Here is a 576,716-nt window from a genome sequence, read left to right on the forward strand (position 1 = left end):
GCCCCTTCCCATTCTAATAAAGGTGCTAACAAGGGGAGAAATGCTCAAAAGTGGGAAACAAAAAGGAAAGAAGCACAGGGGTAAGGGCTGTTCCATCAACTACCTGAGTAGCTCCCAAGCCTTCTTTCAGATTAGGCCCCGTATTCTAAGGGCACTTAACTAACTTGATTAAAGGTGAACTCATGTCATTTCATTCTCTTTAATGAGAAGTAACAAACCTTCCAAAGTGTGGGTGCAGAGGGGAGCAGATGCTCTCCCCTTGAAAACCAAAGAAGCGCATACATTGTGTCCTCCTCTCCTGGGTGAGCCCACACCCAGCCACCAGGAAGGATGCCTAGTCAGGCCAGAGAAGGTCGGGCAGGTCAGAAAATGATGTAATAAACTAGACCTCTACTTCCAGTGGCCTTGGATTGTTGGGAAAGTCTGGAAACATGGGCTCTGAGTTTTTTGAAAGAAGTACAAAGAAGTAGGGGACCAGCTAAAAATGGGTTCTGCCCAATATGCCCAATGCAGTGAAGGCCCTTGAGGACCACTGACTTGCACCCCCTTGTTTGAGATACAAGAACACAGCATGTGAAGAGGCGATGCTGAAACCAGAGGTCAGAGCTTGGATTTGCTACACCAGTGTATGTACAGGTCAGGATGCTTTCAGCTTCACCCACCAGAATATCCAAATAAAAGTGGCTTAAACAAGACATTTGATGATCTTAGATACAGTAAACCCAGAAAAGTGGTTAATTCCATGACTCAATAGTGTCATGGCTAATGGTTGGCCTTACTGAAGTTCTAGCTTTCACCTCTACCTTGCAAGAAGGCTCCAAGCCTTCTTTTCATGAACACATCCAAGACAATAAAGAAAAGAATAGCAGGCTCTCCCCTCATTCCCACTAGCCCCCACCAGACTTGCCCTCACTTGCATTGGCAGAACCTGGTCACAGGATAATGCGGTTTGGCACTTCCCTGAGGGCTAAGACCAGGGGCAGATTTATAGTGACTCTAATGAGGCTTAGTTTTCAGAGCCCTTCACTGCCCAGCCCTTATCAAGGTCCTGCAAGAGGTCATATGGGAGGCGGGGCAAGATGGCAGACTGGTGAGCTGTGTGTTTTAGTTGCTCCTCCAGGAAAGTAGGTAGGGAGCCGGGAGCTGCGTGGACTGGACGCCGCGGAGCGGTCTGTCTTTGGGCATGCTTCATGCAGCACTCGTGAAGACGTGGAACTGCTGAGATCGGCGAAATCTGTAAGTTTTTGCAGCCAGGGGACCCGCGCCCCTCCCTGCCAGGCTCAGTCCCGGGGGAGGAGGGGCTGTCAGCTCCAGGAAGGAGAAGGGAGAATTGCAGTGGCTGCTCTTATCGGAAACTCATTCTACTGATTCAAACTCCAACCATAGATAGACTGAGACCAGACACCAGAGACTCTGAGAGCAGCCAGCCCAGCAGAGAGGAGACAGGCATAGAAAAAAAAACAACACGAAAAACTCCAAAATAAAAGCAGAGGATTTTTGGAGTTCTGGTGAACACAGAAAGGGGAAGGGCGGAGATCAGGCCTTGAGGCGCATATGCAAATCCCGAAGCAAGGCTGATCTCTTTGCCCTGTGCACCTTTCCTTAATGGCCCTGGTTGCTTTGTCTATTAGCATTTCAATAACCCATTAGATCTCTGAGGAGGGCCTTTTTTTTTTTTTTTTTTTTTTAAATCCTTTTTGCTTTTTCTAAAACAATTACTCTAAGAAGCTCAATACAGAAAGCTTCAAAGAATTGAAATTTGGGCACGTCAAGTCAAGAGCAGAACTAAGAGAGCTCTGAGACAAAAGGCAATAATCCAGTGGCTGAGAAAATTCACTAAACAACACAACTTCCCAAGAAAAGGGGGGTGTCCGCTCACAGCCACCATCCTGGTGGACAGGAAACACTCCTGCCCATCGCCAGCCCCATAGCCCAGAGCTGCCCCAGACAACCCAGTGTGACGGAAGTGCTTCAAATAACAGGCACACACCACAAAACTGGGCGTGGACATTAGCCTTCCCTGCAACCTCAGCTGAATGTCCCAGAGCTGGGAAGGGGGAGCAGTGTGAATTAACAGAGCCCCATTCAGCCATCATTTGAGCAGACTGGGAGCCTCCCAACACAGCCCAGCAGCCCAGAACTGCCCTGGGGGGACGGCACTCACCTGTGACATAGCACAGTCATCCCTCAACAGAGGACCCGGGGTGCACTGCCTGGAAGAGGGGCCCACTTGCAAGTCTCAGGAGCCATACGCCAATACCAAAGACTTGTGGGTCAGTGGCAGAGACAAACTGTGGCAGGACTGAACTGAAGGATTAGACTATTGCAGTAGCTTTAAAACTCTAGGATCATCAGGGAGATTTGATTGTTAGGGCCACCCCCCCTCCCCGACTGCCCAGAAACACGCCCCACATACAGGGCAGGCAACACCAACTACACACGCAAGCTTGGTACACCAATTGGGCCCCACAAGACTCACTCCCCCACTCACCAAAAAGGCTAAGCAGGGGAGATCTGGCTTGTGGAGAACAGGTGGCTCGTGGACGCCACCTGCTGGTTAGTTAGAGAAAGTGTACTCCACGAAGCTGTAGATCTGAGAAATTAGAGATAAGGACTTCAACTGGTCTACAAACCCTAAAAGAACCCTATCAAGTTCAGCAAATGCCACGAGGCCAAAAACAACAGAAAATTATAAAGCATATGAAAAAACCAGACGATATGGATAACCCAAGCCCAAGCACCCAAATCAAAAGACCAGAAGAGACACACCTAGAGCAGCTACTCAAAGAACTAAAGATGAACAATGAGACCATAGTACGGGATATGAAGGAAATCAAGAAGACCCTAGAAGAGCATAAAGAAGACATTGCAAGACTAAATAAAAAAATGGATGATCTTATGGAAATTAAAGAAACTGTTGACCAAATTAAAAAGATTCTGGACACTCATAGTACAAGACTAGAGGAAGTTGAACAACGAATCAGTGACCTGGAAGATGACAGAATGGAAAATGAAAGCATAAAAGAAAGAATGGGGAAAAAAATTGAAAAACTCGAAATGGACCTCAGGGATATGATAGATAATATGAAACGTCCGAATATAAGACTCATTGGTGTCCCAGAAGGGGAAGAAAAGGGTAAAGGTCTAGGAAGAGTATTCAAAGAAATTGTTGGGGAAAACTTCCCAAATCTTCTAAACAACATAAATACACAAATCATAAATGCTCAGCGAACTCCAAATAGAATAAATCCAAAAAAACCCACTCCGAGACATATACTGATCACACTGTCAAACATAGAAGACAAGGAGCAAGTTCTGAAAGCAGCAAGAGAAAAGCAATTCACCACATACAAAGGAAACAGCATAAGACTAAGTAGTGACTACTCAGCAGCCACCATGGAGGCGAGAAGGCAGTGGCACGATATATTTAAAATTCTGAGTGAGAGGAATTTCCAGCCAAGAATACTTTATCCAGCAAAGCTCTCCTTCAAATTTGAGGGAGAGCTTAAATTTTTCACAGACAAAGAAATGCTGAGAGAATTTGCTAACAAGAGACCTGCCCTACTGGAGATACTAAAGGAAGCCCTACAGACAGAGAAACAAAGACAGGACAGAGAGACTTGGAGAAAGGTTCAGTACTAAAGAGATTCGGTATGGGTACAATAAAGGATATTAATAGAGAGAGGGAAAAATATGGCAAACATAATCCAAAGGATAAGATGGCCGATTCAAGAAATGCCTTCACGGTTTTAACGTTGAATGTAAATGGATTAAACTCCCCAATTAAAAGATATAGATTCGCAGAATGGATCAAAAAAAATGAACCATCAATATGTTGCATACAAGAGACTCATCTTAGACACAGGGACACAAAGAAACTGAAAGTGAAAGGATGGAAAAAAATATTTCATGCAAGCTACAGCCAAAAGAAAGCAGGTGTAGCAATATTAATCTCAGATAAAATAGACTTCAAATGCAGGGATGTTTTGAGAGACAAAGAAGGCCACTACATACTAATAAAAGGGGCAATTCAGCAAGAAGAAATAACAATCGTAAATGTCTATGCACCCAATCAAGGTGCCACAAAATACATGAGAGAAACACTGGCAAAACTAAAGGAAGCAATTGATGTTTCCACAATAATTGTGGGAGACTTCAACACATCACTCTCTCCTATAGATAGATCAACCAGACAGAAGACCAATAAGGAAATTGAAAACCTAAACAATCTGATAAATGAATTAGATTTAACAGACATCTACAGGACATTACATCCCAAATCACCAGGATACACATACTTTTCTAGTGCTCACGGAACTTTCTCCAGAATAGATCATATGCTGGGACATAAAACAAGCCTCAATAAATTTAAAAAGATTGAAATTATTCAAAGCACATTCTCTGACCACAATGGAATACAATTAGAAGTCAATAACCATCAGAGACTTAGAAAATTCACAAATACCTGGAGGTTAAACAACACACTCCTAAACAATCAGTGGGTTAAAGAAGAAATAGCAAGAGAAATTGCTAAATATATAGAGACGAATGAAAATGAGAACACAACATACCAAAACCTATGGGACGCAGCAAAAGCAGTGCTAAGGGGGAAATTTATAGCACTAAACGCATATATTAAAAAGGAAGAAAGAGCCAAAATCAAAGAACTAATGGATCAACTGAAGAAGCTAGAAAATGAACAGCAAACCAATCCTAAACCAAGTACAAGAAAAGAAATAACAAGGATTAAAGCAGAAATAAATGACATAGAGAACAAAAAAACAATAGAGAGGATAAATATCACCAAAAGTTGGTTCTTTGAGAAGATCAACAAGATTGACAAGCCCCTAGCTAGACTGACAAAATCAAAAAGAGAGAAGACCCATATAAACAAAATAATGAATGAAAAAGGTGACATAACTGCAGATCCTGAAGAAATTAAAAAAATTATAAGAGGATATTATGAACACCTGTATGGCAACAAACTGGATAATGTAGAAGAAATGGACAATTTCCTGGAAACATATGAACAACCTAGACTGACCAGAGAAGAAATAGAAGACCTCAACCAACCCATCACAAGCAAAGAGATCCAATCAGTCATCAAAAATCTTCCCACAAATAAATGCCCAGGGCCAGATGGCTTCACAGGGGAATTCTACCAAACTTTCCAGAAAGAACTGACACCAATCTTACTCAAACTCTTTCAAAACATTGAAAAAAATGGAACACTACCTAACTCATTTTATGAAGCTAACATCAATCTAATACCAAAACCAGGCAAAGATGCTACAAAAAAGGAAAACTACCGGCCAATCTCCCTAATGAATATAGATGCAAAAATCCTCAACAAAATACTTGCAAATCGAATCCAAAGACACATTAAAAAAATCATACACCATGACCAAGTGGGGTTCATTCCAGGCATGCAAGGATGGTTCAACATAAGAAAAACAATCAATGTATTACAACACATTAAAAACTCGAAAGGGAAAAATCAATTGATCATCTCAATAGATGCTGAAAAAGCATTTGACAAAATCCAACATCCCTTTTTGATAAAAACACTTCAAAAGGTAGGAATTGAAGGAAACTTCCTCAACATGATAAAGAGCATATATGAAAAACCCACAGCCAGCATAGTACTCAATGGTGAGAGACTGAAAGCCTTCCCTCTAAGATCAGGAACAAGACAAGGATGCCCGCTGTCACCACTGTTATTCAACATTGTGCTGGAAGTGCTAGCCAGGGCAATCCGGCAAGACAAAGAAATAAAAGGCATCCAAATTGGAAAAGAAGAAGTAAAACTGTCATTGTTTGCAGATGATATGATCTTATATCTAGAAAACCCTGAGAAATCAACGATACACCTACTAGAGCTAATAAACAAATTTAGCAAAGTAGCGGGATACAAGATTAATGCACATAAGTCAGTAATGTTTCTATATGCTAGAAATGAACAAACTGAAGAGACACTCAAGAAAAAGATACCATTTTCAATAGCAACTAAAAAAATCAAGTACCTAGGAATAAACTTAACCAAAGATGTAAAAGACCTATACAAAGAAAACTACATAACTCTACTAAAAGAAATAGAAGGGGACCTTAAAAGATGGAAAAATATTCCATGTTCATGGATAGGAAGGCTAAATGTCATTAAGATGTCAATTCTACCCAAACTCATCTACAGATTCAATGCAATCCCAATCAAAATTCCAACAACCTACTTTGCAGACTTGGAAAAGCTAGTTATCAAATTTATTTGGAAAGGGAAGATGCCTCGAATTGCTAAAGACACTCTAAAAAAGAAAAACGAAGTGGGAGGACTTACACTCCCTGACTTTGAAGCTTATTATAAAGCCACAGTTGCCAAAACAGCACGGTACTGGCACAAAGATAGACATATAGATCAATGGAATCGAATTGAGAATTCAGAGATAGACCCTCAGATCTATGGCCGACTGATCTTTGATAAGGCCCCCAAAGTCACCGAACTGAGCCATAATGGTCTTTTCAACAAATGGGGCTGGGAGAGTTGGATATCCATATCCAAAAGAATGAAAGAGGACCCCTACCTCACCCCCTACACAAAAATTAACTCAAAATGGACCAAAGATCTCAATATAAAAGAAAGTACCATAAAACTCCTAGAAGATAATGTAGGAAAACATCTTCAAGACCTTGTATTAGGAGGCCACTTCCTAGACTTTACACCCAAAGCACAAGCAACAAAAGAGAAAATAGATAAATGGGAACTCCTCAAGCTTAGAAGTTTCTGCACCTCAAAGGAATTTCTCAAAAAGGTAAAGAGGCAGCCAACTCAATGGGAAAAAATTTTTGGAAACCATGTATCTGACAAAAGACTGATATCTTGCATATACAAAGAAATCCTACAACTCAATGACAATAGTACAGACAGCCCAATTATAAAATGGGCAAAAGATATGAAAAGACAGTTCTCTGAAGAGGAAATACAAATGGCCAAGAAACACATGAAAAAATGTTCAGCTTCACTAGCTATTAGAGAGATGCAAATTAAGACCACAATGAGATACCATCTAACACCGGTTAGAATGGCTGCCATTAAACAAACAGGAAACTACAAATGCTGGAGGGGATGTGGAGAAATTGGAACTCTTATTCATTGTTGGTGGGACTGTATAATGGTTCAGCCACTCTGGAAGTCAGTCTGGCAGTTCCTTAGAAAACTAGATATAGAGCTACCATTCGATCCAGCGATTGCACTTCTCGGTATATACCCGGAAGATCGGAAAGCAGTGACACGAACAGATATCTGCACGCCAATGTTCATAGCAGCATTATTCACAATTGCCAAGAGATAGAAACAACCCAAATGTCCTTCAACAGATGAGTGGATAAATAAAATGTGGTATATACACACGATGGAATACTACGCGGCAGTAAGAAGGAACGATCTGGTGAAACATATGACAACATGGATGAACCTTGAAGACATAATGCTGAGCGAAATAAGCCAGGCACAAAAAGAGAAATATTATATGCTACCACTAATGTGAACTTTGAAAAATGTAAAACAAATGGTTTATAATGTAGAATGTAGGGGAACTAGCAGTAGAGAGCAATTAAGGAAGGGGGAACAATAATCCAAGAAGAACAGATAAGCTATTTAACGTTCTGGGGATGCCCAGAAATGACTATGGTCTGTTAATTTCTGATGGATGTAGTAGGAACAAGTTCACTGAAATGTTGCTATATTATGTAACTTTCTTGGGGTAAAGTAGGAACATGTTGGAAGTTAAGCAGTTATCTTAGGTTAGTTGTCTTTTTCTTACTCCCTTGCTATGGTCTCTTTGAAATGTTCTTTTATTGTATGTTTGTTTTCTTTTTAACTTTTTTTTTCATACAGTTGATTTGAAAAAAGAAGGGAAAGTTAAAAAAAAGAAAAAAGACAAACAAGGAAAAAAAAAAAAAAAAAGATGTAGTGCCCCCTTGAGGAGCCTGTGGAGAATGCAGGGGTATTCGCCTACCCCACCTCCATGGTTGCTAACATGACCACAGACATAGGGGACTGGTGGTTTGATGGGTTGAGCCCTCTACCATAAGTTTTACCCTTGGGAAGACGGTTGCTGCAAAGGAGAGGCTAGGCCTCCCTGTATTTGTGCCTAAGAGTCTCCTCCTGAATGCCTCTTTGTTGCTCAGATGTGGCCCTCTCTCTCTGGCTAAGCCAACTTGAAAGGTGAAATCACTGCCCTCCCCCCTACGTGGGATCAGACACCCAGGGAAGTGAATCTCCCTGGCAACGTGGAATATGACTCCCGGGGAGGAATGTAGACCCGGCATCATGGGACGGAGAACATCTTCTTGACCAAAAGGGGGATGTGAAAGGAAATGAAATAAGCTTCAGTGGCAGAGAGATTCCAAAACGAGCCGAGAGATCACTCTGGTGGGCACTCTTACGCACACTTTAGACAACCTTTTTTAGGTTCTAAAGAATTGGGGTAGCTGGTGGTGGATACCTGAAACTATTAAACTACAACCCAGAACCCATGAATCTCGAAGACAGTTGTATAAAAATGTAGCTTATGAGGGGTGACAGTGGGATTGGGAATGCCATAAGGACCAAACTCCACTTTGTCTAGTTTATGGATGGATGTGTAGAAAAGTAGGGGAAGCAAACAAACAGACAAAGGTACCTAGTGTTCTTTTTTACTTCAATTGCTCTTTTTCACTCTAATTATTATTCTTGTTATTTTTGTGTGTGTGCTAATGAAGGTGTCAGGGATTGATTTAGGTGATGAATGTACAACTATGTAATGGTACTGTAAACAATCGAAAGTACAATTTGTTTTGTATGACTGCGTGGTATGTGAATATATCTCAATAAAATGATGATTAAAAAAAAAAAAAAGAGGTCATATGGTTTTGAAAAATTTGTAAGGTAAGGATCAAGGTGATGGAATGAGATATTGCAGGTCTGTGTCCATCTGCTCTACCCCCCCCCCGACACACACACACAGCAGCTTTGAACAACCAGCAGGAACTGGCAGAAACATCTTTCTCAGATCTCCAGAAAACAATTAAAGGACTGCAGTAACAGGGAGAGTGCTGAATCAAGAAAAAGGGCAACTTAAGAAATGGTAGGTTTTGTCCCTGCTTACATATATATCTTTGAGCACATATTATAATGTTATGACAATAACTAGTACTGTAATAAACACTTTACACTTCATTTAATCATCACAACAATCCTATATAGTTGATTGATACTGCAGGTGAAGAACAAAAGTAAATAAAACAAAAGAGACATATAAATTTTGTTTCGGGCATTTGCTCTTTGTAACATGGGCATCTTTTGAAACTCACCATCATTTACTCATCTGGCTGAAAACTTCACTGTCTACGTCAACATTCAAAGAATGTAGGTAGTGCCTATTAGACATCAAGCACTATCAGAAAACAAGAAGATATACAAGGCAGTATCCCTGCCGTGAAAGAGTGAAAAGTCCTGCTGGGGCAAGATGGTGGAGTGGTGAGGTATGGAATTTAGTTACTCCTCTAGGGCAGCTGGTAAATAGCCAGGAACTGTATGGAACATTTCTGGGGTCTTCAATGACCAGTCATGCATCATACACTAGTCTGGACCCGGTGGAGCAGCTGAGATTGTAGCAGAACCTTAGCTCTTTACAGAAAGCCTCAGATATTTGCAACTGGCCTCTGGACCCAGGCAGTGGAGAGGTGAGATAGGTCTGGCAGACAAAACAATGAACCTAGTAGGGGAGACAATTCCTAAAAGGCATAACTTCCCCCAAGAAGTCCAGCTCAAGTGGCAGCCCTCCTTCAAAAAACTCAGACCCCAGGGGCTGGAAAACAGAAACCAGCTTCAGTCAGTGATGCCCCTGAAAGGGACAGTCTGTGGAGAACTAAAGACACTGCACCTCTTTACACTGGTGGGGAGCTGTGGGCTGACAAGCGCCACCTGCTGGACAGGAGAGGAAAAGCACAAAGTCTAGAGGCCTCACAGGAGGGTCTCATTCTCAGGGAAACTGCATATCCTCCTCCTGAGACCTGGGCCTCCCTGAACTGGGAAAACCTGATTGGGGTCGAACATATCTGAGGAGACTCTCACAAAAATGTTACATAGAGGTAGGGCAAGAAACAGAAAAACAAGAGGTCAAAAATTCTGAACAACTAAATACAAGCTAAGTTAGAGGTCTAGAATAAGTTGAACTGAACACTAAAGGACAGAGAACAAAGCCAATCAACAAGAAAACCCTAGGTAAAAGAGTGAAAATGAGCTCCAGAATAAACTAATCAAGAAAAGCAGATTTCCTAAACAGCTTAAGATAATGAGCCATTCTAAGAAACATGAAAATACGGACCAGCCACAGGAAGAAACTAATAGTTCAGCTGAGATACAGGAGTTGAGACAACTAATTAAAGATGTTCAAACAAATTTCCTAAATCAATTCAATGAAGTGAGGGAAGATATGGCAAAAGAGATGAAGGATATAAAGAAGACATTGGATGACAATAAGGAAGAATTTGTAAGCTTGAAAAAACAAATGGCAGAACTTATGGGGATGAAAGGCACAATAGAAGAGATGAAAAACACAATGGAGGGATCCAATGGTAGATTTGAACAGGCAGAAGAAAGTATTAGTGAACTGGAAGACAAGACATTTTAATTCATACACACAAAAGGATAGGGAAAAGAATGGAAAAATACAAGCAGGGTCTTAGAGAGCTGAATGACAACATGAAGTGCACAAATAAACGTGTTATGGGTATGCCAAGAGAAGGAAAAAGGGGCAGAAAGAATAATAGAAGAAAAGTCACTAAAAATTTCCCAACTCTGATGAAAGACGTAAAACTACATATTCAAGAAGTACAGCATACCCCAAACAGAATAAATCCCAATAGGCCTACTCCAATATACTTACTGATCAGATTGTCCAATGTCAAAAACAGAGAGAGAATTCTGAAAGCAGCAAAAGAAAAGCAATCCATCACATAGAAGGGAAGCTAAGTAAAACTATGTACAGATTTATCTGCAGAAACCATGGAGGTGAGAAGGCAGTGGTATAGTATATTTAAGATACTGGAAGAGAAAAACTACCAACCAAGAATTCTATATCTGGCAAAACTGTCCTTCAAAAATGAGAGAGATTAAAATATTTTCAGAGAAACAGACACTGAGAGTTTGTGAATAAGAGACAAGCACTACAAGAAATACTAAAGGGAGTGCTACAGGCTGATAGGAAAAGAAAGGAGAGGTTTGGAGAAGAGTGTAGAAATGAAGACTATCAAGAAGGGTAAAATAAGAGAGAGAAAAAAATTAGATGTGACATATAAAATCCAAAAGACAAAATGGTGGAAGAAAGTATTGCCCTTACAGTAATAACACTAAATGGATTAAAATTCCCAATAAAAAGACATAGACTGGCAGAATGGATTAAAAAACAGGGCCCATCTATATGCTGTGTACAAGAAACTCACTTTAGACACCAGGACAAAAATAGGCTGAAAGTGAAAGGTTGGAAAAAGATACTTCATGCAAACAACAACCAGAAAAAAAGCGTGAGTAGCTATATTAATATCAGAAAAATAGACTTCAAAGTAAAACAATTAAGAGACAAAGAAGGATAATACATATTAATACAAGCATTGATTCATCAAGAAAACATAACAATCATAAATATTTATGCACCAAGCCAAAGTGCCCCAAAATATGTGAGGGAAACACTGAGAACACTGAAAGGAAAAATAGATACCTCTACAATAATAGTTGGAGACTTCAATACACCACTCTCATCAATGGATAGAACATCTAGACAGAGGATCAATAAGGAAATGGAGATGTTGAATTGCACGATAAATGAATTAGACTTGACATTTATAGAACAACATACCCCACAACAGCAGGATACACATTCTTCTCAAGAGCTCATGGAACATTCTCTTGGATAGAACATATCTTGTGTCACAAAGAAAGTCTCAACAAATTTAAAAATACTGGTATTATACAAAACACTTTCTTGGATCATAATGGAATGAAGTTGGAAATAAATAACAGGCAGAAGGTCATAAAATTCACAAATATATGGAAGCTAAACAACACACTCTTAGAAAAGCAGTGGATAAAGGAAGAATTTTTAAGACAAATTAGTAAACACCTTGAGGTAAATGACAATGAAAACACAACATATCAAAACTTACGGGATGCAACAAAGGTAATGCTGAGAGGGAATTTTATTGCCCTAAGCACCTGTATTAAAACAGAAGAGAGAGGAAAATTTGAGGAATTAACTGTTCACCTTGAGGAACTAGAGAAAGAGCAGCAAATGAACCCCAAAGCCAACAGAAGGAAAGAAATAACAAAGATTGTAGCAGAAATAATGAAATTGAGAACAGGAAAACAATAGAGAATCAACAAAACCAGAAGTTCGTTCTTTGAGAAAGTCACTAAAATTGATGGACCCTTAGCTAGACTAAGAAAAAGAAAAAAGAGCAGATGCAAATAAATATGATCAGAAATTGGAAAGGAGACATTACTGACCCCACAGAAATAAAGGAGCTAATGAGAAGAGATACTATGAGCAACTATATGCTAATAAACTAGACAACCTAGTTGAAATGGACAACTTCCTAGAAAAGCATAAACAACCAACATTGACTCAAGAAGAAACAGACAACCTCAACAAACCAATCACTAGTAAAGAGATTGCGTCAGTCATCAAAAAGCTCCGTCAAAAGAAAAGACCAGGACCAGATGGCTTCACATGTGAATACTACCAAGGATTCAAGAAAGAATTAGTACCAATCCTGATCAAACTCTTCAAAAAAATTGAAGGAGTAGGGAAAACTACCCACCTCATTCTCTGAAGCCAACATCACCCTAATATGAAAGTCGAAGACACTAGAAGAAAGAAAGAAAGAGAGAAAGAAAATTATAGACCAATCTCCTTAATGAATATAGATGCAAAAAATTCTAAACAAAATACTTGCAAATTGAATCCAGCAGCACATTAAAAGAATCATATACCACAACCAGGTGGGACTTATTCCAGGTATGCAAGACTGGTTCAACACAAGAAAAGCAATTAATGTAATACATCACATCAATAAATCAAAGTGGAAGAACCACATGATCATTGTGCCGGTCTGAATGTATTATGTCCCCCAAAACTCTATTATCTTTGATGTAATTTTGTGTGGGCAGAGGTATCAGTGTTGATTAGACTGTAATTCTTTGAGTGTATCCATGGAGATGTGCCCCACCCAACTGTGGGTGATGACTCTGACTGAATAATTTCCATGGAGGTGTTACCCCACCCATTCAGGGTGGGTCTAAATTAAATCACTGGAGCCATATAAAAGAGCTGACAAACAGAAGGAACTCAGTGCAGCTGAGAGTCATATTTTGAAGGGGAGCTACAGCCAAGTGGGGCACTTTGAAGAATGCACGGAAGCTGAGAGAGTAGCTGCAGATGAGAGACAGTTTGAAGACAGCTGTTGAAAGCAGACTCTTGCTCTGGAGAAGCTAAGGGAGTACAAACACCCCAAGAGCAACTAAGAGTGACATTTTTGAGGAACTGCAGCCTAGAGAGGAATGCCCTGGGAGAAAGCTGTTTTGAAACCAGAACTCTGGAGCAGACGCCAGCCACGTGCCTTCCCAGCTAACGGAGATTTTCTGGACACCATTGGCCATCCTCCAGTGAAGGTACCCTTTGTTGATGGACACTTTATGGCCTTAAGACTGTAACTGTGTAACCAAATAAACCCCCTTTTATAAAAGTCAATCCATTTCTGGTGTTTTGCATCCTGGCAGCATTAGCAAACTAGAACAATAGGACATTAGGAAAATCATACATGAACACAGAATATCAATAATGATATAGAAATTATAAAAGGAGTCAAACAGAGCAGAAGACCACATTAACAGAAATTAAAATTCCATAGATAGAATCAACAGTGGATTGGAGCTGGCAGAAGAAAGAATCAGTGAACTCAAAGATAAGACAATTGAAATTATCCAGGCTGAGGAATAGAAAGAAAAAAGAATGAAGAAAAGGGAAAAGAGCTTGAGGAACCTATGGGACACCATCAGGCATACCAAGATACATGGGAATCCCAAAAGAAGAGGGAAGGAGAAGAATATTCAAAGAAACAATGGCTGAAAATGTCTCAAATTTAATGAAAGACATGAATATACATATCCGGGAAGCTCAGTGAACGCCTAACAGGATAAAACCAAATAGACCCATGCTGTGGCATATTATAATGAGACTGTCAAATGCCAAAGATAAAAAGAGATTTCTGAAAGCTACAAGAAAGAATCTACATGTCATATACAAAGCAGCCCCAATCAGAGTAAGTGTAGATTTCTTATCAGAAACCATAGAGGGAAGAAGGCAGTAGGATTACATATTCTTAAAAGAAAAAAATGGCAGCCAAGAATTCTATATCCAGTAAACTGTCTTTCCGAAATGAGGGAAAGATTAAGACATTCTGAGATAAACAAAAGCTGAGGGACTCTGCACCACTAGAGTGGCCCTACAAAAAATGCTACAGGGAGTTAAAAGGGCAGGATACTAGATAATAGATCCAAGCCACATTAAGAAATAAAGACCTCTGGTAAAGGTAAAACATGAGTAAATGTACATACCATAACTATTGTAATTTTGGTTCAAAACCAATGATAAATCAATGTTTTTGGACTTAAAATGTATAAACAAATGACTTGGGACAAGAACTACATAAAGGTGGGGAAATGGAGGGATAAAGGAATATAGTTCGTGTATGCTATTGACATTGTTATCAAATGAAACAAAATTGTTACAGATTTAGGATGTTAAATTTAAGCCCCATGGTAACTACAAAGAAAATACCAGAGAATATGTAAACTCATAGAGACAGAAAGTAAAGGTTACCAGGGATGGAAAGCAGGGGGAATGGGGAGTTAATGCATAATGGGCATAGGGTTTCTGTTTGGGGTGATGGGAACATTCTAGTAATAGGTGGTGGTGAGGGTAGCACAACATTGTGAATTGATTAATCCAGCTGAATGGTATACTTGAGAGAGATTGATATGGGACAGTTTATGCTGTATATGTTTTTACAATTAAAAAAAAAAAAAAAAGCATGTAAAGAGACAATGAGAATTTAAATGATCCTGGGTGGGTTCTAATAATGGACGAGAAAAGGGTCAAATGGACATAATTGAGACATAGGGAAAAAAATTAGTAAACAGACTCTAAGCTTCATATCAATGTGAAATTTCTTGAACTTGATAAACTGCACTTAAAGATAGATACATAAGTGAATATCCTTGTTCTTAGAAAATGTACATGGAGGTACTGTGTTCAAGGAGCATGATGTATATAACCTACTCTCAAATATTCAGAAAATAGATAAATAGATTGATGGATGTATGGATAGACAGAATGGTACAGCAATTGTGGCGAAATGTTAAAAATTGTCAATCCAGGTGTTGGGGGGGTGGTATATGATGGCTCTCTGTATGGGGTTCATGTTATTTTTGCAACTGTCCTGTAAGTTTGAAATTATTTCAAAATAAAAAGCTTTAGGGAAACAAAATTAGTATTTGCAGGGTGGCATTACATTCTGTGATACTGTCCAGGAGACTTTTTCTAATGCAATTCAAGAGGTAAAATGTCATTTCCTTAGATATTAAGTGTTCCTGCTTACTTTGACCACCAAGCGACATGACATGGGAGAGATTCAACTTTCCTGGTTAAAAAGAGAGTGGCATTTTGGAAATTTCTTTTGTATTTCATGAAGAACTAATAACTTTAGCGTGAAGAAAACCCTTAGCACCAAGTCAATATACACTAAAACCTTACGTAAAAGGGAGAACCTGATTTCCAGATTTAGCACATCAAAATAACCAAATGCCCAGACTTCAGCAAAGAAATACATTCAAAGCAACAGGAAGAGATGACCCATTCAAGAGAACAATATAAAATAACAGAGGAGGCACAGACATCAGAACAACTAATCAAAGACATAAAGTCACCTCTCCTAAATAAGTTTAATGAGTTAAAGGAATATGGGTATAGTACTAAACAAAATCAAGAATAAAATGCCTCAACAAAAGGAGAAATTAGAAATTTTAAAAAGGAACCAAACAGAACTTTGGGGAGTGAAAAATGTAACACTGATTAAAAATATGCTAGAGGCATTCAACAGCACATTGGAAGAGACAAAAAAACAAAACAAAACAGTGAACTAGCCCACATTCTCCACCAAAAGAAAAGGAAAGGAAAAGAAAAAAGGAATCAACGAGCCAGAAGACAAGACTATTGAAATCATTCAATCTGAACAACCAATAGAGAAAAGAATGGGAAAGAAAAAAGTGAGCAGAACCTAAAGTACCTGTGAGACAACATGAAGTGTTACCAACATACACATTATGGGAGTCCCAGAAATAGAAGAGAAAGAGAAAGGGGCAGAAAAATATGTGAAGAAATAATGGCCAGAAACTTTCCAACACTGATGAAAGACATAAATATAATTTTCCAAGAAGCCCAATAAATTCCAAATAGAACAGATCTGTTTGGGTTTCTCCTAAGGCACACCATGATCTAAATGTCAAATGCCAAATATAAAGACAGAATTCTAAAAGCAGCAAACGAGAAGGGAGTAATCAATACAAGGGGTTCTCAATAAGATTTAAAATAGCTCCTAAAGGAATAAAATACCTAGGAATAAATTTAACCAAGGAGGTGAAGGATTTGTACACTGAAAACTAAAAACAAAACAAAACAAAACAAAACAAAAAAACTGCTGAAAGAAAGTGAAGAAGACTTAAATAAATGGCAAGACATCCCATGTTCATGGATAAAAAAACATTAAGATGTCAAAACTACCCAAAGTGGTATACAGATTCAACACAATACCTATCAAAAGTCCAAAAGATATTTTTGTAGAAACTGAAAAGCTCATTCTCGAACTCATGTGAAATTGCAAGGGGCCCCAACAGCCACATCAATATTGCAAAGAAAGAATAAAGTTGGAGGTCTCAGACTTCCTGATTTCAAAAGTTATTACAAAGTCACGGTAATCAAAATAGTGTGGTATTGGCATAAAGATAGACATATAAACCAATGGAATAGAATTGAGAGTTCAGAAATAAACCTGTACATCTTTGGCCAACTTATTTTTGACAAGGGTACCAAGTACATTAATTGGGGGGGAAAATGGCCTCTTCAACAAATGGTGCTGGGAAAACTGGATATCCACTTGCAAAAGAATGAAGTTGGACCCCTACACCTCACATCATACAGAAAAACTAACTCTAAAATAGATCAAGGACCTATACGTAAGAGCAAAAACAATAAAACTCCTAGAAGAAAAAATGGGGGAGGGGAACTTTGTAGCCTTGGAATTGGTAGTGATTTCTTAGATATGACATAAAAAGCATGAACAAAAGAAAAAATAGATAAAATGGACTTCATCAAAATTTAAAACTTTTGTGCAAAGGACACAATCAAGAAATTGAAAAGACAACCTACAGAATGGGAAAAAATAATTGGTAGCCATATATCTGGTAAGGGTTTAATATCTAGAATATATAGAGAACTGCTACAACTCAACAACCAAATGGTAAGCACCCCAATTTAAAAATGGGCAAAGGAAATGAAAAGATACTTCTCCAAAGAAGATATTCAAATGGCCAATAAACACATGAAAAGCTACTCAACATCACTGGTCATCAGGGAAATGCAAATTAAAACTACAATGATTGTATACTGATGTTCATTGTAGCTTTATTCACAATTGCCAAAAGATGGAAACAACCCAAGTATCCATCAACTGATGAGTGGAAAAACGAAATGTTTTATATACATATTATTCAGCTGTAAGAAGTGAAGTCCTGATGCATGTGACAACACGGATGAACCCTGAGGACATTATATTGAGTGGAATAAACCAGACACTAAAGGACAGATATTGTATGATCTTACTAATATGAACTAATTACAATGAGTCAACTCATGGAGTTAATATTTAGAATATAGATTACCAGGAGATAGAATGAGGGTAAAGAATAGGGAGCTGATGCTCAATTTATGCAGAATTTTTGGTAGCACTGAATTGTGCATATGAGTGTGGTTGAAAGGTGAAGTTTAGGGTCATGTATGTCACTAGAAGGAAAACTAGAAGATGAAACACAGGAATGTATAAAATAGTGAACTCTATTATGGACAATGAATATGGTTAATAGTACAAATATAAGAATATTCTATCATGAGCTACAACATATATGTCATTTATTACAAGGTATTAATAATAGGGTGGTATATGGGGAAAAATACAGCTGATACAAACTATAGACTATAGTTAACAGCACTATTTCAGTATTTTCTCATCAACTGTAACAAAGGTACCACACCAAGGCTAAGTGTCAATAATAAATGGGTATAAGGAGTATGGGGTATTTCTTTTGGGATCAATGAAAGTGTTATAAAATAGATTATGGTGGTGAATGCACAATTCAGTGATTATTCTGAAAGCCATTGATTGTACACTTCAGATGGACTGTATGGGTATGAATAAAACTCCTTTAAAAAAAACACACAATGAGATACCACTTCATTCCCACTAGGAAAAGAATGCTACTTTAAAAAAAAAAAAAAAACAGAAAATAACAAGTGTTGATGAGGATGCAGAGAAATTGGAAACTTTATATATTGTTGGTGACATTATAAAATGATAGAGACACTGTGGAAAACTGTTTGGCAGTTCCTCAGAAAATAGAAAATAGAATTACTATAAGATCCAGCAATCCCACTTCTTGGACACACCCCAGAAAACTGAAAGCAGGGACTTGAACAGATATTTGTACACCAATATTTACAGTGACATTATTCACAATGGTCGAAATGTCTCAAAATGGAACCTAAGTGTCCATCAACAGATAAATGGATGAGCACAGTGTGGTATATACACACAACAGAATATTAATCAGCCATAAAAGGGAAAGAAGTTCTGATGAATGCTACAACATGGATGAACCCTGAAGTCATCATGTTGCGTGAAATAAGCCACACATAAAAAGACAAATATATGGTTTCACTTAAGTGAAATTTCTGGAAGAAGCAATTTTCACAGAGACAGAAAGTAGGTTATAGGTTACCAGGGAGGGGAAGGGAAGAGGGAGTTATTGCTTAATGGGTGAAGAGATGATGAAAAAGTTGGGGAAATGGATATTGGTGATGGTAGCACAATACATGACCATAAAAATGCTACCAAATTACACACTTGAAAGTGGTTAAATAGGAAATTTTGAGTTGGATATGAGTTACTACAATAAGTTTTTTTAAAAAGTAAATCAGGGATAAAACATCATCAACATGGTGACATAAGACATCTAATGAAAACCTCTCCCTAGAGATTCAGTGAAAAAAAGGACAAATCTCACTTGCTCTGAACTCTGCAGCACCCTCCCACTTCCTCTGGGGACACAGACTATAAAATCTCCCATGGCAGTGAAAGAGGTTCCCATCTATATCCAGATACAGAGACCCAAGTCCACAGGGACCTATGGCAGGACTCAAGATACTGGGGAGGGTGGAATACAAAAGAGCACCAAGGAGGAGCTTCCAAATAGAGGATTAGGGAGGGAATGGTAAAATCTAATTCTTTCCCAAAAGCAGCAAGTAGCCAGACAGAAACTGTCTCAATCAACTGTCTGGAGACCAGGGGACAAGAGAGGATATTTTAATGCCCAGGTCAGTGAGGGACGAAAGGACTGAAAAAACAGAGGCAGAGACTGGAATTCTGGCCATGGGATCCTGGTGCCCATCCCCCTCCTTGAGGGAAGGAGTAGTGGGTCCAATTCTTGCCTAGGGGTGGCTGGAGATGGGGGATGGCTGCAGGAGTCCTCCGCCTCAAGTACAGAGGGGGACACAGCCCAACACTGAGCCAGATGTTTTCAGCTCCACCCTGTCGCCACAGACACACACACAACATTGGGTGATGGTAGCACAATAATGTAAGTAAACTGAACAAATATGATTGTGAGTACACTTGAAATAGGAAGGTTAGGGCAATGTAACACCCCAGAAGGAAAGATCAAAGATAAAGACTGGGACTGTATAACTTAGTGAAACTTAGACTTTTCAATGATAGTGATTAAATATACAAATATGTTTTTACATGAGGGAGAACAAATGAATGTCAACTTTGCAAGGTGTTAAAAATGGAGTGGTATTGGGGAAAAATGCAATCAATGCAAACTAGAGTCTATAGTTAACAGTAACATTGTAATATGCTTCCATTAATTGTAACAAAGGCAATATGCCAAAGCTAAATGTCTGTAAGAGAGGGATATAAGAGAGGGGTATGGGATTCTTGGTGTCGGTGTTACTGTCTGACTTTTTAATTGTATTTTGTTTTAATTTTATTTTTTCTTTTGTTGCTTTTTCATTGTCTTTTTTTTCCTTTTTCTTTTTACTTTTTTTTTTTTTTGCCTCTTTTTCTTTGTGGAAGAAATGGAAATGGCCTTATATAGATGGTGTTGGTGAATGCACAACTATGTGATTATACAGGGAATCACTGATTGTTTACTTAGGATGGAATGTATGGTGTGTGAATAAAACCATCTAAAACACAAACCGAGGGATACAAGTGCTGGAGAAAATGTGGACAAAGGGATGTACCTAATCACCGTTGGTGGGGAAGTAGAATGGTGCAGCCCATCTGAAGGGCAGTGTGGTGGTTCCACAGGAAGCTAAGCATGGGGTTGCCATATGGTCCTGCAACCTTGTTATTGGGTATATACTTGGAAGAACTGAAAAGAGGGACACGAATGGACATTTGCACAGTGGGGTTTATGGTGACAGTATTCGTGATCTGCAGTGGATGGAGATGGCCTAAGGGTACATTGACTGATGAATGGAATGGCGAATTGTATTGTACATATACAATGGAATATTCAGCTGCTACAAGAAGGAGTGAAGTTGTGAGGTGCAGGGACATTGAGGACAGTATGTTGAGTGAAATAAACCAGAAATGAAAAGAAAAACATAATGCCTCACTAATTTGGACTAACTATAATGTGCAAGCTCTGAGAATTGAGTCTGAGAGCACAGGTTATCAAGGGAAGGCTTATTATAAAGGTTCCTAGATTGTAAGTTACATCTATTTCTGAGTTGTAATGGTTATTTCTAAATTATAAGAGGCTGAGCTCTTTGTGTATAATCTGATCAGTCTCTGGAACTTTGGGTATCTATGTGACACCTGAGATTCAGAGCCAGGGTCTAGCAGCTATGAATGGCAGCATTACTCCATTCAACAAATGTTAAGGAGGTTGAAAAAAGAGATCAGACTTCAATTAGAAATACGAATGAAATGGATGTGGTTAGGACTAAGGTAAATTAGACTAAAGGGTAAAGGACAATATGGATGGTGTTTTTAAAACTTCAACCTCTGTGTGAGGCCAAAGGAGGAAATGTTTATTAGGTGCAAAATCTATATTTTTTGTAAAATACTATATAATTTAACTTGTAAGGTCAGTTTGTTCAAACAACATAATTACATGGAATGTTGAATAGGGAGTGAAATATGGTTGGTTTGCACAGGTTAGTGTGAAACCCCAATATATTCCAGAGTAATTTGGGCAGAGAATAAAGATGTATTTGCAAAGCCTCCTTGAGGGACTGGGGGAAAATGTGGAAATATTAAATTTTCCCACTCAGGGAATTAATGATAATCTCACAAGTATTGGAGGCTACCTATTTAGAAGGCCAAGCCCTTAATTTTGGGGCTTGCCATTTATCTTACTGCAAAGGAGAGGCTAAGCCTACTCATAATTTTTCCTAACAGTCACCCCCAGAGAATCTCTTTTGTTGCTCAGATGTGGCCTCTCTAAGCCAACTCTGCAGGTGAACTCACTGCCCTTCCCCCTATGTGGGACATGACTCCCAGGGGTATAAATCTCCCTGGCAACTTGGGACATGACTTGCAGGGATGAACTTGGCTGTGGCATCATGGGAATGAAAAATCCTTCTTGGACCAAAAGGGGAAAGAAAAAGGAAACAAAGTTTCAGTGCCTGAGAGATCTCAAATAGAGTAAAGAATACATTCTGAAAGTTATTCTTATGCATTATATAGATATTCCTTTTTAGTTTTTAGTGTATGGGAATAGCTAGAAGGGAATATCTGAAATTATTGAACTGCAACCCAGTAGCCTTTGTTGTTGAACATGATTGTATCACTATATAGCGTACACTGTGGGGCTGTGAAAACTTTGTGGCTCCCACTCCCTTTATACAGTGTATGGACAGATGAATAGACAAATGAGAACAAAAGGTAAATGAATAATAGGGAGGTATGGGGGTATGGGATGTTTTGGGTGTTTTTACTTTAACTTTTATTCTTATTCTTTTTTGTGTGCAGTAATGAAAATGTTCAAAAATTGTGATGAATGCACAACTATATAATGTTACTGTGAACAAGTGACCATACACTGTGGATGATTATATGGTATGTGAATATACGTTAATAAAATTGAATTAGAAAAAAGAAAATACAAAAAAAATACTAGAGACACACACAACAGAAGATTTGAAGAGGCAGAAGAAAGTATCAGTGAGCTAGAAGACAGAGAAACTGAATAGGGCAAAAGAACAAATGGAGAAAAAAGAAGGAAAAATTTGAGCAGGGTCTCGGGGGAATAACTGACAACACAAAGTACATAAATATATGCATCATGGGTGTCCCAGAAGGAAAAGAGAAGGGAAAAGGGCTAGGAAGAATTTTCAGGAAATAATCGCTGAACATTTCCAAACCCTTATAAAAGGCAAAAATATGCAAATCCAAGAAGCCCAATGTACCCAAAATAGAATAAATCTGAATAGACCCACTCCAAGACACATACTAATCAGACTGTCAAATGCCAAAGAGGAGAAAATTCTGAAAGCAGCAAGAGAAAAGTGATTTACCACATACAAGGGAAACTGAATAAGACTAAGTGCTGATTTCTCATAAGACACCATGGAGACAAGACGGCAGTGGTATGATATATTTAAGATACTGAAAGAAAACTTGCTAGCCAAGAATTCTCAATCCAGCAAAGCTGTCTTTCAAAAATGAGGGAGATAAATATTATAAATATTAAAATAGTCACAGATAAACAGAAGCTGAGAGCATTTGTTAGTAAGAGACTGGCCCTACAAGAGCTACTAAAGGGAGTCTTACTGGATGAAAAGAAAAGACAAAGGAGAGAAATCTGGAAGAGGGTTCAGAAATGAAGAGTATTAGCAAGGGTAACTAAAAGAATAAAAAGAGAAAAAAAAATAGATAAAAGCCAAAGGATAAAATGGTTGAAATAAGTGGTGCCTTTACAGTAATAACACTGAATGTTAATGGATTAAATTCCCCAAAGACACAGATTGGCAGAATGGATAAAAAAGATGACCCAACTATATGCTCTTTATAGATCCAAAGATACAAATAGGTTGAAAGTAAAAGGGTGGAAAATGATATTCCATGCAAGCAGTAACCAAAACAAACAAACAAACAAACAAACAAAAAAAAACAAAAACAAAACTGGGGTAGCAAGGCAAAATAGACTTTAAATGCAAAAATGTTATAAGAGATAAAGGACACTATATGTTAATAAAAGGGGCAATTCACCTAGAAGAAATAACAATCATAAATATTTATGTACCTAATCAAGATCCCGAAAGTACATGAGGCAAACACTGGCAAACTGAAGTAGACATCGGCTCTTCAATAATAGTGAAAGACTTCAACACACTATTCTCTTCAATAGATAGAACATCTAGACAGAGGATCAGTAAGTAAATAGAGAACCTAAATAAAATGATAAATGAACTATACCTACATACATAGAACACTGCACCACAAAACAGCAGGATGTATGTTCTACTCAAGTGCTCATGGAACATTCTCCAGGATAGACCATATGCTGGGGCACAAAACAGTTCTTAATAAATTCTAGAAGACTGAAATTATACAAATTCTCTGATCATAATGGAGTGAAGCTAAAAATCAATAACTGGAGAAAAGGAATATTCACAAATATATGGAGATTAAACAGCACACTCTTAAACAATCAGTGGATCAAAGAAGAAATTGCAAGAGAAATCAGTAAATATCTTGAGATGAATGAAAATGAGAACACAACTTTTCAAAACTTATGGGATATAGCAAAGGCAGTGCTGAGAGGCATATTTATAGTCCTAAATGCCTACATTAAAAAAGGAAGAAAGAGCTAAAACCTGTGACCTAAATAAACAACTGGAGAAACTATAGAAAGAACAGCAAACTTATCTCAACACAAGCAGAATGAAAGAAATAAAGATTAGAGCAGAAATAAATGAAATAGAGGACTTAAAAATAGAATCAATAAAACCGTAAGTTGGTTCTTTGAGAATATCAATGAAATCCACAAACCCTTAGCTAGACTGACTAAGACACAAAGAGACAAGATGCAAATAAATAAAATCAGAGATGAGACAGAGGTCATTATCACGGACCCTGAAGAAATAAAAAAGAAAGATCATAAGAGGATACTATGAACAACTGTATGTCAACAAGCTAGACAATTTAGATGAAATGGACAACTTCCTAGAAACACACAAACAACCTACACTGACTCAAAAAGAAATAGAAGACCTCAACAAAACAATCACAAGTAAAGAGAATGAGTCTGTCATCAAAAACTTCCCCAAAAATCCAGGACCAGATGGCTTCATAGGCTAATCTTACCAAGCATTCCAAGAAGAATTAAAACCATGCCTGCTCAAACTCTTCCAAAAAATTGAAGAAGAGGGAACACTACCTAACTCATTCTATGAAGCCAACATCACCATAATAAAAAAGCCTCATAGCGATACCACAAGAAAAGAAAACTACAGACCAATCTAAGAAATACAGATGCAAAAATCCTGAACAAAATACTTGCAAATGAAATCCAACAGCACATTAAAAGAATTATACACTGAGACCAAGTGGATTTTATTCCAGGTATGCAAGCATGGTTCAACACAAGAAAATCAATTAATGTAATACACATTAATAAATCTAAAGGGAAAAACCATATGATCATCTCAATTGACACAGGAAAGACATTTGCAAACTTCAGCATCTTTTTTTGATAAAAACAATTCAAAAGGTAGGAATAGAAGGAAACATCCTCAACATGATAAAGGGCATATATGAAAACCCACAGCTAACATCACACTCAATGGTGAGAGACTGAAAGTTTTCCCTCTAAGATTAGGAAGAAGACAAGGATGCCTACTGTCACCAAAGTTATTCAACATTGTGCTAGAAGTTCTAGCTAGAGCAATTAGTCAAGAAAAAGAAATAAAAGGTATCCAAATTAGAAAGGAAGAAGTAAAACTTGTCATATTTGCAGACAACAAATATACTTTCTATATATATCATTTCACACCTACTAGAATGGCCACTATTAAACAAACAAGAAACTATAAGTGTTGGAGAGGATATGGAGAAATAGAACATTTATTCACCGCTGGTGGGAATGTAAAATGGTACAGCTGCTGTGGAAGACAGTTTGGTGGTCTTCAGGAAGCTACATATAGAGTTGCCTTACAACCCAGCAATCCCACTACTCGGGATATACCCAGAAGAACCGAAAGCAGGGATGTGAACAGACATTTGCACACCGATGTTCACAGTGGCATTATTCACAATTGCCAAAAGATGGAAACAACCCAAGTATCTATCAACCCTGAATGGATAAACAGTATGTGGTATATACATACAATGGAATGTTATTCAGCAGTAATCAGGAATGAAGTCCTGAAGCATATGACAACATGGATGTATCTTGAGGATTATGTTAAGTGAAATAAGCCAGACACAAAAGTACAAATATTGTATGATCTCACTAATAAGAACTAATTATAATATGTAAACTCATAGGCATAAAATCTAGAATACAGGTTACCAGGATATAGAATAAGCGTAGAGAATGGGGAATGGTTGCTTAATATGTGCAGAATCTTTAACTGTGTTGAATTTAAATGTTTTGGTGATGGTAGCACATTATTGTGAATATAATTAACAGTGCTGAACTGTGTGTGAATGTGGTGGAAAGGGGAACTTTACAGTCATGTATGTCACCAGAAAGAAACCTGGAGGTTAAAACATGGGAATATGTAACAGTGAATCTTGTGGTGGAAGATAACTATGATTAACAGTACAAATATAAAAAAGTTCTTTCATGAACAACAACAAATGTATGTCACTATTACAAGGAGTAAATAATAGAGGGGCATATGGATGGAAATGTAGCTATTGTAAACTATGGACTATAGTTCACAGTATTGTCTTAATATTCTTTCATGAACAGTAGCAAATGTACCACACCAAACCTAGGGGTAAATAATAGGGTGGATAAGGGGTATGGGATGTTTTGGGTTTTCTTTTTAAATTTTATTTCTTTTTCTGGAGTAATGAAAATGTTCTAAAATTGAGCATGGCGATGAATGCACAGCTAAGTGATGATACTGTGAGCCATTGATTGTATCCTTCGGATGGATTGCATGGTGTGTGAATATATCTCAATAAAAATGCATTTAAAAAAAGTAAATCAGAGAAATCCGTATTTTCTCATTATTTTTACATCATCACCACGAGTGATTTTTAAATTATTTATACATATGTATGTACGTATTTTGGACCAATGTTCTTTAAATTAGGAAAGATGACTGAAACTATTTCCTTTCTAGCAATCCTCACCACAGTTCTATCTTGTCACTATTCAGAGGCTTTTTTTGTAGAATTAAGGCTTTTTCCCATTTCTCATGTCTATTAATGATTTATTCCCAGGGTCATTCCCCAGAGCCTGTCTAAAATTTCTGGACATCTGGCATCTCCCTACATGTGTTCCGATACACCTAATCTTTTAATGGCTCAATTCATAACCTATAATGGTACTTCTGGATTTCAAAACTATAGGAATTAAGCAGTCAGCAATACTTTCTCTCCACCACCTTCACCCTCCAACACTGATTTCTTTCAAGCAAGGAAATTTTCCCTCCTTTCTCTCCTGAGATCAATGGGAATATGCTGAAAGATAATACCACTTGTATTAGAGAAATGATTTTTTAAGATGCCCCCACCCCAGAAGAAAAAAGGATTTAAATAAGTGAGAATAAGTTCCATTGATTTTGTGGAGTTTACAATTTTAAAGGCTGCCCTTTTAAATCATCATTCCCAAACTGTTCTGTCTGCAAAATACTGCAAGTCCTCATTCTGTCTTTCAGAAACTACGTACTGCATTTATTAAACTTTAATAAACTTACTGAACTTTAATAAATCCAATTATTGTTAAAATTGTTATGAAAATGGCATGATAGTTACACACAGAGAAAAACTGTCATCAGTTAGAAATGCATTCTAAAGAAATTATAGGTGAAATGTCATGTCTGTGATTTGATTTAGAAAATTCCAGCCAAAAAAATGGGTAGGATAGATAAAATAAGGTAGGCAAAATGTTGGTAATGGTTAAAAGTTGAATGATAGGTAGATAGGGGTTTATTATGCTTTACTCTTACATATGTTTGAAACTTTCCCTAATGAAATGTTTAAAAACTCCAAAAAAACTTTTGTAAAGTGAGACATTTTAATTGCTGGTGAAGACAAATCTCTCTCCCTCCCACTTTCCCTCCTCCATGTTGGACAGCGCTGGAGGGGCCACGGGCCCTTCGGGGAACGGCTAAGGGGACCGAGTTGGAGGTAGATTTCACTTGGGTTCTGTGGGCATCTCGATGTGGCTCACGGTTGCCTTGGGTATAGTCAAGTTATCGTAGCTGTCTACATGAAGGCAAAATTCTGAGAGTGCCACCGCCGCCCCATGCCAGCTCACCTGGCCGTGGGCCCAGAGGCGAGGGCCGAGGACCATGGCACCACAGAGCGTGGGCTGCCTGGCATCAGGGGTCCGTGGGGAAATCCTTCCAAGTCCTAGAGCTTAGATCTGGAGTAAACTTGACAGAGGTTTTCAGAGGTTTGACAACAGTTCTGAAATTTTACATCGCCAAGTTGTGAAGCTGGGAGAAGTTCTTCCAAACTCTCAATAATAAAATTTTTTTATAAAGCCGCAGACCCCTGGGAGTCCTGACAAAGGAGTCGCCCACAACACTGTGGCTCTGACCCCTCTGCAGGGCCAGTCTGGTTTTACTGCCCCTGGAAGGCCTAAAAGGGCTCTCTGGATGATCCCTCTGCTTCCTGACACGATACCTGGGTTATCTTCTCATGTCAGGAAGGCGTCTGAGACAGCAGATGGCAACTGGAGAGGACTCACTTGCTGAAGCGCTTGCCCAAGCAGTCCCAGTGGCCAGCTCTGTGCTGTGTTGCTTCCCTGCTCTGCCCCAATTCTAACTGGTGGGACAAGGGCACTGGGACAAATGGGAAATATGCAGGGGACAGAACGAAGACAGGTTGTCTGTCAAAGTGGAGGAGTGAAGAATAGGGATTTGAAGGGGCCACTGGAGATGTGAACCATGGTAGCAGGTTTGGCAGAGTTAATCCACTCGAATGCCAGGCAAATTAAAAGTGACCCAAAGGGATGGGGGTGGGAAGAGAAAGCACCGAAGAATTTGTACAGTGAGAACAAATGTGAGAAATGTTCTTTCTTATTCAACAAGGAATCCAAAATGATTTTGCTGCTCTCCAAGGAAAAAACACAAATTGTCACAGTGCTTCTCTCCTTGCCTTTTCCACTCCTTCCAATCCAACTCACCCCTACCCACTGCCAGCTGTGTTGGCAATGGATTTCCTTCCTTTGCCTGATATTGGGTTTTAACATGGATTTCCATGGATTTTAAAGACACTATTTATTGTCACTAAGCTATTTTACTCCTAAAGAACCAAAATTAATGCAAAATAAGTATGTGTGTATGTCTTAAAGCCTTCTTCTAAAATCCAGTTCCACAATTTGTTTATATTATGGATCCAAATTGTATCCTTCCTATGCAAATTGGTGCCATCTTCCTCACTGTAACAAAAGCTTGGAATGCACTTCCTTCCCTTTTCTCCAGTCCTGACAATCATAACCTTGTACGGTGTTGCTGTTTGGGGTGGGAAACTTGTGTACTTTGAGGCTAAAAGTTGAATGCTTCCTAACTTTTCTGTAGAAGCAGAAAATCTCATAAATCAAGTTGAAAATTTCATTGTTTTCTGGTGTGTCTCATAATATGATGAATCCATGTGTATCAGCCAGGACTCTAGGTTGCAAGCGACAGAAACTGACACTGAATGGTGAAAGTAAAAGGGAACTGATTGAAAGGGTCTCTTAGAGCTCAGAGAATTGCCAAGCAGAAGAGGCTCAGTGCTAGCCAGCCAGCAGCGATGCCCCCAGTGCACTTCAGAACTGTCTACTGAGAACACACCTGCTGCTGTCACTGCAGAATCCTCAACACTAAAGCTTAGAACCTTTGTAACTTGTTCCTGCAATGTTGGCAACTCTGAAGAGAGAAAGGTCTCTGCCCCATCCTCCTTTTTTTTTTTTTTGTAGTAAGATTTTTTTTTATTTTGAAATAAATTCAAAGTTATAGGAACAGTTGCAAAAACAATACTAACCCCATACAAAGAATTCCATCATACCCTGACCCCGATACCCCGATCCATCACCTTTAAGATCCTGTCACACCACTGTCTCTTTCTTTCCCTCCCTCTCTCCCTCCCTCCCTCCCTAACATCCATCATCTATTGCTGTCCTCTGAACATATGAGAACAAGCTGCACAGATCTCTGAACAAACAATATAATTCATATACCTTTCCCATGAACAAGAACATTATTTTATGCAATCTCATTAAACGCAGCTAAGTTCAAGAAATTCAACATTGATATAAAGCTTACATTCTACATTTCCATTTTTTTTTTTTCTTGTGTCCCATCTGTGTCCCTTTGAGCCTCCTCTCCTCCGACCTCAGATCCCATCCAGGATCATCCTTGGCATTTAATTGTCATCTATTTAGACTGTCTTATTTTTTTTTTTCAATTGTGGAAAGATATATATAGCCTAAATCTTCCTAGCATTCCCTTAGTGGGATTAATCACATTTAGAATGCTGCAATGCTATCACCTTCTGACCATCCATTTCTAGAAGTTTCCCTTCACCCCAAACCAAAACCCCTAATCTCATTTCTTAACTCCCCATTGCCCCTTCCCCCACTTCTTGGAACCCCTACTCTACTTTTCATCTCTTTGGTCATATTCTCTGATACTTTCTTTGTGTTTACCATGGGGCTTAAATTTAACCTCTTAAATCTAAAACAATCTTGTTTTTCTTTGATACCAACTTAACTTCAATAGGACATGTAACCTGTGTTCCTATACTCCTCCATTCCCCCACCTTTGTGTAGTTCTTGTCAAGAATTACATATTTTACATTGAGTCCAAAACCACCGATTTATCATTACAGTTTATGTACTTTAGATCCTGTAGGAAGTAAATAGTGGAGTTATAAATCAACAATACAGTAGTATTGGTCTTTATATTTACCATGTGATCTTTACTGGTAATCTTTATTTCTTCATGTGGTTTCAGTCAATTGTTCAGTGTCCCTTCCTTTCAGCCTGCTTAGGACTCATCTACTGGTGATGAAGTCCCTCAGCTTCTGATTATCCAGGAATGTTTTCATCTCCCCCTCATTTTTATCCTTCAGGTGTTTGTGAATTCTCCAAGTCTCTGATGGTTACTGACTTCTTTTTGTATTCCATTGTGGTCAGAGAATGTGCTTTGAACAAATTCATTTTTTTTTATTTTTTATTTTATTGAGGCTTGTTTTTATGTCCCCGCATACAGTCCATTCTGGAGAAAGATCCATGATCACTAGTGAAGAACGTGTGTCCCAGTGACCTGGGATGTAATATTCTATATATGTCTGTTAAAAGTCTCTGTATCTCTCTCTCATTTCTTTGTTTCTCTGTTGGTAGGGCTCCCTTAAGTATCTGAAGTAGGGCAGGTCTTTTATTAGCAAACTCTCTCAGCATGTGTTTGTGAAAAATTTAAGCTCTCCCTCGAATTTGAAGGAGAGTTTTGATGGATAAAGTATTCTTGGTTGGAAATGTTTCTCTCTCAGAATTTTAAATATGTCATGCCACTGCCTTCTTGCCTCCATGGTGGCCACGGAGTAGTCACTACTTAGTCTTACGTTGTTTCCTTTGTATGTGGTGAATTGCTTTTCTCTTGCTGCTTTCAGAACTTGCTCCTTCTCTTCAGTATTTGACAGTCTGATCAGAATATGTCTAGGAGTGGGTTTGTTTGAATTTATTCTATTTGGAGTTCACTGGGCATTTATGTTTTGTGTATTTATATTGTGTAGAAGGTTTGGGAAGTTTTCCCCAACAATTTCTTTGAATACTCTTTCTAGACCTTTACCCTTCTCTTCCCCTTCTGGGACACCAATGAGTCTTAAATTTGGACATTTTATTTTATCTCATATCCCTGAGATCCATTTCAATTTTTTCAATTTTTTTCTCCATTCTTTCTTTTGTTCGTTCATTTTCTGTTCTGTGCTCCTCAAGGAGGCTGAGTTGTTGTTCAACTTCCTCTAATCTTGTATTATGAGTATCCAGTCTTTTTTAATTTGGCTTACAGTTTCTTTAATTTCCATAAGATCTTCTATTTTTTTATTTACTCTTGCAATGTCTTCTTTATGCTCTTCTAGGGTCTTCTTTATGTCTTTTATATTGTGTGCCATGCCCTTCTTCAAGTCTTTTATATCCCGTGCCATGCTCTCATTGCCTGTCTGTAGTTCTTTGATTAATTCTGCCAGGAACTGTGTGTCTTCGGATCTTTTGATTTGAGTGTTTGGGTTTGGGTTCTCCGTGTCGTCTGGTTTTATCATAGCTTTAAGATTTTCTGTTGTTTTTGGCCTCTTGGCATTTGCTTTACTTGGTCTTTAATTTGTTAGAATTGCAGCTTGGTGACATACACTTTCTCTAACCAACCAGCAGATGGCATCCATGAGTCACTTATTCCCTTCAAGTCAGTTCTCCCCAACTTTGTGGTGTGTGGGGATCTGATTCTTTTGGGGTCCAATTGGTGCATTTAATTTGAGTGTGTTGTCGGTGCTGTCTGCCCTCAATGAGGGGCGTGTGCCTGAGTGGTTAGGGAGGAAGGGCAGGTTTAATAATCAAACCTCCCAGGTGTTCCCGGAGATTTAAGGCTGTTCTCTGCTGCTGACACAAAAGTCCTTGGTATTGGCGTAGGTTCCCTGGGATTTCCGAGCGGTTCCCCCCTCCCTGCTGTGCTTTTCCAGGACCTCTGCTGAGGGGGGGAGGGCCGTGCCACATCACAAGTGAGCACCAGCCTCCAGGGAAGCCCTGGGCCGCAGGGCTGTGTAGGGCGTTCCCAGCCCGCTTCAAAGATGGTTGAATGGGACGCGTTAACTTCCCTCTTTCTGCACAGCTCCGCTCTCCCAGCTCCGGGACAATCAGCCGTGGGTGTATTCAAGGCCACTGTCCACGGCCGATATTGTGTCGTGTGAGCGGTGCTGCAGGAAAGACTCCCTGTCAGTCTGGATTTCTTGTCCTGGCTCTGTGCTGTGTGTTCGGCCCCGGGCAGGAGTAGCCCTGCCCACTGGGGAGATGGCTGCAAGTCGTGCATCTCCTTTTTGCTCCCCTGGTCTCAAGACAATCTGCAGTGGGTGTGGGAAGGGTATCCTCCACCCCAGACACCGAGGCATTAGTCCAGACCGCTCCCATCTTATCTGCAGCTGTTCCCAGGCTTCTTTTAAAAAAAAAAAAAAAAAAAAAAACCTCCAACCCACCGTTTCCCCACACCACAGCGTGGCCGAGGGATTCAGCCTACTCACTCACTCGTTTCAGAATGCAGACTCCTGGTTTCACCAAATGCATGTTCCCTGTGGCTTTAGCAGAACTTGTCTGGCTGGTGTTACTCTGGAAGTGGTGTTCTGGGTCCTTTCTGGTTTTTTATCTAGTGTTTTCCACGGAGGTGTTTTTTTCTCTGTCTCACCTAGTCACCATCTTAGGTTCCTCTTCCTCCCCCATTTCTCTTAACACAAACTCTACATTTCATCTCTATGGTTACATTCTCTGATAGTTTCTTTGTGTTTGCTGTGGGGGTTAAAATTAACCTCTTAAATCCATATCAGTCTTGTTTTTCTTTGATACCACCTTCACTTCAATAGGACACATAAACTATGTTTCTATACTCCTCCATTCCCCCACCTTTATATAGTTGTCTAAAATTACATATTTTACATTGAGTTCAAAACCACTGATTTGTCATTAGAGTTTGTATAATTTATATCATGTAGGAAGTAAACAGTGGAGTTATGGTTCGAAAATTATTGACTTCTATTTGTATTCCATTGTGTTTGGAGAATGTGCTTTGAGTATATTCAATTTTTTTTTTTTTTTTTTTAATTTCTTGAGGCTTGTTTTATGTCCCAGCTTATGGTCCCTTCTGGAGAAAGATCCGTGATCACTACAGAAAAATGAGTGTCCTGGTGCTTTGGGATGTAAGGTACTATATATGTCTGTTAAAATTCTCTGTATCTCTTTCTCCTTTCTGTTGTTTCTCTGTTGGTAGGGCTCCCTTTAGAATCTGAAGTAGGGCAGGTCTTTTATTGGCAAAGTCTCTCAGCATTTGTTTGTGAAAAATTTAAGCTCTCCCTCAAATATGAAGGAGAGTTTTGATGGATAAAGTATTCTTGGTTGGAAATTTTTCTCTCTCAGAATTTTAAATATATCATGCCACTGCCTTCTCGCCTCCATGGTGGCCGCTGAGTAGCCACAACTTAGTCTTATGTTGTTTCCTTTGTATGTGGTGAATTGCTTTTCTCTTGCTGCTTTCAGAACTTGCTCCTTCTCTTCAGTATTTGACAGTCTGATCAGAATATGTCTAGGAGTGGGTTTATTTGGATTTATTCTATTTTGAGTTTGCTGGGCATTTATGCTTTGTGTATTTATACTGTGTAGAAGGTTTGGGAAGTTTTCCCCAACAATTTCTTTGAATACTCTTTCTAGACCTTTGCCCTTCTCTTCCCCTTTTGGGACACCAATGAGTCTTAAATTTGGATGTTTTATTTTATCTATCGTATCCCTGAGATCCGTTTCGATTTTTTTCGATTTTTTTCTCCATTCTTTCTTTTATTCTTTCATTTTCTGTTCTCTGGACTTCTAGAACACTGACATGTTGTTCAGCTTCCTCTAGTCTTGTATTGTGAATATCCAGAGTCTTTTTAGTTTGGCCAACAGTTTATTTCCATAAGATCTTCTATTTTTTTAATCTACTCTTGCAATGTCTTCTTTATGCTCTTCTAGGGTCTTCTTTATGTCGCTTATATCCTGGGCCATGGTCTTCTTGATGTCCTCTAAATCCTTTGCCATGTTTTCATTCCTCAATTGTATTTCTTTGATTAATTCTGCGAAGTACTTTGTTTCTTCTGATAACTTGATTTGTGTGTTTGGAGTTGGATTCTCCATATCGTCTGGTTTTATCATATGCATTAAGATTTTCTGTTGTTTTTGGCTTCTTGGCATTTGCTCTGCTCGACAGGGTTCTTTCAAGTTGTAAGAAAAAAACCTATCTAATTTTTCAGAAACACAGTTTGGTGATGTACACTTTCTCTAACCAGCAGATGGCGTCTGTGAGTCACCTATACCTCTCAAGTCAGTTCTCCACCTTGTCCCTGCAGTGTGTGGGGAAATGATTCTTGTGGAGTCCAGCAGGAGAACTCAGCCTGGGTGTGTTGCTGGAGCCGTCCGCCCTGAATGCGGGGTGCTTGTACAGGTGGCCAGGGAGGACGGACTGCCTCAATATTCAAATCCCCCAGTTCCTGGAGATTCAAGGCCTTCACTTCATTTCAGCCCCAGCCCCTCTCTCTCGCTGTCCCACAAACCACTGGACTTGGCGTAGTGTCCCTGGGTTCTCCAAGCGGGTCCCCCCACCCAGCCGCAATCCTCCAGGACCTCTGCTGAGGGAATGCTGTGCTATGTCACCAGTGCACGCTGTCCCTCAAGGGAAGCCCCAGGCCGCTGGGTCGTGCTGGCTCACTTTCAGCCTGATGCAAAAATGGCCGAACGGGGCGTCTCCACTCCCCCCTCCTCGCACACTTCCTCCTTCCCGGCTCCGGAACAACTGGCGGGGCTCTGGGCTGTGGGCATGGCCCCAGGCAGGAGTTTATCCAGCCCTCCCGGGAACGAGCTGCTAGCTGCAGGGTTTCTTTCAGCTTCTGGCTCTCCCCTCCGTTCCCCTGGCCCCAGGGATATCTGCAGCAGGCCATCCTCCAGGCCAGACACTGAGAGGCCGGCCCAGCCCCCTCTTGCTGTGTTTTACTGTGTCGTTCCCACAATCGCAGCTGCAGCCGCTCCTGGGTTCCCCCCCCCTTTTTTTTTTTAATTAAAAGAGCCCGTCGTTCTCCAGACGGCAAACCCCGGTTTCCCCAGATAGCCGCGTGGCTGCGGCACTTCCAGCCAGCTTACTCACTCGTTTCAGAATTCAGACTCCCGGTTTCACCAAGTATACAGCCCCTGGGAACTAGCGTATCTTGTTCAGCTGGCCCATCGCTGTAATCTGGGTCACTCTCTGGTCCTTATCTAGTGTTTTTCATGGAGGTGTTCCTTTGTCCTGTCTCACCTAGCCGCCATCTTAGTTTCTCCCTCCCATTAGTCACCCTCTCCTCCTTTGAAGCACTGGTCGGAGACCACTGGGGGTACAGCCCGGCCACGTGCCTGCACTTTGGCTGTAAGGAGAGCCTGCATCCACATGTTTAATGTCTATAACGTAATCACCAGAGGTTATCACCTAAATACAGGAAGGGTCAAATACTGGGCAGAGAATAAAAATGCCCACAGTACCATATACTGCCTGTTCTTTACAGTTATTCTAGAGCATCTTAGAACATTGAGTCCCAGAAAAACAGCCCAACATTCAGCAACAGAGGAAGAAAAGGGTAGAGGAGGGCCCTTCGCAGAAAGCTCTTTTGTGGACTCCTCAACACACAGCACCATCAACGTGGACCAGACAGCTCCCGTGCCCTGCAGAAAAGTCCCCAGCTGCCCGGCCTCTGCCCACTGGACAGTCGGGACATTGGACTTCCCTCCAGACATTGTGATGTGTCTCTGGGGGATCAAAATTGCCCCCAGCTGAGACCCACTGATGTAACTGCTGATTCCTCCTGGAGGAACCCCCAGTTAGAGTGTTTTAAGACATGACTCTAATAAGAAAATGAGACAATCTGATTTTAAACTTCATATGAAAAATATTCAAAAACAGCCAGGAAAATTCTGAAACTGGAGTGGAGCACGCATTCTAAAGCTCCAGCAGTTGGAACGATTTGGTTCTGTGTGTGAACAGATCAGTGTCACCCAGAGCCTGACCTCAAACTGCTCCCATCCAGGTCACCGGTGCCCGCCTGGCGGCTCCACCCAGCAACTGGTTCTCAGGCCTTGTCCCCTAAGCAAGCAGCAACGCGCACCTGTCTGCTTCCCCTCCCTGTGCTCTCGGTGCTCCTGCCACACGCTGAGCCCGTCCTCTCTGCCTGTCCTGCCTGGGGCTGCATGTGTCATCTGTCTCCAGGCAGAAGGGCCACACCTCTTTTCTGGACCAGTCGGGAAAATTCCACGGCCTTGTGGGCATCTCCACCTGCACCATCTGCAGCTGACTCCATCTACCCCACCCACCCCCAAAACCCAGAGTCTCCTGCGTTGGTTGTCCGTAAATGATGCAGTTATTCTTGGTGCCTCCCTCTCCCACACAACCACTGTCAATCTCCTAGAAATTTCCTGAATTTGACCCTTTCTCGCCTTCCAGCACCCCCACCTTGGTCTCAGACACCCGTGTCTCCTGCCTGGGTGACGGTATAACCCCTTCCAGCCTCCCTTCTCCCCGCTTTGCCCTGCTGCAGTCGAGCCTCCACTGTGTAACCAAGAGTGACCCTTTCCAAATACGATCAGTTCAGAACCACTCCACAAAGTGCACTTCATTGCTCAGTACAATCCAACTTCTTCAAGTGGCTTTCAAGGCCCTCCAAAATCTGGTTTCCCTTGTACTCTTCAGCTTCCTCTCATAATATTCTCCATACCCCCTTCACCAACTCCTACCAGCTCCAGCTGTGTGGGCCCCTGGCAGTTACTCAAACACATAGTTCACGCCAATCCCAGGGCCTTTGGCTGTCCTGAAATCCACCCCAGCCATGCACAGCCAACCCCTCTCCTCCTCAGACATCACCACCTCTATCCCCTCTCCCAACCACACCGTCAGAAATCAAAACCCACCCTCTCTATCCTCCTTACCCTGTCTTCCTGGGCCCTTTTCTGTAACAATCAATGCCTTCTAAGATACCAGTTAAGCTACTTATCACATTCACTCTTTACTGGCATTTTCTATACAAGTGCCTGAAAGAGCTCCAGGCTTACAACAGATACCCAATAAATATCTGTGGAATACATAGGTAGAGAGATTTAATATGTGACAAAGTGTTTTGATCAACAGGGGAAAACAGCATTAGGAAAGAAATGGATCCTCACTTCATAAACCAAAATAAATATTAAAATTAAAAAAAAAAAGCCCAGCCCTCTCTCTTTGCCAAATGGCAGTATCTGGAGGTCTGTTCTCAAGCTGTGGATTTCTCCAGAGAAGGCGTTAGCAGTTCTCTGCTTGGGGAGAAAGGAGGGGGCGGGGGTGTGAGGCAGGCTGCCGCCTTTCTAGAAAGATGGCATATTACTCGGAGAAATAAAAATTTACAAAATCAGAATTTCCCACTCCAAGAACATAAAAAGAATTGCCTGATATTCCATTTAGAACTTTTTGCTCAGCCTTTGTTTTGAAGTCTTTCCCCCAAACCCGTTTTCAGCCCCTTGCTCCCCTTCCCCACATAACCACACGCTGCCTGGGCCACCAGTTCAAAGCCTCTGTGGTTTAGTGCCTCAGAGGACGCGGCTCCAATGTTTTGTGGGAGGAGACAAGGGATGAGGAGGGGGCAGGAGGCGTAGTTGGGCCTGCACAAGGTGGGAAGAAAGGACCGGGTGTCAGCACACCACAGACAGATGTTTGACAGACAGATGTTTGAACTTGCCTCCATTTTCCATCCTCCACGTGCTCTCCTTCAGCTGAGCCTTGGGTCTCCAAGGGAAGCAGTTGTTAAGAATGACAGAAATCAAAAGTCACGAAACATGGGAGAAAAGGTGGATAAAATTCACCATTTGCTTTCTGTAAACCTACACTGCTCTGAAAACATCAAGTCTATTAATGGTTTTAAAAAATCAATTAATTGCCTGAAAAAAATTGGCCATATAAAAACAAAAACCAAAATAACCTGCAAAATAATAATATAAAATGACAAACTGGGAAACAAGTATTTGCAACACATGACAAAGAGCCAATTTTTCTCATTTATAAAGCTCTTCTCCAAATCAGTAAAAGAAAGAACATCAACCTGAGGGACTCCTGGAAAAACACACAAATACCTTGTACAATTAACAGGAGGGGGATACAGATGCCGTTAAAAAGATATTTAATGGGCTCTGACCCAATCAAGATGGCAGAGTTAGACACTTTAGGGCTCTGTCCCCCTAGAGAAGCTTTGAACAACCATCAATAACAGGCAAAAACATCTTTCTAACACTTACAGAAAACAGTTAAAGGATTGCAGTACAGAGTGAGCAATGAATCAAGAAAAAGGCATCTGAAAAGCATTTGCATCTTCTGGAGCCCTGGCAGGCTCTTCTCCCATCCCTCACTGGCTCAGCATGGAGGCACCCCGCATTCCCAGTGTGGATCCCTGGTCCTGGATCTGGAGGTAGTAACCTCCATGCATGTACTAGGAGTGTGTATGTCTGTCCCAGCCTCACTGGTGTTGACTGAGAGACTTGTCCAAGAACTTGCCCTGTGTATAGAAGGCAGCTCACAGAGCTCTCCTACAGAATACTGTGGGAGAGCAGTCAGGTGGCTGCCTGGGGTGAGGAATTGCTAGCCGTAGGATGTACAGTGCCCAAGACTGTGAAAAAGCTGTTTCCTTGGTAAGAGAGGACATTCCTGTCTGTATAAATATAGGGCCCAAGACAAGATGCATGCACAGAAAAAAACAGAGAAGCCCTTGTGCTTTGGCTTGGAGCTATTCTCTTAAACTCTTTATATGAATAAGCCCTGAAGGAGAGCACTCACACAGATCAACCTGCAAAGACTGGGAAAAGATTTTTTTTTGGTTAGCTCCTGGCATTCAAGGAAAGCTCTGTCATAACAATAGCTGGATACACACTTAAGCAGCAGATGCCTCAGAGTCTAAATTCCAGCAACAACACATTAAAATATCAAAATGTCTAAGACTCAAAAAAAAGATTACAAAACACACAAAGAAACAGGACACAATGGCTCAGGCAAAGCAGAGGATTAAAGCATTGGAAACCATCAATAAGGAGAGTCAGACCTGGGACATTCCACACAAAGACTTTTAAAAATGGTCCTAAATATGCTCAAAGAGCTAAAGGAAATCAGGAAGACAACAGATGAACACAAAGACTATCAATAGAGAGATGGAAATTACGAAAAGGAACAAAACAGAGCTGAAGACCACAGTAACAGAAATTAAAAATTCCCTAGAGGGGTTCAACAGCAGATTGGAACTGGCAGAAGAAAGAATCAGTGTACCTGAAGATAAGACAGTTAAAATCCTCCAGTCTGAGGAGCAGAAAGAAGAAAAAATGTGAACAGAGCCTGAGGAACCTGTGGGATACCATCAGGTATACCAACATACACTTTGTGGGAACTCCAGAAGAAGAGTTAAAGAGCAGAGAGAATATGAAAATAATAATGACTAAAACTTCCCAAATTTAACAAAGGACATGAATATACATATCCAAATGCTCAATGAACTCCAAACAGGATAAACCCAAATAGACCCACACTGCACCATGTTAAAATCAAACTGTTGGATGCCAAAGAGAAAGAGTTCTGAAAGCTGCAAGAGAGAAGCAAGACACCACATACAAAGGAGCTTCAATAAGATTAAGTGCCAATTTCTCACTGAAAACCATGGGGGCAAGAAGGCAGCGGGAAAACATATTCAAAGTGTTGAAATGAAAAAAATTGCCAACCTAGAATTATTTATCCAGCAAAACTGTCCTTCAAAAATAGGGAGAGTTCAAAATATTCACAGATAAAACGAAGCTGAGAGAGTTCATTAACAAGAGTTCTGCTTACAAGAAATACTAAAGGGAACTCTTCAGGCTACAAAAAAAAAAAAAAAAAAAAAAAAAGAAAGAAAATAAAATAAAATAAAGAGAGGTTTGGAGGAGAATGTAGACATGGAGATGATCAGTTGGTACCTGAAAGGATTAAAAAAAAAAAAAGAGAGAGAGACAAAAATAAGACATAACATATAAAAGCCAAAGGATAAAATGGTTGAAGTAAGTACTGCCTTTACAGTAATTACATTGTATGTTAATGGATTAAACTCTCCAATCAAAAGAACAGATTGGCAGAATGAATTTTAAAAATATGATCCATCGATACACTGTCTACAAGAGACTCATCCTGAGATCCAAGGATATGATACAAATAGGTTGAAAGTGAAAGCTGGAAAAAGATATTCCATGCAAACAGTAACAAAAAAGAGCTCAGGTAGCTAAACTAATATCAGACAAGATAGACTTTAAATACAAAAATGATATGAGCCTCCACAGTAGGACAAAACCCTCATTCCTGTGGCACCGATGCTACTCGGGTGTGCCCACTTTTTAGCATTTTTATTGCATATTTACAATGTGTGGAACATAATAAGGATTTACAGTAGAAGGCAAACACAGCCCTTAAAATTTAATAGTAAGTGATGTCATCAACATGGTGACATAAACAGCTACTGAAAACTTCTCTCCAGAAATTCACTGAAAAAAGGACAATTCTGAATTGTTTGAAACTCTAGAGGAGGATATAGACTGGAGAAGGACCCTGCAACGGCTGAACTGAAGAAAGAGAAGAAATATCAGCATGCAGAAAAGCGAGTGAGTATCCGGCCCAGAAAGCCACCAGGGAGCGGGGAGCTGAGCCGGAGCAGAACCACAGATGAGTAGCTGAGTGTTTGCCCCAGAAAGCCACTGGGAGAACAGGGAGCCGAGCCATAGATGAGCGGGTGAGGGTACAGCCCGGAAAGCCACCGGGGAAAGGACAGCCAAGCCACAGATACAGACCTGCAGCCAGAACTTCTGTGCCAAGGACAGGCCATTGCCAACAGCCAGAGGACAATGAAAGTGGGTAACTCTCCACGCCCCATGCAGCCACCTTTGCAGTTGGCTGGGAGAAACCCCTGCATAATGCCACGGCCGAAAGCCTCCTTAAGGGAATTTGGGATTCGGTGGGCTTGCAACAGCATCCACCATTCCTCCATGGAAGCCTGTGGTGTGCACAGCCTAGAGGCAAGGGTGCCACACAGAAGTGCCAGGAACCCTCCTCCAATCCCAGGGACCTGTGGGCGCCATGTAGAGAGGGATGCAGGGCATTTGAACTGGAGGTTGAACTGGAGGGGGAGACTTGCAGGTCCGCAGCTCCAGGATATGCCACCTGCAGCCCCAGGAAAGACTGGGATCACCATGTCCTGAAGCGGTCTCTCTGCCAAACTGCATAGGGTTTGTCCCCCACCCACAGAGCTAGCAGTCCCCACTGCACATGGAACACTGGTGCACGGACTGGACCTCCACAAGGTTTATACCCCCACTTGCTGCATAGAAGTAGTTAGGGAGAACTGGCTTGAGGGTGAGAGGTGGTTCAGGAGTGCCATCTGCTGATAGTTCAGGGAAAGTGCACTCCACCAAGATGTAGCTCTGTCAAATTATAGGTAAGTGTTCAAATAAGCCTACATATCTTAAAGAACCCTATCAAGATAAGCAAATGCCAAGAGGCCAAACAGAACAAAAAATGATAATGTATATAGAGAAACCAGAAGATATGGATAATTCAAATGCCCAAATTAAAAAGTCAGAGGAGACACAGAATTTGGAGCAATTAATCAAAGAAGTACTCACCAACATCAATATCATGGCTCAGGATATAAAAGATATGAAGAAGACCCTGGAAGAGCATAAAGAAGAATTTGCAAGAGTAAATAAAAAAATAGCAGACCTTATGGAAATAAAAGATTCTGTAGATCAAGTTAAAAAGATTCTTGAGTCACATAAGACCAGATTTGAAGATGTAGAGGAAACAGTTAATGAACTCGAAGATAGCGTAACAGGAAGTGAGAGCACAAAAGAACAAATGGTGAAAAAAATTGAAAAACCTGAAGTAGATATCAGGGAAATGATGGACAACATGAAGCACACAAATATAAGAATCACTGGCATTCCAGAAGGGGAAAAGAAGAGTAAAGGGCTAGGAAGAGTATTCAAAAACATTGCTGGGGAAAACTTCCCAATCCTTCTAAATGACATAAATATGAAAATCATAAATGCCCAACAAACTTGAAATAGAATAAATACAAATAAACCCACTCCAAGACATATTCTGATCAGATTATCAAATGCGGAAGAGAAGCTAGTTCTGAAAGCAGCAAGAGAGAAGTGATTCACCACATACAAGGCAAACAACATAAGACTAAGTAGTGACTACTCAGCAGCCACCATGGAGGTGAGAAGGCAGTGGTATGACATATTTAAAATCCTGAAAAAGAAAAATTGCCAACCAAAAATTCTTTATCCAGCAAAGCTCTCCTTCAAATTTGAGGGAGAACTTCAAGTTTTCACAAACAAATGCTGAAAGAATTTGCCAACAAGAGACCTGCTCTACAGGAAATACTAAAAGGAGCTCTACTGGCTGAGAAAAAAAAGAAAGGAGAGAAAGGTATGGAGAAGAGCACAGAACTGAAGAGCTTTAGTAAGGGTACCTTAAAGGAAATAGAGAGGGGGAAATACATCTGAAAAATAAAAACAAAGGATATGATGGCTGACTCAAGAACTGCCTTTTCAGTAAATAATACCAAATATGAATAGATTAAACTCCCCAATTAAAAGATACAGATTGGAGGCAGGGCAAGATGGCAGAGTGGTGAGGTGTGGGTTTTAGTTACTCCTCTGGAGCAGTCAGTAGAAAGTCAGCTGTGTGGAACAGCCATTTCAGGGAAATGTGTGATCAGGTGGAGCAGCTCAGGTCACAGCAAAACCTGTAAGTTTCCCCAGCCAGGGGGCTGGAACTCCTCCCCACCAGGCATGGCAGACTGTCTTGTAATTGGTTTCCCAAGGGAGGAGGAAGCAGTCTGTGCTGGAAACACAGAGGGAGGCTCAACCCAGCCCTGGTTGCAGAATTAACAAACTCACACTGAATAAAAGCTCCAACCACAGATAAACTGACACCAGACATGAGAGAATCTGGAGCAATCAGCCCAGCGGAGAAGAGACAACAACCAAAGGAGAGAGTGGGGGGGGGCGGAGATAGAGACTTTTGGAGTTGGGGGTGCTTAGACTATGGAGAAGGGCTGGGAAAGGGGCATATATGCAAATCAGAGAAGCTGGGACCCTTCTCTGAAAAGCCGGTTTTTCTGGTTTCTTGTATCCTCATCTCTTGTTCTCCCACTCCTTATCTTTTTGAATTTCAACAGCCCATCAGAGCTCCTGTCTCAACCCAGCCTGCCTGCAAGAGTGGAATTAAAGTTGTCTCAGAGTAACTATTCAGTAGGAAGAAATAATAGCCTAAAGGGCTTATCTTTAAATAGTCTATACTGGGACTGAGAAACCTTGGGGGCTGGGGAAAGTCCTTTCTTTTTCTTTTTCCTCTTTTTTTTGAAATAACTATTCTAAGTAGCACACTACAGGAAGCCTCAAAAGATTTGCAATTGGCCACTGAACCCAGGCAAGAGCAGAGCTAAGCCAGCTCTAAGAGACAAAGCAATGAGTCTGGGCGGGGGGGGGGGGGGGGCGGAGAAAATTACCAAAAGGGCATAACTTCCCCAAGAAAAGGGGAGGGCAGGGCCCAGCTCAGGTGGCCAGCCCTTGTTCAGAGAACTCAGTGTCCAGGGGCTGGAAAAGAGAAACCAGCTTGAGTCAACCATGCCCCCAACAAGGACAAGGTCTGGGGAGAATCAAAGGCACCTGACACCTCTTTACAATGGTGGGGAGCTGCAGGTTGACAAGAGCCACCTGCAGGACAGGATAGGAAAAGCACAAAGTCTAGAGGCTTCACAGGAGGGTCTGACAACCTGCAGATTCTTATTCCCAGGGAAACTCCATACCCTCCCTCTGAGACTTGGGCCTGTCTGGACTGGGAAAATCTGATTTGGGTTGATAATATCTGAGGAGACACTCTCAAAAAAAGGTTACATAGAGGTAGAGCAAGAACCAGAAAAACAAGAGGTGACAAACTCTGATCAACTAAACAGAAGTTATGGTAGAGGTCTAAAATAAGTTGAACTGAATGCCAACGAACAGAAAGAGAACAAAGTCAACTCAACAAGCAAACCCTAGGTAAAAGAGTGAAAACGAGCTTCAGAATAAATTACTCAAGGAAACCAGATGCCTAGACAGCTTAAGATAACAAACCACACTAGGAAACATGAAAACATGGACCAGTCAAAGGAACAAACTAACATTTCAACTAAGATACAGGAATTGAAGCAACTAATTAATAACCAAACAAATCTCCTAAATGAATTAAAAAATCAAGTAAAAAATCATTGAGCTGAGGGAAGATATGGCAAAAGAGATGAAAGATTTAAAGGCGACACTGGGTGAAATAAAGAGGAACTCAAAAGTATGAAAAAGCAAAGGGCAGAACTTATGGGAATGAAAGGCTCAAAAGAAGAGATGAAAAACACAATGGCGACTTACAACACCAGAGTTGAAGAGGCAAAAGAAAGGATAAGTGAACTAGAAGACAAAACATCTGAAAGCTGACACATAAAGGAACAGATAGGGAAAAGAATGGAAAAATATGAGCAAGGTCTTAGGGAACTGAATGACAACCTGAAGCACATGAATATACATGTTATTGGTGCCCCAGAAGGAGAAGAGAAGGGAAAAGGGGCAGAAAGAATAATAGAAGAAATAATCAGTGAAAATTTCCCAATTCTTATGAAAGACAAAATTACAGATTCAAGGTGTGCAGCGTACCCCAAATAGAACAGATCCCAATAGACCTACTCCAAGAGACTTACTGATCAGACTGTCCAATGTCAAAGACAAAGAGACAATTCTGAAAGCAGCAAGGGAAAAGCAATCCATCACATACAAGGGAAGCTCAATAAGACTAAATACAGATTTTTCCACAGAAACCATGGAGGCAAGAAGGCAGTGGTATGATATATTTAAGATACCAAAAGAGAAAAACTGCCAACTAGGAATTCTATACCCAGCAAAACTGTCTTTCAAAAATGAGGGAGAGATCAAAATATTTTCAGACAGACACTGAGAGAGTTTGTGAATAAGAGACCTATGCTCAAGAAATACTAAAGATAGTGCTAAAGGCTGACAGAAAAAGATAGGAGAGAGAGATTTGGAAAAGAGTGTAGAAATTAAGACTATCAGGAAGGATAAAAAGAGAGAGAGAGAAAAAAATAAGATATGACATATAAAATCCAAAAGACAAAATGGCAGAAGAAAGTACTGTGCTTACAGTAATAACATATTAACATTGAATGTCAATGGAGTAAATTCCCCAATAAAAAGACACAGGCTGGCAGAATGGAATAAAAAACAAGACCTATCTATATGCTGTCTACAAGAAACTCATTTCAGACACAAGGACAAAAATAGGCTGAAAGTGAGAGGTTGGAAAAAGATACATCGTGCAAACAACAAGAAAAAAGGAGTAGCTATATTAATATCTGACAAATTAGACTTCAAATATAAAACAACTAACAGAGACAAAGAAGGACGCTATATATTAATAAAAGGGACAGATCACCAAGAAAACATAACAATCATAAATATTTATGCACTGAGTCACAGTGCCCGAAATACATGTAGCAAACACTATCACCACTGAAAGGAGAAGGAGATACTTCTACAGTAATCTCTGGAGACTTCAATACACCGTTCTCACCAATGAATAGAACATCTAGATAGAGGATGAACAAGGAAACAGTTGTTTAATTGTATGATAAATGTTCTATACTTGACAGACATTTATAGAACTACACCCCACAACAGCAGGATACATTTTTCTCAAGAGTTCACGGATCATTCTCTAGGACAGACCACATGTTGGGTCATAAAGCAAGTCTCAACAAATTTAAAAGAGTTGATATTATATAAAACACCTTCTCAGACCATAATGGAATGAAGATGGAAATCAGTAACAGGCAGAAGGTCAGAAAATTCACAAACGTATGGAGGCTAAATATCACACTCTTAGACAACCAGTGGGTAAAGGAAGAAATTACAAGAGAAATAACTAATACCTCAAGGCAAATGAAAATGAAAACACAACATATCAAAACTTATGGGATGCAGCAAAGGCAGTACTGAGAGGAAAATTTATTGCCCTGAATGCCTATATTAAAAGAGAAGAGAAAAAACTGAGGAATCAACTGCTCACCTGGAGGAACTAGAGAAAGAACAGCAAGCTAATGCCAAAGCAAACAGAAGGAAAGAAATAACAAAGGTTAGAGCAGAAATTAATGAAATTGAGAACAGGAAAACTATAGATAGAATCAACAAAACCAGAAGTTGGTTTTTTGAGAAAATCAATAAAATCGATGGACCCTTATCTAGGTTAACAAAAAACAAAAAACAAAAAAAAAGGCTGATGCAAATAAACACAATCAGAAATGGAAAAGGGGACATAACTACTGACCTTGCAGAAATAAAGGCGATAATGAGAGGATACTAAGAACAACTATATGTTAATAATTTTGACAACCTAGATGAAATGGACAAGCATGAATAGCTAACACTGACTCAAGAAGAAATAAACGACCTCAACAAACCAATCACAAGTAAAGAGACTGAGGCAGTCATCAAAAAGCTCCCAAAGAAGAAAAGTCCAAGACCAGGTGACATCACATGTGAATTCTACAAAACATTCGAGAAAGAATTAGTACGAGTCCTGCTCAAACTCTTCAAAAAAACTGAAGAGGAGGGAAAGCTACCTAACTCATTCTATGAAGCCAACATCACCCTAATACCAAAGTCAGACAAAGATACCACCAAAAAAGAAAATTTTAGACCAATCTCTTTAATGAATATAGATGCAAGAATCCTCAACAAAATACTTGCAAATAAAATCCAGCAGCACATTAAAAGAATTATACACCACGATCAAGTGGGATTTATTCCAGGTATGCAAGGCTGGTTCAACAGAAGAAAATCAATTAGTGTAATACACTACACCAATAAATCAAAATGGAAGAACCACATGATCATCTTGATCAATGCAGAAATGGCACATGACAAAATTCAACATCCTTTCTTGATGAAAACACTTCAAAGGGTTGGAATGGAAGGAAACGTTCTCAATATGATAAAGGCAATATATGACAAACCCACAGCTAACATCATACTCAATGGGAAAAGGCTGAAAGCTTTCCCTCTAAGATCAAGAGCAAGACAGGGATGCCCACTATCACCACTGTTATTCAACATTGTGCTGGAAGTTCTAGCCAGAACAATTAGGCAAGAAAAAGAAATAAAAGGCATCCAAATTGGAGAAGAAGTAAAACTTTCACTGTTTGCAGATGACATGATCCTCTATGTAGAAAACCCAGAAAAATCTACAGCAAAGCTACTAGAGCTAATCAATGAATACAGCAAAGTGGCAGGCTACAAGATCAACATGCAAACACCAGTAAAGTTCCTATACACAAGTAATGAGCAACAGGAGGAGGAAACCGAGAAAAAAAGTATAGAATTGTCATATGATCCAGCAATTCTACTACAGGTATATGCTCAAAGGAACTGAAAGCTAAGACATGAATGGACATTTGTAAACCGATGTTTATAGCGGCATTACTCACAATTGCCAAGAGATGGAAACAGCCCAACTGTCCATCAATGGATGAGTGTATAAACAAACTGGTATAAACACACGATGGAATATTATGCAGCTGTAAGACAGAACAAAGTCACAAAATATATAATAATGTGGATGATCCTTGAGGACGTTATGTTGAGCAAAGTTAGCCAGAAACAAAAGGACAAATTCTGTGTGGTCTCACTAATATGAACTAACATTAATGAGAAAACTTTGAGAGTCAACAGCTGAGAAGACAGGTTATGAGGAAATAGAAAGTGGGTAGAGATCGGGCATTAGATGCTGAAAGAGTACAGAATGTTCAACAGGATTGATTGTATAGATTCATAAATGTATAGCATAATATTGAGTGATGGTAGCACAATACTGTAAGTACACTGAATAAAGATGTCTGTGAGTAAAGGAAAGACGGACAATAAAGACTGGGACTGTATAACTTAGTGAAACCTAGGGTGGTCAATGATGGTGACTAAACATACAAATATAAAAATGTTGCATGTGGGAGAACAAATGAATGTCAAACTTCCAAGGTGTTGAAAAAGGGATGGTACTGGAGAAAAATATAATCAAAGCAAACTGGAGTCTATGGTTAGCAGTAACACTGTAAGATGCTTCCATTAAATGTAACAAAGGCAATATACCAATGTTAAATGTCTATGAGAGGGGGATATAAAGGAGGGGTATGGGATTCTCGGTAGTGGTGTTGTTGTCTGACCTTATTGTGTTGTATGGTGTTTTAACTTTATTATTAAACAATTTTTTTGAAGTAATGAATATGTTCAAGTGCTGATTATGGTGATGAATGCACAACTATATGATGATATTGTGAATGATCGTACACTGTGGATGATTGTACAGTATGTGAATATATCTTTATAAAATTGCAGGGAAAATATAAACAGAGGGATACAAGTGCTAGAGAAAACACAGAGAGAGGGATGTACCTATTTACTGTTGGTGGGAAAGTAGAATGGTGTAGCCTATCTGGAGGTCAGTGTAGTGGTTCTACAACAAGCTAAGTATGTGTGTGCCATAAGTTCCTGCAACCTCATTGTGGTATATACTTGGAAGATCTGAGAGCAGGGACATGAATGGACATTTGCACACTGGTGTTTATGGTGGCAGTATTCATAATTTGCAATGCATGGAGGTGGCCTAAGGGTACATCGACTGATGAACAGAATGGTGAACTGTGGTGTATGCATACAATAGAATATTGAGCAGCTACAAGGAATGAAGCTGTGACACCCAACTAGCGGGATCTTAAGGACAGCATTCCAAATGAAGTACACCAGAAATGAAAAGACAAACATTATAATGCCTCACTAATATGGAGTAACTATAATGTGTAAACTCTGAAAACTGAATCTTAGAGCACAGTTTATCAAGGGAACTCTTATTGTAATGGTCCCTAGATTATAAGCTCTTACAGCAGTCACATCTATTCCTGAGTTGAAAAGGTTTTCTCTAAATTCTGAGATGCTGTGCTTTTGTGTATAACCTGGTCAGTCTCTGGAACTCTGGGTATCTGTGTGACACCTGAGACTCAGAACTAGAGCTCGGCAGCTATGAATGTCAGTATTATTTCATACAGCGACTGTTAAAAAAGCTGAAAAAGAGTTCAGACTTCAATTAGAGATATGAATGAAGTGAATCTGGTTAGGACTAAGGCAAATCAGGCCAAAAGGTAAAGGACAATATTGACTGTTTTTAAAGTTCAACTTCTGTGTGAAACCAAGGGAAGAGATGTTTATTTGATGCAGGATCTATATTTTCTGCAGTGCACTAAGTAATTTAACTTGTACAGTCAGTTTATTCAAACACCATAATTAATGGAATTTTGAATAGGAAGTGAGATCTTGTAGGTTTGTACAGGTTAGTGTGAAATCCCGATACATCCCAAAGTAATTTGGGCAGAGAATAAAAATGTATTTGCAGGGCCCCCTCTGAGGAACTGAGGAAAAATGTGGAAATGTTGGACTCTCCTACCTGGTTTACTACTGATATTCTCACAAACATTGAGGACTAACAATTTAGTAGGATGAGCCCTCAATGTTGGAGCTTGCCATTATGAAGCTAGTTACTGCAAAGAAGAAGCTAAGCCTACTTATAATTGGATCTAAGAGTCTCCTCCAGAGAACCTCTTTGTTGCTCAGCTATGGCCCTCTCTAAGCCCATGTGGCAGGTGAACTTACTGCCCTCCCCCCACTACGTGGGACATAGCTCCCAGGAGTAAAAAGCTCCCTAGCAATGTGGGATATGACTCCCAGGGATAAGCCTGGAGCTGGCATCATGGGATTGAGAAAATCTTGCCCAAAAGTGGGAAGTGAAATGAAACAAAATACAGTTGCAGTCACTGAGAGATTTCAAATGGAGTTGAGAAGTCACTCTGGAGGGCATTCTTATGCACTATATAGAGATTCCTTTTTAGTTTTTAATGTATTGGAATAATTAGAAGGAAATAACTGGAAACTGTCGAACTGCAACCCAGTAGCCTTGATTCTTGAAGATGATTGTGTAACTATGTAGCTTACATGGTGTGACAGTGTGATTGTGAAAACCTTGTGGTTTCACACTCCCTTTATCTAGTGTATGGATGGATGAGTAGAAAAATGGGGACAAAAACTAACAAAAACTAAATGAAAACAGGGTGGGATGGGGGGGATGGAATGTTTCAGGTGTCCTTTTTTTCCTTTTAAATTTTTTTATTTTGGCGTAAGGAAAATGTTCAAAAATTGATTCTGGCGATGAATGCACAACTATATGATGGTACTGTGAATAACTAATTATACACTGTGGATGATTGTAGGATATGTGAATATATCTCAATAAAACTATTAAAAAACCTAGAGGACTATACAAAACAAATAGTGAATACTAATGGAAACTATGGACTATAGTTAATAGTATAATTATAATAATATTCTTTCATCAATTGTAACAAAAGCCCACACTAATGCAAGCTGTTAATTAGGGGATATATGGGAACCCTGCATTTTCTGCATGCTTTTTCTGTTTACCTACAAATTCACTAATAAAGACATGCACACATCTAAAAAAAAAAAGTCAACAGCCCTCCCTCTCGGGGTGGGGGAGCATTATAATTTCCCTCCCCTAATCACTGTTAGAACCAAATCTCGAGACCTTGTTGTAACCAAATCTTGTGAGACCCTGTTGCACCCAAATCTTGTGAGATCTTGCTGAAACTCCGTTGTCACAAACCTTCATAAACCCCTAACCTTGGCACCTCTCTCTGCGCAGAATGCTGATTTCACTTTCCTGACCGGCCGCCATCGGGAAGAATTGTCTCCTGTTTTGTACTTCCCTAATTAAACTCGTGGGTAACTCCGTGCCAGACATGTTCTTTGGTCTTGGGGCTAATCTGGGTTGGAACAGTCATCAAAAACCTCTCAGGAAAGAAAAATCTAGAACCAGATGGCTTCACAGGAGAGTTCTACCAATCTTTCCAGGAGGAATGAATACCAATCCTGTTCCAAATCTTCCAAAAAACTGAAGAGAAGGGAACACCACCTAACTCATTCTTTGATGCTAACTTCACCATAATGCAAAGCCAGATAAAGATATTACAAGAAAAGATTACAGGCCAATATCTCCAAAGAATATAGATGCAAAAATTCGCATCAAAATACTTGTATACCAAATCCAACAGCACATTAAAAGAATCATAGACTGTGACTGAGTGGGTTTTATTCCAGGTATGCAAGGGTGGTTCAACACAAGAAAAGCAACGTAATACACTATATTAACAAATCAAAGGGGAAAAACCACATGATCATATCAATTGGTACAGAAAAAGCATTTGTCAAAACCCAGCATCCTTCCTTGATAAAAATGCTTTGAAAGATAGGAATAGAAAGAAACTTCCTCAACATGATAAAGAGCATATATGAATAACCCACAGTTAACATCATACTGAATGTTGAGACTGAAAGCTTTCCCTTTAAGATATGGAACAAGACAAGGATGCCAACTGTGACCACTCGTATTCAACATTGTGTAAGAAGTCCTAGCGAGAGCAATTAGGCAAGAAAAAGAAATAAAAATCATCCAAATTGTAAAGGAAGAATGAAAACTTTCATTATTAGCAGATGACATGATCCTATATTTAGAAAATTCTGAAAAACCTATGGCAAAGCTACTGCAGCTAATAAATAGACCAGCAAAGTGGTGGGATTCAAGATGAACACACAAAAATCAGTAGGGTTAGAGGGCAATATACTGAGGGTCTCACTGATAGGAACTAATTACAATATGTAAACTCATAGACATGAAATATAAGGTACCAAGATATAGGACGAGGCTTAAGAATGGGGAGTGGTTTCTTAGTATGAGCAGAATGTTCAATTAGGATGAACTTAAATGTTTGGAAATGAACAGGGGTGTTGGTAGCAAGATGTGAGAATAACTAACAGCACCGAATGGTGTGTGAATGAGGTGGAAAGGGGAAGCTCAGAGTCATATATGTCACCAGAAGGAAAGTTGGAGGTCAAAAGATGGAAATGTATAAAACTGAATCCTATGGTGGGCAATGTCCATGATCAACTGTACAAATACTAGAAATCACTTCATGAACCAGAACAAATGTATGACAATACAATTAGAAGTCAATAATAGAGGGGCATATAGGGAAGAACTATATACCTATTACAAACTATATACTACAGTTAGTAGTATTTCAACATTTTTTCATAAACAGTAACAAATGTACTATATCAATACTAGGAGTCAACAATTGAGGGGAATTGGTTAGGGATAGGGGAGGATTAGAGTTTCCTTTTCTTTTTTACTTTTTTTCATCTTTCACTTTATTTCTTGTCTGGAGTAATGAAAAGTTTCTAAAAATTGAACAAAAATTAAGTGTGATGGATGCACAGCTGTATGAGGGTACCCAGGGGCAAGTGATTGAACACTTTGGATCTTTGGATAATTGTATGGTATCTGAACAATCTCAATAAAAATGAAAAAAAAAACAAAAAACAGTAGGGTTTCTATATACTCATAACAAGCAATCCAAGGAGGTAGTCAAGAAAAAAAAATCTATTTACAATAGCAACTAAAAGAATCAAATATCTAGGAATAAACTTAATCAAGAATATGAAGGACCTGTATTCAGAAAACTAAGAAACATTACCCAAATAAATCAAAGATGACCTAAATAAATGGAAGGACATTCCATGTTCATGGATTAGAAAGCTAAATATATTTAAGACATCAATTCTACCCAAATTGATTTACAGATTCAACACAACCCCACTCAAAATTCCAATGGCCTACTTTGCGGAAAAGGAAAAGCCAATCATCAAATTTTTTTTTTTTTTTTTTTATTTCTGCATTGTTTTTTTTTTATCATCATTTTATTGAGATATATTCACATACCACGCAGTCATACAAAACAAATTGTACTTTCGATTGTTTACAGTACCATTACATAGTTGTACATTCATCACCTAAATCAATCCCTGACACCTTCATTAGCACACACACAAAAATAACAAGAATAATAATTAGAGTGAAAAAGAGCAATTGAAGTAAAAAAGAACACTGGGTACCTTTGTCTGTTTGTTTCCTTCCCCTACTTTTCTACACATCCATCCATAAACTAGACAAAGTGGTGTTTGGTCCTTATGGCTTTCCCAATCCCATTGTCACCCCTCATAAGCTACATTTTTATACAACTGTCTTCGAGATTCATGGGTTCTGGGTTGTAGTTTGATAGTTTCAGGTATCCACCACCAGCTACCCCAATTCTTTAGAACCTAAAAAGGGTTGTCTAAAGTGTGCATAAGAGTGCCCACCAGAGTGACCTCTCGGCTCCTTTTGGAATTTCTCTGCCACTGAAGCTTATTTCATTTCCTTTCACATCCCCCTTTTGGTCAAGAAGATGTTCTCCGTCCCACGGTGCCAGGTCTACATTCCTCCCTGGGAGTCATATTCCACGTTGCCAGGGAGATTCACTTCCCTGGGTGTCTGATCCCACGTAGGGGGGAGGGAAGTTATTTCACCTTTCAAGTTGGCTTAGCCAGAGAGAGAGGGCCACATCTGAGCAACAAAGAGGCATTCAGGAGGAGACTCTTAGGCACAAATACAGGGAGGCCTAGCCTCTCCTTTGCAGCAACCGTCTTCCCAAGGGTAAAACTTATGGTAGAGGGCTCAACCCATCAAACCACCAGTCCCCTATGTCTGTGGTCATGTTAGCAACCATGGAGGTGGGGTAGGCGAGTACCCCTGCATTCTCCACAGGCTCCTCAAGGGGGCACTACATCTTTTTTTTTTTTTTTTCCCTTGTTTGTCTTTTTTCTTTTTTTTTTTTTTTTTAACTTTCCCTTCTTTTTTCAAATCACCTGTATGAAAAAAAAAGTTAAAAAGAAAACAAACATACAATAAAAGAGCATTTCAAAGAGACCATAGCAATGGAGTAAGAAAAAGACAACTAACCTAAGATAACTGCTTAACTTCCAACATGTTCCTACTTTACCCCAAGAAAGTTACATAATATAGCAACATTTCAGTGAACTTGTTCCTACTACAACCATCAGAAATTAACAGACCATAGTCATTTCTGGGCATCCCCAGAACGTTAAATAGCTTATCTGTTCTTCTTGGATTATTGTTCCCCCTTCCTTAATTGCTCTCTACTGCTAGTTCCCCTACATTCTACATTATAAACCGTTTGTTTTACATTTTTCAAAGTTCACATTAGTGGTAGCATATAATATTTCTCTTTTTGTGCCTGGCTTATTTCGCTCAGCATTATGTCTTCAAGGTTCATCCATGTTGTCATATGTTTCACCAGATCGTTCCTTCTTACTGCCGCGTAGTATTCCATCGTGTGTATATACCACATTTTATTTATCCACTCATCTGTTGAAGGACATTTGGGTTGTTTCCATCTCTTGGCAATTGTGAATAATGCTGCTATGAACATTGGCGTGCAGATATCTGTTCGTGTCACTGCTTTCCGATCTTCCGGGTATATACCGAGGAGTGCAATCGCTGGATCGAATGGTAGCTCTATATCTAGTTTTCTAAGGAACTGCCAGACTGACTTCCAGAGTGGCTGAACCATTATACAGTCCCACCAACAATGAATAAGAGTTCCAATTTCTCCACATCCCCTCCAGCATTTGTAGTTTCCTGTTTGTTTAATGGCAGCCATTCTAACCGGTGTTAGATGGTATCTCATTGTGGTCTTAATTTGCATCTCTCTAATAGCTAGTGAAGCTGAACATTTTTTCATGTGTTTCTTGGCCATTTGTATTTCCTCTTCAGAGAACTGTCTTTTCATATCTTTTGCCCATTTTATAATTGGGCTGTCTGTACTATTGTCACTGAGTTGTAGGATTTCTTTGTATATGCAAGATATCAGTCTTTTGTCAGATACATGGTTTCCAAAAATTTTTTCCCATTGAGTTGGCTGCCTCTTTACCTTTTTGAGAAATTCCTTTGAGGTGCAGAAACTTCTAAGCTTGAGGAGTTCCCATTTATCTATTTTCTCTTTTGTTGCTTGTGCTTTGGGTGTAAAGTCTAGGAAGTGGCCTCCTAATACAAGGTCTTGAAGATGTTTTCCTACATTATCTTCTAGGAGTTTTATGGTACTTTCTTTTATATTGAGATATTTGGTCCATTTTGAGTTAATTTTTGTGTAGGGGGTGAGGTAGGGGTCCTCTTTCATTCTTTTGGATATGGATATCCAACTCTCCCAGCCCCATTTGTTGAAAAGACCATTATGGCTCAGTTCGGTGACTTTGGGGGCCTTATCAAAGATCAGTCGGCCATAGATCTGAGGGTCTATCTCTGAATTCTCAATTCGATTCCATTGATCTATATGTCTATCTTTGTGCCAGTACCATGCTGTTTTGGCAACTGTGGCTTTATAATAAGCTTCAAAGTCAGGGAGTGTAAGTCCTCCCACTTCGTTTTTCTTTTTTAGAGTGTCTTTAGCAATTCGAGGCATCTTCCCTTTCCAAATAAATTTGATAACTAGCTTTTCCAAGTCTGCAAAGTAGGTTGTTGGAATTTTGATTGGGATTGCATTGAATCTGTAGATGAGTTTGGGTAGAATTGACATCTTAATGACATTTAGCCTTCCTATCCATGAACATGGAATATTTTTCCATCTTTTAAGGTCCCCTTCTATTTCTTTTAGTAGAGTTATGTAGTTTTCTTTGTATAGGTCTTTTACATCTTTGGTTAAGTTGATTCCTAGGTACTTGATTTTTTTAGTTGCTATTGAAAATGGTATCTTTTTCTTGAGTGTCTCTTCAGTTTGTTCATTTCTAGCATATAGGAACATTACTGACTTATGTGCATTAATCTTGTATCCCGCTACTTTGCTAAATTTGTTTATTAGCTCTAGTAGGTGTATCGTTGATTTCTCAGGGTTTTCTAGATATAAGATCATATCATCTGCAAACAATGACAGTTTTACTTCTTCTTTTCCAATTTGGATGCCTTTTATTTCTTTGTCTTGCCGGATTGCCCTGGCTAGCACTTCCAGCACAATGTTGAATAACAGTGGTGACAGCGGGCATCCTTGTCTTGTTCCTGATCTTAGAGGGAAGGCTTTCAGTCTCTCACCATTGAGTACTATGCTGGCTGTGGGTTTTTCATATATGCTCTTTATCATGTTGAGGAAGTTTCCTTCAATTCCTACCTTTTGAAGTGTTTTTATCAAAAAGGGATGTTGGATTTTGTCAAATGCTTTTTCAGCATCTATTGAGATGATCAATTGATTTTTCCCTTTCGAGTTTTTAATGTGTTGTAATACATTGATTGTTTTTCTGATGTTGAACCATCCTTGCATGCCTGGAATGAACCCCACTTGGTCATGGTGTATGATTTTTTTAATGTGTCTTTGGATTCGATTTGCAAGTATTTTGTTGAGGATTTTTGCATCTATATTCATTAGGGAGATTGGCCGGTAGTTTTCCTTTTTTGTAGCATCTTTGCCTGGTTTTGGTATTAGATTGATGTTAGCTTCATAAAATGAGTTAGGTAGTGTTCCATTTTTTTCAATGTTTTGAAAGAGTTTGAGTAAGATTGGTGTCAGTTCTTTCTGGAAAGTTTGGTAGAATTCCCCTGTGAAGCCATCTGGCCCTGGGCATTTATTTGTGGGAAGATTTTTGATGACTGATTGGATCTCTTTGCTTGTGATGGGTTGGTTGAGGTCTTCTATTTCTTCTCTGGTCAGTCTAGGTTGTTCATATGTTTCCAGGAAATTGTCCATTTCTTCTACATTATCCAGTTTGTTGCCATACAGTTGTTCATAATATCCTCTTATAATTTTTTTAATTTCTTCAGGATCTGCAGTTATGTCACCTTTTTCATTCATTATTTTGTTTATATGGGTCTTCTCTCTTTTTGATTTTGTCAGTCTAGCTAGGGGCTTGTCAATCTTGTTGATCTTCTCAAAGAACCAACTTTTGGTGATATTTATCCTTTCTATTGTTTTTTTGTTCTCTATGTCATTTATTTCTGCTTTAATCCTTGTTATTTCTTTTCTTCTACTTGGTTTAGGATTGGTTTGCTGTTCATTTTCTAGCTTCTTCAGTTGATCCATTAGTTCTTTGATTTTGGCTCTTTCTTCCTTTTTAATATATGCGTTTAGTGCTATAAATTTCCCCCTTAGCACTGCTTTTGCTGCATCCCATAGGTTTTGGTATGTTGTGTTCTCATTTTCATTCGTCTCTATATATTTAGCAATTTCTCTTGCTATTTCTTCTTTAACCCACTGATTGTTTAGGAGTGTGTTGTTTAACCTCCAGGTATTTGTGAATTTTCTAAGTCTCTGATGGTTATTGACTTCTAATTGTATTCCATTGTGGTCAGAGAATGTGCTTTGAATAATTTCAATCTTTTTAAATTTATTGAGGCTTGTTTTATGTCCCAGCATATGATCTATTCTGGAGAAAGTTCCGTGAGCACTAGAAAAGTATGTGTATCCTGGTGATTTGGGATGTAATGTCCTGTAGATGTCTGCTAAATCTAATTCATTTATCAGATTGTTTAGGTTTTCAATTTCCTTATTGGTCTTCTGTCTGGTTGATCTATCTATAGGAGAAAGTGATGTGTTGAAGTCTCCCACAATTATTGTGGAAACATCAATTGCTTCCTTTAGTTTTGCCAATGTTTCTCTCATGTATTTTGTGGCACCTTGATTGGGTGCATAGACATTTACGATTGTTATTTCTTCTTGCTGAATTGCCCCTTTTATTAGTATGTAGTGGCCTTCTTTGTCTCTCAAAACATCCCTGCATTTGAAGTCTATTTTATCTGAGATTAATATTGCTACACCTGCTTTCTTTTGGCTGTAGCTTGCATGAAATATTTTTTTCCATCCTTTCACTTTCAATTTCTTTGTGTCCCTGTGTCTAAGATGAGTCTCTTGTATGCAACATATTGATGGTTCATTTTTTTTGATCCATTCTGCGAATCTATATCTTTTAATTGGGGAGTTTAATCCATTTACATTCAACGTTAAAACCGTGAAGGCATTTCTTGAATCGGCCATCTTATCCTTTGGATTATGTTTGCCATATTTTTCCCTCTCTCTATTAATATCCTTTATTGTACCCATATCGAATCTCTTTAGTACTGAACCTTTCTCCAAGTCTCTCTGTCCTGTCTTTGTTTCTCTGTCTGTAGGGCTCCCTTTAGTATCTCCAGTAGGGCAGGTCTCTTGTTAGCAAATTCTCTCAGCATTTCTTTGTCTGTGAAAAATTTAAGCTCTCCCTCAAATTTGAAGGAGAGCTTTGCTGGATAAAGTATTCTTGGCTGGAAATTCCTCTCTCTCAGAATTTTAAATATATCGTGCCACTGCCTTCTCGCCTCCATGGTGGCTGCTGAGTAGTCACTACTTAGTCTTATGCTGTTTCCTTTGTATGTGGTGAATTGCTTTTCTCTTGCTGCTTTCAGAACTTGCTCCTTCTCTTCTATGTTTGACAGTGTGATCAGTATATGTCTCGGAGTGGGTTTTTTTGGATTTATTCTATTTGGAGTTCGCTGAGCATTTATGATTTGTGTATTTATGTTGTTTAGAAGATTTGGGAAGTTTTCCCCAACAATTTCTTTGAATACTCTTCCTAGACCTTTACCCTTTTCTTCCCCTTCTGGGACACCAATGAGTCTTATATTCGGACGTTTCATATTATCTATCATATCCCTGAGGTCCATTTCGAGTTTTTCAATTTTTTTCCCCATTCTTTCTTTTATGCTTTCATTTTCCATTCTGTCATCTTCCAGGTCACTGATTCGTTGTTCAACTTCCTCTAGTCTTGTACTATGAGTGTCCAGAATCTTTTTAATTTGGTCAACAGTTTCTTTAATTTCCATAAGATCATCCATTTTTTTATTTAGTCTTGCAATGTCTTCTTTATGCTCTTCTAGGGTCTTCTTGATTTCCTTCATATCCCATACTAGGGTCTCATTGTTCATCTTTAGTTCTTTGAGTAGCTGCTCTAGGTGTGTCTCTTCTGGTCTTTTGATTTGGGTGCTTGGGCTTGGGTTATCCATATCGTCTGGTTTTTTCATATGCTTTATAATTTTCTGTTGTTTTTGGCCTCGTGGCATTTGCTGACCTTGATAGGGTTCTTTTAGGGTTTGTAGACCAGTTGAAGTCCTTATCTCTAATTTATCAGATCTACAGCTTCGTGGAGTACACTTTCTCTAACTAACCAGCAGGTGGCGTCCACGAGCCACCTGTTCTCCACAAGCCAGATCTCCCCTGCTTAGCCTTTTTGGTGAGTGGGGGAGTGAGTCTTGTGGGGCCCAATTGGTGTCCCAAGCTTGCGTGTGTAGTTGGTGTTTCCTGCCCTGTATGTGGGGCGTGTTTCTGGGCAGTCGGGGAGGGGGGGGTGGCCCTAACAATCAAATCTCCCTGATGATCCTAGAGTTTTAAAGCTGCTGCAATAGTCTAATCCTTCAGTTCAGTCCTGCCACAGTTTGTCTCTGCCACTGACCCACAAGTCTTTGGTATTGGCGTATGGCTCCTGAGACTTGCAAGTGGGCCCCTCTTCCAGGCTGTGCACCCCGGGTCCTCTGTTGAGGGATGACTGTGCTATGTCACAGGTGAGTGCCGTCCCCCCAGGGCAGTTCTGGGCTGCTGGGCTGTGTTGGGAGGCTCCCAGTCTGCTCAAATGATGGCTGAATGGGGCTCTGTTAATTCACACTGCTCCCCCTTCCCAGCTCTGGGACATTCAGCTGAGGTTGCAGGGAAGGCTAATGTCCACTCCCAGTTTTGTGGTGTGTGCCTGTTATTTGAAGCACTTCCGTCACACTGGGTTGTCTGGGGCAGCTCTGGGCTATGGGGCTGGCGATGGGCAGGAGTGTTTCCTGTCCACCAGGATGGTGGCTGTGAGCGGACACCCCCCTTTTCTTGGGAAGTTGTGTTGTTTAGTGAATTTTCTCAGCCACTGGATTATTGCCTTTTGTCTCAGAGCTCTCTTAGTTCTGCTCTTGACTTGACGTGCCCAAATTTCAATTCTTTGAAGCTTTCTGTATTGAGCTTCTTAGAGTAATTGTTTTAGAAAAAGCAAAAAGGATTAAAAAAAAAAAAAAAAAAAAAAAAAAAAAAAACGGCCCTCCTCAGAGATCTAATGGGTTATTGAAATGCTAATAGACAAAGCAACCAGGGCCATTAAGGAAACGTGCACAGGGCAGAGAGATCAGCCTTGCTTCGGGATTTGCATATGCGCCTCAAGGCCTGATCTCCGCCCTTCCCCTTTCTGTGTTCACCAGAACTCCAAAAATCCTCTGCTTTTACTTTGGAGCTTCTCGTGTTGTTTTCCTTCTATGCCCGTCTCCTCTTTGCTGGGCTGGCTGCTCTCAGAGTCTCTGGTGTCTGGCCTCAGTCTATCTATGGTTGGAGTTTGAATCAGTAGAATGAGTTTCCGATAAGAGCAGCCACTGCAATTCTCCCTTCTCCTTCCTGGAGCTGACAGCCCCTCCTCCCCCGGGACTGAGCCTGGCAGGGAGGGGCGCGGGTCCCCTGGCCGCAAAAACTTACAGATTTCGCTGATCTCAGCAGTTCCACGTTTTCATGAGTGTTGTATGAAGTATGCCCAAAGACAGATTGCTCTGTGGTGTCCAGTCCACGCAGTTCCTGGCTTTTTACCTACTTTCCTGGAGGAGTAACTAAAACATACAGCTCACCAGTCTGCCATCTTGCCCCGCCCTCCAATCATCAAATTTTATTTGGAAAGGCAAGGAGCCCCAAACAGCCAAAAACATCTTGAAAAAGAACAAAGTTAAAGGACTCACACTGCCCAACTTTAAAGCCTATTACAAAGCTTCAGAGGTTAAGACAGCATGGTACTGGCATAAAGATAAATATATTTATCAATGGAACCCAACTGAGAATTCAGAAATAGACCCACACATTTATGGTTAATTGATTTTTGACAAAGCAGCCAAGTCCACTCAGCTGGGACAAAACAGTGTCTTCCACAAATGGTGCTTGGAAAACTGGATATCCATATGCAGAAGAATGAAAGAGGTACCCTATGTCATCCCTTATACAAAAATTAACTAAAAATGGATCAGACCTAAATATAAGAGACATGACCATAAAACTTCTAGAAGAAAATGTAGGGAAGTATCTTCAAGATCTTTTGGGAGGTAGAGGTTTCTTAGACTTGACACCCAAAGCACAAGCAACAAAAGAAAAAATGGATGAGAACTCCTCAAAACTGAATACTTTTGTACAAGAAAGGACTTCAAAAAGTTGAAAATGCAGCCACTCAATGGGGGAAAAATTATTTGGAAACCACACATCCAATAAGGAAGGGTTAAATATCCAGAATATATAATGAAATCCTATTACTCCAACAATAAAAATAACCCAATTTAAAAATGGGCAAGAGATCTGAAAAGACATTTTTCAAAGAGGAAATACAAATGGCAAAAAAACACATGAAAAGATGCTCAGCATGACTAGCTATCAGGGAAATGCAAATCAAAAACCACAATGAGATATCATTTCATATCTGCTAGAATGGCCACTATTAAACAAATAGAAAACTACAAATGTTGGAGAGGATGTGGAGAAATAGGAACACTTATTCACTGCTAGTGGGAATGTAAAACGGTACAGCCAGAGTGGAAGACAGTTTGGCGGTTCCTCAGGAAGCTAAGTGTAGAACTGCCATATGACCCAGCAATCCCACTACAGGGTATACACTCAGAGGAACTAAAAGTAGGGATGCAGACAGACATGAACACCAACATTCATAGCGGCATTATTCACAATTTCCAAAAGATAGAAACCACCCAAGTGTCCATCAACCGAAGAACGGATAAACAAAATGTGCTATATATTTTGGAATATATACCAGTGGAATATTCTTCACTGTAAGAAGGAATGAAGTCCTGAAATACATGACAACATGTGGCAATGTCCTTGAGGACATAATGTTGTGTGAAATAAGTCAGACACAAAAAGACGAACACTGTATTATCTCACTAATATGAGCTAATTATAGTAAGTAAATTCAGAGTTAAAATCTAGAATATAGGAAAATAGAATATAGGGAAATGGGGAATGGGGAGTGGATGCCTCATGTATGCAGACTTTTTAACTAGGTTGACTATAAATGTTTGGAAATGGATAGAAGCCATGCTAGCACATTACAATGAGTGTGATTGTGGTTGAAAGGGGAAGTTCAGAGTTGTGTATGTTAACTAGAAGGAAAGCTAGGGCATAAAACATGGGACTGTATAACACAGTGACCCCTGTGGTAGACGATGATGGTGATTATTATAAAAATAAAAATGTTCTTTCAAGAGCTAGAACAGATGTGTCACTATTACAAGGAGTTAGTAACAGAGTGGTATCTGGGTAACAATGTACCTATTGCAAACTATAGTTATCACTAATATTTTCATATTCTTTCCTCAATAGTTACAAATGTACCAAACTGTGCTGGTTTAAATCTGTCATGTACCCCAGAAAAGACCATGTTCTTTTAATCCACTCTTGTGGAGGCAGACCTATTATGGGTGGGGACCTTTTGGTTAGGACATTTCAATTGAGATGTGACCCAGTCCACTCAAGGTGGGTCTTAATCCTTTACTGGAGTCCTTTGTGAAAAGGATAAAAGACAGCAAAAGTCCAGAGAGTGGAGAAATGCCCAGAGACATCTGCAGAGCCACTGAAACCAAAACGCAGGAAAGAAGGACCAGCAGATGTCTCCATATGCCTTCCTATGTGACAGAAGAACCCTGAAGGCCAGGAGTCTTTCCTCAGAGAAGGTATCTTCCTCTTGATTCCTTAATCTGGACATTTTCATGGTCTTAGAACTGTACATTTGTAACCTAACAAATCCCCATTGAAAAAGCCAACCCATTTCTGGTATATTGCATTCCACCAGCTTTAGGAAACCAAAATACACACCTAATGCTAAGGGTCAATAATAGTGGGGGATAAGGGATACGGGATATTTTGGGTTGTTTGTTTTTTTAGTAATGAAAATGTCCTAAAATTGATTGTGGTGATGAATGCACAACCATGTGATGATACTGAAAACCACTGATCATACATACACTTTGGAAGGACTGTATGGTATGTGACTATATCTCAATAAAACTGCTTAAAACAAAAAGGACAAAACTAAAGAGATAATGACAATGAAATGCAAAGCATGATACTGGATAAGATCTAAGAATGGAGAAGAAAATGCTTAAGTTATTATCGGGACAATAAGAGAAAACTGGAATATAGAACTTAAGCTTTATATCAATGTTAAATTTCTTGAACTTTAATTGCATTTGAGGTGACTACATAAGTGAATATCCTTGTTTGTAGGAAACAAATATGGAAGTATTATGTGTTCAAGGAGCTTGATGTGTGCAATCTGCTTTCAAATATTCTGTAAATAGACAGATACATGATAGATGATAAATAGTATGATATGGCAAAGGTGGCAACATGTTAAAATTAGTGGATCTGGGTATATGGGGGGATAGATGTATGCTACAGTTTTCTGTATGGGGTTTATATTAGTTTTGCAAATAATATATTTCAAAATAGAAAGTTAAAAAAGATATTTAAAACAGTTCATGAGAAATGCAAATGAATACAATTATTTTTCTTATCAGGTTAGAAAAGACAGAGCGATGAAGACTATCTGCGTTGGTGAGGAAGTGGGTAAAAGGCACTTCCATCCACTGAGGAAGCTAGAGCAAACTAATACTACCTTTTCGCAGGACAAGTTGTCCAATATTAAAATTCAATATCCCTTGACCCAATAGCAAAAAACAAAACAAACAAACAAACAAAAAACCTGTTCTTCAGATCAGCCTTTCTTTATTTCATATTGCAGGGATCTTGCCACAGTGTACAAACCTAGGAGTCACTCCACAGATACACTGCAGAACGCCTGGGGTTGTTTATCGTAGCATTATTTCAATAGCCAGCTGCTGGAAACAGCTCACAGGTTCATCAGTAAGGGTTGAATGAATGAAAGAATGAATGAATGAACAAATGAACAATGAATAGCAAACACACCTTTGTATTTGATGCCAGGCCTTGTTATTAGGGTTTTACATAAATTAGCTCATTTAATTTTTACAACCTAACAGAATTATCCACATTGCACAAATGAGGAAACTGAAGCACAGAAAGCTTACAGAACCTGTCCAAGGATACACTGGTGACATCAAGCAGAGCTGGGATGTGAGCAAAGGAATCCTGTGGAATACTCTGTATTTCTACCTCTTGAATAAATGGAATATGATGCAGCCATCGAAACAGAGAGGCAAAGTTACACATATGTGGCCATCTTGAAATATTCTGTTTCATGGAAAAATCAAAGTGTAGACTCGTGTGTGAGAAGCACGAGGGTGGACATGTATGTTCTGGGGTTGTACACCTTGAGTATCTTTGCTGGGGTAGATGCATATGAAAGACCTAACAGTGAAGGGTTTGGAGAAGGGACTGGTTGAAAACGTGGAGGAAAACTTACCTTTTGCTTACTTCTATAGTTTATATTTGTTAGCATGGTTGATCTAGGTGAAAAAATAAAAACTGTAATCATCGGTATGAAAGGGAGATTTTTGTTGGTGGGTTCCAAGAGTTCTTGTTGCATGACACCGAGAAGGAAACCAGGCCCTGCACTGTCTATAGCTTTACAAAGACTGCTCTGCCCCCACTGCTTCTGCTTTAGTTACTGTGGGACATTTTTATTGCTTATTCACAGGGCTTGGCTTACGTTCTAGCACTGGTCACAAACTTTTCTAAAAAGAGACGACTTGCTCATTATGGCTGGGTCCACGCACGGTGAAATGGAAGGAGGGTGGTTTGAGGACCTGGAGCTCTGCCGCACCCCCGATGGAGAAGTCTGTGGCTGTGACCCACACTTCCCAAACAGGAATCCGTAGGTCTGCCCTCCCTCTGAACTCATGGCAGGGATAACCACTTTCCCTCTCTTCCAAACACCCTCCTCTACCTCGGTTCGCTGAAACCACAATGTCTCCAGTTATCTCTTCCTCAACATGTCATTTACCAAAGCAGAGAAAATCATAAAATGAGCAATTCCTTTCCCTTTAGGTATGTCTTTTCTTTTTAAGCCAATGCGAACATACACTTGGACCGTCCTGATGGCAAACACTAAAGCTGACGACTGCTTGTTCTCTTATTTATCCCCATAGTTCACCACTTTTTTCTTGAGCTTTCCTCCTTAAACATAATCACTGTTGCACTCTCGGGAGACTTAAATCACAGTCAGGGTGTGGAAACCACCGGGGAATCCGGGGTGAAGCGTGATGGTGTCTTAACCTGAGAGGGTTCCTTTATCCCACCTTTCAGAGTGAGCCCAGGACAGTGTGCATGTGTGTTCTCGTAAGTCTGTAGGGAAGTATCAGTCAAGAAGAACCGATAGTATAAATGTATGTACGTATTATATATCAAGAGATTTATTTTAAGGATGAGACTCCATGATGGGGAAGGCTGGCAAGTTTGAAATTTGCAGGTTGGCAAGCTAGAAACTCAAGCATGATTTAATCTGCAGCCTGGAGGCAGACTTTCTTCTTTTGTGAAAAATCTCAGTTTTTGCTCGTAGGGCCTTCAACTGATTGGCTGAGGCCCACCCACATTATGGAGCATCATCTCCTTTACTAAAGGCACCCATTGTATTAACAAAATACCTTCACAGAAACATTGAGGCCAGGGTTTGACCAAACAACTGAGCCCCCAGTCTAGCCAAATTACACATAAAATCTACCATCACAAGGACACACACTTTTGCTTCCAGAAGCCTGTGCTGCCAGACCTCATGGGACAAGGGAGGGCTGTTAGGGCGAAAAGGAACTTTCTGGAACTTGGGACTCTTGGCAGTGCAGTTGGGTTCTGACCATGGACATCCACAAAGGGCTGGCTGGTGCACGAATACCTCCCAGGCCAGGCTTTCAAGTGGCAGGACCAGCCCCACAAAGGCTCAAGCTGTAAAAATTACAGGCAGGATGAGCACAAAGAATTCTTAAGGAAACAGAAGCCACAGCACACACACCTAGTTGCCTCTGCGTCCCAGACAAAGCCACAGAGGAGCTGTCTGGAAAGGCGGCGAACAGAGCCTTGGGTGGAACAAGGCAGAATCTGGGTCTGGCATCGTCTCCCCAGAATGCACAGCTTCCCTGAGCACCCCCGGCCAGCCTGCAGCCCACCCTGGGCCCTGAAGATCGATGGCCTCGCAGAGGAGTCAAGACCAGAAAGCTTGGGAGGGGGTGTGTGTGTGCTTGGGAGGGGCTGTGGGAGGTGGTCTTCAGAGCTATCTGTCCTGTCTCTCGTCCCCTTTAAGTCCCTGCGGCTGAGAAGCCAAACCCCTGAACCTGTTTTCTCTCAAAATGACACTGCGGTGGCCAGCTGCCTGGAAAAGTGTGACCTGAGACCTTGTGGTGGCCTGGAGTTGTGTACCCCCAAAAAACGTGTTCTTAACCCATTCCTGTGGGTGTGAATCTGTTGTAAACAGTGCTTTTGGATAAGGTTATTTTTAGTTAAGGTGTGGCCAACTGAGTCAGGATGGGTCTTGGTCCTATCACTGGAGGCCTCAGAGGGAAGGTCAGACAGAGAAGCCACCAGGAGCAGCCAGAAGCTGGAAGTCACAGAACCCAGGAGAGATGCTACTATGTGCGCTGCCGGCCCAGAAGATACCATGAGCCAATAAATTCCCGTTGTTAAACCAATCCTTGAATAGTATTTGTTTGAGCAGCTGAGAAACTAAAACATGCCTTCATCAGCATTTCTGCATTCTGCCTAGAGTTTACCCCATATGCACTAACACACACACAGACACATGCAGACTCTCACAGACTCACAGAGCCAGGAACCCACATGCACACGCGCACGCGCGCACACACACGCACAGACTCACAGACCCTCATGCAGGAAGATATACAGAGATATGCAGAGAGAGAGAGAGAGAGAGACAGACAGACAGATACACACACACACGAGTTTTCCCACCCCAGAGACCAGGAATCCTTTTTCCTCCAGAACCCACTTGAGAGTGGGGAGGTCCTGGTCCCCTTTCCCAGGCCCAGTCCCGAGGGTGGGCCGCCCTCACCCGTCCCAGGCAGGAGGTGCGCAGCAGCCCAGGTTAGCTCTGTGAGCATTTACAGTTTTATGGTAGCTCCCATCCTCCCCAGAACCTGGCTGATGGCCTCCTCCCTCTTTTTCACACCGTCTGGCCATGAGACTAGAACAGAAACGCCTTATGAGCCAATCAATCTCCCGGACAGTGGGAAGGGTGGGAAAAGATCTATAAAACCTCACCCTTGAATAGTCCCAACTGGCCTCCCTGTCTTCCCACCTTGTAAACCTCCGGGGCCCAGGCAGGCAGGGCAAGGTCTTTGTCTGCAATAGACTGCAGCCTGGAGGGTCAGGGCCCCTCACTGAGTCCAGCCTCTGGGAACTTCCCTGGGAGGTCTGGGCAGCCCTCTAAGCCCCAGGCTGTGCAGGATGCAGCCCCCGAGACCTCCCAGCCCCTCCAGGTGCCTGGGCCCCAGGAGTTCTGAGGGTGGGTTTCCAGTCCTGGTGCCCAAGTACACAGCCCTGGCCATGCTGGGCCCTGCACAAATGCAGCAACCACCCTCGTGCTGCACCTGGAGGTGGCTCGGCCAAACATACCTGGGGGGGGAGCGTTCTGAGGGACCATCTAGCTCCCTGCCCCCACAGCCCCTGAATGTCTCCCTCTGGCCAAGCTCCAGGGGCACATGGGACCCCCGGAACTTCTCAGGCATGGGGTATAATGGGCCCTGCTCCCCCAGGGAGCTGCCAGCAGAGGCCACAGCTTTGGACACCAGGGTCATGGGGAGGGAGCTGGGCCTTGGGAGCAAGACAGACGGCCTTGAGCACTGAAGTGAGTCTGCCTTGTGGAGATACTGGAGATCCTACCTCTGTTCCTGGGCTCAGCTGGCTCTAGCTGTCGAATAAGGAGAGGGTTGGCCTAGAACTGGAAGCTCTAAAAACACTGGGCCGCATCACAAACTGTCCAGCTCTTGCTTTCAGTTGTGGAGTGAAAGCTGCCTTTGGTTATGTCACCTCTCCCTCCCAGGGCCTCCATCCCAGGCCCAGACCCTGCCCGCGCTGGGTCCGTGATAAAGACGGCGGCTCGGCAGGGAGGAAGCTAAAACGCTCTCAAACACGCCTGAAACTTTTCTCTTAGAGCCTGTCCCTTCACTGGAAAGGGATGACTTAACTCTTTTCATTCTACACTGGGGCACCCGGTCCTGCCTGCTTAAGGGGCCGCTCTCTGTAATGCAGGCACAATCACCTTTCTGGGGGGATGTAGACTATCATTTCCATCTGTTGAACTGAAATTCCAACAAGAGTAAAGGCTTTAAAATCCTATGATGCAAAAACAGAGACCAAGACACAGAGCACTGAAATGACTCCTCTTCTATTTCTTTCTGGCCTCCTCCCAGCCCCATTTCCTGCCCTCATCCGGCTGGAACTCCTGGCCCTTCCCCCCTGGCAGCAGTGGGGTGGTGGGACCGGGGTGGGTGGGCAGGGCTTTAGACCCCCTGCACGCACCCCTGCTCGGCAGTCAGCCCCTCGGCCAAATCAGAGCCTCAGGACACGCCTGAAACGGGGTGCCCTTCCCAGCCGCTGGACAGGATGGCCGGGCCTTGTCTCTCAGGGACACGGAGGCAGGGGCGATGGGACCAGGCAGACCTCCAGACCCAGGAGGGCAACACAGGACCATGGGCTCAACCTCAGAGGCCCCTGCCACCCACCTGTCATCTGCAGACCAGGCAGCCTGGCTGGGATGGGCCCCCAGCCCCAGACACCAACCACAGGTTGACTTGGCCTATTCTCACATTCCAGAAACAGAAGCGCGTGCTGGCTTTAAAACACCGTTGGCCTCTAGAGGAGAAATACCTTTGTGCTGATCTGCGCTGCGTAAGAAGAGAGTCTGCTCCTTAAGGGGTGAGGGAGGCCTTTCCTGGCAGGCCTTTTGCTGTCCTAAAACTAGAGGGTTGCTTGGTGATCAACTAACTTGCTCCAAGGACAAGAAGGCCCCTTCTTGTTCTTTTAACCAACAGAGCCGAGTTAAAACGGCCCAGCGGTTTGGTGCCATTCTGCTCAGTGGCAGATGAACCCACTGTGCTGCTGGTTGGCACCACGGTAATGGCGTGCTAGCACCTGCTTCAAGGGTCCTTCCCTGGTGCCCCCTTCCAGGATATGCTGAAGGGGCTCAGCAGGTCGGCATTCCACTCAGCTTCAAGTCTGGCCATTGGGGCTACTCCACATGGGGCCCTGGGTGCTCAACATCCCCTGAAGGACGACTGATTCCTGCTGTCTGTTAAATGTGGACAGAATTTCAGGGAAGTCTGTGATGAAGGGGACCACTGAGGCCATAAATTTTGCAGCCAAGAAGGTAAGTTTGCCTGTGTGTTAAACGCTGGGACTTTCATGCAGGCAGGTACATTTCTGGCAGGTAACGTATTTGTAGCACATTCAAGTTCACATTTCCAGGCTTTTCAAAGTAGGCAGCACCTGGCCCATCCCTGCATCAAACGGATTAAGAGTGGAAAACGCCTACGTGAGCCTCACAAATCATGGCCCACTGAGTGACTTAACAAGACGGGGTGCCCCATGGAGGGCCTGGTCACCGAGCCCTCAGGCACGTTCCCATCCTGCTACTGTCACCTAGCACGTGCTGTGGAGGCTGAATAACTGTCCAGGGTTCGACCTATGTGGGGGGCTCGGACAGGCGGTTCCTTCCCCTCCACCAGCTACACCCCCATCCCCTCTCGCCAAGATGGCCCTGTCTCTCCTCACCCAGGACTCCGGGGTCCTCCACAAACACCCCTGCCCAGACCGAGACATCTCCCAGAAGGTCCTCAGGTCATGCTGATAAAGCAATCCAATCAGGACAGAGTCGGCTTTCTAACTCAAATCCTATTACACACCCAGGTTGAGCCAAGGTAATTACTAATGTGACACTTTTAAAAAGAAAAGAAATAAAAAAAAATAAAATAAAAAAATCAGAAGAATCATTTAGAAATGGAGCCTCTGGCCTTACCTCTTTAAAGGAACGAGACCCTGCCTGGTCGCCATCCTGGAATCCAGCAGCCCCTCCGTCAGGCTTTGGCCATAAGCCCATCCACAGAATGTTCTCTAAGTTGCTCTTAGGAGGAGACCGAGGGGCAAGCTAGGAAAACCTGTTCAAACGGTCCACTGAGAGAGAGTTGGCTGGCGGGGGGGGGGGGGGGGTAATGATTGAGCATTGTAGACTCCCCAAGGTCCCAAGGTCCCAAGGCCCAGGCGAGGGGGTGAGACCCACTCCTGTGTCCACACTGAGGGCCGCTGAGGCCAACGCTAACCCCAGTGGCCTCAGCCAAAGCTGCGCTGGGCCCTGGACTCTGCTGAACGAGGGGGGCCTTCGTGCGGGGCCATGCACAACCCTGGGTGACCGCAGCCACGGACCACAGCCAGGGGAAGGCAAGTCGCAGGACTTGGTGTGACGGACACAGAGGCACAGTTAGTGTAAAATCCCACCCATCGGCAGCCTGGCTTGTCTCGGTGATTTCTAAAGGGGATGAAGCATGGCTTGGACTTCCTGGAAAAACAAAACCAGACCATACCACTGGGAGGTTCGATCCCCGGCCCCTGCCCACGGGGAGGTGCTGAGCAGGGTCTGGCTCCCCAGGGGCGAGGATGGAGACTGCAGGGCTGCAGGCTGTGTGTGCTTCACTAGCCTCCCGTGTCCCCTAAGGGAAGACCAAACACACATGCACTCAGCAGAAGACATCCTTTATTCTAAGTCTTCTTAGAGAGCACCGTTTTTACATTTATTCTGATTTAAAAACCAATTTGCAATTCTTCTACCAATATGGTATTCACGGTGGTCGGAAATGCTGAGAACAACTTTCAGAGAGAAAAACACACACAACCATTTGCAAAGTACATGTAACAGCAAAGAACAAATCCCTAGGAAATCTTGTAGAATGACAATCACTGTTCCAGTACAATAAAGGGTTTTGAAGACCAACACATCTTGCTCAAGAGCTTCCAGTGAAGGGCTGTGTTCAGGCCTCATATCACCCCAAATTGGCCCAAACAGGCAGGACCCAGAGGATGGAAACCCCCAAGTGAGGCAGGAGGCGTTTCTTCTTGCTTGGCCCATTCTTCTCTTCCAACAGTACCAGGAGGCGTAGATTCCAGCCACTGTCTTTTCCAGAGAGATATGTTTTAACTTTCGAACGTTTGTGGGAAAGAAAAAGGACATCACCACAGGCTCCTGTGCCTGAATTACCTCAGGTTCTAAATTTTGCGAGAAGACAGCGCCTCCACACTCAGGCAGCCAAAGCATCAACAACTGCCTTAGTTTAAAGCTTCTAAGAATGTCAACAGTAACTTATACTACAAAGAAACTAGTGAGATGGAGAAGGAACAGCATCAAATGTGGAAAATACCCTTTCCCTTAGAGATGTTTTTCTTATTTTTAAACAATATCAACTTCAGAAGCAAACAGGAATACAAAAAAATCCCCAAACAAAAAACCCCACAAATCCATTACACATTTTATTATTAATATATCTTAAAGATTCATAACCTGTATATTTGCCAAAAAGATACTAAATCTTGAGAAAACATAAATGTTAGACATTTAAATCAAAATAATTTCTGCAGAATCAGTCTGAGCTGCTCCAGAGGGGGGACATCAAGTGTCTGTCAGCTCAGAATCTAGAAACCTTGTGATTTTCTGGAATTATAGAAATATCCATGTGAACATGGGCTGAGGGGACAGATGCAGAATGCTCAGCAGGTTGCTGATGTCTCACGTGTCTTTAATCACCTACATGAAAAGACTGCCTCGTCCTAGAAGAGCTCAGACTCCCTATCGCCAGACGGCACATCCAGGGCAGGGGACAAAGGCCCTGCGTGGGAGGCTGGGAGTGTGAGGATTTGCCTCTTCCGTTTGCGTGGCTGAGACCAGCCTCTGGGAATGAGAAGGAGCAGGACATGAACATGCTGTCGGCCAACGGCTTTAGCAGCCACGTAATCCTTCCTTTGATGTCCAGGGTCAGCGCAATCCTGGGCCCTCCAGGCTTAGGAATGGGTGTATGAAAAAGAATCTCGCTGTGATCTTTTCTGCAACGGAAACAGCAATAAAATTTATTACCCAGTCACAACGGAGGAATTCTTGTAAAAGAGCTCAGTAAGTACCTTTGTGTCCTTCCTTCCCTACCACAGGGAGAGGACTCTTGGCCAGGACCACGTCTCACCTCCACAGGCACCAGGGCTGACAGTCCCAACATTTCATGGACTCTGCCCCCACGTGAGTGTAAAACCACATGGGCTGTGACTTAGGCTTCATTTACAAGACAGACACTAGAAAGGTGTCCCACTTCAGACCTGCGTTCATCTAACTGCCTTCAAAGAGTCTAAAACTCTGCCCAGTGAAAGATGGGCACAGCCAAGTTACCAGGAATGGGGAAGCCCCACGCCTCACCCTAACCAGGGCCTGCTTTCAGGAGTGTAAGTGTATTCCCTGTGTGTCAATACAGCGTCCAGATCCTACAAACACCCCATGCGACAACCACACACAGACACAAACACCACCGGGGTCGACCAACAGGGTCCAACTGGTCAGTCTTGGCGTGAGCTCTGGGTACGTGCAGGCGGGAAGTCTTTTTGCTCTAGGGCTCGACTCCTGTTCCTGCTGAACTGAGCCAGTGTGTGAAATGAGAACTGATATCAGCTCAGTAGGCACCGGAGGACGGGTCCAATTGACAGCCTGGAGAAGCAGCGCCTCTGCAGGGGGGCTTCGCTCGGCATCGTCTGCGAGGGGCTGCAGGAGGCCCGGAGACCTGGACTACAAATATAAGAGAGAGTTCACCATGCTCGTGCAGGTACAACACGGAATCTCCCCTGCAAGCACCCAGCCCTGACCACATGCAAAAAAAGCCACCGACACAGTTTTAACGGACCCCCTTGAGCAGGTGATCCTTTAGTTCTTTGTAAGAATAATTTTTGCAGCTTTCAATACATTTGGCCTTTCAGACAGATGACTAACTGGTGAGTGCCTATTTCCATGGACTCTCCAAGGGCTTTCGGTGTATTCCTGGCATTCTTGACAGGAGGAAGCACATCCTTCGGGTTGAGCTCGTCTGTCGTCCTCCAGAAACACGCTCTGCCCTGGGCCTGACCACTCGGAAGTGGCCATCTCTGCCAGCGACAGCGTCTGCCCAGCAGCTCCAACTTAACTGTCCCCATCTCACCTTCTCTTCAGGTGCAGAACTTAGCCACTGTGAACAAGGCGGAAACCAATCACTGTTCACCAATCAGCTAAGCTCTGCACCTTGTTAGAGAGGTCATCGGCCGGGGCATAATTAAAAGGCGGCCGAGCATCTTCCGCGGTTGTCGGCTTCTCTTGGGTCCAAAGGAGAGCTACAAGGTGCATCTGTTCTCCCAACTGAAGAGAGAGTGAATGTGGTTTCTGGAGGAGCAGCCAAAGTCATGGTTGCGTGGTAATCCCTGGCAATGTGATTTTAATCTTAAGTCACAAATCAGCATGCCAGGAACCCAAGCAGCCAGAGCACTGGAGAGCAGGCCCCACTTGTGTCAGCGCCGCCACGTTCCCACAGACATGTGAAGATGGCACGCCCCCCCACGCCCGCCCTGTCCCACCCCCAAACAGACCCTGTTTTTGTTCGCTGTTCATTTCCTTGGTGTCCCAGAGGTAGAATTTTTTTTTAAATCAAAAGGGCTCAGAGACGATCATAAAAATGCCAGAGCAGCTTTGCAAAGTGGAATGAAAGCTGAGGCCGGCCAGCCTGTGACAATCAGCGAGGGAGGCTGTCCTCATCAGAGAGCTTCCTGCCTGGCCTCCCTGGGAACGAGCCCTCTGCCCACAGCGCACCGATTCTAGATGGCTGGGGCATCTCTGGGGCCTCCTCTCAGGTTGGGAAGGACTTCTGACTGCTGGGAAGGGCGCCCCAGGAGGCAGCCCCATCGCAGCTCCTCACTGAGGACACGGGGCACAAAATGCCTGTGGTCCCCACATTCACCAGAAGGCAGGGGAAGAAGGCAGGTTTCAGAGCGGAGGCAAAAAACCAGAATGGAGAATCATGAGGGCTGGGCAATGACCGTGGTCCTGCAGAATTTGGGGCAAAGGGGACAATCAGAGCAATAATTTGCCTTATTGTAGTTTCACACACTTCAGGAAACACAAGCACTGTGCAGAATTAAAAAAGCTCAAGAGAAACATGAGTCATACTATTACTCCTTGAGGACAGCAGTGCGATAACCATGCAACTGTTTGTTTTTTAAATTGTCCCATTTGCCTACTATCTACAAAGGCCCTGAGGTGGATGGTCTGTTTGCCCAAGTTTGTCTGATGACAAGAGGGACAGTCGTTGCAGTCACTGCTACTAGTGCCCTTTCCTGGCAGATATGGGTCCTGACCCTTCTGGGAGAACAGATTCTACTTTTAAAAAAACTTCAGTTTTTTTTTCCCCCTCTTCAGTGTTAAGAGTTATTTCATGTAACTAAGATACTTAAAAATATTAGAAAGAAATTATTTTACAAGAGTAAAACATTAGCAGCATATTAAATGTCCAACAATGGGTTAAGAATATCAACACAAGATATTAAACATCCATTAAAACTCATTTATAGCGTATCTATACAGCAAAATGAAAAATGCTTGGGATTTGATGTGAAGTTAAAAAAAAAAAGTATACAAAATTACACATAACCTACCAATATCACGTGAAACCTTGAAGGAAAATTATGAGAACACAGAAATGAAACCGACCATTGAAGGAAAAATACACATAATCTCACAGTTCTACTTAAAAAATTTATGTACCATTCCTAAATTACTTTTATAATACCCAAATCCACATTTAAAACCTAACTGCTAGGAAGGAGTCAATCTAACAGGTCCATTCCAAGCACAATTAACGGAGGAAGCAATTTAATTTAGGACTCCCACTCCGACTTGAGCCAGAGGGAAAATTCTGCTCCAGGACAAGGTTAGAGTAAGAAGACATGCTGTCAAGATACACTGTTGTCCAGCCAACACGTGACAGTGCGGACAGACACACCCGCCTCTCCTCTCATTCTCACACAGCCCAGGAGGAGAACACACACAAAAGCTCAGGATTCAGGGTCATCCAGCACTCCGACTTAAGACGTTCTCCGATGGTTTGGGGTCTGACGCATAACAGAACATTGCCAACAAGAGCTGCTCTGCTTCAAAGGGCACAGCTTTCGTCCCCCTGGGTAGGCACAGAGGGCTGAGCCCAGGGGATCTTGCCTCACCATTTGCCTTATTGATTTAGTAGGCTCCTGAAAGGAATATCTGGGTAGAGCCAGACAAGGGAGAAAGGAAAGGGAGAGCATCACCTCCTTAGAATAACATCTCGGCCACCACCTTGGCTGAGGCTCCATCCATCTTCCCCTTGGTCAGCTCAAAGCAGGTGCGAGCAAGTTGCTGCTGCCTGGCGTCCTCACTCACCATCAGCTCCCCGTAGAGGTATATGCCCATGGCCTGTCGGAGCAACACAAGGTCCAGAGAACATAAGGACAGGAAATCGTGTGCACACTCACAGCTTGTTCTTGTTTCACACATACTTGCTGGCCTGCAAACGACAAACATCCTAAAGAAGAGATGGTGGGTTGAGGAGCTGTACATCTGGAACCTGCCATTTTCAATCCCCTCTTCCCTCGTTCTCATCAGGACTCTGAGGTACTCTTAGCTATCAATCATGTTAACACAATCTGGTGATGTAACTGATCAGAGGGATGGGTGAGCATTTCCATAGTGAAGACTGCGCCGGGTTGTTCCGGAGAGAGAGAGAGAAACAGGTTCCCAGAAAGACCAAGATGGAAAAACATCACGGCTGGAAGATGCGCAGAGAGCTCCTGACGCCTGTTACAGAGATGCAGGGCCACTCCTCAGAAAAGCATGTCCCTGGGAAGTGCTGGTGCGCGTCAGCTCAGGAAGTCCACAACCTTCCAGGAGATGAAAAACACCCAGCACCCATGTAGGCAAGTCATCACCTACACCCGGGAAAGATACCTCTTACTCCAACGCAGCCCGTCAGCTTTCCCTCTAACCACCCAGGCCACTACAAGCAGACACTGGCTTTTCTGTTTCAAAAACCATGCTGCAAAGACTCACATCTGCATTTTTTCCTACATTGTTAAAACAGCCAATTATGTCCGGGAACACCAGTGCACCCCCTCTGACTCTGCCTTGTTTCTCGTTCCAGACTTAGTTATGCCCAGATTACGTTCTGCTGGAGCAAATTAAAAGAAGGATCTCACCAGATAGAACCTTTGACAGTTAGGGGTCCAAAAGCTCCTTCCCGACAAAGCTGAGAAATGTTAATCCTTACTTGGCACAGTTCTGAACAGGCCTTCAAGATGCAGTTGCTCTCCTATTTTGTACTTCTTATAAACACCCCTGCCCCTCTGCTTTTTCAAACACCTCTTGCTCCACTGTGCAAATGTGACATTTCTTCTGGTAGAGTCATGCACTTTTCTTTGTGGGAATAATGAGCCCTAACTTGCTGGCTGCCCCAATGCTCAGAAACCCATCAAAAGTCCTTTTGTTTGCCCCACCCCACTCCCACCCCCAACTAGAAACCGGTTCCTTTCCGTCAGCCCCACGGCTCTACCGTGCAAAGGGAGGTGCCACACGGGGCCCCTGCAGGACGCAGCAGCAGGGTTGTGGGCTCCTTGGAAGGGACTCATCTCCCTTGGGAGGTGGCAAAGGGAGCTCCCATAGGAAGGACATGAGGCTCGGGGTCGTGGGTGTACAGACAGACTGCTCCAGCCAACTGCACTCTCCCTTTTAACCTTTACACTTACCATAAATTAGGGTCGCTGAAAACTCTGACCTGCACCATGGCACCACTGAGCCATAGCCTGTGCTGGAGAGAATTCAGAGATTTCACGATGGCAGTGGGTGGCACTCAGGGGAAACCAACGCAGCTGTTCTAAAGGATTACCAAGAGAGGGGGGAATATCTGCTAAAAAGTACGTTAGGTAAGATCCTGTCTATTTCTTAAAAATCCTTGGAAAATATGTAAATATTGGTTAGGAAAGAGATTGCTAAGTGTACGGAATCCTTGTCCACCAACAAACCTTACCTGATCCTCCTGAAGGAATGCCTCCACATGTTTGTACGCATCTCTGTACTTGTGCTTCACAATGAGTTCACACCACCGATGACGAACCTGGAGAACCAAGAGAATTTGGTCAGAAACAAACTGATATGCCTTCTGATCTGAATGATGCTGAAGATGATAGCACATCTTTTGTATCACAAAAAGTTACTCCCCAAGGTGTATCAACATTGTAGTTTAAAATTTCTTTCTAGTTTACCTTCTTTTTTAAAGAAAAGAGCCACATGACTAATTAAGAGGACTGTTAGACAACCTGGGGGAAGGGGGTTGAAATACATGTTTCATTGAGGTGTTTCAGTTTTTGAACATGATTTTCCAAGATAACAGACAAATGCAAAACAACTGGAAAATTAAATGCTAAGCCCCTAGCAGGCTGCTGCTTGCCCTCACAGCAGTATGCTGCCACTGAGATTTGCTTTTAAAACCACGACCGTTAATTTTCTGCAATAGCAGATTTGGTATGATGCTATCAATTATAACAATAAACAGGGTCAAAGCAGGAAGACACTGCTCTTGACATTCCTGAAGAGAGGTAAAGCACCACTTATGAGAGTTTCATGTATCTAACCAAGGGGAGAGTCTACAAAACCAGAAACTCCGTATATGGGTAGAAGTTCCCCCAGCTTGACCACGTGGGGCGAGTGGGTGCTGGTACAGTGCAGTTAAAATAGGGAAGCTAAATATAGAAGACTTTTTTTTTTTTTTTAATTTAAAGGCATGTTACTTAAGGTTTACCAGCAGGAATTTGTCAGGAAAACCCCCAAATCTACTGACAACAAGGAAACACTGGACAGTGGTGCTGGCTGAGGACACAAGAACTGCATGCACAGCCCTGCAGGGTGCTTCCTGCAGCCAGAGAGCCCTGTGCAGGCATTTTTTTTACACGGAGGTCCCGTTGTTGAGCTACCTGAATTTGTTTTCAGAATCCCATCCCATGCTATTCTCCATTGCATCCAACTTCTCTCAATTACAGCCAGAAGAGTCAACTATTTTACATTCCATTATTGGTTCAACATCAGCCATAAATGCAAGTAATTATGTGCACTAAAAAAAAAGCTTCCCTTAATCACAGCCTTTTGAAAGAGAGGGATCCATTTGTGGCAACAGAAAAATGTAAGCAATTTTGACTTTTGTTGTTGTTGGTGGTGGGGATTCATCTAAACAATATCATCATCTACTGACCTGGTGGGATCTCTCCTTAATCAATTATAAATAAGATACACAATTAGGAATGAAGGAAAGAAACAAATCTTCTGGATTTGTTTCCCCCAGGCTACAAGGGCTGAGGAATTCTGTCTGCTCTGCATTTGGCGCCAGGGCAGGCAGGCACTGTGAACTTCTTTCTAAGGACAGGATGCGACAGGAACGTCTTTATATCCATGAAGGAATTTCAGAGGCACGTGTAAATGAACAAAAGGGAAACAAGTTGTGACTGAGAAATCTTTCCATCTTCAACACAATGCTTCTTCCTTATACAGCCAAAAGAAATTAATGACAGGCCTTAAAATGGAAAAAGCAGCCCCTAATATTCCAAGGAGGAAAGAACAAGTAAGTAGAGCTCAGAGACACCGGCTCACCGAAATGGGGTTCCCCATTCCCTGCACTCTGGCCCCATCATCAGCCGTGTGTAGTGGAGGAAGGAGAACAGCCAAGCAGCCACCCTGGCTGGCTCTCTCCCACCTCCCAGTAACCTAAAGCAGCCCCGGGCCCACAGCACCCGAGCCACGCTCCAGCAGATGTCCCTTCTGTCAGTGGTTCTGTGAACAGCAGGGCCAGGCGGGGACTACTCTGCCACCCGCTCTGCAGCCTCAGGTGAGCCCTGGGCATCTCTGAGCCTCAGTTCTCTCAACTGCAAAGTGATGCTAAGGCTTGCACCAGCTCTGAGCAGGAAGCAGGGAGGTGGAGGCAGGCAGCACCGTCGGCTGCAGGTCCCAAGGTGTCCTCATGTGGCGTGATGAAACCACGCCTTTGACAACCATCATTGTCAATCTAAAGCTTGGGGAAGCTCCCCGTTTCTTAGATTTGGTTTTGAGACTGGAGGTTTGGCGGCTCCTTTTCTCCTGTTTCTAAGCATGCTAAGCCTAGAGGCGGGCAGGGGCAGGCGGCCATGGCAGCTCCACCACTGTAGGGGAAGGGCCAGGAGACGGGCCGGGTGAAAGAGGCTTTTTCACAACAAATATGAAGTCAGCGTTTCCACTTCACTTACTGTTAAATATAGTTTATTGTTGCGATTAATAAGAGATCCAGTCTTCTGACCCCTGAAGCTAATAGGGCATCCAGGAAGTACAGACACCACCCCCCTTACGAAGAGCAGAAAATACAAGTAAGTCTTTTCATTATAAAGAGCTTAAAAGCATTTCAATATTTCAATGACAGGATGTTTCAAAGACATCACAAAGATGAGTGTGAGGCAGAGAGCCTACCAGATATTTCTTGCTTGTGTGCATTTTTTTTTAACTTCTCTTCATATTTTTCTGAGACACAGAAAATTCTTATTTTTCCATCTCTTAAACTCTCATAAATAGCATGGCTACTCGTCACCACACAGAATGGGGCTCTTCCTAGAAAGCTGGCAGCAAAGGGACATTTGTCTTAATTTCTCCCAGCAACACTTCCAAAGGGGGCGCTGATGGAATATCTCCTTTCCCAGATCATTGGGAAATCTTAATAACCCTCCAAAGAGGCTATAATACACTCTATCAAGTTCCTTCCTCAATTTATAATGCTGGGAAAGTGAAGAATTCTATGTGCCTGGGAGCTGGAGCCACAAAGAATTTGGAAACAGATCTATAACAAGAAACCTGTCCATTCTATATATTCACTCCCTTAAAAAAAAAAAGTCATTAGTTAATTGGACATGGTGGTCAACTTAAGTCTTTTTTAACTTCCTCAGTCAGATTAAAAATGAGCAGCGGGGCCGGGACACACCCAGGTGACAGTGAGGCCCCAACATCGAGCCTGCCCCGCCCCTGGAGCTGCTGGGCCTCCCTGGGGACCCGCGGCCAGCTGTCCTCCCTGGGGACCAGGAGGGGTCTGCTCTTCCAGGGCAAAGGCAACTTGCCTTGGTCCTTTCTTGGCACCCCCTCTCCCCTGGAGCCCAGTGGGGTGCTGATGGTGCTCCTGGAGAAGTGTGAGGAATTCTGCTATGTGCTCATGAAACAGGATGCCGCAGCCTTCCCATCCCCGTTCTCCCTCTTCCAAGGGTGGAGGTGGATTGGCTGCCGGCCTGGAGGACACCAGTGGAGCAGTGGCTACAGCCAGGACGGAACCCTGGGCCACCCTGGGAGCCCCTGTTCCCTCTCCTTCCCTTTTCCCCTGGGCAAAGCAGACCCACCCTGGCCCCCCCATCCCTGGGGAGGCCTGAGAGGACCAGACTCAGACCCTCCTGCACGTGGGGCGGGTGCCTGGGCCACACAGGAGATCTGCAGATTTAAACCACACGCAGGGACAAGCTGGGGCATCTGCCCTGGGGGGTGTGCAGGGCTTGGTGCTCCTGAGCAGAAGGGGACCTGGACAAAGTGCAACTGGGAGCAGAGACTGGAGAAAAACAGCTGCTTCTACTTGGACCCCATCAATCAAGACTGATCAATACACTAATTACACATAAAACAAAAGTCAACTCTGCTAAGAAACATTGCTTACCTTGTCACACTAGAATTCTTTTTCTAGGTAAATAATAAAAAATACCATAAAAAAGCCTTCTCCCATCCCAGCCCCAGGGACTCAGTCCTCACTCAGTGCCCCTTTCACAAGTCTGTGTCTTACACACACACACTCATACCATATATACATGAAAGACTTCCTTCCCCTCCCTCTTATCACGGAGAGCAGACAACTGGTGCTAATCTGCACCCTGATTTTCTTAAAGTTAACTGAATATCTTGATTTACCTTTCCATAAGCACATAAAAAGAGATCTCTTATTCTTTGTATTAATAATTACAGGGGGCTCTGTTGTGCCATAACTTAACCAGACCCTGACTGATGGACATTTATTTGTAGTGGTAAAGACTGAGGACCCACATCGGTACGTCATTTCACACGTGTGAGGATCTGTGCACAAAATTTCTGGACGTGGAGTGTCTATGTCAAATAGCATGTGCATCTTCATTTACTTTGATAGATATTGCTGAATTGCCCTCCGAAGAGGTTGTAGCAACTTACACTCCCGGGAGCAACACATGCGAGTTCCCACTTCCCCGCACCACTACAGCACTGTGACACCCAGCGTTTGATAAGTGGGAAGGAATGTCCAGGGAATAGGCCTTTGAATGAAGCGAGTTTCTGGAAGAGACTGCAGACCCAGGTAGGGGCAAGGTGAAGAGCAGCCAAGGAAGCGGAAGCACTGGCTGCAACCCCCCAGGGGCAGGAGGGAGCAACTTCCCCCACCTCCTCACCCCCATCTCCCCAAAGGGCCTCTCCCAGGGTAGCTGACACGTTGTTCTACTACCACAGAGAATGAACGTTTTTCCCATATGCATACAATCTTTTTCAGGAACTAGCTGTTCATATCCTCTCTCATTTTCCCTCCTATTGATTATTGGCTTCTTCTAGTTAATTTGGTGGACCTTTTATGAATGAGCTCTTGTTTTTGGTCAAACTGCAATTTTTTTTTTATTTTGTTCACTGTAGTTTGGCTATGCAAAGTTTTGAGTGGTATGTACTGAATTTGTTTTTTCTTTCTACGGCTTCTTAGTTCTGTTCATTTCGTTTTAATGTTTCATGGGTGTATAAATATACATATATCAAAACTGATCAAATGGTACACTTTATCCCATTTTAGTGTACTTCAATTATTTCCCAATAGAGTTGAAAAAATTTAATGACTCCTTAAACTGTGACTAAAATTTGTAAAGTCACTTCAAACTCATGCTGGGGATCCCCTGAAAGGCTGGAGCCAGCACACATTTCAGCCCTAAATACCATCAGCAGGGTCAGGAGTAGATAGAGAAGGAGCAAGGAAAAGAAAAGGGGAAAAGGGATGGGAAGCCTGGGAAGAAAGGAAGGGACGAAAGCCAGAGGGTGGGAAAAGAATGAACCGGCAGAAAATCAGAAAAGGGCAATGCAGAAGTGAGAAGACCAAGAGCCCCCCGCGGTGGCCAAGTGACTGTGTTTTCCCTTCATAATGGTGTCTCATTAGGAACCACCCCGGACTGGCAGAGCCTCTTCTGCTTCCTTTCCCAAGCTTTCACTTCTCTACTCCGACCCGCCCAGGGTCACACCAGCTGTGAAATGAGGACCTGGGTGTGGCGAAGGTTAGGACGCGTCGAGCATTTAGCACAGGGCTGGGCACAGACCGCTAATGATGATGGATGACAAAGAAGGAAGAGGATTTGGGTCTCTGGTTCTTTCCACGATGTTACAATGAAGTGGACTGTTGAAGGATATAAAGGTGTACACACTTGAATATTGCAGTCCAATAAAAATTGGTTTGAAATCTGCTGTTCATCACTGTAGAAAGCAGTTTGCCAGTCCTTCAAAAAGTTAAACATGGAATTAACATCTGACCCAGCAATTTGACTCAGGTATGTCTTCCCCAAAAATTGAAAGCGAGGATTCTAACAGATATTTGTACACTGATGTTCAAAGAAGCATTATTCACAACTGTCAAAAGGTAGAAGCAACCCAACTGTCCATCGACAAATGAATGGAAAAACAAAAGGTGGTATATCCGTACAAAGGAATATGATTCAGCCGTAAAAAGGAATGAAGACATTATGTTAACTGAAATAAGCCAGACACAAAAGGACAAATATTGTATGATTCTGCTAATGTGAAATATCTAGAATAAGCACATTCATAGAGACAGAAAGATTACAGGTTACCAGGAAGGGGAAGGCAGAATGGTGAATGATGACCTAATGGGGACTGAGTTTCTGTCAGGGGTGATGGGAAAGTTCTGTAATGGATGGTGGTGATGGCAGCACAATACTGTGTGATTAATGCCACTGAACTGTACACTTAAACTTGGTTAAATTATGTTAACACAATAAAAAATAAGTTTCAAAAAATCTGCTTTTCAAAGTTTTCTGCTTGAGAGACCCTCAGTATACTGTGGCTGAGCTGAAGTGGAAAACGATGGTGGGTGCTACCCTCATTTAGAACACGGGTGGGTTCTAACACAGAGGTGCTATTTACAACTGCTGGAAACAGACTCCAGTGTGTTTCCAGGTTTCTGAACTATCTATCCACCAGTGCACAGACATCAACGCTCTCCAGGTCAATGCAAACAGGAGGTCCTCAGAATCTGGGGTGAAGAATAAAAGGGTTAGTAAATTTTTTCTGTCAAGAGCCACATGGAAAATATTTTGGCTCTTTGGCCCATTTGCCATTATATAGGATGCATATATGATGCATGAACAAATAGCACGGCTGTCTCCTGATAAAACTTTATTTATAAAAACAGGTGGTGGGCTGGACTGGCCTGGGTGGGAGTTCTCCAACCACAGTCTAGCACTGATGCCATGCACTGGGCCCCCAGAGGGACACTCAGGTAGTGGTCACCCACCAGCTCTCTTGGACGTTACACCCAAGGCAGAAAGAGAAAAGACATGCACGGCAGGCCCAGGTGAGCCAGTCTGCCCAGCTTCGGTCCAGCCCTGCCAGGGAGACTGGGGGTACCTGAATGCCGGGCCTTAGTCCTCAAGTTCTGCTCTCTGCTTTACGAATTATATTCTTCTGTACAAGAAAACACGCTCTGGCATTCATTCTGAAGTCAAGTCCTGTTAAAGGGGGATACTGCACTCTCTAGCCCATAGGTGCAATACAGAAGAGGTATGCAGATGTAAGACGTGATGTGTGGGGAGGCAGTCCCAGCACTGAGAAAACAGCCTTTAGAAATTCTAAAGTCAACCCCTAAATCAGCTTGTCACTTGCTCTTTTCCAGTCTCAGTCATTTACCACAAACCCTGGAAGCCCATGCAATATCATCTTATTTTTGTTGACACTTCACAATTCTCAATGCTCTCTTATAGATATTACCTCAAATTTTTTACTTCAATTTGAGTGTTTCCCACAAAGCTTCTTCAAAGAAATAAAAATTCTTATCTGGGAAGGTTCCCAATAGCCTAGTTCATCATCTTACAGACTAATTTTCCAAAATGATTTTCAAAATTTTCTGGAACATAACTCTTAACTTTTAATGAAAATGTTACCTGGAGCCCAATATATAAAAACAGATTAAAGAAGAGAATCTGTTCCTCAAGCAGTTCCTATCTCCATTGTCAGGCAGAAAACACATGTGAACAATGAAACTCCTCTGCGGGGCCCTGGGTTCCTTGGAGGTAGAGCATGAAAACCAGTGTCTTACAGAAGAGTTATTATGCCTGAAAAATAAATGGAATCACAAGAGGCAGAACAGAAACTGCTTTAAGCGTATGACACAATACATTAAGTTCCAACACCCTAGCCAACACCTCCCAACTTGGTTCTGGTAGCCGTGGGTCTTCAACAAAGTACATTATGCAATCAAGGTAAACGACAGGAAGAACCACCCTGTTACTTAAGAGTTTAAGCCTCTTCTTCCACTGCTGTCCTGGAACTACGCTCTAAAAAGCACACCCACAAAGACGGCTATTAAAAAAATAATAATAATAACAAGAAAACAAGTGCTGGAGAGGATGCAGAGAAACTAGAACTCTACTGCATTGCAGATGGGAATGTAAAAATGGTGCAGCCACTGTGGAAAGCAATACGGCAGTTCCTCAAAAAGTTAAATATAAAATTATCATATGACCCAGTGTGCTGCTTTGGGGCTGTTATGTACCCCAGAAAAGGCCATGTTCTTTTAATCCACTCTTGTGGGTGGGACCTTTTGATTAGGTTGTTTCAACCGAGATGTGACCCACCCAATTCAAGGCGTGTCTTAATCCTTTACTAGAGTCCTTTTATGAGAAGATAAAAGGCAGAAAAGGCCAAGAGAGCTCAGAGAGAGAGGAAATACCCTGAGAGCTTGGAAAGAAAGCCCCTGGAGGAGTGACAGAGGAAGCCGCTGAAACCATAAAGCTGAAAGCAATGAGACCCGGGAATGAAGAAGCAGAAGATGCTGGGCACATGCCTTGCTGTCTGACAGAGGAACCCCAAATGCCAGCAGCCTGTCTTCAGAGTCCAGGTATCATCCTGTTGATGTCTTAACTGGGACATTTTCATGGCCTTAGAACTGTAAATTTGTAAGCTAATAAATCCTCACTGTAAAAGCCAACCCATTTCTGGTATATTGCATTCCAGGGGCTTTAGCAAACTGAAGACACCTGGCAATTCCACTTCCAGGTAAATACCCAAAGAAAGTGAAAACAGGGTCCCGAACAGATACTTGTACACCAATGTTTATGGGAGCACTGTTCACAATAGCCAAAGAGTGGAAACAACTTAAGTGTCCAAGAGCTGAATGGATAGACAAAATGTGGTCAATATACGCAATGGAATATCATTTGGCCATAAGAAGGGATGAAGTCCTGAGACACGATTTAACATGAGAGAACCTTAAAAACATTATGCTCAGTGAAATAAGCAAGGCACATAGGACAAATATCGTGTGATATCACTTATAAGACATGACAAGAAATAGCGAATTCACAGAGAAAGAAAGCAGATTGAGGTGACTGGGATGGGAATAGAGGAAGGGGGGAAGTCTTTGATTGTAAAAAAAATAAAATAAAAGCACCTATGGCTTCTTTAAGTAGCTTCTTCCCTTGCTTTGTTTTTAAATGCTTAATAATAAAAAGACAACTTTACACCAATGGAGAACCCAATAAACATGAAATTCCAGCCATTCAGGACAAACTTGCCTCTGACATTTCCATAGCAGCACTTAATATGGATACATTATTTTGTGTTTTTCCTTTTCTCCACTTGCTATTGTTGGATTTGTTAGTTTAAAATAGCCCACGTACTTTCATTTAAAAACAACTGCAGAGAACTCCCTTCTGTTAATATACAATAGTCTGATTAGTCGTCCAATCTTCTGATTACACCGGCAAGTCTCAAATGTGTTTTTTAGCCTTGTGACAAGAAGGCTGTGCCAGGGTTGTGAGACAGAGGGGACTCAGGACACCAGCATGGCCCCAGCCCCATCCAACACTCCACTGTACTTGACCATCACATCCACATTCCTAACACACATCTTTGGCCCAGTGTTCATCCATCAGTTGGTCTCCACAGCTATGCCTCAGAGCCTTTCTAGCTCCTAATGCTGACACTGTGGTTACTTATCCCTTGTTTTATATCTTACACTAAAATGCAAGCTCGGTGACAGCAGGGGCCTTGTCAGTCTTCCCACTATCCCTGTGCTGTGTGCCAGGTAAAAGTTTTAGAATGAATGTACCACTCTTGAAAACTGAATGCTTTTCAGCTACTTTGAAATTATAATGCACAGTTGGAAGCTGTAAAATGCTTTGAAGAATGCCACACGTCCTATTTATGACAGGAAGCATTCCCCTTTCTTTTCAATCCTTTCGATTTTGAAATTTACTGTTGGAGGGGGAAAAATCGGTACAAGGGAACAAGATCTGGGAAGTCCATTAACTCTCATTTAGAGTTCCATTTTATATCTGTAAACAGAAAGAACAAGCCTCGTGGATTTTGTAAGTTAATAAGTCTAACGCTGCCACAAACAAACCTGGTTTTTCAATTTGTGTCCTTAAATTAGATTTAACTTTGCTTTAAAGTGGGTTTATTGCTGGTGAGAGAAGTCTGTCTGGCATCCCAGGATCTGGGAAGCCTTTGCAGAGTAGCCACAAGGCTGAAAGGAGTCCAGCTAAATATTTTATTTAGGGGCATCTGTCATGGATGAGGATGTCTGACCTGTTCCTTCTCATGAGAAGAAATAAAAGGACAGTCAGCAGTCTGGCTGTCAGACAAGAACCTTCAATGTTTGTGCTTTGATTCTATCACCTATCCTTCCTTGCTCTCAGAGGGCTGCAACCCTAATGTTATTTTTTAAACTAAAGGAACTGGAAGTTACTTTATCTGCTGTTGCAGAGCCCAGAGCTAAGAGGACAAAGCTGGCATCTGAAGCTCTGACTGATCTCCCTCAAGGCTGTCCCCAGGGCTCTCTGTCTCTGCCTTAACTAGTTATAACGAGCACTGCGGCAATGTGCAAACAGGGGTTGGCTAAAACTGCTGTGGAGATCAACAACTTGACCTGCGAATGGACAGGAGGGGTCAAGGTAAAGTATTGTAGAAGTGATAGCCTTACTCCCACGTGCTCTCTCTTGCAGATCTAGCCCTCCTTCCTCCTCCTGTGGATGTGCCATTTCATTTAATGGCATTAAAGCTATTAAAGGCAGCTGACCTCAAAAAGCAGAACTTAGGAGCCCACGTTGGCTCCATCATGAAGTAGGGCACAGTTTGCCTTCCTTCTCTATCAAAACTGCTCATCAGATGAACTTACATTCCAATATGCAGTTCTGAAACTAGGATATAATGGACACTCCCGTCTGCTTTCTTCTTTTCATTAAAATATGGCCTCTGCTGAAAAGAGGACTGTCGCTGTTGGCAGAAAAAAGTGGTCACAGGTCACCGCCTTGGTAAGTTCAGAAGGGACATCTGTGTCTTCTCTCACTGTCACCAGAGGCAGACTTGGCTCTGAAGGGCTTCTGTGAAGTCTGCCACAGAAGTACACTCCCTGCTGAAAGAGTTTCTTGATGGGCTTAATCACTCCAATCACTTTGTTGCATCAGGTACTTCTATTCCAGAACACCTCGAGATCTGGGAAGAGTCATTCTCCAGCAAATATGTACTGAGTGTTGAGGATAAAGTGGTGAACGAAAAAGACAATCCCTATACTCCTGGAGCTTATAGATCAGTAGAAAGATTAAGACAAATCCAGCAAGTGTATTTGTAGGTTGTTATACATGTGATAGGACCATGCAAATTAAGACCTGGAGGAGGAAAGAAACCAGTGGTATTAAAGGGGGGGTTGGGGTGGGGGTGGCTTACAAGCCCAATCAATTTCTATCCATAGCATGTGTCCCATTAAAAAAATTCACCTTCTCTTCCCCCTCTCCTCTTACTGGCTATTTCTTCCTATACTCTTTTCTAAAGGAGCCAGAGAAATGGACTTTAAAAAATAATCTCCAAAACCTAAACGTAAGTGCTAAAACTGTAAAACTCTTAGAAGAAAACACAGGCATAAATTTTCATGACCTTGGCTTATCAAAGGATTCTTAAATAAGACAACAAAAGCACAAACAAAAGAAAAAAATAGATAAATTGGATTTCATAATAATTTAAAGCAATTATGCTTCAAAGGACACTATAAAAAAAAAAAAAAAGAAACCACCACCCACAAAACGGGAGAAAGTTTTGCAAGGGATTTGCAAAATCTTATCTGATAAGGGATTTGTATCAACAATATATAAAGAACTATTACAATTGAATAATAAAAAGATAATCCAATTTAAAAGTGAGCAAAGAATCTGAATAGGCATTTCTCCAAAGAGGATTGACAGATGGCCAATAAAGATATGAAAAGATGCTCAACATCATTACTCATTAGGGAAATACAAATCCAAACCACAATGAGATACCACTTCACACCCACTAGGATGGCCGAAATAAAACAGACAGAGAACAGTAAGTGTTGGAAAGGTAGAGAAATTGGAACCCTCATTCACTAGTGGGATTGTAAAATGGCCCAGTTACTTTGGAAAACAGTCTGGAGGCTCCTCAAAAGGTTAAAACATAGCTATCATATGACCCAGCAATTCCATTCCTATTGTATACCCAAGAGAACTGAAAAAGTAATGTCCATGAAAAGCTTGTCCACCAATATTCATAGCACTATTATTCACAATAACCAAAAAGTAGAAACAACCCAAATGTTCATGAACTAATGAATGTGGATAAACAATACGTGGTATATCCCCTCATGGAATATCATTTAGCCATAAATAGGAATGAAGTACTGATACATGCTATAACATGGATGAACCTTGAAAACGTTGAAAACGTTACACTAAGTAAAAGAAGCCAGTCACAAAAGACCACATATCATATGATTCCCTTTACATGAAATGTTCAGGACAGGCAAATCTAGAGACAGAAAGCAGATGAATGGTCGTCAGGGGCTGGGAGAGATGGTGGAACTGGGGTATGACTGCTTAATGGGTACAGTGTATTCTTCCAGGGTGATGAAAATGCCTTGGAACTTGATAATGGTGATGGCTGCACAAGATGGGAAGACTATTCCTGAGAAAACTACCTGGTGCCCTAACAGCTGGGCCACTGGTCATGGGCTGTTGGTTTCTGGCTGGCTGGTTCGACTTCCTGTGCTTAGCCTGGGATTCCGGGCAGATGGGCAAGACCAGCTGGTCTATGGAACACAGTCCCATGTGGCTCAGGGCTGTGGTGAAGCAACTCACAGACGAAAAAGCTTTAGGATGTCCATTTTTAGTGACACCACATAAAGTTCAGTCTCTTCTGCTTTTACGTTTTTAAATTTCATACCCTAACAGCCATACAAAGTACCATTATTTGCATATAAATGGGAAGCCTTCCATTTGTTAAATGACTGTTTTCTCTTTGCTGCTTGGTACCAGCATAAACATTCAAATGTAAGAGGTCTGGCTGGCCAGGAAATCCTGTGGGATCTTCTAGCACACAGGCAGGAAGGAGCCCCCGTGCACTCCCCACGCACTTGGGCAGAATTCACATCCCACCGGGAGGGCCCAGTTCAGTTCGCATAGGTGACAAGCCGGACAACCCAAACTTGCACATCCTGGGGTGGTGTGGTCCCACATAGCAGAGAGACGGGTCCAGGGAAGGTACTAGGGGAAGAAAAGCCTAGAAAGGAACACCATCTGAGAATCTGGCAGAAGTGCCCTCTGTTTTAGGATATTTAAAGTACACTTTGTATTTGTATATGGTTCTGTTTACAACTGTGAAAGAAAATGGCACAGTTCAAAGACAACTGTGTATTTTTTGAGTGGATTTTACTACAGAAATCTAATACAAAAATACATAGATCTACTGGTGGAGGTGTCAAGAACCCAGAGGCACCAATAAAACTCCACAAGCTGGTTTCCATCGTGAAACCTTGAATGAACAAAATGAATGTGAGATGAAGCTGGATGCCTGGCTACATAGAAAGAAGAGGTTCGTACACTGGAAAATGTTATTCAGAACCCCAGAAAACAAGAAAAGAGAAAGTCTGTGTAGACTGGGGGAATACATGCAGCAAGAGTAGATAATGCTCCTTAAATCTTCAGCTATCAAATAGGATGAGCTCCAAACACTGGGGAAGAAGCAAACAGCAAAGAACAAGAAGCAACCAGTAACTTTCCCAATGAAGGCTGGCTGAATCTAGAGCTTTAAAAAAGCCCACTTCAGACATGACTCCCAGGGGTGTAAATCTCCCTGGCAATGCAGGATATGACTCCTGGGGACGAATCTGGACCCGGCATCGTGGGATTGAGAACACCTTCTTGACCAAAAGGGGGACATGAAATGAAGTAAAGCTTCAGCAGCTGAGAGATTTCAAATGGAGTCAAGAGATCACTCTGGCGGACATTCTTACGCACTATACAGATAACCCATTTTAGGTTTTAATGTACTGGAATAGCTAGAAGTAAATACTCAAAACTACCAAACTCCAACCCAGTAGCCTTGACTCTTGAAGACGATTGTATAACAATGTAGATTATAAGGGGTGACAGCGTTATTGTGAAAACCTTGTGGATCAGGCACTCCCTTTATCCAGTGTATGGATGGATGAGTAGAAAAATGGGGACAAAAACTAAACGAAAAATATGGTGGGATGGTGGGGATGATTTGGGTGTTCTTTTTTACTTTAAATTTTTATTCTTATTCTGTTTCTTTTTGGTGTAAGGAAAGTGTTCAAAAATAGATTGGGGAGATGAATATACAACTATATGATGGAACTGTGAACAGTTGATTGCACACCATGGATGATTGTATGGTATGTGAATATACCTCAGTAAAATGAATTAAAAAAAAAAAAAAAAAGCCTACTTCAGAAATACTCTTTTCCTCATACAAATTCTAAATATTATTTGCTGACTTTAAAAGGTTTTTTTTTTTTTTTTCAGAAAAATAAATTAGGCATACTATGCTGTCAACGGCTCATTTTTCCCCTTTCCTTTAACATTTGACCAGCCACAGGGTGCTATAACAACTCATGGTAAATAAAACAAAACAGAGCAGTCTCTAACCTCAGGAACAACAGAGGAATACTGATCTGAAAAATGCAATTTTTTACTTTGTCGTTTTAGATCACCTTAAAAAAGATTCCCTTTATCCCAGGAAAGACCATTTGTTGTAAGGTTTTCATAGAAAAGTTTGGGGTAAAAAAGAAGAAACCAAGAAAGAAATACCTAGAAACTCCTTACTGACTTTGAAAGAATGCTCTTAAAACACCAATTATTTTATAAACCAAATACAACAAAGAAAAAACAACCCACAAATATAACCAAAGAATTACATAAGCGCTCTGTTCTTTCCCACATCATAAAACGGTACCTGGTTTAAAAAGAAAGATATGTTGAATGCAACTAAAGAAAATTACCCCAATCCCTTTGTTCAATCTAGACCCCTCCCAGCTTTCGAAACTCTAGAGAAGAAATAATAACGCTGTATCATCAGGAAAGCTGAGCCCCTCACAGGCACTGTCTTGGCTTTATTTTAGCTGATACCAAGTCACATTTATAAGTCACACCCTGAAGCTCAGATTCATCAGCACTTGACCTCTTGATTTGGAACGTGAGCTTGACCAAGTCAAGGGGCCAACAAGCCAGATTCCTTGAACCTGGAAAGATATTGCAACAAACAGCCCATCATGGAAAAGCTGTGTGCTGCCAGCCAGGTGGAGGAAACAAGTGTCAACCTGCCCCTTCTGGAAGCCCTAATCCCTCTTACTTTATCCTGGAAAACTACTTCAACTAATTACCATGCACCATCTTCTGATCTCCTGATTTCGCACCTCATGAGGCTTCGATCTGTGGTGGTGCCTCCTCACGATGCTGGGTGAGGACTGGTGCCAGAGGTCTCCACAGCGAGGCCCCAGGCTGAGCTCGCACCCAGGGCGCCACCGAGAGACAGCGGAGAGGGAGGCAGCGCCCAGCGGGGGTTCTTCTGTCCCTGTGCTCTCAGCTGGCAGGTGGATTTGTTTTGCGCTGCTGAGGTGGGGCCACACTCAGGTACAGCTGCCTACTTCTAGGCCCCGGGTCCCTGGACAATCCCAACAGCGTGGCTGCAGCTCCGCAGGCTGCCTGAGTTCAGGAACGTGGTGGTGGTGATGGGAGGGGAGAGCAGCTGTGTGTGTGCCACCTCCCAGGCTACCTCGACAATGGGGCCTGATGCAGCAAATCCATAAAATTTGCCTTAATGATAAAAGATTTTACATGGAGGCAAACAAAGGAGGAAGGACTTTCTATGTAAGGAAGCATCAGCGAACTGCATTTATAATAAATATAAACTGTTGAGCATCCTGAACTGGCAACAGAATCTGAAGAGATTTCATCTAACCTTTCCTCTAAACTGTGCTGGGACAAAAAAATAAGATAGGAACCCTGTCTTTTTGCTTAGTATTCTGGCTACAACCAAAAAGCAACCAGTGGAGAAAAGGGCAACAGGGAGTGATCTCTAGCAGCCAGGGGACCCTCCTGACCACCCTACACGTCCAAGACTCCACAAAGACGAAGAAAACGAAGAAGGAAGCCACCTTGAGTCAAGAGAGTTTTAGCATTAAAAGGAATGGCAGAACCACAGTGACTTAACAATTTTAGAATTTAGAGATACAGTCCCTGGCTAAACATTTAGGTTTTGCCCTTTTAATCAACTAAACCTCTCTAGAGATTTGTTAATCATTGAACGTTCTGGATTCATAGAAAATATGCTCTAACTTGGCACAAATCAAATTCAGAAATGGGAGTCAGAGCTGTTAGGCCATCTCGTGCCTGGAAACACATGTTCCACCTTTGAACTTGACAAATAAATGCCATGGTGTTTTCTCGCCAAGCAAACAATGGGTTCCCCTCCTATTAATGTAATAAAATTTCTGCCCCCCCCCCCCCACCATGTGGGCAGCTCACCCTGGGGCCTTGGGAAAAGAGTCCAGCCATGTGACATGGTTTTCAAGGGCTCTTCAGCAATGCCAGAGGAAACACTGGTGTAGGAAAAGGCCCGCATGGCTGGATTTTTCACCATTTGCAATCAACCTTGAGAGTGCCCTTTCAGACTAGAACGCAGATGGAAGCTGGAGCGGTTGTCTCAGTGTACTAGTGGTAGAACGGGTTTGTCCTTCCTTAACTGACCTGTTTCCTTAGATTTTCTTACTTTCCTACTTCAGTTTGTATATTGGAATTCTCTGTATGGGGTTTGTTATCATTTCTGTAACTGTCCTTTGAGTTTTAAAGTATTTCAAAATCAAAAATTAAAAAGAAAAAACAAAAGAAACTTGGCTAAAGTTCCACAGACAGTGAAGAGGAGGGCTGGTGAGACCTTGAAATCATCCAGTCCAATGTCTTTCAAACTGTGCTTTGCAACCTATTTGTGGGTCATAAAATCAATTTACTGGGTCGTGAAGCACATCTTTTAAGAAAATGAAATGGCAAATATCACAGTCAAGATAGTTTCATGAAGCACACACCACCACCCCATCTCCAGTTGGCTGTAGACAAAAAAGCATAAAATCTACCAGCCTGGTACGACCAAATGAGGCTCGGGGAGGCTGGGTGACCTGTCCGAGGTCACCAGGTGGCTGCAGCACTGGGACCAGACGTCAGCTCAGTCCACGCCTTCACTGGTACCAGGTCCTAGGACTGGGTGTTCAGGTGAGATCAAAAGAAGGGAGAAGCAGCTGGTAAGCAGACAAGCAGGTTTCAGCCTCCTCTTCACGAGGGCAAGAGGGTGGTGGCCCCTGAGGGGAACCCGAGAAGTGGAACCCAGGGGAAACCTGAGACACCCTCACTCACAGTCCCACTTCATCCAGGAGGCCTTCCTTTCAGCCAAGAGTATCTTCCCAAATATGAGGACAGGAATTGGCAACTGGCTTTTGACGCTGGTATAACGGCTTCCCCTAGAAATTAAATTTCCCGGCTCAACCTCTCAATGGCGCCCTGAGCAGAGCAAGCTACTGCAAATGCCTGGGTGGGCCTTGCTGACTAACGCCCACCACTCCTACCTAAGCCAGGCACGACAGTAAGCTGCCCGTGTGAATTTTCAAGAACGGATGCTGGGAGGTTATATCCCTGGGGCTGGGCCCCCACACTGAAGTTCTCAATTGTAGTCTGTACAAAAGAAGTTGCTTGAAGGTTTGATGTTTTGTGTGGTTCTTGGGAGAAGTAGTCACAGAGCCCAGATCCATGGATCCTCACTGCACTCTCCTGGGGTGGCTATTTCTACAGTTCAACAGAACTGCTTAAGAGGGCAGGAGATGTGACATATAAAAAGAGTGCTCAGAAAACATTTTCTTGATCCCAAAATCAGCCACCACATATTCTTTTAAAATTTATAACTTGTGTCTTGAGCCAACATGCTCAGAAACTGTAGACACCCCATTTCTGTGAACTCAGTTTCCCAGCAGCTCCTTTTTCTTCTGGGTTAGAGCAGTCCAACACGTGGCCAGCGTGCTCCACGACTCAGGAAGCGGAGGCTGTTGACCCCTGTAGCTGATGAGCTTTACTTTCCAGGCTAAGGCCCGCAAACATTCCTCCACCCAAGCCCCATCCTTCAGAGTGGCATGGAGGAGTGAGTGGGCAAGGCAACAAATGGCCTAGGACTGAATGAATTACTCCACACCCTTTTAAATTAAATTTGTCTTGCTGCAGTTTTCCTTTAAAATTGTGAATACTTGGCAGCATTTCCCTCAAGAGCAGAGCTCTGTATTCACCCCATGTGTGACACATGCACACTGAGGACGGGGCTAATACAGAACAGCGTTACACAGCTGATGGCCATGGACCCGCAGCACACAAGACACCTGGCTATGTCTCACACTCCATGCCAGACTCAGAAACCAACCCACGGGGCGGACGTTCCATGAGTACAAATGGGACACGGAAGCAATAAAACCAATATAAACACAGAGATACCCACAAAATAATTATTGAAAATAAACTTTCCACTGACACTACACTGGCCCACCCACACACACTGAGAAGGAAGGAAGGAGGAAGGTGACCAGCAGAGAAGCCAAAGCTACTACTGTACTAAAATGGAGGGACTCAGCATTGTGGGAGTTGCTAGAACCCGTTTCCTAGAATTGAGAGTCTTTCGACATAATGCGTGGAGAATACACTGCTGCGCCAATGAAAGTGTTTCGCAATGCACTTTGCAACAAGGGGTGTGAGCTGCTGAGGACTCAACTCAAATGAACTACAGAAATGCTGGGGAGGCTCACAAGCCTAGCAACAGACTCATCTCCTTCCAAAGTGACTTTATACACATGGTTTCAGGAAAGGTAAGTGGAGCCTTTCTGTACATCTTGGAAATATGGGGGGACATCTAGATTGAGGAAGTAAAGAAATGGGCACACACACCCCTCACAGGCGCTCCCTGCCCAATACCATTTGTTGAGGTTACTGTCTAGGTCTGCTTTTATGCTATAACAGCAAAGGTGAGTAGTTACTACCATGACTATATAGCCTGAGACATTATTTAGCCCTTCACAGAAAAAGTCTGCCGACCCCTACCCTATGGCATGCCGAGCTGGCACCTCAGCACGCAAGGTTAGCTCCTCTCCTCCTCAGGTCTTGGCTCAGGCGTCATTTTCTCTGAGTGGCCCTGCCTGGTCACACTTGAGAAACCTAGCCCAACTTCACCCTGTATGCCGCCTCCGAGGCTCCTGTCTGAAATCGGCTTGTTCGTTTATATACACGCTGTCTTCCCAGAAGGATACAAGCTTTCTGAGGGCAAACCCTTGCCTGTGGTGCCCACCGCTGGATGCCTGGCACCTAGCAGAGCACACAGTTGAGCTGTATGAACTACTCCTGAGGACAGGTGCCCTCCGTCCCAGCCTCCCATCTCAGGAGATCCACCCTGGGGACAAGGCCTTGTCCTTGGGCATCTGATGCAATTTAAGAGATTTAAAACAAGCAATCCCATAAAACCTGTGATACTTCTTAAAGGTTTAAGAGGTTACATGAAACAACTTAACTTGAGCTGTAAGTTAAGAACAGGATGTGTTTTCCGCCAAAAGGACTGGGGTGGGTTGGGAAACAGGGTCTAGCACCTCACTGCTTCCGGGCGTCAAGTGACAAGTGCACCACCCCTGCTTTGATCCCCGGTGTGCATCTGTCCACTGCCCATAACAGGGGCCTGACATTTCAGTGGTATTCAGCCGAGATTAAAATATAACCCGATGCCTATAAATAGAAATGTCTTTTGAGCACTAATTAAAAATAACAGTCTGGCATTTGGGAACGCTATGAACAAAAATATAAGAGCTGAAATAAACAGCAACAGTTGCAGTCTTTGATCTTTACTCAGGTGGGTAAAGCCACATGCCCCTTTCTCCAGAGTTTTTCAAACTCAACTCCTGAATTTGGGGGCACTTTAAAATGTATAACAATGTCCATTACATTTTTAACATAATAATGAGCTGGCTTTTCTCAATTTACTCCACTGAATTATTGTGACATTAATTTTAATATTTTATTTTACCAAATATAGTCAAAGTATTACCACTTTATCATAATCAATAGGAAGAAATTATTAACAAGCTATTTTACATTCTCTCTTTATACTAAGTCTTCAATATCCACTGTGCATTCTACACTTATATCACACCTCAATTTGAAACAGCCATTTTTCAAGTGGCTGAGGGCTGCTTTATTGGACTAGACAGTTCTAAAATGTTCAGTTATTTTAATCTAACTACTCAAATTTACTTGAATTTTTGGCATTTAATTAAGAGTTGCAAATGAGTTTCCTCTTTGTGCTCGTTTTTCACTTAAGATGACTAAATACATTAAATTTTTATTATTTTACCAAAAAAACCTGGAATTCAACATAGGATCCATATTGCAGTCTTCACAATATACTCAAAAATATTAAGGACCAAATCATATTGCTTTCTGTCAAGCATCCAATTTTACTTTTCAAACCATGGCTGTAGGATTTAGTTTTCATTTCCTTTACATATGGCTCCTTTCCTGTCCTAACTTAATGCAACCAAGAAGCTCTGACACATACAAACCGAGCTTCCCTAATCTGCAACAGGTCTGTGCAGACTCAGGACCACCCACCCAAGTTCACAATTCAGATTCTGGGAATCTTCCACCTCACCTGTGCATTCCTTTAGGATACTTATATCCATCTTTATGACTTAAGAAAGAGGGAAAAACTCGGGCCTCTAAATACCATAACCCCAGGTCCCCTGCAGGGGAAAAGATCAGGAAAGCAGCTCTGCTTTGCTGGAAGTACCTGCCCTCCTCCACTCACAAGGACAACGGCATGGAATTCTGCATGGGATTCTGCTAGTGGAAACGGTGGTGTCAATGGTTTGGGACTGCAATGGGCTTGTCACTCTTCACCCACAGCAAAGGCCTGCAATCAAGCTCTCTCCAGTTACCTCTGCATCCTGCTGCTCGAGGTAGTAGGTTCTCTGAAGACTTTGCAGAGTTCGGGGTTGCAGGGTCTTCTGATCCAAAAGCTGCTCCAAAAGCAAGACGAGCTGATCTGGAAGAAGCTGAGGGCAAAACCAAACAGCCTGTGAAAATGCCATTCGGCCACCAGAAGTTAAACCCAAACATACCAAAGATGGCAAGTCCAGGGTAACCTGGACACAAGCCCACGTCTGAACCTTGGGACGCTGCAGGGTTGACATTTGTGCAATCTCAGGGTTTATACTATCTATATTCCCTCCATTCTGGGGCCTGTTTAAGCCCTACTTCCCATGCTTTTCCACTTCATTTCTATATTTAAAACAGATCAGAACTGTGCTTATCTTAAAACGGTATCAGTGTTTATTAGAGCCCTCTCTTTACGGCACACACATGCCAAAAGATGTCATTAAGCCTAGAAATCAAAGACTCAAGAAGTCATCATCCGATATTAGGCCAACACATGGAGTTAGTTTAACATAAAAAAGAAGCTTTCAAATTTGCACCTCTACTCCACACACCAAGAAATAAAGAGCACATGATAAAACAAGAATTAATCCCTCCATTATAGAAATTATACATTTATTGCTCCTTTAAAAAAAATAAGAAATGGGTACACACATGATTATACACATACACACACACCCATACACACACCCAGTCATCCACACTCCTGAGCCTTGACATGGGATAAGTCAAAAGTGGGGTGAGCATTTAAGAGCAAGGTCAGAAGGATGTCTCTACTGGTACGAAAATAAAACAAACTAATTTGTGAGTGGCAAACCATATTTGTGAAACCCAAGGGCTTAAATGCATGTAAGACTTCATCTGACTCATTCACTCCTGTTCTAACCACACCCAGCAGAGATGTGTACTCATACAGACTGTTAACGGGGGGAAAAAACAATTTAAGTTACACTTTATATGAACTGAAAAGTATTTATTATAAAATCAAGGTTTTAAAATTACCATTATAAATGCTATTATTCTCTACATTTGGCTTCTCTTCATCCCAGCATAAGCCCAGATAATCCCCATCAAACACCCAAATTTGCAGGTCTGGAAGCCAACACCAGGTCAGCAGAACTTTAATAGGAACACCTGGATATTAATCCCCATTTTCAATTTTACTTAAAGACATTTTAAAAATTACTGGCTTCTCTCTCTTCCTTTCTTCACCTTCCTGCCCCCAATTGTGTGCTGTCTGCCCCCTCCCTCCCTCCAACTCACAGACACACACACACTTGGCCAAAATGAGCTTGTAGGAAAATTTGACAGTCTCCATGTGAACATTCACTCCATAATTCCACGTTTTCTCACCTCATCTGCTAAGTTCTAATGAAACTTCCAGCTCCCTGCAGCAAGAGAGAAACAGCAGAGGCACAATCGAGTGGTTATTTCATAATCTCACTCCATTCGCCTATAAGTCAAGCTTGGATCCAACAGTAGCAAGGCCCCCCTGGGCTGGTGGGAGTAAGGCAGGTGCCTTCTGCCTGGGAGGGTCTACAGCAGGACTCAAAGAGTTACCAACATTTGATCTCCTTTTATTAGAAGTCACGTGCCTGTAAGATGCTTTAAAGATACCAAATTATGACACAGCTACTAGTAACAAAAACACAGTCTACCATTTTCTACAGTGTTTGATGCACATGGCCACTTTTATTACATTTAAAGAAAACTGTCTCCAGCGACCCTCCTGTTTGGCTTCCAGGAAGAGGATGTCCTTGGCAGGTACTCGTGGTGTGCTACAGACAGGGAAGGATTCTCACCCGCCCTTGCGTCATCCTGACCAGGCAGCCAGCAGGGGACCTTTCCCAGCAAAGCCACCCGATGGCCGCTGGTCCCCAGCCCTGTTTCCATCTATCTCACCCTACAGCTTCCTTGTCCAGCTTTTCCTTCCCTGCATTCCAAGAGGGCCCCTTTTGTCCTCAAGGCTGGGATATCTGCCCATGGCCTTGAGCCCACCCTTCCCGTGTCCTCTGAGGCTTCTCCCCAAATGCCTTCTTGCACCTTAATTTCCTTACAGTGCCTTCCCTAGCTCCCCAAAATCAGTCACCTCCCTACTTCCCTTTCTCCCTCCTCCCCAGTGGCCTGGCCGCCCTCACCCCAGTTTGGAGGGGTCCACCAGGCTCTCCAGGGCACTACAGAAGTGGGTGTGGGGGACCTGAGTCTTGGACAGAGTACCCCAGCCAGTCAGCTGAGGCGAGCACCTGCACCCGGCACAGGCATGCTCAAAACCTGTAAGCAGTGTTTCTAAAAGTAGCCAATCACATGGGAGCAATATGTAAATATTTACGGATAGCTGGAGAGGGACCACTCCAGAAACAGGAAGACAGGCTTCTGGGAAATGGCCTGTCTGACGAGAGCACTGAGTCTTGGCACTAATAAAGCATGATACAGCACAGAACACCCATCAACCAGTTCTCATTTAGGAAGTGTTTGCTAACTAAATACAAGCAGGAACCAGCCCTGCCAATTTGCAGAATTATAGGGGAGGAGAGTTGAAAGACAAGCATCTACCTATAATGTGCTGGACCTTACAAAGAGATCTATTGTTAGGACTTGTGTTTGGAATTTGTTTTAAACTAGAAAGATCAACAAAGGAAAGAAGCCCTTGAGTAAGACAACTAGCTTTGCCCTCAACTTATCCCAAATTGGGAATAACCAATAAACCACACTCCAGTTTACAATCTAAGACTCATTCATATGTGAACCTATCAAAATACCTGGACTCATACTTCTCTATCTTTTGCATTTTCTTTTTAGCATAAAGTTCAAAGATCTGCACACAGAAACAGAACTGAAAACATCACTGAAAGGCTTTTGTCCTCTCCAAATTTTACTTGATGGAAATACTTAAAAGCTAAGCCACATGACTTGAGGCAGACAGCTGAGATGGAAGGAGTGAGTACATTACAAAGTCAAGCCTTTACAGTTCCTTAATAAATTTAATTCACTCTAATTGGAGAGAAGTAAAGAGCAGGCGGGCACACTCATCCCCTCCAGGTATCCCTTCCTCCTTCAGTAACCGCGCCCGATGACTGGTGCAAGAGCCAGCTTGTTGAGAGGCAGGCAAAGCACAGCAAGGACCTCCACAAAGACGATTAAAACATTCCTCAATAATGCTATATGAGACTGCTTCTAGGCCAACTCTTTAGAATGGAGTTGTACAAATGACTCTCACTCAGTAAACAACCTGTAAGCCATCTGGCTTTCAACTGTAACTCTTCCAATACATGAAAACAAAAGTAGTCTCTAAACAATGAAAAAAGTAGAGAAAACCAGTTTGCCATCTTTCCAACTAATGCTATTTTAGTACATAGACAATATAACTAACACAGCATCTTCTGTTCTCAAACAAATGAACCTTAATTTTTAAATGAGACTATAGACCTTGGAAAGAGTGTATGAAAGCAAAAATATGGTAAAGATCTATATTTTAACACAGTGTATCTCTCTTTGTAATATAAACATTTGCTCCAAGGAAAGCCATCCTATGATGAAGAGGAAATAATACGTAATAACCAAAGTGCTTGCACCGCAACAGAAAGATACTGCAGACTAGCAAACAAGCTGGGAGCCCCGTACTGGGTGGCGAGACGCCCCCTGGCAGCCCACGGTGGCCATGTGGCTGGGAAATGTGCGGATCACTCCACTCCCACCTATGTGGAATCAGATTAAATGTCACAGGACTCCTGGGCCAGCTGTGTTTTAATACATCAATACTGACAGAGACAGCTATGCCTTTCACTGTATTATAGAGCAATCAAGAAAATTACGTGTTTCTGAGCACTGCCTCTCAAGAAAGCGGTTCCTTTAAACATTCTGTAAAAAGAACCTGCCTTTATTTCTGAGTACTCACATCCACAGTTAAACAGTGACAGGAACAGAAAGTCCCTTCCTTTTCAAAGACAAGGAATTCATGACGGAGTTATTGTTTTTCTCCATATGGAGACCAGCTCCGTATTTTTAAAATGCATCTGCCTCGGAAACTTAAGACAAAATAAGGCTACGGGGTGCCAAAGTCATGTGGGTACTTGAAAGGGAGAACATGGTCACAGAACTGTAAAACTTACTCAAATAAGTATTTAAAAAAGAAGATGAAAGAAAGAAAACAACACTGAAGGAGGTCAGTCAAGTACAAATGCCATTTGTTCAGGAGTTCGAAGTCTGTGTTCTTGCTCTAAACACGGAGGATTCCATAGTTGCTAATTACCCAGAAATGTACCCAGAAAAGACAAAAAGGTGTACCTTGTGTTTTTTCCGGTCAACTTAAGAATTGAGGCAAGCCGCACAACTTTGAACAGTTTTAAGGAGTTTCCGCAAAGGCTCTTGGAGAGAAAATAAGAATTTTTCAAACCCACCCTAGCCTACAAGCAGCACAAAGAAAAGCCCTGACTCTTCTAGAAGCCTCCTGCTGCCGTCCAGGGGCATCGCTCACCCTGCACTCCCAGAGACCACCCAGGCGACCAAGGCCCTCCGCCGGGGCTCTGTTAGGGTGTGGAAGGGGCTCGGTCGCCTCCTTGATAAGAATGTCGAGGACATGCCTAAGTACTGACCTTCTGCAGGCAGGACCCGGGCCGGGGTCCCGGGTGCCCGTGACCATCCCGGCAAAGGGGTGCACCTCAGCCTGTCGCCCGGCTGGCGCGGCAGCCCGCATGAGAAGGAAAGGAAGGCTCCCCGGCTGGAACGAGCCCCGGACTGATGCAGCCACTGCCTGCCGGTGGCCCGAGTTCTATTATTACCCCATTATCACTCTGGGATCTGTGCCTAAATGAAGCATACTTCCTCTCTGATGCCATTTCCTTTTATCCTGGCTGGAGACTAAAAGCGGATCAATGGGGGCAATACATATGATGTCACTTCAATTTACAGCGATGGCCTCCCCCCTCTTTCAGCCTGTCTGAAATACACAGAAAGATCAATTCTTCCCAAAAATGGTTAAAAAATGCTTGGGGAGCATTCTTCTTCCAGAAAAGCATTCTCTGCTATATTTGTCTATGTTACTACGGCAGGAACTGTTTACACGGAACAAAAACAGAAGAAATGGGGGAGGGAGAGAAATCTCCAGTTCTCCTGTGTGCTCGAGATTGGCCGGCTGAAATTAAGCACACACAGGGTCCGACCTTTGAAAATCACGTGTAGAAGGGTCTCGGTGGTAGGGGAACAATAGAGAGAGCAGTTTTCCTTTGCCCCCTGATTTAAAAGGTAATCCCACAGACATAAAATGCTCTTTCATTTTGGTAAGATCTCCAAGGGTGACAAATTCCTTTCTATTCTTCCCAGAAAACACACCCACCACTCGTGCCCCTTCATCCCACACCCCATCCACAGTGCAAGAGGAAACTGTCCCTACTCATAGTTTCCTCACTAAAGGCGACAGGGAAGCTTACTTACCAGACTTGAGACAGAATTTATAAGCCAAGGCATCTTTCAGATACTGCTCTGAGCCAAATTTAACATAACAAAACAAAAAAGTAAAAAGCTCTAAGGTGTATAAACTTCCACACGGTGATTTTTGCCAATGTGCAAAATTAAGATATAACTGACAAAATTTCTTGAAACAAAACCAAGAATTCTTCCTCACAACTCAAAAGAAATACAAAACCCTAAAAGTATCAGAACTCACAGGTGTAGCCAACCTTCCTGCCCCCAGTCACTGGCAAGGACCAGAGTTTTCACATCAATGCTAATAAATTGATGTCCTTTCATCTCTGTCACTTTTTTAATGATAAATATTTTTAACTGATAAAAATAAGCCATTTTATAACAAGTATAGTCAAGTGTCTGCCGAAGAGCTGCTGTTTACTAGGATATCATGATGTGTCGTAAATGTCTTCAGTCTTGTATACAAGACAGACGCGACTGAATTGCTTACTACAACTAACTGAACACAAAACTTATAAAGATAAACTACCCTTTACATGTTGAAGCAATAACATAATACATTTTAAAAAACAGCCAAAATTTAAGAATGTAAATTTGTGCTATTCACAGTATTTGGGGAGGGGGCACAGATCTCATTTGCCAGCAAACGAAGGTAACCAAGTAAAATAATTACGAGTGAAAATAATTTTCTTCTCAATAAAAATCAATCAATCAACAGGCATCTATTTGTCCTACAGCATCAGTTATTTCTGAATATCAAATATCTTTAGGGAGTATATGTATAGTCACATTTTGGAAAGAAAATTCAAGCAAAAGCAAATATCCAAATAATCCATTTGACACAGGGGGAAAAGAGCATATTTATTACATTTGTGGAAAACAATTCTGTCAGCTACAGTTTAACAAGACTGCTGGACTCCCAGGGATGAGCCTGAAACTTCTGGTCCAAAAGAGGGAAGAGAATGAAACAAAATAAAGTTTCAGTGCCTGAGAGATTTCAAATGGAGTTGAGAGGTCATTCTAGAGGTTAATTCTCATGCATTATATAGATACTCCTTTTTAGTTTATTAGAATAGTTAGAAGGAAACTGTTGAACTACAATCCAGTAACTGCTGAACTGCAATCCAGTATCCTTGATTCTTGAAGACGATCACAGTATTATATAGCTTACACGGTGTGACCACGTGATTGTGAAAACCTGTGGCTCACACTCCCTTTATCCCGTGTATGGACAGATACGTAGAAAAAAGGGAGACAAAAAGTAAATGAATAATAGGAGGGGAGGAGGGGTATGGGATGTTTACGGTGTTCTTTCTTACTTTTTATTCTTATCTTTATTTTTTGGAGTAATGAAAATGTTCAAAAACTGATTGCGGTGATGAATGCACAACTATATGATGATACTGTGAAAAACTGATTGCATACTTTGGATGATTGTATGGGATGTGAATGTATTTCAACAGAATTGCATTAAAAAAAAACCTAAAAGGAAAAAAAAAAGACTGCTGTACTTTCTGAGCCACGGTTTATTCACAGTGCTTCCAAAAGTGACACTACAGCAACCAAAGCAGCCATCATTAGCAAATACTTTCTGGGATAATTTATTGGAATAAATCTTTTTCACATTTCCAGATGATTAGACTCAATTTTTCACATGCTATCATTTCCCTCATTTTTGTAAAAGTATTGCTAAAACTATAAGCAATCTGACAGAACAAATTGTGTAAAATACATAAAATACAATTCTCTTGTCAAGTGGATTTCTTACAACTATATTTATGCTAAGGGTTTATATTATTACCCATTTTGGAAAAGAATACATTGTAAATACGCAAATTAAAAATTTCCAACTCTTTATGAGAGATGGTTGGGCTCCTCCTATTCGGCCCTTCGCACTCCCAACCTGAAAGCCCATTAACAAAGGGGCCAAAGGGAGACCATTCCTGATTTAACTTTTATGCTTCTCAAGAAAATCATCAGTCATGAAAAAGAAACTGTAAATTTCTGAGTGATTCAGTCTATTTACCCTACCATGACAACAGAGGCATGCTCAATGTATCACTTGTTTAAGGATCTCTAAAAGGATTTGGAATCCCTAAAAGTATCAGAAAACACTTCTAACTTGTGTTGTCCTTCCAGTTTTTTCCCACAGAAATCTGCTTTTTGTTCCTTACAATCAATACTCTTCCCTAAATTAATAATATTATGCTTTATAACTGATGCATTAGTCTTGAATAAACCTATGTATTTTTATGAACCTAATTTCCTAACATATAGTGATATTTCCTAACTCAAAATTCTATAACATACTAATTTATAACTCCCTACAATCCACCCAGCATACTGATATACCTTTATGGAGAAAACTGCTGAGTTTGCATGTCAAAATTATTTGTGGAGTTTCCAGTCCATGCAATGGAATACTATGCAGCTGTTAAAAAGGATGAGATGGAACTACTTCTGCAATACGGTAACATGGCAAGATACATTATTAAGTGGGGTAAAAAGTTCAGAAGAGAATGTGGAATATGATTGAATTTGTGTAAATAATTTTCTAGAGATATTTAAAAAGAAATTAAGTCTTTGTGTCAACTTTTTTTCTGAGTAACCTATATGAGCTGTCTGGCCTTTTTCTTTTTTCTTTGTCTTTTTTTCTGCATCCAGCTCAAGCGGAAACATTTTTCTTAAATCATGTTAAAATTATTTCCCAATAATTTACTTAATGGAGAGAACTACTTTATGAAAGAATTCAATACTGCAACTTAATCTAACAGCACTAAAATGCATAAATGATTAAAGCACATGTTCTAACAAAGTACTGAGCTAGCAAATTGGAAACCAGGGGCTTCTGTAAAGCGGGTCCAGTTAACTCCAGACAGAACCCCCAGCACTAGTGTGCACCAAGAAATACATCGTTGTCTCTCTTCCCTTAGACATAACAATATTTAAATACAACACATCTCAAAAGTTCTATTTTAATATTTCAACATAAGGATGAATGCCAGTACCCTTGAATATGAAACATTAGTTCTGGGCAAGCAACACTAGAAAACTGAAAGGAGAATCTAAAATCTTCCAAATGCTTTGCAAATATTTTTGAAGCACAGCACTAGACAATCACATGCTCAGATTTTTGCGTTGTCATGTGCAATATAAACACTATCAAATTATTTTCAGATTTTTTTCCAGAGAAAAAGCAGTAACTATAATTTTGTCCAAATCCAGAATTTCTCCCTAGCTTTCTCTAACTTGCTGTATCACCTCCAATATGTCAAAATCATATTGCCTGTGTGGGATTATTTATTACAAAATTTACTATGTGGGATTATTAATTACAAAATTTACTACTTTTAGTAAATAATTATATCAACACTAGATTTTCCTTTGTTAACATTTGGTTGATTTACTTTCTTTTGCCCTAGGTTCCTGATGAAAAGTGAAGCGCAAAATTAAGCTGGTCATTATACACAAATAGCAAAATCCTTAAGACTACTTAGTCTGAAAATACAGCTTTTCCTCCAAATTACAAATAATAAGCAAATTGGATAAAAAAGCTCTTAAAGAAAATATGAACTTCAGAATCTTTTTTTAAAAATTCATTTTATTGAACTATATTCACATACCACGCAGTCATATAAAACAAAGCGTACATTCGATTGTTCACAGTACCATTACATAGTTGTGCATTCATCACCAAAATCAATCCCTGACACCTTCATTACCACACACACAAAAATAACAAGAATAATCATTAAAGTGAAAAAGGAACTTCAGAATCTTATATACAGAAATAGGATCCTCTCCTTTTAAGTTTAAAAAAGGAATAAACGGAGTTCAAACAAAACTATATTTTAGTGGCTATAAAAAGAATGTACATTTTAAAGGCAACTCCTAAAGGACTGGAACACAGTCTTGTTCACTTTGAATATATCTACCGTACGCCTGACACTTAAACGCCTATCGAATTTAAATAAAGGACTTAATGTCCAATATCATAAGATGGATTGATATAGTAACAGTGTCCACAAGAATGGCTGCCAATCAACAATTCAGGGATTTAACTCCATCTATGAAAACAAAATTTATAAAGCTACACTTGAAAATTCAGGCCAGAATTTTATTCCTTTTATTTTCTTCTAACCTAAAACAGATCCAAATAAATACACACAAACTTATCAATTTAAAAAGTTTTATAAACATTACGTGCAATAACAGATCTGCTTGATGATTCATATTCTAAAAGCTAAGGATAAAATAACCGAAAAGCCTCTTTAGCTGTAATCAATGAAATGATGGCAATGCAATCTTTTTTAAAAGCTACTAAATAAATCAGATTGTATGATACGGAGTCTTACGCCATTCTGCTCTATATGGAAAACCCAATAGTGTATCTTAGAGCTGTCACTTTGCTTCTCGTAGCCTCCTTATTAAAGCTTGCCATTAGGGATTAATTTTTAAAATATTATTAAAAAAACAACAGCTGAAAAAAAAAATAAAGTAAGCTATGACATCCTTTTAGAGATAAATTAACCAGAGTTGTAAAGTGAGAAAAAAGCAAGAAGCAGAAGGAAGAAGAAACCAACTCAACCTCTCTGGTGCTCAAGGGAGACAGACGACTCGGGAATCGACGCACCCATGCATCATCACCTATTCTGAAACAAGGAACATAATTTATAAGTAAATTTCACTCTTAGGTATTTATTCTGGTGTCTAAAGTACTAATATTCCATTATTCCTAGTTCCTCACCTTTCTTCTTCATAGGCACATGGTTAAGGCATCACCAAATATCTTTTAGGTCAGTTTTATTTTTTAACGTTCTTTCTGTACTTTCTACCAAATCCAAACTAGCATAAATTTCAGTCACATGTCTACAATTTGTCGGGTGGTTTCTGTTGTAAATTTGACAACGAAATATATCCTTAAGTATATTTACAGTCAACCACAATTAAAGAGGAATGGTGGGATGAGGGGATGAGGTGGAAAGAAGGTAGTCAAAGTACATGAATTATTGCTGAAAAAATTAAGGAATAAAATTGTTTTTATTTAATAAAAATTCCTTGCAAGTAGTGTACAATCTTACTATCCAGTCAATGACTCAGGTTTTACTTCACAGAATGATTTAATGGTTATAAAATATAGGAATTATTTTTCACTCAAATTCTGTCCAGACATTTTATATGCTACATTAATTTTGAAAATTTTTATGAGGAATAGAGCAAAGGATTGACTTAAGGGTTACTTCGACACTTAGGGAAATTTGTATTACTGAAAAAAATATGGACATAAGAACTTCAGAAGAAAGAAACGGGGGGGGGGGGAGTTTCACCAACTTTCAAGAAAGGGTTACTTCATTTGTGATCTCCCCTCTTCTCTCCCCCACCTCAGTAACAGTGCATCAAAGGGAATGAAAGCTACTACTGGGCCAGTATTCCGAATGAAAAAGAAATAGCCGGGCAGTGAATGCACAGCCATGTGAGATGAAACAAATATGTAACTGGGAAACAGAACAATAAAACCACATGGAAGTGCGCAATGTGCCAGTTCTATTTACCCACAAGTTGCATGCTATGTACAAATGGGTGAATAATTTATCAATTATTGTTCTTCCCATTATTATAGAAACTGTTTCTGCCTAAACAAACTGAAATACTGTTTTTAAAATGTTCTTTTAGGGCAAAATATGAGCTTTTAATGTAATGAGAGTATAGATGTTATAATCTTATGTCTCGTGTGAGCTTGGACTCACATCCCAGAGCAGCCTGAAGCTGCTGTAGAAGTGTCTCCTTGTGTGAATCGAAGTACTTGAAAGCCTTTGAAACAGCAAAATGAATACTCACTAATAGTGGTTAAATATGGATTTAAAATCCTAGTAGATCTGGAATATTTCTTTTCACAGGTTGGCATGGACTTGGCTAAACCTAAGATGTGCTTTCTAGTAGCATTCTGAAATCTCATGCTTATGCAAGCTATTCCTGATAGACTCCTAAAGAAATTTCACAAAACCTGAAGGTTTAGCTTTTCTATTCTTTTTACATCTGCCTTTACATATTTATAATGTACTTATATAAGAAAAATTCAGTGTTATTTTATTGGAATAATACATTTTACCAGCAAAGAACATCCTTTGGAAATTACAGGAAATGTTAAGCCATTTCTAAGTTTTCTGATTGTTTTCCATTAAAATTTAAACAGACTACGGAAAGCCAAACTTTCCCTCCTCTCAGGATCTCAGCTTATCCGTATAAATTTACTTAGAATTTATCTTTCTAAAAAAAAAAAAAGCAGAAATGAAATATGATTTTCTTTATGTAGGTTTTTAGAAATTTTCCTATGTAACTAAAACTTTAAAAAAGCATTTTTAAAAATGCTCCTCTGGTCACTACTGCTTACTTTCCAATATCAAAGTTACAACATATTAATTATAATCCACACATGCTACTCCAAAGTGAAGCTTGACTTATTTAAAACACATTAACCTGAAAAACCAGTGATTACAGAGCATTCCCTAAATGATAAAAGTGGGTACAGAGATATAATTACTAAATGCAACCTCACAGGTTGAACCAATTCCTCCACTGATTTCACCACGTAGGTTTCATTTCAGAACTTTACAAGGAATACACAGCTACCTCTGAGACACAAACGAACAGCCTGCTCCTTCCAAACAATCTTTTCTTTCGAGTCGACTGACATTTAGAAAATGGGTGCTGTTAGGGTCTTTGGTGGGCTGTCTGGCACCTGGTATACTTTCCATCTAAGAACTGTTTACTAGCAACTGAGACCAATGACCAGGACATCTCTAGATCAGCATGTACACCTTGAAACAGAAGAGTAAACATGGAACAGCTCTCTACAAGCAATAATGTTTGTTAATATTTTCCTGGAGGATTTACCCTTTAAACGAGCTTTCTTGAGCGCATCAGAATACATTTGTTTACCTGATCTCGTTTACATGAAGGCTTGGTCAACATCACAAACAAGAAATTACTATACCAATGTCTCTGCCCCTGAAGGCACTTAAGAGTTAAACGCTTACAAGTTTGGAAGCCTCAAAACAAAAGCACCTAATAGTATTTGTGAAGGCTAACAGAAATCCCATTCACACCCGAACGGTATCACCATGGCGGTGGGAATGCAAACCCCACGGACTGGTTTGTTAGCTGTGAGCAAATAAGGATAGGGTATGGAGCAGAAGGAATAATAGCGAGTCAAACCTGATCACCCACCCGCACACACCCAGTTAAAGCTCATGTGGTGGAAAGACTGAGTTAAAAGGAGGGAAATGAGAAGGCAATTCAAGGATCTTGAAGAAACTACGCTGATTCTTTTAACAAGCAACAGCTGACGGCCACAGACAACTAGGGCAACCCGCAGCTGTCATTAAGGCCCGGGGGGTGGGGTGGGCAAGAAAGGGCTGGAAGAGGAAAAACGTCTTACTCACTAACGCTCATCATTTCTGGCAGCTGGCTGGTGCCTGGAGTCCTACGTGACGAGGCTCGGGCCGGGCTAATATGGGTCGCAGGGCCGCTCCGCGGGCCGCCTCTTCCTCCCCAGCCAATCCCCGGGCAGGCGCCGGGCCCCGCCCCACAGGGCGGCCAGTCGGCGGCCGGTCCCGCTCGCCGCGCCGGGGCCGCGCCACACCCCTGGCTGGAAGACCCGCCCGTCCTCCTCTCGCCTTCTCCCACCCAGTAATTACTCTAATTATAAGTCTTGGCTTCAGTATTTAAACAATGTACAAACCAGTTCCAACACAACCTGCAATTCAAATGGCTTTGAGAATAAAGGCAATAATAGCTGTAGCAATTTTTCCTCTAATTTATAGAATGTGAAGACTTTCTCTCATCGTGAATTGTACTTAAAAAAAATTTTTTAAACCTCAAGTGTACATGTCATTTCTCAAGGATATTAATATTTCTGTGGAAAAACACCAGAACATGCTAGCTACCCACTAAAAATAGAGGAGGAAAAAAAAAACCTGTTTGAAAAACAAATGAATATTAAAACTCTAAATTTGGTCCCTTCTGCAAAACAAATGCTCCTGGCTCACCAGGGTCAAAATTTGCAAGGTGTACAGAGAAGAAGTGGGAGAACTGTTTTCTTACCGTTTATGGATTATGTGCATAAGGGGAACAAACCACCTGCAACGTTTCCAGTAAACAATGTGATGATTCTTATTACTAGCAGAGGTTGCTGACGATTCACACTAAAATCAGCTGAAAACTCCCAATGGCACAAATGAGTTTCCTGAGTGTAAGGATGGCTTTAATGGTGAATGACTGGCATCTTCACTGGAAACAACCAGAACATTCGAACACAAGAGCCATTGATCTTGTTTCCAATCTTACAGCAATCCCAGTTAACAGAAGAAATTCCAACAAAAACTCAACTAGAGCAACTACTTCAAGAACTTTAGGGAGAATTATCAGCAATAAGTGAGAAGCAGGCATTTCTTGAAGATGCACTTCAGAAGAAAAGCAGAAAAATAATGCCCAAAACTAGAGGCAACCAACTCAGGAAGGGAAGTTACAGGCCTTTTCCTCCTAGAAAACTGTAATAGTGCATTCATATGTTCTGAATATCAAACTCTTCATTATAATATTAAATACCCAGTGAAATTTATAGGATAAGTAAAATTTATAGTAATCTGCATCTATAAACTTAGAAGTTAAGTTTATTTGAAGAATCCCCTAAGGTTAAAAAAAAAAGAAAATGATAGTCAATAAACTACTAAATGGAGGAAAATAAAAACAATCACTATAAAAAACTTTGCACAAAAAGGTCATATAAGTCTTCTCCTTCCCATATATTTCTCAAAAACAGATTTTTTAAAAATTCAGGTAAGTATGGTTTTCAGTCCCATTCCAGCCATTTACTAGAATATACTCTAAAATGTTTCCATTTTTGAATGAAAGAAATCTTAACTGTTCACATTATGGAATTTGGTATTTTACAAAATGCCTTTTTTAAAAAAACAAAACAGCATTTTTTAGCAACTAAGTTTGCCTCTCAAAATATTAATAGATACTTCAACACAATTTAAGGTTTAATTATGGTAACCATTTAAAAAGTTAATCTTTTTATAAGAAAATCAACTAAATTTCAAGTTAAAACAGTAGAAAGTATGGAAACAAAGTCAAATGTTAACACTTTCAAATGCTAATGTCTCCCTAGCTTAAAACTTTAATGCCCTGAAAATAACTTGACATTCTTAAATGTTTCTCCTGACCTATAAATGCAATCATAAACTAACAAAGTCAGGCACCTGGGAAATAATATAGGAAGGACTCCCAAATACTTGTTCTGCAAGTAAAATCAACAGTGAGCACTATGAACACACGGGAAAAGCTCCTTTAGAGAAAATATATCCAAAACTTACACTGAGTCAAGGTTTAGAAATGGCCTGAAGTCTTTGTTAGGTAAGTCAACTTTGTGTACCAGACAAGACACCTCTCTTTAAATTTAAGAATGTTAATAAGCTTCATATGCAAGTTTTGAAATAACAATTTTTTTAAAAATGTATTTTTCAGTTTGAAAAAAATCCATTATTTACTTCAAATAAACAACTATTCTGCAATGAGAGACAAACAGGAATGAAGAAATATTACAGAATACTCCAAAGTGTTCTTGTGAAAGTAAACAGCCAAGCACCCATATTACTTACTATCAGCCTCATCACTCAGGCAAACTTTTTATTTTAGCATTTATTTTTAAAAGCCAAATGTCTTTTTCGATTAAGCTGCTGATCAAATTTGCAATTTTGCTTTAAACTAAAAGGTAGAAGGCAAGCCTTGAGATGTCACATAAACCACACACTGTCTTGAGTTATCTCCACTTACGATAAACAGTTCTCCCCAATATCACAGATTTTACTTATCATTGATTCCAATAGTACTTGCTCCAAATTACATTTCCCTTTTTGGAAGTCAAAACAGTGATCCTGCTCCATGGGAAGTTTTTTTTTTTCCCTTAAGAAACTGCCTCTGGGAAACGTTTTCCTCCCTTTCTTTTCTAACGCGAGTCCAGTCCTCTGCTGACCAGCGACGCTGGAGACACCTGCGCATCACTTGGCGCTCCTTGCGCTCTTCAAGGCAGGGGCGGCGACACTTTCCCAAGGCCTTTCAAAAGCAAAACCCCCAAACGCCACCATCAATTCCGCTGGGGCCCGCTGGGCGATGCTGTCCCAATTCTACATTCTTCAGGCTCTCAACTAACTTCACGCTAGTTTAACAGACTGTGAGAACCATACCGACATCTGTCCCCGGAGCATGTTCATCTCTGAAAGCAAAGCATGGCCCCAAACAGAAGCACGAAGGGAAAATACCTACGTCTTTAATAAGAGAGGGACCGTCGCTGTACAGCAATTCTTGAAAATAACAACTCCCGTTCTGAAAGTCGAGCCACAGGAACTCGGGACATGACGCACTCAAAGCCTTTCGCAAGAGGACGGAGCCACCATCCTCCACCACGGGAAGGGGCGGAAGGTCCCCACCGGGAAGATGGGGAGGGGGAGGGGACGGGAAGCGAGAAGGTAATTAGGGAACCTCACGTGTGTCCACAAGCCTGGCTCGAAAGCCGGGCATCATCATCTAGAACAAAAAAACTTTAACGAAGCAATTCGGTTTAGCCCTGGTACCCCGCCGGCCGCTGTTCGTCCTCCACGCCCGGCCTCTCTCCGGACATAGCCGCGCTGAAGCCCGCCGCGTGCGCGCGGGTGGGGAAGGCGCCCTCATGTCCCCGAGAGAGCAAAAGGCGAGCACCGGGCGTGGGGGCGGAGAAGAGCCAGCCCCGCCGGCAGCCGGGGGGGGCGGGTCACCGGCCGGGGCCAGCGGGGCGGGGGCGCGCCCAACGAGACCACGCCGGCCCAAAGGGCCGAGGGACCAGACTCGCACGCCCAGGGAGCCTCCGGACGCACCGCGGCAGTCAGCCCCATACCTGCCTCGGGCCGGGGACCCGGGCATTCCCCCCAGCAGCGCAGTGAGCAGCGAGGAAACCGAGGCTCCACTCACTGCACCGGGCGCTAAACCGGCCGGCCCGCGCGGGCCTTGCCAGGTGCACGCGACAGCACTCTCCCTCTTAAAAAAAAAAAAAAAAAAAAAAAAAAGTGATTTCCAAATAGCAGGCACTAGGGACACCTTCAGCAGGGGAGTCACAAAGAACCCGGTCTAATCCCACTCCACTACTCACCTAGTAACCTTGAGCACAAGCTTTGGAACCGTTTTCTCATCCGTAAAAACACGACCCGACTCTCAAGGGTGTCAGCAAACACCCAGCACCTGAAGACCCACTTTGCTCCTGGGCGTGAATTTACAACCGTCCACCCCTCTCCTCCTCCATGCTCCTTAAAGGCCAAATACCTGCCCAGTCCGAGATGTGTGGGCTGAGAGCTGCAACCGGTGAGGCTACCAAATACCACCTCCAAATGTGGACGAGGTGCCGAACAAGTTCTCACGGTTTCTCCTCCCTCCAGCCCATTTCCAGCGCCCTCTTCTAGGACTTCATCACGACTGCCTGGTTGCCAGGGCCTGGATTTTAAGCCCACTCTGCTGCCGCAGACAGGCGAGTTTTCATAAGCACAACTCGTCTGTTTGCAGACTGAAACAATGGCCTTACACCGCAGTGTGTGCCATTCAACATGCACATCTCTGGTTCCCTAACCATATTTCCAATCCTCTCCTTAACCCTACACCAAACCATTTTTGCAACTTGCTAATACCAGCCCCTCTGCCTGGAATGCCCTGTCACTCCTCCTCTAACCACTTTTCAGGGGATGATGTTTTCAAGAACCCTTCCCCAGTCTCTTCCAGGCGCAATTTTTGCTTCCTGGGCGTTATTCTGTCATCCATTCCCATTTACTGTTCTTATGGCAATTATCCTATTCTGCCATATAACAATTATTTTAGTGCTGCTGTGCAAGATGCTTTTATTTCTCAGCTCCTTGAAGGCCTGAATCCCTGGCACCCAGCACAGCCACTTTTGAATTAATGTAACCTGTCTTGTAGCGAGATCAAAGTTTCAATCTTGTGCCCATTAGCACTGATTATTAACAACTGACGAAAAATTGTTAAAACAGGATCAACTTTTTAAAGGAAAAAAAATTTCAAAGATAATACATTTTTAAAGCCTTACACCATTAATTTCACAGGCAAAGAAAACCATTACAGGTAAATGTCATATCCATTTCAGGGACATTTTCTACTAGAAAGCTGATGACAGCTTAACCACCACTGCTCTGCTTTATGCAAATGCAGATGGTGCCTTTCTTCCAGAGAACTTGCTCACGTCTGTTATCTCAGCTGACTTTGCAATGGCCTTGCAGACAAGAGCAGACATTACCCACAATCTTAAAAGAGATGACTGGGTAAGGGGGGCACAGAAAAGTCACTTAACACATAACATGTACATGGCAATTAAAACTATGTAAAAAATTTACAGATGGGTAGACCAAGAAAGGATGTTTATAGTGCTACAAACAGAGTATCATTTTTATTGGAGGTTTTCCTATGAAGTTAAGTGTTTGTAAAAACAAATGCAAGCAAACCAAAAACAAAAAACAAACCAGAGCAAAGCAAATGATTAATCCAATTATTCTTATTAATAGTCTTAATAGTGGGATCATTCTCTTGAATAGAGAAATGCGAATTTCTCAATTTCCCCAAAACTAAAATTATAGTCATCTGTCATAATTAAAATTTCTCTATATTCAATAGTCGTCATCTTAGTTATTACAGTAAACCCCATTTAAGCTAAAAACACAAATGACTTTTTTGTACTATGTTACAGCATGTGTGTGTGTTATCCAAATATATATCTCAAAAAAAAATCTATTTTTTCTGATAGAAGTTCTGATAGAAGATAGAATTTTTTCTGATAGAAGTATTTTTTTCTGAAGAAGCTGCAGGAAGAAGCCACCGAGCCACTGAGAAACCACCCTATATCTGTCCTCTAATCACCCCTATGAAAGCCCCAATTCACTATTCATTACATCAACATTTTCTGGTGTGGTAGCAAGAATAATGGGCCCCAATTACGTCCAAACCCTATTCCTGCAACCTGTGAATGTGGACTTAAGGTTGCTAACAGGTGGGGAGGGTATCCTGGATTATCCAGGCAGGTCCAGTGTAATCACCAGGTCCTTACAAATGGAAGCGGAAGGCAGGAGGGAGAGTGCCACCGAGATGGCAGCGTGAGGACTCGGCCCAGCATTTCTGATGAAGACAAAGGACGGGGCAACATAAGCCCACGAATGCAGGCAGCCACTAGAAGCCGGAAGAGGCAAGGAGCCTCGGGAAAGGAATGCAGCATCAAGTTTGTGTTACTTTGTTACAGCAGCAACAGGAAACCAATACAACTGAACCCCATGTTTCTCTAATAATTAACCTCACTGCTTCTTAACTTGTTTGGCTCAACATGCGAGGAAAATGAAAACATCCTTTAAAAACTCTCAGGGACACCTGGATTCAGCTTTATTCTAAGAAAGGAAGCTTTCTTCCAGGTTCTTCCGTCCACTCCCACGTACACAAGTTTAAAGGTGATTTCCAGGCTCAATTCTCGAGTCTGAGAAGGATGATGGATGGGTGGGTGGGTTGGGATGAGAAGGCAGCTGGATAAAGGGTCTGGTAAAACTCCTTGGTGCCTGGCTCTCTTAACTGCTTTGCTGCTTTAATAGGGCCACAGAGGCCGGGGCAGAGCATGTCAATGAAACAAAGGACAAACATGAAACAAAGCGCCACAGGCAACCACGTCTTGATCAAATCTAAGAGTGATTCAAGTTAATAAGTAACATAACCCCACCACCTTTTTCATGGCTTTAATTATTATAGCCAGTAAAAAATATTCAGGCCATCCCTGTTTATTGATGTTTTATTTACCCCTAAAGGCTAAAGCCTTCATTAAATGCAGAAGAGTTGTGTTCAATTCAACACATATGGTGAGATCACAGCCCGGTTTACTGTACTTTTTTTAAGCATCACCTCCCCCCCCCCCCCCCCGCCCCACCTCAAACACATGCATATACCAAGAACTCTGAATAGAATACCCAATACTGCAATTACAATCTGGCTCTATCAGAAGTTTATATTACTACATAAATGATGTGAAAGGCAATCTCATTTTTGATTAGTTTCCCTTATTCTGTTTTTCTAGCATCAATCAGTCCCCTCATAAGGCTATTTCCTACTCTCTTTAAAGCCTAAGTCACCACGGCTAAAGGGGACTCCCTTTGTCCCCAAGTATTTCAGTCACATATGTTACACTTAGCTGAGTTTCTGAATGGCACAATGGTTTGAGAAGCCTGACAAAATGTCTAAGTGGTAAAAGGAATGGGAAAAGGGTTGGAGCCCATTATTTATCACACTCCATATCCCACAAGATCAAAACCCCTTTCTTCTATTCATGGTGGAGAGACTCAAAACTTTGTCACGGAACTGCCTGATTATGATGTTTTCCGAAGTGTCATGCTATTAAATTTTCCAAAGGGAAGCAATTAGCCAGCCACAATCTTTCCAGGTAAATGCTTCGCTGAGGAATGAATGACAACTCTTTATCATGTCTTATACCAGCAAAGTAATTGTTCACACTACTCCTCGCTTAGATCAGTGTTTTTCCTATCTTTGGCCATCACTTGGCATTACTGTCTGTGGAGCTGAACAGGCATGAGAGGAGCTGGGATCATTCAAAATTAAGACCCTGCACCACTGCAAGAGAGGGAGGGTGCTGGCGGAGCTGTTCTGTCGTATGCAGTCCCCACCTCCGGGAACACACAGGCCGGGTAAACCCGTCCCCATCACCAGGGAGAGAGCTGCTTGGCAGAAAGAAGAGAAGGAGGGGTGGGGAGAGGAGAAGGAGATCTCCCTGCTCTCCTCTTTAATCTCAGGGATGGAAGAGCTGGAAAACAAAGGAGTGTCAGGGTGGAGGGAGGCAGCCCAAGATAAAAGTGCATCCAGGACCCAGGCCTCCACACTGTGCCCAGAAAAAGGCTGCCAGGATGTCACTTTACAATGGTTCTAAGGCTAGAAGCTAAACCTGGGTTTCTGTTTGATTATCCACTTTATTAGCAGAATTTCTCACCATGATATATAGCCCTCCTTCATCTCCAGTTCTCAGAAAACCATTCCTGGTAGTAATGTAACTCTAAATGAGGAAACTAAAATGCAGAATAAAGAGGCTGGGCATTAAATTTCACGAAGAATAGAAAAGTAATGGCTGTTTGATTTTGTGGGGGCGAGTATTCCTATAGATGGAGGCAGAAGCCGGTAGGAAGGGGTCTGGAGAAGCGGAGCCCTCTGGTGTGCTATGGCCTGAAAATCACCTGCCAGTGGGCTCTAAGGTCCCCGGAGACCGGAACTCACTCCCCAACCTCCTGCACTTTCCTCCTAGTGTCTTTTAGTTACTCTCAAATGCTCCTAAATGCTATTCCTAGTATATGCCCAGAATTAAAACATTTTTAATACGATTTAGTTTCTGTGGTAAAAGGAAATACATCAATCACACAAGAAATGCAGAATCTTAACATCCTGAAAACTGTTTTTACAAACTTGGTAGAATATAAAATAAATGTCAGCAATCGTATTTAGTCACCCATCACAAATCATTGTTCTTGACAGTAAAGAATGCCAGTGGCTATTTTAAAGATTTCTTAAAATTAATAGCATGAAAAACAAATGACTGACTAAACAAACATGATGTCCATAGCAAGGATAAACAAATTAGCAACCTCATAAATTGTTTCTGTTTATACAGTTTGTCCTAAAGCTTTTGAGAGAAGTATTACATAGGCAAATACCTTTGATTGTAGGATGGGACTTCCTTGAAACTGTGATCCAGGTTTTAGTTAAGCCATGAATAATGAGCACTGAAAATAGCCATAAAAAAATAATAATACATGAACCTATTAATGGTCTGTATTAGTATTGCAGTATGCTTAATATTGATTTATTACTTGCAAAAATATTGCTAAACCCACAAGGGCAATTTAAGTCACTTAGCTTTTGTTCTGTGAAAATAGAGAGAACCTTGTGAAGTGTCCTTTGAGTCCTAGAAGGTGGATGTAAAGATGGTCTGATGTCTGCCCTCCCCTAAGCCAGAGGCTGGGTGACTGTCTAGGGGCACAAAGTTAGCATCCTGGGGACATCTCCCAGGCCAGCACTCCCTCCACTGTGCCAGCTGATCCTCAGAGCCCCAAATCTTGCTGTTCTAGATTGAACAAACCCCAGTTCTTTAAACTTTTCTCACAGGTCTTATTTTTCATCCCCACAGTATCACTTTTACTTGGACCTTTCTCGACTAGTCCCTGTCACACAAATCGCAGCCTCCAACATACAATGTGGCCTGGCTGCTTCCATCCTGACCCTCCCTGCTGTCATACTGTGGCATATTTAAAAGCAGGAAAGGACTATGCCCACTGACGTTCCATTGGACTTCTGTCCATCCAGTTGGTCTGCAGTGAGCCTTCTGTCAAACCAATAGCCAGTCAGTTGTCCTCACATGTATCTGAATAGTGGCTGGTCTAATGACATCACTTAGACTGCCAAATTTGCTGGCAACCCCATTAAACCTGTAAACTCATCTGTAAACTCACTGAGGTCATCTCCAAGAAAGATTAAGGCCCACTGACTCTGGTGCTGCCCCTCCCCCTTCCCCCCTTGCTGAAGTGGGGGCCCCACCAGTTGGACCTGCCCACTCAGAAGCAACCTGGACTCTACAGCAAGTCCCAAGAGTTTCTACCGGAAAAGATAATTGTGGAAGACCAAGAACACCAATACTCAGGAACTCACTGCAGGCCCCTTCACGGACTGAACCTGGAATAACAAGACGTACAGCTTCTGAGCAGCTTAATGCAGAACCAATAAAAATGTAGGAAGAGAACTCTCTCTTCACATAAAAACCATCTCCATGAAGAGATCACCTCTCTTGCAAGGGACTTAGGGGGCAGACTATGCAGGCTCTTCTTGCATTGTAGAAATACTAATTATTTTTGCAACTGCTTTGTTTTCATTTTCTAGATTTAACCAGGAGACTCTCTAAAGAGATAACCTGGATTTGTTTGCTGTAGTTACCAAGGGCCGTGGCAAACCGGGCTTTCTGTCACTTTATTCATTTTGGGGTGTGTGTGTGTGTGTATGTGTGTTTTTATATGCAGATTTAAAATTTGTGCAAGTTGCCTAGAAACCCAAGTATGGAAGAATTCACAACTCGATGCTTCCTAAGTTGCCAGCTGCTGGAAAAAAACATGATTTCCTAACTACAGTCTCAGCTGGGGTCATTCCTGACCTACCCCATCTTTCAAGTTCAAAGATAATCTAGTTTCCCAGGGAGTTTGGTTTAGTTATACCATCATTTTGGGTTTACCTGGAGAGAAATCAGTGCTTTCTTCCCCCTGCTGGACTGCACCTCGTTCTTCAGGAAGCATAGGTCCCATCTCCTGCAGCAGGAGTGTATATACAATTTTTGATTTGGGATGCAGGCGTTAGTGGCAGAGAAGTTACTTTGCACAGAGCAAGGATGGACTGCTGGGTGGATGGAAGGTCAAAAGGCACGCTCGCACTGCGCAATGTCCATCTGAAGAGCTCTGTGTTATTTCATCCGTGTCCCCTGCTCTCTCATCCACTCATGGTCACGGTTTATAAATGGCAAGCTCAAGAAAGAAAGCTGGGCAAGACCTCTGTGAATCAGAAAGTGAAGCCCAATAAACCCTCAGGAATTTAGCTTGTTCTGACAGGCAATGGGCAACAATCTAGATAAATCACTTATAAGGTTGCCATAGTTCTTCAGGAATAAACACTGCCCATCCCCAGAGGAGTGTGGAAGGCTCGCAGAGAGCGGCTCAAGAAGGATGAATGGTGCTTGAGGGCTTTCCCTTTTCATTCTAGCAAAGTGGACCTTTCACATCTCAGAAAATGCTCTAAGTCCTTCAGCAAGCTACAGAAGAAACTATGACCGAAACAAAGGTTTTGCTTCATGTCCTGCACAAGTGTGATATCCCAGGGAGGAAATGCAAGTTAAAATCCCTGGAAAACACCTGAATTCAGTGCACTTCGGTGCACAGAATTCTGTGCTTTTATACAAATGATAAAACCCTTCTCAACCTCTATAAGTGAATGTGGCAATACTTTTGTCAACAAATTTTAGGTGCCAAGGACAAAAATGTTTTTCACGGTTATCTGCAGAACCTATCATTTTCTATCAATGAACTCTTACCGGCTTTCTGGTTAAAATAAACAAAGAATGACTTAATAAAGAATTCTTAAAATAATTAGGGGCTGATAAAGAAAATCATTTTTTTTAATCTCCCATCACACTAAAGGCTAAAGGTGGACCCAAAAAGGTATTAGTCCTGAAACTTCACAGAAAGTTTATTCATAACCAAACTACTAATACAGCTTGGAGGCCTTTTAATTAAAAAAAAAAAAAAAAAAAAAATCACAGAAGCCTCTATGTGTTCTCTACCATTTTTACACCCACTCTTAGGCCAAAGACACCATAATTTTCATATAGGTGCCCGTATTCTGTGATGTTCTCACTAAACAGCAACTTACTTGCTTTGAATGAAACGTTTCAATAGGTCTGACCAGTTTCTGCAAGTGGTACAATGAGAAATCACGAATTGCCAAATCACAGTGAGCATCTGATCTCGTGGTAATCGCATCATCAAGAGAGAAGGGAGGGTGGGGATAGGATGGGACAGACGGACAAGATCAAAGGGCTATGTAAAGCTGCAGGCCCACCAAGGTGGCTTTCCTGGCAGCGTCTCCAATGTGTTGCATATGGTGACAGCCGCCCCTCGGCTCTCGTGGTTATGCCAGGCTTGGCAACATTTGGAACAAACAACAGCTCTCTCCCCACCATTAAAAAATATATGAAAAACCCCAATCCATTCTGACATTTGCTGAAAGGAATGCAATGCCATGCTTTTGTTTTTCAAGAGCAAGTAAATACATATTTTATTTCAGGGCAGATATTTAAGATAATTAGGGGGTAAGGCAATCCTTTAAAAAAGGATTAAACACTTTTAAAAGGATGAAAAGACCATTCCTCCCGCTTCATTATGATTCTTGTCATTTTAAGGGCTATTACTCTTACACAGTTATTTAAAATTTAGGATTTTTTCCCCATAGACGATGATTAAAAGCAAGTAAGAAATTCCATCTTCATGAAATACACCTTCAAAAAAAGCACAAGATTTTATTTTCATACTTTCAAATAACTCAATTTTTAAGAAACGTCCTTCTGAGAAATTGGTAGTAAGATCTTAGAAAACGTGAGCAAGGTCGCTCAAAGATTCCGAGTGCCCTCAAGCTTAAGCTGAGGCTTAGAGCAAATGTAATCACACATGAGAGTTCACAGACTGTCACATGGCAGCAAAAATCTGCGGAGGTTTAAAATACAAATATTTGCATGATCCGTTTTATTCAAGAAAATTCAACGTGACCACTGTCACAGGAACTACTTCACCACTTCATGCCCATTCTCCAGGGGCAGCATTTGAAAGCTCATGGGGAGGCGAGTCGGGGCAGTGCAGGATGGCAGGGGTGGGAGAGGGCAGGGGCTGCTGCCACCGAAAAGACGAGAGGTGCCAGACAGCAGCAGCAGCAAGTTCTCTTTTTAAAAAATTATCTCAATCTGGTACCAAAGGGGTTCATTTTTAAAAAAGCAAATCACTAGTACAAGACAAGTCTTAGCAATTCCAGAGCACTGCTTCTTTCATCGGCTGGATTCCTACACTTAGGTCTTCAAGATGCACTGACTGGTCCCGAACTTGAGTTACTGGCTCCTCCTACTGAACGCATAATTGGGGCAGAGTTTTCAAATATGCCAACAATTAAAGTCCTGTTTCAGGGGGAAGTGCCATGTGACTGGGGTTGAAATGTTTTTTCTTCCAAATTATTAAATAAAACGCTAAGTGTAGATAGGATGTCTTCCCACTTCTCTCCTAGGTTCATGACAAAAACAGAGGCATATCCACCAATCCAATCCAGCCCTTAGAGAGAATCACAGCAAGGCGTGCTTCTCAATATCCCCTTTTCAGAGATCTGTATTTACAAAATCCAAACAATATCCGCTTTATGTCAGTGTGGCTCATGTCAAATCAAAGATGGCCATTTGGTCAGAAGTTTCTACTGAAACTGTTCCAAGGTTTTCCCAATAAAAACATGAGAACTTTTACACCTTCCCAATGAGTGGCTTTAGCCCAAATGCAAATTGGACATGGTGTGTGATTTAAGGGAAAAATCAGTAATATCCAAGTGGAGTTTCAAGGCAAGCTCGTTGTTCCCAACTATTTCAACTTCACCCCTCACCTCATTTCTGTCCAGTTACAATTCTCAAATTATAAGGAAAATGGTCTCAAATTCTCTCATCTGTACAACCTGTGTCAGAGAACTTGCATTTATCAATTGTGTCCTGTGCCATACTGATGCTATTCTGTCAAATATATCTATACTTCAAGGAAGGAGAAAATGAAAAAAAAAAACAAGTATATTTTAACAGATGTCTGGCTCTATTTTCTCTTTTCAAGGATTCCTTTATGAAGGCACCCATCCAAGACTATTATCCAAAAGTATAAAAAGGATAAAGTTGAAGTAACTGCTATTTACACCTTGGCCTTGAGCAAGAAATTAGAATATGATTATGTTTTGAATATAACTAAGAACTCCCTCGCTTGCAAATACATACCCAGAAGAAAGTGACATGAATGTTAGAACTTAAAATCAAACATCTAATAGAAGACAAGACAATGCAGAGAATGTCCTTAGAGGGTCATTTAAAAATCAATTCTCTCATTTACTATGGCTTCACTGCCTAACAAAGTTGACAGCAGAGCAGGGACAGAGAACATAAAAAAAATTTAAATCTCTAATGGAATAAGTGAATCATTACATGTAATTTGATATTTTAAATTTCTATTTATAGTTTACAGAATTTAATTGCTCACACATGGAATTTTGGGCATTGAACTTCTGGCTACACAATAGCATTTTTATTATTTCCGTATGTAGAATCATTATGTATTTCATACTCCCATGTCTGAAGTGTCACAAAATAAAGTAAATATATAAAACTGTATTGTGATTTGCTGATTCTTTCCTAAGACTCAATTTAAAGCTCCTTTTTTCTAAATGTAAAAAATTTCCTGCATGACTTTTTTGGTGAATGGTATAGTAAGCAAGTTAAATTTATACAGTGTGCTGATTTGTATATATTATGTCCCCCAGAAAAAAACATATTCTTTAATGCAATTCTTTAATGTGTGGGCAAACATATTGTGGATTAGGTTGGAACCTATTGGTTCAGTATTTCCATGGAGGTGCGGCCCTGCCCATTCAGCGTGGGCCTTGATTAGTTTACTAGAGCCTTACATAAGCTCAGACAGAAGGAGCTCACTGCTGTAGCTGGGACAGACATTTTGAAGACAGCCATTGGAAGCTGATGCAGACATTTTGGAGAACGCCCTTTTGAAACGCAACCTGGGAGCAAGCAGATGCCAGCCACATGCCTTCCCAGCTAACAGATGTTTTCTGGATGCCAATGGCCTTTCTCCAGTGAAGATACCTTTTGTTGATGGACACTTTATGGCCTTAAGACTGTAACTGTATAACCAAATAAACCCCCTTTATAAAAGCCTATCCAATTCTGGTACTGTGCAAAAAGGCAGCATTAGCAAACCAGAACATACAGTATTAATTATAGTGTCATGTAATTAGCCCAATATTACATTTTCAAGAAGGGGGGAGTTTGGGTTATGGAATTCTACCCTCAGGAGACTTAACACAAAGACCCACTGGCGGATGGAGAGGTGCTTTCCATCCACACACAGAAGACTATTAAATCTACTAATTTATCACATCTGCTATCAAGGAAAAGTGAAAGAAAGAAAAGAAATAAAAAGAAAAGCAATCAACATAGTAAATAGAAAGAAAAGAAAGGCAGAGAAACAAAGATGGAGTGGGAAGGGAGGGAAGCCGGGCGAGCAGACTCTGCAGGAAAGAAGGGCTCCCCAAGAGGGGCACTGGAGGTCTGGGGGTGAGAATGGACGGATCCGCGGGACACTTAGAGGGCACACAGCGCCAGCACCCAGAGTCAGCAGATGGAAGGAGAGACCACACCGAAAAGCAAAGAAAAGGTGACTAACGAAAAGGGGAGCTGAGGCCAGACCGGTCTTATGCATCGATTTTACCGACCTCGGGACTCCATGACCCAAGGGTGAAGAATTGCCTCAGGGACTGGCAGCCAACTGGGCCGAACTCTTCTTGGCTATCTGTGTCGGCTGAAGCAGCCCACCACCTCCCCAACCACATCAGGTGTGCCTCCAAAGAACAACCATTCTAAAAGGAACTCTCGTGTTCTCACACCTGGCACAGTTTTATGGAAATTCTTATACCCTTCCCTCCTCTCTCTCTCCTTCCCTCCTGCATGCTGTCTCCCTCTCTCTCTCCCTCTCTCCCCCTCTCTCTCACGTGCACACACACTCTTCTGAGTCAGTAAAGACCTCTGGCAACCTTTCAGGGCAGTGCATCCTATAAAATCAGTGAGAAAGCTGTCTTATCATCGCATAAGGCCACAGAGGCACTAACAACTACACATCACCCTGCCCTGACTTTACTCGGCCAGTTATTTACCCATGTGTTTAGGTGCCATTTATTTATTCCTAATAATACCCATCATTTGCTAGCTATATAACCATCTTTGCTGCTACTGAAATGTGCCAAGATGAGACCTCGTGCCCAGGAGTGCCCTTCAGAGCCGAGGTACACCGGGAGAACAGCCGATCTTCAGGAGAGACATTCTCTATCAGCCCCACCAGACGGCCAAGGTGAGGGGTCCTGTGGGCCTGGCCATAGGACAGAGGAAAACATCTCGAGGTTTCACCCTGTAGCTTCTGTTTCAATACAAATACTTTTGAATGGCAGAATTTACTTAACCGAGAGCATACTGGAGAGGTGCATTTTAAAAACAGTGCTGCAGGACCTGCCTGGTTTACTGGGGAGGCCAAGGCCCTGCTCTGGCCCTAAAGGGACAGGCTCTCCACGGGGCCACACGGCTTCAACAGAAGGGACCCCTCTGCACCTGCATGAGGTACCGGGCATGAGGGTGTAACTGCAGCTCTGGATGAGAGTGGCCAGAAAGGGAAGGCACTAACAGAAACAGCTGGTCTCAACTGGGCAGGCCAGGGGTGTCCTCTGACACAGGATAAAATGTGTTTCCAGGCCACTCCAAATCACATCAGAGGACTTCTGAAGTAGGCAGTTAGCCTGTTTCCTGGAACATGTCCTTGTGATCATGCCCCTTTCCACGTTGGGGTTAATAAAACAGGACAAGAGAAACCACAAAATACAAAAAGTTACAGGAGACTGCAACTTATTCATGCTCCCTGTAAGCACTGGAAAAAGAAGTCCTCAGCAGAAACACATGTACTCAAAAGAAGGGGTGGGGGCTCCGTAACATCAAAGCCCTCAGTGATGGGGCACGGTCCTCAAACAGGATAATTCCCCTACATATCTGGGACAAGTCAAAGAACAGGGATGCAAATTCTGTTGTCTTGTTTAAATCAGAAATGTTTCCAAAAGTGAATCTAAAATGGCATGATCCAGCAAAAGCTCGGGAAGCTTACGTTTGAATTTTCCCACCCTCTGGGGAGCTGGGCTTGAAGAGGATCTAAAGTGCACAGGTGAGCTTCTGCAACTCTTGGTTCCTCCTGGGAGTGAAACCCAACAGCCGCTTTCAGTCTTCACAAGCGTTCAGTTCTGACCTTATGCTCCACCAGCTGGCCATGACAGGGTATGTGCCCAGACCACCCACCCAGAGCTGTGCTCTTGTACTCTGATGGATGCTGAGGTTTCGTTCAGGTATCAATTTCTAGAAAAAGTGGCTCTGTGGGGTTTATTTCCTTCTCACGTTAAAAAGGACAACCTAGCTGACGTCATGTTCCGACATTTGGGCCACACTAAACCAGAATATGTTCTGCTACTGGATGTTAGGGAGAGATGAGAGCCTATTTAAGTTTCATGACATTCTTTTTAAAATTAAAAGGCAAAAACCAGGTAAGCAAAGGCAGAAAGACACATTGACTTCATTTCGCAATGTAAATACAGATGCAAATGCAGAAAAATCTATGAATTGCCCAAATAATTAACAGCACTCTCTGCCCACAGAGATTGGTATTTAAAATTCACAGGGTATCGGATGATGCAGTGGAGCTCACCTGCACTGTCCAGGGTCTTACTAAGCACTGCAATGGCCAGGCTCTCCGCTTTTCACCAACTTAAAAGTGCAAGACAGTCAGAAAAGCCAGCCAGGCCAGACAGCAACATAAAAATACCACAGAAGAGGCAAAAAGCATCAGAGTTATAACCTTTTCCAGGACTCAGTCAAATGCTACTTTGAAGTGAAGACTATTTGCATTTTAATAAAAGCCAGAAAACTGGAGACGGGGCTGTGTAACAGCATATCCCTTCAAAATAAGCTAGGAGTATCAAGTTCAGTATAACCCTTAAAGTAGAACAGAAGTGGCCACACAGTTATTTGCTGAATAGAGGCTCAACTTCCATACTTTCCATATTGTGACTACAAACTAAACACACAAGTAATGATGGCGAGCGGGTCCCCTCAGATCCTGAAATGCTTGTCATTTTAATTCCTGTTCAGGGAGGAAGAGGAAACACAGGTCTACTGGTCACACACAGAAAGCCAAAGGTAAAAGGACAAATCCGCACGCACTCCAAGCCTCCAATCTGATCTCCTCTCTGCATGTACAAAAAATTTACCCCAGTGCAGGGGACTGTTTTCAAACAGACTCAGTTAAGGTAGGCATGTCCCCAGGAAAACCAGGACTACAGCCCAGTTAAGTGCTGAATTCTACTATGTACTAGTCCATCAAGCTCTTTTTATGAAAGGCACAGAAGAGACCTTAAAAAAAAAAGATTTTCACAGTAACTGAATTTGATTATTGAACCTAAATGAACCACCTTTGAAGTCTCAAAGTAGAAGTCACAAATATATAACATGTTTCAACTCTCAATAATTATTTTCTCTAAAAGATTTAAAAGACAAACACTGAACTATTAAGAGTAACTTTCTCTGCGTGAGTGGATTGTTGGTAGTTTTTAAATGTCTTCTTTACGCTTTCCTGTATATTCTACATTTTCTCTAATGGTGTTACTTCTATCATCAGGAAAAAAAAATATTAATTTTCTAGGCTTACATTGGTTAGTTTGAAACTGGAGGAGGGACTAAATAAGCTGGGCTGAAATAAAGATACAAGAGAGGGACCACACCAGAGAACAAAGCTTGGGCACCTGCAGCAGACAGTGGGAACAGACCTGTCTGCCTCAGTCTGTCTCACGCTCGAGTCTCGATCTCAACAATCCAAGCCCCGTGAGCCGGAATCTCCCGGGAGCCTCCTACCCAATTAGCCCCGCTGGGCACACCAACACGATGCCTCCTCCATGTCACGTGAGCCCCGTGAATGACAAGCTGGCCTGCGGCCTCGCTCAGATTTTGCTGAGGGACACTCATGGGCATGCATACGGAAGCTCAGTGGAAACTAGACTTTTTGTATGAACAGTGGACTTGCTTATTACAAATTAAAATGACTTTCAACCCCTTGCCCTTGAATAATCCCTTCTCAGGAGCTGGCCATAATGTGGCTGACCTAACTTTTTTCTTCTCACCGTGTCCCTGGTGAGCTGGAGAAGGTGCTTGTAAAACACTAAGCTGCCCAAAATATCAATAACGAATGGAAGGCGGAGAACATCCACAACCCTCCATCGGTGCTGAAATTGTTAGGAGCCGGGCACACACTCTGTCTCTCAGTTCTGGGGGAAGGGAAAGACTGGCACAGCATCAAGCAGCCTGAAACGGATGGGAGGCAGGGAGCCCAAAGCCCGGGGCTGAAACGCAGCACCCAGGACCAAGGGCGCCTCACCTCCAGGGCTCTGAGTAACTCTGCCTCACAGAGAAAACACAGGTTATGGAAGGGGTGGCAGCAATGTGGGATGGGGGTGCGTTTGTCATCAGAAGCGCCCAGACAGGAGGGCAAAGGCCGGGAAATTGAGCCTGGAAAATGATGGAATATCTGCATCCTCATAACGCCCATGAGAATGTGGGAATGTCCACACAAAGCCCTTCTCTCTGCCCTCTACCTCTTAGCCAGATTGCTGAAATCTGTGGCTCAGACCTTGAGACCCTGGTTTTCCCACTGAGAGTGCACAGTGATGGGGGGCTGTCATGTTGGGCCCCGCGGCAAGCACAGAAGATTGAGTCCTAGGGAATACTAGATAGACCACTGGAGAATCCGTTTACAGAAAACAAGGACATATCGATGACGTGTGGCCCCTTTCCCCACCCCACACACAATTACCTAGAAGCTCTGTCGTACCCGACCTCCCAGGGCTGCCACTACCACTTCTCTTTGCAGACACACTCATTTAACATTTTGATGATTATTGACCCCAAAGCCCTCGTAACCTTGAGCTGATGGTTCTCACGGTATCCAAGACAAGGCCCCACTTTGAAAATTGCCTTGAAATGAAATTTTAGATAAGTTAACGCATATAATACATAGAATTTGCAGAACTTAATACAATGCCATCTACAATATAAAGGAGAATAAAAGGGAAGTGGTTTATAACACATTAATATGAATTTATGTATTTAGGAACTCAGGCCTGAGTGCCCTGTAAGACACAGTGAAGTCCCATGAAGATGACGGCTATTCACACAAACTGAAGCAGGCGCGGTGCCAAGCGGGAACTCAGCTACCACAAAGCCATTCCCACTGCAGACGAGACTTTCTGAAATGGCAAACAACTCTTGGAACGTTTCAATAAAATATAATCTTCCCAGACTGACCTGGCAGTCGCATTTCTAAAAAATTCAGTAAATATTAAAACTGTGCATCTAAAACAGAGCTAGGCTGTAAGCTCAGAAAATACACAGGCTTCCCCCCGTATGACTCCAGCAGGTCTCTGAAGACTGGGCAGGAGGGCGCCACGGGCGGAGAGTGTTTCCAGACTCTGCCCACCAAAGGCCAGGGGCACCCTCAATCCCTGTGACGCCCAAATTGGCTCCGCAAGAAATACTCTTTATACCAAACTGCCCCTGCATGATGGAGCGCCCACAGAGGCCAAAGTAAGCTGGATGTCAGACACCTCTGCCACATCTTGTTACGTGGCACAGGGTGGGGTGTGTTGTGTGGGAACCCAAATGCTTCTCATCATTTCCTCCCGACAAGCCACCTGTCCCTCACCTGGTCATAGCTAAAACCAACCTTGGACAAGCACAAAGTCAGAAGACAAATGTGTCTCCAGCCAGTGGTGACGCTCAGGCTTGCTCATTACCAAAGAGTAGCTGTGAACTCACCCTGACGGAGGTGCTACTTCTCCAGAATGCTCTCCCATGACTGAATATATGATTTATTTGGAAAAATAAGGATCACTTGAAAAGCTTACTGTCAAAATTAAGCATACTTGCAAACTCGAGAATAAATGAAATTGATGTGCAAATTTAATAATTTAGTCCTGAAAATACATGGTAACCCCTGCCAGGTCAAATGATTTGATAAATTCTTCTGGCACATTTTTTGTGAAGGCTTTGGAAATAGCCCAGAATCATGCAAATATTGCTAATTGCATTTTTAATAAGAACACTTAAAAGCTACCCGATTATATATACTGGACGCTTTACCATTTAATTTATTTAAAGCACCATAAAATATGGCTTTATAGACACACGTGTCTACTCTACATTAAAACAATGTGTATATTAGGAAACATAAACTTACAAACCTTTGGCTTGAATAAGAGAACAAACTAAAAAAAAGAATTTAAAATAAAAAAAGAAGACCCTCTCAAACAAACTAATGTTTAGACAATAACCATATAAGACACACACGTACACACAAACTCTCCATACTTGGTATCAAATCCAGAAGAAAAAACAATTAAATGGAACACTGTCAAACTATCACACTCATGACTAGTAGAACCTAGAAAATGAAGAGAATATGGCACCAAGTTTTAGATAACATGCATTAGCAATGTTGGAAGAACTGCAAAAAAAAATTAACATAGTTCCTAGCTTTCTTTTCTGCATAAGAACATAAAATTCAAAGGTTAAGACTATTCCTTAAATACACCCTGTGGTGAAGATGGAGAGAAACTGGAACGCTCAAACACTGCTGGTGGGAATGTAATATGGTGTAGCTGCTTTGGAAGAGGGCCTGGTAGTTTCTTAAAAAGTTGAACATAAACTGACCACATGACCTAGCAATTCCATTCCTAGCTATCTACCCAAGAGAAATGTAAACACATGTCCATGCAAAAACGTGGACATGATTTCACAGCAGCCTTAGTCATAGTATCCCCAAGTGGAAACAACCTAAATGTTATCAGCTGATGATCAGATAGACAAAAGGTGGTATATCCACATCATGGAGTATTATTCAGGAATAAAAAAAGGACAAACAACTGATGCATGCTACAACATGGATAACCCTCAAAAATGTGCCAAGTTACTAAAATTGCTTAAACTTGTGCCTAAGAGTCTCCCCCTGAGTACCTCTTTGGTGCTCAAATGTGGCCCTCTCTCTGTAGCTAACCCAACTGGGCAGGTGAACTCACTGCCTTCCCCTCTATGTGGGACCTGACTCCCAGGAGTGTAAATCTCCCTGGCAATGCAGGATATGACTCCCAAGGAAGATGAATCTGGACCTGACATTGTGGGATTGAGAACACCTTCTTGACCAAAAGGGGGATGCGAAATGAAACAAAATAAAGTTTCAGTGGTGAGAGATTTCAAATGGAGTCGAGAGGTCACTCTGGTGAACATTCTTACACACTATATAGATAACCCCTTTTAGGTTTTAAGGTATTGGAATAGCTAGAAGTAAATACCTGAAACTACCCAACTCCAACCCAGTAGCCTTGACTCTTGAAGACAATTGTATAAAAATGTAGCTTATAAGGGGTGACAGTGTGATTGTGAAAACCTTGTGGATCACACTCCCTTTATCCAGTGTATGGATGGATGAGTAAAAAATGGGGACAAAAACTAAATGAAAAATAGGGTGGGATGGGGGGATGATTTGTGTGTTCTTTTTTACTTTTATTTTTATTCTTATTTTTACTTTTTCTGGTATAAGGAAAATGTTCAAAAATTAGACTGGGGTGATGAATGCAGAACTATACGATGGTACTGTGAACTGTTGATTGTATATCACAGATGACTGTATGATATGTGAATATATCTCAATAAAACTGAATTTAAAAAAAAAAAACATGCTAAGTGAAAGAAACCAGATGGTAAAGACCATATTTATGATTCCACTTATATGAAATGTCCAGAAAAGTGATGGATGTATTTACCTACAGAGACAAAAGTAAATGAGTGGCTACTTGGAGGGCTGGGGACAGGGGAGTTACTGTTTCTGGGCACCAGGGATCTTTCTGGAGTGATAGAAATGTTCTAAAATATCAGTGAACTGTACAATTAAAAGCGGTAAATTTTATGGTATGTAAATGATAACACACATTCGCATGCATACAGTCTATGGCTGAAGGCCTGGGCAGCTATGAGTGCTAACAGTGTGCTCAGCTGTGACTCTCACTTTCTTGACTTCAGAATGGAAAAGATGACATCAGGCTGTTAGCATCAAGAGAATGCAGAATTTCGCTATTCAATTTCCTCTTAAAGATAATAAAAGAACATGGGGGGAGGGAGGTGAGCGGGGAGAGGGAAGCAAATAAATCTGCTCTTTCCTCATTACAGAGTTCACTCCAGGTCACAGCCCTATTAGGCTGTGACCACACTTAGCTTACTTCTTCCTACACACTGTCAGCAGGGGCAGCACAGGGCCTGGGAATGGGCAGAGATTCCTGGGAAGATTAGCACATCCTAAGAATATAGGACCTTTTTAAATGGCAAAACCAGATAACATGCATGGGCTAAGCATGAGCAATGAGCAGATGAGAAACAAGACAAACTCTTGTTTTTAATTCACATACCTAAATTCCAACACAAGCCACTTACCTCCCAATTCTCTAAGTTAGGTTTTACTGGTTAAAATCAGTATCGATTTAATAATTTTGCATACTGAAAAATATTAATCTGGTAAACAGGCACACCCTGTATGATGACCTAAGGCAACCTTCTTACCGTCCCCTCCCATCTCCTAACAAATTAACATCTGCCAACACTGATCTTGCCACTTTGGTTGGGTAGGGCCTAACAGTCACGAACCTCCCCTTCTCCGTAGGACACGGAACTGAAGGGTCTCCAGCATCTGCAACAGTTGGGGGGATGGTAGCACTCACTGATGGAAGGCTGGACGGGGCAAGAGAGACAAGTGTACACAACAACCCCAGCTGAGAAAATGGGCTACGTAAGAAGTAAGAGCCAGGTCAAGTTGGCCACAGCATCTGTAGTTTTCTGACCGTCCACAGCCAGGATACCAAGATTCTCCGATGCTGACTCAGAGGAGATCCCACCCCGAAGACCGTGGCACTGTGGAATTATCTTACAACTCCCTAGGAAAATGTCTCTGAATGGGAAAACAAAATATTAAGTGCACACAGAAGAGCAGGGTCAATCTGACAGAAACGGTATGGAAGTATTTTTAGTTGAAGTTGATAGGACAAAAATCCATTTTCTGGAAAATGACATGCTGTGGAGTTGAACGGGCGGGAAACCGGAAATGCTATATTTAGCCCCTCTTCTCCCACCACCCCCTTGAGTATTTCCTCTATTTTGAGAAGAAAGCAATAAAACTGTTTTCCCTACCAGCACTCTCCCTCCTCTCAGAGGTGCGCCGCAGCCAGGCTGGCACACGGGGCTGCCCTAGTATGGCATCCACACCCTCGGGGCCTCGGCATGAAGCTCAGAGCTCGGGGCAGGCAGTGTTCATACATGCAAACACCAGGTCCAGAAACTGCTGCAGCTGAAGGCCAAGGGACGCTTCCCTTGGCCTCCTTGATCCTCGAAGCCCCCTGCAGTGTGGGTGGAAAGGTAGCACGCTGCCTGGGAGAAAATGGGGAGGTTTCTGAGGTCTAGATGGCAGCCAACACTGCCCCTGAGAGTGGCCAAGGCTGCGCTGGGCTGCTGCTCTTTGTAAACAGAGGTAAGACTATTCCAAGAATGCCAAGAACTAATGAAAACTACTGGTGGCATCTGCTTGTAATTCATCCCCCTTGTTCCCATCCCACTTGCTCTCTCATTCCTCATTGTCTATTTAAAGTAAACTTCAGTGGGGAAAATACAGGGATCAGGTGAGTAAAGAAGTGGCAATGTGCATAAAAGGACAAGAGCTAGCTGGCCTGTATAACATTTGACATGAAAATTATCCAACATAAAATAATAATTTTTCTCCCCTTAAAAAATTTAGGGATCTTCATAATTTATAGGACATACTGAGTTCCAATCCTTAGCAATTGGGAAACCAAAGCCAGTCCACAGGGCTTTGTCCAATGACCCTTTTAACTACTAGAAAATGATGTCTGATTATCAAGTCATGTTATGGGCTATCTATAAAGCCTTCTTTCTAAAAAAAATATTGATCTTGATTACATAAGCAAGGACATTCTGGAAAGCCTTCTTAAATCATGTATAACGTATTATTCATAACTGAGATAAACACAGTCCATTTCTCTACAGTGTCTAAGTGGTTTTCTGTTAGTAAGTCGTGCGCTTAAGGAAACTTAACTATTTTGAGTCAATTCTGTATAAGAATAGTAGTTATTATAAATGTAGACTCCTAGAGTTGCTGAGGAAAATAATCCTCAACACTTGTTTCTGAAAGCTTACTGGAATTCGTCAGTGCTTAGGACACCAGCAAGCAAAATATTTCTGGATGATCAGACCTTTTGAAAACTGAGATAACTTTAAGATTTGAATAAAAAACAGAATCAGTAAGACAGCTCCGATGATTTCAACTAAAAAACTCTGTGGACGAGCACAGTGGAAACCTGCAAAGGGGAAGGCAGCAATCTTTGCCTGTGGCAGAGGGGCCCAGGTGGCTGGCTCCTGGGGTCAGCCTGGGAGACAAGGGCACCTCTCCCGGCCGGGGAGGACCTGCCAGGAGCAGTCGGGCCACCTCCCTGGTCCTAACGCGGGACAGCTTCAGCTGGCCTGAGACTCCACGCGATGTTCCAGCGGCACGCAATACGGCCACTCTGCCAGGAGCTCCATCTCCTGGTTTCGCCTCCAGGTTCAAAGGGCTCCTTCTGTTCTCACCAAACGCTGCCCCACAGTTGACAAAAAAGGCTTTAAAGTCTGAACACAGCATCAGAAAAGCCAATAACTAGTTATCAATAACACTGACAACTATTGTTTTGAACACTCACCCAGTGGTAGCTGTTTCCTGAATGCTTTGCAGGAAATATTTCACAGATGGGGAAACTGAGGCTTATACGGCTAATTTGTCCAAAAGTGTAAAAAGAAAAAAAAAAGCTTGTATGGGGTGAAGATGGGATTTCAATCTGACTATGAATTCCATGTTGTTAAGGGATATGGAGGAGGAAAATACACTTTAAGATTTCAGTTTAATCCTGGAGCACAGATGCCCCACAATTATCAGCTGTGACCATCTCCAAAGTTCTGTGGAAAGAAAGTTAATGGGAACCACACATGATCTGGGAAAAGGGAAAAAACAAAGTGTCTATCCACAACAGATTAACATGTCTCTTGCTAAGAAAAACTAGAGTTGGAAAATTGCTTGGGAAGTAAAATCCTCTCTGCATCTGAACTCTTTCTACTGAGTTAGACTGTAAGATAAAACAGCTACTTTATCTTAATTTGTAATTATTTCTAATATGATATTAAAATTTACTATAATGGTCTTTAAAAAAAAAAAAAGAAAAGATTTCCAAATACGCTGGTAACAGTTTTTCATAGCAGAAAGTCCCACCAAGAATACCATAGAGATACTTTCTTCTTTATTCTTAGTTCACATGCAAATGAACATGCCTCACCCTCCAAATGACTGGAAGATAATTTTGAAGACAAGAAAGAACACTGAAGTTCACACATATTTATATGCACCCCCCCTTCTTTCTTCTCTGTAATAGTCCATGAACTCAAGATAGGTTTGTTGCAAAAAATTTTAAAACACTGAGAAATAACAACTACATGTTCAAAATCTACAACTATCATTTACTCTTATTTTACTCTGTTCCCCTCCCTCCTCCTCCTGTTTAAGGATTTCAACACAAGAGGGAGAAGTCCCAAGGCAACCAGTCAGATTTCCTCCCTTCTATTATCCTTAACTCCATCAGCATTACAGCAGCTTTGAAAAAAAATGAGTATGAAGTTAAGCAAACCAAACAAGAAAATCAGTTATCTCTTGCCTTCTTTCCTGGAACCTGATTTGCTCTCCTTTCATTTTTTCCACTGAGCCTCTCCCTAGGATGGCTCATGATGACAAGGACTTTGTGGTGTACACAGGATGATTCCCTGGGAGTTAGGGCGTCAGCCAGGCCGTGAGTCAGAGTCAGATGCAAACAGCGCCAGCTCTGGAAATAGCGCCCACAGCTCTGGGCCAACAAGGGAGGCTGTGATCACCAGCAGGCCTCAGCCCAAACCTCCCCAGCAGATGCCAACGGCCCATCAAAGACAGTGTGTGTGTGTGTGTGTGTGTGTGTGTGTTTGCACAGACACATGCCCAAACTACACAGGCGCGCCAGTCCATTAGGGACGCTCTGTTGGAAGGTAGTTCAGCATCAACTTTGATTTGCTTGATGATAATCCGGTGTTCTGTGATTAGGTGACGTTAACTGTTGCCCAACTCTTGGATTTAATCTTTCACAAACAGTAAAAGTAGCTCTGGAATATCAATGCATAAGTGTCATCTGAAACCCTCTCTCTGCCGCTTTTCATTTTGCTGGAAGGGGAAAAAAGAGGCAGCCTTCTACAAGTCTGTAGCAGCACAGTACCTGCCTTTGCTATTCCCTTATCCATTTTGTACACTATCTTTTTGTACCTGCCAGTTGTGTTCCACAAAAATAAAAAGCACCTTCCCGCCTAAACTATAATATCCTTAATCCCTTTGTCCTGCCAATAGTACAGAGAGTCCTGGGTAACTGGGTGTTCAGAATCAAAGCTGAAAATTAATTTCATTAATATTATTTTGGTGGTGGGGGTGTTTTATTTGGACTATAAGCAAATAACAAAGTCAGACAAACTGTAGAAAGAACCTCACTTAAATCTGCTTTTGCGATACATCAAGGTAAGAACATGTATAAAGATGGAGAGCTGGCTTCCATTTTGGAAAAAATAACAACATTCACATGAAAAAATACCTGTACCAACTGAAAAAAAGGGATCAGTGGAAGAGCCTTTGCTGTATTCCAAAATGAAATACCTACCTATCTGGCCACATTTTATTGTTTGACCAAAAAAAAAATCCCACAAAAAAACCTGAATGACAATGTTTCCATGTTGCAGTTGCTTGTTCTATGATAACCTTCAAAAAAAAACTTCAAATAATCTGTGCCTTGTCAATTTGCTAATTTAATATAAATTTCAGATCAACCCTTCCAGACACCGAGCTGTGTCACCACAGGATCGCTGCCGGTTTTTCGGAAGGCGACAGCCCTCATAATCTGACCCAGTCCAATACTAAACAGGCCAAGATGGCAAGATCCTCAACAAACAGGGGAAAAGCTACTTGGTTTGGACGTGTTTCTAGGCCATAAGAGACGGCTTTGTAAGGGCATCTTGAGTCTCCCAGGCCTGCCCTGCCTCCGTCAATGGCCGTGCCCTACTGACACAACAAAGGCCGCCCTCCCACATCTCTCTTCACCTGTAACTCAAAGCTGTTCTACCTCCATGCCCTATTTGGGGTGCCGCCCAGGCAGAAAGTTGCAAAAAGCAAGAGTGGGGACAGGGACCCACGTCCTAGCCCCAGGCCGGTGCTCCGTGAGTGGCCTGTGAAGTGAAACCTCTCAGAGCCTCAGGGTTCTCACATGGAAAATAAGGGGTTGATACTGGGTAAAATAAGCCAGCCATAAAAGGACAAGTATTGTACGATTGCACTTACATGAAAGACCTAGAGACAGAAAACAGATTAGATACCAGGGGCTCGGGGAAAGAAAAGGAACAAGGAGTTATTTGGTTTGGGACGATGAAAAAGTTTCAGTGACACAACACAACATGGTAAATGTAACTAATGTCAATGAATTGTAGGTTTAAAAATGGTTAAAATGGTAAATCTTATACTGTATGTATATGCGTGTGTGTGCATGTGTATATATATATATATATCACCACAGTTTAAAAATGAAACAAAATGGAAGGAATGAGGTTATTTCATGGTATCAGTTTTTCCCATTGCTTTGCTTTATTTTGTTTGGAAATTTTTTTTTTTTTTGGATAAAGTAATTTTAAAATTAAAAAAAATAAATAAAACAAAGATATATATATATACACACACATGAGATCTTTCCAAACTCTAACAGTTCCAGTCCTGTATGGAAGAATGTAGTCTCCTAAAAATCAAGTTCAACTGAAACTTCAAGTCTTCACCTTTCTGTGTGACACCCCGCCTTGCCCCCCATTTCCTCTCTTATATAGCCCAGCACACACAAGCATTTAGGAACCCAAGTAGCTTTCATAACATTATATTCATTGGCACCCACCACCAGTTGCTTGATTTATAATTTTTCCAGTATTTTTAGACAGTTCCTTCTTGGTGATGATTTTATTTTCTGTAGCTATCTCAACTTTTTAGTTCTTCCTGATGTTCCGAGCAACAGCACGATGCCAAGATGCAATTTCCAAAAAACACTATGTTCTCTTTAACATTTAGAAATTCAGCATGACCATGCAACGATCATTTCAGAGGAAATACTCAATTCACAGCCAACTACTAGCACTAGAGCTCCCATTCAGTCAAAAATAAATTAAAACAGTGCAAATTCTGTTTAGCAAAAGGTGACAGTGGTAGCTGAAGGCTTCCCTTAGGAAACAAACTGCAAAATGACATTACAGGAGGAAATATGCCCAATATTAAAGTGCCTTTGATTAGCTGGGTATGTGTACAAGCTCCATCAGCCGTCAAATGAACGTCAACTCAAAATTGTTTGGGTGAGCCAGTAGACCAAGATGGCAGGGTAAGATGCCTCAAGGTGAAGTTTCCACACAGAACGTTTGAACAACTAGCCAAAACTGGCAGAGCCATCTTTCTCAAAATGCTACAAAACAGTTAAAGGGTTGTGGTAACTGGGCAAAGACCGAATGAAGAAAATGAAGCTTTAAAAATGGTAGGAGAAGCTTGAGGAGCCCTTGCTGGCATCTCCTGACCTCCAATCTGCCCAACTGTGCTCCCGTTGAGGGTACCCGGTCTTGACCCTGAGGGAGCAGCCTAACCCCTATGTGCGTACCTGGGTGCCTGTATGTGGGTATCAATCGATCTGGTGGCAGCCTGAAAGACTGATCAGGAAACTTCTCTCAGGATCCCCCTTCCAGCAATTAACCTGAAGGCAGAAGCAGCTTAGAACAGTTAAAGCAGTATAAGAAACAATTAAGTCAAAGAGGCCCGGGGCAAAGGATTACCTGCTTTAAGTCCAGGGAATTCCGAAGGCACCAGCTAGCACAAGCCCAGGACAAGACACAGGTCAGAAAAGATAGAGAGGATCCTAAACTTCCCATTCACCACTGGCTGATCTGCTTGTTAGGAGGGCTAAACTCTGTAGGAGAGCACCAGCTAACCCAGAGCTAATTTGCAAAGACTGTGAAAGATGTTTTTTACATTGGTTTGTTTGTTTCTGTTAGCTCCAGGCACTCAAGAAAATCTTTGTCATATAAGTATTTGGACACAAATGTAAGGAACAGATGATGCAGGGACTAAATCACAGAGTTAATGCTTTAAAATATTAAAATATACAGTGGACAACAGAAGATTACAACAAACAAAGAAACAGGAAATGATGGCCCATCCAAAGGAACAAGATAAAAATCCAGAAACCATCAACTAAGAATACCAGTCTCTGGAAATACTGGACAAAGACTTTAAAAAGTGATTCTCAACATGCTCAAGGACATAAAGAAGAAGAAGAAAAAAAAGAACCAAAAGGTATCAGGAAAATGATGAATGATACTTTCAATAAATGATACTTTCAATAAATGATACTTTCAATAAATTTATCATTTATTTTCAATAAATGATACTTTCAATAAATGATACTTTCAATAAATGATACTTTCAATAAATGATGAATGATACTTTCAATAAAGAGACAGAAATTTTAAAAAGGAACCAAACAGAAATACTGATAATGAAGACCACAATAACTGAAATGAAAAATTCCCTAGAGGGTATAAACAGAAGATTGGACATGGCAGAAGAGGGAATCAGTGAACTCAAAGAGGAGACAACTGAAATGATTCAGGAGGAGGATCAGAATGAAAAAAATGAACAGAGCCTAAGAGACTTGTGGGACTCCATCAGGGTTACCAATAAACACAGTACAGGAGTCCCAGAAGGAGAAGAAAGAGAGACAGGAAGAAGGAATAATCAAAGAAATAATGGGAGAAAACTTCACCAATTTAATGAAAGACATGAACTTGTACATTCAAGAAGACCAATGAACCCAGAACAGGATAAATTCTGAGAGAACCAAGCCTGGACAAATAGTAATCAAACTGCTAAATGCCAAGAACAAGATAGGTCTGCAAGAAAAAAGCAACATATCATGTACAAGGGAATCCCAGTAAGATTAAGTGCCAATTTATCATAAGAAACCATACAGGCAAGAAAGCAATGAGGCAAAATATTTAAAGGACTGAAAGAAAACAAATGCCAACCAAAATTTGTGTCTGGTGAGATTCTCTTTCAAAAATGAGGGAGAGGTCCCCCCTACATGGGATCAGACACCCAGGGGAGTGAATCTCCCTGGCAACGTAGAATATGACTCCCGGGGAGGAATGTAGACCTGGCATCGTGGGACGGAGAACATCTTCTTGACCAAAAGGGGGATATGAAAGGAAAGGAAATGAAATAAGCTTCAGTGGCAGAGAGAATCCAAAAGGAGCCGAGAGGTCACTCTGGTGGGCACTCTTACGCACACTTTAGACAACCCTTTTTAGTTCTAAAGAATTGGGGTAGCTGGTGGTGGATACCTGAAACTATCAAACTACAACCCAGAACCCATGAATCTCGAAGACAGTTGTATAAAAATGTAGCTTATGAGGGGTGACAATGGGATTGGGAAAGCCTAAGGACCACACTCCACTTTGTCTAGTTTATGGATGGATGAGTAGAAAAATAGGGGAAGGAAACAAACAGACAAAGGTACCCAGTGTTCTTTTTTACTTCAACTGCTCTTTTTCACTCTAATTATTATTATTCTTATTTTTGTGTGTGTGCTAATGAAGGTGTCAGGGATTGATTTAGGTGATGAATGTACAACTATGTAATGGTACTGTAAACAATCGAAAGTACGATTTGTTTTGTATGACTGAATGGTATCTGAATATATCTCAATAAAATGAAGATAAAAAAAAAAAAATGAGGGAGAGGTTAAGACAGTCCCAGATATACAAAAGCTGAGGGAGTTTGTCACCGCTAGACCTGCCCTAGAAGAAATGCTAAAGGGAGGTCTTGAGACTGAAAGGAAAGGACAATGGACAGTGGACTGAAGCAGCATGAAGAAATAAAGACCCCTGCTGACTATAACCAAATGGTTAATTATAAATGCTAGTACTACTGTAATGTATTTTTGGGTATATACTGCCACTTTTTACTTCTTACAGGTTCTAAAATGCAAATGCATAAAAAATGATAAATCTATGGTTTTGTACATACAATGTATAAAGATATAATTTGTAACAACTATAACAATAAGGTGACAGGATGAAGGGATATAGAACAGGATACGTGTATGCTGTAGAAGTTAACCTGGTATCAAATCAAATGTGCTTGTTTATACATTTAGGACATTAAATTTAAGCCCCATAGTACCACAAAGAAAATATATGAAAAATATACACAGAAAGAAATGAGAAGGGAATCAAAATGGTACAATATAAAAAAATCAAATATGAAAGTAGGCATTAATGAGAGAATTGAGGGGAAAAAAAGTGAAAGACATAAAAACCAAATATCAAAATGGCAGAAGAAAGTTTTACAAATGTATTATCAGTGGTTACTATAAATGTAAATGGATTAAACTCTCCAATCAAAATGCAGAGAATGGCACAATGGATTAAAAAAAGCACGGCCCAACTATATGCTGTTTACAAGAAACTCATTTTAAATGCAAAGACACAAGTAGATTGAAAGTGAAAGGATGGCAAAATCCATACCAAGCAAACAGAAACCAAAAGTGGGCTGGGGTAGCTAACTTAATATCAGATGAAATAGACTTTAAGTCAAAAACTGTTACAAGGGACAAAGAAAGTCACTATATACTGTTAAAGGTGTCAATTCAAGAAGAAGACATAACAATTATAAATATAGATACCCCTAATGGCAGAGCCCCAAAATATATGATGCAAATATAGACAAAACTGAAGGGAGACCAGACAATTTTCTATTAATAATAGGAGATTTCAATACACCTTCAATAATGGATCGAACACCTAAACAGAAGATGAATAAGGAAACAGAAGACTTGAACCATACTATAAATCAACTAGCCTTAAGAGACATACATAGAACACTTCACCCAACAGCAGAACACACATTCTTCTCTAGTGCACATTCTGGATCATTCTTCAGGATAGACCATACGTTAGATCACAAAACAAGTCTCACTAAATTCAAACTTTTGAAATCATACATTTCTCTCTGACCACAATGGAATGAAGCTAGAAACCAATAAAAGAGAAAGAACTGGAAAATCACAAAAATGTGGAAATTAAACAACACAGACTTAAACAACCAATGAGTCAAAGAAGAAATCACAATGGAAACTGGGAAGTATATTGAGGCAAATGAAAACAAAAACAGCATGCCAAAATTTAAGGCAAAGAGAAATTTATAGCTCTAAATACTTACAACTGGAGGATCTAGAAAAAGAAGACCACACTAAATCCAAAGCAAGCAGAGGAAGGAAATAACAAAGAGAGGAGATAAATGAAACAAAGAATAAAAAAACAACAAAGAGCATCAGTGAAACCAAAAGTTGGTTCTTTGAAAAGATCAATAAAATTAACAAACCATTAGCTAGATTGACAACAACAACAAAAAATGCAAATAACCAAAATCAGAAATGAAAGGGGGAATATTACTACCGATCCCAAAGATATAAAAAGGATTATAAGAGGAAACGACGAACAACTGTACTCCAACCAGACAACCTAGATGAAATGGACAAATTCCTAGAAACATACAAACTACCTACATTGACTTAAGAAGAAATAGAAGATCTCAACATACCAATAACTAGTAAAGAGACTGAATCAGTAAGCAAAAACCTCCCAAGGAAAAGCCCAGGACTAGACGGCTTCAATGGTGAATTTCACCAAACACTCCAAGAAGAATTAACACCAATTCTGCTCAAACTCGTCCAAAAAACTGAAGAACAGAACACTCCCGAACTTATTCTATGAGGCCAATATCATCCTGATACCAAAGCCAGATACAGATACCACAAGAAAATTACATAGCAATATCCTTTATGAACATAGACACAAAAATCTTCTACAAAATATCAAGCCAAATCCAAAGCACATCAAAAGAATTATACACCATGATCAAGTTAACAGTATAATTATACTAGTCTTTCATGAATTATAAAAAAAGGACTATATTAATGAAAGATGTTAAGGGGTATAAGGAAACTCAGTATTTTCTGCATGATTTTTCTATAAACCTACAATCCTCTTAAAAAATTATAAATTTTTAAAATTATTTGGGTGAATTAAATAACAGCAATGACTTGAGTTTAAAAATTTATTATAGACTGACATAAAATATAGCTTAGCTAGAATACAAATATTAGCCACAGTCCAAAGAACACTTAGGGAGCCTCCAGTTTAGAACAGAACACTCACAATTTACTCACTATAGTGAACAAACTGAAGAGAATTGAAAATGCAAGGATACAGTAGCTCTGAGAGAGACAACTGGTATGCTTGAATAAAGCCAAAGGACAGGGACAATATAAACTCCTAAAAAAAAAACTACTGCTTATTTGCTGCTGGCCAAAAACATGAAGAAACCTAGGTTAATTACTTTAAGTCCATAAATCAATTTAAGAATGTTTTCTTGCCTCACTGTCATGGATGAGAAAAAAACAAGAGAATGGTGTAACTATCCACATGCCTTCCAGGTAATCAGTCTTTCCCAATCTATTTTGAAGAGGAGTGCTCAAACGTATTAAACATTTACTAAGTGCCAGCTGTGGTAGCCAGGTCACCTCGTGCGACCCTCCCAAGGCTCTGGGGAAGCAAGTGACCAGTCCACTGCACACAGTTGCACAGTAAATGTGGAGCCAGCCTGGGAAGCAGGTCTGAGCCAGCCAAGGTCCGGACACTGCAGCTAAGGGGCAGAGAGAGAAAAACCTCCCCAACCCACTAGCACGTCTCTGCAGAAAGCACACTGGATTTCATTATACAAAATTCCAGAAAGGAAAAGAATGGATCATTTCAAGAAGATAAAAAGGAAGCCACACCTAACAAGACCACAAAGACACAAAGCATTCAGAGTCATAAGAAGCAAAGAGTCAGAACAAGAGCAGGTTGCTACAACCCCAAATGATGCATGAGGATTCTAGGTTCAATGACTCACCTGGGGGAATCTTGGGTGAGACTCAGATTTTTTCACTTACTGGGCCACCACCTTCTGATCCGAAAAATGGAGAACAGAAGCATAATGAGGGTATCTAGTCACTTCTAGATCCTCTCAAGAAATAAAAAGCATTAAGTACAAGAAGCGTGGTTCAACGCCCACCAGAATGGCTAAGATCACAAACACTGACAATACCAAGGGAGGATGATGATGTGGAGAAACTGGAAACCTTAAACATTGCTGGTGGGAATGTAAAATGTGGCAGCCACTGTGGAAGACAGTTTGGGAGGTCCTGAGAAAGTTAAATATAGAATTACCAAATGACTCGGCAATCTCACTTTTAGGTACACACCCAAAAGAATAGCAAGCAGAGACTCGAACATATTATTTGCACACTAATGTTCATTGCAGCGTTATTCACAACTGCCAGAAGATGGAAGCAATCCAACTGTCCATCAACCGATGAATGCATAAACAAAATGTGGTACATATACAAAACGAAATGAAGTTCAGACACATAGGCCAACATGGATGATCCTTGAAGACATCATGTTGAGTGAATAAGCCAGACACAAAAGGACAAATATTGTGCGATCTCGCTAATATGAAATAATTAGAATAAGCAAATTCTAAGTCAGAAATTAGAATATAGGTTGCCAGGGGCCAGGGTGGGAGCAGGGAATGGGGAGTTAATGCTTAAACTGTCCAGAGTTTCTATTTGGGTTGATGGTGGTGATGGTAGCACAACATTGCAAACATAATTAACAGCACTGAATTATATTATTTGAATATGGTTAAAAGGGGAAATTTCAGGTTGTATATATATTGCTAGAATAGAAATTTTTAAAAAACCAAAACCAGAAAACACAGGACTATACAAAATGAACAGTGAACCCTATTGTAAACAATGGACTATAGTTAATAGTACAGTTATAAAAAAGTTCTTTCATGAATTGTAACAAACGTACCACACTAATGCAAGGTGTTAATAATAGGGTGGCATATGGGAACTCTATTCTATGCATAATTTTTCTGTAAGCTTACAACTTCTCTAACAAAAATAAAAAATTAAATGGTGCAGTCACATTGGAAAACAGGTTAGCCGTTTCTTAAAAAGTTAAATATACATTTACCATATGACCCAGCCCTTTCAGTCCTAGGTATGCATCCAAGAGAAAAGAAAATACATGTCTACACAAAGACAGTTATACCAATGTTCCTAGAACATTACTGATAAATCAAAATCTGCAAAAAAAAAAAAAAAAATACAATAATCTTTCAACTGGCAAATGGATCAGCAAAATACAGCCAGCCATTCAACAGAATGCTACTCGGCAATAAAAAGGAACAAACCACTAATACATGCAAAGACAATGATGAATCTCAAAAACATTATGCTAAGTCACAGAAGCCAGAGCCAAAAGACTACAAAATGTGTGATTCTATTTATATGACATTTCTAGAAAAGGCAAAACCCTAAAGACAGAAAGTAGATTAACAGTAGCCTGGGCTGGGGATAGGAATGGAGACTGACTATGATGGACACGGGGGAAAATTTGGGGTGATGGAAATGTTCTAAAACTGAACTGTGGTGCTGGTGGCACAACTGTATATGTTTCTTAAAAGTCAATGAACTGTACACTTAACATGGGTTACTTTTATGGCATATAAAAATGTATATGGCATATATAACTCAATAAAGCTGTTCCGAGAGAGAATCTGCTATCTTCTATTGACTATGCGACCACTCAGCACCCTTCACCTTTACTGCCAGGAATAAATGTTAAAGGTATTTCTCCCAACATTGAAAACGGAAGCTTGTGTGTATATGTATGATATTAAAGAGGAAAAACAGAAACTGCGTGATGAATAAAATCAAATTTTATTCTGTTTCTAGTCTAGCGTCTCTCTTTACCATCCGAGGTCCTCCATCACTTTCTGTCTTCTTAGTTGCCAAACTATGGTGGAAAAAAAATTGCCACAGAGAGATAATGGCATGAGCTTTGCGACATTTGGTTATAAATGAGGCCCCGTAAAAGGACTACTTGTTGCCTTGTCTATGAAAATGCCTGAAAATAAAAACATACATTCTGAAACCATTTTTCCCATTTTACATGGTTTTCTTGCTATAAATTATTGCATACCATTATGTTTTTGTTTTCGCATAAATAAAAATCTGAATCTTCACACATGTATGGTTCAGAACTTGGGCTCTAAAAAGCCAAATTTTCTTAAATTACAGAAAGATATATAAAGTGTTAAATGACTTGGATATAAATATTTATGTGATCCATTTTACCTCCTCAACAGGAAGATGAAGGGATATATGACTACTTTTTAATACTTTTAAAACAAAAAAGAAGTCACGCTATAGCTGTGTTGCTGAAAATACATGGGATGCCTTCTGATTGACAGAACACAACATCCAAAAATCATAAAAAAGGGAAACCTAAAATGCTTTGTAACTGAAGTCACAGTTAACTGATATCCCGAATTCTGCATCACTGATTTCTCACTGTCTGGAAACCAAATAAAAATAAGAAAATAAAAATCAATGCAAAAGAGGAAATGAAATAAAACAGAGAGAGGGAGAGTGAAATAGACTGAAAACCTTATGTACCCAAATTTACAGGTGATCTAAACTTGCTGCAGCACTTTGATTTCACATCAGTAAGCCAAAGATAAATACTAATTTCACAGTTTGAGTAAGTGCTCATGAAAACAATCAGAACTTTGAGAACAAAAATTATCGTATCCTCAACTCTATAAAATAACAAAAGCTGAATGAAAAGGAACAAATATGTGTATCTTGCTATCAGACTGGACAAGACTTGTGGATGAAAACAGCCCAAAGTGATGTGACTTCCAATTCTTACAGAAATCCAAATTGCCCTGTATACCTCCTGCTCTTTTCTTGCACCTCTGATATGGGTCTCATTCAGTTCTGTTTTTTACTCTACATAGTTTTTACATCTTAACTATAAACACTTTGAGGGCTGTTTTCTATTCATCTCTGTACTCCCCACTCCTTACTCAGGGTTTTGTATGTTGTGAGATATACAATGAATGGCTAGAAAACAAATTGTTTAAATAAACAAAGAACTTAATAAGGAATGTGTTATACATAGAATTATCGGTGGTATTACATTTCTAGCCTTGGGTTTCTAAATCATCTGTATTCATAAGTGTCAGAATATCTACAATGGATTCCAGCCTTTCTTGTAATGCATGGATGAAACTATTTTAAAAATCACATATCCAAATAAAGACACTAACACTATTTATATGACGTCAATCAAACCCCTATCTGTGCTTACAAATCGAGTAAAAGCATTAAAATGGATTTAGTTAACTCAATTACCCAATTCCCCACCATAACTTCCAGTCTGCCCGTGAAAAGGGCTGCTTTATCAAAACAAGGCCCAGGCATGGAAATTCTAGTCCAGGGTAGCCTTAGGTAAAATGCACCATCTACTCATATCCTTGGTTTGTGCTACACTGGTTTGGATTCATTTATCACATGTGGCTTTGTAAGTGATCATGGATATGTTGTGTGTTTTACCACCCTCATGGCCAGAAATGACATCTCATGTTTCTAGGGTATTTTCTATCCACTTCTTATGCAGAGCCTTATGTACAACAAATGCAAGAAAAATGTTGGCTGATGAAACCAACTGGGTTTTCAACTCTCCTTATTATCTGAAAAAGAGTATTGTAATTTTTTTCCTGTGTATTGTTCTATGCATTCATAAATTGAGATCATATAAACCCAGAGTTTGAAGTGGGAAATCGGAGTTTACTAGATAAGATAATTTCAAAAAGCACAAGTGCTTTGAGCCCACCCTGGGTGGGTACAGTGAGCTGTTTTACCATACAGAGTCATCATCAATTTATTTACCGGCAGGATATAGACAAAAGACTCCGCCGAGTATCCATTTTAGATTCCTCATATATATGAAGCCAACTCAAATCCGTTTGCTCATCTGTAAAATGAGGCATTCTAATTTTAAGGTTCAGAACAAGAGACTTTAAAGAGCAACAAATAGTAAACTAAATTCAAAGCACTTAATATATAATATGGTTTTCAAAACAACTGTGAGCAGACCAAAAAAAGCTGTCATTATTCTCATTTTACAAAGGATGAAAATAAACCTCAAAATTCAAGTTACAGCTGGGAAAACTGACCCACAATGAGACAATCAGACATATTACAGTAAAATTATTGGAATTTAAAGGGAAAAATATGGGTGTCCAGGAGAAAAGACAAAGTTCCCCTGAGGGAAAGAAATGAGCCTAGCATCAGACTTTCTGACACCAAGACTTTAGGAAAGAGGACAATGGAGTAACATATTTAAGATACTCAAATAAAGAAAACATGTACCAAAGACTTTATATCCAGCTGAACTGACCTTCATGTACAATCTGAACAAACTTATTGATTTGCAAGAACTCAGGGTATATAGTTGTCATAAGCTCTTCCTGAGAAATATACCAGGTAACTAGCTTTAGAAAACCAAAATGACAGAAGAGACACCAATATAAGGACAGATGATGAGCATTATAGACGTACATGAGGATTAAAACTAAGTGATCTTATAAAGGATACAGGAAAGTATGTACTGTCTACATGCTCTGACATCATAGAAAGAGTATGATGGGAAAATCATATGAAAAACATATTAAGCTTGTTAATTTTCTTATAGATATTACCTGGAAGTAAAAAGATAATACTTCAAGTCAGATGATGGGGAAGAAAGGAGGAGGGGCAAGAAGAGGTTAATGTTAAATTTCACTATTGCACACAGCAGGGAATCAATACACTAGAAACACACACACACAAAAAGGCAAAAGTGGCACAAAAAAAAAAGTGATACTATTTAAAAGTAACCATTAGAACAACAATACAAACCTTCCTAAATACCAAAAGATGGAAAAGATGGGCAAAATTATGTATATCACAAAGCCATAAGCCAGCTTAATGGATACAGAATGTGTTTTGGGTGATGAAAGTTTTGGTAACAGGTGGTGGTGATGGGAGTACAACATTGTGAATGTAATTAATGCCACTACACTGTACATTTAAAAATGGTTAAAATGGCAGATTTTACAATATATGATACAATAAAAATAAATGAATTGAGGCCAAACACAGATTTTATTAATTAACGTAAATGGGCTTAACTGGCTTATTAAATAAAAGGGTTTTCATGTGAAAGCAAAAGTCAAGTGACTAACTCAAGAGGCATATAATTTCAGAGTTGTGCAAATCTCAGCTCTTCCTGGCTCCCAGCTGTTTATAGAAGACATGAAAGAGTTGACCCATAAAGCCAGGAAAACTCTACCAAATGTACTTTAATGAAAATCTCCATCATTAAAAAATAATAATTAAATAAAACCCTGGACAGTTGAATAAAAAAAAATTTTTTAGAGCCTAGCCATAGCCAGGTATGAGTTCTTAAGATAAGCAGTGTTACTCTTGAGATTCTTTCATTTAATTCATTCAACAAATATTTATTGAGAGTTTGCATGCGACTGGGTCCTTTTCTAAGTGTTGGGGATATGAGGCTTGAGTATCACTTTTCCTGTGTGCAGAGACCCAGATATATAAACGAAGTGCATGTTGGCTGAGCACTTCCCTACATGCTAGTACTGCCCTCCTAAAATAGAAGATTAATGGAAACAATGACAGGCTTAAACTGCACTGACACCACTAGGCACTACTAAAATAATGCATCTTAGTGCCATACGATGCCAGGCACAAAACAGCAGCTCATTAAAATGCCTGGGATGGGAATGACTGTCCAATAAAGTATTCTGTCACAGGAATGTAACTAGTGTTCCCTATAAAAGTAACTTAAAAGCCACAGAATTCTTCTCTCCCTGCCTCTCTTTTCCAGCGGAACTCTTTTGCTTTATATTAAAACGGTTTTAATCTTTCATGACATAGAAAGTTGATGGCCGCTGGCATAAGACCTGCTAAAATCAACAGTGTAATTATCTGCACTCTTCCAAGTGTTTTCAAAATACATTCTGGTTGGGATTGCCCTAATTTAGAAACAGGTGCTTTATGCTGGTGGTCTAGGGCTGTCAATAATATGGGTTAAAAGGAATTTTAAAATCTTTGCCCAAAGCATTTTTTCTATAGCAATTATTTGATGTGTTTATACCTCAGCCTACTTTCACAAAGCGTTTGACGCAGTCTCAACATCCTCCTGGTATACTGCTAACTTTTGACTCTACTTTAAAGTGACATTTACATGAGCTGAAACATGTAAAGCACTGAGAACAGTACGTGACACATGTGGCAAGTGTGAGCTATTATTGTATTAATAGTACCATTCAACGATTCTTTTTAAAAGATGTGAATAAGTGCGTGAGGCAAAGTGGATGACTATATTTTAATTTTCCCTGCTATTCTAGTTGAAAATGGGGAGGAATTTTAGTACATGTAGAATTATCAAAACATTTTTAGAACATTGTGGATTCTTAAAAAAATAAATCTACAGAACAGATGAAAATTTAATGGTATAAAATTAAACAGATCAGACTTCCTTCCTAAGGGTACCCAGAACACATTTTATCAGCACTGCTTCCTGGATCCAGCTTTAAAAATGGACAAAGAAGGGGCAGAGTGGGGAGTCAAGATCTTAAGAAACCCTATCTAACTTAAGACCTGGGTATAGAGAATTTAACAAATTATGTATCTGTTAGGGATTTACAGGGGGAAAAAAAGGGGGGATTGACAGGGAAAAAAAAAAAGGAAGACCCACAAATAAGATAGAGATACTCAACTGAGCTCCAAATATTTCAGTGATAAAATAACAAATTGCATGTTAACAGCACCGTAATTGCTCCTTTTGTTTGGTTTCTTTGCAATTACTTTAATAAATTACTCTGCCTTCCTCCCATCACTCAAGTAGGTTGTCATCCAAAGGCACAATCAGTACAGATTGGGTACAATGGTGCTCACTGATAGGGAGGGGGAATGGCTGGTGCCTCCAGAGCTGTGACTCATTAGAATCCATAAAGCTTTTCTATGGAAATGAAGTATCAATGAAGCTATTGTAAGAGATTATGGCTACATAAATGCAGACCAGTTATGAATTCTCACAGGGCAACAGCACTCTCAAAAAGAGGCAAAGGCACCAATGCCTGGGAAACCGCTTGATATAAGTGTTCGTCAGCTGCCTAAGAGCCGCTGCACGAGCCTACCATTTTGCTAAAAGCCAGATAATTCCTAGCAAGTAAAGGGATTCTTGGTTCAGCACCCCCTGAACTCATCATGTGCCATTCTGCTAGGTGTTGTGGGCTGAAGGTCCCAGACTGTCGACCCTAACAAAGTTTCCATCAGCTCTTATGGGTTCAAGAAAGAACCAAGTAATTTTTATTAGTCTCAACTATTGGTTTCTGGAAAACATAAACTGAACATAAAATAGACCTCTGTCAAAAAGGCAAACACACCAATAAAGCACTTTGTTAAGAGTCTGAAATTCGTACCTGGCTTTGTAATTTTGAATATTTCAATATTAGAATTATTATTAAAGTATTCTCTTACAAGGAATAAAATTTTAAAAGGTACAATAAGTGCTACTAATTGCATAAGCCAGGCTAGGTTTTACATACTATTTTAAAAAGTCTTCTGTGGATTATTATTCAAACCAAGATCATCACAGATTGCAGTTCAGAGTCAAATGTGTGGAAAGAACAAACAAAATAAATGTAGAATGAAAATGTTCCAGAACTTAGGAAGGAATTTATCACAAAGAAAATAGTTTCATTATTTTTTCCAAAAGGCTCGGAAAATACAATTTAACATCTGACCCCAATTCAAATGGCCGCTGTATACTATGAAGTCCACATTTTCACAACCTTCTTTCTAGATGTTTATATCTCACTCTTGTTATATCAAGGAAAATTTCACCCAACTTAAAACAATTTTATGCTCTCAAGAGTATTGTTTTTTGGGTCCTGGCAGGGAAGAATAATTCAGGTCGACCTTAAAGAGTGCCATTGTTGGAAACCATTTGCACCTAGTGTTCATTATGACTGATCATAGCAGAGGCCATGCGATCTCACCCTGGCCAAGACTACTCGCTTGGGGAGACAAACTAATGCACGTAAAGGATCACTTGTTAATATCAGCCAACCTTAGAACTGTTGAATTGTCAATGTTTTGAAGGTTAGCCAATGAATACTTCTGACATCATCATTTATATTTACTGATGACTAAAAATGGCCATTTTATGCTTTGTTTTCTGCATATTATCAGATATACCAGGAAGTGTGCTTCTTTTAAATCTGAAAAATGGAATTTTAATCTTCTAATGGAACCAAACCTCATTCAAATATTTCCTCAAATATACTGCCATAAAATATTATCCTACAACATATTCTAATCCCTGGAATAGTGACAAAAGAATTATTAAAACTCAGGAAAAACTGTTACATTATTCCTCCGTATTTGAGTGTGATGTGATGCATAATTTGTTTATCTTTGGATTAATTCAAGATAAAAGCAGAAAAAAAAAGAAAAAGAAATGTGATGCATTCCAAAACCAACAGCCATTTGGTAAAATCTATTAACGTTATTTTTAAAAATACACAGGATACAATTCACTGTTCCAATTACCATTGTTTAACCTGCCCCTTGCAGAGCTTGTGGATCCACTCATCCTAATTGTTCTCTGTGGAGTTGTTCAGGACCCCCTGCTGCAAAAATTATTCAAACTAAATAAAGAGAACTGAAATAATTAAAAAGGAAGAATATCAGAGTGCAAGGAGAAAATATCTGAGGGCCAGAAGCAGAAGAGAGGTGAGTTTTGTAATTCAAAATGAACAAGAAACAGTGTAAGAGTTCAGTTACACCAGTGCAAAAACGGCTAACATAAAAATAAGACAAAATGCAAATAAAAGTTAGAGAAGATATGAGAAGATGCATAAGAAAGAATTCTGCAACTTCAGCAAGTTAAGAAATGAGAACCTGTAAGGGAGCAGAGAAAAACAGTGCAGCTGTCTGGTGGGTGGGAGTGGCCCCAAGAAGAGGGTGGAAGCAGCCAGGAACCTAAAATAAAGGAAAGGCATGGAAAGCATTTTAAATTCCTTATCTGGGTGGTACATCTCACTCAATTTACTTTATTTCATTATTTGTTATTTTAACACACAGCGGAGCACAGGGTAAGTTTGTTTTGCTTTCCCTTCCTCGCTGAAAAACTCCACTAATATTTCAAGTTACAACAGGCTGTTCCTACCACTTAGCACCTTCAAGATTTTATTTGAGGGGGAAAATAAATATCTGCTGTAAGATTATATTCATTACATATAATTCATTGTCCAGTGCCCATTTTCAGATTCTGGCCATGCACCATACTATTTGTTTTCCACTCTGAGGCAGGTCAGAAGGTTTTCTGTTTTCCACAAGTCAGTAAAAATGGAATCCTCTTATAGGAGGAAAAAATGCTATCATCCTCGAGTTAAATATAGACTAGTTAACCAAGATAACTCATCTAGGCTGAATCCTGAGAGAGGCCTGAAAATGGAGACAAGAGATTGGGGGGACAGGAGTCTGGAAGAAGGGCAGTGTGTTTGCAGAAGGAACGGGTGGGGACAAAGAAGATAAAGTAGTCCAATAAAGGCAATAGCTATATTTAAAATGAACACCTGCGAGAAATGAATAAAAGCAGAAAAGATCATAGCTTTATTCTAATATAGTTGAAAAATCATAGTGGATGCATAAAAAAGAAAAATGGAATAATTTCCTTCTAATTGTGGCATGCAGATATTTTAGGAAAAAAACTTATTAGACTAAAGAATAACTACCTAGATTCCTACAAATGATAGGTTCAATCCTAGCTAAAGGTTAACATATGACCTCTGCATACTATTTACCACCCAGAGATCACTCTGTATTTTGGAACATTCGGGCAATCAAGGGGACACAACTCAACTCCCAGCTGCAGGAAGTCTTCCCTGCCTTCCAGAATACTGTTCTAATGCCCTTTGTCGTGGATTTCAATCTCTTTAACCTCACCCTTGAAAATATTGCACGCTTAGCTTCAGCTTACTCCAACCTCTCTCTTATAGGTGTGGCAGAGGCAAACAGTGTCCCAGGGGCCGAGAAGTGCTTCTTAAGGCCAGAAGACAGATTCAAGACACTGTAGTATCTGGTGATTAGTATTCACTGAGAGGACTCTGAAACTCCCCTTCTTGTCCTCCCCACTTCCACCCTCAAAGCAAGTCAGCAATAAACTTCATTCCTTGAAAGGAAGTTCTAATAGTGGTCCTGACTACTTCATTTTCAGGCCCTCTTTAAGACTGCTGCCCAAACTTTCAACGTAAGTCAGCCATGCGTCTTCCCCGTAAGTTCTAACACAACAGCCTCTGTCAAGTAGAAGTGGTTCAGTGAAGAATTTCCATTCTCTTGAACGTAAAATCCTCAAGGTCCCCTTCACTCTTCTCATTCTCAGAAGCCACCGGTGCAAAAGATACAGTTACTTCTGGTTCAATGTAGTAGTGACACTGCCTGGTAATCTACAAAGATAATATCTTCCCCTTCTTTTTTTGTGTGCATGCCACACTGAGTTTGGGAGATCTTATTTTCAGCTTAAAAAATAATAGGGAGAAGACATTTCTTTGAAATACTAAGCAAACCATAATTCTTTTTCCTTCTTGGGGTATTTTATGATCTCATTGGTCACCTCACAAACATTTCAAAAACACCTAAACCATGAGGGTTAAACAAACAAGACAAGCTCCTAGAGCAGGCTGAGGTATGTTCAGAAAAATCAAGACTGTTCAAAATGAAAACTTTTTCCATTACTCTCTAACTGAAGTACATACATCCCTTTTCTTTAAAAAGAGAAGGGCTGAGGGTCCATTTTTCACACCCCGAATGTCTAGCTACAAACTACTATACTCCCAGGTTTGTTCTTTTTCCCATTCTTTTTGCAGATGCCTTGTGCTATCCTCAAGCGCACTCTGAAATTTTGGTATCATCTTCATTATGATGGGCTTTGTGCATATTTCAAACGCTGCCATGCCCATACTAAGGCAACACATCACAGAAGTTGGCAGCAATGCTATCAGCAAGAATTTGGCTTCAGAATGAGGAATGATTCATCATACATTCTAGCAGCAGAAAAACAACACACTGCTATTTTAAATCCCTCGGTGCTATCAAAAATCGAACAAACAAAAAACCCCAGTAAAATATAATTAAGCAAAAACAACAACAACAAAAGCACATCTGCTGTAACATTTGTAAAGACATTCACTTATTTTTAAGAGTTTTCAACAAAAGTCACTTAGGAAACAACAGATGACTTACCTGACTTCATAATATTTACTATAGTGACAAATCAAGTTTTCACTTAATACATTTTCAGGGGAAAACAGGCAGTCTCAACTTCTGCGAAGCAACATACTGAAATTCTGAATTTAGGAAAACAAATTTCTCATTTGCTTTACAGTAAATAAAATCCCTCCTGGTGTTTCAAAACTAATACACTTATTTCATCTTCTGTCTCCATTTTGAGATGGCTCTGAAGTCTAGGTGAGTGAGCGTGCTAACAGTTTGTGCTACAACCACATTCAGAAACCTAAGATTGGGTGATTTATTCAGAACACAGTTTTTCTTTTTTAACCCTGCAATAACAAATAATACTGGTCTAATATAATAACGGAATCCACTTAAGTCTATTGCTTTATTTAACAAGCACGAAACAAATCTCCATCCCAGGTCATTCTTATTTCACGAAAACACAGTATGTTGACAATTATTAGGATAATCAACCAATATTTCTACAGCACTATCCATATAAATTAAATCTACAGTTTACTGCACATTTCCTGAAAACTTTACAGAAAGATGCTCCTCTATTGTGATCAAGTACTCAGAGGCAAGAGATTTGTCACCAACTCCATCCCCTGCTATTTTTCAGGACCCTACCTTTTCAAACACCTCTTCGTTCTCCCTTCGTTTCCGTTTTCTGGGTCTCCGGTTCACTCGAATCCATTTCGTGACCTGAAGTTCAAAAACCACAGCGCATTTTAAGCAGGACGGCGGGTCCCGAGGGCCGCCCCTCGGCGAGAGAAAGAAACGATCAACTGCCTCGCGACGCAAACGTCCGCGGCTTCACCTGGAGAAGCCACAGGCACCTTTCGCGGCTCGCCCGGCCGCCTCCGCGCAACGGACTCCCCGGCGCCCAGAGTGCGCGCGGCCCCCAGACCCCCACGCTCCGGGCTGCGGCGCGCTGAGGCCGTGACCTTCGTCCCCGGGGTGCGCGCCGGAGCCCCCCAACAAGGGGCCATCTTCCCGAGCCTGTCGCGCGTCGGCGCCGGGGGCTGCGCAGCAGGGACGCGGCGCGGGACCCACCGCCCCGGGGAGGAAGGGGAGCGCAGGAACCGCCCGAGCGGCCGCCACTCACCTCGGCGCTCACTTGCCGCGCGAGCCCGCACTCCGCCCCGGCCTGGCGCTCCTTCTGCAGCGGCTGCGGGGGAAGGAGACAGAGTCAAGTTTACACGGGAGCGACCCCGGCCTCCCTCCCTCGCGTCCCCACCAACTCGGCGCTGGCCTCTACCTCGCCTCGCGGGAGGTGAGCATGGAGTCGGGGGCCCCGGAGCCCGCATACCAGCGCCCGCCCGCCGGGCCGGCCCGGCGCAGAGCAGCGCGCGCTCCCGGCCCGCAACACCTAAGGCGGAGCGCGGGCGGCGGGCGGCGCGGGGACCCGGGCGGTGGCGCGGGCGGGAGGGCGGGGGCGGGGCCTGCCTTAAAGGTATAGGAGGCCGCGCTGCCCTCCCGGCAGGTCGCCTCCGCCCCCTCCCCGCCCCGCGCGCCTTTTATTTTATTGTTCTGTTTGCAGACATCTTTCTGCCTCTCTCCTGGGCCTGGCAGCGCCCGCTTTCTCCCACGCGCGGACGGGCCACGGGCGCGCACGCCTCACCTTTCCACCCCCACCCCATCCCGGGACCCTGGGGACGAACGACGGGCTTTTGTGGCCGCTGCAGGAGCGGAAGCGCTGCCCGCCCGCTGGCGAAAGGGCTCTGCAGGAGAAGCGCCCCCGCCCCCGCGGGCGGCCTGAACTCTCTCGTCGGGTCAGAAGCCTAAGTGTCCTGATGGCTTTCGCGGAGGGAAAGGAACTTTCCTAATGGAGCATTGCCCGCGAATGGATTAGACGCCATTAAGTAGGCGTTTGTCAGTGGCCCCTCCGGAATCCGGGGCGGCGGCAGGTGACCTCCCCCGGGAGAGGCCCGGAGCTGGTAAAAGCCAAGACTCGCTCTCCGCCCGGCCGGTGGAGACACGCAGCCTTCAAACTACCCGGGACCCGGCTGAATTTAAAAACAGCCGATCTTTTTTCATAATTAGGGGGAAAGTTTCCGCTTAGTTATAAAACTGTGCGATATCCAAGTCTTTCCGCCAACCCCTAAAAGGCTTCCTTCCCGTCCACTTCAGAAGTTGGCTGAACCAGGTCCGGGTGGGGGGTGGTGGGAGTGGGTGGGGAAAGAAGGGGAGTCAGGTCGCAATTGCTGATCCTGACCATCCCTTTAACTTTATGACATTTCTTTAAAGAAAGTCTGTCTTGCCCTCTCTTTATTGCTACTCCATCCTTCTTTCAAGATCAAAAGGTTTAGATCAAAGCCAAGATCAAACTCACTACTTTAAATAGAAGCAACTTTGCCATGGAGTGTTTTATACAAAAAGGAGCTTCTTAATGGAGACATCAGAGTGGAAAACTTTATTTTATTCCTTCATTCCATATTCATAACTGGGCTACTTAAAATTACATTGCCGATGCACTTCTATTTCCTAAAATAAAAGTAGTCTGCTGGAATGAGGGATTCTTGACTTAGTGTGGGGATAGGGAATGGGCAATTGATGCTTAAATTGTACAGTTTCTATTTGGGTGATGGAAAAGTTTTGGTAATGGTGGTGATGGTAGCACAACATTGTGAACCTAATTAACAGCACTGAATTACATATTTGAATGTGGTTAAAAGGTGTAGTTTTAGGTTTATATATGTTACTAGAATAAAAAAAAAATTTAAAGAAATATAGGACTGTACAACACAGTGAACCCTAATGTAAACCATGGACTATAGTTAGTACTCCAATTATAATAATATTCTTTCATCAATTGAAACAAATGTACCATACTAATGCAAGGTGTTAATAATGGGCACAGTTGGTATATGGGAACTCTATTTTCTGCATTTTTCTGTAAACCTACAACTTATCTGAGAAAAAAAATTTAACTCTAGAGAGGGATGTAAATAGATATATTAGCCATTTTGTATCTTTAGCTAAGTGCTAAGAAATCCGTTGTTCATTTGCTAAAGACTTTTCAATGTGTTATTGAATCTTTTTCTACATAATATAAAAATGTACAACCAGCCATGTACAATTTTTCTGCTCTAAAAGAAATGCATAAAAATAGTTAATGTCTTGCAAATCTTAAGTGCACATACACATAGACAAAAATTACAAAGGGTGAAGTGTAGTTCATAATTGCAGAGGTGCTTAATTTTAAATGGAAAGAGAACTTGGAACTAGTCAAGATTCTCATATCAACAGAAATCTATCACTGGCAAACACTCCCTTCACCCACTAGAATTTTTTTCTTTGGGAGTTCGCCATCCCTAGCAACTTTGATACGAACCATTCAATACTGACGTACTAAAACAATGCTCTGCCTAAATGGACCTTTCTTAAATGTCCTCTTTGTTGATTTGTCAACAATTTTAAACATATGGTCTTAGAAGAAACACAAAACAAAATAAATCCCAACAATTCAGTAACAGTAATACAGATAACTGTTGCAAATTAAATCTTATAAAGGCTTCTACGAAAATCTCTTATTACCCCTGGGTAGTTAGTATTTGCAGGCTTTTTCTCTTATAATCCTCATCTTGTAGTCATACACACACGTGCGCGCACACACACATTTGTTCCTAACTATCAATCCCACTGAGCCACTGGCAAGATCTTAAGAATTGAGACCTGGGAACCCCACCTTGCTGCCACTGACACAATCTCCTTTCTTCTTACTGCCCGAATCACAGAAAACCTAACTGTCTCTGACGTAAGCTGAACCAAGTGAACATGCTGCTGTCGCTGTGCTCTTCTGGTACTTTGTTGAGTGGGGTGTAAAAGCTGTGGTCCGTTCTAAATGCCTTACTGATTGCCTTGCTTCTACGCTTCCCTGTCCTCCCACCCCCACAGCCCATCCTCCACAGAGAAGCCAGATGATATTTCCAAAAGCAATTCAAATTATATCACTTTGCTTTACTGAGAATGTGTTTCCTTCTCCTCTCTGCCTGGCTGGCTCCTGCTTACCCTCTAATTCTGAGCTTGAACAGCACTTCTTCAGCAAGGTCTTTCCTTATCCCCTCTCCAATCCAAATTATGTCACCAAACTATTCTTTCTAATAGCATCCTGTTTATTTCCTTTGAAGCACTTACATTTTATAACTATTTTTTATAATTAATTTATTTAATGTCTGTCCCCCCAAGTGGCCTGTAAACTCCAGGAAGGCAGAGATCCTTTTTCTTTTGTTCTCGATTTTTGTCCAGTCACTAAAAAAACTGTTTAGCACATAGTAGGCACTCAATAAATATGCTACATAAGTGAATGGGAGAATAAAGGAATGAATGAATAAATGGCATTGAAATTTCAAGGGGGGGTGTTTTATGATAAAGATCTTTCTTTATCTTTCTAATTAACTCCTGTTTGTTTTACCACTGAAATACCTTAATTTGTAAACAGCACAAAATTGTGCACTTTAAAAAAAAAGAGACCAGGAGATATGTTACATTGCCAAGGTAGCTCTAAAATGACACTCACACCCCTTTATTTAAATGAAAGTAGAAATGAGAAATAATGGTTCCTAATTCCCTTATAGATTAATCACTAGGATTATATTCCAAAATGCTGCAAGGAGCTGAATTTAGCATATCACTGCAGGACTTGGAAAAATATTAATACATGTTGACTGTGTTCAATACAACCTTAAGAAATTTCTCTTTTTGTCTACCTAAATCTCCCTTTCCTCATGGGGTGACACAAGTGAAGTTAGGGTGTGGAGAAACTTACAAATTTTTTAAATTCTGGAAATTCAGAATGTGGTGGAAGGGCTTTAAAGCTTTTAGAATCAGACGTTTTCTATTTCTTTAAAAATGCCTCATTCTAGAAGAGATGCAAGTTTTGAAAGGAAGTTGTTCCAAGGAACTTTCTTGTCAAAGCAGTTTATAATAGCTGAAGACAATTGCAAAGGCTGAGAAAAATACCATGGTGTTAAAATAAAAGCATTATTTAACGTAGTCGCTGGATATTACTTTTGAAGGGAAAATCTTTTTTTTCTGTTTTCTTCTCTTTCTTTTTTTTCGTCCCAGAGGAAATTACTCCTTTCACCGGAAAAAGATAGTGATACCACTTTCGTATTGCTAATATAGGTACGTTCTCTCATTTTGTTTCTATCTCAGGAATGAGGTGAAAGAGGACAGGCTCACCTTTCTAGTCAACTAAAAGTCCTGAAAAGCAAACAAGGGAAGCTTTTTAATTATCCCAAACAGCCTCAGATGGCAAACGACTCTCTCTGGGCCACAGCAAGGGGGTAATATCCCCTATAAGAAGCCAAATGACCTTTTAATACCAAACAAGGTAGCAAGTTCCAGAAGTTTTCAGTGGTTTCAGAGGACTTGATCACCTACATAAGATTTAGGGTGAATTTAAATCTACACAGTTCTGAAAATAAAATCTAGGTTAGTTTAATAAAGTTGTAAATAACAAGTAAGGGTTAGAGGTAAAGTTATCAAATGTTTGTGGCTTTAAATTTTCCTCTGTCATTTTTAAATGTCACAGGCTTTTATTTTATGTTCTTAGCTGATTTTTCAAAAATTTATATACAATTTCTGTTACTGCCCATTTTGTCTCTGTGTTAGAGTGAACACCTAGTTTCTTTCTGAAGAGGATTTTGGCCCTGGCAAATGGACCTCTTAGTGGAAGTCCTTATAAAGTACAGTTCTCAAAAAAGGAAATCAATCCCACACTTGGCTCAGTGGATTGCTGAAGCTTATGGCTCTGAGTGAACTCCCTCACAGAACTTCTTTCTCTCAGTCACCATAACCCTGAACTTACTGTTGCCCAAAGACTTTCACAGAGCTTGACTGAGGAAGCAATATTTAATATACTCAGACCTTCCATTCCTTGAATCCCTCTGATAATCTGATAAAGGCTAGTGGTCCTATCAGCTCCCTAGGGTAAAAAAAAAAAAAATACATCTAGAGAGCACACGCACATTTAACTTTCAGGAGGTTCACAAATTTTTCTGATGCCCCTACTCCTACCCTAGATACTCTAAAATCCCTTCTTAGACAAAGCCAGACCACCGCAGAGCTGGCACGGCACAGCATCTTACTGGTCCTCTGTGAAATTCCTTTCATTGCATTATGTTCTGGTAAGAAGCCATCAACCTTTATTGAGGTGCATTATAAGAAACAACTCCATGAAATCCACCGCAGTGTTTACTGTAAGGATGTTTTTAGAGCGTTTATTGCATTAGACAGTAATTTCTGTGTGGACCCACAGGAAAATCTTCTCCCTGATATCAACATCAGGAATAGCTGGACTTGGGCAACTGGTATTTGTTATTGCAGGAACACTGCCATTTATCCTTTTCCCTCTTCTAGAAAGCTTAGAGCTCTGTGACCCTATTTTAGCCATACATAGGAACTTCAGGGTGGGCATTCTATAGGATAATGTAATTCCTGGCCCCATCTTATTTTCTTACCATTATTTTTACTTTGCCCCATTTTTCTTATTTTTAATTTACTTTTATCATGCTGTAGTTAGCTACTTTGGAAGCTGCCTTAACTTCCTTTGGACAAGGAAGGGCAGGAGTAAAGTATGCTTAGTTTCTTCTTTCTTTCATTTTCTTGTGTCTCTTTTGGGGAGTGGAGAAGGGGGAGGGGATGTCTGGGAAAACTATATAATCCCAATATTTCTCAACTTCAACACATTTAGAAGTGAAGTATAGAAGATAAAGCCATGATTATACCCTACTTATATAATAAAAAAATAAAAAAGAACTATTAAAAAATAAAACAAACATAATGCTATAGAAATATCACACAGGATTATTATAAAAATGCTTACCAAGTATTTTATCTCTTTTTTCTACTACAAGAAGAAGAAATGGGCATAGATTGCAGGAAGAAGAATGTTAACTGGACTTGTGGACAGGTTATTCACTTAACATATTGAGTGCCACCTACAAAACAGGAGCACTAGACTTTGTGAACACAGAAATGAATAAGACACCTTCTCTGTCCTTGCGGACCTTGTGTGGCAAGGCACTAAGCTAGCATAATATAAGAAATGTGCAGACAGCTTGTCTGGCCTGGGACCCAGGCTCTGCCACGTATTAACTGGTTGACCTCTCTAAGCCTCCTTTCTCATAGATTCATGAAGATCAAATGACACATGTAATGTGCTTAGGACAGGAAGAAGTTCTTATTTATCAGTCCCTAGACTATTAAAACCAAGAAGCATCACACCATCACTAGAAGCTGGACAAAAAGAGTACTGACACCAAAAAACAGTACTGAAGAACCACATATATCAGAAACCAAAGAACCTTAGACTTGGCATAAGAAAACAAGAGTGGCCAATTTTGTACAGAACTGCATAGTTGACAAAGCACTTCCATCTACAGACTGTTCTGTTTGTTCTTCACATAGCCCCATTTTAAGGATGAAGAAACTGAGTCTCAGAGAATTTCAGTAACTTTAGTACCTCACATTGCTTGACCTTTAGATCTCCTGACTGGGAATTTAGTGCTCTTTCTACTCCAGTAGATGAGTTTCAAGAACACCTAACGTGACCATCTCACTTGAAAATATTTGCTTCTTATATGGATCAGATAAATCCAGATCAAAACACTCCCATACTATAAAAGTCTATGGAAACAGCCATTCTAGAAAATGGATATTAATATACCCACCCTCAACAACTGTAGGACTGCAATTCTTTATAGGACTTTTATATTCACAGACATTATCACCTTAAAGAGTTTTCACGGGTGAAATATAAAATTATGTTGGGGGCTTTAATCAATGGTTCCCAACCTTGATTGCTTATTAGAATCACTAGGGGAAAGTTTGAAAACTCCCAACACCCAGGCTTCAGTCCAGACCATTTAGAGTCAAATCTCTGAGGGTAGGTACTAGGCTTCAGTGGTTTTAAAAGCACCCCTTGCCCCAAATGATTCCAGTATGCAGTCAGGGTTGAGAACCACTGGTCTACATCATTTTAACAATGACCCACCTCTAACAGGTTACTATGAGAAAATTCCAGATGTATGGGGGACATATCCAAATTTCAAGGTCAGTGCCACAAAAGACAACCACTTACTATGTACTTTTACAGTAAGTCCCTTTGGCTGATGGCAGCCACAATTCTAGGCTGGAGGGGCTGATATTTAGGAATAAACTTTTGGGTGAGGTAAATTATGCACATGCACTCACAAAGGACTAAAAAGAGGTGGGAGGTCTCAGCACTGTACCAGAAGGGAAACAAGAGTGGATAGACATTTGACTTTCTATGGTTTCTTCCAGGTTCGTGGTTAATACTAGTCTGGATCCTGAATGAAAAGAACATATATCCTAGTCTTCAGGGAACCCGATTTTAGTGCTGATCTGGAATGCTGGGTAATGAAGGTGGTATTTCCAATTCATCATCTCTAGACAATGTTCTATTTACGTTGAGGGCTGCTGCCCGTTCTCCTGCAAAAGCATTTTGCAATTGGAAGATGGCTGGCTAAGATTAGGGAACGAAGTGTTCCGATGGAAAAAACCCTTTGCTCTGTGTGAAAGGTACTTTCCATGCAGGAAGCAATCCATGGTGACTCCCTTGGGTCTTGGGCACCATGTTCCAACCAAATGGGCCCCTCATTTAGAAACGAGACACAAATACATTGATGATATACGAAAAGTTACTCTGACAAAATGCCTTGTAAAAGGTATCAATGATACCAGTTAAAAAACTTAAACATATCATATGTTGGCATTTAATTTGAGAAGCAAACACCCATGTCTAAATACCTTCCCATTATTTCCCAAGATGGAGTGGGTGTGGCACCTGTAAGTTTGTGCACATGGGCATGTCAATATTCCCAGGGGCCTTAAAAGGACAGGGTCTGCATCGGGAGTCTGTGACCCCAGCAGGTCTATTTTTTAAAACCTTGGCACTCAGACTGGGTTGGCTGTCATCTGACCTCCCAAAGGAACCCAGTGAAGTGACAATTACTAACAAGAGGAATGGGCCTGAATCAGCCTACCTCTATTAAGAAGTAAAATCACACACACACAGAGTAAGGAAAGCAAAACCCATCACATTACAGGTGGAATGGGTGTGGCTATATCCCCAATATAAATAATATATGAGTGGAAGTTATTTTCCAGAAAGTTTTTCCACCAAAAATTTAGATCCATACAAGGAGGTATTCCAACAAAACAATGGGGGAGGGCCTGAATTAATTGGCTGTTAATCTCTTTACTTTTCATAGGATGTTTGCTGGAGCAGTAGATTAAATCACTGTTTAATGCAGGCCCAGCTGTGTCCATATTAGGAGAGCCTGAGCTCACATCTCTCTCTCTAAAAAAAAAAAAGGACTTGTCCTCCCTTCCCTCCCTTCACTACACTTCCACCCCCTCCATGTGTAGGTGGGAGAGTGGGAGCTAGGGAATGTGAACTTGATCCAGCATTGATCAGCCAAGCAGCAAACTCTCATTGTTCTCGAGATACCAAACATAACTTTTTTCTACTAGGGATCAACCCAGCCACTCTGTACATAACACAGCTTTTGTGCTCAGCCGTTCAGATAGATGGAAAAAAACCACAAAGAACATTGGGGCTTTATTAGACTTATCTTAAACACCTCCTAATATGCAGAATTTAAGAATCCACCCAGTTAATTTATATTCATATTAGTATAAGGTATGGGAGAATTTCTTGAAACTAACAATCTTCTGGTCATTTCTGACTGTTTTATAAAATTACTGATTTCAACTTAGAGTGTAAATACTATGGTCTCTTTCTGCTTTGCCTTCTTTTAGTGCACTCCTTGTTTTCACTGCTTGCTCTCTGAGGTTCAAGGGTGTTGGAAATCATCCTAATGTACAACCAAAAATACTGCTGCTGTTTTCAAGTGCTGTCCTATGAATCTGGCTCAACTGTCTCAGTGCAAAGCCACGGTGTAATGGGAAGTGCACAGTTTAGAATGCAGATCTAGGGACCACCTGTCCTAGCCACACAGAAGCTATGTGACCCTCAGGCATGTCACACATGAACCAGGGAAATGGAGAGGATGCCACCCATCACGCAGAGCTGGGGTAAGGAAGAAATGAGACAGTGAGAGACACAAAGTAGACCCATAAATGTTAATTCCCTCTTCTTTCCCCTCAACTACAAAGGCCCGCCTGGTATTTTGAACCTGAGTTAAACCTTTCATAGGTCTCAAAATAACCAAGTTATGACATAATATTAAGAGCCTCCCCTGATGCCCATGCAGTCGCTGTGCCACTGGATGGAGCCTGCAGAGATATGGCACATCCGGGCCACTGCAAACAAGCACACATCCCTTCCCAACAACGAATGGAGGCCACGATGAAGCAAATTCTCTGTCGTATGCCTTATTATAAAGGAGATAATTCTATTTTTGGTCCCATCTTACTCAAAACAATAAGCCCGCTATTGTTACAAGAAGACATTAAACGAAATTGGATGTTTCTACTTTGTTCTGTACCAGCATGACCAGGTACCGTATGCAAAAATATTTAAAACCCTAAAAGTAACCGCATGCATTTGAAACCAAAGCGATACTTAAGAACTTGGGCTTTAAGTTAGACTGATAATGGTTTTCAGTTTCCTTATCTATAAAATGGGTGTGATAATGGTGTCTTATTGAGTTGTGACTTGCAGAAGCTATCTTGTACAATACAATTAGCATAGAGCCTACTCAATAAAATGACAGCCTTTTATTTCATCCTGGTGTTCTAATATGTTCTAATATCCACTGGATGAGACAGGAGGATTAAATTTTAAAATACACTTCTGTAGAGAGTTACACAACCTCTATATTCTTGAATTTGCCCATTTACAGAGTAATTGATCAGAAGCATTTGTGCAAAACCTAGGGCAGACGTCCCTCCATTATAAAATCTAACATAGTGATGGAGAAATACAATTTGAAGAGGGACAGCCCTGTGAGAATTCAGGAGATGCCGACTTTGTAATAAATACAATCAAGGAAGGTCTACAAGCAAGGTCTATTTTTGCCCTGGCTGCATGGAATCAAAAATGACTACTTGCACAGTCGAGGAAAACAGGAATAGAGAGAAAATGGGATAAAGCACTTGGAGAAAAGGCAGAGGAGCCGCTTATCATAGGAGGCGATGTTTCCTTCCCAGAGAAATGAGACCACAGGGATGAAGGAGGTTATCTACAGACGACTCCCATTATCACTTGTTGCCCTGGAGTCATAGTCCCAAATTCTGATGTATTGACTTTGGCCTCCCTTCCATGCATTTTCATGCCAATAAAGTTGCTGAAATTAAAGAAGAATTGAATTGTGATGCTTTTTGGCATAAATAATGTCATATTGTACAGTCTGGGCTAATAACAACCAGGATGCCCTTTAATGCACTTAAGAAAAACCATCTGATCTATGTATCCCTCAATGTGGTTTGAAATTTCCCTCGGCCTACAAAGGAAAATATTTTTAGCATGTAGCACACTTTGTAACAGACATATAAATGCATTGGAAATATAATTTTAGGAAAGCATCTGGGTTTGATCATTTCTTGTTCAACCTAAACCCCAAATAGATTCTACTTTCTCAATGTAAGAAACACCAAAAGCTTTTGCTACAAGCTCTGCAGCAAACACCACAGAAATTCCTCATAAACATTACATTAACGGATTTGTTTATTTTTCTATATATTTTTAAGCAGCAAATACTCTGATGATTTCAATGGAAAAGCAGCATAAAAAATGTGGTGCGCCTTCTGGAGCATTTGGCTCCAATGTCTTCCCCACTTTCAAAAGTCAGCCTCGAACTCCCTGGAATTTTTCCCCAAGGTTATTTGGGCAACCGACCTAAACCAGTACTTCTTTTTATGTCTCAAAATATATCCTGGAAATAACTGCCACTGTCAAAGGTAAAACTGACCTATTTATTGATCTGCAGCAATCTCAGTGCATTAACAACCCTAGAAAAATGCTGTTTCACCTCCTGTTGGTCAAGCAGGTTAATATCTGTGAATAATTAATTTGATTTGGGAGCAAACGTCTATTCTTTGGTGATCAGCCAGCACAAATGCTCCTGCAGATAGATTATTTATTAAGATTTCTCCCAATAAGCTCTCTAATAGCCATGTCCCAGTGGGTGAGGAAAAAAAAGGCACAAACAGGTTTCTTGAGAGTGTGAATCTGTAAAACACCACTCAGGAAAAAAACATATAAAAACCCTCCCAGTATAACCCCAAACTAAGGGCAGATTTCAGATCTGAGGGCAATGCAACAAATTGCCAGAGAGGAGAGGAAGATGCTCAAAAAAACAAAACCCAGAAAACAATAAATCCTGACTTTCCTTTTGATAGAGGTGAACAGGCCCACCTGGGGCACAGGACACAGTGTGGTACCAGGCAGCCTGTAATGACCCCAGCTCCCCCCATGCCAGCTCCCCAAATTCCTTAGAGAAGGTAAGTGACTTGTCCAAGGCCACACAGCTTAGTGGTGGTAGAACTGACTCCAAAGCTGCATTTCCTGTATTAATGACCCTTTCCCTCTAATAGATAATTGGGCTTGTCGAATGAAACGCCATGATAATGGGCCCTGGGCAAACATCAGTTTATATATAATCTGATGGGCTCTCGGCCTCCACCCAGCCTCCACTCTTGTGCATTAACCTCAAAATAATGCAGCCTCACATCTCAAGCGATCAGATTGGTTGGGCCCCACATACAGTGTTACAGGGGTGATTATACTTAGGATCAGAAGCAGAAAATACTGAGCTCGTAAAGGTCCACGCTGGAGGACTGACCTGGGAAGACAGGGTTTTCTGCTTGACAATTCTCGGAACATATTCATTGCCAAGCTCCAATAAATAACGGACAGCTGCCCCGCAGAGGCGTGTGACAAGAACGCTGCCCTTTTTCAAACCACACATTTGGATCTGGGCAGTTGGACAATCATTGACCATCACCACTGACCTGTGACATCCTTGCTGGCTGGCCGCCACTGGCCTGTGCTACCTGACACTCTCACGCTCTGGTTCAGCAAAGAGAACACACCGAGGGTGAAAGCCAGGGACTCTAGTTAAGAGTTTGCTTTTGAGAGCAAATAAGAAGATATGGCAAACATCTCTTAAATACTTTAGAAGGTACACAAAGACACTTCCTGTTCAGCCAACTGCTTTCTCTTGTTTGTTTGTTTTGGGTGACCTGGTATTTATTCTCTAAGTTAGTTTCCGTCTCAAGGGAGGAGTAACTGTATCTTTCCAAAGGCAAAAACCTAAACAGTCTCTACACACACACACACACACACACACCTCACACCAAAAACCACACCTGTTCTTCAATGAAATAAAGCCCACTATTTCCTATGCAGAACATTTAGGCTATCATTTAGAAATATCTAAATAGAAAAGAGAACCGTATACACATAAAATATATTTGTGAAAAGTCCTAGAAAGTAAGGTTCCCATTACTGCACACACAAAGCACATTTTTAGCCACTAAAGGACAGTTTCAGGAAAAAGAACAGCCATTAATTATATTAAAAATCATGGCTCAGGGCTCTCTGTTGTATTCATTTATTATGTACTCATTGGTCTCTGTAAAAACTTAGGCACTGAAGTGACCAAGCCAGGTTGGATTAAAAGCAACACTGCTGCCCAAAGGTGGAAGTAACCCAAATGTCAATCCACAGATTAATGGATAAACAAAACGTGGTATATCCATACAATGGAATATGATACGGCCATAAAAAGGAATGACATTCTGATGCTTGCTACAATATGGATGAATCTTGAAGATGTCATTTTGAGTGAAATAAGTCAGACACCAAGGGACAGATATTATATGATTCCACTTATATGAAATAACTGGAATATGCAAACTCATGGCAACAGAAAGTAGAGTACAGGTTACCAGGGGCTGGGGGAAGGGGAAAGGGGAGTTAATGCATAATGGGTGTAGGATCTCTCTTTGGGGTGCTGTGAAAGTTCTGGTAATAGAGGATGGTTAGGGTAGCAGAACATTGCAAATGTACTGAATTATATGCTTAGGAGTGGTTGAGATTGGAAATTTTACATTGCATATCTATTTCCACAATTAAAAAAAAAGCAATATGGCTAAAAATTACAAAATGCTTTAGTCTAATGGACTGAAGATTGAGTCATGCGTTTAAGCCCTAGATCTGCCACCTGCTACTACCTAGAGTTCTAAGTTTGGGCAAATCACTAAATCTTTCCTGTGACTACCCTCCCCCCTAGTAAGAAGAAGATGAGTTGTCCTTTAAAACTTGTTCATATCGGATGATTCTACAACAGACTGAAAGTGATGCAATACCAGAAAAGATTTCTTTAACCATGAGACAAAAGAAGCCATATCCACCCATATATACCATATGCAGAAATTAAATATTAATCTATTTTGTATTCCATAAGAGCAGTCCACAGAAGACAAGAAGGAAAAGCCCTGTGTTCTAAAGCAGGCAAGCGCTTCTCATAGCATTCCTTGTGAGCAGGGTGCTCTGACAGCAGATGCTGTCACAAAGTCTCATGATCTCTTAGGAGGGCCACCTTAGTGGTTACGATCTGAAAACTAAGATGTGCAACAAGGCTATGCAACATCCAACAGCCAAGATTCCATGTAAGTATGTTCATATGTGAACAACTTAAACAAGTGTTGGTTGTCAGGGCTGTGCCCTCCAGGTGTGGGAAGAGCACAATACAAATATAAAACAATCTGCCTTTAATGAAGAGTTGACCAGACTGTGTCTGCAGCCTAATAAAAGAAGAGAGAATAGATAAAAGAGAGAATAGAAGTTCTTCTTTAAAAAAAAAAATCAGATATTTTTCTATTGATACAATGGTTTATATTCTGAGGTTGACATCTTTGTCCAAAATCTTCAAATTTACATTGCTCCATCTTTCTAAAGATCTCTTTCTGTGAAATAAAGCTCCCTTACAATGAAATCCTATTAAATAGTGTCTCTCCTAATAAGGGATGCAATAATCCTTGAGTGGATCTCTCTGTGGGCCTGAAGAGGGCCCACCAGACTTTGCACCTGGAGGACAATCACACTGGTCCCCTTTCACAATGAATTGGATGACTCATGACTGAGTAGGACTGCTTCCAAACATGTTGTTTTCTAAGACTTAGCAACCCAGCCAAACATGGCAAATTTGGGAGGTCAAACGCTATGGTTCCTTCCAGGTCTCTGGGGGCAGAGGCCCCTTGTATGTTTGTTGGACTATATTCAGTGGTTGGCTTGCAGGTGCCCCTCAAAGAGCTCATGGCCAGGGCCTGTGCCCTTTCAGCTCTGTATCCTCACTGCCCAACACAATGGTGGCAGATTGGTGGAAAGAAAACCAAATCTCAAAGCCAAATATTTCGATCTCTTGGAAAGAATACACAACTGAAGGACTGTCAGAGTTTAGATTGTACTTACAAAAGAAGGACACAGATTTATAAAATGGTTAAGAATGTATTCCAGATCTGGCATAATTATGAATTATATCAGCCAGTCCCAGCACTACCTATGGAGATTCTGACTCAGGTAGGTACGGAGTCAGTGGGATCTGTAGTTTAAAACAGGCTTTCAGGTGATTCTGATGCATGACCAGGTCTCAGCCTACCAGATGGCCTTGAGGACCTCTAACCTAAGCCCACAAAGCTATGCTTCCAGAGAGTTCCCAGCCTTATCTCTTTATTAAAACCCATGTGTACAAAGGCCACGACTAACCTACCACTGTCTCCATCAGCTGGACTGAGTCAAACAGACATTTCAAAACTAGCGGCATCTGCTTCCTTTTCCTTTTGGTTCAAAGGGCAGGATGGCAGGTTTACCTTTAGTCACCAAGCAAATATTGCACTTCTCTCCACAGTGTCACACCCTGAACATGGATGAGTCCATCTGAGACAGTCCAGAAATTTTATTCTTTTTAAAGAAAAATGTTCTAAAATGCTCTTTATTCCAACTAAGAAAGCCATCCTCACATGCCTTCCCCTGAGCTCACTTGAAAAACAGATGCCCAAGCTTCAGTCCCACTCAACTTCTGCAGTGTTCTCCCTCCTCACTCAGCAGAACATGGACACATTAGCTGCGCTACATGACTTTGTGCTCGTTTTACGTGGCTTATTCTTTGGAGGGTGCCTGTAGATGTTCCTGTGCCCTTTGTATGTACTCTCCAGGTAGACACCACTGGTCATCAGATATTTAATGACATTTTTTAGAAGTATCCATTTTAAACGAATAGCCTCTAGACATGGCCATTCACATGTTAAAAAATCAGCGTAACCTTTCCTCTCACTCCAAAAGTCTCCTTGGACCTGTGCTGAGGGGAAAGACATGGACTTACTTCCAGACAGTCTTCTTTCCACGCAAGGTTGTCGGCCCACCTGCACATGTACCTAAGAGTCACTCAAATCCTATCACTGCTTCTCCTCCAAACCTTTGGTGGCTCCTGGGCTCCTGAATCTTGTGTGAACTCCACTAATCACATTTGAGTCTCTGTCTCATCTGGGTGCATCCTGCCTTACTAATTAGCCCCCTTTGCAGATCCTGCTTTCTGTGCAAAACACACAATAAACTCGTTACTAACAAGGGAAAGGGAGGGGGGAAACAGCACTGCTCCAAATCATGATCAAAATACATTTGCCCAGTGTATTTTACCCCTAAAAAAATAATGGCATTCACCTTTTTATTATTCAGGGATGGAATGGCCTTTGTTTAGACTATGGTAGGGATAGGGGCGTGGGAGGGAGCTGAGGGGGAGGTTGACGGGGAGGGGTCCTTGGCCCCACCCCCAAGCCAGGCAAACTGCCTCCATTTCCCTGGTGTTGGGGCATTACTCTCGGGGTCTTATTTGTGGTTATGACAAACTAGTTAATCAGCCACCACTCACTGAGAATTGATCCTACTCAATGTGCTCAAACAGGCATACTATTTCCTACCTGCCAGAAATGGACTTTCTCCACAATTTCCAGCTGTCTACACTTGCTCCTTTGAGACCTGCTCAACCCTCTCTGCTTCCACACACTGGAAATGACCTCTTTCTTCTCAACTCCTCATGGTTAGTTTTTCTCCACTTGTTGTATTCTGCCTTAGGTTCATTATGTGTGTATCTGTTTTTCCTACTAAATTATTAAGTATCTGGAGGGCAAGGTCTGTGTTTCATCTTTGAATAACCCACAGTCCCTCAAAAAGAAGAGATATACAGTGTATATTCATGGAAGGAAGCGGGGAAGGAAGGGAAAGCACTGGACTCGGAGACGTGGTTTCAGATCCTGGAGGGAGCTTCCTCCACCTGGTCTCACCCATGCTTGACAGATCTACTACAGAAGCTAAGTAGGCTTCTACAGACATCTATAGATGGCTACCTATCTTTGTAAGATTCTGCCACAAAGTAAATCTTCAAGGGAGAGGAGACATTTTTAATTGTTCTTATTCACATGGAGCCTAGTCTGAGATTCAGATTTGTCAGGGATCGAATCGTGCCCCCCACAAAAGACATGTTCAAGTCCTAACTCCCAGTCCTGTAGATGTGAACCCATTTGTACATAGGACCTTTGAAGATGTCACCAGTTCAGGTGAGGCCAAACTGAATGAGGATGGGCCTTAATCCAATGTGGCTGATGTCCTTATAAGGAAGGGAAATTGAAAATGGAAGAAGAAACCAGAGGAGAAGACACAGAAGGAGAGAGAGATCACCAAGTGATGGAGGCAGAGATGCATCCACAAGCCAAGGAGCCCCACGGATTGCGGCAGGTCAGCTCCAGAATGCTACACACTACGGGAGAAAGCATGGCCTGCAGGTACCTTGATCTTGACCTCTAGCCAACAAACTATGAGTCAATAAATTCCTGTGGTTTAAGCCAACCAGTGTGTGGTATTTGTCACAGCAGACCTGGCAAACTAAGATAAGATTCTTGCTGGAAATCAGGTTTTGAAAGGGAGAGAAAAGGACAAAGACACAAAGCTTCCATTTGGGGAAACCAAAGGAAAATATCTCTTATTTCGTCATGATGACTTGCGCTCTGAAGAGGTCAATAGATTTGGACAGTGTCAAATTAGATGTCCCCAATAATACACAACACCCACCAAAGAACATGAGCAAACCTTCAGTTACCTACTACTCTCTGGGAGAATAGAACCTTCCCACATTTCTCTCTCTCATACCACCAGACAACAACTTTTAATTTTTGTAGACTAGAAACATCATTTGGGACATAAATAATAATAATAACATTACACCCAAAGCATATTCATCCTAGGGGAATAAAATACAATGTGGTTGGCTTGGGTAATTTATATTGGCCATTGTGAAGGGAATTCACAAGAAATGCAGAACTGGTCAGAGAGATATTAGAAAGATGCATGAAGCCACAGGAGCCCAAAATAAGGAAAATTAGGCAAAAAATTAAAAAATAATAAAATCTCTTCTTATCTCGTTACTCTGCTGATTGAGACCAAAGTAGCTATTCAACATATCTCTAAGAATCCTTGACAAGATGGTGTGTCACTTCAAAAATGTGAGTTGAACCACTGCACAGAAATGACAGCCAAATTTTTGGAGCCCAAAAAGCACACCATATCATGGCAACTGCTATTATTGATATTAAAGAACCAAAAATCTCATAGCACATATAATTTTAAAAATATAATTTCTCTGGAATTTTCAAAATAACCAGTGTCAGTTTTCTTGACTGACCATTAAGTGTAGAATTCTTAAAGATACCACTGGAATTGAGCAACCAGTGGGCCTTAAAATCATGTTGATAATATTACACAAAAAGTGCTAAAAGAAGACTGTAAACCATTCTAATAAACCACCTGGCTCTCTCTATGCTAACAGCACATTGTGGCTCCAATGACATAAAGTCTCTTGCATCATATATTATCAGGTTTCTTCAATTTTGTGATTGCAGCATTTTCTCTCTAGGTTTTCCATCCTTTGCTTGTGCGGTCTTTGGCTTGTTGGAGGTGTTTACTGGGAAAGAAGGGGCATTTTCCCAAAATGACAAAATAACCTGCTGTTCTAGATTCTGGGATTTGGGGACAAGTCTGGGAACTTCAGTTGATTCCTATTTCCAGGACACTGTGGTTGGCTACGTCATCCATCTTTTCTGTCAGCCTCCCTGCCACTGCTGCCAGTGATTCTGCCATTTGGGGGCTGATTAAGCACTTCCCCCAAAGAGTACATGGATGCCCAGGAGGGCTGTGGAGTTCACATGAGTGAGCTTGCCTGCTTGTCAGCACCTCGGGAAACAGGTCTCTTGGGAGCTGAAATTAAGCGCTAAAGCTACGTTGGTAATTAGCTCATGCCCTTCTGAACACCTATTGTGAATGCAGCACTGTGACCCACTGCATTACCTGTGGATTATAATCATGCTGCTGGATAATCATGCAAATGGAAAAAGGGGTCTATGGACCAGCCAGCGCTATCTGTGTCAATTCATTTGACAAAAATACAGATGATTTCAGTCATACCTATTCGGTAGGTGATTTTAAGCATGATGCACTCGGATTTGAATTCAACTAACATAGCTTTAGAGCAGCACTATTCAATAGGAATGTAATGTGTGCCATGTTTGTTTCAAATTTCCTAGTAGCCACATTTAAAGACTAAAAAGTAACAAGTAAAATTAAATTTAGTGATATATTTTATTTAATGCAATGCATCCAAAATATTACGATTTCAACAGGTGTTCTAGTTTGTTAATGTTGCTGGAATGCAAAATACTAGAAATGGATTGGCTTTTATAAAGGGGGTTTATTTGGTTACAAAGTTATAGTCCTAAGGCCATAAAAGTGTCCAAACTAAGGCATCAACAACAGAGTAACTTCACTGGAGGATGGCCGATGGTGTCCAGAAAACCTGTGTCAGCTGGGAAGGCACATGGCTGGCATCTGCTCCGGGGTTCTGGTTTCAAAATGGTTTTCTCCCAGAATGTTTCTCTCTAAGCATCTGGGGGTGTTCTCTTAATTTATCCTGGGGCATACTCTGGGCTTCATCTCTTAGCTTAACATCTCCAAATGTCCTTCTGTCTGCATCCTCAAACATCTCCAAGTGTCAGCGTCAGCAACCGTCTGGGCCTATGTGGCTCTTTTAAAGGACTCCAGTAAACTAATCAAGACCCATGCTGAATGGGTGTGGCCACAACTCCACGGAAATAATCTAATCAACAGGTCACACCCTAATCAAAGTGTCACTCACACTTGGGTGAGTCACATCTCCATGGAAACACTCAATCAAAAGGTTTCAACTTAATCAACACTAACATGTCTGCCCCCCACAAGACTGCATTAAAGAACATGGCATTTTGGGGGACATAATACATTCAAACTGGCACAACAGGTAACCAATATTAAAAAAAAAAAATTTACTAACACACTTAACCTCTTTTTAGTGGACTACAGCTTCTATAGCTGATGTGTATGTTATACTCTAGCACATCTCACCTTGTATGCTAAATTTTAACCTGAAATGCTTGGTCTGTATTTAGAGTTCATAAAATTTACAGGTGCAAAGTAGATTCACTCACCTACTCAAGCTGTTCTAAACAATGATGGAATCGAGTATTCGTTTTTACAGTTAACAAATTAAAATTAAATGAAATTAAACATTCAACCCCTCAGGTGCACTAGATGGATTTCAAGTGCTAAATATCCACACGTGTCTAGTGGCTACTGTATTAGACAGCACAGCCCCCAAGCATCTATGTGCAAGGCCCCAAATGAATGTACACTACAACAGGTAGTGCGATGATGAGTCAGATATAATACTTGTTCCCTGGGAGTAGTGGGGATAGCATGAGAGGCATACGCAAATAGCAATAATGTGAAGCAAGTTATGATAAATGCTAAATTCAGAGAAAGGAAAGTATTCCAAGGAGTACAAAGAGCCCGTGCAAAGCAAGGCTAGAAGTTAAAGCTCACAAATATTAGGAGACTGGTAGTTATGATTGGGCACATGCCCAGGAGTGGTGGGAAATAAGGTTACAAAAGTAGCTTGGACCAGTACTGCTCTTAGCCTCAAACAACAGGCCAACGAGTTTGTTCTAAATGTATTGTCAATGGGGACAAGGCTTTGGTGAAGAGAATGGATCTGAGCTATATTTTGATAAGATATTTTTCATATGGATGTAAAGGATGGGTGGAAAGGAGAAGAACTTGGAGGCTAAAAGGCCAATTAGCTACCGCACAAATCCAAGCAAAATACAATGAAAAAACAGTGGGGGGACTAGGAAAGGAAAAAAACTCAGCAATTTGATAAGTATGAGAGTAAGGACCTCAGGACTTGGCAATTGATTGCATGGGGGGAAGAGATCAAAGAGAGGGAGGACTTAGAGTGTAACTACTAAAATACGGGTGTACAGAAGAAAGGCTCAAGAGAGAAAAGTTATTTCTAGTCTTTGCACATAAATGTTTTAAAAGAGGCTTGGCCCACACAGCAAGTGAACTCACTACCCTCCCCCCTACGTGGGATGTGATTCCCAGGGGTGTGAATCCCCCTGGTAATGTGGGAAATGACTCCTGAGGATGAACCTGGACACAGCACAATGGGGTAGAGAGGATCTTCTTAACCAAAAGGGGGAAGAAAGATGAAGCAAAGTGGGGTTCCAGTGGCTGAGAGATTTCAAAGGGAGTAGAGCGGTCATTCTGTAGGGTATTCCTATGTACTATATAGATATCACCTTTTAGTTTTTAGTGTGTTGGAGTGGCTAGAGGGAAATACCTGAAGCTGTCAAACTGCAACCCAGTGACCGTGATTCTTGAAAACGACTGTATAACTATGAAGATTGCACAGTGTGACTGTGTGACTGTGAAAACCTTGTGGCTCGCACTCCCTTTATCCAGTATATGGACAGATGAGTGGAAAAATGGAGAGAAAAATTAGATGTAGAATAGGGTGGGATGGAAGGGATGAAAAGATTTAGGTGTTCTTTTTTGCTTTTATTTTTAATTTGGAGTAAGGAAAAGGTTCAAAAATTTGATTCTGGTGATGAACGCACAACTGTATGATGGTGCTGTGAATAACCGATTGTACACTGGATGAGTGTAGTGTGTGTGAATATATCTCAATTAAACTGTATTAAAAAAAGTAAATAAACAATGGTGAGAGGAGGGGAATGGGATGTTTTGGATATTCTTTTTCATTTTCATTTTCATTTTATTTTTTGGAGTAATGAAAATGTTCCAAGTTTGATTGTGGTGATGAAAGCACAACTATATGATGATACTGTGAACAACTGATTGTACACTTTGAATGACTGGATATTATGTGATTATAGCTCAATAAAATTGCATTAAAAAAAGAGGCTTGGGATATATGTTCTTGTGTGGTGGCAGGGAGGGAGACATGAAAAGAAATAAAAATTTATTTATAGACATGTAGGCAGGTAGGCTGGTGACCACCTTTGCCACTATACAAGGAAAATGTTCCCAAGAATAAAGCTATCACAGAAAGAAGCAAAACTGAGAGATGGCCAGAGATCTCTGACAACAGTTGAGTCCCCAGATCAAGCCATGAATGAAGTTAGGTGTTCCCATTATTTGAGCCAATAACTTCTCTTGTTTGCTGAAGTTACTTTGCTGCCAGTTTCTGTCACTTACAATTGACAATCCACTGCATGAGGCATAAATGTGGAGTGACCATTACAAGTACAAGCTGTCTTACGAAATGGACCCTGTCTTGCTCGGGTTGGTGTGATGGTTAGGTTCATGTGTCAGCTTGGCCAGCTGATGGTGCACAGGTGTCTGGTCAAGCAAGCACTGGCCTAAACGTTACTGCAAAGACTTTTGAATGCTGGTTAATAAACCAGAAGGCTGGTTTCTTAAATCATCAGTTGGCTGGCTGCACCTGTGACTGATTACATCAATGTGTCTTCCACAATGAGAGAATGCAGTCAGCTGGATTTAATCCAATCAGTTGAAGACTCTTAAGCGAACCTTCACTTCTTCTTCAGCTGACCAGTGAAGCTTTTCCTGAGGAGTTCATCGAAGCTGCCAGTTCGTTCCTGAGGAATTCATTGAACACGTTCATTGAAGTTGCCAGTTCACTGTCTGAGAAGTTCATTGAACATCTTCATTGGAGTTGCCAGTTTGCTGCCTGCCCTACAGAATCTGGACTCGTGTATACACACAGTTGTGTGAGACACTTTTATAAAATCTTGTATTTATAGATATCTCTTATTGATTCTGTTTCCCTAGAGAACCCTAACTAATACAGTTGGGATGAGAAGATTGCAAATAATTTTTCAATAAATAGATACATTTTAAAAATATCTAATTCTAGAATGTCTACATTAGCAGAATGTGCAACTTTCTTAGAAACAATATGTACTATTCCAACAGTGGGGCTCTGAGTATTAAATTATGGTATATCCATTCATTAGAAAGCTATATAGCTGTTAAAATTATTTCTCTTGAATTATATTAAAGGGACATGGGAAACTGCTCAAGAGATATTATTAAGTGAAAACTTTAACTTTGGATAATAATATTCCAATTTTGTTTAAAAAGTATATGCACCTCGTGCTGCACAGCACAGAAAATGTGTGGAAGCACTCATACAGAACTGTTAGCAGACACTGATTATCTCTGGGGAGAAGAAGGGGGCAACGGTTTTTTTTTTCACTTTTGTTTGAACTTGCTACAGAGAGAATATTATCTTAAATTTTAGAAAGGGAGAGAAAGAAAAGAGTAAAACATGTATTCATACATCCAAAAAAATGACTGAAATAATCATCTCAGGGTCATTTTTATTTTTGTATCTACAAAGATTTTTTCATATTCCAGATGAACTGTGTAATACTTCTATAATCAGCAAAACTGTCATAAAAGAAAATTATCTATAATACTGATTGATATGATAATAATCTATAATAATGATCGATTTTAAATCTGTTTTGGCAAAAGGTTACAGGGTTGAGGGTTGGGACGTTTTTCCTCAAAGAGGTTTGGATTTGATTTTATTTTCCTTCCTTGGGGCTCATGCTTACTATTATTTCTGTGAAGCTATTTCCACATTTTTTTTTTTTTTTAATGAATTCCATTTAACATGGCCAAGAAGGAAAATCGAGGCCAACCACGAGGCAAGCCTTCCTGAGAGGAGACAAAAAGCCTCTGTAACCTGCGGAATGAGAACTTCGCCAGCAGAACCTAACTCTTTGGTCATGAATGACTTCAATTCCTGGTCCACCGAAAATTTTAACGAGAACAAAGAGGGTCGGGGCAATGTCAGCGCATTCCAGGCCCAGCATACTAGTAACTTTATAGTCTAATGATGGGGACAAAGAACAAGGTGTCCCATTCACGGCCAGCCTCCTGCAACCGGGGGGTCTCCAGGCTTTTGCGGGCCGTTTTACAGAGGCGGGAACGAGAAGGGACTCTAGAGAAGTACGAACAGGGCTGAGAGCAGGTAAATCATCATGGACCATATAAATAACAGCAGAAAGTGGGTAGAAGGGATGAAAAGATGCTGCCTGATCATTTGCCAACGAAAAGATGGGCACTAAATCAGGGTCTTTTTTTTTTCCTCTGATGCTGTTGTTTTTACTCAACAGTTAAGCGCCCAAGGAAACACCAGTTGGGTCTTAAAGACGATTTATAGCTGGGCTGGCCTCATTGCACCTGGCTGCGTTTTGACAGCAGATTTCATCAGTTTATAGCAGAGATTCTTGTCTATGCTATAGGCTGTCACTGATGCAACGAGACCTTTGGAAAAAATGTACAGCTCAGAGGCAAACCTCTCCCTTCCATACTGTTTCCATGAATGTTCCATTCTGTTTCATTCATTGAATGCTCCATTCTCCTGCTGGTGGCAAAGCCATCTCCTCTTGGGGGTGGGGGGCGGAGGGTGGGAATCACAGAGCCAGCTGGGGGAGAGGGTCAGCCCCAGGGCTGCAGCAAAGCGGGGTGCGCCCGCTGCCAGGCAAGTGATTAAGGACTCTTTCTTCCCCCTTCCCTCTGGCCTAACTGCTGCAAACAGCAGCCCTGTTGTTCCAGGCGAGGAAATTCAGGAGTCTGGGAACTCCCCTTTCTTCCCAGCCCCTAGGCCATGCCAAGAATGTCTGGGAAGCTTGAAGCAGCCTGGGTAGGCTCCACTAAGAGGACTTCAGCAAATGCTCCCCCATCTAAAATATGAAGGGGGAGGCTCGACCGTTCAGGACTGAATGGACCTTAACTTTGTTTTCTCTGGATTTTTGTTCTCAGGGAGTGGTCTGGTTTTTGGAAGTCACCTTCTTAGAAAACACAGGACCTCATTATAATATACATGAGTGGAAAGTGTGTCCTCCTAGGACCAGGTGTGGCCTTGCCCTACCCCCATTTTTGTTTTTGTTTTCGTTTTTTTAAAGACTAGAGTATTTTATCTTTTTTCCTTTTTTTTTTTTTTTGCACCCAGAAGGATTGGGCCAAACAAATAACTTTTAACAGGTGACACGCATTCCTGACCTAAAGGCAATATGTCCTCTTTAAGGAATCTGAGCTAATGGTGGCTGGTGGCCAACCTTCTCCCCTGTGTGGTAGAAAAGGACAAAGACTTGAGTGGAGGGATGAAAAGACAATGGAGAAGAGCCCCTCCTGCTCCTTAATTTCATGGTTCACAGACATTCATTGACATCCAGACACTCCCAAGGGAAAGCTCATATAACCAACCATGTGCCAATAGACCAGAAACCAGAAACTGGTAGGCTACAGGGGCGGCTTGCCTGAGCCCAGGGCAGTTTCCCACCACCATGGGGGGCCTCTCCAGACACCATGAACTGTGATGAGTCAGGACCGATCTGCAGCTGCTCTGGGGGCCGGCCCAGACCAGAAGAGACCCAGGCCTGCAGTGTCTTCTCCAGCCACCTCCAGAACCCGACCCTTGGACTTCCCAGATCCCAGCTCTAGGGTGAGCATTTGGCTGGCGAGGTAGCCTGAGACTGCCCATTAGACTCTGAGAGTTACCGGACTTGGAGAGAACAAAGTAAAGAGGAAGCTCCAGGCCAAGTGATTTCTGCATAGCCAGGGTTTGCTGGGAAAATGTGTTTCTCTCAGAGTTGCCGATAGGCTTGAAATAAAAGGACATAACTAAAACTCAAGGAGTGGGCCCAGCTCCCTAAGACAAGAAATGGGTCTAAACAGTCATCCAGGTGAGAAAACCAGCCTGAGCCAGAGATGCAGAACCAGGGCAGGAAGCTGAGGGGCAGCCGTGCTGGGGAAATGAAGGACAGATGCCATGGGTACCACATGGGCAGAGGAGACTTGCAGGCAACCCACCGCATTTGCCCGGCTAGACCCGAAGAGTGGACCTGGAGGTGCAGGGCTCAACCCACTGGTGGCATTGAACTGTTGCTTGGTGATGCCACCCAAAATACACCTTGTTTTGTCAAGAGCTCATTTAGCACCCTGAGCAGAGTCTGCCACCATGTCCCCCTGTAGCACCATGGTCACCTGAGGCAGTGGCCAGAAGCCACCCTGTGACGGCAGGGATAAAGTGCGACGGGGGGGGGGGGGACCAGCATTTTCCTCACTCAGGGCTACTCCAACTCAGCAAGATTATTACTTTTATATTTAATAAAAATTACCGTCATGATTAATACGCAAAATAGCAAACTTATTCTCCACAGACTCCCCTAAAGCAGTGATCTAGTGTGTACCTCTGGTATTCCAGAACTTTCAAGCCAGTCGTGGAAGATGTTTTCAACAGACAACTCAAGCCTTTAAAAAGAAAACAGAACACAAAGGAAAGGATTAAAAAGTTATGGATGATGGTACTGTGAACAGTTGATTGTACACCATAGATGATTGTGTGGTATGTGAATATATTTCAATAAAACTGAATTTAATTAAAAAAAAAGTTATGGAGCACTTATCACACAGAATGTTCTCTCTAGCCATTGGGGCACGCACAGTATGAATCTCCCAGAGAAGCACCTATTCTTTGGGGAAGCAACACTCCCCTCAGTTAAAGTGTGGACGAAACCCCAGTCACACTCAACACAGCTTCCGTTCAGGAAAGAGCAATAAACATAATGAAATCTAAAAATCAGAGGCACATCTTAAGAGGCGTTTTAATGCTTTGAAAGGTACTTTTAGGTTAGGAAAGCCAACACGGGTTAGATAAGGCATATTCAAGTGACACTTAAAGTCTGACTGTTTCCTGGAGAGTAGTTCATCAAAAGGAAATCAGACATTATAGCAGCTAGTGCATCCAAATGAACCTTGAACTTTAGAGTGATGATGGGCTAAAACAAGCAACAACAATACAATACAAATAACTGTTGGAACCCAAGAGCCATTCAGAAGCAGGAGCATGCGTGGCTTGCACTGCTTCCAAAGGCAGGTCCACGTTTTCCTCTATTTGAAGTATCATGATTGAGTGTTGCATCTGATCCTTGGCTGAAATGTTTGGTTTCATGCCCTGACGACTCGAATCCTCCTTAACGTTACTATCCACTATATTTAGGGTCAACTGAGTTTAGTCGGTATCTTCTGTCGTGCATTGCTCGTGAGGTTGGAAGCACACTTCAACTCTTCCCTTCTTTCAGGTAACTCCCGCACCTGCCGGGAACCTCTGCTTACAGGACACCTTCCTTGGCCCCTCTCCTCACCTGTGGACGGGGTGTCCCTCATGCTCCCTGTCCTATCCATCCTGGCACTCGTCATTGTGATTGCCATTTATTCCATGACTTGACTTTTATCTGCCGCCTCACTCGACAGCAGCTCCCTGAGATGAGGGCCCAGGTCTGCCTCGCTTGCATCTCTAAACCCAGCACTTAGCCCAGCTCCTGGCATGTAAGAGGATCCCCATAAATATTTACTTTTGAATGAATGAAAACACATTCCATTGTTGATGCAATAAAAATGATTCCTTTTAAGATGGTTGTCTTTCCCAGTAAGATATTTCCAAGTCATTAAGTTCTGCATCATTTTTCATTTTATATATACATACCACATTATATATACATATACATATAAATATACGTATACATATACATGATAACGTTATAAATACACACACATATACCCTCCCGCCCTTTTGGAATTATAAGAGAAGTTGGGGAAAAGTAGTGTCATCTGCATTTGTTAAGGGGCTCCCCCCACCCGGCAGGTGTGACTGTAGACTGGGCAGCATGAGAAAGGAAATGGGGAGAGTAGGCTTGACTGGGGTTGGGGAAGAGAAGACTAACTGGATTTCCCTTCTTTTTCCTCCTCGCATTGAGAAACAAGCCCTGGTGCACCTTTGACTTCCCTGGCTAGGACAAAAACAAAGATTGTTTAAGGAGGCAACTGTTACTATTTCAAAACAGAAAAAAAAAAAAAAAAATCACATGTAGGGAAAGAAGGATTAAGCAGAGAAAGTGCTTTGGATTCACCCCATAGATGCTGTTCACTGTGGGCCTAGCAGGCAGGAGAAGGGAGAGGAGTGAGTAAAGGAAAGGTGACACCTCGGTGGCCCTCCCGGTTCCCGGGCTCAACGGAATCACCGGACATGCCTCGTAAGAAGGGCCAGGGCCACGTCATTGCACCTTTCCCCACCACTGCTTTGTTGTCACCAAGCAGTGTCAATCTCAGTGTGAAAGGCCAAGTCCTGCTCTGTAAGCTGTGAGAGTGTGCGTGTGAGTGTGTGTGCACATGCATGTGCATGGATGTGCGTGTGTTTGCATGTGTGTATGGCAGGGGTCAGGGAGACCTGAAGAGAAGAGACGGTTCTCAGAGCAGCTTAGATCTGGGTCGCTGTTCTTTCTGGAGCTTGATTTATTTCATTGGCCACAAGGAGAGGGGCTGGGAATGCCCACAAGATAACCCACAAGGAGGAGGGGAGTGGACCACTTACAGAGACGCACTCATGAAGGATGGGCAGAGAAGAAAATGGGCCTTTGGCTCTAAACCAGGGAAGGCAACTGACAGTACTAACAGGGCTCAAATCTCAGAGCAGCACAGGGATAAAGGAAGAGAATTTCACCCTCCACCAAACGAACTGTCCTCTGCAGCAGCATGTGCAGTGGCAGATAAGGTGGGGAAAGTCTGCACTCACTTCAAAGGAGAACAGGCCTTCAACTGAGCGGTCTTGTCTTCAATGTCAATTACAAAATCTATCTTACAGTCCAGCTTCACCCATTTCACCTGAAAATAAAACAAACTCATGTTTCCTTGGATGCAGGTTGGAAGATGTCCTTCCATTCGGAGAGGGGCACTCCTGTGTCTAGAACCCCGGGGTCAAAAGTTCCTAAAATTCATCCTTCAAGAGATGGTCAGGAAACCCACCGAGAAGAGGCTGACCACACTAACTGGGCTTCCTCGCCAGGTCCCTTCTAGGAGAGTGTGTGTGAATGGAGTGTCCACAGCTTAAGGGAAGATGCAGACTTTAGAGCGCATTTAGAGAAGAGAAGTCGTGGTGATCAAAGGGGTAAGTACATTGGTTCCACAAGGGAAGTGAAAGTAACTGGGATTAAGTAACTCAAAGAAGAGAAGTCTGAGGAGTGATTTAATAGCCTTTTTCAAGTGATTTTACAAAAGATGGCGAACAGCTGTTGTGCATTGCCATGGAGGAGGGGACAAGAGGACATGGGCATAAATTCCCTCTGGGGAATTTTAGCATAAAGATGCTTCTCTAGGGGTGGCATGGGGCAGGGCTCGGGAGTTAAATCCTAAAAGATTATTGAGTAAGGTCCAGAGATCTTTGCTACAAAAGATTAAAGAACAGGCACAGCCTTCTCTATATGGCAAACATCTGATGGACACCTGGGCATACGGTTCTGTGGAAGGCTGCGGAAGGGCATGACTATCTTATGTGATAGCCACACATCCGAAAGCCACCAGTGCTTGTACAGAGTTGTATGAGTCTAAAAGTCTGGAAGAGGACCAATTGCTTCAGGTTGGACAGGTGGGAGAAGCTTCTTAAAGGAGGTTATGCTTCAGCTTGTCATGGAGGAGGATGTGATGTCCCAAACAAGGGGGCAGGACCAGGAAAAATGGGAGGGAGTTATTTGCAGGGCCCAGGGAACCAACAGAAATGGAAAGACCAGAGAGAAAGAGAGGCGGGCTGGAGGTACTGAGCTGCTCAGCTCAGCTGGCACGCAGAATGAGGGTGGAAGGGTTTCAGGGTCAGACTGTGAGGACCCTGAACTTCCTGCTATTAAGCTTGGGCCTCATTAAGGAGGCCACGAAGCAGGGCTGTGGGATGACATGAGCAGAAAGGAGCCAAGGAAGAAAGACTGAAGGAGAAAAGGCAGGAGGCAGGGAGGCCAACTGGGAGGTTGTTGCGTGTGTTTATATAGGAGGCAATGAGGAGAGGCCTAAAGGGATGTGGAAGTGGTGGGGATGGACCAGGGGGGAGGGAGTTGGAGAGCTCCTGTCGGAGGGTTGAGAGATAGTCTGGGGCAAACAGCCCCATCAACCTCTCTGCCTGGTGACTTTACATGAGAATGTACGTGCCTGAGTACAACGGGAAGTGCTACAGTCTATGTCTTGTACTACCAGCCAGGCCAACTCTGAGGGTGACTTTACTAGCAAGTTTTAAGGCAAATTTTGCTTTACCATATTTATGATTTATTCTTGCAAATACTATTATACAGCAGCCCCAAACACAAAACAAACAAAAACTCCTCTATGTACTGACAAGTACAGGCATAAAAGTAGTAGCTACAGTTTACTGAACACCTACTATGTACCAGACACTCTAGACAAAATCTCACTTAAACTTTACAATAATCGTGCAAGACCACCATTATTATCCCCATTTTAGAGATGAGCAAATAAAGGTTCCAAGAGGTTAAGCAACTAATCTAAGGCCACAAAGACGGTACTTAAAGGAGCTGGGATTCAAACATAGGCAGTCTGGCTATGAAGCCCCAGCTTTTTCTTCTGTGCTAAACTCAGACTTGGCCATGTGTCTGTTTGTGATTTACGGTACAGCCAAGGCTGCAGAAGGGGAGGGCCTGCGCTTGCTTAAAACGAATGTTGGCTTTCCTTGCTTGCTAACATCTCTATCGCTGAAGGCAGCCAGGCTCCTGCTGTGGTTGCCCCGTTTGTCTGCCCTTCAATTACATTTCAGAAGAGATGAGAAGCCCTTGGGAGGGGCGAAAGCATGAGGGCAGGAGAGTTCATCTTTCAGCTGCATCCAGGAGTAAAAAAAAAAAGACACTCTCTCGTGAATGAAGTGAACATGTGTTTTCAGATCACTTTCCTTTGGAAAGGTTCAAAGCATCTTATAACCATTATCACTTCATTCCTCATAATAGCCCCACGAAGTAGGTGGCAATTGTTCAATTGTGTGGCTTTTTTTTTTTTTTTTTTCCTTTTGCAGATGGAGAAAACTGAAGCCTAAGAAGACTGGCTGAAGTCAGCCCAGACAGAGGGCTGCAAGAAAGACCCAGGCTTCCAGACTCCCAGTATAAGGCTGTAGACATCAAGCTGCACAGATGACTGTTTGGGGCCTGCTGATGTGGAATAAGATGTCAAACTATGAGAGGAAGATGAAAGCATAAACTGCAGCTGCTAAATTTTTTTTTTTTTAAGATAATGTGAGTGGCCTTACCTCCTAAGGAAATTATGAGAGACCACATGAAGGTGTTGAATTTTTAGGGAAGATACAGACTGTAGGTTTCCAGGAAAAAAAAAAAAAAGATAGCATGTATGTAGTTTTTGCTGTTTTGATTATAGTTATTGAGATGACGCTCAGTGCAGGTGGATTTGTAGGTCTGGGCTTGAATATGGAACAGTGCTTAAGCTAAAAGTTGACTTTTCCAAATCAAGACTCTGAGAGTCTAAGCCAAGGGTGAATTTTTTCCCTCTGAGGCCATGTGGCTTAAATGATCACAACAGACAAGCAGAAGCATTTCCACTTAGCTGGGATCCAGGACTTACAGGAAATTACTCTTCTGCATGTCTGATCACTATGGAAATTGATTTCACACAGGGAGCTAAAAGGACACAGACCCATGTCTGCATGTCCTCCGTATTTGTACAAGTGAGTTTGGTACTTCCCTGTTCGCCACGAAAACCCAGGCTTGACCAGCCCTCAGGGGCCTTCCATGTGTCTGGGGCAGCAAGTTGTCTTGCTTTCTGGCTTGGGAGTTCCTTGCTGGGCTCGTACACCCTACAAGGCAACTCTGAATTTCAGTGGTCCATCTCCAGGCTCTCTGAGCTATGAATGTGGTCACACTTAGTAACCACAGCAGGGGAGGGACTATGCTGGATGGTCCAGCAGGATGCTGCTTAGAGAAACAAGCCACGTTTACAGCTGAGAGTGACAGATTAGTTCTCTTTGCATTGAGATAAAGAGAAATAAACATGGTCTTTGAGCAGAAACAGTATTGCACATGCCTGTATCTTTTCACCATGACAAAGATGGGAGCTGATTATTAGCTGTATCTGCTGTGTCCTTCAACCTGAAGCTCATCGGGAGAAATGTCTTTCTCTCTCTTGGCTCTTGTCTTCAGCCTATTGAGATTCTAGAAGATCACCTTATACTGATGCCTCTAAAGGACAGCACTTAGCTCCAGCAACTTGCATGTGAACTAAATTAAATGACAGGCCCGAAGAGGTACTAGATAGGTGTTGGGAATTTCAGAGTTCAGGGACCAAAATGCAAAACGCCCTTGTTCTGGAATGCAGCTTACAAACATACTGTGTGGATTTTTAAATTTTGTAATTAACATCTTCAAGCTCTCTCTCTACGTGTGGCTGCAAATAATGTGCATCTCAAAGCTTTGCACACGGGTACTGATTTTCTTGATCACAACAAGTTGTTTGTGCTTGGGCAGATAGCGAAGATTGTTTCTGTGACATTTATCGAATGACTACTCCCCAGCTCTGTGGGGGAGGAAACGGAGCTTGGATTAAAACAAACATGCAAACATGCACATGTAAACCTAATAATTGGTGGGCAAAGAAAGAACTAGTAGTTGTTGATAAAGTTGGATTATCACCTGGGCAAGGTACATGGATAAGGGACTCCCCAGGGTGCTCTTTAAACAGGGAGGCTGGAGCTGGTATTTGTCTGGATTTCCTTCCACTTAGGCATCCCGAAAGCATACTTTGATTTTTTTTTTTCATACTTTGGTCTCATTAAACATCAGCATCTAAAAAGGGATTTCACATTGAAGAGCTCTAAAACGTAACTCCTTATAGACCCCTTCCGCTTTTTGCCCTTCCACATCTCCAGACAAAACACCTGCTCCCTCTGTTTATCTAACACTCCTTTGGAGTATAACTGAGTGGCCAAGAAAGAAAGGTTGGGTTCATGCTGGACTCCTTTATTCAACCTCACAACCAATCAACAGTCAAGGCTTATTATCTGTGGCAGCTCTGAAAGATCCTTCAGCTCTGTTCATTACTCTCGAACCCCATTGCCTGAACTGCTCAATTGGTTTCTAATTGGTCTCCTGGCTTCTGGTCTTCTCCACTGCATCTGTCTTTCTCACTGCCACCCAAAGGTATCTGTCCAATCCGATGATGGCACTGCTGTACTTGAAGCCCTCAGTGGTCTCTCTGATTGACGAGACCTTTCGCTGTACACCCAGAACTCTGAACCTCACTAGGGTGCCTTCCACACTGAGTCATAATGACCTGACTCATGTGTGTCTCCAAAAGTCAACCAGCAGCTCCCCAAGGACTGTGCCTGGGACTTATCCCCACTGTGTTTCCCAGTGTCCAGCCTAAAGCTTGGCATGAGAGGTGCTCAACAGAGAATGTTAAATTAATCCAAGAAAGAAGGTGAGGCAAAGGCAGCAGGACACAGAGAGTATGGGCCTCTGAACACCGAATAGCTGACGTGATCTGAAAAACCCTGCCTGCTTCAGCACAGCCCACGTGCCTAACAGATGCACCTGAGGATCAGTTTGCAGCAGCGGCCAAAGATTAGAGGCTCTGGGGGGTAGGTATGGGGCCTTTGGAGACCTCAATAAAATTGGTACAATATGTTGCATAGGTAAGAGGGTAAACAGTCTGTTTTAATAGCTGAACTAGATTCTAGTTAAGAGGAGCAAAGATGTTTGAATTTCAAAATATATTCTGGTATACTTGTGAAATAGATTGATTATAGGAATGAAATTGCTTTAAGTTTTAGGGAGAATTTTTTTTTTTTTTTTTAAAGAAGCTTAGCCCTGCTATATGATGCAAACCAGGAGAGGTATTCTATCAAAAAGACTTGTGGTTGGTGGTCGGTGCCCGGGGGCCAGCTCGAAACAGGGATGCTGTTCTTAACTTCCACAATTACAACAAAAGCCTCTTCGCAGCCCCACAGTGTGTAATATATAATGGAGCCTCAAAAAATATTCACAATGATAGGATCCAGGACCCCAAAGCCAGAGGCTCAGGGACCATCCAAATGAACCTCATAATTTTATTAGGAAGAGGGTGAAAAGAAAGAAGACCTCCAAAGCTTAAAAAAAAAAAAAAAAAAAAAATGTACATTGTTACTTCAGTGAAAACTGTTATGTTGGTGCCCCAAGAAGTTCTTCTGAAAGAATGCACAGTTATTCCAGAGACATGGACTTCAGTAACAGCGTAAGGAGGTTCCATCAATTCTCTTTTTCCTTTTTTTTTTTTTTTTCCTCTGCTTTAGTTCCTAAGGAAACTTCTCCATTCTATCAGGGAACTCAAAAAGTTATTCCATGACCCGACCAGACAGATAAGGATAGAGGGAAGCCTCTTTGAATTAGCTTTTTATTACCTGTTCTACTTCACCAGGAGATATGGTGCTGTGACTCTGGGTGTTTTCTAACAGCATGACAAGAAAGACTTGCTCCCCCTTTCTATCAAAGAGAGTGTAGTTTTGGAGGGGAGTAATGGGACAAAAAAAGTAATTTTCATTTGCATTGTGAAATATAAAAATAAAGTTGTCAACTCCTACAGTTAAAAAAAAAAAGTTATTCCAGGGCAGGGAGAAAAGAAAAGACAAAAAAGATATCTTCCAGGTAAACTGTTGTTCTTGACCTTAGGGATAATGGCCCCACCTGATGTGATTTTTGCACAAAGAAACCCATATGTCTGCTTAAGGAGAAAGAATGGCAAATCTGAAACATCTGAGACCTTCTAAGACAAGCCACACTTTCTCTGAGCAGCCTACTGAAAAGTTAATTCTCTTGGCCAACTTCTAGGGCTCCATGCCCTCTCCCTTCAACATCAAAAGGTAAGAATATGAAGAGAGAGAAACAAAGGAGCTTGTCAAATAATATGGGTGTGTTTGTTCTGTGCAATGGACTGGCTTGCTTTATGCATGTTTGAGTTTCCACCTTATTAAAAATACAAACCTAACAATAACACTTGCAACTGCTGAAGTATGAATTTTGGGTGGAAGGAAAGACAGGAGATGAGAAGGACTGGGTTGGAACCAAGCTTATTTAAGCCATGACCAACATCCTGAACCTTCTCCAGTCTAAAACCAGACACCTCCAAGGATGAGACTCTTCTTCCTTCCGAGCATCCTGCTCATACTGAAGATGGCAGTGAAAAGAGCATGGGATAGAGACAGATAGACCTACTTCTGAAGCACCCTCTCTTGCTAACGAAACCTCTTTTGGCCTCATTTTCCTCATTTGTTAACACAGCAGGTAAGAGTATAAGCTGCTTGGGCTCAAATCCCAGCCCTGCCACACACAGCTTGTGAGATCCAGGCGAAGTATTCAACCTCTTATTGATAAAGCAGAGATAAAGGCATAATATCATGAAGTCAGGTTGTTTTGAGGATTAAAAGACTGCCTGCACATTGTAACCTCCCTATAAGCATTGGATGCTATCACTATTACGATGACGATGACGGTGGTGATGAAGATTTCTGTAGTAAGTATTAAATGAGGTACTGTAGGCAGATCCTGGACATGGTGTCTGGTGGAAAGGAGATGATTAGTTATAGGTATATCAATCATTAGTTGAGAACCTACTTTTCACATATGTTATCTCCTTTAATCTTCCCTAAAACCCTGCCATAAAGGTTAGAAAACTGGAATTTGGGGGGGATTAAAAGACTTGCTCCAAATCTCATAACTGGGAAGGGGCAGAGCTGGGGTTAGAAACTGAATGAGCCTGACTTCACATCCCAGGCTCTTATTACTTCCCTACATTTTCGCCTTCAGTTAAAGAGTGTTTCCTTATATTAATCCACGTTAACTGGAACCACTCTCACTTTCAGAATGTCCCCTCCTCATCCTTTCCTGCTGCAGCTGATTGTCCTCGATTTGCCTCCTATGCCACTGATCCCCTGATGGTGGATTCCGGCTCCCAATATCCACTTGGGCCCATCTTTAAGTCTGATGGATTGTCCTGTGACTGCCACTTCTTTCCCCTATTACAAGAGGAAGAGTGAACTTTCTAAGGTATGTAATAAGCCAAAACATGGCAGGATTTAAAAAAAAAAAATCTATCTCTTTTATGTGTGTTTATATTTATTTTTATTATGTCAACTTTTATACAACATGACTTTTCCCATTTTAACCACTTTCAAGTACACAATTCAGTGGTGTTAACGACATTTATAGTGTTGGGCTACCACCACCACCATCCATTACCAAAACTCTTCCGTCACCCGAAACAGAAATTCTGTACCTGTTAAGCAGTAACTCCCCATTTGCTACTCATTCCTGCCCCTGGTATCCTGTAATCTAATCTACTTTCTATGTCTATGGATTTGTATATTCTCGATATTTCATGTAAGTGAGGTCATCCAATATTTGTCCTTTTTGTGCCTGGCTTATTTCACTCAACATGGTATCTTCAACGTATAACCATGTTGCAGCATGTATCAGACATTGCATGGATACAATTTGCATATCCATTCATCTGTTGACAGGCATTTGGGTTGCCTCCACCTTTTGACTATTGTGAAAAATGCTGCCATGAACACTGGTGTAAAAATACCTGTTCAAGAGCCTACTTTCAGTTCTTTTTAGTGCACACCCAGAAAGGCAGGGTCATTTTTAAATATTAAAAATAAAACTGGGCTCTTAATTCCTTAATTGGTCCTCACCTTTTTTCTTCTGGGATGTTCTCCAACAGCATTTGAAGTAAATCCTGGAATAAGAAAAAAGCAAACCATTGAAGATGCCTGTCAATAAATAACTCTGTGCAGAATCAAGCCAGAGACAGAGCATTCCCAGCCGCTGACAACACCTCTGCTGAGGAAGCTAGGCCTATGTTGACTTATTAGACGATATACCCAGTTTATTAATTTACCAGGAGCTCCCGCCAATCAGTTGATGAGATTTGTTTTGTAAAAACCACAAACTGAAAAATGTAACGTTTGTTATTTTGACTGAACCCAATGGTTTATTTCATTTAAACCATTTCGTTTAACTATTTTGAAAAAGGCAGACAAAGCATAAAGCTTTACCCCTCTGTACTTAACCATAGCTTCCTCCTCATGAGTGGTACTGAGACATTCTCTGTTATGTACTGAGTAATCTGAACTCCTAGAGGCCAGTACAAACTAACTTGCAGCTTTCTGGCATTGTTTTATGGAAGACGAAGACAAAAATCGAGATGATTAATGAGTTGATGGAGGACCGAAGATGTCCACAATTCTGAACATGATGCATGAATTCCTGCTCCATCTACAGCCTCCTCTACTGTCACTGGTAAATCCTCAATGGCTGGACATTTAGGATGCTTGAATAAGAAATTTTTTTTTTAACCTAAAAGCATGACTTGCACACACATATCCATTTTTTCCTTTACTATGGAAAATTTCAAATACACTTAAAAGTAGACAAAATAGTATGATTAGCCTTCATATACCGTCAACCCACGGTCAATCCTGTCCCACCCACTTCCCTGCCTTCTGGATTATTCAGATGCAAATCCTGACCATGACATAATCTCATCATTAAATATTTCAATAAATTTCTCTAAAATATAAGAACTCTTTTAAAATATAACCACAATACCCTAAGACCCAAAACTTTCAAATATGCAATATTCAGGATCAAATTTATATTTAATTTGTACCTTGAGTATAGTGACCCATCTTTCCAGCCTGTTTAATTCTGGAATCTTGATTTGTTGTCCCCTTGGGTCATCGGATAAAATACAGAGCACTCGGTTAAATTGGGGACATACTTACACTAAAAAATTATTCATTGTTTATTGAAATTCAAATTAACTGGGTGGAATGCATTTTTATATGTTAAATCTGGTATCCTCAGTCTCAACCTTCTGTCATCTGAAGATCCAGTAAGAAGCACTTTTGGATAATTACAGAACACGAAATAAACAAGGATACTTAACTTTCCTTGGAACTTTGAAGATACTAAACAGCAAATAAGATCTACACTTGAAGTTTTTCTCTTAATGAATCTAAAATAATCTTTTAGAATGCACATGGTGTAAGGCCAGATGACCAGACATGATAAAACTAAATCAGAATCACCCCAGATTGGAGCCCTGTCAATAGAGACAGGTCTGAAGAGACAGGTGTCAACAAAGAACTCTGCTGAGATGGATTTAACAAGAATGTGAGGTGGAAGCAGCTGCACAAATCTTTGTATCACAAAACAGATGGAATTACAGAGAAATGAAAATCTGCAAACAATCTGTACAACCAGGTGTGCTTTTTCTATCATCATGCTGAAGTACAGCCATCGCTACGCTACTGAAGTCAGCCACCCCTTTTCTATGTGTTTATTGGTGGTCACAGCCCATTTCTTCCAGAGGCAAAGTCTCCCTATCATGAACACGAATAAAAGATTTATTTCTCTCAGCTTCTGTTCTCCTTCGAAGACTTTGCTTGCCTGTTGCCACTTCACCCAAAATATATAGTACAAACAATAACAAAGTGAACACTAAAATGGACAGTCAAAACGAAGGGAGACAACACCAAATTAATGAATGCTTCACATCTGAAGCCACTGCCTGTACTTTTAGTGGATATCTGGAGGACAATTACCAAAGGAAATGAGAGTAGTGTATTCAGAATGAGAATTATTATTTTTGCTTGAGGCTTTTAAAAGTTATTTTTATTATTTTTATAACGATTTTGCAAATCAGAAGTTGAACTAGAAACTTATTTATCACAATCGGATATGTTAATATATTACTTGAAATATTTTACTGGCTCAATAACCATATTCTTGCTTCTTAAAAATCCAAGGACTGTAATTATAACTTCTTACTAATTTCACTTCATTATCTCCCTATAGCCCATATCAACTTAGCCCATATTTGCCCAGTAATTTATGCTCAATTATGTGGGGAAAAATTACATTAACTCAAGGGCAAGGGAGAGAATTTAATTGCATGAGAGGCAGGAAATTCAGAGTTAACCTTAATTCTGCCCTTTTGCATTTTCCAATTACAATTGGATCTTTCTTTACAGGACTGCAGAGCCCAACATCCCAGAATTCTGTGTGAATACAGGAAAAGTACAGGAGGGTCCCAGGAAGGTCTGATTCATTTTTTGAGAAACTGAACGGTCCTGCCTCTTGATAGGTTGCCATTCTGGAATATCTGCCTTGTCCTGCCTCAGAGCGGAGACCTGCAGGCAACACAGCCGCTAGCTGGAAGTTGCCAGCCAACAATGGGGACAAGTCTCTGGGAATCATACTGATCACAAAAACCTAACATCTCAGGCATCTCTAGGCTGGGGTGCCTGCATCCCAGCAGGTGCTAAGGTGCTGGATCGTTTTCTTCTGTCTTGTGTTCCTTCCAATGCAAGAAGACATCTCGTCTCATCCAGGCCATCTTTCTACTATCTTATCAGTTAAATGAACCTACTGGGCCCTCCTTACTCCTTTCATGGAACTGATCTTGAATCACTTAATCCTTCTGTCCCTGTTTCTTTTGTAAACTGGCATGTAGCCCTGGAATGGAACTCATAATAGAAGCTCTCCCCGCTTGCCACAACAAAATGACATTAAAAGAAAGATGTCCCTTCCTTCCCTTACCATGTCTTTTCAATTCTTTGTCCATTTTCACTCTTTCTTTCAGTTTGTTGAAAGCTCTGTGAAAGCAACTTACAAATCTTAATTGGAGAAGGAAGATTTTCCTTCACAGCTTATTCTAGGATCTTTGACAAAGTCTGCTAACAGTGAATACTAGGGGTCCCAGGTTATCACCTCTGAAGTATGCCTGAAAAAAAAATTTTAAACCAAAGCCAAAAGAAAAAAAAAATCTGCTGTTTTCATAGTGGGTGGGATAAAATATTATCTGGATCCCTGGTAATAGTTACAAGCCCACACCCTATTCACAAAGGAACTGCAAATACATTCCTTGAGAATTTTTTTTTTCATTTCTTACTCCCCTAACAATCTATATGCTAATCAGATCAGTTCCAGACATCTTGTTTTGAGTAACACCTAACAACACTAAATTAAGTATTAACGATTAAAAAAAACACTAATACTGATTTTGGCACAAGACTAATTTGGTAATTATTTTTTTAGTCCTGGTGAAAATATTCAATAAAAAACAGGTGCATGTAGATTTTACTGGATAACTGATAGACACTAACCTGATAATTACATAGGATTAGCAATTTCTATCAGATGTTTTGTGAATAATTACTATGGTCATGGGGTGGGAGCAGAAGTAAGAAAGGCAAAACAAATAATCAAAATGTTGAAGTAAGGATGGGGTTGGCAAGATAAGAACTGAGAAGAGATGAAATTGTCAGGAAGAAGTCATTAATAAACTCAGGAGAGTGGCTTAATGGTGTTGGAAAGATAATACTGAACTACCAGGCAGGTCACAGAAACTGGACTATTTGGAAGAGGTGATTAGCATAAGGGAAAGGATTAAGATGTAAATAGAAAGAGAAAAAAATAAGGAACTTCTGAGTAGGGAAACCGGATCACAATCGTTCCTCACCAATAACTAACAACATAAAAACAAAGGCTGTAAAGTTACAATAAAAATAAATTAGCCAAAGCTTTACCAGAAACATTCCAACAAGGAAAGATGTGCAGCCTTGTGCTAGGAACTTCAAAAGGTGGCAACCAAAGGACTGTAAGATTCTAATACAGTTTCTAGCCCTCACTTGGCACCACCCGCCAACCTCATGCCCAGCAATAGAGGAACTGGTGAATTGCCCAAACCCTGCAAGTTCTCATAAATACCCACACATTTGAATAATCTCATCTTTTCCTCTCTTCTGATTGTGGAAGGACGAGAAATGGTTGCCGGGGAGAGATGAACAAAACATGAGAAACAAACAACTGAGGATGACTCTCTTTGATGAACTGTATAGATTGTAGGGCTCCAAGCTGAATTGTAGGAAGAATAATCAAATTGAGAGGATACCCACAATGGGAATAAACTACACCCATATTAGGTTGAGAGAATCCTGGCAAGGAACATTTGACAAAATTTCAAAAGAATTAGTGGAATCAAGTTCTTCCTACAAAGGCTGTATACACTTCCAGTGGAGCACTTCCCCTCCTCCTCTTTCATGCATAATATCTGAGCTTCAAACTATACTTGGAGGGGAAGAAAAAAAAGGTCTAAGATAAGCTGGGAAAGGAACCAAAGGTAAGGTATCAATACTATATGAAAACAAATAAAAGGTTGGGACAGAGCTGCCCATGCTGAGTATGAGCAAGAAGAAAAGTATGGCAACTATGGAAACTAATAGAACAACTCAAACAGAGAGAGCATAACACATGAAAGACAAATAATCCAGTCTTAAAGGAAATACAGTCCAAGGAACAGAAGAAAATTCTCCATGAATGCTTCACATTATAAAACAAATTGACAGGCCTCTGTTGCCGCTCTGTCGCGAGCGATGCTGGCTGGTGGATTCCCTTGTGTACTTTCTTTGCACTTTGTGGCAACCGTGTTTGTTCTAAAATTACAAGACTAGCATGTTTACAATCTTCGGGTGCAAGCTTGAGGACAATAGTAATCTCAGGGAACGATCTCTTCTGAACCAGTGGCATCGTCTATGAGAGGATAAAAGGCAGAAACATTTTGAAGAGAGCTCAGAGACATTTAGAGAGAAAATGCCCAGAGACATTTTGGAGACAGCTGTTGAAACCAGAACCAGGAGAGAACCTAAGAGATGCAGACAGAAAGTTGTTTGGAGATGCTAAGCTAAGAGATAAAGCCCAAAATTTGCCCCGGAGAAGCTAAGAGACACTTAAAGAGAAAGCAACTGGAATCAGAAGCTGAAAGCAACACAACCCAGGAACAAAGGACCAGCAGACGCCAGCCACATGCCTTCCCAGCTGTGACAGAGGTGTTCCGGACACCATCAGCCTTTCTTCAATGAAGGTATCCTCTTGTTGATGCCTTAGTTTGGACATTTTCATGGCCTTACAACTGCAAATTTGTGAACTGATAAACCCCTGTTGTAAAAGTCAATCCATTTCTGGTATATTACATTTTGGCAGCTCTAGCAAACCAGAACATTAATGATATGTTAATAGTCCCTCATTTTTTAGATACGTCTCTTGTAAGCAGCATTTTGCTTAATCCAGTCTGAGAATTTTTAACTTTTAGGAAAGTATAAACCATTTATATTTATTATCATAATCGATTTGTAACTTTTCACCTATTAAGTTGTGTACTTAATGAATGTTATTCTCTTTTGTCTGAAGGGATAAAATTTTCAAGTTGTTAAAAAAAAAAAAACAAATTGACAAAAGAACATAAAAAGAACATGAAGTCAGTAAAATGAAAGCTCAAGGATAAGATGGCAAAACAACAAAATGAGATGAAAAGAGAGATTTTAAAGTGAAGGAAATAAATTAAGGGCCAAAATAATAACAATATGAGAGCATTAATAAAATAGAAATAGCAATAAATAGACATTAAATAAAATAACATTAATCATAAAGGACTTGCTTAGATAAACACAGGCCATGAAGAAGAAAAAGATAAAAGCAATTCAAACAACAAGTATGGAGACAAAGATGGCACAACATAAGGGTAAGAGGTAATGTTGAAGTTCAGAAACATGTAACAGAAAAATGTGTTAAATGTGTTCAAAGACATAATTAAGAAATTTTCACTGAAAGAAGGAAGAATAGAATCTGAAGACTAAAAAGGTACCCTGTTTTCCAGGAAAAAAAAATGATGCAGAATCATGGACACCATATTGTTCTCTGATTAAATTGCTAAATCTCAAGGAAGAAGAAAGAATTCTTCTGTCACCTAGGTGATATGACGGGGGAAATTACGCTGACTTTCAACAGCAGTATTTAATGCCAGAGGGTAGTGATGCCATTCTGAGGGAATGAAAGTGTGACCCAAGAATATTATATCCAGCCAGGTTGTAAGTCAAATACAAAGGCAACAGGCAGGAATTCTCAAGCAGGCAAAAACTCAGAAATAACAGAAACAGTGAGTCTGCAAGTTGAACATCAATTTGATGATGAAATTAAATCAGCAAAGAGTTGAATCAAAATAAAATATCCATGACTGAAGAAACATGGCAAAATGACTAGAGGTAGATACTGAAATCCTTTAAATACAGAGCTGAGACTACAGAACTGTGAAAATTATGGTTGCAGCAATACAGTAATTGATGTAAATAATGTAAACCTTGACTATGTAAAAATAGTAATTAAGAAAAATGTAGAATTTGGGGAAAAGCAGTAGAAATACCTAACTGCTGATTTTCTCATCTTTTAGAGTATTGAATAAACTGATGTAATCTAAAATTGAAATATAAGTAGGTAAAGAGGAAAAAAATAATAAATTCAACCTCAATGATTTTTTTTGGTAATTGTTTCTCTTAATCATGGAAGAATCTTATAGGAAATGCTCTCTCCAACATTCATCTGATGTTCAGAAAGTCCTTTACATTCACTTTGGTTTCCTATTCATTTGTTAAAATCAAGTAAAATAAAATCTAAAACATTCCATTAAAACATATATAATATAATCCTATTTTTGTAAAATTATTTCTATCTAACAATATCTTCCTATCTGTGCATGTGTATATATGCACACACATATATCCACATATAAACACATACTTATATATATTAACATATAGAAAGAGAAAAATAGAGAGAATATGATCCCTGGAGTGATTTCACCTAATATTAGTTATAGGTATTTCTGGGTGGTGAGATTTTTGAATGATATTTTACTTTCTTCTTTGCACTTTTCTTTATTGCTTGAATTTTTTTTATAATGAGCAGATTTCAGTTAAAAAACAACAATATCCAAACTTATTATAAAGCTACAGTAATCAAGACACTGTAGTACTAACATATAGACATATAGATCAATGGAATAGAATTGAGATTCCAGAAATAAACTCGACATCAATGATCAATTGATTTTTTTTTTTTTTTTTTTTAGTTTTCATAGGTAAGGTTTATTGATGATGATGAGATCTGAGGATGTTATTAATATTGGTTAAGATTTCAAAACACACTGAGGTTAACAATATAATGAAAGTCAAAAAAAAAGATGAGAAGAAAACAAGAAAAGTGCAATGGAGATATATATTGACTTTCTAGCCCTCTTATTTGTATTCTCTTCAAAGTCCCAGAGGGGATTTATCAATAGAAAAACTTCATCCCTTCCCCTAATGGGCAGAGAGAAGTTCGGGATGATGTCACTTCCCTACTTCTCCTTGTACATTTAACCAAAGCCACACTCTGTTTTCCATCTGGATGAGTCTTGCAGCATCATCTGATACAACCAGACACCAGATACACCTATAGAAGCAAAGGGTAACCAAGGTCTTGCTTCGTTCTGTGCTGCCACATCCTGTGGGTTTTTGGTCAACTGATTTTTGACAGTGATGCCAAGAGAATTCAATGGGAGACATAATAGTCTTTTCAACAAAAGGTGCTGCACAACTGGAAAAATTTTGCTGGGACACATGAAAAAGAATGAAGTTGAACCCTCTACCTCACATGACATACAAAAATTCACTCAAAATGAATCAGGGACCTAAATGTAAGAACTAAAGCTACAAAACCATTAGAAGAAAACAAAAAAGGAAATCTTTGTGACCTTGGATTAGGCAATGGTTTCTTAGCTATGGCATGAAAAGCACAAAAGAAAAAATAGATACATTGTATTTCATCAAAATTAAAAACTTTTGTGCTTCAAAGGACACTGTCAAGAAAGTACTTGGGAGAAAATGTCCACAAATCATACATCTCTTAAGGGACTTGTATCTAGAATATACAAAGAACCATTACAACCCATAATAACAGACAGCCCAATTTGAAAAATGGGCAAAAGATACGACTAGATGTTTCTCTAAAGATGTACAAATGGCTAACAGGCACATGAAATCAATATTATTACCCTTCAGGGAAATGCAAATTAAACCCACAATGGGATATCACTTTATTCCCACTAGGATGGTTATAATAAAAACAAAACAAACAAACAAAAAAAACAGACAATAACAAGTGTTGACAGGGATGTGGGGAATTGGGACCCCCATACACTGTTGGTGAGAATGTAAAATGGTACAGCTGCTTTAGAAAACAGTCTGACGGGTCCTCAAATGATTAAAAATAGAGTTAGCAAATAACACAGTAATTCTACTTCTAGGTGTATATCCAAGAGAACTGTACATGAATGTTTACAGCAGCATTATTCATAAGAGCTGAAAAGCAGAACAACCCAAATATCCATCAACTGATAAAAAGATAAGCAATGCAGTATTTCATGTAATAGAATAGTATTCAGCCATAAAAAGAAACGAACTACTGTTACATGCCATAGCCTGAATGAACCTTCTGAAAGCATTAAGCTAAGTGAAAGAAGCCAGACACAAAAAAGGCCACATATTGTAAGATTCCACTTATATGAAATATCCAGAAGGGGCAAATCCATAGAGACCGAAAGTAGACTAGTGGTTGCCAAGGGCTAGAGAGAAGGGAAAAATGGCAGAATGACTGTCAGTGGGTACAGGGTTTCTTTTGGGGGTGATAAAAATATTGTAAAATCAGATATTGGTGATGGCTGCACAACTCTAAGAATATACTAAAAACCAAAGACTTGCACACTTATAAAAAGTGTGAATTGTATGGTATGTGAATTATAGTTCAATAAAGCTGTTATTAAAAAAAAAAGTTGTTATTCGAAAGAGAAAAACAAAAGAACAATCGAGCAATTTGTTTGGGCAAGCATGAAAAGTTCCATCCGAGGTTAAAATCAGAACCTCAGAGGTCATGGTGAATGTAAGCACTCACTTAACACTGCGGTCTCTTGGTGAGAAGTGTTTGTAAGCAGTAGGTGTTTGGGCTAATGAGCCCGCCACGCATACATGACTTCTGAACCAGTTTGCAAATTGCCATTGTGCATACTTGCCCCTCTCCACTCCAGAAAAAAGAATATAGAGAAGAGGCATACCCATCTCATATGGTTTCATTCATGCTATTCATTCATGCACATCTTTTACTCTTAACACTAGACAATGCAACTCAAGATTGTACATGAGCACAATTCTCAAATATCAGAAATGCCCTCCTGAGGATGCATCATCTTTTCTCTACCTACCAGTTATGAGCTCTGTTGTCAGAACCTCTCATTCCCTGTTAACTTTTTTGCTGTGTGCAGTTCTGCTCCACGCCCTTAAGAGCCAACAGGATCTTTCTCTGGTAGTTTTGTGTCCAGGCTGTTTGAATATTTCAGTGGATATTATTTTAATCTATTTGTTTGTCAAATATTTATGGTGCACCCACTGTGGGCCAATCATGCACTAAAGTACTGGGTAGATGTTGGTGAGATATAGAGCATGGTCTCAGGTCTTGTTGAGCTTCTGTATAGAGTGGAGGAGATGGGAAATAAACAAATAGACTAGGCATGAAAAGAAAGATAAGTATTGGCAATGGAAAGGGGAAAGGGTTAGAGAATAACAAGATTGAGGCTGATTTGTTTAGGTGGAGAGACTCGGAGATTGTGGCATTTAAGCTGTTCTCGTTTCCTTGACTGCTCAAGCCAATACCATGCAATGGGTTGGTTAATCAGTGGGAATCTAATGGCTCATGGTTTTGAGAACAGGAAGAAGACCAAATCAAGGCCTCATCAAGGTGATGCTTTCTCCCCAAAGACTGTGGCGTTCTTCGGTCCTGGGTTCTTCTGGCACATGGCAATGCATGTGGTAGCCTCTCCTGGCCTCTAAGTTCTTTTCTCCTGGGTTCTGATGAATTTCAGCTTCTTACTTCCCATAGCTTTCTCTTTACCTGTCTGAATTTCATTCTGCTTATAAAAGACTCAATAGGATTAAGACCCCTGGGCCACGCCTTATAACGAAACCTCATCAAAAGATCCTACTTACAATGGGTTCACACCCGCAGGAATGGATTAAGTTTAAGAAAATATTTTTTCTGGGGTAAACATGAGACTAAAGGAAGAGGAGGTGACAACCTTGCAAAAATGATTCCAGGCAAAGGGAAAGGCAGGATATTTTGCCTTTTTTTTTTTTGAGGTCATTGTGCAACCATCTGCATCACTGTCTACAAAAGAGCTTGGGTTTCAGTCTGTCCCTAAAAGTATAGGGAGCTCATCCTCTCTGAAATACTTTCCTTGTGCCCACTTTATTAACTTCTTGTTTTTCCTACTGCACTAAATCATAAATCTTTTATCTACTTTTTAACACTCTCAAATCTAATTTCCACATGACCCACCCCTTCCAAGTGTACATCATAGACCCAGGAGGATCCATAAATTACCTGGGAAAGAATCAACTGCCCATGAAATGTGTGCACAAATTTTCTTAAAAATGAAAAGTAAGTCTCTTCTCCCAGTCTTTTGGCAAGGAACCGTAGAAGGAAATAGCCCTAGAAGGAAAAAAAGAAAGAAAAAAAAAAGTATATTATAGGCTCTACAGGAAAATGCTTACATAGTCAACTCTAACTTACCCACGGGCAAACCATCTGCACCTGGAATGTTCCTCTCGGCTGTCCCAGGCTGCCCTTGCTGTTCTTAACAGCAAGGTTGGGCCTGGAAATTAAGAATTGGCCACTTTGCTTTCAACTCACTTGTTGATGTTCTCCCCATCTCTGCTTTGACTCGGTTTACAGGAAGTCTGGACATCCACCAGGGGCTAAACTAGAGGAGAGGCCCAGGTCCTCTCCAGCTCAGCTCTCAGGAAAAGTCTGTACAACTTAAAACACTTCTGCATCATTCCTGTCTTCTAGTAGGAATCTTACAGCAATTTTAAGGATCTGCTCTTCAACACTGCCATGAAGCAGGGAGAAGGGACGTACAGGGTGAGTAATATTTCGGCTTCCTTTGACTCCTGCCTTCCTAATGTGGCCTCAAAGTTTGGAATGAATTGCTTCGAGTATTGGGTGATCAGATGTCTGCCCGCTCAAATGTTACTAAAATGTTGATGATTTTTAAAATGAACTTTTTAAATTATGAAATAATTTCAAACTTCAGGGCAGTTGCAAAAATAATTCAAAAACCCATATAAAGAACTCAAACATATCTCCCACCCAGATACCCAGATCCACCAACTTTTAACATTTTACCACATTTGCCGTATCATTCTATCTATCCATCTGTCTATTTATTGAATGATTGATCTATTTATCCTTCATCAATGACTTTTTTTTTTTTTTTTTTTTGCCTCAGCCACATCACTAATCTTCATTGTTTGCATGTATAACCTTAAAAGGGCTGCATTCTAATCCCTGACTTCTGCCAGTTAGGTATGCTTACCTTTAAGTAGTGAACCTGCATGAAGATCTTCTCTGGATTGAGTCCATGTTTGATAACAGATGCACCTGACTCACTCACATGGCCAGTTTTCTCTTTGTTAGGTCTAAAATGATTAAAATTTTCTCTAAGTTAGCACATTCCTAATTAATTAGACCATAACATCATCTTATTTCTTATTTACAGAGTTGCTCAACAGTATCTTAATTCTTTTTGGTACCAGGTATAAGTTAAAGCAGTGTATATTATAAATTCACATACTGAACAAGGAGGGATCTATATTTGGATTGGCAACCTGAAGTTGGCTATTGGCAATATTTTACATCATCTTATCCAAGATTGAAACTTGCCAGACCCTCAAGGAATCTAAGCTCCAATATGAATTATTTAAGAATATTTACCCTTTTAGGTGGGAATGAGGGACGGGAAAAGCACTAGAAAATGTAGATTTAGTTGTAAGAGTAAATAATACATCTTTTTTTTTTAAAAAAAAAAAGTGAAATCCCTGATGTTATCCGCATCTCTTGATTTGCATTTAATTATTAAGGTTCCTTTAAGAACTATTTGTACTGTGAAGCCATTTTAGAATCACAAAAACAAAAAATCAGATCATAGGAGCCATGTTTTTAGAATAGGCAGGGACATTAGTAATCACATATCACAACCTCTTCATTGTGCAAATGAGGGAAACTGAGGCACACAGCTGTTTGGCCTATACCCAAGGTTTCATGACTTGTTTTAATTAGTGATGAGGCCAGGACTGAAACCACTGTTCCCTGATTATCTATCAGCATCTTTCCACCATGCTCCATGGTTTTAAATATATTTTCAAAAATTCTCTTAATAAAATATTTCAGTTGAAGTGAAGCATCAACAACTAGCTAAAATCAAAATATGTGACAGGGTTATTTGTACCTTTCGGCTGTTCTCCAATCATTCACTTATTGGACAGACATTGAAGAGCATGTGTTTGGGGTGGGGGGAAGGTGAGGGGAGACACGAGGGTTGGCCCATCAGAAAGGTGCATGAGTATTTTAAAAAGAAAGTGTGGGGAAGCACAAGGCACACGGCCTTTAGAATCTGACAGATGTTGTTTTGAATCTCAACCCCACACCTTACTAGCTCTTACTGACTAAGTGGTTACTTGAATTCTCTCTCAATTTATTACCTCGTAAAATGAGAACCATCTTACCTACCTCCCCAGGTCCTGAGAAGAATAACTGATATAATATATGCCAAGCCTCTAGTAAGCGCTGGGAATATAGAAATTACTCAATAAACTTAATAAAATATTCTTAAATTTTTTAGCAACAAATATTGCTAAATTCAAGGTTGGTCACCTGATGTCATGGGTGGTTCGTGCACTTAATCCCACATGACCAGAGACTCAAACGTGGAAGGATGTTGGCCTGAGAGTGACCCGGCTTGTCAAATCAGCCCTTTTGCAGTGTGCTTTAGATGCCAAGCAAACAACCACTGAAGAAGCCTCAGCAGAATACTTCAGTACTTTATCCCAGCAGATACACAGCACAGAACTAGAAAATAACTAAGGGAAAGCAGACGCCCACCAGCCACTAGAGCTAACTGCATAGTTTCCATTTTTCTGCCGGATCCCCGACATACCTACATGACCGCGCTTGCAAGAATAATTTAGTCCCTTTCATCCGCATTTAAGACTCCATTGAAAAGCCACAGCTTTATTTCCTGCCCTCAAGTTGATCACGGGGTTGAGCGTTTTTATAATGAAAGCTGCAACAGCTCTGGTAGAGAAAGCCACCCCACCCCCACAGCCCTGGGGGAGGAAGGCTTCACCGAGTCAGTCTGAATTCAAACCAGTTTTCCCAGCCCCAAGATAGACAGAGTTGCTGAGTTTTTCATGCCCTTGGGTTCTGAATTGAGATGCTAGAAGGGGAGGAACACAGAAGGAAGATGTGAATTACTCTCTTCTTCCACCCGCTCCAAATGAGGAAGTGCTCGAGAAAATTCCTTTATGCTGACAGTATCCAAGGCAAACATGCAAGTCCCCAGAAGACTCCTTTTAAAGTCGACTTGATGCTGGAGAGAGCGATGCCCAGGCAAGCTTCTTGAGAAATCAAAGGGTGTGGTTTTGTGAGGAAAAGACAGTCCATGAGTGGAAAAAAAAAGTCACTTCCATTTCTGTGCCACCCTGGTTCTCATAATGACATTTATCCCAAGTCTGTGCAGAGATAACAATGCACAGACAGAAAGCAGCAGACAAATGAGCCCCTACTACACACAGTAATAGATGAATCTCACAGTTGAATGAAAGAAGCCAGAGACAAAAACATTACATGGAAACATACATTTCCATGTAGATGAAGTCAAAGAAAGGCAAAACTAACCTGTGGTTATAGAGATTGGAGTAATGGTTAACTTCAAGTGGGGGTATTGACAGAGAGGAAAAAAGAGGAAGGTTCCTAGGATGCTGGGCATGTTCTTTACATTGATTTGGGTAGTGGTTGCATGGAGATAAATAGTAAAAATCCACTGAGTCATCCAGTTAAGATTTGAGCACTTCAGTGTATATATATTATTTTTCAATTAAAAAGTTAAGAAACAATAGATGCACATAAAACAGTTCATGTCTTGTGAGAATAAAAAGGAATTGTCTAGAAAAGGGGCTCTGTATAGCCCTCTGATGCTCAGAGGCTGTGAGTTGAGGACTAGGTTAACTAAGCCCCCTACACCTGAGGGCCAAAGACATTTTTCAAAATGATATTGTGAGAGGCAGGAAGGTGTGTGGTGAATATAATTGCCTCATTCTACTCCCATTCTCATCCCCCTTCTTCTTTCCCACCTGAACAATTAAATCTGACAAGCCAAATACTCACTTTTCTGGTGTCCCTTGCAGCTACAATAGTCATGAGACATAATCCTGGCCAATGGGGCAAAACTAGAAGTTTGCTGCGGTTGGTGTTGGGTTCTGGGAAAGCTTTGGCTTTCCTTATAAAATGGGAAAGTATGGCTAGTACTGCACCTCTCCCTCCTTAAACATGATGGCTGGAGCTGCAGCAACCATCCTGCAATCGTAAGGCAACAAACTCATACGCTATGGAGAACAGAATGGAATGAAAAAAGGTGAATAGTCTTTGAAGGCAACATTCAGCTACTGGCCAGCCCAGGATTGCCTGCCTTCGGACTTTTTACTCTGTGAGAAAAATAACTGCCTATCTGTTTAAGTCGGCATTGTTTTAATATTCTATTAATTGTAGCCAAATTCATTTCTAATGGATAGAGAATTGGACTAATACTAGTGCTAATATTTCCTGGTTATCCCGCAGCTCCCTTCCCCCATAAAAGAGCTCTGAGAGCTCTTTTATGAATCATGTCCTTCTACACTCATGATGAGGCAGGTACTATGACTATGACTATTTAAAAGCTAAAGAAAGTGATGCCCAGAGAAGACCACAAGCTCACTAGTGGCAGAGTCAAGGCTGGAATTGAGCCATGGAAAAATCCAAGTCTTTGCTGCACACTGGGCTCTCCCCAAGACCCAGGCCCCCATCTTACCCATGCCAAATCCTAAGTGGAAGACCTCAGACAAGTTGCTTACTGACCCTAAAGCTCACCTGTGAAGACCAGGATGAGGCTCAGATAACGTGAAAGCACTTGGCAAATGCAAAAGCATTAGGCATCTCTAAGACATTACACTCCAGTATTTACTTCCTTGGCTGGAAGACATGGAATGTAAGAGATTGAGTTACCAAGGTCATTCAGGCTCAGATGCCCTTGGTTTCCACTGTAACTGGCACCAAATGGAACAGCTGAGATTAACATGACCTTTCCCCTCCCCACCACCGTCCTTTTCCACTGCGCTGGCAGGAGCAATACGGGTATTTAAAGAGCTGCCAGATGGCAGTGATATTTCATACACAACGATATGATCTGGAATCAAACTTCAGGATTTGATCTAACACCTAGAGTGTGATTTGGGGAAATGTCTCAGAAAGGGCTTAGGCAGGTCAGCTTGGGTCTGAACACCTATTGCCTTGCCACAGCCCCAGATAGGCCGTCTGCCAGTGTTCTGTACCTCAAACTCCTTGGCCCTAAAAATGAGAGCCACGAGATATCTTTAGCTATAAACTCATTATTACAGTGCTTGAGCCAGGGATGAAGCATCTCAGAAAGGAAACAGAAGGGGATTAAGCAGCCTTTTGACATCCCTGTCTGTTAGTCCCACTGCCCCACGAGGTTTGAAAGCCATGGGAGAGAACCCCCTCTGATCCCCCAATAGCAGAGGAAGTTAAATACTATCCTTGGGTCGAAATCAGCCTAGCATTTCCAATCTGAGTTCCATCTGCATAGGTGAGAACTACAGGAGAGGCAGCCTAGCATTCTGGTTAAGAGCTTGGGTGTGAACTTTGACACTGCCACTTAAGGGCCCTGTGATCTTGAGCTAATCACAAAATCCTATCAAGCCCCCATTCCTTTATCTGTAAAAAAGGGATGATGATGGTTACTATGGTACCTCGCCAGGTTGCTGTAACGTTTAGGATTGCTCAGCCAGAGTTCCTGCTGGCATTTAGTAAGCACAATATAAATGTTGCTATTACCATCATAATATATCCTGATTGGGGTTCAGGTAGTGTCAGCGAATCCTTCCTCCTGGTAGGCAAAGCCATTAAAAAGACATCACGCTATGGTTATGTAAGATGTTGTCACTGGGGGAGCTGGGGGAAGGGAGCACAGAAACTCTATCTACTATTCTGGTAACTTCTTATGAGTCTAGAATTATTTGAAAATAAAAAGTTTTCTTTTTTTAAAAAGACATCATACTCAAAAAGTAGCCTTATACCTGCCCTTTTTGAGAGTTCAAACCCTTCAAGAGTTGGTCTTTATGTATGCTCCCTTGCCTCATCATCATCAGAAAACAAATGAAAAGAAAGTGCACCCATTTCAAGTGTTGCTAAAATTCTAATAAGTTGAGTTTGAGAATATTACACACATACACACACACACACACACACACACACACACACACACACACCGTAGTCTACAAAACTGAGAACAGATTACAAAAACTCAGGATAAAATATTGAGGTCAAATGATTGAAAGTACAAGGAATTTCCTATCCTCTATCTGTTTTATTGCCACAATTCTTCCATCTGCAAAATGTGTATGGTGAACAGTTGCTGCCAACTTGCTTCCAAGTTTGTCCAGTGAACTGGACAAAATATTTTACATGCATTTAATTAGTGAATTTGTATTTTATCAAAGCAAGTCTGAGTGTCTGCATGTTTTTCAAAATGGTGTGAACAGCTATCCAGCATGAAGGTTTTCCCCCACCAGGGAAGGCACAGCAGATTGAAAAAGGCAATTGCTAAAATGATTTAAGACAGAAGGAAGCATCCCTCACAGGAGTCACATGGAAAATGAAGAAGATACCTTTCCCCCAAAGGCAGAAGCCATTAATCAGGACCTATAGAAGATTTCAGCAGCTTCAGAGCATGATTATAGAAGATGCTGTGGTTAGCAGAACTGTGGAAAATTCTGATAAACTCTACAGGTTTTAGTAAGCAGGGTAGGAAAATGAAAGATGAAACTTAGAAAAACTTAGAAACTTAGAAGTAGTGGGCATCAACACGAACCAAAAATATCCTTGGGTTTTGAATGGCCATGAATCAGAAACTCCTGAGAAACAAAATCCTAAACCAAGAAGAAAGAAGGAGCAGATATGAATGCAATGCTCTGAGCAGTAAAATGCCACATTCAACATGGCAAGAGATAATTTGGACACATTTTGTAAGAAGGTGAAGAAGGAAACGGAGAGCGAAGAAATCAACATATGACCGCATGGGAGGTTGATTTTCAGAGAACGTGCACAAAAGATGAAAGGGGGTATGCTAGAGAAAGGAAAAACCAAAGCTAAATACAAGAGAGCCAGGAAGTCATAAAATTGTTGCCAGGAAAGTAAAAGTTCAGCATGAGCTGAGGCTAATGGAAAATGCTAGGGACAACATAAGGGGCTTTTGAAGGGATGTTCAGAGCAAAAGAAAGACCCAGGTGTTGAGATGACAGAAAGAGCAGAACAATTTGGCTTAACAAGCATGGTTATGTGGGAATTGAAGGGAGGGCACTGATGCTTGGTCCAGGTGAAGGACATGCCAGGGCTCTGGAATCTTCCATCCATCAGACATCTAGCAAGTAAGGAATCATGGTGCTGATGGGAGGGGCTGATGGAGAGAGACAAATGCTCTTCTGTTTTGTAAATAAAGCAGGGTTAGAGGGGGAGAGTAGGTGAAGTCTCCCACAAAATTCAGGATTAAGTTACTAAGCACATAGTTTGTGAGCCCCTAAAAGAAAAAAATGACGAACTACAGGAGCTATCTTGGGATCCCAAAAACCACTTCCAGAAATTCACCATGGCTTTAGGAAACCTGACTTCTGCAAGGCAGCTGGCAGGATGGACACAGAGGGAACATATGATGATGAGTACATGGAGGTTCAGTTTCATGACTTTATGGAAGGGTAAAATATGGAACCTCAAGGGTGTTGATTAATTATTTGCTATCACCAGGAGGGAGGTCCCGAGGACTGTAACTAAGGGATGATGATTTATTGGCTTAACAAATTTTCATAGGAGTCAAAGCTGGGTGTCTAGCTGGTTGATTGACAGATGGCATCCAGTCAAGAATAGCAACCACAAGTTGGAAGGAGGATGCAGTTAATAAAACAATACTGTAATTAAAAAATTAACTGATCATTGTTTACCTATGTAAAAGATTTACTGTATTAAATTGTCTATAAACTCAACATGTGGCAAGAGGTTATGTGGCCTCCAAACCAATAAACAGGATGGTCAGCTGGATCCAGGGGAGCACTGCGAGTGAATGGGAGGTTCTGGGTGGGGTGGGGGAGTAGTGGAGACAGCATGGAGTGCAGCGGTTAACAGCTGGGCTCTAGAAGCAGACTTGTCTCTGCATTCAATCCGGCTCTGAGATTTACCAGCTGTGCAAACACAGCCGATTACTCAATATTTCTATGCATCTGTTTCCTCATCTGTCCAATGGGAAGGAAGACGATACTGGTGTCCAGCCCACAGGGCCATTTTGAGGATGATACAAGATAATGTATGTAGAATGTTTAGAAGATTGGACACACTCAATGAATATTGCTCAGGAGGAATAAAAGAGCCCGGGCCTGGGAATCTGAAGACTGCCTAAGAAGGTGTATGAGTGTGGGTGGCTCACTTCACCTGCCAAAGCCTGGGTTTCTTCTATAGAATGGTGATGTTGGGTTTTAAAATCAAAGAGGGTAATGCACCTGCATGAACCCAACTCAATTAGTGTTTGTTCTTTCTTTTCTGGACTGCCCAGATCAACAGAAACAGTAAGAGCCCACCACCTTCTTCGCAGGTGGGCTTTCCCACAGAGTGCTGTGCTCATCTCTGGATTCAGAGATGGAGAAGGCTTTTCCTGAGCTTTTTACAGTGTTATGTTTTAGGGGGGAAGGGGAAGAGACGTGCATAAACAATACACCAAATGGCATCCTCATAAACCATGTGAAAGGGGGCCTCTCACCCTATTCAGTTTTCAGGTGATCATAAGGAAACTCAGCCTGTCAGTCTGCCACACACCCTGAGAACACAGGGATATCGAGGAGCTGAAAATTACAGGAAGCATAAGTAGGAAGAATAAAAACTGGAAAACTCTTTTTGTATTGCATAAAAAATAAATTCATGAATTCTCTGCTGGTTTAGATGTATTACATCCCCCAAAATGCCATGTTCTTTAATGCAATCTTGTGGGGGCAGATGTTTAAATGTTGACTAGGTGGAATCCTTTGAGTGTTTCCATGAAGATCTGACTCAATTAACTGTGAGAGAAATGTTTGATTGGATTATTTCCATGGAGATATGGATCTTGCCCATTCGGGGTGTGTTGTGATTTAATCACTGGAGTCCTATAAAAGAGCTCACAAACAGAAGGACCTCAGAGCAGCTGGGAATGACATTTTGGTGAGCAGCACAGAGAGGCGTCTTGGAGACAGCCACTGAAAGCAGACTTTTGCTGACACTTTGGGGATGCTAGCCCAGTGTTTGCTTTGGAGACGCTAAGAGAAGACAAAAAATCCCAAAAGAAACATTTTGAAAAACGAACAGGAGCTGAGAGAGGAGCTGGAACACAACCCAGGATCAGCAGATGCCAGCAACGTGCTTTTCCAGCTAACAGAGGTTTTCCAGTCACCATTGGCCTTCCTTCAATGAAGGTATACTCATGTTAACACCTTCATTTGGACATTTTCATGGCCTTTAGACTAAATTTGTAACCAAATAAACCCTCTTTATAAAAGCCAATCCATTTCTGGTATTTTGTATAACAGCAGCATTTTAGCAATCTGGAACAAATTCTTCTGGGGAAGAGGCAAAAGAGACAAAGGCCAGCTTCATTTTACAAGGAGGCTAAAAGCATGTGTGAACACCAATGGCTTATGCAGTGTGGGGCACTGGGAAAGATCATCTCATCTTCTGACTCAAAAAGAAGCAGTCTGTGGAGGCTGGAGGAGGACGTTTACATCCTCCGTGGAGGACACACAGCGCCAGGAAAGGAGTGGGGAGGGGAGGGGCTCCTGTGTTTGAAAAGCAGCATCCCATCTGAATGTAATATGGGAGGAAGAGCTGGAAGAGCAGCCCACTTCTCAATCTGTGTACTATTTAGTTCTCTCCACTTAGGTGCTGGGCACCAATAGTGAGGATAAGAACATTCCCTGCATCCCCATTTGTGGGAGTAAAAAACTAGGAGTTACCAAATTGTCCAATGGTTAGCAAATGTTCCATGGATAATTACTGAACTTTCAAATCCTGGAATACTCCACGGCATTTAACAAGCAAACAAACAAGAACACCTGTATGTGCTGACAATGGAACAATAGCCAGGATTATGTTATGAAGACTAAAAAGAAAGGTGTAGCAGAGAGTGGAAAAGATTAATGTGATTGACTGATCTTTGACAGTTGACTGATCTTTGATAAGGCCCCCAAAACCAATGAACTGGGACATACCAGTCTATTCAACAAATAGGGCTGGGAGAACTGGATATCCATATCCAAAAGAATGAAAGAGGACCCCTACTTCACATCCTACACAAAAATTAACTCAAAATGGATTAAAGACCTCAATATAAGAGATAGTAACATAAAACTCCTAGAAGATAATGTAGGAAAACATCTTCAAGACCTTGTATAAGGTGGCCACTTCCTAGACTTTACACCCAAAGCACAAGCAACAAAAGAAAAAATAGATAAATGGGAACTCCTTAAACTTAAAAGCTTCTGTATATCAAAGGAATTTGTCAAAAAGGTGAAGAGGCAGCCAACTCAATGGGAAAAAATATTTGGAAACCATGTATCTGACAAAAGACTGATATCTTGCATATATAAAGAAATCCTATAACTCAATGACAATAGTACAGACAGCCCAAATATAAAACGGGCAAAAGATAGGAAAAGACAGTTCTCTGAAGAGGAAATACAAATGGCCAAGAAACACATGAAAGAATGTTCAGCTTCACCAGCTATTAGAGAGACGCAAATTAAGACCACAATGAGATATCATCTCACACCAATCAGATTGGCTGCCATTAAACAAACAGGAAAACTACAAATGCTGGAGAGGATGTGGAGAAATTGGAACTCTTATTCATTGTTGGTGGGACTGTATAATGGTACAGCCACTCTGGAAGACAGTCTGGTGGTTCCTTAGAAAACAAGATAAAGAGGTACCTTTCGATCCAGCAATTTCACTTCTCGGTATATACCTGGAAGATCTGAAAACAGTGACACAAACAGATATCTGCACACCGATGTTCAGAGCAGCATTTTTCACAATTGCCAAGAGATGGAAACAACCCAAATGTCCTTCAACAGATGAGTGGATAAACAAAATGTGGTATATACACACGATGGAATACTACATGGCAGTAAGAAGGAACGAGGTCATGAAACATGACAACATGGATGAACCTTGAAAAGATAATGCTGAGTGAAATAAGCAGGCACAAAAAGAGAGCAATTACATGTTACCACTAATGTGAACTCTGTGAAAAACATAAAATAACTGGTTTATATTGCAGAATGTAGGGGATCTAGTGATAGCAAATAGTGAAGGGGGAATGATAATCTAATAAGAACAGATAAGTTATGGAGGGTACACTTAACGTTATGGGAATGCTCAGGAGCGACTATGGTTTACTAATTTTGGGGGGGCATGGTAGGAACAGGTTGGCAGCAATGTAGTTATTTTAGGTTATTTGTTTTTCTTATTCCTTTCTTTGGTTATAGTTTGTTTATTTTCTTGGGGTAGGGTAGGAACATGTTGCAAGTGATGTAGTTATTTTAGGTTATGTGTTTTTTCTTATTCCTTTGTTTTAGTTGTGTTTGAAATGTTTTTTTACTGTTTGTTTTTTAATTTTTTGATAAAGTTAAAAAACAATGAATAAGTGTTAAAAAAGTAAATAAGTAAATGAACAATGGAGAGAGGAGGGGAATGGAATGTTTTCGATGTTCTTTTTTATCTTAATTTTATTTTTTGGAGTAATGAAGATGTTCAAAGATTGTGGTGATGAATGCACAACTATATGATGATACTATGAACAACTGCACACTTTGGAGGACTGTATATTATGTGATTATATCTCAATAAAGTTGCATAAAAAAGGATTAACAACACGCACTCGTGCATATGTGCTTGTATACAGGGGATGGGGATGCTTTCTTTGGAATGGACCATCTCTATGTGGGATTATTATTCCATAGATTCCAAGGAGATATCATCCTGGCTCAAATGCTGGAAATATCTCCTCAGGTCTTATCAAACTCCCTGGGGTCTCCACCTGCCTCCTACGATAATTTCTTCTTCCAGCTTTCCTTTCAGACAACTGCTAGTCAACCCTGCTAGGCTCCAGTGATGTTATGGGATGTTATTCAACATCTAAGGGTTTCCCCTTTCCTTCTTTAAATTGAGGTATAATTCATATAACATAAAATGCACCATTTTAAAGTGTATAATTCAGTAGTTTTTAAATATCTGCACAATATTATGAAACCATCACACACTACCTAATTCCAGAACATTTTCATCACCTTTCATTGAAACTCTGTATCCATTAGAAGTCACTCATCCACTACCCTGTATCCTACCCCTGACAGCCACTAAACTATCTTCTGTCTTTATAGATTTGACTTTTCTGGAGGTTTCACATAAATGGAATCATAAAATATGTGTCTTTTTCTGTCTGGCTTCTTTCAATCAGCACAATGTTTTCAAGGTTCATCTATGCTGTAGCATGTCTTGAAACTTCATTCTTCTTTACTGCTGAGTAATATTCCATTGTATGTATATACCACCTTTTTTTAACCATTCATCTGTTGATGCAAACCTGGTTTGCCTTCATGTTTTGGAAATTGTGAATAACTCCACTATAATTTATCAATGTGCAAATACCTGTTCAAGTCCTTGCTTTCAATTCTTTTGGGTATATACCTTAATTAGTCTCTGATCCATTATAAGATAATTGTTGTATATGATGTGAGATAGGCGTCCACCTTCATTCTTTTGCATATGGTTATCCAGTTTTCCTGACACCATTTGTTCAAGAGACTATTCTTTTCCTTGGCACCTTTGTCAAAAATCAAATGGCTATCGATGTAAGGTTTTATTTCTGATCTCTCAGTTAGATTCCATTGGTCTGTGTGTCTGTCCTTGTGCCAGTACCATGCTGTTTTGATTACTGTAATTTTGTAATAAGTTTTAAAATCAGGAAGTGTGGGTCCTCCAACTTTTTTCTTAGTTTTCAAAATGGTTTTGGATATCTGGGCCCCTTTGAACCTTCCATATAAATTTGATGGTTGACTTTTCCATTTCTGTAAAGAAGGTTACTGGGATTTTGATTGGTAAATTGCCTTGGGTGGAACTGACATCTTAAAGATATTTGGTCTTCCAATCCAGGAACATGGAATGTCCTTCCATTTACTTAGATCTTCTTTGATTTCTTTCAGCAATATTTTGTAGTTTTCTGTGTACAAGTCATTTAAATCCTTGGGTAAATTTATTCCAAGATATTTGATTCCTTTAGTTGCTAATGTGAAGGGACTTTTTTCTCGATTTCCCCTTCAGATTTTTCATTACTAGCAAATAAAAACACCACTGATTTTTGTGTGTTATTCTTGTACCCCACTACCTTGCTGAATTTGTTTATACGCTGTAGTGACTTTGTTCTGGATTTTTCAGAATTTTCTAAATATATAGGATAATGTAATCTGAAAACAGGGAAATTTTTACTTTTTCCTTACCAATTTGGATACTTTTTTCCTTTTCTTGATGAATTGCTATGGCCAGAAATTCCAGTTCAATGTTGAATACAGTGGTGACAATGGGAATCCTTGCCTTCTTCCTGAGCACAGAAGAAAAGCTTTCAGTCCTTTCATCACTGAGCAAAATGTTAGCTGTTGGCTTTTCATAAACGCCCTTTATCACACTGAGGAAGATTCTTTTTTTTCCTAGTTTTCTAAGAGTGTTTACCAAGAAGTGTTTTTGTATTTTTTCAAATGCCTTTTCTATGTCAATTGATATGATCGTACATTTCTTTTCCTTCCTTCTATTAATTTGGTGTGTCACATTAACTGATTTTCTTATGTTGAACCACTCTTGCATACCTGGGATAAATCCCACTTGATCATGGTGTATAATTATTTTAATGTGCTGTTGGATTCAGTTTGCTAGCATTTTGCTGAGGATTTGGGCACCTACATTCCTAATGGATATTGGTCTATAATTTTATTTTCTTGTGGTACCTGTATCTGGCTTGGTATTAGGGTGATATCGGCTTCATAGAATGAGTTAGGAACTGTTCTGTCCTTGTGATGGTTTGAAACTGTATGTGCCCCCAGAAAAACATGTTCTTAAAGTTTTTCCTCTCCTGTGGGTGTGAATCCATTGTAATGTAGGACTTTTTGATGAAGCTACTTCAGTTAAGGTGTGACACACTTCAATCAGGATGGGTCTTAATCCCATTTTTGGAGTCCTTTATAAACAGAATGAATTCAGACACAGAGATAGAGAAAGCCACAGAAGTAAGACATTGAAATCAACAAAAATTAGAAGAGAAGGGAGAGACCAGCAGATGCTGCCATGTGCCTTGCCATGTGGCAGAGGAGCCAGGATTGCCAGCAGCCAGCCCAGAACTCCTCTTCAATTTCTTGGAAGAGTTTGAGGAGGATTCATGCTAATTCTTAGAATGTTTGGTAAAATTCACCATTGAAGCCATTGGTCCCAGGCTTTTCTTTGTTGGGAGGTTTTTGACCAGTGATTCAATCTCTTTAGTTGTTAGTGGTTTGTTGAGAACTTCCTTTTCTTCCTGAGTCAATGTAGGTGGTTTGTGTTTATCTAGGAATTTGTCTATTTCAACTAGGTTATCTAATACAGTTGTTCATAGTATCCTTTTAAGATGCTTTTGATTGCTGTGGGGTCAGTAGTAATGCCCCCCACACCTTTCATTTCTGATTTTAACTGTTTGCATCCTCTCTCTCTTTTTTTTCTCAGTCTAGCAAAGGTTTGTCTATTTCAGAGATCTTTACAAGAACCAACGTTTGGTTTTGTTGGTTCACTCCATTGCTTTTTCTTTCTCTATATCATTTATCTCTTCTCTAATCTTTGTTATTTGCTTCTTTCTGCCTGCTTTTGGTTTAGTTTCGTCTTCTTTTTCTAGATACTCCACTTGTGAAGTTAGGTATCTGATTTGGGCTTTTTCTTCTCTTTTAATGTACACATTAAGAGCTATAAATTTCCCTCTCAGCACTGCCTTTGCTACATCCCATAAGTTTTGGTATGTTGTGTTTTCATTTTCTAGGGAATTTTTCATATCAGTTATTGTGGTCTTCAATTCCAGTATTTATATTTGGTTCCTTTATAAAATTTCTATCTCTTAATTGAGATTTTCGTATTATACATTTATCATTTTCCTGATGTTCTTTAGTTATTTCTCTGTGTTTTCCTTTATCTTCTTGATGATACTGAAGAACTTTTTTTAAAAATTTCTGTCCAGTGTGTCCAAAGTCTGGTTTTCTACATTCATGGTTTCTGAATCTATATCTTGTTCCTCTGGATGGGCCATCATTTCCTGTTTCATTGTCATAATTTTTACTGCCCACTGTACATTTTAATATTTTAAAATATTAAATGTTAGCTTTGGGATTTAGTTCCTGAGCTATCGGTTCCTTAAGTTTGTATCCAGTCCTTGTTATAACAGAGATTACCCTGAGAGCCAGGAGCTAACACAAACCAACCAACCAATGACAAAAGTAATGGTCATAGTCTTTGCAAATTGGCTCAGCTTTGCCTGATGCTCTACTTCAGAGTTCAGCCTTCCTATGAAGAAAATCAGCCTGAAGCAGAAGTGAAGTGCTGGGTCCTTTCCTTCTTTAAGCCTGCATCTTGAGCTGGGCTTATACTCCCTTATACATTTTGCACATTTGCAGGAATCTGAATGTTCCCTCTATTCCCTGTGAAACAAAGGTTTGCCACCTTCTGGGTGCTCTAGTTTATGACTTAAAGCCATTAATCCTTTGCCCCAGGCTGTTCTGACTCAATTGCTTTAGCTGTCTGCAAACTGCTTCGGCCTGGAGGGCAAGTTCTGTGAAAGCCAGAAACAAGTTTCCTGATTCAGTCTTTCAGACTGCCACCCGATAGATTGGCACAGACAACAGGCACTCCAATATGCATATAAGGGTTACTCTGTTCTCTCTGAAACAGGGCCAGGGATCCACAATGTGAGTGTAAGCCAGTTCCACACTGCACTGGGGAGCAAGGACTAGCAAGGGTGCCATGAGACTTTCCTACTGTTTTTAAAGCTGTGTTTTCAAATCAGCGCACTCAAAGACTAGACAATCAAAATGATTCAAGCTGAGGAGCAGAAAGGAAAAAGAATGAAAAAAAGTGAACAGAGCCTAAGAGACCAGTGGAACACCATCAGGCATAGTGTTATATACACTATGGAAGTCCCAGCAGAAGAAAGACAGAAAGGGACAGAAGGAATACTCAAAGAAATAATGCCAGAAAACATCTCAACACATACCAGAATCCTAAGAAAACCCAAAGAAGATAAACTGAAAAGGAACCATGACCAGACATGCAGTATTCAAACTCTCCAATGCCAAGGACAAGAAGAGAATTCTGAAGCTACAAGAGAAAAGCTACATGCTATGTACAAGGGAATCCCAATTAGATTAAGAGCTGATTTCATCAGAAACCGTGGAGGCAGGAAGGCAGTGGTATGAAATATTTAAAGTGTTGAAAGAAAGCAATGTCAACCAAGAATTTTTGTATCTGGCAAGACTTCCTTTCAAAAATGAGGGAGAGATTAATACATTCCTAGATAAACAAAATCTGAGGAAGTTCTTCACCACTACATCTGCTCTACAAACAATGCTAAAAGGAATTCTTCAGACTGAATGGAAAGGACACTAAACACTGCATTGAAGCAGCATAAAGAAATAAAGACTTCCGGTAAAGGTAATTATACAGGTAATCATATTGGTAACTTAATTGCCAATAATACTGTATTGTATTTTTTTTTATACATAATTCCTCTTTTTACTTCTTTCAGGCTCTAAAATGCAAATGGATGAAAGTAATGATAAATCTATAGTTCTGGACATATGATGTATAAAGATAAAATTTGTAACAAGTATACCAAAAAGATGGGGGAATAAAGGGGTATAGGAACTATTGAAGTTGCTACCAAAACAAATGTGATTGTTATAGATTTAGGATGTTAAATTGAAGTTCCAAGGTAACCACAAAGAAAATATCTGAAAAACATATACAGAAGGAAATGAGAAGGGACTCAAAGTGCTACACTATAAAAATCAAATAAATATAAAAGTAGGGATTATCAAGAGAATTGAGGGTCACAAAAGATGTAAAATTTACAAAGACCAAATAGTAAAATGGCTGAAGAAAGTCCTACATTATCTGTAGTTATTTTGAATGTAAACGGATTAAATTCTCCAGTCAAAAGTTAGAGATTGGCAAATGGATTTTAAAAAAATGCATGACTAAACTATCTGTTATATACAAGGGAGTCACTTGAAATTCATAAATACATGTAGGTCAAAAGTGAAAGGATGGAAAAAAATATATACCAGGCCAATGGTAACCCAAAAGAGAGCTGGGGAAGCTGCACTAAAATCAAATACAATAGAATTTAAGTCAAAACCGGTCATGATGAACGAAGAGATCACTGTAAAATGATACAGGGGTCAATTCAACAAGAAAACATCACAAGTATAAATATATATGCACCCAGTGGCAGAGCCCCCAAAATATATGAAACAAATATTGGCAGACATGAAGGAATAAATAGTTCTACATTGATAGTAGGAAACTTAAATACACTACTACTAAAAATGATAGAACCATCTAGACAGAAGATCAATAAGGAAATAGAAGACTTGAACAATATTATAAACCAACTAGAACTAATAGACATATGTAGGACACTATACTCAACAGCAGAAAAAGCACATTCTTCCGAAGTGCACATTTATCATTCTCTAGGATAGACCATATGTTAGGTGACAAAACAAGTCTCATGTATCTTCTCTAACCACATGAAATTAAGCTAGAAATCAATAAAAGAGAGAGAACTGGAAAATTCACAAATGTGTGGAAATTAAACAACACACTAGTAATCAACCAATGGGTCAAAAACAAATAAACAAACAAACAAAAAAAACAAGGTAAATCAGGAAATATCTTGAGGGAAATGAATGTTTCGGTGAATTCCTCAGGAGACGCTGCTGGCTGAAGTAGAGATAGAAATTCTTCTGACTGCTGAAATCATCAATTCTCCCTATAAGGCCTTCAACTGATTGGATGAGACTTCTCTCCTCACTGAAGGCAATCTACTTTGTTGATTGTAGATGTAATCAGAAATAGAGGCAATCAACTGACCAACGATTTAAATCCACAAAATACCCTCACAGTAACAATCAGGTCAGTGCTTACTTGACCAAACAACTGGACAACATAACCTAGCCATGTTGACACATGAGATTAACCATCACATCATCTTAACAATAGTCTTCCAATCCATTTATTTAGGTCTTCTTTAATCTATTTCAATGATGTTTTATAGTTACTGATCCACATACCTTGGATTTCTTTTGTTAAATTTATTCCTAGATACTTTATTCTTTTTGATCTATTGCATGGAATTATTTTATTAATTACATTTTTGGATTGCTCATTGCTAGTGTATACAAATACAACAGATATTTGTATCCTGAAACTTTATGGAACTTGTTTATTAGCTCTTATAGATTTTTTTGTGAATTACTTAGGAGTTTTCTATATACAAGATCATGTCAACTGCTAATAGGGATTGTTTCTTTTCAATCTGGATGCCTTTTATTTCTTTTTGTTCCCTAATTTCTTAGCTACAACCTTCAGAACAATGTTGAATGCCTCTCTTTTATTCTTCCTCTCTCTACCATGGGCTTTAAAGGGCTAAGAGCCCCTGTAAGACTAGATTTTAATATCTAGTAGGGTCTTCTTTTATATCTTTGTAGCAGGGTCAATAGGATTCTTACACAGTTTTTGTCAGCCATTATAGGTCCAGACCATTGTACAAAGCACAAACTGAATAGTGGGAAGGGAACTTAGGGAGTAAGCAAAGGGTTTCAGAACAATGTCAAGTTAGGATTATATGAGAGAGTGTTCACTGGTTGAGAGTTTTTATTGAATGGGAAACTAATGCTCACTGGCCAAGAATGCAATTCTGATCGGCTGGGAGCATAAGATATCCTAGAGGATGGGCAAAATAAGAGTGAACTATTATTGATTAGTTTATATATATGACTTATTCCTTAGGAAAATATTTCATAGGTAAATAGTGTTATAATGAATGTGTGCTACCCAGGTCAGCATACAGAAGTATGCATATATACTTATAAACTTTATTTTCTAAAGGAGTCACAAGAAAATGCTAGCAATCGTTATCTTAGGGTGAGGGACTACAATGGTGGGGATGAAATTTTATACCTTTCTAAATTGTTTTAGTTTTCCTAATGTGTACTTTTATTTTTTAGAAAAAATTAATGGTCCACAGATAACTAAGCATTCATTATGAACTGCTTTTTATTTCTTCCTTATGTTTTTCTATATTAAAAAAGAAAAGCCGCTACTGAATGTTAGTGCAAAAATGAAACACCATGTACAGTAAGTATGTAATTAGGGGTCTATGGAAGAGAATTCCGTCCCTCCCTTAGAAATACCTGAGTGATGAGTGACCAGGGAACCATCTAGAAAAATGAAGAGGGAGAGTTTTTGAGTTCAGTTATTAGGACATGTTTGTTGCCTTTGCTCTGTAAAAGAGCTGAGAGCTGAGGATGTCCCTCCAACAGGAAACAGGAATTGAGTGGGCAGCTCAGAAAGGGGTGGAGCTGGGCTTTGAAACAGGAAAGGACAGAGTCTGTTTCAGGCTGGTTGAGAGTCCTAACGTGTTCCAGAAAATGTTGGCTCGGGTACAGCACACTCCAGTCACGAAAGGGTAGAAACCACGTGTAAGGCTAGCTTGCTAACAAATGTGCTTCAGATAAAGAAAACTGGACAGGGAGAATGGAGTGGAGGGGACTGGAAGGGACTGAGGCAGGAAGGGGTGGAAGCAGGAATTACAAGATCCATATGTGGACACCTTGGGAAGAGCACAGGCCAGAAATCACCATTCGGAAGCTCAGATGAGAACTTCTGAAGGCCACAGAGACCAGAATATTTTTATTCTCAGGACTGTGAGACTGTGGTCAGATTATACTAGAGGCAGGGGGGTCGGGGGGTGGTGGTGTACAAAGCAGAGCCAGAGGGGACACCTGGGTGGCCCTTTTGTAGAAATTAGAACAGGAGTAAGTTTTGGGAGGGTGTGAAGAGTCCAGAAGCAGTGCCAAGTTCATTCTCACCTCAAGCTGGTAGTTTGAGCATCTTTGTTTAACTTTCAGTGTTTTTTTTCTTTTAATCCCATCTTTTTCATTTGCAACCAAGCCTTCTGATTTCTTTAAACTTCCTTTTCTCAGTTCTATTCTCTTTTTAAACATTCCAGCCAGTTGTGAGTTTGTCAGCAAGGGAAGGTAAGTGTTCTCAGGCTCTAGTAGGTAAAGACACAGGGAACAGGGTGCCTGTTGTAGTCCCTGGGAGAGAGGAGAGCAGTGAAAGAAGAGATGGACCCAACTCCAGAGCCCTGGGGAGAAGCAGGGCCCTGGGCAGGCCGAGGGAACCAGAACTGGAAGCCAGAGAGAGTGGGGCTGGTACTTGTTTGACAAACATTTACCGAACATCTACCAAGTGGGAGGGAATATAGATGGTAGTATCTAATATTTATTATTTACTACAATTTGAACCACAGAAAATTATCAATACTCAACCATTTCAGACTCACCAAAATGGGAATTTTCTATGTTGCAATCTAACATGTGTTCTAAAAGATTTGTATGGATTCATCCCATTTTTCCCTCACACCAACCTATAAGGTGGAAACTATTTTGTTCTTGTCCCTGTTTTATAACTGAGGAGCCTAAAGCTCAGTGAAGTCGAGTAACCCTCTCAAGGTCACACAGCAAGAAGTGAAGTCAGGACTCAAATCCAGGCAACCTGGCTTCAAGGCATATAAACATTATGCTCATATTACGAGGTTGATAGCCGAAGACCGACCAACTCTGGAGCAGAGTTTGGAGCTGTATCCTCAGACCATCATTTTCTAAAATAAGGCAGGATGGACCAAGCCTTGGCCAAAGAGGAACTGGGACTGTTATCTTTCATTCTTTTCTAAGTCACATCAAACAAGCTTCACTAACTCCACATATTTAACTAGCTCCTCTAATGGGTCAATTCTTATCTATAATCAAGGATAACTTTAAATTGTATGAAGAAAAGCCTTCTTTCAAGCTGTGTTGACATTTCAATCAGTTTTTGAATAGCCCCAAATGAGCAACCCATTCAGAGCCTTAGGACAACCAAGGAGTGGATCCCAAACTCTTCTAAACTCAGGCCTGGGTTCCTGAAATAGGTGTCTAATTCTATCTGGCCTCTAAACTCTGTCTTTTAATCATGTGTGAGCCCAAAGACTGGGTAACATTCCTAAAGTTCCATTTTCAGTATGTCATTCTTAGAACTTAAAATAGATACCCATTGTCCCGACAGTCACATGCAAACTCTTGAATTTGGCATCTTAGGGACTCCAACACTTAGCCTACCCTTACCCAGTCCTCATTCAATCTCCTAGATTCCTCATGCAGATATCCTCTCCAGTAAACCCATCCTCACCTTTCTGCTCATTGCTGCAATCAATTCATTTTTGTGCCTGCAGATTTGATCATTAAGTTCCCCTCCCTCGACCTCCTCATGGATGTCAGTGCTATTCTTTCTCTCCTTCCAAGGCCAAGCTTCACTTTCTCCCAGTGACCAACTGGAGAGGTGAAGGTAGTGCAAAGAGCCCATAAGGTTTTGAGAGACAACATCCAAGGCATTACCAAAAAAAAAAGAAAATGCCTATCAACACTAGAGTCTTAGTTCTTGGATCTCTGAGGATGCAGCCTAGGATTTTTCTATCTACTGCCTTGTCACCACATTTCAACTTTCCAAATAATAAATAAGGAACCTTGAGGACAGAGATCATGTTATCTACGACATTCATTTCTTCCACAGTTATGGAGGGTCCACTCAGTGCCAATCACTGTGCTAGGGGCCGGGTATAGAGAGATGAACACAGTGTAGTCCCAAGCTCAAAAGGCTGATGGGTCAAAATAGAAAGATCTATTTAGGTTGAACAGTAAGAAATTGCTATTTTTATAGGTTAAAAAATGGTTGAAATATTGGCAATTTAATATGCTTCAACCTCAAGATAATTATCAAATAATATTGCAAGAGCAGGGATGGAGATACAACCAGAGAGTTAGAGAACACAGAAGAAGGACACCAACTTACCTGGCCGGGATAGGGGCTGAGACTTTTTTTGGAAGGCAGTGATATCTGTTCTAAGCTCTAAAGTTTGGGAGTTATACAGCAGGGGAGGGATATTCCAAAAGGCATTGTGCCAGTTCGATGTACTGTATCTCCCAAAATGCCATTATCTTTGATGCAATCTTGTGTGGGCAAATGTATTAGTGTTGATTAGATTTTGGAATCCTTTGGGTGTTTCCATGGAGATGTGATTCAATCAACTGTGGACAAGACCTTTGGTTGGACAATTTCCATGGAGGTGTTACCCCACCCATTCAGGGTGGGTCTGAATTAAATCACTGGAGCACTATGTAAGCTCAGACAGAAGGAGTGAGCTTGCTACAGCCAAGAGGGGCATTTTGAAGAATACACAGGAGCTGAGAGAGGAACTGCAGTTTACAGAGACATTTTGGAGATGGCCTTTGAAAGCAGACTCTTGCTCTGGAGAAGCTAAGAGAGGACAAATGCCCCAAGAGCAACTGAGAGTGACATTTTGGAGAGAAGTTGAAGCCTAGAGAGGAACGTCCTGGGAGAAAGCCATTTTGAAACCAGAATTCCAGAGCAGAGGCTAGCCATGTGACTTTTCAGCTAACAGAGGTTTTCCAGATGCCATTGGACATCCTCCAGTGAAGGTACCCAATTGTTAATGCATTACCTTGGACACTTTATGGCCTTAAGACTGTAACTGTGGAACCAAATAAACCCCCTTTTATAAAAGCCAATCCATTTCTGGTGTTTTGCATTCCGGCAGCATTAGCAAACTAGAACAGGCATGGAGGTAAGAAACAGCAGGAGGATAGTAGAAACTGTTTGGGGTAGCTGGAGGATGATGCAAAGAACAGCAAGAGATGAGACTGGACAAAGAGACAGGAGTCATGTCATGTGTGGCCTTGTACACATATTGATGAGCTTGAAGCTTTTCCTGCAGGTGATGGGAAGCTGTTGGAGAGTTTTAAGCAATGAAGTGGCAGAACCATGCAGTGTTTTAGGTAAAACAGCTCTCCAGGAGCAGCGAGAAAGAAGGGGGTCAAGACCAGAAGCAGAAAAAACAATTCATAGGCTACTGCACTAGTGCAAGCAAGAGATGATGAGGTTCAAAACAGACAGATGGTGGAATTAGGGATAGGGAAGAAGGGCCAAACTGAAAAATTATGTATGAGGTAAAATCAGGAATTTTCAATTTTCTCCCAGGGGAGAAGTGAAGGAGAGGGAAGAGTTGGATGACTCCAAGGTTTCCAGCCTGGATTAGCATGTGGGCCTCTGGTACCAATGAGTAAAACACTGTAGGAAGATGAGCAGACAGGCATGGAGAGAGGGCATTACCAGTTTGAGATGCCACATCTCATCTTCAAGAGAAAGGTGGGCTCAAGGTAGAGATTGGGGGCCACCAGCATATCCAGGGTGGGCAGCAGGCAGTGTCCTGTCCCACCCCATCTGCTGGGATCCCATTGCCATCTTGTGCACAACAGCTCTGGGCATGGTCTGTGTGTCTCGGGCAGAGGGTGGTTCTCATGGTGCCAGAGTCCACCATGTGTATGAATACAGAGAGCTGGGCATAACTGAGAATTTCCATCTCTCCAACCACTGATGTCCCTTGCTTCTGTTGGGGGCCTCTCTGAGGTGCCCCATGCTGCCTCTAGAGCAGCCCTGAATGATTCTGCTGGATATGGCACCCTGGCTTGACCTCCTTCCATTCTCACTTCCACTTCTCCTACCACCCTCCCCTCCTGGGAATACTTCCTAGTAAATAGCTTTCACATGAATCTTGCATCAGGGTCTGTTTCTGGGGAATCTCACCTAAGATAGGGGGTTTAGACAAGACCACTCTGGGGGAATGCACCACCCCTGGGGACACCGAATCTGAAGAGGCAGGTGGATAAAGAGAAAACCGATAGGAGATAGAGGAGGGTCAGCAGAGAGGTACAGGGAGAAGAAGGGGTTGCCATGAAAGCCAGGTGATAGAAGTTTCCAGAAAGGAAGAGTTAACGCTGCTGAACAAAGTAGAGGAGTCCAATAAGATAAGAACAGAATGAAATATGTTCATGGAAAGTGGCGATCATAAGGTGTTTGGGTTTGCTAAAGCTGCTGGAATGCGATCTACCAGAAATGGGTTGGCTTTTACAATGGGGATTTATTAACTTACAATTTACAATTCTTAGACTGTGAAACTGTCTGACTCAAGGCATCAACAGGACAATATCTTCTCTGAAGACAGGCTGCTGGCATCTGGGACACCTCTGTCACATGGGAAGGCACATGGCCAGCGTCTGCTGGTCCTTCTCTCCCAGGTTTCATTGCTTTCAACTTCTGGTGTCAGTGGCTATTTCTGTGAGCTTCTCTTAATTTCATTTCTCTGTGTTTTATCCTCTTATAAGGGATTCCAGTAAGAGGATTAGGACCCACGTTGAATGAGGTGGGTCACATCTCAATTGAAACAACCTAATCAAAAGGTCCCACCCACAATAGGTCTACACCCACAGGAATGGTTTTAAAAAACATGGACTTTTCATGGGTACATACAACTTCAAACTACCACATAAGGATACAATGACCTTAAGGAAAAAAACAGTTTCCCTAGAAGGGTGAGGGCAGGAAGCAGATTCCAGAAGGCCATGAAGTTAATGAGAGGTGTGGGAATGGAGACAATTGTTTGAAGAAAAGGGAAAAGGAGATTAGAAGATAGATGGGGATGCAGCATTTGAACAAGGGGTTATTAAGAAGGGGAGAAATGTGAGCATATCTACTGGTTAAGGGGGAGCAGCTGAAGAGAGAGAAGAGGGGACAAGGGGGATGATGGAGCAAGGTCCTGGCAGAGCTGGGCCATGGGTGGCTGGCAAAATGGTCAGGGGTCCCCAGGACAATGCCCCTTTTGGAACCTACCCCAAAAGCAAATGGAACGAAGTTTTCTCCCTTGAATCACCAGACAGGTCCTTAAATTAATTGAAGCCTGTAGGCTTTAAACTTAAAACTAATATAGTGCAAACCAGTAAAAATGAGGCAGATTAAACTCAGGTACAAAAGCTGTATTTGAAATATACGAATGTGATTGGCTTCCATCAAAATAGTTAAAAAGGACTGTCCTCAGTAAGCAATGAGATTCCACCCAGTGAACCCCATAAAAGAGAGGGTCTTGTGGTGTTGCTCAGACAAACTGAGATGACTGGCAGTTGTTCTCTTCTAAGCCACTGCTCCCACTCCCATGGGAACCCCTGGGGCCACCGCAGGCCCTCCCTCCCCAACCAGAGAGGACACACCCCAATCCATAGACCTCTGACCCTCCCTGGACATCTAGCTCGTCCCTCCCCCTCCTCCTCCTTCCTGGTAGAGGGCTTTCAAGCTCGCTTTTATTTTACTCAGAACCTAATATGTTCTGTGATCGGTGCCAAGGCATATTAAAGACATATATAGGTTGGTTTTGGTAATAGGTGGTGGTGATGGTGGCCCAACATTGTAACTATGATTAATACCACTGAACTGTACACTTGAAAATGGTTCAAATAGGTTATTTTATATAATATGGATATATTACCACAATGAAAAAAATTTTTTTTAATTTAACAAAGCATAGGTTGGCCCTTGGGCCTCTGCAAGGTCAGGGCAGAGGTGGATGCAGGTGTGTTTGCAGAATCGAAGGAAGAACGTGACTGATAGTCTCTGCTTTCCCAGTGGTGCAGGAGGCAAGAGAAGGGAGGGGGAACGGGGAAGGTTTGGACTCAACATAAACCCTGAAGGCCCCGGAAGAAGGAAGCCAACCAACGATGAGGGAAGGGATTTATTGGTGACTCTGAGGAGCCGGATGAGACTGAGGTGAGGACTGAGGGAGCTTCAGCCAGAACAAGGAGCAGCAGGGGAAGGTGGAGGCTCTGGGCTGGAGGTGAGTATGGCTGCTACCAGGGGCTTTCAGGGGCTTCTCCATGAGGCAGGCATGGAAGGCCTCAAAGGGATGCAGGTCCGCACGTGGGTGTGGAAAGACTGCGAAATTATTCAAGGATTAGACCAAAAAGTTTTGACAGAAACACATTTAGAGGTGGAAACTTCATGTACGATAAAGGGAAGACTCATGGGGCTTGGGTGTCAATCATGCAAAGGCAGAGCACTTGGAGCACACACCTTTTATTTTGGTTATAGAGTTACACACTTGGTTTTTCTTTCTTTGTGAGGCATTTGTCAGGAAGGCAGGGAAAGGCATTCACAATCATCCTGAATTCTGTCAACTGCAGAGGCTCATCGGCACCTCTTTAGCGTGACATGTTTTAACGATTGTCTCAGCATGCGCTTGACTTTAACAATGAATCCAGCAAAAAGGGGAAGAGATAATAAATCACAAACCATACAAACCAGGAGCCACCACTGTAGCTCTCCAATCCCCTGGGGCCTGCCAGAATCTGCTCTCTGAAAGCACTTAGAGAGAAGACTCCGGAATCAAGCCGGAGACCAAAGAGACAAGAGGTCTGGGGAGCCTTTCAGAAGCCTCCCAGCATCTTTTTTTGGCAAGGGCCTTGAACTGGTGGAGAGGGGAGCTTCTAGACAACAGTGGACAGGCAGGGCAGCGAGGAGCGGGGATAAGGCTGGCCTTCGCCTTGTCAACAGTCTACCCAGGGCTGGTGGAGAGGGTAGGGAGGCTCCAGAGAGAGCTGCTGGGGTCTTGTCGACGGGAAAGGATCTTTAATAATTAAGGAAGAAGAAGCAAGCAGTTGGTAATGTGACCCTTAACATTCTGCAACCATGAGCAAATGGACACGCCTCAGGAGTGGCAGCCACGTTACTGGCTCCTCGGCCGATGGAGGCTGAGAAGAAGACAAAAAATACAGAGAATGCTGCAACCAAAGAAAAATTACAACACAGTCTATTGAAGACAGACTTGATGAAATCCATGATTCAACACTGGAATGTATGGAAAGCACAAGTGGATGGCTCCTACACATTATGGAAATTAGTGAGTCAAAGCTCAACACACTTTTATTTTTCCTCTTCTCACTTTGTTAATAGTCTAGTATCTAGAATGAACACAATATTGAGTTTTCTTTATTCCCAATATCTTTTAAAATAATCAGACACATACTTTCATGAATTAAGAGACAAAGATGCTTGGTCCAAGGATTTTTTTTTTTTTTTTTCCACATCTACCTTTATGCCCTTCCAGAGTTCAAGATAACTGGTTTTTTTTTTTTTTTTTTTTTTTTTAATGTAATTAAATGCTATATCAAGGTCCTGGAAAGTAGGGATCTGGTATAGGGAAAAGAGAGAAAAAATCCCTGCTGGGCATGTTATTCAGCCTTTCTGAGCCTTGAGTCATCTCAGCGAAGCTATAGAATAGCCAGTGAGAGAGGTGGAAAAGGACAGGCTGATAAAGAGAAGGAAATCCAGGAGAGTATGACTCACTGAAAGAAAGAGAAGAGAGTGTTTGGGAAGGAGGAGTGGTTGACCATTTCAAAAGCTGCTGTGAGGACAGATAAGATGAGAACAGTTTCCTTTGCATCTAGAAACAGCAAGTCTCAAACCAAGAAACAAACTAAGACTGACATTGCCCTTGGCCCATCATTTCAAGACCACAGAGTAAGAAGGGGGTGGGAGTAGGGGGTGGAGAGCATCCTGATCACTGTATTAACGGATTTCTTTCCCGAGGTCTTATTTGCAGATGAAAACAGAAACAAACAAACAAAAACCCAAAATTCTGAGAACAAATTTTTACCACTCTTGCTCTTCTTTTTACTTTTAATAATTTCCAAGTTTTCTGTGCTCATTTAAGGGAGAATTCTAGGTGATGGGTGTAAACTAAAGCTAGACAGTGTAATTCCAGGGCAGGTTGAGAAACATTTCCTCCTCATTATAAGCACATCTGATAACAATATTTTCCATATTGAGGAGCAAGAAGTCTTCAGAAAGCAGTCATTTTATGGTTAGCCTAAATTTAGGCCAACACACTTCTGAATACAAAGACAAAGACAAACAAATGCCAGAAGAAGCCCTCTAATCCAAGGGTCTAAAAATACTGTATTCTTTCTCCCTGCTCCATACACAAAGGAAAAGTTCTTGGTCCTCGGAAGATGGGGTGACCACAGCTCCATGGAAGCTAGAAATAAGGCCCCCACATGGGTACTAATGGCCCAGCTAGCAATCCAACTCACTTACAAGTTGCAAACACAATTCATCAACTCCTCTTAGTCGTGGCGGCCTCTGCCCCCACCCCAAAGGACCAGGGTCACACACAACCGGAGGCATCAATGGGAATTAGAGACTTGGAGAACAGAGAGGACCTCTTAGCTGGGGAAACCAAGCCCTTGAGACGTAAAGGGATTTGCACAAAGTGATACAGCTCCTGTGTCACCCGATCTTAAAACGCACCTCTTCTGATTCATCTTCCTCGGTTACCTCCCCATTTCTGCCACCCATAAATCACTGTAGGAAGGTCAAGGTCACCAACATCTTTCACAAGGGCCAACCCGAGGGTTATGTGTCTCTGTCCACTTTTTCCACCACCTCCCAGCAGCAGCCAGCCACCCCCGCCGTCCTGACTCACTTTTCCTCATCTACCTCCTGACTTCTCCCGCTTTCTTCTCTCCCTGGTGATTTCATTGTGCTCATAATTTTTAAAATACGTAGAGGTTGAACGTCCCAGCCTCTCCATCTAGCTCTTGCCATGTAGTTGCCACCCACCAAGTTCTCAGTAGTGAACATCTATTTAGCATCTCAAACTTAAATGCCTGCAAAACCGAAATGTGTCCTCTCCCTCCAAAGCCTGCTCTTTCCACGATCTTCACTACCTCAAATCAGTGGTGTCACCATCTAACCTGGCTGCTCAAGTAAGAAACCCATGAGTCATTCTTGAGACTCTCCTTTCCCTCTTCTTCGCATTCAATTGGTCAAAGACCTGCCAGTTCTATGGCCAAAATAGGTCTCAAAGGGGTCTGCTTCTTGCTACTGTCACCAGCACAACCAGGAATCTTGCATGGATGACTGCAATATTCCAACTCTTCCCCTTGCTTTCCCTTCTGCTGCCTGCAGTGCTTTCCATGCAGCACCAGGGTAACATTGTGGAAACACAAGGCAGGCCATGACCTTGTATGCTGAGGCCCTGTCCTCACTTCTGTTGCAGTTAGAGAAGGCCAAATGACTTGGCTCCTGCCTGCCTCTCACCCCACTTCCCTTGGCCCCACTTTGCAGCCACGCTGCCCTCCTTTCTGTCCCTGCAGCAGGCCACACCCTCTCCTGCCTTAGACCTTTGTGCTCCTCCCTCTGCCAGGCTATGCACATGCCCAGCTCGTTCTCAGTCTCTCCCCGTCATCTGCTCCCAACCACCTTGCCTTAGTAGATCCCCTCCAGTGATTCCATCACTCTCCCTGTGGCTCCTCCAGGGCAACTGCACCTTCTGCAACTGGCTGTGTGTGCAGCAGGGTCCCCCACTAAGCGGGAGCTCCTTGAGAGCAGAGGCCTGGTCCACGTGGACAGTCTGTGCAGTCATCCTGCTTGACGCGGAGGGAATACATGCATGGGTAGCTGGGTTGGGTTTGGAACGCAGGACTCGTGGCTCCTGGCCCACTGCGCCTTCCCACCACACCGAGCTGCCTCTCCCAAACAATGGATGAGTCAGCCTGGAAGGCGGCGGCTAGCGTGCAAGCTCCGGGAACTTCTCCGTGGGAAGAGCACAGCTCTCCACACCCAGCGTTCCGCAGTGATGCACAAATGCGCCAGGCCAGCCTCCCTGGGGTCAGGCTGGGCGCTGGGTGGATTTCCGCTAGATGTCTGCCTTGAGGGTGCACTCGGTGGGCAGTCACGAGGCGTGGGGGTGTTTGTTTAAAAACAAACAACAACAACAAAACTGGTCAAGGCAGGCTTCTGCCTGGGGAGGTAAACTGAGGCAAGGAGAAAGGGGAACTCCTGGATGGCCTGCTCTTCCCACCTGTCTGGCTGCTGATTCAGAATGCTTGAAGCCAGGCCAGGCAGGGGTGGGAGGCAAAGCTTCTGTTGTCATAGCAACCACAGTGCTCCTGGGGCCTAGGTGCAAGTGTTCAGACAAATAACCATTTACAGTGGTGGCGAAAACAAAGAAAATGAGACAAGCAGAGAGGGACAAAAATGGCAAGCAGCAATCCAAAAAAATGCTGTAAGACACGCTCTAAAAACAGACCACAGGAGCTAGGAGAAGAAACCTCCTCCAGAACCCAGATGAGCAGGAGTTGCTTCTTATATCCGAGACAAAAGCCCCCACTGACACAAACATCTGTTACTAGTAAACACAAAGGCATCAATACTTTTCCTAAAGATTTCTTTCCCTTTGGCTTTAAAGGGTTACTGTCTGCCAGGCGGCCGTCTCAAACCCCAACCTTTATGTGTCTGCAGCCAGCACATAAAGCGACTACTAGAACTTCAAACAAAGAATTGTGTCCAGGAAATGGCCTCGTGTTCTTTTTTTTCCCCCTCCCTGAATAGAGACACCAGGAAAACGTCAGCAGGCAAATCCAAACCCACACCCTGAATTACTGAAAACATAACAATCCCACCACCGGGAGGATAAGTGACCCAGCCCGATTTAATTTAAAAAGGAAACATGGCAGATTTAATCAGATGCCCTGGATGTGTCTTGGAGGAAAGGAGAAGGGGTGGGGAGGAAGGAGAGGGCTGCAGGGGGACTCTGATGCTTTACCTCAACACTTGCATCTCCTCGGCCGAGTTCTGCACCTCGCCCTGCAGACGCCGCCATCGCAGGCAAGCCCTCAGCTCCAGCTGCTCCTGGGCCTCGGTGGGGGTCAGCTGCTTGGGGAGAGGATGCACAGATACGTGCAGAGAACACAGTCACTGTTGGGTCCCTTGTGTGGGGCGAGGGCTGCCGATGGATAGACTTCCCTTTGTTTCAACCCAGGATGACAATGACAGCTTCCCCCGCCTCAGAAAAGCCAAAGGGCCAAAGAGGCCTCTGGGTTGGTCCCTCAAGGAAGAACCAGATGCATACTCTGATGCTGGCGATGGAGCAAGGCCTGGAGGGGAGGGGCCCACTGGTCCTGGGACCCTCCCACCCACCCCACCACATCCCACCACATCCCACCACATCCCACCCCCCATGCACCTGGCCAGGGAGTGAGCGGATGACCCCAGGGGCCTGTTTCTACTTTGATTCCATCCCACCGTCTCCTGCTTGGCCTTTCTGCACAGGGTGGGGAAGGTCCCTTCCATTTCCATCCTATTTTTCCAAGCCCTCAATTTTGCTGAGGACTGTTTACAGTGCAGCCTGCTAATGAAACCCAGATGAATCTGTTTGCACATAACCAGAAGTTTACCGTGGAACTCATTTTGGAGGAGGGGTACGTGTCAGAATGGGCTGCTGTCGAGCTGCGGTACTCACTGGACATGCTCTCTTGCGGGGTGAGGGGATGTTGGAGCAAAAGAATATTCACTGGAGAGGAAAACTGTCTAGGATCTCTACGCACTTCTTTTCTTACAGACTTAAAATTAAAGGTAACTTATGATTCATTTAATGGACATTGACAGAGTCTGTGAGGCTCCGGGAATATTCTGGCAAACGGGACAGAGCCCCTACCCCCAGGCCTCCCAGTGGGGAGAGAGAGGAGAACACCAGCCATCAGAACGTAGGTGACAAGGGTGAAGGGAAAGCAGATGCCCACCCGCCAGGGGTGGTCTCAGAGGCTACCCTGGGGTGATGTGGTCCTCGGAGCAAGCAGGAGGCAGGCAGGGAGAAGGGATTTCCAGAAGAGGAAATGGCCAGGGATGTGGGAAGGCCAGGAGCAGGGCAGTTGGCAGAGGCCAGATGACAAATAGACTTCATGTGCCCTGTGACGGAGCATACCAGGCTAGTGACAAGGCACACATTTCAGTTCTGCAGCCAATGCAATTCCCTTATCCCTGCAGAATGCCACTCTGGGAGGCATGTAGGTCTCCATCCCTTTGTGATGAGGCTTAAAGAAGAATCATTGCCTCACCAGCCAGGGACAGTCAGAAAGCAAAGTCTCGCAGGCAGTAAAGTGGCCAAACTGATATTGCTGCCTTACTGACCACTGTCACTAAAACATCCTTGTCATGCCCTCTTCACTGGTGGAGCTCACTCTGACCTGGGGAGTCAAACGGGGTGCCCATCTCCTGCTTGGAAAGTCTCGTGTGGGCCATCGTCAGGGACCGGCACTGGCTCAGTATCACCCTTAAAGGACAGGCTCAGAGCAGTGGATGTGCTTTTGGAAATGTTTCCAAATTCTGCACTGGAATCAAGGATGTCCACTTTGTCTCAGGGGCATTCCTGTTTTCACATACTGAGCAGTTCCTGCGTGCCCCTGGAAGGATGATGCGGTAAGTCATCTTCTATGCCAGGTTCAGGGAGGAGGAGGGACAGCAATACCACAAAGCGAGAACTCCGATTTCCCCTGCAAGGCCCATGTCAGGAGCCACCTCCTCTGTGAAGGTTTCCTGGATCCCCTCAGACCCGGCCTTTTCCACCTTTTGACTCCCCCAGTATTTGGCATTTATATCTCTTTTCTAATTCATTTTCTTCTTCCTTCCACTATGTGCTTTCCTTGTCTTCATAATTAGACTATGATCTCTTTCAGAGTTGGGCTGTTTACAGGAGAGTAGTGTTGAATTCTGAGTGTGGTGATCAGTCTGGGCTCTCCAGAGAATAGGACTTTACACTGATCAGCAAAAAAAATATATAATAGGCAGAAGGAACTTGAACAAAATTATACAGGTTTTGTTCAAGTTCAACAAAAATGGGAACTTTGGAAAATTCCAGATAGTCCACTGTGTAAGGGGTGAGGGGTTATGGGGAAAAGAAGTGACCCAGATATCAGGAAGCAGTTTAGTTGGCGTACCCTCGTTGGAACTGGTGACCAACTAAGGTAAATGTTGTTGACTGGGAGTGTGCTGCGTGTGCTTGGTTTATGCAGGATTTTTGAAATTAGTAAATTTTACAAACAAATTCAGATTTAAGACTTCCATTAAAAAACTAGAACTCCAGGCTAGACTGAACTTTCCTTCCACCATGACAATTGGTTAGGGCTGAGTGACAGCTGCCAGTTTACCACAGTCCTTACCATTCCCTAATCTATAACACCAACTGTTTCATTCTTCATTCATTACTTGCCCACAGACATGGGAGAGTATGACTCCTGGTTTAAACTTTAATCTTATTATGTTAAAAAACAAAACAAAACACAAAAGAGCCCAAGGTCAATGTCACCACAACCATAACCACAAAGTGTGACCCAGCCTGACTGTCTCTTCAAGTCTCTGCTCAAATGTCCCCTTATCAGAGAAGATTGTTCTTACCACTCCCTAAAATAGCACTTCCCCTGTCCTTCCCTATCCGGCTTCATTTTCCTTGGCAGTACTCACCACCACCTAACACATTACAGGTATATTTCCTTATTTGTCTACGCTCTCTCCTGTCTCCAGATTGTGAACCCCACAGAGAGCAAGGACTTTCCTTTATACAGCTATCTCCCCAGTAAATACAACAGTGTCCAGGCCATAGTAGGTGCTCCGGACATATCTGTTGAATGAATGAATGAGTGAGTGAATGGATATGAAGAGAATGCAGCTCCTGGCAGTGAGATGCTTAGGGTCACTTAAACCTACCTGCTGTGCTGCGGCCCAAAACACATCTTCCAGGTGAGTGGCGAACCCCTCACTGAGCCACTCCTCCGTCCAGTCGCGGGCCCCGATGGCCAGGCCAAACCAGGCATGAGCAATTTCGTGGCAAAGACGGGTCCCACAGAGATGGCTCCCTCCCGTCACGGTGCTCTGAGAGAGGAAGATGATGTGTGGGCTGCGGAGAGTGGGGGACAAAATGCGGGGAGACTTGTTAGAGCCTGTCCTCGTGGCTACCCCAGTGGGGCGGCTTTCTCAGCTTGGTAAAGCCTGTCATTATTGTGTGCATGCTAGATCATGACCGACGGGCCTGCAGCTTAGATGCATTTAGAAATAAACCAAGTGGCAGTTTGCGCTTCTGGCAGCAGTTCAGATGGCCGTTGCTGCCAAGCCATTGTCTCCGTCATCAGACAGCTATTACCTGTAATGAGTAACCTGCACCAACAGTTCTACACTGAAAAAATTACAAGGCCCATGGAAGCATTTACTCTGAGATCTGGACTATAAAAGAAAAGCAGGTGTGAGAATGTGGAGCCCATACCGTCAGGAGAGTGATCAAAGAAGATCCTTCAGCCCCAAATCCGAGCAGCTTAGAAACAAATCGAGAAGTCATGCAGAAGGACAGGAAAAGCTGAGAAGAATGAAACAAAAAATTTTCCATTTCACACTGGGGTTGCTTACCGAGTTGACAAACTAACAGGGGCCGTGGGATGGGTGAGGTTTTCAAGAAACTCAGATAAAGGCCAAGTCTCAGTAAGGTAGAGATTTTCAAGAAGGTATCACCTTCTATCGTGAGGCACTTACACAATCATAGGACAGAGTGAAATTATCCTCAGAGAGAGAAGGTAGGGAGTTAACCCACCCAGGTGTGCAAACGGCCCCAGGGCTGGCACCAGCCGGGGGAGATTTATCTAATCTCATTTTCAATACCTCCTTTTAAAACCCACAATACCATGTTTAGAATTGCAGAGATGAAAAGGGAGGAAGAGAGGCCCAAGAAAGAAGAGGCAAATGGAATGCCTCCTCTGCTTCCACCCTTTGGCATTTATTGTTTATCCAGGCCTGTTTACAAGTCTTCCTAATGAAGAATTTGCTCTGAAAAAAAGTCTCTCCTCCATCACTTGAACAAGTTTTGTACCTTCCAAATCAAGAAGCTGTACATCCTGGTTTCTTCCTTCAAAAGCCATTTGGCTGCCATCGTTGGCTCTGCACAAGCCAATGCTGTGTGCAGTTTCCTTCCGCCTCCAAGGCCACCGTTACAGAAAACCACACCTCTCTATTTCCCTCGCATAATATCACCCAGTCAGCTCGGAGGCTCAGCTGAAATCAAGGGAGTCACATGTACCAAAACAGACAGCTCTCATGCAAAATAATAACAGGCCAGTGTGTACTTGAAAAAGCTGCTGCCAGGCTCTTGAAAGAGTTGGTCAGAAATCTCAGATGGTCAGAGTGGAGCTGGGGCATTTGGGACAAAGGGATGCAAGGCAACAGCCACTAGTGGCCAGTAACCAAAAAAGAAAAAGGAAGGAAGCATGGAAGGAAGAAAGGAAGGGGGGAAGGAAGGAAGGAAGGAAAGAAGGAAGGAAGGGGAAGGGAAGGGAAAGGAAGGGAAATGAAGTGAAAGGAAGGGAAGGAGGGAAGGAGGGAAAGAAGGAAGGAAGGAGGAAGGGGAGGGAGGGAGGAAGGAAGGAAGGAGACTAAGAGGCACAGGAGCTAAACTTCCTCTTACTGGGAAGGCCGTCCCTGTTGAAAACACAAACTGTGCAACCTGGCATTTTCAAGGCAATGACCCCTGGCTCTGGCATGTGCACTGCTACAAAGAAAAGCCACAGAAATGTACTGAGTAAATAACATTCCAGACATACTGCTGGCAGCGGTTCACCCTTTTGGCTAAAACAAAACAGAAGTAACTTCAGGCCTTGTAAACAGGCTTGAAGACAAGCTTGCATTGGAAGGGTCCACCAGCCAGCCGCCAGACAGACAGACAGACAGACAGACGGTGCACACATACAGATGCTGTCTAGCTGGCCCAGCCGCTCACTCCCAGGAAGGCCCTATGAGTGAAAGACTGATATCGCAGCAGTCCTGTTCGTGAAGAAAAGGCCTCCACTGCACAGGGAGCCCTGAAGGATGTTTCGTCCCCATGCGGAAGCCCATCCAAGGCCCATTTATGCAAATGTAAAGTCTGCAAGGGCCTGAAGGAATGCACCGAGCAGCTGTGTGGGGGTGGCATTTCGTGTTCCTGCCCTTTAATTTTTTTCTCCTTGAACGGATTTTGCTGCCTCCCCCCGGCCTGTCTTCTTCCCTCTCCCTTGGAGCCACCATCCCAGCCTTGGCACGTCTTGGTTGGGCTCAGGACCTAAATTCCCATTTCCCATCCTCAGTCCTTCCTAGCTGGGGAATAAACGTATTTCCTACTGTCATCTGGGAAAGACCCAAGCCTGAACATCCTCCCAGACGGGAAGGAAGCGCGTCCAACGTCACATAAATTGCCCTATTATCAGTGGAAAACATGCCCTTCTTCCCGAAAGGCAATTTTCCAGCTGAGAACCAGAACCAAAAGCCTCCAGCAGCCCATTTTGCCCTTTAAAGTTGGGTTTTCCCTACCAGTTACTGGGGGATGTATTTCCCTATGAAGGAAACGACTTCTTTCTTAAAACAAAATTAAAAACCAGGGAATGTGCGTTCAGACCATCACCTTTCTCAAGGGTTGTTAACACAATTCTGAAAGAACAAGACCAAAAGAATTTTCTTTGAGGGAGAATCCCCTTCCCTCTGTTCGACCCCAAATGTCAGACTTCTTGTGTTAAGTCGAGTTTTAAAACCTCTTATCTTGTTTTTGAACTGCCCTTCTTTAACAGTTGAGTGAAGAAAAGTATAAGACGATTCGTAAGCTCAGTTCAAGGAATAAAAAAATATTCTTTTGCCAACAGCATAATCCACCTCGTGCCCCAACTTCAAAATGGAATGAATTTGAGAATTTCCTACTCTTCCCTTAACCTTAATTTATACATCCACCCCTGGGTTCCTCAGACATCCCCCAGTTCTCCAGCCAGCCTGGGTGATCAGTCTTCACGCTGACAAGGTTCATTTTAACACGGTCTCTTTTTTCTTTTTCCTGAAAGGGCCTGTGTCAACTGCCTCTACAAATGCCAGCTTGACGATGCATCATTGTTACAGCACAGGGAAGATAATCGCTCCAATGACATCTTCATCCTAAATTTTTTTTTTTTTTTTTTAACAAAATCACAGTTTACCATTTTCCCATATGAGAGATGGGCGGGAAGGTAACACTTCCAACTCTCCGAAAAATCTCAAGCGCTCTTGCTTGTATTCCCAGTCATAAACTCTCTTTCCCGACAAGTAGTGGAAGGAAGGGGGAGGAGGGGGGACAGAGCAGGGAGGGCGAGGACACGTGTTCTCATTCTTTCCCAGGAGACCACCGGAGAGGCTGCTTCCTCGGCAAAGGCCGAGTGGTTCCGTGTGCCCCTCAAGATTAAAAATATCATTTCTGGTCCGCAAACAGTTTCTCCAGACTGTTCCTTAAAGCTACACACCCGCCCCGATGAGAATGGACCACGGCGTCTGCTAATTTGAAACATGCTTCTTGCAGAGAAGGAAGGGCTGCCCTCATTACTCTCAGGAGCTGCTCCAATCCTTCGGGAGGAATTCAATTTGGAGCGGAAATGGGGAATTTCATCAGATCTTAAGTGAGGGCTGGTGTTTGATTTATTTCTGCTATTTCCAGGGAGACCTGACCGGCTCGGCCCATCTTGCTGCTACCACAGCAGTCGAGCAGGTTGCTTGGGTGGAATCAAGAGGACAGGAAATTGCTTTTCGTTGATGCCAAGAAGATCCCCCCAGGCTACCCCTCCCATCCTACTGGAGCAGGTCCCAATTCCCCTTCTGGGGAGAAAATTTACTTTTTATACAGATCCTTGGGATGCACATGTGGGAAATAGGTTTATATTCATCAAGCTTGAATGTCTTGTGGGTTAAAAGTTTTTCACAATTTCGATATCCCATTACAGAGCAAAAGAAAGAAAAAGGGAAACTAATGCTTCTTTCCCTCAAAAGTCAACTGGCATAGTTCTAAGGGTCTTATAATCAAGTGAAAGCAACTTTTACTGGTATGATTTAATCACTTGCTAATTTAATTTGGAAAACTGAAAAGCAGACTCATAGTAGCCTTGGGCAAGCTGAAAAGGAGGACAAATCCTTATGAGCCGTCCCTCAGGTTCATAACATGTTGCTTCTTTCCTTCTTAGGGTGTGAAGTGATATATGCCAGCACTTCAACCCATGCATTTGCAAATCAAACACTCGGCTCTTGCCCCTTCATCTCTGCAGTAAAGCCCCTGGGTCCCTCTCTCCTGGTGACATCTAATGGAGATGATTATTCTGTGGTCTCCAGGGCAAAGACCCAGATGACTTTGGCTCCAAGACCCTCAGTAGGGGACAGTCACCTCCCATCTCCCTCACTGAGCATCCCACCACAGTGGCATGGTGTAACCTTTAAAACGCAGGCTTAGGACATGAGGGAACATTCTTTTGGGGATTTGGGGACTTTCAATAGCCTGAGGTGGGAAACAGTTCCAGAAACTGGAAGAAAACTTGCTACACCTGATCAGTGTTTCAGGGGATCTAGGTCTGAGAGAAAAGGCAAAAGTCAGTGTAAATTTTCCTTTAAATATTCTGAATTACAAATAGGCAGTAAACCATTTAATCATTTACCTAAATGAATTTTGGCTTAAACTGCTGAAGTGGCTATAGCAGAATGACTGAGGGAAGCCCCATGCCATGTTCTTGATGCTACAACCAAAACCATACTCCCTTCTAAAGACTTGTATTGCTTGAGTGCCTGCTTTGTGCCAGGTGCTGTGTATGACATACACCATCTCATTTAATTGATCCCACAACTTCAAAAGGTAGATTTACATAATTATCCTTGCCTTACAGATGATGAAAGTGAGGCCCAGAGAGGCTAAGAGACTGGCCCAAGGTTACACAGCTGGCAAGTAATGGAGCCAGTATTCAAACTCACGCAGTCTTGACTCTGAAGCCTTACTCTGATCCACTCTTCCCAGGGTCCCTGAGTTTACATCTGTGACCTCCGGGTTTCTGTCTCTCTGTACTGGCTAGAGCCAGATGGTGAGATGATCCTTGTTCTCCATCTTCTGAGTCCACCAAAGGGAAGCCACCAGCTACATCCTTGGACCTCTGTTCCCTAAATCTACGTGGCAGCAGAACTGGCCCAGGGATACCAGCCCTTCTAACCAGCAAAGCTTCAGCCTCTTCTTGATGGAATGGATGGGGTGGGGTGAGGTGCAGAGTGGCAGAGAGGGGAGGTAGGAAGGGAGGGGGCAGCACCACTACCCTGCTACTGTCGCCAGGGCCCCCAAAGAGCCTAAATCCGTAAACTCAACACTGCCCTGTGCTGCACGTCTCTTATGGGTCTCTACAGGAGGTGCTTAGATGGGCAAGTGTGAGGACACTTAGGTCAGTCCTAGGTGTGATTCCGGGAGCCCAGGGAGGGCCACACCAGTCTCCTCTCCAAGCCCCTACCTCCCGCCCACCAGTGTTGGAATGGGCGACAAGTAGTGACAGTTTAAAGCAGGTCACAAACTCAAAGAGATACAGGAGCCAAAGAGGTAACAAAATGAAGGAAGCAGGTAACAAAATGGGGAGGGGGCAGGAGAGGGTGGATAACAAGATGAAGGAAGCAGTCAGGCTATTTGCATATTAAATATTTAGGACTGATCTTTCATTCCACAAAGAAATATGCTCTCTCCCATTTCTAAATTTCTTTCCCTTGAAACTCCTGGCCCCCTCCAGCTGTCTTTTATGTCCTGTTTTTGGAAGAGACCTAAGTACTGATGGGTCCTTTTCTGCTGGCACTGAAATAGCAAGTTCACTGACAAATGTCCCCTGCAGCTGAGTCTCCTTCTCAGGGAGATCTGGATATCATGGGCCACCTGCAGAGCCAGCCCCTCTCAGCCCAGGTGAGGATGTGGACCCCGTGTGGCCTAAATTCTGGATTTTTATGTTAAATCTTCTGATTTCTAAATGATAGCTCAACGTAAATCTTCTGATTTCCAAATGGTAGCTCAACGAGTTTTAGAAACATTATGCCAAGGCAAACAAAGCTGTGGATAGGAGATGCGGAGATGCAGTTGATCATCTCTGGTTTAAAGCAGCTACCTGGAGAGAAGCAGCTCTGATTTCATTTCACACTAGGGTATAAATGACTGATGCCTGGACTCTCCTGGGGTTCAGCATGTGTGCGCGCGCTCTTGGGTGCTCCCAGGAGACAGGGCAAGGCTCAAAAGCATGGATTAGAAGACTAAATATAGTTAAGATGTCAATTCTACCCAAATTGATTTACAGTTTCAACACAATACCAATCAAAATTCCAACAGCCTACTCTGCAGAAATGGAAAAACCAATCATCAAATTTATTTGGAAGGGCGGTGGGCCACAAACAGCCAAAAACATCTTGAAAAAGAACTGAACGTGGAGGACTCACACTTCCTGACTTTAAAGAATATTACAAAACCACAGTGGTCAAAACAGCATGATACTGGCATAAGGATAGATATATTGACAAAAGTAATCAAAGTGAGTGTTCAAAAATAGATCTGGGTATTTAGGCCAATTGATTTTTGACAAGGTGGCCAAGTCCACTCAACTGGGACAGAGCAGTCTCTTCAACAAATGGTTCTGAGATAACTGGATATCCATATCAAAAAGAAAGAAAGAGGACCCATGTCTCACAACTTAGACAAAAATTAACTCAAAATGGATCAAAGACCTAAACATTAGAGTTAGGACCATAAAACTCCTAAGGAAAATGTAGGGAAGCATCTTCAAGATCTTGTGTTAAAGAGGTGGTTTCTTAGACCTTACACCCAAAGCACAAGCAGTGAAAGAAGAAATAGATAAATTGGGATCTCCTCACAAGTGAATACTTTTGTACTTCAAAGAACTTTGTCAAGAAGGCTAAAAGGCAGCCTACTCAATCGGAGAAAATATTTGGAAACCACGTATCTGATAAGGGTTTAATATCCAGAATATACAAAGAAATCCTATAACTCAACAATAAAAGGACAGACAACCCAATTTAAAAATGGGCAAAAAACTTGAATAGACTGGTTTCCAAAGAGGAAATACAAATGGGTAAAAAGCACATGAAAAGATGCTCAACATCACCAGCTATTAGGGAAATGCAAATCAAAACCACAATGAGATATTTCTGACCTACTAGAATGGCCATTATCAAAAAACAGAAAGCTATCAGTGCTGGAGAGGATATAGAGAAACAGGAACACTTAATCACTGCTGGTGGGAATGCAGAATAATGCAGCCACTTTGGAAAGCAGTTTGGCATTTCCTCAAGAAGGTAAGTACAGAACTGCCATATGATCCAGCAATTACCTTACTAGTTGTGTACTCAGAAGAACTGAAAACAGGAATGTGAACAGACATTTGCTCACTGATGTTCACAGCAACATTATTCATGGTTGCCAAAAGATGGAAACAGTCCAAGTGTACATCAACTGATGAGTGGATAAACAAATTGTGGAATATAAATATAATGGAATATTATGCAGCTATAAGAAAGAAAGAAGTCCTGATGCATACAACAACATGGACGAACCTTGAGAACATTATGTTGAGAAAAATAAGCTATACACAAAAGGAAAGAAATTGTATGGTCTCACTAATATGAACTAATTATAATGAGTAAAGTCTGGGAGTTAAAATCTAAAGTACAGGATACTAGGAGACAGAGAGGGTAGAGAATGGGCAGATGATGCTTAAGGTATATAGAATTTTTAATAAGGTTGATGTAAATGTTTGGAAATGGACAGAGGTGATGGTAGCACAATACTGTAAATGTAATTGACAGTACTGAGTGTGAGTATGGTTGAAAGGGGAAGTCTAGGGTCGTGTATGTCACTAGAAGGAAAGCTAGAGGATAAAACATGGAACTGTATAACATAGCAAAACCTGTTGTGGACAATAACTGTTGTTAACTGTACAGCTATGAGAAAGTTCTTACATGAACTAGAACAAATATACGTCACTATTACAAGGTGTTAATAATAGGGTGGTATATGGGAAAAATACAACTAATGCAAACTATGGACTATTGTTAACAGTAATACTGTCATATTCTTTCATCAAGTATAACAAAGGTACTATACCAATGCTAAGCAAATTAATAGGAGGGTATAAGGGGTATGGGCTCCCCCACCCCCCAGAGAAATGAAAATGGTCTCAAATTGATTGTGATGGTGAATGCATATACATATATAATCAACTCATTGATTATATATACATTGTACACTTTGGATGGATTATATAGTGTGTGAATAAAACTGTTAAAAAATAATAATGCATATATATATATAAATTATATATATATAAAACAAAGCACAGATGACAGTGGGAAGGAGAAAGGGGGCCTCTGGAGAGGCAGAAGGAGAGGGGGACTGGGGAGCACCAAAACATTTTTGCCAACTTTTGCGATTTTGTTTGGTGTTGGCCTAGGATGATTGTTAACAGGGAAGATAACACAGCAAGGACAAAGCAGAGACCACGTGTGGGTCAGAGGCAGCCCTTCCGACCCACTTCACTGTGGATAAGCAGAGGGGCAGACACCTCACTTCCGCACCTTCGGGCGAAATGTTCAGATGATGCTTTTTAGACCTCAGCCCTGCGTCCTCAGTGGGGGCAGTGCTGGGGCACAGTTATTAGGAGGCAGTTACATCAAACTTCAGCTCCCCTGCCTTACGAAGGTGGCAGGGGGTGATTTATCTTCATCTAAAAAGCTAAACAAAGCTGCATGTGGATGCCTCAGGTTTTAAAGCTGAAGAATCAGAGGCAAAACAGTATTGGAGTGGATTTTCCAACTGGATTTGGCCCCCATCCTGCTCTGAATCTTAAAGTACACGTTCAGCCTAGGGAGTTCTCTGGATTATCATACATGAGAACAAAGAAAGTCGCTTTTTAAAAGTTACTTAACATTCTGGTGATTATATGTTCGGAACAAAAGGGACACACCTATCTCCACACTTTATGAACAAATACGTATGTTAGTTAAATGTGTCTTTTGAGTCATCTCTAAATTACTTAGGAACAGAGAACGGTGCATTTTCTGCAGGACCCGGAGAACTCTTCTGGTAAGTAATTACCAATTAAAACATGTTGGCAGCTCCACTGGAGCACATGGATGACAAAATGCGATTCCTTCCACTCCCTCACCCCCTCCACCTTCCCCCAAACTCCACCCTCCCCAGCCAGGCTATGGTGTTTGTTCCCATAAAAAGAGCTAATAAAATTAGCCTCTACTGTGATACAGGGAAAATCTTTATTTAATGAAATAACGCATTCTGCTTCACTCCCAGAACAGCAATAAAATGGCGCAACTGAGAGCCATAATAGCTCGCCCAGTCGGTTTTCACTGCATGTACAGGTCTGTCATTTGCGGAAATGTGGGAGCTTGGAAAGCTGCTTCGGGAACGGACACGTTCAGGCAGCTTGTACCACCCCCAGCAAAAACAGCTTGGTTACTGGTTTCCTTTGAAATACAGTGCAAGCGCTCTTTGGATCCACAAATGCAAGTCTTCCCATGTTTCTTGCCTAGAACAAGAAGTTATGGGGATTTCCAAAGAGTACTCAGAAGCGTAACTGGTGAGCGAGGCCTCCCTTGCTGACAGCTGAGAGCAGCATCCAAGCCCCAGTCAGGCACTCTGGGAATCTGAAAACCCAAGATGTAGTCAGAAATCTGTGTTAAGGGTGGTGCTGGGGGCCGGGTGACGGTACCCACGAAACAGGAAGGTGGTCTGTCCAGCAAGAGGCCTGAATGCATTCATGGGCTGACAGAATAATTCTGGAAGCAGAATGGTGGCGTGGGAGAAAGTACAGGATTCCGCCTGCTAGGAAGTCACAATGTTGAGTAGCTTTCAAAGCAGGTTACTTTAGTTAGAAACAAGCACCACAGCTGGCCTGGGGAGTAGGGCATCAGAATCAGTTCAGTAACAAAATCAAAGTTAGAAATGAAGGAAGCTGGGTTCAAGGATTCCCAGCCAATTGAGGGGATGATGGCGGTGATGGTGGTGATGATGATGGAGAAGAAGAAACATAAAATAATAATGATAGCAAACACTTGGAAGATGCTTACTCTCTTTAGGCATGCTGATTCACTAACTCACTCAATTCCCACAATCCCAAGACTTTATTATTATTACTCCCATTTCACACGGGAGTAAAAACTAAGCCTCAGAAAAGTTGCATGACTTGTCCAAGGTCCTCTAGTTTGTAAATGTCAAAGCCGATTCGAACACAGTACCTGAGGCTGTGGTACTAGCCACCATGCTATGCTGCTTTGAACTGTTACAGCGTAAATGATCTATGCCAGACCTCACAAATTGGAGGCCAGCAGCATGGATCTAGCCCATAAACATGTTGATTTTTGACTGATCAACACCAGTAGTTCTCCAACCTGAGCATGTGTCAGAATCACCTAGCAGGAGGGTTGTCAGAGTAAATACAGACACCCAGTTAAATCTGAATTTCAGATAAACAACAAATAATTTTTTAGCATATGCCCCCAAGCAATATTTGCTTAATCTGGCAACCCTACCTGGAGGGTTTGTTAAAACAGATTGCTGGGCCCCATCCCCAGAGAGGCTGATTCAGTAGGTCTAGGTGGTGGCTGAGAATCTGCATTTCTACTAAGTTCCCAGGCGATGTTGATGCTTCCGAGCAAAGATCTACAGTGAGTTGGCTGCACAGCATTAACTGGGAAAAAAAAAAAAAAAAATCTATTGCCAGGAAGTTACCTAGAAATCCAGATTTTGAAAGATTTGGCCACACTAGGCCCCTATTCCTATGTGGCAACTGCAGCTGAGTAGCTGTTGCCTCTTTTAGACGGGACTTGGACCCTCCAGCTTGCCACGGTCCCCACCAATCCCTCCTATCTCCACTTGTCATTTACCGTCATGTGTGAGCTTCTCTTTTCTTATAGCATGTTTAAGAGAAAAGTGAAATATTTCTTATTTGTCTTCATCAAAAATAGGCAGAGAAGACCACGTGTTTCATAGAAGAGGGTGTACCTGTTGACTAATTTATATTTACTGCCTGGCACCTATAAACATTTGAATTTGACCCCTTGCGTAGTTTTTCTTAGAAAAAATTCTACCATCACCCTTGCTTACAGCTATAAAACGATTTAGCAAACTCTTGCTTCACGGAGAGGGGAAAGATAAACCTCAGCCCAGTTCAGGTCAGTCACTATCAACTCCATATTAGTAAGGATGGAATTAATTAGGTTTACTGTATTTTTGAAATCCAAACACAGTTTCAATTATTACTAGGCACTAATGGCTCATAATGAAGGCACAGCTTGTTAGCTAAGCAAACAACTGACATGTTTGTTTAAAGTGTAAATAGAAAGAAAATTCATGAATTCACTGATTGTTCTCCCTTGGCTGTAAAGGGGCATTCAGCTGCCACAATATATCTCATCACTTTTGTTAAAAGGATAAGCCTGCTTGGGTTTTCTTTATCTGGTCAGAGATCTCCTTAGCGGTCACTTGCAAAGTAAACATCTCTCTTGATTTTTAAAAGTACTCACAGGCATTGATAAGTGCCTGGCTATGGAGGGGAAAGGGGGGCGCTCATAAATACCTGAGCTTTTAAAGACAATAGCCATATTTCCTAACCTCAAATTGTGACTCTGTGGATAGACCAAAGTGGCATGCTCTTGGAGATAAAGGGACAATGTGTCTCATATTTTCCAGGGTGGTCCTAGAAAGTATAGAACAGATGGTCATTCTCAGAGGGAGCCTACTTAACAGCATTTCCCTTTAAAAGGTAATAAACCTCACCAGAAACAAAAATAAACAAAAGCCTTTGCTTTCCAAAGTCTCCTGGTTTTAAGTAGCCTTTTCCTCTAAAATTATGAGCCCTGCGTTTCTTCTCTCCAAATGGAGTGCATCAGTTTTATTGGATGGCTATAGCTAAATCCCACTTCTCTGGGATAGTTCCCTTGATTCATCATTCCTTGGATGTGCTCACCATTGTAAAAGTGTGGGTGAGGATCACAGGAATTCCTTTCCTTGTAAATAATTCTTACTGCCTTATGACCCCATTCCTGGGCAATTGCCTTCTTATGATTTGCAAGGTACCTGTATCCATTTGGAATGCATTCAGCTGCAAGTAAAAGAAAGCACAACATTGGCACACACAAGCAGAAGTGTTTTTTTTCCTTTCTTTCTTTCTCATGTAACCAGCCCTCTAGAGGAGTGCTCCAGGTCTTTCTATCTTCCCTTTCTGACAGGTTGGCTTTTGTCCTCGGGTTGCCTAACATGTTGGCTTTTGTACTCCTGCTTGTCACCCAATGGTCACAAGCTGGCCACCAGAGTGCCAGGCATCGCTTTCATGTTCGATGTAGGAAAAAAGCAGGAGGGGGCTGGGGATGGATGGCTGCACCAGTAACATCTATCCCTTTCATCAGGAAAGTAAAACTTTCCCCAGAAAGCCCTCAGCAGATTTCCATTCACTGGCCACCCCTGGCTATAAGGCAGCATGGACAAGAGGTTGTTTGGCTCTTTCCGATTCTATAGTGGAGATGGACAAGTGTTCCAGTTTGCTAATGCTGCCATTATGCAAAATACCAAAACTGGATTGGCTTTTATAAAGGGGAGTTATTTGGTTACAAATTTATAGTCCTAAGGCCATAAAAGTGTCCAAACAAAAGCATCAACAATAGGGTTTCTTCACTGAAGAATACCAATGATGTCCAGAAAACCTCTATCAGCTGGGAAGACACAGGCACATGGCTGGTTCTGGTTTCAAAATGGCTTTCTCCAAAGACATTTCTCTCTAGGCTTCTGGGAGTATTCTCTTAGTTTCTCCCAGGCAAACTCTGGACTAGCAAAAGTCCTTTCAATGGCTGTCTCCAAAATGTCTCTCTCAGCTGCAGCACTGAGCTCCTTCTGTCTGAGCTCTTATAGGGCTCCAGTGGTTTAATTAAGACCCATGCTGAATGGACAGGGCCACACCTCCATGGAAATAATATAATCAGAGTTATCATTTACAGTTGGCTGGGTCACATCTCCATGGAAACAACCTAATCCAAAGGTTCCAACCTAATCAAGACTAAGTACATCTGCCCCACAAGATTGCATTGAAGAACATGACTTTTTCTGGGGGACATAATATATCCAAACTGGCACAGCAAGGAAGTAGGGGTTTGCACACGGGGGCTGGGTTTATCAGCTGGCAGGATCAGCCACAGTCCTTTGGCATGGACCTTTTCTCATAAATATTAGAGAGTCATTCTTTGGGTCATCTTTTAGAGTGTAAATACTTTAGGAAGGGATAATATGCACTGAAGTGTTAGTAATATATCAGGTCACACTTTTCTAGACAGGAGGCCTTCTGAACTTGGGGGCTGGGGGGTGGGATATAAGGGGGTTTTAAAGACACATACTACCTGTTTCCCAACTTACTCTGATGCTGGCTGGTATCTGGACTTTTCTTTAACCTTTTTGGTGGAGAGATTCCATAGAAGACTAAAAATGTATTAAAGCTGGAGGCTGTGGTAATGAAGGTGTCAGGGATTGATTTTGGTGATAAATGCACAACTATGTAATGGTACTGTGAACAATCGAATGTATGATTTGTTGTGTATGACTGCATGATATATGAATATATCTCAATAAAATGAATTTAAAAAAAAGCTGGAGGCAGTACTATAGGTTATGTTTTTTGTTTTTTTTTTAAGAACTCAGCTTGGACTCCTGGCTCCCCCATCCAGTAGCTACAGAATCATATTAGTTTTCTATGACCACTGTAACAAATTATCACAAACTTAAAACACAAATTTATTCTCTTACAGTTATGGAGTTCAGAGGTCCGACACTGGTCTCACTGAGCTAAAATCAAGGTATCGGTGTACCTGTGTTCCATCTGGGGGCTCCAGGGGAGAATTCATTTCCTTGCCTTTTCCTGCTGTTAGAGGCCACACACATTCCTTCACTAATAGATTCCTTCCTCCATCTTTAAAATCAACACTGGCAGGTTGAGTCCTTCTCACACTGACATTTCTCTGGGAAGGTCTTGTGGTTAAATCAGGTCCACCTGGATAATCCAGGATATTTTCCTCATTTTAAGATCCTGAACCTTCCTCACATCTGCAAAGTTCCTTTTGCTGTGTAAGCTAACAGTCAGAGGTTACGAGGATTAGGGCACGGACATTTTTAGGGGGTATGGTGGATTGAATTGTGTACCCCAGTTTGGACATGTTCTTGGTCTTGCTGCATGCTGGCACGTGTGGACCCATTGTAAATAGGATCTCTGGAAGATGCTATCTCAGTTAAGGTGAGGCCCCACTGAATCAGACTGGGCTTTGAATTATTGGAGTCCTTTATAAGCACAGTGAAATTCAGACATAGAGAGAGAAAGCCATGGGAAGAAGCTGGAAGTCAACAAAATCCAGAGGAGAAAGAAGAAGACATCACCATGTATCTTGCTATGTGGACAGAAAAGTCAAGGACCAAGGATCACCAGCAATCAGCCCCAGAATGCTAGTCTTCAGGGAGGAAGTATCACCTTGCCGATAGCTCGATTTTTGACTTCTCCTAGCTTCAAAACCACGAGCTAATAAATTCCTGTTGTTTAAGTCAACCCATTGTAACGTATCTGCTTCAGCAGCCAGCAACCCAGGACTGGGGGCCATCTTCTGCCTACTATGACAATCTTGCACAGGTTCCCCGACCCCTCTGTACCTTGACTTCTGTAAGGTGAGGAGGTTCCCATCTGCCTGCCCAAAAGAAGGGTCCACATGGAGTCCCATCTGGGCCATCCTGGCTTGGTTTTAGATTCCCTCCGCCCAGTCCCTTCTACAGCCACTCCTCCTCTGCCTCCCTCTCCTAGACCGGAAGAAAGAGGGGAAAGAGGAGGGAGCATAACTGGAAAATAGGTCACTCTTCCGCTGAGATAAATAAAACATTTCTCCCAAAAAGCTTGGGGAGCTTTATAACATATACCCTCAAAAACAGACACATAAATAAATTAGGGCATATTTACACAATATACAAAACAGCAATGAGAATGAACGATCTGCAACTACACAAAGCAATACGGATGAACCTCACAAACACGACATGGAGAGAAATATGCCAGGTATCAATGAGAATATGTGGTATCATTCTACGCACACAAAGTTCAAAACTAGGCAAAAGCCGTCTGTGCTGTTAGAAGTCAGGACACTGGCCCGTGTGTGTGTGTGAGGGTGTGTGTGTGTGTTGGGGGTGCAGGGAGTGACCGGAACGGGGCACAAGGGGTCTTCTGAGGGGCTGGTCACTTTCTGTTTCTTCACCAGGATGCTGGGTACAAAATTGTGTTCGGTTTATGAGCTATACATTTAAGATGTGTGTATTTTCTATATGTTGATTGTGCTTCAATGGAAAATTAAAAACAGGCAGACACAAATACTCTGGGAGGCCTCTACTTTGTCTGTAGAGTCACCAAGGCAAGGATGAAGTCAGAGCCCAGGCAGCAGGACAGAAAGGAGACCAGACTTGGCCGCCTACCTCCCGCCCTTCAGGTTCAGTGCACTCAAGGCTGCTTTCCAGCACTAATCATATATATACTCAATCTCTTGAGGAACAGTTTTTTCCTTCATTTGCTTTTGCCATAGAGCCACATGTCTACTGAGAGTAAAAGGTACCTTATACCCTCCAGAAACACCTGTAAAAACAGAACTGATACTGTCATCTATCCATGTCTGCTTCATTTTCTTTCAGACACAGTGGAAAACACGCCACAGTAATAAACCCCCTTTTCGCCCCGGCCAGCTGGAAAATTAGGTTATGATTGAAATGACTTCATCCAGCTACAAGACTGCCCTGGCGGGCGAGGCCGTGGCAGCAGGGACGTGAGAGCAGCTCGGCACTGGGGCCCACTCCTCTCCTTAGCGAAATGGCTTTATTACTGCCCTGACATTTTGAAAATGAAACTGCAACAGCTATGGTGTCTGAGGCCACTGATCACCCAACATCTCTCACCTACACAATTAATTGCACTGGCCAGGGATGTTGCGTTTCAAGGATGGGGGATTAGAGTGTACTCATTTAAATAACTAGTCCCAAAGGTAGAAGAGGGGCCAGGGCAGTGGTGGTTCCAGAAAGAGCTTGGAAAGGGGGGACTGGCCACTCCCCCCAACTCCATCAATTTTTTTCTAAAGATGCCCCAAATAGTTATAGTCACAATCATAGCATAAGTAGCAGTAGCAATAGTAGTTAGAGTAATAGTTACAAGAATACTCCTTCATGAAGACGATTAATATTTTCTCCTCCTTATTTAAAGTAAAACATTTTGCTGTTTTTATTAATCTGTAACCTAATACTCTAGGCAAAATCCCAGCATGCCTGTTAGGCAAACGATAACATCAGGGCATCCATCTTTTCTACTTTTAGGTTGAACCATATAAAACTGCAGATAGTCAACAATTTTCAGGTTACAAAGATGGGCAGTTCCTCATGGCTCATCCTACTAGACTGCAAGCCCAAGGCTTCCCTCTTGAAAAGTTCAGGAGTTGCCCTGAGGTGGAGAAGAATCCCCATGCTTCTTGAACAAAACCAAGAACTAGAAATGCTGCTGTCTCTCACCGTAAAAAGGGCAGACAACAGGTTCTAGGAAAGCGGCCCATTGCTGCCTTTGGGAAGAGCTGGAACAGCGCCCCCCCCCCCCCCACCTTTCCCATTCCCTCATCGGTGTCCCCTGTGTCCTCTGCCCTCTCAATGTGAAGTCACATGCCTTAGGTTAAAGCAGATCCTCAAGTTGACAGCAAAAGCAGGTGGAGGGGCCAGAGCAGGAGATGGGAGGAGCGATCACCCTGCCCCTCGAGGGAGGCCCGATAGTCTGCAGCACCCCACAGCCACCAAGGATCCACACTCATGCCTGCAGGCCCGAGAGCACAGGACAACCCGAGGTGGGGAGTGCGCTGTCAGCCAACCAGCCTGCTGTAAGGGCCTGGCTCTTCCCCATTGGAACCAAATCCAAAATGGATCAAGGCATTCTATGGTCAAGGTAAAGGGCCCAGGTAAAGGACAGCACAATATTTCACAATCACTCGCCCCATGGTGGCTGTGCAACTGAGATTGTCTAGCTAGCTGGTGGGTGGGGCTTCGGGGAAGAAAACAGATTCGTTTTGATGGAGGACTAGGGGGAGGGGGAAAGGTGAGAATGGGAGGGCACCATAAATGAGCCCATGGGGAGGAGGAAAAGCAAACAAAACAGGGCAGTGGCAGGCTGATTCAAATGCCTAAGACTCTGCCTCCTGGCAATTCTGTGGCTGAAGGAATGAGCCAGGGATGGCTGGGGTGCTGGAGAAGAACTGGTGCTGAAGTTGGGGAAGGTGAGGGTCTGGTTCTGTAATCTCTGGCCCTTGGGTCCAGGAGGGATCTCAAAGGATGGAAAAACCTCACGCCACCCACCCCATTCTACATACAGGAAAAGAGAAGATCCTGAGAGTCAGCAAGCTTCTGTCACAGGATGGGGAGCTGCCTGTGCAGGACAGCTAATTCACATCAGACCTAAGCCTGCAAGATATTTCATTCAGAACTATGTTACAAAACCCCAGTCACAGCAGAATCAAAGGAGCCCCTTTGCCTGAGCTTGGTGACTCACTCAAAGCTAGAAGTGTGTGGCGGCTGTGGGCAGACATCAGTTGTGTTATCCCCTCTTGTAATCACTTCACAAAATACTTCTGAGGTGTACACTGCACTGTGTAATAGCAGCTGCCTACAAGGCACTGCCTTTAAGGCAAGTTTCAGCCACAATCGCTTTTTTTTTTTTTTGCCTACTGGTTTCATGTGGGAGGAAAAGAACAACACCAAGAAAGAGGAGAGGCTTCATACCATTTTCTAAGTATAAAAGGTGTTGTACTTTTCACAGTTGTCAAGGAATGGTTTACCTAATTGTTTTCAAATTTTATCTTTTTTTTTTTTTCATTCTTTTTTTTGTTCTTTTTAAGGCTCTGAAAATTCACCTTTGGGTTGAACACAACTGTGGAAAGAAAGTGCGGCCTGAAGGACAATGGGTTATACTGGAGCTTTAGCGCACGTAACCTTAACTACAGCGTTTGCTTTTGCAAACACTATAATGTATGAAATAAAATATTAATAGGCATTACCTCAATTCTTCTGAGAACAGACCTGAGTCACAGCTTTCATGTGGCGTGATTTTCACCGTGAACAGCACTCACGTTACCAGGCAATGGCAGCCTCCAAGCGGGTGGGACCAAACTGAGTGTGTGTTTTTATTCCATACTGTCATGGAGAAGGCCGCTTATTTTGGCGAACAAGTTCAGTTTCTTCTGAAACATACCACCTATTACACATTAAAGACTAATCACCCAAAAAACATACTAGGAGTGATGGTGAAACTATTTTTAACCTCGAAAGGAAAATATTGGAATCAGAGTAACAACTCTTGTAATGGATCAGTGGCTAGATCTGCAATCGCTCAGATGAACTCTCTGGCATTCAGAGGCACCAAAAGGGCAAAATATCTGCGTTAACAAATGTTATTTTCAGTGCCTCCTATTTGCGCATTGCAAATAGACATAATTAGGTCTTTAAAGTTTGTGTGGATTCTGTTAAGACAGACATTTAGCTTCACGGGGGCTTTTCTCCCTCTGCTTGTCCACTGTCTTCTTTGATAAGCTTTAGGTTCTTAGCAGCTTAAAAAGGAACTGTTTGACAGTTTTGTGTATGGTAATTACACAGAGGAGTTAAATGAAAGAATAAGAATCAAATGCCCACCCGGTATCTGGCATGCAATAAGCCCGCCACAAATGTTCACTCCCTTCTCTCTTCCCTTCCTCCCACACTCCCTCTTAGATTGATAAGTGCTTTCAAGTCAGTGTTTAGAATTGATTCTTTGAATCCCCCATGAGATAGTGCAAAGTGAACATGCTGGCTTTTATGGGGGGCGGGGAAGAAGAGGGGGATGCCGGGAGGGGAAGGATGGCTAATTTACTTTGCAAGAGGGAACGCTGGCACAGGCAGCGCGGGACCGAAACTCTCTCCAGCACAGCTTAGCGTCAGGGCTCCTGGGCGAAACTGCTTCTTGAGGTGGCCCGCCACGCCAAGGTGTGTTTTTTAAATCTGTGTAATAAAATGTAGTGTGGTTGGAGAGGCAGCGGACGGGCACCCACCCACAGGCAAATGACGTCAAAAAAAAAAAAAAAAAAAAAAAACCACAGGGAAACATTGGGCTTCTCTGTTCTCGAGAAGCTTCTGCTACTTTAAGCAACCTGAGAAAGGAAGCTGACTTTCCATTAAAAAGCAGCCACTTTGGCAGTCGTTGGAGACAGCCTGGTGTCTTATACTTCCCCTCTCAGGAAAAGTGGGGAAAATAATTTCCAGAAGTTGGAAAGGAAGAAACCTGGAGTTCAAAGAAGCAGAGAGCTAGAAAGGAACTTGAAAGAAGCTAGTATGGCTTCCACTTCCAGAGAGCAAAGAGGGATACTGAGGCTCAGAGCCTTGCTTGGTCCCTGGATTTCCAGAACAGGTCGTTCTCTCTACAATGCTGCCTTTACCAGGCCAAGTCCCTGCACCTATCTCAGCTGCTCAGAGAGAGCTCTTTGCATTCTAGTTTGCAGAGGAGTTGCTTCAACAGAGGCTCAGGATGGCTGGGAAGAGAAATGCCCTGTCCCGTTGACATGGGTTGCCCCGAGATCTTGGGAAGAAGCCTCTGGGGAGGCTGGGGTGTGTGTGCGAGCATGTACAGCATGTGTAAGGTGCACAAAGTCAAGCTGGCCCTTCTCCTTCCCTCTTAGACCTTTTCCCATAGGAAACCACCTGGTGGGCAGGGTTGAGTGCACTTTGTGGTGTACTCCGCATCCTAGAAGAGCTTTTCTATTCTGGTCTCTGGGGATCCAACATTAATCTGAAGAGGAGTGGCAGGCCCAGCAAACACTGTCTACAGAAGGGTCTCTCCTCAAGAGCTCTCCCAGGCTGGGGGCCTGGACAACCACTTGACCTCTCAATCAGTTCTTCAGTTTTCTCCTCTGCAGAAAGGACCCCGGTGGAAACAGCTCAGGAACTGACTGAGAAGCAGTGTGCAGAAATCACAAAGCAGGCTTGTCCAGAAGTTCCACCCGTGGCTGGAGGTTTGGCTCATCCCCGGGTCTTTGGGAAACCAATTAAGCCTGATTTTAAAATCCTGTTATGTCATTCACAGAACTGTTTGTATTTTCCTTAGTAAATTAACTCTCCTATCTGTGGCCTCCCAAAAGGGAACTCTTTCAAAGAACAAAGTGAAAAGTAACACCCTTGTAATTTGTAAAGGCCCTTCACATCCATCTTTTCTCTTTCCATTGAAATTCAACAGTTTTGTAAGGGTTGGGGGCTTTTTATTTCCTCTTCAGATAAGAAAATTGAGGCTCAGAAAGAGGGGATGACTGACTTGGACCAGCAAGCTAGGAAGCGGCAGAGCTGGAACTCCAGCCCAGTTCTCTCTAATACTGCTCTGAACACACACACCGCAAGACGAGCTTCAGTTCCATGGTTCAAAAGGGGATTTCATTCAGGGCGCATAAATCTTTAGACCAGGGTTGGACAGAAGGCAGATATTGATGCTGAACCATTCATTCATTTGGCAAATGGTTACTGAGAGCCTACTATGCGCCAGTGTGACATACACAGACAGGGTCCCCCTGGAGCTTAGAGTCTAGCAGGGGAGACAGTCAGTAAACAAAACTCTTTATTTCGTTATTCCTTATTAAGTTATTCACTTCCTTCCCCATCCTGCGTCCTGTGTTTCTGAGGCGGAACTGTAGGGTCATGCTTGTATCTACAGCCCGCTGCGTTATGCTCTGCTTGCTCTCCCCCATGGCAGCCCCCGGCCTCCAGGCCCCACTTTCCACTCCCTCCGCAGTGACAGGAATGATGGATGGTTCCTCAACGTCTCTGACTGCTTTAGTCTGAGTGTTGGCAGTTGTTAGTGATGGGTGTTATTATCTGATCATTGATAGATTTCCTTATGTGTAGCTTTCTATCATAGCTTTTACTGGAAGTCCTGTGTGTGTGTGTGTGTGCGTGCAAGCATGCCCCAGCATCTATTTATTGATGGGCTTTAAAGGGTTGGGGCAAAAGTGTGAGGTGAGCATCTTTCCAATAAGGGCTTAATTATTTGTACAGGGAAAGTTCATTTGAATGACAAGGCTCACCCTCTAAATATAACTAGAGAAAATAAATGACAAAAGAACATGGATTTTTACTGTTTTGATTAAACTAAAATTTTTGTCTTTTTCTTTTCTATATGCAACTCTTAGTTTTCTTGATCCACGGGATACTCCATCTCACCTCTCTGTTATCTGGGGTCTTCAGACAGCTATTTACTGCCATACCCACACATTAAATGCTTTTATAACATTTTAAAATCACCTTTCATAAGCAATATGTAAGTAGTGTATAAAGAAATAATATTTTAAACTTATTAAAAGATCATTTATTGCTCTTAAGTTTGTTATTGAGATGAATGAAACACATTCTTTCATCAGGAAAAAAAAGGATGAGAGGAAAAATCATACAAAAGCATAAGCAGCAACTCAAAAGTTATTTTCTTCGTTTATTTTATGTCACAGCTACACAAGCCATCCCTTTTTGTGTGTCCATCAATAAGATATCTGTTGTGCTTTTGTACAAAGAACAAAGATGCTTTTATCAATTCTCGAAAGTCTGTAGGACAAACCATTCATGCTGTCAAACCCCCGAAAACCCTTTCAGCAAATAATGAAATCCATCAGTGACAAATGTCAACATACTAATTTGTTAAATGCAAAACAAAAGCAACATTCAGACAAGGCGCTTCATTTCATGTTATATCAGCACTCCAATTTGTAACAAGTTTATGGCAACCCACGGATCATGCAATATTAAACAGGACTGAATTATAATGGCTAAAACTGGAACAATAAACTCCCCTTAGCTAGAATGCTAATAGCGCAGCTGAACTACGTGCTATGACTCTAGTGCATTTGACTCCTTCCAAACTACTAGAAATTCTATGGGGATGCCTACTTCTAATAAAGAGGGGTGGTCTAAGGCAAATAAAAGGATTTGAGATGGATAAGAAAAGACACTTGAAAAATAAAACTTGAAAAAATAAGTCCTGGAGGAGACCTTATTACTTATTTAGTCCTGAAAGACCAATTAGAGCACAATGAAATTCTTAAAGGTATGAATTATATAATGAGACAATCTTCCTTCTTGTTGATAATGATAAAAAGGTTCTTTTAACAGAGATGGGCACATTCTACAATTATGGCAGACATTTTTTTAAAAAGACTGAAAAAAAACCCCACAAAATTGTAAGTGATCCTGAGGGGCAGGGCTCGATCTGCCATGTGATAAGGAGAGCATCTGAATAACGCTTCCCTGTGATTCTTTAAAAACAGCTTCCAACAACGCCCTAGAGGACATGCAGTTTCACAGTCAGGGACCTATTCCATGAGCACAGGCTATGGGGCCAGACAGACTTAAGTTCAAACCCTGGCTCGAGCACATAACTGTGTAGCTTCAGGCCAAGTTCTCCGCCTCTCTGGGCCTCAGTTTCCTGCCTCTGAAATTAAGCCTACAACCCATTTGCAGGGGCACTGGAAGGACGTCCCAGTGCTACGTACATACTGGATGCTGCATACAGTTTTGGCACAAGAGTACTATGGCCAGGTGTCCCTGGGATCAGCTGAGTCCGCTTCCTTTACTTCTAGAAAGATGAGTTTGGTTGGGCTTGGGGGCAGCTTCACCGAACTTCAGCAAAGAGCACTGTTTTGGACAAAAGGAAGGCTAAATTGAGAAATGCTGGTGTGCAGTCATCAAATGACCACCACAAGGGTTTTAGTGATACTTTAAAAAGTAAGTCTACTTTGGATTTCCATGTCCCTTCAATCAATTCCGTTTACTACCATTTACCCTGGTACATGTGGCCTGCTGCCCTGTTCCGATCTTCAAATCATAAGCAAACAAGCAGAGCTACTTCAAGGAACTTGAAATTTAAAAAGTAATCAAAGAGACATAAAAAGGAGCTTTGAATTTTCTTCTTTCAAACAGCAGGACAATAAAAGTTTATTTCTTTTGAGGAAATACCAGGAATCCCAGGACCAGAAAATGTACCTTGACTGAGGCAAAAGAGGAAGATGAACACAGCTCTGTGGAAGATAAGTCAGACAAATCACTCCCACCGTTGTCTTGGGTAAGTTCCCAGCTGGGCAACTGACACACGCCTGTCACAAATACCACCCCTTGCGATTTCTTTTGGCTACAGTGCGTTCCTACGCTCCTGGCCCTAAATGGGGGTATGAGGCATTGAACAGCTGTTGTGCGTCACCCACACATTGTGGGGGTTTCAGAGGTTGACCCTGCTGACCCGACCCCCACTATAGATCTGTTTGCTGCACTGAGGCACTGCATACAAAGCAAGACCCTTATTATTTTCCTTTCTCACCTTCTGAACATCATTCACACGGAACCCTATTAACCCTTCCTCACCTCTTCTTCTTTCTGTGTATAAGAAATATTAAATGTCATCTTCAGTGTGACACCCTGCTGAAGCACTCAGTCAGTCTGCAGAACACACAGCTCCAAATGCTGGATACCCAAAGTGCAGTCTGGGACCAGGACCCTTGGCATCCCCTGGGAGCTTGTTAGAAATGAAGACTTCGGGCTCTACTCCAGAATGAGTGACTCAGAACCTGCATTTTAACAAGATCCCTGGTTGATTCATGTGCACAGTAACATTTTAGAAGCACTTGTCTCAGTGACAACAAATGCACTTTATGTGAAAGTAGTTGAAGAAACTAATTTTTCCCCGTCTTGTGGACAGTAAAAGGTGTTTGAGACACTGAGAAGCAGGGGCACAATGTGTGTGTGTGTGGGGGGGGGTCTTAAGGGCTCAAGGGTTAACCCTGCATTCAGGGGTGACCTCTTCATTCAACAAATATCAGCCGAACAGTGACCATATGTGAAATACTGGACAAGCAAGGTAGAGGGGATTCAAGGATGAATGAAAATAGTGCCTTTCCTCCCATTTAAAATCACACTGTACTACACCACACCACACTATACTATACTAAGCTCTACTAGGCTAAGTTATTAAAATTGCTATAATGAAAGAATGTAAGGCTATGGGGGCATAGAGGAGGGAGCAATCGATTCTTTTTTAACTTGAGTAAGTTTGAATACTCTATTTTTTGTCTCCTCCCCACCCCAATTAAAATATAAGTCAACTCCACATGAGTCAGGGAAAATTATGGAATTTTGCTTCCCTGTTTATTGACAGTGGGTGCCACATTCGACTCAATTATTTGTTTTGAAAATGTCTCCCATCTAACCACTTACTCAAGTGATGTTTCATACTATTTACTCATCTTTGCCTGAATTGGAAATAGAAACCCAAATGGTAACCACCTCCTGACACGAAGGAACACTGGAATGGACGGTTTTGGCAAGATTGGACAGAAAGTGGGCTAATCCAAGCACGGAGTTATTGTAGGAAAGAGCTGAGCAAATCTAAAAAACTGGGGAGCCTGGAAAGCTTCTTATTTACTTTTGAGTCAGGCTGTCTTCACTGTGAGGCTGCAAGATTCTGTTTAAAGTCAGTTCCCAGAATCTCAGATATAGAACACAAAACTAAGTAGAAAACACATTCTAAAGCCAAATACAGATGACACTGCAGATTATCTACACTCCCCATTCTCCACACTTAGATGGAAAACTGAAAGTTGAGCAAGATACAGATATACAGAGAAAAGTCTTTGGAAGAATTATTATTATTGAATACTATTCCAAAGAGATAGTTTGTTTCCCATGATATCTTCTACTCAAGAATCATGAAACACTTTCTTGATGAATATGGGGGCAGAAGCAGAGCTAAATGGGAAAGATGATGATGATGATGATGACGATAAGATGATGATGATGATGATGCAAGAGGTTCTCCAGGGAGAGAGATGGAAGCAGAAGCTATACCTGAAAGACTCAGAAATAGTGAGAAAAAGTAGCTCTGAGCTCCCCTCTGTTAGAGATGAAAAACCACCAGCCCTTAATAAAATATAATCAGGACCTGGGTATGACACTGTTTTGGTCCTTGAAAGTGCAATTTGAAGAATAATTTTTACATCAGCAGGGTACTGTGGTCTTCACAATTGATTTCGTGCCATTCAAAATTTATGGATTAGAATATTCATAAATCACAGGATTTATAACTAGAAAGGTCTTTTGCCACCATCTTTTATCCAGTAGTCTCATCTTACAGAGGAGAAAATCAGGCCAGGGCAGGATACAGGACGCGGTGAAGTCACAGTTAGCCAGCTGGTGGTGGCCAGCGGCTAGCAAAGGTGTTCACCCCTGACACTGACAGTTCAGTGTTCTTCCGACTTTAACAATGGTTCCCAATCCGGGTTCCCTGACCCCGCTGAGTCCTCCAACTCCATGGGAATCCGGGAACTACATTCAGTTTTTCAAAAACCCAACTGAAGCTATATATTTTCTGGTTTAAAAAAAAAAAAAAAAAAAAAAAAGCCACTCCCATTAGCTAAAACACTAAATCTCTGGCTTTGGGCTACATTTATTTTAGCTCAGTATGTTAATACTAGTTACAGAGACAGTAATTTGGGACTAGAGCAATATAAGCAATGTAAGTGTTTACATTTTGTAATGTTTATTGAAAAAGTTTGTACTTTGTTCCCATTTTATATTTTATAATTTTAATAATTAATAATCATATGCACATAGTAAAAAAGTTTCAGTGAAAAAAACTTAGCAAATGAGAAGAAACTTCACTTGCCACCAGTCCTTCACTTCCAGCTTTCTTCTTTAAGGTGGTTACCACTTTAAAAAGCTTATTTTGACTGCATAACACAAGGTGTGAACCCTAATGTAAACTGTGGACTACAGTTTGTAATATAAGTATAATATTGGTTCACCAGTTGTAACAAAGGTACCACACTAATGCAAAATGTTAATAATAGGGAAAGCTGCGTGGATGTGGGTATGGAGGGGCTATATGAGAACCCTGCAGTTTCTACATGATTTTTCTGTAAACTTTCAACTGCTCTTAAAAAAGCTGATTACGAATCTTTCCTGAAAATACTTTCATGTATATAAGAACAAACACATGCAGGACATTGCACCTTGTTTTTTAAGTTGATGTTATCTCTCAGAATTTCTCCCATATGCAGATCTATCTTGTTCTTTTTAAAGGCTGCACAGAATTCCACTGAATGGTGCAGGAGAACCCATTTATCCTCGCTCCTATTGGTGGACATTTCCGTGGTTCCAAGAGTTTTGTGTTTATCAACAATGTTAAATAACATTCTTGTCCATTTACCCACCTATACTTTGGTGAAATTCCTAGCAGTGGAAGTGCTGAGTCAAAGAGAATATGCTTTTGAAACTTTGGTAAATATTGCCAAATTGCCCCCCAGGAAGTTACACCAATTTCTACTCCCACACACAAAAAATGAGAATGCCAGTTTCATTTGCCCCTTTTCTACTGTGTTATATTTAAGGGGGAAAAGGGGAGATAAACATTTTTAAAAATTTGTTAGAACACTTTATAAAAGGAATGTAGTGATTTGTCACATGTTGCAAATATTTCCTGCTATTTGTTCTATTTCTTTAAGCCTTGTTTATAGTATTTCTTTCAAAAACATGTTTATCACTGTTTTCCTTTATGGCTTCTAGGTTTCATTGTCTGACTGTAAAAAGTTTCCCCCAGTCCAAGAGTATAAATAAATTTACTCCTGTTTGCTTATTACTGTGGTTTGATTTGTTTTTTACATTTAATATCTGATCTGTCTGGAATTTATTTTGGTGAAAGAAACATGGTAAGCAGCCAGATTTCCAAATTACTGGCTGTCTCAATAATATTTACTGATAAATCCATCTTTTTTTTACTGATTCAAAATGCCATCTTTATCATTTAAATTCTGTTTCTGAGTTCTGTTCTGTTACATTTTAAGCGCTTAGTTCTTTTCCAGTAACAAACTGTTCTGATAATATAGTTTCATAATTTGCTTTAATATTTGGTAGAACTGGAACTCCCTCATTACTCCTCAAAATGTTTTTTCCTCGTTTATTCTCAGACGTTTATTTTTTCAGATGACCTTTAGTACCTTTTTTTGAACTTTTCTAAAATACAGATTTTTACAGACATGATCTGGAAAATTTATTGAAGATAACCTATACATCTTATTATATATTTCACATTGAATTTTGTGTTACTTTTTAATTTAAATAAGTGTTTTACTTTTGAATAGTTTTAGATTTACAGAAAAGTTGTGAAGATAATACAGAGACTGGTATACCCCACACCCACTTTCCCCTTGTGCCAGTTTGGATGTATTGTGTCCCCCAAAAGCCATGTTCTTTAATGCAATCTTGTGGGGGGTAGACGTATTAGTGTTGATTAGGTTGGAATCTTTGGATTAGCTTGTTTCCATGGAAATGTGACCCACCCAACTGTGGGTAATACCTTTGATTAGATTATTTCCATGGAGGTGTGGCCCTGCCCATTCAGCGTGGGTCTTGATTAGTTTACTGGAGCCCTATAAAAGCAGAGTTTTGCTGACACTCTGGAGATACTAAAAGACCACAGATATAAAGTATCATTCTCCTCACATCATGTCAAGCAACCATGCCAGCAACATGACTTATGACTGATGATGTTAACCTTGACCCCCCTGGGTGAGGTAGTGTTGGTCCGGATTGTCCTCCCTGAAGTTGGTCTTTTTCCACCTTTCCATACTGTACCCTCTGGAAGGAAGACATGATTCATAATCTACTTCTTTAGGGGAGAATACCGATATAAATTAGTTGGAATTCTGCAAAGAGATTTGTACCCCACCCATATTTATTTAGCAATTACTTATTTAAGTTAACATAAATAATACAATATATAAAAATTATATTATAAATTATATAAATATATAAATAAAAACAATAACATAATAACTATATAATAATATAATTACATAAATATGGACTCATGGATATTTATTTTATACTTTGGGTTGTACTCAAATTGTTCCAGCTTTGGCCATTGGGAGCTCTCTGTTGGCTCTAGTGTCCCTGTGACATGCCCACATCATTGATTGCAGGTTTTTTTTGTTTGTTTGTTGGTTTGGTTTGGTTTGGTTTGTTTTTTTGAGCACTTCCTTAAATTCTGGCATTACAAAATTCTCCAGGATCTTCTTGTATATTCCTTGCCCCAGTCCTAGACTGAGCCATTTCTCCAAGGAGCCCTGATCCCTTTTATTGGAGAACAGTATTAGAAACCAAGATTGGGATTTTGGGTGTGCTTGTTGATACTGGGCTGTCATGGCTTCTAGGCCCTCTCAGCTGACAGAACAAGGAAATATATGTGTACTAGCTCATGTATATTTGTACTAGCTCATGTATATACACAGATCAAAATATATATGTGTGTACTGGCTCACGTATACACATGTATCAATACATAATTTTATATGTATCCATCAGCATCTATTCTATTTATATCATTTTTAAGTCCCCACTATCCCACCAACTCAATCCATAGCCTACTGATATTTTAATTGGCATCATATTGAATTTATAGATTAATCAAGTTGCTTTTGTTGCTGTTTGCTTGTTTTTTGTAAAACCTTTATGTAAAATCAGTGACAACTGGCAATATTTTTTCTAATATGTGTATTATTTTAGTCTTTTATGAGCCTCAGAAAAGTTTTAATTTTTTCTTCCTGTTACATACACACTTTTCTTGTTAGTTTATTCTAAGAAATGTTATCATTCCTGTGCTTTTCTAAATGGGAACTCTTCTTCCACTATAACTTTTTATCGTTTTTAAAGGAAAAACATAACGGTATTTTAAGAAATTTATTTTGTAAGCATTCATCTTGTTGAATTCTCCTATTGTCTCTATCTTCTGTTCAATAGATTGTCCTGGGTTTCTGTGTCTTCTGCAAATAATGATAATTTTGCTTCCTTAAATTAATTGTATTTCTTATTTCTCTGTCTTGTCTTCTTGTATTGTCTAGAAAGGAGATGGACAGACTTTTTCTATAAAGGGCCAGATAGTAAACATTTTAGGCTTTGTGGGCCATAAACCTTGGCCACAACTATTCAATTACACAGTTATAGTGTACAAGTAGCTATTAATAACATAAATGAATGAGCACAGCTGTGTTCCAATAAAAGTTTATTTACAAAAACAGGCAGCTGGTCCAAAGGCCATAGTTTACTGATCCCTGGTCTAGAATCCCCAATAATGATAGTGGTGATGGGTACCTTGTCTTTTTTTTGAATCTTAACTTTAAACTGAATGTTCTTGTGTTTAAATTACAGTGCTGGCCTTTGATTACAAATAGACATACACATACATACTGTTTAAACAATGTTAAAGTAGAACAATCCACCTTGTCCTACTTTCTCGGTAATTGTTAGGAATATTATTGAATTTTGTTAACTGTCTTTTGGTGATTATTGAACTTTGATATCTTTGACCTATAAATATAGTAAATTATGTTAATAAACTTCTTACCATGTAGCCATCCTTACACTTATGGGACAAAACTCACTTGGTTTGGTTTATCATTCTTTTCAAATGTTACATGGTACTATGTTACGGAATTATTTTTTGTAATAGTCTATGCATGATTTTTACACTGATACAAATAAGGGTGGTATGTATTATGGTGTTGTTCTAACTTGCTGGGTTATGGTACTGTATCTAGCTGGCTTCATAAATATAATTTGAAAGCCTTCCTTTCTATGGAAACATTTTTATAGTTAGGATTTCCCTGTTCATTGGAATTTTGAAGAAATTCAACATAAATCACCTGGGTCTGTGTTTTTTCCAGGGAAAATTCTTTGGTAACTTTCTTTATTTCTTCCATGGCTAAACAGCTAGTTAGATTGTTTGGTAATAGTTCTGGTGTCAATTTTTGGTGATTCATATTGTCCTAGAAAATCATTTCTTTCAGCTAGATTGGCAAAACTGAAAAGTTCACAAAGTACTATTTATGAATCTTTTAATTTCCTCTGCATCTGTTGTTTGTCATTTTTAATTTATAATTTTCTGTATTAGTGAATTCTTCCCTTTCCCCTCCTAATTAAGCAGCCAATACTACCTCTGTTTTTTGTTGTTGTTGTTGTTGTTTGGATACATTTGTCAATTCTGGTTTCCTTTTCCATGCTTTCTAATTAATTAACATCTGCTATTATCTTTATTTCTATTCTTATGTTTCCTTTAGGTTAATTTTGTTGTTGTTTTCTAACCTCCTGAGAAGTCATCGCAGGCTATAAGTTTTTCAAGAAGAACAATTTTAGTGGTATCCCATAGACTGAGATATATGGCATTTCAATTATGGTATTTTTTAGATATTCTGCAGGTTGAGTTTAATTTCATCTTTGACTCAAAGGTTAAGAGAAAAGTTTCGCTTTTTTCCTTGGGGGTGGGGAGGGCGAGGGGGCTACTCTTTTATCACCCCCTAATTTAATTACTTAATTGTGTTATGGGCAGAGATGGTCTTAGTTCTATTTTTCAGAAATTAGTCAACATTTGTAAGAGATCTTCAGATATGACTGATTTCTATCAATGTTTCATTAACTGCAGTATTTCTTAAAGCAGAGAATTATATATCTTATATTTTTCTTTCTAAGAAGAGTATTAAGTTGTTTCTTAACACAGCAGGAGACCTGCCTTATTCATGTTTGCATCTCTAATACCTGCTGGTCTGCCCAGTACATGTTGCTCAGTAAATGCCTGCTGAATGAATGAGTGAATGAATGCGGCCTGCATTCAATGGGTTTATTTTTCTGAGCTTAACTGACTCTGGACAATCTCTCCTCACACTAGCACAAAACTAAGCCATTCTTTTCACACGGATACAAGGTTCAAATGAGCCAATAAAAAAGTTGAAACAGGATTTGATATGCAGGTTATTAAAAACCTGGCTTACACTCTTCCTTGTTTCCCAAATGTCTTTCCATTTCATTTTATACGCATCCCTTAAGGTTCAAGTCTGACTCATCCATGAAGCAGGCAACCCGAGCTCACTAACGCTCTCTTTCACTACACTGTCTTGTGGTCCTTGTTGACTATTCTTATTTTGGCATGTCATATAAAGAGCCCTGTTACCCACCTGTATTATGTGCCTGCTTATCTTCCTTGAGTATCTTTTTAATGTAATTTTTAAAAGCACTTTAATTGAGATATATTCACATACCATACAATCCATCCACAGTGTACAATGAATGACTTTTAGTATAATCTCTGAGTTGTGCATTCATCACCACAATCACTTTTTTAGAACGTTTTCATTACGCCAAAAAGAAAAACCCCATACCCCTTAGGAATCACATCTCAATTTCTATATCCTTCCCTGGCCCTATATAATCACTAATTTATTTCTATCTCTATAGACTTATTTATATTACATGATAAATAAATGGAATCATACAATATGCAGTACTTTGTGTCTGATTTCTTTCACTTAGCATAATTTTCTTTTATTAATCATTTTATTAATCATTTTATAGAAGTTGTAGGCTTACAGAAAAGTCATATAAAAAAGTAGCATTCCCATAACCCCCCATTGTTGACACTCTGCATTAGTGTAGTACCCCTGCCACAGCTGATGAAAGATTATCAAAATAGTACTATTAACTACAGTCATAGTTTACATTAGGTATATTGTTTCCCATATACCACACTATTAGTAACACCTTGTATTAGAGTCATATATTTGTTATAATTCATGAAAGAAAATTCTCATACTTGTACTATTAACCCCAGTCCATCACCCGCAACAGGGTTCACTGTGTTATACAGTCCCATGTTTTATCTTCTAACTTTCATTCTAGTAACATACACAACCAAAAATTTCCCCTTTCACCCCCGTTCACTTATGTAACTCAGTGCTGTTAATTACACTCACAATAATGTGCTACCATCGCCAGTATCCATTTCCAAACCTTTACAATCAATCAAAATAGAAATTGTATACAAATTAAGGATCAGCTCTCCATTCTCTACCCCCAATCTGTCCCCTGGCAACCTATATTCTAGATTCTAACTCTATGAGTTTGCTTATTATAATTAGTTCATATCAGGGAGATCATACAATATTTGACCTTTCATGCCTGGCTTATTTCATTCAGCTTAATGTCCTTAAGGTGCACCCATGTTTTCGTATGCATCAGGACTTCATTCCTTTATAAAGCTGAATAATATACCATTATATATATGTACAGACATTTTGTTTATCCATTCTTTGGTTGATGTGCACTTGGGTTGGTTCCATCTTTTGGAAACTGTGAATAATGTCGCTATGAATATTATTGTGCAAATATCTGTTTGAGTCCCTACTTTCAATTCTTCTGGGTATATATCTAGTAGTGGAATTGTAGGGACATATGGTATTCTATATTTAGTTACCTGAGGGACTGCCAAACTGTCTTCCACAATGGCTACACCATTTTACATTCCCACCAGCAATTGATGACTCTTCCTATTTCTCTACATCCTCTCCAACACTTGTATTTTTCTCGTTTTTTTTTGAAATAGCCATTCTAGTGGGTGTGAAATGGTATCTCATGTTTTTTAATCATATTTTTATTGTAGAATATAACATATATACATGGAAGTAATAACTCTCCAAGTGAAATTTAACAAGTAGTTAGAGAATAAATTTCAAAGAATATTGTAGGTTATAGTTCCACAGTTTCAATTATTTCCTTATTGTGAAATATAACATACATACAAAAAGGTAGCATCTTTCAAAGTATGCTTTAACAAGCAGTTATATAGGAAATTTCCAAAGTTGTTATGAGTTATAGTACCATAGTTTCAGTTATTTCTTTATTGCGAAATATATATACAAAAAGGTGATAGCTTTCAAATTACAATTTAACAAGTAGCTATAGAACAAATTTCAAATGATGCTATCGGTTACAGTTCCACCATTTCAATTCTTTCCTTCTAGCTATTCTAATATGCCAGCAACTAAGAAAAAGAAAAATATATAAAGATTCAGTATTCATAATCCTTTGTTAAATTCTATCTTGTCTCTTTCTACCCCTACCTCTAGTTTAATCATTTTCCCAATCATCAGGGATGTCTAGGCAGTGACCACCCTAAGCTGTTCATGTTAAAAAGGGGTGTCAACTTTACGAAAACAGGGGACACATCTAGTTGATGTTCTTGAAGAGGCTATTGCCTCTGGGTTTTGGGATTTAGCTGGCATAGGAGTTCTCTGAAGAATTGAAGTTTCTGAAGAATAAATTTAGTGAGTGAAACCTTCATTGTGGTTTTGATTTGCATTTTCCTAATAGCTAATGAGGCTGAGCATCTTTTTATGTGCTTTTTAGCCATCTGTATTTCCTTTTTAGAGAAATGTCTATTCAAGCATTTTGGCCATTTTTAAATTGGGTTGTTTGTATTTTTATTGTTGAGTTGTAGGATTTCTTTATATATTCTGGATATTAAACCTTTATCCAACATGTGGCTTCCAAATATTTTCTCTCATTGAGTAGGCTGTCTTTTCACTTTTGCGACAAAGTCCTTTGATGCACAAAAGTTTTTAATTTTGAAGAGGTCCCATTTATCTATTTTTCTTTAGTTGCTTGTGCTTTGGGTGTAAAGTCTAAGAAATCATTGCCTAACACAAGATTCTGAAGATGCTTTCCTATGTTTTCTTCTAGGAGTTTTATAGTCCTGGCTTTTATATTTAGATCTTTGGTCTACATTGAGTTAATTTTAGCGTATGGTGTGAGATAGGGATCCTCTTTCATTCTTTTTCATATGGATAACCAGTTCTCCCAGCACCACTTGTTGAACAGGCTATTCTTTCCCAATCGTGTGGACTTGGCAGCCTTGTCAAAAATCAAGTGGCCATAGGTTTGGGGGTCTATTTCTGAACTCTGAACTCAATTCCATTGGCCAATATATCTATCATTGTGCCAGGACCACGCTGTTTTGACCATCGTAGCTTTGTAATATGCTTTCAAATCAAGAAGTGTGAATCCTCCAACTTCATTCTTCTTTTCCAAGATGCTTTTGGCATTTCAGGGCCCCTTACCCTTCCAAACACAGTTCACAGTTGACTTTTCCATTTCTGCAAAGAAGGCTGCTGGAATTTTTATTGGTATTGTGTTGAAAATGTAAAAAAAATTGACATCTTAATGATATTTAGTCTTCCAATTCATGAATACAGAATGTCCTTCCATTTATTTAAGTTTTCTTTGATTTTTGTTAGTTATGTTTTGTAATTTTCTGTGTACAAGACATTCTTGATTACATTTATTCCAAGATATTTGATTCATTTAGTTGTTATTGTAAATGGAATTTTTTTCTTGATTTCCTCCTTAGCTTGCTCATTACTAGCATATAGAAACACTACTTATTTTTGCATATTGATCTTTTACCCTGCCACTTTGCTGAAAATCATCTATTAGCTCTAGTAGCTTTGTTGTTGATTTTGGGGGACTTTCTATATATAGGATCATGTCATCTGCAAATAGTGAAAGTTTTGCATCTTCCTTTCCAATCTGGATACCTTTTATTTCTTATGTCTTTCGCCACCATGTAGATGATGTCACTCCTTCCTTGAGTATCTAACATTGCTTTTCTATCCTACAAAGCACCTAGAAGAGTGTTCAACAAATGGCTTTTGTGTCAACAAGAGAAAAGTTACAAGATAATACCCCAGAGCTTGGTTGCCATTCTAGCCCTACCACTTCATGGTCATGTGACTTTAACTAGGTCACTTATCTCTGGGCCTTAATTTTCTGTAATGGCACTAAAGCCCTTTCAAGCTTACAAAATGCAAAAGCTTTTGTCATATGTCTGATTCCATGAGGGAAAGAAAAAGGCAATTGCATTAAGAAAATAGCACAAAACATATGTCCAGTTGGCCAAGTGATCACAGCACCATCATTCTATGTGGAAGTCAGCCATCACCCTACTCCAAGGTTTCTTCTCCTCCACCTTCCAATCATGGCCATTCCCTAGTGGAGGTCCTCAGCTCTCACACTTCTTCTTGCTTCACGCCCTTAGGGAACATCAGCTATCACTAATGTTTCTGCTCTCAAATCTGCCCCCCTGGGCCCACTTTTCCATAGCTGACTCTCTGTTAGTCACCACACTTACTCATCCTACTGGTTCTTCACATTCAGCTCACTTGGGCTCATACATTGTTTCCTCTGCCCCCATCCTACAACCAATTCCTCTTCCTGGTGTTCCTACATGTCTTAACCATCCTATCATTCTCTGAGTCATCTTTGGCTCCATCTTCTCCCTCAACACTCAAACAGTTGCCAAGTTATCAAGAATCCACCTGTCCAACTTCTGGAATCCATCCTTTCTTTACCATTCCCACTGTTACTGCCCCGAGTCTTGCATCACCTCTTTCTTCTAATTGCTTCATGACTGCTTCAAGCTATCCTATGCAACAATGACTGATAAATCTTCCTACAGTACAGTTCAGTACTATAAGATTGATTAATTGCCTATCATGTCTGTGTTGGCCTAATTAATTGATCAATCAATCACAATTAATGCTCCATGAGCTTTGCAAAACTATTTGATATAGGGTTTAGAGATTCATTAGGAGCAGTGGCGGAATTGCTGCAGTTCTGGAGTTGAACTGTTTGGATCCAACTCTGCCCCAAATTACCAACGTCACTGGACAAATTATATCACCATTTCCAGTTTCTTCAACTGAGGGAAGGGGAGGGGAAGGGGGAGGGGGAGGGGGAGAGGGAGAGGGAGATAATAATAATGGATGACATTTAAGGAAACACTTACTATATATGCCAGGCATTATGCTAGGTGCTTTATATGAATTACATCATTTAAATCCTCAAAGCATCCCTAACAGGGTACATGTTGCTGTAATCCTCATTTTTCAGGTGAGGAAACAAGCTCAGTGTGTCACTGCTAAGTAAATGGTGGAACTAGAGTCCAGAACTCAGGTCTGTCTGATAAAAGAGCTGTTTGGTAAAGTTTTTAGTTAAATTAAATTTTACACAACAGAAGGAACAGATCCTAAAGTGATAGTTTGATGGGTTTTGATAATTGAATACACATATGTAACACCACCCAAATCAGATACAGAGCATTTTTATTACCATTTGAAAAAATTGGGTTGTCTTCTTTATATATTCTGGATAATCCCTTTGCCATTTACATACAATGTGAATGTTTTGTCCCAGTCTGTGGCTAGCCTATTAGTTTTCAAAAACTCATTTGTTTATCAGAATTTTTAATTTTACCAATTTTATCACCTATGGTTAGTAATGCTTTTCATGTCCTAAGAAGAAATCTGTGTGCAGTCTGTATTTTCTTCTAGAAGACTTACAGTCCTAGCTTTTACATTTAGATCTACTATCCATATCAAATTAATTTTATTCATGGAAAGAGGTAGGGGTTGGTGTTCATTTTTTTTTTTTTTCATAGATCTATCTAGTTTTTCCAGCACCATTTCCCCTACTGAATTTTCTTGGCATCTCTGTGAAAAACCAACTGACCACAGAGTTAATTTGAGTTAATTTCTAGATTCTATATTCTGCTTCACCTATCTAGCTTATGGCAACACCACTCTGTGTTTAGCTTCCATTGTATCTCAGCAAAGGTCCACAATTAGTGTCAATGTTGTTCTCCTGAATATTAGGTGTCCTTTTAATCTGGTTGCATTTTAGATTTTCTCAATATCTTTGTTATTCAGCATTTCGACAATTATGTGCTTAGGTGTTTTCTTTATATTTATTCTGATTGGGGTTTGCTGAACATTTTCAATCTGTGGGCTGATTTCCTTGGTCAATTTTGCAAAATTCTTGGCCATGATTTCTTCAACTATTTTGTTTCTGTAATCTCTCTCTCTCCTTTCCTTGTGAGACTCCAACTACATGTGTGTCAGACCATTTGATTATGCTCTACAGTTCTCGGATGCTCTCTTCAGTGTTTTCATTCTCTTTTTCTCTTTTTGCTTATTTCAAATAAACTTCAAATAAATTCTATTGTCTTTTGTCTTGTCTTCAAGTTCACTGATTCTTTCTCCTGCTGTGTCTAGTCTGCTCTTTAGTTCATCAAATATATTTGTCATTTATGATATTTTTTATTTGAGGAATTTCCATTTGATTCTTATAGTTTCCTTCTAATATTCCCCATCTATTCATGCATATTGTCTATATTTTCTATTTAACATACTTATAATACATGTTAAAGTCCATGCTTGCTATTTTCAACATTGAGGTTATCGGTGGTCTGCTTCTACTGGATAATTTTTATCATGATTTTTGTCCATTTCCTTCCTTCCTTCCTTCCTTTCTTCCTTCCTTCCTTCCTCCCTCCCTACCTACCTACCTCTCTTCCTTCTTTCCTTCATAGAAGAGTACAGACTAAAGTAGATAATTATTTATCCCAGAAAAGGGCATGTTGGTTTCTTTGTCAGGCCAAGTCAATATAATCTCTAGTTGAACTATGTCTCAGCAATGTTGCAGATTTAATTACATTCAGTTCACAATTGGCTTGGAAAAATTTTGAGGTTTGGATCAGGATTCTCCCTTCAGTGGGGCTTGGGATCTGAGCATCACAGACTTCAGAGATTTCTCTATGCTTTATCTTCCACCTACCAGCTTTCCAATCTGTAGGAGCTTTTCCTCTGTTTTACAGCCCATCTACCAGATATTGGGTTTACTGGGGAATCCATTTCTTCTCTTGCTCTATGCTTTGCTTTTCATGCTTCAGAAGCTCTCTCTCTACTCTGCTGTCCTGCCCCCAGCCCTCAACAAGCCTTGTGAAGTCCTTATTTGCCTCTTAGCAATTTCTTTCAGTATTTTTTTCCAGTCCCCCAGTTTGGCTGGTCACTGCCTTGTACTTGGTGATGGCTCTCTGTGCCTCACAAGTATTTCTTTCAGCTTTCCTGTCCAGTTTCTAGCCCCTACATTGAACTTAGTGAAGGCCCAGGATGCCTTCAGGGGATTGCTCTCTTCCATGCTGTCCTGCCTCCAGCCTTCAGTGAGGGCCCCATGCTCCTCAGGGAGTGAGCTCTCTCAGCTCTCCTGCTCTGCCTCAAGGCCACTCCCTTGCACTTAGTGAAGGCCCTGTGCAGCCTGGGGGACTTTCTGTTTCAGTTTTCTAGGATGCTCAAGCAAATATCATGAAATGGGTTGGCTTAAACCATGTAAAATTATTCACTTGTGGTTTCGAGGCTAAAAGAAAGTTTAAATCAAGGCATTGTCCAGGTGATGCTTTCTCCCTAAAGACTGTGGCATTGCTGACAGCTAGTGATCCTTGGCTTCTCTGTCACATGGTAAGGCACATGGCAGTGTCTCCTTGTCTCTCTTTTCCCTTCCGGGTTTTGTTGACTTCAGCTTCTTACTCCCTGTAACTTTCTCCCTCAGTCTGAATTTCACTCAGCTTATAAAGGACTCCACAAATAGGATTAAAACCCATCCTAGAGGCCATACCTTCTTAACTGAAGAACCTCATCAAAAGGTCCTACTTACAATGGATGGGTTAAATTTAAGAACATGTTTTTCTAGGTACATACAGCTTCAAACCACCATATTTTCTTTCAGTTCTTCTGTTGTGATGCCTCAGTGAAAGGCCCCAAAAGTAGGATGTGGACTCACTCTGTGACTTGGGCTGCTTGGATTTATACCTCACACCAGCCATATGCATGGATTTGTTCCTCTTCCCAACACAGTCCCAGAGATAAAAGCATCCATGGATCTTTTATCTCCTTGGGAGGGAACATCCCTTTCTGGAATGTAATTCAGTTAGGTTGTTTCCATCCTAATTATTCCTGATAGATATTTTTAAAAGGCCAAACAAGCTAGGATTTGTTTGCTTATCTGGCTTATTTTTATTCTTATAGTTGGAGCTGTAGTCTCTTGTGATGTTACACATCCTAACTAGAATTTAGTGAAGGTTTTAGAAACTTACTTTGGTACAAAACTAAATAAATATCAATTTCAATGTATATAATCTATGCAAATTTATTCTTAAAATAAGCACCTGAAATGTATGGTAGAGAATGTCAACAATTCCAGGAATTTCTCTTTAAAACTGTGTACCTTAACTCAACAGGTACATTTAATTAGTACAGTCAGCCCAAGTCTGGAATCAAAAGCAAGATGTCTGGGCATGTAAATGATTATCAGAGGCTCTGGACAACTCATGGTTGAGGATGGGGTGCAGCCAACTGGCAGGTGCAAACCCAAGTCTTCTCTAAACTAGATTCATTTATTTGTTCTCCATAACACAATTACTAATAAGGTGGGATGTGTATATGGCAGACTCAGAACAGCTTACAACTGAAGCCACCTTAGACTCATAGTGATTTGGCAAGATCAGTATCTCTAGGTGAAGTTCATTTTTTGCCCCAGTTGCATCTGATCAACACTTAACTTTAGGAATCACTGTAATTTTAGGATTATGCAGTCCTCTATGTGTGTGTGTTGGGGGTGGTGAGAAGAGGGTGGGTTACCACTTTTTTTGCATACATATTAGCTTAAAAAATCAATGAAGTTCTAGGCCAGGGTCACGTAACTGAAGAGCTTTTATAAGTGATTTAGATTGTCTAGATGCAAGATATGCTGCAAACACTGTCTAGAGCAAAAGGGGGAATAACATCTTCCTAAAGACAGATGAGGAATTCTAATCCAATAAATCAGGGTGTTTCCCTTCTCTGGTAGCAGGGCTCAGCTATATCTAGCTGCTAGGCCACATTCACAAGTACAGCCAAGAAAACAGGGTATAGACCACCACAAATTATATCAACCAATCCAACCCAAGTCATGGTACAGGTTTCACAATTCAAATTGTGCACTCAAAAGCTGGCTTACAAAACCTTGTAAAATAGCTGTGTTATCACAAATAGGATTACTGCCACTGGTAAGCCAGAAGACACATGAGCCCGTGTCACATTTAAGACATGTCAAAAGACGACTGTTTGCTACCAAGGTCATGGAGCATAGCAATTAAGTACAATGGATACTGATCCATGTTCAGGTAGATTATTTTCTATCTCTGGAAGTTGGTTAATTTTTCTGGTTATGATATTGACAGCTGTTGTTTCTTGCTAGCATTATCTGGTTCATGATTTTCCACCTTGAGCCTTACGCCTTCCTTCCTGCAGTAATTCACTTACACATGGGGAATTTCAAAGATGCAGACTCTTAGGCCACATTCCTGGAGACTCTGATTCTGTAGGGCTGGGTAGTGCTCAGGGATCTGAATGCTTTCTCAGAACTACAGGTGATTCTGACAGTCTTTGGGAACCACTGTAACTAGCCCTTTTCCACCCATTTTTTCATTTTTATTGATAACAAAATTGAGGCTTAGAGTGCCTAACAGATATGTCCCAGGTGACTGTAGTTCAAATTTACAATCCAGATTAGATATTCCTTATTTTCTGTCCCATTTGAATAGTCTTTGGGTTATATCTCATATTCTATTGGATGCCCAACCGACCCCATCTCTGTACTAACAAATACTGCCATTCTATTACAAATAAAGGAGAATGGGCAATCTATTTCTTCTCCATTGGTGAAGACATTATACATAGGAGATGTGTAGCATAGTACTTACTTCTATCTGTAGAATGGAAATGATAGCTGCCCTACATTTACAGAGATAAACTCATGAACTTATAGATTTTAATAACATGTATTTACTGTGAAAGTTTCCCCTGCATCTGAAGGAAAGAGAAGGTAGGCCCCATGTCTTTTCTGCTCAATCTTAAATAAACAAAAAGTTCTAGAGTCCATGTCGGTCACAAAGCAGAGTCTCAATTCAGTAACAAAATCTCCAATTTAATTTAGACATTAATAAGAATAATAACTGCAGTGGATTGAAACCCATCAAATATACTTAGAAACTCACTTCAGAGAGGGCAGAGAGTGGGTTAGTATAGCTCTTAAGGCATAGCAGGAGGAAGTCATGTGGTGATGACACAGTTAAGCATCTTGATTGTGGTGGTAGTTACACGAAACTACCCATGTGATAAAATTGCATAGAACTGTACACACACAAATGAGGGCATATATAACTGTGAAACCTGAAGATGCTCTGTGGATTGTACCAATGTGGATTTCTTGGCTTTGATACTGAACTATACTCTAGTTACACAAGACATTATCACTGGGAGAGGCTCAATGAAGTGCACACAGCTCCTCCCTGTAATTTCTTTGCAATTTCCTGTGAAATAATTATTTCAAAATAAAAAGTAAACACACGCACACACGCACACACAGAGTGGGGTTTTCTATGATACCATCCCATCATTTTGTTCTATGATGGATTAACATTCTACGTGTACTGTGGCCAAAAATGTTTAACAACTCATTTTATGGGAACGGGAATAAACCCTAATTGGTTGACAGTATTACTGATAAAGTTTCTTGCTCACCTTCATTTTTACTCCTCTCCTTAACATTAATCAAATTAGTTGTGTGCCACTGTAATTAAAATAATCCTCTTTTTATGATGCAATATTGGAAAAAGGGTGAAAGAGTGGTGAACAGACATATTTTCAATAGTCAAAGCAAACAATGCCTTATAATTGGAAAACTTTCAGCATGACAAATCCTTTCCCAATAAAACTCACTGCTCACTGCCTAACAAGGGAAATTTTCAGTATTTGCATTGGATTTCTGTTCGGGCTTATTTCACTTAAACATGAGCAGCCCAGCTTCTCTGGGAAGGACTGTATATACAGAATGAGGTTTAAGAAAAAGGCTTACTTTTCCTGCATTACTTCGCACATAAGTCGACATTGCTCTGCATGTACATCTGTGGGTCTGAGTGTGTCTGTCCCAGGGCAGGGAACATATGGCTGACCTACATCACTGATTTGGCATTCAAAATGTAAATTCCAGCAGAGACTCAAGAAACTCAATAGCAACAAGTCTGACATGGTGCCTGCTGGGTCTCTCAGTGCAGTGGGGACCTCCAATGTGTGTAGCACTTTAGCTTTACATTATTTCATTTGATCTTTAGTGCAACTTTTGAAGTAAATTGTAGAAACCCCATCCTACAGGCCATGGAAGTGAGACTTGGAGAATTCAAATGACTTGTCCAAGGTCATAAAATGCCAGGTCTTCCAACCCAGCTATACAGATTCAACATATACGGATTAAACCATGCCCACTCACGAGAAAAAGGAGAGATTAACAATTTAAATAGTACCACACAACAGCAGTTTGCATGCATATTTATCATATTGTATATTAATCTATATTATACATTCAGATTACATGAAAGATTTAGATAAACAAATCCATATATCTTATATTTTGAGGGTATTTGAAGGGATTTTAAGGATAATTGTGACTATTGAGATTTTAGACTTATGAAGTTAATTAAAAATATTGTACATCCCCTGAGTAAAATGTGAGTCCACTGTTCCACATCAGTTCAGCAATACAAAGTAACAGAACAAGCCACTAATGAATCAGTCTAAACACTTTTTCTAAGAGTTTGCATGATATCATCTTACATCTTTTTAGTTTTCTTGATTCTAAAAGTAATGCATGTTTATTGTAGAAAATGTGAAGGAGAAAAAAAGAACAAAAACAACATAAAATTATTATCTCACTTCTATTCTGGATTTTTAAAACTATCACCTGTTTGCCTTCTTAAATATGTAACATGAACTGGTAGGATAAGCTGCTTGAAGAAAATTAGTAAATTTTCAGGCTTATAAACTACATGAATAAAAAGGATTTTTAGCCTTTTCTGTACACAGGCATCCTTTCTAAAGCTTTAAAATTGGATTTTAAAATATTCAGTTTATGTATATCTTCTCAGGAATGTTTACACACCCAGCAAAGCACACCAGGCCCTTTGCTACATTTTACTAGTGTGTTAGAACTGCTGAGGAAATTCCATTGCCCACCACCCATCAGACACGTATTACTCTCCATTGGGTTAGCTTTGTCAGCCAGACAAGTTTCTATTTCTTCCGACCCTTGGGTTCCATCCAGACCTCTTGATTCTCTACAGTGCTTATCGTTTTAATTTCCACCAACATTTTTTGGGTTCAAGTTTGCCAACTCAGGTTATAGTGACGCTGACCCTGGCCATCAAGTGATAGAGTGCATGTGGATTTGATAATGATGGGTCAATTGTTTGTCACTGAACACAGACCATCAGCTCTCCTGGCACTGCTGTCCTTTCCTACCATGATATCATTTCCAATAGAATCAATTCATTACCTACACAGCCAAATTCATTGAACATTTATGGTTTTGTAAGACTTTTCATTCAAAAAGCTTTCAAAAAACCAGAAAAAAAGGGAGATTTTTCAGGTCACATATGCCAATTTTCAAGTAAGAAAATATGATTACTGTGCATGTATTTTATTCATTTCATCTCTCTATTCCAGAGGTTCTTAGCCTAGGGGTGAAGAAGAACCAAGGGCTTATGGATGGACTTGAGGATCATGACAAAATTATGTTCTCCTCTAGTCCCTGGACTCACAGCTATGTGTCCCAGCTGCCCTTGCAGTCTGCTGTGGTCACATGACTGGGTTCTAGCTGCAGTCTACTGTGGCCATGTGACTGGGTTCTAGTCTGTGGACTGTGAGGAGGGGCGGTAGGAGCTACTACCAGGTCTGGCTCACAAAAGCCTCCCAGGTGTACTCCTCCACATTTTTACCCCTTTCACCATTTGAATATCCATAGACAACTCATACAGGATGTTTTTTAATTTTTTTGAGTACAAAATAATAACAGCAAATATTAATATAGTGCTTACTTTGTGCCACGTACTGATTTAAGAGCTATGCATGGATTAACTCATTTCATCTGAACAACACCCCTGTGTGGCAGCTCCTATACTTAGTAATACCATCTCCATTTTCCAGGTGAGGAAACCAAAGTGCACAGAGGTTAAGTAACTTCCCCAACACCACACAACTAATAGATGGCAGGGCCAGGATTAGTACGCATGCAGTCTGGCTCCTGCGTCTGTGCTCTGGTGCTGTACTGCCTCCTTTATACTCTTATGATAATGCAAAATTAGCCTAAAAATGGGATTAGCCAGAAAGTCCTTACTGGCTAATAGTGATTCATCTTCAGTTTTCCTGGGAGCTTAGTTGGGGCACCATAGGCCAGTGCCTTACTGGTAGAACAGATGTCCTGGATTGGAGTTCCAAAGCCTCACCAAAGCATCCTTAATTGTTCTTAACAATGTTACCTGCTAATATATAGGGACAATCTGAGACAAAGGAAGAAGTAAACAGCCTCATTAAAAGGTATCTCATGGTTTCTTCCTCTCCCATCTCCGTCAGAACAAGGAAGGGAATGGTTTCTCCCCGGGAGGGTGGCTTGCTTAGTGCCAATAAAGCAGAGGCCCGCAGGGCATATCTAGGCAGCTCTATGCCATCCAAACAGATGGGCACAAGATAGGGATGCCCCCCGTGAAATTCCAAAGAAAAGGCAATCCATGAAGCGGTGCCATCTTGGGGTGGAGTCACTGGAGTCCTGATGGAGGAAGCTGGGGCTGAAAGTCTGCCTTGGGCCTCTGCTTTCGGATCCTCTGCCAGGAGGGAGATCCCGTAATGCCCACCATCCCTCATTCACCTTCTCCACAAGGTCTTTAGAATGTCAGGTAATATTTCTCTGACCTCAGTCTCAACCTTCAGTTTATACTTAGCATTCTGAACTAATATCTTTTGCTATTGATGATATTGTTTCACAGAAGTGAAACTTACGCTACGTAGATGAGCGAGAGAGAAACTTATCTTTTCTGATACTTAGAAGTCAATTCCTGATTTATTATTTTCATACATAATGATCCATATTCACAAACAACATTCCCACAGCATTTCTGAATTGCAAGTGGAATAATTAAAAATCATGTGGGTGGAAAAACATAGCTCTTGGATGAGTTGAAAAATCTCCCCTAACACAGCTCTCTACTTTAATAACTCATAGTCAAAGAATATTTGGAAAGACCAATGAACCATATCTACCAATGGAAACCAGTAAGACAACAAAGGCTAAATCTTGAAAGTATTAAATAAACAAAATTTTACTAGATAGTTCAAAAACTTTCTAATTACTGGCAGCCTATTTTTCCACCCTTGATTTGGAAATATCTATAGACTATTCTTTGGCCAACAATCCATCCTTAAGCCCCATTCCCCACACAGATGAAAGGTATATTCATGCTTTGACAGGGATATTATAACATAGGTGCCCTGTTAAAATAAATAAATAAAATACTGATTTAAATGTTAATTCAGCAAAACAAGCCTGCCTCCTGTATCTTGGAATAATTTAGGGCTCAAAATCTTTTGACCGCCTTTCTGGGCCTTTCAGAAATATGTAGAGATTTCCGTCTCTGGTTTTTAAGTCGTAGCATGTGTTATTGAGAATATGAAGAGCTTTTCCATGGCTCCTTCCTTCATTACACTGAGTTCCTAGTGGGTTGGGACCAAGCCATATTTCTTCTGGCCTTTAACAAAAAAAGAGAAAAAAAAAAAAAGAAAGAAAGAAAGAAAGAAAGGAAAAAAAAGTCCACATGTCTTAGGATACAGTGAGTTCTTTGAAACCAAATGGAAGCAGAATTACTGCTCAGGCTTCTAAGCGTGTCATGGATTGATGAGTCAACATTTGAAAAGTGCTTGAAAGTTCTTAGATGAAAGACCACAGATCTGTATAAAGTACTATCATTATAAAAATAACTCAATTTTCCTGTGGTGTTTTTTTTTTTCTAAAGGAATGTTCTTTTGGTTGCTGTTTGTAACCAATTTTTTTCTTTAAAAAATAATAAAAAACCACCCAAAGTGGGATACTCTTGTGGAAGAATATTAAATCATCAGTACTTTAGTTGGATTAAAGAAAAGGGAGTGGGTGGCTGAGCTCTGCCTTTGGGAACGCTCAAGGTAATGCCCAGATGGTAATAATTGGAGAATTGCATAATACATTTAAAAAATTTTTACAATCATATTTCATGATCCCTAACAAGAAAATTCCTAATCAGATTTTTCTCTCTTTTCTATTCAGTTTTTAAAGAACATAATTCTTTCTCATATATTTTACATGCTCCCCAATCATTCTTTCTTATTGAAGAAAAATTATATTCTATATCCAAGATGTACACATGAAGGAAGGTAGTCAATCACCTATTAATAGTTTATTCATCCTACACTGAGAGTTAAGATGAATAATCTCACCTCACCAAACACAGTGGCTGTGGCTGGACTGAGTTATGTCAGGAATATATAATTTACTGCCTGAAACTTTTTATAACATCCTGATGAAACAGAGAAGGGGGCACTACTGTTTCAAAGAAGTTGTTTGGAAAAAAAATTATATTAAGCATGTTCTCACCTTTAAGTCAATGTATTAAATATGTAAATATAACAAATAGAACAAAGGAAATGAAATTTGTTCCTTATGGCTGACAGATAACTGCTCAGATTCTCTGGCTTGATGAATTACTTCTTGTGAAGAAACCAGACATGGAAAAAGAGAAAACTGATACGGAGAATAGTGATTTCTCCTCTTATTTGTTCCATCTTCCCTTGTGGGAAAAGTCCCTAGCTCCTACTCAGAGTTTTTGCCTAACTGCCGCAGTTTTCAGTTAGGCTCTGGCTGCAAAGGGGTCCGGTGCTTCCCAAAGTGATGAGATAAGGGCCACACCACAGACTCCAAAGAATTCTAGAATCAGGACTTTAAAATTACATTCTTGGTCAAAAGGTATAATGCCTTCTTTCATATTCTTTCCAATAAGAAAAATAAAAGTAGAGGTTTGGGGAAAGCATTCAAGTATTTTAGCAGGGAGGCTTCTCCTAAGTTTCATTTGGCCACCAAGCCAAAGCATTTTTGACAGATAATTGGACTAGAAACAGTGCCCCTGGAAACCATCAGCCAACATTCCCACCCATTAATTATGTGATTCATTTTCATCTTTTTTTTTTCCCCTCCCCATTTGTTTCCTTTTTCCTTCTCCCATCCTTTCCCTGTTGCTTTTTCTTTGGTTCACCTATACCTCTGCTAATTTCCTTGATCTATTTATTTGTGTTATGACTCACTGCCTTAGATATATTTCTTTTTCTTTCTGCCTTTCCTGCCTCTTGATTCCTCTTGGACAAATTCTCCTGATTTACTCCTTAACCTCCCGTAAAGACTTTAACCACTTTGCAAGTGGGAAACCTCTTCTGGAGGCCTCCCCTGACTTCTCCAACTTCCAGTGATTTTTACTTCCCTTAAAGTTCGATGGCACCAACAACTGGTGCCATACAGCACTTAATTGCTATTTGCTAACATCTCATGTTTTCCTTTTCCAATGAAGTAGGCAGCTACTCAAGGACAGGGAATAAATATAGCAGCATCCGGCTCTTGAAAAATCATTGCATATAAACTTAACCAATAGTTACCGATGGAGTGGGATAGTGGATATATTCCATGGAAATAAGATATAGCCTCATTTAGGGGTATTAGGATCTGGGGTTAGATGAGTTTTCAATATTTAAGTTCTTTTATTCAGAATACAGGAGATAGATTGCTATAAGAGGCCTGCTAACGGGATAGAAAATGTTTTGCCTTAAAGAGGCATTCCTATAGCAGGTAGTTGTCCAATTTTATGTGGAAGTGAGGTTTCAAAATTCCTCATAGGGGTTCTGAGTGCATGAACTTATGAGCCCTGGGTTTGAGACCATTTCTGCCACAAATTATCTGAGTAACCATGAGTGAATCAACCTTTCTTGATTCAGTTTTCTTATCTGTGAAATGAGGGGGTTCATAGATAACCATTAAAAGGAAAACAAACAAAACAAAAACAAGAAAAAAGCATGGTTAGAAAAGATAGACAAAAGACTTAAATAGATATTTCTCCAAATAAGATATACAAATGGCCAATAAGCACATGAAAATATGCTGAATATCATTAGCCATTAGGGAAATGCAAATCAAAGCCACAAGGAGGTGCCATTTCACACCCACTGGAATGGCTACTATGGAAACCCCGGGGTTCACCTGATCAAGATCTCAAAGTGGGAAGCTTCAGGGCTTGGACCACTCACAGAAGTGCTGAACAACCAGCAAGAACTAGTAAACATCTTTCTCAATGCTCCAGAAAACAGTTAATGGACTGCAGAAACAGGGAGAGCACTGAATCAAGAAAAAGGCCCCTTAAAAGCAGTAGGATCTTGTGGTGCTCTGGGTGGCCCCTCCCCCACCCCTCACTGGCTTGGCATGGAACTGGTCCATGTTCCTAGTGTGGATCCCTGGTCCCTGTTCTGGAGAGAGCAGGGTAAAGCTCATGCACATATTGGGACAATGAATGTCTGGCCCAATCTGTCTGGTGGTGGCCTGAGGGAGTCGCTGTCCTAGAACTTGCCCTGCATGTAGAAGGCAGCTACAGAACACTGTGGGACAGCAGTCAAGTGGCTGCCTGGGGCAAGGAATTGCTGGCTGTAGAACATAGAGTACAGTGCCCAGGACCATGAGGAAACTGTTTCTTAGGGAAGAGGGGATATTCATACCTGTATAAGCAGGGCAATGCCCAGGGCTAAGCAGGCATGTCCAAGACAAAACGTTTGCAGAAAGGACCAGGGAGGCCCCTACACTTAGGCCTGAAGCTATCCTTTAAACTCATTGTATGGGTAAGCCCTGGAGGAGAAGACTTTCACAGATCAATCTGCAAAGACTGGGAAAGGTCTTTTATTTTTCCATTTTTTTTTCCTTAGCTCTTGGCATTCAAGGAAAATTCTGTCATAATGCTAGCTGGATACAAGCTTAAGGAACAGATGCCTCAGAGTCTAAATTCCAGTGATAACACATTAAAATATCAAAATGTCCAGAAAAGTTAACAAAGTCTTAGGAAGCTGTGGGGCATCATCAAGCATACTAATATATGCATTGTGGGCATCCCAGAGGAGAAGAGAGAGAAAAAGGGGCAGAGAGAATATTCAAAGGAATAATGGCTGAAAATTTATAAAATTTAAAGAAAGACATGAATATACACATCCAAGATACTCAATGATCCCCAAAAAAGATAAACCCAGATAGACTCATACCATGCCATGCTGCAATCAAAAGAGAGAATTCTGAAAGCCACAAGAGAGAAGCAACATACCACATACAAGGGAGCCTCAACAAGATTAAGTGCCAGTTTCTCGTGGCAAACCATGGAGCCAAGAAGACAGTGGGAAGACATATTTAAAGTGCTGAAAGCAAAAAATTGCTAACCAAGAATTCTCTATCCAGCAAAGCTGTCTTTCAAAAATGAGGAGGGATTAAGACATTCCCAGATGAACAAACACTGAGGGAACTTTATCACCAGTAGACCAGCCCTTAAAGAAATGCTAAAGGGAGTTCTGCAGGTTGAAAGGAAAGGACACTAGACAATTGACTGAAACCACATGAAGAAATAAAGATTTCCAAGAAAGATAATGACATGGGTAAACATAAATACCAGTACTATTGTATTTTTGATTTGTAACTCCATTCTTTACTTCCTACTGGATCTAAAAGGCAAATGCATAAAATGTAATAAACAAATGGTTTTGGACTCATGATGTATAAATATGTAATTTGTGACAAGAACTACATAAAGGTAGGGGAATAAAGGAGTACAGCAACATACTTTATGGATGCTATTAAAGTTAAGCTGATATCAAAGCAAACAAGATTGTTGTAGGTTTAGAATGTTAAATTTAAGCCCCATGGTAATCACAAAGAAAATATCAGAGAATATGCAAACTCATAGAGACAGAAAGTAGACTACAGACTACCACAGATGAGGAGAAGGGGCAATGGGGAGTCAATGCCAAATGAATGTAAGGTTTCTGTTTGGGGCTAAGGGAAAGTTCTAGTATTGGATGGTGATAAAGATACTGCAAAATTGTGAAGGTGATTAATACCACCAAATGGTATGCTTCGGAGGGGTTGGGATGGGAAGATTTGTTTTGTATAGATGTTTCCACAATTTTAAAAAAGGGGAGGGGAAGAAAGATAAATTAAAGAAATGACTACTAAATGCAATACATGATACTGAATGGGATCTAAGAATGTAGGAGAAAGGGCTCAATGGGACATTATTGGGACAAAAGAAAAAAAAACTGGGATATAGAATGTAAGCCTTAGATCAATATTAAGTTTCTTGTTCATAGAGAATGTACATGGAAGTATTACGTATCCAAGGAGTATGATGTGTGCAACCTGATCTCAAATCCTCAAAAACTAGATAGATAGAATGATAGAATAATAGAATAATAGATATATGATAGATAAACAGGCAGGCAGGGAGGTAGAATGACAGCAAGGTGGCAAAATGTTAAAATTGCTGGATCTGGTATTTGGGGGTGTGGGAGTATGTTGGAGTTTTCTGTATGTGGTTTGCATCATTTTTGCAACTGTCCTATAAGTTTGGAATTATATAAAAATAAAGTGAGCTCAAGTAAAAAAAAAAAAAAAAGACAAAACAGAAAATAACAGGTGTTGGAGAAGATGTGGAAAAATTGGAACACTTGGTCATCGTCAGTGGAAATGTAAAATGGTGCAGCCGCTGTGGAAAAGAGTTTGGTGGTTCCTCAGAAAGTTAAGTACATGATTATCATATAACCTGGCATCCCTACTCTTAGGTATATACCCAGAAGAACTGAAAGCAGGGGCTCAAACAGATTATTTACACACCAGTGTTCATAGCAGCATTATTCCCAGTTACAAAAAAGATGCAAACAACTCAAGTGCCCATCAACAGATGAACAGATAAACGAAATGTGGTATTTACATATGATGGAATATTATTCAGCCATAAAAAGGAATGGAGTTCTGATACATTCATCAACATGCACGAACCCTGAAGATATTATGTTGAGTGAAATAAGCCAGATACAAAAGGACAATATTGAGTGATTTCACTGATATGAAATAATTAGAATAAGCAAATTTATAGAGTAGAAAACTAGAATACCGGTTTCTAGGGGTGGGAGTGGGAGTAGGGAATGGGGACTTAATGCTAATTGGTACAGAGTGTCTATTTGGGTGATGGAAAAGTTTCGGTGATGGATGGTGATGATGGCAGCACAACATTGTGAATGTAAGGAACGTCACTGAATTATATATTTGAAAGGGAAAATTTTAGGTTGTATATATGTTGCTAGAATAAAGAAATTTTTTAAATACAGGACAGTACAACACAGTGAATCCTAATGTTAATTATGGACTATAGGTAATAGCATAACTATAATATTATTTTATCAATTGTAACAAAGGTGTAACTAACGCAAAGTGCTAATAATAGGGAAAACTGTGTGTGAGGGGGTAGAGGGCAACTCCATATTCTGCATGGCTTTTCTGTAAACCTACAACTGTTCATAAAGAAGAATGGTTAATACTCTATTTAGATTTCACTAGAGTATGCAATTGTTTACCCTGCCATTGATTTATTTCAAACACATGACTCATTAGGAGAATCACCTATACAGATATTCATATAAATGTCATGCCAGTAAGTCCTGGAGAAGAGAAGTGATGTGGAAATTCTAGGTACTAATTTTATTTTCATCAAAACCATTTATTTCTTATAGATATCTTATTGAACTACAAAAAACTGGTAAGAGAAAAGTCTTCAACCTGCCATATTTCTTGTTATTTGATGAGATACAAGACAGGGAAAAAAATTGGTCTTGGGTACCCGCAAAATTAGATGGGCAAAATACTTTTAAATCTGGAATGATCAAGTGAATAAGGGGCTGCAGAGAGTAAAGCGTGCTGGAATGCTAGTCTGACAGTCCAATGCTAGTAAAAATAATAAGCGTCGGTGCTACTTTCTTAAATCAAGCAACCTCGGTGGTAAAGGAAAAGGGATCAAAATACCAAGAAGTGCATGACACTGGCTTGGGGTATGTGTTAGATTTATTGTGGCTGAGAAGATTAAAATCAGCCCCCGTTAAGGAGGCGGTGTAGGTGCTGCATTCAGATGTCGGGAAGTCTAAAAATTATGAGAGCGACCCAGATAAGTTCCCGGGTAAGTGAAAAAGAAAGGACACAGTTAAAACAGAAAGGCAGAAAAGCAGCCAATGGCCTGCAGATAAAGCAATCACTTGAGTTGTGCATTACCTGTGCTTATGATTAAGAGAGTAAAGCTAAAGATAGCAAGATGAATCGAGGTCATATGAAAGGATGATAATGGGAGTGAGTTGAAAGGTGTTTGTGCTGGTTTGTATATATTATGTCCCCCAGAAAAAGCCATATTTAATGCACTCTTGTGGGGGCAGACGTATTAGTGTTGATTAGGTTGGAAACTATTGGTTCAGTGTTTCCATGGAGATGTGACTCAATCAACTATGGGTGAGACCTTTCGTTTGATTATTTCTATGGAGGTGTTGCCCCACCAATTCCGGGTGGGTCTTTATTGGATCACTGGAGTATTTTAAAAAGAGCCACACAGGCCCAGACACAGAGAGCAACTGAGAGTGACATTTTGAAGAGGAGCTGCAGCTAAGAGAGGACAAAATGCCCCAAGAGCAACATTTTGGAGAACACCATTTTGAAACACAACCTGGGAGCAAGCAGACGCCAGCCACATGCCTTCCCAGCTAAAAGAGGTTATCCGGACGCCAATGGCCATCCTTCAGTGAAGGTACCCCATTATTGATGTTTCACCTTGGACATTTTATGGCCTTAAGCCTGTACCTCTGTAACCAAATAAACCCCCTTTATAAAAGCCAATCCATTTCTGGTGTTTTGCAAAAGGGCAGCATTAGCAAACCAGAACAGTCTCTGATACAGGCACAAAAATATGGTGACAGGGTGGGGTATTAGAATGCACTCCAGGGCACAGGACTTTACAGAGAAGGGAATTTGGAGTTACACCCTTATTTCAGGGGCAGGAGGCCCAGAGAAGGATGAGAGACACACGATCTGGCCGAACAACTGCTGGAATAGAGGGCTCTGGCCCAGCCCACACTGGACACAGAGAGGCAGTGGCAGCCTGCTCCAGTCTTCTAAAGGCCGGCCAGCCTCAGACAGTCCTCAAGGAAAGCAGTACTACTTTGAGATCAATGGGTCTGTAAAAATCCAACTGCTAGTGACTTCCGAGTTTTTCTGGCCCTTCCTCAGAAACCACATAATCACGAACATTCCACCGCTCTTCCCACTTGACCAATCCACATCCAACTTATAGTTCAGTACTGACAAAAGTCACAGCGCACATCTGGTCAACACCCCATGCCAGGCACCAGTGGTGATACTTCCTTTAGGCGAGGCCGGTTTGCTGCAAAACTTGTGGCGTCAGCAAGCTGGGTTCGCTGGAGCATATAAAGAGCCCTGCTTCTGTGGCCACATCTGGGTTCAAATCCCTGCTCTCCCATTCTGGGACCTGGAGGGAACTTAATGTCTCTGAGCTTTTCTCATCCACACAATGATAATACAAAAGCCTACCTTACAGGGTTTTTATGAGGACTGAGTGGTATTTGAATGTATTTAAAGCATGGGCACATGGTTGGAACTCTAGAAATGGAAGTCACTATTATTAATACTCTGTAATCTTCTCCTTTAAAAAAAAATCATGTTTTGATCGTTCCCCCTTCCTTTGAAAAAAATTCATGAGTTCAATCCCTTCTTCCGCTGCTCAAGTGCCAAGTAAACTTATCTTGCTCCCACATCTTTCCTATCAGGAGAGAAATCAATTTGATAATGTCTTTCATACCAAGGGGTCACAAACTTAATATTACAAAGAGCAATGTGTATAATGGGATTGGGCTATGCTGCCATAAAGGAATAATTTCTGGAGAGGGATTTATAGCAGTGAGGTTGTCCCCAAATGGCATTCTGTAGATGAAAAACCATTCCTTCTGCTTCTGGGTAAGATGAGCCTTATCTGGCTTTGATTTTACATCTCTAAGTGCTTCCTTTAACACTAATTCAATCTAATTTGAAGATAAAATGCATGACCAAAAAAACATGACCCACCCTCACCTTACATGGCTGTGCCATCCCATAGCAAATGACTGCCAAGAGACACTAGTAAAATTTTCCGGCAGGCTACCTGCCCAGACAACAGGCTGAGTGGAAACTCAACAAAACAGATAAGGGTTGATGACTCAGGTTCTCCCAACAAATTTTTGGTTAAATACAGAGTCAAAGGAGACCCTAATCACCGGATGCAATCCACCCAAGCTTAGGAGTAGGTGATTCACTAACAATCAAACCACTCCCGAAAGGATCAAAAACTTGGAACTTTGGAAACATAAAATTATGTGGACACAAAGGCTTGTGCCAGAGCAACATGGACAAATTTTAAAAACATAAGGTTGAAGGTGAAAAACAAGCTATGGGATATGCACCAAATGAGACTATTCACATAAAGTTTTAAAACATGCCAGGCAATACTGAATACATGTTGTAAGAGCATGTACATCTGAAGTAAAATAATAAATATATGCAAGAGAATGCTCCACATCAGTGGCTGCTGCAGGGAGAAGCAGGGAAGGGAATGCAATTAGGGAAGATAGCACAGGGAGCTCCCAGTTTATTTGTAATGTTTTTAGGTCTTATCTGGATGATGGGTACCCAGGTGTGTATCAGGTGAGTCTCTAAATCTTTCTCTATTTCTGAAATATTTCATACTAAAAAATAAAGAAAATAAAAAAAATTCTATGGCTGGAAAGTGTTGACCTGTGAAAGAGAAATAAAAAAGACTGATGCTATCTGTCAGCAGTATATAATAAAAATGGATCCCAGCAACCCTGATTTCCATTTCCCTTGGGGGTGGGAGGGAGGTGAACATTGGGAGATGGTTAGAAAACAGGAAGCTGAGGCAAATGGGAAGAAGGCCCCCTTGAGACAACTCGTTGATGGGGCAGGGGGGCTTGGCAAGGGTGACTGGGCTCAGGGTGGTGCGTCAGCCTCCGGCCCATTCCCAATGGCAAGACCTTCCCAGCAGGAGATAACAGGCGGACAGGTGAAGCTTGAAACCACATGCCTTTTAGGATCTCGGTCTACAGGGGAAGTCAGCTCAAGTACAGGACTACTCTGAGCCATTTGATGGGTGTGTGACCTGTGCAGTCCCACGGGGCCCAGCACTCCCGTGCTTAGTTTAGTGCTCTGTTACTGCCATCAGGAAACTCTTAACACTTTGATCTTTGAACTTGTGTGTTCTAGTTTGCTAATGCTGCCATTAAGCAAAATACCAGAAACGGATTGGCTTTTATAAGGGAGGTTTATTTGGTTACACAGTTACAGTCTTAAGGCCATAAAGTTCCCAAGGTAAAGCATCAACAATAGGGTACTTTCACTGGAGGATGGCCAACCATGTCCGGAAAATCTCTGTTAGCTGGGAAGACACGTGGCTGGCGTCTGCTCCAAAGTTCTGGTTTCAAAATGGCTTTCTCCCAGGATGTTCCTCTCTAGGTTACAGTTCCTCAAAAATGTCACTCTTAGTTGCACGTGGGGTATTTGTCCTCTCTTAGCTTCTCCAGAGCAAGAGTCTGCTTTCAACAGCCGTCTTCAAAATGTCTCTCATCTGCAGCTCCTGTGCTTTCTTCAGAGTGTCCCTCTTGGCTGTAGCAAGCTCGCTACTTCTGTCTGATCTTATATAGTGCACCAGTAATTTAATTCACCAATTGGGTGGGACAACACCTCCATGGAAATTACCCAATCAGAGTCATCACCCACAGTTGGGTGGGACACATTTCCATGCAAACAATCTAATCCAAACATTCCAACTTAATCCCCACTAATATGTCTGCCCCACAAGATTGCATCAAAGAATATGGCTTTTTCTGGGGGACATAATACATTCAAACCAGCACACTGTGCTGTGTGAGTGAAGTCTAAGGAGGCACTGGAGCACGTGTGTGAGCAGAGCACATATGCACCTTACATGAGTTTGCCACCGTTCCTTGCATCCAGCAGTTGTGATGCCCCATGGATGCTGAATCCTGGTGGACCCACAAGGCAGAGTTCAGGGTGGCTCAAGGCCACGCGGCAGCTGTACTGCACCTATGACTAAGTGGGAGAACTGACAGCCCAGAGGGTCTACTTTCTGTTCAAACCAGAACTTTCTCCAAAACTGCAGAAAGAAGACAATGGCATTCTCAGAAACACCAAGACTGAGGCACCCTATCCTATCCTTTCTTATTCCTGTTACTTCCCCGTATTAGCCAACCACTTATAAGAAAATGATGACATAGAAGGAAAGGGAAAGCTAGAACAACCCATAGTTTCTTTTCCTTTTAGTTTTTCCTTACTCTTCAGTAAGTTGAAGGTAGAGAATGTTGGTAATGTGTGTATGTCTGCATGCGTGTGTGTGTATCAAGAAGCGAAACAAAAATAAGTTGAGTTAGTTTTGTGCAGACTTTCCACTGTTCTGGTAAAAAACAAAACAAAACACATGCATGTATGAGCTGTAAAATAACAAATTGTGTAATTTCAGTGATTGTGCATACAAGTTAAATATTCTTATATTTGCATTTAAAATTGGCTTCGCATAATATAGAAGAATGGTGAAATTCATACTAAAGTAAGTTAACATTTTAAAGTTTTCTTTACTTAGAACAACATTAAATAGCAACTAAAACACACTATGACAAGCCCAGGGAGAATGTGGAAAAACAGAAAACACTCTACAGTTTAGTAGCTTTAAAGACACTTTTTCCTTATTTTTGAATAAGGGGTCCTGCATTTCATTATTCTCTGAGTCCCACAAATTAGGCAGCTGGCCTTAGGAATACGTAACTACAAAGATCTCCCCAAAAAGAAGTCTGGCTTCTAATAGTGTTCAATTCATTGGCAGAACTTGTATTTACATGCATCTTGGAAAATGTAGTTTTGAATACATGCTTTGAAAAGAATGAAAAATAGGTAAGTCTGTATCACTTTGAAGAGAAGAAGGGAATCTAATTGGAATATTTCCTCTCCTAATGTTATTTGACAATGTTAATTACATTCTCTTCTGAAACCACCTTTTCCTTCAAATACCAATAAGTCTATTGGTTATACTTCTTTTGTGGAAGTATCTTAAATACTTTTGTAAGAATATCTGTGAATGTATATGTGATATATGTGTGTGTGTGCGTGTGTGTGCATCTGCACGGGATCTTATTAGAATAGAACCACAGTTCTCTCTGAAGCCTAGTTCTGTGCTGTCAGTAACTCCCCAGAATCTCCTCCCTGGGTTCCCAGTTAAGAACTGGGGTTTCTGATTTTACCTTTATTTATTCTACTTAAGGCATTTCACAAACATTCCTTGAATGGCTCAAAAGCCTAAGAGACATGTGATGTGTAACTGTAATGACTGAAAAACCAATGTTGTGAAACGGATTTTCTCCAAGGTCAGAAAGCAAGGTCCTGGAGATCAAGTGACTGAGCAGTTAGTCTCACTCCCAGCCGGCGGCCCTCCCCACGCTGCTCAATGGCAGAGTCGCTGGGTCTGGAAAGAAGATGAGGTCACCTGTGGCCTCTAAGCTGCTTTCTCGGGGAATAAGTGACATGAGGCCTGGCCATTCTGGTTGTTAGGCCAATTAATGCTAATGGATCTTGGGAATTTCACTGGGTTTGTGAATTCGCAGCTTTGGGGTTTTCCTTAATAAAGTAAATACATTCTCTAGGATTCCATAAATTGGTGGCCATTTGCTGTGGGCAAATCTACTGTGTTCTCCTGACTGTTACAATGGAAAACAGCCAGGGGAGCAAGGGTTGAGAAAACAGGAAGGATTTATATTATAAATATGTTACAGTCCAGCCTCTCATTTTCCTGGCTGGTCTGATGTTATAGCTTTCTTGGATACTTTGACACGGTTGACATGAAAGGCAAACTGGCTTAAATTACCCAGCTACAGGGAAGTAAACTCTCGGAGACATGAGAATACAGCTTCATTCACCAAAAAAATTCTCTTCCTTGATGTTCCAAATCAGACGAGATCCTATCAGAGCTGGGAGGACACTCCCGTGGCCAGAGCGCATTTGTAACTTTGGCAGAGGCTTCTGGGAGGGAAGCGTACAGTCATCCTGGCTAAGGCCAGGTGCCTTCTAGGCAGGAAAGGAGTCAGACAGAATAGGAAATCAGACAGAGAAATAAATCCAGACTTCAGAAGAGAAGGTGAATTTTATCACTCTTCTAATGCATATTCAAAGAATTTAGGCTAAGGAGAGAAAACGGCGAATGGATTAGATAAAATGCTTTTTTTTCCTGTGCAAATCGTGTGAACAGGCAGACTTTTGTGTGGATTGCCTTTTATTTATGCCGAAGTTGACACTGAAATGACCTTGGAAAGCAAACACCCCAGTGAAACTGTTATGTAAACCAAAATGACTAGACATTCCAAGCCACAGCGGCAGAGAGCAGACTGCCGGCCACCTGTAAACAGCAAGTATTTCTGAACAGAAGGAGGATGGATGCAAATATCCACTCCGATTTTACATTAAGGGTTGGACAAATTGTATAAATAATGGAAGTCTACTATAGTTCAAAATTGTAGAGAAAGGCCTTATGCACTTGATAGAAACTAACAGGAAGACTTTGCTGTTTCAAACCTAAATGGTAGGAACTAAATTTAATCAAAACTGCAGGCAGCAGACTGAAAAGTATATAATGTAATATGGACTAATGAGTCATTAGCTCATGTTCACTATGATGAGATTAGCTTCTAACATCACAATTAGATCTTGGTATTTTGCAGGGGTAGCTCTAGGTCCAAAGGACATGCAGACAGATATAAGTCTGATGTGTTTTGCACCAGGAATTTGACTTATTCAAGAGAAGTTGAGTTTTAAAAATCCTCTCATTTTATAAACTGATTGTGAATTGTCAAACCCCTTTAAACCTCCTTTTCTTTTTAGTAAGCAGTCTAAAAATTTCATTTTGAAAAGTGGCTACATTGATGCTGTTTATATGTTTAATCAGCCAGTGACTTTTATTTGTAAAACCAAAGATTTGGATTTAAAAAGCCATACATTTGGTATTTGGTGTGTTTCAGACCAAAAAAAAAAAAAAATTTGCATATTCAAATGAAGTCCCTTTAAAAAAAATCCTCTAATTCTATAAACGATGGAAATCAATCTCTTTTAAGGCATTTCTTAAAGTAAACAAGCTAAAATATCCTTTTTGAAAAGTGGCTTCCCTGATGTTTGCTATGTTTTTTAATCGACCAATAAGCTGTATTTGTAAAATTCAAGATTTGGTTTACAAATGCCATGAGGCCTGGGTAGAATCATCAGAGAGGAGAGCTGAATTTCCTTTGTGCAGGCGAGTTAATAGGATTAAGGCTTGAAGAATTGAATAAAACCCTGAGCTGTTTAAGATGGATGTATCACATTTCAGGGTTCCCATTTCATAACCAGCCTGCCCCACATTTCACAAAATAAAACACACTGGTGAGCGTATTTAAATGGCTCTTCAGGAACACATTGATTTCAGAAACTTTAAAAAGGAACGTGTGTCCATTTCCTCTCTTGAGCCATATGGCTTTTTGCGTTCTCAGGCTGCCTGGTTTCAGACATGCTCCTGCTTCATGGTCAACACTTCTCTGCATATGGTTCAGTTACATGGGGAAGAGGGTATACATTTTTGTGCTTGGAGAATTTTTTATATGAATTGCTAATTTCTGACTTTCCCATTGATGCCATTTATGCTGACCGTAATCATTTGTAAATGGAGCAAATCTCAGCTAAAATGGCAAAGACCTGCTGTCTTCCTCTGGATCACGTAATGGAGCTGGGGTCTGCTGCTTTCTGCTATCAAGGTGGTTATTATCAAGTGTAATTTGCGGTTGGAAATGTTTGGCATTCCTGTCTAGCAGTAGCCCAGACTGTTTAGAATAGATTTTTACATTGGAGTTCAAACATCTGTCCGTTTGAGGTCAGATTTCTGTGAGAACCTATGCATATAGTCTCTAAACATCTGCAGCTGTCCCAGATTAAATGGGAATGGTTTCTTGCACTAGGGTGACAACAAAGGGTCATGTTTAAAATTAAAAATGTAAGAATAAAGCTAAGAATGCTAAGCAAAATGCATTCCCATTCTGCAAAACGCCAAGTATTGTTCCCCATTAAGAGTTGGCCTTGAAAGCTGTTTAAGCACTGTGCTAGCAAAAGACTCATTCATTAGCAATTTATAACACCAATGTGCCTATGGATTACAATGCAGCATTGCAATTTCATTAGAGATTCCTTTCCTTTGCAATTCCTCTATTACAGGATCCAGTTCTTTTGAAGTTAAAAGCGCGCATTAAACAAAAGCTGTATATAAAACTGCAAAGCAACATAACCTCAAATTTTGCACAGGAAGTTAAAAAAAAGAATTAAAACAAGTTGTGATGATCTTAACAAAGACACGCAAAACCTGTTACTAGGAAGAGTTGTTTGGTTAAATTTCCTGTTTTTTTCCTAAGTCCTGGTTTGTTTTAAACATGTCGTCAGCACACAGTTTATTGCTATTGATTAGAGTTTCTACATGTAAAGTCCAGAACTCTTTTCCAGGGCTTCTTATTTAAAGACATTCCTAACCCTGCGGATTTTCTCTTTCTTCTCCAGGTTGTGGTCTTCATCATAGTTAAAAGATGAGAAGCCACAGATCTAAATCGCTGAAAATTAATATTAGGAATTGGAAAAGTACTCAAGTGTGGGTTAATGAAGGATTACAAAAGGCAGAGTTCATAAAATATCTCTTTAACCCTAAGTAATTTTAGTTCTGGATTCTAGGAACCAACCTGGACTGCTGCAAAGCAGATCAAATCAAAGCCATTTTTACAAGTGTCACAGATGGTGCTTTGTTTTGTTTTATTCATTTTTTTCCAATGTCCTCTGCAAAGACTTATCTGACTCTAATGGCCACCTAATATAAAATTTAAATAAATGAATCATACCATTCAGTGTGAAATATAGAGAAATAAAAATTCCTCCATTTGGAAAAAAAGTATAAAACATTAACATTTTTCTAAGTATTTTATAAATTATGCTTCTTTATTAAACACATACCATTAGAAGTCTCTCCTATTACTGACAACACTTTTCTTAATGGTCTTTACATGTTTAAATAACTGGCTCCTGAAAAATGTGCATTTATATTATATAAATAAGACCTTAATTAATATAAACATACCCTGATATAAACTTTTTAGAAATGTTGGCTTAAAACTTTCCAGTCTAAATAAATCCTCTTTATGAATGGTCCAGCAAAGCAATTTTAATGCATTTTCCCCCTAAAAAGCTCATACAGATTTACAGGCACAATCCAAAAGAGAAATCAATATGGTTTTGATGAAGACTAGGCATCTCATTCATGTAATAACTCTAGGCGATACCCAATATATAGATGATTTTTGAAACGACGTAAGGCTAGTTGATTTTATTTTCTTTATAGTACTTATTATTAGCTGATACTATCTTGCTCATTTATTTTTCCCCGTTTACTATTTGTCTCCCCAACTCGAATTGTAACCTTTCTGAGTGAAGGTCATGTATGTTTTGGTCTCTGCTTTATCTGTAATACTTAGCATAGTATACTTAGCTAGTAGTAGATGCAAATAATATTATTCAGCTCATAACTGATGCAAAGGCTGGCTCATTAAAGAATTCATGAATGGTCTGATGAGATGAGGCTAAAAAGACTCAGTCATTTCAAGTTGGTCATGTGCCAGATTTTCTAGCTGCTTCTCCCCTTGTTTCTCAGAACTTTCCAAATTTCCACTGAACATACATGGACACTGGAATTAAGACTGCATTTTCCAGCCTCCCTTGCAGCTAAGTGTCTTGAAGTTTTGAACTAATGAGATGTAAGCAAAAGTATTATATGGCAGATACTGGGAAAACCTCCTTAAAAGACAGCTGATTCTAAGCTTTTGCTCCATCTTCTTTTTCCCTTCCTCCTCCCTGCTGCCTAGGATGTGCATATAATAGCTGGAATTCAAACAGCCATTGTGGACTATGAATTAACTTTGAGAATGTAAATCATATACTAGGATGGTAGAGTAGCAAGGGAGAAGAGCCTGGGGTCCCTGAAACTGTGGAGTCCCATTCCACCCTGGACTTTCTACCTCTGGCCTTCTTTCACATGGGGGAGAAATAAACACCTAGCGTATTTAAGCCATTATTATTTTAAGTTTTCTGTCACTTGCAGCCAAATCAAATCTTACCATTAAGATTTTGAAAATAATTTTAAAAAGAGGCACATGCAGACTTTAAAGATGTCTTTCTAAAGTCTATTATACAATAAATACACTGAGAACTCTTTCCAACAAGTGGGCAAGTATTTATGAGCACATACTTTATCCTCAGAAAGTCAGAGACTATGGGAAAATATAAAGAAGTTCAAAACTTGGTCCTTGTCCTTAAGAAGTTAATGATTAAGCCAGAAAAAAAGGACATGCACCAAATCCCTAACCAGCACCCCTCTCCCCACAACACACACACACACATACCCAGAGGCAACAATGAGGAAATAACACAAAGCAGTAAAGAACAAAGTGCAAAATTGTGCCCCGTGATTGCAAATGTGGAAGGAATTTAGATACCAAAGGGCCAATGAAGACAGGGATTCTTAGGGAAGGTTCCCTAGAGAAGCAGGCCAGAAGAGAGCCTTGAAGGAGGGGCAGAACCTGGAGAGGCAGAGGAAACTGGCTGGGTGTCCCCAGGGTGGGGACCAGCAGCAGTAGAGAAACCACTTTTTCAGTAATGAGCTCGGGTGTGTTCAGGAGACTGGAAGGAGGTTGACCAGATATGCGGCCTCTTTTGGAAACAGAGCCCTCCCTAAACTCAGCATGTGGTCTTGCAGCCTTGGAGAGAGTCCCCACAAAGGATGGCTCACCTCACCATGCAACCCTCATGGATCAGCTGAACCTTTGCATCATATGCTCCCAGCCTTGCACATAACACAAGCCTGATCTCCCTTATGACTCCCCCAGGCCTAACTCTGCCCTGGGCCCAAGGCTCCTGCTTCTCTTTAGGGATCCTGCTCAGACCACAATCCAGTGGTGACATCTAGAGAAATGTGCTTCTAACTACACAACAGGCACATCTGAAGTCTCACTTATGCACTCTGACAATGAGTGTTCAGTTCAACTGTTAGGTAGAAGTAGCATGCTCTGCTTCCTGCATTGTGAAATAATAATAAAACAATAGAAGGACCAGTCGATGCTTCCAGAGAAGAAGCCAGGGCATTCCATTACTCAGAAACTAACCACGATCACAGTGGGAAGAAGCGACTCTCCTAATAAGTTCCCTTTCAGATGTTTCTCATAAACAAAGCCATGGTTTAATTAAAACACAGCAAGACAAAACCAAACAAAAACATCACCAACAAACACCTTTGAGGAAAAGGAGAGCACTGTCTAATCTAAAGAAAGACTTCACTTGGACACCGTCTTCATTCACATAATGTGTTTCAGAAAAGCAAGCACTCATGACCACAGAGAGACCCAGATTAACATTAGTAAAATGCCATCATTTTGGAATCAGAGCTGAACCAAGTTTACTACTGAGTACTAAAGCAATGACTGATGAGAGGGCCTGAAGAATAACAAACTACATAAAGTATTTTCATATCTGGAGATTAGGAGAAGTGAATAAGATCTCTGGGGTCTGGTAAAAGGCAAATGAAACCACACTTGGCTCTCTTCCCAAAATTAGACCTAAAATGGCTCATGGGAATGGCCCCTGACAGCAGATGGAGCAAGAAAGCACGGGTCAGGTATAAGGAGACTTGAGCACCAGTGTGGCTCCACCACCGTGTAACGTGTCAGTGACCTTGGTTTCTTTATCTGTAAATTAAGGGAGTTTGACTAGGGATGACTAACAAGACAAGGACTCTGCCAGGACAAAGTGAGAGTGCAGGAAAGAAGGAAATAGGGTTTTCCTCTCTTCCTCATCTTTTCTGCCCATCACCACTTCTCCATTTGCCCCAAATGACATTAATTCACCAATTAATAACCAGCTATCCTAACTCACAATCTCCTCTGAAGCTCAGCAGAATTTCATGCTTACTTGATGACAGCAGCAGCTGCTGCTCCCCTCAAACCACATCCTTCCTCTTCATCATGAGGGCTCTTCGCAAGCCACAATTTGCCTTGGCCAGCGTTCCCTCTGCATCAACTTCCACCAGGAACTGCCTCCCATATGCACAGTTCTAGTGCATCAGCCTCTCTGAAGCAGATCCAGCTGGCCAGAACAGTATTCCCAGGTGGTCAAGATCAAAGAATTGCCCAGCATTGCATGCATGTTAGAGATGAACAAAAACCAACTAGTTTGACTGCGTCCGATGGATCAATGAGACTTATTTATCTAAAGTGGTCCAGGCAGAGATAGAACCTATGTCTCATGACTCAAAGGCCAGTCATTATTTTGATATGATTTCACGGAGACAGAAGCTCCTGTTTATGGCGTGTTCTATGCCAGGCATGGTGCTAAGTGGCTTCTTAAAGTCAACACACACAAACCTGAACTCAGGATCTTTTCTCCATATCTGCTCCTCTGCCTGCATCCTTACCTTAGTCAATGGCACCTTCTCCTCCACCTCCCTCATCTAATCGCTTATGCCAGAAACTTAGAAGTTATCTACAACACCTTTCTCTTCCTCACCTCCCCCACATAGATAAAACTCTCAATTTTCTGTCATTTTTCCAGAGCATATCTTACACCCCTCTAATTTTCTCCACTATCACTATCTCTACCCTGGGCCACCATCACCTCTTGCCTGGAATACAGCCACACCTCTGATCTCACCACCCCATCGCCTTACTCCTGTCCCTGTCAAATCCATTCTCCAACCAGAAGCCAGCATAATTTTATAAAACAGAAACCAGATTATGTCAAGTTCACCCCCATCCCCAGCCCTGCTGCTACTCAAACCCATTGGTCTTCCCAATACACTTAGGATGAAGCTCAGATTTCTACGAGACTCTGCCTGGTCTGATCCCTGATGATGTCTCCAATCTCATTTCACCCCAATCTTTCCACAGCCACTAAGTTCTTCGAACACTTCTTTCAGATCCTATTACATTCCAAGTCTCTTCTGACCTCCAAAAGGCTGTCCCTCTGCCCGAGATGCCCCTCTCTCTACTGGCTTGGCTCACTTTTCCCTGTTCTTCAGATCTCAGCTTAAATGTCACTTTCTCAGAGGGATCTCCCCTAAAATGCTACCTGGAGCCTCTCATTTAACCCCGCACTTCTTTGTAGCATTACCAGTTCGTGGTATTATACTTCCGTAGTCATTTATTCAATATCCATCTCTCCAACCAGACGATAAGCCCCATGACAAGAGGGACTATATCTTTTTGTTCATAACGGTATCTGTTGAGTTTAACACAGTTCAAGACACATAGTGGGTCCTAAATAAATATTTGTTTGATTAGTTTATTTATTAATTGACTTACAGAAAACTTAGCTATAACATTGCCCCCATCACCACCACTTACAGATGAGCAAAGAAAAACAAAAAGAACTTAAACAACTTGCCTAAAACCTAGAATCAGCAAGTAGCATAGGAGGGATCACAACAGAGTTCACCTGACGGCAAAGCCCACGTGCTTAACCTTTAAGATTAGGTCCGGATGGAAGGGGCTGAGGGAACGTGTAACAAATAGTGAGCCTTGATAGTTAGTTGATTCATTTGGAACAACGCCAGTGTTTCCTAATTTCGGAGTCTGCGGTAGGCTGAAAAATGCAACCCCACCTCCACTCCCCCCAAAAAAGATATTCCTTGGGAACTGTGAATGTTACTTGATATGAAAAAAAGAAAAAAAATCTTTGCAGATGTGCTAAAGTTAAGGATCTTAGATGGAAAGCTCATCCTGGACTATCTGGGTGGGTCCTAAATGCTATCACAAGTGTCCTTATAAGACAGAGGTATAGGGAGATGAGACACACAAGAGGAGGTGGCAGTGTGACCTCGGGAACTGAGACTGACACCGGCAGAAGCTGGGAGAAGTGAGGAAGAGATTCTCCCCTAGAGCCTCTGGGGGCACGCGGCCTGCCGACACCTCAATTTTGGCCCTGTGAGACTGGTTTTGGACTTCTGGCTTCCAGAACTGTGAGAGAACAGATTTCTGTTGTTTCAGCCACCGAGTTTGTGGTTGTTTGTTACAGCAGTACTAGGAAACTAATACAAAGACCGTAACATCATTTTGCCAATGCACGCGGTTTCCACACCCCCATCTCTAATACACCATTCACTGTTCAGCCACATGTAAACATGGTATTTCTAGTCTTAGTACCATCTCTACTACATACTCCCTAAGTCAAGAATTAGCAATGAGGAATGAAAAAACTACATGTCAGGGTCCCCCAAACAGCTTTTCAATGTACTTCCCAGTATTAGGATGGAAAAACAATCTAAGAACTGACCACTCGGGTTAAAAACGCTTCAAAGCTCAGGACTTTATGTGGAAACCAAAGTAAATAATGTCTTAATATCGCTTCCCAAACTCTTGATACAATAAATAATTAAAAATAGACAAGCACCTCCTTCAAATATCTCAAGAACCATATTCCAAGAAATGAGAAGCCTCCTAGTTCATCTTTTGGCCTACCTGTGGGTCACAGTTCTGCTTTGTATATTAAAGGCTGGGACTTGGCACACTGATAAGTACCTCTAGTTTAAGAGAATCTATATTTTTACAAGACTAGATGGCTAGAAATATAAGTTTTCAGTGACTCATTTTGGCATCATAAGAAATCAAATAATACTCATGAGGTGAGGCATACCATAAAGAAACACATTTTAACGTTCTTTCAATATTCCCACCCAGGGCACGGGGAAAACAGCCCTCTCCCCAGAGCAGCCATCTTGCTATTATTTTGTTCAGAGCTTCCAGATGGGAGAGAGAGATTGAGTCGTTGGAGATTAACTCTCTGTCAAAGGAAATTGGAAAATTTCAAAGCTGTTGTCAACATGGCTCTGCTGTTTAAGACGAACATATATGAGGTGAATTCACAGCTAGTTAAAATATGGTTGAAGAAATGGCTATCATAACAACTGCCATAAGAGAACAAAAAGAGCATAAGGAGGCCTCCAAATGATTAGAGGGAGAGGGAAAATAGAGTGGAGGGAATTAGGTGGGGTGACTTAGGGTTGTAAGTGTTGACAGAGGGCAAGGCAGGACGGTGAGGGTATTTCAAGGTCAGAAAATATTCTGGGCAAGGATTTTTCTCTGAGATCTCAAAACATCTTTGGGAAGCGTTAGAAAAAATATAAAGCACATCACTTATCATAATATTTTGAGAGAAGGGAAGAACTTCAGAGATCACTGAGTCGAACCACTGTTTTATGGATGGGGAAACTGAGGCCTAGAAGGGTCAGGGCACGCAGCTCTCAAGTGGCCGAGCTGGGCCTCAAACTCCTGTGTCAGACCCTCCTCTAGCATTCTCTCAATGTCATTAAGTGCCGTCTGCCTCTCCACATCTACTTCAGAGCTTACAGATGTGTCTAATAGCTTAAATAATGCCAAATTATCTTTTATTTTTTAGAGCCAAATTAATTTTTAAGCACTGGGAATCTGTTCTATAATGAGGTATTGGAACCTGATTGCTTTTTACCGTTTCTTTCAAAATGACATTCAAACAGAATAGCCCAATCTTCCTGCTCCTTGGCAGTAGATAGCAATTTGGTCAAATAATGTGCTTGTTCTCATTGAGACTATCCAGCTTTTAAACCTGAGCCATTACCAGCCACCCTGGAAACAGCAGCTCGAGTCGATGCTCTGCTCTGCTGTGTGTAGATGCTGGGCGTTGTGTGCATGAGTGGCCCACAAGCACGTGGCCTGAGTCGCACGCACTAGACATGGCACGTGCCAGCCTCTGTGCTCAGGGGTGTTAACCTCTCAGCTGCTGTGCCCCCTCTCCAGCTCTGGAGCCTGCAGGAGCCGACCACCCAAGCTAGAGCTGGCTTCTTGGCCTTTGGAAGGCGGAACCCAGCGTGTGAGCAACCCCAAAGCATAAACCCCATGTATAAGTCCCTTTGCTGGAGTTCTTACTCCAATACTTCCCCAATGGTGGCTTGTGCACATCTGGTGACAGGAACTGCATCTGTCCTTTGTCACATATTTCTGAGCCTCCCCCAGAATCCAAGAAGAAGAGAGCTGAGACTTTGTATAATATAGTTTACATAAGGATGATTTGCAAATACATTTGGTCTATCTCTCAGCCATCGCTCATCAAATTTAATGGGAATCTGACCACCAATTCTAGGCAAATTAAAAATAAGATTCCTTAGTCCCTCAAAAAGTTAAATATACAATTACTATATGATCCAGCAATCCTATTCCTAAGTATATGCCAAAAATAATTAAAAGCAGGGAATCAAACAGATAGCTGTACACCAGTGTTTGTAGCAGCTTTATTCACAACAGCCAAAAGATGGAAAGAACCCAATGTCCACTGACAGATGAATGGATAAACAGAATGTGGTACATATACACAATGGAATATTATTCAGCCATAAAAAGGAGTGAAGTTCTGATAAATGCAACAACATAAATGAACTTTGAAAACATTTTGCTAAATGACATAAGCCAGGCACAAAAGAACAGATATTGTATGATTCCATATATATGAAATATCAAGAAATAGAAAATTCATAGAGACAGAAAGTAGATTATAGATTACCAGGGACTAAGGATAGAGGGAAAGGGGAGTTATTGCTTCTGGGTTCAGTTTCTGTATCAGCTGTTGAAAAGTGTTGGTAATGGAGAGTGGTGATGGTTGCACATCACTGTGAATGTAATTAATGTCACTGAATTATACTTAAAAATGGTTAAAATGGCAAATGTTATGGAATATATATGCTACCACAATTTAAAAAAAAACTAAAAAAGTAAGATTCCTCACAATTTTAAACAATAAAATATAATACAAAATAATCATTTTAAATAATATATTCATATCAGTGAGAGAGATAGTATTGTTTATAGTATTTGGCTAATGCATATCTGACCAATGACAAACAGTTTGAGCAGTTTTCCAGGTAGTTTTTTCCCTTACTCCTTATTTCTACTAAGTCAGAAAATCCTAACACACTTAGAGATTGTCGGAAGGGGCTACAGTGTTTTGTGGTTCTGCCAGATACATCTGAATGTTCAGATGCAACATAATCTTAGAAATGATGCAGCAATTTCTCACCAAGGACCTCTTTCGGTACTTTGTAAACATAAATTGATGAGCACATTAGATTCCAGAGCTAGCAGATTGGGTTGAATGTTGAATGGTCCATCAGGGAAGGAAGCAACAGATAAAGGCCTAATCCACTTTTTTGGTGGCATTTGGCAAGCATGTTGTAGCTTTTGGATGTGGTTTTAAAACAAAACCTATAAAGCACCACCAGTTCTTTCTGACTAATGAATAAAATTCTATTCATTCAGCTACTAGGGACATAGTTGTACACTGAGGTTAGAGTAGGAAACATAGAAACTGTCTTCAAAGAGCCATGAAATATCAGGATTTCTTGTATTTAAAATAAAATATCCTAATGTTCAGCCTCAAAATGACATATCACTTGAGAGAACCACCTAAATAACAGAAATGGCCTTTACAGACAGTAATCAGTGTCATGAAGTTCTACTTTTAACTCATACCACATTCCAAAATCTTCCATGAGGCATCTTCCTTCCAGTAAGCTACTTGCAACCCATTTTCTTCATTTTATAAGACACTGTCACATTTTTTGCTATTTCCTTCAACTCTAACCAACACCAGGAGGCATAGTGTAGATCGCCACCTGTTCTCTGAGAATAAAATAATGCCATCATTCACAATCTAGTGCAACCTCTTTTATCCATGGAGCAATGGCCTTACTTATCGATCTGTACTGAGCCCAGCTTTTTATTTTCCCCTCCACAGCTCGCAATACAATCATTCACTGAACAAAACCAAAACACTCTTCCCCTATGGCATGGGTTTTCATGCCATACACAAAAACAACTCGAGCAATTCTCCCTCATATAAGCACTAAGCGTGTGCCAAGAGTTGATTCATAATTTGCACATCGCTGGTTCTGTCTTGATGTGAAAGAAAAGATCTGCTAACAGATACATATGATAGTTAACTGCTTTTCCACACTTGTACCATGGATAGCACACAATGTTCCAAATGCCATTTGAGGAAGGAGTTTTGCCAGATGCCTTACCCTGCTTTCCCTGAGCGCTGTACCTGTCATTAACTTTGGAGCTATGACTGGAAGCTTATGGTGGCTGTAGTGTGACTTGTACCTGGTATTTTCTATGAGGAGACCAACTCTGAGTGATGTCTCCTCATTCTGACCTCTCCTCTGATTTCACTGTAGAAGTCATCATTCCCCTTCTTGAAGGCATAATTTCATATTTGTTTTGGAAAAAACAATTGATGGACTTACCTCTTTTGTGTTTAAAAAATGACCAAAAAAACTTCAATGTCATCATGTCACTCTTTGGTAAAAAAGACAATCTACAGGGAAGTGGAGAGGATGGACTACCACTTCAATAAAATCTAATTTCCGATTTACATCGCCATTCTTTGTTCTTTTTCATTGGCTTGTGTTACATCATCTTATTCAAGGAATCATTTGTCCAAACAACTACAAATATATATTCTATATTTGCACTGAGTCCTGTTCACTACTTATACTTCCAACACTATTACAAGTTCTAATATTTACCTCACTCATTTCAACCCTCTTTTTGCCCTTCACTTTTGCACTGTCGATCCATTTTGTGTGAGTTGGCATAAAATAGCTTTAATAAATGAAAATTTATGAGAACAATAACTACAGATGATGGAAAAATAAGTCATCTGAGATGAACTTCACTTAGCTGGCCAAATATCAGACATAGCAAAGTGACTGGCACAGTTTTTCTAGTACATACACAATCTTTAAGAGGATAAAGACTATTTAGAATAGGATTTCTGTGAAAATCATAATTGATGTTATTTCTAGTTAGTAAAATGTGTATGAATAAAATGACTTCATTGATTTGTTCTTTGAAGCTGCCAAGGCACCTGCAGACCACCTGAAGCAGAGAGAGAGATTCCCCAGTGGCCCATGGGCCACACTGAGAAACCCAGCTTAGCTTAGGCTGTGAAACACGCAGCCAAAAGCCATCATGGGTTTCAGGTATCCCTCGGTCAACTCAAACTGAACTGAATGAAGACGTGTTTATTTTCACTCTTCATTACTGACCCCATGCCCAACCCCAGTAGCCCCACTTGCCACCCCTGGTCTGTGCAAACCTCTCCCCAGCATCTCAAGTCAGGAAGCTTGGGAAAATCTCTGCACAACTTCTAACACTGAATTAGGGTCAAATCCTACTGTTGTTCTTATTAACCAACAGCTATCAACCTTGGCAACTCAGAATGAGCAGGAGAGTTACACACACACACACACACACACATACACACACACACACACACAAGTATCACTGCCTGGACTCTACCCCAGGCCAATTTAATCACAATGGCCGAGGTGTGGTCCAAGAACCTATATTTTTAAAGAGCCTCCCAGGTGGTTCTAAAGTGTGGGCAGGATGCAAATCACTGCTGTAAGGTGGCCTGCCATAAGGCATGTCCCATAGGAGCTGGTCAATTCTGAGACCTGCTGCATCACTCTTTTTCCAGATACATCATCTCTCATCAGGGCTTCTGAGACAAGCTCCTTGCTGGCTTCTCTGAATCTAGTGGCATCTGCTGATGCTGGTCCCTTTTATGTCTACTGTCATCACAATCATCAAAGTTGTCTTCATCTCTACCCCTGCCTGTGTTATTCTCTCCATCCGGGACAGTGCTTCTCAATCTGACTGCACGTTGGGCTCTCTGGGCTGTAAAGCACCATTGCCCAGGCCACACTCTAGACCAAATAAATCATAATCCCTGGAGCTGGGAACCAGGCTTCTATGTATTTTTAAAAAAACAGCCAAGATGGAGAACCAATACACAAAAAGTGTGGAGAACCAATCCTCAGGATCTTTCTATGACCGCCGTAGGTAGATTGACTTGGCAACCATGGTTGAGTTCGGATCTGAGCTGCCTGCCTGACAGTCATCCTCAGCAAGGAAATTCTTTCACTGAAGAGCTCAGAGTCCACTGGCAGACACAGACTTGCAAAACCAATCATTAAATCTCAGTGATGGAAGTGGCTATGACAGAAATATGAAAAATCTTCTATAGGACACTGAGGAGGATGCAGTTACGGCTTGTGAATTTAGGAATGGCTTCTCAGGGGAAGTTATCCTTGAACAGAGTCTTGAGGGATGAGTAGAAGCTCATCAGGTCCGAAGAGGGAGGGGGACTTCCCCTTAAAAATATTTTTATTATTGATACATATCGACACATAACATTTCTATTATGTCGGGTAGGACAGTTCTTCCCAACCTTTTCTTTTTGTTTCCCAATCTTTTTAATGCCACAATACACATAGAAAATATCTGGATTAAATATTGAGGCTGCTCAGGACTGGAAGTGAGAGGCCTGGGACTCCAGGCCACCCTGAGAGCTGAGGGCCCCTGTATCTCAGCATACCTGTCACCCATCTGCAGAATACCCATGTGCCAAGGCACACATGTGGGTATGCTTCAAATTAGGATACCTTTGGCTTCCAGGAACAGAAAACCCAACTCAAACTGGCCTAAACAGTGAGGGATCTTTTTTCTCTCCTATAACAAGCAGCACAGGGGCTGGGTGCCTCCCACCTTAGAATGTCAGGATTCTGCTCTGCTACTCTGCCATTCTCTTGACCCTGCCTTACTCTGTGTATTGGACTCACCTACAGGCTGGTGGCAAGATGGTGGCCGCACTTCTAGGCCTCACATCTAGATGCAATAACATCAGGGGAAGAAGAGAAATGTCCTTCCATTTCTCAGTGAAGAAACCTTTCTCAGAAGCCCACCGAAAGTTACCCCTCATATTCCCCTGGCCAGAATCTTGTCAAATACCCTCCTTGGCATGAGGAAATGGGGCCACAAGGATCCGCTCAGGTGAACTGGGATCCACTCACTGCAACATGGGCATTCACCTTCTCTGAGACAATAGCGAAGGCCGGGCAAGCAAATGAAATCAGCAAGGAAGGAGGAATGGGCTGCTGGGCAGCAACCAATAGGGTCTGCTTCCATTCACATCCCATTAGAAGCACAGGCTACATGACATAGCATTAAGGGATGACACTAAGGACACACTTGCTGGATCAGGTTCAAATCCCAGCTCTGCCATTTCCTAACTGGGTGAGCTGGGCTTTTTGTTTCTTCTCTCAGAAACAGGAATAATATGGGGTTCTAACTCAAAGTGTAACTGGGAGGGTTTAGTGAGGATTAAATGTATACTGTTTAGAATAGACTCTGACACACTCTTTGGCCTCAATAAATGTTAGCAGCCATCTCCAGAGTGCCTGTGACAGTTCAAGTTCATAAACAGCTAATGGGCAGGAAGCAGATCTGCAGGGGGAGGGAACCTCTTCGGTTACCCTTGAACACAGGGTCAGGCTCACTTAGGCAGTCATTAAGTGCATTTGCTTTTTTTTTTTTTTTCTTTTTTTGCATACGAATAACTTAATTACAAGGTCTCTTCTTATTGGCAGCAAAAAAGAGGTTATTGACTAAAAGGTAACATTTTACCATTGGAAATACTTCAAAAAATCTATTGCTCCCTGGAAAGTGCACTGGTAGAAATATAATACTAATATTAATAGTAATAGTAATAATAATAATTTACAATGAATATTTATAGAGACTTTACTATGCACTGGGGACAATTATAAATGCCTTGCATGCATGATCTCATTTATTCTTAAAACCAGTCTACAGAGGAGTAGTCAGGTTTATCAGTAAAACGTTCTTAAAACCAAGCTAAAACAAAATTCACTTGCCTTTAAAGTGTGACATTTTCTATTATGAAAATGTGACCTACCTAATCTTCAGAGTTCTAAGGCATATTTTCTCCCCTTCCCGCCTGTTCCCACCCCTGCATTTTCACATTTCTGAAATTGGGATGCATCTTATTATCAATGTTTATATTTAGTATAATAATGTAGTCCCCTCACCAAGGTTTTTAATAAATTGATGGTGCCTTCACAGGAATGGAGGAAATACAGTGGTCCAAACCATCACAAAGGTTCCATGTTTTACCATTAACTAAATATTAGCTGATGAGATGCTCTGGTCCACAGAGGACCTTAAAATGTGAACTGAATGACTAATTGCAGTAATACTTTTCCTCAGGTGCTAGCAGCTAAATAGTTCCCACTCTAAACCATAAAAATTACGTGAAGCAGTTTGGGCCTGAAAGTTAAGTCTGAGTGAAATGTTCCTATCCTGCAGGTGGTTGGTAGTCCAGCCTTATTATTTTGCCTCAGTCGGGGAACTAAATAAAGAACCAGAAATTCAAGGACACCATTTAAACCCAAGTTACTTGAAACACCCTGAGCTCTCCTTCTTCATCTGTTAAAGAATATCAAGCATCCCTACAGAACTTCTAAGGATATTAAGAGTAACTAATGAGATTGTTTCAGTTCCAACATAACTCAAATTTTCTCCCACCCATATCTGTTTCCTCTTTTACCACATACGAAGGCTCCAATCTCCCACCCCATTAATGATTCAACCTATTAAGGAAATCAGCTTCTCACCCGGCAGCTAACATAGTTCTGCTTCATTACTTCTTGAACAAACTTCATTTTCTTCAGTCTTCCCTAAGAATCTATTTGGTTTCCAAAAGTGAGGTGTTAACAAAGGAACTGACAATGTAAAGAACCAAACAGAGATGTCACCCAGTTGATAGCATTAGCCGAGTGCCCTCCTGTCCCTGGGCTTCCAACTCCCAATCCAACTCCACTGGGCCACCAGAGTCCCAACTATGTCATCAATCTGATCAGGCTCCTGCCACCCTTAATAGACATCAATGGCTCTCCTCTGCCCCCAGAAGGCATTTCAAACCCCTCAGGTGGGAGAGAGAGAGAAAGAGGGAGAGAATCAAAATGGAACTTCCTAACTCTTCCACCACCAAATCTGCTAACCCACCTGCATCCATCTCCATGTGTGCATCTACCAAAGGCCCACTCCATTCTTACACTTGACCCTCTCCTCTCCCAGCAATTCAACACAGTCACTGTAATCATCCTCTGTCCCCATTTCTCCTTTTTCTCCTTTCTCATCAACTTCTTCCTCTTTATTCAGATTACTCTCATCAGCAAACCATGTGATCTGATATATTCTGCCCTCACTTGACTTCACATCCCTCTCCAGCACTTTTCCCATTTCTCTGCTCCTGTTGACTGTAGAGCTCCTTTGAAAAAGCCGGTACTTAATGTCTCAACTTTCCTGCCCTCAATTCTCTCCTTAACCCACTTCAATTAAGCTTGTATTCCCACCATTTGTTCTTTTCAAGGTCACCAATAACCTCCACTGAACTAAATCCCATAGTTCAGTCATAGTCCTTATTTATTCTACATAGCAACAGTACCTAACACACGTGGACACTGTCTCCTTTTTTATTTAAAAAAATCATTTTTGTTATATATATATATATATATATATATATATATATGTCACAAAATTTCCCATTTTAAGCATTTTTAAGTGTGCAATTCAGCGGTGCTAATTACATCCACAATGTTGTGCTACCATCACCACCATCCATTACCACCTCTTCTTCAAATACCGTTTCCATGGCTTCCCAGACAATATGTTCTCCCAGTTTCCCTCCTACAATGCTGGATGCTCCTTTTGGTCATTGCTGAAATGTTTTCTTCTTCTGAAACTCCAAATGTCAGACCATACCAAGGTTCACTCTTCACACCGATCTCTTTCTACCTCCTTCTATGATGTGCTGTCCCAGTCCCAAGACTTTAAATGCCATCTGTAACTAAAGAGTCCCACATTTATACTTGCAAAATCAGTTTCCCCTTAAACTCCAGCTACATTTCCACTTGGATATCTAATTAGACATATCAAACAACTTATTCTTTCTATTCCATCCCCCATCTCAGTCAAATGGCACCAACATTTTGTTCAGGCCCCCAAATGTTGACATTGTCCTTCACTCCTCTTTCACATCTTACATACAATCCACTCCAAACCAGTCAACTCTAGCTTCAAAGTATCCCAAAGAGAAAGATGCGCAACATCATCAGTCATTAAGGAAATGCAAATCAAAACTAAAATGAGATACCACTTCACACCCAATCTATTATTTAAAAAAACAAAAACAAAAACAAAATAGGTTTGAACAAAGAAAACCCTGAAGCCCCATACATTGCTGGTGGGAATGTAAAATGGTACAGCCAATTGTGGAAAACAATTTGGTGGATCCTCAAAATTTAAACATGGAATTACCATATGAGCTAACAATCCCACTCCTAGGAATATACCCAAAAGAATGAAAGTACGGTCTCAAACAGATACTTGTACATCAATGTTCAGAGCAGCCTTAGTCACAATAGCCAAAAGGTGGGAGCAACCCAAGTGTCCATCGATAGATGAATGTATAAACAAAATATGGGATTTCCATATAATTGAATATTACTCAGCTGTAAAAAAGTATGAAGTCCTGATACATGCTACCACTCTAGTCCAAGCTACAATTATCTCTCACATGGATTTCTATATTAGCTTTCGAATTTGAATGCCTTTGTCTGCCCTTACCTGCCCCCCACCCCCAAAATCAGGCATCCACAAAGCACACAAAATGATCTTTTCAAGGTATAAACCAAATCATGTTACTCATCTGCACAAAACCCTTAGACGGTTCTTCCACATCACTCAGAATAAAAGCAAAGACACCTTACATGACCTATAAGGCCCCGTGTAATCAAGTCTCCAGCAACTTTTCCCCAACTGCACGTTTTGTCACTCTTTCCCGTACTGTAATACAGGTAGCCTGGCCTTCCTGCACCTCTTCCAACTTGCTAAGTCCATTCTGGCTTCAGGGGCCCTGCTTCACCTGGCCATCTCCCTCATTTTTTTAAGGACTGTGCTTAAATATTACATTATCAGAAAGTCCCATTCTGAACATCCCATATACGATAGCAAATTTCTTTACTCTTAGTCTCCTTATCCTGCTTTATTTTTCTTCTTAGCACTTTCATTATCTGACTATATTCACATATTCATTTGTTTATTATTTGTCTCTCCCAACAGAATTTAAGCTCCATGATGGAATGGATTTTGTTCTGAGCACCCAGAATAGTGCTTGGCACATGGTAGGTGTTCAATAAATATCTGTTAATGGACAGAATGAATGAATAGATTAAATTATTGGACTTCACTTTTTCCCAAAATGGCCACTTTCCTATCTCCACAAGGTATTCCCTGCCAGCCTCAGGTAACTTATTATGCCCTAGCATAATGGGCTTTACACTCTCCCACCTGAACCCCACTCTACCTGACCTGCTCTGGCCTCATGGGTAGTGCTTGGAACTGACTCATCTGCCCCACGTGACTGAGTTCTTCCAGGGCACAGATTTTGTATTTATCTTGCATCCCCAGTGCCAAGTGTTTGTGGCACAAGTAGCTTTTCAATATGTGTTTGTGGATTTAAATAATATGACAGATATGAGTGAGCAAGTCCATGGAGAAAAGAACTCAGATATAGTTAAATGAAGAATAACTTTGCATAGATTTATCCAGGCATTATTTCCCGCAGCATAGATCTGACCAAGAAAGAGACAGCAATCGTCGAAAGATAACACTAAGAAGATGAGAGGGTGTATTGGAGGGAAACAAAAAGTCAAGTGCAAATACTATAGTTCAGATTATGAGAGAACAGACTATGAAACAATATAATTTTTTTTCTTTTCTGAGTAATAATCAAGAGTGTTGGAGTTGTAATCATTACATTAATATTAGACAAGATTAAAAGAGTCCTGGTTTGATTGGATGAGTTTTGTCTGTTATTTTCCTTCAAATTTTGGTTTTAAAGGCTCCTGGGCATTCTACATCTGGTACCCAACTTACTGAGAAGGAAGAAGTGAGAGTGATTATAATAACAAATCAGCCATTCATTCACTGGTTGAGCCTCTTCTGGATGTCAGACACTGTGTCCATCCCTGGGACATAAGATAAATAAGACACAGTGGACCATCAACTCCCTTAGAACCAGGGCTAAGAAAAGGAGACATGGACACAGACCATCACAAAGAGTAGGAAAAGTCCAAAAATAAAAACATGCAGACTGTGCAATGATAAAAGAGGAGGCTGGAATTAACTCATTCTAGAGGACCAAAGATGGAACCACAGAGGATGAAACTCCTGAAGTGGGTTTTTGAGGATGAGTGGAAGCTTACCAGACAGCAGGGAAATGGGGTGGGGCAACAGAGAGGGCAAGCTAGGCAAAGAGATGTGAAAAAGATGCAGAGGCACAAACTGCAGAGCATGGAGGCATCTGGTGTTTCCATTGAATCAAGTGTAGCAGGAGATGAAGCTGGAGATATTGGCAAAGGCAGATAGGCAAGGGCCTTGTGTATTATGCCAAGATGATAAGAAGCCAATTCTAGCTGCCTTGCAGGCAAGTTAGATGATCAGCTTTGCATTTTGAGAGGATAATTCTGTTAGTAGCACAGAGAATGAATCTGAAGGGCAGGGCCAGAGGCAGAGGACCCCATTTGGAGGTGCTACTGTGTACTAGGCATTGGTGATAGAGAGATGAAAGTAGTGTCAACTTTGCCCAGACTTACAGACCAGTAAACAGACAACAATAATTTAAAATATGCTATCTTACACCATTCACTATATCATGCTACAATTGTTTTGTGATGCACATCTTGTCTCCCTCAAATAAATAATTCAGCATATAGCTCAAAAAGATAAGGACTGTTTTTAAGACAAAGCCACAATGCCATTGTCATATCTTAAAGGATTTAATAATAAATCCTTAATATTATCAGCTATCTAGTCAGTGTTCAAGTTTCCTTGACTGTTTCATAAATGTTTGTTCATAGTTGGTTTGTCCAAATGAGAATCCAAATAAGGTCCATACATTGCAACTGGCTGGTATTTCTCTAAGTCTCTTTTAGGTTCCCCCTTCATCTCTTTCTCTCTTTCCCTTGTAATTTACTTAAGAAATTGGGTTGTTTGTCTTACAGAGTTGACAACTGCCTGGACTTTGCTCATTGTATTCCCGTAGCGTCATTTAATTTGTTTTTCTGCCCTCCGTATTTCCTGTAAATTGATAATCAGATCTAGAGGCATGATCAGATTCAAGTTGGGTTTAGTTAGACACAAATATTTCAAAGGAGGTGTTGTGTGTTCCCATCAGGAGGCACAAAATGATCACTGCCTAAATCCATTACTTAATTAGATAATATTCTAATTCCACCATTACTTCTTACTTGATTAGCTGAAATTCTTCTATAAAGAGAATCTTCCCTTCTCAACAATCTGATTATGCTGAGATATAGTTTGTACGGAAAAGACAAGATAAATGCTTGATTTCTCTATTTACCAGTTTTCAAAATAATGAGTTAATTCCTTTGCATCCTTAAAGGTGAGATTTTTTATTATGACTATGGACTCATGGACTTAAACATATTTGATATGTTTCAAACCTTTGCAGTTATTTTCCTATTACTATCCAATCTTATGCTGAGTCTTCGGCTGTGGCCCTAGTAGCCTTGGATAACTTCTTTGCTTTTTGAGCTAACAAGAAACTCCAGGTACAAACTAAATTTCTTTGCCCCCAGTTTGGAAACAAAGTTCTCTCTAGTGACAAATGGTATTTAGAAACCACAAACTGGATGCCAAGATGCTCACTGTTACTAGGTTGGACACTCTTCCTCTGCTTTCCAGTTGACGCAGCAAGGGAATATTTTTTTTCTCAAGATGAACTACATGATGAGGTCACGTTAACACTTCTAATTCAAACTGATGACTACAGAATTTTTATTTAACTGCATCAACCTTACATCTGTATCTTCTTTCTCTGGTGCCTTACATCTCAGTTCTCAAAGACCCCAAAATAATTACTCATTTGCTTTATCCCACAAGAGATAACAGCCTCAAAATAACAATAGCATCACTACCACTGATGATATCATAAACTCAAGTTCTCCCCCTGGGAATGTACAATCAAATTGCTGTATTTGAAAGTCACTTGACAGAATTACTCTGCACAGTTATGCTACCTACCCAAAACCCAGTTAAGTGCATTGTTTAATTTTGCCTTTAAGTTTTAGGGGTTGCTTAAAAAATAAATGGTTTTATAATTATGTAAAATATTTACCTGGTTCCAAAGTCAAATCTACAAAACAAGGTATGGCTCTTACCCCTGTCCTTTCCACCCTATTTCCTTCCATCTACTATAGGTAACCACCTTAAAAATTATCATTTATATTTCCATTGTTTTTGTTAAATACCAATGAAATTGACATTTAACATACTATACACACTTTTCTGCACCTTGCTTTTTTCACTTAATATATCCTGAGGATCACTGCATAGTATTAAATAGAGAAAGGCCATATTCCATTTTATAGCTGCTGAATTGTGTGCATGTATCCTAGTTTCTTTAGGTTGGACCCAACTGATGGGCATTTGGGTTGCTTCCAATCTTTTTCTATGCCAACAAAGACCTGTACACATGTGTATTTTCATATTTTTGCCAGTGTACCTTTAAGATAGATTCCTAGAAGTTGGCTTGTTAGATAAAAAGCCCAACTAATTTTGCTAGATATTATAAATTGTCCTCCATGGAGGTTAAACCATTTTGCATTTCTGCCTACAACATCTGAGAGTGCCTGTTTCCCTGCAGCTCTACCATCAGAGTATGCTGGCAAACTCATGGTGTTTACCAATCTGATAGGTAAGATATGATATCTCAGAGCAGTTTTAATTTGCATTTCTCTTATGATGAGCAAAGTTGAGCTTCTTTTCATAAATTTAAGACACATTTGCATTTTTTTGTGAACTGTTTGTACCTATCTCTAGCTTATTTTTATATACATTGTGTTTTTTCTATTCTGTTTTTAGAATCTCATTATTTATTTGTCTATGGCACAAACTGCAAATATTTTTTCCCAATGAGTCATTTACTTTGCTTATTTTTTTTAGTGCAGAAGTATTTTGTTTCTCTGTGGTCTAATTCATCCATCTTTCCTCTAATTGCTTGTGGATTTTAAAACCAGAAACTTTCTCCACTTTCAGGTTAAAAAGGAACTCACCCACGATTTCTTCTAGGACTCGACACAACATTTTAAAAACACTTTATTTTGAAATACTTTCAAACTTAGAGAACAGTTACAAAACCAATACAAGACCCATACAGAGAACTCCAACATACTCCTACCCGACTTGAACACTTAATACTGCCCTGTACATTTCCTTAGAACAAGGATATTCACTTATGCAACCACCTGAAGTGTAGTTATCAAGCTCAAGATCAACATAACATTTTTATTGGCCCTCACCTTTTCCCTTCAGTCTCTTGGAGAATGTACAAAAGCAGCTTTATGGCCAATCAGTTCACACCCTTGGAGCAGCCCATTTCTCATTTTAAAAGTCAAACATCCGATGCTAATTCATGCATTCACCTAATGCTGCTTTTTCACATGCACACAAACCCTGGAATTATGTAGGCAAAGCTCAGAGGCATGTGTGCGAATGTGTCATTGTGGTTATACTTAGAGAGCTTTCCATGCCAACTATAGTCATGAAGTCAAATGGTATCCAAACCACCAAATGCACTGACTACGAAGAGAGTGCTAGAGTCACGACACTTTGCTCATTCTCTATTCAGGGAGTGAACAGCAATGGATACCTTTGGTGCAAGGGAGTAATGGATTCTCCCCGGGATCCGTCAGTGTCTGCCAAATGCTCAGTGTGAGATGGGGGGACTCACACAGACCTCTCTTTGGGTGCTTTCATGTAAGACAGAAAACTTTTGGTAGAAAGAGCAGCTGTAGACAGCTGCTCAGGGAAATTCTGCCCAGCATCTTGGCACCATGGGTGTGGCCTGTTTTGTGAAGTGCATCTAATTTAGAAATGGAGGAATAGGGTCTCACTTCTCTTTCCAGGGAGATATCATGTTTCCCACCTAGAACATTTCTTCTTCAACAGCTTTTGGAAGAATGACTTTCACAACTGTAGTCTGTTATAAGGTTGTTCGATGGCCTCCCATCTTTAGATCTCAAAACAAGGCCACATAAAAGAGTTGGTTTCTTTCAAGTCAGAAAAAAAACCTCACAAAACGTACTGTTCTGGTTTGCTAATGCTGCCCTTTTGCAAAACACCAGAAATGGATTGGCTTTTATAAAGGGGGTTTATTTAGTTACAAAGTTGCAGTCTTAAGGCCATAAATTGTCCGAAATAAGAAATCAACAATAGGGTACCTTCACTGGAGAAAGGTCATTGGCATCCGGAAAACCTCTGTTAGCTTGGAAGGCATGTGGCTGGTGTCTGCTTGCTCCCAGGTTGCGTTTCAAAATGGCATTCTCCAAAATGTCAGTGTCAGCTTCCAATGGACGTCTTCAAAATGTGTCTCTCAGCTGCAGCTAGTTATAAGCTCCTTCTGTCTGAGCTTTTCTAGGGCTCCAGTGAACTACTCAAGGCCCATGCTGAATGGGCAGGGCCACACCTCCATGGAAATTATCTAATCAGAGTTATCACCTACAGTTGGGTGGGTCACATCTCCATGGAAACAACCTAATGTAAAGATTCTGACTTATTAACACTAATACGTCTGCCCTACAAGATTGCATTAAAGAATATGGCTTTTCCTGGGGGACATAATATATACAAACTGGCACACCTACAAATCAACAATGTTCAAATATTTGATAAAAATCTAGGAGAAAATAATAACCAGGCCTAGCAAGGTAACATAGTTTTTTAATATATATAGCAGTGATACTCATTCTTTAGCTATATAAGAATCTTATACATGTGTATATAAGAATCAGTCTGTGTGCTTTTTAAACAAGTAATCCAGGTAGATCTAATGCAGGTTTCCTCATATTAAACTCTGATAAACTCTGCTGAAGAATCTAAATCCTCCCAAAGTCTACCTTATCCCCCACATTTCTTGAATTGTCTTTTTTCTTTTTCTTTTCCTTTTTTTTCTTTTTTTTGGCCTCTGGTTCTGAGACATTTCAACACTGATGATGGTCTTATCCCTGGCAGCTAGCACATGCCTGGCACACAATGTGTACTTAACGCATATTTGTAGAATTAAGGAATAAAAATCGTAGACAACTGGATATCCACATGCAAAAGGATGAATCTGGACCCCTACGTCACACCATACCCACAAATCAACTCAAAATGGATCAAAGACCCAAAGGTAGGAGCTAAAACTATAAAACCCATAGAAGAAAACACAGATGTAAATCATCGTGACCTTCGATTGGTCATGGTTTCTCAGATATGGCACCCAAAGCACGAGCAACTAAAGAAAAAATAAACTGCACTTCATTAAAACTAAAAACTTTTGTGTTTCAAAGGACACCATCAAGAAAATGAAAAGACAACCCACCGAATGGGAGGAATAAACATGTGGCATAGCGTTTGCTCCATGCTTCTCCTAAGCCACATCCCCCATCACTGATTCCACCACTACTGCTCTTCTTTCCTCTTTCCCTTGCTTTCTGTCTCTGGTGTTCACTTTGCCATTTCTTCTCATCTTTTTTTTCTCTTTGTTCTCAATTCTGTGTCTCTTTTTTTTTTTTTAAATAACTCTGTATCTAGGGAATACAATCTATATTAAATTTTTATAAACAGGATTCTGTGTTTTTTTAATGTCACCAGGGAATTTGCTTGAGGGTTAAAGAGCCTGGGTACCACAGAGTCTTCACTGTACTACAGGTTGCCCACTTCTGTATACTTGTCCAAGGCTTAAGAACAGACACACACAAAGTAGGCCTTTGATCCTGAAAACCTAGAGGTCTCACCGTGATGAGGATAAATATTTATCTCTATTTGCTTTTTTCTGTTAGGGCCTGGCTTCTGGCTTGCTCAATGTCCTATTTGGCCAAAGACCAGCCAGGTCAGGAAAAGATCACTCCACAGTTCCAGCCTTGAAAACATGCGGGAAGAGCCTCCAAACAGTTCCCATATAAATTTTTAAAGGGTCATCTGAGTACACTACCAGTGTAAGGAAACATGTAGGGAGAAAAAAATACTTTCTGCCTTCTCCCTAAGTTAGGGAAGAAACCCAAATATGCAACATTTTCTTACGGATTTCTTTCCATACCCTCACCTGAGGAAAGATGAGAAACATTCTAGAATGTTTTAGGAGAGCTGAGAGAATCTATCAGGTGGCTGCAGTGGAGGAAAAAATGAAGGGTTTGACGATACACAGACCAAGGTTTTTAAATCCCAGCTTTGTCAACTATAAGCCAAGCCTCATTTTCCTAATCTATAAAACCATGATAATAAAACCCTACTTTACAGAACTGTTGAAATGATTTAAGGATATCATGTATGTAAAGAACAGGACATGGTTCCTAGGATGTCATATCCATTCAATTTTGGTAGAAGCAGATGTGTCGTACTGTCTCTCCACTGGTGGCTCTGGAGTTTCAGAGTTTCAGGTCACATGTCCCCTGAAAGGAAGAAAAGGTTGTTCTCTGGCTGTAAAACAGAGACCTACCTCTGAAAGAGGGCATGTATTCACGTCACCCACAAACCAAACGCATCATGTAATGGCAGGCAAGACCAACCAAAAGCCAGCTCTTAGCCCCACTGGACATACTGAATGCAGGGAAGGGACAATAAGCGGATGCCTGAAGCCTCTGCTTTCTGCAAAGATGAAGAATGGCTTCTGCAAACAGTTTGGTCAGGCTGAGTCTGTGGCCCCCACTGTGGCCATCCATCACCATCAATACCCATGACCACACAGGGCCATCACCAGCTCCACTAATGACAACATTAGCACCATTCAACGTGACCAACACCTCTTCTTCCTCCCCCAACACAACTATCACCGTCATCATTATCATTACAGAACATCAATAAGGACCTGAGCTACTGGAGAAATGACTAAAGGTAAACCTGTCTAGCACAATGTCTTAGAGAAGGTTCTATTTGGAGAACTTCTGAATCACCTGTGCATACTGTGCCATACTATCTCTTGGTATGTACAAAAATGGCCCCACCTGAAGCTATCTGCTGCAACAAATGCCACTGAAGTGAGGAGAGACTCCTAGAAAGGTAAACTCCCTTCCCCTTTCTCTGTTCGTGTGGACAAGGAGAAGGCAAGTGGAGCAAGGGCTGGGAGAAGGTCTCCAGGCCTCCAAGTGCATGGCCCAGAGGGTTAGGGCGGGGTGGGACAGATGAGTAGTATGGCTTAAATTGACTGGAGGGGCTGGCCATTCTTCCATCTGCCAGAGGCTGCTGTGCACTCCTTGGCCAAGAGTTTTGTTACAATGAACTTGAAGCCCATTGACAAAACAACTGTGCCGGTTTGAATGTATTATGTCCCCTAGAAAAAGCCATATTCTTTGATGCAATCTTGTGGGGCAGACAGAATAGTGGGGATTAAGTTGGAACGTTTGAATTAGGCTGTTTGCTTCGAGATGTGCCCCACCCAACTGTAGATGATAACTGATGGGATATTTCCATGGAGGCGTGGCCCCACCCATTCAGGGTGGGCCTTGATCAGTGGAGCCATATAAATGAGCTGGCTCAAGGAGAGGAAACGGAGTGCAGCTATGAGTGATGTTTTTAAGAGGAGCAAGCTTGCTAGAGAGGAACATCCCGGGAGAAAGCCATTTTGAAACCAGAACTTTGGAGCAGATGCCAGCCATGTGCCTTCCCAGCTAAGAGAGGTTTTCCGGACGCCATTGGCCATCTCCAGTGAAGGTACCCGATTACTGATGTGTTACCTTGGACGTTTTGTGGCCTTAAGACTGTAACTATGTAGTGAAATAAACCCCCATTTTATAAAAGCCTATCCATCTCTGGTGTTTTGCATTCTGCAGCATTAGCAAACTAGAACAACTTTGCCAGGAGAGAACAAGGGAGGCATTTGCATCACGATCGTCTGCCCAGTGCAATGAGGAAAACTGAAACAATATCCTTTAAAAATATCGTCCATGGATATTTTGCTGTATTTTTCCTTTGAAGGTGTAAAAAAAAAATCTAATAGCCTCGTCCACATTTTTTTTTTAATTATGGGTTGCAGGTTTTGGCTTAAAAAAAAAAAAACTATTTTTATTTCCTTTCATCTTCGTAACAACAGTTAGAAACTACTAAACTGATTTTTTTTTTTAATTATCCTTTTAAAAAGACTTTTTATAAAGTAAAGGTTATTCCTGGGCTAACACTAAATCTGCCAGGTCTGTAGCTAGAAGCAAATTTTTATAGCTAGTTATGAACTCTTGAAATATGAGTTTATATTGGAAAAACTGAAGCAACCTTAACTCTGGCCACGCTGATGGGCGCCACTTTAATTACAGTGCCCCAAATGGAATAAAAAGCAGCTTCTCTTCTACAGTAGCATCACAAAGAATCTCATTAACTCTCTGATTACTACATGAGGAAACAACATTCTCTAGAACCCGGGCCAAGGGGAAAAAAGAGCACTCTTATATTTCAAAGTTGCAAAGTGTAACTTCAAAGTCACAGGCTGCATAAGGGGGGCTTCCCAAGCATGGTGATGTTACTTGGTGTTATTTTAAATAAGTGAGGGTCTTTGCCAAGGCTCACATAAGATGATCTGTTTAACAAATAAAGATGTGTATTTCCTGCAATGTTTCTAATTGGGATTGGAGATCCCGCCTCCTGAGAAATGTGGGGCTAGGATACCTCCAGCAAGAGGTCTTGGACAACGTGGGTATCCATCCCATGTTAAAAGAAGTGGAGGGGCCTGGAATTCATAAGGCAACATGCACAGGCGAAAAAAAAAAAAAAGGAACAAATGGTGTGCCTCCCACCAACACATCCATCACGCTTTCGACAGGAAAGAAAAATGGGGAAGGTCAAAACGATATCAAGTAGGATTTGTAAAGTGAGCTATTCAGTAGGCAGGCACACGTTAAAAATAGGAACTTGGGGGAGGCCCGTTTCCCTCCTCTCCTCCATTCTCTCCCTCCTCCCTCCCCAATCTGCCATCCTTCCTTCGCTGTCTTTGCAACAGCAGTTCCACAGCCCTGTTTTCAAAACCTTGCTAACATCTTGGGAGACACCAGGGCAAAATCAAAGATTCTTTGGTTGGGCGTGTAATATAAAACTTGAAGCTGTTCCTGTTAAATAAAAACAGCCACATTAATTTTGGTGCCATTAAAAACACAGGAAAATGCTGTTGCCAAATGGAAAGGAAGGGGGGCGGGGAGCTTACCAAATGGGAAGCAGTTGTATTTTCAAGACTTGAGAGGGGTGGTAGAAAAACTGGAGAGCAAAATTGAAAGAAGAAAAAGACATGTGAAAGAGTGGTTGTTTTCTCTATTCAAGTATTTTCCTCCATCAAAGTGAAAGCAAGCCTCCCTAATTCCCAAGAGGAGCCATGGAATTCGAGTCACAGGCGTTTCATTCCCTTGCTCTGTAAATTACGGAACATTTTGCTGCTTGGGCTATGATGAGCTCTGAGTTCTACCCCTCTGCCATCGCTCTCAATAACAGATGCCCATGCTCTACAGATTAACTGAGCTATGGTGGAACCAGTAAAAAATTCAATATCCAGGATCTTGTTTTGAACCAAATTTGACAAGTAATTGGAAGAGCATAATTGTAGAGGCAGAAATTTTATTTTCTGGCTCCACCTGAAAGTTAGGGAATAATTCCCAGCAGTATTTCTAAGTCCCTCTGAGTTCACAAATATAATACACACCAAGTTATACTTGCAATAATTGTAAGTAACACACGGGAAACCATCCTTGGCTGATTTTGACATCATTGGGTATCCAAGAGGAAAGGGACCATAATGACACAGAGCCAACAAGAAATCAGAAAAGGAGAGAAGGGAAAGAAAACTAAAGCCTGAAAATTCTTGATATCCTCTTTGGGGGTTGGGGGGAGATAGGGAAGTGGGGAGACTTGAAGAGATTCTAGAACATTGATTTTTTTTTGTTTTTCCTAAAAAATATATTGTGGGAGAATACCTTTGACTTAAATTTTGGTTTTGAGGATAACTGTAAAGGTAATCCCTCTCTTACCCTCCCCTATTTAAACTGATGCCACACACCAGGGGAATCATATTAGAGATCTTTGACAAAAAATAAAATGACTTCCATCACCATTGCTATATCCATTCTTTCCCTCATTCAGTAAATAGTATCTGCTATCTACGTGCCAGGTACCTGTAGTAAGCTAGTTGTGATGGAAGGCAAAATCAAGTGAATATTTTTCATACTGTTGTTTTCATTCCAAAGGCTTGGTTTCTGTAAATGGACATCTTGGAACTGCCCGGATTCTTGGTGACAGCAACAAGTCCAAGATAATACAGGACTTGAAGCTACTACAAAGTTATGGGGAATCCTCCAGATTTGAATAAACAGATATTACCTAAAAATTCACTGCCCCTGGACAGCCACACTCCGTTATGGATTGAATAGTGTCCTCCCCCAAACGACGGATTCAAGTCCTACCCTCCTACTGTGACTGTGATCCTATTTGGAAATGGGATCTTTGAAAATGTTATTAGCGAAGATGAGGCCTAACTGGATTAGGGTGGGTCCAGATCTAATACGATTGGTATCCTAATAAGGAGAGGAGATTTGGATCCAGTTAGTAAGAGAGGAGGGAAAACGACCATGTGACAGGGGTGGGAATAGAGAGGAGACGGCCACATGACGAAGCCAGGGACTGAGTGATGCCCAGCCTGCTGGCACACAATGGGAACTCTACAGACCTCAGAGGAAGCCTGGCCCTGCTGATACCCTGATTCGGATTTCTGGCCTCCAGAACTGTGAGATGAGAAACTGCTGACATTTTAAGCCATCTGGTTTTGGGTACTCTGTTACAGCAGCCCCAGCAAAGTAAGGCATTGTTGCTTACACCACCTTCCACTGAGTCCAGCGTGGACAATTGGGGGTGGGTGTGGGTGTCAGGGACAGGCATCAAGCCAACAGGGGTTAACAGCTCTTGAGGGGCTGAATCAGAATTCAGGAAGACTCGAAGACTTTGGAAAAGTGGTTAAATAAAATGTATTTCCAGGAACACATGAATGACTAACCATGTGTTAGAAAGTAGTAAAAAGGCATGGGGGCTGAAATCTCTAAGTGGAAAGTGGGTCAGCTGCCTGGCACTGTTGTTAAAGTCAAATCTAAGATCAGTGAACTCAAGGCACCAGGGAGAAGGGGCTCAGGGGCACAGGCTCCCTGGTCAGAGACTATGCCAGTTAGGAGACAAGGCAAGACACCTAACCACTCTTTCCCGTTTCCTCTATTACACAGTGACGACAGTAATGGCCTCTACCCTTTAGAGATCGTAAGGGTTAAACGGGATAAGATACGGAAAGTTCTCAGCACAATGCTGAGCAGAGAGTGAAGAGCTCAGTAAGTGGTTCCTATATTCAGCTATGGAAAGACCTCTGCGGTGTTGTCTTTAGACTTTTCAACTCCTAAGAGATGTCCAGGAGAATTAGAAAATGATCCAGAGGAATGCAACTGAGACGATCAAAGAATAGCAAAATAGACAAAATAAAACAATAATAGACACAATAAAAAGGACCTCAAAAATATATTTATGGCCCAGAAAAGAAAAAGCTAGAAGGTTTAATAACAAACAAGCAAAAGCACATTATTTGACACAGGGTTACCAGCTATTCTGTTGCTGGAATGAGGCTGTGAGGGAAGGCATTCTGTTGCAGCAAGAGGAACAAGGGTTAGCTATATAAGAGAACTTCCTTGTAAGTTCTTTTCTTACGTTTCCTTATCAGTTCTTTTCTTAAGTTTCTCTCTTAATATTTAGAGTCCTTTTCCTTGGTCTTACAGACGGCACAAGCACAAGTCTACTTCATATCGGATCAAGCATCCTTTCACAAAATACAAGAAAAATGACCCTCCAGCTGCTGCCTCAGTTTCTAACAAGATCATCATACACTTAAATGGGTCAAAAGGTTCTACCGAAGTGGGTGTGGGGAAAAGATGAGACAGATAATCAGTAGCTCCCCTCCCTGCATGCTCTGAGCCTCTTGTACCTTCCGTGATGGTTCTCTTTGTTCCCTCTGCATGAGGAGTCTCCTGCCAAACCAGCACGGGGATACTGTGTTCTTTCTGTGTTTCTATAGGAAATAACCACAAGAAGTTAGTAGGCCAAACGTGTGTGCGTGTGTTTCCACTCACACGGGGCAGGGGCCTATAGCTTATGTTAATTCCGATTCAACTAAAATGCTTGCCCTTTAGAGATTTAAAAAAATAATTTGCCATAGTGGTAAAGAACCGTTTCTGAATTTGTTCCTTACTGTCATGCCTTATTAAAGTTGAGATCAATCACATCCATTGCTTGCCTCCCACTGATGTCACCCAAAAAATTAGATTAGTCCGGCCAACATGAAACCATGATGGGGTAGCAGCCTGAGCTATCCAGAGCGATGCGCTCTAGAATTTACGTGGGGAGGAGGGGCGGCATGTAGAATTTCAGCTGAGTGTTTAAAATAGGTTTCAGCAACTCCGCCACAGCGTGAGCCTGTTCCCTAGGAGCCTGGGCATCAGAACACACTTGGTCACTTCTGTAACCCACTACTTTCCACTGCCCTTTCTGGCATTTCATTCCATGTTTTCTATATTCAGATCGTGCTTGGCCTTCTGCCCAAGCCTGGTGATAAAATCAATAAAAGTCTCTGTCTTCTCAACATCCTCCCATTTACAAAAGAGACAGCATTAGCCTTCCCCTTAATTTTTTTTCTCAATGTGACTAAGGAATATCCTCCTTTCCACCACCCCCCTCCAACCTCAACTTTTCTGACGTGAGACCTACACATTTTGTGTACTCGTCTTTGGGCCCTTGGGCCTGGGCTCTACACACAGTCTTGCCTGCCCACCTCCAAGGTACCTGGCATTCCCGCTCTGCTCCTGAGAGCCCAGCTGCAGGTCCCCACCACTTAGGGCCACTCACTCGATGCTAGGACATAACCCCCCAAATAATATAAGTAGCCCAGAGTATAAACAACATTGAGGTTTTTTTAACCAGAAAAATAAAGGGCATTTCTTAATGCTATTTAAAAATGCAAATATTCAGGCTCATTTTTGTAAAAAGGTTCTTTTGAAGCTTCCAAAGCTACCATGAATAGCATGGAAACAGACTTAGGGTTGTTAAAATCAATGAAATTCTGAATAGCATTCTCATTACAAAAACCGCTGAATGGGGTTTGTTGATTGAGGACTGGGCCTAAATGAGAACGATCTCCAAGGCAAATTGTTAGATCTGGGCTGAGAGACTTATCTTTATTTCCATCCCTGCTTCAGTGCCTGCAGGTTCGTCGGAGTGAGTGAACCACACAGAAGCGCTGCTACTTGACAGCTTTTGAAATTTCCCAAACAGAAATGTCATGTGGCCCCACCTGGGGTGACCAAGCAGTAGTGAGGGGTAGGAAGATGCGGCACACCCCGACTTTCCACAGTAGGCTGATCGATGGAATCTTTGTGCATTTAACTGGCTCTTTAAAATGCACCAAGGTGGTCCAGGCAGCGTGGTGTACAACAGTAAATACTAGAAACACCCTCAAAGACCCATATTCTGGAAAAATAAACCAAGAGCATCCACAGAATAGAATACCATGCAGCTAAATAAAAAAGAACAAAAAAACTCTCTAAGGCCTCCTAACGGAAAGAAATCCACGCTATAATGTGAAGTGACAGAAGCACTGTGTAAAACAGGTGCATGCTCGGTTGTCCAAGAAAAGGGAGGGGGATGATCCTCGATATAGCCTTATTGGCCTGCATCTGCATATGGAAACACAGGAGGGTATACAAAAAGCCCATGAAAGCTCCGCAGGAATGGAAGGAATGGGGTAGATGGGGGCAGGGGTGGGAAACAAAAATAGAAAAAAATTGCACTAAAGAGATTTACTATCCAAAGGCCTTTTAAGGTTAATTCTTTTGCAAAATTCCTTTTGCAAACGTATCCTGAGCCATTCCTATTCTGGTCTACAGGATTATCTCAAGTAAGACGGATAGGTACTATTTACAAAATGCTGCCTATGCTTCTGGGAGAGGGGGCTTGGGAGACAAGCTGGAGCTGGAACCAATATTCGGAGGAGTAGCTGCACACACACACACACACACCAATCCCCACACAACCCCAGTCCCCCACCCTCCACCCCCACCCAGCTCCCACAGTTACATCCTGGCCTCCTGATTCTGAGACGCCTGCACCACGCCACTCTCTGGCTCCACTTGGAAGAGGCAGGTGTGGGGACACAGGGCTCTTTCAGAAGTTTCCATCACGCGGTCCTTACAAGCACAGGTCAGATAATGGTTCTGATAATACTGAGAACAGATCAGAGACAGCTGCTTCGGGAGCTGACAGGGCTCAATGTCTGACCCAAAAGTGGCGGAGAAGGAGGTCAAGGACACAGGGCTTTGATTAACTGGTGGAACCAGAATCCCAGCAGGGTTGGAGGCCAATCAGACAGACAGGACTCAGACAGTCTGGCTGAATCCAGGTGGGATCCCAAAACTCTGGAACATACCAGTGCAGGATGTCTTTTTGTTTGTTATTAGTTGTGGAAAAGGAATTAAGAAATGCATTTTGACCACAACCAAAACATAGCTAGTAGTTTTATTCTACTACCTTCTTTGGCTTTATTACTTTTTTTTTTTTTGGGGGGGGGGCGAAAAGTTAATATGTATATTTAAACCATATATATATTTAATGCATATATTAAGCAGCCTTGAAGGAAGACCTGACAAAAATGTAGATGCTGCTCTAAAATGCTCCTTCAATGAATTGAGAAACTCTATTTGTACAGTTTGCTTGACGTATACTCAACAACTCTCTGTAGCAAAACTTTCACATTGTCCTGTGGCCACATCACATTGATTTTCATTTTCTCCCTGGAGAATAGTAGGCATTCTGGGTTGGTAGGAGTCTTAACGTTTGTGATGAACACTAATAAGCAACAAATCTTACGTGTTTTTTTAACCCACAGAACTACCAACTTTCTCCGAGCCTCCTGAAGCAAGTAGCCAGTATTTACTGAGGACCCAATATGTTCCAGGCTCCTTCCACAGAATCTCTAATCTTTGCAGAGCCCTGGACGTGAGAAGTCCTACAGCATTTTGCAAGAAGAAAATGGAGGCTGCTCAGAGAGGGTAAGTCATGGTACCCAATTCCACAGAGGCCAGCAGCAGAGCTGGGATTTGCATCCAGCCTTTCTGATCCCAGGGTGTAGTTAAAAGAACCCAGGGCTCTGAAGAAGCCATAACAGCCCAGTGGTTCAGCAAGCTCACCAAGGAGGTGATCTGGGAAGGACTGCCTTACCTGGGGCCTGCCCTTGCTTTGCTTGCTCCCCGTGAGTGGGTCTACAACATTCTACTGCTCAGCTCATGCAAACACCCGATCTTCAGGAGCCACTTGCCCTATACCTCAAGGGCCAGGAGTCACAGAAGCCCTGATCCGGGCTGTCAGCACCTGCTGGGACTCATCACCCCACATGATAAACGACTGGGCTGAAGTGGCCCTGCCTGGTGAGGGGAAAGTCATGGGAAGGGCAGGCAGGGAGGCCTCTCTGAGGCTCAGCAATAAGGCTGGTGAGAGCAGGGGCAGGGCTAGTCTAGAGAGAAGCTGTGCGGAGCCTGTGACAGCTGGGCCTTGGAGGGGCTGAGAGTTTGTTTGTGAAGGTCAAACGAGACAATATATGTATGAGAACACCTAAAAGGCTGTGAAGAGCTAGTTTAAAATACGGTGATAACCCCTACATGGGATCTGACTCCCAAGGGTGTAAATCTCCCTCGCAATGCAAGATATGACTCCCGGGGATGAATCTGGACCCGACATTGTGGGATCGAGAACATCTTCTTGACCAAAAGGGGGATGCGAAATGAAACGAAATAAAGCTTCAGTGGCTGAGAGATTTCAAACGAAGTAGAGAGGTCACTCTGGTGGAAATTTTTACACACTATATAGATAACCCTTTTTGGTTTTAATGCATTAGAATAGCTAGAAGTAAATACCTGAAGCTATCAATCTCCAACCCAGTAGCCTTGACTCTTGAATACGACTGTATAACAATGTAGATTACAAGGGGTGACAGTGTGATTGTGAAAGCCTTGTAGACCGCACTCCTTTTATCCAGTGTATGGATGGATGAGTAGAAAAACGGGGACAAAAACTAAATGAAAAATAGGGTGGGATGGGGGGGGTGATTTGGATATTCTTTTTTACTTTTAGTTTTTATTCTTGTTTTACTTTTTCCACTATAAGGAAAATGTTCAAAAAATAGTTTGGGGTGATGAACGCACAATTATATGATGGTACTGCGAACAGTTGATTGTATACCACGGATGGTTATATATGTGAATATATCTCAATAAAACTTAATTTAAAAAAATAGCACACCCCAAAGGGGGAAAAATATGGTGACAGCAACAATAAAGAATCTGAAGGCTGGAAGGGAACAGGTGCAGGCTTTGTCAGGTTTACTTGAAGCCAGTGACTCACTTTTTTTTTTTTTTTTCCTTGCTTATTAAAAAAATATTTATTCAGGATATAGAGTTTCTGTTTTGGGTGAGGAAAATGTTTTGGTAATGATGGTGGTGATGTCACACAACAGTGTAAATGTAATTAATGCCACTGAATTATCCACTTTAAAAATGATTAAAATGGTAAACTTTTATGTTACCGCAATAAAAAAAAAAGAAAAGAAAATTTAAAAAGAGTAAATCAGAGGGAGATTAGACAGACACACAGAGGAGAAGGCGATGTGAAGATGGAGGCAGAGACTGGAGTGATGTGGCCGGAAGCCAAGGAATGCTGGCAGGCACCAGAAGCTGGAAGAGGCCACAAATGGACTCTCCGCAGAGCCCCTGAGGGAGTATGGCCCTGCCGACACCTAGGTTTCAGACTTCTGCAATGGCTCACTTTTCCAACCCTAAGGTGTAACTGATGTTTTCCTTTTTAGAAGCAATGAAAGACGGGCCCCTGGTAAATGTGGGGTCAAGCAAACAACAGAAGTTCTCAGCAAGGCTGAGAAATACCAGAATGATCCCACCAGACAGGACCAGCTGAGACAACCAAGAGTTAGCCACACTGAGAAATCAGTGCCCAAAGTTATCAGAAATCATAGTATTTAGGGAGAAAGGGGGAGTGAGTACTGAAAGATGTCTGCTTTAATCACTTTTTTTTTTTCAAAGAACAAGCCATTTTATTTTGAATTAGAGCAATAGTTACCAATTGAAAAAAGATACCACATACCACAAAAAGAACGGACCTTTTTCTACACATGAAGACAAAGGTCTTAGCTACCAAAACTATGTATTATTGGGTCCCAACGTCATTTGGACAAGAATCACACTAAAAGACAAGTGCTAAAGCCTGTATTGGTATAAAAGCATATGAAAGGAATGTGACAACTGGACCATCAACTTGGTTCTTGTTTATAAAAAAAATATCTTCCTGCAGCCTCACTCCCAGAAACATTACTCTCACTAGCAGAGCTCCCTCCAGGCTCCAGGCCATGAGGTAGAGTCTTGCTGATGTTCACCACTTGCCAGTTTTCAGCTCTGGTCAGTTCCTTTCAGTATCTCAATCTTCAAGTAAGTAGTTAGGGTTAACTACGAAGTAGGGATCTTCTTCATAGCTTTCACTTCCATCCATGGAGTCTTTCAATTCAGCTTGGGTGAGCTCAATGAGAACATAATCATAGTGTGTGAGCCAATGAATGACTTTCTCTATGATTCTCTTTTTATTTATGAGTGCCTCTTCAGAGTCTATTTCTGACTCAATCTCCTCCAAGTACCAGTTAACATGCTAACTCCTCTTTAATGCAGACTCATCCTCTTCTTCCATCTTCCTGAGGTGAAGCACAATGAGGTCAGAGATTTGGCAGACTAGGAGAAACCCAGCCTTAAGGAAGCTTTGGGAACAGAAATTTGGTTTATGTCTTCACTGTGGCCATTGATTCCATTCACAGGAGCTGGACTGTCAGCATGACCATTAATACTACCTGGGCCTTCATCTACCTCCATCTGGGTCTCTTCCTCTTGATCCAGACTGACATCAGGTATTTCCACATGGATGACTGATTTATTCAGTAACCAGAAAGCTTCCTTCACATGTTTAGGTTGGACCTCGTCACAGCAGTGCATCCGGGCCATTGCTTCTGAAAGATGGATCATGCTCTCAAGCTGTTACACCATGATCCTCCATGAAGACTTGGTTACTCGAGAATCATCCCTCTGGTGGAGATGTTCATACTGCTCCACAATGAAGTCCTCTGACTCTTTAAAAATCTTGGGCTTACACTGTCTTGCAAAGAGAAGATACCTCCTGATATCATCAAGAGAATAGACACAATCAACAGAGTCCTCAATTCTTAAATGCAGGTCCACTATATGCCCGGCTATAGCATAATCTGTAACCTCATTACATTCATCCACAAGTATAAAGAAGAAATCAAATCAGGACATGATAGGAGCTGACAGATTTATATTCCGTTTCAACAATTTAGACCTGCCATAGTGTCCACTGACTGGATTTGCTGCTGCCAACATGATGTCCTGGCATTCAGAGTAGCCTTCACTCCTGCTTTAGTGATGGAGATGGTCTGCTGTTCCATAGCTTCATGAATAGCAACTTGATCCCACACATCCATCTTATCAAATTCATCAATACAACATACATCATTATCAGCCAGCATCAATGCTCCAGCCTCAATGACAAACTCATGAGATTCCTCATCTCTCACAATGGCTGCTGTTAAGCCAGCAGCACTGGAGGCTTTGCCACTGGTGTAGATAGCTCTGGGGCTGAACTCCTCTACATGCTTCAGAAACGAACTCTTAGCTGTACTCAGGTCACCAACGATGCAAACATTTATAACCCCTTGAAGAGAGGTCCCTTCGCCTGTTGTCTTTGGAACACCACCGAAGAGCATCAGCAGGACACCCCGTTTTACCTCATCACTGCCATGTATCGTAGGGAACAGGCTAGTACAAAGATTGTGGTACAGATTTTTATCTTGACTCATTTTGAACACTTTCTCCCACTCCTTCACAGTCATTTGGTTCTTAATGCTCTCAGCTGTCTGTTCCTCATCTCGGAGCTCTTTCCCACCAAACCTTGGGTTGGTTGGTGCAACAAAGCAAGCAAGAAAGACCAGTCTATAAGAAAGGTCTCCAACATCAAGGGCCCGGAGTCCTCAAATGCCCTCTGTCTCACATCCATCAACACCACTGACACGAGAATCAGTTTCTGCACATGCTCCTGGTGTGCTAAGCTTGGAGACATCAGGCACAACAATCAGCATCCCTGTAAAGTCACACTTGTCACCAGCTTGAGCAGACTCCACAGCTTCAGCCCTCAAGATCACTTGTAAACTGTGGGGAATACTCCCTCGAGGAAGTTCAGCTTGAGTTTCCTGAATACGAACCTTTTGAAAATCAATAAATCGAGACTTGTTTGTATCCAGCAAGAATCTCCTCCTGTTGACACAAACTGGATGCCGGCAGATGTTTGCTTGTGTGTATTTGAACTGCTGTTCTACATCCTTCATCACTGTCTGACAGTCCAAGCACAGGAAAGTTCCACTCACAAGCTCTGGGTGGACTGCGTAAGTCTGTACCACCTGCCCACTGATGCGAGCAAGCAAACCAATTCTGGATGAAGTGAGTTCTCGAATTTTGTGTCTGGTAGGCAGATCTTGGAATGCAACATAAAAATCCTCAGCAGGAGAAATTTCTTTATGGTCTTTAACAAAGGTTTTCAAGGCCTGACAGAGGTAAGGGTAAACCCTATAGAACTCCTCTTGTATGGTGGTGGAAAGTTGCTGGTTACATTGTTCCAGGTCCACAAAACTCAGAACCAATGTGTTTCTCTCAGGACGAATCAGCTCCTCTGCTAACTGCAAGTACTTTATTTCTCCATCGCTGCTCTGGAACTCCTCCAAGAAGTCCAGGAAGAGTTTCTGGCACTTCTCGGCCACCTCGTAGCGGACTTCCAGGTGCTGCGAGCCAGGGTTCGGCTCTGCGGCCGCTGCGAGGTCCATTGCTGCCTAGTGCTGAGGGGCAGCTGCCACCGCCACACTTGTCTGCCACAAGCCGCTTCTCTTTTAATCACTTTTAAAAGACATGGTCTGACACCACAATCATTGCCATACGTGGGTCACAGCCTGATTTCTGGTGACTATACACCAGCAAACAGGAAATCTAACCCGTGAGGCAGGGAAGGGAGAAGACAACATCAAAACCATGGAGAACTACTCCTTGTTAGGTCGGAGTCATTCAGGAATCCACACAGTGCAGAGAGTCAAAGTTTAAGTATAAAGTTTAAGATTTATTAGAGGAAGAAAGCAGGTGGGAGCCAGCAGAAAAGAAGAGAAAAGATAATGGCTCCCACTTTCTATCTGAGAGCAGCATTTTTTAACGAAAAAAGGAACCCACGTTGGGTAGGGTGTTTGCTGTGGTGTTCTGTGCCTTGACTGGGCAACTGCTTATCTAGTTTTGGGCTGATTGGTTGGTAGAGTTCTGAGACAATATTCTTTTTAGGAAAGCAGCTGCGTTATCTAACTAGGGAGAGCAGACCTTTTTGGTTGTTCATCTTATGGACATATCGGACCTTGCCTTACCCGCCTTTGAGGTGCCACTGTGGCTGGAACAGCCTTGAACAGCTTTGAATAGCTTCATTCTTTAGTTTATGGGGCACCTGTTTTCTGTGAGATAAGCTGCAGGGACCCTGGGTTAGAAACTCCTTCTACATGTTAGTTTCTTCTTCTGGGATCTAACACTCCTCTCCTGCCTTTAAGACCCCACTGTAGGATCAAACCCAGCTGTAGCAATAAAAATAGAATCTAAACAAACACCTGTTTACTGAGACCACTTTGTGCAAGGCATTTGATGGATGCTGTGAGAGACAAAGCAAATGCCAAGAGTTACATGATCAGACTCCAATGCAGAGGTTCCCCTGAGGGTTGGGGAGGTTATAAAGTGGTTTATGTCCCTGGAATAAAGCGATGGGCTGCCTGGGAAGGCTTCCTGGGGCCTGGGGAAGGTGGGCTGCCAAGCTCTGATCTCCCCCTTCCCCACCCACCCCAGGTTCTGAGTCAGCTCTTAGGGAGATATCTAGGAGACAAGGCAGAGAGTGGCTCCGTCCCCAACCTCTGGGAGCTGAGTTCATGGGGGACCACATTGCTGGTGATGATACAAGTTGGAGAGGTAATATCTGGATCCCTATTTCTTTCAGACTTTTGAATTAGTATTACAGCACAGTAAGATGTACATTTGGTCCTGAGAACAAGCACCCTCTCCTCATCTCTATCTTTAGAAGTACAGTACAGATTTCCTTCAACATTTTGGAGCCTTGGACACAGAAGCCTAGGAAGAGGAGTTCCTGGATAAAGGGTGATCATCTGTATCCTCAAATAACTTGAAAATATCCAACCACTGGTTGGCACAGGGCTGAATTCGATGTGCTCCTTTCGTTCCTCCATTCGCACTCCTCACCCCAATTTCCTGGCGCCAGCCTGTACAGCCAGGGCGGGCAGGGGAGAGGCTCCCAGCCTAAAAGACAAACATCAGCCGGATGCAACCGAGGTGACCCTGGACCACGCAGGAGAGGCCGAACTCACTCCTGGAGAGCTCTCCCCAGACATCACAGAGAGCTGAGGAGGTGCCCGCCCCCAAGGGCGTGGCCCGCTGATTTAGGGGTGACCAAAACAGGCACAGGACTGGGGCGGAGGGTCCTGCAGGGCCAAGGCTGGCTTTCTGGGTCCCATTTCCTGTGGTGATCTGGGGCCTCGGGCCTGAGCCCCATCCCAGGCAGTGTACCCAACAGAGCTCTGGCGCCCATAAGCTCCGGATTGCTTGCAGCTCTGCGAGGAGATATCAAAGCCAGGAAGAAACGGTTTGAAGCCAGAGGGAGTGAGAGAAGGGGGAGGAATGATAGGGCAGTGGTGGAGGGAGTCCAGGAGGCAAAGGGTCTGGGGGTGGGGGTGGGAGAGGAAGGCCCAAGGAGAAAAGAAATCAGAATTAAATGAAAACAGTGTTTGGGCCCCTCTCAGTAAAGTCCTGCCATGCATGCATTAACCCTCCATGGATGAAAACAAAACCCAGGGGGGCGGTGCCTGCCTGCTGGGGCACATAAAGCTTAGGAAATATAATATCTTCCAGGTGGGTGTGCCCAGAAGCACACAAAGGTGCTTGACAGGTCGTTTAAAGCTGACTGTCAAGGTCAAAACAACACCACCTGCAGGCACAACTGAAATGTCTTCATCTATTCTCCCCCTCTCTGGGTTCCCTGTTGTTTGTTTTAAACCAACGCACAGTATGAGCCGCAGACAAGCCTGACAACTGTTCAAACATATGTACGTGCAACTTATTAGCTTGCAAATGGAGATATCTGGAGGCTAAAAACAAGAGGGGGTGTGAGTTAGCTGCTAATTTCGAAGGGGCGAGGGGAGGGGGACTGCGCGGTAAATTGCTTGGCTGAAGTTTGAAGAAGGCCTTTGTGGACGGAGCACGCTCCTGATCCGGTATTTAGAACTGCTCTTTTGCACTGAGGGTGCACCCAGCAGAGGCAGTTATTATGAAAGGAAGGGGCCTCTGCCCTTGAGATCTGTTTATTTTGCAATTAACCAGGGGTTAGAGAGGCCCATTCTGAAACTTTCTGCCTAAAATTTAAACGCCTACTGCTGTGTAGGTGCCCAGAGAGTGCAGGAAATCCCAGTCTTATAATCTAGCTCTTACATCAAAAAAGAAAATACATGCGTATGTTAAACTGCTGAACGAAACTGAATCACCTCCTCTCCCCCATTCAAAATAAAAAAAGACACAACTAATTACATTTAAAAAATTATGGCTCTAAGACACTCTTGCAGGCTATCCTAAGCCAGTGCCTCACTTTTCCACGAAGGAAGCTAGGCCCGGAAGGTTCTGTGACTTGCTGGGGAGTCCCGGCCTGTCAACCAGTGCAGCTCCTGGGAAATGGGCAATCAGGGAGAATCACCCAAGAATTTTTCCTACGCACCCACTAGCGTGCCCCATTATCCTTCTGCAGCCCGACATCCTCACCTGGGAAAAGACAGCAGGGCATTGAGTCTGAAAAGGCTTCCCAGGTGATCCTTACCTGTCCAGAGACACCCCCCACACCCCCCACCAAACACGCCGGGCTCTCCAACACCTGCAGCAGAATCACCTGGCTGGGGATGCCGAGCCTCCACCTGCCCAGGCTGCACCCTGAGAAGCCCAGGACACAAGCCCATCCATTGAGGTGCAGGCAGAAAGGTCAGAACTTCCTTTTATAATTGGCTTTTCCTCATTCTTGCAACTTTTCTATTTGTTTGTGTGTTTTGTAGTGTACCTAATACACAATACTAAACATATACAACTTACAAATAAATGTATATATAGGGGGTGCTTGCTCAAACTGGGGGGGGTGTACAAAAAAAGTATGGGGTGTCTTGTACTATACTGAGTTCCTGAGAGTTAGGGCCTGTGCCCCTCTTCCTCCTACTCAACCATCATTTGCAGAATGAAAGTGGAATTCCACAGCCAGCTTTACCATGAACCCCAAGAGGCTTTGGAATTGAATCATCTCAGTTGTTATTTAGAACATTTCCCAGAGTGTGTTTTGAGCAGGTGGTCTTTTGGAGACCACAAGGATCCCATGAAATGCTCACTGTAAAGGGGGGGTGCCTGGGCACCACAGTTGGGGACTACTGCCTATCCTGGCTTGGTCTCGGAGAGGCTATTAAATCAGGCTATTAAATCAGGATAATAAGGATATTAAAGGCTTTCTTAGAAGTCCTCCAGTCAAGAATCCCTTTTAACTTTGTTTATTCATTTCCTAAACTAATTAACCCACAGTTCCTTTTCCCACATGATTAACATTCCACAAAACTAGCCTTCCTTGGAACCCACTTGAGCAAACCCTGACTTCGGCTGCAGGTCTCATATTTCTCTGTATCTGCAGCATCGGCGCCATTCATTACACCTGCCCGCGGACGTGTGTTTACTGAATGAATCCTTGGCTTCACCCATCCCTCCTTTTCCAATTGCTACTTTCAATAGGAGTTTCAGAAATTGCACGGCGACAAGAGACAGAAACTGCAGTTGACTTATTCCCACAGAAAAGCACGATCCTTAGGTTCTCGTGGTCTCTTCTTAGAGGAGACCAACTCAAAAACTAGAATCCACTACCCAGTTTCCAACAATTCAGCAAGGTGATCTCTAAGGAACCACGAGCCTGAGGGCAGTCACAGGCTGGCACGATGCCCCCTCCTCTTTGCCCATTCCCAGTCATTGGCTTGGGAGTATAAGCAACACTTGTAATCTCCTGAAACAGAATTCCAAGATTTCCATTTTATGGTGAGAAGGGAGGAGGTCGTTATTTTCAGCATGTTAAGTGGGAAGGAGAAGGGCAGTTTTGGTTTGTTCAATGACTGCAGATTTGGAATTCTGTGTTCCGGGAACGATGTCTAGACTTTCTGAGGAGTCACTTCTATAAATAGCATGGTTAGTTAACCAAGAAATATAACATGTTCTACTCTGAGCACCACTCTGGAGCTAAATCAGGGTGGATTTTCGCATTGTACCTTCGGATCCCACAAAGTAATCCTTTTTTATTTTTTTAAATCCCACAAAATGTCTATTGTGCCATTAACTCCAAAAAAATATATCCATTTTTGAAGAAGCATTTCCTCACATCTCTGATCTTTTAATAAAATCAAGTGAACACTTCTTTGTAGAAAAAGGTAGCTGAGATACTATTCCAATTACATTTTAGGGGTGAAGTCAAGAGAAAAGACAATTTCTCACCCATTTTATACAAACAGGCCTCTGGGGCTCAGACATCCTTCTGTTCCAGCTGGACAATGGCTGTAAGACAAGAGGCAATATTCTCTCCCAACAGATCAATTTAGACAGTGTGCCTTGCTGGAGATTGTTTCCCGAGTTAGTGTGCCCCCCAAAAGGAGTCTAGCCTTAAATACATACATAGCTCCATGCCTGCATACATACATAATACATCCAGAAGCTGACAGCATTTACTCATACCATACATAGTAGGTCTGAGGAGTGAGATACCTACAAGATTGGGAATATTCCAACTAGGGCAACTTTGGGCATGGGATTCTATTGTTCTTTTTCACGAGGGAGTGTATGTTCTCTTCAGTAATGATGCTTCTGTAGAGAAATGAGTAGGAGGGGGGAGAAAGAGTTTTTCTTGGCAATGGAAAGGTAGTGCTGCCTGACCATCTCAGGCTCAAGGACTGGAAGAGATTAGGGGCCTGTGATGACATCAACAGAGAGAGAGAAGATTACAATGCAGTACAGGGATGATTGCTTCAGGAAGGCCTTTCAGAGGCCTGCCGACTTCTGTTGAAGGATGGCCCCAGCAGTGTTCTCTGAAGGTAGGACTGCCAGTGTATGTGTGTACAGAAAACAGTTCAAAGAAACAAAACACTTAAGCATAATCTTTCATAGTGAGAGGAATCGTGGCCTAAAGATGATCAAATGCTACTTCTGGATCTGACAAGCAGCACAGCTGTGTGATGGCAAGAAGATTCTGGCTAAGCCCAAAGCTGTGAGGTCATTCTGCTTGTTGTTCCAATAGAAGAGAGACAGCCTGGCCCCAAGCACTCATGTGACCTGGTATTTGCCTGGTATCCAGATTCTAAGGCTGCCTAAAAAGGATGTCTATACTTTCTGAGGAGTCACCTCTATAATGTAGCATGGTTAGTTAACCAAGAAATACAACATACAGTGAACACTGATCTTCAAGTAGACTCCATGACACTATGATTTCCATGGGAAGAGCCTGAAACAAATATATATATCCCCAAAAAGGGTTATGGTTAAGTCTTGCCTAATCTGAACTCCCAGGCTCCAAGAGGTGCCCCAGGATGAGGCCATTTTACTTGTCTTCTCTGACTCCTTGGCTCTACGTGGCCTTGAGAACATTATATATCTTCCGTACACCTGCTCTGTTAAAACTGGGACATACAGATTCATTCTCACTACCTACCTGGTATTGTCAAGACTAACAAAATAATCATAGCCAAGGGCTTTCAGAGTCCCAGAACATCACCTTATGAATACCAGTTATTATATCAAGAGAGGAAAATTAAAGAACCAGAACAGATCAAGCAGGGGAAAGCCTCTCTCTATAAGACAGGAAGGAAGCCAAGTCAGATAGTTTTCTCAAGAGGAAACACAGAAATAGACAACAAAATGGAGACACGGAACACAAAGGAAGCAACAAAGAGGATGAGTCTGAGGGGGCATAAATCATCTTGCACGTACCTCATTACTCTCAATTCATTTTCTGTTCATCTCTACAGCAACAGTGGGGTTGCCAGTAAACAAAGGATTAAAATTTTACAGAGTAAAAAGGGATGGTATGAGCTGCTTTCTATCATTCACACCCACATGTTCAACAAAACAGAGTACTACTGGAAAAGGAGAAAGAAATGCCCCTTCAAAATATTTTTTAAAAGCAATCCATGCAGAAAAAAATTTGAGAATTTATTAAACAAACAACAACTATAACAAAACAACCACCCCCTGCAAACCCCCAAATCCTCAGCACATCAGAGAAAGCCAAGGAGTTGGGCAGCCATGAAGAATTGAAAGATGCACTAATTTAAGGATCAAAAACAGAGTCCTGAAGGAAAAAATCACTACCTTGAAATCACAGGGTCGCAGACCCTGAAATTTAAAGGATTGTTCAAAAGTATAATGGTTTTGATTTGGGAGTTCAAAAATTCAAGTGGAAGCTAACAAAGAACAAGCGAAGAAAAATTCCCAAAGCTGTGAAACCTTGCTACTTAAGATAATGACAGAAATTTATGACTGCTTCCTTCCCCAACAAAAAGGAGCACAATTAGAAGGCTGAAAACAACAGGCTCTTTGTACTGGCATGTTATGCTTTGCTTATTCTATTACACATTGGCTGGGAGATAAGAATAAACAGGACAACACCCTGTCTAACCCCAGGAGGAGGGGGTGGAGGGGAAAACTGGTTACGTTCCTCCTTGGGCATGTATGTGCACACTGTTTATTCGCAAATTGAGGTACTTAAGAAAATTGTGCATGCAATAGTCAGGAACCTGTACAAGCACTTAGAAGCCTTTTATTGCACAATCAAATCTTTTAAGAACAAGCCACGTGTAATAGGGAGCTTTATAGTTTCCCTCCACTGTGGGTGCTCTGAAGGTATTTAAGTCATTGATGATGATTTTTCTAATGTTACTTATTTATCAATCCTATTTTTTGTTAAGTCTGTAAAAAACTTAAAAAGCTAAGACAAGCAAACATGTAAACACAGCCAACCTGTGAGTCAAAAAAGCTTGCAAGGAATCTATCAGCAGCCAGTTGGGGAAGGAGATGAAGCTTTGCCCATCTCTATGAAGGAAGAGTTGACAATCTGGGAGCCAGAGGCTCTGATCCCTCTGGCAATGAAGTGTTCTTCCCACGGACAGTGGCTGATAAGCCAAGTCTGGTTCTCACTAAACTGGTCAGGGCATGATATGGCACTACTGGTCCCAAGAAAACCCTGAAAGGATTTGACCTCTCTTGCAACTCCCTCCCCACAAGCCCTTACTGTCTGAAATGATATATGCCTACTGAACCTTGGCCGTATTAGTGTGCAGATGGCTCAGATGACCTTGAGGGACCCTGAGGGACCATGGGACCTCCTGACACCCAAGTGGTTTTAAGGATGGGGTGATTCTAAAAGTGATTCTAAAAGCTCCTTGCCCTCCGGCCACAATGGCCTCCTTTCTGCTCCTCCGACCCATTAGGGCAGTCCACCTTGAGGCCTTTGGACTTGAACTTCTTCTGCCTGGGTTGCTTTTCCACCAGATGGTCACAAGGTTGACTCCTTCCCATTTTTCAATCTCATCACAAATGTCACCTCTTTAAAGTAGCTTTCCCCTCCCCACCCTAATGATATCACCTGTCCCTTCAGCCACGCTCTTGCTTACTTGGTTTTATTTTCTTCATAGCACACATCTTCATTTTTTGTTTGCACATATATTGCTTATTGCCCCTGAATGTGAGTGTCACAAGGAGAGAGATCTTGTCAATCTTGTTCATCCTTGTAGACTCAGTATCTTAAATATTGAGTCTGGCACACAGCAGGTGCTTAAAAATTTTATTGGAAACAATGAATAAATGAATAAATAAACAGTGAACAAAAGAAGAAGAATTTGGTATGAAACCAGTGAAAAAAGGCCAAAGCAGAATTTGTCACCAAGTCATCAACCACGGTTGCCATTTTTTTTTTCAACTTTCCCAGTGGGACCAGTGGCAAAGCTACATGTGATTGGGAGATCTTGGGAGCACAGCAATAGAGGGCTTGGCTTTCTCATTCTGTGCCCTAAACATAAAACCACTCTGAAATGATTTGGAAGAGATTCTGAAAATTCAAATAGAGGGGGAAAAATATATATATATGGATGTTAGCAAGGTAGTTCTGCCAAACTGATTATGCCCTGTGACATGTAATTGTGCACTGCTGAAAGACAAATAGGGAAGCAAAGCATTTATTATAAACACACACAGAGGTAAGACTGAGGTGTTAATTTTTAAGCAACTGTCATAAATCTGGTCCCAGGGTATTATTCCATTAACGTTATTGTTATTTGAAAAAAGAGTGTAAGTGTGATGATGAACTCCTTTCATGTATTTCTCAATACCTAGAAAATTAGGCTCACAGGGCAATCCCTAGCCGAGAATCCTGAGAAAATACGAGGACACAGTGAAAAGAACTGAACAATAATTATGCCAACACGATGATAAGTGTTCTGTAAGTTGGAGAGTCACCTGAAATGCTTTCATATCTTACTAGAGACATCATATTATTCAAGCCAAGAAACATACACTCCATAGCTCCTGATAGAACAGATATAGCCTTTTTAAGACAGCAAAAATTAAATGAATCAAAAACAGAAAGCCCACACTTACTAAATGAGAAAAGTATGGGGATGGAACTGTCAATAGACTGTTTTAAAGGCAGACTAGTAATTTTACTCAGAATCAGAACAGAAGGAAAGCAATTCTCCACTGGAACAGTGATTCAGAAAAGGATGAGGGGTCAGTAGACAACGGCTGCTATTATGTTAAAAAGTAACATAAATCATGAAGTGCAGTAGCGATAAATATTCTAGTTACTACCTTTGAAAAGCATCCCAAACTCTAAAACATTGCTCGCGCATTATTTACCTTCTTCTGAACTGGTTTAGCATTATTATACATTCAAGTCATACAGATGTGTTTTTCTTCACTTCACTGAAACACCAGAAATCAGGCTCAAAAACAAAATCAGAGGAGAGTTTTAAGCTTAAACATGCAAACTGGGATATGTAATATTTAAAATATAGTGAAGTCATTATGGATATCTTCCAAAACAAAACAAAACAGAACAAATACTTAAGACGGTTATTAATAATTAACCCATTCTAGTTCACGTGGGAATATTTAATGTCATTTACCAAAAAAGAATACTACAATGGTATTCATTCTGGTTAAGACTAATCACTAAAAGAAGTCCAGAGGTATGGAACTTATGATCTTGCAAACATGTTTATAAAATGTGGACTTGAAAAAGAGCCATTTAATTTACCAAGGAATCCTTTGATCTTGCGGCGGATTACAACTAATAGGACAATGACAAGTTTCGGGGTGGAGGTCTTTTGGATGGCTCCTAGTCTTGGTTTTCTCTATCCCTGTTTGTGGTGCAGAGTCAACTATAAGGCTGTGGTTTTCATTCCAGCCTTGCTTTCCAGAACCCCAAGCAAAGCCTTCCCCATAAATAAAACGGTGGGGCCCCAGTAGCCAGTCATAAACTCCACTCAGTCGCATGTGGCTCAAGGTGTCTGGATCCCAATAGTCAAGCCAAGCAAGTGGAATCAATTTAAGTCAAAATTAGGAAAAACAGAATAGACCTCCCCACTCCCCACTGGCATGGAAGATACCACAATCCCCCCCTTCTCGGCTCAAATACAGGGAACAGTAAATAAGCCCAGGAAAACATCGAGACTAAGGCAAAGTTATTTCCACAGCCCAAAAATAAAGAAAGAAAGAAAAAATAAAACTTGAGGGGGAAAAAAAAAGATATTTGACAACCAACCACAAATTTTAAATGTACGGGTCTCCTGTTTTTGAGCATAAAAGCAGTCTTGTTGCTGCTAAGTGATTATCACCATTACATTTTTTTGACTGCTCAGGACCATTTGGCCTCCAGGTACTTCAACTTACTCTAAAAATACAGAGTTAAGCACATTTTAATCACTTTAAATATCTCAAAAAGCAGCAAACACACAGCCTACCTGCTTGGGCATGTAAACTCGAAAAAAGGAGTTTATAGAATGGCCAGCAGGTCAACAAATTCTGGTTTTGGCAGACTGATGTCAGGAAGGAGTTAGAGAAAATAAGGCCCTCTTGTATGAAAAATACTCCACTTTTGGTTCCCTCAGGCCAACACTTGCAACTGTTAGCAAACTGCCCTGAAAAACTGCAACTCTCTTAAAGTGCTTAAAACTCCCAAATCAATACAGCCCCTCAAAATTATGTACAAATGAGAAACATTTAATAAACAACCCTTTCTTCACCAATAATTCTGCTTAATTAAGTCCAGCAGACTCTTCAAAGCAACAAAAGAAGCCCCATTGTTAAGACAAATTCTATATATAGACGTCCAAGAGAATTATATAATGTACAAAACCAAATATATACAATTATCCTAGTTTCTACATCCCCATTATCTTCATAAATAAAGGATAAAAATCAGTCTAAATGACTTTCTCAGACCTCCTCAAGGATTAAGGCTAACCAGCCAGCTTTTAAAAGTATACCTATGTCGTAAAGATCAAAAGCAAATGTTCTGGTCAGTTCTTTTCTACTCATGGGTTTTACTAAGAATGTGTGCAATTTTCAGGGAAAACACTACAAATGACAGCTGTTCAAAAGCATGGAAATTAATTGGCAGCAGGTTTCCTTGACTAATGGGAAAAAACTTAAAGTCACATGTTTTGATGAGCTTATTTTTCCTATCCTTAGTCAAGCATATTCACTGTTAATGATCAAAATTTTCAAACAGCAAGATAACCAAGTAAAATCCTGAGTACATTCCCTATCTTTTCTCCGTGAAATGCAGTTACCCATTACTGTATGAACAGTGGCATTAATGAATGGAGTTTAGGTGTAACTAATATATAGTGAAAAGGTTCCATTTGTGAGCCTTCGTTTTCTATAGGAACTAAACTGAGGTAATCATAAGAATAACACATTTACTGTATTTAAAAAAAAAAATACAAGACAAGTGACTCCCAACTGCCCTCCCTCCATACTAAGACATCTGCTTTGAGCTGTTTCTCCAACAGTGGTGATGGATTTACACTGATCCCCCCATAGTCTCTTTGACAAGAAGCTCTTGTGACCAATGGCGTGAATGGATGACAGCTGGTTGGGATTAGGCAGGCAGCCTGCGGCCCTGGGACCAGGCCGCGTTTTCCTGCCTGGAGCCTGAAGCTCTAACCTTGTGCTCAATGTCACCATGCGCTAACCACCTCAGCTAACCAGCCACAGACCAGCCACAGTCCAAAAGACATCCCTGTGGGGGCACAGTGTGTTTTCAAATCCTAGCAACAATGTGAGCTTTTTATTTTCAAGGCAGTGTGATTGGAGCCCATGACACCCAACGGCTCATGCACGGTGGAGTCTACACCTAAAGATCTCTCAGAGAGGCGATGAGAGTGACAGCCAAGCATGGATGGCCGTGGCCCTTCTATCGTTATCACATGGCGGCTCTGGCAGAGCTCAGGGGGAGCAAGATACAATCCGAGAATTAGCAAAGCATGTTCTCCAAATGCCACAACCGAACAACATACCTTGCCATCCCCAGACTTGGAAAGTTGGCAGGGACGATGAGGACATCCAGCCTGGAGAACGGGTGTGTCCCCAGGATGGAATGTGCTGCTGAGAGGCAGGGAGGGATCAGCTGCAGGAGGGTCTCTTGGCAGATGCCCGTGAGGCTCTCCGGGGCAAAGACCCGATAAGGAATGATCTCCTGGGAGGTGGCAGAAGCATCCTGGAAGCGGCAGGGGTAGTCCACGTGACCGCAAGGGCCAGCACACCTGGGAGTAAGAGGATATACACAGATGCACTTTATGGCAAATCGTGGTTATTTTTCTTGCCAAGGAGGTGAGGAACTTTCATTATAGACATGGGTGACCTCTGGGAGGCGGTGGTTCAGATGGCTCACAAGAAAAGACTGTTCCTTTGTATTCTTGGCTTGTTTGTTTCTGTACAGTGGTGAAAAATTCCAAGTCAAAATAATTATTGATGTGCTTGAATTGATTGAGTAGCTTCAATCTAAGCAAAGTGAAAGTAGTAAAGCCTCATTGTAGAATAAACAGGGAAAAAGAACCCAACACTCAAAACAACAAAGCAACACCCTACCAAAATAAAAACAATTTCTGCCCTCAGTAATGTGTTTTCAAATATCACCCTGAGAAAAAAATCTCCAGATCAGTGGGCAATTCCAACCTCAGAAAGGAAGGGATGGTACACCTCGATTAAAGATTCCATTTGGGAATTTTCTAGAATAAAAGAATTGGACTCAAGTAGAACAATTAACCAAATAACACTACATGTTCAAACTTTTCAGAAGAGTACAAACCATTTTACTGAAAAGGAATCTAATTCTTTACAAAGGCCATCGAAAGTTGTGCCATTAGGGGATACAGAAGCACTTTTGATACAATTTTTTCCTCCATCCACTTTCAACACAAATTTCCCAGAGCCAAGCTTTTAAGGAAACAGCTCAGAGCCCAGCCTGCACCATCTGACCACTGCCAGTTATTCCATCAAAGACGGAGCTGAGAAAAAATTCCTATAACTTGGCTCATATGCCTCATGAGAACTTATCTATCCAAATAAATGGAGATCAAAGGGGACACTCTATTTTTTCACCTGTTATTCAAGCACAATGGAAAGCCCCTCTAATTTTAAATTATGAAGTGTAATTCTAACTAGAGGTGCTTATTAGATTCACAGTGAATACTGAAAAACCTGAAAATGCTGGCGTGTCCCAGTGTGCACAGACTGCAACCAAAATCCCTCTCCACGTTGACAAAGTGCTTTCACTCATCCAAGCCCAGCTCCCAGGAGATCCACACAGCTAATGTAAAAAAGCCTCACCCACCACCACGGGACAGAGAACTCAGCTTCCAGCACCGATGACATTTCATCACAACTGAGGGCAAGAAAAATGGATGCAGACCCATAAGAGCTTCAGCCAGGATAAGGTGATAGGAAGAATATAATTACTGACACCGAAATCTAGCACAACTAACTGGGCTGTTAACCTAGCATTTTGGAGAGAGTAAGGAAAGGTCCCCATTGGTAAACATTCAACTTTAAAGGCTGTATGTACACCTAATGACAAGTATTGTTTTAGTGGCTTGCTTCAACTAAAGGTCTCACCAACTGAAAAAATCCATTTATTAAATTAACCGCCACAATCTTTTTTTCCGAATGTATTTACATAGGTGTATGACGCATCATAATAATTTAAGCTTATATGCCCTCTCGTGAAAAGCTTTTAGAAGCATGTTAAATAACGGGGAAACTGAAGGTGTAGAGTCATCTCTAGGACACAGTTTGGGCATGCATTTAAATTCTATCTACCAAAGCACAATTCTGCCAAGAGGCATTCCATTGGCCTATTCAGAAACACACACACCATGGGGCGAGATTATTTCTTGCAGCCAAGAACACCAAAGGTCAGAGAACAAATTGAAGTAGCCAAAGATGCAACCAAAAAAAGCCAATTTTTTCAAGGGGAAAAGGTGGGTTAAATTCTCTCTGGACATAAATAGCACTAACCCAGATAAATGGAAATTAGCCTCCAGTTGTGTGAGTTAGTATTATTTTTCATAATCAAAGCCTGGAGAAAATGCAGGACTTTAGGACAGTAGAGCTATGGGCAAGTGAGACCAGTAAGGCTCCCAGTAAAAATGTAAATGGCATCAGGGAAGCCACACACAGGGTCTGAAGTGGGGATCAGGATACCTGGGTCTCAGTGCTGTTCTCACACTGGCTGACTGTGTGACCTGAGGCAAACCACTCAGGGCTGGGACCCTTTTCCTGACTATAATATGGTCTCACACAAGTGGCTGCTGAAGCAGGAGGGGAATTCACTGGAAAGGGGTGCCAGGGAACTTAAGGGGGCAATGGAATGTTCTCCATCTCACTGAGGGCGTATACAATTGTCAAAAACTCATCAAGCCAAACCCTTAAGATCTGTGCATCTTCCTGTATGCTAATCATACAAACAATAAACAATATCCTAAAACTGTTCTAAAGTTTCTTCTGGCACAAATTCTATGAAACTCTCATATGAGCCCCTCTTCAAACAACAGTCATGTTCCTGAAGAGTTGAGGGAATGTTGTACTTTTAAAATCGTGAATAGTCTTTCATAGATCTTGTATCAACACAAAGATGCTTTACCTTCCTTTCAGAATAATCTTCAGTTAATCTCTGGTATACGCCTGCTCCAATATACCCCTAATATCATCTATAAATCAAGCATTTATAAATGGCTATACCCCTGTACCCAGACTCAACATCAGAGTAAATATTTTTACAGTGAAGATTAGTAATGATTAATCAGCATTAATTAACTAATAATCTACAATACTAATGATAATAATAATAAAACAATAATAACTCCTACCACAGCAGCTACTACTTACATTTATTGAGCATTTACAAGCATTTCTGAATACTTTATGTGCATTATCCCAGCTAATCTACACAACACCCCTGTGGAATAAGAACTATTTGCTTTCACCATATCATGAGTCACCACAAACTCATCCCTCCTGATCCTCCTTCCCCATATACTGCATGACGCTTCTTGTATAAATTTGGATACTGGATTTTTCTCAAAGCTGAGCTTGGCTAATCTTTGGTGCTCTGGCTTCCTGCTCCTCCTTGTCAATATTGCCCATTAACATTGCTAAGAGTGGGCAGGACGGGTGAAACGTATGTCAGGCTGGTAAATGATAGGAACTGGCCACTGGCTGGCCAATGACCTCTTATGAGATTGCTGGGCTGAAATTATTTTGTGAGGAGCCTTTCAAGGAGTTAGGGGTGACCTTGTTATACTCAGAATCACAGGACTGTAAATTGCCTCAAGAGGTTCTCCTTCAGCCATCCTCTTTTTTCAAGCCTGGGCCATACTGAAACCACCTGACACAATGCTTTCCAGCCGTAGGTTCAAAAGAAATCATGAGAAGAAGTCTTCCCGGGAAAGCATGTCCTATTTTCACAATCCCATCCTTGGCTCCATCTGGCTTAACTTACTAAATATTCTCTCCATTCTTGCTCTATTCAAGGCATTCTGCAAACCCTACCTTTGAGGAGTTTACAATTTGGCTGGGAGACAAAAAATTCCAATAACTACAGTGATACAATAAAATGTTTACACAATTTATTAACATATTTTAACAAGCCGAGTAGATGCTTGGTTACCTTAAAAATCACAAGTGTTCAAAATGCCACCACCAGCCCCAAGCCCTTATTGACAATGATGCAATATATATATTGATGTAAGGTCTGAAAGATGGATGCATTTTAATAGAGTATTCATTCCATGTCAAAGCAAAATGGGATATGTACAATAAAAGATGCAAAGCCAAACTACCATGGGAGACAAAGGGCCAAAGAAATTGAATCAATCTGGGAAGATCTGGAAAACGTTCTTTCATAGCAAATGGCATTCTGAAAATGGATCTCTGAAATAAGACTATTTTTTCCCCTGTGATTTACTATATTTGTTTCTTAGGGCTGTCATAATAAACTACCACAAACTGAGTGGCTTAAAACAACAGAAATTTATAGTATCAGAGTTCTGGAGACCAGAAGTCTGAATCAAGGTTTTGGCAGGGCCAAGCTCCCTCTGAAGGTTCTAGAGAAGAATTCTTGCTTGCCTCTTCCAGCATCTGCTGGTGATCAGCAGTCCTTGGTGTTCCATGGCTTGTGGCTGAATAATTCCAATCTCTACCTTTGTCTTCACATGGCCTTCTCCCCTGCATGTCTCTATTTCTGTGTCTTATTCCCCCTTCTTCCATGGACATCAGTCAGATTGGATTAAGGCCCTATCCTACTCCACTATGACCCCATCTTAACTAATTACATCTGCAAAGACCCTATTTCCAAATAAGGTCACATTCAGAGGTCCTGTGGAGGGTTAGGACTTCAACATACCTTTTTGGGGGGACACAATTCAACCCATAACATTTAAGATATTCCTTCTTTTCTAGACTTTCAAAGGGATGGAAACAAGGCCTCATCGTCTAAGGTCTACAAGACAACTTTTCCTACACTTTACAACTATAAAGAAGACCATCTTCTCCCACCAAGTCTTCTCTTCTTCGTAATAAATAAGCTCAATATCTTTTCTTCTTCACAGTGCTGATTTTCCATGCCTTTAATCATTTTTTGCTGAGCTCCTCTGGACTTTATCCAAGTTTCCATGCTGTGCTTAAACCTTATGGTCCCAAAGTGAAGACCATGCTTTAACAAAGGCCTTGAGAAGTTAAATATAATACAAAGATTCCCCTGTGGTTGGAGAAGGCTATGCTGCAGCCTAATAAAATTAAGAAATTTTGGGCAGTTTATCTAAGTGCCTTATAACTAATGTATATACTAAAATGATCACCCAGAGTGGGCTGGAGAACGTGTGGAACTGGAGCTGAAAGAGGGAATGTTCTTCCTCTAATTCAGCCCACATGAATAGTGATCAAAAGTTTAGTGACCGATTCTTTGGCCAAATTTCTGGGACCCAGATGAACACTTTAGGCAAATGAAAGCCTGTGGTATATGAGGCCCCTGTAAAAGTTATATTTATATGAATTGAACTGGTGGTCTTAGGAAGGTTTGAAGTAGAAAGGGGGCTGGGGAAGGCAAGAGGGACCAGATGTGAATATAACCAAAAACACCACTGCGCTTGGCACTTAAGAGCACCTTTGTTGGCAAACTGAGCAGGAAGCCAGAGATTCAATGAATAAAAACACGAACCGCCCTCTGACGACTGAAGACAGCACACATGAAGCACACAGCTTGGGCAGGATGAAGCAAATGTAAGCTATTATTTTATCAGCAGTACATTTCTGATAGACAAGCACATTGATAAATGAAGGGAAAACTTAGTCACAGCATATTAGACACGGAAGGCTGTGGGAGGGACCCCCAGCCCCAGGCCTCACGTCTGCATACAAGGACTTCCTTAGGGTAGTGCCCTTGACCTCTCTCCCCAGCGTTGGCTCACCACTCAAGGGCTTTCTCTTTTTTAATCTGCTTGCCGACAGAAGGGTATTTCTGGCTTGCCATCTGCCACACATTGGGCAGGCTTCGCATCTGGGTTGTGGAAACCGACAGCAGCTCAACTGGGTTGAAAACTGGGTGGGCGACATTGCCTAATTCAGAAATGGAGTATTACAAAGGCCACAGAGACCAGGCACCTAGGCCTGCCCTCCAGTCCAGCTTCTGTCAATAATCAAACCGCTATTTTGATTTCCATCTGTCTCTTTCTCTTGTTTCTTAACTCAGGAGGACAAAAGAGGGCTAGTATTTAGTCTTTTTCCTGAACTCCAACAGGAATTGCAGACATCATCTCTTTCCAGAATCCCTGTTTGATGTGGCCATAGCCTCCTCCATTCAGAATCATGGATGCAAAAAAAAAAAAGTGAAAGGCCATTGCAGTTGCTTCTGGGCAAGAGAGGAAGCACACAGGAAATGATTGCTGCCCACTCGCTTGGGAATGTGTCTAGGAGGACAAAAGAGCACACTTCAATCTTTGCCTTCCCCCAGCCTTCCTATGACGTGTGTTTCTCAACTGGCACATCTGCGCTAACAATCACTCACTCCTGAGGCTTTAGGTGAAGAGCTGAATGCTCCTTGACCAGGAAGAATTTGAAAACCCCTGACCAAGGTCTCCAGTGTACAGCTAAGGAAAGTGTGGCCTCGCCCTGAGCAACAGATGCAACCAGTGAGGATGGCACCTCCAGGTGCAAAGCAGTGCTCTTCACTTCTGTTTAGGGTCTCAACATGGCACACTCCAATCAGCAACCATGTCTCCAAGCACAGTAGTGACTATCCAGACGGGAGGGTGGATCAGACCCAAGGTGAGGCAGGGATGTTGAGGTACAGTTTTTAAAAGCCCCCAGGTGAGATGCTGAAACACCTCTAGGGGGTCAGACCTAGATGTGAATCCAGGTATTGTTACTAAGTAGGTATGTGAATGTGAACAAGCTCCTGTCTGAGCCTCAGTAGCATTATTTATAAAGGGGGGAGAATATAACCTCCCTGACTTACAGGCTCATATTCAAGACTAAATGAGAGGACATTTAGATCAAGACTTTCCCTGACTTCAAACATCCAATGGCTTCTGTAGCAATTCAGGATAGGCCAGGATGTGCTGCAGTAATAAATGACCCAATGTTTCTGAGGCTTAGCACACACAGTTTACTTCTCGCTAATACCAAGTCCACTGAGGATCCAAATGCTCTCCAGAACACCTGTCCTCCTCCCTCAGAAAGACAGGCTTTCTGCAACTGCAGCATGAGGCCTACTCCATAATCTCAGTGGCAGGAGAACTGAGTGCCACAGAGTCTGACACTGTGGATTAAATGTTAATGTGTAAAAGTAACATGTCACTTCTGCCCACGACTCTCTTTTTCACTTGGGAGTGATAAGTAAAGTCCAATCATCAATCTGTAATTCTCTACATAGCTCAGGAAAGATCAGCCAAAATAGGCAAGTATTCTAGTTTAGATGTATTATGTCCCCCAAAACATCATGTTCTTTGATGCAATCTTGTGGGGGCAGATTGACTAATTTTTTTGAGTAGGGTGTGACCTCTTGATTGGATGTTTCCAAGGAGATGTGACACTCCCAAATGTGGGTAATACGTTTGATTAGATTATTTCCATGGAGATATGGACCCTGCCCATTCAGGGTAGGTCTTGATTTAATCACTGGAATCCTATAAAAGAGCTCCAAACAGAAGGACCTCAGAGCAGCCGAGAATGACATTTTGGAGAGATGTATCTGAGAGACATTTTGGAGATGGCTGTTGAAAGCAGACTTTTGCTAGCCCAGACTTTGCCCTGGGATAGGCTAAGACAGGACCCCCAGGCTCTTAGAGAGAAACATCCTGGGAGAAAGAATGAAAAATGCACAGGAGCTGAGAGAGGAGCTGGAACACAACCTGGGATCAGCAGATGCCAGCCACGTGCCTTCCCAGTTATCAGAGGTTTTCCAGACACCATAGGCCTTCCTTCAGTGAAGGTACACTCATGTTGATGCCTTAATTTGGACATTTTCATGGCCTTCAGACTGTAAATTTGTAACCAAATAAACTCCCTGTGAAAGTTAGGTTCATGTGTCAACTTGGCCAGGTGATGGTACCCAGGTGTGTTTGGTCAAGCAAGCACTGGCCTAACCATTACTGCAAGGACATTTGTGGCTGGTTTATTAGATCATCAGTCAATTGGCTGCAGCTGTGACTGATTACATCAATGAAGGGCATGTCTTCCACAATGAGAGAAGGCAATCAGCTTGATTTAATCCAATCAGTTGAAGACTTTTAAGCAAGACAGAGGACTTTCACTTCTTCTTCAGCTAGCCAGCGAAGCATTTCCTGAAGCGTTCACTGGAGTTGTCAGTTCATTTCCTGAGTTCATCGAACATGTTCATTAACACTGCCAGTTCACTACCTGAGGAGTTCATCAAACATCTTCATCGGAATTGCCAGTTTGCTGCCTGCCCTATGGAATCTGGACTTGTGCATACCCACAACTGCGTGCGATACTTTTATAAATCTTGTATCTAAAGATATCTCTTGTTGATTCTATTTCCCTAGAGAACTCTAACTAATACACCCCTTTTATAAAAGCCAATCCATTTCTGGTATTTTACATAACAGCAGCATTAGCAAACTGGAACAGCAAGTTACGAAGCAAGAAGTGGAAATTACCTCACCTCCCTCAAAAAACAAAATACAGGCAATAAGACAAGCCCGTCCTAAGAGAAGGCACAATGGCTTTGTCCCCTCCCTCACAGGGGAGGCCACCCACTAAGGCCACTGCAACAAGAGTTAAAGCAACATGGAAAAATAAAACCAACACTAAAGCAATTTGCACTAAGAACCTATCTTAGTTGGTTTTCAAGGATGAATTATACCATTACTACTCTGGGCTTTCTCCACCAGAAGGCGCTGACTCAGTGACTTTCTATAAAATAGGAAAAATGACTCAACTGAGCTGGGTGTAAAAGTCCCAGGAAAGAAGCACAATGCAACGATGTATAATTTCAATGCACTTTTGTGTCTCCCAAGTGCATTCCCCTTCTTGTTCTTTTGGCTCTCCAAGCTGGAAGTTGGGGAGCCTGCAAGTGAATAACCAATGGCCTATAGTAACTTTCTAAAAATTCAAACTGATTTTCTCCGATCCATTCTGAAAAAAGACAAACATGCTCCTGAAGTTAATAGAGCCCTGAGCCAGCAGGAGTCCCTTAACCGGATAGCCTTGTGAAAGCACTGGTGGGTACTGTGCCCCTGAGTAGGGTGACAAACTACAGTCACAACACTAATAGCAGTCATTGGAACCATAAACAGCTGAGTGGCCTACAAGAAACCTCTTCTGATTATGGTTTCGATCAAATAACAACTGAAAATCAAAGTTAAAAGGTGTGTGTATGGTGGTGGTGGGGTGGGGGGGTTTGACTGAATTTAACTTAACCAAATACACATAAAAATATTTCATCTGACTTCCCAGAGGATTTCCTATATACTTATCTTCTTCTCCCCTTCTTCCTGCATAAACAATATGCCCACCTTTCTGCCTCTCGGCTTTCTTTCCTTCCCAGTAGGGCCCTTTCTGCTTTGATTAATCATATTTTGGTCTAGTTTCTCAGCAGGGATGACTCACATTCCCAGTGCTTGGAAGAAATGCATCATACTGCCTTCCTCAAGTATTTGTTTTTCAGCAAGTTCCCCAGCACAAACCTGAAGTTGGTCTCGGAAGCTGGGGATGCTCTCTCTGTTGCTAGATCATCTGATGAGCAGGATGGTGGCTTCATTTCTTCCCAGGCTCCCACTGCAATTGTGAAGGTGGAGGCTGGCATTGGCATGGTGACGTAGTAATGCCAGCTTGCATACCCTACAAACCAAAAGAGAAAAACCATCGTGAGACCACTGGTGGTTCTGGACCTTTCTCTGTATTTCTTCCTTTTAGGTACTTGAAGAGCTGGTGCGATAAGCTGGTAGGAGCCAGTGTGTGGAGGTCACTCCCATCAGCAGATGGAGAATTATTCTAGGACTCAGGGAAAGTGTTGGAAGGATGCTGGTTTCAGGGCAACCAAGGAGGTTTGGGTCTCTTCCAGGGCTTGAAGTCCTTGAAGCTCTTCAAGTGAAGCTATAAATAAGGTGGTGGTTGAGGTGGTCACACAGCTGCAAACGCAGAAGGGCACAGGGTATACACTCCAATAGAGATAAGAATGTCTTATTCATCCTTATTGCCTGGCACTAAAAAAAAAAAAAAAAAAAAAAAAAAAGTGTTCCATTGATGTGTTTTGAATGAATGAGCAAATAAACGAATGATCACTTTTGGGCTGTAACTACCCTATTGTGTCTAAATTCAAGTCAAAACAATCTAAAGTGGATATAGTAGAAAACACAAAAGACTAGGGAAGGGAGGCACCTGGGTTTTAGACCCAACTCTGAAACCAATTAGCTGTGAAAGTTCAGGTCTTACCTCCCATCCTTTTTATCTGTTAGTATATTGGATTGGCCCCCCATTCCTCATTTAGCAGATGAAAAACAGGCCTAGAGAGGCATATTGGAGCCAAGGACTCCCACCTGGTTGGTAACAGGCTTGGATTACAGCCTGGTTTCCCCACTTAGCCCAAATGTTAGAGAAGGCTTTTTTATCAAAGGGAAGAATGATTGACATTTCACTTCCCTCAATTCTAAGATGGAACTTTAAAAAACATGCTAATGTTTCTAAAATCTGAATGTGTTGTACAATCTGATTTAATATAGTGGTTTTTTTCCTGAGGCTCTGCTATAATTGCTGGTGTGTCTTAACAGGAATTGATATTGTCTTATGTTACAGAGAACATATTCTCCATTCCTCACATTCCCACAGGGAGGAACTTCCATTAGGCTCACACCCCTGGCCTCTCCTTCACAGTCCCCTTACCAATTCCTTTGCAGGAGATATTCTTCTCTTGCTAAGTTTTAGAGGGTTCAACGTCCATGGAATGGCCTGTGGTTGTCCAACTTTGTCGGTGAGCAGATAAGATATCAAATCAGGATCAAAATATTAACATGGCCATAATGGCCGGCAGACCTAATGCAACATTTTTTGAAGTGCTTTATCTGTAAAAGTCAATAATAAAGGTTGGATTTTGGTCTCCATATGCTTGACTCCTTTGTCTGTCTGTCAACTGAAATTCTGAACTCAGGAAGGTAATAGGGGCCATTAATTATTGATCCCCTGAAACTTTATCACCTTAGAGTCAAAGAAATACATCATGAAACTCCTCTAATGAACAATAAAATCTTAGATAGGAAACAAAGACTTAAACTTAAGGAAAAAATAAATATGCTATCTTGTGAAACTCAAGTTTGCAAGTCATTAGAGGAGATACTTGAAGGTGGAATACAGAATGGAAAGCTCAGGGCTGCAAAAGCTATTTTCTACAAACTGTGTATAAGTTTATTCCTGCTTCTGGAATCAGAATGGCCACTCTTGTTATCACTCTCTCTGGAGATGACTAAGAATTGAAGGCACACTTCTCTTTAAAGAGATGAACAAATGCAGCAATTTCAATATTAAAAAGCTGGAAACAACTTAAGTGTCCGTCAACAGATGAATGGATAAACAAACTGTGGTATAGCTATTCAATGGAAAATTATTCAGCTCTAAAAAGGAATGGAGTTCTGATACAAGCTCCAACATGACTGAACCTTGAAAACATTATGCAGAGGGAAATAAGTTAGACACAAAAGGACAAATACTGCTTGATTCTAGTAATAAGAACTATCTAGATTAGGCAAACTTCTAGAGACAAAAAGTAGATTAGGGGTACCCAGGGGCCAGGGGGAGGGGGAATAAGAAGTTGTTGTTTAACAGGTACAGAGTTTCTGTTTGGGGTGATGAAAAAGTTTTGGTAATGGAAGGTGGTGATATTAGCACAACATAGCAAATATAATAGATGCTACTAAATTGTACACTTAAGAGTGGCTAAAATGGCAACCTTTTTACGTTAGACATATTTATCACGATTTAAAAAAAAGGGTACAAAAGAATGATGAAAAGAAGGGTCCTCTGGCTTCAGGCTCTGTGAGAACCTTTAGGAGAAATGGAAAATGTCCAAGCCTGGAGAACTCCCGGCTCCACTCCTGTTGTGCTGTTGCCCTGAAGAGCCAATCACTGGCCAAGGGCACAGGGGGCATTTCTGAGATTTCTCTGCAGCTTGATTGAGCTCCCTGCCCTTGGCCTCCCTCTGGCCTCTTGTGGACTCAATGACCAGTGGACAGAAACACAGAGAGGAGGATGCCACATGCAGACAGAAGCATGGAGCAATGCCGCTGCACGTCAGGGGACTCCAAGGACTGCTGGCAAACACCAGAAACCAGGAGAGAGCCATGGAGAAGACTCTTCCTCAGAGCTTCCAGAAGGAACCAACCTTGCTGACACCTGATTTTGAATTTCTAGACTTCAGACCTGTGAGAGTATAGATTTCTGTAGATTTAAACCACATACACATACACACACAATCCAGTAATGGTGGAGCCCAGGTAGCTTCTACTGGGCTTGAAGGAAAGCCCTAGCTTTATAGAGAATCACTGCTCTGATCCCAAGCCAGTAAGAAAAGGGTAAGGACGGTCACAGCGGTCTTAATAAAGGCATGACATGGATCTGACATGACATGTTACTGAACCCTTCTCCCTCACCTTTCTACCTTCCCATCACTCCCTCTCTCTCTGCACCTTGATGTCTCCTGTGCTTGCTCCATGAGGAATTTCAATCTGGGCTGGACCAAGACTGTGAAGCAGGCACAGGGGCTGGAGGTGGATGAAGAGGAAAGAAGTAGTGGGTGAGGAACTAAAACTTTTGAAAGGCATTGGTTTAAAAAGAAAAAGTCCCAAATAACTGAATTCTCTTAATCAAAGGGCTGTAGCCTGGTCATTCTTTCTCTGGAGTACACTTTGGAGTGTTTACCATGGGCCACAGGATTTTACTCTTATTCAGACCCTTGGGAGTTCAGTAAATAAATAGCAAAGGTGAGGCTTTCAGGTAAAAATGGAAGAATGAGTGCTTAAGGCTACCTTTGCTTCTTTCTAAAACCCCATTGGAAGACAGTAAAAGGATTTTCTTAGGCATGAACCAACAAGAACAGGAAGAATAAAATAGAAGACAGTATCTACAAGGGTTTGGAAGCTAGAACTCAGACGGTAGAGAGGCAAATAGTACAGCAGGCCTGAATCCTAAGTTAGCAATAGGGAAAGACAAGAATCAGCTCATTTGACACCCTAAAAGTCCCAAAAGGCACTGGGGTGGAGGAAATACCACCATAAACAGGGCTGGCTGAGTATATGTCTAACAACAGTCAGACCCCTAATGGCCTCCCTGACTCCACATACCTGGGCCTGTTGTCCAACCCTCACACATCCCACCAAATAGGTGAAGGTTTATTTTCTAAAGAGAACAGAAGAGAGGGCCTCTAGTCTGGGAAGAATGGCACAGCTGAAAGCAAATGAATAAGAGTAGATGAACATATGCACATTGAATGCTGAGACCTCCGGCCATCTCTCATTTGGTCCCTAGAATTCTGGCAGCCAGGCCTTCACCCTCCAGGCTGGAGACTGAAGGAACCTGACAGATCCAGGCAAAGACACCTAAAGAAACTGAAATTGGAGGTTTCCTATAAGTCTGGGGTGAAGCTCACAGTGGACAAGCCTCCCGTATGCACCCAGAGCTTCCAATAAGCATTTTAGTCCCCTAGTCCTAAATGAGTGCCAACAGACCGAGAACCTCCAGACATCTTTAGAAAGCCCCTAATAAGAAACTGAGAAACCAGAACAAACAGAAACAAGCAACTTGGAGGACAGTGATTATGCAAGGAGGAAAAGAAAAAAAAACTTCAAAGAAACCAGTGAGAGTGAAGAGAATTTATTGCAGACCTACAACAAAAATAGCATACTATTAAAAAGGAGCATTCAAAAACAAAGAAAATTTAAAACATGACAGAAGAAAAGAAAAACTCAATAAAAGGGATGGAAATTTCCCAGAAAGAAGCAAAAAAGACAAAACGATGAGGGAAGAAAGGAAAAATAAAAGACCAATCAGTATCATTTCACACCAATAGAATGGCTACTATTTAAAAAACGGAAAATAACAAGTATAAATAGGAACATTCCCTCGTTGTTGGTGGGAATGTACAATGGTGCAGCCTCTGTGGGAAACAGTTTGCTGATTCTTCAGAAAGTTAAGTACAGAATTACCATATGACCCAGCAATCCCACTTCTAGGTATATACTGAAAAGAATCTAAAGCAGGGACTTGAACAGATCTTTGCACTCCAGTGTTCACAGCAGCACTAATCACATTAGCCAAGGGGTGAAAGCAAGCTGTATCAGTCAAGGTTCTCTGGGGAAACAGAATCAACAGGAGATATCTGTAAATATGAGGTTTCTATAAGAATTATCTCACACAACTATGGGGATGTACAAGTCCAAATTCCATAGGGCAGGCTACAAGCTGGGAACTCCAATGAAGGTTTTTGGTGACTGCCCGAAGTAGAGACGGAAATTCTCTCTCCTGACTGCTGAAATCATCAGTTCTCCTTTTAAAGCCTTGAAGTGATTGGATGAGACAACTCTCATTTGACTGTAGATGTAATCAGCCATAGATGTAATCAGCTTACTGACAACTGAAGTCCACAAAATGTCCTCACAGTAACAATCAGGCCAGTGCTTGCCTGACCAAACAACTGAACACCAAAACCTGGCCAAGTTGACACATGAACTTAACCACCAAAGTCTACCCCTTGTCATCTTGGCAGCCATATGCACCTCCTTAAACAATATTTAATCTCTAAATAAAAACAAAACAGTCATATTTTCACCTAGCAATACTCAACAGTCCTGAGTACAAACAGAAATGCACTAACTCCCCCCAGAATAGGGTGCAAGTCCTTGGGTAATATTCATTCTTAAACTTGAGGTCCTATACCTTGAAGACTATGACATGAATTTAATGTCATAAATGTCATATAATAAGGGGATAAAATAAGGAAGAAAAAATATATTTGCTTTATGTACATTTATAAACATACTCATAACAAAGCAAGGAAAAATATTTATAACCATTGCAGTCTTCATTTCTGTAACTGGTCATGTGGTCATAGCTCATATTTATCACTACCTTCTTCCACTACCCATTGCATATTCCCTTTACCTTCAGCAAGCACCTCAGCTGGCCTCATTCCTGAAGCTTCTGGGCCACTGGTGGTCCTGCCTGGATTGGGCTGTTGCAGTTGACTATAATCACAGGGCATGGTAGTATGAAGAGACGCCCTCTCTCTGTATTCCAGACAAATTCTTCTTTCTCTCCACTGTGTAGTTGCAGTCCTATTTCCTCTTGGTGGTCAGGATCAATCACCCCTGCCAGAACAGTAATTCCCTTCTTCGCCTGTTGATTCAGAGGCATGAGGAGCCCAAAGTGGCCAGGTGGCATTCGTAACTTCCAATTCAATGGAATCATTGTTGTGTCTCCTTTTGGAACTAAGACTGTAGACCAGCAGAGCTTAAGGTTGCAGGGAAAGGAAGCAAAAATTTTTCTAGTGGAATCACCTGGGATGATAGTGAGTGGTGTCACTCCCATTTCTACACCTTGATTCCTGGACCTAGTAAATCCTGGCTATGGGAGAAACAGGACCATAGAGTGCATACTGATTCAGAGCATACACAGCCTCCTAGAGAATACTGCCCCAGTCCTACAAAGGATTGCCACCTAGTTGGTATCATAATTGAATCTACAAAAGGTCATTCCACCATTCTATCAATTCACCTGCTTCAGGATGATGGGAAACATGGTAAGACCAGAGAATTCCATGAGCATATGCCAATTCCCGCACTTCATTCGCTGTGAAGTGGGTTCCTTGATAAGAAGCAATGCTGTGTGCAATACCATGATGGTGGATAAGACATTCTACAGAATATACATGGATAGTAGTTTTGGCAGAAGCATTGTGTGCATGGAAGGCAAATCCATATCTGACATATGTTTCTATTTCAGTTAGAACAAATCACTGCCCCTTCCATGATGGAAGTGATACAAAGTAATCCACCTGCCACCAGGTAGCAAGGTGATCACCTCGGGGAATGGTGCCATATCGTTGACTGAATATTGGTCTCTGTTGCTGGTCTCTGCAGCCTTGGTGAGTAGAAGTCCATGTTGCTAAGCCCATGCATGATCTCCATCTCTACCACCATGGCCACTTTGTTCATGAGCCCATTGGGAAATGACAGGAGTGGCTGGGGAAAGAAGACAGCTGGCATCCATAAAATGGGTCATCTTAATCCACTTGATTTTTAAAATGTGCCTCTGGTGAGCATTCACATGGGACACAAATATCTGCATGATTTTTGCCCACTCATAAAGGTCTATCCACATACCTCTTCTCCAGACGTCTTAGTCACCAATTTTCCAATAATCTTCCTTTGAAGTCCCTGATCATTCAGCCAAACCACTGGTGACAACCAGTGAATCAGTATACAAACACACCTCCAGCCATTTTTCCTTCCAAGCAAAATGAACAACCAGGTGCACCACTCAAAGTTCCACCCACTGGGAGGATTTTCCTTTACCACTGTTCTTCAGGGATGTCCCAGAAAGGGGCTGTAGGACTGCACCTGTTCACTTTCAGGTGGTGCCTGCATATCATGCAGAACTATCTGTAATCCAGGCCCAAGTTTTCTTTTCCTCAGTCAACTGACTGTTAGAACTCCCCCAAGAGGCCATAGCTGTGGCCTGAGAAAGAGCTAATGTGGCAGGAGTGGGGACTGAAAGCATTTGGGCCACTTCCTCGTGTAACCTACTTGTGCCTTCAGGACCTGCTCAAACCCTATCTCATATATACTACTTCCATGTTTATGATGGAGTGTTGCTGTGCACCAGACACCAAACCTGGCCAAGTTGACACATGAACTTAACCAGCATACAACCCAAATGTTTTAGTTTGCTAGGCTGCTTAAAGCAGATACTATGAAACAGATTGGCTTCAAACAAAGGGAATTTATTACCTTACAGCTGAGGCTGTGAGAATGCCCAAATCAAAGCGTCATCAAGGCGATGCTTTTTACTCAAAGACCAGCTGCCAGCGATCCTTGTTCCTGTCACATGGCAAGGCACATGGTGACATCTGCTGGTCTCTCCCTTCTCTTCTGGGTTACTCTGATTTCAGCTTCTTGCTTCCATGGCTTTCTCTCTGTCTTCCTCTTTATTTATTTCATTTATAAAGGACTCAAGTAAGAGAATTAAGACCCATCCACAATGAAATGGGTCACACCTTAATTGAAGTAGCCTCATCAAAAGATCCTACTTATAGTGGGTTTATAACCACAGGAATGGCTTAGATTTAAGAACGAGTTTTTTCTGGGGTACATACAGCTTCAAACTACCACACCAAGTGTCCATCAAGATGAATGCATAAACAAAATTTGGTATATACATATAATAGAATATTATTCAGCTGTAAAAAGGAATGAAATTCTGGTACATGTTACAACATGGAATATCCTTGAAGACATCATGTTGAGTGAAATAAGCCAGACATAAAATGACAAATGTTGTATGGTCTCATTTATATGAAATAAACAGGGTATACATATTTATAAAGTCAGAAACTAGAATACAGGTGATAAGGAGCTGGGTTGGGGAGAAGAATGGGGAGTTAATGTTCAATTGGTTTGGAATTTCTGTTTGGGGTGACAGAAAATTGTGTTGGCAAAAGATGACAGTGATGGAGGGCACAACTTTGTGAATAAAATCTACACTACTGAATTGTATATTTTAAAGTGGGAAATTTTAGGTTGTATGTAAGTTACCAGAAAAAATAAAGAAAACCAACAACAGAGAATTGCTCAACCCAAAGAGTGTATCCTAATGTAAACTATGGGTTATAGTTAATAGTATAATTATATAACAACAATATTCATCAATTATAACAAAAGTACCACACTAATGCAAAATGTTAATGATAGGTAAAACTGTGTATTTGAGAGGATGGTATATGGGAACTCTGTACTATCTGCATGATTTTTCTTTACACCTAAAACTGTTCTAATAAAAAAATAAAAAACAAAAAAAGACAAATTCAAGAGATCCAACATCCAAGTAATACACGATCAATAAAAAGAATACAGAGAAAACAGAAGAGGGGTGGGGATCATCAGTTAAAAAACTCAAATAAGTTTCCCCAGACTGAAGGGGGCAAGAATTTTCAGATTGAAAGAGTCCACAATAGTCAGTATACTGACTACAAATCGACCATCATCAAGATACATCACTGAGATTTTTGAACCCTGGGGACAAAGACATGATCCCACAAGCTTCCAGAAAGAGAGAGAAACAAAGTTACATACAATAAGGACATTTTCAGACCTGTGGTTTTGAAAAAATTCACCTCCCACACACCGTCTTCTCTGGAAACTACTAGAGTATGTAAAGTATGCTTCAGAGAGATAGTATACCAAGAAAGAAGACAGAGGAGCCAATACAGAACAGAAGAAAAGGGAATCTGCAGAATGATGGAGAAGCCAGATACCAGGAGCCAGCTCTTGCCTACTAAAGAGAGACACTCGTCCCCACTGGAGCAGGTTAAAGGGCCCCAGAAGACACTCCCTCTGGGAGATGAAATTGAGAGAAAAACTGATAAATCTGAGCATTTGGAAAGGAGATTTAAGCAACTTTCAAAGAGTCTGGGATTGGTGAATACACAGAAAACCAAGCAAGTGAAACCAACAAAACAAAATGATAAGACAATTATTAACTCAAGACAAATTAACAGGTGGTACAGAAACAATAAAGCAATCATAGTTTTACTGCATAGCTCAGCCTTAATAACAAATATAGATAGGATGATAATACAAAGAAGGTTGCTCTAACCAAGGTTATGCTATTAGCTATATTAGGAAGATGGGATGTTGGGAAAGGAGCATGTGTGTGATGGGGTAGGGAGAGGGGAGCTGGGGGGGAGCTTGATCCTATCTGCCACTGTGGAAAGACCAACACCGAACAAACAAGCATCTTATTGGAGGACATGGAGGTAAATATCAAATAATCAGCAAAAAGAAGTGAAAGTGGCCACCTCTGAAGCTTGGAAAATGGGGGAGGGGCAGAGGACTGCTTGGGACAGGGGGAGGGGGGAATTATAATAAACCCAGTAGAACTAGTCAACTCTTTAAATACGTACATTTTTAATATAAAAAACTAAAAATAAAACTAATAAATCAATTAATTAAAAGGAAATCTTAGAAGAAGAACACCATTTTTTGGGTTCTGAGATACCATTAAAATGCTAACACATAAATCAGAAGGAACACGCAACTTAAAGACAGGGAGAAGGCACTATCTTGTCAAGAAATCCTCTTAAGAATGAAACACTCACAACAGGCTTTCTCCTTCCGTCCTGCCTTGAATCTCTGACCTGATTTTTTGGTTCTTGCTCCATCCACCTTGTACGTGGGCAAGATGAGGCTTGTGGAGACAGCGGGCACTGAGACAGCTTCCCAAAGAGAAACCAGCTAATGGAATTAGAGGTGTTAGCTGGATCCCTGCACCAGGTTGCTGAGGCCACAAGCAAGGCCAGAACATGCCATGTCGTGGCGCTCTTTACAGAATGTCCCTGGCCTCGAGGTGATATAAGGAGGGCACCGGAAGCCACCAAGGGATGTGGCGGGGTCGTGAAATGGAGATTAGTGATTAAAAAAAAAAAAAATCAGCAAACTTAAATGACCTGGTATTTGGGAGTGAGACACCAAACGTGAGAACCTGAGTGGGGTCCAGAGGGAAGGAAAATAATCTTTACTGGAAATGTCTTGAAAACATCACTCAAACCCGTATTTTAAATGCTCAAGATGATTTCCTCTATAACCTTCAAGACTTTTTTCTTTTTTTCAATTTTTCTAGATTCCTAGACTTCCTCTACTTAGTGGAGCTCATTTGGAATAAAGAGTTTCATGCTTCAAGCTTTTAAAACAAAGAAAGTTTTCCTGGATGCCAAGTGACAGTCCAGGGAGGATCAATAAGCTGGGGCCAAAAAGAACCAGCCAGAAACCCACATCCCTAAGAACTCAGGTTGGACTCCTCTCAGATGCTTCTCGAAAGTGTCTGGCCCTGAGCTTCTTTTCCCTGATTCCAGACAAAGGCTGGGAACCAGCGCCATCCTCACCAAAAGCTTCTAGAGCTCTAGGGAAGGGTTTTATTTATTCATTATGAAGAGGGCATTTCTTTTATTCTCATTTTGTGGAAGAGTCTCTTTTGGGTTGTCTGCCACAAGATTAGTCCATGAATCTTGCATGAAGACTGTCCACTGCCACCAGAAGCTGCTTAGGGAACACATGACCTCATCTTCAAACCAGACTGCAAAAAATGCAAATAAGGTGCAAATACAGCCCCCAAAAGCAGAACATGCATTCCAAAGACAAAGAGAAATCAAATAATTTCTGGATTGTCTGTTATTTGGGATCAACAACAAAACAACAAAATACCTCGCTTTTCTAGGCAAAAGGAATGGATGAGAGTTTCTTTTGAGTTATGTCCATTGGTTAAGAGTTTGAGGCTCTGCAATCTGACTGCTGGGGTTCAAATCCCTGCTCCACACGTACCAGTTTGGGAACATTACTTAATCCCTCTATGCATCCGTTTCCTCATCTCTAATGAGGGAAACAGGACTAGGTGTGGATTAAATTAGATAATATAGATAGAACTCACTAGGCATAGTAACTGGCACACAGTAAATGTTCAAGCAATGTTCCTATTGTCATCATTGTTGTCATCATCATCATCATCATCAACTGCAAGCTCTAATCTTCCCAGCTTCCTCCCCCATTGCTCGAGCTGACTTTCTGGAGGCAGATGCAAAGAATGCTGGCGGTATGGGTGCCACATGTGCACTGAAGCCCATGGCCTGATGAGGCGCACATATGGCATTTAAGGTTGAAGGGCATTAAAACGCAGTGCACACAAAGCGATCCATTTAAAGGAGAATGACAGCCCCAAGGGGGCATCCTGTATGACTTCATATAGAACGGGCCATTTGGAGACCATTTGAAAGGTGTTTACTTTAAATGAGCCATCCTCAATGAAATAGACAGTGAATGCGTTCATTCTCCTTTTTGATTCAATCCACTTGAACTAGACTCCCTCACCACACCAGCTGCAAAACAAAGGGAACACGCTGTACTTGAATTCACCCAGGGTTTTTCCTCTACAGAGGCCAGAAGCCAGCAGCACCGCTGGATGATTTCACAGCTAGGCCGGGGATTCATCCGCAAGACCAACAGCTGGGGTGGACGGAAGGGGCCCACAGGAAATGGTACTCTCTAACTTTGCAGGCGTGAGCAGCCACCTAGCTTTCCCTGCCTTCTGAACTGATCCCATAAAGCTGGACCTCTGACCTCCCCAGAAAGAGATCAGAGTTCCCCAAAATGCTTATGCCACTTTCTCAAATTGGAACTTATTTAGGGGGAAAAATTCAATTTTCTCACCAGTGAGACAGATACAGAATATCAGAGATTGTTTCATATAATCACAATAGCAGCTGCTACAAGATCCAAAGAGGCATTTTCATCTCCAAACTCAGGAATGGAACATTCCTTAAAGAGGACTGTGGTTTTTTGCAGGTATAAGGATTTGAAATGGATCATTCAAAGCCTAAGAGGCAGTTTAAAATTTATTTTTGAAAAAAATAACCATAAGGTGTTAAAAAAATTACTTTAATTGTTCAGTGAATAGTTTTGAGGACTCTATATTCCAAGGGAAGGAGAGTAATTATTAGAGAGAGGAAAAAAGGAAACACATGATGAAATAGTTTGTGGGGAGAGAAAACTTTTTATGCATCACCTGTGAAAAATTTTGCTGATTATTTTAGAAAATCATTTTTATAAAACGAAAGAAAAATCTAACAGAAAAAAATCAAGATACTGTACTCATTTTTGTATAACAGTCATACCTACTAATATTAAATGAAATGCAAGATTTACAGAAATTCCTTTTCCTATTCTTAGGGGAATCTTGGATAAACTCACTAAACACAATCCAAAGACACAGCCACAACCACACACGAAACCACCCTGCTTTTGCCTCTGCGCCTTATTTATCTTTGCAAAGTTAAACATCTCATAGAACCTCTTATATTTCAGGAGTGATGTTTTCACTGAAAATTAAAACAGACACCCAAATTCCTCCTACTAAAAGCATCCATTTTACCCTTTAAACATTCCCACTGGAAGCCAAACAACTAGCACAAAGCATTCGGAAACATGGGATTGATACATGCTCTCTTGAACATATTTCTATACTCAGTTCTTCCGTAGCCCCTGCTTCTTTCCTATCTTGATTGTTTCTTTTTTCTATCCACTATTCCTTATTTTGGAGTCTCTTGCCCAAACTGCTCCAAACTTCAAACTATTTCATTATTTTGGGACATCTTTGTATCACAAATTAAAGGTGCTTGAGAGTATGTATAGGAATGTGTATATATAGGAATACATCTGTTTAGAAATATATACAGACATGTAATATATTTATATACACATGAAATATGTAAAATAAAGGAGGCAAACACCCAGTTTTGGCTCCTGTTCCCCTCTTGATTTCCCTCTCTGGTGCTTGCATCTTGCACACACGCCAGCTTTTTCTTTCCCCACTTTTAGGATGCTGAGACTACCCGTTCTGGTTTTAAGAGCGAGTGCTACCCTCTTGAATACTCATGGCGTGACTGTCTTTCGTTAGTTCCTCTCTGCTGTTGCTCAAGGGTTGTGGCTGGCACCAGAACAGAGGAGACAGCGAGATGCCCTGGGCTGGTGCGCGCCGGCCCTGCCTAGCTGCTGAGATGTGCCAGGTCATGCCACCAGCCCCCAGGCCTCCCGGGGCCGGGCTTCGGGTTTCCTTCCCTGCCACATGGTACCGCCCAAGGTGCAGGAACCCCACGGGAGGACCTTCAAGTTCACTCTGGGGAACCAGGTGAAAGAGCTCCACCTACTGAACGCAGAGCACAGCTGCTCCACAGGCTTTGAGGTTCCCTCATGGCTAATGGAATTCCTAAAGGGATTCACTGAGCCAGGCTTGTTCCCCCAGTCTCACCGGCCATTCTGACCTGTGATGCAGATGACAGCGTTCCCCTTAAACTTGAGTACAAAATGGATGGGTGAACTGGACACCAAATCACGCCACCCCAGATGGTCACCAGTTTATCCACATGAGGAAACTGACGCATGTCAAGTCTAAGACAGAAATCCACAGCAACAAGAACTGGTATCCACGTGCCTGCTGGAATCATCATTGTCCAAAAGAAAGGATGAGTTCCACACGTTCTAGGAGTAGTGCTAGGACGGTAAGCAAAAACTAATCAAAAACAAATCACAAAACAAAAGCATTACCTGGCGAAGATTGGGAAAGTGCAAGATTGGGAAAAAACAAAACTATGGGAGACTTTACGAGGGGTATAACAGAGGAGAACATGCAGTAGCTTTCTAAAGAGAAAAGATGAATACGTTTATTCTATTCTCCCTAGTTCTTGAAAACACATGTGTACCAGCCCAGAATAAAGTTTCCTCAGTTCTAGAAACAAGGCGCTTTCTCTACTTTGCATTCTCTCTTTGTGCTGCAAACACTTAATCATAACCATTCCTAAATGCCTTTTAATTTACCATTTCCTTGAACGTAATTCCTGGTTGCATACTGTGGGAGCAGTTTAAACAGTATTGCTCATTTTGAGCCATCAAAAGGGAAGAAAAGTTGGCTTTCAATTGCACACAGGAGGGTCTGGACCCTGAAATCTTGGCTTTTCCCTGGTATTTCCCACACAAAACTAAGAGAAATAAAATGTCAGAGAGCTGGGGTCTATTGGGCAGGCTGAGGAGTAGCATTTTGCCCAGGATGAAGTAATGTCTACAGTCCTACTTCTGCACAGAAAAATGAAACCAGATCCTATGCAAGGGCACTTATAGCTTTTAACACCTTTCACTTATTCTTAAGCTTTTTCTCCTATATTTGGAAGGAGCTTATACAGTATTAGGCAGTCTCACTTATTTAGTTGACACCTCCCACAAAAAATATAAGCAGCGTATTTTATTTTTCTGGGAAGTAGGAACACACTAAACAAAAAATAAAACCAAAAACTAAAACAAAACTAAGAAAAAATTCTGCCACACGGGGGTGGGAAGGATAAAGTATTACAGCAACTTTTTCCCCCCTTTAAATTCTATTAAACTTGGAGAAAAGGCATAAACTCTCATTGGAAACATAACTGAAAGAAACGACTCTGAAATCACTTTTGTCACTATCAGTAGTGGTTTTCAATGCTTCTTCCAGAAACATATTACTTCTGCCTGATTACATGGAGAACATTTATTCAACAGATAAATCTCGAGCACCTATTATATACAAGGCACTGTGCTGGATATTGGGTCTCTGTGCTCAATAGTTGAGCTACATTTTGCAGGGAATACAGCCTGACAATAACACTGACAATAACATGCAGGATAATATTTCTATCTGCCCAAATGGCATTATGCCAAGGAAAGTGAATAATAAAAGAGTAAACAATTTAATCTAAATCTATGGCACTGACTTAGCCTTCTTGAAAAAAAGGATAGCGCCTACTCAACTAATAAAACTCTTAAAATGGTCATCACCCCACAGTCTAAGCCATTAGACTTCTTTTAAAAAACAGCTAGGAGGAATGACTTCCCTCAGGTAGCCAGGACTCGGCAGTCCATCTTCTGACTTCTGTCCCCTGCCCAAGGGCTGCTGTCATTTGTGCCACTCTTATCTGCCTCATTGCATTAAACTGCTCCCACGTGCTTTGCTTCTTTCGGGAAATCAGCTGGTGCTCGGCAAATGTGCTAATCAGGGCGATGTGTCACCGTGATGGAAACTGTGACTGGCTGGGTTGGGTTGTGCCGCTCATGTTTTCAAGGATAGCTCATCGTTTTAAAGGGCACTGTGAAGAAAGCGCAGGTCCTGTGAGACCAATCTACCAATCGGGAAAACATGACTTGGAAAGGAAATAAAATCATCTTGTACTCACATACCCTTCTCTCTGAGGAATGCAAATACATTTGTAGACATCATTCCATCCACAGAACAGCCATTTTGGTTCTGGCAAGGAGCTTTATTAGTACTATTTCCTGGTTGTCCTGATAAATCCCAGCTGTGAGCTCAGGAGGGATTGCAATATTAGGCATAGAGCTCTTTCTCCTTGTCTAGCTCAAAACCTCCCTCAGTTTGAATTGGTAAAGTCTGCTCCGTGATAGCGCATGGGGTAGAAGTGGAATGAACATGAGCAAAGCCCAATTAATGTCGACTTTATTATAACTTTGCCTCAAACGTGTCATTCTGAAAACAAGAGACAAAGATATATCCCTGGAGATATGAAAGTTTTCCACAAAAATGGAAAATGGTTAATTCTTCTTTGTTTTTTTTTTTAATTAAATTTAGTTTTATTGAGATATATTCATATACCAAACAATCATCCATGGTGTACAATCAACTGTTCATAGTACCATCATACAGTTATGCATTCATCACCCCAATTTATTTTTGAATATTTTCCCTACACCAGAAAGAATCAGAATAAGAATAAAAAAGTAAAAGTAAAAAAGAAACACCCAATTCATCCCACCCTCCCACCCTATTTTTCATTTAGTTTTTGTCCCCATTTTTCTTTTCATACACTAGATACACATCCATACACTAGATAAAGGGAGTGTTATCTACAAGGTTTTCACAATCACACTGTCACCCATTGTTTTTTTGGTTTTTGATGACAATCTTCAGACAGATTAATAGACAGACGGACATTGTAGGGGTTGGACAACTTTATGTAAAGGGCCAGATAATGTATATTTTAAGCTTTGTGGGCCATACAGCCTTTGGTGCAACTACTCAGCTCTGTGGTAGTGTGAAAGTAGCTGTAGAAAACGGCTGTGCTCCACTAAAATTTTATTTACAAAAACAGGCAGTGGGCTGGGTTTGGCCCATGGGCTGTAATTTGTGACCCCTGGATCATCCAGATATAACAGTACTGCCAACCTATTTCAGAGTTCACATCTGCATTAGTGTATATAATTGCACAGGGAGAGGCAGCCTGCTTTAATTGTTGAGAGATACTGAGAAAAGAATGCAAGGGTGGTGCTTTTGGCCGTGTAAAGGCTAAATGATTTCACGGCATGCTATATAAGCAAACATTTAACAGCAAGTAGAAGAAAAGCAGTGGGAAAACTGGTCATCACATGGCTCAGGATAATACAAAGAAGACAGATCTCAAAAGAACCTGCATGGGGCTGTCGGCACCATATTCATATTAATCTTTACATCAAATTTAAATTGTTAAATTGAATTTTATTGACTGAATAGTTTTGCTGTGTTTAATTTGTAATTTTATTTTGGTTTTACAGTTGAATAAGAGTTAAAAAAGCATCCAGAGTTTGTATCTAGTCATAGCTTTAGTTTTAAAATTAGCATTCTAATATAATTTAAGTCAACCCCAGTGAATCTGTGAAATTTTTTTTCCTCTAAAAAGAAAAAATAATGCTCAGGTTTGAGAAATATTGCCAAACCTGGCCTCTTACATCTGAACTGCAGGGCCGAACTCGGAATGAGAAAGTATGCAGGTCTGGCGAGGTGGGGGTAGGGAGAACTGCACTGCCTTCTGGAAGGCATGGTTGTCCAAGTAAATGCCTGTGGGCAGAAGGGGAAGCCAAGGAGTCCGGGAAGAAATGCCTGCTTGAGATTTCAGTGTTTCATGTACTCAGTCAGTTGAGTATGCCAGGGCACCCGCAGGGAGGGTCGAAAAAGATCCCATGGGAGCCCAGAACTTCACTAGACAATTGCCAAGAAGACACTTGGATAAGGGAGCTGTGTACTTTAACTAACCTTCCTCTGGTTGATCTGAGAGAGGGATTCATTCAGCACACAAGTGGACAGTCAGTGGAGCTAAAGAAAACCCACGTTTTATCCTGCTAATGTATACACCAAAGAGGAAAGCCAGGAGCCCGGGGGGAAACATACTGCAGAGTAAAAGTGAAAAGAAAAAAAAAATCATTCCAAAGACTCAGAGGAAGAATAAAGCTCGGAAATAAATTTACTACAGAAGCCAGAAGATAAATTTAAGAAACTGGCGTTCTCATTACTAAACAAGAAGATACAACTACTATGAAATAATAGTAAAAAACCATGAGAATCAGCAGGCTGAAACATAAGTACATCAGGGTGAAATAAAAAAACAACACAGTAAAGAATAAAAAATAATGAAGTATTTCAGGAAATTAATTTTGCAATAACCTAACATAAATCTATGATGGAATTAGTAAAGAAAAAAAGTGTGGAAAATCGGGGGTATAGAATGTAAATAAAAAATGAAAAGGCAAACCACACTGACTGGGAGAATATATCTGCAATACATATATCTGACAAAAGACTGGTACCTAGAGTTTAAAAAAAATTATAGCACAATAATAAAATGACCAAAAAAGCCCACATTATAAAAATGGGCTAATGACTTGAAGAGATGCTTTGCAAAGGAAGATATGAGTGCATAATAAACACATGAAAAGGTGCTCAACATGATTAGTCATCAGGGAAATGCAAATTAAACACATGAGATAGTATCTCACACCTAGTTGGATGGCAAATATTTAAAAGGCTGACAAGACCAAGTGTTTCCAAGGACGTGCTGCAACTGGAACTCCCATACATTGCTGGTGGGAATATAAACTGATACAACCACTTCGGAAACAGTTTGGCAGATTCTTATAAAGTTAAAGATACACTTATCATATGATCCAGCAATTCCACTCCTCAATAGCTACCCAAGAGAAATGAGAACCTATATCCACAGAAAGACACATACATGAAGTTTCACAGCATATTTTTCATAATGGCCCAAAACAATCCAAACGTCCACAACAGGAAAGTGGGTAAACAAACTGGCTTATTCATACAATGATCTACAATTCATCAATTAAAAAAAAAAAAAGAATAAACACCTTATACCAGCAATAACATGGATAAATCTCACAAACATTTTGCTGGGTAAAAGAAGCCAGGCACAAAAGTGTACACACTGAATGACTCCCTTTATATAAAGCTCTAGAAGAGATTAAACTAAGCTATAGTGATAGAAATCAGATTAGTGGCTGATTGGGGGTTGGCAGGGTGGTAAGGAAGGAATGACTGCAGGAGTACAAGAGAATTTCTGGGGTGATGGAAATATTCTATATTTTCATAAGGGTGGTGATTACATAGGTGTATATGTTTGTCAAACTTCATCAAACCATGGATTTAAGATGTGTGCGTAGCATTCCATGCAAATTCTTTTTTAATAAAGTTGATTTAAAACAAAGGTACCCACATTAGATTCATTCTAGAAAGTTCTGAATTAAATAAAAAGAAAATCTACAAACATCTAGGCAGAAAAATCAGACTACTTTCAAAGAATAAAAAAATTTTGATATATTTCTCCTCAGAAACACCAATAAGAGATGATAATGAAATGTTTATAGCCATTTGAGAAGGGAAAGAAGTAACTTAAAAATTGTATACCTAGCCAAGGACTGTTCACAAATGAATATACAACAAAAAGTCAATCTAAATATGGAAGGGCTTAGAAAATATATCATACATCCTCCATTCCAGAAAAAAATATTGAAGTCATTTCCGAGCTGACTGAAAGATTATTCAACCGTATGAGCTCAAGAATTTAGAAAATCTAAATATTTATTGCAAACATGGTTTGAAACTGAAGACGTAAAACAATATTAGTAATTCCTAGAAGAGAAGATATAACATGAAAAACTAAAATACAGAGATGAGTCCCAAACCCCAACTTGTATTAAAACTTGGGAATGTGGGTGAGGGAAGAGGATGGAAATAAATGCCCACTATCTTTATTTGACGCAGTGAAGTTAAAAGCCATTGGTTAACTAAATTTGAAGCTTCCATTATGTAGTCATAAAAATAATGTGAAGCTCTTTATATTCTGATATGAAATTGTCTTAAGACAAATTTATTTTAAAGGAGAAAAGCCCAATACAAAAATGCGTATAGCATGCTATTTATTATTTGTGTAGCAAAAGAGGAAAAAAATATATTATACAAGGTAAATTGATAGCATTGATTGCCTTGGGAAGGGGTATGGGGTAGCTGGGATAGGAGTAAGAAGGAGACCTAATTGCATATTTTTTTGTCCTTTGTTCATTTTGAGCCATGTAAATATACTTATTTTTTTAAATAAAATTAAAAATATATCATTTATTTTGTTTTGCTTTTTTACTTGAGAATAAAGCAAATATTCATTGAAGACTCTAGGAGAAGTGAAAATGTAGCTGATGATAAAGAAGATGGCACAAATCAGATAAGATTCAATAAATGATGTTGGAGCAAATGGTTTCCTATTTGGAAAAAAAAATAATGTTGCATCCTCATTTCACTACCCTGACCGAAATAAATGATAGACAGATAAAGGAATTAAATTATAAAAATTAAACTATAAAGACATTAGAACAAAACTAGTGAATCTCAGAGCAAAGAAAGACTTTCTGAGAGAAACCTGATAGATATGACAGCATAAAAACTAAAACCTCTTGAAGATCAGAAACATCATGTAAAATTAAAATCATACTAAAAACTGGGGAAAATACTGTCCGCAAATATGATAGGAAATAAGTATCTTTATATTGTAAAGAGCTCGTCAAACTAAAAGGCAAAACAAAAACAAACTGTTTTAAAGCCTCACTAAAACCTCAGTTTAAAAATGAACAGAAGAAATGGACAGACAGGAAATGAAAAAGATTAATAAACATCAAAACCTGGGTGATAATAAAAGTAATCCAAATTAAAGAGAGAACTTCTCTTCACTAACAGACGAGCTAAATTTCAGGGAAATGGGGACCCCCTATATCTATTGATGAACGTGTAAATTGGTACAACCTTTCTGGAAAACAACTTGGGATAGGTACGCACATCCTTAAACATATCCAAAACCTTTGATTCGATAATTATAATTTTAGACAAAATGTCTCCTGAGGAGTTTAATACAATTTTATTTATATAGTGGAAAAAAATACCTAGAAACAATAAAAATGTCTAATAATATGGAAATGTTAAATAAATTCTGATATGTTCATAAAATAAAATATTATGCAGACATTAAAATCCTATTTTTGAAAACCACTTAATGACCTGAAAAAATGTTCAAGATTTACTAGGAGGGAAAAAAACAGAGTACAAAAACTGTTACATGTTATGATGACAATTTTGAAGTGATAATAAGTGTTTTACGCATAGATTTTAAATACTGGAAGAAAATGCAAAAAAAAAAATGTTAGCAATCATTTTCTCTAAAATTATTTTATTGTTTATGTTTTTCTGTATATTTTAAAGACTCTAGAATAAGTATGTGGGAGAAGACACCATAATTTAAATAAGGGAATATTACAATTACAAAATTTTTACCTGGCATCAATGTGTTCAGGATCTCAACTGAATGAGTTTATTATTGCCATAAACAAGTAATTTCCAGACCAAACCTTGGATGATGCATTAGCACTTGCCTTCCACCTTTCTTTATACACCTTTGGCTCAGAACTTCCTGGGCACACAGTATGTAGAACAGAGCCTTTACCAGGACAACTCCAGTGGGCCAGCCGGCAGACGGGACAACAGCCAACAGAACTGTCTCTCAAAGTAATGAAAAACCATGTACAGACTCCATGATGGAACCACAGGTAACTCAACTGTAATGGTCTTTCCAGGAAGTCTTCAACCAAGACCACCCATGAATGGCCCACAAACTACCAGCTGAAGGCAACTACTGACATAATCTATGAATTGATAACTCTGGAGTCAGGAACCCATATCTAATGCCCCAGGTTCCTAAGGGCCCCTCCCCACCCCCAGCCTGTTTTCTCTGGCAGGATATTTTATAAGTATGTTCATTTCCAACCCAACTAATAAAGAAGCTCTTTAAAGTTTACAAAAACACTGCTTCTTGCGTTCCTGGGTACGGCATGTGTGCAATACATAAATAAGCAAAGAACACATGTACAGTACCTTCCCGAAGCTGTGTTGGCTTGGCAGAATTTTCCCCACTCATTAAAACAACAAAAGACGCAGCTGCTCGAACTGTGGCCTGCCATGTTGACATGGCAACGGGTGGCTCCTGGCATGGAAAAAGGGCCCTGTTGTTTATGGGGGATCCCATAGTATAAACACATGGCCTGCAGAAGAAAGAGAAAGAAACAAAGGGGGAGAATCTTTAAAATGAGTTGTCCCTTTTCTCACCATCATGGTAGTGAAGGTTAACTTGGGCTTTCAAAGAGAAAACATTTGAGGCTTTGTAGTTCAGGGATTTCAAAGCATTCTGGACGGAAACTGCCAAGGGCTGGGCTGTGTGAATAGCCTAGTGGTAGATTCTTCCCAAATGAATTACTTAAATATGTAAAGAGGGTTGTTTGGGGGAGGTGGGGGGGGGAGTTTTTTTTTTTTTTTAAGGGAAAAATAATATTTTGGATGAAGTTTCAAATTCTAGTCTGCCAAGTTGTAATTTATATTACCCTTGCCCTCTTCTTATACCCTCATGCCTTCAGAAGAAAAAAAAAAACTTGAGACGTTCTTGCAAACCTTTTGGAAAGTATTCTGGAAAAGAAAATATGTTTGTAGATCAGGGAGATAATAATGCTTGGAAAAACAAGCTGGTGGTCTCAAATTCAGAGCTGGCGGGTGGATACCCCCAATCTTGGAAACCACATCTCAAATGGAACCCTTGTGGGAATCCTTGTGTGGCGGCCAAGAACAAGGGATGGCACATCAACAGGACTGTAGGGTTACAGCAACCAGGCTTGTGGTAGGGAAGGGCCCGGGACACAGAGTCGTTACCAAAGCAAGCACAGCAAACCAATGGCATGACGTCAGGACTTGCTGTGCTACGATTAAAAAATACAAACCCACCTCCACAAAGAAAGATCCCTTCCATAATTAAGTCATGGTTGACAGAGATGGAAAAGAGCTATGAGATCAAAGGAATGCACTGTTTTGACATCACAGAGGAGAAGGCACAAGACTGATTCCTCAGGAAAACATCTTAGGGAAATGTTGCCACTCTTTGCATTTTGGGAGTTATGAGAAATATGAAGTCGTTTTCCTTGGCTTGATTTACAGAGTAAATAAATAGAGCAGAGCACTACCTCATATGGAGAAACTGGCTTTCCTTTTTTATAAATGTCATTATGCTTGAACATTTACTGTGCTCCTATAATCTGCAGGAGCGTCTCTGTGAGTCAGAGTCCCATAAGGAAAAGAGAAACCAGTCTAGATCTTAACAAGCAGAAATAATTTGATATAGGAGATTGGTTACATGAATGATAGAATTGCTGAGAAGCCAAACAGAGGACAGGGAGGTGACTGAGAAATCAGCAATAGCAGGAAGCAGTTATGACTCCCAGGGTTGGTTGGATGATGGGGACAGCTGCTGTAACTGGGTGTTACTGAGTTACAGCCACAGAGGTCACCTGGTAGAAGCTAGAGTCACAGTGGGGAGTGGCCAGTGGGAGCTGGAACCACAGAGGAGACTAAGTCACCGTTGGAGACACCGTAAGGAAACGAGGAGAGGAGAAGAAATACCTTGTTTCTCACCAACTCCTGCTCTCAACTCTTCCAATAGTGCCCCCTACTGGACAAAGCAAGCAGGAAGCCAGAGGATAAGGGAGTGTGGGAAATGAAGTGCATTGTCATTCAGAGATCACAGTAAGAGCAGAAAGGGATCTTAGGGCACACAGGCAGTTGCAGTATACCTATCCTAGAAGCGAACATGCCACCATAACGTACAGGTTCAACATGGGAAAAGAAATAAAGATCAGAAACTAGACTCTAGTAGAGTTGCTAACTTATTAAATAAATGTGGGGAAAGTCCCTTGACCTCTCTGAGTCACATGTAAAATGGGGATGATGGAGGTGGGGAGATAGGAAGCAGAAGTAGTAGGTGACGACTTCTATCTATTCTGGCCCATAAGTCTATGCTTCTCTATCTCACGTTTATAGATCCAAGAACAAAGAGCAAATTTTGGGGGGAGGCCCATAACTGCCCACCAACTTCAATGAGATCTGAGTTCTCACTCTGGTCCTCTTGGGTCCCTGGTTAATTGGCTTAAACTAGGTTAACTGTCCAGCCCCAAGCTAAGAACCTAATGAGGGGGGGCTGCTAGAGCTCACCTCTTCCCAGGTGGAGGTGATGGGGTGGGATCCTCTAGCAGCTCAAATAGCTCAGGAAGGTGAAGTTGAGGCATACCTAGCTCTAAAAATTCTATCGTTTAGTTTTTTCCCAAAGAGACTATCTCAGAGAAGGATTCTCAGAAGGAAAAGCAAGTATTGTCAATAGAAAGGGGGTGTAACCCCACTGGTCAAACAGCAGCTATGACTCCTGTTTCCTCCGGCAATGGCATACATTGAGAATTGAGGTGCTTTTTCACACTGAGGCAGACAGGACCCCAGGCTTTTTCTCAGTCCAAGAGCTCCAGGAAGCCACTTCTTCTAATCTAAATCAGATTCAGGGGGGGAGGAGGTTAGACCTATTTGTGATGCTTACAGGGAAATGACCGCCCTTAATTAGAGGGCCAACTCAAGGACTTCCTCTGCCTCAACAGAAGGGGAGCTGGCTCCTTAGTTTTAGGGCCTTAAGTTCTAAGGTGCTTAGGCCAAGTCTGAAAGTATCCATTCTTTGCTGCTTTGGGGCTCAGGACCCCATTTCCCTAGGCGGACTCTGGTGTTACAGGCCTTCCCTTCCCTGCCTCAGGGAGCATCCTCCCCAAAAGACTGGCCTGCCAATATGTTTGCTCTCCTTCCCGCATTAGGTTGGGTCCGAGGCCCTGCTGGCATATTATCATGTACTCCACGAGTGCCCTTCCATAAGCGGGCTCTACTTCCCCCATCCACCTTTTCCCTGAAGAAATAATCAGATTTGAGATGAGTGTCTATCTGAGAAATACTTCAGAGAAAATTAGAAGGACATAGGAAGTGAAGTGCTGAAGGAGAGGGAGAAGGAAAGGGAGACCTCTCTGAGGCAGCCGGCTTCTAAGTTGGCCCCAATGACCCCAGCCTCCTGGTATTCACAACCTCCCACACTGCACCAGGGTGGGTTTGTGTAACCAATAGGATACGGCAGAACTGAGGGCCTGTCACTTCTGAGATTAGATTATTTTTAAAACTGCGGCTTTCACCTTAAGGGTTTTCTCCCATCTCCTATCTCCCATCTCCCCTCCCACCTCTCTCTCTCTCACCATTCAATCTGGGGGAAGCCAGCTGCCATGTCACAGGACACTCAGACAACCCATGGAGAGGCCCAAGAGGTATAGGCCCAAGACCTCTGGCCAACACCCCTGTGAGTAAGCTTGGAAGAAGACTTTCCAGCTCCAGTCGAGCCTGGAGAAGACGGCAGCCCCACCAGCCCCTTGTTTGCAACTTTTAAGAGATCCTGAGCCAGACCCACCCAGTTAAGTGGCTCCTGGTTTCCTGGAACCTCAGAAACTGTGTGAGGTAAAAAATGTTCGTTCTTCTAAGCTGGCAAATTTGGGGGAAATTTGTTATGCCACAATAGGTAACTAACACAGAACTTTCTGAGGTTTCTGACTCCAGTGACAACATGGAAGGCAAAGCTAGTGAATGAGAAAGGAAACCCAGGGTGACAAGCAAGGTCACAGGAAGGGATAAGGAAAGAGGCGGTACCTGCCTGGTGAAGGTCCTTGTAAAAGCTTTGCACAGCAGACAGCAGAGGACACATTTGTGGACACACAGAGTGTGCTTTCCTAATTCAAACTGCAGTTTCGTGTCCAACAATGGGACTGAATATCTAAAATATGACCTACCTCAGAAAAGACGGGAATGATGATTTTATAAAGTAATAAATGTTGATATTAGAAGATACCACAGACGAATGGGGGCAAATCTTTCCATTTGCTGGGTTAAAAAATCATCACCATCCTTTCCTCCCCAGTTCTGTATTATTTCCCCTCTGAGTTTCCAATTCTAGACATTCTGTCCTAGAATTTCATCCTGATTCCTTCCGTCTTCTTCTTGAAGGCTCTTTCTGCCATTCTGACCTTGGCACTTGAGCTTCCTTCTCCCTCAAGAGGGTTGCTTGCCTGGCCTGGCCCCCAGAGAGATCTCACCTCCAATTCCCGCTGTCCTCACAATTCTCTTTTCCTAACCTCCTCTTCAAATGGCATAGACTTCCTTTCTGCTCAAGTCTAAAATATATTTTCTTTCCAGGTTTCCCTTTGGTGTCCAAGCTATAAATCTGAAAGTGTAGATCAAGTCAGTGACCTAGAAGCCACACCTTATAAATACACCCATGTCTGATACAAGACTCCATCGCTTTCTCATTGGGATGTTTTCATATATAGGAAGACAATCACTGAAGTAGGAGGTCCTAGGCAAAAGTTCTTGAAAATGTGGAGATTCTCTTGATGCCCCCAACTTACTCCTTTGCTGGCTTTTTCCTCTTTCACAGGTGCTGCCTCAGCCCTCCCTCCCCAACATGCCCAAACCAGGCATCAAGGGCTTAGAATCATCAAAACCAATGGCCTCTGGTTCTTTTACAACTTGAAATCCTTCTTCATGGCATAGTGCAAATACCTGACGATGATTTAAAGTGAAGTAGCTATATTGCAACAGGGATGAAAGCTTTAATCTCTGGATAAAGTTTCAGTGGTGGAATTTGGGGCATCAGCCAGCAGGTGGAAGATGGGCACGGGGGTCTCACAGTCCTGAAAATCACACTTCCTATGTGGTGACTCAAGAGTAAAGTTGGCTCCCATCATGCACTCATTCAAATAGGGACTATAGGGAGGGTGGGTTCCCTGCCAGCCACTTCCCACCCGGCCAAGAGAGGAGGGAAATCTACGTGGGTTTATAAACATGCTCTGTAGTTATCTGATGTGTAATCACTGAAATAAATGCAGCTGTGTTTATCCAACATGCACAGCCTTGCACCTCAGCCATGTGCTAAAATGCTTATGGAATAGACGTGCAGGCCGCTGGCCCGAAATTCTCCAGTACTTACAACTTCATTATTTCCAGACGGAATAACTCCTTCCAGCACGCAGAGGAAAACTTTCTCTCACCAGGGTTCATCTCACCCGCCCTGGGACACCCACTTGCATGGGAAGCTCCTTGGGAAGCCTAAATTAACTGCAAAAGGAGCTGTAGGAGTGGGAAGAAGAGATGGAAAATCAGAGAAGAGGAAAACAGGCTTTAAGAGGGGTGGAGAGGCAGGCTCGTGGCTTGCTGCCATTAATATAACTTTTAAATTTAGGAAGAACCTGTCAGAATAAATATTATCATGGAGTGGTCAAATGAGGACAAGAATTCACTGTGCCTTCCAAAGAAAGAGGTCAATGAACACCAATGTGCTTGCTAGTCTTCTTTAAGGAGGAAACATTTATGGAAGAAAACTTACTTGGAGGGAACTGATTCAAATCATATATTTTCTTTCTCTGGAGGTGACTGTTACAGGCATTTGAGTTTTCGTGGTTGTAGGTTCTGGGGGGAAGGGGAAGGGGATGCCATTTTTCATTTTGAGATTGGTTTCTGTTCCACTACTTTCTATAAAGTCACTCATTTTCAGACTCAGTTATCACTGAGTTCAATGTCTGGGGAGAAGGCTGCTTCAGAAGCAGCAAAGAGGTAATGAGTCCCAAACTCCAGTGTGTGTGTGGTTTGATGAGTTGATGGCTTCTTTCCAACAGTGAGGCACTGATATAGTCTCTGGAGGCCAGGGGGCCACTGATGTGATGGTTTAATGGGTCAGAATCTTCTGCAAGCTTCCCAGGGTTACAAAATCTTCAGGTCCCCAGATTTCCCCAGCCTTCTGTCCTTCCTGCCTCTTACAACACCATGTGCTCATTAGACCTGATCTACAGTCTCCCTTGTAAGTGAGGAACCCTCTTGCCTTCTCATACCACAGAAACCAAGCAGCAGAATTACTAAAATAGGAAGCATCAGCTATTATTCTCTTTCTACCCTACACACACACACACACACTCACACACACCTTCCTTTACATCATTCTACTTCATGGCACAACTACCAAAACCATCTAAATTCATCAATCATACTGAATATAATGCAGGCCCAAGGAGAATGCTGCTTTGATTGGGAAAGACAGATTTTGTGTAAAGTCAAAGGGACTAACTTGAAAGTGGCTTTGAGTCAGAAATTCACCACCTCTTTACCAGAGGGTGCTTTGGGTATGAAACAGGCAAGCTGCTTGTAAAGCCAAAGAGAGTATTTCTCATCCATAAATCCCTTGTGGATATAAGATTTTACATGTGTAAAGCAGTTGAAAATCCTTTCATGGACTCTTCCCATTTTACACATGAGGAAATTAAGCGTTAGAGACATAAAATAACTTCTCCAAAGTCACACAGTTCTGACTAGAACTCCAGTCTCTCGGCTCTCTCATTCCAGGTTCTTTTCAACATACTATGCTCTTGGTTACAGGTTGTTGTGATTGGTTATTTTCTGATGATGTTTGATTATTTGGTTTTTGTTTGGTTGGTCATTTTGGTTATCTGTTTAAGTAAGGATAGTGTATCATTTTCTTTTTTTCCACAATGACTCAACTGAGATTCTGGGAAATAGAGGTGAACGAAGTGTGCAAAGCAAGGAGAAGAGAGGCTAAAAAAATGAACGCTTTTAAGCATTTTCAACTTTGGGAGTATCGATTCTTTCTTTATAGTTATACAATGATATTACAGAATTATCATGTATTTCCACTTCAGCTCTCAAAAATTTTGCTTTGGTTTCCTGAAGCAAGTAGGGAGGAAAAAAGTATTACAGAAATGCTTCTTTTAAACCTGAAATTCCTTCCCAAGACCTTCTCATTCTTTTAAATTTAAAACTTCCCTTTAAAGTGAGATATAAACAATATAACTAACTCAGTAGGGGGGAAAGCCCCATTTTAAACATCTGGTTTTGATGTCAAACTAAAATCAAGAGTTTACATCTTCCTTGCTCCAATAGCTGGGCAATAAATATAACAGAAAAAGTAGTACTCCTCACAGTATTTTGCCAACTTCATCCTGGTTGTGTCTAAACAAAGAAACATCATAATGTTTTTAGAAATTTTAAATTTTAATATTACTTTAAATTACAGCATGCTTCCTACTCATTTTCCTTATCTTTGACAATGATTCAAATAACTGCAGTTTTTATATTGAATTTCCTTTTTATCCAGATTTCCCCTCCATTCAACTCATGTTTAATGGTGTCATCGGCTTAAGCCCAGACTTCCAAGATCACTTGGCTGGTTCTGCAAGAATTATAATTTTCCTAAGGGAAAAGGGGATGGGATACCAGAGAGAATGCTTTGCTTTAAAATAACATTTTATTAGTGGAATGGGGAAAATGCTGAAAATGCAAGGCAAGTGCAGAAACTACAAAGGCTTTGAATTAAGATTTCCATTTTAGAAGTTGTTTTCTTAGGTATAATGAAGATCTAGAATCAAAAAGATACTAAGTCCTCCTCCTTTTTAGCATAGCAAGAACACTATTACACATTCTTGATCCTGTCCCTGCTGTGATCAATATATTTTTAAAGGGCACACACTAATGCACATCACACAAAAGTGAGCATCTTTTCCAAGAAGCATGCTATATGTATGTTCAGATGGTTATATATGAGCTCATTCTGTTGGTCAATCTTATATTTCATCTATATTGGAACAATGGAGGGAAGAAATAGCATTTAGGTTCAAGAGCTGGCACAGCCCTACATTGGCTAAACTAAAGTAGAAAATTGTAGTTTTTATACTCCCAGATATTTCATTTTAGAACTAAAATAATGGGAAAGATGAACTTATTGACAACTATTTAGAAGAAATACGCTTTAGCCGCATCAAATATATTTTCAGTTCTTTTCCAGAGAAAATTGGCACTTGGTAAAGGTGACAGGACAACTCTTATGAAAAGGGGATTTCAGGATAAAAAGGTGACTTCTTCCCAAGTTTGAAGTTTATTTTCTTAGTAAACTTTAACTTTCAGAACAGTTTTAGATTTATTTTAAAAAACTACAAATAATACAGAGTTCCCATATACCCCACACCCAGTCTCCCCTACTATTAACATCTTACATTAGTTATGTTACATTTATTCCAATTAATGAACTGATTCTGATACATTGCTATTAACTAAAGTCCAGACTTCATTTAGATTTCCTTAGTTTTTCTCTAATGCCCCTTTTCGGTTCCAGGATCTCATCCAGGATACCATATTACATTGAGTCGTCATGTCTCCATAGGCTCCTCTTGGTCGTGACAATTTCTCAAACTTCCCTTGTTTTGATGGTCTGGGGGAGTATTGGCCAGGTATTTTTCAGGGCATCCCTCAAACAGGATTTGTCGGATGTTTTTCTCATGATTGCACTGGAGGAAGACCATAGATAAAAAGTACCATCTTCATCACTTCCCATCAAGGGAACATGCATACTATCAACATGAGTTACCATGGATGATGTTGACCTTGACTGCCTGGGTGAGGCCGTGTTTGTCAGGATTCTCCACTGAAGAGTTACTTTTGCCCCCTTTCTATACTTCCCTTCATTCCTTCCTTTGGAAGGAAGTCACTCTGTGCAGCTCACTTACAGAGTGGGGAATTATACTTTACAAAGTGTCTATGTAAATTGGTATTGTTCCTACATGGGAAATATGTCTCTTCTCCCCTCCGCCCCTTTATTTATTTATTTGTTTGTTTGTTTGTTTGTTTATTTAAAAATCATTTATTTATATCAGGATGGACTCCTGAATATTTACTTGATGCTTTGGATTATAATCCAGTGCTACTTTTTTTGTTGCTCAATTTTAGCCATTAGAAGCTCTTTCAATTGCCTCCTGTGGCCCTTTGACATACCTCCATTACTGTGGGTGGTGATGGTGGTTGTTTGTTTGTATTAATTATAAGTTGTGGGTTTACAGAAATTGTTGCTGCTGTTTGAGGACTGCTCTACATTCTGGCACTAAAAGATGCTCTGGGCTTATCTTGTATATATCCTGCCAGAGTCCTAGAATCAGCCATTTCTCCAAGGAGCCCTGGTTCCTTTGACTGGAGAACAGTATGAGAAACCAAGAGCTGGCCCCTGGGTGTGTTTATTGCTCCTGGGATGTCATTGCTCTAGACACTCTCAGCTGACAGAACAAGGAAATATATGTATGAACGTGTACTCATCCAGGAATGTACACATGCCTATAATTATTACTAGATGTATCTACATTAAACTAAACATGGGAGTTCAAAGTGATGTCTCCAACTCTAATCCAATGCCATATGGATCATTCTAACCTGCTTATCTGTAACCTCCCACTCCAACAATGAGGAACTTGCTTATCTGTAACCTCCCACTCCAACAATGAGGAACTGGGCTTCCACTGTCTGCCATCCATTTACTTACTTGTTCAATTCCAGGATCCATGTAGAGTGGTACCAGAATTGCTCATCTGAACCCTCATGGGAAGCAACTTTATCAACTACAGTACAGCACACAGTACAGCTCCTTTTGCCCTTAGTCTTAAAGACTTCGCTCATTTCCAGAGTTACTTGGGTCAGCACCTTTCCTCCACCCCCACCCCCTTCAGTGAGGTTGTTTCATGTATCTCTTATATGGTTAGCTTATTTTTGACACATTCTGCATTCCATCCTGGAATCCCCAGATCTCCTAAATGATTATTTATTTATTATCAAACAAAATGATATTAAGTTTTATTCTTGACAAGTGATAGGACTAGAGTGAGAAGGGAGAAGCCATTCTGTCTAATCTCTGCATACAAGCAGAAATTTATTGAAAGCTAGTATCGCTTGTTTACTTTTTAAATGCATTTGAAAATCTATTTGCATATGATAACGGACCTGGTAAAGACCAAAAGTAAGAAAAGACATGGATTTTTCTAGGAGCTTCTAGTCACTTTATTCGATTTCCCTACCTGTAAAATGGGACTAAAAAGTTTCTCATCCAGAACTGAGAAATTATGGTAGGTAAGCTGATAGTATTCAGCCATTCGAGAGCAAATACATAACAATTATTTTAGTTTTAGTAAATGTGGACCCTGTGCCCTGGAGGAACAAGTCTACATCACCCACTTTACATAATTATAGTAAGAAAGTGCCGCGACTTTCATATTTACTCATATCACTAATAAATCATTTCTGTCTAGCAACCTGGGATCCTTAGGCATTTTGAATTCCTTCAAATATTCAATTAGTGACCAGCATATATTTAGCATTCTTAAACATGTGGGAGAATGACAGAGATTTTGTGGCCATTCATGGAAGATTGTTTTGACTACAATAAAATCTCCTGCCTGCCCCACCACCACCACCAAAAAAAAAAGGAAAAAAGACAGAAAAATCTTTCTAGGATTCCTTTTTAAAAACAGTTATTACCCTTGTAAGATTTCATTAATGGCATTTATTTACTAACGTGATTGCAAACTTCCAAGGATACAGGTTAAACTCCTGTGGAGATCATGCATTTTACTGAATTATCAGAAAAGATACCAAGAGACACCAAGAGTAAATTCCTGAAGTCAAACTTTTCTGAAGTAAAATTTGCCCAAGGACCTCTTTATGGAAACCAGCGTTTATCCATAACTCAATCTTACTCAAAATTTTTACATGCCACAATTCACAAGTCTAATCTCTTTCTTTGTAGTAAGCATTTAGGAGAAAGTCATGTTTGAGGCAATTAATGAGTATTTCTTCCAAATAATTGTCCATAGTTTCTTCTTCCCCATATTCTTATTAAAAACTGAAATATTATTTTGTAGTATAAAAACTACAATTTCCTAGTAAAATGTTCAGATATAGTATGCTGTTAAATCTTAATGAAAATCCCATCTTTAACAAGTTCAAAAAATTATGAAGATACAATAAGAACACCCATTTCTTTCCCTCACCATTTCCAAAGAACATCCAATAAGTTACTCTATAAATAACCTCACTATGCCTTTGTACTGATAAAAGTTTGCACCAACCCTGTAATTTCCCAAAGACTGCCTCAGACTCGAGCAGCAATGAGACAGGAAACGAACTTCTGTTGAGCAGGGCAGGACACCAGAGCAGAAGGTAAGATTAGAAGGCAAGGAACAGGATAATTAGAGCTCAAAGTCAAGGTGATGCTTTAAACAAAGATCCAAAATTTGCAGGGTGGGGATGGGGGTAAGGGAAAGAAATGTAAGCAGCTGATGGAGACAACTGCTTCAATTAAGGGAATCCAATGCTATAAAACAAAGTGCTGAAAACAAGCTAAATGAGATCAACAGTTCTCTATCCAAGTTCTGCAATAATTACCACATTGATTTGTAATAAATTACCACAAAGAAATAGGTAAAATAATCAGGAATCAATATAGTTTGTTTAAAAAATTCTCAAATACTAAAAAAGTCTGAACAACTGTTGGAAGAAGGGCAATAACCAGAGAGCAAATGGCTGCCTAAATGCATCCCCTCGAAGTTCATGCCTCATCAATTCCTTCTCCCTACACTTAAAACCAGGGGTCTTTCTGGATTCAAATCCCAGGAATCACGGCTAAAGGAAGTGTGCAGTCTCAGCAGGACTGACTGTTACCCTTCTCTGAAACAGATTTTTCAAGAGCTCTGGGGTGCATGTTATACGGTAACTGAAAACATCCAAAGAGGCACAGCTGCCAAGCGACAGGTACAGTAAGAAATACAAAAAGTGAGCCAGTTTTCTTTGGAAGCACTTGATCAGGTTTCACACAGACCCAATTCCACAGCAGCTACCCTCTCAGGGAAATAGGTAGGAACTTTGAGAAAGCACTTGCTGAGAGACACATACCACTCCCATCTGTAGCACTGGAAATTTCTAGGCTCAGGATTTAATCATTAGATTCGCCTTTCAATCTCCTAACTCAGATATATGGGGGCTTAATAAAGTAATCTTTTCATCCCAGCTCTCAAAGGAGGTAATCCTATTAGAGTTCAACATGCCTGGCCTGGGGATTTACCTGCTTTGCTGTGAGTCTAAGGATTCGAGGCTAGATGGTGGTAATACCCGAGGATAAACAGGAACATCTTTGCAGAGCTGGTCCCCCAGGATGAGTGCATCCCTGCAAATTCTCATCCTGCAGTGTGTGAGATTAAAGGGCACAGGTGCGGGGTGCTCAGGTAACCTACCTGCCACTCTGGTCTGAGGTCCACGTAACTGATCTCCCCTTGGGTTTGGTTTTGTACCAGATCCTTACGGCGTGAGGAAAATCAGCAGCTGTCTGAGCCCCTGTCTTCCTGATCTGTAAGCTCCAAGTGTCAGTGGCAAACAGGAGTTCCCCGCAGCCAGGAGCCTGGCTGCAGCGAGCATAATAGTCTAACTGCTCCCTCCAACGATCTGCAGGCAGAGTCACTAGTTCACGTACAATCTGATTCCTGAGCTCCTCAGAAACAACTGTGAGCTTGGGAGACCTTGTAAATTTTTCAATACCTGGCACAGCAGCAACATCCACCTCTTCAACCTTTAACACCGATAAATCACAGCAGTCCAACACCAGCAAAAAACCCTCACTCCCAGGATTCCCTGGGTCTCGACAGTACTTTGAACTAGAAATCCCAGAAGCCAGTTCCTGGTTGTCATGGTTACCATCTTCATCAGAAGTATCTTTTTCACCTTTACCACAGATGGCAAAATCATTATATCCCATTTTAGATGAGGAGGTCCCTGTGTTTGTCATGGGAATATGGCAGGGTCCAGGCGTTCTAAATTCACAGGCTTCGTCTGACTCCGACTGGCAGGTTTCTTCAGTGGAACTGCTCCGTTTCTTGAATCTGTTTCCAGACTCAAAGAAAAGCACTATGGTGCCCTCAATGTCTTGACTTTCGAAATTCACATCTACATCCACTACGTAGTGCTTCACGAGAATGTGGCTGGTGTTGGCCAGGAGAGGCAGGTCATCTTGGGACGGGTCCAGCTTTATGTCCATGGTGTAGTTTGTGCCTTAATCTTCCTATCTGCCTTAATTTTCCAGAATCATAAATGTCTGCGTACCAAAAAAATCATCCGATGTCACAAATTATGGTCCCACAACTTTCACATGCCCTGGCAGAGAAGAAAAATACAATTAGACAACATTCCAAATAAGACCCTAAATGCTCCTGCAACTGCTGCTCCTGCAAGTTGACTGCCATCTTTAAATAATTCCCCCAATGTATTAGCTGCTCATGGCTAGAAGGCAGACTAGTCTTTTTAACTGACATCAAAGAAAGCTGCCTAATGGTTCTCTAAAAATATTTCAATTACCAACAGAATGAAATGGGCCTCCACAAAGCCAGAAGAATGGTGTTCCTAACTAGAACAGTCCTTGTTTTGGAAAAGAGCAATTGTTATGCAAAAGTGCAATTGAGTATCACTCTGCCTCTTGTTTTAAAAGACATTAAATTTATCATTTCTAATTTTGTGCATCAAAAGATAAGTGATTGTTTCTCTACTGTGATTCTAAGTAACAAGTGTGAATGAAGGCTAAATGGCCTCATAAGTTTTATTCTTTGAGAGTAATAATTTAATACATACAATGTAACTCCAGGGATTAATGTACTTTTCACATTAGGACTGCTCTCATATCAGCACTTCCAGTAAATTACAGGAAAATGAGCCAATTTATCAGGAGTGCATTCTAAGTATTCCTTTGAGATTGTTCACGGAGATTTTTCAAATTTATAGTTAAATACTCAAGGTATATCATTACATCTTAATAGCTGAAAGCCCATTAACATTCTGGATAATAACCTTCTTGTGGCAAACAAAAGGTCTTCTCATTTGAAAAAACTGAAGTATGCAAATACCTATAAAAGGGAAGAGAGAAATTAAAATGTGGAAACAGATGTTGCCATAAAATGCACAAGTTCTTCATAAAAGTTCTAAATCAAAATGTATTCTTATTTTATAATAGCAATCTAGCTAAAAGAAAAATTATTTGAAATTATTTCAGTCCCTATTGTGTACTGAATTTCTTTTAGCATAGGCTGTTTTTACTTTTTTTTTTTTAATTCTTTTAGCAAAAATGAAAAAGAAATGGCAGGGGAAAAGAAATAAAAACTCTGACAGAGTAGAATATTTCAAATAATTTTTTTGTTTCTAAATATCGGAAGGTATTCTTTTATCATTTACAAAACATTACTTGCTTAGCTTTTCAAGTAAAATTGAGACCTCCTTTTTGATTCTGGTTAACTCCACTTCCCTTCCAACTTCTGACAGAGTAGAATATTTCAAATAATTTTTTTGTTTCTAAATATCAGAAGGTATTCTTTTATCATTTACAAAACATTACTTGCTTAGCTTTTCAAGTAAAATTGAGACCTCCTTTTTGATTCTGGTTAACTCCACTTCCCTTCCAACTTTATCTGCTTCTCTGCTAGACCCTTTTATTTCCCTTTCTTCTAGAACTCATTCCAGCAATCAGCTCTATTAAATTTCCAGTTTTTACTCTCCACAGGCTATTTCCTCATCAGAATCTCACCTAGTCTAAAAAAGCCTGATCCTGCAGCCTGGTGCAATCTGGTTTCAGGCTATTTTTCCAGTCCTGGAGACCAACACCCCCTTTGCATCCTTGAACTCTAGCCAAAGGGCCTGCTCAAGCACCAATCCCTGAAGATGACTTGACTCCAGGCCTCTACATGCCTTTGGGACTAAGCCCTGTTCTGTACCTGAATTCTCCTGGCTCCCAACCTCCCAGATGTACCCGCCCCAATTCTACTCCCCCTCCCAGCCCCAGTTTACATGAAACCACCTCCAGAAATCCTTCCCTGTCCCTAGTCCCGCCTGCCAACAAACTGTGTACGGTATTGACTTTAAGTGCAATTGGAATTGAGGGACTTCAAGGATGCAAAGAATGGTTTGGGGTTACTTTATGGAGAAGCTGGCACTTCTCTTGGTCCTAGAAAAATCACTAGGCAGAAAAGGATACATTTTCTTTTCTGCATAAGCCTTAAAGAGGGATTGAATTTGTCATTTAATGAGACAAGAAAGGAAAGCACAGTAACTAGTTTAACAATAACCTTCAATAAAGCCATGGACTACATCCATGTAATGAGAAACAACAGATGTCAAAAATCTAACCTCGCGTTTGGGGCTAAGAACATGTAGTATTTTGTTGCTTGAGCTTTTGTTAAAAAAAAGTATTTAAAAAAAAAACAATAACCAATAAAATAAAAAAATAAACAAATAAAAAAAAAATAACCAGAACACACACACACACAGACAAACAAAGAAATACTCTACCTTGAATAAACTGAGACAAGGGCTAATTTAGTTACTGTCTAAAACTATCATATTTGCAGAAAAACAGTTTAATATATACCACCATACAGATACAATCATGTATTGTCCAGTCTTAATAGATTTCTTCATGTACTTTTAAAACTTAGTATAATTTAAGAATGACATGCATTCTATAGGGAAGTTTTCACCACTTTTTCCCTTATGGCAGAGAGCAAGGCTGACTATGAGCCCTGTGCATTCAAGTCTGTGAGCTTTCCCTCATTTGTCACCATTACTGGCAATCTTTGGCCTTCTGTGGATTCCTTAATACACTCTCCAGAGAGGCGATTTAAAATTAACTTTACATGACTCCTGTCTCATTCTCAGCAGATTACTTTGCCTCCTAATTCACCAAGCTGATTTGAAATCTCTGCTGTCCATCGTACCTCAAAATATCTCTAGTTTTGCACAACTATTGCCTTCCCCTACTCAAAGAAAATAATATCCCTTCTTACCAAAGCTAACTCCTTCACCTTGAATCCTCAACTTTGGGGGCGTTGAGAGAACCAAATAAATAACATTCTTCTTTCCCATCCAAGCCCTGAGCATATTGAGAAACAAAACGAGGATATGGCAAAGGAAGACAGAAATATCACTGTGAAGGCTAAGCTGCAGAATATGGCCTGATATGAGAGTCAAAACTACATGAAACTCAAACCCTAAAATTAAATAGGTTGACCCCCACAGCCACAGGCAATGTTGGATCAGGCCAAAACTCCCAGAAGAGGAGGTGGATCTCCCCCAAGTAACTGTATATATGATATGATATATATGGCAGAGAAAGGCTCCCTATGGTCAGCATTGCTGCCCAAAAGCAAAAAGGAGGAGCTGAGCAGAGCACAACATATCTTCTTCCCAAATCTACCAAAATAAGTAACTCTCTTAGGACAGAAGAAGTAAAGGAGTAGGGGGACCAGGAGTGTTGCACTAATTGAGAAATTGAGCTCCCCCCACAAGAAAGGACACAATAGAAATGGGAAAGAAGTGTTCCCCTCCAACACCATACCCTCCCACTTACTTGGAACCTTATTTCTTCATTTCACATTTTTCTCTAGCCAACATTTTCTCCCTTTCGATGATTCTATACTATTCCCAATGTTTCAAACATCCCTAGGTCTGCCATCTTTAAAAATAAACAACAAAACTATATTTGGCTTTGTTGGCCATTTCAAATAGTCTTATTTTATTGAATTTTGGAGCTGGAAAAGCCCTTAGGGATCATTAGCCCAGCTCTAGTTTTACAAATGAAGACAATGAGGCCCAGAGAGGTAAAGCAAATTGCCCAAAGTCACCAATTTCTCTTTTCATTTGGGAGAACAGGAATGTTCTCCCACTTGCAGATGCTTTTCCTTGGAATATTCCTTCTCCAACTCTCTGACCATCTCCTTTATATTGCCCAAATCATAAATCAGATGTCACATCCTTAGACTCTCTTCTTTATCCCCATTCTACCCTCTTTGTCTTCTTCAAGTCAGATAGACTAGGAATCGATTCTTATTGGAATAGCTTTAGGAAAAAAGGAGAATTTTTAAGCCAGCCACAAAACATTATCTTTGCATAGTTTTCAATCTAAATTATGCATGAGATGCAAAATTATTACAACTTTATACTTGTATTACACCTATTTCGTACTTGTCTTTGGATTCGTGGATGACCTAAACCTCCTTTCTCTGGAAGTACATAACTCTCACAGATATCAATCAGGGCCATGGCTCCACATTCAGGGAAGAACTGAACTGACACTGCAGATGTGTGTATGTGGTCACCCTGAATGCCTCTCTGAGCAAATGGAAACCATATTTCTAAGCAATCCATTGACTTCAGCTCTTTTTGCTATTATTGTGCCCCAAGTGAAAATGCAAGCCTTGTCTTACTGAAGCATCTTTCCATTCCCTGTCACTAAACACCCCCACCCATCCTTTATCAATCCCAATGGTTAGTTTTCCAAAGGCTAACCATTGCTGCCTCTGAAATAAGTGTGGTAAGCACATGTTTGTATTTTAAATGTTTACATTATTGTCTCATAAACATCATCAATGGCTTCAAAGGATTAATGTACAGCAATATTTTTTCTTTAAAAAGGGAGAGAAGGATCAAATACTAAACAGAGCTATGGCACAAGGGAGGAAATTGCCCTGCCATTTTCAGTCACCCAATAGCAATGCACACATTTACAAATGTGTGAAATATCCTCTGTAAAGCCATTCACAATTGTTCCAACTAAAATAATTTCATTCGCTTTTCAAGCTACAAAGCAATCTGTATTACTTTCATGGCCCTTAACTCATCTTGCCTTGGTTGTAGTTAGCTCCATCCTCCACTGGTCTATAAACCCCATTGGGGCCCCTGATTCATCTGTGTTCACAACCATGCCAAATAGAGTTCCCTATACATAGTAGGTTCTCAATAAATATCTGTGGAATTGACATCTGTGGGCAATAGTTACATATGGAACAGGAATTCCGGCTTGCATATGTTCTATACTCTGGTAGAAAGTTATTGCTTAACTATTGCTGACAAGGCAATGCAGGAATGAGACACGGACACAAAGCTAAGAGTTAAGGGAGCCCTTGAGGAGCCTGTGGAGAATGCAGGGGTATTCGCCTACCCCACCTCCATGGTTGCTAACATGACCACAGACATAAGGGACTGGTGGTTTGATGGGTTGAGCCCTCTACCACAGGTTTTACCCTTGGGAAGACGGTTGCTGCAAAGGAGAGGCTAGGCCTCCCTATGGTTGTGCCTAAGAGCCTCCTCCCGAATGCCTCTTTGTTGCTCAGATGTGGCCCTGTCTCTCTAGCTAAGCCAACTTGAAAGGTGAAATCACTGCCCTCCCCCCTACGTGGGATCAGACACCCAGGGGAGTGAATCTCCCTGGCAACGTGGAATACGACTCCCGGGGAGGAATGTAGACCTGGCATCGTGGGACAGAGAACATCTTCTTGACCAAAAGGGGGATGTGAAAGGAAATGAAATAAGCTTCAGTGGCAGAGAGATTCCAAAAGGAGCCGAGAGGTCACTCTGGTGGGCACTCTTATGCACACTTTAGACAACCCTTTTTAGGTTCTAAAGAATTGGGGTAGCTGGTGGTGGATACCTGGAACTATCAAACTACAACCCAGAACCCATGAATCTCGAAGACAGTTGTATAAAAATGTAGCTTATGAGGGGTGACAATGGGATTGGGAAAGCCATAAGGACCACACTCCACTTTGTCTAGTTTATGGATGGATGAGTAGAAAAATAGGGGAAGGAAACAAACAGACAAAGGTACCCAGTGTTCTTTTTTACTTCAATTGCTCTTTTTCACTCTAATTATTATTCTTGTTATTTTTGTGTGTGTGCTAACGAAGGTGCCAGGGATTGATTTGGGTGATGAATGTACCACTATGTAATGGTACTGTAAACAATCGAAAGTATGATTTGTTTTGTATGACTGCGTGGTATGTGAATATATCTCAATAAAATGAAGATTTAAAAAAAAAAATCACATGGTATACAAAATAAAAAAAAATAAAAAAAATAAAAAAAAAAAAAAAAGAGTTAAGGGAGCAGGGGGCCCACTGCCTCTAGGGCAAGTGGACGCCAATGCATCTTTGCTCCAGCTATTTATTAGAGCAGATCACGTGCATATGCTCGAGGTACATCAGGTGTAGTTACATCAGGTGTGTACATCTTGTTTACATCAGGAACGTCATAGTCACAAGACTTACATCAGGTGTATATCATCATCATAGTCACAAGACTTACATCAGGTGTTTACATTCATCATCATAGTTACAAGTTAGTTACAAGTTACACATCTTTACAGGGCGGGCCTGTACGGTATTCTATGCAGGCCTGTGGCTCAGCGTTTTAAGCCACCACCCTAGATATACCTCAGGCAGCATGGAAGACTCAGTTTCCCACACTTAACCAACATCTTTCTCCAGACATCACTCTCAAGTTTTTCTTCTCAGGATACATCTGTGCTTCTTTATGCTATATCTCTTTTCTTGTAAGCAATTTAGGGGAAAAGAATAAATTTTTTCACACATGCTTATTACATAGCATTGAGCACACTTTGGGAAGTTATTAAATATTTAAGTCTACAAATTATTTGATCAGAGGACAGCTTTCTGCTATTCCAAGTGGGTTCATTCTTTAGGATACAGTGAATGTTCTTAATAACAATTCATTGTTTCTGGGTACATTTCCTCAGACACAAAAATGCATATAGTCATAGGAACAGAGCTTATTGCTGTGAAATTCAATAAAATAATTGCAAAGTCAGAAGGAATCCTAGAGGTCCAAATGTATTGTTTTGTGTTTAGAAACATCACATTGACATAATATTCTGTAACTGCTTCTTTCACTCAATGGCTTTTAAATATAGCCATATGAATGCCTATAGATCTAGCTTGTTTCTTTTAACCACTGTTAAATACCCCTATATGAATATAACAGAATTTATTTCAATATTCCCTTTTTGATAGATATTTAAATTCTTTAAAAATTTTTATTATTACAAACAATGCTGCAGTGAACATCCTTATAAATGTCTCTTGTTGGACAGGTACAAGTTTTTCTGGGTAAAACACCTAGAAATTCCATTTTGCCTGATATTAACATTGCCACACCTGCTTTCCTTTGGTTTGTTTTTTCATGGTGTATCTCTTCTACTTCTTTATTTTTATTTTTAATTGCTCTGGATTGTTTTGCTTTGAGTGTATTTTTAAAGCAACATTTGACTGGATTTTTAAAAGCATACTTATTTTAAATTACTGTGGTTACTTTATTTACATTTATTGTAACTACTGTTGTAATAGCACTGATCTCAGCCAACTTTTTTAGATTTTCTATTCACCATGATCAATTTTCTTTGTTTTTACTTTTCTGTCTTTGTTGATTTTTTTTCCTGCATTTGCTTTTTTTCCTCTGCTGTTCCATAAGTCACACCATCCATTTTTCTTTTCCTTAACATGCATAGGTCATCTTTCTTTAAGTTAATCTCTAGTAACCTTCTGAACAATACAACAACCTTAGAAAGTTTTATCACCTGCCTCCCCTCTTCCCCACTCCAAAACAGCTTTTGTATTGTTGCTGCTAATATCTTAGTATCACACTGCTTTTAATCATCCCCAAATCCAACTTTTTTAAAAAAAAGTCAATACATATTTGTATTAACAAAAATGTTCACTAGCTTCCTTACTCATGACTAATCATACATTCCACTCCTTCCCTCTGGGTTCAATTTTGTTTCAGTTACTATTGCCACATAACAAATTGTTGGGGCTTGAATCATGCCCCATACAAAATATATGTTCAAGTTCTAACTGTGGTCCTGTGGGTGTGAACCCATTTGTAAATAGTATCTTTGAATATTTTATTACTTAAGATAAGTCAGGGTGTGGATGCAAACCCATTTGTAAACAGGACTATTGAAGATGTCATTGGTTACGACGAGGCCAGATTGAATGGGGGTGTGCCTTAATCCAATATGGCAGAAATCCTTATAAGCAGAGGAAATTGTACACGAAAATAGGAAATCAGAAGAGGAGACACAAGGAGACAGATCACCAAGTGATGGAAGATTGCTGGAAAACTGTCACCAGACAGTTTGGAGCCTGCTTTGGAGCATGGCCTGATGACAACTTAATTTGGACTTCTGGCCTATAAAATAAACCCCTGTTGGTTAAGCCAAACAGTGTTTGGTATTTTTCATAGCAGCCCTAGCAAACTAATACACAATCAATGCAAAACATTTTACTATATTCTGTAGGCCAGGAATTTGGGTAACACTCAGCTGAGCTATTCTGCTGCTGCTTATACGTTCAGTTTATGTCACTCAATTGTACTCAGCCAGAGGATGTACTTATCTGGAGGGTCTGATGACCAGAGTGGCTACAAGAGGTCTTTCCAACACGGAGGTCTCAGAATAGCTGGACTTCTTACATGGTAGCCGGGGGTCCCCAAATCAAGTATTCCAAAAGGACTAGTTGAAAGCTGACCTACCCTTGAAAACTAATGTGGCATCACTTCCAGCACATTCTGTTGGTTTTAAGGGAGCCCAGATTCAAGGAGAAGGGAATTAGACTTCAATTCTTGATGGGTGTGGCAAGATCACATTATAGAAGAACATGTGAGTTGGTAGATTTTTGTTCCAGCCATCTTTGGAAAATATAATCTACAACGATTTCTTTTTTATTTAAGAATATCTTTAGTAATTCTTTCAGGAGTGATTGATGAGTAGTAAACTCTTCTAACACTTGTATATTTGCAAATCCTTACTGTTGAATGATCACTTAAAAAAGTATAAAATGTTAGGTTGACAAAAGGGGGATGTGAAAGGAAATGAAATAAGCTTCAGTGGCAGAGAGATTCCAAAAGGAGCCTAGAGGTCACTCTGGTGGGCACTCTTACGCACACTTTAGACAACCCTTTTTAGGTTCTAAAGAATTGGGGTAGCTGGTGGTGGATACCTGAAACTATCAAACTACAACCCAGAACCCATGAATCTCGAAGACAGTTGTATAAAAATGTAGGTTATGAGGGGTGACAAGGGGATTGGGAAAGCCATAAGGACCACACTCCACTTCTTCTAGTTTATGGATGGATGAGTAGAAAAATAGGGGAAGGAAACAAACAGACAAAGGTACCCAGTGTTCTTTTTTACTTCAATTGCTCTTTTTCACTCTAATTATTATTCTTGTTATTCTTGTGTGTGTGCTAATGAAGGTGTCAGGGATTGATTTGGGTGATGAATGTACAACTATGTAATGGTACTGTGAACAATCGAAAGTACGATTTGTTTTGTATGACTGCGTGGTATATGAATATATCTCAATAAAATGAAGATAAAAAAAAATGTTAGGTTGACAGTTATTTTCACTCAGCACCTTGAATAGGAGTATGAGTTCAGCCAAGTTAACGGCCTACTAATACAAAATAAAAATACTCCTCAGAGGAACATAACAAAATCCAAAGTTTATGCAAAGTATGAGTCACAATGTCCATGATACAATCCAAACTTACTAGACATAAAAAGAAACAAGAAAATATGACCCATAATCAGTGCAAAAACATTCAATGGAGACTGACTAGGAATTAGCCAACAAGAATTTTAAAGCAGCTAGTAGTACTGTAGCTAAGGACACTGAGGCTTGATGCTTCTAATGAATGAAATAAAAGGAGGATACAGCAGAGAAACAGAAACAATTCTTTAAAAAAAGGAAATTATAAAACTGAAGAATATCTGAAACAAAAGTTCACTAATTGGGATTAACAGCAGATTAAAGATTACAGACTTCAAAAGACAGAGTAAGTGAACTTGAAAATATTTATATAGAAATCATCCAATCTGATGAACAGAGAGAAAACATACTGGAAAAAAATTAACAGAGCTCCAAGTACCTTTGGGACAAAATCTAAAGGTCTAACGTACAGGTAACTGGGAGTCCAAGGAGGACAGGTGAAAGAGAATGTGGTAGGTAAAAATACTTTTAAAAATAATAAACAATGAGTACATCCAGAAACCCCTGGTTTCTAAATATCACTTTCCAATGAAAGAAAGGAAGGTTTCCAATAAAAGGAACCTTGGAGAAATGGCTGATTCTAAGGCTGGGGCAAGAAAAACACAAGTTGAACCTGGAACATCATGTAGGCCCAGAAAGCAAGGAAGCAAGAATAAAATGAAGCAAAAAGGAAGAGGTTTATCAAAAGGACAGAAGAACCAACCTGAAAGAGCTCCCACTGGCCAAAGTTGGAAAAATCTGAGCAAGAAAATACATAATTATTATATTAGATTAGAACTCAAAGAAATAGATATCTCTGAGTCCATTCTGATATAAACAAATGATTAAATAAATAAATAAATAAATAAATAAATAAATAAGGGAAAGGGACAAATCTTCCTTACAGAAGAATTTCAAATAAGAGATGAAGCTACTCCCTCCTCCAAGAGATGTAGTTACTCTCTCCCCTTGAACATGGGCCTCACTTTGTACTTGCTTGCATAGAATCAAGAACAGAAAAGGAAAAATATTAACTTTACAGTAGAGAAACCTGGAAGGCACCAACTTAACTACACTATCAAGGTTAACATCACCAGTGATAAGTCATGTTGACATCATTATCCCTTGATATGATGTGATGGGAAGGGCATGTTACCTCTTTAGTACTCTTCCCAAAAATCAAAACCTCAGACTAAACATGAAAATACATCAACAAATCCACACTGAGGGCCATTTAAAAACAAACAAACCATTAAAAAACCTGACCAGTACTCTTAAAATATCAAGGCCATGCAAAGCAAGGAGAGTCTAACAAACTAACAGATTGGAAGAAACTAAAGGGACATGGTGATTACATGCAATGTAGTGTCCTTGGTTGAATTCTGAAATAGAAAAAAGGATATTCATGGGGAAACTGGTGAAACCAAATAAAATCTGTAGTTAACAGCATCATATCAATATTAATATTTTAGATTAACAAATGTGCCATGATTACGTAAGATGTCAACATCACGGGAAGCTGGCTGAACAGCATATGTGCACTCTCCATACTATCTTTGCAACTTTTTGATAAATCTGAAAGTATTTCTATGGAAAAAGTTTATTTTCTTGGTTAAATGGTTAAAATTTCTCAAATTTGGTGGAAGTCAGAAATGTAATGATTCAAGACTCTGAACAAACTGCAAGCAGGATAAATACAAAGAAAACCACACCAAGACACATTATAGTCAAACTCTTAAAAACCAAAATTAAAAAAAAAAAAAAATCTTGAAAGCACCCAGAACAAAATGACATATTACACTCAAGGGAACAATAATACAAATGACAGTTGACTTTTCATAAGAAATAACAAGGGGACTTCCGGAAGATGGTGGTTAGGAGAGACAGGGCAAAAAAACACCTTCTCCATAAAAAATACTAGAGAAAAGCCAGAAAGTGACCCAGAGCACCAGTTCCAGTGATGCACCAGCTGGACAAGGTCTGCTAAATCCACAGGCACCGTGCACTTGGTGAAACCCAGAGACTGCGTTCTGAAACGAGTGAGTAAGCCTGCTAAATATCTGGCAGCCACGCTTTGGTGTGGGGAAACCATGGGTTGGCGTTTGGAGTCAGACTAGTTCTTTTTTAAAAACCCAAAAGCGGCTGTGGATAGAGCAGCGAGAACCACACAGTGAAGAGCGGCAGGAATGGTGTCTCCACAACTGGTGGGTATGCCTCAATATCTGGTGTGGACGATAGCCTTTCATGCACCTGCTGCTAACTGTCTCAGAGCAAGGAAGGCAGAGGTTAGCCAAAAGGGGAAAATAACCACACCCCTTACAGCCATCATCCTGGCAGGCTGGGAATGCTCCTGCCTGGTGCCCATGCCACAGCCCAGAATGGTACCAAAAAACCCAGTGTGACAGGAAGTGTTTTCAGCAATATGCGCACACGCCAAAATATCAGGCATGGACAATAGCCTTTCGCGCACCCACAGCTAACTGTCCCAGAGCTAGGAAGGTGGAGCTGTGTGAAAAGTGGGAAATTAACACGCCCCATACAGCCATCCTTTCAGCAGTCTGGGAATGCCCCTACACATCCCGGTAGCCCAGAACTACCCTTGAGGAACAGCGCGCACTTGTGACGTAGCACAGCCTTCCCTAAGCAGAGGCCCTAGGAGGGCACGGCTTGGAAGAGGGACCCACTCGGAAATCCCAAGGACCAAATGCCAATACCAAGGACTTATGGGTCAGCGGCACAGACAATCTGTGGCGAGACTGAACTGAAGGTTTAGACTCTTGCAACAGCCCTAAATTTCCAGGAACACCTGGGAGGTTTGATTACTAAAGCCGCTCTCCCTCCCTAACTGCTCAGACACACGCCCCACATTCAGGGTGGACACCACCTACTACACACGCAAACTTGATGCACCAACTGGACCCTGACAAGGATCAGAACCCCACACACCACAAAGACAAAGTTGGGGAGAACTGGCTTGAGGGGAATAGGTGGCTCACGGATGCCACCTGCTGGCTAGTTAGACAAAGTATAAGCCACCAAGCTGCAGATCTGACAAATTAGAGATAAGTCTTTGAATTCACCTAATATCCTAAAAGAAGCTTATCAAGTTAAGCAAATGCCAAAAGGCCAAAAACAACAGAAAATTTTAAAGCATATGAAAAAAACAGACACTATGGATAACCCAAACCCAAACACCCAAATCAAAAGATCAGAGGAGATGCAGCACTTGGAGCAATTAAGCAAAGAACTACAGACAAATAACGACAGCATGGCACAGGATATAAAGGACATGAAGAAGATTCTAGAAGAGCATAAAGAAGAAATTGCAAGAGTAAATAAAAAAATAGATGATCTTACAGAAATAAAAGAAACTGTTGAACAAATTTAAAAGATTCTGGATACTCATAGTACAAGACTAGAGGACACTAAACAATGAATCAGCGACCTCGAGGACAACAAAACGAGAAATGAAAGAACAAAAGAAAGAATGGGGAAAAAATGAAAAAATTGAAATGGACCTCAGGGATGTGACAGATAACTATAAAATGTCCCAATATAAGACTCATCAGTGTCCCAGAAGGGGAAGAGAAGGGTAAAGGTCTAGAAAGAGTATTCAAAGAAACTGTTGGGGAAAACTTCCCAAACCTTCTACACAACATAAATACATAAGGCATAAATGCCCAGCAAACTCCAAATAGAATAAATCCAAATAAACCCACTCCGAGACATATTCTGATCACACTGTCAAATACTGAAGAGAAGGAGCAAGTTCTGAAAGCAGCAAGAGAAAAGCAATTCACCACATACAAAGGAAACAACATAAGACTAAGGAGTGACTACTCTGCAGCCACCATGGAGGCAAGAAGGCAGTGGCATGACATATTTAAAATTCTGAGAGAGAAAAATTGCGAACCAAGAATTCTTTAACCAGCAAAGCTCTCCTTCAAATTTCAGGGAGAGCTTAATTTTTTCACAGACAAACAAATGTTGAGAGATTTTGCTAATAAAAGACCTGCCCTACTTGAGATACTAAAGGGAGCCCTACAGACAGAGAAACAAAGAAAGGAGAGAGAGATACGGAGAAAGGTTCAGTACTAAAGAGATTCAGTATTGGTTCATTAAAGGACAATAAGAGAGAAAGGAAAAAATATATCTGACAAACATAAACCAAAGGATAAGATGGCTGATTCAAGAAATGCCTTCACAGTAATAATGTTGAGTGTAAATGGATTAAACTCCCCAATTAAAAGATACAGATTGGCAGAACAGATCAAAAAATATGAACCATCAATATGTTGCACACAAGAGACTCATCTTAGACACAGGGACACAAAGAAATTGAAAGTGAAAGGATGGAAAAAATATTTCATGCAAGCTACAGCCAAAAGAAAGTAGGAGTAGCAATATTAATCTCAGATAAAAGAGACTTTAAATGCAAGGATGTTATGAGAGGCAAAGAATGCCACTACACACTAATAAAAGGGACAATTCAAGAAGAAGAAATAACAATCATAAATGTTTATACACCCAATCAAGGTGCCACAAAATACATGAGAGGAACATTGGCAAAACTAAAGGAAGCAATTGATGTTTCCACAATAATTGTGGGAGACTTCAACACATCACTATCTCCTATAGATAGATCAACCAGACAGAAGACCAATAAGGAAACTGAAAACCTAAACAATCTGATAAATGAATTTCATTTAACAGATATATATAGAACATTACATCCCAAATCACCAGGACACACATTCTTCTCTAGTGCTCACAGAACTTTCTCCAGAACAGACCATATGCTGGAACATGAAACAAGCCTCAATAAATTTTTAAAAATTGAAATTATTCAAAGCACATTCTCTGACCACAATAGAATACAATTAGAAGTAAATAAAGATCAGAGACTTAGAAAATTCACAAATACCTGGAGGTTAAACAACACACTCCTAAACAATCAGTGGGTTAAAGAAGAAATAGCAAGAAAAATTGCTAAAAATATAGAGACAAATGAAAATGAGAACACAACATATCAAAACCTATGGGATACAGCAAAAGTGGTACTGAGGGGGAAGTTTATAGCACTAAACACATACATCAAAAAGGAAGAAAGAGCTAAAAATCAAAGAACAAATGGAGCAACTGAAAAAACAAGAAAATGAACAGCAAACCAATCCTAAACCAAGAAAGAGAATAAATAACACCAAAAGTTGGTTCTTTGAGAAGAGCAACAAGATTGACAAGCCCCTAGCTAGACTGACAAAATCGAGAGAAGACCCATATAAACAAAATAATGAATGAGAAAGGTGACATTACTACAGATCCTGAAGAAATTAAAAAAATTACAAGAGGATACTATGAACAACTGTATGGCAACAAACTGGATAATGTAGAGGAAATGGACAATTTCCTGGAAACATATGAACAACCTAGACTGACCAGAGAAGAAACAGAAGACCTCAACCAACCAATCACAAGCAAAGAGATCCAATCAGTCATCAAAAAACTTCCCACAAATAAATCCCCAAGGCCAAAAGGCTTCACTGGGGAATTCTACCAAACTTCCCAAAAAGAACTGACACCAATCTTACTTAAACTATTCCAAAACATTGAAGAAAACGGAACACTATCTAACACTTTTTATGAAGCTAACATCAATCTAATACCAAAACCAGGCAAAGAAGCTACAAAAAAGGAAAACTACAGGCCAATCTCCCTAACACGAATATAGATACAAAAATTCTCAACAAAATACTTGCAAATTGAATCCAAAGACACATTAAAAAAATCACACACCATGAAGAAGTGGAGTTCATTCCAGGCATGCAAGGATGATTCAACATAAGAAAATCAATCAATGTATTAAAATACTATAACAAATCAAAAGAGAAAAATCAAATGATACATCTTGATAGATGCTGAAAAAGCATTCAACAAAATCCAACATCCCTTTTTGATAAAAACAGTTCAAAAGGTAGGAACTGAAGGAAACTTCCTCAACATGATAAAGAGCATATATGGAAAACCCACAGCCAGCATAGTACTCAATGGTGAGACTGAAAGCCTTCCCTCTAAGATCAGGAATGAGACAAGGATGCACACTGTCACCACTGTTATTCAACATTGTGCTAGAAGTGCTAGGCACGGCAATCTGGCAAGACAAAGAAATAAAAGGCATCCAAATTGGAAAGAAGAAGTAAAACTGTCATTATTTGCAGATGATATGATCTTATATCTGGAAAACCCTGAGAAATCAACAATATACCTACTGGAGCTAATAAACAAATTTAGCAAAGTAGTGGGATACAAGATTAATACACATAAGTCACTAATGTTTCTATATGCTATAAATGAATGAAGTGAACAGACACTTAAGAAAAAGATACCATTATCAATAGCAACTAAAAAAGTCAAGTACCTAGGAATAAACTTAACCAAAGATGTAAAAGACCTATACAAAGAAAACTACATAACTCTACTAAAAGAAATAGAAAGGGACCTCAAACGATGGAAAAATATTCCATGTTCATGCATAGGTAGGCTAAATGTCATTAAGATGTCAATTCTATCCAAACTCATCTACAAATTCAGTGCAATTCCAATCAAAATTCCAACAACCTACTCTGCAGACTTGGAAAAGCTAGTTATCAAATTTATTTGAAAAGGGAAGATGCCTCAAATTGCTAACAACACTCTAAAAAAGAAAAATGAAGTGGGAGGACTTACACTCCCTGACTTTGAAACTTATTATAAAGCCACAATAGTCAAAACAGCATGGTACTGGCACAAATATAGATATATTGATCAATGGAACTGAATTGAGAATTAGGAGATAGACTCCCAGATCTACGGCCGACTGATCTTTGATAAGGCCCCCAAAGCCACTGAACTGGGATATAACAGTCTTTTCAACAAATGGGGCTGGGAGAGTTGGATATCCATATCCAAAAGAATGAAAAAGGACCCCTACCTCACACCCTACACAAAAATTAACTCAAAGTGGATCAAAGACCTCAATATAAAAGACAGTACCATAAAACTCCTAGAAGATAATGTAGGGAGACATCCTCAAGATTTTGTATTAGGAGGTCACTTCCTAGACCTGACACCCAAAGCATAAGCAACAAAGGAAAAAACAGATAAATGGGAACTCCTCAAACTTAGAAGTTTCTGTACCTCAAAGGAATTTGTCAAAAAGGTGAAGATCATATGAGACCAAGGGAAAAGATATCTATTTGGTACAGGATCTAAATTTTCTAAACGGTACAACTCTACAGTCAATTTGTTCAAACACCACAATTGCATGGAACTTTGAATAGGAAGTGAGATACGGTAGGTTAGTATAGGCTGGAGTGAAATAGTGACACATCCTAGAGTAATTTGGGCAGATAATAAAAACTATATTTACAGCCTCCCCCTCCCCAGCCCCGAGGATCTGGGGGAAGGTGCGGATGTGTTGGACATCCTCACCTGGACTGGTGTTGATGTTGTCACAAACATTGGGACTGGCGGTTTGATGTGCTGAGCCCTCAAGCATGGGACTTGCCCTTATGAAGCTCATTACCACAAAGGAGAGTCTAAAGTTGTATGTAATGGTGCCTAAGAGTCTCCCCCTGAGTACCTCTTTGTTGCTCAGATGTGGCCCTCTCTCTCTCTAACTGAGCCATCTCGACAGGTGAACTCGCTGCCCTCCCCCCTACGTGGGACCCGACTCCCAGGGGTGTAAATCTCCCTGGCAACGCAGAGTATGACTCCCGGGGATGAATGTGGACCCGGCATCGTGGGACTGAGAGTATCTTCTTGACCAAAAGGGGGATGCAAAATGAGACGAAATAGTTTCAGTGGCTGAGAGATTCCAAATGGAGTCGAGAGGTCACTCTGGTGGACATTCTTATGCACTATATAGACAACACCTCTTAGGCTTTAATGTATTGGAATAGCTAGAAGTAAATACCTGAAACTACCAAACTCCAACCCAGCAGTCTGGACTCCTGAAGACAATTATATAATAATGTAGATTACAAGGGGTGACAGTGTGATTGTGAAGACCTTGTGGATCACACCCCCTTTAGCTAGTGTATGGATGAGTGAAGGAATGGGGATAAAAACTAAAGGACAAATGGGGTGGGATGGGGGGATGATTTGGGTGTTCTTTTTTCACTTTTATTTTTTATTCTTGTTCTGGTTCTTTCTGATGTAAGGAAAATGTTCAGAGATAGATTGTGGTGATGAACGCATAACTATGTTATCATACCGTGGACAGTGGATTGTATATCATGGATGATTGTATGGTGTGTGAATGTATTTCAGTAAAACTGAATTTAATAAAAAAAAAAAAAGGTGAAGAGGCAGCCAACTCAATGGGAAAAAATATTTGGAAACCACGTATCTGAAAAAAGACTGATACCTTGCATATATAAAGAAATCCTATAACTCAATGACAATAGTACAGACAGCCCAATTATAAAATGGGCAAAAGATACGAAGAGACAGTTCTCTGAAGGGGAAACACAAATGGCCAAGAAACACATGAGAAAATGTTCAGCATTGCTAGCTATTAGAGGGATGCAAATTAAGACCACAACGAGATAGCATCTCACACCAATTAGAATGGCTGCCATCAAACAAACAGGAAACTACAAATGCTGGAGAGGATGTGGAGAAATTGGAACTCTTATTCATTGTTGGTGGGACTGTATAATGGTTCAGCCACTCTGGAAGACAGTCTGGCAGTTCCTTAGAAAACTAGATATAGAGTTACCCTTCAATCCAGCAACTGCACTTCCTGGTATATACCTGGAAGATCTGAAAGAGTGATGCAAACAGATATCTGCACGCCAATGTTCATAGCAGCATTATTCACAATTGCCAAGAGATGGAAACAACCCAAATGTCCTTCAACAGATGACTGGATAAATAAAATGTGGTATTTACATACAATGGAATATTACGCAGCAGTAAGAAGGAACGATGTCGTGAAACATATGACAACTTGGATGAACCCTGAAGACATAATGCTGAGCAAAATAAGGCAGGCACAAAAAGAGAAATATTGTATGTTACCACTAATGTGAAGATTGCTGGGGGAGAACGCATGGGGTGTTGGGCTTCCCCACCTCGATGGTTGCTGATGGGCTCACATACTTTGGGGACTGGTGGTTTGATGGGCTGAGCCCTCAATCACGGGACTTGCCATTGGGAAGACTGTTACTGCAAAGGAGAGGCTAGGCCTGCTTATAATTGTGCCTAAGTGTCTCCTCCTGAATGCCTCTTTGTTGCTCAGATGTGGCCCTCTCTCTCTAGCTAAGCCAACCTAGCAGGTGAAATCACTGCCCTCTCCCCTATGTGGGATCTGTCACCCAGGTGTGTAAATCACCCTGGCAACATGGAATATGACTCCCAGGGAAGAATCTAGACCCAGCAGCGTGGGATGTAGAACGTCTTCTTGACCAAGGCAGGGATGTGAAATGAAATGAAATAAGTTTCAGTGGCTGAGAGATTCCAAAATGAGCCGAGAGGTCACTCAGGTGGGAACGCGTAAGCACAATATAGATAACCCTTTTTAGGTTCTAATGACTTGGAATAGCTAGCAGTAAATACCTAAAACTATCAAATTACAACCTGAACCCTTGAATCTTGAAGACGATTGTATAACAATGTAGCTTATGAGGGGTGACAATGTGATTGGGAAAGCCATGTGGATCACACTTCCCCTTTGTCCAGTATATGGATGGATGAGTAGAAAAATGGAGGGGGAGGGCACCCAGTGTTCTTTTTCACTTTTTTATTCTTATTACTTTTGTGTGTGTGGGAATGAAAATGTTCAAAAATTAAAAAAAAAAAAAAAGAAAAGAAAGAAAGAAAGAAATAACAAAGTCCCCCAAATGGTGAAATGGTATCTTTTAACTGCTGAATGAATGGGAGGACACACATTGTCTGGAATATATTAGTCCTAATACCTTACTTATATCATTAATTTGTTAGAAAGTCCCTACTTTTGTACTTAGCAAAATGGTAGCCTATTCCTGGTTAAATTATCCAAATTTCTGAGTGAGTGGAGTCTGAACTAATATATTTCTACTTTAATCAAAAGTGGTACTTCTCCTTAAATTATTTACTTAATTTTTTTTACAATTACTATTTCAAAACTAATTATATTCTAAAAGGCTAACCTCTCCAAAATATCTACTGCCTTCCTTCTTCAGTAGAAATTTTCATGAAATCGGGTGAACAAATTAACATATACCATGAAACTGGTTTTCTACCCAAACAGGTTTTCTACCCAAAGGGTTGGGCAGCTATTAAACCCTCCTGCCCCTTAGAACTTTTCTTTCAGTGCCTCATTTTCATAACTCCTCGGTTTGACAGAAGTGGTTCACTGGTGCCCTTAAACAATTAACAAACTTTTAAAAATGAACATTGCAGTCATTTTTAAACCATAGAAAATAATACCTATCAAAAGATCGCCCTTATCTTTGGAACAATTCTAATCTGTGAGTTTAGGATATGTCTTCAGGCATTTTATTTGGTTTCTAGCATTTCAACCTTAAGCTTTTCCCCTTTTTCACTCCTTTTTCTTTTTCTTTTACTTTAAGTAAAAATACAGTGCTAAAAAAACATTAAGCTATATGTTTTAACTGTACATGTACCAGGATATTCCGAGTTTAAATCCCCCTTGGAACCATAACTCTTAACCACCCTCCCATATAAATATATGCTACAATAGGGTCTTTCATTGCAAAACTCATACCCATGGGGCAATGTCATTTATCATTGAGTAAATAATGCAAGATAACATAATGAAAAGGGGATTTTGCTTTATTCCCTTAACTATAAATAAAAATATGTAGCACTTTGCAGGATTACCACATGTGGTATAATATTAACTTCAATAACAATCTTTAAGCCAAACTGTAAAAAAAGATAAACTGTGCTCTCTGGGTCTCAAGTTTGAAAAAGGCTCTATTTTCTTTAAATTTACTGCTGTCATGAAGCATATAAGAGTGGCTGCATATAATTTGTGATCCTATAATGAAAGGCCCTATTGTGATCCGTACATACAAAAAAAAAGTGGAGTTATGTTGTGGGAATTATAAAAAGTGCTTGTGATGAAGATCAATGCAGTGAAGCCAAGTCAGAGTCTCAGTCAAAGACCTTTTCCCAGATAAAGAAAGCAAATCACTGTCAGCTGTGGCTTGATTTATATATTATAGACAGCCAAGGAGGGTGGTTCTAGAATATGAAAACTGAAAACAAAAACGGATAGAGTGATTTTACTCACATCGATTATGACAATGCTGAATTATGCTAAAACCTGATGTGATATGATGGAAATCAGCATCACCAATCCCAGCCTGTGTTAACTCTGGCTATCCTGGTCTCATCTTGGCATACAGATGCCATTCCGCTTTGGTACAGAATGTTTGTGCTCACATTAGCAGCAGGCGCTGGGCTGCAAAGATCAAATTGGAAGAGATTTCACTCTATTTTCAAAGAGGAGAGAATTTATTCCTTTGATTGCTACTTGCTTGCAAAGCAGAGCTTGCTTCAGCTTTCTAAAGAGTGCCACTTAAACTAAATTATAGCAGTGTGATCGGAACAAGGATTCCTGGGAGAACTCATTACAGTTACAGAGAAATGGGGATTTCACTTTTCTACTCCTTTTTCAAGAAGTTACACTTGTCCACAGAGGCTGAACAGTCAAGGCACTGGAAGCATTATGTTCAAAGGAACTGAAAGACTTTGTAGTAACATCTGATGCCTCCTTAGATGTGTCTTACTGACCACTGACTTGTTTCCTCACACTATCAACAATTAACGATTTCATATGAAATATCTAAATTTTTAAAATGGAAAATAACCTCTTAAGTCAAAATTATTAAAGACATGTCATTATAACAGGACAAAGAACTAATTGACCATAACCTGGCCAGTTGGGAGTACAACACTCCTATCAACTTTGTCCTCATCAGGACATGTATTCCTTTCACCCCTCCCTCCTCCCTCAGCCCTTACGTCTTGCTCAATGCCCAAGACTTTGCCTATATAGCCAGTTCTCCATTATCCAGCAGCAAATAACTCGATTCGTCAGTTAAAAAAAAAAGTACATTTGTGAAAAACATAAAACCAGTAAAAAGCAGTGAAAACATCTTTTGGAGATCATCTTTTAGAAGAACATAACAACAAAGGTAATAAAATTAATATTTAGTGGGTGGTTACTGTGTTTCTGGCACTCTCCTAAGCTTTGTAATTCTTACAACTCTATAAAATGGGTATTATTATCATCATTCTACTGATAATGAGATGATGCTCAGAGAGGCTAAGTGCCCAAGCTTACTTGGGAAACACTGTTTTAAAAAAAACGGCTTAGCCTGTTGTGGTGGTTTGAAGTTTTACTTACCACTGAAAAACAAGTTCTTAAATTTAATCCATTCCCGTGGGTGTGAACCCATGGTAAGTAGGACCTTTTCATGAGGTTACTTCAGTTAAGGTGTGTGTGGCCCATCCCAATCAGGATTGGCCTTAATCCTATTATTGGAGTCCTTCATAAGTGGAATGGATTCAGCCATGAGAAAGCCACAGAAGCAAGAAGCTGAAAGCAATGGAACCCAGAAGAGAAGGGAGAGACCAGGAGACATCACCATGTGTCTTGCCATGTGGCATACAAGAAATCGCCAGCAGCTGACCCCAGAACATCAGTTTCTGAGACGAAAGCATTGCCCTGATGAGGCCTTGACGCAGACTTTCTTTTAGCCTCAAAACCAAGAGCAAATAAATTCCCATTGTCTAACCCAATCCGTTTCATGGTTTTTGCTTAAGCAGGAAACTAAAACACCCGAGAACATATCTACATTTATATATGCATTTAAAGTAATAGGAAACTGAAATGTTCAGAAAATGACTTTTCAGCAAAATTTAGGACCGTTCTATTCCATGAAGTGAGGCACATACTTCAACTGGAGCAACGGGGCTGCCACTTAACCAAGATAGAGTATTTGAGTAATAGTGTGGATGATACAGGAAAATGGCGGGGCAGTAGGCCTTTGGGTGGGAAGCACCTAAAAGGATAGGGATGCTAGGTCTTCTCTACATGTTCTTGGGTCAGGGTGTGGCACAGTGCAGGAAATTTCTGTCATGCTCTGCTTGTCAAGGAGCAGAGCCAAACTTGGCAAAAGGCCGAATGTCTGATGATCAATGGGGCAGGGCTCTTTATTGACCCCACTTCCTTTCTGCTGGCACCAGTCATAGAAGTGTGCAGAAGGGCCCATTTCTCAAGTGGTGACTCTAAGTGCTAATGCACCTATTCCTCCGATCTAAAGGAAATATGGGTTAGATTTCATTTTGAAATATTAATGCACTGGGTGGTTTGAAAGAGCATCCTAAGGGAAGCTTACCCCCATTCTTGTTTGGAGATGTCATTGGACAATACCCTCCCCCCAAATGTTGAAGACACTGGAATATTTAATCATCGTCTTTTTCACTCACTTTTCCCATTCCAAGGATGAAAACTCCATAAGTAGGTGAAAATAAGAACGTGCCTCTCTCCTTATTCTTATCCATTTCAAGAAGCCCTAATGGAATCCTGGAGTTGCAGGGCATAGAGGAAGACCATTACTGATGGCTCTCTCCAAAGAGAGCAGAAAAATGAAAAATGCTTCTTGCCCCATTCTTACTCATTAATCATTTATCAGGAAGCTGGATATAACACTTTCTTTTTGAAAATTCTATGCAGGAAAAAATTTCTAAATCATCTTAGATAAATCCCTCCTGTCCCTGACAGCGGTCTCGGGGTACTAACTTGTAGGCTCACTTATATAGGGTTTTTTCCACACTCTTAATGCCTTTTAGGCTTCCAGCACATGACTTGGAGACTGTGTGAAAAGGTGTACTTTCCAAGTATATTTTCAAATTAACTTACTCTTCTACTATGTAAAGCTTTAACATGTAGTCATATAGCCAAAAAGGTCAGCATCCTAAAAATTAATTCTTCAGAAAATACTAATTAAAGAACTACAGAATTTTTAAGTCTGATCAGTTTTATGTCATAACATAACACTGCCAAAGTGGTCTTGAGGGGCATTTGTTTTTAAACAAAAGCATATTTTTATTACACAAACCTGGAAGAGTCAACATTAATTATTTATATCAAATTTCTTTTAAAAATCTGCCTGAACATGGAGCCATAGAAATGTGTGGGTCCCTTTTTCCTGGCCTACATATCACTGAACAAAAAATAATTTAGTCACAGTTGTGTATCCCTCAATCAAGAGTATAGTCTTAATCATATAGATGAGGAGGTGATGAAAATGTGTTGGGTACTTATGCCCCTTGGCTGCTGTACTCTCTTCAGTTCTCTGCAGTTTGTGGTTTTTTTGGCAGATTTTATTGAGATATATTCATTTATCATATATTCCATCCAAATTATACAATCAATATCTCAGAGTATCATCACCTAGTTGTGCAATTATCATCACACTCACTTTTACATCATTTTCATTACTCCAAAAAGAAAATTATCAGATAGACACAAAAAGAGAAAACCCAAAACACCCCATATCCCTTATCTCCCCATTATTGACCCTTAGTATTGGTATGGTACATCAGTTACTGCTGATAAAGATTTTAGGACATTACTGTTAACTGTAGTCTGTAGTTTGCAATAGGTATTTCGCCCCCACATACCACTCTATTTTTAACTTTTTGTACCAGTGTTGTATATTTGTACTTGTTCATACAAGTAGTTATTGAAATTTGTAGTGTTCATGACTCTGAACAATCCTTTCAACCAACAGCAGTATTCCTTATATTCCTCAAGGGCATTTTTTTTTTCACAGTGTACAATCAGTTGTTCATGGTATCATCATAAAGTTGTACATTTATCACCACAATCAGCACTTGAACATACTGATTACAAGAAAAATTGTTTTGTTTTTTTTTTAGCAATAAGAAAAACATGATAAAAAGAAAAATAACATGTCATACAATACAATATACTAGTAAGGACAGCAAATAACACCACTACCAAGAATCCCATATTCCTCCCCTATCCCCCCCTCTCATATACATTTAGCATTGGCATATTGCCTTTGTTACATTTAATGGAGGTATATTATAATGTTACTGTTGACCGTAGACTCCAGTTTGCTTTGATTATGTTTTTTCCTGAATACCATCCCCTTTTCAACTTTCTACATGGTTGACATTCATTTGCTTTCCCACATGCAAAAACATTTTTATATTTGTATATTTAGTAACAGTCATTGGCCACTCCAGTTTTTGCCACGTTATACAGTCCCAGTCTTTATCATCTATCTTTACCTCTGGTGTCATAAATTCTCCTATTCCACCTCTTTCAGCTTTACTCACAGACATCTTTGTTCAGTGTACTTACAATACCGTGCTACCATCACACAGTATTATGCTATCTATTTCTGGATCTGTGCAATCAATCCTAAACATTCTGTAGTCCTTCAGCATCAAATGGCTGATCTCTGCCCTCTTTCTATCTCCTGGTCGCCTGTGTTGTCAGCTTTTAACTCCCAAAGTTTGTTCATTAATGTCTGTTCATATTAGTGAGACCATACAGAATCTGTCCTCAAGGGCATTTTTCAAAAATTTAATTTTATTGTGGCAACACATGTAACATAAAATTTGCCATTTCAACCATTTTTAAGTGTACAGTTCAGTGGCATTAATTACATTTACAATGTTGCCTTACCATCACCTCCATCCATTATCAAAACTTTTCATCACTCCAAACAGAAACTCTTCACTTTAGGGGCATTTTTAACATCAAGACTTACCCATGCCTTCTCAAAGAATTTTATTCCAAACCTCTCTCTGCAGTGAGATATTAAACCTTTAGGTAGCTTCATTACTAGCAATAAAGATTCATTATCTGTGGAAATAATGTTCTCAGAAATTCATGAAACCATATGTTTCTCACAATTCCCCAAGGGCAAAATTATAATCAGATAAATCACCACTGTTCTTGGGGATCTAATACAGTGTTTCTCAAAGTACAGTCTAAGGTCCACATGTACCATGGTGGGGAGAAGGGAGAGGTGCTAAAATGCAGATTCTTAAACACTATGTCAGATATACTAAATCAGAATTTCCAGGAATAGGGGCCAATAATCTGCATTTTAAAGGCACTTCCCAGATCATTCTTATAGAACCTAATGATTCAGAACCACTGAGCTATTTGACCCAACTCTTGCCATCACAGAGCCATGAAATATACTAAGTACAAAAAAAGAGAGATGAATATGGGACTAAATATTTGAAACAATAAAACAGGCAACTCCAGGGACAAACACCCTTTCCGCCCCTCCCCCAATTCCTGGCCTGAGTCTGACCCTAAAGCCCACTTCCTACCTTGCAGAGAAGAAAGCTGTAGGAAGGGCTGGAGGTCCTTCTATTCCTGTCTTAGAGAACTGCACTTCCTTCGGCCGGAAAACAGACAAGCTCTTTCCACCGAGGAATTTATTTGGTGATTACCCCTCAGAGCTACAGCTGTACAAACTCAGCAAGGAGTCCTGCATCTAGGGAGCAAAATTAAGTCAAGTATAAACTCAAAGATTGCCTAGAAATATCAGAAGTTTTCCGATCTCAATATTTACATTCTGGCTCTTCGTGGGACTAAATATAAACACAGTTTTCCCTATTAGGGGGAGATCCAGAATTTACACACTGCAAATGGTTACCCTGTTCTTTCTCAACAGCTTTTAAATCCATCTCATTCCAGTTTCTAAGTGGTGAATTGAACATGTATTCAGTTCATCCTTCCCAAGACAAGAGATTTCAACAAATTCCTGGAAATTGAAAAGCAGTTGTGAGCAAGATTAGAAAGCTCATCTAACTATCACTTAAATATCTTTAAAAGATCTCCAGGAGCTCAATCAAGTTTTAAATTTGAACATGTAACTGACATTTAATTTGGGGAGCATGTTAAAAAAATATATATGCCGTTTTAAAGGTAACATTAAACTGTTTCTTTTCCTTTAAGACTTCATTTCTTATTTAAGCTAAGATATACAAGCTTAAGGAGAAAATGTAGACCTGGAGAACAAATACAGAACCATATGAATACGGAAGGAGCCTCAGGACATGTTGAAACTGTAGGCCGTAAGTTACTCAAATGCTGCAAATACTTCATGGCATTAAGGATTTCCCTCAGAGTCTAAAAAAATATGATAATGACTTTCTTAAATCATTGTATGAAAATGACTACACACAACATATACTGTAACCATAGTATTTCCAGAACCTGAAATACCCTCTTTATTAGAAAAAACTTTAAGCCATGTTCCAAAACAAAAAGTCTTGTTTATAAACAAGAATCCAAGTCCTTGGGCATCCGTTTGCTCAAATGTGACCACTGAAGAATTTTAGATTTGTCCAGGTACTGAGCGTGGCTGCAGACTGAGCAAAACAGACTGTTCAGTGTCAGCTGCTACTAGAGAGCAACTGCTGGGACGTGATACTGGTGCTTTTTAAAGTGAAGTTTCTTTGACAGAAGCATTGTCTTCTGGCATGCTTTTGGATCTATATTCTGCATGCAGTATGAATGTCCATTTTCCTGGTCTGGAGAGGGCAACCCTTGTCTCCTTTGTGGTGCTGGACCCTAAACACCAAAACAAATCAGGTCTGTATGAAATATCACTCCATACTGAGACAACAAATTGATCTTTTTCTTAGAAATCCTCTTATTTAAGTATGAAGATAAAATATTCTTGTTAATCACTGGGGGGGAGGAGATACCTATTATGTATATTCTTTGATAATGCTGCTTTTTATACTATGTCCTATAGATCAGCATTCATGAAAAATAATTTGCATGAAAATCAAGAAGAAATGGTTTTTAAGGTCACCTACTTGCTTCTTATTTTGCAATGATAACACTAATGCTATAATAACAAAACCTAGGTCAGCTTGTATATGTGGATAAGAAGACACTTTGGGTTTTTGGGGTTTTTTTTTAATGCTTTGTAAAATTGGTGGGAGTTAGCACCCATTCTTTCTTAACAAATAATGCAGGATACCTACAATTCATTAGGATAAGGTAAAAAACAAACAAACAAAAAAGTTCCACTGAACTTGACCTGCTTCTTCAATTATCTAGCCCCCCAAATCTTCTCCAACCCTCCCTACTTCCCCAGCCCCCTGCATCTCAGAAATAAATGAGTGCTTCAGTCTCTTCCAAGGGAAAAAACATATAACAAAAGCCCCTCCTGGGATTCCACGTCTCCCTCTAACTCTTCTCTCCCTCCTCACAACTAAATTTCTGACAACTATCTTCACTCCCTATCCCCATTACTCCATCTCCCTTTCAGTTCACAGCTCACTGCAACCGCATCCCAATTATGCCACTCAAATTCCACAGTGGAAGCAAATGCCATCTAATTGGCAAACTCAGAGGGCCCTTTCAGTCCTTAATTTTGCACATCAGCACCATTACCATGTGCTCCTTCTTGAAATTCTCCTCTTTGGTTATTTGTGATTTCATTTTCTCCTCTATTCTCTTCTATCTCTATTCTCTACTCCACACTTTCCCATCTCTTTGGCCCTTCTGCTTTTAGATGTTGATGTTTCCTGTAGCTCTATCTTCAATCTTTCTCTCTTTCTCTGTGCAATCCATACTCTCATCACTAAAATCTGTATACCCAGCTCTGACCCCATTTAAGGAAGTCTCTCCAGTGGACGATTCCACCATTTACCCAGCTGCCCAAGCTAAAATTCTGGGAACCATCCCAGATTTCTCAATGTCAACTATATATAATCAATTTCAAAGTCCTATCAATATAATCTAAATATTTCTTAGATCTGTCATTATCAGTTCATTCCTTCTGCAACTTGTCCCACTCAGATCATTATCTCTCCTAGACCACAGTATTATAAGAAGCAAGACAATAAAGTACATATGAGTAAAAAACTTGGAGCCCCCTCTTATAAGTAAGGATGCTAAACAAATACAATAAGGCATAGAACAAAAAAAAGGGGGGGCGGAATTCTAATATTGTATAACTATAGGCAAATTATTTAATCATTCCAAGCTTGTCCTAGTTTGCTAATGCTGCCAGAATGCAAAACACCAGAAACAGATTGGCTTTTATAAAAGGGGGTTTATTTGGTTACACAGTTACAGTCTTAAGGCCATAAAGTGTCCAAGGTAATGCATCAACAAGCAGGTACCTTCACTGGAGGATGGCCAATGGTGTCCGGAAAACCTCTGTTAGCTGGGAAGACACGTGGCTGGTGTCTGCTCTGAAGTTCTGGTTTCAAAATGGCTTTCTCCTGGGATGTTCCTCTCTAGGCTACAGCTTCTCTCCAAAATGTCACTCTCAGTTGCTCTTGGGGCGTTTGTCCTCTTTTAGCTTCCCCAGAACAAAAGTCTGCTTTCAAAGGCCATATCCAAAATGTCTCTGTAAGCTTCAGCACCTCTCTCAGCTTACATGTATTCTTCAAAGTGGCCGTCTTGGCTGTAGCAAGCTTGCTCCTTCTGTCTGAGCATATATTGTGCCCTAGTAAACTAATCAAGGCCCATGCTGAATGGAGGGGGGGGGGGGCACACCTCCAAGGAAACTATCCAGAGTCATCACCCACAGTTGGGTGGGTCGCATATCCATGGAAACACTCAAAGAATCACAATCTAATCAACAACTGATACTTCTGTCCACACAAGATTCCATCAAAGATAATGGCGTTTTGGGGGACATAATACATTCAAACTGGCACATTCCACCCCCTGAACCCCAAAACGACATGATCTTTCCTTATACAAAATACATTCATCCCATCACAGTATCACAAAAACTTAAATCATTTCAGTAACAATAGTTAAGTACAAGATCCCATTAAATCAGTTATCAGTTACAGGCATGGTTTGTCCTAAGGCATAATTCCCTGTAGCTGCGGACCTGTGAAACTTAGAACAAGTTATGTACTTCCAATATACAGAGGAGGACAGTCATAGGGTAAACATTCCCATTGCCATAAGGAGAAACTGAAAGGAAAGTGGAGTTAACAGGACCAAAACAGTTCCTAAAACCCACAGGGCAAACTCCATTAGATTTCCAAGTCTGAGTCATTAACAGAATGAGGTTGCATCCTTGGGGCTTGAGAGAGCAGGAGTCTAACCCTTTCTAAGGGCCTTTGCGGCGGCCCTTTTCTCTCCAAACGCTGGGGTGAGTGTTCCAATATATCCACACACTGGGGAGACCACCTTCTCGGCCCCACCCTCCTCAAACATTGGGGCAGCACCCGGATTCCCTTCCATCTCCGGGGCACACGCTTAACCCCTTCAGAACAGTGGGGTGGTGGCCAGGCTCTCCCCAATTCCCTGGGAATGTGCTACACCCTCTTTGGGGCCTGGGGCGGCAAAACTCTTCTAGAGCATCGAGGCAGAAGGCCCACTCTTGACTTCTGGGGCAAATTCACCCTTTGCATGCATGTGGGCCACTCCGCTCTCCCTGCCCAAGACCTCTTGACTCCAGACCTCAACCTCCATGGCTCTGTCTTTGAAGAAATTTTTCCTTCAATTTGTTCCTTGTCTATCTCCTCCAGTCCAGACCGATAGCAGCTCCGTCTATAAAGATCTCACAAAGATTCTGTTGGCTTTGCATGAAGCCCACAGGGGTCAAAGCCATCAGACAATAGGACTTTCCACAAATCCTTTCTGGATAACTCCATCTCCAATTCTGGCTTGTACTGGAATGGTGGTTGGGTTCCATGTTTGGTTACATCCTCACATTGGGCTATAGCTTCTGGGGTTTTACCCCTTGGAAGCCCAAAGTTTTTCAGGCCATCAATTTCTGGTTTCTTTGAAACCAAAAGTTCATTTCTCAGCTTATCTCTGCCCTCTCACATTTTACTATAAGCTGCAAGTAAAAGCCAGGCTACTTCTTCTATATTTTGCTTGGAGATCTCATCAGCTAAATATTCTAGGTCGTCACTTTCAAATTCTACCTTCCATCCAACACCAGGACTCAATTTTGCCAAATTCTCTGCCATTTTAAAACAAGGATCACCTTCCTTCCAGTTTGCAACAACACATTCATCATTTCTGCCCAAGGCATCATCAGAAGTATCTTTAGAGTCCGTATTTCCACAAACAGTCTCTTCAAAGCAGTTTAGGCCTTTTCTATCAAGCTCCTCACAATTCTTCCAGAATCTTCCCCTTATCCATTTATAAAGCTGTTCCAACATATTTGGTATTTGCACCCCACTTCTCTGGTACCAAAATCTGTCCTAGTTTGCTGCCAGAAATGGATTGGCTTTTATAAAAGGGGGTTTATTTGGTTACACAGTTACAGTCTTAAGGCCAAAAAGTGTCCAAGGTAACACATCAACAATTGGGTACCTTCACTGGAAGATGGCCAATGGTGTCCGGAAAACCTCTGTTAGCTGGGAAGGCATGTGACTGGCATCTGCTCCAGAGTTCTTGTTTCAAAATGTCTTTCTCCTGGGATATTCCTCTCTAGGCTGCAGCTTCTCTCCAAAATGTCACTCTCCATTGCTCTTGGGGCGTTTGTCCTCTCTTAGCTTCTCCAGAACAAAAGTCTGCTTTCAAAGGCCATATCCAAAATGTCTCTGTAAGCTTCAGCTCCTCTCTCAGCTTACATGCATTCTTCAAAGTGTCCCGCTTGGCTGTAGCAAGCTTGCTCCTTCTGTCTGAGCTTATATCGTGCCCTAGTAAACTAATCAAGGCCCATGCTGAATGGGCGGGACCACACCTCCATGGAAACTATCCAATCAGAGTCATCACCCACAGTTGGGTTGGGTCACTTCTCCATGGAAACACTCAAAGAATCACAATCTAATCAACAACTGATACTTCTGCTCACACAAGATTACATCAAAGTTAATGGCGTTTTGGGGGACATAATACATTCAAACCGGCACAATGATTCAGATTCCCAACTGCCAAATTAACGGTAAAAGAGATGTATCTTCAGGAGTTATTACTTAAAGGGTAAAGAATTTCTGTTTGGGGTCATGGAAAAGTTTTGGTATGGATGGTGGTGATAGTAGCATCATATTGTATACGTAATTAATATCACTGAATTGTACATATAAAGGTGGTTAAAATGGGAAATTTCGTATTGTATGTATGTTACCACAATAAAAAATTTAAATAATAATATCCTGCTTAAAATGGGGGAAGGGGTGTTTATCTAAGGAGCCTCTGAACTCTTACCATTCTATAATTCTATTTCTACCAGACATTACTCCAATAGTTCATTACTCCATTACTTGTTACATATGCAAGATATTACTGTTGCTAAAAGAAACAAGCTGATGTGTTTGCTGCCAAAATATATCGAGAACATCCTAATTTCCATCAATTTCAAAAACTAAGCCTTCAATTGCAGGTATCAAAGAAATAAAATATAAGCAAAAAAAGAAAAATTGTAATGAAATTGATTATGTATAAAAGTGCTATTTCAAAATAATTTCTTCAGAAATCAAGCAACACAGAATAATGATTCAGTAGCAACATGAGTGTGCCATAAACCATTCTGACAGTCAATAACAACATTATGAACAAAATGCTCTTTCTACCCACAGAACAGCAGTGTGAAAATTGTATAATATCTAAAGTCAAATACCAGCACAATATATATGCAATAAGAGCTTATAAAAAGTTTCAGGATCTGCTTTCAAAACAAGATTCTCAGAGAAATATAATAAGAACTAAGCTGTGAAAATGCAGTCTGAATTCCATTCAAATGTTATTACCCCAATCAAGTGAGAGACACATATTACCCTTTTGACAGTTCAGATTCAGTTGTCCACTAAGCTCAGAAGTAATGCTCTCACTGCAGCAGGAAGAGGACCATGGAACTGGGATGTTACCACGCCCCACACAACCATCTCTTCAGCAAGCTGGAAGATGCCCCTTGGCAGCGCTGCAACCGAGAGCTTCTCTTGGGGATTCTGCTCAACTGTGACATTGCACAGTCTTCGTCCGCAGAGGCCTGCGGAGTTCACAGCTTAGAAGCGGGGTCTTGCATGGAGATCCCAACGGCCCTACACCAATCCCAGGGACTTAGGGGCCCACGGCAGAGACTGTGGGGAACCTGAGCTGAAGGGCTGGACTTGTCAACAGCTTTAAGACTCCAGGAATGGCTGGGAGTTCTGGGTCTTAAAGCCATCTTCCCTGCCAAACTGCACAGGGCACACCCCCCACCCTCAGGGCTGGCGGCCCCAACTGCACATGGAAATTTGGTGCACTGATTGGACCTCCAAAGGTTTAGACCCCCACTCGCCACAAAGATGAAGCTGGGGAGAACTGGCTTGACGAGAACAGGTGACTAGGCGGCGGCATCTGCTGGTAACTCAGGGAAAATACACTCCACAAGTTGTAGCTCTGAAAAATTACAGATAATTGTTCAAATAAGCCTGCATATCCTGAAACAACCCTATCAAGATAAGCAAATGCCAAGAGGCCAAAAATAACAGAAAATTTTAAAGCATATGAAGAAACCAGAAGATGTGGATAACACAAACGCTCAAATAAAAAATCAGAGGAGACACAGTAGTTGGAGCAATTAATCAAAGAAGTAATCACAAACAACAAGATCATGGTACAGGATATAAATGATAAGAAGACCTTAAAAGAGCATAAAGAAGAATTTGCAAGAATAAATTTAAAAAAGATGGGCTTATGGGAATTAAAAAAAAAATGCTGATCAAATTAAAAAGATCTTGGAAACACATAGCAGCAGATTAGATGAACTCAAAAAAATGAGTAGGCAAACTTGAATAAAACATTCTGGAGAGCGAAAGTACAAAAGATCAAATGGAGAAAAAAACTGGAAAATTTGAAATGGATCTCAGGGATATGATGGATGACATGAAGCACACAAATATAAGAATCATTGGCATTCCAGAAGGGGAAGAGAAAGCTAAAGGTCTAGGAAGAGTATTCAAAGACATTGCTGGGAAAACTTTCCAACCCTTAATGACATAAATGCTAAATCATAGATGCCCAACGAAATCCAAACAGAATAAATCAAAATAAACCCACTCCGAGACATACTTTGATCAGATTGTCAAATGCTGAAGAGAAGGAGCAAGTTCTGAAAGCAGCAAGACAGAAGCAATTCACCAAATACCAGGCAAACAACATAAGACTAAGTAGTGACTACTCAGTGGCCACCATGGAGGCGAGAAGGCAGTGGTAAGACGTATTTAAAATTCTGGAAGAAAAAAACTGCCAACCAAGAATTCTTTATCCAGCAAAGCTCCCTTCAAATTTGAGGGAAAACTTAAATTTTTCTCAAGCAAATGATGAGAGAATTTGCTAATAAGAGACCTGCCCTATAAGAGATACTGAAGGGAGCCCTACGGCAGAGAAAAAAAGAAAGGAGAGAGAGGTATGGAGAAGAGTTCAGAACTAATAAGTTTTAGTAAGGGTACATTAAAGGAAATAGAGAAAGGAAAAAAATATATTTGACGAATAAAAACCAAAGGATAGGATGGCTGATTCAAGAAATGCCTTCACAGTAATAACACTGAATGTAAATGGATTAAACTCTCCAATTAAAAGACATAAATTGGCAGAATGAACTAAAAAATACGAACCATCAATATGTTGCTTACAAGAGACTCATCTTGGACCCAGAAACACAAAGAAATTAAAAGTGAAAGGATGGAAAAAAATATTTGGCTACAGCCAAAAGAAAGCAGGAGTAGCAATACTAATCTCAGATAAATAGACTATAACTGCAAGGATGTTATAAGAGACAAAGAAGGTCACTATATACTAATAAAAGGGACAAATCAACAAGAAGAAATAACAATCATAAATGTCTATGCACCCAATCGAGGTGCCCCAAAATACATTGGCAAAACTGAAGGAAGCAATAGATGTTTCCACAATAATTGTGGAAGACTTCAGTACATCACTCTCTCCTATAGCTAGATCAACCAGACAGAGGACCAATAAGGAAACTGAAAACCTAAACAATCTGATAAATGAATTTGAATTTACAGACATATATAGAACATTACATCCCAAATCTCTAGTGCTCACTGAACTTTCACCAGAATAGATCATATCCTGGGCCATAAAACAAGCCTCAATAAATTTAAAAAGATTCAAATTATTCAATGCACATTTTCTGATCACAGTGGAATACAATTAGAAGTCAATAAGCATCAGAGATTTAGAACATTCATAAATATCTGGAGGTTAAACAACACACTCCTAAACAATCAGTAAGTTAAAGAAGAAATAGCAAGAGAAGTTGCTAAATATATAGAGATGAATGAAAACAAGAGCACTACATATCAAAACTTATAGTATGCAGCAAAGGCAGTATTACAGGAGAAATTTAAAAAGGAAGAAAGAGGTAAAATCAAAGAACTAATGAAACAACTGAAGAAGCTATAAAATGAACAGCAAACTAATCCTAAACCAAGTAGAAGAAAAGAAATAACAAAGATTAAAGCAGAAATAAATGATATAGAGAACAAAAAAACAGTAGAGAGAATAAATAAAACCAAAAGTTGGTTCTTGAGAAGACCAACAAGACTGACAAGCCCCTTGTTAGAATGACAAAATCAAAAAGAGAGAAGACCTAAATAAACAAAATAATAAATGAGAGAGGTGACATTATTGGGAATCCTGAAGAAATTTAAAAGATTACAAGAGAACACTATGAATAACTGTATGCAAACAAACTAGATAACATAGAGGAAATGGACAATTTCCTGGAAACACATGAACAACACAGACTGACCAGAGAAGAAATAGAAGACCTCAGCAAATCAATCCTAAGCAAAGAGATCCAATCAGTCATCAAAAAGCTTCCCACAAATAAATGCCCAAGGCCAGATGGCTTCACAGGGGAATTCTATCAAACTTTCCAAAACGAACTGACACCAATCTTACTTAAGTTCTTTCAAAACACTGAAGAAAATGGAACACTACCTAACTCATTTTATGAAGCTAACATCACTCTACTGTCAAAACCAGGTAAAAATGCTACAAGAAAGGAAAACTAGAGGCCTGTCTCCCTAATGAATATAGATGCAAAAATTCTCAACATAATACTTGCAAATCGAATGCAAAGACACATTAAAAAAAATCATACACTATGACCAAGTGGGGTTCATTCCAAGCATGCAAGGATGGTTCAACATAAAGAAAATCAATGTAATACAACACATTAACAAATCAAAAGGGAAAAATCAAATGATTATCTCAACAGATGCTGAAAAAGCATTTGACAAAATCCAGCATCCTTTTTTGATATAAACACTTTGACAGGTAAGAATTGAAGGAAACTTTCTCAATATGATAAAAGGTATATATGAAAAACCCACAGCCAGCATAATACTCAATAGCGAGAGACTGAAAGCCTTTCCTCTAAGATCAGGAATGAGACAAGGATGCCCACTGTCACCACTGTTACTCAGCATTGTGCTACAAGTGCTAACCAGAGCAACCTGGCAAGACAAAGAAATAAAAAGCATCCAAATTGGAAAGGAAGAGGTAAAACTGTCATTATTTGCAGATGATATGATCTTATATCTGGAAAACCCTGAGAAATCGATGACACAGCTACTTGAACTAATAAACAAATTTAGCAAAGTAGTGGGATACAAGATTAATGCACATAAGTCAGTAATGTTCCTATACACTAGAAATGACCTAACTGAAGAGACTCTCAAGAAAAAGATTCCATTCTCAATAGCAACTAAAAAAATCAAGTACCTAGGAAAAACTTAACTAAGGATGTAAAAGACCTATAGACAGAAAACTACATAACTTTACTAAAAGAAATAGAAGGGAACCTAAAAAGATGGAAAAATATTCCATGTTCATGGATAGGAAGGCTAAATGTCATTAAGATGTCAATTCTACCCAAACTCATCTACAGAGTCAATGCAATCCCAATCAAAATTCCAACAACCTACTTTGCAGACTTGGAAAAGCTAGTTATCAAATCTATTTGGAAGGGAAAGATGCCTTGAATTGCAAAAAGCATCCTAAACAACAACAACAAAAATAAATGAAGTGGGAGGTCTTACACTCCCTGACTTTGAAGCTTATTATAAAGCTACAGTAGTCAAAACAGCATGGTACAAGCAGTATTCATGATTTGCAATGGGTGGAGGTAGCCCAAGTGTACATTGACTGAGGAACAGAATGGTGAACTGTGGGATAAACATACAATGAAATATTGAGCAGCTAAGAGAAGGAGTGAAGCTGTGAAACATGCAACGAGGTGAATGGATCCTGTACACAGCATTCTGAGTGAATTACGCCAGAAACAAAGGCAAACACTATAATGCCTCACCAATATGGACTAACTACAATGTGTAAACTCAGAATTGAATCTTAGAACACAGCATAACAGGGGAACGATTATTGTAATGGTCCCTAGACTGTGAGCTCTTAAAGCAGTCAAATCTATTCCTGAATTGTAATGGCTATCTCCAAACTCTGAGATGCTGATCCCTTTGTATATAAACTGATTGGTCTCTGGAACATTGGGTATCTGTGTGTGACCTGAAAACTCAGAGCTACAGCTCGGCAGATATGAATGTCAGTATTAGTGCATACAGAAACTATTTAAAAAAGAAAAAGGAAAAAAGCTGAAAAAGAGCCCAGACTTCAATTAGAGATATGAATGAAGCAGATCTGGTTAAGATTAGGGCAAATCAGGCCAAAGGGTAAAGGTTAAAACTGACAGTGTTAAAACTTCAGTTTTAACAGAGACCAAGGGAAGAGATGTGCATTTGGTGCAGGATCTGTATTTTCTAAACAGTATAATCTCTACAAGAAGTTTATTCAAACACCACAATTACATGGAACTTTGAATAGGAAGTGAGATATGGTAGGTTTGTATAGGTTAGAGTGAAATAGCGACACATCCCAAAGGAATTTAGGTGGAGGATAAAAATATATATGCAGGCCCACCCTGAGGAGCTGGGGAAAAATGCAGAAGTGGTGGCCTTGCTCACCTGGATTGTTGCTGCTGAAGCTCATTACTGCAAAGGAGAGGCTAACCCAGCATATAATTGTGCCTAAGAGTCCCCCACTGAGTACCTCTTTGTTGCTCAGATGTGGCCCTCTCTCTAGCTAAGCCACCTCAGCAGGTGAACTCACTGCCCCCTCCCCACATGGGACCTGACTCCCAGAGGTGTAAATCTCCCTGGCAACGCAAGATATGACTCCCAGGGATGAATCTGGACCTGGCATCATGGGATTGAGAATATCTTCTTGACCAACAGGGGGATAAGGAATGAAACAAGATAAAGTTTCAGTGGCTGAGAGATTCCAAATGGAGTCGAGAGGTCACTCTGGTGGACATTCTTACGCACTATACAGATAACCCTTTTTAGGTTTTAATGTATTGGAATAGCTAGAAGTAAATACCTGAAGCTACCAAACTCCAACCCAGTAGCCTTGACTCTTGAAGATGATTGTATAACAGTGTAGCTTACAAGGGATGACAGTGTGACTGTGAAAACCTTATGGGTCGCGCTCCCTTTATCCAGTGTATGGATGGATGAGTAGAAAAATGGGGACAAAAAACTAAATGAAAAATAGGGTGGGACAGGGTGGATGATTTGGGTGTTCTTTTTTACTTTTATTTTTTATTCTGATTCTGATTTTTTCCGGTGTAAGGAAAATGTTCAAAAATAGATTGGGGTGATGAATGTACAAATATATGATGGTACTCTGAACAGCCGATTATACATCATGGATGACTGTGTGGTATGAGAATATATTTCAATAAAACTGAATTTGATTGAAAAAAAAACAGCATGGTACTGGCATAAAGATAGACATACTGATCAATGAAATCAAATTGAGAATTTGGAGATAGACCCCGAGATCTATGGTTGACTGATCTTTGATAAGGCCTCCTCCAAAATCTCTGAACTGGGATATAACAGTCTTTTCAACAAATGGGGCTGGGAGAGCTGGATATCCATATCCAACAGAATGAAGGAGGACCCCTACCTCACACCCTACACAAAAATTAACTCAAAATGGATTAAAGACCTCAATATAAGAGACAGTACCATAAAACTTCTAGAAGATAATGTAAGGAAACACCTTCAAAACCTTGTATTAGGAGGTCACTTCTTAGACCTTACACCCAAAGCACAAGCAACAAAAGAAAAAATAGATAAATGGGAACTCCTCAAGCTTAGAAGTTTCTGCACCTCAAAGGAATTTCTCAAAAAGGTAAAGAGGCAGCCAACTTAATGGGAAAAAATTTTTGGAAACCATGTATCTGACAAAAGACTGATATCTTGCATATATAAAGAAATCCTACAACTCAATGACAATAGTACAGACAGCCCAATTATAAAATGGGCAAAAGATATGAAAAGACAGTTCTCTGAAAAGGAAATACAAATGACCAAGAAACACTTGAAAAAATGTTCAGCTTCACTAGCTATTAGAGAGATGCAAATTAAGACCACAATGAGATACCATCTCACACTGATTAGAATGGCTGCCATTAAACAAACCGGAAACTACAAATGCTGGAGAGGATGTGGAGAAATTGGAACTCTTACTGATTGTTGGTGGGACTGTATAATGGTTCAGCCACTCTGGAAGACAGTCTGGCGGTTCCTTAGAAAACTACATATAGAGGTACCCTTCAATCCAGCAATTTCACTTCTCTGTATATACCCGGAAGATCTGAAAGCAGTGACACGAACAGACATTTGCACACTGATGTTCACAGCAGCATTATTCACAATTGCCAAGAGATGGAAACAATCCAAATGTCCTTCCACAAATGAGTGGATAAACAAAATGTGGTATATACACCTGATGGAATACTATGTGGCAGTAAAAAGGAACAAGGTTGTGAAACACATGACAACATGGATGAACCTTGAATACATAATGCTGAGTGAAATAAGCCAGACACAAAAAAGAGAGATATTGTATGTTACCACAATGTGGACTCTGTGAAAAGTGTAAAATAAATGGTTTAAATTGTAGAATGTGGGGGACCCAGTGATACATAGCAAATAGTGAAGGGGGAACAATAATCTAATAAGAATAGATAAGTTATGGAGGGTAAACTTAATGTCACTGGAATGCTCAGGAACAACTATGGTTTGTTAATTTCTGGGTGGTATGGTAGGAACAAGTTCATAGAAATGTAGTTATTTGAGGTCATTTGTTTTTCTTATTCCTTAGTTGGGTTATAGTTTATTTATTTTCTTGGGGTACGGTAGGAACATGTTGGAAGCAATGCAGTTATTTTAGGTTATTTTTTTTTTTCTTATTCCTTTGCTTTGGTTTTGCTTGAAATTTGTTTTTATTGTTTTTTTTTTTTAATAGCTAAAAAAACAATGAGTGTTAAAAAAAGTAAATGAACAATGTGGGGAGGAGGGGAATGTTTTGGATGCTCTTTTTTATTTTAATTTTATTTTTATTTTTTAGAGTAACGAAAATTTTCAAAGATTGATTACGGTGATAAATGCACAACTACATGATGATACTGTGAACAACCAACTATAGACTTTGAAGGATTGTATGCTATGTGAATATCTCTCAATAAAATTTGCATTAAAAAAAAGAAGTAATGTTCTGTTTTCAAGAGAATATAAAAGGAGAGGGTAAAGGAAGAGTGTGACAGGTAAAACAATTTACACTGCAAAGTTGATACTGACTTACATGTTAACTCAATACCTAGGGATAAATGAACTCTGGAGCCAGACAGCCTGGCTTCAAATCCAAATTCCACCACCTACCAGCTTCATAATTTTAGCAATTCACTTAATTCTCTGTGCCTCAGTTTCCTCATCTGTGAAATAGGAGCAATAATATTATCTACTTTACAGATTAAATGCTTAGAAAAGTGCCTGGCATACTGTAAACACTACAAAAGTACTATGTAACATTTCTATTATTATTATTATTTCCCTTACTATTTTTAGACTACATATTAGGTGAAAGAAAAAATAACCCTATAATATATGCTCAGGCTCCAATCTCACAGTGTTTACCAGGCATGTTTGTTTAAGTGCTATCTCTGCTCCCATCTTTAGGCGCTCACAATCAAATCAAGTCACCAAATATTGAGTTCACACCATATGAAATGAAAAGTATAAAAAGGTGAAATTCAATATGCATCTAAAGTACAGCACATTATTTTCGACAAGAAGTTTGAACAAGAATATCAGTCCTAATGTGTTAAAATGAAGGATAGACCGTTTATTCTCAAGTTCCTAACTATGGACACCAAAGGAGTCAATATCAGCTCTTAGCTGGACCTGGTTTAAAGTACACCCCTGAAAATGGGTACATACCTTTAACATTTCATAGGAAACATTATTTCACTTTGTTGACATAGTCAATTTTTTTGAGCCCCTTGAAAAGAGAGAGGGAAGGAAAGAAAAAGAGCAGCATTTAGAGAACTATACTGAAGAGATATGTTTATGCATGTCCGATGCATCATGGTGTTGGTGTTTTCTTTTTTCTTTTGTTTTGTAAGGAGGTATTTATCCAATAGAACCATGATAACGAGAATGAAATAATATACCTGAGTGGAGCATCATAAACGGATGTGTAAATCAACTGGAATTCAAAAGTAAAAAGGGTTCCCATGTTTTAGTAGACCATAATATAAACCCTTGAAAAATCCCCCAAATTCAAAACTGAAATTAAAAGGCCATTATTTTGATACATGCACATAAAGTGAAATATTTGACATCTTCAATCCAAACTCCCTAAACAAAATGCATATTGCATTACAAAGGTACAATCAAAATAAGGGTCTATTAAAGTCTAATTTAATAAATTCACATTTTCCCAGAGTGACAAAGGATGAGGGATTCCAGTCAGCAGAGTAAACTGAGAATTACCACATATTAAATATCACTCAAGGAGCAACAATTCTCAAAGAAGTAGAATGCAATTTCCAAAGAACCTAAGTTCAAAACCAGGCTAATAATAATATTAGTACACACTTACAGGGCTCTTACAAAATGGCTGGCATTATTCTAAATTTTTTACATATACTAACTCGTTCTCTCCTCAAAACAATCTTCTGAGGTAAGTTTTCTCTTCACCCCCATTTACAAATGAGGAAACTGAGGCGTAGGGAGACTGAGGATCACTGTGCTAGTAAGCAGCAGAACTGGGATTTGAATCCTGCATGTCTGTTTCCACAGTCCCTGCTTTTAACCGCTATGCTTTATTATCTCTTGGTGACACAGGACAGGCAAATTCAAATTGCAAAGCAATTTGGAGGTCAAATATGATAAATGTTCTGAGGAAAACACCAAATTACAACACAGGATGACAAATAATGTTCATATGACTGGTCTAAAGACATCAAGGGAAAGTTAAAATATCTGTTCAGTATATTGTGTTTTAGAAGACAAGGAATTGTTTAGTACATTTTTCAAATTTCCATCCAATACAGTCAATATTGCTTTCATTTTTAAAGGAGTAAAACCCTTTTATCCAGAATTATTTATTCCCTGAGGGTTCCTGTTTGAAGGGTTTTACTGAGTCATCTAATTTGTCATTATCTCATTTTTAAAGATAAGGATGGTGTGTGTGTATGTGTATAGAGAAAACACAAATTAAACTTTCCAGGTGTTTTAATTCCAAGTATATGAGAATTTAATATTAATGAAATTAGAAAATGTAAAAACATTGTTTAGAGAGTGGACAAACTCATTGAATTATGTGTGACTACTGTAAAAGGCATAGAATTTGATCATTAACAGTATTTTTTATAAATTTTTTATAAAAGCCATACACACATGAATTTAATTCTTGACTCTGTCATATATTACCGTGAATTTTGGGCAAGTCATTTTCACATATCTAAGCCTCAGTTTCTTTCTCTGTAAACTGGGGATAGCAATTCCTAACTCACAGGTAGTGTAAACTAAGTAAACTAAGGAGAAAACATATGCAAAGTGTTGAACATAGCCCCTGGGATACAGCAGATTTCAACAGCAACCACTATTATCCACTAAACCTACTCTATTTTATCCCCCAAATATCAGAAGAACCTAATCTTCCCAATTTTCAAGCCATTGGTAGGCTTCCCCAAATTACATAAAGGATAATATACCCTATTTTAAAATGGAACATACTAAAAGTACAAGAAATACAAAACCAAACCATCAGTGGGATCAAGGACTTCAGAATCCTGTTTCTCATCCCATATACTCAACATATGGATTGCTGATGGGTTTTATAATAACCCATATTATTCTTTTATCAACAATGTAAATCCTAACGTAATTTTTTAGAGGTCTAAACATTCCTAGCGAGTTCTACTGCTTATTTATTTTGATGATTAATAAGCTACTTTGCAAGGTAATTGGAATTGTCATCATTAGTGGAAAACCAAAAAGAAATTCAGGGGACAAGAATCGACATAATGAAAAGCTATTAATTGTTTTCCGCACTTCAACAGTTGATTGGACACCAAGCGCATCTTTCACTATGACAATATATTTTCACATAACTGCTCCAGCGCCCCCAAAACCTGGGCATGCATTAATGAGCAAAACTCCAGAATGACAGAGAACAAATGTTCATTAGGGACACTAAAACTCAAAACTTTGGTGCTCTCAGTAAGAATCTTCCAGGGAGAGGAGAGAAAGATGGGTTTCCCTGCAAGTAGAAATGAACGGAATCGAAAATTGTCCTATCTCCTTAAACAGGACTGGAGATGAGCCCTGTAGGGCTAGGAGTGGAGAGGAACAGGTGAGGAGGATCTGGAAGAAGAAGGAGGCGGCACGTAGAAACCTGAAGAAAGGTCTCTGCCGCCGGGAAGAGGAGTCAGAGACCACCGCCACACCGAGAACAGAGGCGGAGAGAAGCGGCTGCCCAGCCCATTCCTAAGGAAGGTTTCAGCTCCAGGAGTAGGGGAAGATTGAGAAGGGATGGGGTTCCCGCGGACCAACGAAAGTACGGGTGGAGGCGGGGTCCCCGTCGCCTTTAGAACGACTGCTGTCCCCGGCACCAACCGGGAGCAGGAGGAGACGAAGGCAAGGGGCTAACAAGGAAAGCACTGGTTACCTGTCTCAGACGCCTGCCCACCGGTCTCCACTTCCGCAACTCCGGGTTACTACAGGCTACCCGGGCACGGGTACTGACGTAATCAACGCGCGCCATTGTCTGCAGTCTGTTTGGCACCACCCCCCTCTGGGGCCGTTCAGTAGGGAAGAGCCGGGTTGGGTCACCTTAAGGAGGTCTGCGCAGGCTCGAAGCTGCTACTTTACAGGGACGGCGAAAACATTTTGGTTTGGGGTGTGTAGGGTTAACTTGTTACCCAGCTACTCCTAATTGCAAAATCTCAGGGGAACTCAGAAAAAGAAAAATTGTTATTGAAATTCAAGGTGCATTTTTTATTCCTTTACTCCGCCTCTGCTGCATATGACCGCTGTTTACATACGCTTATTCATTCCATCACAATTTATTAAAATCCTACTACATGCCAGGCAAGCACTGTTACAGAATCCGGGGACACACAGTTAACAAAATATGGTACCTACCCTCGTAGAGATTACTCTCTAGTAGGGGAAGCACACACTGAATAATTCACATATATGCATTCATACAGATCATGGTACCTGTGTGTTTGGAAAAGAATAAGTTTGTGAGAAAATGAAGGAGGATGGCCCATTAGTTTGGGAGTCAAGGAAGTGTGCTCCGAAGAGGCTCATCAAACTGAGAAGGCTGCTCTGTGAAGATGGGAGGGAACAGCAACCAAGAGAAGAATCAAAAAAAGTCACAGGAAAGGGAAAGCATTTGATGCCCTTGGAAGAAAGTCTGTGTGGTGGTTTGAAGCTGTACGGACCCCCAGAAAAACATATTCTTAAATTTTATCCGTTCCTGTGGGTGTAAACCCACTGTAAGTAAGAGTTTTGATGAGGTTACTTCAGTTAAATTCCATGTGGCCCAGGCTATTCAGGATGGGTCTTAATCCTATTACTGGAGTCCTTTACAAATGGAGTGAAATTCAGACAGTGAGAGAGAAAGCCACAAAGGGGCAGCCAGAAGCTACAATCAATAGTATCTGGAAACACTGCCACATGCATTGCCAGGTGACAGACGAAGGACCAAGGATCTCCAGCATCCAGCCACAGTCAGTCCCAAAATGCCACAGACATCTGGGGGAAATGCATCGCCTTGATGACGCCTTTATTTGGACTTTCTTTTAGCCTCAAAACCATAAGCTAATACATTCCCATTGTTGAAGCCAGCCCATTTCATGGTATTTGCATGAGCAGCCCAGGAAACTAAAACAGTCTGCTAGAGGAAGAAGAGATGAGACCAATAAGGTGAGGAGACTCATAATCACACAGAGACTTTCTGGGCCATGGCAAGGAATGTGGTTTTACTTAAGTGTAATGGGGAGCCAGTGAAGACTGACAGCATCTGATTTTATTTATAAAAGATCACTCTGGCTGCTGTGTATACGATGAACCATTGGGAAGCAAGAAAAGGTGCAGGGAGAAATTATTTTTGCAGAACTCAGGTAGGAAAGGATGGAGAGAAATGCATAAATTTAAGGAATAGTTTGGAGGTAGAAATAACAGATGTGAAGATAGATTAGATGAGGATGGTAAGGAAAAGAAAGATGTCAAAAATGACTCCTAAGTTTTTGGCCTAAGAAAATAGCTGGATAACACAGCTAAAACAATTTCTAGCACTTCCCAAGATTTGTTCCTCCTCCTCTCAACCCTGATCCCTTTGCTTCTTTGTTACCAAGCCCTGTAGTTCTCTTACCTCTCTGACCATCTCTCCTCAGTTTCCATCAAGAGGCTCCTCTTTTTCTACCTTTTCCTAGACTGATTTCCCCCTTGGTCTTCTTAAGCTACACCAGAGGCAGCAAACCCAAAAGTCTACAGGAACCAGGCAGATGACACAAGGGAGGGAAACCCATGGAGCATGGAGAACTGGAGCTCATGTTCCCTATTCAACTCTAGTTGATTTTTGCCAACCAGGAATGTTGGCTGGCAACATCACTGTGCCAGTGACTCTAATATTTAAAGAGAAATCAACACAGACACTTACATGAAATCTCCCAAATTTTAAATGGTGGTTGCTGTATTAGTTTCCCAGCTGCAGTCACAAATACAACAAAATGGATTGGCTTAATCACATAAATTTATTGTCTCATGGTCTGAGAGGCTAGAGGCTGGCTTCCTCCTCCTCTTCTGTCTGGCTGCCAATCTTTGGGACTCCCTTGGCTTTTCTGTCACATGGCAATGCACATTGCAGCAACTTCTCCCTTCTCTCTCTTTTTTTTTTTTTATCATCATTTTATTGAGATATATTCACATACCACGCAGTCATACAAAACAAATTGTACTTTCGATTGTTTACAGTACCATTACATAGTTGTACATTCATCACCTAAATCAATCCCTGACACCTTCATTAGCACACACACAAAAATAACAAGAATAATAATTAGAGTGAAAAAGAGCAATTGAAGTAAAAAAGAACACTGGGTACCTTTGTCTGTTTGTTTGCTTCCCCTACTTTTCTACACATCCATTCATAAACTAGACAAAGTGGAGTTTGGTCCTTATGGCATTCCCAATCCCACTGTCACCCCCCATAAGCTACATTTTTATACAACTGTCTTCGAGATTCATGGGTTCTGGGTTGTAGTTTAATAGTTTCAGGTATCCACCACCAGCTACCCCAATTCTTTAGAACCTAAAAAAGGTTGTCTAAAGTGTGCGTAAGAGTGCCCACCAGAGTGATCTCTCGGCTCGTTTTGGAATCTCTCTGCCACTGAAGCTTATTTCATTTCCTTTCACATCCCCCTTTTGGTCAAGAAGATGTTCTCCATCCCACGATGCCGGGTCTACATTCCTCCCCGGGAGTCATATTCCACGTTGCCAGGGAGATTCACTTCCCTGGGTGTCTGATCCCACGTAGGGGGGAGGGCAGTGATTTCACCTTTCAAGTTGGCTTAGCCAGAGAGAGAGGGCCACATCTGAGCAACAAAGAGGCATTCAGGAGGAGACTCTTAGGCACAAATACAGGGAGGCCTAGCCTCTCCTTTGCAGCAACCGTCTTCCCAAGGGTAAAACTTATGGTAGAGGGCTCAACCCATCAAACCACCAGTCCCCTATGTCTGTGGTCATCTTAGCAACCATGGAGGTGGGGTAGGCGAATACCCCTGCATTCTCCACAGGCTCCTCAAGGGGGCACTACATCTTTTTTTTTTTTTTTCCTTGTTTGTCTTTTTTCTTTTTTTTTTTTTTTAACTTTCCCTTCTTTTTTAAATCAACTGTATGAAAAAAAAAGTTAAAAAGAAAACAAACATACAATAAAAGAACATTTCAAAGAGACCATAACAAGGGAGTAAGAAAAAGACAACTAACCTAAGATAACTGCTTAACTTCCAACATGTTCCTACTTTACCCCAAGAAAGTTACATAATATAGCAACATTTCAGTGAACTTGTTCCTACTACATCCATCAGAAATTAACAGACCATAGTCATTTCTGGGCATCCCCAGAATGTTAAATAGCTTATCTGTTCTTCTTGGATTATTGTTCCCCCTTCCTTAATTGCTCTCTACTGCTAGTTCCCCTACATTCTACATTATAAACCATTTGTTTTACATTTTTCAAAGTTCACATTAGTGGTAGCATATAATATTTCTCTTTTTGTGCCTGGCTTATTTCGCTCAGCATTATGTCTTCAAGGTTCATCCATGTTGTCATATGTTTCACCAGATCGTTCCTTCTTACTGCCGCGTAGTATTCCATCGTGTGTATATACCACATTTTATTTATCCACTCATCTGTTGAAGGACATTTGGGTTGTTTCCATCTCTTGGCAATTGTGAATAATGCTGCTATGAACATTGGCGTGCAGATATCTGTTCGTGTCACTGCTTTCCGATCTTCCGGGTATATACCGAGAAGTGCAATCGCTGGATCGAATGGTAGCTCTATATCTAGTTTTCTAAGGAACTGCCAGACTGACTTCCAGAGTGGCTGAACCATTATACAGTCCCACCAACAATGAATAAGAGTTCCAATTTCTCCACATCCCCTCCAGCATTTGTAGTTTCCTGTTTGTTTAATGGCAGCCATTCTAACCGGTGTTAGATGGTATCTCATTGTGGTCTTAATTTGCATCTCTCTAATAGCTAGTGAAGCTGAACATTTTTTCATGTGTTTCTTGGCCATTTGTATTTCCTCTTCAGAGAACTGTCTTTTCATATCTTTTGCCCATTTTATAATTGGGCTGTCTGTACTATTGTCATTGAGTTGTAGGATTTCTTTGTATATGCAAGATATCAGTCTTTTGTCAGATACATGGTTTCCAAAAATTTTTTCCCATTGAGTTGGCTGCCTCTTTACCTTTTTGAGAAATTCCTTTGAGGTGCAGAAACTTCTAAGCTTGAGGAGTTCCCATTTATCTATTTTCTCTTTTGTTGCTTGTGCTTTGGGTGTAAAGTCTAGGAAGTGGCCTCCTAATACAAGGTCTTGAAGATGTTTTCCTACATTATCTTCTAGGAGTTTTATGGTACTTTCTTTTATATTGAGATCTTTGGTCCATTTTGAGTTAATTTTTGTGTAGGGGGTGAGGTAGGGGTCCTCTTTCATTCTTTTGGATATGGATATCCAACTCTCCCAGCCCCATTTGTTGAAAAGACCATTATGGCTCAGTTCGGTGACTTTGGGGGCCTTATCAAAGATCAGTCGGCCATAGATCTGAGGGTCTATCTCTGAATTCTCAATTCGATTCCATTGATCTATATGTCTATCTTTGTGCCAGTACCATGCTGTTTTGGCAACTGTGGCTTTATAATAAGCTTCAAAGTCAGGGAGTGTAAGTCCTCCCACTTCGTTTTTTCTTTTTTAGAGTGTCTTTAGCAATTCGAGGCATCTTCCCTTTCCAAATAAATTTGATAACTAGCTTTTCCAAGTCTGCAAAGTAGGTTGTTGGAATTTTGATTGGGATTGCATTGAATCTGTAGATGAGTTTGGGTAGAATTGACATCTTAATGACATTTAGCCTTCCTATCCATGAACATGGAATATTTTTCCATCTTTTAAGGTCCCCTTCTATTTCTTTTAGTAGAGTTATGTAGTTTTCTTTGTATAGGTCTTTTACATCTTTGGTTAAGTTTATTCCTAGGTACTTGATTTTTTTAGTTGCTATTGAAAATGGTATCTTTTTCTTGAGTGTCTCTTCAGTTTGTTCATTTCTAGCATATAGAAACATTACTGACTTATGTGCATTAATCTTGTATCCCGCTACTTTGCTAAATTTGTTTATTAGCTCTAGTAGGTGTATCGTTGATTTCTCAGGGTTTTCTAGATATAAGATCATATCATCTGCAAACAATGACAGTTTTACTTCTTCTTTTCCAATTTGGATGCCTTTTATTTCTTTGTCTTGCCGGATTGCCCTGGCTAGCACTTCCAGCACAATGTTGAATAACAGTGGTGACAGCGGGCATCCTTGTCTTGTTCCTGATCTTAGAGGGAAGGCTTTCAGTCTCTCACCATTGAGTACTATGCTGGCTGTGGGTTTTTCATATATGCTCTTTACCATGTTGAGGAAGTTTCCTTCAATTCCTACCTTTTGAAGTGTTTTTATCAAAAAGGGATGTTGGATTTTGTCAAATGCTTTTTCAGCATCTATTGAGATGATCAATTGATTTTTCCCTTTCGAGTTTTTAATGTGTTGTAATACATTGATTGTTTTTCTTATGTTGAACCATCCTTGCATGCCTGGAATGAACCCCACTTGGTCATGGTGTATGATTTTTTTAATGTGTCTTTGGATTCGATTTGCAAGTATTTTGTTGAGGATTTTTGCATCTGTATTCATTAGGGAGATTGGCCGGTAGTTTTCCTTTTTTGTAGCATCTTTGCCTGGTTTTGGTATTAGATTGATGTTAGCTTCATAAAATGAGTTAGGTAGTGTTCCATTTTTTTCAATGTTTTGAAAGAGTTTGAGTAAGATTGGTGTCAGTTCTTTCTGGAAAGTTTGGTAGAATTCCCCTGTGAAGCCATCTGGCCCTGGGCATTTATTTGTGGGAAGATTTTTGATGACTGATTGGATCTCTTTGCTTGTGATGGGTTGGTTAAGGTCTTCTATTTCTTCTCTGGTCAGTCTAGGTTGTTCATATGTTTCCAGGAAATTGTCCATTTCTTCTACATTATCCAGTTTGTTGCCATACAGTTGTTCATAATATCCTCTTATAATTTTTTTTAATTTCTTCAGGATCTGCAGTTATGTCACCTTTTTCATTCATTATTTTGTTTATATGGATCTTCTCTCTTTTTGATTTTGTCAGTCTAGCTAGGGGCTTGTCAATCTTGTTGATCTTCTCAAAGAACCAACTTTTGGTGATATTTATCCTTTCTATTGTTTTTTTGTTCTCTATGTCATTTATTTCTGCTTTAATCCTTGTTATTTCTTTTCTTCTACTTGGTTTAGGATTGGTTTGCTGTTCATTTTCTAGCTTCTTCAGTTGATCCATTAGTTCTTTGATTTTGGCTCTTTCTTCCTTTTTAATATATGCGTTTAGTGCTATAAATTTCCCCCTTAGCACTGCTTTTGCTGCATCCCATAGGTTTTGGTATGTTGTGTTCTCATTTTCATTCGTCTCTATATATTTAGCAATTTCTCTTGCTATTTCTTCTTTAACCCACTGATTGTTTAGGAGTGCGTTGTTTAACCTCCAGGTATTTGTGAATTTTCTAAGTCTCTGATGGTTATTGACTTCTAATTGTATTCCATTGTGGTCAGAGAATGTGCTTTGAATAATTTCAATCTTTTTAAATTTATTGAGGCTTGTTTTATGTCCCAGCATATGATCTATTCTGGAGAAAGTTCCGTGAGCACTAGAAAAGTATGTGTATCCTGGTGATTTGGGATGTAATGTCCTGTAGATGTCTGTTAAATCTAATTCATTTATCAGATTGTTTAGGTTTTCAATTTCCTTATTGGTCTTCTGTCTGGTTGATCTATCTATAGGAGAGAGTGATGTGTTGAAGTCTCCCACAATTATTGTGGAAACATCAATTGCTTCCTTTAGTTTTGCCAATGTTTCTCTCATGTATTTTGTGGCACCTTGATTGGGTGCATAGACATTTACGATTGTTATTTCTTCTTGCTGAATTGCCCCTTTTATTAGTATGTAGTGGCCTTCTTTGTCTCTCAAAACATCCCTGCATTTGAAGTCTATTTTATCTGAGATTAATATTGCTACACCTGCTTTCTTTTGGCTGTAGCTTGCATGAAATATTTTTTTCCATCCTTTCACTTTCAGTTTCTTTGTGTCCCTGTGTCTAAGATGAGTCTCTTGTATGCAACATATTGATGGTTCATTTTTTTTGATCCATTCTGCGAATCTATATCTTTTAATTGGGGAGTTTAATCCATTTACATTCAACGTTAAAACCGTGAAGGCATTTCTTGAATCGGCCATCTTATCCTTTGGATTATGTTTGCCATATTTTTCCCTCTCTCTATTAATATCCTTTATTGTACCCATACCGAATCTCTTTAGTACTGAACCTTTCTCCAAGTCTCTCTGTCCTGTCTTTGTTTCTCTGTCTGTAGGGCTCCCTTTAGTATCTCCAGTAGGGCAGGTCTCTTGTTAGCAAATTCTCTCAGCATTTCTTTGTCTGTGAAAAATTTAAGCTCTCCCTCAAATTTGAAGGAGAGCTTTGCTGGATAAAGTATTCTTGGCTGGAAATTCCTCTCACTCAGAATTTTAAATATATCGTGCCACTGCCTTCTCGCCTCCATGGTGGCTGCTGAGTAGTCACTACTTAGTCTTATGCTGTTTCCTTTGTATGTGGTGAATTGCTTTTCTCTTGCTGCTTTCAGAACTTGCTCCTTCTCTTCTATGTTTGACAGTGTGATCAGTATATGTCTCGGAGTGGGTTTTTTTGGATTTATTCTATTTGGAGTTCGCTGAGCATTTATGATTTATGTACTTATGTTGTTTAGAAGATTTGGGAAGTTTTCCCCAACAATTTCTTTGAATACTCTTCCTAGACCTTTACCCTTTTCTTCCCCTTCTGGGACACCAATGAGTCTTATATTCGGATGTTTCATATTATCTATCATATCCCTGAGGTCCATTTCGAGTTTTTCAATTTTTTTCCCCATTCTTTCTTTTATGCTTTCATTTTCCATTCTGTCATCTTCCAGGTCACTGATTCGTTGTTCAACTTCCTCTAGTCTTGTACTATGAGTGTCCAGAATCTTTTTAATTTGGTCAACAGTTTCTTTAATTTCCATAAGATCATCCATTTTTTTATTTAGTCTTGCAATATCTTCTTTATGCTCTTCTAGGGTCTTCTTGATTTCCTCCATATCCCGTACTATGGTCTCATTGTTCATCTTTAGTTCTTTGAGTAGCTGCTCTAGGTGGTGTGTCTCTTCTGGTCTTTTGATTTGGGTGCTTGGGCTTGGGTTATCCATATCGTCTGGTTTTTTCATATGCTTTATAATTTTCTGTTGTTTTTGGCCTCGTGGCATTTGCTGAACTTGATAGGGTTCTTTTAGGGTTTGTAGACCAGTTGAAGTCCTTATCTCTAATTTATCAGATCTACAGCTTCGTGGAGTACACTTTCTCTAACTAACCAGCAGGTGGCGTCCACGAGCCACCTGTTCTCCACAAGCCAGATCTCCCCTGCTTAGCCTTTTTGGTGAGTGGGGGAGTGAGTCTTGTGGGGCCCAATTGGTGTACCAAGCTTGCGTGTGTAGTTGGTGTTGCCTGCCCTGTATGTGGGGCGTGTTTCTGGGCAGTCGGGGAGGGGGGGTGGCCCTAACAATCAAATCTCCCTGATGATCCTAGAGTTTTAAAGCTGCTGCAATAGTCTAATCCTTCAGTTCAGTCCTGCCACAGTTTGTCTCTGCCACTGACCCACAAGTCTTTGGTATTGGCGTATGGCTCCTGAGACTTGCAAGTGGGCCCCTCTTCCAGGCTGTGCACCCCGGGTCCTCTGTTGAGGGATGACTGTGCTATGTCACAGGTGATTGCCGTCCCCCCAGGGCAGTTCTGGGCTGCTGGGCTGTGTTGGGAGGCTCCCAGTCTGCTCAAATGATGGCTGAATGGGGCTCTGTTAATTCACACTGCTCCCCCTTCCCAGCTCTGGGACATTCAGCTGAGGTTGCAGGGAAGGCTAATGTCCACGCCCAGTTTTGTGGTGTGTGCCTGTTATTTGAAGCACTTCCGTCACACTGGGTTGTCTGGGGCAGCTCTGGGCTATGGGGCTGGCGATGGGCAGGAGTGTTTCCTGTCCACCAGGATGGTGGCTGTGAGCGGACACCCCCCTTTTCTTGGGAAGTTGTGTTGTTTAGTGAATTTTCTCAGCCACTGGATTATTGCCTTTTGTCTCAGAGCTCTCTTAGTTCTGCTCTTGACTTGCTGTGCCCAAATTGCAATTCTTTGAAGCTTTCTGTATTGAGCTTCTTAGAGTAATTGTTTTAGAAAAAGCAAAAAGGATTTAAAAAACAACAACAAAAAAAAAAACAACAACAAAAAAAAAAACGGCCCTCCTCAGAGATCTAATGGGTTATTGAAATGCTAATAGACAAAGCAACCAGGGCCATTAAGGAAAGGTCCACAGGGCAGAGAGATCAGCTTTGCTTCGGGATTTGCATATGCGCCTCAAGGCCTGATCTCCGCCCTTCCCCTTTCTGTGTTCACCAGAACTCCAAAAATCCTCTGCTTTTATTTTGGAGTTTTTCGTGTTGTTTTTTTTCTATGCCTGTCTCCTCTCTGCTGGGCTGGCTGCTCTCAGAGTCTCTGGTGTCTGGCCTCAGTCTATCTATGGTTGGAGTTTGAATCAGTAGAATGAGTTTCCGATAAGAGCAGCCACTGCAATTCTCCCTTCTCCTTCCCGGAGCTGACAGCCCTTCCTCCCCCGGGACTGAGCCTGGCAGGGAGGGGCGCGGGTCCCCTGGCCGCAAAAACTTACAGATTTCGCTGATCTCAGCAGTTCCACGTTTTCATGAGTGTTGTATGAAGTATGCCCAAAGACAGATTGCTCTGTGGTGTCCAGTCCACGCAGTTCCTGGCTTTTTACCTACTTTCCTGGAGGAGTAACTAAAACATACAGCTCACCAGTCTGCCATCTTGCCCCGCCTCCTCCCTTCTCTTTTGGGTGCCATTGACTTCCAGCTTCTGGCTGTTCCTGTGTTCTCTTTCTGTATTCAATTTCCTTTGCTTATAAGGACTTTAGCCATATTGGATTAAGGTCCCCATCATTCAGTTTGGGCACACCTTAACTAACAACATCTTCAAAGGTCCTATTTACAAATGGGCTCATACCTGCAGGACCAGGGGTTGGAACCTGAACATGCCTTTTGTGAGAGACATATTCAATCACCAACAGTCGTTAATTCAGATTTTGTCAAATATTTGTTTTGGACCAAACAAAACACACGTGATGGCCAAATGAATTCTGCAGGCTGCAAGTTTGCCCCCTTGCTCAATATTTTCCCAGGGTGATGACTTTTTCTATTCTCGTGTGACTACCACTTTAATGCGGAAGGTACCAACTCTATCTCTCCACCAAAACCTGGTATAAATTTCTTACTCAAATACCCAAATTCCACTTAGTTGTCTGTACTGGGTTAAATTGTATGTTCCCCAAATTCACAGCCACCTGGAACCTCAGAAAGTGACCTTATTTGGAAATAGGGTCTTTGCAGATGTAACTAGTTACACGCATATACTGGATTATGGTAGGCCCTAAATCCAATCCTGGTGTCCTTCTGAGAAGAAAAAACACAGAGGGAAGATGGCCATGAGATGATGCAGGCAGAAACTGGAGTGAAGCAGCTGCAAGCCAAGGAATGCCAAGGATTGCCAGCAACCACCCAAAACTGGAAGAGGCAAGGAAGGATTCTCCTCTACGGGGTTCAGAAGGAGCATGGTCCTGCCAACATCTTTATTTTGGACTTCTAGCCCCCAGAACTTTGAGAGAATACATTTCTGTTGTTTGAAGCCACCCGTTTTTTGTGAAACTTTTTACAGCATCCCCAGCAAACCAGTACAATGTCCAACTGGCATCACAAACTCAACATTTTAAAAACTTAACTCATCATCCACCCTTGCCCACAAACCTGACTCTACTCATGTATTTTCTGTCTCAGTTAGTAGTATCAGTATCCACCTAGTCACTCAAGCCTGAAAACGAGGATCATCCAGACTTCCCTCTCCATCAAGGTCCTGACCTTGAGCTCCTCAATATTTATTACATCTGCCCATCACCTCCACCCTTACTAACCATTGCCCTTGTTCAACCCTTCATCATCTCTCTTTGGGCAAGCCACTTAACCTCCCCGCACTTCCATTTTCTCATTTGTAAAATGAAAGAACTGAATTAGATGATTCCCAAGATCCATTCCATTTGCAAATGCATATGTTTTATAAAGCCATCAAATGTAAGTCACCCTATCGGAATAGTTTTCTAGAGTTTCTTTTTTTTTTGCCTTGCTACTGATGTGCCAAGGATATTTTGAGCACATTGATGGGAAAAACCAGACTTGATAGAAATAACCAACACAAAATAAAATTGACAATGGCTAAAACTGGACACAGTTTTGATATCAAGCAAAGATGGACTAAAAACTTCTGGTTGGTAACACTGAAAACTTGAAAATCTGAGAAAAATTTAGACATGGTAAAAATTTGTCATTGACTGAAACTTGATTAAACAATCAAATCTTCACAAAATATAGATCTACAAATTTGCACAGAAAAAAAAATATGGTCTTGGTTAATTAACCACAAAAGAAAGCTCACAATGTCAGAGGCTCTAAGGTCTAAAATTTGTCAAGAAAAAAAAGTAATCACTGAATCATAACTTCAGTGTAAAGTTTGCATGTAAAAGAACTGATGCCAGTGAAAATTATTTTAGTAAAATGATAGAAATGAGAAACTGTTTACTTGTAATATAAAATTGATCAGAGCATTATATTGGCATAAGGAAATTTGCTCCAGAAAATAATTTTTGATGAAAATTACTGATGTAATCCTTTTTATTTAAATGTCTATGTTAATACACAAAAGCAACATCTCCAGAGTCAGGTGACAGAGTCAACATCTTTTGTTCATTCAATGACTCCTAAAACTCTTCAGCTCCTCTTTCAGTTCTAAAACTCATATTTATGAATATTTATTCATATTGCAAGCAGGGAAAGGTACTTCCCTAAGCTATGGCATAATTGTAGGACATACAGCCTGGTTTGGGATATGATTTTCATTAATGACTACTTTTGCCCACTGAGAAATCCCCAATGAAATTTAGTGAGTTGGATCTAATTTCAAAAGAATTTCTGACTTGGCTCAGGTGAACCAAGTACAGTAAAGTAGGAAATGGTAGAGCCTGCTGACTATCCCCAATATCCAGTCTATTTTTTTCTATAGAAACAGAACCCTTAAATTTTAGATAGTAGAATATCCTTATATTAGCCGGGCACTTGGCCATCCAGAATAAAGACAATATTTTTTAGCCTCCCTTGCAACTAAGTCTGGCCATGTGACTAAGCTTTGGTTAAAGGGTGTGATGGTTAGGTTCATGTGTCAGTTTGGCCAGGTGATGGTGTCCAGGTGTCTGGTCAAGCAAGCACTGGCCTAACCATCACTGCAAGGACAATTTGTGGCTGGTTAATAAACGAGAAAGCTGGTTTATTAAATCATCAGTCAATTGGAGGCAGCTGTGACTGATTACATCAATGAAGGGCAATGAAGAGAGAATTCAATCAGCTGGATTTAATCCAATCAGTTGAAGACTTTTAAGCAAGACAGAAAGAGGTTTGACTAGCCAATGAAGAATTTCCTGAGGAGTTCATCAAACACCTTCATCGGAGTTGCCAGTTTGCTGCCTGCCCTGCGGAATTTGGACTCGTGCATACCCACAGTTGCAGAAGACAATTTTATAAAATCTTATATTCATAGATTTCTCTTGTTGATTCTGTTTCCCTAGAGAACTCTAACTCATACAAAGGGTAATAAGAGAAAGTTTAATATGACAACTTCTATCAGCCATCCTTAGAAAACAGATGGGACATAATTTTGTCCTCTGCTTCCCATCTTCCTTCCTCTTGATTGGAATGCACATGTGTTGACTCCTTCTAGAGTAGCCACCTTGGATCATAATTCACCTTTGAGCCTTATGGGAAAGCAACAAGACACAAGAAGTCCGAATCCCTGAGGACTTTGCAGACAGAGTTTCCCTACTGACTCTGACCTGTCTATCCTTGTACTTTTACCAAGAAAAATAAGCTGCTCTCTTATTTAAGTCACTTTATTTTGGGTCTGGTTTTTTTTTTCACCAAGCCTAATTCTAAATGATATGGGGGATAGAAGTTAAAAGAGAAATGCACAGTAAAGGCATTTTCAGATGTCATGCAGACCTGAATAGCAAGAAGAAAGACCCCCTTAGAGGAAGTGGAGTCTTGCTTCAGAAACCTCAAGCCTTTGAAATCAGACAACAAAGGCCTGAAAGATATAACTCCTAACTCAGTTTCTACATAAAGCAGTAAGTTACAGTTTATAGCCTCACTCTTTGTATCCTACCCAATATACCCTCTTTCCCTGCTAACGGAACTCTAATTTTGTGAAAGAAGATCCTTGATGTCAGAGAAAGTAGGCCCCAGGGATGTATCATTATAAATCTAAGCCAGCCACAGAATCCCATTTCCCTCTGCCCCATATTCATGGTCTAGTTTTCTTTACATCAAGGGTGGCTATGTGACACAATCTGGCCAATGTGATGGAAGGGGAAGACCATTAGGGGCTTCTGAGGCACATTTTATCTCCTTACAGAAAGATAGGTCCTAAGAGGAGAGCTAGCTGTAATAGTCTTGTTCCTTTCTTTATTGCTTGTGATGCTGGGATAGAGGGAAAGATGCTTGGAGCACCTGGCAACCATCTTGTGACCATGAGGTGGTCAGGAAGAGGAGGAAAAGTCAACGTGCTGAAGAAGGAAGGTGGGAAAGAATGAGAGTGCCCAACTATTGGGGATTGAATCATGTACCTCACAAAAGACACATTCAAATCTTAATCTGTGTCCCTGGGGGTATTAACCCATTTCTAAATAGGACCTTATGAAGATGTTCTTATTAGTCAAGGTGTGGTCAAATTGAATCAGGGTGGGTCTTAATTCATATTACCACAGACCTTATAAAGAGAGGAAATTCAGATGCAGTCAGTCAGTAGATGCCCAAAGTTAGAAGAAGCCAGACAGGAGAGAGAAATATCACCACATGATGAAGGACCTTGCTACATTGCCATCACCAGGATGCTACCAACTCCTGGAGAAAGCACGACCTTGCTGACATCTTGATTTTGGACTGCTAGCCTCCAAACTGTGAGTCAACAAATTCTTGCTCTTTAAGCCATCCCATTGTTTGGCATTTGTTATTGGAGCCATGGCAAAGCAAGACTCTGACATTGTTGAGCTGCTGACCCAGCCCCTGCTGTCTCCCTCTGGACTTATGAAGTAGACAATACTTCATACAGTAAGGTTTGTTGTTGTTGTTGCTTTGTAGCCAAATGCCTACTACAGGATACAGTGGTTAAAAAAAAAAAATTCCAGCAATTGTTCATTGCCTCTTCACTCTTTCCCACATGAAGCCTTGTTTTCCATGCTTAAATAGTACTGACTGCCGATGGTTGTGCTGCACTCTTGTGGCTACCATCTTTCTCTTTTGAATGTGCTGAATAAACCCTTCTCCATGATCTGCTTTACTGTAAACTCAGATTTTTTTTTTAATCATCATTTTATTGAGATATATTCACATACCACGCAGTCATACAAAACAAATTGTACTTTCGATTGTTTACAGTACCATTACATAGTTGTACATTCATCACCTAAATCAATCCCTGACACCTTCATTAGCACACACACAAAAATAACAAGAATAATAATTAGAGTGAAAAAGAGCAATTGAAGTAAAAAAGAACACTAGGTACCTTTGTCTGTTTGTTTGCTTCCCCTACTTTTCTACACATCCGTCCATAAACTAGACAAAGTGGAGTTTGGTCCTTATGGCATTCCCAATCCCACTGTCACCCCTCATAAGCTACATTTTTATACAACTGTCTTCGAGATTCATGGGTTCTGGGTTGTAGTTTAATAGTTTCAGGTATCCACCACCAGCTACCCCAATTCTTTAGAACCTAAAAAAGGTTGTCTAAAGTGTGCGTAAGAGTGCCCACCAGAGTGATCTCTCGGCTCGTTTTGGAATCTCTCTGCCACTGAAGCTTATTTCATTTCCTTTCACATCCCCCTTTTGGTCAAGAAGATGTTCTCCATCCCACGATGCCGGGTCTACATTCCTCCCCGGGAGTCTGTAAACTCAGATTTAAACTACATTTTCAATAATACCATTTTTGCATAGCCCTAATACCAGTGTGGTTCTTGGCATGCCATTCTCATTGTTTTGGGCCAAACTCTAAAGAGTTCATAGAAAGGAAAGGGGTCTTTGTGTTCAGTAGAAGATGTGAGTGGTCCACTAAATCCCCACCCACTATGGAAAAAGGTATAATTATTCCTGAATCTGCCACTGTCTACCTGGCCCCAGGACTAACTCAACTTCTCTGAGCGTGCATTTTTCTCATTTGTATAATGAAAGAATGTCAATGAATGATTTTAGAATTTTTTTCAAATTTTCAAATTTCTACTTTTCTAATTATCGCCAGATACTAAATATAGTTACATATGCCTTTAGGCTCCCAGCAGAATGTTATTATGGAAAAGGAAATTAGACTAAAGCCTATCTTCCATGTTTCTGGCCCATTTAATGTTGCCATAGTCTGCCCACACATCACACCAAAGGGAGTGAGCGTGCTAAAGCTTAGCTTTGGGTTTTCATGTTATCATCTCTGAAGGCAAGAGAAATGGCAAAAAAAAAAAAAAAGAAGAAAAAAGAAAGAAAAAAAAATCCTCTCTGAAAATAACTGTGGATTGATGAGAGACAGGTGGGATGAATGTGACAAAATATAAATGCAGGATGTGAAGTATTTGCAAGGTTCTGGGGAAAAAAATCATACCAGAATAGGATGAGTGGTAAATGAAAGCTGAATATAATTGGCTTGATATGTGTGACAAGATATCTCAATGACTTGGTCAACATGAGTTGGAGAGATTACTGTAGCGTTTATATAGAGCCATAGAACAATATGGACTCAGGGTCCTGTCCCTGTAGAGAGCACTGGTGGCTGGATCCCAGAAGTAAACAGAGAAAAGAGACTGTGGCTCAAGGGGACAGGGTCGTTTCCAAGGGCACTGAGACTGAAAATGATGCTCTTTTAACTTAGAAGGGGGTAAAAAAAGAGGCACAGGGAGAATCAAGATATTGTTGCCAAAGAGGAAGGAATAGAGTGATACCTAGAAAAAAAAGAGTGGCATTCATGGTGTAATATTCACTTTTATGGGGGAAGGAGGCAACAATCAATTCTGAAGGATTTCCAATGAAAGTAAACATCTATCCCCATCTCTGGTCTCTCTTTTCTTCTCCAATATTCATGAGTTTTGTGGAGAGCATTCAGTGGGAATGGGGGCATGTGGGACTTAACAATGATACATTCCTGCTAACTGAATGTCTGTCATATAGCCATATTTTTTTTTTCTTTCAACAACATTTACAGAATGCTATCATGTATTAGGTACCATACTGGGCTCTGAGGACACAAAGATGAGAAAAATATATCCCTGATGTCAAAGAACTTAAAGTCTGCAGTGCAGATAAACTGCAGGCTATAACATGAGAGGATAGAGTTCTAGACTTGTGTCCTAGATGTGTTCAAATATCAAAGCCAGGATGGCAAGAAAAAAACAAGAAATGGTGATAAAATCAAAGAGAGGAGGTGGATGTTGAGAAACCAAGAAATCTGAAGACAAGGTATAATACAAGAGGTCAATGGGAGATGCTGGTGTATCCAAGAATAGTCATTCTGATTGGCCAATGGATAGGCTAATGGAGATGTGCCATCCTCAGGCTAAAGTGGGGAAACAGATCTCAACACCTAGCACTGGCTGGCCTTTGAAGGTCCTCCATATTTATTTATTTACTTATTAAAAGAATGAGTGAATGAAAGACAACACCCTTGCATGACTTTGTTCTCCTGTTCTTTGAAGGCAGAAAAGCAGACATATGACAGGACAAACATTCCCTATTGGATGGGACTGAGGAGAAACCAGCTTCTAATGACACCAGATATTGAGCCAATACAGCACGAATTAATACTAAACCCAATGGCATAGCTTTGGGAAGTCCCCAGCAGAGCTCTCTCTGGAAACACCCACCCACAAGGGACTGGGTCTGGCAACCAACACGTTTGTGCAAATGAAAGCAGGTTGTCCTGATCATCAATGACAGTGTTGGAAATAAGCAGAATTGGGGTCCATTTGCCCATCCAAAAAGCCATGATTTCACAAGTGGTAGCAAAAACTTGCTATTTCTCCCAACCTAGACAAATATTACTCCTAAGAACCTATGGGATTCAACTTGATTGGAGATCTTTCAACAGTCACTGGATTTTTCTAATTCCATCACTGCCAGTAATAACAATACTTTAAGGACTCTGATTTTAATACTTACTTGAAATTTGAATACTTCCATAAAAAAAGATTAGAAAACACTAATCTGATGTCTCCTGACCAAAGGTTACCACTGTCTGGATGCAGATATTAGTTAGGACTCTGGTTTCAAGTGTCACGTTGAGTAAAATCTGATAATTTATTATAGAAATACAGTAGTAACTCACAGAACACGAGGGCAGGAATGCAGCTGGATCAAAGGAATCAGGACACAGGAAGCTTGCAGAACTCTTCTTGTCAGCCTTCTCTTTTTTTGTTTGGAAACATATCTGCTTCACTCTTTACTCTCTTCCTAGGTCTTCTTTCTCTGAATCTCTAGCCCTGCAATGGGCAGAGATGGTCATTTCAGAATACTCAAGTTTATAATCTCTTCCTTCTAAAAGATATCAGAACTCTTAATTCCAATTCCAAATCACTGGGAGAAGGAATATGATTAGACATTCTAGGTCACAAGCCCAACCCTAATCCAATCAGTTGTGGACAGGAGGTAGGGTCACATGACACAAACATGGCTCCCCAGCACTCTTCTGTGGAAAGGAGTTGGGGAAGGGGGTGATTCCCAAGTCTAGTATTTTATTGCCAAGAGTGTGAAAATATTCAACCCAGCAGATGGTGCAAATTCCCATGGTAATCAGGCAGAATTTTCAGGGATCTGGCTCCTGTGTAGTTGGTGGCACATCATTTCGCAATATGGGAATGTTGGCTTATGGAGAGGACAAAGATAAATCTTGGCAGCTAGATGGTATTAGTTCCGCCTACCCACTTCTGTCGCCCTGGAAAAGCTTAATTAAAATCTGAAGATTACTGGATGAGGTTCCAAGTTAAATGCCTGCAACCCCTTGGGTGTGTATAGCTGTGGTGTTCCATGTAAGTAAGAATGACTCTTGCAAAATCCTTTCAAGAAGGATTCTTTCTCTAAACCCTATTTTACTACTGTTGCCAGAAAACTAACATGATTAATTCTATTGTGGAGATCAAGGGAGATTAAGCAGTCTGAGTTATTTTTATGTTCATTCTCATGTACTTCAGTCTCTTTTAAGTTATTAAAACTTAATTTGGGGAAAAACATTTTTTATTCTCCAGAACTCCAAAGATAGAATCAGTCAAGGAGGATCATAACCATTCTCTCTATATTTACCTTTAGCTTTTTCAGAGGAAGGAGCCCTACGATAAAGTTACACATGGGCATTATGGAAACATTCCTCCATGGTCCGATCAGTAGTGTTTATATATCTAAAAAGTCACTTAGCTCCTTCTAACCCACTGAGTTTTAGCAAGCAGGAGCTTTGTGGTTAACTCATACAGGAGAGGCTCTTTGGGGGATTCTTTGGAACACAAAAACCATCCATGTGTTTCTCAGTAATGTCCCCAGTTTTCCATCAGTGCTTTTGGTTTTCATTCAGAGAAACTGCTAGCACAGTTCAGTATTTCCTTCTGGATGAATTAAAAGAGGAGCAGCCATTATCTAAATAGTTTCATTGATTGAAATGTACTCAGGAAAGGCCCACAGCTAAAGCAGCGGGTAACTGTGAAGTCAGGGGGAAGTGGAATAATGCCTGGTACAGGTAATACACATGTAAGAGGAATTTTGAGCATTAAAATATTTTCTCCTGCAGTAATAATGAATGAGTAAGGATAAGATTATGGATCCAACTTTTGATGCAATAATTGTAGCAGGATATTGATTTGTGGTTTGTTCTTAGTGCTTTAGGGGTAGATGCAGAGTAGTTTTCTTTTCCCTGCCCTGAGAAGATTTTATGTTCTGCATTTTAGCCTCCTAGCCTAGGAGTGGCTTTTGTGTTGGAAGGCTGAAAATGGACTGTAAGGTGCCTGGAACTCAATTCCAGTGAGACAGAGGCAGCAAACAGGGAGAAGGGTGGGAGCCTTCCCCTAAAGAAAGGAGCTCCCAGGGGTGGAAGGTCAGGTTAGCCTGTGGAGATGAGAGCTGCAGAGATAGACAGTACACCCAAGAAACTAAAAAAAATGAGGAGGTGAAAAGTAAGAGAATATGCAAGAGCTTTACAGGGTCTTGCATGTTGTGTTAAAGATGTTGGTCTGTTTCTTGAGAGCGATAAGAAACCATTGAAGAGTTTTTATGCAAAGGAGTGATGCGATCAGATTTTTCTTGCAGACATTCTATCTTTACATCAGTTCTATGAGGTCGGTACAATGGCAGCCTCATGGGGTAGGTTGGGGAATACTTAACAACCCCGTAATCTCCTTCAAATAAATGACATTCTTACAATAAACGATATTCTTACAGAACAAAAGGAGCAGTGCACCTGTCATGGAAACACAGCTTCTAGACAAGTCCTTAAGCACTCCTTCCAACATCCCTGGATTCCAGAGCTGTCACTAGGTCTTTACCATCATTATTCTCTCAGATGAAGAAATGGGAGCTTAGAGAATTTAACTAACCTGCTCAAGATAGAATAGCTAGTAAATTTCAGAGTGAGGACTTGAACCCAGGTCTGCATGACCAAAGTCAGAGTTGGATGCAGTTACTGCTCTGCCCATATCTCTTGGCCCACCTAGGAGGTCACCTGCAGAAAGTCCCTCTCCATGCCCACAGCTGCTTGCATCTCTGCCTGAGGGCCTTCCCTGGCTGCTGGCATCTGTTCGACCTGTGAATGTGGAGTTAACCTCACAGGAGTGATGCTTGGTCAATGAGGACAGAAGTTGGTGAACAGATAGCCCAGCTTCCTAGTCCCCCACTAGAATAACTGAGATAATTTCCATAAAATCTTACACGGTCCCCACTGAGATTGAGCCTCAGTTGCCCACAGAGGTAGCCCGATCATTAATTCACCATTTATGGGCTTTCCTCCTGTCATGGTTAGGTTCATGTGTCAACTTGGCCAAGTGATGATGCCCAGGGTCTGGTCAAGCAAGCACTGGCCTAACCGTTACTGCAAGGACATTTGTGACTGGTGAATAACCAGAAGGCTGGTTTAGTAAATTATCAGTCAATTGGCTGCAACTGTGACTGATTACATCAACGAAGAGCATGTCTTCCACAATGAGAGAATTCAATCGGCTGGATTTAATCCAATCAGTTGAAGACTTTCAAGCGAGACAGACGAAGGACCTTCACTTCTTCTTTGGCTGACCAGCCAAGTGTTACCTGAGGAGTTCATCGGAGTCGCCAGTTTGCTGCCTGAGGAGTTCATCGAACATCTTCATTGGAGTTGCCAATCTGCTGCCTGCCCTATGGAATTTGGACTTGTGTATACCCACAGTTGCGTAAGATGCTTTTATAAATCTTATATTTATAGATAACTCTTGTTGATTCTATTTCCCTAGAGAACCCTAACTAATACACCTCCCTTTCTGGTGCACTTCCCTACCTCCCTCAGTGCATCCTGGGATCAACTTCTGTATAAATTCCTTGCACCTAAATCCTTGTCTCAGGGTCTGCTTTTGAGCTTTTGAGGGGACCCAAACTAAGGCCACTCTTAGCCACTACTGCCTCTCTTAATGGTGGTTGGAGAATTTCCATAAAATTCTCTTATTATCGGAGCAACTTAATGAGCATTTCTTATTTTTATTTTTTATTAGAGAAGTTGTGGTTTACAGAACAATCATGCACAAAATACAGGATTCTCCTTAATGAGCATTTAATGGGTACATGGCCCAGTACCAGCTTGTACATAGGAGCCATTTATGATACCAGGCTGGTCCATTACTATGGGCAGAATTTAGCTGCTCCAAGGAGGGAAACAGACATAAATGGTGAAAAGAAAAAGATGACAATTTTGTATGTAGGTGGTCCTATATGGGGGTATAATAGAGCAATAGCACTTAATTCCCAATATATAATCTTCAGTCTCATTCCAGGATATTAAATGTCTCCTTCAGGGAAAAGAATATCATTCTGTTATGAATGAATAATATACACTCTTGGATGACATTATCCTATCAATTCTAGTTGTATCTTACTTGAACACAAATGATGTTCAGTGTTTGGATGATTTATCAAGATATGAAGTAAAGCTTGCCAAATATCTAGCTATAGTCCTAAATAATTTCAACATCTTTCACTTCACATTTTCAGTTTAAAAGGCCACAACATTTGCAAACTTATCATGGAAGGACTCACTGCCTCAAACTATATTTGGAGCATGAACTCGAATCTTTAAAAGTAGCCTACATTTCCAGGCTTTTTTCTAAGTGTAAGTTTAACAATAATACATAGAATCCTACCTGAATTTTTCATAAAGTTTGCAAACCTGCTTTGCTTTTGTAGACATGGTGAGGGTGGCATTAGCCATCCTAAGAGGGAACACCAGATGGCTTGGTTTGAACCAAGCCAACCTCCAGAAGAGGGTAGAGTTGACTTCACAGTTGATTGAAGACGCTTTGACTATTCCAGTCCTGGATTTCCACTGGCTTCTGAGCTTTGTTTCACATAAGCCCCATAGCACTCGATCAGTAATTCTGTCTGTATGTGAGCACATGGGGTTCTAGAATATCCCTGACATACGGTCACCCTTCCTAGTGCACTGAGGCACTGGGGTTCTGAGTAGGTGGAAGAAGAGCAGTATATAACCTTGGCATGAACTCCAGTAGTGACATCCACACCAACAAGTTCACCTCACCAGAATTCTCAGGGCCTAGGGCAGTATTTATGAGGCACCCAGAAAGGAAGCAAAATTATTGTTACCTCAACCCATCCCAAATACCAATGGTATGACAGTCTTTGGGATGGTTGATGAGGATCACAATGGGGAGACCATTCTGAAATCACTTTATATTCCAGCAAACCTGAGACTGAAATAGATATTCTGGGGTTGCTACAAAGATATAGCATGAACAGTGGGGGTGGGATAAAGAGCATAAAATCAAATGTCCAGTGGTTCCAACCTGGCCTATTTAAATTCCAAAGCATTTGAGTCAAAAGATAGGGATAGAAGAGAAGAAAAAGAAGAAAGAGACAATTCACAGAGATTTTTGAGAGGTAGAGGCATTCAACTGATAAACATTTCCAAGAAAGAAATTACAACTGATCACGGATCAAATTTCAGAACAATGAAGAAGAGTGAAAACCTGCACTGGGCGATGAAAACCCGTGTAGGTGATTTGAAATCAATTTGAAATAAAGAGCAGGATGGGGCTAGAGAGGCAGCAAGATTGTCACCACCAGCTCAATACACAGAGCTCACAGCTTTATTCTTCTATCTTGATGAAAAATTTGTGATTCTTTGCATTGCTGCCAGTCAAATAAATCAGTAACTAACATTTCTCATTTACAGTGCCCGTTCCATGAACTTTTTTTATTCTTCATTCTTTTGACAATGCCATCATGCTTCCAATAGTTACAAAAACGTTTCACTTCTGCTGTGAAGTGGCATAAAAGGAGGATCCTCCTTCCTTTCTCCTCCACCCCCATGACACAATTTTTTAAAAGCTTTGACATACAATACACTGCACATATTTAAAGTATAAAGTTTGCTATGATTTGATCTTGTATATACCTGTGACATCCTACCATCACCCCAGAAAATTTTTTGTCATCCCTGCTCAATCCCTCTCTCACTTCCCTCCCCATCCACAACCACTCATTTGCTTTCTGTCACTGTAGATTGGTGCGCATGTTCTAGAATATTATATAAATGGCATCATACAATATGTGCTCTTTTCTCTTTTTTTGGTTTGGCTTCTTTTATGGCATAATTATTTTGAGATTCATCCAATGCTGAGGTGTGTATCAATAGGTTATTCCATTTTATTGCCAGGTGGTGTGGATCTACCACAATCTGTTTATCCATTCACCTATTGATGGACATTTGGGTTGTTTACAGTTTTTTGGCTATTACAGATAAAGCTGTCATGAACATGTATGCACAAGCCTTTGTATGGACATGTACTCTCATTCCTTTGGGTAAATACCTAGGAGCGGAACAGTTTGGATCATATGTTTAACTTTTTATAACTGCCAAGCTATTTTCCAAAGTAGTTGCACTATTTTAAGTGTCCACTAAATAGGGGCATGAACGTTCCAGTTCCTTCACATCCTTGCCAACATTTGGTGAGATAAGTCTTTTTAATTTTAGCCATTCTAAGTGTATAATGGTATCATGCTATGATTTTAATTTGATTGTCCCAATGACCAAGGATTTAGAGCATCTTTTCATATGCCTATTTGTCGTCCATATATCTTCTTTGGTGAGATGTCTGTTCAAATCTTTTGCCCATTTTCTGTTGGGTTGTTTTCTTATTACTGAGTTTTAAGAATTCGTTACATATTCTGTGTACAAGGCTTTTATAATATATATGTTTTAGAGTATTGCTCCATTCTGTAACTTGTCTTTTCATTATTTTAAAGTGTCTTTCAAAGAGCACAAGTTCTTAATTTTGATCAGTCCGATTTGCCCATTTTTTTTTCTTTTATGGATCATGCTTTTGAGGCTGTATGTAAGAAATCTTTCTCTAACTCACAGTCACAAAGACTTTCTCCTATGTCTCCTTCTAAAAGCTTTGTAGCATTAGGTTTATGTTTAGGCCTATGATGCGTTTGGAGTTAATTTTTGTATATGGTGTAAGGCATGGATCAAAATTTGAAATTTTTTTTTTTTGACATATGGCTAGCCAACATTTCTAATAAGTTCCCAGGTGATGTTGATATTGTTGGTCTATGGGACCACACTTGGAGCTGCACTGTCATAGAACATATGGGAAGAATTAAGGATACGTGAAGAGCAAATTTTATAAAGTGAAAAACCAAGGAAACTCTTAATTCTAAAAAAATGAAGAAAAGAAATGTAATTGTAATACTTTGCTTGGCTCTGCACTGAGTATATATATGGTCACAATGATAAAAATACTTAATAACTGATTTAACTAAAAGTAGTAATAAAACTAGAATGGGAGAATGAGAATAGTGGAAAATAAACTTAATTCCCAATTATCATAAAGGAACGCAATAAATAATGCCAAAAATTGATAAATCAAGAAACAACAGTATGCAACTATGTTTAGTGATAAGAAGGTCCCTTTAGGAGTGGTGGCTTCTGCTCTCTACTTGACTAAAGAGTGAATCTAGGGTTTAGTAGAGGGCATGGCAGAAGCCAGCAGTTTGTCATTATCAGCCTTTTAGTATTATTTGATTTTATTTTAACAATATGTATGCCATTTTTCTTACAAAAATAAACAAAAAAAATACAAGTACTTTAATGGCACTTTTTCCCCTGCTTTTTGAACAAGGATCCCATAGTTACATTTTGTACTGGGTCCTGAAAATTGTGTAGCTGACCCTAGGTACAGTGACACACTTCATACGATCCCTCAGGTGATTTTACTGTGGGATTGAGCAACTTACAGCGGTAGCCAGCCCAGTAATGCACCTTAAAATCGGCTGTCCTTCCTCCCGCATCCCTCATTCAGTCCAGCTCCCTGGATCACATACCCCAGAGGACTTATACCTAAACCTCTGCCCCAAGCTCTACTTCCTGGGAAACTCGGGCTAACACAGTTGTATTTTTTTTTTCTTTGCTCTATTTTCCAACTTTTCCCTATTAGAATAAAAAATAATTTTGAGTAAGCCAAAAAGCTAAAATGTAATTACATTCAGCTGATCAATCCATTGAACCTAATTGATTAATTGGTCAGCAGATTAAGCTTCTGCTAAGTATCAGAATGATTTTCCAAGGAGCCCGGGGGTCAACGATGGGCTGACAACATTGCTGCAACTGGAAACATAGCGGCTCAGAATGGGAGGGACTTCAGAGGCCACCAAGGGCTTCCCTCTCCCTGCTGAGTTATAGTAGGAAAGAGAGCTAGAGCTAGAGCTAGAGCTAGAGCTAGAGCTAGAGACAGAGCTAGAGCTAGAGGGAGATAGAGATGGGGGGCTGGTATGAAGGAAGTAAGAGGAAGGTAGGAAAGAAGGAAGGAAGGGAGGGAGGAAGGAAGAGAGGGAGGGAGGGAGGGAAGAATTTTGCACACCTGAAAAAAAATGAGGTTTTAAACTATAGGAATTCTATAAAGAGTTTGCTGTTTTTTCATTGAGCAAAGTTGAACCCATTCTAGCTTAACATTGTAGCCAAGGGAAGAACCCAATAAGGCTTTTCAAAATGATTAATCCAACTAAATATGGAAAATAGTCCTTTAACTAATTAATCAAATAATCTAAGTGTTGGAATTATAAACACCACATAGACCCAAGAATAGAGTTGCCGGATTTAGCAAATAAAATTAAGTCTGTCCCATACACTATTTGGGACATACTTATACTCAAAATAGTATTTGTTGTTTATCTGAAACTCACATTTAACTAAGCATCCTGTATTTTATTTTATCTAGCAACTTTTCCCAGGATATACTAGAGTCCATGAAAACTGCTAGAATAGAACATAATGGGGGGAGGGGTCGATGATTTTTCATTTACCTGGACAGAGGCGGCCCAATATTTATCTCAGCATGTTTCTGGGGTGGGATCCTGGTGTGGTACATTTTCCCCCATCTGTACCAGTCCTTTGAGTCTGCCATAAACAGTGATCTCAGATGCATTTGGAATAGGAAGTAGTCAAGCTGCAAACCTCAAAAATGTATCTTGGGCTCCAGGAAGGTAATGAACCATTTCTAAGGGATAAGAAATTGCATGGACAGAAATGGAGCAGGTATGTCCCATTCTGTTACCCTCGACTTAGTCCAAAACATGCCCTGTTGACATCATCCCTGAGCAGGAGAAACTTGGGTCTGTGGTTTTATATTTATTGTTCAATTGTGACCCATACCCCAGCTTCTCCTCTGCTGTAAATGAGGAGGAACAGTATAATGAACCCATGTACCCATCACCCAACCTCAACAATGACCAATTCATGGCTGGTATTTTCTCAGCCACACTCCTATTCTTTACCTCTTCTTGGTTATTTTACAGCCAATTCCAGACACCATGTAATTTTATCCCTAAATATTTCAGGATGTCTTTCTAGCATATGAGTACTTCCCTTTTAAACATAACCACAATATCCTCATCACTCACACTCCAAAATCAACAGTATTTCCAAAAAGAACATTTTAAATAAAATTTGCTCATCGAAACAGAGATGCTCTAACAGGATGTTGACCAACAAAAACCTTTCTGGTATTAATGAAGCAAAGTGGACAAGTTTAAATACCATTCTGGTACCATTTCACAGGAGGTAAATCCAGGCACTCCAATAGGGTATTAAAATGGCTTGCCATATTTCAAAGAAACATTAAGATCATTCATTTGTTCATTCATTCATTCTTGGTCCAACAGATATTGATTGAATACCCATAGCATTAAGCACAGAAAACAAAAGTAAACAAGATCTAATTCTCACCCTTGAGGCACTGTAGAACAAATAGGTTTACATGTAATTCAAAGCAGAAGGAATTAGGTACCAGTAAGGGTGATGAGATATTTTCTGGTTTGCTAATGCTGCCATTTTGCAAAACACAGAAATGGATTGGCTTTTAAAAAGGGGGTTTATTTGGTTACAAAGTTACACTCTTAAGGCCATAAGGTGTCCAAAGTAAGGCATCAACCACAGGGTAACTTCACTGAAGAAGGGCTGATGGTGTCCAAAAACCTTTGGTAGCTGGGAAGGCATGTAGCTGGCATCTACTTACTCCCTGGTTGCATTTCAAAATGGCGTTCTCCAAAATGTCAGTGTCAGCTTCCAATGGCCATCTCCAACATGTGTCTCTCAGCTGGAGCTAGCGATTTGGCCTGTGTGGCTCTTTTAAAGCACTCCCGTAACCAATCAAGATCCATGCTGAATGGGTGGGGCCACACCTCCATGGAAATAATCCAATCATAGGCATTACCCACAGTTGGGTGGGTCACATCTCCATGGAAATCCAAATCCATCCTAATCCAAATCCAGCCTAATCAACACAGATACATCTGCCCCCACAAGACTGACTCAAAGATAATGGCATTTTGTGGGATACAATACATCCAAACTGGCACAAGGTAGAATTAGCCACTGAAAAGAATTGTAAAGGATGCATGACTATTAGAAAGTAGGCAGCAGCGGAGGGCTTTTCACAGGAGGAATCAGCATGAACAAAGGCATGGAGAAGACAAAAACCTCCCAAATGACTCCTTCTTCAAGGCAAAGACTATGCCTTTAATTTCTTTGCAACACTCCTGCTCGGACTGTGGCGCCTAGCCCAATACCTGACTCATAGTAGCTATTCAGTTAACATTTATTGAAGCAATGAATGTAAAATTCACTTTCTACTCAAGTAATTAACATTAATTATCAGCCAATCCTAAAATCACCACCTTCTAACATATTGCTTTCATACACAGAGATAATGATGCAAAACCCCTATATTTCCTTCCCTGACTCAGGGAGCGATAAATATTGAATTGTTTTACAATGAGGGCTTGCCCTGAAACATTCTTGGAAAGGCACTAGTTTCTTTCATATGCCTAAGCAGTTAGTTGGTGGATTTTTGCTGAGCTCCTTTATTAGTTTAAAAGATGATCAAACCATCTACAGTCCCCCAGTTATCATGACCTACCCACTGGCCTTCTAATGAACAGATATGAAATTTATTTTCCTGACCATTTTCTCTGAAAATGAAAGCCAGAGTGAAGCTTTGCTAAGCACACGATTGAAATTTATTGCTACTGAAAGGATTTTTCTCCTCTGTGTGCGTGTGTGCGTGCGTGCGTGCGTGTTGGAGTAGATTAGATAAAGCATTAAATTAAAACTTAAACAGCTCTTTGCACTCGTTCCATGGACTACAGTGTCCTGGGTAAGATTTAATCCTATGTGTTCCAGAGGATAGAAGGGTTTGCATATTTGCCAGGTGGCCAGCACTATAGTCACCTTATATGGAGTTATTTTCCATATCATTTTGTTTATTTACATTGGCCCAATTAGACCCTTTCAAAGGCTTAACTTAGTGTGGCTGCTGCAGACAGCTAGTTTACACCAAGCTGGTCTTGGCAGGACTTGAAAGCAAATGGTAAATGGTGTAAACAATTGTATGTGATTATACACTGCCAAATAATGTGCATCTGGGAAGACAAACACAACTTATTAAACAGACAACGAATAGCTGAGGTAAATATCAAATATGTGAACTCTGAAGCATACAGGGCTGGATCTTGTCAAAGCCTTATTAACTCAGTGCAGCTGGATTAAAATAAAAAGAACCATTTAGACTTAAAAGCAGGGGATCCCCAAGTTAAAAAGTCTGGATTCTGTTCCTGTCTCCATTGCTAATTCACTAAGTGACATTGATTATTACTTTGATTTTTGCTTGAGTTTTCCCATCAATGGAAAGGGAATTTCAAGGCTGCCCCTAAGGGCAAAGGAGAATGGTGACCATATGCATACCCTGGAGGGGGAGAAAAAAGAACCGCTGTCTGGTTCCTGCACAACTTTATCCTGCCATCTCCAAGACCTTGATGTCCCCCTGGAAATACAGTTGGCCTGGGCAAAAATCAGTGAGAAAGATGACACAGGTCAGGTCACCAGTGTGACCATCGGGGCAGGCTTTGGGGGCTCCACTTTAGGATGGGGAGAGAATTCCTGATGACCAAGTCTGCTTCTGGGTGCATTTGCGGAGGGAAGCCAGAAGGGTGGGAGATCATGGCAGCCCCAAATCATGTAGGATACTTGTCCTTCCACTCTAGAACCAGGGGCACTTAGAACCATCCATGTTTTTGGTCATCTTTGGGTCTTTTCAATGGTTGCTTTAAAAGCATTGCATTGCCCAGTGAAATAATCCAGGTACAAAAGGACAAATGTTGTATGCGTCCTCTTATATGAAATAATCTAGAATAAGCAAATTCATAGAGACAGAAAGTGGATTAGCGGTTACCAGGGGCTTGTGATAGAGGAAATAAAGAGTTATTGTTTAACGGGTACAGAGTTTCTGTTTAGGGTGATGAAAAAGTTTTAGTAATGGATGGTGGTGATGGTAACACAGCACTGTAAAAGTAACACTGCTGAACTGCACACTTAAAAATGGTTAAAATGGCAAACATCCTTATATATATATAAGGTTTATATATATATTTATATATATATATATAAAACCTCAATAAAAAGATAAATAAAAGGAATTATTATATAAATACATAGAATTATATTTAGGTATGTATCAGTGTATATTAAATATACATATGAAAAGAAATATCTGATTGAAGGTTACATTTCAAAAAGCAAATTTATTCTTTTGGCTCCAATCACATTTAGATCTCCCTTACCATAAAGAAGTTTCTTTGAGTCCTATATATTTAGAAAATCGTTCAAGTGGCACATCAGTGTTGATTATTACACTTTTAAACCATTAGCAATCAAAATGGGGACATTCTTCAGTCACACAATTCTGTGCCTTTGGAGTTCAAAACTTTACTCTCTGCATTTAAAAAAAAAAAAAAAAAGCTGTTGAAGAACAATTTGTTTCACAGATGAAACAGTGCTAATTTATTCAAATGCAATGATTGAAGCAGAAAGGTCCAAAGAGGTTATGTCGGCAGGGGAAATGAGTAGGATGCTATCTAATATTCTCCTATGATTATATCTCTCAATCAAACAGGTGCCTCTGTGAGGTGCTACTTGATTAAGTAGTTGCCACTGGAGAGGAATACATCCCTTCAGCAGTAACCACGGGTAATAGTCATTACATAGTCCCCGTGCATTGGATTTTAACTTTTAGAGCTAGTCTCAGCTAGACAAGACACAGGAGACTTGGTCAAGTTTTAGGAAGCATCTTGATGATGTAATGGCGTGGTAGGAGGTAGTCTGAGCACAGCTGCCTCCTTTCCCCATGACCCACAAATAAATCCTGTGCTCAGGACTAGATACTTTGACCTGCCTCCTAGGATGGGATGATAATTAGAGCTGACCCCTTTCTACGTAGTGCCTGGAGGTAAAACCCATCCCAGCAGCTAGTGTGGCCTCTCAGTTCATTCCTTCCCCTGTTGCCCTAAGCATATATGTAATCCTTCACTGGAGACAGCTTGGCCAGGCATGTGCATATTATGGCACCTGGCTCACCCTCCAATGCTATATCTGTTCCCAGCAAGGAGGGAACAGGGTCCCTCACCTACAGCACCCAAGAGAGAAGGTGCAGGTAGACCATCTCTGCTTTGGCTATGGAGCAAGACAGGCTGGCCATGGGGCACCAATGCCCACTAGTGAAGCTGCCCTTGCTCCATGTCTTCTCTACATGAGTAAATGTTGTTCCATCCAGCAGCGTGGGAGTCGTGTCTTTCTTGGTGACCCTGACACTTGTATTGGAGCGGGTTGACATCTTGCTCTCCTTCAGGTGGTTGGGCTCTGTTCTAGTTTGCCAATGCTGCCTTTTTGCAAAACACCAGAAATGGATTGGCTTTTATAAAGGGGGGTTATTTGGTTAGAAAATTGCAGTCTTAAGGCCATAAAGTACCTTCACTGGAGGATGGCCAATGGTGTCCGGAAAACCTCTGTTAGCTCAGAAGGTATGTGGCTGGCATCTGCTTGCTCCTAGGTTGCATTTCAAAGTGGCGTTCTCCAAAATGTTGCTCTTGGGGCATGTTGTCCTCTCTTAGCTGCAGCTCCTCTTCAAAATGTCACTCTCAGTTGCTATGAGCTCCTTCTGTTTGTCAGCTCATTTATATGGCTCCAGTGATTTAATTCAGATCCACCCTGAATAGGCAGGGTAACACCTCCATGGAAATTATCCAATCAAAGGTCTTGTCCATAGTTGATGGAATCACATCTCCATGGAAACACTCAAAGATTCCAATCTAATCAACACCAATACGTCTGCCCCCACAAGATTGAATATGGCTTTTTCTGGGGGACATAATACAGTCAAACTGGCACAGTCCCCTTCTCTGGAGGAGGTGAAGAGGGTCCTTCCCTTGACAAATGGTAGGAGTATAACCAACAGAAGGTGGGAAGCAGGAAAGGGGAGAGAAAGGCAGAGGTAGCCCAAGGTAGCCAATATCCTCATCTTACAATGGGGGAGTGGCTGGAAGAAGAGCTAGAGGTCCAAGTACATTGTTTATCATATTACAATAATATTCAAGCATGTTACATTATTTATAGTTATAAAGATAACCAACAGAAGGTCTAATCATTATCACCTAACCATCATGCACTAGAAATGTGGGCAGAAGAGAGGGGATAGATATAAGTAAACTAAAGCACCATCTTTCTTACCTGAGTTATTAGACAGACTGAAGTTAAGTCAAAAAATTGAGAAATAAGCATAAAATATAGAGATGTGAAGGAAATCACCAGAACTAAAAGCAGAAGTCTTTTTAAACAAGTAGAATTGAGAGCAGGGAGGGATATGGTGAAAAGTGTTGATTTCACCAAGAGCTGCTCTGTTTGACTTATCATGTTGTGCTTGTATTACTTGGATAAAAAATAGATTTAAAAGATGATGCTATCATGGTAAGAGACATAGCCATACTGTTCTTTTAAGGTAAAAGTGAGCCACACTCTCAGTATTATTTGTTTGGTGAGCTTTCAGAAAATTGAGTTACAGTTGTTTATGCTTATTTTGTGTTTCCAGGGCCTTAGAAACTATGTGACAAAATTCAAACTTGTAAGCAAAGAGAAATTTTAGAAGAGGGAATGAGGGGAAGAGACAGGAGGAAGGAAGTCCAAGATCACTTCCCTGATGCCTTCAGGAGCAAAAATAGCATCCATTAGAACATTAAGTAATGACCTAAGTACCAGTTATATGTGGAGAAATACATCATATCTCCTTTCATAACCATCCCACTTCTCCATCTCTCCTTTTGTTCTCATTCTCTGCCCCTGTATACCTAGAACTTGTTTATTCAGTGCCAAGAAATTTACCATTTTTCATTTCACTTTACTTTCCATCTGTATTAAATTTTTTCAAACATGCAATATTATCCTCAATGGATAATTTATCAGCTCACCTTCTCTCCTGTGGCATTTAGGAAGGGTGTGCCATCTGCACAGGGGATACAGGTGATAATTAAAAAAAAAAAAAAAAAAAAACTCCAAGAGTTTGGTCTTAGCATCAGATCAGTGCTCCTCACTCTGAGTCAGCACCCTGCCAAATAGGACTGAGATTAAACCCCTCCTAGTCCTAGTTCACTACAAATAAACATGGGCTGGAAGTGGAGGACTTCTGCTTTGCAATCTATTATTCTTTCTGCCTTGGAATTGCATTTTCTTTCCCAATCAAGAGCTGTCATGGCCCAGACTGCTCATGTGAATTAAGAGCCTTCCAAGCATAAAAGAGTCCTTCTTAGGGTTAGAGAATCGTGTCAAGCTCAGATGCACTTTGTCAGCGCCATGTCTCCAGTCACTGTTAAATTGTCTCCTTTTGAATTAGCTGTCTTTCTCTATGTCAGCCCTTCTCATTCAAGGATTTACTCCCACCCTTGCCTACCCTTATACCAACCCAGGACTGCATTCATTTGCAAAGGCACTGGCCCAGCAGGAGAGGAGTAAGGGATGAGGGGAAGTGGTGGGTGTGAGACCCCAATGTAGGAAGCCAGGTGGGAGACACCTGTCTTTCTCCCCCACCCCCAGAAACTCTGAGTGATGCAGAAACAAAACCCTCACAATTGTTTCTGTGGCATTGAACTGTGTGGTGGTGACAGTTGCGGCTTCATCGAAGAAAGCAAAACAGCTGGCCAGGCCTGGTGGGTGTGCTCCTAATTTGTGCACAGATAGCTTTGTAGTTCACAACGGGCCCAGGCCTGCGGCGACCGGAGCCAGACAAAAAAAACGCTTTTCTATTGAAAATGTGGCTTCCTTCTCCCCATTGAAGTCAATGTCAAAATGTGCTTTTGTGGGGGCCAAAGGGTTGATCCCAACAGTTAAAAAGAAGGAACACACACACACAAAAGGCATAGTCTTCTTCAAGGCTGATTAGACTTTTCTCATGAATTCTGAATACTTACTGCCTTCTCTTGGCTGGTTAGTGTACAGAACAAACTTGAGACCTACAGATAGGTTTTTTGAAAAGCAATAACATCTCTAGAAAGACAAGATAAAGATTATTTATTTATTTCCAAACAAAAATTTTTTCTATTTGCAAAATCACCCTTGGGTCCATATGAAACAAGATGATGCCTTCCTAAGACTTTCAGAAAAGAAAGGGGCAAGGTGTTTGCACACACAAGCAGGTAACATGGAGGAAGTGGCTAGCTAGGTGGGTAGCACACATCTCTTCAATTTCATGACTTGATAAATGGGTCTTCCTTATCATATTAACACTTCTTTTATCATGTTATTCTTTCTAGTGGACATTCGTCACTTTTTGGTCACTGGGTGGCCATTCTCCCTTCCTAACCATGACTGGAGGTTCCTTCAGGAAATCTCTCCTTCCTCTTTCTCAACCATGTGGGTTGGAAAGGATTGACCCCAGATGTGCCTCAATTGGTTCCCAGTTAAGCCAGTAACCCAAACAGAACCAATGAGACACCAGGAACTATTTGAGACCTTGAAGAAAGACAAACTCTCCCCTTTCTTCCCCATATGCTACCATAAAAGATGCTTACTTTTCCTATGGAAGGTGCAGGGAGAAAATCTGAGGTCTGGAGCTCCTGCAGTCATTTTGCTACCACAACTGGAGAGCCTAGAGCTGCCTATGAGAAGGATGAGAATGGGAAGGAGAGACAATGTGGTGTCTGAGGATAAAGCTGAGACAGAGAAGAATCAATCCCCTGGGGTCCTTGTTTGGACTGCTAGATCAAGCCTCAACCCAATGCCAGGATCTACCTATGGATAATTCCATTATGTAAGCCAAAAAACTCACTTGATTGTTTAAGCCAGTTCAAGTTGGGTTCTCTGCTGCTTATGATAAAATGGCCCTAAATGATATACCACTTCTTTAAAAACCTTCTATAGTTCCCCAATGTCTATAAAAACAAGTTTAAATTCCTTAGCTTAGCATTTGAGATTGCCCACAAGTGGAATGTAGCCAATGTTTTCATTCTAGTGAAACTAGTCTTATAAAAGTTCCCATTTTCTTGTCCTTTGTGCTTATGTACCCCACCTTAAAAGCCACTGCCCTTAAAATTGACATCTTCCTTAATATTTCCAACCATACTTATCTCTCTTGACCTCAGCCCCCCTCAACGTTCTTCTCCCAATTATCATTTAAAATGCTGTGTTTTCTTTGCACTTTTTATAAACTGCCTTACATTGTTAAACATTGTAATGTTTCTTTAGGTCATCTTCTTAAAAGCCAATAGGACATCTTTCTGATCAATATTTATCTTAGGGCATCCAAAACCATGCCTTACACACAGTAGGTGTTAGTGATACATCCTGGGCTGTTGCTAAGAGTAATGTTTTTGATTAACAGCAACCCAAGTGGTTAAGTCTGCACAAGGATAAACACTCAGACACTACCTAGACACATGAAAACAATAAAACCAGTGGGGTCTCACTTGAGAATGCAATAGGGATACTCCACTGTAAGAAAACAATCTACAGTTATCCCGTCCACATCATGGGGGTTTCGGGCCCCTGACATCTGGAAAATCTGCATAAAAATTTTTTTTTCAGAGTTTCAGGAAACTGCCTAGCTGTCTCTTGATGGGCAGACACTGCCTCTCCCATTACTTTCACATTGAGTAGGCTAAATCTTTCTTAAAACTTTTCAAACCAGCCTTTGCTGGCCTGAAAATCAGTAGGGGTAGACTCTTCACCTTCATTTTCCTTCAGGGAATCATATAAGGACTTAGCCTTTTCTCGTATGATGCCAGAGTCTACCAGAATGCCTTTTTTTTTTTTGGTTTAATAACAATCCTGCACATTTCTAGCCTTTGTATGTCATCGTTTGGCCTTTTGTGTGTCATCTGGGCTTCCCCAAATTCCCATTTTATTTCTTATCCCAACCTGCGATATGTCGAAACCGTGATGGGAAAAGTTGGAATGTAGAAGGGATAACTGTATATGAAACACACTTGGAATATTGCTTACCTCTTTATATCCCTTAATATCCACTTTTTATTCCTATTGTTAAAATTTGATTCATCAATATGCTAATAGCACCGCATAATTTAACGTCAATAAAATATAATCATTATATTTTAATAATTATTTCATAACTTAATTTTAATGATACAAGCACAGGTGATATAATGTTAACAAAATTGAAATTTATGTTTACCACATAGAATATCCCATTATAATTCAAAGTTAGCATTTTCATTAATTACGCTATCACTAACATTTTAATTGTTATATTTATTTAAAGTTACCCTTCCATTTTAATATTAGATGTATCAGCATCACTCAGTTCTATAAACATCTTCTTACTAATGTTTCTTTTGAATTCCAGACATGATTACAATCATCATATCATTGAATCCTGCTGTTCTAAAATCTGAGCGCTATCACCTAACTTTGAACTCTCCAAATCACAAGTCTCATGGAGCCAAACGAGGTCCACTTAATTGACTAATATACTGTTACGAAAATGCACTGGAACTTGCTTATAGGCAGGTATCAAGAGGCTGAATCACACAGCCCTGTGACTCAAGAGTTGCCTGTGCTCAAATAAGTCTGCAAAGAAGGTGTGTGGTTTGGTGATCCCAATTCCCAGGTCTCTGTAAAGCCTCTGAGTGATGACTGCCATTCAAGAGGCCCCAGACCAAACAGCCTGCAGAGCAGTGCTGTGATGTCATTCGCTTCATCATTTCCAGCATCACTTCCAACCTACATCCCTCCTGGCTTCATGGAGATGTTTACAAAGAGAGGCAAATGGCCATATTCTGCTTTTCTGGTTTATTGTGACTCTTTAAAGCTTTATGACATTCTGGGGTGAGTTTCCCTTGCATTCCAGTGTGACCCATATTACAGTGGAAACAGGCTGTCCCTAGCATTTCATAGCCTGAACATTTAATGGCTTCATCCTGTGAGATGAAGGGAATGCTATAAGAAAAATCCAATTTGGCCTGCTCTGGCCACAGTTGCCTTAATTAGCCTTCAGTTTTAAAGTAATGAAAAGGAATAAACCTAAAAATGGCTGGCCAGGAAAATTATAAGCTTTCAGGTACACTCTGATACTATAATTTTTCTGCTGGTAGAAAACGTTAAGCCAGTGATTCGCTCTCTATCTTGAGAACACAGACTAGAAGGAACAAAGGAAGGTACACATATAAATTTTTAAAACAGCATTAAGATATGCTATCTGCTACTATTCACCATCTAGCCATCTTATTTTTTCCAGAGAGCATTTTCTCTCTATATTGGTCCCTCTCTTTCTTTGCTGGGAACCTTAAAACTTTGTGAAACATAACTATGCAATATTGAGCTTGATTTGGTCCATCTTTCACTATAAAGCTTGATTCTCTATGTTGGCATCCCTTTGGAGTAATCTTTAAGCAAAGAGACATTTGGAACATCAGATATAATAAGGCATATTTTCCCCTAAGTGTGGGATTTATTCTTCTGGGTAAATAGACCTTCAAAAGCAGCCAAGTCTCCATTTGGTGTATCTGAGTGGGAGTCTGATATTTGCACCGAGAAAGATTGAATTCCTAGAACATCAAAAGGTGATTCAAGAATCTTCTTACAAGTCAATAAGACTTCATTTGCGTATTCATGCATAAGTTATGCATATTATTCGTGCACATTGTTTGCATGAGCAGATATATTTCTCTAAGTACTCTCAAAGCATGATGAAAAAGAGCATTCAACCATCAATTCTTCCTTTTCTACAGGCATGTCTTGCGATAGCAAGAAACATAGGTGATGTGGTTTAAAAAGTTTAAAAAGTAGGGTTCTCATAGACCTGTAGCGTTTGTGGAGTTAGAACAGTCACTGCCTTTATAAGGTCCGTGATATCTTGTAATCTGCTAGTTGGGGAGCCTAGTCAGCCACCCAGCATCCACTCCCGAGGTAATTTTATTGCTCATATAGGACTCATATAGGTTATCCAGTAACTCGGGTGACATTGTAAAGGTGTTTCTTTATAAAAATGGCAACCTCTCTCCACCTTCCCCAGCCCCTTCCAATAATGACAACTAAGGCCACCGATGGAAATGAAGGGAAAGTGAAAAGATTTAACAAAGAGATAGTATTTATGATCAACCTCTTGAATACTAAGGTCACTGTGGTTGTGTGGCTTTGGGCAAGACACGTCACCTATCTAAGCTTACTCTTTCTTTCCTTCCCTCATGCCTCCATTGGTTCAACAAGTATTTACAGATTACCTATTAAGTGTCAGGCTGTTTTATGCACTGAACTAACAGTGAACTAACCAGACCACGTCCCTGCTCTCATGGGGCTTATATTCTGATAGGGAGAAGGCTCAGGAAGAAGACAGTAAGTCAAAATAGCTGACTGTTTTGAGTCAATTCGCTGGGACAAATCAAGCAGCTTTATTCTGGTTTAATGGACAAGGCTTTATATTTAATTATGTTAGGATAGGGACTCTGTCTTTCAATTAATCTTCATAAAATATTCCAAAGGACTTATTCTAGGGCTTTTCTTACAGCAGCACTCAACAGGTACTGAAGCAGAGGAGGGAAAGGGGCCGGGCCTCTTTTTAAACCTCGATTAACCTCTTCACACCTCAATGTGAAGATAGTGCTTTCCCTAACCACCTCCTGGTAATCACGCCGGGGCAAGCTATAGGAAAATGCTATAAGAAAATGAATATATAGGGCTGATATCCAAATCCAAAGGCTGATGATGCTGATGCTCATAAGGAAGCAGTGATACTAGTGACAATAAATGGAGAAGCAAGCGAGGAAGTGTAGAGCCTTTCTCCCCCAGTTTCTGTTCAGCTTCTAAGGTGGCCCAGATGCAGCTTAACCCGGCACCACTGACAATTACAGAGAATGGCTTAGGTACTTGTCTTAACCACATACCTAAAGCCTGTTCCCAGTGGTCTCATTCATTTCCTTGTCACCTCCAGCAATGGGCATTCCCAGACCAAACTGAAGAACTTGAAGGAACGCCACCTCAGCCTGCACCTCCTCTAAAATTCTTATTCAATATGGACTCTGAACATTGCATTCGCCTCACGCTCTTCGGCACCAACATTAACACGTAAAAACATAAATGATTGCCGTTGGTTGAAAATGAACAGATTATTGGTGAAATAAAACTGTGTGCACAGAATATATCTTTCTCAATTCCCAATCTGTTTGGATTGAAGACAAGAAAAGACCATATTAGCAAAAGAAAAATTGGCCTAAATATGAGAACAGTTGGTTAAAAAAAAAAAAAAATATATATATATATATATATATATATGTATATAGCGAAATATTCACAGAGTGGCTGGAAGCCAGGAAAGCACTCAGTGCAGTTTTCCATTCCACTCCCCATGTCTTGTTTGCAGAGAATGTGCTTTTTGTCTTAAAGCACTAGGCTCCCAGGTGGGGAAGCTTATCTGCATTTTAGAGGTAGTCTTTCATTCTAATTTCCATGTGAATAAGACAGTTAAATCTGAAAAGAGCAGAATTCCGATGGGGAGAACAGATAAGTGGACTAATGAACGTTAAGCTAACAGAACCCTCTGCCCCCGAATACCTTGTCCTTGTTAGGGATGACGTTCTGGTCCTAACCCAAAGCAGCTGAAGTCTAATTGACTTTACAGTTCCCCAAGTGTGGGAGTGAGGTTGGCAGAAGGAGCAGCATCAGAACTCACATTACAGCTATGGAGCTTCTGTTGTCATAATTAAAAAATTCCTTTCCACCTAGAAAAGAAATATATGTCATGACACAGCAGTAGAGAGGAATGAACTACTGATACAAAGAACAACACAGTTGAATCTCAAAAACATGTTTAGCAAAAGAAGCCAGACACAGAAGAGTATATACTGGATGATGCCATTTGCATGACATTAAAGAATAGGCAAAAGCAAGCTATGGTGAGTTTAGAATAGTGTTTACCTTTGGGAGAGGAGTATTGACCAGGAAGGGGCATGAGGGAACTTTCTGGGGTAATGGAAATATCCTATATCTTAATCTGGTTGGTGGCTATACAGGTGTGTACACATGCAAAAACTCATTGAGCTGTAACTTAAGAGTTGTGTACTTTACTGCATATTCACTGAATATAAGTGGTACCTCATTATATCTCATTATTTAAAAAACAAAACAAAACAAAACAGAATTTCAACTTCTTGGTATGCATCCCAAAGAACTGAAAGAAGGGACTCAAACTGATATTTGTACACCAATGTTCATTGCAGCATTTTTCACAATAGCCAAAAGAGGGAACAACCCAAATGTCCATCAACAGATGGATAAACAAAATGTGATGTATGCACACAGTGGAATACTATTTAGCTGGATAAAGGAATGAAGTTCTCATGCCTGCTACAACATGGATGAAACTTGAAGACATCATGGTGAATGAAATCAGCCAAACACAACAAGACAACTATTTTATGATCTTGCTTATATGAAATTCCTAGAAGAAGCAAATTTCATAGGGACAGATAGGTTAAGAGATAGGGGTGAGGGGTATAAGGAGTTATTGCTTGATGAGTGCAGAGTTTCTGTTTGAGGTGATGAAGAAGTTGAGGTAATTGATATAGGTGATGGTAGCACAATATCATCAATGTGATTAATACTACTGAGTTGTACATTTCAGAGTGGTTAAAATGAGAAAATTGAGTTATATATATGTTACTATAATAAAAAATTTAAAAGAAAGTCTCACTTTAGCAACCACCTGAAGAAACATTTCTAACAATGATTAATACCTTTATAATATATGCAAGTTGTGGTGATTTGAAGCTTCATGTACTCCAGAAAAACATGTTCTTAAATCTAATCCATTCCTGTGGGAGGGAACCCATTGTAAGTAGGGCCTTTTGATGAGGTTACTTCAGTTAGGTTGTGCCCCACCTCAATCAGGCTGGGTCTTAATCCTATCACTGGAGTTCTTTATAAACAGAGTGAACGGGTGGGGGTGGGGGGGTGGTTGGAGAACCACAGAAGCAGGAAACTGGAAGCAAGGAAACCTGGAAGAGAAGGGAGAGACCAGCAGACATCACCTCATGCCTTGCCATGTGGCAGAGGAGCCAAGAGTTTCCAGCCATCAGTCTTTGGGAAGAAAGCAATGCTTTGATGATGCCTTGACCTGGACAGTTTCCTAGACTCTAACCATAAGTGAATAAATTCAGCCTAAGCATTTCATGGTATTGCTTTAAGCAGCCTAGGAAACTAAAACACCAGTCTACAAATCTCTTCCATATGCATTAGCTCTTGATCCTTGCAAACACTTTTGAGGTTAGAAGAAGACAGTGAGGCTCTGTAGAGTTAAGGGTCAGAAAGATGTCCCTCCCCTCCCTACTTAGCCCCAGGGCACCCGTGTGCCTCAGTCTCAGAGTTCCCCAATGGGGGCATCACTGGCATTTGGTTAGGACATATCTTCATTGTATCTTCATCCATCACATGAACTGCAGAATGTGTGCCACCCCTAGAGAATGCCCCTCCTTGAAGGTCAAAGGGTCAACCAAAAATACTTTCACACATTTTAAGATGCCCCCAGGAAGGCACTACAGACTCTGGTTGAGATCCTTTGTGCTTCTTGCACCCCTCGGCAATGGGGCTAAGTCCCGGCTAGTTTCTAACTCACACAGGAACCGCAGCCCTGGTGAGAAGCACCTTTGTTAGTGCACTGAGGCAGGACTTCAGTGACCCTCGAGTGTGAAGTGTCCAATTCCCACGGTGGCCTGAAGCATTGTGGTAGTTCCTTAGCAGTACAAGAGAAGATGAGGATTCCAACATAGAGAGACAGTTGACAGGGAAGTTACTCCCTGAAGATGAGGTGTTGGGCTGGGTCTTCTTGTTGAGCCATTCACTGTTCCTGGTTTTGGCTTAAGGCTGACCACACATGTCTCTTCACCTCATCCAAGGACCCAACATTGCAATCCACAAATGTGGAGTTGGGCTGGTGCTTGAGCTCAGGTCTGTTCCCTGGAGGTCCAGGGCTCTAACCATGTTCCTTTCCTCTGATGTTCCATTAAGAGCAAGTATCTGGAACCCCCTTTTGCCCTGGAGCAGAGAAGACTAGCCTGGATCCCTACCTCCACCCACCCCTCAGAAGTGGAGCTTCCATTGTTGGTAGAATCTCCAGCAGGTCTGCTAGAGGTGGGACTGCTCAAGGTCACAAGAAAATAAATGACAGAGTGAGTGCTTGAGGCCAGCTCTGTTGACTTCAAATCTTGCTTTCAATCCATTACACCAGGCAAACTATAACCTCCTGGCCAAATCTGGCCTACTGCCTGTCTTTGTAAGGTTCAACAGCTTAAGTATTCTTTGTTGTTGTTAGGTTGGAGAAAAATAACCAAAACTGCCTCTATATTGGTTAACATATAACTCCTCTTAGGGCCATGTAAGTCTCTTGAGGGAAAAAATATGGTTGGTGTTTATCAAAGCTTATCCATTGCATCTTTGCAATGTTCATTTATGCTGCACAATTTATGATCTCATGATTCTTCTCAGACATACTAGCTCTGAATTTTTTAGGAAATACAAAAAGTCTAGATAGTTTAGCTAGAAATTTCTGTTTTCAATTTCTTTGAGGATATACCTAGGAATGGAATTTCTGGGTCATATGGTATTTCTATATTTGACTTTTTGAGAAACTGCCATATTGCTTTTCATAGTGGCTGCACCATTTTATATTCCCACCAACAATGTAAGAGGGTTCCAATTTCTCCACATCCTCTCCAACACTTGATATCTTCCATTTTAAAAAAATAATAGTCATCCTCATGGGTGTGATGTGGCATCTCATTCTGGTTTTGATTTTGCATTTCTCTGATGCCTAATGATGTTGACATCTTTTCATGAAATTATTGTTTTTGGTATAAATCTTCTTTTAAGAAAAGTCTGTCAAGTCCTTTGCTCATTTCTTTAACCAGGTCTTTTGTATTTTTGTTTTTGAATTGTAGGAGTTCTTTATATATTCTGGATACTACAGAATTTAAATTTTTAAATACATTTAAATTTTTAAATGGTTGCATTTTAAACACTTATATAAGTACCTACATAAAATATCCTCTACTTTGCCTTTTGGCCCACTATTAGTTCCTTTACCTAAAACTTTTCCTGACCTCCATATTACACTATGTTTTATCCCAGTTCACAACCATTAGAACTCTGACATGGCTTATGAACAAAAGCTCCCTGGTTCACAGGAATTGTGACTTTTTTTTACTGCAAGAACAGGACAACTTTACTAAGGGACAAGAAACAGATCAACCTTTATGAGATGTCAACCACGTCTATTAGAGAACAAGGAGAGTCAAATGAGGGTGTGGAGACAATCACATACAAGGTCCCATCATTTTTAATCAAATGGTTGCATTAGATCAACCTCTCACCTGATGCCAGCTTAATGTAGGAAATCTGGTTGACATTAAGAAAACTACTCAAAAAGTGGCAGAAGAACATTGTTGTAAAAATTTAGCAATTTGCTTAATTGATTAGATATTTGCCTTGGGGTTCCTAGGGCCACAGGCCATTCATTCATCTATCAACAGACAGGAGAAAACAGAGATAGAGGAAAGAAGATTCCCTCTCTGGAGGAACTTACTGAAAAGTAAACAGATGTTTATGCAGCAGTTAGTGCAGGGGCGGGAGGAGAGGTACATGACCTTGCTGGAATGGAGAAGGCAAAGCCCAGTCTAGGTCTTGAAGGATGAGTTCACCTGCCAGGTGAGCAAGGCTCAGGGGAGGGCTTTCTCGGGAGAGAAGCACACGATCATCTGTTGTGTAGTAGCTATTGTGTTTCTCCCCCCACCCCAATGTTGTATATAAGTAAAATTTAAAAAGGCAAGGAAGGAAGATGGTGCATGATGTGTTATAAAAACAGCAAGGATCCTGGTAGGGCAGACTAAGGAAAATGTTAGGGCATGACAATAGATGACCCTAGATATACGGAGGGACCCGATTGTGAAGGCTATGGTCTTAGAACAGATTCCTCCTAAAGCTGACCCTGAGATAAGATTAAAGATGGTAGATTAAAGGCAGTGGATTAAAGATGGCCCCAGTTCTTTGCTCCCTTCCCATTGAAAGGTGAAGTCTTATTTCCCATCCCTTGAATCTGGGCTAAACTTAGTGATCTGCTTGTCCAATAGAATGTGGTAGAAGTGATATTCTGAAACTTCTGAGAATAAGTCGCAAAAACCCTTGTACTTTCTGCATTGGTCTCTTGGAACATCCTCTCTCTGGAAGCCCTGAGCTGCCATGGAAGAACTCTGAATACCCTAAAACCACCATGTGGGAGAGACCATACGTGTGCCCTCTGGACAACAGTCCAGCTGAGCCCAGCCCTCCAGCCATCTCTGCTGTCTTTGCCAAAGTGCCTGACACATGAACAAAGCTGTCTTGGACACTCTAGACTTACCCAGCTCTCAGGTGAATATCACTGAATAACGTCAGTAGACACCACAGGGAACAGAAGCATGGACAAGCCGAGCCCTACTGAAATTCCTGCCTGAGAAAGCTGTGAGACTTCCCCTATGTAGGGTGAGCCTGGCTCTAGCATTGTGGGATTGAGAAAGCCTTCTGGACCAAAAAGGGGAAAAATGGAACAAAATAAAGTTTCAGTGGCTAAGAGATTTCAAATAGAGTCAAGAGGTCATTCTGGAGGTTACTCGTATGAAAGCTTTAGCCAGGTATTGCAACTACTACAGTATGCCAAGCGCCAACCAACAGTACTCCTGGAAACCCTAGGGACTGCACTGGGCTCTACATAATTCTCTATAAAAGTTTTTCTTGGTAAGTTTATTTTTTCAGAAACCCCAGATTGTTCCTTTGCCAGATAAGCCCTGAAACCCAGAGGCACCAGTCTCTCCAAGAACATGAGCCAGTTTCATTCCTCTGCCCCATAAGGTCAACACCCCTTTCCAGCATGAAGAAGTTAAAATGGTCATTGCCCAGATATCCCTGAAGATTGAAAGATCAAATGAGAGAGAGGAGGTGTAACTGAGAAATTAGGATTTAACAAATGACTGTGACTACTGACTCATTATATAGATATTTCTTTTTAGTGTCTAGTCTTTTAGAATAGCCAGAAGGAAATACATGAAGTTGTTGAACTGTAATCCAGTACCCTTGATCTTTGATAATGATTGTATAACTATATATCTATATCTATATCTATATCTATCTAGCTATCTAAAAGTCAGTTGCCCATGTTCGTATGGATCTACTTCTGTATGTTTTGTTTTGTTCCACTGATCTATATATCTATCTCTAACAATGCTACACTGTCTTAGTTAACTTACCTCTATTGAAAGTCTTAAAATTGGACTGAGTATAATACTAGTGGTCAATAAGAGGTAGGGGTAAGGGGTATGGGATGTTTAGGGTCTTCTATTTTCCTTGTTATTTCTTTTTCTGGAGTAATGCAGATGTTCTAAAAATGATCATGGTGATGAATGCACAAATATATATGATGATACTGTGAACCACTGCATACTTTGGATGGATTGTATGGTGTGTGAAAATATTTCAATAAAATTATGAAAAAAAAAAAAGAATGTATGACACTAATATAAGGTGTTAATAATAGGGTGGTAAATAAAAAGATACACCTGATGTAAACTATGGACTATATATGATAGCATTATTTTAAAATTCTTTCATCAATTGTAATAAAGATACCACATTAATGCAAAATGTCAACAATAGTTGGTTATGGGAGCATTGTATATTTTACATGACTTTTCTGTAACCTTATAACTTCTCTAATTAAAAAAAAATTGAACTCATGCTAACTGAAAGAAATCAGATGCACAGTACACATATTGAATGATTCAATTTATGAAGAATATAAATAGAAATAAATCTATAGAGACATAAATAGATTAGTAGTTATGAAGGGATATGGAAGGATAGAGGAATGAAGAGGTGACTGCTAAGGGGTTTGGAGTAATGTATTGTTCTAAAATTGATTGTGGCGAAGAATTCACAACTTTTGATATACTAAAAAACAATAATTTCAGACCTCGGATGGATTGTATGGGATGTGAGTATCTAAATAAAATTGGTTAAAAAAAAGTTGTGAGATAAAAGCAAATGACTGCTGTTTCACACTAAGTTTTGAGGCAGCTGTTATGTATAGCAACAGATAACCAGATTTAAGTACAGGTAGTTTATTTGAGAGATGAATCCAGGAAGTGCTGGTGGGGAATGGGTAACTGAGTCAGGGAAGAGAAGGAAACCAAAATAGTGTGCATCAGGCAGCAAATTACTACTGTGGGCAACTGGAGTCCATTCCACTGGGAAAATCTGAGAGGTAGTATAGAAAACACCTCAAAGTTATTTCTTCCTCCACTCCCCTCCCACACACACCCATGGGCGAGGAAGATGGAGAATGCAGTCTACAGTTCCCATCTGTCTTTGGCTCAGGGCTGCTCCCTGGGAGCATTAACTGGCACTTATGGCCCACTGCTGGCAGCTAAGAGAAATCTCCCAAGTGAAGAGAAGCAGGTGCTTGCAATAGGAAACTGGGCATATCCTGGAACGGGGAGTGCTAAGAAATATAGGTGGGGCACTGACAACATTTGCTACAGCCACACTAAGGAGGCAGAATTTTATTCTGACACTTACGGGGGCTGGAGGGAGTGGGGAATTGAAATATTTAATACAGCAGAGTGATGTGTTCAGATATGAATTAGAAATCACCCTGATAGTCGTTGAAGGGCCAGACTCTCCAGAAAGGAAGCTGTATATTTAGGAAGATACATTTAGGAAACAGAATCAATAGGAAATACAAAAGGGAGGTAAGGATAAATTTGAGGAACTTCAGAGACACCCAAGCAGAGATGTCCAGTAAGAGGCTGGATCTTTGTGCCTGGAGTTCTAGCATTTGGGGCTATAGATATAGACTTGGGAATCATCAAGGGTTGGGTGAAACGAAGTGAGAGGATGAACGGACATAGGCAGAGTGTGTCCAGTGAGAAAGGAAGGTGGCCAAGAAGAGAACCTTGGAGAAAAGTGTTGTCACAAAGTCAATGCAGGAGAAAGTTTCAAATGAGAAAGAGTGATCAATTGTGTCCAACCTTAGGTGATATGAGGTAGTTCACTGGATTTGGTTCCTGGAGATTGGCATTGGCCAGGGTCTTTTGGCCAGTAGGAATAAAGCCCATTTGAGCTAGCTTGGGGAGGGTGGTGGGTATCGTAAGGATCAAGTGGAATCTAGAGGAACCAAGTCACTGGAAGCACAGCCTGGACTCAAGCGTACTAGAAAGTCATCATGCAGCCACCTTCTCCAGCTTTTTCATTCTCTCTTGGGGTGCATGGTCTCTTAATTGCTGCGTATTCACATGGTTTACTCCAAGAACACTGGCTTCTCTAAGTCTTTTAGATCCTGCTCTTCTACCTTGCTAGTTTACAATTGGAATTTAACTGTATTTTATTGCATAGTCTTGGGAGAAAATCTGATCAACTCTGGAATTTGGATCAGTCGTCCACTATCAGTTATCTATTGCTATGTAGAAAACTGCCCCAAAACTCAGTGGCTTCAGGCAACAAGGATTTATTATGTCTCATTGTGTGTTGACCTCATTTCACTCACATAGCTACATTCAGCTGGAGAATCAGCTGGGCTGGAAGGTCCAGGATGACTCACTCACATGTTTGGCAACTGGTATCGTCTGTCGGCTAGTTCTCTCACATTCTCTTCCGCGTGACTGCCCATCCTCCAGGAGGCTGAACAGATTCCCTTGCATGGCCTTCTCAGGGCAGCCTTCCCAGAGAGCAATGGCTGAGCTACAAGACTGCCTGAGGCTTAGGCTCCAAATCTTGTATATAATTTCTGCCACATTCTATTGGTCAAAGCAAGTCACGAGTCCAGCCTAGATTTAAGGGGTGGGGCAATAGACTTCACCTCTTGATGGGAGTTGCTACAAAGAATATGTGGTCACATATAATCTACCACATCCCTCATGGTCTGATCAGTTGCTGGCTAGAGAACAGGGTTGCCTGATAGGATCCAACTGTCTATCCACACTCTGGCTGAGTGTGGTAAAGGCATATACCCAGCAAGACATGTTGCCATTTTACTGGAATGATGGCAAGTGGTAGTGAGCTGGATGCTACTAGGTCTTAGAAATTATGGTTGCCAGTGAGAGTAGAGAGCGCCTACAACAAGAATCCTTTTTTTTTTTTCTTTTTAAATTGTGGATGTCAGTGTACTAAGGGGCAAGAGCCAGTAGAGAGGAAAATGTTGAATTTAGTAAAGAGGGAATGGTAATGGCACACGATCCCTTTGTTGGGGGTTGGTAGCTGGGGCTGTGAGCACAAGATAAGAATTAGGCTAACGCAGAAAGCGAGACATCTTCCACTGAGGCTTGGTGAAAAGAAAGAAGGAGGAGGACAATTGGCAATAGTTTCAGAGAGTGTGTGGGAGCTGCAAGGTTCTGTAAGTTAAAGGAGCTGCCATGTCTCCATGGGGTTTGTAATGGACACATCTACTGAAAAAGAGAATGAGAGGGAGTGCTCAAAATCTGGAGGGAAGAGGTACAGCTTTAGTGTAGCTGTTCTGGGGCAAGCTGAGTAACCTTCCCCTGCCACCCACAGATGGCCACATCCTGATCCCCCAAACCTATGAATATGTTATCTTCTATGGTAACTGGGATTCTTCAAATGTGATTAAATGAAAGATCTTGAGATAGGGAGATTACTCTGGATTATCCAAATGGGCCCAACTTAATGACCAGGGTCCTGATAAGAGGATGGTAAAAGGATCAGCGTGAGGGAGAAGGTGAAATGAAGAAGCAGAGGGAGCAGAGTTAGAGAGAGAAGATGCAGTTGACTTTAACGATGGAGAAAGGGGCCATGAATCAAGGAATGCAGAGAGCCTCTAGAAGCTGGAAGAGGAAAGGAACAGATTTTCCTTTGCAGCCTCCAGAAGAAACCAGCCCCAATGACATCTTGATTTTAGCCCAGTGGAACTCACCTGGCTTCTAGAACTACAAGAAATAAAATGTGTATTGCTATAAGCCACTAAGTTTGTGGTGATTTGTTACAGCAGCAATAGGAAACTGATACCTCTTCCTCTTGGAGTTACTGTAGGGGAGATAATGCACCAAAAACTCTTAGCACATTTATCCTGCATATGCTTTTCTAACCTATAAGATTGCAGGTGGGTGTGGGGTGTGCTCTTCCTTTTGCTCCTGATCCTAAAGGAACTCCTGACCTTGAGCAGAACAAAACACTAAATCTTTTCTTTTACAAATAGGAAAAGTTGCAGATGTGATAACAGCTTCCTCAGGACCCTTGCACAGGCGGTTTCCTCTGCCTGGACCATCTTTCCCCTTAGCATACTGCAGGTCTTTGCAATGAGGCCCTTCTCGGTTAGGCCTTCCCTGACTACTTAATTTAAAATTGCAATCTACACCCCACCCTCCTCACATGCATATGCATGTATCGCTCCCCTTCTCACCCCTCCTGCTTTATCTTTATCAACTTAACACACTCTGATGTATATTTATCTTAATTATGTATTTGTTTATTATCTGTTTTCTATTCTCTAGAATATAAACTCTGCAGTGGTAGGGATATTTTCTGTTCTGTTCATGCCCACATCCTAGCATCCAGTATAAGGCTTGGCATATTATGAGGACTCCACAAATATTTGTTGAACGAATGAATGAATGAAAGAACCATTTGAAAAAAATGTTGTTAAACACAAATGAACTATAGCTGCTTCTGTCTCCTAAGGGGAAGGTATGGTGGCATAATTCATATCCCAGGAGAAATAACATTTCTGTCTCACTCCCTTTCTCCTGCAAAGACTGGAGGAGGGAGAAGAAAAGGAGGCACCAGGGAAAATAGCACCCCATTTAGACAGAGTACATGCTGCACTTTTAATTATGCAAAGGGAAGCCTGTTATAAGGCGGGGATTATAGTAAGAGAAAATGGGAGACTGGAGGAATGTGTATATTTGGGGTTTTTGAGAAGAAAATAGTACCAAGTGGGCAGTGAAGAAATCTCACCCACTATGGTAGGATGACTGATGGGCTTTTCAGAGCAGGAGTGCTTTCATACTTGATTTTAAGTTACTTCGAGTTTCTACCATGTAAACTCACTCTGTCTTCTCAAAACTTTAGTATAAATTCTGCTCCAAGCAAAGGCCTTGTGTGAAATTCTGGGGGACAAATTGAGGAGAAGGCCTAATTTGGAGCAGGAAGAGCAAGTAGAGAAACTGAAGTGACACAGAAATGGAATGTAGTTGCAGCAGAAGGACAGAGCTGGGGATGATCCTGAGAATGTAAGGGCCTGAGAATTTGTGGGAAATTCAGGAAATGTTTTGGAGCTAATATAGTTGCTTATCAGATTTCAAGTGACTGATGGTTGGGTTGCTATAGTACAGTACACTTGTATGGCACTTTATAATTTACAAAACCTTTTCACATATGTTATGTCAATTTTATCTTCACCCTGAACCTAACAGATTAGGTAGTTTACCCAAGATCTTATGAATGTCAACGCTAGAGCTGAACTTCAGGGCTTTGGACTAGAAGTATATTACTACTTTACTCAGCATTTGCAGGTTCAACATTTGAGCTTTCACCTATTTTAGAAGTTGACGTGATAAGGTTGTTTGACTTTTTTGCCAAGGAATAGGTTAGAATCATCTGTTTTGGAAGGTTGGTCAGCAGTATGGAGTGTCTTAGCCTCTGAGTAAGCCTGTTCTGGTTTGCTAATGCTGCTGTTATGCAAAATACCAGAAATGGATTGGCTTTTATAAAGGGGATTTATTTGGTTACAAATTTGCAGTCTGAAGGTCATGAAAAAGTCCAAATTTTCACCGAAGGAAGGCCAATAGCATCCAGAAAACCTCTGTTAGCTGGGAAAGCACGTGCTTGGCATCTGCTGATCCTGGGTTGTGTTCCAGCTCCTCTCTCAGCGACTGTGCATTCTTCAAAATGTTGCTCTTGGGGTGTTTTGTCCTCTCTTAACTTTGCTGGAGCAAACACTGGGCTAGCATCTCCAAAGTGTCAGCAAAAGTCTACTTTTAATGGCCATTTCCAAAATGTCTCTCTCAGCTGCTCTGAGGTCCTTCTGTTTGTGAGCTCTTTTATAGGACTCCAGTGATTAAATCAAGACCTACTCTGAATGGGTGGGGCTACACCTCCATGGAAATAATCTACTCAAAAGTATAACCTACAGTTGGGTAGGTCACATCTCCATGGAAACAGCCTAATCCAAAGGATCCAACCTAATCAAGACTAAATACATCTGCCCCCACAAGATTGCATTAAAGAACATGGCGTTTTGGGGGACATAATATATTCAAACTGGCACAGAGCCTGACTGCTTGCTCAGCAAACACATCTCAATTCAGGTTTGTTATTCTGTGCTATAGTACATGTTGGAAGATTCACAGATTTGGAAGATCTTGGGAGTTATCTGTGGCAAAGGGCAAAAGGCTATTGGACTAAAACCACTGCTCTTTTCTGCCAAGATGTTATCTGGAGGGAAATTTAAGGGGAAAAAAAAAGATCCCAACTTCTCATACTCAACTTGGGTCTTTCATGGTTAAAAGCATGAATGGAGCATAGGTCTGGGTGGAATTTCCTCTTTGGGAAGATGTATTTCCACAATCCTCTCTCAGTTTAAACTGTTGCTATGACATTTTATTCAAAGTATTCTGACTCTTTTCTCAAGAGATTGCTCTTCTGTGAAAAATTACAATGATGCTCAAGCTAGAAATTGAACATGCAACAAATTACTCTTAACTCTGCTTCTTTTGGTTGAGGAGGTGTGCGGGTTTGAATATGTTATGTCCCCCAGAAAAAGCCATGTTCTTTGGTGCAATCTTGTGGGGGCAGACGTATTCATGTTTATTAGACTGGAATCCTTTGAGTGTTTCCATGGAGATGTGACCCACCCAACTGTGGGTGATAACTCTGATTAGATAATTTCCATGGAGGTGTAGCCCTGACCATTGAGCATGGGCCTTGATTAGTTTACTGGAGCACTATATAAGCTCAGACAAGAGTGAGCTTACCATAGCCAAGAGGGACACTTTGAAGAACGTGCTGTAGCTGAGACAGACATTTTGAAGATGGCCATTGGCAGCTGATGCAGACATTTTGGAGAATGCCATTTTGAAACGCAACCTGGGATCAAGCAGACACCAGTCATGTGCCTTCCCAGCTAACAGAGGTATTCTGGATGCCATTGGGCATCCTCCAGTGAAGTTACCCAATTGTTGATGCATTACCTTGGACACTTTATGGCCTTAAGACTGTAGCTGTGTAACCAAATAAACCCCCTTTTATAAAAGCCAATCCATTTCTGGTGTTTTGCATTCTGGCAGCATTAGCAAACCAGAACAGGAGGGGAGGTATTTGTAGTTCTGGTTTGAATTAGAGCAAAAGTACTTTATATTGACACTAATGTAAATGAGAGATGTGGTACTTTGAAGCTGTTATGTACCCCAGAAAAGGCCATGTTCTTTTACTCCATTACTGCAGGTGTAGACTTATTGTAGGTAAGACCTTTTGATTAGGTTATTTCAATTGAGATGTGACCCACTTCATTCAAGGTGGGTCTGAATCCTCTGACTGGAGTCCTTTATAAGAGGACAAAACACACACAGAAGCTAAGACATGAAATTAAGAGAAGCTGATAGAAAAAGCCCCAGCAGAGCTGAGAGATGAAGCCACCAAAGCCAGAAGCTGAAAGCCACAAAACCCAGGAGAGAAGGACCAGCAGACATCGCCATAGGCCTGCCATGTGACAGAGGATTCTGGATTGCCAGCAGCCTTTCTTCAGAGAAGGTAATGTCCTGTTGATGCCTTGAGTTGGACATTTTCATGGCCTAATTACTGTAAGTTATAAGTTAATAAATCCCCATTGCTAAAATCCAGTCCATTTCTGGTACACTGCATTTCAGCAGCTTTAGCAAACAAAATAAGGGGGAATTCCATTTAAATTTCTCTTGGACAAATATACCTGCAAATCAGGTTCATGGAATGGGAAATAAGTATACCAAAATTTTAATCCAAAAGATAATCCACAAATAGAACCCAGGGTGGCAATCATGTGAAATTTTATTATTTACCCAGATCTAGTACGACCTTTTTTCTTCTCCTTTCTGTAAATCATTTAAAATGCCCTGAATCACAAAGGTAAATTTGTGGAAAATTAGCACTAAAGCTTCTATTTCTGTTTAGTGAGACTAAGTGGGTTTGGAGGTGATTTCTTTGCTTTCTTGTTTTTACTTTTCTATATTGTTTGATTTTAAAATTATGATTGTGTATTATATTTCAAAAACAATGCAGCTGTGACAAGTTAAATTGTTACTGTTTCCATCAGGGTCCAATTGGAAAAACAGAATCTCTATGAAGTTACGGAATTCAGGATCTGATATGGGAATCAGACCTTACACGATAGTGGGAAGTGCTGAGGTGCTAAAAGCTTGAAAGGAAGTCTGGAGAATCAGAGGAGAAAGCAACCAGTCAATCCCAGGGCCAAGTACACCCAGCCCATGAGGTAGGACCACAAAGAACCATCTGGGGAAGAAGCTGATGTTAACAGGGCTACACAGTCGGGCAACTGGTGATGGGTCTGAGGCTGCTGTTGGTTAGCAGGGCCAGCAGTCAGGAATAAGGGCGGGAACTGGAGCAGAGGAGATCCAGAACAAGCTGGAAGCTACCGGCACCTCTAGAAGTGTCTGTCATCGATCCAACCATGATGATCTTCAAAAAGTTTTGGTTATCAGTGGTGAATCCTGATTGGTGTAAGGCTTAGACTCTAAACCAATCATGGATAGCCAAGTCCCCTTGTCAGGGATTGGTTAGGGGTGAACATGTGACCCAGTTCTAGCCAATGAGATGTGAGAAGTCTACAGGAGGGGGCAGTGCTTCTAAGCAAGGTTTTTTCTTCTTCTGGATTTATGTCAGGATGTGAAACCTAGAATTGCTGAAGTCATCTTGGACCAAGGGAAGAACCAACTTTAGGGTAAGTAAAGAGTTGGAAGGCATCTGGGTCTCTGATGACACCATTAAGCCACTGATTGAACTATGCCAGAACTACCTTATTTCTTGATTTTTTTTGGTTGTTGTTATGTAAGATAATAAATTTCCTTACTGTTCCAAAAAAAATTATGACCGTTGCTTCACGTTCTCACTCAAATTCCTCTTTTGGCCAACTCTAACCTAGAACCATCAGGGAGGAGATTCTGGGAAAGAAGATTCCAGCTTAACCTAGAAGGCAGTACACCAGATACCATGAAACATCATACACATTTGATTCTGATCAAGGTCCTTAATAAAATGAAGCTGGGAATAAGAAACCCACATATAATCAGTTTGCCACATTCTTCATAAATTAAACCTCTGAAACAGCCTGTTGTTTGCCTACATCTTATCACAAATTCAGAAAAGCCAGATATTGGAGAACTGTTTGTAGTGTGGATAGAGCAATATTTTCCACCCGTTGTGTGTAGATGAGGAAAATCTAAGCTGACAGACTCCGTCGTTACTCCTCTTAACTCTGTAGAGTCAAAATCTTATGAACTCTAAGGCTGTTTTCTTTCTGCTTCATACATCATCCACCAATCAGTGTCAGATCACAAAAATTTCATTATAAGATGTACAGTGTGAATGGACAGAAAAATGTCTAACTACTGCTTTATTTTCATCCCAGTGAAATAGTGTTTAGCACAGTAATTACCCACTGTCTGATAAAATGATACAAAGACCTTGATCTTTTTATTAAATTCAGTTTTATTGAAATACATTCACACACCATACAATCATCCATGGTATACAATCCACTGTCCACAGTATGATAACATAGTTATGCGTTCATCACCACAATCTATCTCTGAACATTTTCCTTACATCAGAAAGAACCAGAACAACAATAAAAAATAAAAGTGAAAAAAGAACACCCAAATCATCCCCCCATCCCACCCCATTTGTCCTTTAGTTTTTATCCCCATTCCTCCACTCATCCATACACTAGATAAAGGGGGTGTGATCCACAAGGACAAAGACCTTGATCTTTTAATATCACTCATTCATTCCATATATATTAAGCTTTTACTGGGAGCCATGCAAGAGAGTACATATGTATGCATTTAGAATTAAACAATCCATGATAAGAGAAAACTGACAACAATGATACCAGAACACAAAAGAGAATACCTCAAAGATTCAACTCAGCTATGTGTAAAAGTCATTGTCATCACAGCCATTTGAGAAGTCACCAACCTTCAAGACTGTTATCACTTGATGATATTGTTGGGAGAGACATCAATATGTATCAGATTAATTTCAGGTGATGTTTTGTTTCATTCCCCACTATACTTACTTTGTGCTTTTTCTACTCTTGCTTGAGGAAGCACTGTTGCATGCTTAGGATTTAAAACACAAATTTAGTGGTTGCTGAGTGCTGCTACAAAGAGAGAGACTGGCTTTGGTTCATCACTTTGAGAAGAGTCTTTTTGTTTTATAATCACATAAAATTTCTTGGAATATTCACTTTAACAGGATAGATGCAGCATGGTAGCAAAATAATGTTATTAAAATTTGATAACCTGAAAACAGCCATTTGTGGTTCTTGCAGTACTTAGGCTCCTTCAAGATAGTAGTTTGAGTTCTCCTGAAGTGCATTATTTATGACCTGAAAGGATAAGTAAAGAACTATATGTTATTAAAAGAAATGTGGTCCAGTACAATACAGAGTTGGTTGCTTATGCATTTTCCTTAACTTCTCTCTAGCCCCATGGTATAGCGGAAAGAGAATGCACTTGGGAACCTGCCAGATTGGAGCTCAAAATTTGCTCCACCATTTTCTAGCCAAATGACTGATGGGGGGTTAGTTATCCTCTCTGAAACTCAGGTTCCTTGTCTGTAAAATGAGCCAAATGATATTGCTACTACTTGACCATTTTTGACTTACAAAAATGGCAATGTTATTTGGTTAAAGGTTGGTTTGGGGGGTGTCACTGAATATAAAACACTTGGCTCGCTGCCTGCAACACTGTCAATGTTCAAGGGATCTTAATTCTCCCGCTAATGATGTCTTTTAACTGGTTGGACTTTGAGAGCATTTATTTGGGTGTCTGCATCTGTTCTCTTCAGCCTCTGTCTTTTTTTTTTTTTAACATAAAAAAAACCACAACATTTTATTTTGAAATTCTTTCAAATTTATCAGTTACAAAAATAATACAAACCCCATACAGAGAACTCCAACATACCCCATCTCTCTAGATACTCAATCCACCAATTTTGACATTTTGCCACATTTGCTGTGTCATTCTCTCCATCCATTTGTCTATTTATCAATCCATTTTCTGAACGCTTGAGTGTAGGTTGTATACATCATGTTCCTTGAACACTTGATACTGCCATGTACATTTTCTAAGAAAAAGGATATTCACATATGTATCCACCTGTTCTAGTTTGCTAATGCTGCCAGAATGCAAAACACCAGAAATGGATTGGCTTATATAGTGCTCCAGTAAACTAAACAAGGCCCACACTGAATGGGTGAGACCACACCTCCAGGTAAACTATCCAATCAGAGTTATCACCTACAGTTGGGTGGGGCACACAGACACTGAACCAGTAGGTTCCAACCCAATCCACACTAATACGTCTGCCCCCACAAGAATGCATTTAAGAACATGGCTGTTTCTGGGGGACATAAATATACAAACTGGCACACCACCTTAAGTGCAGTTACCAAGTTCAAGAAATTTAAAGTTCCAATTTTTTTCATATATCCCCATAATGTCCTTTTGAGCCTTTTCTCCCTCTTTGTTATATCCCATCCATGATCAGGTACTGCTTTTAATTGTCATTGTCTCTTTAGTTGCTAATTCTTTTTTTTAATTATGGGATTATATAAACAACATAACCTTTCCCATCTCAACCCCTCCCAAGCATACCATTTAGTGGGATTAATTGCATTCCAGATATTGGGGTACCCTCACCACCTTCCATTACAAAAACCTTCCCATCTCCTCAAACAGAAGCCCTACATTAACTCCCCATTCCCTCTGACCACTGCCCCTGGCAACCTGTACTCTAATTTCTGTCTCCATGGGCTTGCATAGTCTCTGATATTTTCTTTGTAGTTACTGTGGGGCTCCTCTAAGCCTTTTAAATCTTCCTAGTCTAAGTCTCTCAATACAGACCCTTAATCATCATCTTTCTAAATCTATGTTACTTTTCATTCCAGAACCCAAATCATAAATTATAGGATCAGAAAAAACAGAATGTCAAACTGGTGAGAGTAGCTATGCAGTCTTGACCTCAGAATCTGTAGAATGTAGATGTCTCAGTAAAATTTAAATACAGTAATTCCCACCACATGCTCTAAATGTGAGCCAAAAAATGTAATTGTGTAAACTGCAGGTTGGGCTGTTTTGAAATCAATGAAGGGACTCAGGAGAGCTTTCTGTGCAAGTTAGGAGCTTGTTGCGGTTTGCTAACGCTGCCTTCCTGCAAAACACCAGAAATGGATTGGCTTTTATAAAGGGGGTTTATTTGGTTACAAAGTAACAGTCTTAAGGCCATAAAGTGTCCAAGGTAAGGCATCAGCAATAGGGTACCTTCACTGGAGAAAGGCCTGTGGCATCTGGAAAACCTCTGTTAGCTGGGAAGTCATGTGGCTGGCGTCTGCTTGCTCCCAGGTTGCCTTTCAAAATGGCATTCTCCAAAATGTCAGCATCAACTTTCAACAGCCGTCTTCAAAATGTCTCTCTAAGCTGTAACACTGAGCTCCTTCTGTCTGAGCACTTATAGGGCTCCATGGAAATAATCTAATCAAAGGTATTACCCATAATTGGGTGGGTTAGTTCTCCATGGAAATAAACTAATGCAAAGATTCCAACTTAATCTACACTAATACCTCTGCCCCACAAGATTGCATTAAAGAACATGTCATTTTTGGGGACATAATGCATTCAAACCAGCACAGTGCTGATCACCAGTCATGATACATCCAAATTGTGGTGTCACGAGGTTCAGTGCATCAGGGTGTCCAGGAGAGAACCTAGGCAGAGACTCGGGCCTAGGAGAGGTGACCTGAGCTCTAGTTCATCTGCCACCCAACCAGCTGGGGGACACTCAGCTTTGGCTTCCTCATCTGTGAAGTACAAGGAATCAGAGACTCTCTTAGTCCCTCCCAGGGCTCATTTCTTTAATTCTGGAATTCCATTTTCACTGACACGTTAAATCCTGATCAAATCACGTGAATTCTGTTGGGTTTAAGATGTGTTATGTAGTTCCTCGTGGTTAGTATGCATTTTGCAGAAACGATGCAGTCTTCCTCAACCAGTTCCAAAAAATGTTAAGTATGCTCAAATACATATGCTTCTCAAAATCATAAGTGATGGGGAAAGAAAGGGCACTGCTGCCATTTATTCATTCATTCAGTGAAATATCTGAGTGCCTATCATTTGTTCTTGGGACATATGAAAGTGAACAAAACAGACAGACATCCCTGCTCTTTATATTTGGGGAGGGGGGACAGGGCTAGGGAAAAAAACAGACAGTAAGGCAACAAATAAATCTAATAAACAAGAAAATAATATATTAGAAGGTGTTGGGTACTAAAGTGAAAGTTAAGCAGGGTGAGGGGCTGGAATGCCAGCAGTGAGCAAATGGGGCCACTTCTTGTAGCATTCCAGAGAAAGGCCCTGGCCCTCAGTCAGCTCCTCCTCTGGCTTTTGAAAGAACCCTGCAGGCTGGGTTCAGGCTGCCACTCATTCAGCAGCCACCAGCTTCTAGTGACAGCAGTGATGAGGGGGCTAGGTAGGCACCTTAAGATAGAAAACATCCACTCATACAAATCCCACATCCAGTGGAAAGGGCTTAATCTGTAAGCTGTTAACGCTTGGCTCCATCTAGGCCCTGAACACACACAGACACATATACACACACACATGCACAGACACATGCACACAGGTGAAGACTAGGACAGCATTTCCTAATTTTGTGAAAAGATCTTCCTTAATTTTGTGTTAAAAAAGTAGCCTAACCTATACAACATTCTGGAAAAGGAAAAACTGTGGAAACAGAAAAAGATCAGTGGTTACCAGTGGTTCAGGTATTCAGGTTAAGAGATGAATGGGTGGATTCTGGAGCATTTTTAGGGGCAGTGAAGCTATTGTGTGAGTGCATGACATTATGCATTTGCCAAAACCCCTAGTGAACCCCTGGTATAAACTGTGGACTTGATTTGCTAATAATGTATCAATATTTGTTCTCAATTATAATGCGTATAGCACACTAATGCAAGATGTTAATATGGGAGAAACTGGGGTGGGAATGGGGAGAAGAGGATCTGGGAACTTTCTGTGCTTTCTGAGCAATTTTCTATAAACCTATAACTGCTCTAAAAATAAAAGTCTACGTGTTTTAATTTTTTGCTTTTTTTTTTTTTTTTTTAAGTAGCCTAAGAAGTTCCAAGAAATAGGTAAGGCCTCAAAGTACCAAATTCTCTTAGTTTTGCTCCAGCTCAAAGTGTCCTCCAAGGACCAGCAGCATTAGCATCATCTGTGAATTTGTTGGAAATGCAAATTCCCTCGCCCCAATGCAGACTGATTGAGGGGATAGGGCCCAACAATCTAGCCATTTTTGCATCTGAGCTGGGCCACAACAGTGCAGAATCAGCATAGCCCACACTGTGCCCACGAAAAAAAATAAAAAAAAAAAACAAATGAGGGTACTTAGGTTCAAAGATGTTAAGTGAGTACCCCAGGATTGCACAGCTTGGTAAGCATTGAAGAAATAGATGGTGATGTTCTGTTTCCTTGCTCCTTCTAAACTCTCCTTGTCACTCCTTCTCAACCTTCCCTCCCTTTTATCCACAATCTAAATATGCAGGATAAAACTTTTTTTTTTTTTAATTTTATGCTAGTTTAAACCATCAGATCAGTAGGGGATGGAAAATGTAGACTACATCTTATAAGCTGAAAGATTGGTGATGAGAATCTCCAGTGTCTGAACTCTAAGTTTCTTTCAAGTGAAGAAGAGCTTGGCATTGTAGTTCAATATTTCCCTGTTAAGTACAGAAGGGCCATGCAGAGTTGGGACATTTTCCCTCCAAGTTGCCTCCCAGGGTGGTTAGTGGTCTGACCCTGTTGTTTCCAGGATCCTTCCCAAAATCTCCAGGAGCCCAAGGCTGTACCAGGATTCAGAGGCTGGTGGTTTCAAGGGTGGTGTGTGGATCGTGTTGTTTTGTGATCCACACTGCCATCTTCTGGGGATCTTACTCATAGCTTGCTGTTGCATCTTTTTATTGTCAATATTCTAAATCAAAGGTGGGTTCACTTATCATTTCCACTGGACTATTCCAGTGAACTGAAATGATGATGGTGATGATGATGAAGATGATGATAATGGTAATAATAATAATAATAATAATAATAATAATAATAATAATAATGAGAGGATTCAGAGGTTTACCACTGTTCCCACTCTTTTTAAAGCACATTCTCCTTAAGAGTACAGCTGATCAAACAACAAAAGAGAAGAAAATACACAAGAGGGCTGCTACTATTTTTAAAAGGTGAAAGTGGATGAAAAGGTGGTTGGGAGGAAGTGAAGACGACTTGAAAACATACAAGCCACAAGGACTGTATATGAAGCACGGGATCACGGGTGTTCTGTAAATTCTCTTTTTTGTTTCTCAAAATGTCAACAATGAACAGGTTGGGGGTATGTTGCTTAGGATAATGGGCTTTGAGTTCTGATCTTGGCTCAGCTACTGATAGGTTCTGTGACCCTGAGCTACCTTTTGGCTCTGTCTGAGCATTGTCTCATCCATAAAGTGAGGACGGGTATACCAACCTCCAGGCTTTCTGTAAGGTTTAATATAAAGGGATAGCATACGCCTTGTGCATAGTAAGTATTCAGTTGAAGACAGCTATTACTTTTGCTTTCACTTTCAGAAAAAAATAACATTTAATAAATTTAAAGAGGGGAGGAAAAAAAAGGATCACACAGTCCCTGGGCCAAAATATGCCATTAAATAAAGAAAACTTTGGAAAGCATAATTTCTACGTACCTTCTTTTCCCTCTCACATTATATTTAGTACCTAGTCAAAAATCTAATTTAGTCCAGGAGACACTGGATTGAAATGAACTGATTGTTTCTGATGCAGGAGGTAACACTTGGGTCTATTTCAGTCTCATGCGTGGAAGGCATAAGAAAAGAGGCACCATTTTAAAATCTAAGACTACTGGTTGCCACCTTTCTCATTTCTTTCTTTGCTCTTGCAAGCCTGACTTTCCAGGACCAGGTTCATTTTACTTGACCCCAAGTAGGTACAAGGCCTTTGGTTAATAGAAGGAGTTGTAAGATCTGCCTGTCAGAAGGTAGCTGCCTCATCGACCTGATTAAAATTCTCTTCATTAATGTTGGGTATTGTGGATTTAGAGATATGTTATCTGGGAAGACTATGATATTAACATAGTAGAAGCCATTAACATTTAGGGATGCATTACTTTTCTGATAAATTAGAGCCTCAAAAGGGCAGATCATTCTGAGGGGAGAAAGGAGGTTGAGGAAAATTCCAGACTCTGGTCTATACACGGTGCATTTTTACCTGGGGAATGTAATCAGATCTCACCCTGGAATCTCTGATGGCTAACTGATTTGCCACCTGAGAAAAAAGCCCCAAAGGCAACAAGTATGGTATTTACATGTGCATAATGTTCCATGCGCTCCTCCAAAAATGTTCATGTGGCTTTGTGTATACATGTGTTTACAGAATGTGTAAATAAATACGAGCAGAATACGAAACACATGCGCCTGTGTTTATAAAATATGCATCCACTTATGCTAATGAAATTACTTCCATCTGAGAACAAACGGCCATTATCTACGGAAGTGCTATGAATTAGGGAGAACATTCTGGAATTTTTGTCCTCACACTTGGAGAAACTGAGTCACTGAAGTAATGTTTTAGCCATAAATGGCAGGGAACTTGGTTTCTTATGTCAACTTGGAAATTTTATTGGTTAAGGAGCATATAAGCTGTAAAGAAAAAGATTTTAGCCACCCTGTGAAGAACTATTTTCATAACTGAGGAACTTTTTAACTCAAATTCACTTCCACTGTCCACTGTAATTGACATCTCAAGTATTCACATGTCCAGTCTTAGCAAAACTCCTCCAAGCATCCCAATAATTTGGGGTGCATTAAAAATCTCTGGGTAGCTTGTTTGAAATTAACTTTTTTTAAAAAATGGGGTGGGGTAGGGAAATTTAGAATAGACCACAGAAACAAAATGGAACAGTCTGTCTACACAGTGCAATTGCTTGCTATCTAACTCTTTTTGGTGGCAATTAGGAGTTAAATTTGTAGCATACCAACCAGCTTAAATATAAGTCTATATAAGTCGACACACTTCTTAAGACAAATCAGTTCACACAGCCACATTTGCTTGTCTGTCCAATGCTCACACTTGGTGCAGTATGGCTTAATGTTTTAACCATGGGTTGCACCCTCTTTGTGGGTCATGATATCAATTAAATGGTCTTGAGTAACATTATTTTTAACTTTTTATTTTGAAATCATTAAAGACCAAATTTGCAAAAATACAAATTACATAGAGGTCCCATGCCCTTCACCCATCTTCTCTCAACTGTAACATCCTAACTATAGTACATGACCAAAATCAGGAAATTGAGATTAACACAATATAATTGAGTACTGCAAACTACTGACTTTAGTTGAAATTCACGTTTGTGCATGCACACTTTTATATGTGTATGTATAATTCTATCATATGTACAGATTTGCATAACCATCATCATTAACAATATACAGAACTGTTCCATCATTTCCAAGCTGCTCTCCTCCAACTACTCCTTTATATCACATCTTCCCTCTGCTCTTCCTGCATCCTTCCATAACCCCTGGAAACCACCAATTTGGTCTCCATTTGAGCAACATTTTAAAAAAATTAAAGAGAATATAATAGAATGGAAAATAAGAGGAAAGCAAACAGAGTGCATTTCAAAGGAGAAGGAGAAGTACTGTTTTGGGAAACTTTTGTTTCCATTTTATATGTCTGTATGTGTGTCCAGGGTTGTGTTATAAAATATATTTCTTACTGAGGTTTGCAGGCAAGAAAATTCAAGAAACGTAGCAACACTGGACAGCCTGCAACATCAGTAGGAAACTTCTGATCTCCCCAGGGCTCTTAGTCTATGGAGTAGAGACCCTTTCCTTTGGCTGATAGCTGCTATGGTCCCTCAGGCCTTTAATTAATGACCACTGGATTCACATTTGGACAGAAACTCACCATCTGGACCTTAAGTGTTTGGCTCTTCCCATGTAGCCCTGCAGCCCTATGATAAGGGGACAGAGACAGGTAAAGCCAAGAAGGGCTCCAGTTCTAGGCTTGCCCCTGGCAAGCCTCCCCTGGGTCTGTAAGCTAACAGAAGCCAGGAGATGAGTCTCCAAACTCTACTGATGGTTCAAAGGAGCAGCTGAAGGTGTTCCTGGAACATTTTTCATCTGTGAGCCACTTAATAACATGTGGTACACACTCAGGCAATTTCAGGTATACTTAAAAGATGTATGACAATTTTAAATAAAAATATATCTTATTTTAAATAATATATTCCTTATCAGTCACTCAGTGACAGGGATAATATTTTTGTAATGTTTTTCCAAGGGGTGTGTGTGTGTGTGTGTGTGTGTGTGTGTGTGTGTGTGTGTATACAGCTGGAAAATAAGTGCATAGATTCCTAGGTCAGATTCCCGATTTGTTTCTTTATTATTCCTTATTTCTACTGAATTAGAACATCCTACCTCAAAAGCACAGGTCAATGTGTGGTGTTTGGTGACTCTGTCAAATATATTCAGAAACTCCGGGGAGATTTTACCTTGAGGACAACTGTTAGCACATTGGCAGCTCTGATATTGAAATGCTTGTCCCACTCAAAAGTTGCAAGATGGGAAGCTCTAGCTTGGGTGACAGTGGTGAATAGACGGATGGCCTAATCCATTTTCAGGTTGCACATATCCCTGGAAATAATTTCATGTTCTTTTTGCAATACTTTTTCTGGACCTGTATTTTAAAATATGACCAACAATGTCATGGATTCATTTCCATGAGTGAAGAAAATAATCTAGAGTTGAGAAAGAGTCAAACTCTCAAGGACTGATTATTTGCAATACAGCTTGAGCTTCTTAAGAAATCTGGATCACTTACTTTCAAGGATAAGAATTTTTATCGTTAGGACCTGAAGTGATTGATTCAGGTTTCTCATGGTGCTGAAAATTTCACTGAACAAACAGCTTGAAATCACAGAAATGGTCTCTATGGAAACTATTGGGGTAGTGGAAATACATGTTTTAATATCATTCTTCACTTCAAACCCTCATGTGAGCACTCCTCACTTTGACAGCTGTCATAATTCACTTTGGGAAAGCAGAAGCAGTGTCCTATATTTGCCGCTTGTTTCTTGCCACAACGCACTGAAAAGCATCATCTGCATTTGGATGACTGGCACAATTGTCCCCATTTTCTTTAATTATGAATCAACATTGGGAGCAGGCTGTTACTGACCATTGGCTTTTCTCCAGAGATTACCCAGGGTGTGGAATGAATTCAGTTGTAGTCTCTTTTATTTACCTGGCAACACCCCCTCTTGCTGCACACAGAGCTCATACTCCATCAGCATCTATCCCAAGACAGCTCTACCAGGCTCCTAGATCATTTCAACAAACACACACAATACAAAAATCATCTTTCCCTAGCATGGGTTCTCATTAATAATCAGCAATGACAACGCCATGAACACTTCTCCCTCCTACAATGCCAGAGACCACGGTGTGTTGTCTAGATGCTGTTTCCTCCTGGCATTCCCCATTGCCCCTTTTTAGTTAGCTTGGGTCCATGGAGTTTGAGTAGAAGTGGCATGTGTCATTTCTAGGCCAAGGTGTCGGAAAGCTGGTGTGCCCCCTCCATCTCTCTATTCCCATGCTTCAGCAATCTTGAAAGACATATGTTCTACACGGCACAGCTACAATACAGAAGAGGGTCACACAACTGCATCAAACTTTATAAAGACTTGGTTTCAGGTTTTATTTGTTACTGCATGTAGCCTGGCCTAACTTGACTTATACGTATGCCAAAAGTTGATTCATACTCTGGACGTTGGTGTTTTTATCCAGCTCTAAAGTAAAATATCTGCTCATACACATAGGATAGTAATGGCTTTTCCACACTTTAAGCCACTGAATTTTATGTGATGTCCACAGAAATGTTTTATAAAGGAATTTTGTGGATAAATTGCTCTGATTTTTCTATTGGCATAACATTTGTCCATCTGGGGCTGGTCTTAGAAGATCCTTGGCAGTGAAGTTAATTGCTTGTTTTTGCTATAAGGAGCATAAGCTTGAATAATGTCTCTATGATTTTAGTCTCTTTGGTCGTAGCAACAAAATTGCATACTGCAAATCATCTTGTGCTTGTCCTAGAAAATCTCAATTCTACTAGAGAGCTCAGAATGTTTTGTTTGAAAATAAAGCAAAAGTTTGACAAGTTTCATAGAAGACACTACTGTATGAGCTATGTCATATTTTGACTTTTCTTTTCCTGTTTCTTATGGGAAATAACCACACTCATATGTTCATCTGTTTCACTGATATAGACTCATATTCTGTATTCACAAGAGAGCTTTCTCATTGCTTACATTTAGGATGCTTTTCTGAATTGCAGTTTAAGTTACCATGTTCATCATTATCTTCATGTCTCAATGAACCATTTTAAAAACAGTAACCCAATTTTGTAAATTGGGAACATAAAGTCACTATCTCAGCCCAGGTCTTCAGGAAAGCAGAGCCTGAAGCAAGGATTAGAGTTCTGATCTTTTATTTGGGAGGTGCAAGCCTAGGGCAGTGAGGGAGAGGGAAAAGGAGCTGTGAGGCAAGAAAAGTTGCAAAACAATGAGATGTAATGTATTACTGCCCTGGTCTTAGCATTGCAATGAGCCACGAAGAGAAACAGCACTTTGTGCCAGAGGTTTGTGCACAATCCATGGGGGACTTCTCTGGATGGATTGCAACTCCATGGAAATGGTGGAATTTCTCTGCCCAGTTCCTTTGTATCACCAGTGTTGTCCTCACTGCAGACCTGAAATCTGAGGAAACGTTGACTCCTCTGTCTCTTCCAACTGCTACAAAGCCAATTAACTGCCAAGGTCCCTACTTTTGAGCACTGAGTAGAGAGGATTTAACACTGCTAAGGGTCTCCTTTTGTAATATTTCCAATTCTCCTTCCTTTCCAATCCCACAGCCATCACTAGAGTCTAAGCCAGTGGTTCTTAAGGTTTAGCATGCACCAGCCTCTGCCAGGGCGCCTGTTAAAACACAGGTGACTGGGTCCCACACCCAGAGTTTCTGGTTCAGTAGTTGTGGCGTGGGGCCAGAGAAACTGCTTTGTAACAGGTTCCCAGGTAAGGCCAATGCTGATGCCCTGGAGGCTTCCAAGTCTCATTTCTTTTATTTTATGTCTATAAACTAGTTCTACAGCCTTCCTCATGGGGTGTTTTGAGGATCAAAGGGGACAATGAATTGAAACTTTAGCAATCGTAGGTACTCAAATAAATGACTGCTAAAGGAAAAGGTGACAGGAACTCCTAACTATTTAGCAGTTGGTCAGAGAGTACCCATTTGTCTATGAAATGATGAGGAACCTGTGACCACCCACAAAGCAACCATGGGATGTCTGGGTATTGTGCAGACTCAGAACCTTGTCCAGCTGTTACGTATGGCTACTCTGACCATATTCATGAGAATGGAGGAAAGGATGGTGTACCAGTTTGTATATATTATGTCCCCCAGAAAAAGCCACATTCTTTGATGCAATCTTGTGGGAGCAGACATATTAGTGGGGATTAAGTTGGAACATTTGGATTAGGTTGTTTGCATGGAAATGTGCCCCACCCAACTGTAGGTGATGACTCCGATTGGATAGTTTCCATGGAGGTGTGACCCTGCCCATTCAGCATAGACCTTGATTACTTTACTAGAGCACTATATAAGCTCAGACAGAAGGAGTGAGCTTGCCATAGCCAAGAGGGATACTTTGAAGAAAGCACAGGAGCTGAAAGAGTAGCTGCAGGTGATGGGACAGTTTGAAGACAGCCATTGAAAGCAGACTCTTGCTCCAGAGAAGCTTAGAGAGGAAAAACCCCAAAGTGCAACCAAGAGTGACATTTTTGAGGAACTGCAGCCTAGAGAGGAACATCCTGGGAGAAAGCCATTTTGAAACCAGAACTCCGGAGCAGACGCCAGCCACGTGCCTTCCCAGCTAATAGAGGTTTTCTGGACACCACTGGCCATCCTCCAGTGAAGGTACCCGATTGCTGATGTGTTATGGCCTTAAGACTGTAACTGTGTAACCAAATAAACCCCCTTTTATAAAAGCCAATCCATTTCTGGTGTTTTGCATTCCAGCAGCATTAGCAAACTAGAACAGATGGGATCCAAAAATGTTTCTGCAGTAATAATAATAAGCAAAAATTAAATAACTTTGGATGGAAAAGACGCACAGTGCAATGGCCAACCACAATAACTTTGTCATGGCTTCTTTAGGAAAATATATACTTAATATTGTTCCAGGAATCCAGAGAATCCTGGAAATCATTTATTTCACCTTGTTTCTGCCATTCTTTTTGGTCAACATCATGGGACTAAGAGTAAAACTTCCCGTCTCCATCTGTTGTCTCACTGGGGCAGAGTTATTCTTTAAATCTCAGAGGTTAAAAAAAATAACAAAATCAAAGTTTCCAGAGCTTGCTTGACTTTCCTCAACATGGAATTCACTTATTTTGAATGGCACAGTTACAGGTTTCACTACAGAGTGGCAACCCCACTGCATTTCAGCCAAGAAACTCAAACTAAAGAAAATTTCCCAAGACCTGCTGAAAACAGATCCAATGTCAACGTGGCCAAATTAAACCCTGAAGCCAAGGCATTCAAAAATTGGCATTCTCATGTTGCTTGTTACTTCTTTACATGACACACAGCAGAAGGCCTTAATTCTTTGGTGAGTCCAAGAAGGACACAATTTTTCATTCAGTAAATTTTCCTTGAGACTTAGGATGGGGCCACGGATACATGGATTCCATGAGCATCCTGATGGCAAGGATCTTACAATCAACTTGGTTGAAAATATGTGACAATTGACTAGTAGATACTGCAAAGGATGACATAAGGCAGTACATGATTATGGACTAATGAATGATAAAGACAATAAGGAACTTCAAATTCAGAAGAGGGCTGGGAAATCAATGGAGGTGTAGACTTGAGGCAAAATTTTGAAAGGTTTGAAAGGACTTCCTTAGAGAGAAAGGACAGGGAGAAGTAATGAATAAAGGTATAAAGGTGCAAATGTGCATGCAATAGTAAAGGGGCAGAGTGGGAAATAAGAACCAGTATTGAGCACCTACTGTCCATTTGGTTGTGCTAAGCCCTTCAAAATGATCTCACTTAACTCTTGTAACAGCTGTATGAAACAGGCATTCTTATCATATTTTGCAGATGTGGAAACTGAACTTGGAGACACTGTGTGACTTCCTCAAAGTCAGAGTGTGAGTTACTGGAAGGACAGGGATTTGAACTCAGGACAAAGGTTGTGGTTAGACGTGAGGAGCTTAAACGTGAGGCCTCTTTGGGGTAATGGGTGAGGCAGAAAGAAACAGAGAAATGAGAGTCGGTCCTCAGATTCATAGACTAGTTGGAGAGAAAGATAAAAACACTTCTATGACATAGGTGTGCAGGATAGATTGGAGCAGAGGAGGCAAGGCCAGGCATGGGGTGGTAAGAGCTGGGACCAGGGATCTCAGTGTATTGTCCCAGGACCAGCGGCAGCATTGCCAGAGAGCTTGTAAGAAATGCAAATTCTCAGGTGGCACCTCAGACCTACTGAAGGAAAAACTCCGGGAGTGGGGCACAGTCATCTGTGTTTTACAAGATCTACAGCTGATGCTGGTGCACACTAAAGTCTGAGAACCATTGGCTTAGATTCTAGTGGTGGCTGTGGGAACGGAAAGGAAAGGGTGGACTGGTGAACGACTACGGAGGAAGAATTAACAGAAGACCATCATCAGTGTTAAATTCTATCAGCTCCGCGCTCAGACTCAAAGTCAGACCTTGGTGCCTGACTGGCTCGGCAGGAATGGAAGAGAGGGAGGAGTCACCATCTCCTTACAGGTTAGAGGTCTATGGCAATGAGGATAACCGGTGGTCAGATTTAGACCTTTTAAACCTGGGTTTGAGTCCTCAATCTGACACATCCTGGCTTTATTACTTCACCTCTTGACAATCAGTTTCCTTATCTGTATAATGGAAACAGCAATACCAACCTCACAAGGATTTTGTGGAAGTAAAATGAGACCATGGGAAAAAACATTCTAAACTATAAAAAGCTGTGCGAATATAGGCTGTTATTAGGGACAGAAACAGAAGGATAAAGAGAAGCTAGGCTCATGATTTGGTTTTTAAAAAGTAAGTAAAGTAAATATATCAAGTGATGGTTCAATAGCTAAGTGAATAACTCTGTGGGCAGTTAAAGGTACGAGAGTTTGGCCCCCAAATCAGGGATGGAAATATAGATTTAGAAATTGTTGGTAGAGAGAAGATTTGTCAGAAGAGGATTAAGAATTGTGTCTATCTTTATATAAAATGCCATGACTGGAAAAGTTCATAATTTGGGGAAACAAGGCACATGATATCCTCAAAAGTGTTTTTGGAAGTCTAGAAAATCCTGGGAATGGAGATGGTTGGAATGAAAATGGTCAACACACGACTCTAAGGGTGGGTGGTGCTGCCACTATCTTTGAAGAGAACAAATTTAAAAATTAAAATAGGGAATAAACCAGAACAGACAGAGCTGGCATACAGATGTAGCCAGTAGTATTCAGATTACAAACTGAGGTTTACAAGAAATGTAACTTATTTTACCGTTTTTTTGCTGTTGCGGTTTAACTGTCAATACTTACTTTGAGAAAAGTTCCTAGAAGAATATTTTATTGAGATACAACTTGCATTCATAGAATTTATCTTTTAAAGTATACAATTCAGCAGTTTTTAGTGTATTCACAAAGTTGTGCAACAATCACCACTATCAAATTCCTGAACGTCTTCATCATTAGCTCTCACTCTTCATTACTGCCTTCCTCCAAGCCCTGGCAACAACTAATCTACTTTCTGTTGCTATGGATTTGTTTATTCTGCACACTTCATACAAATGGAATTAAACAATATACAGCTTTTGTGACTGACTTCTTCACTAAACTTAGTGTTTTCAAGGTTCATGCATGTTGCAGCATGAATCGGTATTTCATTCTTTTTGTCTGTCTTTTGAATTACATCCATCTAGAGGATATGAAGTGGTATCTCATTGTGGATTTGATTTGTGTTTCCCAAATGACTGATAGTGTTGAACATCTGTTCTTGTGCTTATTGGCCATATGTATATCTTCTTGGAGAAATATCTATTCAAATCCCTTGCCTTTTTTTTTTAAAGAAAATCTTCATGGTTTTATTGTATAGTGACATTGAAACATCTGAACAAATCAATATCTGGACATTGAAACAGCCGTTTTCTCCTTCACTTCTTTGGGTAAATAGAGCAACTTGTCAGTAGATTAACCACCTTTTTGCATTACTTAAGTTTTTCCAAGGCATGTGCTAATATAACACAAACTTCTGTCAGATGCAACTAGTCTAGCAACTAAGTAAAATAAAATGGCCACCTGCATTGAGCACTGCCTGGAGGGACCTCTTTCCAAGAAAGAATTTTCCAGAAGACAAAAACAGTTGACTTGCAGAAAACGGAACAATGCAATGCACCCTACAGAACTGCAGATAAGCAACACCTGGTGTTAAACCAGTTTTGGTCCAATAAAGATGGTTTATTCCCCATACTAACCAAGGTATATCTGCTCTCCACTTTCTAAGACTCCCTATGTAAAATGGAAACATAAAACCAGCCAAATTTTAAAATACCTCCATACATCTTTGCCACTTCCAAACATCATGCACAACACCTCAGTGGCAGCAGCACATTGTTTCCACTCCCATCGTGATCCTGCTTGTCTGTGTGTGATATTTGGAGCCTCTGGAGGAATGTGAATAGTAAGGGGAAGAGGTGGGAGGAGAAAACGGCATGATTGCCTGCCTGGGTGGAAGGCAAGCCTGAATATGTCATTGGTGCAAACCCAAGCATCGTTTTTATTCTTTAATAGGGACATCTGGTAGAACCCCATGATGGGGTCTCTTCATTGGCTGTGAGCTGGCTCACAGCTATGCTGATGATGCAGCTCTCTGGAGTGGGCTGGTGGTCCTGCGTCATGATGCTGTGCTGGATTTTCTGGAATGGAACGTGTTCTAGTTTGCTAATGCTGCAGGAATGCAAAACACCAGAAATGGACTGGCTTTTATAAAAGGGGGTTTATTTGGTTACACAGTTACAGTCGTAAGGCCAAAAAGTGTCCAAGGTAATGCATCAATGATCGAGTACCTTCACTGGAGGATGGCCAATGGTATCCAGAAAACCTCTGTTAACTGGGAAGGCACGTGGCTGGCATCTGCTCCAAAGTTCTGGTTTCAAAATGGCTTTCTCCCAGGACGTTCCTCTCTAGGCTGCAGTTTCTGAAAAACGTCACTCTCAGTTGCTCTTGGGGTGTTTGTCCTCTCTTAGCTTCTCCAGAGCAAGAGTCTGCTTTCAACAGTCCTCTTCAAACTGTCTCTCATCTGCAGTTTCTGTGCTTTCTTCAAAGTGTCCCTCTTGGCTGTAGCTCCTCTTCAGAATGTCACTCTGAGCTGCACTGAGTTCCTTCCCTTTGTCAGCTCATTTATATGGCTCCAGTGATTTAATTTAGACCCACCCTGAATGTGTGGGGTAATACCTCCATGGAAATTATCCAATCAGAGTCATCACCCACAGTTGGGTGGGGTGCATCTCCATGGAAACACTCAAAGAATTACAATCTAATCAACACTGATACGTCTGCCTACACAAGATTTCATCAAAGATAATGGCGTTTGGGGGGACATAATACATTCAAACTGGCACAGAAGGCTAGGTAACTTCTCCGCAATGGCAGCTTTCTCCTGGAACTGCTGTCTTTCCCACATAAGGCATTACTTGTTGATGTAAATTGTACCAAATCGGATTCCGTCGTCATCAAATAACTGGTAGTAATGCTGAATGAAGCTGGATTCAATCTGCTCCTATCCTGGCTGCCTCCCATTCTGGCACATCACCCAGCCTCACTGAGACCCTAGGGGCTGGCATGATGGTGGCAGTGGTAGTGGTGGCAACCCAGTGCTCTGCCCTTTGCCTGTTTTTAAATTGGATTCTTTGTCTTTTTATTGTTGAGTTGTAAGAGTTCTTTATGTTTCCTAGATACAAGACCCTTATGTATATGATTTGCAAATATTTTCTCCCCTTCTGTGCATTCCCATTCTTTTCACTTTCTTAATAGTGTCCTATGAAGCACAAAAGGTTTAAATTTTGATGAAGTCTAATTTATCTATTTTTTCTTTGATTGCTTGTCTTCTATTGTCATATATAAGAAACCACTGGCTGATCAAAAGTCAAGAAGATTTGTACTTTTGATTTCTTCTAAGAAAACATTTAGGTTTTCGATTCATTTTGAATTGATTTTTGTAAGTGGTGTGAGGCAGGGGTTTAACTTTATTTTTGCGTGTGTGGATATCCAGTTGTTGCAGCACCATTTATTGAAGAGACTATTCTTTCCCAATCAAATTGTCACTGCACCCTCATTGAAAGTCAACTGACCATAATGTAATGGTTTATTTCCAGACTCTTAATTCTATTCCATTGATCTATACATCTATCTTTATGCCAGTGTCTTAATTATTGTAGCTTTGTAGAGGAAGTGTGAGTGCTTCTACTTTGTTCTTTCTTTTCAAGTTTTGTTATAGTTGCTGTTGTTTTGGGCTATTCTGGGTTCCTTGCATTTCTAAATGAACTTTAGAATCAGCTTTTCAATTTCTGCAAAAAAGGACAACTGGGGTTTGGCTAAGGATTGTGTTGAATCTGTAGAACAATTAGAGGAGTGTTATGGATTGAATTGTGTCCCCCACAAAGATAGGTTCAAGTTCTAGCCCCTGGTCCTGTGGACTCATTTGTAAACAGGATCTTTGAAGATGTTATTAATTAAGATGAGGTCAAATTGAATCAGGGTGGGCCTTAATCTAATATGACTACAGTCTATGTAAGTAGAAGAAATTTGGACACAGGAGGTAAGGAGAGAGAGGGCCACATTGACAGAGGTAGTGATTGAGTACGCACTGCTGTCAAACGACCATCACTGTCTACAAACTTCAGAGAAACCATGACCTTTCCAACTCCTTGATTTTGGACTTCCAGCCTCCAAAACTGAGACAATAAGTTCCTGTTGTTTAAGCCAATCAGTCTGTGATAGCTGCTATAGAAACCCTGGCAAACTAAGACAGGGAATATTACTATCTTAAAAATATTAACCCCTCCAATCCAAGAACATGGGATGTCTTTTTATTAATTTAGGTCTTTTTAAATTCAACATTTTATAGCTTTTAGTGTTCAAGTCTTGCAATTCTTTTCTTAAATTTATTCCTAAATATCATAGTATTTTTGATGCTATTGTAAATGGAATTGCTTTCTTAGTTTTGATTTTGGATTGCTCGTTCCTTATGTTTAGAAATACAAGTGTATTTTGTATATTGATCTTGTATTTTGCAGCCTTCTGAAACTGTATTAGTTTAAGTTTTTTTTGTTTTTTTTTTTTTGGTATGTGTGGATACCTTAGGTTTTTCCATATACAAGGTCGTGTCATCTGCAAATAGAGATCATTTTACTTCTTCCTTTCTAATTCACATACCTTTTATTTCTTTTCTTGTCTAATTGTCCTGGTTTTGCTTTATATTTTCACAGCAATTTCCTCCTGAGCTCCCATTCTGCCAAGCAGTAGAAACATGACTATCAGTCAATTCAGGATCTGCCCTAAGTTTCCTGGACTTGTTTCTTGGGATCTTACACAGAATCAAGTCATCAACAGGTAGGAGTGTATTTGGACCTTGGTGTCATCATGCTCATCATTCAATCACTGGAACCAATGGACCACGGCTATGTCTTCCCTCCCTGGACTGGGTGCAAGGTCTCCTCAGATCTTCAGCTCTCTGTGCTGTGTTTTCACAGCCCTTGACCTCACAGGAAACATTCAATGGCTCCCAACTTTCTGGGGGCTGTAGTAGACTCTGTCTTCGATTTGTCTACCTAGCTCTCCCAGCTGCTGGGCACAGAAGAACATGTATCCTTGGCTCTACCCTGGGTATGGGGAGTATATGTTTCTTTTGTTTAGGTTGGATCCCCAACCAACACAGAGCTTCTATCATTCGACCCTGTACCCCAGGGTTTGAGTTGGAGCAAGCTAGGGAGCCAGTCTCACAGGCACTCCCCATCATCTAACTCTTGTAATTTCCCATGTATAGAATTTTCATGTGGTTGGAACAGTTTAGACTGGCTCTTTGCCTAGTCTTCTAAACCAGTAGTTCTCAACTGCAAATGATGTCGCCTCCCAGAGGACATTTAGTAATGTCTGGAGAAATTCTGAATTGTCATAACCTGGGGCTGGGGCTGGGAGGGCAGTGCTACTAGCATCTAGTGGATAGAGGTCAGGGATGCTGCTAAATCCTACAGTGCACAAGACATTCCCCCACAATAAAGAATCATCCAGTCCCAAATGCCAATAGTGCCAAAGCTGAGAAAGTTGTTATTAATCTATCGTCAAAATCTCAAATCCTCCAGGATTTAGGCTTTTGAAATAAGTTTAAAAACATTATAATTTTACTTCCTGCTCGTGTATTCTCATCCCTGAGGCATGGAGGCAGAGGGTCTAATTGATCAGGAAAGGGTAGGGATCAGAAGGAAATCTCAAAACACATTAGTTCAATACCATACAGCAATGAAAATGAATGATCCATAGACACACAACACACAACGAAGTGAAGCTGAATAAAAGAAGCCCAATACAGAAGAATATATACAGTATGGTTTCATGTATATAAAGTTCAGAAAAAGGAAAAACTACTTTATTGGGGAATTTAAAGCTGAACAGTACTACTATAAGAGAAAAGGAAGGACATCATTACCATGGAAGTCAGGGTAATATTATCTCTCGGGTGGGGAGATAGAAGAGAATTGTGATGGAAAAAGGATACATGGTGAGATTCTAAGATACTGGCAATGTTCTAGTTTTTGAACTTTATATTTTCCTTTAACAAAACATTTTAATTTTAGAAACCTTTATATTTCTCAATAAAAATATTTGTAAAAGACACAGTAGCCAATATTAAAAAAAAAAAAAAAAAAATCTCATCCTCCTGGAAGAGAAAAAGGATATTAATGGAAGAACTGGTAAAATTCAAATCAAGTCTGTAGTTCAGTCAATAGTAATATACCAATGTTCATTTCATAGTTTTGGCCAATGTACCATGGTAAGGTAAGATGCTAGCAATCAGGGAAATTGGATGAGTGGGGGTATCTGGGAACTCTCTAGATGATCTTTGCAACTTTTCTGTAAATCTGAAATCAGTTCAAAACAAAAAGTTTATTTAAGACAAATCTCATTCTAACACACTTATGAATGCTTTCCTCTATAATCTTTGATCTTTTCCTCCATTTCTACTTTATTTTCCACTGATGATAGGAGTAATAACAATGAGAAGAACTACAGCTAATATTAACTTGTGCCAGGCTTGGTTCTATGCACTTAATCAATGTCCACTCATGTAATCCTAACAAAATTCTAAGAGTTAGATGCTATTACTATCCCCATTTTACTGTAGAGGAAAAAGACACAGAGCTGTGTCCAACTACTAGCCTAGCTGGTAAGTGGCAAAGAGGGTAAAACCAGTGGCAGCGGCAGTGTGGCTCCACGGGCTGTGCTCATAGCACATTGTTGTTACTGAGGATTTGGGAAGTATGGAAAAGTATGCAGAAATAGGGGAAAAATAGCACTCACACGAACTACTCTTTTCACTGGGGCATCTTCCTTCTTGTCTTTCTCCCTCTGTATATTTTTAACTTAGTATAGAATAATTTGTAGCCAGATTTTTTTTTACTCTAAATTTGATGTTATAAGCATTCTCTATGCCATGAAAAATCTAAACAAAGCATTTAAAGGCTACACAATATTCTGTGTATACATATGCCATGCTTTACTCACCTCTATCTAGGATGTTGGGCGTTTAGGTTGTATCCAATTTCTTTGTCATTATATATAAAACTGCCATGAACATCCTCATTCTTAATATATGTCCACTTTTGGGATTTCTTTTGCTCAGCTTCTTTGTTTCTGTCATCTATTTTTCCCTCTGCTTTTCTTACCATAACTTATTATGCCAAGCAGTTCTATAAATTTATGGGATACCACTTGTATAAAAATGGGCAAGTTTTAAAATTCTATATATCAGTCAAGACTCCCCCTTCCCTTTCAAAAGAGAATGGTAGCTTCACCATGCTTTGGCAAAGAGGGAAGCAACTGTGAGTAATTTCCCTCTTTACAATCGATGGATGAGAGGTGCCAAGGTGAAGTAGGACTGAGGCAATGATGGCGATAATTAAGGATGAGGAAACAAGTAGCATTTCAAATCTCCTAGTAATATATAAGTGCTTTTGATACGCAGTGTCTCACTTATTCCTCTGAACAATACTATGGGTAGATATTTCTATCTCTGTTATATAAATGAGGAAACTGAGGCTCAAACCCAGACAGCCAGCTTCAGAAGGTGGTGAGTGTGAGAAAATAAAGGATGACATGGGAATGGGAGAAACTGTAGACCGGCACCCTTGGAATACATGGCTCTGAGCACTACACTGTATAGTGCTTGTGTTGATATTTAGTATTTACTGGAAAAAAAAACACCATTCAAATACCTGAATCCCTTATCTCCTAGGTCATAAGCCTCAACTTAAGAAATTCTACCACAGATATTTGCATTTAATGCAATGCACTGGGGGTGAAGATGGAGTGGGAGTGTGACTCCTCCAAGTCTCTGACCCACTACTCAAAGGGTGGGCCCTGGGCCAGCAGCATCAGCAGCACCTGATACAGAATCTCAGACCCCACCCCAGATCTACCAGCTCAGGATCTGCATTTTGACAAGATCCCAGGAGATTCATGTGCACATGAAAAGTCTGAGAAGCAGCACTCTAAGATTTAATTAAAATGAAGAAGACTATTTGGGGGGTATATAAGCCCAATACATAACCTACAAGCCATGAAACAGGTTTTCCAGCTCAGTTATATTCACAGAAGTTGCTTGATGAATATTTGCTGACAGCATTGGCTATCCGGGGACTCTTTTAGAAATCTGACCATGGAATCAGAGAACTTCAGCTTTGCCAACTTTTTTCTGCCTTACTTCTACTTCTGGCTACAGCCAATGTCAATGTATTCCAAAGTCCCTAGATGGGATGGTGTGAGGGGAATGTTGGGGTATCCTGTAAGGAGAAAACAGCTGAGATCTAGCTGCCACCATAGGTGGAACACCTTCCAAGAAAGTACAACCACCACAAAGACAAAACAGATATAATTAGGAGGTAAGGAGCAGGAGGATTGTACTAAAAGATGGTCTCTTCATAGTTTTTACATAAGTGCATCTTTGCTTCAAGAACTGGTAGGGTCCTTAGAGAGGATACAGTCCAATTTCCTTGTTTTGTATATGAGGGAATGTAGAGCTTTTACCTGGATCACAGATACAAGAAAGCAGCAGATTCAGTGGGCACATTTAGTTCTCTAGCTTCTAAGCCCAGTGTCCCCCCATTCCCCAATACACCACGCGATGCTATGATGGACTGGTTCTCAACATCCATTTCCAGCTCCTTCTAGGATACCTCCTGCAACCTGCTTCAAAAGCAAGGAAGCTCCTTTCCCAGGCTCTCCTATAATTAGGGACCTTGATATGATTTGGGTTACTTCCATTAGATGCACTCCCAAGATGCCTGAAGATAGAAGTTAGTACAGAGCACCTTCCTGCTGTTTCTATGGGCAAACTCAGTCCCGGAGGAGGGACTTCCTGCAGCAAAGCTTCCTGGAAGTCAAGAGGCAGTGGAAGAACACCCATTTTTGCTAATGCAGATCTAGGAGATGAGATGTGGTTCTAAGGGAACAGTTGAGGCAACTGAGGCTTTCTTATCTCTCATTTGCATCAGTGGTGCTCCTGAAAGTACTTGTTCCAGCCACTTCTTGATTCTCCACCTTTCTCACAATGGTGAAGCAGCAGGTCTTGGAGCATCTGTTCCTCCAACCTTTCTGATGATTTTGCAAGTACTTAATTCATGTTATTAAATCCTTCTTTGCTTAAGATACCTACAGCACTTCTATCTTCTGCCACTAAACCCTGGTGGATGCATTTCACTCTCCTAAGAATGAAGCATAAATTTGCAATAAAATAAATTTTAGTTTCATTTGGGAATTAATATTACATCATCACCTGGACTTCCGGAAACTGTAAGATTGATGCTGGTACATAAACATTGCGATACTTCAAAATTCTTGGCATCAGGAAAAATGTCAGAGGTTCTATTCAATTTGAAATGGAGGTGCTACTAAAAGAACAATCAAACCTGATGCAACAAGAGTTACTGGGGGAAAAGAACTTTTTCATTTCTGTTCTTAATGTTTCTATGAACTTTTCTAAGACTGAATACTCTTTTACTTTGTCACACTATACCTTGCATTCATTCACATGGCACATTTGGCCCAGAAGACACTCCATATTCAAGTCCATTCAAAGGTTTGAAATTAATAATTTAGAGAAAAATTATTTCCAAATTCTAGCTTATTTTAATAACAACAATAATAGCTACTATTTATTGGGCTCTTACCGTGTGCCAATCACTGTGTTAAGTGCATCAACTCACAGGCGTTAGTGCTTGGCTGTCCCTCGAGGTAGCTGTTAATATTTCCATTTTACCAAGGATGAAATGGAGACACAGTGAGATTAAGCATGGCCAAGGTCACACAGCTGGTTAGGGACAAAGCTAACATTTGACGCCAGACCTTTTTGACTCCAAAGCTCATAACCATTCCACCTTCCTCTTCCAAAACAGCAACCACCTGACAGAATACGACTTGTAGGGCTTCACGTAGTTCTAAGAATTTTAAGACGTCTACTTCAAATTCTAGTGTAACTCAAGGATGCTAAGGGGATGGCTTTAAAAAAAACAAAAAACAAACAAAAAACACAAAAAACTTATTTCCTATCCCAGTGAAAATTTCGGTCACATAAAGTTTTCACATATGTCTTAATTCACCATATTCTAGGAAAAAGGAACAGTTATGGTCATCTATGAAAAGGTAAACTAGGTCAAGGTAGGACAGGTAATTTTCCTGTTTCTCTCTCCCTCACATTTGTGGATTCTCTACCATCCGCATCTTGGCAAAGGCTGGTAAGGATCTAGATCTCACGCCTGGTGAGGAAAGGTCTCATACACAAAGGGGCGTATGGTACGAACAGAAACCATCAGGGAAAGCCCCTCTTCTCACCTACCCGCCCCAAAGTGGCTCCTGTGCCTGTCACTCAACAGCCTTCCTTGTCAGTGCTGTGCTCAGGAGCCTGTCAGAGCTACGTGTCTCGTCACATGATCCCGCTTGTCTGTCGGATGGGTCTGACACATAGGGAAGGGAGGAAGGACGCACTCCGCCATCCACAGCAAGTGCTTCATCTGTTTGGACATTAGCTCCAAGGCCTTGGAAACGAGCTGAACGACTCTCGAGGGCCTCTGGGTTTCATTTGGAACATTGCCTAAATACCCAAGCCAAGCAGTTACCTGGCTGTAAGCAAACGATTGTTTCCCTTTCCTAGGTACAAGCGTCATAGACGGGTCATGGGTCATTCGATCCTTGCATCATCAGCTTTTCCCCAGACAGCTGATACCATCAGCTATTTCCCCATTGCAAGCTTGAGCCCCCAAAGCAGACCGGGCTCCCGAAGTCCGATTGCATCTGAACCTTGTGCTCCAAACCAAACATGCAGAAATAAGCTGATTCAGCGTGGGTTGACTCTTCCAACACCTTTCTCCTATAATCGCTAAGCTTGTTTTTAATAAATGTTTAACTTTTTGATTAATTTCAGCAATTTCTGAAGGTAATTTTTCACAGCTCAGATAATGTGTTCTAAATGCTTGCTGAGCTTTTGGCTCACTCAAAACTGTAAACACTTCAGATTGTTTTTTGTCTCTCTAATACTCTCCCTTATTATGTGTGATTGCATCGTCAGTGAAATTTAGTCTTTATTCTTCCTGCATCAGCGTAACTGCCGGCATTTAAAGACGCATGCTTCTTTTCTTCCCATTGCCATTGGGAAAAGAATTGTTTGTTCAACCTTCTCTAAATTAGTATTTTTCTGATTTCTTATCTCATTTCTAGAACAGCGGCATATAATTAACTCTTATATTTTGATGCTTTTCACTTTACTGCCTTTTCTTTGGCAATTCATCTGCTTTTCATTTCCTTTCTCCCCATCTGTTTATTCCAAGGAGGGGACTCTGCGCCCACGTCTTTATTCCATTTGCTTTTTAAAAAAGCTTCGTGGTTCTTTGGAAGAAGAAAATGTTATCTGCTGCTATAGAATCTGAACCGTCTGCTTTCTGGTTCGCCTGAGCTCCTGGGTCACGTCCCCCATCCTCTGTACTTGGGTATTGGACTTGGAGGCGCCACGTACTCCCATAATGGAGCCACATTTAAAAGCTTGGAGAACTAGTGCTCTAATACATCCCCATTACCGGAATTTATCAATATGTGACTGAGAGAGCAAGGCTACTAGAGGACATTTGAAAATGGGAGAGAAGATCAGGATGATGTGGAACTTGGCAGCATTTTCCCAGTGTTTCTGTCCCCTCCCACCATACCAACAGGCTTCCTTAAAAAAAAAAAAAAAAAAAAAAAATGACAACCAAAAAACTCTCTCCTTTTCATGTTGCCTTCCCTTATAATAGCAAATCCTTTAAATTAAAAGCCCAGTGATAAGATATTCCAATCACTTATATACCCCTTTTAAAACACAAATTTCAGAATGTTGTATGTACTGTAGTACATCTTGCTTTGTTTTTTCTTTTTTCATTTAAATCTGTAATTTAGAAAGCATTCCAATCTCTCTCTCTGCTCTTTTATTTTACAAAAAGTGGTATCAAACAGTTCATGACTATTCTCACTTAGCAATGTATAGTGATCATGTTCCCATGCTTACAAATATCTCCTTTACCATTATTTTTGAGAGATTTCAGTTTCCATTTTAAGACCTTATCTTAGGTATCAGTGACTTCTTTCTGCAGCCAGCAGAGCGCCATGTAATTACTAGATACTCCATTCACATTTGTGAACTTGACTGGGCTGGAATGGATTTGAATCCATGCATCTTACAGAAAAAGCCAAATGCTAGATTTGGATAGTCAGAGAGTTGGGATTTAGTGTTCTTTGTTTTTCAGTTTCTTGGTTTTTTGGTATGGATTTTTGTTTGTTTAAGCGCTTTAGAACCACCAGAATTATTTTTCAAAACTCTGATCAGAGCAGGGTGGGTGTTCTCAAGTCACTCCAGGGAAGACACCCTGGAAACTAGTCCTCAAAATCAGCATTGGCATATAATTTGGATTTTATCTCTCTGAGATGATTTAGATATGGACGTGCCTGAAAGTCTGGAGATTGGACTAGATGCTTTTTGAGGTTTCCACAAACCCTATTGTTTTATAATTCCATGGTAAAATGTTAGAATGTCCATTTCACGCCTGCTTTAAGACAACACTCAGTAAATGCTGGCGATAACAATCGGAAGTTACTTTGGTTGACCCTGAAAGCTTGCAGTTTGACTTCCCCTCACAAGGAGATAAACTTACTCCTTTAGTATCATGGTATTTTAATAGCACCGAGATTATAATTTTTGAAGAGTAAATCAGATCAGATCACTCTCTTACTTACAATTCTCTAGTGGCTTCTCCTTGCAAATAGAATAAAAGCCAAACCCTTTATTAATGCTCTACAAGGCTTTACATCAGGGTTCAGCAAACTATGGTACCAAACCTGACCACCAAGGGCTAAATTCCACCATACCTGTTCGTTTAATATTGTCCATGGCTGTTTTTGTGCTGCAGTGGAGTGTTGTCTTTTAGATATGCAGAGATGGCCCACAACAACAAAAAATATCTATTCTCTGATCCCTTGCAGGAAAAGTCTGTCCAGCCCTGCTCCACACAATCCGGTCCTTGCTGCAAATGGCTGCAGTAACTTTCAACACCAATGACATAAAATTCAATTCTGACTCTACCCAGAGTTAGGCCAGACTCTGCAGGTTAAGCACATGATCCTTGACGAGATGCCATTCAGACACCAGAAGCAAGCTTGGGGAGTCCAGGCCATGGCACTTCTAACCAACTGGTTACAAATTCGGGGGTATGCCCCACACCAGCCCCAGGATTAATATTCACCAGAATGACTCACAGAACTCAGGCAAACATAGTACTTTGCATTATACTTTTATTATAGCAAAAAGGATAAAATTAGAAATGACACATAAGGTGAGGTCTGGGAGATATCAAACACAGTTTCTGTGTCCTCTTGAAAAATATAATCAAAAACAGCTTCTGGGTTTTCTCAGAACCAACACAGAAGTTAAATTCCACAATCCATGCCCTGCTTTCTCTTGAGGTTTCTCTTTGAAAATACCCCACCAAAACAGCCAACCTGGATAGCCAATCTACCCCTCTAGTTGGTTATACTTGGTGCAACACAAAATAAAGCCCACTTGCTCTAAATTCACCCCTGTAAGACAAGACAAATCTCTATCCAATCAATAGGACTTTAACTTCTATAAAACCTCTTATCAATCCTTAAAGCTAGAAGCAACTTTTTGCTCTTACAAGTGGCTGGGCTTTCTTGCTGTAGCAAGTTTGGCATTGGGAATAAAATGCAGTAAACTGAAACTTGATTCTGATTTGTCTTTCAATACAAAACTCTACTTGGAGTCAGAACACATCACCTTCCTGGCACATTAATGTATACTATCAATCATGGAAGCTCCTGAAGCTTTGTGTGTGCAGAGTTTATGTGAGGTTTCACACAGAGGCATGATTGAGTGCATCCCTGCCCACGTGGTTGACTCAATCTCCAGCCTCCATCACCACCATCTCTCCCAGAGGCTGGGCTGATATGAACCGGCTCCAAGCCTCATCCCCCATAAACACATGACTGGTCTTTCCAGTGTGGCCAGCCCCTACACTCGGGCTCCCTGTGGCTGACCCCACCCTGTCCACATGAGCCTAGGAACTATCAGGTGTGGTCCCAGCCCCACCATGATTAACAGAAGACACTCCTATCACAGGGAACTCCCGAGATTTACAGGAGCCAGGATGAAGGCCAGACCTCTTATTGGAGGCCAAATTCCTTACTGTACACCTGCCTCCCTGGTTGTATGTGCTACCACTCACCTTTTCCTTTGCTCCAGCCATATGGGCATGCTTTCTGTCCCTTGAACATACCAAGTTTATCTTTGTCTCTGGGCCTTTACCTTTACTGTCCCTTCCCTCTTCCTGGAACACTCTTCTCCAAGATGATCCCATGGTCTATATTTTATTCATCTTCAGTTGCACTCTAGGATTTCCTAAAGCAATTGCTCCCAACTAGGAGTGTGCCTTAAAACCACCCAAGGTGGTATCTGAAAGTACTGATCCATGTCTGCCCACCCTGAACCCTACCTTCCTCTTCCTCTTTTTTTTTTAATTCAGTATATTGAGATATATTTACATACCCTACAATCATCCACAGTGTACAATCAGTTGTTCACAGTAGCATCATAAAGTTGTGCATTCGTCACCCAAATAAATTTTTGAGTATTTTCATTACTAAACAAATAAATAAAAATAAGAATAAAACACAAGAAGAACACACAAAACATCCCATTCCCCCATTTCCCCTATTATTCATTTAATTTTTGTTCCCATTTTTCTATTCATCCATTCATACACTGGATGGAGGGAGTATCATCCCCAAGGTTTACCCAATCACACAGTCACACAGTGTAAGCTACATAGTTATACAATCATCTTCAAGAATCAAGGCTACTGGGTTACAGTTCGACAGTTTCTGGTATTTCTTTCTAGCTATTCCAATACACTAAAAACTAAAAAGGGAAATTTATATAGCACATAAGAATACCCTCCAGAGTGACCTTTTGACTCCATTTGAAATCTCTCAACCACTGAAACTTTATTTTGTTTCATTTCACTTTCCCCTTTTGGTCAAGAAGATTTTCTCAATCCCATGATGCCAGGTTCAGGCTCATCCCCAGGAGTCATGTCCCATGTTGCCAGGAAGATTTACACCCCTGGGAGTTAATTTCCACATAGGGGTGAGGACGGTGAGTTTACCTGCAGAGATGGCTTAGAGAGAGGCCACATCTGAGCAACAAAGAGGCACTCAGGGGGAGACTCTTAGGCACAATTTTAAGTAGGTTTAGACTCTCCTTTGCAGTAACAAGCTTCATAAGGGCAAACCCCAAGATGGAGGGCTTGGACTACTAAATCAGTAGTCCTCAATGTTTATGAGAATATCAGTAATAACCCAGGTGGCAAAGTCTAACATTTCCACATTTTTCCCCAGTTCCTCAGGGTGACCCTGCAAATACTTTTTTATTCTCTACTCAAATTACTTCGGGATGTATCACCAAACCCTACCTTCTGAAGCAGAACTTTGGGGCTGAGGGAGAGGTGGACCCTTGGGGTGTATAAGGGATTCTGATGCACATTTGGCATCTGTGACCTCACAGGGATGCTTCTGGGTCTAGCTCCTAGCCTGCCACCACATGGCTGAGGCCATTTCCCCCCTGCCATCCGGGGAATGCCATCAACCTGGCTAACTCCCCAAAATCCAGAAAAAGATCCAGATAGTGAGAGGACTTCCCTCTCCAGTCTTCCTGGGGCCCATGTGATTTTCTGCTCCCCGTTAGCAACTTGCTTCTTCACCCAATATTCAATCCCAGATATGGGCTCCCTCTTTACAAAACACCTCTTTGCTACAGGCACCTGTGCCCTTACTCAATGGACTCAATGGGGCAACCATATCAGAATATAACAAAACATAACCCAATATGCCTACACACACACAGGATCTCAGAACCTGAGGGACTTCGTGTTTATAACCCTTACTGCACCAAATATAATTTCTTTCCTTTGAACTCTAAAATACTTAGAATCCTCCTCCTGGTTTAAGGTTAGTTTTGTACTTATTTATTTCTTCTACTAGAATGTAGTTTGCTGCCCTGCCAAGCACAGATGGGAAACTCAGTCCATAGAGCTGAATGGGAAATTAAAACAACGTCCCCCTCTTCCACCTGGTGAGTCTTTGTATACTGGGGGCCTCGATGAATACTCGAATTCCAGACCTGTGGAGAGCGACAGTGGGCCAGGGTCTTTCAGACAAATGGAACCCTGGGTTTGATTTCAGGGTCCCAGGAAGACCCTTTCATGCTTAGTTTCCCTTACTGCTTGTTATACCCAACTTTCCAATACAACACCTACATTTTTTTTCTTTAAAACTCAAACTCATGCTAAAATGCAAATGTCATTGGAGGAGGAAATAAAAATTGATGTCAGTTATTTACACCTGTATGTTTATTTTGATGGCAAGAAACATCAATTAGGTTACACTGTGCATATAACTAATGCCACAGAATTCTACACTTAAAGTTGGCAAAAACGGCCAATTTTATAATATATAAATGGTTCCACCATAAAATAAAAGGATAAATTCCACATAGTCAACATTAGAACATTTTGGGGCTATTCTGCATAAAGAAAATGTAGTTGGGACTTTTAATAAATTAGAAGAAAGAAGTCAGGTTTAGACATAACAGACTGTTTGATAACTATGTTTTCCTGTTCATCTTAAATCTTCCAGCATAAGAAGAAATGAGCCAATTATTTTAATTGTTCTACAAGTATCTGAAATAAAGTCTGTTCTCCTGCACAAAAGTCAGTTATTCCTTTTGCCTCACATGTCCCCTCACAAATTTTCTTTAACCCAAATTTGTGCTTTTTATGGAAGCCCAAAATAAAGCTCACTGCTTTCAGAAAAAAAAAAAGGGTGGGAGGGTGCTCTTGTCTGTCCGTCCATCCCCCAGGGCAGGTCAGTGTCAGGAGGATGGGGCAGCACTGGGATGTCTGACTCAGGCTGCATCACACTCTGGGCCAGCCCATGCCAGGTGCCACTTGCCAGCACCTCCTGTGACATTTCTCATGGGCAGGAAAATGAGCCCTCGGACTTCCCTCCTCCAGGCTCTGGCACTTTCTTTCCCACCTGGCCACCCTGTTCTCCGCCCCACCGTCCTGCATGAGATACTTTCCCACCTGTTTTTCAGTCCATGATCTGCAAGCTCCATTGAGAATTTCAGCTTCTTGGACTCAATGAGGCAGCAGCTGCTTCCCAGATTTCTGAGAACCTGGATGGGGTGGGGAAGGAGAGGAGGGTTAGCTCAGGGGGGCACTGCCAGCTGCCCGGCCCTGGTGAGCAGCCAACCCCCAGCCCAGGGGCATCCCCAGTGTCCAGGAACTTCCAGGGGCCTCCGCCACCAGCAGCCTGCCCAACTGCCAACCATCCCTCACGGACCCTGGGAGGGTCCAACACAGGAGGTGCCCGTGGCCTGCTGTGCCCAGCAGCCACCCATGAGGAGAACAGGGGCTTGGAACACCCCTATGGCCTTCAAAGCAGGGACTATCATCATGCCTTCTGCAAAGGAGGGGTCCAAGTCCCAGGGGACAGCCTGGACCACTGTCACCATGGGATTCGACTCCATGGTGAGACCTTGAACTTCTACCCAGCTGCCCAGTCTCATACCCCTGACCACTGATGGGTGTGGGCACCCATCAGGCTGTGCCAGCTCCCCCTCCTGGGCTCTCACTTCGTCTGCCAGAGCCTGGCTTTGGGCTTGTCATTCTGGGGGGCTACTGATGAATTTAACTGCAACCTGGTCAGCACACACACACACACACACGTACACACACCAACACACATGCAAACGTGCACACATGCAAACGTGCAGGCACATGAACACATGCTCGCACATATATGTACTACCACACAAGTGCACACAGACGCACTCACACAGACACACTTGCATACCCAAATATGCACACACTGACACAGACACACATGCACACACACTCCCACTTCACAGCGGGGTCAGTGAGAGGGTCTCTTGCCTGGCTGATGCAGAATCACAGCCGATCTCAAGTCTCTTACCACGTAGCTTTGACTATTCTCACGGAGGCATTTGGGGAGTGCATGGGGTTTGTGAACAACTGCACCAAGGCCACACAGGCACAAAGTAGAATGCACACTTGCCCGTTTCATCATTCAGCCCAATGCTCTTTCTAAGCTACAAAATGGACCCTCCAGGTAGGCCTCCGGGCCATGCTTGAGCAGTCACCGCTGATTCAATCCGGCCCTTGTATCATACAGATAGGGAAACTGAGGCTCGGGGAGATGAGGGGGCCTCACATGAAGGTCAAGGTCACATGAAGGCAGCATCCACACCAAGGGGATGGGTCCCCATCCCAGTTCACAGTATCCTGGCATCCCTGGCTTTTACCCACAAAGAAATAGCTCCCCAGCCCCTGCTCCCCACAGAGAAGCATGAGCTCAGACACACACATACAGGGCAACCGGTTCCTCTGAGTGCCTCAAGCAGATGCTTTCCCATGTACCAACAGGCCCTTTCAAAGTTTGGAAACTGAGTCACGCTGAAAGTTTCAACCTTCTTTCCACTTCATGAGCTCTGTAAGCCACAGCAGAGAACAATTTAGTGCAGTGAGAGCCAGTAGTGTGCAGAGAGTAACCCATATCAAGGCCACAGGACCCTGGGCTCCCCAATGGGGCCCTGCAGAGGTGGAACAGCTCCAGGCACGGGGACTGTCTTCGGGGGGGTGGAAGTTGGGCCTTGGCAGGAGCTGCCTGCTTCATTCTCACAAAAGCCCACGACTTGGTCACTAGAGACCAAGGGTCAGTGGCCAGGAAAAGAGTGTGCCTTCCAATGTACCCAGAATCCACCAAAGGGTCACCTGTTTCCAGCCTCCATTCCCACCAAGATGGCCAAGACAGGCCTTAGGCTCATGAGACTGCAAATTTCGTCTACGTGCACATGGAGGTCCAGTGAGTTCAAGAGGCCTCACCCAAGGAGAGGGAAGGTAGCATCACACTGACCCAGGGTGGGGGGGAGACCCCGAGACCAGTGACGGTGCAGCATGGTGGACGGAGACCCTGCCCACAGAGCCGAGGGACAGACACAGCACAGTGGGGCAGATGCTGCCCACAGAACCCAAGGACAGGCACTGTAGAGCCTGGGGACAGGGACAGGGACAGGCACAGCACAGCCTGGGAAGCCCTGCACACTGAGCCCAGGGGTGGCATTGTGTGGAGGGGCCGTACCTCGTCTACATCTCCACGCTCAGGCTGTGGAGGAAATGTGCTGCAAAGGTCAGGCAGGCCACAGGGATGAGTGTGGTGTTGATCCAGCCTGGGAGAGACAAACCGAGATGGAGCTAGCCCTTCTCCATGACCCCACCGAGACTGGGCACATCTTGCAGCATGGGCACCAGGGCAGGTCCCATGGGAAGGTCTGGAGGGCCTGGGAGTTGACGGGGCCCAGGACAGCTTGATTCCTACCAACACCAACTCTGGATCAGGACCAGGCCCGGCACCTCCAGCAGACTGGTGGGCACAGAGCACCACCAGCCCAGGGCCTCCATGTCTTCATCCACCCAGAATGCCCCCAGAGGTACTCAGCCTGTAAAGGAGGTGGGGTGAGCCCCACAGCAAAGAGAGGCTGTCTCTGAACAGGCAGAGACAGTTGAATCCAGCCCCTGAAACTGAGAGCCTGGGAGGTGAGAGGACTTGCTCAAGGACACAGGAAGACAGCACTGAGGCCCTGGCATCCCTGGTCTCCACACACAGGGGGAGGAAGGATGACAAGGCAGGGCCACTCCATCTACCAGGAGAGTTGGGACTCAGCCCATGTTAGCGCCAGAGAAGGAATCTGGGGCCCAGACTCCAGGAAACCCCCCAGTTGCTCAACAAATAGACTGTGGACTTACACTGCCTGACATTGAAGCCACAGTTGTCAAACAGTATGGTATTGGCACAAAGATAGACATATAGATCAATGGAATCAAACTGACAATTCAGAAATAAACCCCCAGATCTAAGGTCGACTGATATTTGATAAAGCCCTCAAATCCACTGAACTGGGACCTAACAGTCTCTTCGATAAATGGTGCTGGGAGAACTGGATGTCCACAACCAAAAAAAATGAAAGTGGACCCCTACCTCACAACCCTACAGAAAAACTAACTCAAAGTAGATCAAAGACCTCAGTGTAAGAGACAGCAGCATAAAACTCCTAGAAGATAAGGTAGGGAAACATTCAAGACCTTGTATTAGGAGGTAGCTTCTTAAACCTTTCACTCAAAGCACAAGCAACTAAAGAAAACATAAATAAATGGTAATTCCTCAAAATTGAAAGCTTCTGCACCTCAAAGGAATTTCTCAAAAATGTAAAGAGGCAGCCAACTTAACGGGAAAAAAATATTTGGAAACCATGTATCTGATAAAGAGACTGGTATCTTGCATATATAAAGAAATCCTACAACTCAACAATAATAGTACAAACAGCTGAATTATAAAATGGACAAAAGATATGAGAAGACCTTTCTCTGAAGAGTAAATACAAATGGCAAAAAACGTTCATCTTCACTAGCTATTAGGGAGATGCAAATCAAGACCACAATGTGATACTATCCCACACCATTTAAAATGTCTGACTTTAAACAAACAGGAAACAACAAATGCTGGAGAGGATGATGAGAAATTGGAACTCTTATTCATTGTTGATGGGACCATAGAATGGTACAGACACTCTGGAGGACAGTTTGGCTTTTCTTCAGAAAACTAGGTATCGAGTTACCCTGTGATCCAGCAATTTCACTCCTTGGTATATACCCAGAAAATCTGAAAGCAGTGACAAGCACAGATCTTTGCAAACTGACATTCATGACAGCATTGTTCACAATTGCCAAGAGATGGAAACAATCCAAATGTCCTTCGACAGATGAGTGGATGAACAAAATGTGGTATATGCATGTGGTGGAATACTATGGGGCAGAAAGAAGGAATGAGGTCTTAAAACGTATGACAACATGGATGAACTTGGAAGACATAATGCTGAGTGAAATAAGCCAGACACAAAAGAAGAGATCTTGTCTGTAACCACTAATGTGAACTCTGTGAAACTCTATACCAGACAAGTCCTAAAACCCAGAGGCAACAGCTGCTTTAAGAGCAACTATCAGGTGCGGCCCCTTCCCCATACCACTGACACCCCCTTTTAATATGAACAAGTTAGGGTGCTCACTGCCTAGACTCTCCTGAAGATGGAAAAAGATTAAGTCAAAGGAAGGAGCAGCAACAAACAAGGTAACACTGAACAAAGGTCTATGAATACGGAAGCTTTATCTAATTACATACATACTTTTGGAAATGGGGCTGTTGGAAGGGTTGGAAGGCAGAAAATGACATGGTGGAACTGTAGCCTACTGCATCCTTTGGCATTTGTTCTATAGCTGCTCACTGAATTGTGCCTTGAAGGTCTTCTCTTTCTTTATATACCTTGTACTGCATAAGGAAAGAACTGAAATTGTGGAACTGCAACCCATAACAATTTAGGAAATTATCCATATGACTACTTGTTGAGCTGTACATCAAAAGATATTTTACAATAACAGAAATGGCTGAAGTTGTGAAACTGCAACCCATGACATTCTTTGAAATTTGCTTTCTAACTACTCGTGAAACCCTACATTGAAACTTATCACTGTTGTGTATATATGTTAAAGTTCACAATAAAGAAAAAAATGAAAAAAATGGACTGTGATTATGAGGGACGAAAGGGGGGAGGGAGGGAGGGAAGGAGGGAGGTAGAAGGAGGGAGAAGAATGGAGGGAAGAAGGAAAGGCGGGAAGCAGGGAGGGAGGGACAGAGAGGAGAGGGAGAGTCCAGGAATTATGAACCTACCTGAGGCATATAAACCAATCCAAAAGCGAGAGCCTCATTTTCATCCTAATTTAAAACACACAAAAAATATACATATGACATTTAGAAGATTTGAACATCGACTAGATATTTGATGATATGAAAGGATTACTATTAAATCTTACTTTTTTTTTTTTTAATCTTCATTCCACCGAGATACACTCACACAACACGCAGTCACACAAAACAAATCGTACATTCGACTGTCCACAGCAACACCACACAGCTGCACATCCATCACCCAAATCAACCCCCAACACCGTCACCAGCACACACACAAAAACAACAAGAATAATAATTAAAGTGAAAAAGAGCAACCGAAGCAAAAAAGAACACTGGGTACCTTTGTCTGTTTGTTTCCTTCCCCTATTTTTCTACTCATCCATCCATAAACTAGACAAAGTGGAGTGTGGTCCTTATGGCTTTCCCAATCCCATTGTCACCCCTCATAAGCTACATTTTTAGACAACTGTCTTCGAGATTCATGGGTTCTGGGTTGTAGTTTGATAGTTTCAGGTATACACCACCAACTAACCCAATTCTTTAGAACCTAAAAAGGGTTGTCTAAATTGTGCGTAAGAGTGCCCACCAGAGTGACCTCTCGGCTCCTTTTGGAATCTCTCTGCCACTGAAGCTTATTTCATTTCCTTTCACATCCCCCTTTTGGTCAAGAAGATGTTTTCCATCCCACGATGCCGGGCCTACATTCCTCCCCGGGAGTCATATTCCACGTTGCCAGGGAGATTCACTCCCTTGGGTGTCTGATCCCATGTAGGGGGGAGGGCAGTGATTTCACCTTTCAAGTTGGCTTAGCTAGAGAGAGAGGGCCACATCTGAGCAACAAAGAGGCATTCGGGAGGAGGCTCTTAGGCACAATTATGGGGAGGCCTAGCCTCTCCTTTGAAGCAACCGTCTTCCCAAGGGTAAAACCTATGGTAAAGGGCTCAACCCATCAAACCACCAGTTCCCTATGTCTGTGGTCATGTTAGCAACCATCGAGGTGGGGTAGGCCAATACCCCTGCATTCTCCACAGGCTCCACAAGGGGGCACTACATATTTTTTTCCTTGTATTTTTTTTTTTAACCTTTTTTTCCTTTTTAAATCAACTGTATGGAAAAAAAAATTTTTTTTTTTTAACAGAAAAACATACAATAAAAGAACATTTCAAAGAGACCATAACAACGGAGTAAGAAAAACACAACTAACCTAAGATAACTGCTTTACTTCCAACCTGTTCCTACTTTACCCCAAGAAAATTACATAATATAGCAACATTTCTGTGAACTTGCTCCTACTATATCCATCAGAAATTAACAGACCATAGTCATTCCTGGGCATCCCCAGAACATTAAATAGCATATCTGTTCTTCTTGGATTACTGTTCCCCCCTCCTTAATTGCTCTCTATTGCTAGTTCCCCTACATTCTACATTATAAACCATTTGTTTTACATTTTTCAAAGTTCACATTAGTGGTAGCATATAATATTTCTCTTTCTGTGCCTGGCTTATTTCACTCAGCATTACGTCTTCAGGGTTCATCCATGTTGTCATATGTTTCACGAGGTCGTTCCTTCTTACTACCGTGTAGTATTCCATCGTGTGTATTTACCACATTTTATTTATCCACTCATCTGTTGAAGGACATTTGGGTTGTTTCCATCTCTTGGCAATTGTGAATAATGCTGCTATGAACATTGGCGTGAAGATATCTGTTCGTGTCACTGCTTTCCAATCTTCCGGGTATATACCGAGAAGTGCAATCGCTGGATCGAATGGTAACTCTATATCTAGTTTTCTAAGGAACTGTCAGACTGACTTCCAGAGTGGCTGAACCATTATACAGTCCCACCAACAATGAATAAGAGTTCCAATTTCTCCACATCGCCTCCAGCATTTGTAGTTTCCTGTTTGCTTAATGGCAGCCACTCTAATCGGTGTTAGATGGTATCTCATTGTGGTCTTAATTTGCATCTCTCTAATAGCTAGTGAAGCTGAACATTTTTTCATGTGTTTCTTGGCCATTTGTATTTCCTCTTCAGAGAACTGTCTTTTCATATCTTTTGCCCATTTTATAATTGGGCTGTCTGTACTATTGTCATTGAGTTGTAGCATTTCTTTGTATATGCAAGATATCAGTCTTTTGTCAGATACATGGTTTCCAAAAATTTTTTCCCATTGAGTTGGCTGCCTCTTTACCTTTTTGAGAAATTCCTTTGAGGTGCAGAAACTTCTAAGCTTGAGGAGTTCCCATTTATCTATTTTTTCTTTTGTTGCTTGTGCTTTGGGTGTAAAGTCTAGGAAGTGGCCGCCTAATACAAGGTCTTGAAGATGTTTTCCTACATTATCTTCTAGGAGTTTTATGGTACTTTCTTTTATATTGAGATATTTGGTCCATTTTGAGTTAATTTTTGTGTAGGGTGTGAGGTAGGGGTCCTCTTTCATTCTTTTGGATATGGATATCCAACTCTCTCAGCCCCATTTGTTGAATAGACCATTATGACTCAGTTCAGTGACTTTGGGGGCCTTATCAAAGATCAGTCGGCCATAGATCTGATATGGATATCCAACTCTCCCAGCCCCATTTGTTGAATAGACCATTATGACTCAGTTCAGTGACTTTGGGGGCCTTATCAAAGATCAGTCGGCCATAGATCTGAGGATACACATAGAGAAGTATGTGTATCCTGGTGATTTGCGATGTAATGTTCTGTATATGTCTGTTAAATCTAATTAATTTATCAGATTGTTTAGGTTTTCAATTTCCTTATTGGTCCTCTGTCTGGTTGATCTATCTATAGCAGAGAGTGATGTGTTGAAGTCTCCCACAATTACTGTGGAAACATCAATTGCTTCCTTTAGTTTTGCCAGTGTTTCTCTCATGTATTTTGTGGCACCTTGATTGGGTGCATAGACATTTATGATTGTTATTTCTTCCTGTTGAATTGTCCCTTTTATTAGTATCTAGTGGCCTTCTTTGTCTCTCAAAACATCCCTGCATTTGAAGTCTATTTTATCTGAGATTAATATTGCTACACCTGCTTTCTTTTGGCTGCAGCTTGCATGAAATATTTTTTTCCATCCTTTCACTTTCCATTTCCTTGTGTCCCTGTGTCTGAGTCTCTTGTATGCAACATATTGATGGTTCATTTTTTTTTGATCCATTCTGCAAGTCTATATCTTTTAATTGGGGAGTTTAATCCATTTACATTCAACGTTATAACCGTGAAGGCATTTCTTGAATCAGCCATCTTATCCTTTGGTTTATGTTTGTCATATATATTTTTCCCCTCTCTCTATTAATATCCTTTATTGTACCCATACCGAATCTCTTTAGTACTGAACCTTTCTCCAAGTCTCTCTGTCCTGTCTTTGTTTCTCTGTCTGTAGGGCTCCCTTGAGTATCTCCAGTAGGGCAGGTCTCTTGTTAGCAAATTCTCTCAGCATTTGTTTGTCTGTGAAAAATTTAAGCTCTCCCTCAAATTTGAAGGAGAGCTTTGCTGGATAAAGTATTCTTGGTTGGAAATTTTTCTCACTCAGAATTTTAAATATATCATGCCACTGCCTTCTCGCCTCCATGGTGGCTGCTGAGTAGTCACTACTTAGTCTTATGCTGTCTCCTTTGTATGTGGTGAATTGCTTTTCTCTTGCTGCTTTCAGAACTTGCTCCTTCTCTTCCGTGTTTGACAGTGTGATCAGAATATGTCTCGGAGTGGGTTTATTTGGATTTATTCTATTTGGAGTTCGCTGAGCATTTATGATTTGTGTATTTATGTTGTTTAGAAGATTTGGGAAGTTTTCCCCAACAATTTCTTTGAATACTCTTCCTAGACCTTTACCCTTTTCTTCCCCTTCTGGAACACCAATGAGTCTTATATTCGGACGTTTTATATTATCTATCGTATCCCTGAGGTCTGTTTCGATTTTTTCAATTTTTTTCCCCATTCTTTCTTTTATGCTTTCATTTTCCATTCTGTCATCTTCCAGGTCACTGATTCATTGTTCAACTTCCTCTAGTCTTGTACTATGAGTGTCCAGAATCTTTTTAATTTGGTCAACAGTTTCTTTAATTTCCATAAGATCATCTATTTTTTTATTTAGTCTTGCAATGTCTTCTTTATGCTCTTCTAGGGTCTTCTTGATATCCTTTCTATTCCGTACTATGGTCTCATTGTTCATCTTTAGTTCTTTGAGTAGCTGCTCTAGGTGCTGTGTCTCTTCTGATCTTTTGATTTGGGTGCTTGGGCTTGGGTTATCCATATCGTCTGGTTTTTTCATATGCTTTATAATTTTCTGTTGTTTTTGGCCTCTTGGCATTTGCTGAACTTGATAGGGTTCTTTTAGGATATGTAGACCAATTGAAGTCCTTATCTCTAATTTATCAGATCTACAGCTTCGTGGAGTACACTTTCTCTAACCAACCAGCAGGTGGCGTCCACGAGCCACCTGTTCTCCACAAGCCAGTTCTCCCCTGCTTTGCCTTTGTGGTGAGTGGGGGAGTGAGTCTTGTGGGGTCCAATTGGTGTACCAAGCTTGCGTGTGTAGTTGGTGTTGCCCGCCCTGTATATGGGGCGTGTTTCTGGGCAGTCAGGGAGGGGGGGTGGCTCCAACAAGCAAATCTCCCTGGTGATCCTGGAGTTTTAAAGCTGATGCAATAGTCTAATCCTTCAGTTCAGTCCTGCCACAGTTTGTCTCTGCCACTGACCCACAAGTCCTTGGTATTGGCATATGGCTCCTGAGACTTGCAAGTGGGCCCCTCTTCCAGGCCTTGCACCCTCTGGTCCTCTGTTGAGGGATGACTGTGCTATGTCACAGGTGAGTGCCGTCCCCCCAGGGTGGTTCTGGGCTGCTGGGCTCTGTAGGGAGGCTCCCAGTCTGCTCAAATGATGGCTGAATGGGGCTTTGTTAATTCACACTGCTCCACCTTCCCAACTCTGGGACAGTCAGTTGAGGTTGCAGGGAAGGCTAATGTCCACGCCCAGTTTTGTGGAGTGTGCCTGTTATCTGAAGCACTTCCGTCACACTGGGTTGTGTGGGGCAGCTCTGGGCTATGGCGCTGGTGATGGGCAGGAGTGTTTCCTGTCCACCAGGATGATGGCTGTGAGCGGTCACGCCCCTTTTCTTGGGAAGTTGTGGTGTTTAGTGAAATTTCTCAGCCACTGGATTATTGCCTTTTGTCTCAGAGCTCTCTAAGTTCTGCTCTTGTCTTGACCTGCCCAAATTGCAAGTCTTTGAAGCTTTCTGTATTGGGCTTCTTAGAGTAATTGTTTTAGAAAAAGAAAAAAGGATTAAAAAAAAAAAAAAAGGGCCCTCCTCAGAGATCTAATGGGTTATTGAAATGCTAAGAGACAAAGCAATTAGGGCCATTAAGGAAAGGTCCACAGGGCAGAGAGATCAGCTTTTCTTCGGGATTTGCATATGAGCCTCAGGGCCTGAGCTCTGCCCTTCCCCTTTCCATGTTCACCAGAACTCCAAAAATCCTCCGCTTTTATTTTGGAGTTTTTCGTGCTGTTTTTTCCTATGCCTGTCTCCTCTCTGCTGGGCTGGCTGCTCTCAGATTCTCTGGTGTCTGGTCTCAGTCTATCTGTGGTTGGAGTTTGGATCAGTAAAATGAGTTTCCCATAAGAGCTGCCACTGCAGTTCTCCCTTCTCCTTCCCGGAGCTGAACGCCCCTCCTCCCACGGGACTGAGCCTGGCAGGGAGGGGCGCGGGTCCCCTGGCCGCAAAAACTTACAGATTTCGCTGATCTCAGCAGTTCCACATTTTCATGAGTGTTGTATGAAGTATGCCCAAAGTCAGATTGCTCTGTGGTGTCCAGTCCACGCAGTTCCTGGCTTTCTACCTACTTTCCTGGAGGAGTAACTAAAACATACAGCTCACCAGTCCGCCATCTTGCCCTGCCTCAACTGTTACCTTCTAAAGGGATGATACCTGTATTTTAATCGTGTTACTTAAAACAAGTATTTTAGAGACAGAAACGGAAATATTTATGGATGAAACAATATGTCTAGAATTGACTTCAACATAATCTGGGGTGGGGAAGTGGCAAAGACCTACAGCATACTTCCTCCTTTTGTCTGTACTTGAACTATCCCTTACTGCAAAGTTTAGAGTAAGCAAACACTCTCTTTCTCCCTTCAAGGGTGGCCCTGGCCCTGCCAGTGGCTCAGGGTGCAGTTCCCACGGCCATCAGGGAGCTCTCCGGGTTTGCTCTTGGGGGTGGCCCCACCTCGCCCTCCTGCTGGCTTCACTTCCCAGGAGGAGCAGCAGGCTGTTAGGCAGGAGACCCAGGTCCTGGGGCCCCTGAGGCCACCCAGGCCCAGCTGATGAGATGAAGAGCACCTGGCCATGTGGGATAGTGTCCTTGGAGCATTTGATCACCTGGTCGACAAAGAACATCTCACTGTTGTTGGAGGCCGAATGGCAGAACTCGTAAAGGGAGGAGGGCGCCGAGGCCGGCTTCATGAGACAGATCTTCTCACCCTGCCAACAAGAGCCCATTAGCAGTTCTCCCATCCTGGGGATGCTGGGATGTTAGAAAGGTTCTAAGTATACGTGACCCAGCAGGAACTGGGCAACACCCCATAATCACACATGCCCACATTTCTGCAGCCCTCCAAATGGACGTGTGTCCCAAAGGGGTACATAAACCCTGTAACTGAGGGAGTTATAAGAAGCTCCACTTCATGGAACTGTTGGATCTTAGTCTGGGTTAAGGATGGCCACTACTTCCATTGTCAGCATTTGCCAGGCCCCATCATGCTCTACACCCTCACAACAGTGAAACGCCACCCAGTGAGATGGGCCCAGAGGGTGGCCAGGGTGACCTGCTCAGAGCCTTGCAGAGTCAGGATCAGAAACTGAGACCCCAGCTCACGCACCATCTATTCTGGAGAAAACCAGTTTGGGGCTGGTTGAACCCGAGAGTTTGGGTCTCATCAGCCTCCCCCAAGGTTTTTCATCCTGTAGCTTTTTACATCACGTTTTTTCTTCTGGCCTCCCTACTTCTGCCCCAGTGACGAGCCTCCCAGCTCTCCTCTGACTTGTGAGTGTCCCCAGCATCCCCACTCCACGCTTCCCGGATGTGGCCCTTGCATGCCCCTGGGGGGAATAACACCTTGTCCCCACTTCCAGGAAGTCTCCCCGACACCCTCCCTTGGGCACTTGGTCATTTCTCAAGAGGCTTTCACCAAATCATCTCAGGTGCCTATGTCTCACCAAAGGAGAAATGGCATGTTCTTCTCCGGTCTGGGGAGGCACCCCCACCCCTCCACCCACAAAGGACTCCCTGCCATCCCCAGTGCCTGAAATTCTCCCCAGTCCCTCCTGTGGGGTAACATCCCATCTTAGGCCCCCCACATTTAGAGTACATGTGGTCTCCAGGCCATCTAGTGCTTGTACTATGGGCTTGCTGAGGGCCCGGGCACGCCCCAAGGTCCCGAGGCTCACCCTGAGCATGTGGAACCAGGCAGAGACACCTCCTGAACCGATGCGGAAGTCAGTGTAGCTGTCCTTCACACACATCAGGCGGGACTTGGGCACTTTGGGTTTAGCCAGCAGAGCATCATCAGGCCAGTAGTTTTCTCCCCAAGGCTGTTTTTTACAATGTCAGGAGGTTCCATGAAGGGATGTTCTGGTCATGGGGGAGAGAGACAATGGTCAGTGACGACAGGAATGTTTACCACTGTTTTGGAAGCAATGGGATGTGAAAGGTACTCTATGAAGTCCTTCTTTCACTTTACTTCACTGCCTGGGAAGCAGGTGCCATTGCTCCCGCTTTACAGATGAAGAGACTGAGGTTCTGGGAGGGCAGGAGTGAGCCAGGCCACAGCACTGACTCTTGGCTGATGGATACAAAGCACAGAAGACCAGACGAGGAGAAGCCTAGAGAGCCCAGCTCTGGGCTTAGAAGAGAAAAAAGCCACCCCAGAGTAAACGTATCCTTTCCAGGTAAACCAGAAAGCAGCCATTTCTAGGCCATCCTCCATGAGTGTGATGGGCAATTTGCACTGAAAGACAATATTGTTTCTCCTGCACAACACAAGCACCTCCCAGAGTCTCTGCAGCAAAAGTCGCTGCTCCCCAGGGGACACGGCAAGGTGTACACAACTACCACCTCCGTTCACTCTCAAATCCACCAATCCACCTCCAGGGAGGATGGAAAAGGTTACGGGGTCTCCAATTCAAGGAAATGCCACTGTCTTGGATGAAAGTTTTAGTGGCTGAGAGATTTCAAATGGAGTCGAGAGGTCCCTCTGGTGGACATTCTTATGCACTATATAGATAACACCTCTTAGGTTTAAATGTGTTGGAATAGCTAGAAGTAAATACCTGAAACTACCAAACTCCAACCCAGCAGTCTGGACTCCTGAAGACGATTATATAATAACGTAGATTACAAGGGGTGACAGTGTGATTATGAAAACCTTGTGGATCACACTTCTTTTATCTAGTGTATGGATGGATGAGTAGAAAAATGGGCATAAAAACTAAATGACAAATAGGGTGGGATGGGGGGATGGTTTGGGTGTTCTTTTTTCTATTTTATTTTTTATTCTTATTCTGATTCTTTCTGATACAAGGAAAATGTTCAGAAATAGACTGTGATAACTATATGATTATACTGTGAACAGTTGATTGTATACCATGGATGATTGCGTGGCATGTGAATATATTTCAATAAAACTGAATTAACAAAAAAAATCCCAAGTACTGCATTATAAACATTCAAGTCAGCAATACCTGTGGAGAGACCAACTCACCATGGCTGAGAATCAGGTCTCAGTGTCCTCGGGCAAAAAGGACACTGGCAGGTCTCAGCCTCCACTCCAGAAATTACGGCCATCATTGGTCAAAACCACATCAGCTCAGGCAAGACAGTGAGAAATCAAAAGCCAGGACCTGGCCCACTGTAACCCCAGCAGCCTCAGGTACAGCCACTCTTCATTAAAACATCTGCAGGTTCCCATCTGCTGTCACTCTCCCTCCCCAAGGAGCCCACATCTACCCATGATGTGGCCTCATGGCCCCTCCTTCCTCCCATCCATCCTGGAACCCCCAAAGGCCCCAGAAGAGAAAAGAGTCCACCTTCCCCAGACAGCCTGGCACCCTCACAACGCAGCCACACCCTGTATCCTTTCCCATACTGTAGACCCGTCAGAGACCACAGAAACCCTTTCCCCGGAATCTGAGTCCCTGCCTGGACTGCTCATCAGACATCAAAGCCAGCCTGTTCTCCCGTGCAAATGCTGCTGCTCCCTGCACCCTCCAACAACTAGGAGGGTCATCTGCCCATCTGCGGAAGTCACCCTACGTTCCATGACCTGCGCCAACCCCACTGCGCACAGTCAGGGCTGGAGGTAAAGCCACAGGAAGTTGAGCATGTGGAGGAGGGAGACACCCTTAATGCTTTGGGGGCCACACCGGTCCCTGTGGGTCTCCCCTGAAGCAGCAGTGCCCAGGAAACTCACAGCACTGACCAACAAATCCCCATCCTCACAGGAGGAATGGCTCTGATGAAGGAGAAACACCCCCCACCTGATGTCAGATGATACTAACAGAACCCAGAGAGGTTCCTGCTGACCCTGGCACTAGCCTGTTTAACTGGGCATAATTGTAAGTGTAAAACCAATGCTGTAACAAGGCACTCTCAAGAGTCTTCCAACTAGACCAGGGGACCCAGAAGGCATCATGAATTCTGCTGGCAACTGGGTGGCAGGGAGAGGCCCAAAGGAAAACAACATGCCAAAAAAGTATCCCTCTTTAGCTTCCTTAACCAGGCACCTGTCTGTGAAGGCCTCTCCTGGACAATGTAGCATATAAAATTCATGTTGACATGATCCAGTGTGATCTTTGGTATCAAAGCAACACTATCCTCAGAACTCAGCCTTGGAGAAAATCCATCTCACCAACATGCAGGCAGGCTTGCTCTCATCCAACACCATAATTCATCCCATTCCCTTTTTTCCTTCACTGCCAGGATGCTCAAACAAAATCCATTGTCCAGGTACACTATCTCCTTGTGACTCACTGTGGGTTTTGATAGCTCTTTTACTTTTTGCCTCCCTGGCCTTTTGCACAGGAGCTTTTGTTAGGTCAAGTACTTGTGGGAAGTAGGCAAGGTGGAAAGGATCATTGCCAGCCATTGAGTGTCTCTGCCTTTTACCAAGCAATCAGCAGAGTGGAGCAGGGATTGATGGAGAAGGGGCAAGAGGGAATCGGGGCTGGTGCAGGCAGCAGGGGCAGGTCAGATGTGAGAGGTAACGAGGGCAGGGCCTGCTGTCCTGGGGAAGCAGAGAGGAGTACCGGGGCAAGCCGCCAAGCTGGTGGCAGCAAAGCACATATCCTCATCAGTGGGATGAGACCCTGACATCGGACTGACCTTTGACACAGAAGAGCCACACGCCCTACTAAGAGCAGGGACCGCGATGCTGATACCAAAAACCAACACTTTTCAGAAGTAACCAGTGCTGATACCAAGGACTAAATAAACCAAGACCAGGAGACCACACAGCCTGAATTCCATGAGTGAACAGTGCAGACGGCCTGAACCAGAGGAAAGAGGCTCAAGTCTGGGAAGTGGCAAAAAGTTGATTGCAAAGAAACTGGTATGCTGTGCTATGATTCCCGTTTCTTAAAGGTACAAATTAAAAGCATGAGTGTGAGAGTGTTTAGGTCTGTCTGTGAGTGCACGTAAGTGTGAGAGTGTGAATGTGTGTATGGATGTTAGGAAGTGTATTTGTGTACACACCTAAGTAAGTGTGTCAATGCAATGTAGAGCCGTGTGGGAGCATGTATGCCTCTGGGCATGTATAAATGTGAACAAGTGGATGGAAACGTCTGCATGACTATGTGAAGGTGGCAGCATGTCAGTAAGAATGACATGTGAGCGTGCAAGTGCACCACTGAGTCTGTCATGTGGGCATTTGAGTGTGTCCATGTCTGTCTGTGAAGGTACTGGTGTTTTGATGTGCCAGTATGTGTCAGTGAGCGCATTGGTCTCAGTGAGTGGGAGACTGTATGAGTGTCACATGTCAGTCAGTGTATTAACCTGTGCTGTGAGTTTTGGTGTCTCGATATCAGCAAGTGCGAATGTGTTGGTGAATGTGTCAGAGAGTATGTGCCATGGATATGTTTGTGTGTTTGTGAATAAATGTGTCAGCAAATGTGAATGTGTTGGTAAGTCAGTTTTAGTGAGTGTGTACAAAGTGTCACAGGAATGTGTGGTGAGGAATGTGTGGTGAGTTTGTCACAGTGAGTGGGAGTCTGTGGGTGTGTCATGAGTGTGTCTGGGAGGTATTGCCACTGGTGTGCCTGTATCTGTGAGTGTGTCAGTGAGCATCAAGTAAACACATCTATAAATGAGCATGAGTGTGAGAGTGTGGGTGAGGCAGTGCCTGAGTGTGTCAGGAAGGTGTCAGCGAGTGTCGGTGTCATGGTTGTGACAGTGAGTATGTCTGTGAGAGGTAGTATCACGAGTGTGCCAGTGTGTGCACTGGTGAGTGAGCGTGAGCATGTGTACTACTGGAAGAAACCATACTGCACTGCTAACAATGGTTTTTTCTGGGGAGTGGCTAGGGAAACAAGCCAGAGGATTTGGTTTTCCACTCCTGATTTTTGTTTGTATTTTTCACAATGTATCATGTTTACAGATTAAAAGGGAACCAGCAAGAGCTTGGGCAAGATGGCGGCATAGAGAGGAGTGGAAGCTAAGCAGTACCCCTGGAACAACTAAAAAAAACCAGAAACAACTAGTAAATAATCCAGAATAACTGCAGGGGGACAAACGAGACCGTCCACTCATCATACACCAACCTGAATCGGGAGGAATGCCCAAGATCACAGCATAAAATCTGTAAGTAAAACCTGCGGATCCAAGTCACAAGACCCCCTCCCCCATAGCCCGAGCTGCACAGCCGCGTGGTACCACAGAGAAGCTCTCTCCCAGCAAGCGAATATAGCTCAGCTGAGCTCCAACTGGGGTTTTAAGTAGCAAGTGTGAACTGCTCACTACAGGTACAAATCCCCAAAAAAACAGAGAGAGGCTTTGGGTGAGGACTGACCTTGGAGAGCCGGAGGGTCACCTTGGACTCGGTCTGAAGGGGACTGTTTCTTTTTCAGCTCAGTGGAGAAAGCCACAGTCATATTCAGTTTCCAGGGCTGTGACTCACAGAAGGATGCAGACAGCACAAGGAGAGAGAGAGACCACTGAAATGCCAATGACCTCCCCCTCGGGGGTCTGTCTTCTCTAGGAGGAAAGGGGTGGGGCCCTTTCCATTCAGAACCAGACCCCAGAGCCTGGGGGAACAGGGCCATACTTCCTCACACCAGTCAAGAATTATAGGCTAACAGGCTTCACCTGCTGGGCAGAAAAGCACAGTTACCTGAGGCATCACAAGGTGGAGCAATTTTCTAAGACACACTGGCAGGGAAACCAGATACTGAATATTTCTTCCCTCTGGGACCTGAGCCTGTTCTGGTCTGGGAAAACCTGATTTGGATAACCAAGGAACCATGCCTAGACAACAGAAAATTACAACCTACACTAAGAAAAACAAAGTTATGGCCCAGTAAAAGGAGTAAACGTACACTTCAGCTGAGATACTGGAATTTAAACAACTAATGCTAAATCAATTCAAAAAGTTTAGAGAAGATATTGCAAAAGAGATAGAGGCTGTAAAGAAAACACTTGACATACATAAGGCAGAAATCGAGAGTTCAAAAAAACAACTAGTAGACTCTATGGAAATGAAAGGCACAACATAAGAGATGAAAGACACAATGGAAACATACAACAGCAGATCTCAAGAGGCAGAAGAAAACACTCAGGAACTGGAGAACAAAACACCTGAAAGCCTACATGCAAAGGAGCAAATGGAGAAAAGAACGAAAAACTATGAGCAATGTTTCCGGGAACTTAAGGATGAAACAAAGTACAATAATGTATGTATCATTGGTGTCCCAGAAGGAGAAGAGAAGGGAAAAGGGGCAGAAGCAATAATAGAGGAAATTATGAAAATTTCCCATCTCTTATGAAAGACATAAAATTACAGATCCAACAAGCACAGCATACTACAAACAGAAGAGATCTGAATAGGCCTACGCCAAGACACTTAATAATCAGATTATCAAATGTCAAAGACAAAGAGAGAATCCTGAAAGCAGCAAGAGAAAAGCAATCCATTACATACAAAGGAAGCTTAATAGGACTATGTGTGGATCTCTCAGCAGAATCCATGGAGGCAAGAAGGAAGTGGTGTGATATATTTATGATACTGAAAGAGAAAAACCACCAACCAAGAATCCTATATCCAGCAAAGCTGTCCTTCAAATATGAGGGAGAGCTCAAAATATTTTCTGACAAACAATGAGAGACTTTGTGAACAAGACACCCACCCTACAGGAAATACTAAAGGAAGCACTACAGAGTGATAGAAGACAGGAGTGCATGGTTTGGAACACAATTTTGGGAGATGACAGCACAACAATGTAAGTACACTGAACAAAGGTAACTATGAATACAGTTGAGAGAGGAAGGTTGGGAGCATGTGAGACACCAGAAGAAAGGAGGAAAGATAAAGACTGGGACTGTGTAACTTGGTGAAATCCAGAGTGTTCAACAATTGTGATAAAACATACAAATATGTTCTTTTACAAGGGAGAACAAGCAAATATCAACCTTGCAAGGTGTTAAAAATGGGGAGGCATTGGGGGAGGGATGCAATCAACATAAACTAGAGACTGTAACTAATAGAATCATTGTATTATGCTTCCTGTAATGTAACAAAGGTGATATACCAAGGTAAATGCAGATAAGAGGGGGGGGTAGGGGAGGCATGTTAGACACTTGACATTGGTGGTATTGTCTGATTCTTTACTCTACTTTGATTTAAGGTTATTTTTCCTTTTGCTGCTTCCTAGCTGTCATTTTTTTCCTCTTTCTTTTGCCTCTCTACCTTCTTTGACTCTCCCTCCTGCCTTGTGGAAGAAATGTAGATGCCCTTATATAGATAATGCTGAAGGTGGTGAACACATAAATATATGACCATACAGAGAACCATCAATTATTTACTCAGGATGGAATGTATGGTGAGGGAACAAAACCATATAAAAAAAAGGGGTTGATGACAAAACCTTGAGGGCAATGTACTGAGTGAAATAAGCCAGACACCTAAGGACAATTATTGCAAGGTCTCACTGATAGGAACTAATTATAATATGTAAACTCATAGACATGAAATATAAGGTACCAAGATACAGGACGAGGCTTAAGAATAGGGAGCGGTTGCTTAGTATGAGCAGAATGTTCAACTAGGATGAACTTAAATGTTTGGAAATGAACAGGGGTGTCGGTAGCAAGATGTGAGAATAACTGACAGTGCTGAATGGTGCGTGAATGAGGTGGAAAGGGGAAGCTCAGAGTCATATAAGTCACCAGAAGGAAAGTTGGAGGTCAAAAGATGGGAATGTACAAAACTGAATCCTATGGTGGGCAAGGTCCATGATCAACTGTACAAATACTAGAAATCGCTTCCATGAACCAGAACAAAGGGATGACAACACAATTAGAAGTTAAAAATAGGGGGGCATATAGGGAAGAAATATATACCTATTGCAAACTATATACTACAGTTAGTAGTATTTCAACATTTTTTCATAAACAATAACAAATGTACTATACCAACACCATGAGTCAACAATTGAGGGGGGTTGGTTAGGGACAGGGGAGGATTCGAGTTTCCTTTCCTTTTTTTCTTTTTTCATCTTTCACTTTATTTCTTGTCAGGAATAATGAAAAGTTTCTAAAAATTGAACAAAACTTAAGTGTGGTGATGGATGCACAGCTGTATAAGGGTACCCAGGGGCAAGTGATTGTACACTTTGGATCTTTGGATAATTGTATGGTATCTGAACAATTCCAATAAAAATTAAAAACAAAAAAAAAGTAAACTTGAAAAAAAATGGATTAATACTGAAATTGAGGAACAGCCCCCCTACACTTACTTTATGACCTCTATAAATTATGATCCTGTGGGAATTCCATACAGTAAAAGCCACCCTTGTTTCACACACACACAGACACAGAAATAGTCAGGTTTTCAATATATGTCTTAATATATATAAATGATAAAAGACAGTATCAGAATATAAACTGTTTTTATACAAAGTAAAAAAAAAAAAAAAAGGCAACCAGCAGAAATAAATCTGTGCCCGTGTACAGTCCCTGGGACCCTTGGCATGTGTTTCCTCAAGGACAGATGCAGCCCGACAGCAGCCCTGCTCCCCATTCAACCCGCACCCCTGTGGCCCCCCACCAGCCTGGCCCCTGAGGCTTGGAGGGCAGCCACTCACCTGGTGTCACAGAACTCGAGGCTGGTGAACTTGAGGACCCGCTTAGTACTTGGTGCTGTAGCAGTAGTGCAAAAACTTCTTCAGCTTCATCTAGCAGTCCTTCTGCTTGGTGACGTCCATCATGTCCACACTGTGCTCAGGTCCCAGGGAAGCTGGCGGGAAGTGCTAAGCCCGCTCAAGGGGCAGCCCCGTGCGAAGATGACCACAGAGAGCAGGTGCACGAGGGCAGGGCAAGCACACTCGCAGCCGCTGGGCTCCCAGGCTCCGGATCCCACCTTCCAGCTTTCTCCACTGACAAAGCATTTTACACCCTCCCTCCCTCAGACTGTCCCGAGAACCCCATGATGTAGGCACAGTGATGAGACTGGGCCTCAGGTGGGGGCCACAGATGACCAAATAAAAACCCAGGATGCCCAATAAATCCGAATTTCAGCTCAATGATGGTTTTTTTTTTTTTTTTTTTCTGTTAAGTGTGTCTGAAATAATGCAGGGGACATACAGTTAAAATCTTTCAAAATACCCTGCAATTCTAGGGCACTGACTCATTATTCTGAAAATGGGTAAACTGGTACATAAAGGAAAAAGCACTTATCCTGCATTTTCTGCAGCTGATGAAGACAACTTCAGGGTAAAAACTGCTGAGGAAAGAAAGCTCAGAACAGCTAAATGAAAAAGGAGGGAAAGTTCTTTTTACAAGAAGAAAGACAGAAGGGGACAGTCCTTCGGCAAGGATCCTTGACGGCTGCTCTACGTGATGCCTGAAAGGTTGACGGGGACTCTGTGGACAGGGGAGGCTGGGCCACTGGCCCAGGGACCCATCTTGACATCCCTGAGAGAGGGTGGTGGGGTCCCGTGGGCCTCCTAATGGAAGGAAGCATCCAGCCCGTGACAGAATTCTGCCTGAAACATCAACATCAATCCAACCAAGCCGCTAACTGCCTGTTTGCAGGAAATAACAGGACACCACAGGGAAGCCGTCAACCAAATCCAGTGTGTGGGAATGAAAATCCTGTTTTCCCAAGAAATCAATGGAATGAAGAAAGGCAGGGGCATATGATTAAACAATCAGATGTTGCCCCGGATTTCAGGGAAAAGGGAAAGCAACAAGAATGGGAATACAGGGCATTTTTAGGCCAGTGAAACTATTCTGCATAAAACCACAATGTTACATCAGGACGTTCGGCACCTGTCAAACCCACAGCACCGTACATGCGAAGAGTGGCCCTACTATAAACTATGGGCTTTAATTATAATAATGTCTCAGTGTTGGGTCATGATTGTAATGAATGTACCCCACTAATGTAAAAACTTAATAATCGGGGACACTGTTTAATAATTGGGGGGAGGGACGAAGGGGCTGGAGAATGGGAAATCGGGGACTTTGTTCTTTCTGAGCAATTTTGCTGCAAATCAACCTGCTACAAATAACGCACTATTTGAAAAATAACGTGAGGTGTTTAGCGCGTAAAAGAGACTAAAGAAAGATAAAAACAAACGTGGTGTGCAGCTCTTGTTTGCATTCTGAGTCAAACAACTAAAGGCAAAAAAGATATTTTTGAAGTTACTGGAAAGAATTATGCTAGGTCTCACATGACATTATGAAATTATCATTATGTCATAGAGTGTGAGAATGGAATTGTGATTATAGTTTTAAAAGTATACCAGGTTTTTTTATAGGTGAAATGATGTATGCACCTGAGATCTGCTTTAAAATACTCCAAGGGAAAATAAAAGCTAGGGGAGGCAGCAAAATGGCAGGGAACTGGTGGCCTCAGCTCCTGGTGAGGGTGCAAAGGGGTTCACTGCCTATTTCCCTCCTTGTTTGAAAAGTTCCATAATAAAAAGTAAAATTGAGAGGAAAAAGAAAGAAAGTAAAAATTAAAAGCCTCGAGTCGCTTCTTCCCTGATGTAAGAAGGTGTTCCCCTGTACCGTAGGGCCAGCCGTGGTGGAGATGGGGCGAGCACATGCCACCCTGGCCCAGCCACTGGTGGCTGAAGGGCCTGAAGCCTCAGGGGCTGAGCAGGGTCCCCACCCCCCAAGTCAGTGACCAAGATGAAATCAGTTCACATGTGTGAAGAGCTTAGAAAACTGCCAGGTGCTTCACACGTCTCCTAGAAATATTAGCCATCATCATTACTGCCACAGGCCTGGGGAACATGGGCATCTGCCCACTGAAAAAGTGAGTCTCAGTGTGAGAAAGGGAGAAGCAGCCCTGACAGCCAGGGCCTAGCCTCCGTGTTGTCTTGCTGACAGCCATCTCACGGGCCCAACCCAGACAAGGCCAGTCTGTGGCCACCACAATGGAGAAAGACAAAAACAAGACCCTCCATTATCATGTCTGAAAACAGATGACACGAGGACTAGACAAGCCAAACAAAGGACCCAGCATCCCCATCATGGCTCACGTGCATGGCCACTGCTCCTTTACCAACCATGGCTGGAACCACACTCAAGTCTTCCCTCCTGCTGGATGAGCATCATTATGATACCCAAACAATTACTCCACTTGCTGAGGGCATCCAATACAGAGCACAGCCTCGCTTCCTCAGAGGCACCCCAAATCACCTATTTCCAGCCCAGATTCTGCAACAAGGCATTCTTTTCCTTTTTGTTAAACCTTATATATCAAAAAATTTAAAAACAAACAACAAAAAAAAAAACACATTTCAATTAAAACAAAGGATTAAGAAAAACAAATAACCTAAAATACCTGTATTGGAAAAGCCCTTTCTAACATCTCATCTGAGATGCCCTATATCCCCCATGGTGTTGCTCTCCGTTGTTGCAGCAAGTCGATAACCCTGCTCTGTTCTGCTCCAGAGCTGTTCCTGGAGGAGGACAAGTGGCACCAGAGAAGGAGTGGGGACCCATCTGCAGCTGAAATGGGGATGGCAACTGTGAAGGGTCTCAGGAATACTGATGGCCCCTGTGCAGACGGCCTACTGTTTTCCTAGCAGCTTATCTAGACCCTTAGTACGAACACACCCCTGCATGGGGTTGACAGATGAAGAGAGTCAAACTTAGATTGTCAGAGCTGTGTCTTCACCTGTCAGACAAGCGACCCAGGGCTGGACAGAATGTTTTCCTTTTCAGGGTTTTCCTTCCTCCCCCACTGGCCGTGCGATATCTCCCACGAGCACCAGGAGCCCCAGCAACAGTGAGGGCACCAAAGCACAGGCCATCTGGCCACTGGTGGGAATGCTGGCCTCTCCGTGACAGGCTGCCCTGCTGGTCACCCCCTAACACACCCCAGGAATATCCTGCATGTGTCCAAAGCACTAGCAGCTGGAAATGGAACACGAGATGGTGAGCTGCCAATGACATCACTTGCTCATGGGACCCAGACCGAATGCAGAACAACTAAGCTTTGGAGAAGGCAGGATCTGGGCTAAGAGGATGGGCCAGGAAGGAGACTGCAGAACCTGCCAACCTCGTGGAAGAGGACATAGGCCTCCAGGACTCCCCGGGCATGACAGGGTCAGAGGACAACCAGTGGTGGTGGAATATATGATTAGCCGAATCAAGGGACCTGGAAGGGGAAGGGGCTGGCCAGACTCACACACTACTTTATTAGGAGGCCATGTATAATTCTCAGCGTAATCGGAGCATGGCTGAGCACCTTTCACAGACCATCATACCCAGCTCTGCTCCCTGAAACCCACATGCAGTCATTTCCATCCCCACCCCAAACTTGGAGGCAGCGAGAGCATTCTGGGATTGAGTCCCCAAGGCCACCCTAGCCTGGGGGTCTAAAAGCAGGCCCTGGGCCCCCACAGCCAAGAGAGGGCACTTACCCATGTAGTTCTTGATGTGGCTGATGCAGAAGGTGGGGCCAGGATGGCCAGGCTCAGCCCATCTTTCTGGGGGATGAGGATGGGATCGGTGAAGCCATGCTCCTGCAAGTAGCCCAGCATGAGCTGAGTGCCGGCACATGGACCACCCACCACATCTTCCATGCTGCGGGGGTAGTGCAGGTGAGAGGCATGGCAGAGCCAGCGCTGATGCGTGAATGGCCTGCAGCGCTCCTTGGGGCAGACGCTGGTATAGTGCCCCTGCACAGATGTGGTACAGAAACAGGGACAGGGTGGGTGAGACATCCAGTCTGGGGACGCTTGCTCCTGTGTACATGAGTCAAACACTGACAAAACTGAAGAAAGCCATAGACATTTCTACAATCATAGTGGGAGACTTCAACACTGCACTGTCCTCTATAGACAGAACAAGCCAGATGACCAACAAGGAAATTGAGAACCTAAAAAATGTGATAAATGAACTACAGCATTACATCCCAAATTACCAGGATATACATTTTTCACTAGGGCTCATGGAACACTCTCCAGGTCAGATCACATGCTGGGGCATAAAACATGCCTCCATAAATTTAAAAAGACTGAAAGTATTCAAAGCACGTTCACTGACCATGATGGAATGCAACTAGAAATCAACAACCACCAAGCAACCAGATCTTTCACAAAAATATGGAGGTTAAACAACACACTCCTAAACAACGAGTGGGTCAAAGAAAAAACTGCAAGTGAAATAGGTCACTATCTGGAGATGAATGAAAACAAGAACACAACTCAAAAGCCATGGGATGCAGTGAAGGAGGTGCTGAGAAGAAAATTTAGACCTCTAAATGCATACATCAGAAAGCAAGAAAGAGCTAAAACCAAAGACCTAGCTGAACAATGGAAGAGGCTACACAATGATCAGCAAACTAACTGAAAAGGAAGGAGAAGAAAAGAAACAACAAAGATTAAAGCAGAAACACATAACATAGACTAACCATTTTGCAGGCTTGTGCAATGTTGGCTCTAGGATACAAATTTTTGCTAAAGCATCTGCTTCAACATTGCCAGGTAAAGAATCAGTGTTATGGGCAGAGACATGAACCAGTTACCTTTCGATTATGACAGCAAGTCAAGATGATCTCCCACATTTCCTTTCCCCACGGGAGTGACTGACAACAGTCCACTGCCCTCACTTACATGTAGCCAAGCATACCGAGGCCTCAGTACACTGCCCAATTGGCAGTACAAATAGTTAATGCATCTCCAGGTTCACAGTGACCATCCATGCAGCCTTTAATTCAGGCCACTAGCTGTCTCCCATAGTTCCAGCTTCCCACCAAATGCTGTCCTTACGAAGCTGCACAGCTGCTGCTGTCCAGGTGGTGGGCTGTCCGTATGCTGATCCATCAGTGTACCGAGGAACTCAGGTATACTGCCACATCTGCCAATGCTGGACACAGAAACAGCCACCTTGGGAGGAGCAGCGGGGAGGGGCGAATCTTGTTCTTCCACACAATAAACTGTTCTAAGATACCGTGCATCTCAGCGTAAAGACCTGTTGTTAAAAATGCTGCACTGTACCAGGTAAGCTTTCCATTTCATTAATGTCCTGAATTGTGCACTGCCAGAGTGACGTTAATGGAAATCTCCCATATCAACCCTTTTGTGGGAGTGGCTGTTCTAAACCTCACAGGGCGTTTCTGGGTCAGTCCTTCAACGTCCTAAGGCATTATAGGCAACACACAGTTGTTTTCCTAAGGAACTGTACCGGAGTTCGGTTCCTTTCCAGAGCTGAGACCAAAAGCCAATGGGAAACTGCTTTGCCTGCTGCCTTTGCCACAAGCCCCACCAAAGCCAAGATCGGTACTGACCACATCTAATTGGCAAGGCACACCTGGGTCCACCTCCCAGAATGCCTGGGCCTTGGCCATCACCTGTTTGGCTTTTTTCAAAAGCAGCCTGCTGTGGAACATCCCATTCCCTTGTTTTTACTTCATACAAGGGTTTTAGAATCTGTGCTAACTGCGGTATAGACTGTCTCCAATAACCCAACAAACCAAGGAAACCCATGAGCTGTTCAGCAGTACAAGGAATGGGGTCATTTTACACTTTATCAGCAACAGCAGAGGGAACAGTCTTAGTCTTACCTGACCAAACAACACTTAAGTATTTGACAGAGTATCCAGGCCCTTGGAATTTGTCCCCATTCACAGCCCATCCTCGGCTCTCGAGGTGGGCCATGATGGTCTTAGCTGCAGTTTCCAATTCTGCAAGACAGTTACTTGTTCAACATAAACTCATCAATACAATGAAAGAGAGTGACCTCTGCTGGAGGTTTCTACATTTTAAAATCGTGAGCTACCAAATCAGGGCAAATGGTGGGACTATGAAGATATCCTTGTGGCAGCACGGTAAACGTCCACTGCTGTCCTTCCCACATGAAGGAGAAGGCAGGCTGGCTGGAGGGATCTACAGAAATGCTAAAAACATAATTAGCAAGATCCAACACAAAATAAAATTGGCCTGAGCACTAATATCCTGTAGCAATGTAGCTATGCTTGGAACACCTGCAAACAAAGGAGAAGTTACATGGTTCTATTCTCTATAATCAATACACATCCTCCAGGCAGCATCAGGCTTCTTCACTGGCCAGACTGCGCTATGCAATGGGATGTGAGTGGGGATTGTAATTCCCACCGTTTCCAATTCCTTAATGGTGTCAGTGATTTCTTGATGGCCCAAAGGTAACTTATACTGACGCACTGCCACCGTGCATCTGGGAAAGGTACCTTTACTGGTCACCACTTAGCATGTTGTCTTTGAACATTTTTCTTTTGTTTTGTTTCTTTTTTAATGCAATTTGATTGAGATATACTCACATACCATACAATCCATCCAAAGAACACAATCAAGGGCTAACAGTATCATTGTATAGTTGTTCATGCAGTGCCACAATCAATATTCAAACATTTTCATTACTCAAAAATAAAGGAAAAATATACATAAAAAAGAAAAAGGAACACCTAAACCATCCCATATCCCTTATCCTCCCCCATTTTTTAAAATTTTAATTTGAAAATAAATTCAAACTTACAGGAACAGTTGCAAAAACAATACAAAACCCATACACAGAACTCCAGCATACCTCGACCCCCTCCCCCAGTACCCCGATCCACCAACTTTAACATCCTGTCACATCACCATTTTTCTTTCCCTCCCTCCCTCCCTACCATCCATCTATTGCTCTGTCTTCTAAACATGAGAGCAAGCTGCACACATCCTTGAACAAATGATTTAATTCACATACACAATTCCCATGAACAAGAACATTCTTTTATGCAATTCCATTAAGTGCAGCGAAGAAGTTCAAGAAATTCAACATTGATACAAAGCTTATATTCTAAATTTCCTTTTTTTTTTCCTTCTAATGTCCCCACTGTGTCCCTTTGAGTCTCCTCTCCTACATCCTCAGATCCCATCCAGGCTCAACCTTGGAATTTGATTGTCATTGCCTATTTAGACTGTCTTTTTCTTTCTTTTTCAATTGTGGAAACCTATATATGGCCTAAACCTTCCCATTCCAACCCCTTCCTAGCATTCCATTAGTGGGATTAATCATATTTAGAATGTTGTAATGCTACCATCTTCCCACCACCCATTACTAGAAATTTCCCTTCAACCCAAACAGCAACCCTACAGTCATTCCTTAACTCCCCATGCCCCTTCCCCCACTTCTCGTAACCCATAGTCTACTTTTCATCTCTATGGTCATATTCTCTGATAATTTCTTTTGTGTTTACTGTGGGGCTTAAATTTAACCTCTTAAATACATAACAATCTTGTTTTTCTTTGACACCAACTTAACTTCAATAGGACATGTAAACTATGTTCCTATACTCCCTTCCCCCACCTTTATATAGTTCTTGTCAAAAATTACATATTTAACATTGAGTCCAAAACTACTGATTTGTCAATAGAGTTGACGTATTTTATATCCTGTAGGAAGTAAATAGTGGAGTTACAAATCAAAAATTATTGACTTCTATTTGTATTCCACTATGGTCAGAGAATGTGCTTTAAATATACTCAGTGTTTTGTTTTGTTTTTTAAATTTATTGAGACTTGTTTTATGTCCCAGCATATGGTCTATTCTGCAGAAAGATCCATGATCACTAGAGAAAAATGTGTGCCCTGGTGATTTGGGATGTAATGTTCTATATATGTCTGTTAAAATTCTCTATATATCTCTCTCCTTTGTCTCTCGGTAGGGCTCCCTTTAGATCTGAAGTAGGGCAGGTCTCTTATTAGAAAAATCTCTCAGCATTTGTCCGTGAAAAATTGCAGCTCTCCCTCAAATTTGAAGGAGAGTTTTGCTGGATAAAGTATTCTTGGTTGGAAATTTTTCTCACTCAGAATTTTAAATGTATCGTGCCACTGCCTTCTCGCCTCCATGGTGGCTGCTGAGTAGTCACTACTTAGTCTTATGTTGTTTCCTTTGTATGTGGTGAATTGCTTTTCTCTTGCTGCTTTCAGAACTTGCTCCTTCCCTTCAGTGTTTGACAGTCTGATCAGAATATGTCTTGGAGTGGGTTTATTTGGATTTATTCTATTTGGGGTTCGCTGGGCATTTACGCTTTCCGTATTTATGTTGTGTAGAAGGTTTGGGAAGTTTTCCTCAACAATTTCTTTGAATACTCTTTCTAGACCTTTACCCTTCTCTTCCCCTTCTGGGACACCAAAGAGTCCTAAGTTTGGATGTTTTATTTCATCTGTCATATCCCTGAGATCCATTTCCATTTTTTCAATTTTTTTCCCCATTCTTTCTTTTATTCTTTCATTTTCTGTTCTGTGCTCCTTGAGGATGCTGAGTCGTTGTTCAGCTTCCTCTAATCTTGTATTATGAGTATCCAGAGTCTTTTTAATTTGGCCAACAGTTTCTTTCATTTCCATAAGATCTATTTTTTTTATTTACTCTTGCAATTTCTTCTTTATACTCTTCTAGGGTCTTCTTTACGTCCTTCATATAGTGTGCCATGCTCTCATTGTGTGATTTTATATCTTTGATTAATTGAGCCAAGCACTGTGTCTCTTCTGAGCTTCTGATTTGGGCGTTTGGTTTGGGTTCTCCATATCATCTGGTTTTATCGTATGCTTTAAGATTTTGTGTTGTTTCTGGCCTGCAGGCATTTGCTTTACTTCATAGGGTTCTTTCTGGATATAAAAAAATACCGATCTCTATACTTTAAATAGCCAGCAGATGGCATCTGCAAGTCACCTATTCTCCTCAAGTCAGTTCTCCGTGACTTTATCTTTGTGGTGTGTGGGGATCTGATTCTTGTGGGGTTCAACTGGAGCACTAAGTTTGGGTGTGTTGTTGGTACTGTCCGCCTTCAATGTGGACCATGTCTCTGGGTGGTTAGGGAGGCAGGGCAGCTTTAATAATCAAACCTCCCACTTGTTCCCGGAGATTTAAAGCTGTTACATGAGTCTAAGCCTTAATTTCAGTCTTGCCACAGATGGTCTCTGCCACTGACCCATAAGTCCTTGGTATTGGCGTAGGGACCCTGGGTTTTCCGAGCAGGGCCCTTATCACTGCCGTGCTCTTCCAGGACCTCTGCTGAGGGAAGGCTGTGCCACGTCACAAGTGCATGCCAGCCTCCAGGGATGCCCTGGGCTGCTGGGCCGTGCAGGGGCATTCCCAGCCTGCTTTAAAGACAGTTGAATGGGGTGTGTTAATTTCCCCCTTTTCGCACAGCTCCACCTTCCCAGCTGTGGGACAATTAGCTGTGGGTGCACTAAAGGAGTCCACGGCCGATACTGCTGAGTGTGCGTGGTGCTGCAGGAAAGACTCCACGTCACACTGGGTTTCTTGGCGCGGCTCTGGGCTATGGGTCTGGCCGCGGTCGGGAGCGTCCTCAGGCTGCCGGGGAGACGTCTGCAAGGGGCGCAGTTTCTTTCTCCTTTTGGCTTTCCTCTGTCCCACTGTCCCTGAGACAATCAGCAGCAGGTGTGGGGAGGGCTATCCTCCATGCCAGACACTGAGGCGTTGGCTACAGCCCGCTCCTGCAAGTGCTTCACTGCGCAGTTCTCAATGCCGTATCTGCAGCCACTCCTGGGTTGTTTTGTTTTGTTTTGTTTTTCCCAAAAGAACGAGTCCATCTCCAAACGCCAACCTGTGGTTTCCCGACACTGCAACACGGCTGCAGGACTTTCAGCTGGCTTACTCACTCGTTTCAGAATGCAGACTCCCGGTTTCACCAAATGCACTCTCTCTGTGGATTTAGCAGACCTTGTCCGGCTGGTGCATCGCTGGAACTGGTGCTCTGGGTCACTTTCTGGCTTTTATCTAGTATTTTTCAAAGAGGTGTTTTTTTTTTTTTTTTTGCCATGTCTCACCTAGCCACCATCTTAGGTTTTCATCTTCCCCCATTTTTAATATATTTTTATAATTATTTTATTACTCGTCTGCCTAGACACAGCCACCAGATTTAATTCAGCGGGAAATGGACATTAGGTGAACTCACCTGTTCTCAGATCACCTGCTTTAAATTATAGGATTCCGCACACAGCGTGAGTCATTCAGCTGGGTTGGATTTGTATTGCCCTCCAGCCTGGGGATGAATAAGGTCTGGCTAGACTCTCCTTCCTTCCCTTACGTTAGATCCTCTGGGGAGGAGATAATGGGGGGTTGCTGGTTTGGTGAATACCCTGAAATGCCCTTTCTATACTTCCTGTATTCCCTGGACCACTGCCACAGCTAATGACTCAGTCTCAGAACATCAGGTCACCACGCCTAAGAGCAGAACCCTAGCTTCTCTGATTTCTCTTCCAAGAAAGTGGCACATGGACAGCCAGTGTGAGCTCCCTAAGGGCTATGAAGGTGGGTAGCCTGGACCTTGGAGAGGAGAGCTCTGGCTCTGAGGGCTGTGCCCATGGCACGTGTGCCAGATGTCTTCAGTTTGCACCTCCAGTTGCATTCTCCACTTGCCCATCTGCTCCAGGCCCTGGTGGCTGACCTGTCAGATGGCATCAGCGGTCCCCTTGCTTTCAGGCTTCCAGTTGGGTTCGGCCAATGGAGAACCTCAGAAAGAGGGAGGAAAGTGGGCCTGGGCATTTTATTCTGGCTTCCTTCAGGTCACCATGAGCTGCTCACATCCCTCAAACCAAGTTCTCAGCTCCTGACAGGCAGCCCCTGCGCCAGGCCCTCTTTGTCTACAGACTCTGGCAACCCTCATGCCCAGGAGAAGTATGAAACCCTCTCCCCACAACTAGCCACGGGGTTTCACACCATCTCCTACTTTCTTACTTTCACCTTACCCACAGTTTAGCAATAATCCCTGTGTTCAGCGCTCCTGAAATCTTCCTCATTTGAGTGTTTCCCACAGGAATTCTGACTGATGCAGTTACTTCATTTAAAAAATTGAAAAAGAATGCCCATTTCACGGTGTCTTCATGATGAAATGGGATAACATATGAAAAACACTCAGCATAATATCAAACACCTAATTAAGAGCTCAGTAAACAAAGGCACAAGGCATATTGAAAGATGGAGTTGGTTTCAATTCAATTCACTTCAACCCTACCAATATTTATTAAGCTCCTGATGAGATTATTTCCGTGGAGGCGTGGCCCCATCCATTCAACGTGGGCCTTCATTACTGGAGTAGTATATAAACTCAGACACAACAACAAGCTTGCTACAGCCAAGAGGGACACTTTGAAGAATGCACAGAAGCTGAGAGAGTAGCTGCAGATGAGATACAGTTTGAAGATGGCCGTTGAAAGCAGATTCTTCCTCTGGAGAAGCTAAGAGATGACAAACACCCCAAGAGCAACTAACAGTAACATTTTGAGGAACTGCAGCCTAGACAGGAACGTCCTGGGAGAAAGCCATTTTGAAACCAGAACTTTGGACACCACTGGCCATCCTCCAGTGAAGATGCCCAATTGCTGATCTGTTATCTTGCACACTTTATGGCCTTAAGACTGTAGCTGTGTAACCAAATAAACCCCCTTTTATAAAAGCCAAGCCATCTCTGCTGTTCTGCATTCTGGCAGCAGTAACAACTAGAACAAACTTGATTGTAAAAGCCCAGACATGGGTTGAGGCATATTGCAGGCCCTGGGCAGCCCAATGTGTGCAACGTGAATATGAGCTGGGGAGGAAGGGGTTCAGTCTCCACCTACTTGGGCTCTTTTACGGGCCACTTGCAGGGGAGTGATGCTGCCTTGAGATGGGGCTTCTGGTATCTGAGATTTGATTCTGGGGTTTGTGAAGGGTTTAGGTGGGTGTTGGGAAAACAAGTTTGAGACCTGAGCAAAAAAGATAACTACCGTATGAGAAAACATTCAAGAGAATGAACTGAAACCAAGGAGGGGGGTTACACCCGCTCCTTCTGCTGAATGGTCTAGTCCTCGCCTTTTGATCTCTGCATAACTCTTCAAAATCAATTCTGCATGGTCTACCTCTCCAAACACTTCCTACCAGTCCTGTCAGACAATCATAATCCCTGCATGGAAAATCCCTGACACTCACCCTTGTTCCTGTCCACCAATGGTTGCTTCTCCAAGTTCTAAGACCCGAATTCTTCCCCCAATGCCTGTGTGGTTTCAGGAAAGCTGTGGCTCCCAGGATGGATCCCTGGCACAGTCCAGCATGCAGAGCTATGGATGCAGGGCTGCTGTCCCAGCTGCAGAGTTAAAGTGGAGCTAAAACAGTCACTGTACCAAGGTGGCCTGGTCCCAAGGCTTGCTCCTGCAAAGAGATTGGGATAGAAAGGCCACACGTCAGCACCCTCTATTCTCATTATTTTCCCATAGATTTCACGTTTCTGCCCCACAGTTTGTCTCTGCCACCACCTTCTTCTCCCAAAGTGGACAGCATCCAGGACCTGCCCACTCTCTATGGCCTTTTGTGCAATGGAATTTTGTATGTTGCCATTCCTTTCCCAGATGATGCCCTCTCTCTGTCCCTAGCTGGGCCTCAACAAAGAAAAGTAGGGCTCACAAGCCATGTCCCTCTTAGGCAGTATTACGACGGTTGACACCAGGCACCCAATGTCCAGAAGAGTCATACATCTTCCAACAGGCCCATGCAGGACCCTCGGGGGCGAGCCTCCCCACAATGTGCCCCCACCCCCTGCTTTTCTCAGATGTCTAGACCAGCTCCCACAGTGGTCATTCAATGGCAAAATACGTAACGGCGAAGTCCTGGCTCCACGATTCAGTGGTGTGTAATTTTGGGAAAGTCACCAAGTCCTCTTCATTCTAAAGTTTTCATCAGCAGACAGAGACAACACAGAGTAACTCAGGAAGTTTAGGATAGTAAACACATCCTCTTTCAACAGAACTTGGTTCACTCTTGTCCTGCTCTCTCCGTCAACAGTGGCAATCACCGCGGTTACACCCTGGGGTTGCAGGACTTGCACTCATGTCCTCACACACCTGGCTGTCGTGTGCCCCTTGCATTCCTTTTCCTGGTTGAACAATTAACAGTAGGACACAGATTCTGGTGGTTACTGCTGAGTGGGAACTGACGGAAAGTCCATCCTGTGTGAAACTCCATGTCCACCGCCGGAAGGCCATGTGTCAGAGCCACCAGCACTGCGGAGCTGCCAGGGTTTCCCTGGCACGTAACAGGCATCCACGCACCACTGAGCTGCTGCTTCTCAGCCAGGTTTCCATCTTTTCTCTGGGAACACATGGAAGGTCAGGACGTGAAGGATCGATTACTCTCCTAATATGGACAGCATGTGAGCAAGCTATTATGGGTCATCCACTATTTGTTGCTTGGGGTTTATCAGTTCATACACATCCCACCCACACACCCCACTGCCCATCACACACACACACACAACACATCTCCATAGACACTCATCACTGTCTTCTCAGGGTTTTGATTTAAATACCAAGCAAATTTTGCCTTGGTACACAGTGGGCAATGGTTGACTCCAATGAAATTTTTTACATTTTTTCTTTAAAGCCCTTTGATGTTGCCATCCCACAGACTTGATTTGCAAGGCTCCAAACTGTGGGATTATGCAATTTAATACGCTCTAATTCTACTTACAGAGAATGGCATGTCAGTCATTTGAAAAATAGTATAGGAGGTGCAATGGGAAATGAAAACGAAGAGGTGTTTCAAAATTTCCATACTTCCGACGTACCTCAATCTCACAAAAACAAATGACATGTGAAACTAAGCAAGTACAATGTAGAAGACATGGTGAGGTTGGTTAGATGTATGAAAACATCTTGCACACCCTGGGGCACCTTCAAGGCCTGCTGCAAGGTGAAGGCATTGGAGATAACAATAAATTCTTCTGAAACCCAAAGCAGTTAAAGAAAACAGAATACATTACTTGACCACAGGTTAGGGATCATAAATTTTCAAGAGTACTGGGATGCTTGAGATAAAGACTAATAAGGAGGGCAACAGATGGCAGGGACAGATGGGAAAATTCCAATCGCAAAACCTCACCTACAGGCCCCCAATTAGTTCAGAGGCTTCAAAGACCAACTGACAATCTATACTGTAAATGTGTATGGCAATAAAACGTGCCAACGTCTCTAACCCCACATTCCTTTGTTTATACTAATAAAAATCCATGTGGCAAACAGCCTGGCACGTCTCTCTCTTGAACATCCCCACATGCTTACCCCTTAAGCATGCACTCTCTTTGCCTTCAAGAAAGCTTTCTCACTTGCTCATATCTGCCTGTCTCCTCCTTCAATTCCTTCTCATGACAAGATGTCGATTCTGGAATGGGGGCTCTCATGACAAAGGAGCTCAGGTAACCCTTACACATGTGTTCTCAATAAATTTTCTGCCCTCTTACTCTATGATGTTCTGTGCCCTTGTATTCTTTCTTGTGGCATGGCCATGAACCTGGAAGCGGAGTCCGGGACAACGGACCTAGAAAACATTAAAAGTTGGTGAAAGGAAATCTATGAAAATTCACATTGCCAACATATCATGGCTCATTACTCTTTAAGTCAAGGGAAATAATGATATTTACACAGAGAAAATGCTTAATACAAGCTGTTTATGCCCAAGTACCTCCTGTCCTTTTAATTCATTTATTCTCCACAAAAGAAAGCCTGAGGTTAGTTGAAATCACCTCCTATTCTGCATGAGAAAATGGGGGCACAGATCTATCAAGTGACTGCCTCAAGGTTATTTAACAAGAAGGAGAACCAGGATTGGGGCAAGGCATGTTTGGTTCCAGAGAACACGTCTTTAACCATGACCTAGAAATCATGTCAAAGAAGTTATACCATCCTAAGCAAATTTCACCTGACAATATGAGGAAGACCTGGCACAACGAATGAAAACACAGAATGTCTGCCAGTGACCAGGATGGAATCCCTCCATATGTCTACCCTTTTGTGGGCGACCTTTCATTCACTCCTCAGAATTACAGGATGTCCTATAGTTGAACAGTCAGTGTGTGATGATGCTGAGAGGAGTCCCGGTATTTGTGTCGGGGGGGGGCAGGGATGGGGCAGGGGCTTGGCCAGGCTGTACCCTTGTTTCCATATCAAGTGCCTGATCAATGGCTCTGCAGGCCCAAGGCTAGCCACCAGTAGACTGTTTACTGATCACTGGGCTTAGGTCTCAAAGAAGCTCATCACTGAAGAAGACACTCTATCAAGGATCTGGAAATTAGGTCCAGAATATGGCTCAATTGAACATCATTCCCCCAACCCCATAAACCATGTGTGCAGAGATTCTGGGTTGGAATAATGGAACTTGGAAAGTGGTCACTTGGTGGCTCCATATGACCGACAGGATAGGCTGGCTGGCAAGTGTCACCACACTCGTAATGCATACGTCCCTGTGACAGACCTGGAGGAGACATGAGAAGCCATTTTACTAAATTCTGAGACCAGATGGTTTGGGTATGATTTATGAACAAACCTGGGCCCTTTGACATATTTTAGTAAAATGGACTGAGATTGACTGAGCTACAGAGAGCTATCAAAGAAGGGAATATTTGGTCAAGACTTGGAAGCCTGTTTATTTTTCAGGATGATAGACCCTCCCTTGAAGGCAGCCTCTTCAATAAATGGTGGTTGGAGAACTGGATATCCATTTCCAAAAGAATGAAAGAGGACTCCTAACTCACACCTTATACAAAAGTGAACTCACAAAGGAACAAAGACCTAAACTAAGACCATAACACACTTAGAAGCAAATGTAGGGAAATCTCTTGAAGATCTTGTGATAGGAGGCGGTTTCCTAGACTTACACCCTAAGCATGAGCAACCAAAGAACAAATAGACAAATGGGATCTCCTCAAAATGAAACACTTTTTACATCAAAGGACTTTGCCACAAAGGTAAAAAGGCAGCCTGCACAATGGCAGACAATATTTGGAAACCACATATCAGAGAAGGGTTTAATATCCCGAATATATAAAGCAATCCTACAACTCAACAACAGAAAGACGAATAACCCAATTAAAATTGGTCAAAAGACATAGACAGACACTTTCCTGAAAAGGAAATACAAATGGCTCAAAAACAAAACAAAACAAAAATAATCAACTTCACTGGCTATTAAGGAAATACAAATCAAAACCACAATAAGATACCATCTGACACCTACAAGAATGACCATTATCCAAAAAACAGAAAATGACAAGTGCTGGAGAGGATGTGGAGAAAGAGGCACGCTTACTCACTGTTGGCGGGAAAGTAGAATGGTGCAACAATTCTGGAAGACAGTGTGGTGGTTCCTTAGGAAGTTAAGTACAGATTTGACATATGACCTAGCTATTCCATTACTAGGTATATACTCAGAGGAACTGTAAGTTAAGACACGAACAGACATTTGTAAACAGATGTTTACTGCAGCATTATTCACAATAGCCAAGAGATGGAAACAGCCCAAACGTCCATCAATAGATGAGTGGATAAACAAACTTGTATATACACATGATGGAATACTACGCAGCTGTTAAGACAGAGCAAAGACACGGAATATATAATAACATGGATGAACCTTGAGAACATTATGTTGAGCGAAGTTAGCCAGAAACAAAAGGAGAAATACTGTACAGTCTCCCTAATATGAACTAACATTAATGAGCAAATTTTGACAGTTAAAAGCTGATAACACAGGCTATCAGGAGATAGAAAGAGGGTAAAGATCAGGCATTTGATGCTGAAAAACTATAGAATGTTCAGCAGGATAGACTGTATACATCCAGAAATAGATAGCGTAATACTCTGTGATGGTAGCACAATACTGTAAGCGCAATGAACAAAGATGTCCATGAGAAAAGCTGAAAGAGGTGGGCTGGGGGCATGTGTAACACCTGAGGCAAAGATAGAAGATAAAGACAGGGACTGTTTAACTTGGCAAAAACTGGAGTGGTCATTGATCGTGACTAAATGTACAAATATAAAAATGTTCTTGCATGTGGGAAAACGAATGAAAACAATGCAGAAGGTTGAAAACGGGAAGGTATGGGGGAAAAATATAATCAAAGCAAACTGGAGTCTCTGGTCAAAGCAACATTGTAATATGTTTCCATTAAATGCAACAAAGGCAATATTCCAAAGCTAAATGGGTATTAGAGGGGGATACAAGGTGCGATATGGCATTCTTGGTAGCGGTGGTGTTGTCTGACCTGAGTATTATATTGTATTGTGTGATATTTTATTTCTCTTTTTATTATCTTTTTCATTATTGGTTTAAAACAAAACAAAAAAAAATTTGTAGTAATCAATTTGTTCAAGTGCTAACTACGGTGATACATGTACAACTATATGATGATACCATGAACAATGGATTGTGCACTGTGGATAACTGTATGGTATGTAAATATGGCTCTATAAAATGGTAGGAAGAAATATCAATAGGGATAAAAGTGCTGGAGAAAACATGGAGAGAGGAATGTATGTATTTACTGTTGGTTAGGAGACAGAATGGTATAGCCTTTCTGAAGGATAGTGTGGTGGTTCCCCAAGAAATAAGTATGTGGGTGCCAAAAGGTCCTGCAACCTCATTAGGGGGCATATACTTGGAAGATCTGAGAGCAGGGACATGAATGGACATTTGCACACTGGTGTTTATGGAGGGAGCACACATGACGTGCAATGGGTGGAGATGGCCTAAGGGTACGTCGGCTGAGGAACAGAATGGGGAACTGTGGTGTGTGCATACAATGGAATACCGAGCAACTGCAAGGAGGAGTGAAGCTCTGAGACCTGCAATGCAACTAGGTGAATGGATCCTGTAGACAGCATTTTGAGTGAACTATGCCAGAAACAAAGGCAAGCACTATAATGCCTCACCAATATGGACTAAGTACAATGTGAAAACGCATAACTGAGTCTCAGAGCACAGCTTATTAGGGGAATGCTTACTGTAATGGTCCCTACATGGTAGGCTCTTACACCAGTCCCATCTATTCCTGAACTGTAATGGCCATCTCCAGATTCTGAGACGCTGATCCCTTTGTGTATAACCTGATGGATCCCCGGAACTTTGGGTATCTGTACGACACCTGAAACTCAGACCGAGACCTCGGCAGATGTGAATGTCAGCATTAGTACATACAGTAGCTGTTAAAATAGCTGAAAAAGAGTCTAGACTTCAATTAGAGATATGAATGAAGCAGATCTAGTTAGGACTAGGGCAAATTGGGCCAAAGGATAAAGGACGATACTGACTGTGTTTTAAAACTTCAACTTTCATGTGAGACCAAGGAAAGAGATGTTTACTTGGTGCAGGATCTATATCTCCTATACAATTTAACTCATACAGTTTGCACAAATACCATAATTACATGGAACTTTTAATAAGGAGTGAGACCTGGTAAGTTTGTACAGGTTAGTGTGAAATAGTGATACATTCCAAAGGAATTTGGGCAGAGAATAAAAATATATATTCAGGGCCCCCTGGGGAGCCAGGGGAAAATTTGGAAGTGTTGGACTTCCTCACCTGAATTGTTGCTGATGTTCTCACAAACACTGAGGACTGGCAGTTTGGTATACTGAACCCTCTATCCCGGGGCTTCACCTTATGGAGCTCATGACTGCAAAGGAGAGGCTAAACCTGCTTATAATTGTGCTTAAGTGTCTCCCCCAGAGTGCCTCTTTGTTGCTCAGATGTGTCCCTCTCTCTCCAGCTAACCCACATTGGTGGGTGAACTCACTGCCCTCCCCCCTCCATGGGACCTGACCCCCAGGGGAGTAAATCTCCCTGGCAATGCAGGATATGACTCCCGAGGATGAATCTGGACCCAGCACCATGGGACTGAGAATATCTTCTTGACCAAAACGCGGATGCAAAATGAAATGAAATAAAGTTTCAGTGGCTGAGAGATTCCAAATGGAGTCAAGAGGTTACTCAGTTGGGGATTCTTACGTACTATATAGATAACCCTTTTTCGGTTTTAATGTATTGGAATAGCTGGAAGTAATTACCTGAAACTATCAAACTGCAACCCAGTTGCCTTGACTCTTGAAGATGGTTGTATAACAGTGTAGCTTACAAGGCGGTGGCAGTGTGATTGTGAAAGATCACACTCCCTTTATCCAGTGTATGGATGGGTGAGTAGAAAAATAGGGACAAAAACTAAACGAAAAATAGGGTGGGAAGGGGGGATGATTTGGGTGTTCTCTTTTACTTTCATTTTTCATTCTTATTTTTAGTTTTTCTGGTATAAGGAAAATGTTCAAAAAATAGATTGGGGTGATGAATGCACAAATATATGATGGTACCGTGAACAGCTGATTGTTCACCATGGATGACTGTATGATATGTGAATATATCTCAATAAAACTGACTTTAAAAAAAAGCTTAAGGAAAAAATATTTCACTAAAAATCATAACCAAAGCAATGTTCTAGTAAATTTAAATACTATCTTCTTCTTAGGATGTGACATTCCTTTCAAACCCGAACTGAAATCTCATTTTGAGTTTCCCACAGAAGCCAGATCTAGTTACATGAGCACGTCACATATAGCCCCAGACTATGGAATGCCAAGAGAAAGAAGTCCAGAACCCCAAGGCTGATTACTTAAGATCATGAAGTTCTGCATGCAGGAGATCACAGTCTGTTAATCCTGAAGAAGACCAAGATGTGTCTACAGAATCAGGAAAACAGACCCTGGTAGACTGATGTCAAGCAATCATAAGAACCACTATGTGATTAAGTCTTAGTTTCATTTTAACCAGAGACCTCTTCCTCTTCCTCACTTTTGAGCTGGCTTTGGGAAGACTCCCCTAGCTCCTTGCCAGAGCACTTTCAATAAATAACCTTCTCAAAAGAGATTTTTCTCTTCCATAGCACTGGTGGGCAAGCTTCGCTGTCAGCAAACAGTGGTGATAACAGTAACAAATTTTGGCATCCACGGCAGGACACAAGCTGCTTCATGCAGCCCAGGTCCATGTCACATTAGCTGCCGGGCTTCTCCCTCCATCCCTGGGCTCTGTGCCAAGCAGCTGCCCAGGAATTTCCCTGCAGGACCAGGGCCAGCGGCTCTGGGTGGGGATCTCACCATGTATGGACACCATGGGCTCTGTGGAAAGGTGATTTCAAGTGTCCCTATGCTAGGTAAGCATATGTTCTTCCTCTTACTTTATTTCTGTTAACTTCTTAATTTGTTTACTCCACCAGGATGGATTGGTCTCGGCTCATACATACGGACCCGACGTGTTTGAGCCCCACCATCCATGACCCGAGATTTGTGGTTCCACATTGGTTTGCATTTTGTTTCTTTGAAGCGCAGAAGCTCTTTGTTACTGAGGAGTTCCTAGTTTGCAAGTTGTCTTCGTGATTTCTGCTGGTGGTGCCTAGCTATGGGAATCTCTCAGGATGGGAAGGTTGCATCCCTGTTGGGTGTATTTTGAATAACTGGTATAAATTTGGAGGGAACCCACTTAAGAAAAGGAAGTTATTTTCTGTTGTAATACCACTTGACTGCAATACAAATTTGAGGATAGTGAAGGCTGGTCGAAGGATGGAACCTTAACATTTAATAGTATCATATAGCTAGATCTGTTTTTTAAAAGCAATAATAAATGGATGAGATACCTTATGTCTGTCAGGCCCCAGAAAGAGTCTAACATATAGAAGGAATGTCTGATCCACGGGCCCTGCTGCTTATCTCATAAATACCAGGTGTGCCATAAACTAAGGGTTGAAGGCTGTTTTAGGAATCCCAGTCACAGTGGCACCTAGACTCCAGGAAGCAAACAAGGCAAGATCAGATAGGCCATAAAGATGAATGACCACAAACAAGCCAAAAGGCCTGCTTCCTCCACATAGATAATATAGTGCACATCAAAGAAGAGTAGTGTGTTAAAACCCTTGTAACCAGTCAGCAGAAACTGATAAGCACTCACCCAATCGAGGCCCAGAACACACTCAGCAGGACCTTTCCCCCCAACACCCAACGTGGGTTTTTCCTTTAAAAAATGCTGCTCTCAGATAGAGGGCCGGAGCCATTTTTCCTTTCTTTCTTTTCTGATGGCTCCCACCTGCTTTCTTCCTCTAATAAACCTTAAATTCTCTACTTAAACCATGACTCGCTGCGTTTGTGTGGATTCTTGAATGGCTCTGAACCTAACAATGTCCTCACTTTTCTTGAGCTTCAGATGGATACAAACATTAAACCATTGGTTTAAAAACATTTAAACTATTCATCCCATATAAGGGCATCTAAGGAACCCCTCTTCCCAGAAGAAGACCCTGCACATAACACGTTTCTTTCTTCTCCCCATCCTGCTACTGCACCTCTAGTCCCAACTTATGACGAGGAGGTAAGGGCAGAAAAAGGAACAGCCTCCCCCTCTCATACCTGAAGTCTTATGCAATTTAGTCGAGGACCAGCTGAGTCTGGCATAGGGGAATTTACAATGTGACATATCCCACTAGGAGATGACGGTCAGGGATGCTCTAGTGGTATGTCATGGTTCACACCCCATTTTCTACATCTGATCTATCCTGGCTATAGAGAGGACCCTGATATTATGAGGAGACTGTTTCAACCTTTGCCACCCATACTCCCAATTGGTCACACATACAAGCACTATTAAATATTTTGCTAACCCCTGAGGAATGTCAGATGGTCTCAGACAAAGCTGGACAAGAGGCTGAGCATTTGAGAGAAGGAGCTCCCCAGAACCCTGGCTTTGCAGCCACTGGAGAAGCTATCCCTGAGGCAGACCCGACTGGAACCCAAATGAGGCTGAAGAGCATGTTCCTTTAGGCCACTTCAAGGTATGCATATTAGCTGGGGTAAAGAACCGGGCACAGAAACAAAAGTCCCTTAACAAAACGTAGGAAGTGCATAAGGAGTCCGCTCAGCTTTCTTAGACAGAATCACTGAAGCACATCACAGGTACACTGATACTGACCTCGAAAACCTTGAGAATTCTAGAATCATTAACATGAATTTTATCAAAGTATCCCAGACACCTGCCAATGGCTACGTTAATGGATGTAGCCTTTCAAGTTTACACTAATCGAGAACCAAAGCAGCAGAAGCAGCTAAAACATCAGACTGCTCTTCCAGATGCAGCCCTTAAGGGAGGGCAGAACCAAAGGGGGCAGAGAGACGATTTCAAAGAGAAGCCAAAGAAAAACCAGTGTTCCAATTACAGAGAGGAAGGCACTGGAAAAGAGAATGCCCTAAACAGGGAAACTGAAGAAGGAAGGAAAAATGCAGGTTGTGGCCCTGAACCCTGAACCTGAGGATTCAGATTAGGGAGGCCTGACGGTACTGACAGCCTATTCAGCAGCCCTGCCTATCTCCCCCCAAGACCCTCAAGTACAAATACAGGTGGGAAATAAACTAGTAGACTTCCTTATGGACACAGGAGCTACTTATTCTGTATTGAATCAGCCATTAACTACCAAAACAAAAGAACAAATAAGGATGATTGCGATGCATGGACAAAGCACATCCACAGTACTCCTGCAGCCTCTACATTGTAAAATTGGGAAAGAATACTTGGGACATCAACTAGCATATGTGCCCGAGTGTGCTTTACCTTGGTTGGGGGAGAGATCTGTTGACTAAATTGAACGCTCAAGTTGCATTTCATGAAGGAGAAGGGAGAATCCAGGCTTCCCCAGACAACAAGGCTACATTTACAAACTGCACTCCTTGACAATGCTGAGAAGACTGAAAATCAAGTGGCAGCACATATTCTGGAAAAAAGTAGATTCAGAAGTGTGGCCATCAGGAACTCCTGTAAGGGTCATGACAGCCTCCATGGTAAACACTGACATGAAGGAAGGAATGAATCCACCAAAGATACATCAATATTCTTTGTCTTTGGGGGCCCAGAAAGGCATTAAGCCAGTAATGGAAACATTGATGAAAAATGACCTCATCACACCCTGGCAGACTGCATAGAATACACCAGGACTTCCGGTCCTGAAGACTGGCATTAATAATCAATACAGATTTGTCCAGTACCCGAGGGCTATAAAGAAAATTGTAAAAGACATTTTGTTACCTGGTTGTTCCTATACACTCAAGTGACAATTCATACTGGAAAATTTAGGTGCTTCTCTGTCCTGGACCTAAAACATGCTTTCTTCTACAGACCTACAGCCTCCAGATCTCAGGAAATATTTCCCTTTGAGTGGCAGGATCCAGAAACTAAAAGATTAACAGCAATTAATATGGACAGTTTGGCCACAGAGATTTTAAAATGACCCCATATTTTCAGAGATATCTTAGCAAAAGGCGTGGGATATTTGAAATTTCATTTTGGTATGTTGCTCCAATATGCAGAAGACATTTTAATAGCTACTGAAAGTACAGAAGACTCAGATACAAATGCAATGAAGACTATGAACTTTCTCAATTCTAAAGGTTGTAAAGCATCTCAGAATAAGGCTCAAATGAAAAAACCTTCTGTCAAACATTTAGGATGTTTAATCTCACCAGAACAGTGGGCCCTTCTGCCTGATAGATGCCAACCCTCAATGAACATTTGAGTTCCTTAGACAAGAATACAATTGTCGGGGTTCCTAGGAATGGCAGGCTTCTGCCACATTTGGATCCCCAGTTTTGGACTTATTGCCAAACCTCTATATAATGCCATCCAAGGCCCACACATAGAAACCCTAGAATGGACTGCAGAATACAATCAGCACTTTAAATTAAACAGAAGCTGACGAATGCTCCAGCCTTGGGTTTCCCTGCTCTCCATAAACCTTTTGATCTGTTTGTACATGGAAGACAAGGGAAAGGGCTTGGTGTCCTCACCCAGACTTTAGGGAGGCACCGGTGACTGGTAGCTTATTTCTGAAAGAAACTGCACCTGGTAACCCATGGATGGCCACCCTGCCTTCGGGCTGTAGATGCCCCTATAACATCCTAACAAGAAGCTACAAAGCAGCTAAATCTAGGTCAGGAAGTTACCGTGCACACCCCACACAGTGTACTTTCTCTGCTTGAGCAAAAAGGAGGATACTGGCTAACGGCAGGCAGGCTTGGAAAATAACAAGCTGTTTATTAGCTAATCCTAATGTGCACCTCTTAAACTCTCCAGTTTTAATCCAGCTACACTGCTACCCAAATCGAATGGACATGCTCTGTACGAATATGTCCAGCTGATCGAGGAAGTGTTCTCCAGTTGTCCACATTTAAGAGACATCCCTCTGGAAGAACCGGAATTTGAAATGTTCACGGATGGAAGCAGTTTCACGGACCACAGACATCAATGATCAGGTTATGCCATAGTAACTTCCACAGAGGTGCTACGAAGCCAAACCCATGCCACAGGTACCTCAGCCCAAAAAGCCAAAATGATTGTCCAAATCTGAGCCTTGACCATCAGACAGGGTAAGAGAATAAATGTTTATACTGAATCACATTATACCTTCTCTACAGTACATGCCCATGGGGCCATCTGGAAAGAAAGGGGACTCTTGAGGACTACCAAAAAACAAAAGAAAAGAAACACTCAGCAATTGTGCTATCTTCACTAGAAGCCATGTTACTGCCAACAGAGTTAGCTGTGATGCACTGCCCTGAACACCAGAGATCTGACAGTTGCCTAGCAAAAGGAACTCATAAAGATGATTCTGCAGCAAAACAGACTGCTAAGATTCGGTTTAAAGATTCAGAAGAACTGGCTCTCATCCCATCTTTAGACCTTTCCTCATTCACCCCAGACCATCAAACAAAGAAGAACGGGGATTCCGCACTAAGCCGACAGAAGGATGGTTGCAGTTGGACTCAGGCCAAGTCTTATTACCAGAAAACCTGGTTTAGCCTGTGTTATCACACACGCACCAAGGGACCATTATGGAAAGGAAGCTTTTGACACATGGATTAAGAAATGTTGTAAGACCAAAAATGCAAGCAACTATAAGACCATGAATAAACGTACGTCGTGTCATAAGAATAACCCAAAGGCTACATGGCCTCCCCTGACAGTAGGGGTGAAAGCTTGAGGATTTCACATAGGAGAGGACTGGCAAATAGACTTGACAGTTATGCCTCGAGCAGCAAGGAACTTTCGTTACTGCCTAGTGTTACTTGACACCTTTTCAGGATTGGTAGAAACTTTCACCCCCCGAACTGAATGAGGTACTGCAGTCACCGAAGTCAGGTTAAAAGAACACCGAGATTTGAGGTTCCACTCACTATTCAAAGTGATGATGGCAGTGCCTTTGTTTAAAAATAACCCAAGATGTTTCACAAACACTTGGAATAAATTGGAAATTACATACAAAATGGGGACGACAATCTACTGGAAAAATTAAAAAGAGGAATCATATTTTAAAGAAAACCATTGCCAAATTTTGCCAAGAAACCATCCTCACTTGGGACCAAGTGTTGCCTATTACCTCCTCAAAATCTGAGTTGCCCCTACAAATGGACTAGCTTTCACTCCCTTTGAAATCCTATATGGGAGGCCGTTACTCAAAAAATAAGATGGGAAATATATCAATGAACTGAGAGCATGAAAACTTACAAAAAGTTACAGCCATCACCTACGTGGAAACTGTAAGTAAAATTTTAGAATATGCTAGTTCCAGATTTCTTTTCCTACAGACATGACCCAGCATTGTTACAAACCTGGGATCTAGTATTAGTAAAAACTTGGAAGAACAAGGATCCTGAAGACCAACTTAGCCCTAAGTGGGAGGGATTCTATGCTGTGCTGTTGACTACCCATTCTTCTTTAAAACTGCAGGGCATTAAGCTATGGATCCATCATTCCAGAGGGAACCAAGGCTGTACAACCTGAGGAAAAAATGAAAAAAGACAGAAGTTACTTGCGTATCCCAACCACAGACCTAAAACTGCTTTTTCATAAACTGCCAAAAGCTATATAATGAATTGCATATATGTTGTTTCTGTTACTTGTGTTGGCAAAGGCAAAGTTATGTGTTCATTAAATAAACTACAGAGAGAACCTAAGATGGCAGCAAGGTGAGACAGAGCAAAAAAACACCTCCATGAAAAATACTAGATAAAAAACAGAAAGTGACCCAGAACACCACTTCCAGAGTAGCACCAGCCAGACAAGGTCTGCTAAATCTACAGGCACCGTGCATTTGGTGAAACCAGGAGTCTGCATTCTGAAACGAGTGAGTGAGTCGGCCGAAAATCCCTCGGCCACGCTGCGGTGTGGGGAAACGGTGGGTTGGTGTTTTGAGATGGACTAGTTCTTTAAAAAAAAAAAAAAAAGGACAGGAGCAGCTGCAGATACCACGGGAGCGGGCCGGGCTAATGCCTCAGTGTCTGGCGTGGAGGATGACCCTTCCCAATCCCATTGCTGATTGTCTCAGGCCAAGGGGAGCAAAGGGGAGCCAAAAGGAGAAGAAAATGCACAACTTGCAGCCATCTCCCTGGTGAGTGGGGGCACTCCTGCCAGGGGCCAAACCCACAGCACAGAACTGTGCCAAGAAGCCCAGTGTGACAGGGAGTCTTTCCCACCACACCACACACACAGCACAATATCGGCTGTGGACAGGGGCCTTTAATACACCCACGGCTGATTGTCCCAGAGCTGGGAGAGAGGAGCTGTGCAGAAAGGGAGAAGTTAATGCGTCACATTCAACCATCTTTGAAGCGTGCTGGGAACGCCCCTACATGGCCCAGCCTCCCAGGGCTTCCCTGGAGGCCGGCACACACTTGTGACATGGCACGGCCCTCCCTCCCTCAGCAGAGGTCCTGGAAGAGCACAGCAAGGAAGGGGGAACCACTCAGAAATACCAGGGAACCTACGCCAATACCAAGGACATTTGGGTCAGCAGCAGAGAACAGCCTTAAATCTCCGGGAACACCTGGGAGGTCTGAATATTAAAGCTTCCCTTCCTCCATAACCGCTCAGACACACGCCCCTCATTCAGGGCAGACAGCACTGACAACACACCCAAATTAAGTGCACCAATTGGATCCCACAAGAATCAGATCCCCACACACCACAAAGACAAAGTTGGGGAGAACTGACTTGAGGGGAATAAGTGACTCACGGATGCCATCTGCTGGTTAGTTAGAGAAAGTGTACGCCACCAAGCTGCAATTCTGACAAATTAAAGATCAAGTAAACCAAATGCCAAGAGGCCAAAAACAACAGAAAATCTTAAAGCATATGATAAAACCAGACGATATGGAGAACCCAAACCAAAACACCCAAATCAAAAGATCAGAAGACACAAAGTGCTTGGCACAATTAATCAAAGAACTACAGACAGGCAATGAGAGTATGGCACAGGGTATAAAGGACATGAAGAAGGGCATGGCACAGGATATAAAAGACATAAAGAAGACCCTAGAAGAGCATAAAGAAGATATTGCAAGAGTAAATTAAAAAATAGAAGATCTTATGGAAATTAAAGAAACTGTAGGCCAAGTTAAGAAGACTCTGGATACTCATAATACAAGATTAGAGGAAGCTGAACAACAGCTCAGCCTCTTTGAGGACCAAAGAACAGAAAATGAAAGAACAAAAGAAAGGATGGGGAAAAAAATCAAAAAAATCTAAACGGATCTCAGGGATATCATAGATAAAATAAAACGTCCAAATTTAAGACTCATTGGTGTCCCAGAAGGGGAAGAGGAGGGTAAAGGTCTAGAAAGAGTATTCAAAGAAATTGTTGGGGAAAACTTCCTAAACCTTTTACACAATATAAATACACAAAGCATAAATGCCCAGCAAACTCCAAATAGAATAAATCCAAATAAACCCACTCCAAGACATATTCTGATCAGACTGTCAAATACTGAAGAGAAGGAGCAAGTTCGGAAAGCAGCAAGAGAAAAGTAACTCACCACACACAAAGGAAACAACATAAGACTAAGTAGTGACTACTCAACGGCCACCTTGGAGGCGAGAAGGCAGTGGCATGACATATTTAAAATTCTGAGAGAGAAAAATTTCCAACCAAGCATACTTTATCCAGAAAAACTCTCCTTCAAATTTGAGGGAGAGCTTAAATTTTTCACAGACAAACAAATGCTGAGAAATTTTTGCTAATAAAAGACCTGCCCTACTTCAGATACTAAAGGGAGCCCTACCGACAGAGAAACAAAGAAAGGAGAGAGAGATAGAGAGAATTTGACATATATAGAATATTACATCCCAGGTCACCGGGACACACATTCTTCTCTAGTGATCACAGATCTTTCTCCAGAATGGACTGTATGCTGGGACATAAAAACAAGCCTCAATTAAAAAAAAAATGAATTTGTTCAAAGCACATTCTCTGACCACAACGGAGTACAAATAGAAGTCAATAACCAACAGAGACTTGGAGAATTCACAAACACCTGGAGGGTAAAAATGAGGGGAGATGAAAACATTCCCGGATAATCAAAAGCTGAGGGACTTTATCACCAGTAATCAGTCCTATAAGAAATGCTAAAGGGAGCTGAACAGGCTGAAAGGGAGGAACACTATACAATTGATGGAAAACACATGAAGAAATAAAGATTTCCAGTACAGATCACATGATAAATATAAATACCAATACTACTGTATTTTTGATTTGTAACTCCACTATTTACTTCCTACAGGATCTAAAATACATAAACGGTAATGATAAATCAGTGGTTTTGGACGCAATGTAAAATATGTAATTTTTGACAACAACTACATAAAGGTAGGGGAATGATGGAGTATAAGAACATAGTTTATGTGTCATATTGAAGTTGGTATCAAAGAAAAACAAGATTGTTATAGATTTAAGATGTTAAATTTAAGCCCCACTGTAAACACAAAGAAAGTATCAGACAATATGACCATAGAGATGAAAAGTAGAGTAGGGGTTCCAAGAAGTGGGGGAAGGGGCAATGGGGAGTTAAGAAATGAGAGTAGGGTTTCTGTTTGGGGTGAAGAGAAATTTCTAGTAATGGATGGTGAGAAGGTGACAGCATTGCAACATTCTAAATGTGATTAATCCCACTAATGCAATGCTACGGAGGGGGTGGAATGGGAAGATTTAGGCTATATATATGTTTCCACAATTGAAAAAAAAAACAAAAAAAAAAAACGACTGTCTAAATAGACGACAATTAAATGCCAAGGATGATCCTGGATGGGATCTGAGGATGGAGGAGAGGAGGCTCAAAGGGACACAGATAGGACACACACACACACAAAAAAAGGAAATACAGAATGTAAGCTTTGTATCAATGTTGAATTTCTTGAACTCCTTAGCTGTGCTTAATGGGATTGCATAAAAGAATATTCTTGTTCATGGGAATTGTATATGTGAATTATAGTCTTTGTTGAAGGATGTGTGCAGCTTGCTCTCATATGTTCAGAAGACAGAGCAACAGATGATGGATGATAGATAGGGAGGGATACAGGGAGGGAGTGAGGGAAAGAAACAGCGGTGTGACAGCATGTTAAAGTTGATGGATCGGGGTATCAGGGAAGGGGGTCAAGGCATGCTGTATATGAGGTTTGTATTTTTTTTGCAACTGTACCTGTAACTTTGAATTTATTTCAAAATAAAATGAAAAAAAATAAAAAAAAAAGTAAGCTAGAGAAGAGCCTTAAACCCTTTCTTTTTGCCCAAACTATAAGGGCAAAATAAATCATCTCTCTTCAAATTCAGAGAGCAAAGCTCTGAGAAATCAATGTGATCTGAGAGTCAGGTCAGGTCAATGCCCACGTGGCCAAAACCAGAAGTTCTTCAAAGGACTGGGAGGAAAGAATAACTGTCTGTGGCCAGAAGACCCCCCCTCCCCAAAAAAAGAAGTGCCGCCTTGAGAATATATTCAAATATCAGAACCACCAGTGAAGAGAGCCCATAAAAACTAAGCCATGCAGACCCTGTGGGAAAGCTCAGGAGCCAGGCTGGGAAGGTTCAAAGCAGAGAGCTGTGGTTTTCTTGACAGGTCTCTCCTCTCTCCACGAGGTAATCGATAGACATAGTTGCAATTGAGGACACATTAAAGAGAAAAAACAAAAGCAACAGGCCAGAAACCATTGGAAAATAAGACCCATATATTAGGACCTGTGTTCTCAATCCAGAAGAGGCAGAAGAATCTCTGGAAAGCCTGTGGCAAGGGCACTGATAGATCCCAAAGCAGGGTTCAGGGAAAACATCACATGGGGTCAAAAACACCCTTGAGCTTCTTCCAGGACCGCACGTCCAACTCACCGTCGTGCTCCAAGGCTGGAACAAATCGCTGTATCCGGGAATGAGCACCCGATGATACTGGCCTTGTACATGGGAAAACATATTTATCTTTAAACACTACAACCTCTCCAAAGCACCACGACGCTCACGTTTGATCTCAGTGAGATCAGAAAAGGTGAAGCACTGGCTCAACACTCACATTTCCAGCCAGCTCAGGGCACCAAGCTCAATGAGTAGGAAGAGAAGGGAAACCAAGGCAATAGTTCACCAATTAATCAATCTCTCTTCCTCCCCCCTCCCCATACCCATCTATCCTTTGGCCTCTCTGGCCATCTTTCTTGCTCTCTGGCTCACTCTCTACGTGTATATCTTTCCCTGCTTCAATCTCCCCCTTCCCATCTCAGCAAGCACTAGATGAGGTAAACTACCTGAGCTTATGATGCAGCTCCACCCTCATCAAAGAAGACAATCAGACCGAAATGGGCTAAACTGAAACCCCAGAAGGGGAAATATAAAAGAAACCTTTGACCAGTACTGAAACTTTGCTAGTGGCAAAGTGGCTACTTGTTTTTAAAATGTCCTAGTTAAATGGGATTGGCTGATCCTTTCCTCTTGATTTTAATAGTCACCGTCATATGGACATGCTGGGCAAACTGTTTTGCCAGTTTGTATACTGTTCACACATGGGGAGATTTGGTTCTTCTCAATTAAATTCCTTGTTTCCAAATTATTCAGTAACACTCCCCACCCCCTTCAACATTATAACTTCAGAAACCATGGGAAAGAGCTGATCACACAGGACTGATCTTGGTGTCGGAACCAATCTGGCCCAGCAGTGTCTTACAGGTCACCCAATGCACTGGCACTTGTTACACACAAATACCCACTGGCTCTGTCCCCGACTTGGCTATCACTGAGGTAGCCGTGCCAATTCACAAATCCATCATTGTTCCACTAGAGCAGGACCCTCATGTTTCTGTTTGTGAGAAAATGGGTCTGTAAATTAATTTATCAGAGGGAATCAATTCACATGTAGCATGTAAAATCACTACAGATGAGAAAATCCCAGGAAGCTTCAGCTCTTACTAGGAGAGAGAAATGAGCCCGACCCCTCCCTCAAATGCTGAATGCACATATACCCCTATTTTCCTCTCTCCTTGGCAATCTCTGAACACCACACCCAAATGTAATGTTTCACTGTTTTCCGTGGGCAAATTGGAGACAGGTGACCATTTGCAAAAGTATTTAAAAAAAAAAGAAGTGAGGGAATCTACAAAAGAGATGAAGTAAATGCACAGAGAATGAACTAACTGCACTCTCAAGGTACAGACTTGTAACCAAAGAATTAAAGAACATAAGTTTGTTTGATTCATTCTGAAAACATTTATTGAGTATCTATTCAGTACGAAATTCCCTTTCACCAAGCTAATGACCCTGGAACCACAAATCGGCTAGGCAACGTTATTGCGAGCTGTGCTCTCGCTCTCTCCCACCATAGTTCTCCCCCACCTCCTGGACTTTTCCTCTCCTGGTACAATCTTCCTTCCTGAATTCTCCCACATAACCACCTCTCCTAGCCAATTCTGGTTTCACCTGGTGGCTGGCTAACTCCAGCTTACCAGCAAGTGGTGATGTCCCTTCCTGACCTTGCAGACCGTTTACAAACACTGGGCTCAGGTGAATAGGTCATGCAACTCCCTGGGACAATACTCTTTCCCAGTCTAAAGGAAGGGGTCCCTCAGTTTTCTAAGAGAAAATGAATTCATAATTGTATTGCTGCACACCCCAAAGGCCATTTTCATCCTTTTATAGTGCAATATTATTTGCTCTCTAATATCATAATTATTGATGACTGGGAAAATGACAGTATATTGATCCAAGAGCTTGAATGAAATTTTTAATGGAAATCGTGTCAACACTACCACTCTACAGGAACCAAACATTCTTAAATCTAACATCTATTCTTCTCAAATTGGATGTGCTTACCCACAGGAGGGGTATGGGGTAGCATGTCACAGAAGATGAATGAATTGCCAGCTGGGAAATAATGCCACTAGAAGAAATGACAGGCCTTTCTGGAGAGGCAAGTTTCCCCTCAGAATAAAATAGAATATTTTATAGTAAAAAAAGCCTCAATGTATTATGTAGTAAAATGAACAAATACACGAATTTTTTGAAGACAAAAACTGAAAAGGTCAAAGAAATCTCCAGTTTGCAACAGTCTGTTGGGCTATCTCCAACAATAATGGAGTTTCCTGTAAGTAACTTTCTTGCCTTTAAACGTGCCTTGATGAAAATATTGAAAAATATTTCCCCTAAACCATGAACTTCTTGAGGGCAGGAACCACATTTCCTTTTTCTCCTTGTCTCGGGGACCTAAGATAGTATCTAAGACAGTACCTGGCACATAGAGCACACGCAGTGATGCCCGTGGAATGAATTTATCTGAAATAATGCCAAAGGCATAATCAATAATAAAAGATTTTTATCAGACTTGGATGGGAGGAAGGGAAGGTGAACAGCTGTAGGAGGAAGTAGAGTAGAAGCGATCCAATTTACCAAAACAGCTAATGGCTGCCATGGTAACCATCAGATGAAGTAACTCAGTTTAGTTCTTTTCCACTTGAACAAGTACAGGAAGGCAAGTACTGTACTTGTTAATCTCACATCAGAAGGGGGTGGGGCTCGGGACACAAATCTACCACGTGACACCAGGGTTCATAAAACTGAATAACCTTTGAAGAATTTGGAAAGGGATCATGATAATAACACTACCACCAATAATAGTAGGTGCTGGTTTGTTTGTACCCTGATCCTAAAAAGGTTACTTTAATCCTTTAAAGGTTAAGTGTCAAATATTTGCTGCTGGACTTGACAAGTGTGAAAAGTAGTTCTGCGTGTGTATATATATATACAAAGACATAGAAATAGACATATACAATAAACATGGGCATATACAGAGACATATACATAAATATATAATCTTGAACACCATGTGGATTCACCCTGCCTCATTTATAAAATTGTTACTTTTTAAATTAGTTGGGCTGAAACCAATTTAGACATGCAAGTGACTCAAAGAATACAGCAAAGTTTAAACTTTTTTGATTCCCTGCCGGAGACACAAATTCATTTAATTTAGTTCATCTGACATAACAGAAAAGTTAACGCTGCACTCACCTTCTCTACACGATTCCTCTCACACTGCAATGAGTCACTCTACATGTTCAGTATTCCCTCTACTTTCCAAACTGGAGCTAGAAGTTGGGAGGAGGAGGAAGTAAAGACCTCCAGCCCTGCAGCTCTAAGTTGTGACCAATAAGCAAGACCTCTGAAGGCTTCCAGGCTTATTTTCTTTTCTGATCCTTAGGTCTCAGCTATGTCAATTGTGAACCAAAGTGACACCTCTCAGCTCTCCTTCATAATGGCAGCCAGAGCTTAATACAATTTCAGTGAAAATCTAAACAAAAGCAAAGAAAAAAATTTTATAGCATTAGAAGATTCATATTACATGAGGAAGAAGTAAAAAGAGCACTGTGAGACGTACCATGACGTTAAAGCATGAAGGAGGGAAAGAATCTCAAAGAAAAAAAAAATCTGAAAAAAATCTCTCCTTCTACGCCTTGAACTCTCATCCACAGACACCCTTTCTCCCTCAGTAGTAAGTTAATGATTCGGTAATACATTATCTGTCTGAGCCTCAGGGGCAGAGAAAATATCATTTGATTATTTTATTCTGCTGTATGAAAAGCAAGGGTTTTTCAGTTCACATCTGGGGTGGAATCCCTGCTCTTTCATTAAATAGGCATTAACGGGGCCTCAATTTCTGACTCGAAGCTTCTCCATCAACCACAAATAATAAAGCTCACCTCCCAGAGTTGTTCCGAGAGATAAATGAGTGAACAAAAATTGGCAGGCAACAACATTCGTGTCCAGCAATATAAATGTCCAGCAGTGTTTTCTTTTCTACGTAGTCTTAAGAAAGCAAAAAAACTCAAAAACTACGACAGACGGTGACAAACTGCTACACAGCCCGCGTCCCGGGGCGCGGCTGGGAGGCCTGGAGAGGAGGGGGACGTAACCAGGTCGCGGGGAGATCTGGGGAGCGCGCTTAAACCTGGGCCCGGGAAGAACCTCCGAGCGCAGCGGCTTTCACTCTGCCCCGCGTGATTAACGAAGATGCCTTTGGAAGCGCCCGGAATTCAGCAAGGAAAACTTTCTCCCCCAACCCTGATTCCTAAACACAACCCCCTTCCTTAATTCTAGGAGATAGCGTTTTGCAAAAGTTAAAGCCAGGGTATGAACAGCGGAAGGCACCTCAGGGTCCGCACACACAGAGGGTAGGAGGGAGCGATGGCAGAGCGCCAGGGAGGGCAGGAAGCGCCACCATCACCCCCCGCCCCTAACACTCACGCACCTGGGAATGAACTTGGCTTCGTCCCCGAGTCGCTCCTGGAAGTCCTGCCAAGCCCGGCAGGGGCTCGCCGAGCCCCACGGAGCGCCCTGCACCGTCGCCGCGTCCTCCTCGCTGTCCCAGGAGTCGGGCCCCGCCTCGGCCGCTGCGGACGCTGCCTCCCGCGGCTCCCCACCCCGGCGCCGCTCCCTGCGGTGGGTCCCGCGGAAGCCGCGCGCGAACTCCTGGAAGGCGATGGCGCCGTCGCGGTTGGCGTCGAGCCGCTGGAACACGGCCTCGGCGTCGGCAGGTCGCACGCGCAGCTCCGCGCACAGCGCGCTGAACTCCTCGCGCTCCAGCCGCCCCGAGCGGTTCGCGTCGCAGGCCGTGAAGACCCAGCGCAGCGGGGCCAGCTCCTCCCGGTCCCCGTGGGCCTCCATGCCGCCCGGCGGTGGCGACCGAGAGGGCTCCGGAGCGCCGCGGGCGCCCCTGCCCGCCCCGGCTGCGGCGATAGCGGGAAGTCCGGGGCCTCCTGCTACCGCAGGTTGCCGCGGCGAGTCCGGCTCGTCGAGTTGGTTTGGGAAGGGGCAAGGCGTCTGGGCGGGTCAAGGGTGGCCGGCGGCGCGCTCCGACGCTAGTCCCCGCGCAGTGCCCTTCCGGCCGCCTGCTGGCTCGGGGACCGGTGCGAGCGCGCCCCTGACTCTGGGATCCGGAAGCGGTGCAGCGGGGCCACCCCGCGACCGAGAGCCGGGCAAGGTAGCGCGGGACACTTTGCTGGCGGGGCCTGGCTCCGCCCAGCCGGGGAGGAGGGGCGCACGGCTCCGGTTCCCACGCCTCCAAAAGCTGTGCTGTGCTCTCCGCGCAGGGTCCTGGCGAGACCCTGGGTTTGAGGTTCTTGAAGTTAGCGAGTCCTGGACGCAACTGGGGATGCGGCAGTACAAGACATAGCAGAGGCCCCCATTCGCTGATTTTATTGGCTTTTATTGCCCATTATCATCCAACATTCACACCCAAATAGTTAATAATACACGTTAGAAATCACATATATCTTCCAGATTCCCGAATCTAAACAATTTTTCTCAGTCCTTGCCTCCTCAACCTGAGAGGAAATTAATGACTAAAATCGCTTGGCCGTCAGCATTCTTTACACAGAAACTGGAGTAGTTTTGTGGTTTATTTTTTTTCCCCTTCTTTCAACAAACCTTATGGAAATTATATATCCAAATGTATGTTCCCTTTGAGATTTTGAGCACTTATTGGGACATTTCTACTCTTTCTTTAACAGCGATTGCTTAAAGGTTATAAGGACTTTAAATTCATCTGTTTTTGTTGTTTTGTTTTTTTTAAATCTTGTCTTCCCCATTGTCAGGAGACATTTTCATGTGGCTTGTGTGTATGTTCCCTTAGGTGATTTTCATAGCCTGTGAAAACGCATTTATTTTAGCTTTATTTTTGCTTTATTCACATTTTCCATTCCCTCAACATTTTAGACTAGCTTTCATTTACCATCATTTCTTTTAAAGTTATGACTATTTCCCTTTTATCTCAGTACTGAGTCTATTTACTGCTTATTACTTTGATTTTTGTACTCGTAAAGTAGGGGATTTAACTACCCTTCCCCTCCAGGC

General features: G+C 41.3%; 3 protein-coding genes, 1 long non-coding RNA gene and 2 pseudogenes across 10 annotated transcripts in view; all 6 read right to left on the minus strand.

Annotated features, from left to right (window-relative positions):
• Positions 1-75,801: 75,801 nt before the first annotated feature.
• Positions 75,802-434,424, minus strand: LOC119545490 (aminopeptidase O (putative)). Of its 6 annotated transcripts, none has more exons than XM_037851041.1 (16): positions 434,385-434,424; positions 390,227-391,139; positions 378,102-378,268; positions 356,759-356,912; positions 347,573-347,818; positions 237,682-237,871; positions 234,746-234,852; positions 205,100-205,202; positions 204,106-204,213; positions 193,491-193,534; positions 183,178-183,238; positions 157,676-157,738; positions 157,198-157,272; positions 98,118-98,234; positions 77,553-77,639; positions 75,802-75,946 (listed from the first exon to the last, which is right to left on the minus strand). In XM_037851041.1, exons 2-16 carry the CDS (start codon positions 391,021-391,023, stop codon positions 75,806-75,808), a joined length of 2,460 nt encoding a protein of 819 aa, XP_037706969.1. In that variant the 5' UTR covers positions 391,024-391,139; positions 434,385-434,424; the 3' UTR covers positions 75,802-75,805. The 6 variants fall into 6 exon arrangements, with proteins under 6 accessions (XP_037706969.1, XP_037706967.1, XP_037706968.1 ...); XM_037851039.1 differs by having other exon boundaries at positions 234,746-234,855; XM_037851040.1 differs by lacking the exon at positions 434,385-434,424 and adding an exon at positions 411,627-411,646 and having other exon boundaries at positions 234,746-234,855.
• On the minus strand, positions 277,278-279,535 carry LOC119505036 (annotated as a pseudogene).
• LOC119545492 lies at positions 332,425-335,977 on the minus strand (annotated as a pseudogene).
• Positions 434,425-488,778: 54,354 nt separating the features above from the next.
• LOC119545494 (lysine-specific demethylase PHF2-like) lies at positions 488,779-540,621 on the minus strand. Of its 2 annotated transcripts, none has more exons than XM_037851048.1 (6): positions 540,322-540,621; positions 532,420-532,603; positions 531,352-531,453; positions 524,954-524,998; positions 520,237-520,328; positions 488,779-489,473 (listed from the first exon to the last, which is right to left on the minus strand). In XM_037851048.1, exons 2-6 carry the CDS (start codon positions 532,492-532,494, stop codon positions 489,467-489,469), a joined length of 321 nt encoding a protein of 106 aa, XP_037706976.1. In that variant the 5' UTR covers positions 532,495-532,603; positions 540,322-540,621; the 3' UTR covers positions 488,779-489,466. The 2 variants fall into 2 exon arrangements, with proteins under 2 accessions (XP_037706976.1, XP_037706974.1); XM_037851046.1 differs by lacking the exon at positions 488,779-489,473 and adding an exon at positions 519,082-519,272.
• LOC119545497 lies at positions 511,541-513,410 on the minus strand. The gene is made up of 3 exons (XR_005219100.1): positions 513,393-513,410; positions 512,728-512,867; positions 511,541-511,585 (listed from the first exon to the last, which is right to left on the minus strand). It is a non-coding gene; the product is annotated as an uncharacterized LOC119545497 (long non-coding RNA).
• Positions 540,622-540,765: 144 nt separating the features above from the next.
• The window catches only part of RASEF (RAS and EF-hand domain containing), a 37,655-nt gene continuing 1,704 nt past the window's right edge, over positions 540,766-576,716 (minus strand). The window contains exons 2-5 of the mRNA XM_037850738.1: positions 575,830-576,009; positions 575,113-575,684; positions 552,650-552,868; positions 540,766-544,374 (exon numbers count right to left, since the gene is read on the minus strand). Coding sequence (XP_037706666.1) covers positions 552,832-552,868; positions 575,113-575,684; positions 575,830-576,009 — 789 coding nt within the window. The 3' untranslated portion in view covers positions 540,766-544,374; positions 552,650-552,831. The remainder of the gene's footprint in view (positions 544,375-552,649; positions 552,869-575,112; positions 575,685-575,829; positions 576,010-576,716) is intronic.

Source organism: Choloepus didactylus, chromosome 10 (assembly GCF_015220235.1).
Source record: "Choloepus didactylus isolate mChoDid1 chromosome 10, mChoDid1.pri, whole genome shotgun sequence".
Taxonomy (NCBI): Eukaryota; Metazoa; Chordata; class Mammalia; order Pilosa; family Megalonychidae; genus Choloepus; species Choloepus didactylus.

What these genes read in the sequence shown, in the direction of transcription:
- LOC119545494 (XM_037851046.1), bottom strand. Translation starts at nt 532,494, where the DNA reads ATGTGTGTGAAGGACAGCTACACTGACTTCCGCATCGGTTCAGGAGGT. An exon ending in CCTGGTTCCACATGCTCAGG is followed by an intron (nt 531,454 to 532,419) that starts GTGAGCCTCGGG and finishes TCTTGTTGGCAG; the next exon opens with GGTGAGAAGATCTGTCTCAT. An exon ending in GATCATGGACTGAAAAACAG is followed by an intron (nt 519,273 to 520,236) that starts GTGGGAAAGTAT and finishes CGCTCTCCACAG; the next exon opens with GTCTGGAATTCGAGTATTCA.
- LOC119545490 (XM_037851039.1), bottom strand. Translation starts at nt 391,023, where the DNA reads ATGGACATAAAGCTGGACCCGTCCCAAGATGACCTGCCTCTCCTGGCC. An exon ending in ACCTCAGACCAGAGTGGCAG is followed by an intron (nt 378,269 to 390,226) that starts GTAGGTTACCTG and finishes TTTCTTCTGCAG; the next exon opens with GCCATGTGTTTATACTATGG. An exon ending in GCTTCCGAGACCAACTTCAG is followed by an intron (nt 347,819 to 356,758) that starts GTTTGTGCTGGG and finishes TCTTACTCCCAG; the next exon opens with GTGTGCTGGCCCTTGCGGTC.